Source organism: Camarhynchus parvulus, chromosome 5 (assembly GCF_901933205.1).
Source record: "Camarhynchus parvulus chromosome 5, STF_HiC, whole genome shotgun sequence".
Classification (NCBI taxonomy): Eukaryota; Metazoa; Chordata; class Aves; order Passeriformes; family Thraupidae; genus Camarhynchus; species Camarhynchus parvulus.
This window is the reverse complement of record NC_044575.1, coordinates 35180574-35757289: the sequence shown is the minus strand read 5'-3', so window position 1 is coordinate 35757289 and position 576716 is coordinate 35180574. Positions and strand designations below refer to the sequence as shown.

Below are 576716 nucleotides of genomic sequence, written 5' to 3'. Positions count from 1 at the left end.
GCAGAAGATAATTGAAGCAGTCTACATAACCATGTCAGGAGTTCACTGAATGGTCATTTTCCAGTTTCACAAAGAATGAACACATCAATACTTTGACCATATTACGTGTAGAAAAACTCTAGAAAACTGGCATCAATTCATTAACTCATTAACAAATACAACCTACAGACTTTTCACTGGTGGGATTATACTGAAAAAACGGTCAAAGGATTTTCCCACAGTAGTTATAATGTAGGGTTTCACATCCTTTAATGCCATCAAGAGTTTCCAAAATATCTTCCAAATGCAAACTAACATTCTAGCTGACAGCCTTGTGCAAATATTCTCTCTCTTAAATATGATGCTGCAGGCCATTTCACTCCCAGTTCACAATCACATGAATCCCTGTTAAAATTACAGCCTTATTATCCATATAAGTACTAGTGGAAAATATTTAAATTAGTTTGCAAAGCCCCTTTTAGTATTATCAAGGAGTTTAAAACTAGTTGGAGACACCAAGGAGACCAATGGGTCACAGACAGTCTACAGCAGGTTTGTTTTCTAATACAAAGGAAATTCATTTAATTAATGCTAAATTCAAAGCTGGTTACCAAAAAATGCAGGTACTAGGCATTCCAGAGAGAAGAAACAGTTTGAAAGTAAGAAAGTGAGAATATATTTAGAGGGTTTATAGGCCAGTTCTTAGCTAGTGTGAAGCACTTTACCCCTAGAAAACTAAATAGGCTTTCCTAGATTTACAGAAAACAAAGGTCTTGCCCTTTATCTTTCTATCTTTGTTCCTTATCTTTGGGGAGTTACCTTCACTAAAAGAGGTATAAGGCACAATTAATTAAAGCATTTCATATTCTGGTTGAAGTTCTTGCCATATCTCTGAATTGGCGGAACCTTTACACTTACTTAAGGCTTCTCTACTTTAAATGTATGATAGTGGCTTCTTTTAACACTGAATTAAAAGAGGGCTCCAGCAGTTGGTTGCACCTTCCCCCACCACTCATGTTTTCTGTACAAGGCTAATTGAGTTATATCTCATGGAAAAACCTAAACACTGTAAAGCAGGATTTCCAAGGTTTCATTCACAACCCACCTTTGGGCTTGGCACCTCACATTTGGGAGCTGCTGCTCTAGAGTGAAACAGAACTAATCTAGAAGTAATTCTACCACATTTATATGAATTACAAAAAAGATGAGGTGGGAAAAAAAAAGGAAAGAAAAAAGTATCAAATATTTTAATTGAGAAAACAAAACTTAGTAAATAAATAAATGAAATTGCTTCAACTAAATTTAATGAAATGTTAAGACTATTCCTTTAAAACACACAAGGAGCATTTGTACAGCTGATAGTCCCTGTGACCTTGGCAGCCTTACAGGGGTAATCTTCACGTAAGATGAATTATTCTTGAACAATTGCTCTAATGTATTAGGCACAAGCATACTGTCCTTCAATATTAGGCATGCTTGTCTTTCCACATCCTTATTTCTATACAAACGTATTTATTAAGGACAAAGAGGAGGAGGAGGTATTAGAAGGAAGGAGAAAAAGAGAAAGATTACGTTCTATGCAAATATGCACCACAATACAAGAGGAAACAAATTTATTATAGTCCATGGGGATGAAATTATTTGTCAGAATAGACTTAAAGATTTCAGAGCAGAGGATACCTCCCAGTGAGCCCTGCTCCTAGACAATTTAAAACCTTCTGAGCAAAAACTTTCAGGGATAGTAGTAGGTAAAGAATGAACAAACCATGTTTGTTAATGACTCAGATGTTTCCCACAAACCTGCTAACCAACACCACAGTGGCTATAAAGGGAACACTCTCACATTTATCAAGAGGGCCAGCACTTTGCCATCCATCTTCCTTTCCTGTGTTGGTCTTTTCCTTCCAAGAGAGCAGCAATTTGGGCCAGAAATCAGTACAGACAGAGTCAAACAATGATCTGAAGAGGGAGCCAAGCAAGTTTATAAGAAAGATTATGATTGCATCTGATAGCAAAGGTCTGTGCTCAGCACATACCCTTTGTCAATTGTTTCCCCTGCTATCCCCAGCTCCAACTTAAGTCCTTCCAATCCTATTTCTTAGATTCATATAGAGATGCAAACATTTTGAAGAAGATCCAAGTCTCTACAAAGAGGATTTAAACCAAGATAGAGAATGACTGGGACAAGTAGAACTACCTATATACCTGTTTAAACAAAATAACCAGAGGAATTTCCATAGGAAACTTTTCTGCAAGCATTATTGATTAAAAAATATGTGCCACTGAACCAAGGAATAAAAATCTGGAAATCTGGAGGGTGCCTAGGATCAGAACTGCATTTCTTCAGCCTAATGTAAATCACGAGAGTTTTTAAAAAACAGAGATTGTTCAGTTCCCACAGGCTCCTCCAAGCTCTGTAATTCCACTTCTGTTCATGACATGAAACATCCTTGTTCTCACCCAAGCAAGGTGAGGGCACAATCCTTATGTACCTGTCCAACAACTATGTCCAATGACAGCCTGATCTGCTGTGTCCTCAGGTCCTGCCTAAATGATGTCCCAGTGGGCAGGTTTTGCACAAAACATCACTGCAGTTATGACTTTACTCAAAACCAGAATCTAGGAGAGACTCACATGTGCTTCTATTTGCACAGTGGTTAGAACAAGCGTGAAAAACAGACAGCAGTTTCAATTTCCTCCGCTTCCTAAGGATCACACTCTAAGGGCTCACAGTGACTGTCAGCATCACTCCTGTCAGAGGGGTGGGCACTGTGGCTCGGGAGGGGGAGCTCTGATTTCACCCTAGTCAATGATTCTATTAGTAGCTGGCATTCAACAAAGGATACACTAAGAAAGCAATCTACATAGTGAATTTACAACCTCCTACTGAGATTTTTTTTTTCTCCCATTCATTTGGATTCTCTTGACTTTAAAAATTGTATCTAAAAATATTAATTTCTAGACAGAGACATCCAGTCTCTTCAGTGCCATGGGCTAGACAGCAGTATCGGGTTATTTGCCACCAAGTAGCACCCCTCTGTTGTGTAGGTCAGGTGAAACCTCACAGGCTTAATGCTTCTAATTGAAGTTCTGCACGCTTAACAGCTGTTGAACAGTATATACTGCCATTACCACTTTTTCTTCCTAGTCTCAGGGAAGAGTAGAAAAAGCTCAAAGCAGAATAGGATCTTCACACAGGCCAAAGACAGGAGAGTTTTTTTGTTGGCCTGCTCTCTCATTCATCACAAATTGATTATACCAAATGAGTTACTGGCTCTTAAATACTCAGGTCAATAAAAACTGGACACACACACCTGAGGTCAGAATTTTCCCCTTGGATTTTAAAGTGTTGCTGAATGTTTCCTATATAATATGAAGAGTTAGTCCATGTCACACTGGCCAGTGACATACAATGGCTCATCCCCATGGGAAACAATGATAATACACAGGAAGAATTTTACTTTACTTTAAAATTTACTTATTTTACTTCACCATTTTACTTTTTTCCAATAGCCAATTTTCTTGAGGTTGGTATATTTGACATATTAAAACACATTACACATATCAGACCAGTGTAAAAGGTCTGCACAAATAAATAGCCAAACCCTTTTGTCATTAATAAACAACATGGGATTTCTAGGAGCTCTGATATGTGTAAGACACACCATGTTTGCTGAAGTACCATGCATGCCATGTTATCCCTCAGTGGTTCACAGATCTCGTGGAACAGAGACAGGTTTTGCAAATCGCACTATGGGAAAAGGGTAAGTGATGTATTCTATATTTATACTACTAAGGGGAAATTTGCAATCATGATGCAGCAATGCTAGAAGAAAGGGGTAATATGTGTGATATATTGGCCAGCCTTGACTGTGACTGTTCCTGCAGTGTAAGAATTTCTTTATCCAAGGACAACCACTTTCACCTTCCCATCTGTCCTGTGATTTTTTTAATGTCTGAGACAGGTGGCCTGTTGGAAACCTAAAACCCTGTGGGTACAAAATATGATTAAAATCTGATGTTAGGCTCTATGATAAAGAAGAGTTCTATGTTTAGTTGAGAATTTGTAACTAACCTGCAAAAATATGTCAAAGGTAATTTGAACTCTACATAACCAAAATCTTTTTAATTCAAGTTCAGCATATGCTATATCAAAACTTTGCTTGCAATCATTTCCCTATAGATCAAATATGTATCTTGATAAGTACACATACTGCTTTCTTTTAGAAAAAAAACCTTTAAAGGAGAATTTTAATCAATGCTTCCTTCCTCAATATAACACTGACAACAATAACATGAAAGATTAATATGTTGAACTTACTATTTAATAACTCACAGAGCACACAGTTAATGCATCATAATAAATTTTTAACAATTATTAAAACAAATATCTGAAAACTTCTCAAGGCATTTCAAGAATTCAAAGACTGCTGGGAATGTAATCTTGGCACTTTTTGGAGAAGAGGGTGGTGATTTAAATGGGTCTTTTATATATTCAATTATACCCCTGGAAGAAAAAAAAAAGTAAAAAGCAAGAAGCTTAATTGAAATCTATTTAGAGGAAATTTAGAATCTATGCAGAGTTTAAAACTTTGGCATAGAATACTAAATGCTGATTTCTGCTGATAATTAAAATTTAAAATGTTAAATGATTTATCTTGTAAATAATTAAGAGGATTTTTAAAAGGCTACCAAGAAAATTAAGTATGTGACTATATTGTATATTGCAAATCTTTATTTATCTGAAATGATACATACTACATATGATCTATGGTTTTCTGACTGTTTTTCATAATGATGTGGTATAAGAGGAAACTTTAAAAAATCCAAATAATTCCAACAGATCTAAATATATTCAGTGAAAATCAACTAAAAAGCTGATTTACATTCTAGTCTAATAAGTTATAAAACACATAAAAAAGACCCTGTGAGACAAATGTGATAGATGACTTTCCAGCAATATCAAAACCAAAGACATTGAATCTTAAGTATGAAATATCATTCCTGTGTACCCTTAGTTAAACCTACACACTTACAATAGAGTCTGTGATGTCCAGGTGATTCTTAGCCTAATGACATTTACTGGCTGTACAGCTGTGTACTCCTCTGACTTCTGTGAGCTATTGTTGATATACACAGGAGTAAAGATCAAAAGCAACAAGGTATTTCCACAGATGAGGGAAAATATTTGGGCTCTGGACTCAGAGCAAAGGCCTGGACTTCTATGTGGCTTTCTGCCTCAGTTTTTAAACATTTTTTAGAATTAAATTCTCAAAAAGAATACTCTGGAAATTCATTACATGTTTGCAAAGAGTTTCAGGTTCTCAGTGCTCTGGAGGTTTGTTTAAATACTGATACAGTAGTTTTGCTGGTCTCAGCAATGGAAGAGCTAAGAACATTGCCCCATCTTCTCCACCTCTCACAGCACCTACTAGCACAGCCTGCAAAAGGCATTCTGTGTTTTCTGAGTTGTAACAATCACCTAGGGCTATATACTCCCCTGAGCTGCACAGAAGACTCTATTTGTTCATGATGTTTAACTTCATTACATTACCCTTTAAATTTAATATTTGTACCATTTCATACTTTTCCTTACAACATAATATACCTGTAGTTTCTTACTTAATGATTTTTGAACCACAGATCATTTCAGATGTTGGAACTCATTCCTTGAGAAACATGTGCAAGATCATGAAATTCCTTTTTTAATGCTAATACATGTACCCTAAACCACTCCCCAGACCCCACATGCCCTGCTCCTGCTCTTGTATTAACATACGGTAGCCCTGCACTTACACTGTGTGGCTGGAATAGTATACTTCATACCCACATACAGGCAAAGGTTGCAGTGAAAGGCCAGAATTCTTAAATGGCAAAACTAGCTCATTTTCTCATGAAGCTGAAAAGGTTAGAAGAAATGTCTGTCTTAAGAGAATCTAAGAGGGAAATGGTTCCAGGAAAATATGAAGTTCTCAAACCTAAGCTAAAACTCAGATTCAGAGACTATTAAGCAGAGTTCTTTTTACTCTCTATTTATTAAGAGGTATCACTATTCTCCAAGAACCAAAAGCAAATGTAACATCGATTCCTTGCATGTACAACACTATTTCCTCATTCTGAAAAAGATGCCAATTTTTCATGCAGACATCTAGAATCATGGAGAAGAGCAATAAGTGGTTTGATGATTGCAAATAGGCGACACAGAGAAGACAAAGCTGACAACTAGCAAATAATCATTCCCTTCAAAGAAGTTCCAGAACATCCCCATATAAGATCTTATCACATAAATAATTTTAAACCATCCCCAAACCACTGAAAATTAAAGAAATGAACATGTCATTGGGGGAAATAAACAGAGAATAGGCATAAACTGTTATATACTCAAAGTATATCCAGCTACCAAAAATCATCTTGAGACTGCTTGAACAGTAAGTCCTTCCAGATTTGCACTGCTACATGGGATAAGTCCTGGGAAATATAGAGCACCTGCAGTTGCCTTCATCTGGAATATACAGCACAACCCAAAGTGAGGGCTGCAGGTGTTCAATTCCACGTGGTATTAGTCTCTGAGCACAGAGTAAGCACTAAGAAAGGCAAGAAAAAATATAAAGGGATCAAAGTGTTTGGGACCTTATATTGCTATTCACATTTCACTTTGTTACAGGAAATGTAAGATTGGGAATGTATTATTTATTCAGAGACTAAAACCAAACAAGCTTATTTAAGTCACCATATTACATAACTTTTTTTTTAAACCACCTCACAACTGAAGTTTGAAGGAATCAAAGAATGCCTCCTAAAGTTTCAAAGGCCATAATACCTTCCTGCCAGGCTCAGCCAAAGACAGTCCTATTACAGGCCTCCTTCTTTCTCAAGTTTAATTCACTCAGGATATAAAGAGGACAGAATTAAATCCTTACTCTTCTGCAGCACTACACAAACTGTGTCTGCAAAAGTACTCCCTCTACCCTAGCTGAAAAAGCACAGTATGCTGTAAGGTCCATATCACTCCATGTCTACATAAGAATCATGACTATATCTTACTGAGAACCTACAAAGACAATATTTTTTGCCTGCATTACTTTCATCTATTAAAAAATAGTTTAAAAAAAGGTTTTACTTTACTTTTAAAAAAAGGTTTTACTTAAAAAAAAAAGCTTTTACTTTCCATTCATCCAAAGAAAAAAGATGTTTACAAAATATTCTGGATATTACATGTTTAAAGTAGACCATACATTGGAACTCAAATTGAGTACTAATAGACTGGGCTTAGATGCATGCAGTTGTGATTAGAGATATGAGAAAACCACCATGCCTCTGCTACTTTCTGTAACATGAAAAAATTTTGCAGACCATTTAAATACAGGAACCCTTCTCAGCTATTGTTGACATACCAGAAGAGATTATATGAAGGCAAAGACCTCATAGCATCAGCCAATGAGAGCAGGTAGTAGCACTACATGAAGCATTTTATGATCTGTTTAAAAAAATCTAAATAATTTTAACCATCTGATTCACATCCTTACTCCCAGAAATAGTGAGTTGCTGTGCGTGCCAGCAGTTATCCAACTACAGTTTCAGCAGTGCATAGTCACATCCTTCACTGCTATGACCATACTCCAGTGACACACAAAACAGTGAAAAAACACATAAGAACTTGCTTATTTCCTTAGCATACACTCATAGTGCTTGGCTGTTCTCCATATACCCCAGAGCATGTCAGCATTAAATATCCAGAGATCACTCACTTGCTGAGTGGGTTTACAGCAGGTCACTTCTGGAATTTCAGGCTGCATTTGGCCTTAGTCAAGAGCTTTTTCTATTTCCTTCATTAGCTTCAAAAAGCAGCTACTTCAAACAGCTTTTAAGGTGTCTTGCTCTCTTTTTAGTACTTTTTGTCCTGCGCTCTGCTCAGCTTCCCTGGTCCTCTTTCTCATTCCTCCGCTCCTATAAACCAGGAAATTAAAAAGACTACACTATCAGGAAAGAGAAAGGTTTTAATTCCTGCTGAGTGCTTGGTGCCTGCAAGACTCTTCAGGTTTCCTGGATTTATGAATTATATTCAGACTCATTTTTGTAAGCCAAAAATAAGACTGAAGTCTGAAATGGAAGTTACATCCTGAAGGACAGAGAGGACTTCAGTGACTGCTGACAGAGCAAATGGCATTTGTGGGAGAAGCAAAGAGATTAACACCTCAAAAAGAAACATACTGGTTAAGCACAAGGCAGCCAAAATGCAACAGCAAAGGAAGAAACTCTTCCCCTGAAAGAAATGGCCCGGCAACCATCCATCCAACCGTAGGGTGGTCCAAGAGTTCAGATGATGGTCAGAGCTGCTTTAGACAATGTCCGCTACTGTTCTTGTTCTGGCAGCAATTTGTGGAGCAAAATATTGCCAAAAACACAACTGAGCACTTTCCAAGCTTCCTTTCTTTTTTCTGCTGCCCAGATCACGTATTACCAAAAAGCATGTACTGTTCTTCATTGCTGCCTACATGTGTGTAAGTCATTTGCTCACATTCGAGCAAAGTATTAGCATCTAAAAACTTGACTATTTTCCTTTAGTTTAAATAGACACGGGTTCTGATAGGCCTCATTTATTTGATTGCTGTCCAATGATACTGCAATGAATGAAAACCACGAAGTAAGTGGTTAAAGAAAAAATGAAGGCATGAAGGGTTGTGAAGATATTTTATCCAAGACATTATATGGGCTCTGTGTTCAGGTTGTTGTTTTGTTTGGCTGGTTTATAAACTGCATGGTAAATATGCTCCTGAAAATGTATCACATGGCTTAGGAAACAAAGGGGGAGCAGCAGATTGATGGAAAACCTGTAGGGAAATTTCTGGATAGGGGTTTTTGATACATAAAGCACATTACAAACAACTGTAATGTGTGTAAGGACAGTAAAGCTAGAGAAATCCACCACAAAAAGTCGTAGTTTCAGAAGAGATGATGAAACCTTCTGAACAAGCTGCAAAAGGTCAGTTCTCCAACATATCTCATACAACAGAAGTGACAATAAGATCAAACCCTTTCTTCACAACCATTCCTCTAAAATATCAGAATGCTTGTTTTCATTATGGTTGAACTTTGAACAGTCTAACAACAAAAGAATCAGCATCATCTTTTTTTGCTTAAAAAAAGTTTTAATACTACCTGGATTCCCCAAATGGCCACATATTGCAAAACTAAACTGAGAACAGCTTTATTTCATAGAATTAAACAAAGCTTTCTGTCAAATTTTAACATTTCAATTCTATCTCAAATACCTATAAATTGAAAGGAATGAGTCAATATGAACTATACATGTTGTTTTAATTGGCATAAATGTTGCATTTTTTTGGGTGACAAAAGACTACTAATACCTCCTACATTACAATATTTTCTTTCTAATCCACAAAGAAAAATAAATTAACCTGATTGAAGCTCAGGTGAAAGAAAAATACTATTTTGGTAAAACTTTTTACTTGAAGTCATATTTGTATGCACTAATAGTGCTTTTGTATACTGAAGTACAGTTAGTATTCAGTTAAGTTCTTTGAAGGTAATACATTCAGCTATTTTGAAGAATCACAAATATTTCCACCTAACAATATCTAATTTCCTCTTATTTTACAAGGAGTTACTATTTATTTCACAAGGAGTAAAAAAAATCCTAGAAAAAAATCCTAACCAATGTCTACCATCCAGCATGAAACCTGGACACTAGCATATAAAACATCTATGGAAATTCAACGTAAATATCAACCAACCAAGTTTAACAGAAGCAGATACATCACTGAAAATTCCTCTCTTTTTTTCCCCCCATAGTCCTACACTCCTTCCTTCCTTTCCTGACACACTGGAAATAAGCATGTATTTTTCATATTAAAAAACTATATACATGTAAATATCCAAATATTATTTTATATAAAAAATAAACCCCTTAATAATAAGAATAATTTAACCCTTTTAGCCACCACACAAGCCCTGCCAAAAATTTTTAGATACTGGAAAAGCCTTCCTGTATATCTACTTAAACACGGAGCTGTGTGTTAGTCTGTGTCTTTGCATATAAACCTCCTCATTACTCACCTGGGCACTACACAAACTTTTAAACCCTTAGCTTTGGTAGAGGCCGCAGCTGTACAGAATCTGTTGCTGCTATGAAGCACACCTAAGGCTATTAATAAGCTGTTGAAACAAAAACGTTGTTGACAACAAACTGACCCAAATATTCCCATCCTGACAAGGCCTAGGCTGTAGACACCAGCAGGTACTGCTGTTGTAGTTAGCTCAGCACAAACCCAAGCAGCACCTGCTGGGGGGAGGCAGAAGGACTGTCATGTTCCATCTCTCCCACCAAAACTGACCAGTGACCCGCTCATTTCTGCTGAGCTCCCAGTTTGTCTATTATGTGACGAGTCAAACAGGCAAAGAAAGCACAGAAAGTGTAATGTAAAATAGCCATTAGGGTTTCTCTCCCATCTAGACAATCTCCATTTGACTGCCACAAATGCATTCACTATAGCTTTCCTCACCAGAATCTCTAATCCCTCCACAGGCAGCAGTCTATCTCCACACCCTACATTCTCTTCAACACAGGCCATATTTTTTTTCCATAGCTTTCTCTTCCTTTTCACCCTCTCACTTTTTCCATCACTGCATTATCCTAATTCTTCCCCTACCTCTCTAATGGCTGCTTCAGCACATCTTTTTACAAGCTGTCACATTTAGCTTATACCTAAATCTTGCCCATTCTTTCTGTATGAGATCTCTGAGATCCAAACAGCTAAAAGTCTCATCCAGCTTGTCATTATTTTCTGTCTGTATTTCTATATTATATATTACAGTCCATGTTTCTCTGTCTCTTAAGAAATATCATCTTACCCCCTTTCTAGCCATTTATTATAAGGTTTTTACAAAGGTAATTTGTTTTGACAATGACATTTATCCACTTTGGAGGAGTTAAACTATTTTAATAGTAACCATTTAATATCTAGTGTTTAATTTAAACATTAAAACAATACACTTTTTTTCAGAAGAACCATTGGCTAATAAAATTAAATCAGTCTCTTTATGTGAAAGTGAAGTAAACACCAATTTCAAGAAGCAATTTAAAATTTTTCTTCCTTCCATACTGAGATGAAAAGTAGAATATTTTCTCTTTTCTCTGCTGATATAACAAAACAAGGAGATAAAATACAGATATTTACCCTAGAACCGCATATGGTCTATAGCTAGATGTATCAGACCTAATTTCAGGCCTAAGCATCAATTTATCTTAGTTATATAAACAACATATTCATCATAGAAGTGACTTAGAAATCTCACTCCAGAGTTGCCAACAGCTTGATAATTAAAATATTTCAGTAAAGGGAAGATAGCTAAATTTGCTCTGAGCTTTCCAAATCCAAATAAGTGACCAGTTATCGGATACTGGAGGGTGTGGTTATCTTGAGGCACTCGTCTTTGCTTTTTCTCCTAAATCTATGCATCTTTTTCTGTTAACTGCTTTGTCTTTTGACAAAAATTATTTATTTTTTAAAGTTGTTTTCCAAACAATGAAAAAATAAGTAGCTCTGCTTAACACTAAAATTACCACTTAATTCTGCATAGCAGCATAGAATATATTACAGTCCCCAAATTATTTGAGTTATGGTGTATAAACTGCTATTCAATAAAAAAGGAAAAAGACAGATGAGAAAATCTTCAGAAGAGGAGATTTAAGCAAAGAGCATGAGCTTCCTAAACTGAGAAAGGCAGCTTATTCCTTCACTTTTGGGCGTAATGGCAAAATCCTCCATCACGCAAGGTTTGTAGTTTCATAATTGGAACTTGCACTAGGAGGGCACTGAAGAGCACAGAGGCCTGGAAGCAATATATCTCAAAATTAAATCTGGAGATATATTCAGGACCTTGACGATGAAGGGGCTGACAGGTCAACTTCACAATCAATCCTTTGTTTCTGAGTAGCCAGTGCAGTGATACTAGGATTAGGGAGAAATTCTGTCTTTTTTTGCAAAATATACTTCTCTGGCAAAAGAATTTTGCTCAAACTTGGTAATGAGACCACTTGGCAGGCCAGTGAGCAAAGCATTACAGTTGTCTAGCTTGGAGGAGATAAAACCCTGAGCCAGCTTCTCATAAACAGACAAGGATAAATACGGACAAAGTATGGTTTCATCTTTCAAATGACAGTAGGAAGTCTTAATAATCTGCCCAATGTGATATTTAAAGGACACTTCACATTCCAACAGAAATATGGATGTTGAAGTGCTAATCCTGTGCTGAGAATAACATATAGACATAAAAGCTACATCAAAACTGAGGTGGCGTTAAGCTTATAGCTAGAGCCACAGAATGAAAAACCTTCATTTTACTTGAATTTAACTCCAAAAAATCAACATAACTTATATTTTAATATTTTTCAGGGAACTGATACAGACAATAAAAGTGCCATTTGGATTTACTGCTTTAACTAGCAAATAAATAAGCATGTCCTCAGAAGATAAATGAAACTTGATATCAACCCAAAGAATTATATCTGGCCCAAAGGCAGCATGTAAGAGTTAACTCCAACAAGCCAAAAATAGAACTCCCTAAAAACATCAGACACAACTATCATGGAATCATGGAATAGTTTGAATTGGAAGGGACCTTTAAAGACCATCTAGACCAATTCTTCCTGTAATAGTGAGTGACATATTCAACTAGATCAGGTTGCTCAAAGAGCCGCTCAGCCTGACCTTGAATATTTCTAGGGATGGGGCATCCACCAACGCTCTGGGCAACTTGTTCTACTGCCTCACCACTCTCATTGTAAAAAACTTTCATCCTTCTATCTAACATAAATCTTCCCTCTTTCACTTTACCCCATTGCCCTCTCCCATCTTTCTTATGAGCCCCGTTTTAAGCATCAAAAGGCCAAATAAGGTCTCCTTTCCTTGTGGTGTTCCCTCCCTTGAGTCATCTTCATGCTCCTTCTCTGGACCTGCTCCAATGGGTCCTTATCTTTCCTGCGCTTAGGGCCCAAGAGCTACATGTCATTGTCTGTGTGGGGTTTCATCAGAGTCTGAGATGATGCCTGTCAAGAAGCCCAGTGTTCTTCTTGCATTCTGAATAACATGCAAGAAATAAAAGCCTGCAGAGAAGCATTTTGGCTATGTGAACTAAATATGAGCATTTAATCAAAACATCTGTCTATGTACCAATAAGTTTTACTCAGATTTACACAATGCATACTGTTAGAAAGTTGAAAATGCCTTTAAGTAACCTCAGAAGGACAGAGTTGACAGCATTGGAAGGTATACTAAAAAAATTCAATGAGAATTGAAACAATAAATGAATTTCAATGCTCCCCCTCTCCCTTGTCCCAGGATTTAAGTTTGCCTTCATGATGGTATCTCCTCAAGGCCTGAATTAAGCTGGTTATTTAAGTATTCAGTATAATATTGTACATTGGTCTGACTGAAATCCCTGACTGTGTGCACACATACAGTCTAAAATTTGTAACTGGATGTCAGTAAGTCAGTTCTTATAGCAATGAAAATATTTGCTGATGTTTAGTTAAATACGTCAGAAGAAACCAGGAAGGAGTAATGAGGAGACCCAAATGGTTTAATACTTTTCATTTCCATTTTGTATTTTTGTTTCCTGTTTTTAAGCACTCGAAGAAGAATACAGTTGATGATTTCATCATCCATTTTAAAACCAAGACAATTATAATAATTTGTTCCAACCTCCAGAACATACTATTTTTCAGACTGTACCGAGCAGCTTGAATACAATATCTGTAACTTGTGCTTGAGGTAAAGAATTTGGGGTTTAGGCTGGTAACAGATCTTGAAATACCAATGACACATACAGGCTTGATTTTGTAAAAAATGTCTCCAACTTGGTTTAGTCACACAGGTGTCCAAAACTACTTATTTCCCCCTCCCATCTTTCTGTTGCAGACCTGTTATAGAATGTATCTGTTCTCAGATTAACATTTTAGGAATACATAAATGGAGCTTCCTCACCACTTCTGAAGTTCATATTTGGTCCATACTGAAATAATTTTAAGCAATTAATATTCAATGACACAACAGAGAACTCTGCTATCCTCAAGTATCCTGTTCTTACAGCTTATCAAACTTACCAAAAATTCCTCTGCACTTTACAGTCCTTATATGCCAGTCTAGGATACTGCCCATGATTTCATAAGGTACTTAATCTGAAGTAACCAGATGACAAGATTAAAAGCTTCAGAACAGCCTACTGAAGTTGGAATAATCAGCCTTGAATAACATAAAAAGTTGTTAAAAACCACACCTAAATGTAATTTTTAAGATAGACTTTGGCTGCATTGTCTCATATGACAGCAGTGATGGTAGATCCAGTTGTTATCCTAGAAAGCAGTTCTCTTCAAAATACAGAAAACATCACAATTATTTTTCTTTTGAACTGCTAAACACCTAAAGTTGTTTCAAAAATTGTTATTAAAATATTATTTTTAGTTGAAATTGATGTAACTAACTTCCATGGATTAAATCACTACCACTTGAGCTAGTTATGCAAATAGATACTAAACAGACAGGGTTATACCCTCTTGGCATTGTGTAACATCCACTCCAGTTTCAAATAAGACAGAAGTATTTCTGTTACCCATCACTACTATAAATGTATTAAGTTACTCTTTATAGTAGTTCAAATCAAATAAACACTGTATGTCTAAGGCTGTACAGACCCACACATATGTCTCTATATTGTCATTTCCTTCCCTTTACTTCCCTTTCTAAGAGCTAATGCTGAGCAAGAAAACTGTGAAACTGGAAAGCAGTAAGGATTTTCGAAAAGGAAACAACCATAAAAATGTTATTTTTAAAGTGAATTTTGATCATATAGGTTGAGGGTTTTCAAAAATATATTACATATATTTATTTTCTTATAGCATATCTATAATCTATAACTACAAAAGTTTGTACTTTTGAAGCTTAGCTCAGTCAAAAAAACCACAAATTCAAAACTTCACAACTGTAAGGTTGATTAACTCAGTACTAAACAAATTCTGAGCTAATTAAACTCAAAGTCAATTCAGCCCATGACAGAAGGTTATTACCTCATAAACAGGATGTACTTTAAAGTTATTAATAATACACTAACATTGCCTTTTCAAAACCTTTGATTAGCAAACAAGTGAAAATTAGCATCTGAAATTCTGTTTGTACAGACTGTAGATCAGATTATGTAAATTTTTAAATCTCCATTTTTCCACATGAAAAGGAAGCAGCTAGCAACAGCTGTACAAGTGAGAAAACAGTGCAGATATGGGCCCCTCAACTCTCAGCAACTTCAAACTCCACTGAGATCTACAAAGTGATAACAAGGCCACATATTGTTCCATATTCTATCCTGTTGTGCACCATCAACCACACAAACAACAGTAAAATATAAATATACAGGATGAAGCTCTTAGTAGGGAAGATCTTGAATGATATTTTAAGTGCTAATTTTAAAGACACCTAGATTCCTTCATAGTTAATTAGAAACACTCCCCTCATATCAAAATGTGAGATTTGGGGGATGAGTTAAACTGAAGAAAAGGAGGCCTTGGGCTTTCTCCAACAAGCTCACTTTATGGAAGAAATAAAAAGAAAAACTCAAGTCCTCTTCTAAAAATGGTTGATAATACTGTTGCATTTTCAGAATAAATTATAAACAATTCCTGCACAAATGACTCAGTAAGTTACTACAGGCATCAATAACACAAGTCTACAGCCTCAAAACATTTTATGTACAACTAAGAAAGTAAAGGAACAAGGTAGATAAAAAAACACACTGAAGCCTTTTTTTGTTCTGTTGCTGATATATTGCTATTATTTCTCCTGATATCTGATAGCAGGACTGCCACCAGTAAGTGAAACATTCTAAACATTGTATGATTTATATAATAACTCAGCATAAATTTATAAAATGTACATGCTTGTCAATTAATATATGGAACTAAAGGAAGTTGCATGTCTGTTAGTCTCAGAAGCAGGCACAGAATCTCCCAGTGATTTCACCAGGAGGAACAGAGCACCTGTGGGAGTGGGCTCCTTGGTGTTTCAGGGTGCTCCCTGCAGAGTCTTACACATTTCTTCAGGTGCTCAACCTTCAAATAATGCACAAGCTTCATCTCTTAGATGCCAAATTGTCTTATCAGTCAAAATCCTTGAGTGTACTGTCAAAAGCAAAGCGTTCAAGAATACAAAACTAACCAAGAGAAAAAAAAAGAATGAAAAAATCCAAACCAACAAATTTGGCAACCATATATAAGAAACTTTATGAAAAGTAACTATTATTTTAAAAAAACCCCGATGACGACAGGTACAATTTTCAGTTAAACAGTATTTGACAGACCATAAGACACACATGACCAAAAAAAACCTATAAAATTATACTAGTAAATCAAAAACTTCAAATGAAAAACATAAAAAAACATTCTGATGCACATACTCAGCATTTCTCTTCTACCTTACTGAAAGATACCGAAAGTCAGAAAATTTAGTGAAGTAGTACTTTTCCTTACTAAAAAATAAAATTTAGATATTTCCAAGATAAGACAACAGGCAAAATTGTATTATACTTGATTATTTTTTTAATATAAAAAGCATACTTGAGCCTTTCAAAGACAGTTTCAAGTGGTAAGAGTGGGTTTCAAAGTATTTGTCTTCTTGTCTATCACCAAAGTGGGACAAGTAAAACTGAAAGTAATTGTTGTCATTCTCTTTGGGTGACAAACTAGTGGGAAAAATGCCCTTCTACTTGGCAGAACACTACTTGGTTTTCTCAAACAATTTGTTGAAGAGAAAAATGAGAAGACTGAGGTTCAGGTTCTGGAGAGCAAGGAAAGATGATTACTCAAAAAAGTAAAAATATGAAATACAGGGGGTGAAAACCCAGTTCTTAAGAGAGAGCAGCTGCACTTGAACAACCAACATCAAACACAATTCCAGGAACAACCAGCAGCTTCCAGTCAAGTAAGGACGTGCCTCAGAATTTTCACACAATCTAACCCTCAAGGAATCTTTCTACCTCTTCTGACTGAAGACCAGGTTATCAGCAGTGCCTTAAGTGATCAAGAGCCACAAGAAAAAAGTTTTGATCATCTCATTCTCATAGTCCCACAGGGAGACTAACTTTTGTCTTTGTAAAACATGCAGTTAAGTTTGACACAGAGGTCTAGCAAGGGAGAGAGAAAATGTGGAGCGGGGGGGATATACATGAAAATAAATGGAGTACACAGTTTTGAAGAAGAGGACTGGCACAGTTTTTTTGACAGTTACATCACATTCACTTGTATTCCCTTTCCTACTCCCCATGCATGCTGCTGACTTGCAGGTTTTTCCATATATTTTTCTTATTTCAAGCACTGGGATTATAAAACCCATTCATATAAAAACAAAAAATCCTTTGAAATTTGGTGTCTTCTGTCAGCTACTAGCACTAAAAAAGCAATAACTGGCATCTGGACCAGTACAGGAACCTGTACTGGAGACAGCATTCATGTGTAGTCAACACCAGAGATTGTTGCTGAGCTCAGGAAAGTCAGGAAGGGTGCAAGGCTGCTGATGTGACTTTGTTCACTTCTGTTTCAGGTTGGCTTACAGGATCTAGAATCCAAAGCTACCCTCTCCTCACAGTTTTTCCTCTTTGTATCTCCTTTATAAGTTTATGTGTAGAAGCAATTAATATTTCCAACCAGCATTACCCCCAGGGTTTTTCACTGGTTCTTTGGGTCTGCAAGAGCAGAATGGTGTGAAACCTTCTGTTGCTCTGGGCACCCTGATCCTAATTTTATATTCTCTCTGACTAATCTAGCATAGCATATCTGTACACCATCAACTACAAATACCTGAAGAGAAAATGGATGTGTCATTCCATAAGGAGCAAACATCATTTGAAATCCTTTTATTTTAGGTATGAAGCTGCACACTATGAGGAAAGCAAGTGTTAAGACAGGAGTGAGATGAAGCATAAATATCTTCACATAGAATCATATGAAGTCTCTGGGTTCAAAGGCTAAAAAAATCATCTAGGTCCACCCCCCACCATGGGCAGGGACACCTTCCACTAGGTTGCTCAGAGCTCAATACAACCTGGATTTGAACACTTCCAGGGATGGGGCAGCCACAGCCCCTCTGGGCAATCTGTTTCAGTGCCTCACCACTCCCAGGGCAAATAATTTTTTCCTAGAATCTAGTCCTAATCTACCATCTTTCAGTTTAAAACCATTCTCACTTGTCCTGCTTATGTGAGTAGTCCTTCATCTTTTGTGCAGGCTCCAGTCCAGTACTGGATATAGATATTTCAATTATTTTTCCTTTTTTGTCTCACCATCTCTTCTAAAAGCAATGCTAACACCACTAATCTAAAAAACTAAATGTACAAGTTCCTGCTTAATGCAGGGGGGTTGAAACTGACCTTTAAGTGCGTCTCTTTCAACCCAAACTATCTACTAATTCCATGATTAAAAACTCTAGATAGGAGGCACTAAGTTGTCTGAGAAATAACAGTATTCCATTATTATACATCTAAGTATTTCTGTACTCTAGGCAGTCTAATTAGGCATCTAATGACATGCAATTCCAGAATGTGAATTCTGTCAAAGAAATTTCCAAAAGTATCAGATAAAAAAATCTGTGTTATTTATGAAAAAACTGGTCCTTTTTCATGGAGAGAAAGCAATACATACACCTCTTGCTTTGGTTTGGAAATTTCATGGAAACACATATCAGAGATGAGAGTTCAGGGAATTCAATACAGGAATTACTAGAAATTTAGTATGCCCCCTCTGCAGCATGTAAAGGAAGAAGTTTCCCCTCTTCTGTGTTCAGATCACATTTAATAGAAACTACAACCATGGAAGAAAAAAGAATATAGTTTATCCCTTAGAGGGTCATTGATAATGGAATTTCGAACAAGAAAGGCGTGTTATGTTATCTACTTTTGGCCTGTTACATAATCAATCACTGAGTTTCAGCTGATAGCTTCTGAACTTCTCTATTGAAACCACTGACTCTGTTGGTTAACATGTATCCTCTTAAAAATTAGCTAATCTAAATCTGAAGACATCTACAGACATCAAGCCCACCATTTTCTCAACGTAATTCCCCACAAGTGCCAGGTTTCTCTGTTGAACACATCAGGTTTCAGCTACCAGACATGAGTTCCTGTTATCATTGCCTGCTCTTTAATAGCAACAGCAGCGGCCCAGATTTTTGCCCTATGAAGGCAGTCTTGCAATATGAATCCACTAATCTTTCAATCTACTTTGAATATGTCATATAAATGAGTTTTCACTGAGGTCAGAAATTTTTGTCAACCTCCATCATCTGAAAAAGAGGAAAGGCCTTTTTAGAGAAGTCTTAAAGGTATGCAAAGACGGGACCAACCAACATACCTCTTGTGCTTGAATGTTTTAAGTTTAGATCCTCTCTGCTTTTCATCTTCCAGTCCACTATAAATGCTGCTCCTGAGCAACATTCAGGCTTATTCTTGCATAGACAGATCCAAGAAACACCTTAGATGTGAGCAAGGTCACAGATGACTTCTCTGTCAATATTAAAGAAAGAAGAGCCTATCCTCATACTCCATATGATCTCATGTGTCACAGCAGAAAATAAGATTCATGCTGTTCAGATAGTGTGGCTGTATGTGTTTGCATATCGACTTAGTGATCTCTTAAACAAGACAAAATTTTCTTAAAGACATTAAGTACAGTAAAACACTTCAAGAATGATATGAAAGATGCAGTTCCAGTCCTCTAGGACTGTGGACCTACTCCTCCATACCAGACCTCTAGCTATCAATAGTACTGTAGGGAAATAAAAACTGAGCTGGCCTCAAATCCTGGCCAGGAAAATTTTCTGACCAGGCTTTGTTCACACAGTGTCCGTCAGTCAGTCGGACAATAAACTCTTTCTCACAGGCAATGAGTAACACTGCTAGCAAATATATGCATTTTTTCTTCTCATCTATGTTTCAGCGTTTACTGGTAAAGAAGGAAGAGAAGCGTTTTGTTATGTTAGAGGTGTTTGCCACTCAGCCTGGCTTGACAGAGAATAAGTTTCAAGAGAAATTTGGGTAGGTAGAGGTATTTTTTCTCCTGTATAATAATTAAGAGCAAAAGAAAAAAAAATAAAGAAAAATAAAAGAAGAAAAATAAAATTCCACTAGAAGAGCAAACTCATAATGTCCAGACAGCTGCTGTTTAAAGTACTTATTCATCTTCCTGAAATTTATTTTCTGAATATTCAGTCAGTTTATAGTGAAAGAGCAAACACCTGAAAGTTGTGTGCACATAGCAGGAATCTTGTTTAATAACTATTATTGCAGGAACATAGTTTGACATTAAACCAGTATGATTTGTGCCAAAAAAATCTTCATAAAAATCTAACAAAATTTTGTCTTGAAGCCTTAATTTTGTGATTTTATCACAATTCCGTTTATGTAAAATAATACTTCAGAATACTTTGTCCACAATTCTTTGGCAAGAGTAAATATGCCATTTATATAAAGCAGACAGTTTCCAATTTATACCAAGATACTGCTAAATTTCAGCACTAGAACTTTAATTCCATAAGGTAATATACTCTGCAATCTGCAGGTTACAGAGAATGGGTCAAGATACACACTGTGTTGGATAATCCATTCATTCCTAAAAAAGCAAAAATTCTCTTTTTCATAAACCCATGCTGTTTATGCACAAAAACTTTGGTGATTTACATGTTGTTGCACAAATCAGGATTAAAACAAAATTGTTTCTAACAATCAGACCAGAGCCAATGAACCCAAAACTCTTCACATCTCTGCTGAGCAAAGCAGAACTACGAATAAACAAAAAACATCTAAAATAAAATATACATTTATATTTTATTACATACAGGCTGAAAGTAAGCGGAAAACTGTATATGCACTTTGTACTTATATGAAGTTCTGTCCTGCAATTTACCAAATTTCACTGTCTGTAATATACTTTTCAGGTAAATCCAGCATTTTGTTTTCTAAATAAATAAATAAATATTAGAAAGAGCTGTACAGGAAGTATACTTTAAATCAAGTTATGAAGCTTTTGGGGAAACATGATTCTAGTGTAATCAAAATGGTATTTTCATAACATAACAAAATCAATAATAGAAGGCATGTTCTTTCTGTGCAAAGGTGCTGTGTTTTGAAAATATTGCCATGTAGTATTTACGGTAACAGCTGTACAGTTAAACTTTAGGCACAAACTGAACTGCAGAGGATCTGCTGCATAAATATAATTCCCATGGCAACTAAGTGTGCTACTAGATAACAGAGAAAAAAGGATTTATGTGTTTGCTGAGCTGTCTTGCCCTAGAGGAATTCTCCAGGCAAATGCAGGCCACCTGCCACATGTTATATTAAGCTCAGCCTTCTGGACTTATTTCCAAATCTACAACAAAAAGGTCCACCAAGTTTCATTTGAAGTTTCACTGTCATGGTCCCAGTCACTCCAAAATACATAGTTCACTGTTCAATATGCTTCCTATATTGCAACAGAGATGTTTAACAAAGAGTAAGTATGTTTCTGGTTGTAATTTTTTTAATCTAAATCCTCCACACAAAGTGGGCAAGCAACCTGATCTTCAAATTCATTTAAAATTTTGTCCACTTGTACTAAGGCTCACTCTAAAGTGTGTGTAGTTTTTAAAATCTACCAAAAATATTCCTGTTTTACTATTATGAGGAAAAATATTTGGGTCAGATCATTCAAATAGTATCTTTCTATATAAAAATGTATTAATGGTCCAAGAGACTTGCCTTCATATGCAGGGGAAAAAAAAAAACAAAAACAAAAAACAAACAAACAAACAAAAAAAAAAAAACAAAAACAAAAACAAAAACAACAACAACAAAAAAAAAAAAAAAAAAACCCCACCAAATATTTTTGCTAGAATACATTACTAATAGAGATGCACTGCCTTGGGAATGCTTGAAGTTGGAATACTATACTGGAATGATGAAAGACCACTAAAATAGTATAAAAAAATACAATCACTTGGCAAGCAATAGGCAAACAATGCAAATAATGCCACCAAGTTATCAAAGGACCAGAGTATGTGTGAAAGTGCACAATGTTTACAGTGTTTTCCTCGTCAATTTTGCCTCTTGGAGATTGACTTCAAAAAACCCAACTTTATTTAACAATCAAGACTATCCCTCGGCACAAGCACCAGAAAAGAAACAGCTTTCCTCAATTGTCCTCCCTGGGAAAACCCTGTGACACTTTAAAGAGGCAGCAGAGCTTGCCTGAAACAACATGAATTTTAGCATGGGAACACACGCCCCATATACACACTTTTAGGTGGCTTGAAAATCTATTGCCTTGCTAAGTCTATGGTCAGCAGCAACAGTGCCAAGAATTGGGGTGTCTACACTTATGAAACACCTTCATGTTATCCTTCCAAAGCCTCCATGCAGGAGATGCACAAGTCATGAGCATGGGCTTCCTGCTGTCCTGCTGCTTGCGCTCGTCTCTCCAGAGCTGTTTATTTACACCCCAGCCCAGCCCCACCATCTTGCTGCAGCTCCACGTGAACCATGAGCCAGAACCAAAGTCCACGAAAGTTAAATCAAGCCTTGTGTTAGCATAAAGACCTTTTGGTAAGCAATAGTTCCCATTGTCTGTGATTCTCCTTGCTCTTGTTTGAGCAGGTAATCTATAAGTCCAGTGTTTTAACAAAGAGAAAAAAAATTTCATAAACTTATGTTGCAGTGGTCACAAATTAATATCTCTTCAGTATAGTCATAAAGTATTTGCATTAAAATGACAAACTGCTTGCGCAAGGACAGGAAAAGAGGAACAATTTACAGAGTACTTGTTCATTCCTGCAAAATAAGATGTGTTATATAAAACCACTAAAAAAACAGTGCACAACAGAAATGAGTTAAGGATCAATATGACATTACCAGATAAGAATATGCATTTTTATCATTTTTATTATTAATAATAGTTTTTATGCCCTAAGGATTTTTTGTTCTTTTTTTTTAAGGGTAAAATAGAAGACTAACATTAAGTATTACTCTGACTTGGATTTTCTTAGAAGCAATCACACAAAATACTTCACCAATAGATATGACAAATGCACTTTATATTTCAATGTGTCAAACCATTTCAATACTCAGAAACTATGTTGAAGCTGGCAGGCAAACAGGCTATATTAAATTTTTCTCTGGAATCGACTTCCATTCTGTACTGAATTACTGGAATTTTAGTGACCCTAAAAAAGGTTGTCAAAAATAATATTCAACACAGAGTTTCCAAATCTAATGGTCTATTACACCTACTTCACATAAAATAATATTGTTTCAATAGAAGCAAACGTCAAGAACAACACTCTATTTGTACTTGTAATTTTGCATACAGTTTTATATTGATTTGTCACAGCATTTTTTAAATGTACCTTCTCCTGAAAAAAAGAGTCAGAGGTTACACTTGGTGATTCACTTTGTTGCAGATTTGATACAGTTGGGAAGTCTTTTTAAACAAATAAATGAAAATCTACCAACATGGGACTGTAAACATGTTAATAGGTATTTCAAAACCCTGATTTTTCAAGACTCCTACAGACTTGCGTATCACAAAATTCTCATAAAAAATTTTTAGTGCCAGAAAAACAGTTGTATTTACAAAACACTTTACTTTTCCTTCCATTTAACTCAGTGCTCTCTCTGCACAATGAAATTCAACTGCAGCATTTATTTTCTTCTTTATTTTTTCCCTTGTTTTCCCCATAATCAACATTTTACTATCTTACTTTTAAGACATCTTCAGTTCTGGTGTTTTACTATCCATACTAATAATGCAAAAAAATTCAAGAGTAAGGCCATTTTCCTGCTCACCATTAATTCCAACCATTTCCTTCTGTTTAATCCCTACTGTTACAAAATGCTGTAAGTAAAGTGAGCACAGAATTACAGAACCACAGAATATTCTGAATTGGAGGGGACCCACCAGGATCATCATGTCCACCTCTTAAATGCCACTAAGCATAGCAGTATCTTTTTTCCTGTATCCACTGATGTGATAGATGCACAGAAGTCACAAGATCTCAGTGTGCTCCACTTACAGAAGGGAATTCAATCATATATCACAGCTCAGGAGGAGGCATGGGTAAATCCACAGCAGCTTGGTAAGCAGCACAGAAAGCCCATCAGCAGCTTAACTCTATGACAGACCCAGAGGCAACTTGAGAGCTGTCAGCACAACTGCCTCTGAAGCTCACAAGGGAAGCAATAGCCAATTATGCCCCATGACCTGCTACTGGAAAACACTGTGAGAAAGATAACAAATCAAGGTCTTGAAAAACTTTTCAGAGAAACAATGTAGTTTACTTCCTACCAAACATGCATCGCACTTCGAGCTTTTATTAAAGGGGTAGCATTCAGCAACCATGCTCTGCCTGACTCTTATGAAAAGGGACCACACCTTCAACATTCCCTACCTGGATAAAAGCATACATGCCATTCATCTGGAAGCTAAGCTTGAGTAATGGCTGCAGAGAATTAACACTCAGATTTCTGTTTTGGTTACTTGGCATCAGTGTGTATGATCAGCACCAAACCCAAACTAGACTCCATTAGGGAGGAATCAAGTCTACTTGTAAATTTTCTTTCCATCCAGCCCTTCTGATGGGTGGGTCTGAGTAGTTATAAAAATTAATTGGGAAAAATACTTTTTTTGCTCACAGCAGCGAATAAAGTTAAATAGAAAGATGTCGTCCTGATCCTCATTACCTGATCTACCTCTTTCCTCTGGCCAGCACTGTTTCCATACCTTCCCTGTCACATGGGGTTTCCCTGGTGCATCAGTCTAAAACCTAGCTTAAGTGCAGGCTCAGTGAACTACACTGAAGTTGTGCACATAACACCAACATCAACAGTGACCTGCAAGTCGAGCCCAGAAACATTTCTAATTACTCTGTGTCTAGCAAGAGTCATTCATGGATTGAATCTGATCTACAGAAGCTAATAAAAATTTCAGCCTCCGGCTTCCATGAGGATAGCATCAAGCCAGTATATGTCTAGGTTAAAATAATCATGTTGAGAGATGTAGTACATAGTTTATGCCTGTGTTTTACTAAAAAACATCCTTGCAGTTTATTTGCAGGCTTAAGCAGAGTTTTGAAGTTATGCAAGCCTTTGGAACCAGTATGCAGGATGAATTTCCCTCTTTCACCGATACTTGATTTGCAGGCAACATGCAAAGTAGTTTTTGTTATAAGCCATAAGCACATGCAAGGTACCTGAAGCACACTGGTTGTGCATTATATAAACAAACACTAACAAAGGGCAAAAAATTAAAGCGCTTCAGTTAACTAAAGATGTAGATTAAATAGTTGTCTCACACACACAGATAAATCTAACACTTCATCAACCCCCAAAAGGAACAGAAGTAACTGACATGCTGGTTTAAACTGTCATAATTTCAAAACACAAGTGGACAAAATGTGTGGGAGGCTATGGAATATGCACACATAGCATTTAAGGATGATGACCAGGGTTATTTTACAGTTCTATGACCATTTTGGTGTCTGGTGTGGCAGGAGCCCTCTCTGGGGTAGTGATCCAAAACACTTCATTCTACAGGAAGGGTTTTCTGAGCAAGAAGCAAAATTGTGGCCTTTTAAAATGACTGAATCTCTGGAGGTCATGGTATCACATCTCAAACAAAATAAAATTAAATCCCTGATTTTAAATAATAATTCCTGTTAAACCATAATCATACAGCTAATTTTCTCTAGTCAATGCATTATTAAGCCAACTAGAAAAGGAGTCAAATTTACCAGATTATCCACTTAAATGTTTTGGTCGCCAAACTCTACTGAAAGATCAAGTTTTCTAAACTGTGAACCAAACTATGCAGTTGTCACAAAAACATAAATAAAAAGCACATCACTTTGAAAATACCAGATATATTTCCCTTCTAATATCTGTGTTTACCTGAAGTTCATGTGACTGAATTCTGAACAAATGACCAGCACTGTGTTTTCTAAAAAACCAATTAAGCATATCTCTGTTAAATAGTCACATCCTTGGGCATTTCCTGCGGATGCACAAAGTACACACACCTTTTCCTCTTCACCTAAACAGCCCGAGAGAAACGCTGATTGAACCCGTAGCACTGCACAGCCAGTGACACACTGCCAGCCTGGCCTTCCACAGCCTTCGCTGCCACGGAATTTGAGAATGTATCAGTCATCTAAGAAGCAGAATGAGTGCTACAAATCTCTGTCAACAAGAAGCGAGGCTTGGGTGGATAAGGTGAAGAAAAGGGGGGAATGATTTGAAGGATTCCTAGTACAAACTGCAAAAAATCTCAAAGATTCTTTAGGAAGGTTCTTACCCTGATCAAGGATTTCTAAACAAAAGAACAATCTGACCCTTTATTAAAATATTTTTGAGGTTTTAATGAATATAAATTAGATTAGGTAATCAATACTTATTACTATGTTATATTTTTATCAAATTATATTCAAAAGCAGCTTCTCTCATCCAGTTTGTAATTTCCAGAGTGGGTTCTGATTGACATTCCTCTAAACAAAGGATGCCTGATATATGACTACATTATTGGCATTTTGTCAATGGTAGCAACTTACAACTTGTCTAATAACTGAAAGCTAATGATAATTAGCTCTTGCCAAGTCTGGTAATGTACCCAGTTACTATTTAGCACTCAGACTGTAAAAGCAACAGCTCTGGTTCATGGTATTGTAGTAGTTTTAGAAAAGAAACAAAAGATTATTTGTGTGATTTCTGTTCAAGTCAAAAGGAAATTAAATATATCACACTCTTTTGAAATCCTTGCTGACTTGGTCTCAAAATTAGCACAAATATAACATAGCTGGGAGACAATATGGTTACTTCTTATTTTTATGGCTTAGCTGAGACAGTTTTTTAACTATATAAGACTTTCAGTTTTGGTTTTTTCAGAATACATTTCTGTCAGATCGATGATTTAGGATCTCATTCAGCAAACACCCAAACCAATGCTTCCTGCCCAGAAACAGAAGAGACAGCTTAAGATGAAATAAATGCTGGTCTAAAAAACCCAAAACCAACAAACCTCAAAGAAACAATGCAACACATTCCCTATATCGCATAAAACAATTTTTGCTGCTAGAAGTCTCAAAAAGATGAAATAAGAAAACATGGAAAACAACAAAAAATATTTTTGCAATATGGTACATTCTTTTCTCCATCCATTTGCTGAATATATATCCCAACATCAGTGACAAGAGAGAAATCAAATTTTTTTGCAAGAGCAAATGTGGTCTGTTAAAGGTGAAGCAAGTATTTTTGAAGACCAGCTGGAAGATAATCCATTGTGGTAAAATTGGAAGGATGCATGCTAAAACATGACTGGGCAGATGAGATCCTTCAGGTCCCTCCCTGTACTTGGAGTTAAGCTATGTTTGGATGCCACCTGGGAGCACTTTGCTTTTACAACATTCTAGAACCAAAATGAAGTTGCTTTCCAGAAGCTGGCACAAAGTTAAATATACCCTTCAGATGAGCTGCCTGCAGGACAGCACTTGTTACTCTAAGAGAACCAAAAGACAGGCTGTTTAGCAAGGAATCTAAGCACTGGGATGTTTAAAATCTGAGTGCCTCCAAGGCCAGCTTGAGAATGTGGAGGTGTCTGGTTGGCAGGGTGGGACCTGCATGCCTGAATCATGGTCTTTGCTCTGACCAGCCTGGGGAGGGAATACACACTGCATGCTCACAAAAGACTCCTCCTGATCGAAGTCTTGTAACTTTAATTTTGAACATCTTAACACAGTAATGAGAATGTAAGTCAATGGGAAAAAGCTATTTCTCTACATGGAGGTTTCACCTTTTCCTGCTGAGCAAAGAACAGCTGCTTTTGATTATTCATTCTAGATCTTTGCTGGAAATATCTACTTTTGATTTAAAAGTCACTGTCCTAATTGGTGGTACAACAGCTGACAAAAATTTGTCTTATACACAAATACTTTTTACTAAGAAAACAGGAGATTTGCAGGAACTGTTTCTTTAAAATTTCATAACCTTAAAACAATTCAGACCGGATCTTATAAGCGCTGAATACTGCTTAAGTACAATTTTTCCTTCCAGTTTTTCAAATCCCATTAGTTTGCCACCAGTTTCTCCTATAGCATTTCCACCCCTGGTTGCTGTGTGTCCTGATCTACATGCCTCTCATTGACACTATTTGGTGAAACTTGAGGATATCCCTACTTTATCACAAAAAAAACCAAACTATCTCACAGCCTACCTTTATGATACCAGTGCTGTGTAGTGTGTTAATTCATAATGCCAAACACTACCAGGCCACTGTCAGTCTTGGCAAGCCCTGCATCCTTCTGTACTGCCTGCAGCTTTGCCCTACCACCACAGGCTGCCAGCTCACACTGTCATGAAACTGCTATATGAAAGCCATTAATACCCTTCATTTACCAAAAAAAAACAAAACCCAACCAACCAAACAAACAAAAACACCATAAAACAAAACCAAAACCACAAACCTATGTCATACTTTCACACTGATGACATGTTATTGTTGTGGGGAAAACTTCCTTTTGCCCAGTCACATTTTGTCCCTGGCTGTCTTTGAAGTTTCTTCTGAAGGCAAAGAACTTCTCTATAAAACACCCACTGAACAAATAACATCTTCCCCTATACAGCTGAATGTTTAAGTGGTGAAAATTTTTTGTATTTGTGAGCATTCAGAATTTTAATCGTAATTTCTTTGACATGCAGAAATAAGCAGTGTGTGTGAAGTACCATCCTTTAGAAAATAGAGTCCCAAATAAAGAAGAGATAGAAGCCAAGAGAAGGCTCTGTTCCCTGCTAAATTAATTACAATGGGAGTCATCAGAATTTAACAGCATTGATAGGTTAATTTTCATGCCTGCCTTCACTCTGGCAATTCCTCCCAAAAGAACTAATTCTGCAGGTGCTTTGAATGGTTTCCCGCCACCAAAGGCACACACACAAGAAAGATCCAAAACCAAAACCTCACCCCTGTGAAGCAGGGTACTGGTGCTTGCATTGAGCTGAATGACATTAATACTCCCTTAACAGAAGCATCTCACTTCTGACACCCTCTTGTGCCCCAGGGCATTGAACTGTAGCACATCCATGTGCTACATCCACATTGATCCTGCCAAAGCACAGGCTGCAGTTGGAATTGTTTCTATCATCAAGCAAGCACAAACCTGGGATAAGGGTACTGAAGCAGGAATGCCTGCATCCCAAGAATAGCTGGCCACAGGTCTGAGGGGCAAGGCACAAAAGAGAAATACAGCAAAAGGATCAATATCAGACAGTTAAACAAGTTAACTCACACAAATCTTGGGAGGCCTAAATAGCTGCGGTTTTGATGCTTAACATACTTAATGCCTGTTGGTACCAAAAAAGATCTCTGAGGGAATTTTCAAGAGGTTTTTCAGATTGCTTGAAGAAGAATGCTGTCTCTGGTGGTCACCTCTAGCTAAAGTCAGCTCAGAGACAGGATATTTTGCTTACTACAGCATAATTTCTTTGGTAAGGTTAATCATGCTCTTTCCAATTATGATGGAAAACCTATCGGGCATGTTTGACTGTTATAAACAACACCAGTCTATTACCCTCGACAGCAACAATTTTCCAAGGTGTCAGTAAATCACTGTATCCCAGCTGTGTGCCAGCTCTTTTTGGCACTTACTTGTTGAACTGAATTTCTCATGCAAGAGGTGTTTGTGTGAGGAGACAAGTGAGTGTTCTCAGCTTGAGCTAGCAACAAGAGAAAAGGCAGCACTGCCATTAGAGCCGATACACAGAGGGACAAAGAACTGGAATGATCCTTAAAGGCAGAGATGAAAAGTTTGAACTGATTGAACTGAGAAACTAGATTCCAGAGAAAGAAACTCAAGGAGAAAGGACACATGACCAATAAAAAAGGCAAGGAACTTGAGAAAATTCACATCTTCATTAATGGTCTGGATGATGGAGCAGGGTGTACCCTCAGCAAGTATGCTGATAGCAGAGACCAATGACACTTCCCACACCTGGGAGGAGTGGCTGATACACCAGGGGGTCACATCCAGAGGAACTTTGACAGCCTGACAGGAACCTCATTAAGTTTAGGAAGAAGTAAGTGCAAACTCCTGCACCAACATAACACTGGGAGTCACCCAGCTGGAAAGCAGCTTGGCAGAAAAGGACCTAGGAATCGTAGTGGACACCAAGTTGAACATGAGCCAACAATATGGAATTATAGCAAAAAAGGCAGATGGTATCCCAGGCTGCATTAGAAAATCTGTACAGACACATTAGAAATTGACTGACTTTATCTGTGCACAGGTTAGGAATTAAAAAAAAAAAAGGGCAACAAGTAAAGAGAGAATTTTAACACTAGGGACACAGTAATGTTGGGGACAGATAGGCTTTCTTTTGGCAGATGAAGCAATCAGAATTGGACAAACTGGGAGTATTTGGGAGTATGCATATGAATATGACAAAGGAAATCTGCTGAAAGATTACATATATCAGTAAGGAGCAATTTTGGGAGAAACGTTTTATAGTTCTTTTTCCCTGTACAATTTCATTTCAAATGAATGAGATAGTTGTGAGCACTGCAGACATTATATAAAACAAACTTCAGCCCGGTTAATCTTTGTACCTTTTTCCCTCAGCCTGGGTACATTAGGTACCCTCTAGGTACAGCCTGGGTGTAGTTAGATTGGAAGCTCACTTTTGACAGGAGAACTTCCTAAGAGGGACCAATCCCACCCTTGCAAGTTGCTGCAAAATATGTCACACATTTGCCTGTCCTAGCCAACACAGGTTTCTCTCCTAACAATTAGACAAGATCTCAGAGATAACAGTGAATCACAACCATAGCCCTTGTGTCTGCCATCTTCACATTAACCAGAGGAGAGGGAGAAATCTTAAGCATGGAAAAAAGCTGAGACACAACTAAAGAAACCCCTAATTTAATTCATTTGTTATACATGGAGCAGAATCACTTGATACGCTATATACCTAGATCATCAGTGAGACTGGGCACGGTAAAAAAAGACAAGATAAAATTACTGGGTATCTGTTGCCTGACAACATCATCATAAATGGATGCATGGAGAAAGACTTCCTCAGAACTGGCACCCCAAGAAAGGAGGGCCTGTGAGGGGTTTTGTTCTTTCTCTGACACTGTTTATCCTTCTGCTCTTCCCAAACAATATTAACCATAGTCTTAGACAAGACCTTCTTCAAGGTGATTACATGTAACTCCTCTATCCCTGTTGGGTTATTTTAGCACCATATAGCTGTTGACTACGTGATTCCAGGAAACTATTCAGTGTTTGTTTAGACTTTCAATTTGTATAGAACCTTAATCAAAAAGATTAGCTAGAAAGAGAAGTGTATTTCCCTGTTTCCCAAACCCAGTACTGCTATCATAATTGAAAAAACACATCATAGAAGTATTAAGAATACTTGTAAACTAAGTCAGCAAAAGAAAAGGGGTCCCATTCACATACAAAATTTAAAAGTTATTTGAAGATGGCAAATTATTTTCTTCTGAAGACAAGCTTTTTTCTAAGCTTATTTTGAAGCCACAAGCACAGTCCTGCTCTGCTCACCTCCAATCCCTTTCACAGTAGGAATAGGTTGAGCTGTATTGATCTTAATTTCATACATGCACATACACGGTAGCTGAAATCAGGAGTTATTTTTGAAATTTTTCCATGTTAATAAAGGAGAGGACCTAGAAAAACTCTTGTCAGTCTCAATGACTCAAAGCTACGGATAATTCCATGTTTCTGTATTGAAATTTTTCACTCTGCTAGCCCAGGAAGAATGGTTGACATATCCAAAGATGTTTGATGCAAATGGAATGTTTAACTCATTCTGTCCAACACATGCAAAGGCTTAATTTCCCTCACTTCATGACCTATTTGAGTGCACCACCTAATTTTTATTCCTTCCTATGTGATCTGAATTTACCATTAAAATATTTTTAATATCTGACTGCAATAGCTCAGAATTGATCCAACTGAGTATCTGATTTCAGAGCTTGCTTTCCTTGCTTGAAATGGATTTGAATCTTGATTCCTTCCATTTTTCCCATGAGAAAGCTCATGAAGTGTGTAGCCTGACAGGAGCTGTTGTTGGTGAGAAGTTTTTGAAAAACAAGCAGAGGCTCTTAGAATGATAATCAGTCTTTGGGTTTTCTTGTTACTTTACTGTTTTCAGGGACCTCATAAGAGGAGTGGCTGCATTCCTGTTCACCTAATCTGGGAAGGTGGTAACAGCTCGCAAAGCGAAAAGACAATTCTGTTGAGTAAAGGTCTCTCTCAGTAAAAAAATGCTGGTTTCCCTGGTAGGATAGATAGACATGCTTAACCTCATTAGTGACAGAGGCAGGAGCTATATGGTGAGCAATTTCTGGCTTTATAAAGTTTGGGTGAAATTTTAGCACAAATGAAATTAGAAAAATGCTAAGCTTCTGTATCTTCTACAAGCTGGGAGTGATGACCTGGGCATGAGAATTCTTGGCAACAAGAAAAGAAAACCCAGTCTTTAAGTCGTGATTAACTCACAGCAGTATTTTGTGACAATAGCTGGGTATTTCCTCCATTATTTGAGCCCAACAGAAGCCTATCTTTCTATTGCTGTCTTTCAAGCAGTCTGGGGAGAAATGTAGAAGTATTGGCATAGAGATATGCAAGCATCATCTTAAGCATGGTTAACACTTAGGCTAAGTGTGTGGTGGTCAGGTTTTTTTAGGGTTGGTTTGCTCTCACTTCCCCTCTCCTCCTCCTCTTTTTTTTTTTTTAACTGCTGACTTGGCTGCTTTCTAGCTCGGGTTTAGTCTGCTAGCATTCCTATGCTAAGGAAGCAGGAGCTCTTTGGGAATTATGTGCATGTACAGCTGCATGCCCTACAAGTTCAAGCCACATTTATGGTCCATTCTTCTCAATTCTGATCTTTCACACTGCACTCCACTGAGAGGAACAGGGTAACAGGTTCTGAGGATTATCACTATAGCTGCATCTCAGGAAGGCATGAGGAAAATGAGTGTTCATCTTGTACACCTATTAATGTATGCCATTTTCTGATAGCTGTCCCACACATCTGGCCTCACTTCTAAACCTGTTTGTAGGTACCAATTGCCTTCTCTAGATTTGGAAGGAGGCACAGCTTGAAAAACAGAAGAGGTAGAGAAGGGCTCAGTTCTGCAATCAAAGACAGGGCTGCCAGAGCAATAGGTAGGGTGCTTCTTTACATGGGGTTCTACTTTCTTTTTATTTGTAGATTGAGCAATGCTGTTTTCTACAAATTATTTTTGTTCCAGCTCAAGGAACAAGGAGTCAAAGAAGCAACACCAGCTCCAATTCAGTTCTGTTTCATTCCCCTCCTGTCAGAAAAGAGTGATCAGGTATGCTTCCACTCAGAGCATTCAGCAAAAAACTATACTTCGTATAGAGGTAGCTGAGCTTCCAGCTGAAACATCACAATGGCAGGAAGAACTGATCTTCCCCTATACCTCTCTTGTCTTTTCCCACACTCATTTTTTCTTCACCAAAAAAAAATAGAGGAGAAGGAACATAATTATGTCCTTGCAGATTGAAGATGAGACAAAGAATTAGCCTCCTAAAGTCAAACAATTTTAGCATGCAACCAGAAACTGGGTAAGATGCTGTCCCATAATGCTGGTGTAAAGAAAAGCTTAAGATGTTAGAATAGCCCTTGTAAAAATGCTGCCAAAATTTTGATTTGATAATAAGCTATGAGTGCAGACAAAATAAGGAGGGAATGACAGGGCATGGAGCATTCCACCATCACTGTATCTGATCCTGGTACCAAGCTATAAAGGGGATGAAGTCTCAGATTTGTGCATTTATCATGGGATAAAAACCATTTCCTGTGGGTAAAATTTGTGTCACTCTGGAAATACTACATCTGCTGCACATGTTGTTCAGAGGCACTGCAAATTTTCTTCTGGAAGCTCACAGATAAAAACAGTTTCCTTGGAGAAACTAAGATAAATCTTTGGTTCTCATGCACATCTCAGATTCTGCCCAAAATGAATGAGGGAATAAGGACAATTAGAAGAAGAAAAAAGCTTCAATTAGCATACAAATATCTTGGTAATCAGGCAATAATAGCAAAGGAAATGCAGGAAAAATACATGACAGTTTAATGGGGAATTCTTAAAATATTATATTTTGTAAGGTTTATTGAAGTGTGCATGTGACATTTTAATGAGGTTGTCCCAACATACATTATTTTTAAAGTTTGCTTGAGTATAGTAGGAATCCTTTATATTAATGACTTGTGACTAAGGTTTTGCATTTTGTTCAAGGAACAAGTCACAGTTTCTGCACATGCTCACTAAAATGCAGGCTAATGTTTAATTTTATTTCTTTTTTTTACAATTTCTTCTATTTAAATCCATGCAATGTTGTTTTCATTTGCAAATACAAAGGAAAGAGATAATGACACAAAGGGGAAGAGCTGTCCTTTGAAATGAGAGCTTAAACATAGGGGCTAAAATGTCTAAACTTCTTTCTGCTGAGAGTAACTCTGTACATGGTGTTATGAATCAAGCACCTTATGAAATTACTCTGCAGACACCAATTACTTACACAGTACATAATGCATTTTTCTGCTAGGTAAAATTAAGTCTCAGCAATGAAACCACCATGCCCAACAATATGCACAAGAAAAATGGAAAGAGGATACATAAATTAGTGGAACAAACGAAAGCCTTATGCTCTGATTTCAGCCAAAACTTAAATCTTAGCAGAAGTAAGTTTAGTGGTCTCAGAACTGAAATCACCATACCCAACAATCTATGCAAGAAAAAAGAAAAGAGCATACATAAATTGGTGGAACAAACGAAAGCCCTTTCTGCTACACTCTAATTTCAACCAGCTCTTAAACCCTCGTGGAAATGAGTTTGGTGATTTCAGCTGAATTTCACAGTTAGTATCAGAAAACTAGTTTCAATTATTAGCTACAAATTCATTTGATTAAAAGCCCCTAATCTGGAGATGCCCAGGACTCTGCTAGCCTGTAAATTAAGTTAACATTTTCCTTCACCTCAAGACAGGAGGATTGCTCAGAGCTAGGATTCAATGCACCACGTGTTTTACAAAGATAAACAAGTGCCTTATGTTACGTTAATACTTTAACCTTCATGAGCCACAAAGTATTCCTCTCCAAATATTTAAATATTGTTCTCTGATTGCTATTAGGCATCCTTCATACTTCAGGGGAGTCTGGAGAGCAGGAACAACTCTTTTTATCAGAGGTCTCAGTCAATGTACCAAACAGAACCTGGGCCTAAAGTACCCCCCTCTCCCCCCACCATATGAGAACATGCAGAAGGGGGAGGATGTGAGGGAAGTTAAGCACTGCCACCTTTATATAAATCTAGTGACTTTCCTCCCCCAGCCTCATATTCAGTTGAGCTAGAGGATATGATTAAATGCAGTTGATAAGACAAACAAATTTAAGCTTCACAGAAGTACAGAATACAGGAATCTTCCATCAGCACCTTCTAGCCCACATTTATTTTTTTTTTAAGATACAGTAGAAAATTTTATTGTTACAGAAAATTTGCAGTATTTGAAATTATGTACCTATAATTTATAGCAAAATATTAGTAAAGCCAGTTTTTATTCTTTCAGTTAGACCCAAGAAAAAGCTGATATATGGAAGACAGCTGTAAACAGAGAAAAGATGCATCTTGGGTCATTGTGTTCTAGCATAACGTAAGAAGTGTCACTCTGGATTGGTGCTGGATGCTCTGCAATGCAGTGGGGGAATTAGATCTGCTACCCTTCTTCCTCCTCTAATAAAAAATATAGAAGGAGTGAAACAAGCCATGAGAAATTAACACAGAATAAAAGCATTTGGAAAAATCCAGAACCCATTTGCACTGGCAGCACCTTGGTTATTAATGCTTCAAGTGCCCATGAATACTTTTGGCCCTTGCCCTTGTCTGGTGCAACTGTCTGATGGAATACCCACAACATGGAAAACAACTACAGAAAATGCAATATTCTCAATCTACTTCCCTGGCAACTTGCAAATCTTTGTGAAATCATACATCCAAAGGATTGCATCACTTGTAGAACTATGCCAAAGATTTTGAAGAGCATTAACCAGCATAAACTTGGCCTAGCAATAAAGTTAAACTGCAGCTGCTTTTAAAGTGGAGGCAGTCACAATAGCTTTCTATTCATTTCAATACTCTGTATTACACTAGTATTCTGACTTTTTTCTCTGTGTGTGTGTTATTCATCTGGACAAGATCTCTTTTCACCGGGAATAACAGAAAGTATGGGATTTATTGCTATAATGAAGTTCTTTCAAATCTCTGTTTTCTCTCTCTAAAGGACAGGAGGATAGGCGTTCATCTCATCAGGCAGCTTATTAGGATTAGCACTGAGTAAGACACCACAGAATGTCAAGCCTATCAGTTACTAAACATGCATCATACAAACTTTGTCTTTGCGAGAACCTCTGCTCTGCATTTGTCATCCACCTGAATAATTAACAAGTACATGCTGCCTGCCAGCAGCTTAGGGAATTAATTTTCCCAGATTAAATGCAGATCACGTCTGCAAAAAACTCAGACCACACACATGCTGCACTACTACCTTTCAAACATGAGAAGCAAGGAAACAAATTTTAGTATGGTCTCTGCTGAGTCTGACCTAAAACTTATTTATTATAGGTACTATTTCATAATAATTATGAAGTGGTCAGAGAGGTTTTAACACCCAACTCATGCAACAAGCCAAGAAGGAACTCTCTTTAGCTTGGCATGAGAAGCTATTTAAATAAATCTCCACTCTAGAGTTGCTTCACTGCTTAATGCTATTCTATTCCCAAAATACTAAGATAGTCATAGGGAAATTCTAATGTCTGTAAACACTGAGGGTTTTTTGAACTTGGAGTATTTACTCTAGGCTCCTTAAAAATAGATTTAGAGATGACAACTGCAGCATGCAATAGCATGTACACTGATGCCAGGGACTAAAAGCAAATTAGGTATCTCATATCTTATATTTTCTGTGATCTAAGTCGACACTTGCCCCAAAATCAGAGGCCTTATAAAGACTGATTTCTATTTGAAATTATAACTATGACTGATTATTGAAAAATATGATTGAAAACATCCTTTTTGGCTATGCTTAGTGAAAACTGTTATTTTATATGATAGGAATATTTATAATGATCTTAGAAAATTACGTTCTCTAAGTATTTAAGTGGACCAAGTATTGAGACTTAAAGCTTCCAAGACACCCTTTCTGAACAGCCATTCCTCAGTGTACTGAAGCAGTCAGCGTATTGTAAGCAGCAATATGATGTAGTTGGTACCATTTACCATGAGCCTCTACGAGTTCGGTACATCATAACAATCCCAAAGTTAAAGATGTACACAAAAAAAAACCCTGCAATCATTGTTCCCAAACAAAAAGGACAGGAAATAAACCAAGTACACAGATGAAATTAACACACTGCATTTCTCAGGATGTGAGTGTAATGGGTCAGCCTAAACAAAGGGGGAAAAGCCCCATCAATAGCAAAGGTAAGCCTTACCTACCTCTACCTTGCTCAAGGAAAGCCTCAGAGCCTGTCAGACCCTGCAAGCCTTCCATGTACAGAGCTCACAGCAAAGGTAACATGAGTCATGGCTATATAAAATGTGCAGGACTAGGACCTCCATCTTAAAGAAAAGCTTCACTTCAGTAAGGAAGCACATTCCTGCTTTGGCTTCTGTCCTGAGATGCAGCATTTCTCCAGAACACTGACAGTTCAACACCTCCTGGATGCATTAGTCTGGACTTCAATTTGCCTCTCCTATTAGCTAAGCTTCTGAAGAACCCCTGCACCATCTGCCCCAACACAGACACTTGTGCAGCTTTCTTTTTGACTAAGCACATTGCAATATCTCCACTACCTTCTTAAAAACTGGAACTGGAGGAGAATTAACTGCACAATTATATTTGTGATACATACAGCAATTATAGATGACTACAGAAAATGTTATTCCAATAAATACCAAAGGCAGTGATTAAAGATGGCTCTTCTTTTTCTTTTTGCATTTACTCTGACCTTGTACTGCTTGCTGCTCATGGGAATTAATGCACGAGTCCAATCTGAAAGTTATGAATTCAGACAAGTCTATGTGCACATATATCTATATAGTCCTTCAAAAACAAATGAACAAATAAAATAGTTAAAATTACTGAAAATTTAAAAAAACCAAAACAACACCTGAATGCTACCATGTAGGTTTTCTCCAATTTTAAGAGGTTTTATGATGTATTACAAAAATTAACATCTACTTCTTATATAAAATAGTGCTACATTTTGAATCTACATCTCCAGAAATATTTCTAGTCTCTTAAATTTACTATCAACAAATAAAGTGATTGCTACTTCTGTGACCTACATTAAATACCACCAACTTAATGTGAATGAATTACCAGTTAATCATCAGAGTAAACAAAAATCTATCAAAAAATTGTATTGAAGTGCAGTAAATATTACATTGCTAAACATTACTGCAATCATCTACACAAAAATCATCTTTTTGTTCTTTATTCATTAATAATCACACTCTCAGACAAATATTTTGCATAAAATTAACATAATACATCTATATTTCTTTTCACTTCTGAAAAAGTAATGATTTTTTGGTTTCTAATATTACAGCATAGACTTTATCCAGGGGAATGACTGAATGCAAAGACACAGTGCTGGGGTTTTTTCTAATTCATGTTCTCCATGTTTAATATTTTGCTACCATTATTGAAATTTAAATTGAAAAGGCTTGCTATTGTCCACAGCAGAGACCTAGTTCTAACCACAGTATGCCTATCACTAGCAAACTAAAATTGAGGCCCTGCCCTTGGCCCTGGGGCTTAATCTCTGGGTAATGCTGGAAATGTTGTTCCATGCATGGATTAGCAAATTAAAAGAAGTTACAAACCTCTGCTGTGACTTGTCTAACTCCTGCAGTCCCTAGATCATCATCCACAGTTCCAGAACTAGGCTTAGATGTTTGGAAAAGACATGGTAGGAAAAAGAAAATTGACAGAAAGATTTCTACAAACTACAGGTGGGAACTATCCCTGCCAAAACCCAAAGCCACGGAGGTAAATATGCACAAGCATTTAATTCAGAATTAATTTATAATTTTGAAAACTATCAGAGTTCCTTTTGTCAAATGTAACTGGGTTTATTTCACAAAAAAACCTGACAAAAACCCCTATGACTATCTACCAAGCTAGATATATGCCATTATTTAGAAATGTAGCTAATAAAGATTGCTATAAAACAAAATTAATCCATTTTTTTCACTGCAAGTGTTGAAAAGTTGATATTCACTTCCAGCTTTCTGTAATTTTGTTTACATCACAATGTTCTAGCAGAACATTCAAATTAGCTATCATCTTATATTGCACAAAACACAAACTTTGTGGATGCTTTTATTAAAACTGTGAAATTTATTGATCTCAAAATAAGTGCAGCTATAATAACTATTATTATTAGCCTATTACATGCAATTTTTCTCTTAAAAAAATAACATATACTCCATTTAGAACTTTTCTAACTATTCTCAAGGGAATAAACATCCTCCAGCAACTTTCTAAACAATGTTCTCTTCAAAGAAGCAAGCATTACTATCTTAACAAATATAGAAAAGTAAATAAATGAATATTCGTACATTCTCAATGAATATTTGAGGAAGTCAGGGTATTCAGGCAGCTTAATGTTATGCATCTGATTAATTTATTAGGGAGGATACAACATTATATAAGCTCTTGCAATACTGACTATAAACCTTTATGTTTGTATATAAACAAAATGTGACATTTCAAGTAGAAAGGTGCCCAGCATCTTAATATTAATTAATTCACAGTCCAAATTTTCCGTGAAGGAGCTGCTGTATTTTAAGGAGAAATAAATACTTGCTTGAAATTCATGAGAATCCTGACACACGTGTCTGTCTCTGTTCTAAAGCAACTTCACCCAAGCACCAATTGCACTGGTACTCAGATCAAGTCTGAGGAACTCAAATGAAGCTGAAACACCAGGATCTTGCCATAATCCTGAAACATCAAACACTGCAGGAAGCAAAGGGGATTTCAGTATAACTGGTGAAATACCCCAGCCACTCTGTTCCCATGACTTTTCTGGGATGAAACACCATCTCTGACTGCTGCTGTTATGTCCAGCAAGCATGAGTGTGCCTGAAGTTATCTATAGCCTGATGGAAACTTGCTCTTTCTCACAAGTGACATGGCCCCATGGCCCATGTATAAAATAGAATTGTTTGTTGTTTGGCAGGGACAGTAGTGATGGGGATCAGTAATGCCATGGTCTGGCTGCTCACATGACTCTAAGGAGAGAAAGAAGAGTCTTCCATTTCCTGAGCAAAAAAACCAGAGAGCACCTGACAAGGCTGCCACCTGATCTTCACTAGCTAATCAAGACTATGCTTAAGGCAGAAAGCCACCATGCACAGGAGTTGTAAGAAGGGTTAGAAAAGATGCTTGGTTATTTCTCCCAACAATTAAATTTTGAGCACTGATTTTATGTAGTGATTATAATTACGAGTCTTTCACTGCCTCTGACAATAATCTAGCATATATTACTTTCCTCTTCCGGTACAAGGATCAGCAAAACAACTGGAGATTGGTGGCAAAATTATAGGCAGAAAAAATTAAACCAGCATTATAACACGAAGTCTGGAGAGGCTCACTAAAGTAAAACATTTTTTGGTGGTTTTGTTGGGGTTTTTTTTGCCCAGACCTTCCAGTTATAAATAAAGAACATCCAGCATTTCTCTGAATGCACCTTGTAAGCAATGATAGTGAGAGCAAAATATAGACAGTTTTGGAAGTGTATTTACAGGCCAGACTTGACCTAATGAGTGCCAATGGTTTCTACGTTCTGTTACTCAGTTATGCTTCTTGTCTGAACTACACAAACTACTTGAGGTGCAGAAGGCAATTCAGCACCCAAACCTCACTCCAGCCACTCTTTTGTTCTGCAGAGTTCCAGCAAGACTCCCAGTCTGCAAGCACTAAGATGCTGATTCTGCAATGCTGTTGTCTTGCTCCTAGGAAGTTGACTAGGACTACCAACTCATTTCCCACAGGCCATCCAGGAGCCATCAGATGATAATGGGTTTTAGTTTCCACCCACCTGGGCTGCATTCAAACTAATGACCTAAGGTGAAGGTCTCCACATCCCATTACCAAACCTTAAAGCCATTTCATATCCCCATGTAAGGGGGGATAAGCCTTTCCCACAACATAAAGTCAAGAGACAGTAAAGAGCTACCTATATCCGAAATCTGTTCTCAAGTACATGATCTGTCAAAGCCTTTTGATTCAAGTGCAGTATTTCAGGTATTAAATTGGCAGAATATTTTTGAATCAATACCAAAAGCTCTATGAAAGGAGGAAATAGATAAAAATTAAAACAAAATATTATGCCATAAAAACTGAAATTAACTTTATATACCCCTGAATTTAAATATTGTTATTAACAGATATTAAGGGTCTGCATGGTCCTATTAAAAGAAAAACCATCAGCAGGAATTTGAAATGGTTGAAAGTGATTCCAACAACATCAGCATTATTATCAAGACATTAAAGTATATCTATTTTTAAATAAATTAAAGACTGAGCTACACATAAATTACATGTTTAGCACTTAATGCTGTATTCACATACAGTGTATTTTCTGTTCGCTAATGCTAGACATTTTAATACACAGTTTAAAATATTAGGAAGTGTAAATTATCTTGTGTTAAATATGCCAAGTACTTCAGAAGTGTTAATTAATGTATTATTAAAGCAGTTTTTAGGAGGAGTGAGAAGATATTTTAAGAACTATGAGCTTTGACTAGAGTAAATGCACATATATTTGCAACCAGTTTAACAATTTGATAAAAAAGATCTTGTACTAAATAATATAAAAGGGCTTTTTGGAGCAGGGTTTTGTGTTTTCTGGTTTTATTTGGTTTTCCTTAAATAAACATACCAAATACTTTGATAGGTTAAAAAGACTTTCACTGTAACACTCAGCCTTGAATTAATCAGATAAAGATGAAAGTGAAGAATTTTGCCACCAGTGTTTCTTACTTAACTCACTCAGTTATGCCTTTCAGCTTGGTATATTTTATATGAAGGATATCTTGTTAAAACAACTGTTGAAGGCAAGTCATGTCATATCAGCCACACACCATACCCTATGGGAGCTCAAATATTCCAAAATCTGTGTTAATATAATCCTGCCACACAATTCTACTACAGAAATACAGCAGGTTTTCAGTGACATGCAAGACTTCATAAGTACCACATTATCTGTATGTCTTCCAGAAATGAGGTAAAGCCATCACAAGGATTATATTGAATCAATTTAGGAAGGTAAAAATTGTTAACAAGCACTATAATATAGCTTAGTAAGTGATTCCAATCTCTATTTATCAACTAACAAGGAAGCTGCACTTCTCAATACAGTTTCCAGTACTGCAGGGCTGCAGTAGGACAGCAATATTCTCTGGCTCAGGAAACAAATGCAACTTCTCAATAAGCGTTTGCAGCTTTCTAATACAAGATTTACTGTGAATTACATCATGTGCTTCTAAATCTTTTGAGTATGTTTTTCCCTGGTCACAAAGACTAAATATAATTGCTAGGACATCCAGAATCCCTTCTGGAATACTTCCTTCAGAGACAGACTAATACCTGTTGTAGAGTTTTGAACATCAGAAAAAGCTTTCCCTGAAAAGCAAACAAAACAGGGGACTACAGGTGACAACAGAGTTATTGAGTACAAAAGTTGTTCACGGCCCCCATGAATGCACTGAGAGTTCCCATATGACAGAGACCAGAAAAGTGAAGACAAACTATCATGAGGATACTTAAGAATTTTAGTAAGCTAGTCAATTAGGAGTCCTTGCCAAGAAAGTCTAATTTTATTATTTGGGCTATACCCCAAATAATTTTTTTTCTTTTAAATTAGGAAAAAAACCAAACCAAAAAACAAAACAAAATTTGACAAAGTTAATTCTCCTGTTTAACCAGGCCACTCTGCAGGCTGATATTCAACTCTTAGACTGTATTTTTCAAAATATTTTCTCTTTACTGATAGAAGCTGCTATAAAAAATTCATCTCAGCATCTAGCTGATGATTGACGGTGGGGCCAGAGAGACTGCAGGAGGCTTAAGCAAGGAAAAAGAGCCCTAGCTGTGCCAGAGTGATGAAGTAGAACAATGTTTTCACACAATAATACACAATAATACAATCACAGAATATGCTGAGCTGGAAGGGATCCACAACGATCATGAGTCCTGCACAGGACCATCTCAGCCATCACACCATGTGCCCAAGACTGCTGTCCAAACACTTCTTGAACTCTATCACTCCTGGTGCTGTGATCACCTTTCTGGGAAGCCTGTTCCAGTGCCCAGCCCTGGGTGAAAAACCTTTTCCTAATATCCAACTTACACCTTCCCTGACACAGCTTCAGGCCATTCCCTTGGGTCTTGTCATTGTCATCCCAGAGAAGAGATCAGTGCCTGCTCCTCCTCTTCCCCTCATGAGGAAAATGAGGTCTCCCCTCAGTCTCCTCCAGGCTGAAGAGACCAAGTGACCTCAGCAGCTCCTCATACAGCTTCCCCTCAAGGCCCTTCACTATTTTCATTTCCTTCCTTTGGACACTCTCCAGTAGCTTTATATCTTTCTTATTTTGTGGAACCCAAAATTGCCCGAAGCACTCAAGGTGAGGCAGCCCCAGTGCAGAGCAGAGCAGGACAATCCCCTCCCTTGCCTGGCTGGCCATGCTGTGCCTGATGCCCCCCAGGGCAGGGTTGGCCCTCCTGGCTGCCAGGGCACTGCTGGCTCAGGTTCAACTTGCCATCAACCAAGGCCCCCTGGTCCCTTTCCACACTGCTGCTTTCCCAGTCTGTTCATACATCCAGGGCTGCCCCATCCCAGGTTGCTCATTTCCTCCAGTTTCAGCACACCATCCCTTTGTTCATCACTGGAGAGCCTGGTCTTTTCCTTTCTCTCTTCCAAGCTAGTTTAAAATGAGCCACACTAGCTCCTGTGCTAGAACCCCTTTTCTCCTCTGGGATAGGTGCATCCCATCAGATGTCAGTAGACCAGGTACTGAGTAGATTCTTCCATTGTCAACAAAACCAAAATTTTTCTGCTGACACTAACCTAACAGATTGATTCCTTATTAATATTATTCAGTGTTACTGGAAGAACCAATGAAATCACTACCTGTGCTCCTGGTCCCTCTACCAATTGTCCCAGTGCCTGAAAGTCTCTTTTGATCGCCTTCTCTCTGTTATTTTGTCACTGCCAGGTGGAACTATCAATACTGGATAGTATTCAGGGGGCCTTACTAGACTGGACAAGTAATATCTTTTATCAGAGCCATTGGGAGACAGCAGAATTCCCTGTGAGGTGGGTATGGTCTGCATACTGGACGCCCCATTCTCCTTAGAAAGGAGTTTTCTATTACAACTACCCCTCTTTTCCTGCTAACAGAAAAAGTCTTGTTGCAAGGCACAGAGGTAGCGTTGTTTTAGGAGGTCCCACCATCCCAAAAAAGACCTTTTCCCACCTCATTGTTTGGCCTTCTGGTTCCAGAGCCTCACACCTGCTGTAAAAGCTACCAGTCCTACTTGACAAATTCTGAGAAGGAGGATCCTTCTTCGTGGTACATGCAGTGAGCGGCTTCCAGCCATCACCTTTAACAGTCCCTTGGCTGAAGGTCCTTTGACCAATTACCCTGCAGGGTTCTGAGCCCATCTGCTTCTCCACTACAATGCAGGCTCAACACTCCTGAGACTGTAGTAGCTCTGAAAGTAATTGGTCTCTCTAATTTGGTCACTCGAATACTATGTAACCTGTTCACTTCTTCCTGTAGCTCCTTCACTCGGTGACAAAGCTGCTCCCGCACAGCACAGCTCCTGCCGCAGAGCTGTTTGTCAGCCCCAGCCTCCTGAGGAGGCATCAGACACTCCCAGCAACCTGTGACCTGGAGAACTACATCTACCATCAGCAGGTCTGGCTGGCTGGAGACATAATATGGGCAGATAAAAGCACAGTTAGGACATGTTTCTGAGACAAAAGAACGCTGATGGTATAATAATAAGCAGAATACTAAAATGAAAGTCTAGAAAGACAACATAAATTAAAACAAAAAGATTCCATCATCCTTTTCTAAAATGTTTGAATGAAAAAGAAGCAAATTTTGTCTAGATCTGACAACTCTATACATTTTCCAGTATACCAGAGTATATCTAGGACACAAATTCTGAAGTCACAAAAACGCTGATTTCCCTGCCTTTGTGTCTGATATTCCAAATTTTAAAATCAATCAAATATTCTGGTTTTAGGTCATAAACTGGTTTTAGCCACTAACAAGACAATGAAGTTTTATCAAAATCATGGTATATTGAATCAAAACCAGCCACAACCATTCAGCAGTAAACATAGGTAAGCTGAGTTTTTATAACTGACTACTAAGAAGTAGTGATAGTCTTGGATCAGATTTAAATATTTTTACCATTAAAACACCTACATTTTTTCTGTCTGTGGAAGAAAAAACTGTACTACATGAGGAAGCCTTTCCTCATCCAAAAGAACTCCAGAAAACCCCACAGCAAAAATCTCAAAAACTCAGATAAGCCACAAAATTCACTTATTGTTATGGAAAGGGCACTGAAGTGTTTTAACCAAGTGCTCCTCTGCTGTGTCCTGATTGACTCTGCAACTGAGAATGCAATTAGCTACTAGCATTGAGCAGTAAATTCTCTCCATAAGTGATTTCTAGATGGATATGGAACTCAGAGGCCTTGTTTTGTTTTCCAGAAATGTTACAACTGCAGTAAGCACATCTTCAGTGTATCTGACCAATCTGTAAAATCTTAACTGTAAACTGGCATACAAAATATCATTCATCTGATCCCTAACACCCAGGCAGCCATGGAAAATTACTTTCCCCTCATCTAGGTATTGTGTTTGGGTTTCACATCTACAAGCTTTTAAGCCTCCTCTAGTCTGAGAAAACTGTGCTATTTTCTTTTGTGATTTTGCTGGCGCAATGACTAGGCATGGACCTTCCTGGTTCCCCCTCAACAACAGAATATTCTATTCCTGTAAGACAATGCCAGCCTTGTTCTCCAGCTGTCAGGAGCAGAAGCAGAGAGCATGAACCCCTGCAGTTTTGACCTCTCCCTTTCCAATACACACAGAAGTTGAAGCAAAAGATATACAGATTTTTCCATGTGTTCCAAAGTACCCTTTGCTTTCCTAGCACACAAGGCTGTGGACAATACAGTTCTTAAGTTTCCCCATCAGCCATGAGGACTGCTTGACCATCAAGCAGTACCCTTTGAGGACCACAGGACTGTCCACACCTTCCTCTGTCCCCTCACCAACAGTCAGCCTCTGCCTGTGCTATTCTTTTCAGCCACATTTCTTCTACTTCAGCTGACTTGCTAACCAGGGACCTGCCCCTGTACCTTGCACAAGTTTCATTTGTCTCAGAGAGCATGTTACCCACTCAACCCTCTCAATTCCAAGCCAGTGTCCCTGGCTCTGTTTTAAAGAATTTGATTTAACAAATGCCCTTTTTCCTACTCTTCTGAGCACCCTTCATATAGGCAAGTTATGACTCAAATAGGAATGATTTCACTTTTCTGTCACACATGTTCATGTGTCCCTGAATAAATACATATGTGCACACCAGTGTGACAACCAAACTCACACATGTCTGCAGACAGAATTAGCTACACAGTGCAAGCTACAGACTCAAATGGTGATCCACCCACATATCCAGACGGCACTCATCCTAAATACCTACTTATTTACACTGAATTTCCAAACTGCAAACTGAACTGTCTTCCATCACAAACCTTTTGATAAACATTTTACAAGCCTTAATTATAATAAAAAAAAAAAAAAAAAAAAATTAAAAAAAAAAGTAAAATGCTACTGTTCCAACTAAATAGGATATTATGCACCCAGGAATTAGTGACTATGCAAGACACAAGGCAAATAAGAGGCCAGTCTTATGGCAACTGAAATAGTAGCTGCTATTACCTTTAACTATCTACTAAAGACCTATTCATCTCAAAGAAGATAGATCTTATTGAATTTGTATTAAATCAAATCTTCCTCTGATAGTTTGAAAAAAGAATTTCTGGAAAAGTCAGCCAATTATTCTGGTAGGAACTAAAAAGTGTAAGCACGACAGCGCTTTTCATTTTCAAGAAATACTACTGAGAGAGAAAGTAGATTATTGGGGTTTAAGGACATAGAAGACTTTAAATTACAGGAAAAAAGAAAATAATTCAAGATATTCAGACTTTTTTCTTACTGTTCTTGAAAGATTGTGGGTATACAGTGAAAGGGGTTAAAATAAGGCTCAGAGAAAAAACACACAGCACACTTACAAAAATTGATATCACACAGCAGAACATGTTTTGAGAAAATTGTGTCATACATATACAAATCAAGGGTCTATTTTTCACTGACTAGAATGAGGATAAAAAACCAGTATGATTTTCACATTCTAAATCTGCTTTCAGATACAACACTGGAAAACTACTTGCCAAAAAAGATCTGTAAGCAACAGCATGATAATTCATTCTACCACAATATTTTTTTTCACCAGTGTGGTGAAAAGTTACAACTCTGCCCTAAATTTTCCTATGTTTATTGAGAGGATTGTTCACTACTATTTAACAAGCATTGTAACACCAGTATTTATGTTTTAACTAATATTTTTTGGGTCCCTTGCATCTGAGACCATAACTGAATTATGTTGAACAGTTCCCCAGTTACCTTCCTGCCCCATTATATTTACCTGTTTTCTCCTGGCAGAAAGCATTTGCAGTGTCATCTGGAATGCACACTATGATCTCCCAAACACCAGCCTCAAGTCAGGGGAAACGTTGTTGGCTTGTACATTAAAACCACTACCAGGCACTGATCTATCTATCCAAGCACTCCCTAAAGCTCTACAGAGGGATGTCCCTGCCCCAACAAAGAATGCAGCCTTCTTTCTAGGGCTGAAGGTTAAGAAACAGGGAGTACAAGCAGTGGTAGAGGAAGCTATGGGGATTGCAATGAATATTTAGTAATATAGGTTAAGGCTGGGGAGAATTGCAGTATCAAAACATAAGCATGAAGGGGGGAAGGAAATAATTCTGGTTCACAGTTACTATTGCATTTGGCCCAAAATGAATTAACTTTCTGTTCTTAATGTCATCTTGCTACCTTCATGCAATATGCAACACCTGTATCAACTCATACTATGCTTTTCATTCTAACGCAGATGTAAAATTTTGCTAAAACATAGCAATAGAGGGCTGGTATTTGCATACACTGGATTTGGTCATCCAAACTGAATTTAGTTGTTTATCAATCAAAAAATACCTACACATAAGAGTCATCAAAGCAAGTCAAAATACAAAGTCATAAATATTGTATTGTGGGTACAAGCAGGAGACCCGACAACCATCAGTAAGCACGCACTTATTTTAAAATTTACAAACTAAGTCTTAGATAAGCACATGGGAAAAGTTAAAACAATATTAATCTAAAAGTAGCTACACACCAAAATGAATTTTACTATATTTCACCTAATCACCAATATCTTCTCAAATATGTTTGATAAGACAAACAGCTAAGTCTTGCCTTTACAGTGTACTTGGAACATGCAGAGCATTAACCCTGAGAGCAGAGGAGCCCTTATAAAGCCCTACTTCCCTTCTGCAGAGCCTGACATTGAACAGCATTTTCTGCTACACTCCAGCTTATTGCAAACACTCCAACAGCACATGGATAGAGTGAATGTTCATCAGCATTCAGGAGTGAGACCACACACATCAGGACTGTGGTGCTCTCCAGAAGCAAAAAAAAACAACAACAAAAAAACCCCAAAAAAACCTCCCACTTGCAACCATGAACATATTGCTGCTGTGACACCAAGTCCCCATACATATATTTGCAGGATCGTTTGGCCAGTGCTAACTATCCTTTGAAAAGCACTCAGCTCAGGAGGTTCTACAAGCCTGGAAGCTCAGAGAAGGTCACAACTTCCTTAAACTGTTCCTGAGAAAAACAGGACTTAGTCTAATAAAAGCCAGTGCATTGAAGAGTCAACCAATTCCCATATAAAAATTCTCTAAACATCTATACAACATGGCATTTCATCCCCCTTCTTATGAATTCTTAAAAGACTCTAAGAGCAGAGTCCACCCCCCGCCAAATTAAGGCAGACAATATATCCCTAGGTTTCCACCTAAAATAGATTGTATCTGGTATAAACTAGGGGGAAGGATGAATAGTTCATTGCTTGGACTAATTTTATTCTTGCAAAATAGGTATTGCTGCAGGAATGCGTCAAAATATCTGAGCGAGAGAAACTGAAAAATTTGGAGTGTAGAAAATTCGGAAAAGCTAATGTGATTTTCTACCTTTTGGAATGCATTTCATTCCATTAGTGATAATGTCAACAATTAGATTTCAGTTTAACCTTCAAAATACAACCTAGACCTGGAGCAGTTGATTAGCTCTTCTTTTGACATGACACAAATTATTTTTTTTATAACTTTCAAATGCACTTAGTGAGGAGGTGAGGTAAAAATAAGCCAACATCAACAATGGAAAAATCCCTATCTAATGAAGTTGCCTTAACCTGTTCAGTAAACTTAAGAGCTTTTGCGTATTACACAGTATCACAATCCTATAAGATACAAATCTACCAGCTGTGAACTTTACTGCCATTCACTAGTACCTCCTTTATGGATGATTATCTGATTCCATGCCTTTTGCAGCAATTTCAATGCCACAGTCACCACTGATGCTGATGCATGGTCTGGATACATGCCTGGTGCTCCCCAAAGTGATATGAATCAGAGCTGTCTCAGTCACGCTGGGTCCAGCATGTAACATAACCATCACCAGTAATCAAGCAGCAATGCAGCAGCTCCAAAAGCTGCTGCCCCAGGAAGCAAGAAGGCCTCCTGCTATGATAACCATAAAATGCTCCCTTTATGCACCAGATCTAGGTGTTGCCCAAAGCACACACTGACGCTTTGTGCCTGGCTAGATTCTGACTGCCAGGCTTTTCACTGCAACATTGGTTGATAGATTTTGAGGGGGTGAAAAAGATCAGAATACATTTGGAAAGTTTTTGTTTACATCATTTGATTTCAAGGCAAAGGAGATCAACCATGTGAGATTTAGCACTGTCACAATCAGGCAAATCACACCATCAGCATGATTCTATGGAGACCAAAACTAAAATAAGTAAAATATGTCAAATAAGTCAAGCAACTCAGAAGATTAGGTTTCTCACCCTTAATGCAAGTCTACAACAAGAATATCTGAAATGACAAAAAATTTAATTATATTATGAAAAATAGGATTGATTTTTAAATGCAGTACAGCTCTTGAGTCTCTTTATCCCAATGATTATTCACTACAGAGTCAAGGAGCAACTAATGTCCCTTCATATTCTACAATAGGAGTCTTATTTTGTTGAGCTCTGAAATCAAGAATAGTGAATCACTAAAATCAGATGAGGTTGGCATTAGGAGCATTTTGCCAATAGAGCAATCCTGGTACACCTCTGTGGCAAAGCACTAAGCATGTAATCAGCTATATCAGCAAAGATCAGCTTTAGACTCATACAGGAAAGTCATCACTTTTTAGCAAAACAAGCAATATCAGTAAAAGAACAGTTTTGCAAGTAAAATAGTATATGTGTAGAGGTTTCTGCTGATGGATCTTTGTCCAAGTGGGATACTACATCACTTAGATAGCTCCAATTGATCAAGCTATACCAAAATATACTATAGACTTGCCTTGTATTCTGCTCTTAATCTTAGTTCAGTATTTCCCTCTGTACGTACTAAATAACAAAACCCATTCAACCTGCCAAGTTAGCAAAATATAAATGTCCTTTTTAGTGTAACATGTAGCTCACAATCTAGAGCACAGCAGCATTCTTGATGCAAAGAAAATAGTGCTAGACAAAGCAATGGTACGTGCTACACCAAAGCAAGCTACAACCCATCCATTGCTCAGTACTGGTCATTGTTCCATGGGTTTCAGGCTGCCTAGTGTGCAGCCCAGTGCAGACAGTGTCTGCAACCCTGTGATGCTTCCAGACAGTCCCAGGACTACCAGGCTGCCAAACACATTGCACCCTGCAGTTTGACTGGTTACACAAAGCCTTTTATCGCTTGAAAATCTTTGTGCTCTCTCCCTGTGCCTGAACCATCTACATGTTCCTCACTGAGAATTGCCAGTGGAGAGCACTCCCAGAAATGACAGATTTTCTACAGGGGAAAGGGGAGTTGCACAACGGCCCCTCTCTTCCAGCCATGTGAATCAGGATGTACAGTGGCTTACATGAAAGGATATGCAGAAGGGGACTGTGACACAGACAGCAGCCTCTCCTAACACAGCAATGATCTTAGAGGTATCAAAGGTAAAAACCATAAGTGAAGTCCAGTGCAGTCACAAGGCTTGAAGGACTACTGCCCCAGGCAGCAAATGAGTCACTGGAATTTAGCAAGAGGGTGGGAAACTGTACTGGCAAGGAGATAATTGATCAACATATTGAAATTCAGCAGCCCAAGACCTGCACAAAGATGTGTACAGATCCTGGCTGTGAGTCAGCTGTGGAGGAAACACGCTGCAGTGTCACAGCTAGCTATGGACAGCTACATGAAATTAATTCATTCAACTGCTGCTGCATTCCCCACAGTCCATTTAGCTGACTTTTGTGCGGAGGTAGGGGAATTTCACCTTTTATATAGATGCAGCTGGAAAGACTACACTCAAATTATTCCCAGTACGCAACACATACTCCAAGTAGTGCAGCCTGATTAAATGGTACATGATACAGCATCTTAGACTACTCTGCATCACAGTCTGTAATCTCAAAGATGGCACAGACCCAACACTGCTTATGAAACCACAAGACAAAGTTCAGTGCAACTATAACAGGCAAAGGTATCTCCTTTCATGGGTCTCCTGTTGCTCAATGTGCAGAAAATTTGAAGTGTGACAGACTATGTCTTTCCTTTGTGTTGGCCAAATTTTTTGTTTGGTATCCACAAATAATTTAATCCCTATTTGCCAGAGATTAAGGGGAAAACTTAATTACATAATTTTTAGTTCATAAGGTACAGTGGTTTTCTTGTTATTTGTTATTTTGAGGTTTTTTTGTTAGCTTTTCGAAACAATAATAGAGAATCACTTCATACCTAAAACAATCTAAAATTTTCACCTTCCTATTGCATTTAGGTAGAAGTATACTTTATGCTTCATTCTTTTTCCTTAAAATTACTGAATTTTCTTTCTTTGCAATAGTGTGTGTTGTATGTGTGTCCATATATGTACACGTGCACATGAGTGTGAACATGGAACTTTAAAGACCACAAACACCTGACAAATACCTGTACAACAACAAAAGTAAAATTTTATAGAATGCAATACAAGTCTTGTTTTCTGTATACCAGTTTGACACAATGCAGACTTTGTTAAACATTCACATGTTTTAACTGAAGCACAATTTGTCTTAAAGGGAAAGCAAATCAGTATTAAACACTTTGATTATAGGTATCACCATCATAATGGAATTTTAGCATGTTTATGATAACAGTTTCTTTATAAATAAGTTCAAAGTTTAGCAATATGGTCTATTTGGATGTGAAATGAGAGCCGTGTCACTTTTGCATCATAAAACCCTATGGCCAGGTAGAAGAATTCATTGATTGTTAAATAACAGTTTAGCCTTAAAATTAGGCAAGATACAGCACTGTGGAGGGCTTCTAAGTAGCCAAATTAAAAAAAAAACCTAAATATTTAGAACATGATTTTGAGCTTCCCATTTTGGGAGGTGGAAGAAAAATGAGAAACAAAATGCTAATGAAAGGTTCATTTTTAGTAAACTCTGAACTTTTTTCAATAGAGCCTTATGCTTGCTAATTTTATTATTTAATCTTCTATTCATCTGAAAAACACATGTAGTTCTAAATAAAAGCACCATTTGGAAAAGAAATTAAAAATAATTCATTAAGGAAACTAATATGAAAGATTTCAGGATTTCCAAAAACTACCTATTGACTCTTCTTTTTAGATAAACATAGTACCTAAATCTACTAACCATTTGGAAATAATCTAGCTTTGTTTCCAGAAACAGCTTTCCAAAAAAAAAAAAAAAAGCAAATTTACTAGTAGCCATCACTACAAACATACAAATTTTCAAAGCAGAATTGTCGCAGAATTGTCTGTGTATTTCAACAACATCACTATGCGAAACAAGCCTCACATTACTTGAAAGGAGGCTGCAGCCATCTCACACTGCTGCAAGTGAAGAGTGTGCTCATGACTCACTGCCCCTGCCTGGTTGCAACTCATCAGTGCCGGCAGCCCTAATCTGCTCCCAGACATTATGACCAGCAGCTCTGATATATGGATTAGATCTACCCCAAGTACTCCGTGCAGGGAAAGAACTCCATGAGCCCTTTATTCCCTACGGAGTACCTGTGCAGGAGAATAAATCAGTGATATGAAAGAAAACATGAAATCCTTCCCAGTAAAATTTGCAGATGACACAAAAGATAATAAAATGGTAAATACCAGGGAGTTGTCAGTTCCACAGATTGCATGGCAGCCTGGGCTCACCTGAATAAGATGTGTTTTAACACAGCTGAGCACAAAGCTGTCTATCTCGTAACTAAGAGCACACATTCCAAACAAAGACAATATAATATGCTAGAATGAGGCATATGGATGATGGTGGATAACCAAATTAATATTAGCCTACAGTGCAATACCCTGGCTAGAGCAGTGAAAAAATCCCTTGATGTACAAGGGAGTAAACACGGAGTAGCAATAGGAAAGGATTATATAAATCACTACCGATGTTGAGACAAGAATCCTTCTTTCTGTTTCAAATAGCATGTAACAACATGGTTCTAGTTTATATCTGTGATCCCCAAGCATTCCCATAGGAACAACTAAAGGACTATACTAGTATTCCAACTAGAAAGCCTTAATCAGCTACAAGAAGCATTCCAAATTCTGGAAAACTTGCCCTGCTAAAAATGAGAAACCCGTGTCAAAGAGGAGGAGAAATGATTACTGGTTTACTGTCTACAGATATTTAAATGGAGAGGTGGAAGGAAATGAAGAGTATCATTAATATTAAAGGAGAACTTTTCAGTTTCTTTATGCTGGATTTTGCACGCTTCTGCTACATAAAATTAGAAAAACGGACAGAAAATAAGGTAACAATACTTAATAAATAGTAAGTACTGTTCATCTAAAAAGAAGCAGGATTTTCTTTCATCTGAAGTTTTTATAATCAGCATCTTTCTTCTAAAAAGAAGTTGCAAGACTGTGTCAGTATCTTATATTGCTGTTTAAGGCAGATGAAGACAAAAAGTTAGACTTCTGTCATTCAAAAGCATAGTTAAAATACCCCAGGACAGCTTTGTTACTACAACTTCTGCCACTTATTTGAGCTTTACAGCAGGTATTTAGCTAGCTCCTTATATTTGTGGGACAATTATTTCCCAAGTTATGGAATGATCATTTAAGCTATTAGTAAGCCAGATGAACTTCTCAATCCTTTCCCAATTCATATTTTGAATATGCTTGGTATTAATGCTTCTGTATTTGTGCAAAGCAGCAAGTTACTGAAAGAGCATGAGAAAAGTGAAACCTTGCTGAATACGCAGAAAAGCTCAGTCACAGATAATTTGAATTGATCTTCCCATTCTGAAACCAGTAATATGACTTCTGGAAAAAAAAAAATAAAAGCACTACAAAACCACACCATAAAAAAACCCCATGAAATGAACAACAGAACAAGACCCCTTCTGAAATGAGAAAGAAGTGCAAAAGCAATTTCAGTACAATATCAAAAAACCTGACTTAACAGGGAATTAGCAAACTGTGACTAATATTGTATTGAAAGGGTGTGGTTACAGGACCTGAAGACCCAGACAGTTTAACGAAGGTAATTGCCTAATTCATTAATTGAACAATACCAAATTCACTTCAGAATTTGACTCACACATGTATTACAATTTGATATGCAAAGCTTAAGTGAACCTTCAAAATTTGCATTGAGTTATAGACTGAACAGCATTTTGTAAACCTAAATATGGTCCTATACTTTTCAGGGGAAGAAAATCTTCAGGTAACATGTATGCATCACACCTACTCTCTATTCAGGCTACATCCCAATCATCTCAAAGTAAAACTTTAAAGCCAGTGCAACATCTAACCGCATCATAATCAAAAAATGACAAAATTTCTGTTACTAAAAAATGTAATTTTTGAGTGCTGTTCTCTCAAATGCTCCAATCAACCAAGGATTAGAGGTTCAACTTAATACTAGCCAGTGATCATTAATCATTTTAAAGTACCACAGCTAATCTCATTTCTCAGCCAGAGAGAGCCCACTCATGTCTTATGTGTAAGGGAAACGTTGGTTTACTTTGGAATGTGTTTTAAATTTGGTTAACGACACCTTTCTTCTTCCCACAAAAGACATCTAGAACGCCTCAGAACAGAGAATCCACAAATATGCTCAATGCTACACAAAGGCAAGAGCAAACATAGGCAGTGGTAACAGGGATAAAGTTTCTCCAGGCAGCCTCACACCCTGAGGCTGTAAGGATAGGTTGACTTATGTTAAAAGCCTGCCACATGAGTATAGCAGTGGCTTCTCTGCCTTTTGCTGCTAGAGAATGAATTGGGTTGTAAGCTTTCAATATTTTCTAAGAGGTCAAATTTATGAAGAGGAGATATTTAGTATCTTCTTCAAATACATCTATTAAATTCACATTGTGAGAAGTAAAATCAAGCTGTGAAGTGATGGAACATTGCTGCAAAGTGAAATCTACTGTGGAAGAAGATTCAACCTCCTCTCCTTCCTGTTTTACTGGAGCAGAGCAAACTAAATAGCAGCTTTTTCAGTTCTTCTCTCAAGTTAACCCCTAAACATGGGATCCTGAAGCCATTGTTGGAAAAAAATACTCATGTACTCTACAGCATTAGCCTGAATGACAGTCCTGTTGTCTTACATATTTTATCTTTTTCCTGGAGCTAAAATAATTGTTTAAGACTAGTGTATCTTTTCCTTAGCTATATAGTGGCAGATGAGTCAGAATATACAAACAAAAATTCTGAAGAGACTTATGTTTTTCTAAGGCAATTTATGTGCAGCATCACAACTAAGAAACAAGATGGAGAAAAATAGCAATGCTCAGGCATCATCAGCCTTTCTGCACTGCTTCAATGACTATACTGACCTGAACCAGCAGGCCCAGCTGCAAGGGGCCGGCTGGGAGTTCTAACCCACTTTGACAAAGCCAAGACTCTCCATTTGGAGCCACTACCTCATCTTCTGCAGGGTTCTTACAGCTTTATCAGCCTTAAGGTGGACACTGGTGGTGGGCACTATGGACCACTTCAAGTACCCATCTTCCCATGTTCTGCACCTGGCTGAATTCCCTCAGTAGAAACCCCAGGAGAGCCTGTTAAAAGGTTTATATTCTCATTTGTGCTGACTAGTGCAGCCATTAGATTTCTCATGTATGCAAACCAATCCTGATTTTGCTATATCAATCTGATAAATATATAAATGTCTTTAGAGACTGAATGGAATAGCTTAGGCTCGCACTTCCTTTTCTCATTTGTAGAAATATTTATGCATTTGATTCAACATGGAGTCTGACAGGAGCTTACTTTGGTCTATTAAGTTTGGATGTTTTGAGCATTTACAGGCTCAGGATGAACATTTGTATGTAATCAAGCTACACATTCCAGGACAGGTTGCTCCCCTAAACTGAAATCACTGAGCCTTCTTTCTATGTTCATTTCACTAACTTGCTGAGAAATAAAAAGAGCTAATAGGCCCATAGCTGTATTTGTGAGATTTAAATGAATTAGGTGTTTTCCTTACATATTTATTCAATGCTCTTGATTTCAGAAGAAACAGCTTACTGCAGAACTCTTCCATGTTCTCTGTATTCCTGAAGAGAGACATGACCTTTAAGTCTCCTTAATATGGACAGGACAAAGGAAGGTAGACATGATTCTTCCACCCTTGCTTGGGAGATAACACACAACAGCCACCCAGGTGATACCCTGAAGGGCCATTTTTGAAGTGGTTTCCAGGCTGAGAATAAAAAAATTCTGAGATATCTTCTGCTTGTACTCAACAGGTCCCCTGCAGACAGGCAAAACCGCTCATTTTTGACATGCCAGTATTCTTTGTAATTTTGCAACAAATAAAAGGAGAGCATGGGCAAGTAGCTCTGCTTTGTTCATTGTTTTGACATTCCATAAAGGTGAGGAAGGTGCAAAGCAGGGTTGTCTGAACAAGCAGAAGAAAGATTTTTCAATCTGGGCAGAGGGAAAAACCTTGGCAGTTTAGTTATAGCAAAGTAGTTAGAACTGAACAAGAAAAATCTTTTTTTGTTGTCAGTTTTGTTTGACATGACAAAAGAAGCGCCTGGACATACCTTGCTACAGCTGGGGCAACTGGAAAAGAAAAAGAGAAATATTTAGGAGTTGATGGACAGCTGTATTCCAGGCCAGTAACTGACAGGCCTCTGGTTTTACCTCCCTAGCTTAAGACAAGCCCCTACCACTTGTGAACATAGAAATTATTTGTAATGATTTTGGATCTTACTTTAGATCTTTTTAAAGAGCATATTTATGTGTTCAGTGACCTAAAAAACCCACAGGCCCATGGCAATCAAGGTGAGGGACAATGTAGGAGGGGAGAAATCTGTTGTCTTTTGCCACCATCTTTTGAAATTGTATGTTCCACTCTATTCCAAGTGAGGGATCCAGCAGCAGCTGTGACATTCAGTTGCAAGAATATCATAAAGAGTCTAGAAAAATCTGTATAAGAACACTTACTATTTTTGCCCATTTTATACATATTAGCTAGCAAACCATTAGTCCAGCTCCTCAAGAATTTGTACCACAAAGACCTATCTGCAATTTTTTTTAATAGTACTAGAAAGTATTTACGGATCCATGCTTTTAAGAACTTTTACAAATGTTTATTTCCAGTATTTATTAGCATTAAAATTTGTTTATAAATGTTACTTCCCCAAATGTTTTCTGAAAAGTATTTTTGGCATAGAAGGTTACAGTATGATCCTCTGAAATTTTTACAGAAAGGATCAGAATATCTTAATTTCAACAGCTAAGTAGCTTTACACAAAATACTTTTAGCAGGTACATGCTTAAGCATAAGTCCAGAGTAGGTTCTCTGCATAACACTTCTTTAAATTTTAAAATTACTAGACAGGAAATAAGTCAAGTTCCAAAATCCATGATTCTCTGTCCTGTCCTGGTCTGTCTGGCCAGCCCTTAAAATTCCCTTAGCTTTCAGAATAAAGCAGTTTGCTGCTTTGTATCCAGTCCAAAAATTAACCTGCACGAGAAAGGAGTCACACAGCCATTTCTCCTAACAGCTAGTAGCATTTTTAGATCCATTCTTCCTTTCCCAACCTAATCAGGAGAGAGACTGCGCATCTGAGATGCACATGAACATCTAGTACCAAATGTTCATATGTCTTGAAACACTAAAGGCTTTCAAAGCGTTATGAAAAGAGATTGATTTTTTTTTTTTGGTCTTGATTAGTGAGCAGTTTTCAGAAACTTTCTGTAATATTTTTGGAAATAAATTACTGTGGTAATACACTACCAAAAACATCCACTGGGAAGAAGAGAGGAAGAATGCCTGAGAGAGTTTAAGTAGCATGGAAGAAGACCCAAGAGAAAATTTCCCGAATCAAAAAGGACTCTATATCTTCTCCAGAAAGATCTAGCTGTTGGCCTCCCAAAATAATCTATGTTTTTTACAAGCAAGGTGAACTGGGCTATAATAATTCAGAATTCACATTTCAGAAATGACAAAAATATCAAAATCAACATTGTTGCACAATCAGTCTGATTTTTGGATTTTGCCTACTTTTATTTACAATTGCATAGGAGTATCAATTATTTCATTTTGTGGGCAGAACAGCTAACTGGTTTTAAGTGTACTGACTATAAATTATACCTAATTTTAAAAAAACGAAATCAAGATAATCAACTGTATTGCAGCATTCAGAGTGAAGTCATCACCGTATTTAACACTCATGACAAACTGTGCCAAGTTTTCTTATTTCCACAAAGTTTCAAAATCTTGAAGTTGTTCTAAAAACTGATATAAATATTGCACAACAAATCTGTTTCATATGTTTAAATAAATGAATATATTTTTATGCTTACTGAACTTACAAGAGAAGCAAAAACACTGAAATTAAGTTCTGTGGTAACATTTAAAATCATACTAGATGTAGACTGCTTCAGTTACCCTGGACACTGCCATTATTTAGAGAGGTAAAAGGGAAAAGCCATGAAAAACTCAAAAAGTTCAGGAAGTATTTATGTCTATGCGTATCAGGAATAAGTCATATCTCACACCAAAAGTAGCCACTCACAAAAAAAAAGCCAAGCAAGAGGTCAGATTTTCATTTTGGCTCACCAAGTTACACTGATGCTGTAATTATTTTGATAAATCTAGATTTCTCTTTTCCTCTCACTTCTGTAAACCAAAACGATAGTCTTCATTTACATCGAAGTGACAGCTTTTACTGATGTGGTTGTACCTATTACTAAGAGAAAAGATTCAGGAAACAAGCAGCAGGTTATAGAATCAAAAGAGGGAATGAGAGAATATGATCTAAAAAACTGTAATGAGTATGATTGCCCTTGCCAAAGAAACAGTTTGTTTTGATGCACAGCACAACTAATTTTTAGAATTTAAGGGGTTATTGGAAAATGAAATGTTATACAGAGGATGATAATGGTAACACTGGTATACAAAACAGGTATATAGTTGGAGCATGAAAAGCAAACACTAAGTGACAGAATGCAGTTTCAAAATCCAGCGAGATAACAGAGAATTCATAATGCATTTACAATATATTAATACAAAATCATCTGCAACACACCTGTCAAATACATACTCTTCAATTCTATGTTGAAATAGATAATTAAATCCTTGTTGCAGTAAAATAGAAACTTCACTGCTTGCAGAACTAACAGAAGTCAAGCCCTTTGCATTTGCCTGCCCAGAGCAATAGTATTTTTGTCAGAAGCACCAGTAATGATCTTGAGTTACGCACAAAAGCGAGCTCTGTTAGGGCAACGGACAAAGGCAAATGACTGCAAAGAAAGAGGACTCAACTTCAATTTAACTGTCCTGTAAGGTACATACTAATTAGCTGCAAAGCTATGAAATCCTAGCTAGCATGTTAAGTCTGCTACATGACAGTATAATTTGACTTCTTAAAGGATTATGCAAATTACAACTCATCATTCCATTACATGACTGAAAAAAAGTGACAGCTAATTTATACATAACACACCTTTCAAATCCCTAAGATGTGAAGCACCTGTGCAATACATTTTGCCTAGATTTTCTAGCGTGTACACTCTTGTTTATTGCACTGTACATAAGCATACCTAAGAGATTTAGAAAAGTCTTAGGGTTTTTTATTTGCTTTTTAGCTTTTAGAGCACAATCCCAAAGAATTAAACAACATACTTCGGTCCCTGCTGTAGAGTTTTTGCACACAAGCGTACGCTTTCAACACGCGTGTAATTTCAGAATAGCAGGAGAGCATGAGCACTAAATGCATGAGCTAGAGGCAAGACTCACACAGATTTCAACATACTTCTGGTAGGTAGATTCACAGTAGATTCCGTCATATCGGTAGATTTTCCTACATTCTGATTGGTTGGGCAGAGGATGCTGGACAGTTATTCTGTAGAGGCATCAAAAACAGATAGACATGACTAGAGGATCTCTACAGGTAACTGTAATGCAGGACAAATCAGTATGTTGAAATTGATTTTTTAAATTTTATTTTTAAATTAAATGCCTTTCTGATCTCTTTAAATCAACTGCTTTGTGCACATAACACCCACAGTTTCCACTTTTCAAAATTTGCACTGAGAGTAAACTAAACTTCAATTCTCCACAAGAATGGTGCTTTTTCCCCATCCAATAAAAGTGGAAGAGGTATGGAATTTTATAAATCAAGTTGATATTCCACATAGTTTGTATAAATACAGTAGTGCTTTTACAATTGATTATTTATTGTTTACTGTTGCAATCCTTCTTCAGGCAGAACATTCATTTGTGTCAGCTGGGAGTTTGTCCAGACAAAGACCAAATAACCCTCCAATTTAAAATGTCAACAGCAATTCTCACATTTGCACAGAATGAGGATGTTGTGGTATTATGAGGACTGTGATTGAAGGTGCTCAGCACCATCTGAATAATGCCATATGTTCTCGGATCGACTGAAAGAAAATGAAAGTGATTGGCAGCAATCAGGAGGTGCGCAGCATCTTGTAAAATCAGGCCCTAAAAGATTTGTCAATCATTCTCTTATTCATCCCTCCCCAGCTCCCCGTTAGCAGAAAATATAATTTGGCTATAAAAATTCAATGTTGTTTTTAAAATATACTTGGGAATTGCACACAAAACAGTACCCACCAATTTTCTTTTTTTTCCCTCCTTCTTCTCTGGAATAAAAACACACTTTAGATGCTTTTGTATCTTCTACAAATTAATACCTTTTTCCCTTGTAATTTAATGGTATTTCACTGGAGTAAGGATAAATTATTTGAGAAATTTCACAGGTTTTTCAAACGAAGAATTTTAGGCTGTGATTTTTTAAAAATAAATATTCTAGTGAGTAGAGAATTATTTTATGTTATCATTATTTTATAGTATTAACATCTACATAGCTCTAAGCTAGTCTTGGTTTTTAAAATCGTTTCAACAGTAATTTAAGACTGCAAGTTTGAGAAAAAAACTGGTATTCTCCAGCTACAAGCTCTGTGAGCAAATGGAAAGTTATCTATTGTGGAAACTGAGGACCTCCCTCAATAAGACTGCACCTACAGTGTGTCAAGTGCAAACAAATTCATGCCTGCACAGCCCCGCTTCCTTGCTTATTTAAGGTAGAAACCTGGTCTGAGATGGCCTCAGCACTGTTTTCACCCCGTGGGACCCCACAGGCAGAAGAAAGAAGACAACTCTGTGATGAAGGCAGGAGCAAGCACCTCCGAATTCTGGCATATTCCTGCACTAATTAAGACACTACCAGGGAGATTGATTTATTTATTGTGATACCTAAAGCCTGTAAGTTAGACATTTAAGTACCATATATACCATATGAGGAAATTTAAGCATCTTAAAATGAGATTTGAAACACAAGTGCTATCTGCAGGGAACTACATCAGCTAGTACAAGAGATCTAGGAGTGTTTCCTCTATGTTGTGTGTGCCTGAGAGACACAAACCCTTCAGTTTGGGCCATACAGAAATGCCTACATCAAAGAAAATTCAAGCTTCAAAATCTTCACTGCACCATCACACCAACTGACAAAATCCCCAAATTGAACTCCCTGGGCCATTTTTTTTTGGGGGTTGTTTGTTTTTTGCTTTGTAATACAAGACTAGAAGAGATGTCTGTTTTTACATGGCTTCAGTAAAGACACAGGAGAACAAGTCTCTCAGTGCCTCTCAGCCAGTGGAGCCTCAAACATACATCTTCCACTGCTCCAAATATTACCAGAGACTCCTAAAATGAGGGACTTTAACTTCTCCTCCTAAAATAACAGTCCTATTAAAGAAAAAAATCAGGATTCATTGGATGAAACAAAGTGAGACAGTGAGAGCACGTTGCATTATGAGTCATTCAAAAATGCATAAGCAATCCTTGCAAAAACTATCCGAATCCTTCCCAGATGAGTGCTCTTATCACAGGCCTTCAGAATTATGCTCTTTCTTCCAACCACTTCTTTGGCCAAATGAGTCTGGAATAGTAATACTGGTTATTGCTATTACTTGAGCAGTTATACAAGTGCAGCAGAATACAGCTCATTCCAGAAAACCTTTTGAAGTGGTTATAGTATTCTTCTGGGAAGTGGAAGATGCAGATTTGAACACCCTTGTGATTAAATAGGTCCTAAATAAGTATTCACTGCACCAAGCTCACAAAGAATACTTGTCAGCCAGTTTTTGTTTGGTTGGTTTGTTTTTTGCTTTTTTCACATGACAGAAATTGAAACACAGGACAGAAATTGAAACACAGTTCCATTTGAACATCAGGGAAGATTTTTTTACTGTAAGGGTGATGGAGAACTGGAACAAAGAGGTTGTGGAGTCTCCACCAGTGGGAGAGTCAGCATCCACCTGGACATGATCCTAGGCAACCAGGTCCAGATAACTGTTTGTGCAACCCAGAGGGGCTGGGCAAGAGATCCTTTCCATCCTCAGCCATTCTGTTATTCAAGGCCAGATCTGAGATTTGGACTGTGAACCACAACCCTGCTTTACAGCTCATCAGAATTAGGTTGGAACTTTTCTGGAGACTGGGAAGCATTAATGTGGAGAGGAGGGGGTTGCATTTTTTTTTTAATTAAGCAACAAATAAGGATTTCTAAACATAATAGCAGCTACTGTGGGTTGTAGTCCAAACCTTCCTTTGCACTTCACAGAGCTAGATTCCACTTCAGAAGCCAAGATCCTAGGAACTTTTATGGACCCAGCCAATTGCCCAATGCTCTCTAAAAAATTTCTTTAAGGAGTTATTTAACTCTCACCTATTCCCTCTCTGCTGAAACAGTAATAATAATAGAAAAACAAAAAAAAAATCATATCCTCAAACACCAAGCTAAATAAGACATCAATGTAAATCTCTTAAAATCCCACTGACTTCATGAAGATTGCATAGCACCTACGTTAGCACAGAATGGGTCTTATTGTGCTTAACCTGAAAAATCAAACAGTCCTGAGACACTTGGGAATATATTTCAAAGGGCATATCAGATTTCTGACTGCAGCCTACACCAATGCTTTGGGGAGAAAAAAAATCTTTTATTTTCTTGTATAATGTTTGTCTCTTATTGTTAAGGTTTATTTTAGCATAGTAAGCCTATTTCCATAAATGGACCTTTTTGCTGAATAAAAACTATTGTTTTATTTTACATATTTAAAATTAGTCAAACACCATCACGTGCATTTGCCCTCTGCCCCAAATATTTTAGCTGTCATTTAATAGATTTACATTTAAAATTAATTATCATCTGGTAAGTATGAGGCTATGGGTCAGAAATGAAAACTTCCTTACAGAACAGCTTATTCAGCACTCATTACTAAAACAAACTAATAAAAAAAAAAAACAAACCCACAAAAAAACATAAAATCGAGTTGCAAGAATTACTTGCTAGGATCCAAAAAAAAGTTTACCAAGACAATCCGTCTTGGTCATAGGGTATTTTTTCCTCTCTAAAAAGAAAAAAAATTTAGGCAATCTTCAGCACATTAATTTTGTTAACTTTTTTACCACATTATGTCAGCAGATAGAGTATATCTCAGGTTCCACTTACAAAATTGATTTAGTTGAAGATAAAATTGTATATTGGCTATTTACTCTAGGTACTGTATTTGTATTGTTCTATTTTATGCTTTGAAATTGATTTTTTGTATGCTTCTCCATGTTAAAAATTAGAGCACTGAAGAGTGTTTGAGTCTGATCAACTTGCAGTGGTTAGCTCACCCCAGTTTTAGTTGAATTTTGACCGATTTGAGAGACAAATACCTATTCTCATGTAAGCTTTTAGACAGTAAAAGTTGCCATTTCATAATAATAAAGGCAAAAATGAGTTTTAGTTTATAATTAACTATCTACCTCTGTACTGCAGGTTATCTTCCAAAGAAGCCAGAAATACACCAGACAAAATGCCTACAAACACTGCATGAAACACGATATTTCACTTAATATTTGTATCCACGATTCCCTAGGGGGTGTGCTGTAAGATGATGATTCTGGGTGCACTCTCACACCTGACCTTGGTTTTTAGACAGTGCACACTTTCCCTAAAAAGTTTAAAAGTATCACCTCAGATGTGAAAGGATTACAAACTGCTGTGTTTGCACATTAGACAGCTCATCTTCGTTTCTTTATGTGTCACTAAACTGTAGATGGATTCATCATAAAACTTGAGGTGGAACTTAAGTGCATTTACATACATGTGAAATGTGCAAGCTATGACTAATTTTAACTCACAGGGCAGAATTTAAATAATTAGTTACAAGAAGTCAAACTAAGGGAAAAAAGGAGGAAAGAGATGGTTAGAGGCAGAGTAGTAAATTGTTCCATTTTTGCAGGTAATCTAAATGCAAACTAGAAGCAACTTATCATGAGAATGGATTTTCCACCATCTGGTCAAATAACAGGGGATTTGTCTAGTGGCAAGCAAAGAATGGAATGATGTGAGAAAGATTAGCGGGCAAGTCCTACAGTTGGCTAAAATGTATTTTGTGCAAACAAGAACAGATGACGCCTTAACAATTACACCTGTCAAAAACTCCAGAAAGCAATCCATCTCTGAACAGCCCAGTTGAAAACAGGCTAGTTCATAACAAAATGAATTTTTTTAAACAATTGCCAGCCATAACAGTTTGATGCATGACAAGCTTAGGAAGTTGCGTTCCACGTACAACTGAAACCTTAACTAACTGGACCCTGCTTTTCTCTGATAAGTAAGGTATTAAACTACATTTAAAAAAATCTTAAGTGAAACAATGCAAATAGCTAATAACCTTGGAAAGCAAGGAAATTCAGAGTTAAGCCTTGACATATAGACTCTGTAAATTACATACTCCAGTATGTCCCACATGAATTGGTCCAAGGAGGGGTTTTTTAAGAATGGCCTCTTTTGTGGGAGTCAAAAATACCAGATAGTATCTGCACTGGCATGCCTTGCATGGAATCCAGACAGTTCCAAGAATTAAAGGTCTTCCTAAATACAGATGTGAAGCCTTAAAATTACTACCCTATATATACATATCCTGCCAGAAGGCAGAATTCTAATAATGTTTTCTGTACAGATATGATTTCTTTCTTCAGAAAAGATATAATCTCAAGGTGCAACAATATTTTACACCAATTCCAAGGTGATTTCCTTTAAAATTAACTGTTTATATATGCATCTAATGTTTCAGCATCCAAACTTGCCATGTGTTAATACTTTCTTTTTAAAAAAGTAATAGTTCCCTACAGAAGAGGGAGATCATTGCTCATATATCTATTTGAAATGGATGGTGACACAAAACTGTCCCAGAATAAATTAAGTTTTTTGTACTGTTTGGTCTCTGGCTGTCAAATATTCAAGCAGAATTTGTTACTTCATTAAGCAATTTAACAAAGTGATTTCATGAAAGAGTTCACAGAAAGTCAATCTAATGTACTGTTGTCAGCAGACTCTAGCAAGGCAAATTGGAGGAGAGCTTGAGGGGCTGCTTTCTTCTTCCTCTTAAAAGACCATGGAAATGATTTGGGGTGGTCATTCATCTATCTTAAGTTTTTTCTCTTGTGAGAGATACAAAGAATAGCATTTTTCCACACTTCAAATTCAGGTGGGCCAGAAGAACAGCTATGGAGCAAATGACCATCAGCATTATCCATATGCTCTTGGTCAAAGACAAATCTGGGTCAGAGGCTCCCTGTTGTCTTGGCATGGATGAGAACTCATTGAGTGCAACATGGGCAATAGGAAAGAAACCCAAGTGCTCTAACTGCAAACTTCCCTGTTAGGAGGTAACTGACAGTTCTTATTCAAGATGGCAATTTGAAAGTCCTTCTGGGTTCTTGAGTTCATTTTTAGGGACACTTGGTAGGCTGTAGTTAATTTTTTCCCCTGGCTCATTTTTGCTGTGTATCTGGTACAGTCAAGATCTGCTGCTAGAATTAAATTTAATTTCCAAACACTGATATAGTTATTCCCATAAAATATTTGAAAATAAAACAGAAATCATGCAAAATATATCTTTGTTTTCCTTTTGTTCCTGTCTCCTAAGAACTCCAAGATAATGCTTGGCAGAGATCAAGGTGTTACATTTTACCCTGTGGTTCACACACTGCTCATTTCTGCTTCTTCTCCACACCTCAACAGAACAACATTTTTCAAGCTTGTAGTAGTAACACAGGCTTGGTGTTGGAAGGATTTTCTGTGCAGGAAAGCTCTTACATTCAACTCCTAATTAATAAAAATAGTGTGAATTAGAGCTTCCTCCCTCAGAACTAATAAATCTATTCTGAACAATGTATGGCCTCTATTTTACCCTACAAATATCAGCACAGTAACACTGCTCCCAGAGGACAAGGGTTTTTCATTGAAGATGTAGGAATGAAGAGGGTGAGGGCTTAGATTCAGACAATTCTAGGCCTCCAAAACTCTTGGTCCCTGGGAAACATAATACTCAGGTGCCAATCAAGCTATATGCATCTAGTTCAATGTTTCTAACTACTGTGATTTTTTTAAAATAAACATTAAATTATTTCATTAGCCTTTTCAATTTTGTGAGTAGAGAATGTCCAGAATTTTATCACAAGAAAAAAAAAAAATTAACACCTCCCACCATAGCCAAAACTGAGGTGATATCAGCCATGCAAGAAGATATTGCTGAAAATCAGATATATTTAAATTTTTCAAATGAAAGCTTGTCTGTGCCTTCTTTAGTTTGATATCTGGCCAGGTTTTCCTCTATATTATAACTTCAGCTTTCTATATATCCCCATGTGCTCTTCTTTTTTATTTAATTTTTGTGCATAGACATGTTTAGAATGAGGTCCTACCACTTTTTTATTCAAGCTACACACACAAGTAACTTAATTATTATAGTTAGAGTCATACTTTCCTCCTTAAGGTGGATTACTTAAAAGCTAAAACATCCAATACGGTATAAGATTTCTTCCTACCATGTGACTGAAAACAGAATGATTGTAAGTCAGAGAGGAATGTAGACAATTATTCTGGTGATTTGACCAATACTGAGAGGAAAAAAAGAGGATAACGTACTTGGGCCTTCTGTATGACACTTTTGATATCCCTGACACCCCCGAAGAAAGGAAAGGGCTCAAGTAGTCAGGCCATTGCTAGAATCACCACTCATCTCTACCCCTAGTCTGTGCATTAGTCAGGAGAAGAAAACTTAAATGTGTTTGCTACACCATCAGATTTCAAAAATGTTACAAAAGTGTCACAATGTTGCCTAAAAATACAATCAGGTCAAGATTTGAGGAACACCCATGTAGGCTGAAAGAACAGACAGTATCTCAGAGGCACATCTGAAATGTATGAGAGAATACCATCAATATAAACATTTGTTCTAGAAATAAGTGCCCCTTATGGTCCATGTGTGTCCTCACCTGCGGCCTGAACCAGAGTCCTCTGCACATATCCCCACACCTTACTGCACTGTGCAGTGGGATACCTGAACAGAAAATTAATAAGGCTTTGGATGACTTGCATGTAAGAGTCCCCACTCATCACAAAACTCAGGTTTAGCTTCTCTGCCATCCTACTCCTCTCCTCTCTGCCCTTACAACTGTAGGGAATGATGAGGAAAAAAATATCAAGAATAGCCAGCCAATCAATGCCTGGCTACAAGCCTGGCGTTACCAGCAGAATTTCAGGATCATGGGTTGGTTTACAAACTGACCTGCTGGAAATAAAGGGTATACCTGTCTCCCAGGGGAAAAAGGATCTTTGTCCAGGAGTCAACAGGGTTCACTGAATGAGCTTTAAGCTAGACTTGAAAGCAAAAAGAGCTAAAACCTCAGCTCACAAGAGGTAAACCAGGAGCCAGCACACTGAGGTCTGAGAGAAGGGCTGACACAGTCCTTTGGTCTGCCATCTCAGTGAAGGCAGGGAATGGAGAGCTGTGTGGCAGCAAAGACACAAGGGTTATTGATGTGTTACAGATCACAGAAGCACATGAGAATAGTGATCTAGGAGTTGAGGCTTCTCCTCCCCAAGAAGGTGGGACCAACAGCCCAGCTGAAGGGCCTGTACACCAGTACACACAGCACAAGCAACAGACAGGAGAAGCTGAAAACAACCATGCAGCAGGGAAAATGCCATCAGTTTTCTGAGACTTTCCATCATGGAAACATGGTGGGATGACTCACATAACCAGAGTGCTGCAATGGATGTCTGTACACTCTTCAGAAAGGATAAACAAGGAAGGAGAGGCAGCTGAGGTACTTAATGGCTTCTTTGCCTCAGTCTCTATTAGCAAGACCAGTTGCTCTCTGGGTACCCAGTTTCTTGTATCAGCAATACTGTGGCCAGCAGGGCTACAGAAGTGATTGTCCCCCTGTACTGGGCACTGGTGAGGCCACACCATGACTCCTGTGCTCAGTTCTGGGTCTCTCGCTGCAAGAAAGACATTGAAATGCTGGTGCACATCCAGAGAAGGGAAACAGATCTGACTTCTCTCTAGTAACAAGCAAAAAGACAAGAGGAAACTGCCTCAACTTGGATTAGGGGAAGTTTAGATTGAAAATTAGGAAAGACTTCCTCACCAAGAAGATTATCCAAGTACTGAAAGAGGCTGTCCGGGGGGTGGTGGAGTCATCAGCCATGGAGGTATTTAAGTGATATTTAAGTGTGTAAATGTGGCACTTTGTGACATGGGTCTAGTGGTGAACTTGTCAATGTTAGGCCAGCAACTGCACTTGATGATCTTAAAGGCTTTTCCCCAATATAAAAAAAGGCAATGGGGAGGCTTCTTATAGTAAAATTGACAGTAATCTCATCCATCTAGAAGGACTTAACGCATTTCTAGGGCATTGGAGTATTAGATAAACTAACCTGTATATCCAGAGTCTTTTTCTTTTTTTCCCCCCTTCAACACACCAATATTATAAAGAAGCACCAACTGCAGCAATCATCCATATGGATTATGCTGCTTGGGTCTGATGTTCTGCTGCATTTTATAAACACAAAGTATAAATGGTTTTGAAAAAGTACCTGCTCTGAGGTTAAAATTGTTTCAGAAGTCCATTCAGATAGTAGTTGGCTCACATCTACTTTAACACACATAGTTTTTTTTTTTTAACTTCTCTGAAATTTAATACTCTTTACATAGAGATCATCAGGGACCTCTGTCTAGGGAGAAGATACTAAAACCAGATAGTTATTCTTACATAGGAACCTGACTTCACATCGATTAAAAAGTAAGCCTGGCAACTGCTTTCATGTTAAGCAGTTGAATAGTTTTACAAGTCTTGTCCTGGATCCTTTGCAACTAAAAACATCTGCAGTTGAGAAAGACTATGAGGTGAAGCCCAAGGTCAAAGAGCAGGTCAGTAGCACACAGAAATGAAGTGAGGTCTTGAATTTCCAACCCTTGGACCATCCCCTGCTGAAAAGGTGAATGTTCTCAATACTTCAGCATATGTCAAATCCATTCTGAATCTTTCTGTATTTTTGATATAAAGAATGTAGAATGCATTGAAATTCAGTAATTGATCACAGAGTGTAGGAAGGGAGGTTGAGACTATTTTTGTATTCTTAAATTGTAAACTTGCACTTTATAGCCACTTGCATCTCCCATTATCAGCACAATAAATAGGAGGATTCAGTGTATATCACTATTTTTGTCATGTATTTCTCATTTTATTTTTCTTGATACTTACCCAGCCTCTTTGCATTAAACACAAGTAATTTTTGTAACTTCAGACTGACTCTATTTTTGCTATATCTTTCTCAGTGATCAGAACTGAGCACATTATTCAAGTGATGTTGTACCATTGATCTATATACCACAATATATTTGTTATAATGCTCACACTACAGTATCATTAGATGCATTTTCAGTACAATTTTCTACCCCATCCCTCAGCGTTGCTTAACATTTTGTTTGCTTTTATGTTTAGTGTTGCCCAGTAAAGCAAAGATTTTTCACTGAGCTGTCCTCAGTGACATGCAGGCATATTTCCTCTAGGTTATAGTTAATTTAGAACCCAGCAATGTGTATGAGTAGTTCAAATTGTTTTCTTCCAATGTGCACTACATTTCATCTGTCAGCAATGAATCATTTGTCATTATGCTGCCTGTTAGCTCAGTGAGGTGCCTCAAAAGTCCCTCACAGTTTCTTCTAATCTCAAACCTAAGCTGAAGTGAGCTTCTTGCATATCTTACTTTTTAAAATACTCATAAGTGTCTTAAATTTTCCACAAAAAAATTAATGAGGGACATATTCAGAAACTTTTAAATGTCAGAAAATGTACCATTTTTCCCTCATCCTGGTTAATATGTTTTAACAATTTTCTAATAGATTAGAAAAACACTTTTTAAAAGCATAAAAGTTTCTTCAGTAGACTTAAGTTTTTGTCATTTTTTTTACTTTCAAATACATTGTGGGTATTCTATTGTAAAACACCCCTTGGCTAGTTTTACTCATTTTTACTGGCAAGTACTTTTAAAAAATGTTTGAACACTGATTTAACCATTGATTTGGCAAAAGAGAATCAGTAGCAGAACTAGAGCCACAGAGCCAAATGCAATCTTCAGTCCATAGTCTAACTGGTCTGAATAAGGCTGTAGGTTTCATTGCCTGACAGGTGAGCAAGGAGAAAAAAACCAAACTGCTTATGCAATACACCTTCCTCCACAGGTTTAAAATCCTTATCCTTGGGGCCCAGTATATGCAGTATTTTTGCTGGTGGATTAATGCACTTAATAGTCATCCATTTCTGCTGGCAGGAACTTCTAACACAGTATGATGCATAAAGCATTTATGCACAGCTCTGCAGAACACAGGGGCAAATAAATTTACAGCTGTACATCAGGGCTAAAGGTTTTCAAACCCCTCAGATGAGGGGATACCCCAGTTTGGCAGGTTTCTCTCTCAGAATTTTTTTTTCTCTTTTTAAAAAAAGAAATCAATAATTTGTCTCTAAACCTTTTATATGATCTTCATGCTGTCATTTTGATGTTTCTGTTTCAGGAACAAAAAGCAAACAGGTAAAACTCATAAGTAATATCTTGATATGTGTATTCTATTCATTATAACAATTAAATTTACAGAGATAGGGAATATGCTCCTGAGAATAACCTTCCTGAAGTTTGACTTGGGCTGGAGCCAAAACATTTCAGGTTTAGTACTCATGAGTATTATTTAGAAGATAAATTGCTTGATATCAGATTTTGGGAAAAGTAGAATTAGCATCAAGTCTTGTTCCACAGCAATTCATTGGAGAGAACAAACCCTGTATTACTTGCTCATATTCACAATAATAATTAAAAAACAAAACAAACCTCTGGCTGAGGGAATTTAGCTTTAATAAAATGTTTTGAAAATGCTGTTAGGGAGTATTGCATCAAAGGAAAAGCAATAAATGCTTTCCCCTTTATTTTTATGTTATAATACTTTGTGGCTTCAAAAAGATTTTGAGCACTATACAGCCTTAAAAGTCTTTCACCATTAAAGCTGATTATTCCTATGAACAGGGGACCCCATTATTGATCTTGAACTTTTGAGTGACAAAAATAGTTATTGAACCACTATGCAGCAATTCCTCACAAAATACACTCTTGCAGAAAGGATTACATACAACCAAGACTATTTTTATGAAGAAAGAACAGCAGCAAGGAAATACAAACTGCTTATTTTCCCTTTGCTTACTTGGAGACTAAGTCTTTGCAGATGTTGAACTTATGCTTGTAGCACTACATGTGCAGCAATATGCACACACCATTGACATACACACATTTGAACAGGAATTGACTCATAAGTAACAAATATTCTTCCTCTTATCTTGCAACTGCAATTTTCATCATGAGTATGTAACATTTCTTTTTATGCAACACTGTAAGCAACCATAAAACTTGTGTGTGTTTGTAGATAAAACCACATGGATATTATTCCTTGAAACTACACTACTGCACACATGCTTATTCTTCAATATTGGGTTGAGCTGTATGTATTGCATTATGTCATTTCATTCACATTTCAAGTACAACACAAGTTTAAAATTACTTTGAAAAACAAAAACAGATCAGTCTAAAATTAATGATAATAAGCCTGAAGTTGTACAGGAAACCACAGATGTCATAGAGCAGTCAAAAAGAATGATGCTGACGTTAAAAAAATCGTCTCAGGAACTAGTACTCAAATATATCAACTACTCACTGCCTACTGCTGGCTTGGACCTATCCTGAAGGGCATCTTTCTTGAGATACACCTCTTTGTAAACAAGGAGTAAAAACGTAAGGCAATCTAAATGTATTAATGGGGAGAAAACAGCTGGTGGCACTGAAAGCCTCAGAGAAGAAGGCAGTACAAGTGCTTTTTTATTTTTTAAAAATTGCTTCAACTTGCTTAGAAGGGAAAAAGAATAAAAAAGCTTCTCAGCAGCACCACCTGTTTATTTTACTTTTGAGTCCCACTTATGTGATTCTTATGAGGCCATTTCAGCATGCTGTAAAAGAATTCTTAAAGCAGCTCCTTTCTTTTTCTTTTTGGTTGGTTGCTTTTTTGTTTGGCTAATTTTTGTTGTTGTTGTTGTTTTTTGTTTCTTTGTTTTAATACTACTACTGGACAATGATACTGCATCAATAAATATGACTTGAGCCTCTACTTCACAATGATGCGATTATGTTTTGGAAATGTGGTGAGTTTTACACCACCCTTATGGTTCTGTTATACAGACTCCATTACTATGCACCTCTTGTTCCCCAGAGTGTGACAATGTAAGAAATCTATGCTGGTAACAGGCAAAATGAATACATGAAGAAGCAATAAAAGGATCAGATTATTTATATGGCTAAGTATTGCTAATATATATAGAGATAGCAATATTCTCTTTTATTAATTTCATTGTAAACAGTTTCACAAATTAGTAAATTCCAGAAAGTCCATTTATCATTACAGGGTTTAGCACTGCTTCGTAAACTACATTATGTTGAAAGTGTTTTTTTACTTCAATCATGATGGCAAAATTACTACAGTCATATTTTGGTCAGGGGAGAAAAATAGCAGAGGAATGCTCCATTAAGAGACATTCATTTTATTATAGAAAACCATAGATATCCTATTTCCTACCACAAAATTTTGGAAAAATTAATGTTTATCCAGCAGTTCATGCAGTTTCTTGATTTCAAAGCCAGTAAAGGCTATTAAAGCAATCTAGATAATAGCACAATAGACTTCTTGGTGCAAGCATAAATGCCCATTATATCTTCAATTTGTCTTTGCTTTCAGTAATCCTTAAGTAAATCACACTCAAAAATAAATAAATAAATAAATCGACAAAATCCTAGTATTTAATGAATAACTATTAGCTAGTAATCAGGAATGAAGAATCCATTTTATTTCTGGTGTGATTTTTTTTTAAGCAAAGCACTGAGTTTTGTTTAGTTTTGCAACAGCTTTAAAATATCTTATTTCAAGAACGGTCTCCTTACTTTAAATGTAGGTATTAGCTAATATGTTTTTACCTTTGAAAATTCAAATACTAGTAAAAAAAAGGCACTATATTAGTCAATGATAAAGTCAAAAGAAAATGTTCAGTCACTTAAAAATACTTAACTATTTGACACATTTGTCCTCTTCAGTAACAACATAAAGTTTATCAGATACGTTTAGGAACAGAACTCCTCTGTCTTCTCAGTGAGGAGTTACTCTGGCTGCAAACATGCTGCTCATGCTATTGAAAGTGTTTCATAATAGAAGACCACGCACTTTCATGTAATTCATAATTAGAAGATGACTACAACTGCATTATTTAAAATCAAGCCTTTGTTATCAGCACCAGTTTTAGACAGAAGCTGAGAATCATTTGTGAGCTGTGGCAGACCCAGACTGTTCAAAGCAATTGCTGTTCAGCATGAAAGCTGCAATGGAGGTCACAGAACAGGTCAGGAGGAAAGATAGTGTATCGATTTCACACCAGGAATAGAGGCGAAGCCAGGGCCCACTGTTGCTGCATGTGATGTATTTCACTTCAGTTTAAGGCACATTTCATTCCAATTCAAGAGGGGGTGGGGAGCAAAGGGTGAGCAGATTTCACACTGAATCATGATGAATTCTGGACTTGTGTATTCCAGTAAATATCTCCTTCCTGACATTAAGTATTTCTATAGAAGACTGAATACAATGGGAATTAGAGTGCAATCAGATAGCAGAAGAGGACTCCTGGGGAAAAAAAAACAAAAACCCACAAACAAAACAAAACCAAAACACAGCCTCAAAGAAAACCTGCCACCAAAACCTATAAAAGATTAGGTCTACTGCCTCCCAGATTAGTATATACAAATCTTGTCTCAAACCCAGAAAACTGTTACAGATGAAGTCCACTAAAGAAACTGTACTTTGTTCCAACATTCATACTACTGAAGACAACTTTTTATGATATTCTAATATCTTATTAAAACATCATTAAGTCACATAAACCTAAGCCAAAAGGCTTCAAAAATTAAAGGACAGAAAGTCTGTTCACACAAACCTCCCAGCTAAGCACACAAAAAGGCATACTTGCTGCAAAGAGAATAGAATCCCTGAAAAAATATTTTAAATGCATCAGTATAATAAACACACTAAAAACTGGTGGGTAATTGTATTTTATTTGCATTTTATATGGTAATATAAATTGATATTCCAAATGACCCTGATTACTCCAGCAAAGGATATTAGCAACTATCCCTAACTGTTTTATAGAAGAGCCTTGATGATTATTCATACTTCATTGCCTAGTAATAATGGCCAAATTCTGCTCCAGCTTCTTTTTTTAATAAAAAAATAAACAGAAAATAAAAACATCCATTCTAATGAGGAAAGCATTAACTGCAACTAGAGGGATATTTCTCAAGTTACTTGGATAACAGGCTAGCCTTGTTCATTTTTTTTTCAACACTGAGCAACTTTATTTCCAGTACTTTAGCCCAGTATACTGTAAAATTGTCAACATCTAAACTGTTCAGTTCACATACAGGGTAATGGTCAAATGCTAAGATTTTTATGGATAAAGTGCTCCCTCCCTCCCCGATCTTACTCTGCATAATTTGTTCTCTGAAAAACTGCTCCTCTTTTTAAATGCTGACTCTGCTCTTCTGCTTGTGACAATATTTTACAACTTCTCTAGATCTTTATATTGGCTCCATAACACTACCAAAATAGCCAGATACTGACATATTTCAGAACAAAAAAGGACTATATTTGAGACTGCACAGAGATTTCCTATTAAATTATTTATATTCGTTCACTTCCACGTCATTATTTCTTTTCAACTGTTCTAAGGCATCAATGTCAACTTCTTGAACCCTCTCATGAAAGCTTTGCTGTCATCAGGGTCTATTTCAGCATCCTTAATTCTGCATAAGGAATCAGTTACCCAGCAAGTTTCCAATCACAAAGGGCCAGATGTTCCTCTCTGCTACAGGCTGGAGCTGGCCAGACGGGCCCCTCGCTAAGACTGAGGAGGGCAAAATGTGGCTGTGCAGAGAGAGGGAGAGTGTGTGTGTGTGTGTGTGTGTGTGTGTATGCTACTGGCCTGCCACAAAACAGCTGAGCCTGCAGTGCACGAACAGAGAAAAAAACCCAAACAGTGGAAATTGTTAACAAACTCAAGTGATAGTAGCAATCAAGTACTCCATGATCCACAAGGACTTGCACTGTGAAATTCCATCAGTTACCACTTCTAAATAATTTGACAACTTTGATGATGCTGTGCTGTAGAAATGTATAGAAATCTCAGTGCTGTGCCATATAAATGTATAGAAAAGTTCCACAGGCTTGAGTGAGGCTTCAGTGGATTAGCACCTGCTGGCTACAGACAAAGTCAAAATCCACTACTGCTATTTGATCTACAGACTCCTGCTGACACCAGGCATCATGAGATCCTCCTTCCTCTGATATGTGGTATATAGTTAAACTGCCTGTGATGGCTCCTCTCAGGAACATCCAAAAGCATTGTGGTGCTGACGATTGTTTCCTAAAGACCATGAAGAGTAGAGTACCTGCAGACACAGTTTCATGAGCAAAGGCCAAGAGGACAAACATCTCTCTTCATGGTGCTGATATCCAGAACTACCTCTTCACGTTAAGAAGGGACAATGATAGCATTAAGATCTCTTTATCTCACACATTTTACTGGACTTCCAGACAGTACCAGCAGCCAAAATAGTCATTTTTCCATTTACACTTGGACAGACAATTGCCATTTTTTAATGGACAAGGATTTTAGCAAGAGAATAAACCATTTAAACCAGTGTAGGCTAAGCTATTCTAATAAGCAATTTGAAAAGAGCTTGCAAGTCACCTATATGGAACAGAAGTCCCAAGTAGTTGCCCAAAACACTGTAATTCAACATAGTCCACAGTGATTGCCAGACAAAATTTCAACTCCAAACCTAACCTGAAATTCAGTGCTATCAGTGGCACAAGTCTGTTTTATACATCCTCACATTCCCCCTGAATGTTGACATGGCAGGGTGGAACAGTTTGCTTATCTGGGACACATCAGCTGACACACAGAGAGAAGTGTACAGGTGTGGGACTTGCTTTCATTACAGCTCAAGCTAAGCCCAAGGCTCCCACATGCCACAGAAAGGTTTGTGCCATGCAGGGCGGCTGCTGTTCCTTGCACAGGTGATGCAGCACTGCAGTGGGGCTTCCTCAGAACTCAGCACCAAAAGCTGTACGGGGTGCACCCACACGCTCCACGGCTGGGGAAATGTGGCAGGAGCACCAGTGGTACCATCAGCTGGAATGGTTATTGTGGCTGTGGGCTGGGGAGGGTGTTACATTCTTCCAAATTTCTAGATCCTGAATTTTTCAGTACAGGCACAATATTCTATCATTCCCACAAAGTGCTCCGTTACCTCATTAACTGAAGTGACCTGTGCTGTCAAAAAAAAAAGTTCACTAAAAATTCAAAGAAATGTGAAATCTGAGAATTTTCTTGTTCCTCTTCAAGAGTGTGAAGAATGGGAATAAGAAAAAAGAGAAAAGCAAGGGGGCTTGGGTTAAGTTCAATTAGTAGTAGAGCATACTCAGGAAAGGTGTGTATATAAAATACAGGCCTCAGGGAATAACAGTGGTAAATAGACAAATTAAACTTCAAGAGTCTTTCTAACCTCTCACATAAATATTTTTTTTAATATTTACTGAGTGTAAAAAGATCAGCCTTAGACACTTGCAATGAACATGATAAATTGTCATATTGCATATGTGTTAATTAATACTAACCCCTCTCAGGATAACAGAAAAAAAAAGTAATGCAAAAAAATCCATACAAACCCCAGAACAAAAAAGCCTAAAGCACTCACAGACACAATACACATGCTTTCAAGCAAAGTGAGCCTGGCAGGTGGGTGTGTTCCAAGTAAACTGCACCACCATTTACTTCCTATATGGAAACAACAACCAGAAAAAATGATAATCAAGTGCAAAGCATTAAATTGCATCTTCTACTTGTTAGATGCTTTTACCAAAAAATTCAGCCACTTCAGCAACAATCTCATCCAGACTACAATATTTGGAGTAAATGGTGTGAACAGAAACTTTCAGTTCTACACTAGGCATTTTCACAGATTGACCTAAAACACAGTGAGCTTCTGCACAGTCGACTTAATCCCTAGCCAACAAGTAAATGTGCTAGAAGCATCCTTTACAACACTGTATATTAATCCACACCATTTTTGCTAGTGCTTTGTTTTTTCAAACAAGGATACCAACACCCAACATATCTCAGTTATACAAAAATATGTCACCCAGTTCTTTTGAGAATGAAAGAATTCCCCTCAATGGCAAAAACAACAAATATTTTTTTGGAAATGTTCACAAATTATTTTTTTCTCCTAACCATTTGCCCAAGCAAGAAAAATCTCCAAAGATAACACTTTGAAACATCACAAGTGTTACTCATTCAAAAGAATGGCAAAAATCAGTTTTGGTTCATTTATTTGATTACCTTTTTCAGCTTTACTGGTATCTGGGTTTTTTTCCCCACTACCTAGCCAGAAGAAGATTGCTGAAAAGTCAGAACTGAACCAAACATACTAAAACCCACAAAAAACCCCACAGAAACTCCCACCCAAAACATCACCTACTACATGTAAGAAACTCAAATCCTGAAAATAACTCTGCAGCATGACAGTTTGAACTTTCTGTGGAGGATTACTTAAGGACTACATGCAATTAACCATAACTGCACATTATCTTTCTCAGTTTAAAGAGGGAAAACAACCAATCTGATCTCTGATAACATTTTGTCCCTGTATTTTAACAATAATTTATTTGTACTAAAAAACACAATAATGAATAAACTTCTGAGATTTCCACCGAGTACAAGTAGCAAGACTTGGTTTAGAACCAATATCAGAACAACTGATCACAATTGCTATCTGCTTGCTTAAAGGATGACTAAAAATGAAGTGGTATTCTGTTAAAGCAAAACACTCATGGACTTCATATTTCAGAAAAAGGACTGCATTATAATGAGTATTTTTAGTATTTTCATTTATTGCAGGCATAGAGGGTGCTATTAGTCCTTCCAATTCTGAGGGAATGAACACTTTAATAATGTGTAATTCAAGGATGAAAGGTTGAGAGCAATGGTTTTGAATAGATATTTTAGGTCTTCCAGTTTAGAAGACATTTCAAAACAAAACTGTTTTTGTGATCCCTTGGCAGAAGGGAAAAAAAGGCAAAGAAAAATCTGAAAGGCAAAAAATGTACTTTTTATGTAATATTAAAGAAAACAATGCTGTTTAAAAGAAAAAAGCAGCATGTCTTTCCCATTTTATGTCCTAAGTAGGTTTAAGTACTGCCTATTACTTGTCAAGAATTCAATAGCAAATAGAAACTTTCCAGGTTGACGTGCTGGGGCAGACGAAGGTCATTCTTTAAAGCATTTTCTCCCCTGAGAGGAAAACCTGGAAGGATGCTGTTTGAGCAATTTATACCGAGCACAGCAAGTCATTAGATGTCTGTGCTGCAAGTCTGCCATGGTCCCAATTCCACAGCCATGTGTGGTTACCATGGTGGGAACCAGCTCCAAAAGCCAGTCAGTCAAAGGAGCTAAGAGGTGTTTTCTACTCAAAGTGCTGAGCAGATAGAGGCACTGTAAATCTCACACAGAACAGCAAGGCAGCAGAAAAGGTGCATTGCAGAGATGCCCACCGTTATTTTTCAAAAAAGTAAATTTTCAATTTTGGAGGGGGATACATGATTGTGGAGGGGGGAAAAAAAGCAGTTTGCAGGTAGGAAAACATTCTTTCTGGCTAGCGTTTTAATGAGAATTTTTCTCCTGATTCAGTTTGACTTCAAAACAAAAACTAAACAGTAAGGTATCTCAAAGCATCAGCAAGTAACTACTATACCCTTAATTTCAGAGTCAAGAGACTCCTATTCTAAATAGCCAAAACAATATAATTCCTGACCTGTACTTTGTAAATATTTAAACTCAGCATTTCTGGAAAACCCAGCCATCCAGGAAGAATACATGGCTTGCAAATAACTCCTTTTTCCTGGAGAAGGTTACAAAATCATGCAAAGATGTCAAGCTTTCAGTTATAGCAAGCAATACACAATAGCTCATATAGAACATGACCTTATTCCATTATATGGGTAGAATTTCAAGTCTAATACAGACCTACATGTCCAAAGAGAAGCATAAATGAATCTATTAAGTACAAACTCTTGTTATGCACACAACATGTAGCACTACCTAATGTGTGATTTTCACTGCAGACTTGAAATCACACAAACCCAAAAGTATTTTACCCAACAAGAACAGAGTATGGACAATCCTACTCCTCCTTCTCTCAGGGCTTTTACTGTCCAAGTTGGCACACATTCCCCCTACTTGCTATCCCCAAGGACAGCCCTGTCTTGGATATCTCAGCCAAGGCAGAGTCTTCCCTTCTTGTCATGGACTGCTTTACTGGCCTGTTCAGAGTCCTTTCTATGCCTCTAAGCCATATAAAAGGAGAGTTAATTCTCAAGTTGTTGACCAATTTTATCCTCCCCACACTTGTGGAATGGTTTTGTGTTTACAGGTTGAGTGTGTCTGAAAAAGAAAAGGTCAGGAACAGAATTGTATGCATATACATTATTATTTTTAACTCTCGAACTTCATTACAGAACCTCTACATTTATTTATAAGCACAGTATAAGTGACTTCATATTTTATGGCCTCCTCAGAATACCTTCCTGTAACATCTGAATTTGTCCCTTTAGCTTAGGGAGCTATATGAGCAAATTTAATATCCTCTAAGGACATCCTGCATTTCTTGTACATTGGCATATCCCAATTCTCTCATATTTCTAACACTGGGAAATTCATTGAGTTAAAATTCTATGGGAAAAAAAATCACTTTAAAACAGGAAATTAAGCCACCAGAGTCACTAAGACAAGCAGAAGTAGAAAAACCAAGCACAACCACCATGATTAGCTGCATGCTATCCAATTAGCTTCTGCAATAGTCTGTATTAAACAGGACATGTGCTACTGTATGTTAAAGGAGGGCAGAACACATGCTCAATTCTTGCCGTTTCTTAACTTTCTTATTATTTAGTCAAACAAAAAAGCATTTATGTACTCTACATTTACTTATCACTGCCATAAAATAACGAATAGAATGCATATCATGCCTAGAAATCAGTTTCCATTTACATCAAACATCAGCTCTATGTATAACTCTATGTTCTTCTCTCAATAGGAAAGTATGAATGCTTTTGTCCACATGAAGATTATCCAATCACCTCTCTAACATCAAAGGGTCTCAAAGTAAATTATATATGCAACCAATTCAAACCTTAGGACACTCACAAAGGAGACAAAAGGGAGACTCTAACCTACATATGAACATTAAGGCACTGATATTAAATTTTTAACAGAAAATTGCCTTTAAAAAGCCAGTGCATTTCTATAGCTATATTCTTCTTCTCTATGCATGGTCAAAGTCCCACTGAAATCAACATCAAAACACACATGCATTAAATAAGGACCCACAACAGTCATCATTTTGTTAAAACAGAAAACTCACGCCACATTCCTAGCAACGCGTTATTCAGAGGTTCTTACTTCAAAAAAACCTGAGAGCCCAGCAGCACATAATGAACTGATCACAACTTCCTCAAAGGTCAGAGTATATATTTCATTTCTCTCTTTTTTTTTCTAAGCACACCCATGACCAGAAACTAAGGTCTCTGGCATATTTATTACAAGATGTCTGCACATGTAGAAGCAGTATGTGTGCACATACACACATGCACCTTTAAAGCATTATTATAAGGCTTCCCTTCCAGTATTATTAGCAGCTGCTTGCATATATGCAACTTCTTGTCCAGAGTGACAGCTGTATTTTCGCCTGTTTTGACATTGAGTCTGATCTGGGTGAATAGCTCATATCCATTAAAGCGCTATTACAACACTGAATGACTGCCAAAATACTTCCTGATCAATTTTAAAAGCCAGCTAGCTGTCATCATGTAATCGCAACAGCAGAAAACAAATCTTTGGGGAATAAAACAAGATTTTAAAACATTTTTTAAAAGCAGGGTATTAAGTCTAAAACCTCCAAACTATTTAAATAAAAATCAAAAGCCGCAGCAATATCTAGGTAAAAACCTCTGTGCTTTGAAAACCCATATACTTGCTACTGACAAGCATTCTAACATAGTCTCTAAATCTACCATTTCAACAATCTCTCCAGTTTGAACCCCTGCCATTACATAACTTAATAAAGCAGCACTGAAAACAATCACCACAGAGTGTGATTGCACTCACCATTAAATTTAGTTCTGTAAAATTTAAGACTGAATTCAATCATCTTTGTGTCTTTGGTTGAGTGATGGAAGACCAATGTGCTGGTTCAACTCCTTACTTCTGAATAGCTCCACCATATGCATATTTTTAAGTTGCAGTACAAACATTATTTCAGCCTTTCATTTATCAAGCACTCTTGGAAGGCTATATAATTCAGAGACAGTTAAGACCACTTGAAGAGAAGGCACAGTTGGCACAAATTTGGCACAGCTTTCAGAGAGCCTGAGCAATGCTGTACTTGTAATACAGCACATTTAAAAACCACAAAAATGGGTTGTAAGAAGTTACATGTTCTATATGAAAGATGTCCAGTAAGACAAGCAGGCAATGCCCTCATGCACACATAATGACTACTCAATGTATAGATGTCTTTTTAATTTCTCCTTACTGCACTGTTTTCTCCCCAGCTCCATGCAGCATTGCCAATTTGATGTGGTCAGTCTGTTTTGATCAATGAAATATGAAATATTGCTGTATCAAAATATATTATGTATGAAACTAGCTCAAAGAAGTAGACCCACCATCTACTCCACAAATATCCACTCAAAAATTAAACTCTGCACTTGCCATTAGAAAAACACCACAAATTAGAAGTTCTTTGACGAGTTTCTTCTGTAGCTCTACTCAAGCTGAAATATCAAACAACCAAAAAAAAAAAAAAAAAAAAAACAAAAAAAAAAAAAAAAAAAAAACAAACACCAAAACCACCTCACTAAAACTACACTAGGTAAGACTGTCACCATTCAGTTTTACACCAAAATAACTAAGTAACAAAGGGGAATGCTCTTTCAGGTCTAGTTCTCAGTTAATTGAACTCTATGTTTACAAAGTTGTAAAACCTAATTAGAAAGATAATTGCATTACTGCCTGCCAAAAATAACATTATTTGACACTTTAGAGTATAATAATAATTAAGAAATTTTGAAAGTGTTATTCTATCCAGGATGTTCATGACAAAAAACCTCTCTCTATGTAAAACGAGAAGCTAGAGGATTAGAGAGGGTTCTGCAAGCACAGGTACAATATATTTTATCAAAGAGTGACAATTCAGATGTGAAAATGCTGAAGGTGTTCGTGCAGAATACATATTGTAAGACTTTACTGGTTTTGGCAGCACGTCAAAAAATGCAAACTGCATAAGAAGGAACATTGACAGTGACTCCTGCATTTAAGGGACAACAAACATTTTCAGAGAAGCTACAGTGATGTCATACTAATCATTTAATAAAAGGAGTCCCTCTACCTCAGGCTTTGGTCCAACCCCAACAAAGTAGACAGAATCTAAGTAAATAACTTCAAATTCATCTATAAAAATATAAATACAGAGACATGTTCAGACACACACTTATATTCAACCACATTTGTTTTGTATATTGTAAACATTTAGTTTTAAAACAAATTTGTATCTATGCCTTAGGTCAAGGAAGAGGAGGTCTAACATAAAGTAGTAACTAACATTATGTCAGCTCCACATGAATATGGCCATATTTTCACTTGTGGTTTAGACATTTAAGTAGAGAGGATCCTAATTTCCAAGTAGATCCTCTAGTGTTTTTTGAGAATAGTATTAACCTAAAACTAGTTAATAACATTTATCTGACAAGTACCTACCATTTATGTTAGTTTAGAAAAACTCAACATATTATTGTATCACACGTTCTTAAAAGGTTTAGAACCAACTTATAAATTTTACAGCATTTTTTCATGGTTTTTTATTATAAAAATGTGTTTTAAAATTTAGCTTAGGAGGATAGCATGTTGGGATAACATGTTGATTAACTGTTGATAATTCTGGATAATAGCACTGGTGATGAGTAGCAGCTGCATTAATAACTACAGTAGGAAAGGACTACTGGGAATCTGCATGTTTGCAAAAGGATTCTGAACTGCTAATATGTACAGATTGCTACAAAATCCAGTGCATGAAAATATACATTGCCTTATAACTTGACATCAATAATGCTGCCTATTAAAAACATAATCAGTATGCTATTTCCATTATTTGATCTTATTCTGTTTTTAATAAAATTTTTATGGTATCAAAATTATCATGGGTTTTCTGTCAATAAGATTGTACACTAGAAGGAAGATATCAAGAATTGGCTAAGAGGCTGAAGAAAACTGATCTTGCATCACATCAAGCAAAGCCATTTATCAGCCAGGATGGTCCAACTAAAGAATAGAAGAGCTGAAAGTCAGCATAAACTGGCTAAGTCAGCTAGTTAGCATTTATCCATTTACTGTTTAGGAAGGAAGGCATGGAACACATCGTAATGAACATTCCACTCCCAAACTGGCAGGTTCCCCAAAATAGACTGGCATGTTGCCACAATGTTTAATCTCAGCAGGAATACACAACAGCAGGAACACTACAAAAGACCAGATCAGGAAGGAGGGACACCAGGATTCTACACCCCTGCTCTTCTGTGATATTTGCAAAGGAAGGAGGCCATCTTTTAAGAGACACCCAAGTCACATGAGAGTGACTCTAAAGAAAAAAAAAAAAAAAAAGAATGAACCTTCCCTCCACAAACACACATTCATGTTCCAGCAGATAGGAATGAAGGGTGATATTTGATTCATGATGCCAAAAACTATCATAATAGCATTTGATACAAGTATGAAGTTACTATTAAACTAATTTTAGAGGTATTATAAAGAGTATGAGTCTCACATATTTATTGCCATCTGCCAGAAGTAATTACAGTACTAAGCATACAAAACAGTTATTAGAAAACCTATCTAAACAACCAGCTTAGTAATTCCAGTGTTAGGAAATCTTCATGATGTAACACCCATCTCGCTCTCACAGGTATTGGTTGAGCACATATAATACTACATAATATAGCTAGCATAGTATTAATAATGACAGTAGAGAGGACTTTGCTCTATTTACATAGTGTTACAGGAGAAGTTGCTTATTACATCAAAACCTCAAGCCAAAGGAACAGAGCAGAGAAATATATGCAATTCTGCAACAGTTTAGCTAACGGTCATTAGAAGTACCATATAAAGCTTCATGCCAATTTTATTTTTTCTTTAATAAAATGAGCTTGTCACACTGTTCACGAGGGAGATAGCCGTCCTTGGACTGCAAGTAAATGCACCAACACTAAATCCTCTTCCAGATGTGCAACTGCTCTCTGCAGCACAGAGATATTTCTTAGCCTTTAAGCAATATGAATATGAACTACTAAGTGAACAGAGTGACTGTCATATGACAATTTACCAGGGAAAAAAGTCACTGGAGAGTTAGGGGACTGAGCATACTACCAGGGATGTTTCACCCTTTGACTTTCTAGTTTACAATCTGATTGTTCTGGAATGTTGACCGGCTTGGCAGCTTTATAGGATCTGTGCCTGGGGTCTTCATCATGGAGATGCACAGCACAAAGACATGGCCTCCATTTCCTCCCTCAACACCCTTGTCTCTGACTCATAATCACTTAGCATCTATCTTCTCAATATTACCTGCTTCCAGAGCAATTCTGTCCTACCAGTTTGGAATAAAGGCTCACCTTTCCCTGCAGTGTTTTTCCCTTAGTTATTTTCCTCCTGATTCAATCAACTCACAGGGCATTGCTTCAGCTAAAGGTGAGACTGGGAAGACAGAGACACAGCACAGCTGATGGAGCACCCAGCTGCTATCACAAATTGATATCAGGAATCACAATAGCACCACACAGTTTTCATTTTTTTTTTTGAAAAACCTATCTTAAAATTAAGCTTTTATGGAAATAGTAGTGACTACTGTACCTCACCCCTGTTATTACACCTGAGAGTCTCCACCCATCACTGTTTTACTAACAAGGACCATGTAAAAGTCTGACATTCAACTGCACTTTCATTTATGGCTATCATTCACAGGAAAACTTGGCTTCTTTTTTGCTTGGGATATTTTCTATCATTTATTTGCATAGCAAGTAAGAATTGAATGGCTTCAAGTCTTTTTTTTTTTTGCCATTTTTCCAGCTCTTTTTTCAGCAAAAGAGAGATAGTGGCCATGACACCAAAATGGTCCAGTATCATTCTATGTATGAATCCTCTCACTAAAAATGCCTTAACTTACCTCTCATTCCAAATGCATATAACTGATCAGGTCTGTCGTGGGTTTACAGGAAGCAGGTTTTCTGGGAATGGAGCGGCCAGAGGCCAATAGGTGTTCAGATTTTAAATTGACACCAGGCTTGGCCACTGAGGGTGGATGCGCCTCTGAGAACACAGGGGTTAGAAGCAGAGCACTCCCTTGGGCTCTCTCTTTGATTTCCGGCCAGCAAAGAGGCAAGGCCTCCCCTGCCCGGCTTTGAGCTGGGCGGGGGAGGGGAAACCTGCGGCCCGGCAGAGGTAGGCCTGACCCCTCAGGATGGAAGGGTGGTGGGGGGCACCAGGAGGCGTTCGGCAGCCCCCCCCAGGAGAGACAGAGGGAGAGAGGCCCCGAGAAGATATTTGGGCAGCAACCCCCCAGCTAGAAGATGAGAGAGAGAAAGCTGGTACGGGCCTGTGGCCTTGAAGTGATATCGGCCTGTGAAGAAGGAGGGGGAAGGGGGGAGTGCAGCAGGGAAGGAGCCTGGCCGAGTGCAGGAGTTTGTTAACCCCTTCCTGGACAATGAAGACCTCACAGAGCATTTGGACCTTTCCCGGAGGGGAGATGGAGTGGATGATAAAGAGGAAATGGGCAAGTGAATGACAGTTGGAGCAGTGAGTGAGGCCGGGAGAGAAAGAAGAGGCTGGAAAGAGATGGTAGCTGGTTGCTGGACTCTTTTTGGTACAGCCATGGACAGAACCATGCTTCCTCGCGACACAGAGGCTGCATGCAGGGGGAGGCGCGATGGCTCAGAACTGAGAGGGTTCAGTTTTGGCGACCCCCGGCCCCAGGGGGTAGACAAGTATGGGGGGACAAGAGGTCCCGAGATGAGAGAAAACTGTGCTTTTTTTTTGGAACTGGTCAAAGCACCCTTAAAAGGATAACCCTTGAAGCCGCTCTGTTCCTTGTCCAGTGGTGAGAGCGCTGGGCATGCAAGGAAGAGGTCACCATGGCCCCAAGAAGGACTCCTCTCCTCTTGATGGACTGGAATTGAGTATTTACAGGGTGATGGATGGAGAGTTGAAATTTGGAAGATGTATTGGAAATGTGGTGGGGGGGAGGAGGAAATGCTTTTTGTGGAGTTTTCATTTTCCAGGTGTGTGTGTGTGTTTGTTTTCCTTTTGTAGTCTAGTTAATAAACTTTTTCCTAAGGTAGAGGCCTGCTTTGCTTATTTCCTGGTCACATCTCACAGCAAACACCAGGGAAGTATATTTTCATGGGGCACTGGCATTGTGCCAGTGTCAAACCATGACAGGGTCTCACAGAGCATCATTCTAATATACTAGGAAAGAGGATATAATTGTAAATAGCTGGTAACACTAACCTCCTCAGCAACAGAAGGCAGAAAAGCATGTTCACTAGCAACCTAAAAAAGTACAGCTAACTATTTTTGCTAATCCGCTAAAATACTGTATGTAAGGGGTGGACGGGTGAAGAGATCACCTAGAACTTCATATTGAAAGAAAAAAATTCAGCTCCAGTTACGTCAGAGGCCATCTTTGAATTAAACAGTCACACTAATATTATGACTCAGCTACCCAAAAATTATTTTGATGCCCTATTATTTACATCTGAAGTGACCACCACAAGCACATCTTGTTTCAAAACCTCCAGACTGCTTCCTGCCAATGATGGTCCATAGCTTTGATGGTGTCCTGACCCGAGCAGGTCTGGGGGCCACACTGGAGGCTGGCAGCCCAGCATCTCAGAGGTCTCTGGCACTGTCATTCCTATGGACTCCTAGTCTAACCTGACACAGAACAGATAGAAGGAAATGGGTTGGGGTTAGGATGAGCATCGTTCCATGACTTGATGTCTGTAGCAGAAAAGATAATTCTTAATTAAGCTGCCTTGTGTTAAAACTGACAACTAAGACTTAGATTTAGATGTATACCCAAAATTCTCCATATTGGACAGCTGTAAGGTATTGCTATGTAAGCTACCAATCACTTGATATACTGCTGTGAGGCTTACCACATGAATATTGTTAGATACTGTTACTGTTATTCAGGTGTAACATTTCAACAGTACTGTAATTATGGGAGCACCCCCAAGTGTGGGCTTGATATTTACCAGAATTCATTCATTCATAGGTTGTTGTGAAACCTACGAGAAAGGGGGATTATGACTCCGCAACTTTTAGCGCTGGTACCTCACCTGTGCCATATGTCTTCCCTATTAAGCTATATATTACATATATATTTGAAATTTGGAAGGGATGCTGTTCAGAGGGTCCTTGACAAACTTGAGACGAGGGTCAATACAAATCTCATCAAGTCCAGCAAAGTGCAAAGTCCTACACCTGGGTCACAGCAACCCCAGGAACACCTAAAGGCTGACCAGAGAAGTGATTGAGAGAGCCTTGTGAAGGACTGGGGGTGGCAGTTAACAAAAAATTCAAACTGAGCTGGCAATGTGGAACTGCAGCCCAGAAAGCCAAGCCCATCCTGGGCTGCAGCCAAAGCAGCATGGCCAGCAGGGAGAGGGAGGGGATTCTGCCCCTCTGCTCTGCTCAGACCCCACCTGAAGCACTGGGCTCAGCTCTGGTGCCACCACCCTAAGGACACAGCACTGCTGAAGCAAGCCCAGGGGAAGGCCATGGAGCTGATAAGAGGACTGGAGCACCTGTCCTATGGAGACAGGCTGAGGAAGTTGAGGTTGTCAAGACCGGCGAAGAGAAGGTTGCATGGACACTTCACAACAACCTTCCAGTATCTGAAGGGGACCTACAGGGAAGCTGAGAGGGTCTTTGCATCACGAACTGTAGTGATAGGACAAGGAGTAAGGGTTTCAAGAGAAAAATAGGAGAAATTTAGGTTAGATATTAGGAAGAAAGTCTTTACTGTAAGGGTGGGGAGACACTGGAACAGGTTTTTCAGAAAGGCTGTAGATGACTCAACCCCAGTATTGTTCAAAGCCAGACTGGATAAGGCCTTGGTCTTAAACCTGTTCTAGTGGGACATACCCTGCCCATGGCAGGGGAAGTTGATCTTTAATGTTCATTCCAGTCCTTAACATTTTATGACTCTATTCTATGACTAATTTTATTTAAGATTTAAAAAAAAAGTTTTCAAGATGTCAGATTTGTTGAACTTTTTTTTTCCCCAAATAATAAAGTGCAACTCAGCCCTTTCTCTTTTTTTGAGTGTATGTAAATAGAAGTTGCATGTTGCCATGGAACAAAATAGGAAGGCAATCGAGGCACTCTTTCTACTGAAGTCTTGAAAAACTTCCAGTTACCAAAATAAAGTGTAAGTATGAGCCATCATTTCTACAGCTATACAGGTGGAGTTAACAGTCCCCTTTTCTATCTCCAGTCTAACTGGACCTTTTGTGCCTCATGTCTCTCCATCACTTTCATATTGCTCATGCTGGCCATCCGATCTTTACAGCAAATATTTAATTTTCTCTCTGCTCTAAGCATTTAAGGTGTTTGCATGGGTACTTCAGAAATTCTATAAAGCCACATGTGTTAGTAATTCTTGCTTCAACCGCACTAACAATCACCCATGGGAAAAAAACCTGAATATAGTTAATTCCTACTTCAACACCAAAAAAAAGCCAAAATGCCTCAATGCCTCTGTGGACTTCACCTGTCAGGTGAGGTGGGAAGTATGTGTGGGGCAGGGGTGGTAAGAGAGGTCAGACAAACCAAATATGCACACTTGTTCGTGAAAGCTGCCCTCTGCATGTTTCACACAGCAAACACTTCGGATACCTTCAATCATATAACATGCAAAATGGTGTGACATCACTCATAAAAGAATCTAGTAGTAAATTACCACTCAATTTATTTCAGAGCTCCTTTTATTGAGTCAGGTGTGGGCGAGCTTGTTGTTTCAACATGCCAAAGTTATCAGCAGTGAGGATTACCATGAGTATCAAGAGAGCATGGAGTGGGTGTTGACACTTCAGAACAAGAACTGTTAACGCTTCAAAAGCACATCATGAAGCAAGGGACTGCAAAAAGTCCCTGCCCTCACAGCTCTCTGAACTTCTACACCTGAACTTAACAGCTTAGCAAAGCAAACATAGATGACAATAGCTGTAACACTCAAATCTAAGTAATCAAAACTGGGCAAAGTATAAATACTGCAAAGTATAAATCCTTTGCAAACTACCCAAAACAGTCTATTTGACAATGTCCCTTTATCTACCATGCCCTCTAATTTCCAAGTTACAAATGGTTGAGTTCATTACAAGTTAGAGGGCTTGTCAGCATAAAATAAAAAAAAAATTAAAAAGCAAAGAAAACCTTCATGCCAAGTCACCCTATTCATTAAAGATGTATCCTTGTTATAAATAAAGTTCTATATTTACAGCAATTTTTCTATATTTACAGCAATTTTGCAATTATCTATTTAGACAAAAATTTGTTTTATACTTAGAAGGGGAGATTTTTGTTGTCACCAAAATATTACATGTTTTAGGATTTAACATTCACTGTTAGTATAAATAAAAGCATAGTGAAGCATAGCCATGCAGATTTGCCATCTATGATATATAAAGAATATTTGTAGTAGTAAATAAAATTATGAATAAACTGTCAGTCCATTCATAATAAAAAGAATACCTTAACTGTGCACACATAGCTTCAGACCAGACTGTTTTCCATATCTTGTTTGTATACTCTTAACTAATTCTTTAAACATACCAAAACACGTATCAGTTGCTTCTGAACAATCTTCTACAAAACTGAACTAGAAATGGAGCCAGACCAATGCTCACACAAGAAATGCAGCTTATTACATTTGTTGCACTCCAAATAAATATTGATTTCAATCACAGAATGCTATGAAAGGGCTTGCATCAATTACACAGTACATCACAGTCATGATGCAAGTTACCTCATTCCAGTGATGCACAGAGCAAATCAATCATTCACATCCACACAGCTTGGTGAACCAGAGCCACCACTGCTTACCTTTATCTGAACTTTTAAATACTGCATTCATTTTGGAGTGGCATTATAAAGGAAAAGGTTTACAATGAAAAAAATATCAGCTAATCTGCCAAAAAACCTGCAGTAATTATAATTACCTCTATTCATGTCATGTGTGTTTTAATACATACACAAATGAGTAAAAGAGCCCTTACTGACAACAACATTATGAGGGGAGGTTTCCCTTTTGCATTATCTATTTATTCAACACAAAATTATTAGGCTATTGTGATAAAGCAGCTAGAGTACAATGACTTTCCTTTAATCACTAATTAAAATGCTGATTGCCTGTTGAGTGAGACGTGCAGTTATGGTCAAACACCAAGTCCCATTGTGTGATAACAGCTTGGGCTGGCCTTACAACTGGGTGGGGTTGAATCACTACTAAGTAAACAAACCCTCTATGGCTGAAAAACACAATCCCTTCAGCTCAATAAAATCCTTAAGTAACTTTTAATTTTACAGCCTTAGACAAGCTAATATTGCAGAGCACAAAAGTTCAGAGATAAAGAGACCTACCAGGTGCTGGTATAAACAAGCAATTACACAGATTGTAGAAGAGCAATACTGAGTCTGTATGAATTAATTTATTCTGTGTACAAGCTGAGGTGGAAATTAATTTCATGGGGCCAAATTCAAAGGACCACTGGGACATTATTGGCTTCATCTATTCAACTTCTGAAGTATACTCAAATTGCACCTCTGCAATCGCACTGAGAACACCCAATGCCATTTAGTGGGGTTTCACAAATATAGGCAAGAGAACCCACACACTCATATTTCCCTTACATACTTGATTTATTGCAAAATAAATTAAGTAAAATAAGACCCATTTATCTACAGTCTTGTATTCCATGTAATCATTTTAAATGGCAGTTAAAAAAAAAGAGAAATCTGCAAAATGACATGGTTCACATTGGAGGACATAAGAAAAATCAGAAATATTGTACTTGTCATTTACAAAAAAAAAAGACAATTATTTTTCAACAGACAGTAAAGTAAATACTTTTTAGTTAAAACCAAATTAATGTAAAAGCTGATTCTGGTATTATGAGCATAATTTCATGAGCTACTCAAGTAGCAGTGCAGTATTTAGCATTTTCTGGAATAAGGGGGAAACCCCCACTTTCTTCCAAATATGGCTTGTTGATATTTTAAGAATCAATTTAATCCATAAAGTTAACATGGCACAGAAGAAACAAACACGTCATTTTTCAGAAGTAAACTCATTTCTTTAAAAGGCCATTTCAAACACCTCCATCACATAAATAAATAAGAACAAATTTGCTTTCTTCCAGTTCAACAGGTTTATTTCTTAACAGAACAAATAATAATGAGCTGTTTAATGGACTAACCTTTATCAAATTTCAAATAATCACATAAAGTTTGGTGTATTTTGGCTTTGTTTCTTCAAATACATAGTAAAGCATGTTTTACATAGTGAGCATATTTTTGTTATAGTTATACATGTATACTCCCATATTTTACATAATTTGCAGTTACTATTACAGAAACCTCAAATTAATCATTTCTTACAATTACATTTATGTGCACAATGCCACAAGGAGAGAAAAAATTATTTTAATTCTATACCTGCAAATATTATCTTCCCCCTTTTCCAAGTCTCTTTTCCACCAGTTGCCTTTTAGTATATATATATACACATGCACAATCAGTTCAACTTCCTCACAAGAATAACAGTATTTCAACAAAGAAAGAAAACCTTGACCACATCACAACTCTTCACTTGCTGCCACATTTCTCCACCTTACTTGTAAGAAAATCCAGTTCACCTCTCTACCTGTAAAAACAGCATATCTCAAACTTAAAAAATTTTTACCGTTTTCTCTCATTTGTCTGTAGAAGACAAACTTAAAATAATTCATGTTTCTGTAAAAATGCAAACTGTAGAAAAACACTTGCTCTTGGCATTTTTTCTTCCCTTTTGCTCGAATGCATCTGAAATTTTTTTTTTTGTCTATATGCAGCTGCTATTTATATAATAAACCACCTCACAGAGGAAGAAAAAGTCCATACTCAGTTTTTGGAAGGCACAAGTGCACAGGGATCTCTGCTTCCCTTCTGCTGCTGTACAGAGAAGCCAGTGGACATGCTACATCTTGCAGAGCATCAGCACCACACATACAGAAGGGAATGTGTCAGACTGTCTCCCACACCCTAGGACTATTATTACCAATTGCAACCGATGGCATGCTTCACTTCATACTTTCATGTTCAAATAAATACAACTACTGCTCTTCTTTTACACAATTGTGCTGCAAGACCAGTGTCAGGAAACTGCAGCTGATGTAACAGCCAGGATCCGGCCTAAAGTGAGTAAAACCCACCAGTGACCCAAGGCAAAGGCTCTGCTCTCACTGCCTCGATCATTGGGTACACTACATAATAAAGATATAAAAGGGCAACATCAAAATCTGCTGTACAGAAAACTGCCCAAATATTGTATTTTCTACCAAAAGTTTAAAAAGTTCTGTTTCTAGATTTCTGTAGAGCCTTTAACGATCTAGCCAGTGCAAAAGGCACTGCTATAGTAAAAGGATCAAGAACATTTTGGAAATAGGGTAAATTCTGATAGCAGCTATTGGTAGAAGTACTTCAGAATGATGGATAAAACAGCTCAGGCCCTAATCTTCCATGAAGACATACATCATTCTCTGAATCCCTGCCCATGTTTTTCAGCCTTTGCAGAAGGAGGTAGACATGGCATCCAAGTGTGAGACTAGAATCTAGAGGCATGAAGTCTAAGGGGTTTTACTTCATAAGCATTCAACAGAATTATAAAACTTAGTTTTATTCTTAAAACCTCCTCTAAGCTTACAACTCAAATTCTTTTATCCATTTAATACATTCAAACTGATACCACAGGGTATTAGTTTCCCAACCACTGAACAAATACAGATTGAAGGCAGTGACCCATCTTTCTAGACAGCAATGCTGCAGCTTTCATTTGATCATTATTACTCAGCTGTCATCAAAAAGTTGTCCTACTGCCTGTTATATCTGGGTGGCTCGGCAAATATAAAAGTTGATTTTCAATATTGATTATTGAACATTTCACTTATTTAAAAACACATCCTTCTTATTTAAAGAGGAGAGGACTTTATACACCAACAGCTTTAAACTTCAGTGGTTTAAAACTGAACTTGCAAAGATATCTGCTGACAGTTTTAGAAACTTGCTACCTCTACCATCTATGACCTCCACCTAGCTTAGGCACACACAGGCATACAAATAACTAAAGTTTAACCAAATACACATGGACCACATAAGATGATTATTCATGTGTGGAAAACTAGTACCCATTTAACTGGGATCAAGAAAGAACAATGAGAAACACTACTATGAACACATGCATCATTGGAAAAATCTTTCTATAAACTGAGTGTATTAAGCCATAGAACTGCCTGACTGGTAGGTGGCAGAAACCCACTAGCTCTTGATGATTACAACCGAAAAAGTAGACTAGAAAATACACTTTGGAGATTCACTTTATATAAGCAGAAAGATTGGATGATCCAACTGGTTGCTTGAATTCCATGATTCATTATCCTGAGCTTTATGTAATCTTTTCTAAAGCCTCACACAGCAGTAAACGAGAGAACCATTTCATATCAAACAAAACACTTTTAAATCAGTCCCAAAGACTTCTATGAGTGTTCATTTTCTCAAAAACCAAGACTGTTCTGTTTGTATCTACTCTAAATAATCTGAGCACAACATTTCATAAGACAAATATTATACACAAATAAGAACATACTAGAAGACATGTATGTTATAGCAGAAAGGAGCAGAAAACTCTCATATGCAAGAGCAGCCTTTATGACTTTATCCTGATCATAGAAGATAAGGGAAACAAATAGAAGGATTCTCTAGCATCATATCGCAAGACACGTTGTGCCATAATTTGAAGATAAGTCATACAGACTTCTGTTTTGTGCAAAAAAACCCCAAGCCCCCCAAAAAAAAAACAAAAACCAAAACAAAATGCACAACCGAACAAACAAAAAACCCCACCACACATGTGAAAGCCCAAACTCATTGGAAAACACACCCTTCTAATACACACCAAGTTCACAGTTACATGCCATATGGATGCCACAGTACATATACAAATAGAATGTGATTAATGTATCAGCATTATAATGCTAATATGAAGACTGCATATTTGTGAATTATTAGGAACAGAATTAGCATTTATGAGTAGGTTACATGTCAGTACATAACTTAATTCTTACTTTATTAGCTGTTGAAAAGCACAGATATGCACACCAGTATATTTTCTTTTTATGAAAGGAATGTTTTCAATCAATAAAATGAACCAGTTTGAGATGGCAGTTATTACATGGACTGGGAAGCATTTCTAAAGCAGTTCAAGAATCTGTTGCCATTACTTGTACCCAAAAACGATTTTGTTTGACCTTTCACAGTGTTCGAACACACTTTTATGAGACTGAGAAGAAGAGATGTTATGGTTTTTTTCCATTTTCTTGTCCTAGCTCTAGGCTGTCACATTTAAAGATTTTTATACGCGGTTCTATAATGGCTATGTCCTTATCATTAGAATTTCCTTGATTAAAATATTTTTATGTTTTACTTTTAGAAGGCATTATTCAAAATTCCCATTTCACAACTCAAAATGATGATCCCAATCATGGTTTTTGTAGTAACATTCCATACTTAGCCTCAAGGCCAGCTTGTTACCTGGACAGGACCCCAAGTCACTTTTTATCCTAGATCATGTTCTCACCAAGTATTTAAAATCTTAGCATCAGTTAGCTCTTTCCTTTTGTGAACTGTACATATATTATTTCTTCAGTTTATCAATAAAATTCTGAATTCTATCCCTGCACTTTAAAATGCACACAGACCTTCCCTTCTGCAAGTAGCTCTAGCTTAACAATTACAAACCAAACAAGAATTTCCTGTTTCTTCATCCAAGACATCAGTGAAGGCAAACATCATCACACCATGAACTCCCCCTGCATTGTTTAGGACATCAGTTTAGTACCTCTGCTAGAATTCTAGGCTTTCCATCTGAATATCACTTTTTTCTCAATCATCATCCTAACTCCCTTTATCATAATTTCATCTTCATCATGTTCATCATAGAACAGCTGAACAAAATGTCAAAACTAAGATATTTACTAAAAGCTAGAATTTTACTAAAATCTATGTCACATTTTGTTTCTCTTCTACCTATAAGGCGTGCTTACTCTATTACTGTAGGTAGGCATTGTTGACACCACGTTTGCTGAAGAAGTCACGTTGACTTTTTCCAGATGTTTATGAGCAAGGTGTATTTTTCCAGCAATTGAAATTGGTCTGTTATTGCTTAGGTCAACAAAGTATAAAGTGAAGTTTGTCTGAGAAAATACTATTCATTGACACCTCCTTCAGGAAGTCAATTGAAATGCCTAAATGAGAATTTCCAATAAGGAAAGATACTGCCAGAGGAGCCCCCTGCCTCCACTAGGAGCCTGGAGTTATCTTTAGTCACTGTTTGAGGCCTGGAGTCCTAACTTAGGTATCAGACTTGAGCTGAAGTGACCTAAGCTCTGCACCTCCTAGTATGCTAGGAAGCTTACCAGTGCTCCAAGAGTGTCACAGATTATGTCAGCTGTTTAAGTGTCTGGTCAATTCTCAATTACTCCTGGATAAATATAATTCATTACTTAAAAAAATAGACAAAAGCCTAAGTAAGGTTGCAGTGTGGTGATTTTTTACATTTTTGTCTATTTTTTTATTCCTTTATTTTTTATACAAACACTCGAGTTCCTCAAATTTGACACAGGTGTAATTAGTAAGAAATCTCATGCCATTAATACTTCTAGTGAAAATTAAACAGCAAGAAGTTTAAAAATTATTGTACTAATGCCAAGGCATCTGTTGGTCTCTTACCTACTCCCTGGGCAATGTGCAGGCCCTTTTCTCATTCTTCCTTTCTCAGTGCTTTGTCTCTTATAAATGAACTCCTCTTTGTGCCCAGGCCTCTCCAAATTTCATTTCCATTTTCTCATATTTTTTTATTATTATCCATAATAATTTGACCCAGTTTCAGCTTCTGACAACATCCTTCAAGTTTTATTTCACTCAAGAGCTCACGTTTAGTAAAACCAGACTTGTGTTAAACATTATTTCTTTGCTCTAGTAAAGCTAGCTTCAGATACTTTGAATGTTTCACTAAAGAACTCTCCACCGTCTTCATATGAAGCCACACACTTGCTTCCTACAGAAAGCTACCTATCAATTTTCCAAGTTTAATCAAATGCACTTTCTTGAACCCTACCGTCTTTAAGCATAGGATACATTACATCTGCAAACTGCAAAAACTGTCAAAGTATCTGACAACCAGAAAGGCAACAGGAAAATTAATCAAAAAACTGAAAACCAGCCAAATGGTAGCCATGGAAATTCTAGAGACTAGCAAATAAGGCCAAGCAACTGGAAGCACAGAATCCTAGAACTGCCAAGGTTGAACAAGACCTTTAAGAGAAGTGACTAGAAAGTCATTCAAGAAATAGTGACAATATGAAAAAGATACAAAGGTATTAGAAATCCTCCAAAGGAAAGCTATAAAGACAGTAAAGGGCCTGCAGGGAAAGCCATAGAGAGAGTGGCTGAGGTCACTCCAGGTCTGTTCAGCCTGGAGAAGCAGAGACTGAGGGGACACCTCAATGCTGTTAGAGCTTCCTTCTGAGGGGAAGAGGAGGGGCAGGCACTGATCTCTTCTCTGTGGTGACAGTGACAGGATCCAAGGGAATGGCCTGAAGTTGTGTCACGGGAGGTTTAGGTTGGATATTACAAGAAGGTTCTTCCCCCAGAGGGTGTTTGGACACTGGAACAGGCTCCCCAAGGCAGCGGTTACAGCACCAGCCTGACAGAGCTCAGGAAGTGTTTGGACAAAGCTCTTAGGCTCAGGGTGTGACTCCTGGGAATGGTGCTGTGCAGGGCCAGGAGCTGATGGGTCTCCCAAATTAGGGCTTGTTATAATTCTCTGAAAGGCTATACATTGCATACAGCCCCAGCACTTCGGTCCTGAATTGCAGTAGTGGATTTTTGGACCCATCAATTACATTACCTGATGAAAATTAGTAAGTTAATTTGACCCTAAGAAATGCTTAGTGCCATGGAAATAGGACCTAAGTACATACTATTAGTGTAAGTCAAAGTTATTTGCCCTGGTTGAGAAGGGACTTAAGCAGTTTCCAAACATTTCCTTGGACAGGAGACAGAAGAGGAACAAATAATGCAGAATCCTTGGGAAGATAACATATTTGGCAAAGTGCTCAGAATAGTTTATCCTTATTCATAGTGTGCTTCTTAACCTTGCAGTCATTTCATTTTCTTATATTTCTGGTCTCAAGCTGCAAAAACATTGAAAAATGTTCACTTTTGTGGTTTATCATCTTCACTTCTATGACATCTTGATTTTTTTAATGTTTTTTCTTTACCAGTGCTCTGGCAAACTTATTTCCTGACAGAACTATGTAAAGAACAGGAAATTGCTTTGCCTACTGCAGAGTTTGTAATCACTAGCAATGGGAATACCCAATTTTAAAAGTTGTGTCTATTCAATCAGGGCATAGAATAGATCATGAACGGATTTGAAAGAGCTTAAATTTCACATCCCAACTAGTCTCCTAAATAGCACCCCTAAATCACTAAGAACTAACTATCCTCAAATTTTGGTTGAAACTTTTGAGTAGGTAATATATTTGAGGAAATATTTACAAATAATTGGTTATGAGAAAATCTGTTGTGAATTAGTCTTTTTTATTTATTACCCATTAGCTGCAAATAAATTAGCTTGTTCATAATAACACATTGCATTCTATGTCAATTGCACACTATATTAAATGAGCACATCACTGTGCAAACTTTTGAAATGCCTAAAATAAAAGGTAGGCAAAAGTTTCCATTTACTAATACTCTAAATATTAAATAAATTGTGCGACCAGTCAGTCTGAACAGCATAATATGAATAAAACAGGCAGAGAAATATAGCAAAGCCTCATAGGATATATTGCAAATAACAAACTAAATGCCTCCCACAGCTGTGGTTGTACCAGTAGTCCAGGATGCAACAGATTTTTGCATCATTTTATCAGTGGGAAGCCAGCCAGATCTGCTTACAAGTGGATGGAAGGCAGATCTATGCCCTACCACTCGCCAGGCCCCTCCATCTCTGTTTTAATTTAGCTTCAACTTAGAGAAAGTTCTGCATCTGGCACCTCCCTTCCCTGTGCTGGAGGCTTCAGCAGAGTCCCACATAATTATTGTGCTGCACTTAAGTAATTTTTTACAATGTTTTTCAGTATAAGAAATAAATTAAACATATACTTTATCTTTAATAGTATTTCAGTTGTAATTAAATATTAGCATCTTGAAAATTCAAAAGCATTAATATTTGTCATTTTACTCAGATGCTTGCTTTTCCAATAACTTTGGCTAGTCTCCTTTGTGCAAAAGTTATTAAGGAAAGAAAGAGCAAGTTTTTTTTGTAGAATGGAACATCCTGTCCTTAATGCTCACATACTGTTAAGGTGCATAAAGCTCGTCAGGCCGCTTGCTCATATTAAAAATTGAGTATTTGAAGATGCATACTTCTTTAGGGGAAGAAACACTAAGTTGGTGAAACATTTTTATGTGCCAGAAGGAAATAAATCTTTAAAATATTTGTTACATGGCAAATGCCACTCTGGACTACAAAGAGAAAATAACAGATTTCTGGTAACCAGATTAAAGGCCAAGGCCACAGCGTTATTGAAATACAGTAACTCACACTACAGAGTTATCTGACAGCCAATAGTCCTTGCAGCAGTAAATAACGAGAGCTCAAGGCAAAGCACCACATACCCTGGGCCCCAAAGAAATGCAGGCCAGCCCTAATGTCAAACTCTTAAGTCTATCAATACTGATGAAACTTGTTTTGAGGTATGAAAGATGTAAGAACATTTGTATATGGCAGTGGCTCCTCCTTTCCTGTCTTTGAACTGCCAACATCAAAAAAAACATTGGTGAAAGTCAGCTTTAAAAAAAAATAAAAAGTGACAACCAGAAAAATCAAAAATATTTGACTGTTCACCACCAAATCCATTCAGAATTCAGAGCACTGAATTCCTAGCAACCTTTTTCAGGTATTTAAGAACCTCTGCCATATTAGATAAGGTATAAATTACTTACTACTCAATTTGATCAATGCCAAAAAAAAGCATGCACACTGTGTCATTGAAGCAACCAGAAATTTGTACATGCACTAATAAACTTGCTGAAAAAAATAACTTTGCTGTTTGCTAATTTCTCACCTAATACACCTGCATATCTTGAGCCAGCTTCACAAAATTACTTCAGTAGTATTATACAAGGTCAACATTACACTCCTGTACTTCAAGGGTTATTGATCCCTTTTAATGTAAATCAAGAAAATAACTCATTCCTCATATTAAGTTGCTCCATTTCAAGCTCAATATTTAAAAATCAAGTCCATCAATTCTGTTTGTCTCCTGTCCAAGAGTATCACTCTGGAAGGAAAAAGACCACTTCCAGCCTTTTTTCAGAAACATACTCCTTATTCTAAAATGTTTATTAGTTTTGTAACTAATAAGAATGAATAAGAAGCAGAACAAAGGTAAATTAAAAAAAATAATAATTTGAAGTGTTACGTCCTCAGGCAAAAATGCTGGGAAGAGCTGATTTTGCCTGCAATTCATATTAGCTTGAACAAGATATTAAAAAAAATTGTATATATAGGGGGTTTTATTTGTCCACATACAGATGAACCAAGCAATATTTCAGTTCAAACATAAATTAAGATAAGCAAAGTCTGATCTTTAAGTTTCCTTCTAACCCAAGCTATTCATTGATTCTATGAACTTGAAATCCACAAATAGGAAGAACAGACAGTAAACCTTCCTCAAAATGTGCATACACAGGAGCCACTGCAACAGGTACATACTCTGATTTAGCAGGGATCTTCTCACAACCTCATGACTTATAGGCTCCTACTACACACTGCTGATTGCTAAAATACATAAGCAAATAAAAGGCTCATCATTCTCAGTCACATAGGTAATAGACCAATAACTGGTTTTCTCACCTGTAAAATCATGACCTCTATTAATATACACGCATTGTTCTCAGTCACACAGAAGACTTGCATCACTCCTGCTCTTTATCAAGAAGATCTACAAACTACTGCAATGTTATCAACATCTGAGAAACAAATCACTCATCTGGAACAGCAGCTCCAGCTCTGGATTTGTGCACACACTTGAGTACCCATGCTTTTCCCTCCTGGTGGCTCTCCAACTCTTAGTCCATAATTTTTTGTCACTGTAAGCTGAAGGCACTGCTGTCATTTGCAGACTTCATTTAAACTCTGTAGCATGTCTACAGACTATTTCACAAGCTGCTGCTGCTACTCACTTCTTCAGGCTAGCTGCTACAGGGTCATAAAGGTCACTAAAGCCAGATCAGTCACTAGGATCAATTTTCCCTTGAAAGATGGGAAGAGATGCACACAAGAAAAGTGGTAAGAAATCCAGGGCAAGTGTGCCATCCCTACAGTCTTTGTATCAGCAGCACCTACAAGGTGTTAGGAGGCAATTCCCATGCAGGTGGGGATCCCTGTTTTTCCTAAGATACTATGCCTTTAAAAGAAACAGCACAGTGGAAATGAAAAATTTCTGCTTCAGTATTTTGCTATTCCTGGTAAAAAGGAATAACCCTTCAATCTTCCTGCAACTGCTATGAGGCTTAAACAGAGGAAATCCTACTTGGATATCTTTTAAACCAGAATAACCTGCCAAAATATTCAAGGGAAAGAGCTCATGATAGTGTTATATTATTTTCTGAAAGCTTAATTTAGACAACTACCAGCAGATCCCTTCATGGACACAGCAAAATCTTAAACTCTCTCTATTTGACTGTGCTAGCCTAAGGCATTAAGTTCAATCCACCATGTCGCACCTCAGTAACTCGACACAGACTAGGAAATTCTTACAGTCAGCTTCCCCAAGGGATTTGTTAAGTTTCACATACATTTAGTTGTGCAGTTGGCCTGTTCAAATTGATAAACTTGTTGCTCAGTGCTTGCAGATTTTGTCACTAGGAAAAATAAGTACTGGAGTGGGGGAAGGGAAGCTACTATGTTTCAGTAATAACTTTAAAAAAATAGTAATTGCACATGCATTACTGCTCCTATCTCTTCTTGAGAGACATTTATTTTGCAGAAGAGACAGGCAGATACTCTGGTGATGGGCACATTAAAAACGCCACAGATAGACAAGATGAATGTCATTAATGTGTGAAAAATGAGTAGAACAGACAGACACAAAAATTCTATTCAATCCTATTGAATATAAAGAAATAATTCACCACATGAATATCCTGTGTATCTGAACAATACACACATATAATATGCAGGTTACTGATAAAGACTTCAGTCTGGAAAAGCACTTAAACATTCTTACTTTTTCGTAAGTGAGCAGTGCATTGGAATCAATAAAATTATTCTCTGGATTAAACCATATGTCTGAATATTTTCCTTGGTTGAAGGCTGTATGACCCACATGTAACATGTCATAGTGATGTTTATGGTATTACTGAGTAGAAGTAACTTCCCTCACATCCAACTGATGCTTATGGGTATAAAAATTACTAGCCTATGCTATGTACATCATTAAGCAAACCAGTTCAACCTAGTATCTGCAATGGCAGAAAACAAATGAAGCAGAAAAGCAGCAGGAAAGACAGGCTGAAAAAATAAGAAGCATGAGAAGCCTCCTTTCCAGAAGGGTAACTATGGACCTACAGCAAGCACAAAGCCTGTGGTGCTGGCAAGAAAAACTAGGCATGGTCACAGAATCAAACCAAAGGAAGGTATGATGAACAGAACACACAAATTAAAACTCTCTGTAGCCTGCAGAGCACCTCAATTACTTGTCACTACCATTGTGTGAGATAGAAAGCATTTAGTCCTCAGTGTGTAGCAGAGATAGCACACCAGACTTCTCTTTCAGCTACAGAGTCATGTATTTTGATGACAACCCAAAAAGAAGCAATTGCTTTCTCCATCTTTCCTCAGATGCCTTTGTTATAAAATACAAAAAACCTTATTATCAATCCTTGCACCTAAACTGCACAAGGATTTCCAATGATGAGATTAATTTAGAAAGTTGATGCATTGCAATATCAATGACAGAGCCACCTAAATGAGTGCCTTAGCTTTATAGTTCTGGTGATCTGCAGTTTGTGTGATATTCTTAACAGTTACAGGCTTACAAACACTATGTGACTGTCCTTGTGACTTGTCCAAGCTGAAGAGTTCCAATTTCAAAAACGGGAATCACTGTCTTCAAAGAAATCCAAAGTGTCCCCATAGCCTTTTTTTTAATGTGTTTTAAAAAATCAAATTTATTTTGCAGTATGTAAACTGAATTTAACAGATAAAATAATGTCAACAGAAATACACATTTTCAAAATGAAGATAAAGAGCACTTAAGTTATAAAGACTTAATAAAGCTAAGAGAAAATATAGACATATATATATATATATATATATACATATATTAGAGGCCATTCAGGACATAGATCCTATAGGGTCAAGTGTTTTAGTCAAGTTTTAAAGACACAATTTGAGGCAGAGATTACCTAAGGGCCAGGACATGCAAATTGGTATTTAGGTGCAACAAGATATGACTCAATCTTATTTTCAGAGGCAGTTATATACCTGGACCAATAAACAAAATTGCATAAGTAAAGGCTGGATTCAGGCCTATCTCAGAAAACAGCTCTGCAAACAACAAATACAAAACCCAAACAGACAAACAAAACTACACAAAAACCCCATCACCAAAACAAACCAATACCCAAACCCCAAAATACTGCACTTCCATTTTGGGTCTGTGTTTCCTGCTTTTTCTACCTCTCAAGTCAGGTGTCTCAGTAAGCAGACCAGGTTACTGAAGCTTTCACCTCACTGCACCTGACCTGTGAAGAAACAGGAGCTCATCTTCAGCTGACTCAGGGATTAGACCTTCACAAGCAATGAATAGCTAAATTTGGGGCAGCTACACCTTTCTTCACACTTGAACTAACGATTGTCAGCTTGTGAAAGAGAATCTATACTAAAGGGAAATTTCCTCTTGCCAAAGCACAAAAGAGCCAGACAGCCCATCTGCAGTAACCTGTCTTTCATAATTACACTACTGTACGTACTGCCACAAAGGCTTTATACCTGCTCAATTCCATATTTATTTTTAATTTGGAAAAAGTATTAAAACAACCCACCCTTTTTCCCCCTTCCAACTTGTTGTATTTTCAAGATGCAAACCTGTAGCAAAATTATAAATTACTCATAAACAAACTTCTAAGCATCTTGTAATTACTTATTTGTCCTAATTTAACGTTAAAGGATTGCCTTTATTCTGCCTAAAAGAATGAATGCATTCATAACAGCTTTGCAACCTGATAAGAAACTTTCCTCAGAAACATGTATAAAATGTCATTTGCATAGAAATTTTATTTAATTCTTTTTTTCTATGGACACAATGTTCAGCTTGTCCTTCAAATACTAGGATTTGGCATACCAACTAATCTGGATGACAGTGATCGTTTAGTTGAACATAGAGTACACTTGGGAGATTAAAAGGATCTTCCTCAAAAGAATTTATTTATTTATTTATGCAGTCCATTTCAAAGAGTTCTCCTAAGGTGGATATGAGCCACCTTTTCAGGAAGAATGCATGCACTAATTGAATAACTATGTAAAATGTACTTCACACACTTGGAAGATAAACTGTGGGAACTCTCATTTAAAGAGGTACAGTGACTAGTTTATCCACTCAATTGAGCTATTTATAATTCTCATTTCAAGCCAGTTGTAGTTTATTGCTAAACTGAAGGTTTCTGTACTGCCCTAAAAAGAAGTAGTTGGCTTTCCTGTTTGAGACGATCAGTTTTCAAACAGTGTCCTGGCTATCTTTAGTCACAGTCAGTTCTTCAGCAATTCTTCACATCTTTCCAAGTGAGGCAAGTATGAACCAGGAAAATATCACCTATAGTACTTATAAAGATCTATGATCAAGTTCAAGCCTTGATAAACAGGATTTTGAGTAAAGGTAAATTTTATTTTGTCATCATGAAATCCTCAATTATTAGCAACCAATGAAAAACATATTAAATATTGACTATAGAAGTAAAATAATTCCTTCTATATACCTACCCTACTATAGTCCTAATATTCTTGTCACTAGCCATAGGGCTTCCTTTTATGAAGCTTTCAACAGTAATTGAACTCTTCATATCATAAGTACAGACAGCATCTTGGAGTATTTACTTGCAAAACTGGTCCTTTAAAACACAAAATTCCTCCTCTTAAACATAATTTTTATCAAGTATCACAAATACTTAGCTTTCCAAGAAGTGTTATTGGATTTTTGAATATGATACAACTTCTGAAGGCAGAAATACAGTTTTCTCAAGAATCACAATCACCAGAAAACAAAACAGACAGTAAATTCTCACTCCTGGTAATTTGTTGAACACTCTACTTCATACACTTTTGATTCCAATATCAAATTTAAAAATTCTGCATGTGCTGTATTTTGTAGCAGGACTTCTGAGGAAGAAATCACAGCACAACAAGACAAAGACCACCACTGTGTTTTTTGTGAATTCAGACAGTCAAACTGACAATACTACCACTAATGCCTGCAGCTACCGCTAAGCAATAAGATAAAATTCCACCAAGGTGTAAGCAGAGACAAATAAAGCAAAGTTCTACTTACTTGGAACACGTCATAGCATACTGAAGAGTGGAAGCCAGGAACACCAAACACCCTACTCCTGCAAGCATTTTTTAGAGCAACCATCCTTTTAGAAACATCCCCTAAATAGCTCACAGTCAGCTCTGGGAGGCAGCAGTTTAGAGCCAAACCCACCTGCTTTACAACAGGTGCCCCACCTACAACGGCCCTAATAATGATTTAATTGGGTAATCCTGCTCTGACCATTAATAGCTGATCCTACTGCCCCACACAGCTAACCTGGCACTTGTGTGCCGCTGTCTTCTCTACTGCTTGTTGTGCAAGAGGAATAGGCACAGGCTTAGCCACTTCCTTTGCCACACTGATAGATGATGGACTTTCTGACCCCTGCAGCTGTTTCAAATCTGACTAAAATTAGACCAGACAGCAAATTCTTCCGTGAACTACAGGGTTACTGAACCAGCAGAGCTGCAAAAGAGCAAAAGGATACCAAAGCCATTTCTATGCACTGACTCCATCCTCCCATAATTGAGATATAACCTATAAATTATGTTAACAGTTAAGCCATGAATTGATGCTGACCTCTTCCTGTACTTTGCTTTTGTCCACCTGCAAAATGGGAATAATAGTTGTGGACTATCTCCATCAGGACAATAAAAAAGGGTTTATTACCATCTGTAGCATAGTGGTATATTTATATATAAAAGAATACAAATAAACATAGAAACCTACATAGCATAAAGTGGTTTGAAACGTCCAGATGTCCCTCCTAAAAATTTGAAGACAAAATAGGAAAATACAGTAAGGAAATAACAGAATAAAAGTAGGTGTCATGCAGGAATTTCCAATTTTTTTAACTTTTTTTTTTTAAGTGTGCAGAACAGGTGCAGCAAGTATCATTTCCCTCCTGCTGGTTGGCCCACCTGCTGTCTGCCTGATGGTTCTATCTTCACTACCTTAGTATTTATTTTCAATATGCAAAGTTAAAGATAATAACTTTTATTTTTGCATTTTTTAAAATCTCAATATATTCTAGGTATGTATCTCCCCAAATAACTCTATGTATCAAATGCAACTTTGATGTTCTTTCAGGTAAAGGTAAAAAAGAAACAAACACACTACAAAATTATTCTCTCTGAAATAATCTGTTGTACAGATATGATTGGTGCAGAGTCCATACAAGAAACATTATGTGCCCCTTCCTCTGTTTTGCTTTTCATGCATTGTGATGCTTCTCAAGCTGCCAGATGTGAAAATGGGTGTTGTCTCATTTGGTGTGAGACATTGCATGGATTCATTGAACAGGTACCCAGTGTAGAAGGGCTGACAACTGCAGCAATAAAATTCTCATGAGAAGCATGCCAGGAATAATAAAATAGTAATAATAACAATAAATTTTAAGGTATAAGATTTCCTGGTTTTGAGCCTATAAGGTTTTCAGAGTCTCAATAAAGTTTTTGGCTGAAAGAAAAAAACATAAGCACAGGATGCTAGGGCATTTCAAGTAAAACATTGAGTCTCATTAACTCATAATTAGATGAGAATTAGCAACATTGCAGCAATTCTTTCTTATCATGTAATTGTCTATCTCCTTCTTCTCCCTTCTTCTTCCACAGGCTTTATAAAACAACACGCACATTCACACAGATGTTTACAGAACTGGGGAAACTTACACGGAAACTTGCATTTCTGAAAAAAAGTCTGTAATTCCCTGGTTTGCCTCAGTGCTGCAGTTCTGCTGATCCTCAGCTTATTGGACACCTTGGTTCATCTCTTCCCCAGCTCACTGGGCTCCTACTCAAAGATTGCTGGGTGAGAAAGGTCCAGAGCAGGCAGCACACTTCCAGGAGGGGATGCAAGTGCCCCCTAACAGCCTTTCAACAGCCACACTTGCTCTTCTTTCAGCTAATGCTGCCACTTCGGGGATGCATTCTCATTTTTCTACTTAGATGACAGACCCTTATGTTGGTTTAATTTATTAAAAAGAAATCTAAATTTAAGGGAACTCGTAACTGACACTAAAACCTGGATGACATCTGCAGCTTATGGCCCATACCCACATGGTACAGCTGCAGAGCAAAGAAGTCTCACTGATGATGGGGACTGGCAGCTCTCCCATCTCCAGCCCTCCATGCCTTTAGTGAAGGATGTGACTGACATCTGCATTGGTGAAATCCCTGCCAGCACACACTCTCAAGAACGGTGTTTGGACCTTTATTCTGTCCTACAAATCCATGTAGGTTTTCACAGCAATGCACCAATGGTTTGATATGAAAGCATTCATACCTGATCATGTGAACTTAAGCTTCCCTTCTCACCTATGGGCTGAAGTGCATCTTAAGCCTTCTCCTTTTTGACAAGAAATCTATTGATCTGCAATGAATAATTACTCACTAAAATACAAGAAGTAATTAAATTTGAAGTTTCGTGATTCTGAACAGTGCAATCCCTACATTTATAACTGGTACAATTCTTAATTCAAAGCCGTTACTAATTTCACTACTTTTATTATGTGTACTTTGTTAGTTCAGAAGATACTTCCTTAAGCATCACCTTTTGCTGTTTTTAGCAATTTCTCAATTCTTTCTTTGACTATCCCAAATGCTAGTGAAAATTACACCACGCCAAAGAATAATGTAACAGCTACTGTCCAAGCAATAATGTATTTGTTATTGCTCAAGAAAAATAAACACTTTCATAAATGCATAAGTTGTGAGAATAATTAGCTTTCTTTATTAATACTACATGAAAAAATAAATTGAGGTCAGACAAAACAAATATTAACAACTAACAATGAAAAACCTTAGGATTTTTGCACTGAGCAGATATCTTTCTTAAAACTTTCTCCCAGCTAGAGTAATGTATTAACTTTTCTATATCTATGCACTTTTTATATTCCTATTCCAAATTTTTCAATCTTTACCTGTGGCTACATGCACTTCAGCACACAACAAAACAGCAGTTTTCTTTATTTTACTGCACTGTTACACAGGGCATAATTTTACTATTTTAAAGAAAACACTTCTATAAAGTCCAATAAATCAATATTTCTTAAAGATAAAAGTTTGCAGAAACGTTATTTGCTCTGGTTTTTCTCTTAACTGGCTTTCTGTTTAGCATTAATTTTAAATGTAATGTTATTTCAGTCAACCAATACTTTTAAGCATGCTGAATAGTGTGGAACATTCCTTTATTCTGATGTCATGCAGAAAGCATTTTTCTCAGAAGACATCTTTTGTAGTTGTAACCAAAAGGCAAAAGAAACTGGAGATCTCAAAAGGTGGGGGGAGGCAGGGGGGGGGGGTAAATGGGGGGGAAAGGCTTAAAACTCCTCAATCCTGTCACTTCTAAAACTGTATTAGAACCACACATATTTTTGGCAATGACATCTTAAAATAGTCCCTTATAAGCTAACACTTCTTTGCCACATTCAAGGTATTATACTCATTTTTACAGGTTTTGACTAAAAATTCCTTGCATTATTGTACTGTATCACAGGGAAGTTCGCTATAGTTTCATGAAAGACGTTTTCATTTCTGACTGGCATCTCCTCAATAGCAGGGGGCCCAGGCATACCACTCTCTTCCAGGCAAACCTTTCTGCTCTTAAACAGTACAGCATTCATAATTTGCTTTCAGCACCGCAGGGCAGCTACACAGAGAAGTTTCTGCAACTAAATAGGTTACATCACAGAAAAATCCACTATTTGGCCAAGGTGTAAAACATAAATACACCCCTCGCTCGGTTCTGCACCTTACAAAAATAAAATACTATCTACGCCAAAGACGTGCATTTTCACATTCAGCCTGGTATGTTGTCTATTTTAATGTGTTTATTACGTATCATCACTCCCAATTAAGTACATGAAAGGGAAAAAATCAACTACAGAAAAAAGGAAACTTAAAAAAGGTCTCAACAGGATAAATATGTGTACTGGCAATAACTTTTCTTTCTGCAAATAGTCTGAATTCTCACTGCATGAAACTGTACTTTATGCTGGATGTTACTCTGTCTTTACTTCCTAGGCTGTCTTACAGGCATAAACATAAAGGGAAGGCATAATAAGGTAAAATTGCTGAAAAGCATCATCAGCATAATTCAGGAGCAAGAACTTCTCTTACAGGAAGGAAATTTTGGGCGATCCCAAGATAAATAATGAAATTATAATTAAGAAAACTCTGATATCATCATATATTAGTGTACTGGAGCATTCTACCAAGGTATATTTAGAAAAGGAAAAGAAAGCATTTTGCAAGTACTTTTAAAAATGCTGTCATTTGAAAGATAGCTATGTACTCAAAATCACAGAATATGCTGAGTTGGAATGGACCCACAAGGATCGTTGAAGTAATCTCCTGGCTTTGCACTAGACCATCCCAAGGATCATACCATGTGCCTGAGAGTAGTGTCTAAACTCTTCCTGAACTCTGTCAGACTTGGGGCTATAACCTATAACTGCTTCCCTGGGGAGTCTGTTCCAATGTTCTACCACCTTCTGGATGAAGAACTTCTAATATCTGATTAGAATGCTAAGTCCAGCCTTAACAAAGCCATCATTGCACCAGGGAAAATGGCACATTATCAGTATAGAGTTACACACTGCAAATGGAGAGATATATGTACACAGCCTGTTGGAACTGAGAAATTCTAACTATTGTTGCAATCGCAAGTAATAAGACACCATGTACACAAACTTCTGTGTACTTCTTATAAATAAATACACTTTAGGTTGTGCATGTTATTGGATGTTATTACTGAACTCAGATACAGGTGATATGTGTGTGTATATATATATATATATATAAAGTAAAAGAATACACAGCTGAAAAAGATGTTACCACCCATAATAAACACATGCCTGTTATTTTCCTGAATACCTACCAATACCTACACCAGCTGCAACGTATTCTGCCAAAAACATACCATGTTTCAAGTAGGCAAACACCACATAAGTGTCAAAAATCTGCAATGTTAAAACAGGAGAAGCCTGGTTTCTATTATCTTTTCTTAAGAAGTATCTCTGGAACACATTCTGCTAGAGGTAGGACTTGGGACAACCTTGGCTTTTCATGTGTAATTTGGAGCTGGGATCCCAGTCTTTTCCAGTGGAAAGAAGGGAAACATGCTCCAAACAGGTCAATAATACTATACCAAGCTAAATCAAAGAATCTTTAGGGTTTGTAGGGACCTCTGGAGATCTGTTAGTCCAACCTCCCTGCCAAGGCAGAGTCACCTAGAGCAAGTTACACAGAAACACATCCAGGTGGGATTTGAATGTCTCCAGACAGGGAGACTCCACAGCCTTTTCCAGTGCTCTGCCACCCTCATAGTAAAGAAGCTCTCCAACATGTTGAGGGGGAAGTTCTTGTGTTTTAGTTCATGACCATTGCCCCTCATCCTGTCACTGGGCGCCACTGAAGAGTCTGACACCGCCCTCTTGGCACCTGCCTCTGAGATATTCATATGTGTTAATGAGATTCCCCCTCAGCCTTCTCTTCCCCAGACTAAACAGGTCCAGCTCCCAGTCTCTCCTCATGAGAGAGATGCTCCAGACCCCAAATCATCTCTGTTGCCTCTGCTGGACACTCTCCAGTAGCTCCTTGTCCTTCTTGTACTGAGGAACCCAGAACCAGACACAGCACTCCAGATGTGGCCTCACTAAGGCCAAGAGGGAGAGGATCACATCTCTCAGCCCTCTGGCCACTCTTCCCAATGCACCCCAGGATAACAAGACCTAATACTTTAATACACTCCTCCAATGCAGGAATGAGATGTGACTGTTACTACCATTCAAAAGAAAAAATATTTTAAAATATCTTTAAACACAGCATCATGTTATTACAACTGCTGGGAATATTCCTAATTGCTTTAATGGGAAAAAGTGTTTTTCTACTTTCAATTTTTCTTTATTAAGTCAGCACAGCTACAGGAGAGTACATGGCGTATGCATCAGCAGAACTGGTAGCTAAATTCCAGATGCAGAGTCCTCATTGCTGGTGGTCTGTACACCAGAAAGAATATAGGTAGACTTTTAAATTCCAGGTTGAGCTTGTGGCACTGGCAGTCAAGAAAAACACCTCTTTACTTACTCCATTTTCCCTTTAATTCTACAAAATTAATGAAATTATTGCAGGAAAAACAATCCACTGCTTTATGATTATAGATTTTTTTTAAGAGAAGTTTTTGCTTTAAAAAACAACATCATGCACTGAATGCACACAGCCTGTTGTTCATCACAAGTACTGTGCCATGTGCTTACTGAAAAGAGCATTAAAGCATAAAAGGAAAAAAAAGTGGGACTGCTTTTGAAGCAAATCATGCTAAAAAACTTCAGAGAAGCAGTCCAAAATCAAGAGCTCTAAATGTGAAAATAATGTAAGATTCTCTGCCACAAGCAGGATCACTGAACGGATGAAGGCTAAACAGGGCAGGGTTTCTGCATGTTTCTCAACCATTGCTTTTGTGTTGCTCTGGAGGAAAGAAACCCAAACAAAAAACTGTTTTGTGTTTTAGTCATTTGGTCTTCTTAAAATTATTATTCCCCTCAAAATTTAAATTACTGTGTAAAACAGACCTTTGATACTAGAAGGGACTACACAGCACCATGAAAGTTAAGCAATAATATGGTGTACCTATACGTTTTTGGAAGATATAACAGATAACATTTTAACTTGAAACTCAATAGAATTAACTAGAACACAAAAGATCATAAGTGTCTATGAAAAATATTGCAGAACAGCCTCAATGATCAGTGGAAAGACAATGCTGAAAATGAAGTTTACTTCCCACACCCTTAAAAAAGGCATAAATTACTATGTAATTTTGTTTCACAAGCTCAATAATAGCAGTTCTCCCCAGCCTTCCGGCTATGTAGCCCCCTAAATGACAGCACTAACACCTGACAGTGCAAGTACTTCTTTATTTTCTTCTACTACTAATCACCCCTAAAGTTTATCATTCTTCATATTTATAACATAGCCACCAAAAGCAAAAATTCAGTGAAGTTCATAATACTTTGAAAGAGATGCAGCTTCACAAATGATAGGAACCTTGGGGCATTTAAAATTGAATGCATTTTAAAAATTACTTTAAATTTCAACTATGGACTATAGCTAGGCCTGCTTGCCTAAAGATAATGCTCTGTATTACCATGCCATAGATCTGGGTTAAATTTCCAGCCTCTCTCTAGCTTTCCAAGCTGGCACAACCTGGGGTGAGACTAGTACCTCTTGTTATCGTGCAAGCACCACTTCAGCCGATTAAGGAGCAGCACTGTTCAGCTCTGAAGAGAATCTCATCCTCCTCACCAAGAAGCTGTGTCTTTGAGCACAGAGAGAGGTTAAAAACAGGGTTGAAATGGAGTATACCCTCAGGGCTCCATCAGGGACATGAAAGACAACCCCAGAAAGTATGTTATATGACAACAAAGACATCAAATAATTTTAGTGGAATAGCTGCCTTCTACCTCTACAAGTTTCCCTGGCACTTCCATATGCATACAGTACTTTTTTCCCCTTCCATCACAAGATTTTTGTGTATTGCTCTTCAATGCTATGAAACAGATGCTGTATTTCACTCTAGATAGCTAGATTACAATAGTGGATTAAGTTATTCACACATAATGGATCAATTACTAGGATCTTCTGTACTCAGTGAAAAACAGGAACTACTTGAAAGAGGGCATGGCTGGGTTCAAGTTTTGCTATTTAGTCCTCTCCCTCCCAGTCCTAAAATGTCACGTGATCTTGTGCACTCAGCCCTGGTTACAAGGTCAAAATTTAATTTACATTAAGGAATGAAGGGGTTTATTTCACTGCTCCCAGGTGCCAGCTAAACATTCAAATTATTGTTGTTACAATGATAAACAATCTATGTGAGTAAATGTGTGGTATTTACACGAGATTCAAAGGCAGTCCAGACACAGGAAAGAATTTCACCTGGTTCTTGCCTGCCTTCTGAAGAGAAACAAAGAAATTCCATATTTGAACTGCTTGTTGTAAAGCAGTTAGGGATCCTTCAGAAAGGTATCATCACACTACATGGTGTCGTAAAGACAATGTTGCTACACTTAGGCTCATGGTACAAGCTTTTATCTAGTGACTTTAAAGCTTAGTAGTGTGACTACATGGCTTGAAATCTGATTTTCTCCATTAATGCAGTTATATACAAAAGAAAAATGACTTTCAGATTAAGGTAAGCAGCTGCATAATAATACTGAGAGTAAAACCAGCATCTCTGGTCTTGTGCAAATCAGTATTAGTTTAAGAATGGATATTGACAAATAAATGGCTGGAAGGCTACATACTTGCTGGAATATAGAAAAAGCCAAAAAGTCCAGTGCTTAAGTGCCTAAAAATTTGAAAGATATATACTGCTGAAAATTAAATTGAAATACATTTTCTAAATACCTTCTGCAACATAAGTGGCCTGTATCTTCTTTCAAGACAGAGTATCAGTTTATTTCAAATTTAGAGATATTGGCCTTGATTCAAATTCATGGCAGTTATAGAAACCAATGTTCCATGGCTTGATTCAGGTGGCAAGCATTAAATCTTTTTCCTGCTGTCATGCAACAACAACTTTAATACAAATTAGCACTGCCAAACTCAGTTTCCTGAGCTCAGAAGTCCTTGATGCTACTCTCTGAATTTTATTCATACTTTCACACGGACTGTGCTTTGCTGAAATTGTTGTAGCTGACAAGAAACAAAAAATACAATTTAATGACACTGCATTCAGTATTATCATTCATGACATCGTAGAAAATTTAACATGCAGCTCTTCATTATTTTTTTAACTGAGGTAAAGCTCAATCAAATCCATACAATGGTTGTGGAGGGTTTTAACGTGTAAATTTGGTTTCTATTGGTCCCTTCAGACCATTTGTTTATGCTGAACCTAATCTTGCTAGTCAACAATAACTTGTTTTTTAAGATACCAACTCGACTTTTTAAATGTCCTTCTTAGAGTTCAAGAGAAAACGATCCAAGCCTCTGAAAATATGAAGTGACAAACACAAATCAACAGTTTTTTTCTCAGTTTTCCTTCTCAACGGAAATATACAATTAACTAAACTTGACAGTCCAGACAACTCAGAATGAGATCCAGAGAGTAGATCTGAGTCACAGAAAGCATATTTCCACTTAAGAAAGAACCCTCTGTTTCTCCAATCAGCCACTCCAGACTGATGGGCCCTTAATTGCAGAGTTCCACAAAAAAGAGTGGGAAATGCCAATGAGTACCTAAGCCTCCTCGGTTTCCATGGCCATGCTCAAAAAACCCTGGCAAAAATTTGCATTTCAAGGAACGCCCAGTTCCAATTCCTTGTGACTCCCGTAGAAGTAAACCAAAATCCAAAACCACTTCCTAGCAAAATTTCTGCCAAACCAGTCAACTCCCTGTAACTTTGAAATGAACAATTCATTCTGTGTGAATTCAGACTTCAATTTACAGCCAGTCATTCATAAGTCTGTTTTCCCTTTTTATTAATATTTTACCACTAATTTATAATCCAGGAGTACCAAAAGCTAACCAAGCTCTTAGCTTTAGTGTGCTGCCAGTAAAGAGGCACAGAGCAATGGTCAGTCCTGGTCAGAGACCTGTGTGAAGAAAAAGGAAGCAAAACAAACTAAAATAACACCCCTTTTCCTCCTCAAAATCCTGTAATGATGAGGATAGCCTTACTAGTTCTATGACTAACAGGATTTTCATTTAGTATCTAATTTTAACTTTTTTTTATTTTTAAATAACTGCAGCCTAGCTATTTTCTAAGTGACTTGCTTTTGGAATTTTTTCAACTTCTTCATATAAAGAAGACAATCACCAGTTTCTCAGCTACCTCTTTATCTGCCTACCTGCAACTACTCTTGGCCAGCTGCCTTGCAAGGGTGCATAAAGAAAGAAACACCAAAGTCAGCACAGGGTAACATCACTGAAGCTCTGAAGGCATGATGTACATGTGTTCTGGCTGGTTCTTCCTGCTCCCTGTCCTCACAGGGAATGCTGGTGCTTTTCCTAATAACAGGGGAAATTATATTTATGATTCTACTCATAAATGGGTTCAAATGATTCTCCAACATAGGAGCAATTAATAGGACTAGAGTCTTTCTGACTTACTCTTCAAAAGCAAAGAGACCAAAAATAGTGATTATCATGCTGAATTAAAAGTCTGCATGCGTGTGTGTATGTGTGGGGGGTATGAGTCCTTTGGAGCTACAAAACTTTACACCACTATCAAAGGATAATGTTTTTAATAACTCATGTTAACAATGATACATGCTTACCCAGGATATGTAGCTATTTTGCCAATAGTCAGTGCCAAGATAAAGAGAATTCTGTGGAAACTCTGCTCCTACCTAAAGGTCATATAGTAGAAAATAGACTTGAAAGAGCACCATAGGTGTTTACAAAAATAACAAAAAAAGAAAGGAAAGCAACAGGTTCAAGGCATACTATGCAATGATAAAATTCACTCTATATCTTACTACATATCAAGGATTTATCAATTGTCAGGAATATAAATACTCTTGTATTTATGCATTCCCATTTATGAGTCGTAAAAACATGCTGGTTATAAGACTCATAAATGTGAATGAATAAAACAGACTTCCAGTATCTACTTAAAATTTGGAAATGCAGAAATGGCAGAGTTATCTAGCTGACATTGAAATCAGAGAAGGGTCTTTTATTGATTTCATCTGCAGTAGGCCTGAGTCATTAAAAAAAATCGGATGTTTTAAATGTAAGTGCAATCTTCCAAGAGAACCTGAACATCTTACAGGCACTGACTTATTTTGGTGACTAATAGCAAGACATCATATAAAACTTTGGCTCTAGTACCTACTGTAAGTGAATGTTTTTGCATCTAAGGCATAAAAACGTATACAGAGAGAAAAGAATAGGAAAAGCAGAAGAGGAAAGTTGGAAGGAATTTTGATGGGATTTCCTAGCTGCACTGCACATACTCAGCTGGATACTCAGCTTGTGTAAATTGACAACATAGCACAGGAGCCAGTGGAGCCACGGTACTCAAGGCAAACTAATAAACTGGCTCTGTGTACTGCTGTTGAGAGAAAAATAAGCACAAGCCTTCCCACCACAGAGATTAAAATATAAAAGTGACCTTAATGAATATAATGGTGTTTGGGGAATTCCTGTATCTTTTGTGCAAATCAAAAGAAATGATGAAGGGACAGAGAGAGTAATGGCTGAGCAATAATGCCTCACGTACCCTCACTGCTAAGAGATTCATAATTAAAATCTTCTCTAGCTGTGTGCATAGTGCCCATGGCAATGTGTGCCTTTGCACTTCACAGAAATAGGGAAAAACTTACTGACAGAGGACTGTGAGGCCAAGATACAGCACTGAAAGAGGTATTTAAACCTGTGAAGTATGCTGCACACACGTTGAGAAATTCACAAAAATTAATGGTGATATTATGGGATGGGCCAAACATAAATAACTAGAGATCAGCTGGATACTCAAGGATTAGAACAATTCAACTTTCTTTATTCATGAAAAAAAAATTCTCTTTTTTTAAATAAAACTTTTTAGTGAATGTGAGTTAATAACTTCTCAAAAACTTTTCAAAACCTAACCAAAGTCACGACACCTGAAAATGAAGTGCAACATACAACCTGGACAGATTATGTTTTGAAAATTCCTACAGAAATACTTTCTAGCCTATCTGATAGTTCACCTTTTTTTACAGCTTTTCACATGCTTATAATGTGAAAAGTATCTTGCTGCCCTAAACTTCAGGAATAACCCTCAATTTCTGAGAAGTAATGAGTCATTTCACTGGCACTATCTAGTAAGCACAGTGACTACTATGATCATTTATCAGACAAAAACAAAGTAAAATCTATTATTTTATTATTCTCTAAGCCTAATTAAAAATATTAGACACATTAAAACTGAACTAAGCAGAGTTTTAATAAAAGTTATAGTAAGAGAATGATTCAAAATCACTTGAAATCAGTAAGAGTCTTTCCATTAATTGACTTGAGTTTTGAAACAGGGCTGAATTGCTCAGCAATGATGCTCCAAGGCACATACCAAAATAAAATTCAATTAGGAACATAGACATATGCAATCATTGTACCCCTATCACAACAGAAGAAAAGCCACCTCTTCAGTAATCTCTGGCAGAGCTTCACAAAGCTATACCTAAGTATACTTAATACTACACTGTTTGTCAGGGATTCTTTCTCCCTTTTTTGGGACACATCAATCTGAAGTATTTAAAGCAATCATGGCGTGGCCTGAACACAATAAGGAATGTCCTCCATGACAAATGCCAGGTGCTCCTGCCAGCAGAGCAATTCCCTGACCCCAGGAGCTGGCAGAACAGAACGTCTCCATTGGCTCGGAGCACAGCCAGCTTTCTGAGGAGCCATTTAGCAACTTCCCTAGCCACAAGCAGAAAAATAAACTTGTGCCATGCACTTAAAATAATAGAAAGAAAAGGCTAGATGGGGACACAAAAATCTAAAATAAAGCCTTCTGCCTGCTTGCTTCTGAATGGCAAGGATAGAACAGATCACCATTACAAGATAAACAGAAGAAAACAAATTCCCTAAATCAGAAAAATATTTAACACAAATTTATATCACAAGGCTCTTTTTTCCTCCATTTTGTAGCACTGTATCTGTTTCATATTTTGTCTAGTTTTGCTTATTTTAATTTTAAATAAATCTTAAATGGATGCTCTGTTCTTTAGATAACTTGATGTTCTGACATACTGTATGTTGGCAATGAGCACTCATTTACTAAATATATGAGTGATTCTGAAATTTTTTAATTGGGTAACATCCCTGTACCATTAAATCTAAAGTAGAAATGGAAGGGTTTGAAAGGCTCGGCCAAAGAGTTATAACAGGAAGACAATGTGTAGCACCATTCTTGCTGCATTAGCATACACTTAGAAGATCACCAGTTCATTTTGAAAGTTATATCATCTAAAAACACAAGATAACACAGAATTGGTTTTAAAATTAAACCTGAAGTATCTGCATATTTCATATATTTTTATTAGGCTTTAAGTGTTCACATGTGAAATCCTGACACCCTTCACTATCTACTGCTTGGTACCAGGTTTTCACATCTTCAAAGAATTAACCAACCCATTTCTTTTAAAAGCATTTCTTTCTGGAAAAAATAAGGAACCCAGTCCAGCTTCTACTGAAACCTGGATGAGGTTCTGTGATACTGGCACGTTCTTCTGTGAAAAATCACAATCCAAGTAGCATTTTATTGCTAGTGGGCAAAAATTTAAAAAAATAGTAGTGATTGGGAAACCAAAGTCACATTTTTCAAAATAGGCTCTTAAGCACCTACATATCTTTGTGCTTTTCAATGAGATTAACTGTTTCTGTAGATAAAATATATCTGAAAGTGAAATTTAAGATTCTGAACCACTTTGACTGTTTTGAAAATATTCCCCTGCAATTTCAAATAATTGTTCAATAAAGAACATGGCTTAAATTTTTGTTTTAAAGTAGCCTTTCTCTAAAGCTAGAAATTTTAATATCATTTACTAAGACTTATGAAAAATGTTCACTTAAACATATCTGCAAACCCAAGTTTCAATTTCTTGGGCAACTTCAGCATCTGCTTTGTTTATACTAGCAAGTGAAATTGAAAGCAATACATTATCCAGCCTTAAGGGCTTGCTTCTCTTTCTCCTTTCAATTAATCTTGTCTCCAAGGAGTCCTGCATTAAAATAAAATAAAATAAAATATCAATACTATTCTTTTTAATTTCTATGTGTTTAATTATAAGCAGCAATTAATCAATTTTTTTCAATTTCACTTCTTCTTGGGGGCATCTCACTGATAAAGCTAAAATCAACACCAATGTATTAATCAAATAATCACAAAACTTTGAGGCAAAAAAGTGTTTACCCCATCAAGATTTTAACCTAAAGCTAAGTAAATCCCATTTTACTTGAATTATTGGTAGAACTCATTTATTTTTCCTCAAAAACATTTTCAGCATATATATTAAACTTCAGTAGCAGAGGGCCAATTTCTCTTTTCAATTACACTCTGCAACTTCATTAAGACCAGTGGAATTGTTTGGATATAAATAATGGCAAAAAATTACTCACAGTTTACACCTTTTTTCTGGTTCCTTTCTATAAGTCGTCATATACTAATACTTTCTATTAAAGAAAAGAGAGCTCATGATTAATCCACACTGATATTCCCAGTATGATCCTAAAGCCTGGAAAATGCAAATTTCAATCATTTTGACATTGTTGTTGCTACTAAATCCACTTTAAATGGAAGAACATTAGATACTGCCTCTTTGTTCAACGTTTTAATATCAGTGGATCAAATCAAATCTCTCTGGATAGGCTTGGATTTTGATCTATGTGCAAGATTAGTTAAGAGTCACCCAGATTTTCATTCAAACCCCTTAGTTTCTAAGAATTCTCAGTATATCTGACAAGTTGGCCTTCCTATTCCAATTATTTTTTGTGACTATATATAAACTCCTCTGATAATGTACTTGACCTCATTTATATAAGAACTATCACTAGATTTTTTAGGTACTGTTACAGGTAAGAAATTCAACTGTTCCAGGATTTAATTTTAATTTCTAGAATAATTCTTACAATAGTAACCTCTCTTTTTTTGCTGTTGTTTGTTTAATATATTTAATTATTTCCACTCTCTTAATCAGCTCAGATAACTCAGTTGACTGCAGCAATCTCTTTACATTTGCACAGGCAAAATGTTGTCCATCAACAGACATCCTGAAGTTTTTTCTTCTAAACTGTAAACTAACATTTTCCACTGAAAGATTTAAAAAGCTTCAGTATATTTCTGCTGCACAGCTAAGTTCTCAAAAAAAAGTGGAGGCTGATTTATATTCATTTACCTAAATAAAATGCATCTGCCAAATTATTTTACATTGTGCAGTAGTAAATTCATCACTAGAGCAGTAATGAACACCCTTCCAATAAGAAAAGTGTAAACACTAACAACTTCATCACAGCACATTCTGCCACACACCACTTCCCCACTCACAATCACAGCCTCTGAGAGAAGCTTTGTGCTTCCTGGGAAGGAAATTATTTGTGATGAACTTACTGCCACTACTACTTTTCTTTGCCCTTGTTAATATCTGGATCTCTTACACAAGAGGTGCCTTTATTTATATATGTATATTTTGTACATATAAGACATATATACTTATTCATCTGCCTTATTTAGCCTCAACCAGAAAACCTGAATATGTAAAAACATGCGTCTGACTGGCAAGTTACTTGAGAAATTAAAAACTTCATGGTTAGCACAAAACAATTGACAGGATTTGTTTACATATTTTTGAAAATGTAGAACTTAAGTCTGCTTCATAAATTTCATCACCTTTAATTGTAAAAAGGCAGCCAGGGATTCTTTTTAATAATTTATTTGTGATCAAGAGTTGTCATGGTTTATCTTTATCATTATATTTCTAGCTAAGTTTCACACAAGTGGTAATATTTTATGAAAAGTTAGCTCTATATTATTTTGATTAGTTGTTTTGCTATCTCTATAGACAAATAAATAAATCCATAGCTCAATAAGAACTCAAATAAATAGTGTCAGCAAAGCAGATGATTACATGATCTTAAAAAATCTGATGCAGAGAAATGTATATTGACAATCACTTTTTTTTGTGAACCTGACCATAGAGATGAAACCTCCAAATTCTGTGTTTTTAATGCTGCTGGCCTTATGAAAAAATGACATTTTTCTCTTGATCTGTTGGAATCCATTGCTTTACACTAATAAGGAGTTTGCTAGGAAAAGTTTTAGGTGCTCTCTAGAGGTAAAAACTTTCAAGTTTGATGTAGTAACAATCACTGCTAAAAACATGTCTGTCAACATGTGATCTTAAAACAATCTCTTTAAGAGAGGAATATCTCAGGTATTATTACAAGACACACTTTTAAATATCCTGTTAGCACTTTATTAAGCAATTTATGTAGTGCTATTTTAATGATGAAACTACTCTTTCTTGCAAAAAGTTTTCAGCATCTTGATGATTTCCACATCTTTTAAATCCTTTAAAGCATCTTCACAGTTCTCTAAATCCATCCCAAGATTTTTTAACTACCTATTCTATTGGGCCTCAGTTTAACAAGCCATCACTAGTACTCAGCTAAGGAAATCTGTTAAAAATAGCTGTCCAGAGCAGGTATCTACAGAGGTGAATGATGATTTTAGTTCACTCTGTTGTGACATAATTCTACAAATTAAATAAAAGTAGTTTCATGTTGCATACCACATCTGTTTACCAACAAGGAGCTGGGCCTGTAATGTCCACCTGTAAGAGAGTTCAGGCTTCACCCTCTAATTTAAAAGTCATGGAAAACACAAAAATCATCAAGTCACAAAAAGCAAGAAAGCATACCAATTTTCTTTTCTTTTTAAAGGTGCTTATTTCAGACTTTGATTATAGTATATTTTACCTTTCAAAGTGAAAGTAAGATGCTTAAAGCACCAGCTGCTGGACAGCAGTGCGTGTTCAAGGCTTGGTCTCCTGTTTGCACTCTGTCCTGCTATTGAGTAATGCCTGCTCAGCCTTCCCCACCTTCTTCCATCCCACTGCTTTGCTGGAGAAACACACAGCACTTTACAAATCCCTGTTTCTCCTTTTTCTACACATGAATACTTACTGTGACAAAGCATTGCAAATCTGATCTTGCCTCCTGCCTTCTCCTTCACTAAAAGAGCTTAGAGTATATGGACAGCAATCCAGTTCACCAAACCATTCAATGGACATTGATGGTGTCAATCATCAATGGATGTCATCCTTGCCCATGTCCTGGGCTCTTTAAAAAAAGGGGAGCCCCATCTTATCACCAAAGGATGGGCAGACAGCCCCTGGAGCTGCAACACAGGTGTGCTCTCACTGCACAGCCAGATACACCTTCATCAGGATACTTTGGACATTTTGGCCCATGGGATCAAAAGAAGAAAGAAGTGTCCACAGGACATACAGACTCAAATAATTCCAAATGGAAGCTAAAGAGAGTTCCAGAAAAATGCTGCGCCCACCAACTAACATTCCTTTCTTCCTCCTGCAGATCAAAAGACCCTTTCTACCCTCAATCCAGCCATCAGGTTACAGTGATAAATTTTCAGTACTTTTATCTGGCCCTTCTAGCAAAAGCTGTGCAGCTCTGTACAACTATGTAAGACTCCACAACACTTTTACTTAGAAGGTAACTTTTCACCTGAGAGATTCCATCTGGGACCCTCTGTTTCACAAATGAAGCCCAGTTCCTTAGTGAACATGAAGGTATTTCCTTCTTTACCAAGGTCAGCTTTCCCAGAGAATTTCTTCATTTCTTTTCAGCCCTCTGCCCTCCCACAAACAAGCACAGTTTTTCAAATGTAAGGACATAAGCAAGCACCAGACATGCAAGCCTTTTAACATGTGAAACAAACAGTGAAATCATCTGACTGCAGAGTAAAACAGCAGCTAATTATATGGGTAGTGGTCTCACATGTTCTGCACCCAGTGTAATCCTTTATGATTCACTTCAAAAACAAAATGCCCTCCTTAAAAAATAATGTTTAAATCTGTGTGCTGCCTATTTGAAGAGTAGGCATTTCTCCAGCAGCTTGATGTTCCCACAAAACAATATCTTCTTTCCTGTAATAAGTCTATTTCCAGGAAATAATAAGCATCGACATGATATGTAACAGTGGTTAAAAATCAGATTTTGATGTGGTAAATGATCACAGAAGCTCTTTTTTAATGTCCAGAGCAGTTGTTAAAAATTATCTACTTGACTTTATTTTGTTCATTTCTATATGGCCAACTTGATGCAAAATATTTCTGCACAATTAAGGGAAAATTTAATATTTAATCTTGTTTTTTCCATTCCTGAAGCACCTCATATCTCTTAGAGACACATCAGACAGAGCTAACCAAAGGCTTCAGCTTTTATGCGTTTTTAAAAGCTATTTGCAATTTTCTCATGCACCCATTTCTTATGTAGAAACAAACTTTTCATCCCATTTTCTTCCTGTCAAATTTCCATTTCCAGTGGACTTCTTTTTACAGATTCACTGTCACCGGACCTCTGAAAAATTCTCACTTATTTCAAATTACCTATCACCTGCAATGTAGAACTGACTTCCTTGGTTTCTTCCACAGTCCTTAGGGATATACTTTTAGTAACCATAAAAAAATCCCAAGTGGTAGGAGCCCTCTTGATGCCCAAGGCACAGCTTATAAGCAATTAAAAAAATATGCAGACACTGACTTTAGCATGAACCATTGATGCTGAAGAATGTCTGTAGCATGCTTCCATTTCTGATTAATCCTGTCCACAACGTTAAGTAGTAGAGGAACAAACAAAATTCCACAGTTCCCAGAACACTGGAACTGGAAATAATTTTGCATAATTTTGGATATAAAACAAAACTTCCGATTAGTACCTTCCTCTGATTTTTCCTTCTAGAAAATAACTGATACTCATCACCTATGGATTGTGCTAGAGCCATAATTTTATGATTTATCTATTATGATCTCTATTATAATCATAATATATCCATTATGACCCAAACATTTTAAAAGACTCCTGTTTAATCTTTATTTTCTAGACTCCCACTATTTCAATGCAGGTGAATTTCTACACCTTAAACTCAATATACTCAATTACATAATATTTAATATCAGATATAACAAACTTCATCATAGTTGAAGACTGACCATCATCTGTGGTGTATCTTTTAATCAGGGTTTGTTCGGCCACCCAAAATTACTGCTGCTACTGACCCATCCTTAACATTATTGTTTCCAAATTTGCATTCACTATACTGCACTAACATGCAAAAAATCAGTGTTTCATATTAGACAGCTATAAAATTTCAGAGCGGGTGTACTCCACACAAAACATCACATCTCAGGGCTGTGCTGGGCATCATTAGTGTGCAGCCCTGCAGCAAAGAAAGCCAATGGCATCCTGAGCTCTATTAACTAGAATGTATGCAGTAGGTGCCCCTCTCTTTCCAACACCTGGGACATGGCACCAGGAGCACTCAGTCCAGTTTGGGCTCTCCAGGACAAGAAATGCAGGAACCTCTTGGAGTAAGCCACTGCAAAAAGCCACCAAGACACAAAGAGGCCTGCACTATTGTGAGACGCTGACAGAACAGGGTTTGCTCATCCATAAGCACAGGAGGTGAAATAAAGACATTCCTGTCTACAGCTGTCTAGTGGAATGCTACAAAAAAGATGGAGCCAGACCCTTTCCAGATGTGTACAGTTTTAGGACAAGAGCTGAAGACAAAACCTGTAATACAGGCAACTCCAACTGAATATTAGGAAAACCTCTTTCGCCATGATGTGGTCATACACTACAAGTTGGTCAGCTGATTCTACAAGTTGTGGAATCTTCATCCATGGAGATATTCAAAACCTAATTTGACACAGACCTGGACACCTGATGCAGATGACCCTGCTTCAGCAGTGGAGGTTGGACTGGATGATCTCCAGAGGTTCCTGCCAACCTCAGCTGTTTGTGATTTGAAGCAAGTCATAGCCTAAGCCTCTCATGGCATTATACAGTAAAATCAGGCCCTGGTCAAGACTGGTGATAGATGTTCTAACCTGAAAAGAAATCAAACTGTTTCCTACACTTCCAAATTTGCTGTGGAAGGAATCTAGCTTCCTTTCACTCTCTTTCCAACACATTCCTGTAGGTTTCTGAGCTGTATTTATCTTCCACAAAAGTCTACTCTACACAATGATCTTCTAGAATTCAGCTACCATTTTCCCTGTCAGGGTGACAGGAAATGTGCACACCCAACTTTCAATTTCCCCTCCTGGAACTCTCCAAATTTCTCCTCCTGATTAAAGACTTGGTTTTCAGACCACTACTATACAATTAGTTATGGATTCCAACCTCCTGATGAACAGCATCCCACAATTCATCTTTCACCTCCCTTTCCTTAAACCAATCAAAACAAGAGGAATTATTTCAAGCTAGAACTCAAGGAAGATCAAATTGTATACCTGCAGCTACCTAGATGAACCTGAAGCTTTTGTAGTAGTACCAAGTCTACATTGATACAACTGAAATATATGACTTCAAATACTTGAGCATACAATTAACTAAACTCACATACATGATAACTTATCTCTACTTACATGCAAACTTAGATATTTATGAAAACAATTATCACAAATCAGTTATTTCTCAAAAAATGACATACAGAAATCACACGGCTCCGATCTTGCATACCTTTGACAAAAGTGATCAATGCATATTTTGATTACATGTCCTTTAAACTCATGCCCATATCACTACTACTTTATTTTGTTTACTTTTATCATGTATAAAATAGCCTGCATCCTGGTCTAAAAGTATAATACATGCTGAAGTTCACACATGTTCATTGCAATTTTCAAGTCAGCACCGCAATTAATTTTATGCCATTGGGGTTTCACCAAGCAAAAATAATATCGAAGCATTTAATTTTGATGAATTCAATCTGTTTAATATGCACTTTGCTTGATCATAAAAAAAAAAAACTTCAAATAGGAGTGTAAAATTAACTGTGTTACAGCAAACCCTTTCTAACAAATGAAGAATAAACAGCAATTAAAACTATGAACTCTTCAAAGCAGGCACTCTTTTTTTTTTTTTCCTAGGCATTGTATGGTATGATGCCTTGTCCATACAGTCCAAATAAGGTCTTTCTTAATCATATCAACATGAGATAAAAACCCATTAGGTAGGAAGGGTAATTAAGCTGTGACACATCTCATATCCATTCATGAAATGCACTGAAAATGATGGTGGCCAAAACTATTTAACTGAGACCATTTTCTTCAACAATTTTCTAAGCAAGAGAATCACCAAGGAGATTTGCTACAGCTTCCAGAAACATTCTACACAACAATGCAAGAACAGGAGTACTGGGTCAACTAGTGTTTCCTGTATCCCATCTCCAACAATCCTCACAAGCAGCTGCAAGGAACAACATAAGAAAAGTGACAGCATATATAATACACACCCAAAGTCTCCATCCAATCATTTTCAGTGCAGGCATTTCCTCAAATAAATATGCATTTAGTAACATTCAGTGGATTACTCTGACATTAATTTGTTCCATCTCCTGAATTTCATAAAAGCTTTTCACACCTTAACACATTTAAAAGACATCACTTCTCTTACAGGAACTCATCATCCCAGATCAATCAAGCACACTAATAAAACACTCATTTTAGCAACAGCAACAATAGTACTAACACATCCACTATGTAACCAAGTACCACAGGACAAAACCCCTGCCCCGAGTCTCCAAAATCCTAGAGAACAAGTATAAAATAAGAGATAGGAAAATATTTAGAAGCAGTAAGATGACAGCAGCTAGTATCACAAGAAATGATATCTAGTTAGAAGTAGCTTGATGCTTTTGTAGGCATTTCAAGTAAGGAACAATTTGGGAAGAAAGATGAATCCAAAAGGTGATGCTACAAAGGAATTCCAGTCCAAGCACAAGGTAGAAAACAAATGTGTGTTTCAAAATAGTAAACAGGCAACAGGGCTGGTGTTACAGCTTGAAGGAAAACCTTGATAAAGAGAAATAATATGATGGAGCTGGGTGAAGAAGGACTTGAAACTTAGGGCAAAATACTAATATTCATATACCAGAAGAGATGTTAGGGGGGGACAAAAAAGACATGGTCAGTGTGAGAGTCTGTCACTCTGAAAATTATCTCTGTAAGACAATTCTGGATAGTAAGGACTGGAGAAAAAATATTTCTCTATGGTAGTGAGGATGAGCATTTAACTGAAGAATAGGCAGGAAAGCATACAGCAGGAATGTTAGGCACAAAAATCCTGCAAGATTTTGATGCAGTCTGAATGCAAAGAACTTCAGAATAGAACAAAAGTTACACTAGGTCAGTAAAAAAAACAATATAGCAGAGAGAGCATCCCTTCCCATGATATTCCATGTCAGCATCCAGCAGTCAGCTGTGTAAAAACTTCCTGAAGTTGCATCATCACCATCACACTTAACAGCTCCTCAGAGATGTAACAGGGAAAGCCTGAAGCATTTTTGAGCCTGTTGTATTTTGACCTCTAAAACACCCTTTGGCGAGGAATTCCACTGAGCAACTCAATTGCATGCTACATGGTAGGATGGAAGGGAGGCACACAGAAAAGCCATGAAAACAAAACAAAAAGAAAAAAAAATTACAGCTTCTGTTAAATGTTTTAAAAGTGCTTCCTGAGAATTTCACAGTATGTTTCCTTGTTCTCATAGTATTAAAGTTAATGAATACTTGTTCCCCAACTACCTTCTTGAGGCCTTGCTCAGTCATCTCTTTTCCAAGAGGAAGTATTTTATTTTAACTCTTCCTCTGGCAAAACTGCTTCCATCTATCTCATCAGCCTTTATGCCCTTATCTCAAACTACAGTATCTTTTTGAAATAATGAAAACAAAAATACACACCACAGATAGATTTCACACACTGGATTTACAGAATGGTTTCAGTTTGTTTCTATTTCTTTACTACTCACACCAAATAATCTATTTGCCTTTTTAACTACTGTGTTACAGGCAAGAGATCTGTATCAGTGAGACTGCCAAATTACAGACCTCCCCTAACAGGCAATACAGCAATGTTAACTTGAAAAGTAGAGGGAGGGCTTGTAAAGAACTCTAGGAGATCTGTTTTGAGTAAGGGAATCTAAAATAGGCAATAAGAAGATGACAGAGAAGCAAGACTACATTTTCATTGAGATAGATACACCATAAGCCTATGAATCATCTGCAAAGAGATCATACTTAAATTGTCTTTCCACATAAGATTATGCAAAGATGAACAGCAGAATAAGGGGGGAAAAAGGGGGGTGGTTGAGAGACAGTATGTTGCAGAACTCCCACACAAAGCTGAGTAATGAGTGAGAAAGATCCTCCAAAAGATATGCTGAAGAAGTGATCAAAGTATCCAAAAGCAGCAGAAAGATGACATTTGCTAAGAAGTCACAGGGCAAAAAGAACAGGGACATGGTCAAATGTTTTCACAGCTGGCTGGCAGACTGAGAGAATCAAAGCTTAAGATTTGGAGTGCAATTTACAATTATTAAAGTGATCTTTAGAAGTCCATATCTTGCTTGGAGAGAGTCTCAGAAGTGATTCACATGTGCCTCTGCTCTGCCTTTCAGCGTGCCCTCAGCATTGCTGCCCATCACTGCCACACACTCTGCACTGTGCCTGCTCCTGCTTCAGTAGCATAGGGCCGTAGTAGGATGCTGAGAAGCTGCTTTACTCATAGTATTGCAATACCCAGGGCTTTTATTTAGCAACTGAATTTGCCTTATACAGCCTCTGAGAAGAAGATCATATTGACCTGAGCTATTATGAATTCCAACTCGAAGTGAGCAGCACACAGCTTTACGAGGCTCCACCAGGAACCGGGACACAAGCGGAAGGGCAGCCCCACTGCTATGGATCTGCATCGCCTTTTGTGACCCATTCCCAGATCAGTCAACCACATCTGCTGTCTTCTGCTAAGCTTTCTCTTGCCAGAGAAAGAAATTACTAAAAAGTTTAACAGGTACAGTTTCCCACCCTGGATTGTCTTCAAAGAATTGGTCCGTGAAGTGGAACAGGCTAGAACAAAATAACTACTTAAATTTTTTTTGATCCTCCTATTCCTCTCTATTTTGCATTCCCACCTCCCATGACAGATGTTTTGTAGAGAGGCTGTGTGATTACACAATAGCCAAAATGAGTAAGAAACTCTATAAACTAACTTGTTTTCCAACAATGACGCGTGCACATGCAAATACTCACAGATACTTCTATACACCAACTACTTCTGAAAATACAAATGGAAATAACAGTAATCTTCCAAGCTCTCTCTTTTTCATTGCACACAGCAAAGAAAAAGGGAAAAAAACAAAACCCACCACCATTCTAACTGATATACTTTATTTATTAACATTTTCTGTCCCTTAGAAAAAAGATAAATTAATTATAATTAGCTCCCATTTGGGCAATTTTGTGCATAGCATTCATATCAGTGATGTGTTGAAAAAAGAGCTAAAATCAACACATACATTTTCTTAAGTGAAGACTTGAATAAAACAAAGTCAGGCACTTGGTTCCTCTTTCATTCCATATGATACACAGCTGCGTCAATCCCATCAGGAAACAGGCAACAGGAAATTCTTAACATTCTGAAGAGAAATCTAAAGATGTGTCTCATCACCCTTCCTCCTGAAAGTGCTTTTCGATGTTTCGAAGTGCTAAAAGATGTTTATACAAGTTCTGAAATTATTAATTACTTTGCTTAGCTTTTAAGCAGATCTAGGCCTCATTAAGTAGCTAACAATGAGACAATTTTTTTTTTTTTATAAGTTGCCTGCACTTTTTCATTTCCTTCATCTCAAAACATAAATTGTTAAGGAAACCTTGACACCTACAGACAAAATTAAAGCCAAGTACTCTAGCTATTGGAAAATGTTCCTTCATAATGTGCTGCTCCTGTGTTATTTGTGTTTCTAACTACAGCTATTGCATATATAATTCCATTGTACTTTTATAAATCACCATTTTGAAAAATGCTTTTGAACCACTAATATATTTTCCTGGTTAAAATTCTTTGAGATGTTCTTAACAAGAGTCTTAGATAATGAATTTGGGCAAACTCTGGAACAGTCTTTACAGTATTATCATTCTCATTAATTTTCAGAACTACCCACTGTGTTGAGATGATTGTCATGGGCCTAAGACTTCAATTTGGCTAAATATTTTTGCATATATTTCAACATATAAGTAACTAACAGATGTTTAAAATGTTAAGTTCACAATCTAGAAATAGTTAAATATTTACTGTAGTATCGTAATTTGGTTTTGCACTTATTTTTATTTTTCTGCTTCTATCTTTAAACACTCAGAGTCCTGCTTTGCTGTAGGCAAAATGCTTTAAAACAACATCACATGAAAACAAAACATACTTGATTTAGTAAATACAGCTGTGTTTTTAAAGACAGAAAAGAAATAAACACTTTAAGGTACCACAAATTAAAACAGAGAAAAGAAAAGAAAGCATTTAATGTAGAAATGTTACTTTTACCTAAGGTCCAGGCTTAATGTAAAACCTTTTAAATTGTTTGCATAATAAAAGCTGTAAAATTCATGTTTTATTTCTGCTTTAGAAACCTTATACATTCTACTGTCTTACACCATTCCTAGAAGGCTCTATTAGATGAAAACAAAATTACTTTCAAGATGTTCATACACAGCATATATAGTATCTTACTTTAGTTCAAAATATTCTTTCTCTTTGCCTTTTTTTTGTTTGGGGTTTTTTTGGTTTTGGGGGGTATGTTTTGGTTTGGTTTGGGTTTTTGTTATCTTTGAAGACTGCTTCTGTTTCCATTGTTTCATCCTTAACCATTCACATATCAGAGCAATAAGTATTTCATTACTGGTTTATCTGTCCAGAGGCTTGAGAAGCAGTAACAATTAACCCTCCCTTCACAGTGATTGATACAGGCTTTGCTTTCAATTTGTTCCACTACACAGATCATGAAATTCTGAATGCGATCATCCTTATTGACCTACACTTTCAAACACACGGCTACAATGAGATGAAAGTAATTATTAAAAGGAACACAGGACTACTCAATGCTGAAACAAAGTCTTGAAAAATCTTTTAGATGACCTTCTCATGAAATTAGCATCTTTTGATGTGAAATAAAATTATGGATTATCTTCAAAATCTGGAAATATTCAGTGTAAATCTGATCAAAGTACAATATCATTATATCACATAAGCCCAGTTCTAATGTCACATCAGTTCATATCTGACCCAATAAACAGACACTTCAACCACCGTGATCATAGTAGGATCACGCCCTATATATTTTAAAAGTTCGTCTTTCAGCTTTATTTTACACCAGCTCTGCTTGAAATGTTGTGTCGAAAATGACAAGACAGTAATTTCTACTCTATTGTAGTCTGTTTCAAGAAAGAAACAATGTTTCTTTTTAAGATTCTGGACTTCTTGAGGCACCTAATGTAAGTAAGTAGAGAGGAAATTCAGACTGCTAAGGAAAAATGAGAAACTCAAGTCAGATTTCCATCATCAGCTGAGATGAACCAAGACCTATACACACCACTGCTGGAAACTTACTGCAGTGGAAAACAAATATTTTTCATAAACCCTGCAAAAATAACCCCACAAAATATTAATTTCTTTTAACTGATACACTTTTAAAAATTAAATAGGATTGGTAGGTGAGCAGTAATGATAGAACTACTTAAAAAATGGGATGCAGTCAAAGAAAATCAGGATAGAAAACTGTGCAGAAGGATGTTCTTACAGGCCTGAGGCTCTAATCACAAAACAAAGTGATGGAGATGAACCAATACTGCATGGATTAGCAATGAATTATTTTGAACTATAATCATGTGCCAGCACAAAGGGGAGGTAAAAACTAGCCATTACTCACAAGCTGATCTGCAGATAAGAAGAAAAAATAAGTGAAAAAGGGAAAAATTTATATGCTAAACTGAGTCAGGAGAATAATGAAAATCTAAAATGTTGTTACACTTCAAGTAACATTATATTTAACGTCTTTCATGTACTGTATAATGTTGAGTATTTACACAATAGAGTCCTTAAGACACTAGGGCTAAAGCAGGGTTAAACTGGATAACTCTTCTGTAAATTAGTACTGCATAGTAATATATGCTGAAAAATATCCTTATAGATGAGTTAGTTTTAAAATAGCACACATAGGCACTAATTTCTCCCACTGTAAAACTGCAGGAAATACATATATATGTACACATGCATAGATAGAGACTGGTACAGGTATATGCAAATGTGTAAATACACACACACATTTATCTATACACAGGCATATATAATGAGGGATTTAATTTCCATTAGTCCATCTGAGAGCTAAGCATCACCATCTTAAGATTCAATGTTAGTTTTCCCTTCAGAAGAAAATGTTAGAAATAATTTTCTGAGAAAAGAAAAATCAAGATTGCTATCCACAAAGATTCCTGAGATTCTTATGAACAGACTGTTTAAATGAAGAGCACTTTAATCAGTAGAGGAATCCTCACGTTTCTAATGTCTTGCTGTGCATTCTGCAGGTTATAGTAGCAGCTGGTAGAGGTCATATATCTTTTGTGAGCATCCCAAAAAGGCTCACTGCCAGACTGTTAAATTATGAATAAGCAATGAACAAAAGAATGCAGATACGGTGGTGACAAGATAATCCAAGCAAATTTATCTATGACAAATTTCACAGGATTAACAAATTACATTTACACAGAACAATAAAAATGAGGAGGAAAAAAAAAGGGGAAAAAAAGAAAAAGAAAGAAAAAAAAAAGATGAGCCTACTTTTCGCTCACAGCATTACAGGGAAAGAAAATCTCCATTCCAGTACATGTATTCACATTTAACTTCAGATAAAGTAAGACATAGCTTGCTGAAGATGAGCAACTAGAATTATTTCCTTTCAAGGACATACATATTCTGCATCTATCTAATATACAACATATGCCTGCACTTTGCAGTATACACATATATAAGTCAGTGGAAAATCCTCTGAAGTTTTCCTCATAATTAGTAAGAAGCAGAATAAATATTGAAGGACTCTAATTTAGTTTTTCAGGCAAAGTAACTTTCCATTTTCTGTCAGTTAAAACACATTTTTTTCCCTTAATCACTTTGGACTTTTTTCCTATTTGAATTGAACAAATATTGTAATAAATTATAACTTCCACAAGAAACAAGTCATGAATAGAACTTAAATCTCTTTTTTTTTTTTTTTGCAGTAGCACCATAATAAACATTTTTTTAAAAAATCACTCTTAAAGTAATTCTAAATCCAAAATCTAAATACTGGCTGCTCCTAAAGATAGACATTCAGTACGTCAAATAATCTGGGGGGAAAGTAAAGGAGATTTGCAATGTTTGCTACATCCTGCAGTCTCTTGTTCTGGTTTTTGAAAGTGATACCAAAAAATTTGAAATACTACTCTTAAAAAGCATGGAATATCAGTTTCAAAAGTGCAGTTCTGTAGAGAAGCATTTTTCTTCCTATTAAAAAGGAATGAAGAGGAAAATCAGGAGAAAAAAACTACTAAAAGGAAAGACAGCATCTCTTAGCTAGGAAATTTGAGCGTAAATTGAGTGATTGATAAAAGAAACAGCATATATATTTGACAGATCTGGAATCAGCTGTATCTTTTCTATCATGCTTCCCATCTGAAGTCTATTTTCTGTCACCTCCATTTATTTCCTGTTGTTTGTTAATCTGAAACAGTTGTTTAGTAAAAATAGATCTTGAATAAATATGGGCCTTCTGAAACTGTATGTATCATTTATGTATCAAATATAGGTTCTTGTTACAGAGCACTGCCTACAAACAGGAAACCTCACTATTAAAGTGAACATCCAATTAATTAAGATACTTTAGTAAACTACTTTGATTCTGCAAACAACTACTTGAGTACCATTTATCTAGCTCATTCAGCCAATGGGAAAAATTACTGCACTTTTGATTTTTCCCAAGAAATCTAAGTTTTGTTGTAAAACTGAGCAGCAGCTCAGAAGGAATGAATAGATAAATTAGCCCAACGTATTTGTTTTTCTCTTTATGTTCATCTTCTGTTTGTTGCTTAGCAAGAGAAAATGGGTTTGTTTTTTAAAATGCAGTTCTTTTTGAGAACCTCCTGTCCATACTGTTAGCAATTTATGCAAAGGTGAAGCAAACATGCCAATCCTACATCTAACTGTAGTCAGACAAATAAAATCAGCTACATTTTTTTCATCTGTGAATGTTGAAGGATAAGTACCACTGGCAGCTATTCTCTTTTTTTGTCAATATTTTTTCCCTTTTTTAATCCTGCTGCCAGCACTGTACAGATTCAGTCACTCAGTTCTTTCTATTGACCTCAACCTTGACCTGTGAAAAGTGCCCACTTACATTTTTTTCCCACAAAGTAAAACATTCTGCTTCCCATCATCTCCAAGAAAAAACAGCTTTTTAACAAACATTTTTCTAGAATTTGGTACATTATACTTTTGCTAAATTAACTACAGCTTTGGCACCTAACTCATATAAGCCTAGGTTGTGAGTAAACTGATTGTAAATGTGAATTTGTGCATGACTTTCAAACATGGCATTTAAGCAAGAGGGAAAGAATATTCCCCATCCCCAGCCCCTATTCTAATATGTAAATATAGAGTTCTGATATACAAATACACAGTTCCATGCCTAAATTTCAGCAAAACTATAACCCTTTAGAGTTTAATCCAAAATGACTGTTCAAAGACTATTTATTACACAATAAAATTCAGCTTAAAACAATGCAATGTCTAATGAAGCCTGTTCTAAATTTCTGTTGGAGACAAAATTCCCAGGCAAGTATTTTGAAGGGAGCTTACAGAATTTAGGTGCCCATATTTCACTAAAATGCAGTATGTGTTGAATGCCTAAATCCAACAGGCTCTTCAGAAAATCCAAGCCCCTGGGACATTATTGTAGATTACATACATACATATTATTCTGACTATATCCCCTAAGTTCACTATATACATATGTAAACCTAACATGCCTGCAGGTAATGGAACAGTACTTTTCCACTTAAATTATTTAACATAAGTGTTGAACTTCTATTATATATCAAGCTAACAGCTAATTTTAAATTGCAATCAAGCCATTCTCTGAAAGCACTTTATTTCAGTGGAGGTTTTGCCTGTAAAAGAAATGTAAATCCCTCTAATGAAGGCAGTGTAATCTTTGAATACACAGTCAAAATGGGGGCTGGAATTTTATTCCTAATGCTAACATTGACATCTTTTGCCACTTCTGCTAGTTCTCAAGAATTTTTTGTGTGTAACTATCTCATCAGTAAAACATGTAGAACAGCGTTTTCAGACCTTTCGAAGCATGCAAAGCCAAATAAAGAAGCATATCTACAGAAATACTCAGTATTAATATTAAAGTCTTCTTCAGACACTGGCCGACATCAATGAGAAGTTTCCCAGAACAGACAAGTGACAGAACATGACAGAACAGTGAAAGTCCAACATGCAACACACAAGAAAGTCTGGGAAAATAGCCTTAGTAAGAAAATCTTCACAACTCTGCTTTCAGTAATTCATTTCAAATTCTTTGTAACATATCACTTATTCTTTAATGTGCCTGGCTCTCGCCTGCATGTAGTGCTGGGTAAGGGCTGGCATAACTCTCAGTATCTGGCTGCAGCAGGCTGAGATCAGGATCTCCTTGAGAATCACTCCGCTTTTACTTGACAATCTCGAGACTTTCGCATTTTACAATAACACACAGAGGCAAAGTTCACTCCTCCTCTCACTAAGTATATTTGTCATTGCTCTCTCTCTGAGGAAAAATTCACATCTATTAAATTATATGTTAAAAATACTTTTATCCTTGCTTGTGATTCTCTGTAGTATACTTTAATTGTGCACATAATTTCATTTGGGACTTTTCTAAAGATTAAGGTACAACTTGAACTTAATATTCTCCCAAAGACAGGGTCCAGTTCTGCCAAGTTAGAGACACAAATACTATCCTACCCTTACTGTACCTTCTTTGTCCTGAGTAATATACTTCTGTGGCATACAAAATTAACGAATATTTGTACTACTCAAAGTCCTGTTCAAATGAATGGCACAACGGTCCTATTCATTTGACTAGGACTTTGTGTATTGCAAAACCACTGCTTGAGCTAGTCACAGAACAATGCTCTAGTCATATAAGACGTGGCAGCAACTATTATATTCTTACTATGGCACATCTTCTTATGCAGCAAAATACAATATTATTACAAATTATCCTTATTATGCAAAGTCCTATTAAACAAAAAGTCGCACACCTCATTTGCACTAATGGGATTTTGTATGTTAAAGATAACATACAGTAGCCTTATAAATATTACATAGAAAGAAATTGCCTATTCTGAAAAAATGTAATTCTTTTGAAATTAATTTTCAAAACATTTCATCTCATGGCCTTAAATCTTTGGCAGCTTCTTAACAAAAAAAAAAAAGCCAAACATTAAGCATAAGCAAACAGACCAAAGAAACAAACTAATGGGGTGAAAATGCAGTCTTTGCTATGTACCTTAAAAATATTCTATGTTAAGGATATGTAAACAGATTTCCAGGGTTACATCCTGCAGAACAAGTTTGTTTGATTCATTATAAAATATGCCATGACTATGCTGACGTGACTATGCTGAAAACCCGAGGTGCTTTTATACCTGCAAAAGCTACTGCTAGTAATATAAAATTGATCTGATGGAATAACTGAATGTAAGGTTTATTCACATGAGATGAGATTTCAGGAAATGGTTTCATAACAGTAAACAGTTCCTTAATTGCTAACAAATGAACTTCTGCCACGTTGGTTAAATGGCTTCGTTCTACTGACCTGGGTGAGAGAAGAATCATTCCAAAAATATTAATAAAATGGTAACAGTTAGTTTTCATGATCAGTATCAGTATCAGTTATTCAAAATTCTTATCTTAGAACACATTTTCCAGTAAAGAGGATATTGTTATAAAGATCATTTTATGAAACAAAAAAAAAAAATTAAACACTCTTTACTTTTTAGGAAGTATGGTGATGAAACTAACACCTAAAATGTCAATTTTCAACAACTGTTTTACATCACTCTTGCAGTAAAATTCCCATCTGGGCTGGCAACTTGTGTGCCAAGTTTCAAACAAATGTGATTTGAAATTGCCAGTATATTAGACTCTGAAATTCAAGTGAGATGCTAATAAAAAGAGATGGGTGCTGACAGTAGATTCTCATATTCTCTTAAAAACACCTACGGCTCTAAGTGTTGTACTAATCTGTTTACAAAATTCTCTAATTATTTGTAACTTACTTATAGTATAGCATTAGAATATAATGCCATCAAATTGTTAAAAAACAAGCTAACTGGATATAGTTTGTAAGAAAAAAACAGTTGTGCTGTATGTATGTACAGAATGTAAAAACGGTGCTGCAGACAAAACCTTGTTATTCAGAATCCTATTAGTTACTGAAAATACCTAATATAAGTTTTGTTGATCAATACTCTCATGTAAGCTCTAAATAATGTATGATTCCAGTGGAGAAAAATGCAGCAAATCAAATATGGTGGGAGAATGTTTCAAATTATGAAGAGTAGTATGACTGCTAATCCATAAATCAGAAATCAGAAAGATTGTTGTAATGTGGGAGGGCTCTATTTAATAAAGGTCATTATAACTCCTGGCTCTAGAGCTGTAAGATCTAATATCCTCTCTGGTAGCTCTATGATATGCCCATGCATTACTGTTCTTGTTGACAGTCTGTTGCCTTGGAAATATTTCATTATTTCAGTTTTTCCATTTGTAGACCCTTGGCCTTGTGATATGAAGGCCACCCTATTTCATATTTTCGATTATCATTTAAGCAATCTTCTGGAGCTATTTATATAAAAGCAAGTGTTAGACAATGCATATCATCATTTATCACTGCTATGTTTAAGCTCATGCTCTAGAAAAAGTGCCAAAATAAAGGTTTTTTCTCTTTCACTTTAAACCAATAGCACTCTAATATTATGATATGCTATACAAATCAATGCTGGCATATCATATGCATGGCACTTCTGTCTATTTCATTTTCTTGGGTGTATATCCACACAGTTGAAAAAACTAAACTGTTGCTGTAACTGTAAAATTTGCTAACACTCACAATTTAAAAGAAAATCAAACAAATCTAAGTGTGTAACTTTTCATATATCCTTTTAAGATCCTAAACAGGTGAAAAAAGTTTCAAAACTATTCAAGTGCCTGTTTATATCAGAGACTACTACTTTTTACATCTGTTTTGTAAGCACATTTTTTTCTTGAAAAAATGTAACACAATCTATCTAAATACCTGCGGTAGTGAAGACTGAAAACACAACGTACACAAAGTTAATTTAGAGGATTCTTAATCCTGAGAACTAGTTTACTGAAGCAGTAGCTAAGAGATTGCAAAACCCTTTCAGTAAGTGATATGCTCCTGTATTTCAAACATCTTGGTTCCCACAGATGAAAGGATGTGTACAGACAGCTAAAATAGTTACACACAAGACTTCATGAGCACATTACACAACTTTTAATAAAATGTACATCAGTATCTGTTTATTTAAGCATTGATCCATTTTCTCCAAAACTTTAAGGAATAAACAGACTATTATTTTTCCTACAAAAAATGTCATCAACTTGCTACATGCAATACTTAAACCTAAACTATCCAGAATGCTGTACAGAGTGATAACAACATGAACCCTAAGGGCAAAAAGCAACTTCTTGGACACTAGGCCAAGTTTGTGGCTATTAGTGTTCTAGGAATTTAGACTACCTTTTTCCCTGAAATGATTACACCTCCCACTCCCTACAGGGAAAAACTACTCTGATCCAACCTTTAAAATGACAGCATCAGAGCTGAACAAGAAGATGCTATTAAAGGGCATTAAATTAAATACAGTATATCCTCCTACAACTTCAATCAGAATTTCAGACCAAGTGTTATTTAGTTCAGCTCTCAAGTGGAGCAGAATAACAAATCGCGCACTTTGATTTACCTTCTCCGAATGCCAAATGGAGACAGGTGATAAAGAAAGCACTCATGCACAGGCTATGAAGTTTCCCCTAGAAATTAATTCTATCTTCAAGATTCCTATCTCAGAGAAATTCCCAAAATGGCACACAAATATGCTTCTGCTGGAGAGATTACTGAAGCTATCCTGGCAAATACACTTAGCACTAATATAGTAACATTCTCAGAAAGAAGACAGCAGAATTGTTTGTTGTGGGGGAACAGGACTTATTCATATGAATTGTTTTTCCAACAAAGAATTCTGCAGGAGAAAAACCTGCTGCTTTAAGTGTTATTAACACAGTAGAAACACCTTGGCAGCCACTGGAAGGAAGATTTTTTTAAAATGTTTATAGTTCAAAATGAAAATCTGTAGTTAACTCATTGACATCTGAGGATGCACTGTTTTCCCATTACGCCTATCTCCTAATTTTGCTACATATCAACATAGCCTTGTCAAAGTGCAACAGTTAACACTAATGCATCTAAGACAAGCACACTAACACTTCAGTGGTGAATATGAGATATATAGGCTTTTTATACCACGCAGTCTGCTTTCTTAGGAAAAATGGCACAGCTACTTAGACAAAATCTGTGGGGTTTGGAAGCTGTACTACAAACGCTGATCATTCTAAAATATGCAAGTATGAAATTAAGGCTGAAGTACTTTTGTTTAAATATTTTTCAGACTTATTTGTGCTGTAAAATACAAACCGACTGACACATGATCCAGCTACTTTTAAAGGCTATCTAAACGGTAATTTCCATTTTTCCAACTAGACAGCAACCCTCCTCACCCCTCACACTCAAGTTCACTTGTAACGCTAAAGGGAGGGAAAGAGCCCACCCCAAACCCCTCCGGCTGCTCTTCTTCTGGGCATATATCTCGTCGCAGTGTAGCAATGGAGCTTTGAATACTTTTGTAAGAATCACAAAGTAACATCACATGAACTTGTACTCTTGTCTCCTACCAGTCACTTCTAGAAAGATTCACTTTACTAGAACAAATCCGCTACGGGCAATTCGTGTCACCAGCAGAGCACATTAATCACAAGCACTCTCTCCCAACAAAAGTACATGGGGCAGGCGGCGGGCCGGGAACCAAGCGGGGGGGCAGCGCGATCCCCCCCGCCTCCCTCCCCGGACCCCGCGCACCGCCTCCCTGCCCGCCCGCCCGCCCGCGCACCGGCTCCGCTCTGCCCACCCCGGGGGCCGCGGGCACCCGCGCCCGGCACGGCGGCGGAGCGGGGGGCCGGCCTGGCAGCCCCGCGGGCGCAGCTGGCGGCGCCCCCCCGCTCCGGCCTAGCCGCACTTTGAACCGCACCGGCGGGGCCGGCCCCTCCGCCCGGAACGCCGGGCCTGGCGCGGCGCCCCAGGGCCGCCGAGCGGCGGGGGCCGCCGGGGGGGCCTCCCGGCCCCGCGCTCACACACAGACACACACACACACAGACACACACACTCACACTCTCACACACACGCGCACCCGCTCCACAACGCGCCCCGCCAAGCACCGGCTCCGGCACCGCAGCGGTGCGGCCACCGGAGCGGGGCCGCTGCTGCGCCGCTTGTTCTGAGTGTGTGTGCGTGTGTGTGTGCTTGTGTGCGTGTGTGTGTGGGTGCGTGCGGCTGGCGGTGCGCACTAGGAGGAACTCACGGTGCCCGGCTGTGCGAGCAGCGGGTGCCGGCGGCAGGTCCCCCCACCCCGGCATGGCAGCCAGCCCCGGCCCCTGGCGCCGGCGGCTTGGCCCGGCCCGGCGCTGCTGCGGCGGCTGCTGCTGCTGCTGCTGCTGCAGGTTCAATAAAGAGAAAGTGTTACCGTTCTCGCCTGGAAGGATCCTGCTGAAAGCTTGGCTTGGTGGGCGCCATCTTCCTGGGATTTTTTTTTTTTTCTCCTCTCTCCCTTACTTTTCCCCCTCCTGATGTTGGTGTGTGTTGTGTGTCTAGCAGCAGCAGCGGCGGCAGCAATGGCCCCGGTTAGCCAGACAGGCTAAGGAAAAGTACTGAGGCCAAAGCATCGCGGGCTCCCACTCCTCCGCGCAGTCCTGGTGCAGGTTGCTTGCTCGCTTGCTTGCTAGCGCTGCTGCTGCCGCTGCCGCCGTCCATAAGCCGAGGAGCGGAGGGAGCCGGGGCCCCGCCGGCCCCAGAGACATGCCCAGCGCAGGCAGCGGCGGCGGCGGCCGGCGGCGGCGGCGGGAAGAGCTAGCCGCGGCGCAGCCCCGGCGGGCAGCCCGGCCGCTGGCATCGCCCGGCAGGTGCGGCACACGCACGCACACACACACACACACACACACACACACACACACACGCACACTCTCTCACACACGCACGCACACGCACTCTCTCGCACACTCGCACACACACCCCCGCGCCCGCGGGCCGGGCTACGCGGGGTGCCAGGCCATCGGGCTGGCGGGGCGGGGGCGGGGGAGGGAAGGAGGGGTGTCAGGGATCTCCGGGCTTGACCGCTGTGAAAGTATTTCTGGGCATTTTCCAGCTGCTTTCCCAGCTCCGCTGCCGCTCTGCGTGCAGGGGACACAGCCTCTGCTGCCGGCGCAACAACGCCACTCAGTTGCAGTTTCGCACACTTTCTTCCTCTGGAGTCTGGGCTCCAGCAGCGAAGAGGAGCAGGGGGAGGCAGGGACTGTCTCTTCAACACCGCGGGCGCAGAAGCGCGGCGGGAACACGCCGGGCACGTGCAGCGTGTCACCCGTGGGCTTCCACGGTGGAGGACGGGCTCGGGTGGGAGCAGCGGGTCGGGGGATGCGAGGGCCCTGCGACCCCCGGGGCCGTACGCGGGTGTGCCCGGAGCCAGCCCGGACGGGCCGGGCCGGGGGAAACCCGCACATTCCCCAGACACCTCCGAGAACGCGCCCGCACATCCTGAGAGTGGGCATCGGGTACCAGCGAGACAAAAAGGGGTAATGCTGGAAATGTGAACTTAGAATGATGACCCTGTTTGTTGGCAAAGGGTGTAGCACTTTGCGGGGTTTTATTGGAGATCATGAAACTAATCATGAAGTAAAGGAGCGGGGAAAAGAAACCGCTACCTTAATCGTTCCTTCCAGGGCACCGGGGGTACCCGAGCGCTGCTAGCTCTTATAGAAGAGATTACTCGTTCGCTAAAAGCTTTTCATCTCCAAGGTAACTTTGTGGCTGTTTGCTGCTCCCTTGGAAGTACAAATGCCCGGGCCTGATCCTGCTCCCTGGGAAAATCCAGCGGGCTTCCTTGGGGAAAAGGGCAAGCCCCGAAGGTCGGCCGCATTTATTCACGAGAAACGTTTCCGCCACTACTCCAAAAGTTTTTGTGGGGGGAAGGGAGGAGGCTGGGGGCCAAGAGCGTGTGCGAGCCGCAGGGCAGAGCCAAGGGGAAGAAGTTAGCGGAACACCTGGAAGTTTGGCTGCGGGGCGCCGTCCGCGCACCGGGGGCCGGGGGATTTCTTTCCGCAGGAAGCGACCGAGGCGGCGTCACTCGGCGCGCGACCGGGACGCGCCCGCGGTTCGGGGCCACCGCCGCCCGCGTGCGCGGCCGCCGGGCCTCGAGAGCCGCGGGACCGGGCCGCGCTCCGCGCTGCGCTCCGGGCGGGCCGGGCCGCGCTCCGCTGCGCTCCGGGCGGCGGCAAGGTGGGCACCGGGGCTGCGGGGGGGGCTAGCTGCCTACACAGAGTAGCAGATGCCGCTCCCGGCCGGCAGTCCTGTCTGCTCGCCTCCGAAATGAGGGGGGAAAAAAAAAAGAAGTTAACAGGTGTCTCCTTGGCTGTGGCGATAGAGTAAGGAGGTGTCGTATCTGCCGTATTTTAAGCGTTTTGAGAAAGCGCGGAGAAAAATCGTTCGACGTAAACCATGCTGTTTCATCCATATTATAAAGTGAAAATTTGGAAGAAGTGCATAAATGTTTCCTCTCGTAGGTTAGTGTGCGAGGCATCCAGAGTGGTCTGGATTCGTGGTAGTAAAAGTACTTGAATATCTATTAAGCACTGTTTGGATTAGAGGTGTTAGTAGTTTGTCAGAGAAGCATTGCTTTTATAAGTTCTTCCTGATTACAGACTGATAGAACCAAACTATTAAACGTGAAGTACTAAAAAAATCGTATGCTGCCTTGTCTACATAATTCTGTTTAAGTTAAAGTCTCCAGAGGTCTCTTTCATTTGTCTAAAAGCCAATCTGACATTTCTGACCCTTGACTTCCCCACTTCACAGACTAAACTATTGTGATTGCTGCCTGTACTTCCTCGTTAAAGTGTCCGACAGTTTCCATTGTAATTTAAATACTTCATAAGTGACAAAAATCATACAGAATCCATAAAAAGAAAGAAACTTTAATCTGTTCCTTATAACTCTCACGTTCAATATTTTTTAATTTTTTTTCTTTTCTTTTTTTTTTTTTTGTATTTGAAGGATTTGGTGTTTGCTTGAGCAAAACAAGACTCCTCCTTAGTTTCAAATATTTCTTAGCTAAGAACATCTTTAGGTATCATCAGAGCTTATTTCAGGAGTATCAGCTCCCTATTAACTCTCATTTGATAAAGCCTACAAAAGTTACTATCAAACGTTTTCTATCACAGGCATCAAAACTATGGGAAGCAACACAAAAGTTGCTGAACGACAGAGTAGGCAATGGTCAGTTATCTAAATCTGGCTCCTAAACTAATTAAGTTTGAAATATGCTGAAGCTTCCTATTTTTTTCTTTTTTTACATCATAGGGATATTTAGTTAGGACGTTTAAGATTATACAGCATTTTCTCTCGGTATTTAATTTAATGCAATAGTGGAAAGCAAGATACTCGAGGCAGTGCCCTTTTTAGAGAAATGTAAACGTTTTGTTCCGATTTCAGTAGATCTGTTGTCTACTTTTTTTTTTTGAGGATTCGGCTACGAGTATGAGCTTATGCTAAAGCTAACTAACAGATTCAGACTTCAGGTTTAGAAACATAAAGAAATGTCAGGTAATTAATTAAGCTTCATGTTAGTATCAGCATATATCGATGAATTGTTAGGGCAAATGGGGAATGTCTTTAAACTTCGTGATGACTTACTGCCAACTTTCTACGCTTTGCTTCCTAAAGGCGCTCTCTGTGAATTTCCTGCATTTGCATTAGAATGCATTTAAGATGAAAAAAAAATAACAGTGCTGAGTATACTTAGAGTTTCGGCTATATTTCCCTGTAGTAACAGGTGACATGCTAAAACTGTTAAAACTACAATGTGGAATTGCAAGTGTGCAACCCCAAGTGAAAATTGTACTCATTCTTGGTTGAAAGAAAATTATCAATCAGCATACCATGATCAATTATCCCCCTGGCTGCCACACACTGGGATTTGCACAAGGCATTGACATTGAGAAATTCCTCTTTAGAAAGGATGAGCAGACGGGATCCCAAACTTTGCAGCAGCCAAGCTAAGATGCCGGGGTCTCACTTTTTTCTTTCCTTTTTTTTTTTCCTATTGTTGCTTTACAGCTCATCCAGGACAAAACTAGGAGATTGTGTTTACTTCTCAGTGCATTTTAAAAGATGCTGTATTTTTAAAAGTAAAAAAAAAAAAAAAAAAAAAAGAGAAAAATACATCCTCCCCTCCAACCAAGCTCCCCCCTCCCCGCAACAAACAGAAAGGAGAGATTAAAAAAAAAAAAAAAGGAAAACAAAGAAACACAAAAGCACAAAGAAAAAGCAAGTGAGGGAGCCTCAGGAAGAGCCGCACACCCCTCTCCCACTCGGTGCTCACCGTTGTTGGTAGGAGGTGATGCCCTGGACGTTTTGCGGGTTGCCGTTGGCCGCGGCGCCGGCTCGCCCCATGCCCGGCGCCGCCGGCACCCCCCCGGCCGCCCCGCCGGCCGCCGCCGCCGTCACCTGCACGCTGAAATCCGGGAAGATCCTGATCATCCCCGCGGCTCAGCACCCGGCGAGTGTCGGCGAAGAGGTGCAGCAGCAGCGACTCTCCCTCCGGCGGCTGCAGCAGCAGAGCCAGGCACACTGCAATCCCATTAGTGAGTGGCGGCCACTGTGAGTGAGGACGGGCGCTTTGATGTGAGCGGCTGGGCTGAGATTGAGGAGTTTGGGGGGGCTAGGGGTAAAGGGGAGGGGGGGGAGAAATTTACCGAATTGCAAACATGCAACGCGTGAAGATTTGGGAAGAGAAGTGGAATATCAGAGCTACCAAAAAAAAAAAAAAAAGGTATGTCGAATACTACTGGAGCTGTAGATATAGGCGAAAAATCCAAGCTGAGGAGGGACGGGGAGGAGAGAGGGGGGCGCAATTACTTTAGCGGTGCAGTGAAAATGATGAGCAGCAAATGTTGCCTTTTTTCCCTCCTCCTTCTCGTCCCTCCACCCCCCACCCTCCACCCAAAATGCAAGTCTTAGAGGATTTCTCTGTCTCAATGAAGTAATAATAAAGGCGGCTGACCACAGTCTGGGCTAGCGCCAACTATGCGGGGGGGCCGGGGGGGTGGGAAGGCGGGGGGGAAGGGGAGGAATATCCCTGCTCCCAGAGTCCTGAGGAGAAGAGGAAGAGTGGAGGATTGTTGCTGCACAAGTTCTCGCTCTTGGTAACTTGCTTTTGCTCTCCTAGAGGCACCCCGCAGCCCCCCTCCGTCTCTTTTCTTTCTCTCTATGAAGGGACGGTTTTCACAAGCGAGGAAATGCGCCGCTTTTGTGCAAAGGCAGAGTTTGTTCCTTATTCTAGGGAGCTGACTCTCCTCCCCTCCTAGTGTGCAGCAATGTTATTGCGAGTCAAACTTGTAAGGTGTGTGCTGTCTATGCACGCACTGATCCCTATTGCCGCTTCAACATATCAATTATAGGGCCGAGCGCTGCGCAGAGCCCCCTGGCAGAGCCCCCCCCGGGGCGCGGCACGCACCGCACCGGCAGCGGCGGCGGAGGGGCCCGGGGCCGCAACTCCCCGGCGCCTTTGTGCCTCCCGGGGCTGCGCGCAGCCCCCGCCTCGCTCGGGCGGGCTTGCCCTCATCCACCTCCGCCAAGTGCTTATCCCCGGACGCGGCGCTGCGCGGCTCCGGCAGCCCGCCGGGACCGCGCCCCTGCCCGGTCGGGGCCACCCGCCACCGAGCGCGCCCGGCCGCGCCGCTGCGCGGAGCGGGCGCGGGAAGGAAGCGCGGAAAGTTGGGCGTTAGCGCGGGTCGGCGGGACCCTCCTCGGTTTTGCCCAGAGGGCTGCCTCGCCTCGCCTCGGCCCTGGGGTGGGCAGCCTCGGTGGCGGGGACGCGGAGACCCGAGCCCTCCACGCCATGGTGCTCGGCGAGTGCTGCGCGGGCTGCTCCCTCCTCCCGCAGCTGCACCGGGAGACGAGGGGCGAGGATCCCGTCCCGCAGGGAGCCCAGCAGCTGTGCCCAGTCAGAGGCAGCAGGGGAGCGGCAGAAGAACTCTCTCCTGCAGGAGGGTCCCACCAGATCGCCTCACTTCTGGGGCCTCTGAAACCACGGACCTGGAGCCCCAAGCTGCTGATTGCTGGAGCTGAAAAGCGTGGTGCTTGTGGGGAGCTGGACTCTTCGCCAGCCCAGTGAGTGGACAGCTAGAGCAGAAAGTAACACGCTGCGTTACTGCACCTTACACAAACAGCAGCCGTGCTGCTAACTCGTTTCTGAGGAAAGCGAGGCTCATACCAAGAGGAGCTCCATGGGACAGAACGCAGGTAGTAGCACTCCAGAATGTGTGTAGTGTTGGAAAGGCTATGGCAGCGTCCCAGAAATGGGCAGAGATCCCAGGCTGTCCCCTCGCTCCAAAGGCATTGCAACCTTCCGTGAATCAGAGCAGTCACCTGGGCCAGTCTCCCCTTTTTCCATGCAACTGTGTGCCTTTTAGAGTCAAAGCCTGGCTCCTAATCTAAAAATATCCTCTCATCTTGACTTTTCTTCCCATTGCTGTTTCAAAGCAAATTAAGACACACCAACTTTATGTTAAAACAGAGACTGCATTCAAATCCTTTGTATTAAATAGCATCTGTGTTTGCATTCTGTTTTAATACAAAATGCTTTGGATTGCAGCTAATACCAGGAGATATGAAACTGGTTAGTCCCCACATGTTGCACATAAAAAGAATTCATAATGAGCATCTGTGGGATGTGGAATGGATCCCATGAGTTAGCTGAAGACCTCATAACGTAAGAGCTGAGAAGCCTAAGTGAATTATGACTCTCTTTCCTTGCAAGTAGGATTAATTTTCTATCCCACTTATATTCATTATCTATCCTGTTTATACTATAGGGACATCAATTGTTTGAGTGTTAAATATGAAGACTTTACAGAAACGTGTAGGTTAGATAGCTTGCGGAGAAGAGGGGGGGTTGTTATTGCTAGGAAAACTGTTATTCAAACTCCATGTTTAAAGACCAATATTAGATAAAGCTGCTCACTTTTTTGAAGGACTGCAAATTCTGTGCCTTTCTCCTACGACATATTTAAAATGTAAGGTTTACAAAGTACTCTCCATCTGCCTGTGGCCCTCCCAGTGATGTCAATAGGAATTTTGCATGCAGATGAAGGCCCCTATATGGCCTTTAGAGAGCAGGTCAATAAATGGCTGGAGGAATAATTAAAGACTTCTGAGCTGCTCCTTTCCTTTTTCTTACATTATAGTACAAGACTGGCATGAATATAGGCTGGGCTACCACTCTAATTGGCTATGGAATAACACTGAAAGGAATTTAAATGTGGGCAGTAGCCATTTTCCAAATGATCACTCCATTACAGTAGTTTTGTCTGTCAATGTATGGCCAGGCAGTAGAGTGGATGTAATCATGCCGAAGTGCCCATCCATTGATTGTCACTCTTTGCTCTACATTGGCAACTCTGAGCAGATTTTCACATTTCAAAGAGACAGCCAGGATGGAGAGCCTGCCTTTAGCCAAGCTTGCTTCTGCTTAGTCTTGAAAGTCACTGCTTTTCATCCATGTAGGCAGAGCCAGGATCTCTCGATATTTAATAAGATATTTTATGAGTATTGATTAATATCTTAAGTGTTAATGTAACTAAAAGTTCAGTCTTGATAACTTTGCTTGCACAAGTAGACCCACTAAGTCACTGGAAGTCCTGACAAATAGTTTTGTATGTTAGAAGACAAGCAGGATTCAAAGGTGGGTTTGTGAATGTCTAGAATACAGAATCATTTTCTTTGCTGTAGCTCTTAAAAGACACCAAATAAAAAACATTTTCTCATATTTGAAGAAAACTCCATTTTGATTGTTTGTATCTTTTGTTCCCCCCAAATGAATCACAATGGTAAAATCCAGTAGGAATTTCTGAGACTTACTTTATATACCAATGAAAATATCCATCATCAAGCTTATGCTCTGTGCCATATTAAATAGTGTGTACCCAATTTGCCACGTATTTCACCAGTGCTACAGCATACCATGATGGATTTAACTTAATTTGCTGCAGCGTGGTAGCATAAATGAGATGAGAATAAACCCCAATATTTTAAATTTTTTTATTTCTCATTTTGGTTAAATTATTGACAGCTTCTGGTGTCCGAGTGACATAGTTTTTCTCTCAATACTATATACTATTGCAAGATATGCTGCAAGTTGCTTTAGTATTGATTAAGCAAAGAAATATTTTAATAGAGTACTGCTGTTTCTATGTGCAGCTGACCTTCCTCTCAGGCAAAAACATAGCAAAAATAAAAATTAAAACTACATGACAATATGTAATGCAATAACATTTAATATTTATGCTTTTCATATACCTCTCTGTCACAATTATATATTATATCTTTATTTGCATTGTCGGTATACTACTGTTCCTTTCACAGGTGAAAAAATATCTCTTCTCTGGAAATTCATTTCCATTTACTTAAAGTTAAATGGTTTGACTTTGAATTTTCATTATCTGCTGTTGGAAGGAGCCTGTGACAGGTATGAGAGAGAATGCTACAAAGCTTCATTGTATCATCTAATTTTTGCTTCACTTTAGTCAGATATCATTTAGGTAGAGAGTAAAATAGTATACATAGAACAGGATAAGATAGAACAAAACAGAACAGAAATAAAATGAAAATAGGATATATAATGAATTACAGTAGAAAAATGCCTTTATCTTGAAGTGACTTTTTTTTAGTTATACTGATTCCTCACTAGTGAGAAAATTGAACTAATTTTATATAAAAGGAATATGTCATAACAGGATATGGCATTTATCTTCCTGAGATAGGGGTGACCTCATCATTCACAAGTGGTGTAGCTATGAATGAGTAATCAGCCTCCCCACCCATTAAGTGTAGATAAAGTCCACATCTTCTGTCTAAGTATTAAATATTCGATTTATTATTTTACAACTCACCATCTCTACAAGTGTTCACTGACTGAGGCTTTGGTTGCTGCTGCCAGTATGTATTGTCAGTGGGAAGCAGAAGAAGCTCCTCAAAAGGTGCCCTGTATAATAGAGAATGAAAGATGAGAAGGAAAATGAAAATAACAGATGAGAAGAAAACAAGAGAAAATGGACCTGCAGAAAAAAAATAATGGGCAGAACAGGGATAAGGAAATTCTTTAACTGACCTATACTTTTGTTGTCTGTAATATTCCAAGAGCTTTATAACATACAAGCAGTGAAAATATTTTTCCTATTAATACCTCACATATATCAGCTACCTCCTATCTCAAGTTATACTGCTCAAGTTATTCCCAGAAGAATTTATATATGTATAATGTGAGAGAAATATATAGTTAGGAAAAAATTTCTTTTTACTATTTATCAGCAGTGCACATTAGGGAAGAGCCACAGTTAAAAAAATACAGTTTATTTCTAGAACTATATAAGATAACATAATTTTCTCTTTCAAATGATGTCACGTGCTGCATTTTGTTTTCATTCCTTTGTAAAAGCAACGAGTGCAGTTTAAAGAAAATATTCCAAATTTAATTTTAAATCCAAAAGAACTGTCTGTTCATCTGTTTTGAAGAAAAAGCTCTAAATAGAACATGAAGTCAGGAAAAAGACCGTTACAACTTATATGAAAGTACTCAAATATTTTCCATCTTCACCATTCCTTGACATGCACTCATGGTTGGAAGAACGGATAAGGGGAATGTCTTTTCTGAAAGGTTTTGCTAGGACTGAAGGGCAAGTTTAAGGTAGCCCTTTCCCCCCCACCCCCCTCCCCGTATTACCAAAACAAAAAAAAAATAAAGGCAGAGAGTAAGATAGAAGGAAAGTGCCTGGGGAACATAGCATCACTATCGAAATCATAAAAGATGTATAAGGACATCAGTGGAAGAACTAGAAAAACTATTAGAAGAATGCCCTACAGGGCTATGCCAATGCTCAGCGATTAGCACCCCGCGCTGCCGGCGGGAGGATGCAGGGAAGGTCTGAGGCTAATCCTGGGATCTCATTCATTGGCGCTGGCAGCTGAGAGCCCCGTGAGCGCGGCTGGCCGCAGAGGGGAGAGGCTGAAACATTGCTCACACACCCAAGGTGTGAACCTGGGCTGCGCACAGACCACTGAAGCTGCCTCAGGAAGGAGTATCATGTCTTCCCTACCATCAGGGTTTTTTTATTTTACTCTCTGGGGGAAAGCAAAGGAGCGCCTCTGGCCCACCATGTAATGACAAAGGACAGGTCACCTTCCAAGGCTGGAGCCTCAGTGTTAAATTTCTCTTGTGTTGTATACTTAGCTCTGGCCCTAAATTTTAGCGAGTGAGTTATCCCTTAGCACCAGAGGTTTTCTGTAGTGTTGATCACCCACACATTTTCTAGCATCTCGAGCAGATTGAGAGGCAGCCAGCTCATTTTTTCAGACTCTACCTGCTTCTGCAGATCTGTGATGTTTCTCCAGGCAGTTTTAGCACCTATGTTTTCATTTCCCATGTCTTCAAGACCAGTCTTATGCCTCCAAAGTAATCTGCTACTTCACTGATATCAAATTAGGACTATGGGAGACCACAACTAAATTTTGCTGCTTCCGCCTCCTCAAAATCCCCATTCAAGCCACACAACCTGATAAGCCTTATTGGAAAAGGTGGAAAAAGAAATTAAGTAGGTGCTTTTTATCTCTGGGGCTTCTAAGAAATGCCATCATATTATCCTATGTTGTCACCACATTCAGATTTTTGGTTCTATTCATCCATAAGATAAGTGAAACTTAAAAAAACCACAGAGCTAGTCAACACACTTTTTTTTTCTTTTATCTATAGGTTTACATTTATTTGTAGCCTCTGTCAGCGCTCCTAAACAAAATAATTTGCAGAAGCACCTGTTAGTATGTCCTGGAAAGTCAGGATCAAAAGACAGCCCAAGGTTTTTGACTGCACTTTGAGGAGGATTCTTACTCCTTCCCTTACTAAGCGCTCAGTCTCTTCTTATTCAAAAGGAATGGAACCAATCATGCTCTCTTTCTCCTAATTATTTTCTGATTAACAAATCCAAGTTAATGATACATACAGCAAAAAAAGCATTGAGTTTTCACTCAGAGTTCTTTCAGACAAGCCCAGTACAGTCCAATGTAGCCTTTCCTCTTTGGTGGTGGCTGTTGGTGCTCTGCTGAGTCACGCAGCAATGAACATTGAAAAATATTCCCATGCCTGTGTCTTATCTCTTACTGTCCAAATTGCATCCAGTGCAGTTTAAAGCTGTGCTAGGTCCTCAAAGACATGCTTCTCCATAGCTGGTGTGGTGGGGCTTTTTCTGTTTTATTAGAGCATTATTTTTCCACTCATTGAAGGCAGTGCATTGTGTTCCTGTCTCACAGTCCCAGGTGGGCAGCCACGTACATCTGTGGCTCTGCTAACAGTTTCTGAAACTCCAAGCATACATAAGAATCAGAAATAAATACTTTGATCTTTGGTCTTAGTGTTTCTCTAAAAATAGTTAAAACATATAAGGATGTATATGTGTGTCAGAAACTTGAATGCAGGCTAGCCTGTTTGAAAATGCATTGTTGTGCAGGCATAGGAATCTCTAACAGAGTCCCGTTCTTATTTATAACTATTTATTATTCTGCAGTTTCAGTTCACCCTATGAAGATGATTGTCCAAATTTTTTTGTTCATTTTTATCTTTATTCAATCACAGGTGGTCTTCAAAATTTAAGCATTTATCAAATCTTACTCTCTCAATTTCAAATTTCTCTTGGGTAAACACAACAAAACCTTCCTAGTATTTTTATAAGGTCTGTCACAAACCTTAAAGAGGAAGCTTGGTTCCCTTCAAAGATAGACCTCCATCCACATTACTTGCATTTCTATTGTTGCTATCCATACTATAATAACTATTGTAAATAACAACCAATGTTACATGCAGCTCCTGAGAAGGGTCCTTACGTTTCACACTTCAAATTCTTTTCCTAGGGACTTAATTTTGACAAAACTGGAAAACAATTGGTTAGAAGACATCTTAGTCCACTGCTAGACCTTTATTTTAATTTTCTTTTTCAAAGGTAGGGTAGCCTGCCAACTGGCAAAAGAAACTAACTCAACATATACCAAATTGTACCAAATTTGGTATATGTTGAGTTAGTTTCTTTTTTTCTTCTTTGGCTGTAAGTATTCTCACCACCTCAAAGTGTATTTTCATAATCAGAAAGTGGTCTAGACTGTAGTTTGTATCTAAATAAAGTTGAATAATCAATTTGTTTAAAATTACTTAGGGAGGCTACCTAACATTCTTGACTGTTCACTCCCAGTGTATCATATTATCTCATTTTTATATTAATGAGTGGACAACATAAAAAACATCGTTGTGACTTTTGAGACTCAAACAAGATTAGGTATTGACAACATTGGATGGAGAACTTCTAGACACTCTGAAGGAAACAGATAATGTGATTTTTCTCATTGTCAATACATGTTTTAGGTATTACATAATTAAGCCACTATTCTCTTCATTACACAATTGAGGCAACTTATATTTGGCTATAAAGAATCTATAATTTGGGTATATATAGATGTCAATTGGAAGAAAATTAAAGTTTCTCTTAGTTCAAAATTCATTAAAGAGGCTTTATTGTACCTTTTTTATTTTTGACCCAATATGGGGAAAAATGCATTTTACTAGTACCTCAATAGGACAGGTTAGTAAAAATTATTACTTGTTGATGGTATGGCCTATTTCTTCTCCATACATATGACAGAAGGGAAAGCAACAGGAACTCCTCCAGCAAACTATCTTTTCTTTTTTTTGAAATGTGTTCCTCATTTCAGGAAAAAACCTCCTACAGATTTTCAAGAGTATTTAATTTAATACAGGTTTGGCCTTTTTTGTACAGAACAAGAAGAAATATTGGAGTGTCCATACAAACAGGTACTATAACAACAACAACATCATCTGCATGATGTCAGAGTTTATTTATAATTGCAACATGTTATAATCACTATTTATTTCTTCCCTTAACTGACCTAAATCAATATTTTTTCCTAAAATAATTAAACCATATGGAGATAAAAGCTATCATACTGGTAGAAGTAAAATTTGAAAATTTTGATAATATAGCAGTAATTCTGAGATTCAAATGCAATCACTAATTCATTAAAAAGTTACAGTTTGTGTTGAATAAATGTTACTAACAGTCCATGCTATTTTCTGTGCTGTCAATTCAATAACAATTTGTCTGTATGCCAACTAAGCACAGTGGCTAGTTTTATCTAGAATATACTCTAATCTGTTACTCATTCCTGGGCGGAACTTTTGATTCTAATCAGTTTTAGTCAACTGTTTTCAGTTTATAAATAAATACAGAGGGTGAAAATGTGCATAATAGAGAATACATTATATGCAAAAAAGTAATGAATTAATAAAATTACTAAAGCTGATACATCAAACACCTGAAGAAGAAGAAAAAAAAAGGTTAAGATGTTACTTAACTCATTGTACACCTTACACTTTTTGTGGTATGCATTAATAATACCTCAAAGTTTGCATATCCAAAGATGAGAAGAAGAATGTTTTTGTTTAAATAGCAACAGTATTCTTAACTTTCAGAATATTCTTATGAATTCTTGCTACTTCCACTAACACTGCTCTTTTACCTTGGCTTTTTAGGTGAAGAAGAGTCTGTGACTAGGATTGATGCAAAGTAATTTTACTTCTGAGAGACTCTAAACTCTTCAAACTATTGTTATAACAGATGATCCTTGGCATTGCCAATCATTCTATCTTCTTTTTACTTGTAAGTCCTGATATCAGTAGGAGACTGTGTACATGCATTCATATGGTGCTGTTTGTTTTGTGGATCACACGTCTGGAGTTAATTTATTTAATGTATTGACTTTAAAATATCTGCTGTCTTCACTCTTAGTTAGAAAGATCTTTAAAACCTGGAAGAATATCCCTTAATATGACTTTTAATGAAAACCAGCATTTGGGGGAAAAGAGAAAATAAAAATAAAGCACACTCTAGACATGCTATGTACATGCTAACTTGAATATACCTTTAAAGTACCAAACAATATTTCTTCAAGTAGGAACTTTATTTTGATACTGTTGATTATATCATACACACATTATTCCATAATTTAAAAAATAACATCATTTTGCAAGCAGACACCTAGTGATTTGTTATTAGGTCCAGTTATGATGCTGCAAGGAGATAAATATTAACCTTTCAAAAGGATTCCAGGGTTGAATCCTCACTGTCATATATAGGCAGTAGAATTTGACTCTCCTGTTATCTTGGAATGTTAGGCCACTGGTTTTCATGCACAAGTTTTCAGAAGTCTGATCAATCCAGAATGGAGACCGATATCTGAGATACAGTCCTTGTTTGGAGAGTCAGACTGGGGATTTCCTGAGGCTCCATGCTGTGAGAAGAGAACGGGCGAGCCAAAGATGCGTCAATGCCTTTTCCCGCCACCAAGTACTGAAGTTAACGTGTGCTTGAATCTCTATTTCTTTGTTCAGAATGACTGTAGATGTTCTCTTGTGGAGAAATTGCTCAATCTAAAGATGGCTGTAGTTACACACTCATTCAAGTGAATTAATGTAGGGAAACAAGGAGGACTCACTCCATCACTGATGGACACAGGCCTTATGCAGTGGCTGACTGATGGCTGGCTGCTCTGGTGTCCCAGCCTGGATACCAGCAACACTGTCTGCTTTGGATAGCAGCAGTGGGTGCCTTCCTAACAGCTAATTATTTCTGCAGAGTGACAGTATGATGTTGATTAAAAATATATATTAATATATATGGTATATTATACCTATAAATATATCTTGCCTGATTTATTTGGTCTGAGCTCATCTATAAATTGTCTGGCTTCTGAAGGAAAATGGCAAAATTGTCTTGCATTTAGAGGGATAGATTTCAAGTTAAATCAGAGGTTAGAACAAAAAAATCCAAATGAATAACAAACTCCCAAGAGCTCAAACAAAGCAAATTTTAATACATGAATATCAGAAGGCATGTGTATGTCTTGAGCAGAGAACAAACCTAAGATGTGAGTGGATGGGGGAAAAAAGGTCGGGTGATACTTTCCCTCTGAAAAAACAAGAATAAGAAGAGCATTCTACTACAGCATAGTGGTTAGATTCTCAATAAGCCTGATTCAGTCATGAATTTGAGTAATGGAGATGCAGTCTGTTTCAAGCAAGGAAGAAAAAGCAAACACACTCCATGACTGTCAATTATCTCCATTTTCAGCTTAATTTCAAGGAAGAAATTAAAGAAATCCTGCCTTTTCCTAAAACTTAAACTGAACAAAAAAACCCAACCAACCAGCCATCCAAAAAAATATTAAAAAAAAAAACAACAAACAAACAAGCTAAATGAAACAAAAGCAAAACAAAAAAAGAACTCCACACAAAACTAAGCATAATCAAAAAAAGCCTAAAACAAAACAGCATTCTCAAAATACATACTTATATGGCATTGAACCTTTCATATGGCTTTCATGAAAGTTAAGGAGGATTGATAATCCATTAGTTTTAATATGTCATTCTGGGTTTTTCATTTTTCCCTACAGTTCCCCCAGAAAATTTTATAGGAAAGTACTAGAAAAAACTCTGGAAGATGCTTCTTTCTTTCCTATGAGGTAATATTCAGTACTGCTTATCAGTAAGTCAACTACCATCACAAGAAACAAGTGTTCACTAAAGTATATTGATGTCTGCTTTTGTCTTTATAAGGTATTTGAACTTTCAGTCTTGAAAGTATGATGGTGGAATGAGTGGCCTGATGCTGTTAAAAATTACTATTAAAGTGAATCAAGAGTAATTTTTAATAGTGTTTCATTGGAATCAATGGACTGATATTATCAGAAGTGAGTCTCATTGGAGTTGTGGAGATTAATTTTTTTATGTGAAGTCACTGAAGTCAAAGGTAACAGGCTACAGAAAGTTAACCCCACACAGCTCAATTACATTCAATGTAGCCTCATCTTGTGGCAAATAAACCACTTTATTAAGTACAAGACTGGTGTATCACTTTCACACAATATATTAAAAAACCCACCAGGGTGGTGTTGCAGAGGATGGTGAGGTAACCAGTGCAGCTAGGCTTTTAGGATAATTGCACAATACCACTTAACAGCACACATCACATACTACTACAGCATGCTTTCAAGGGAAAAATGTTAGCAAGGTATCCCATATCCTATACTCTTTGCACAGTGCCTCAAGCTCTTGCTTTTGCTAGATAGTCATGAGAATCAGGCTAAAGGACTCTGATGTCTCATCCAGAGAGTGGCAATTGTAAAAAGACACATTCACTCCTCGTCTCTCTGAAAACTAAAGAAAAGAGAGCAAAACTACCTTCTACTTTTGTGAAGATTTAGAGGGTTTGCAACATTTGATGAATGGAGAACAAATTTAGCTACTTATCAGGAAAAGCAATCTTCAAAATTTTTTAAACTTAAACATAATCTCAGTTAACTTCCAAAGTGTTCAGAGGAGCTTATGTAAAACCAGCAGATGCACAACTAGATCCTGTTATGTTTTGTATGAATTCAAAATCAGAGGCATCCTTTGCTTTACCCATTCCATGGATTCTGTCATTCCACAAACACCGCTGTATAATCACATTACAGTAGAAAACTGTGTCAATGGAAAAATATACAAAAGCATGAATCAGATATGTGAAGGTAAGTATAGAGTTCAAAGTGATTACATATTGTGTAATTGATGTGCTGTTTTAGGTTTTGGGGTTTTTTTCCTCCACAAATCTAAAATATTCTCTATGCTGTAGATCTATTTCCTATCAATTTACTGTTACAATACAAACTCTTCTAGTACAAGTACAGCAATTCCAAGTTTCACTGGATGCTTAAGTCTTTATATTCATTAATGTCTTTGCAGCTCAGAATAATTCTTTAATTGTGGAACCCCTGGAGTGAAAGTATTGCTTAATGTCTCATTGACACTGCGACACAGGACGTAAGCCATCTTCAATGTGTATAGGGTAACAAAAGTTCAACAAAGTATTGTGCAATATAGGACCTAAAAAGTCTAAGTCAGATTGTAGATTAAGTCTCAAATATGTCCTCCCAAACTCCAGGTGGGCAGTGATGAGAATGAAGCAGGAAACATGCTAAATATTCTGTCTCTTTCAATTCTGATAGCTGATTTTATTCATTCTGCCTTAGCTACTGGAAGCAAATCAGAGATCTCAGTACTGAAGACATTTCTGTAACTTGAAAGTCAGCACAGAGCATGCTTTTCAGGTCCACTTGGAAGTGTTGGCTCCTGACCAACTACACTGGTACAATACTCTGCTACACTGCTCACACTGGTGCCAGCTCCCTTTTAGTGCCAGCTCTCCGCAAAGGTTGTGAAGAATTTTTATCTGCTCTTGCTTGGCCTTGTGATGCAGATTCATAGAAACAGGTAGTTGCAAGGAAATATCATGCTTTTTACCTTTTTATCTTAAACATTCCCTTAGATTGTTTTCATCATAAAATTGGTCATTTAAAACTTTTTTTGTCTTAAAATAGAAAAAAACCCCTCCCTAACCTCTATTGTATATCTGGAGATATTCTTAAAAAAACTCTCTTCATGGAGTTACTGAAATATGTGGTAATCAAAAATTACTTTGGGAAAGCATCACAGTCAGTCTTGGGCAGGTCACTGAAAACTGGCTTACTGGTTCTGGCCAAGGCAAGTTCTGTGTGCTAGCATCTGTGATCACTTCTTCCTTGGAGAACATAAAAGGAGGACAAGTCACAGTCCCAATACTTTCTGAAGGATTAATGTTACTGAAAAAAATAATGAAAAATATGTTTTGACAGTTTAGTTCCTTTTGAAAAAATAATTGAAGTTAGAAAGTTAGATGCCAGGATTAGTCAAATCAATGTGACATGAAGTGGCAGTGACTATAAACCCTAAAAAGAATAATCTTTTATGGTAACTTTATCACAGTGTTCATCGTAGAAGGGCATATATATAATTATGTATGCATGGTAGAACCCCTGTAAAGTAATAACTTTTAATGAATAGCCCTGTTAAAATAATACATTTCTGGGCACCAAACCAAATATGTACAGGAATACAGTGCAAACCTTCTGAATGATAAAGCAGGAAACTAAAAAAGAAAATAAAACTAACAAAAAAGAACATTTAGTAGGAAATTGGACTGATGCGCCTGCTTATATTAATAGCTGTACATGTTTTCATGAAATCAAAATAAATTTGATAAAAGAGACTTTTGAAATTACTATATGCTGTACAAATATTGTTTAATAAAAATAAAAGATTTTTCCCTAAGAAGGTTGATTCTAATTTCATCTCTTTTGCTGATTTCAAAAGAATTATACCAGGAATGCATCTGTTCCTTTTAGAGTAGTTTCATGGTAGTTGTATGTTTTGTTTTATTAGGACAGCACTGCACACTGTTTGATAGAAAACCATTCTCTAATCAGCCAACCTTATTGTACTTAAAAAGCTTTACCTCATGGAGTGCTTAGATCCATGTTCTTAAATAGTTTTATGTACCCAACTCTTTTATAAAATAAAAAAGTGATACTACCTAAGTTTTAGATCTTCAGTGATACTTGATTTTCTGAACTTCAGTGAGTTGCCAAGGTCATCAAGTCTCAGTAGGCAGCAGCATATTGATGCTTCAGACTTATGCTCTCATTCTCACATGACATTCAGCCTTTTCCCCTGAATTTGGGAGCCAAAGCTGCTGACTATATATAGCCCGAGAATGATGGGAGCAGGACACATGGATGTTGTTTAGTTTTGCAGAAGAAATTGACTCATGGGGAGGATCTGGACTTCCGAGGACCATTTCGAACATTGCTTTACTTCCTTCAGCAGCAGGCTACCAATATATGAGATCCTCAGGAATGTGATTAGCTTATTAAGACTTTCATTAAGATTGTATTTTACAGATCTCCAGTTCTGAGATCAGATCAATTTGTTGCTGAAGTTCATTCTCATTTCAAAAGGGAAGGAGACTGTGCCTCTAGGAGACAGGGAAGTGATGCACCTAGTGGGCAACCTTCTTCTAAATGACAAAAAATCTTAAACCAGAAAATTTCTCAAAAAACACAGGAAAAATAAAATTGTAGAATGGATAGCAAGATGTAAGAAAGAAAGAGTAGTGTCAAATACTACAGAATATGAAAACATCATAGTGAATTAGTTTTCTAAATTATATTTTGGAGGTTAAGTATTTCTTGACTTGATAAGACTGTAGTACTGGTTTCAGTGTCATTTTTGTGCTTCATGAATTTATTTCACTTTTCGCACACTCTTATTTCAAAAAACATATATTACTGAGAGATTGTTGAAAAGATTCCTGGAAAATTCTTACAGATGACACAAGAAGAGTTAGAGCTAGTGTTAAGAGAGTGATGTTCCATATCAAGTAAACTGGTTTATTTTACATCTCTTTCTGCTTTAATCCAAACCCAGGGCTACCTCCATCTCCCTATGACAACTGTAAGACAACCTTCTGCCATGGTTACTTAAGTTGCTTGAATTAGGAGGTGCTGCTTTGGATCTATATTTCTATGGATGAAATGCAGCAGATTAAGTGATTCTGAGCTGCCAACCTCAGCCTCTATCCTTCTCTCTGTTTTAGAGCTCTTGTGATTCATTGCCATAAGTCACAGAGAAAGGACAGACGGTTTTAATTACCATCACAAAAAAAAGTCTCAAAAAAACTATTGGGCATATGGAGATAACAGCCCAGAATTTTTACGAGACCTTGGAGAAGTTAGCTTGCCAGAATTTGAAACCTTAGAAGTTGACTTATTTTAGCTTGGGAGAAAATTTCCTGAGCCTCTGATTTTTTTTTTCCCAGAAGAATCTGATAATAAAATGACTAATATATGACCTTTGCTTAGAAATGGATGTGAGAGGTGATGTACAAATAACAATACCTGAAAAATAGTACATATTTTTAAGAAGTAATTACCATTTTTTTCAACTGCATTTAAAGGCCCATCCTCATGAGACTTGCTTGAAGTTGTACTGTTTTAGATTGAAGTCACCAAAATTTTATTGTACCAGAAAGGATTGGGTCCTCATAACAACTTTATAATGGCTATAAAGGATTTCCACAGTAACGTATGACTTAAATGCCAGAAGATTTTTTAAAAGCTTAATATTAGGCATAAGGTGGGTCAGTGAGGAGACAAATGTTTCCTCATGTCCTGTTGAGTGATTGAGAATTTTTGAAAAACCATATTTGTTGAAAATCTTATCATTTTTTTCCTAATGGAAATGTTAATAATCAAAACATCACTATTCCTAAAAGAAGAAGCACAGGATTATTCATAATCTGCTGCTGAATCTCATAGTTTTTGAAGTCTGCTGGAACCAGCACCTGATGACAAGATTTCATAAATACAATTTGTGTGAAGCAGTTTACAGAAGTCTCTCATTTCCCTCCCAGGCCACATCCTGTCCCTACCTGTTGCCTTTTATTAGTGAATGCTGGTGCTTGTTGGGTGTTTACTGGGGCTCCATTTGGCCTCAGGGAGAGCTGGCTTAGGTTCTGACACAACTGATTTCCCACTTACATCTTGCATGAACTATTCTTTTAAGGACCAGAGTGGGGTTTTTTTTCTGTGCAGAGTGAAGTTACCTAGCAGCAGTGAGTTATGAACAATCATTGACCATTTGGAGTAATAGCCAGTTTATTAAGGAAGCTGTTTACAAAGGTACTGTGACGCCAGCAGGGGGTTTATTTACAGACGTGAACAGGACAGGGCTGCTGTGGAAAGTGTTTCAAGCTATTTATTTTTTCAGCATCAGTCTCATTACATGATTATGACAATGGAAAGATGCTAACAACTCACAATCCAGGCAGCAGGCTGGAAAACTTAATGTTACAACATACTTTATATGTCTTCTGCAGTTTTCCGAAAACCCTCTAATTTTATGGATTCCCACAGTACTGTAATTACAGCTAACTTCTGAATAAATATACACAGACTGATTTCTTAGTGCCTCCAAATAATTTTCTCTTTCAAACTGTATTTCTTTTACAGACCTACAGAATAAATCCTGAGCAAACATAACAGTATGTGGCTTTTACCTAAGTCCATTTTACCTCAATCTAAAGAACTTCAAGAAGAAAAAAGACTGAAAATAGCTACAGTAATACTGCTTCTTGGATAAAATTCCAGGAAAACCATACTTAAGAATTCAGTAAAATTCCAAAGTTATGAGTCAGGGCCAAAGTCTTTCATTTACAATAACTGGTGTCTTAGAATACTGGCTCAGCAAGTGCTTTTTGGAAGCAGGGAGTGCTGGCCACCTTCTCCCACACAGCTGAAGTAGCACTGTGAAGATGCAGAGGCAAATTTCAGGTGAAGCACAGGATTGCACGGCCCTTTTAACACTCAGGCAGGGCTTGGGCAATCAGCTGGGTTTACAATTTGATTTTGCCTCCTACGTGGAAGGTTGCCGTCCTGTTCATAAAGCTTGAGATGGGCTGTGTTCAGCTTATAAAACTCTCTCTGTAACTTTGTAAATTCATAACTTGTCATCACATTTTTCCCCATAAATGGAATCATTTAAGTATTTTCCCACAACTTAAATCAATCCTTACTAAATGCTCAAAATTTCACCAGTGAGCACCAGCAGTGTTGACTGAAATCAAACCATAGCAAATAGTTCTCAGCTCTGACAAATTAAACTTACCCACCCAGGACAAAAGTGGCATTACTTTGAAACCCACATTAGTTCACTGTTCTTGCCTAAAGGCATGGAAGTGGGAGTTAAGGACTTCTCAGTGCAATTTTTTACGTCCATCATGCATAGATGCCTCTAAACAAGCAGGAGTATAGTGTCTTCTGAGGACAAGAGACCAGCAACCAAACTGCTATTGAATCAGTTGAACTGTGAGTACAATGAAGCCTAGAGCTGTAGCCATTTGGCAAAGAGCCTTATGATCTGTTGTGCTGTGCCATGGGTTTCCTGAGGAGATTTGGCTTCATCATGAATGCTGGTGGCCATTGCCATCACTGTGTGATTGAGGTGCGGGTAGAGTAACAATATGGGAGTGGCATTGGGAAATTCAGATTATTTTTTCTCCCTTTTTTCAACTTCTTTTTCCACTTCCATGTGTTTTTATTCTGATTTTGAGGACAGAAATAATCACACACTTACCCTGTAATAATGTAGTAATCTGTCATATAAATACCCTGCCATTATATGGTAATTATGGTTTCATTAAATGATCAACAGCTACCATGTTAGCCAAGAATAATTACACATTTGTGTCCTGTATCTTAAAGTGTTCTCGGCTCCCTTTTTTTTTTTTTTTTAATTGAAAAGGGGAAAAAAATATTCCCTCGTGAGTAAGATCACAATTTGGCCCAATGTATGCATTTATTCAGTATGACTTGGATTGCCACAATCTCCTATTTTGACTTTATTCCACAGCATACCAAGACCTCATTTAAGGGAACTTCACCGCGGCTATTATGGCTGCACATTTTCAAAGTTTCCTGAATAAGGGGCCATTCCACATTACTGCTTTTTTTCCTTTACACTTCCAGTGCCAGTTTATTGCTTCCCAGAAATTTCATAACACAGTTTTGTCTGCATTTCAGCTCTCTGACTCTACCACCTAGTTTAGCATTTGACATTGACCCAAACAACCTGATACCTTGAAGGTTTCAGTGATTGTCCTGAGCTCTAAGTATCTTCTTGGAATTAGTAAATTTTTTTCTCTAACTTTTTCTCTCACTTGCAATTTTTTTTCTCTAAGTTGAAATTTGAGATATTGGACATAAGAACCATGTATAATATTCATTGAAGCAGGCTTAAATTACACTAAATAGACAAGTGTATGTAGATCTGTTAAATTTTACTATGTGGACATGGTAAAAACAAATTCCCATTTCAGCTGTACATTTTCCCACTGTTGACCTTTTAGCACAGATGCATGATTATTCATTACATACAGCTTTTTGACCATTCATTGAAACTGGTTGTCAATAGCACAAAAATGCTGGATAAAAACATGATGAGTGAATTTAGGTACAGTTTGGGTGCCTTATCATGGCATTTTAGGCCCCTGAGTCATCCTGGGCTACCTAAGCCAGTGACACAGGGATGGCAGATCCTGAAGGAAACCAGTGGGCTCCAGGAGAGGTAACTACAGCCCAGGTGGGATATCCTTGGGTAGCACTAGTGACAGCAGCCCGTCTGTGTTTGGGCACTGAGTTGTGCCCTAAATTTCTGATGCTGGTCAACTAATCTTACTCCTGGACAGGCTAGTGGTGTGATAAAGCTGGTAGCATAGCTGTATTTCAATTTACAGTATCAATAGTTTGTTTCCAAAGACATATTTGTAAACACTGGATGGGGAAGAGGGGAGGAAGGACAGAAAGTGGAGAAGAGGAGGGAAAGGAAGTGCAGTTCTGCAGCTTCTTCTGTAAGCCATAATATGCATAGCTTCAGTCCACTAATTTCTGTATTTCTCTTCTGCCACCAACTATTTCTGTTCTGCCAAGAGCATACTTCTGCAGGCATTTTACAGGTTTTGGATACACTTTTCCTCATCAACTTTCCCTTTTCCTGCTCTTTCTGAAGAACTTCTCTTGGAGTTGTTTTGACCTATTTGTCAGCATTTTTCCTTTCCTTTTCCTATGTAATTGAAATTGTCAGTTCCAGAATTTCAGGGAACCTTCTATTTACAACATTCATAGGCTCTGATTCATCATGCTAACTTGAGTCACATAACTTGACACATTCATTAAAATTACACATAAACTGAAATAATTGAACATGTGCTTCACAGAACATTTTCCAAAGCATTTCACCTCACTAAAATATAAAAAGGGCAAGGTTATTGCAACACATACTCAGCACTATTTCCTTGTGTTTGGAGTGGCTCTAGAAGAACCTATTTTCCTTTTAGGTAAACACATATGAAGTTTACATTGAGTTAAATGCAAGCAGAATTTCAAACTCAATACACAGTCAGTGGTTGAAGGCTGTCATTCCGAAATGTAGACTTTCATCCAGGTGAAAACTATTTCTTTCCACCATATCATTATGTTAAAAAATTATTTCTATTTTTTGGAGAGACAGTAAGTATTTCTTTCTGTGATACAAATAATTTATCCCAAATTAGTAGGATAGATCGGGCTTTTTGAAGTTCAAGACAGAATCTGGATGGGATTGAGTACTGAAGTCTAATCATAACATGCTTTATTCAGTGACAGTGCTTGTCCTGGGAGTACATGCCCCAAATCACCACACTAATCTGTTCTTAGAGCATAGCACGGATTGCTGTGTACCTTTCTTTATTGATTTGTATTTGTGCCACGCCACCATTTGAAGTGAGATACGATATATTCAGTAAGAAACAGGCATTCTAACATGATCTTCCAGGCTGTATGAGTCCAACAATCAACAAGTGCCTGTGACGTTGTTGCTTCTTGAAAATAAATGAGTAGAAACACAAAGAAAAAGGTGTACAACACACGAGAATGGCGAGTATGCAGATGTAATCCTTAACTTTTGTAAATCATCACAGGTGCCATAGGTTATGAGACATAATAAAGTCCTGTGCATATTGCTAAATAAAGAGGATCTGAAAATCCAAATAATTTCCAGACACCATAGAGATGTTTGTCTATACTGCTATTATATTCCACTCAATCATAAACCTTATTTTTAGATACTTTCAGCGCATTTAAAAAGTATTTTCCAAGTAGAATCTATTCCAAGTCTCTGTTGTGACTGTACAAGTATAAAGAAAATAAAAACTTCGGCAACATAGACAAAAATGCAATCAAGAAATTCAAAGCAAGATTTGTACTCCCCCTCCCCACTTAGCACTCAAGAGAGAAAACCTGACTGTTGAGAGGGGAAAAGCAGCTCTGTCATGTTTTATTTATATATTTATTTATTTTTAAAAACCTTTACTAAGAAAGGGAATAATTTAATACCAGGAAGCATACAAAAGAAAGATGACCACTGATACCATATGCAAGTAGAGCATACTCAGGTAACTTGACCTATATTTTTAAATATATATATATTTTCTGCCATTGACTGCCAGTACAAAGGCTCTGGTCTTGCAACTGGAGATTTCTCATTGAAGCTCCAGGCCTGTGTGTGACCCTCCTGGCACCAGGATCTGCAGACGTGCTCTGGAATGGGAGACAAAGTTACTGAGCAATAATATCTCTATGGATGGGTTAATTGAACTTTCTGGATGCACTGATAAATTGGCTAATACATTGAGTGTTTAAAAACAGCTGAATATAGCAGCTGTATAAAGCTTGCATCTTTTATCTTTATGTATCAGCCTTTTTCTTTTATTTCATTTATGGCTTGCACATTTTAAAAGTGAGCAAGTATTCAGGGTTTTATTAATGCAAGGGAAACATCTAGAGATATAAAAGAAGTGAGGGTAAAAACAAAGGAATGAGGTGAAAAATGATACAAGCTTTGAATTTGAAAACATTTTGTGTTGTAGCTGAATGCCTTGGCAAGAAGCCTTGTGATATGTGTACGACCCACATGGGCAGTTGAAAATGCAAATGGTAAGGATGCAAGGACACTTTCAAACACATTTTCTCTGTCATGTAATTTGTTGTGAAAGTATATATTACAGGAAAAACAATCTTTTAAGCAATACTAAAGTTAAAAATCATGTGAGGTAATAAAACTGTTCAATAAAGCTGGAAGTAAAGCTCTTTGTACTTAACATTGCCTTCTAGGGCTGTGCCAAAGTGGTTTTGTTTTTACCTGTATTTATTTTGTTCATTTTTGTTGTGTTTTTGAGACATTTTGAAACCTTTTGAAAGAGTCTTGCCTTCCAAAGTGGGAAATCCTGTTAGTGAAGAATATCTCAAAAGAAAAAGGATTTGAAGTGCACATGAAAGGCACTTGAAGTGTAATTGCTTTACAGGCTTACAGATCATGTCAGGTGAAACCAGGCAATGTTTGACAAGGTAAGCAGCCAAACCCTTCTGGGTGGCCCTCCATGGCTCCTGCCAGGTCTGAGAAATGGAATATTCTTCTCAAGCCTCTGGATTTCAGGTTATCTAATTTGTTGTTCTTTTTCTTTTGAGTTTCCTTGGGTGATTTTTTATTAGAAACAATGGTCACTGTCATTCTCATTTCCACCTCAGACAAAGTTTTTTTTTCTTTTTTTTTCCTCCAGCTAGACGCATTCAAAGAGAATTCATGTTAGAATGTCAATGACATTTTAGGTACCTTCCTTTATGCAAACTACAATTACTTTCTTGGGAGACTCTCAGACTGATGGGAGTTATGTTAACTCTGCAGTGCTCCTTACAAGACAATAGGAGAAACATCAGCCCATAGCAGTCTCAGTAATGACATCTCACATACAAGATTTCTTGGTACTCAAAGTCTGAAAAACAGTCAACAAGATAGTGTAAAAACTGACTTTAGTTTACAAAGCATCAATATGCATTTTTCTCCGAAAGAGTGAGCAGTCTGGGGTAATACTTCTGGTAGTACTACTGCTAGTACTACCACCCTTATCATTTAAGAGTCAGGCTTGCTGTTCTGAGACAGCTGGGTACCCTTCAGTTGGGTAGTCAAAAATAGATCCTGAGGAAACAGTATCAAAAGCATCACATAGAGTAGTACTTTACCTGGTATACAATCCCAGCAGTCAATGTTTTTCTCTAAATTCTGATGCCTTACCAAAGCTGGTTACCCTGGCACTCAGGACCTGTTTCCTGAGAGGTGCTGAAGATCCCCATTCTTCATATAAGTCAGTTTGGTTTTAATACAACACAACTATGTAGTCAGTAGCTAGAACTAATAATTTTTATAATGAACTGTCATTAGACCATGAAGGGAATAAGTAAAATATCTGCTAAATCTGAAAACCTAGAGCTAAGATCCAGTTTCAAAACGGCTGTTCCTTGCTCTGCATGGTGGTTCCTATGGAACCTTTTCCCCTCAAAAAACTAGTAACTATGGGGGGAGATCCACCCCACCTCCCCAACCCCCAAATAACCAAAACCCAGCCAAAATCAACAAACCTAAAAAACTTTAACTTTCCTTTCTGACATCTGTAACACCCTGGATGTAGGAGACAAACCAAACCCAGATCTGATGCTTATGACCTTGCTAAAATTTCCTATAAAATACTTGGTGTACTATTGGACTTACTGTTGAGTTCTTCCTGGTGTAACATTTGGTCAGGAACTCCATCACAGTGGGGATATTGCTGTATTAGATAATGAATTTTGGACTTTTTTTATGTGAGCACGACATCTAAGCAAAGCCACTATTTTTCCTTTAACAAGTAACCAAAAGAATTTTTAGTTGCAACTCAGTCTTTGTATCTTGTTTAGAGCAGATTTTTTCAAGGTCACTGGGGACTTAGGCTCTTGAGTCTTGTTTTCCAAAATGGTTTCAGCTTTAAAAAGCCACTGAAGAAAAACCGGTGAGATTGAAATATCATTTCTGAGCGTGAGACCAACACGCCTATTATTTACAAATATTGCAATGGATTTAATGTTAAACCCTTGCTTTTACCTGTAGGAGTCCAGATAAAACTGCCAGCTAATTTCTTTTTTTCTTCCATTTCTTTGAATGGTAATGTCTAGATTTTAGATACAGTAAGGTAGTACTTAAGATGAAAAGTTCTCAGATAATCTTTGTTCCACAGAGCCCTTGAGTAATCCTGAAAAAGCTGTTTATTCCACCCTTCTTCACTGTAGAAATTTGTCCTTCTGATAACGGGACCAGTAATATAAAATGTAAAAAAATGTAAATTTTACCTTCTCACAGCAATGAATCCAGGATGGAGCAGTCATATAGTGTGGGGAGTCATACTACCGAAGAGGCTGCAAACACATTTTACTTTAATTACATTCCTGACTGCAAGTGTAGCCTTCTCTGTCTTGTGCACTTGTAACATCTTTGCCATGGAGGGAAGAAGTGGATCAAGAATTCATTTCATGAAGGATTTAGAACAGGTAGCTGGATCCCTGTCTTGAATAGTAAACAGTAAATAGCCTAATGCAGTGCAACAAATTAAATTAATTCCTTTCATGTGTATTGTCTGCACCTAGCCTTTCTTTTCTCTTTTAAAAGAAAACAGGTCTAATACCTCCAATGTAAAACAAAACCATATATCATAGTTAATTAAGTAATTGCTCTAAATTGCCATAACTAACGGATGCCTGCCTAGGTATGTTCACATTGTGAATCCACAAAAAAGGACATAAGGAATTAAGGAGATTCAAATGGAAGAGAGATCACTAGATTAATTACTTTGCTGAAAATATTGTAATTGGCCTCTCATACAAGAATGGATACTTTAAAATTCTGGAGATGATAAATGAAGAACTTCATTAATTTAGGTCTTTACCCTTGAAGGAAATGCCTTTTTATATACACATACAATTTTTTTCCCTTGTTTGTTCAATTTTTTTCCTTCCTCCCCTCCTTTCTGCTCTCATCTTTTTGGCTGTAGACATACAAAGCAGCATCATTGTGATCCAGGATTTATTTGAAGAGATTTCATCTGGAATGGAGTCAAGCAGAGCAGTGGCAGGGGAGCTTTTACAGATTATGACCTGTAATCTCATTAATACTCTGAAACACAAAGACCCAAATGTTGAGTAATTTTGGGAAAGACTACAGCCTATGTGGCTACATGCCCTACTGACAAGACATCCTGGAGGCCAAGATGAAACCAGCTTCTCAAAAGTCCAACATAGATAAAATGCTGCTTCTATAACAACTGACACTTACATTTAATATTTTCAACAGGAGCAACATAAACATTAAATCCCAAGACCATCTCTTCATTCTCTGTCACCTTGCACGATGTTTCTCCTCGCAATAAAGGAATGCTCAAGACTTAATGAAATATAATTTCACCCAGTACTGCTAAAGACAGCAGGTCAGCGGCCATAAAAGCAAAAGCTTTTAATCTCTCTTTTGGAGTTCATCAGACAGTAAACTGGTTCACTGACGCTGGCTCAGGTCCTTAGCTCTTCAGTAAATTTCACTTTATCATGAAAAGCTAATTATAGATATAAAAGGTACACTTAGCATCTTGAGCTTGAAAAGCTAGAACAATGTCTCAAAAAAAGTGCTGTGGCTAGATCAGAAGTTTGTCATTACTGTCAAATGAAACGCCAGCAAGATTGTTATGGTTTGTAAGTAACTCCTTATGCAGACCATGCTGAAGAAAGCTTTCCTGGGGTGGGTGTGTATTTTTAAATGGTGCAGAGTCTCATTTTGAAAGGCCTTCTGGCATGACTTCTTGGGAACAGGTGGCAGAGCAGCAGTATCTGTAAGGTGGTCTATCCTTACATTAATTCTTTGGTATTCTCCTTCATCACAGAATCATAGAATCATTGAACACACTGTGTTGGAAGGCACTCATCAAGATTATCAATTTCAACTCCTGGCCTTGCATAGGACACTCCAAGAATCACATCATGTGCATGTGAGCATTGTCCAAACTCTTCTTGAATAGAGACAGGCTTAATGCTGTGACAAGTTCCTTGTGTAACCTGTTCCAGCGCTCAGTTATGGTCTGGGTGAAGAACCTTTTCCTGGTATCCAACCTAAACCTGCCCTGGCTCAGCTTCGTGCAGTTTCCTCAAGTCTTGTCCCTGGTCACAAGAGTGAAGAGATCAGTACCTGCCCCTCTGCTTCCCCTCACGACCCAGATGAGGTCTCACTTCAATCTCCTCCTTTCCAGGCTGAGCAGACAAAGTGACCTTAACCATTCTTCATAATGCTTCCCCTCAAGGCCCTTCACCATCCTTGTGACTCTCAAGGAAAGTGCACAGAGCTGAGTCAGGGAAGGTTTATGTTGGATATTAGGAAAAGTTTCTTTCCCCAGAGAGTGGTTGGGCACTGGAACAGGGTCCTCAGGGAGGGGGTCACAGCACCAGCCTGTGAGAGTTCAAGAAGTGTTTGGAGAATGCTGTCAGGCACAGGGTGTGACTCTTGGGGTGTCCTGGGCAGGGCTAGGAGTAGGACTTGGTGATTCTTGTGGGTTCCTTTCAACTCATCATATTTTTTGATTCTCTCTGAGGAAAGCCTCTTAAAACATCAATTTTTTTAAATTGAAGGTAGTTTATAACTTTAAACATATAGTATTTCTCTATTGTGGAAGTTCAAAAGACAGACAGAAAGCCTTTTGAACTTGCTGAAAGCCAATAGCCATGCACCTAAAGCCAGAGCTTGTTGGAAAGCTAAACCACCTTCCAGTGGCAACCCTGCATATAGATTCAGAGAAAATATTTCCTTAATTTCTGTTTTGCTAACAGATTCAGTTCATTATCTACTTCTTTCAAAACTGTAAAACTGATTGAAATTTTTAAAAAGCAGGAAAACTTTTTTCTTCTTCTGGTCTATGAATAATAGCTAGGGGAAATGAATTGGATTATTTATAAAATCTTGGGCATAGTAACTAAAAATAATAACTTCTTTCTGTCTTTAGTAAAATTTGATATAAATTAAAACCATGTTTATAAAACTATACTTGATTGTTGTAAATGAAACAGTAAAAAAATTAAAATTTAAGGGATCTAAAAATATTATTTATCAAGATATTTTACTGCTCATTTACTAGGTAGAATAAACTTTTCCTAAAGGAAAATAAAGTACAAATGCAGAACAAGACAATATTCAATGGTACAAATCCAAGCTTCCTGTGTGCTCATTTAAATCATTCCACCCTGAATTCAGTCTTTCCAGCCTCTGTGCTTGTGGTAGTAGAATTTTCTGGCCTTCCTTTAGTTTCTCAGCATCTTTGTGGTAATGGTTGTGCCTAAAAAGGGAATGAAATGTTCCAAGTGACTTCACACAGACATGCCTAGGGCCTGATCCAAGTCTATTGACGAGGCTGGAGCCCTTCCATTTGCTTCAGTGAGCTTTGAATTGGATATTTTATAAGGATGTTGCCTCCTGGCTTCCTGATACGGTAGACATGCACAAAGAGGCCATATTTGCACTGCTCCTTCTTTTGTACCCTATCGAACAGTACCTTCGTATCTAGCTTGCTCTCACCATAACTTACTGCCCTACTGAAAGAATCATTTTAGGTCTTTTTCTTCGATTTAGGTCATTTAGGAATATTGTATTAACTGTGCTTTCATTTCTTTTTTGTAATGAAATATGACTTGATTACCTTCTATTCACAAATCTAATTTTTCTAGACTTCCTCTGCTATTATTTCTCTGTTGCTAACAAGAAATTTTTGCTCCCCCCAATTCAGCATTGTTTATGAAAATTCTTAGCTTTATTTATTGAGTTTCTGGAGTTCTGAATGAAGTAAACAAGGCTTTGTGTAATAAGATTTCTGTGGTAATGTAGGTTTCTCTTAGCCATTGACTGTGATGCTTTATATCAATACCTTGTGTATACAGTCATCCAGGTTGTCATATCAAGTGATAACCATCTTCCAAATCAAAGTAGTCTGAATTTTATAAAACCTAGTAGTAAATAGAGCTTAATGCTTTATCAGAATCCAAATGTAGTACAGCCAGCACTATAAACATCACTTCATGTTCCTCCAGACAGTTTCTTACAGACTTCCTTACCTTATCAAATAAGGGCATCAGTTACTCTGTCAGAAAAAAAAATCATGTCCAACTATTAAATTTTACTAGTTTTACACTCACAGTGAGTATTTTGTATGACTATTTAGTCATCTGAATGTTTAGTGGCCCTGTTCCTCCTCTCCATGGCATACAAAGTAGTCACTTTTCAAGTTCTGATCACTTTTGAAAGCTGAAATCCCTTCCCTTCCCTTCCCTTCCCTTCCCCCCTTCCCTTCCCTTCCCTTCCCTTCCCTTCCCTTCCCTTCCCTTCCCTTCCCTTCCCTTCCCTTCCCTTCCCTTCCCTTCCCTTCCCTTCCCTTCCCTTCCCTTCCCTTCCCTTCCCTTCCCTTCCCTTCCCTTCCCTTCCCTTCCCTCAGTCCTGTATGTCTTACTTTATCAGGAATTAAAATATATAAATATGGAAATTGTACCATTTCACAGCTTTACTCTTTTGGTACTGCTAGAGTGTCAGTCATCTTAAACAAGCAGCTCAGAAGTGCTCACATATTCCAAGTCATCTCTTTTTCTGTTTTTCAGTCTTTCCCAATATAAATTTCACTGAGCCTGTCTGCCTTAATTTTTATGTCCTTTTCCTCTACTTCCTTTGAAGAAATGATCTTAAAATTGTTTTTACTGTACCTTATACAGTTTTAAGGCATCATTTTAATTTCTCTTCTCAACTATGACAGGCACTTAGCTCAACCTTGCTCCTTCTAAAGTAAACAGGAGTGCAAATGGTGCATCCAGAAGGCTCAGGAACAGCACTAAGCTGACATTTCTCAATGGATATGTAGCTCACCTCTGTGCCAGAGTGAGATCAAGCCTGGAACTGCCCCACCAGGCAACTTGGTTTCCATGAAGGCAGATCAGGAGAGGAGCTGTAAGATATCTGAAAATGCTCTTGAAGAGCACACTGGGTAAAATACCTTGTCTGTTAGACTGGCTTTATCCTTGGTATTACAGAGATAACTTTCTTTTGCTAAACTACATTACTTGGTTGAAATGCTTTCTGTCTTCTCTGAGTTTTGGGTTTGGGTTTTTTCTCCCCTTTAAGTTCTTTCAATTTTCAATTTCCACAGCAACATGTTGATTCTTGCTAAAGTCTTATTCCATCATTCATCATGAATTCACAAGGCTGCCTCCTGAACCTCATGCTCTGATTTTTTTTTTATTTTCAGTAGCAAGTGAACTAATATGTTTTGATAAAAGTGATATTTTGGCATCATAGGCTTCTTCTCAACTTGCAAATTTTAAGTCTTCATTTTGGTCTTATTCATTACATCCTAAAATCATTCCTCAACTAAAATTTTCATAGGATTCAAAGAGAACTTTCTCTGAATTAAGACTGTAGTTTCAGGTTTCTTTGGTGGGTTTCCATTGCAAAATTTGACCTGACTGATGAAGAAGGTGTGATGTTTTTACACCATGTTTGTGCTCTATTGAAAAAAAAAGGAAAAAAGAAAAAAAAAGAAAGAAAAGATAAAAGAAGCTGCTTTCCAGCTTTGTTTCTTTTTTCCAAGTAAAAATTTAAAATCATTTAATCTCTTATTTTATACACAGAGCTACTATTAATATCATTAGGAAATACACATGCATTTAAGGAGTAGTAGATTCTTTTTTATTGTAAAATAACAAGGAAGTAAGACACCTTCTACATTAGATGAAGGAATAACTGAAATAAACTCAAGAAACCTTGGTGAATAACTTTCAGTCAAAAAACCCTGAAGTGGCAAAGAATGATTGTGAATCTTCAGAACAAACAAACAAAAAAAATCGAAAGCAAAAGGCAAAACCACAGAAGACTGAAAGCAGTCTGTTTTCTAATAGGCTTTCTAAGCATTAAAGCTCTCTTAAAAACATCAGTCCCAACTGCATGGGCAACCTCAGGAGTGACTGAACTCAAGCTCTGGAATCACAGAGCACAATCCAGTGTCTAAACTTAACCCAAACTGAGAGCGGATATTGCACCTTCTTGTAAATGGTAGATTAGTCCTCCTAGGGTGGCCCATTTCTTTCATTCTTTGAAGGTAGAAAATGTCAAAGTATATAGGAGGCATTAAAATAATAAGCCTTTAGGAAAGCAACAAATTACTGTAGAACATGGTTCCTCTTAATGTGAGTAGAGTTCTCTTTACAAGTAATTTAACTATCAGACTGTGAGAAAAAATAACTGGTTTTCTGACAGTCAGTTTGGCTGACTCCCCCACTATCAGCAGATGCTCTTGCTCAGGACACAAGTCACAAATTTTTTTTCATGTTCACACTATGTGGAATAGCAGGACTCTGATCTTGAGTTCTCATTCCTCTGGGCAGAGCTCCAACTCTAAGCCGACCTCATGTGTCTTATGTGTGGCTGCCAGGCAGGTAAAGACAACTGTCCTTTAGAAATTACAAAGCAGATTTAGCAGCCTGTGAATACCTTGTTACTGAGACTGATACACCCTCCTAATTTTTGGCACTGCTCCTTGGAGGAAAAAAGTAATCATGAAATACAGTAGGGATAATTACCAAATTGAGAAGAGAAAGCTTTCAGATGAGCAACAGGCATATTTTGGAGGAGGGAGAGGAGAGTGTTTGCTATTTTTAATTACAGCTCATTAGACACAGAGAATCAGCTCTCAAATCAGCGGGGAGACTGGCATTACTTCAGTAAAAGTCAAATGAAACACCAAAATATCATATAAATTGGAAGTTTCTTTGCTCTGTTTTGAATTGTTTTCCGCTACAAATCTGCTTCTCTTGGCTGCACCACTTCATCATATAAACACAGCCTAAGTCAGATCTCTAGAGGGAAACATCTGATGCTGAAGATCCAGCACCCATACCATGAATTTTCTAATGTATATCCACCTAAAGGATGGGAAAATGATTCTTTCAAACTTGCTTTAGTCTGGTGCTGTACATCAGAGCTGTGTGATAGAACTCCTATACATTAGGGCATTGTGTCATAAGTTTAAAAATGTTTTACCTGAGAGCAGTGCAGGCTGTGTGCTTTCACATCACCTGCAATGTGAAGCAAAGTCTGGAAAGTGGAAATATTGTGATCTACTGCTCAAAAACAGGCTTTGAATCCAAATGAAAATGGTAGTATAAGTATAAATAATCTTAAATATGAATGTTCTGCCGCAAATTAAGGCTGTAAAAGTTGTAGGTGAACTTCTGCAAGAAAATGATCAGCAACTGGGAGAGATATGGCAGATAATTTTTGACCAGGAAGTGGATAAGTGGCAGTATAGGAATCTGTGGTACAAATCCCACTTTCATATCCATAAAGATAAACAACTCCTTAAGTGATGCAAGTGTGATATCACATCCCTGAAATATATCTCATTGTAATATAAACACTACTAACCGCAGGTTTGGTGCATTTTGATGTCATTAAGAGTCTGTCATGGGCAGTGATTGTAGAAAATTATTTATGCTATCGCAACCTCATGTTTTACCCTCCTTATGTTAGCATTCTTTTGAGTCCCTTTTTTTCTTTGTCATATATTTCTCCTTATATTTAAAATGTGGAAGTTGATGGATTTGGAGTAAAATTGGTTTAATTGAGATTCCATTTAGATTCTACTCTATAGTATGATGAAATTCCAACTAGTCTAGCACTGTAATTAATTAGAGACCTGTTTAAGACATAGAATGGTATGTCTCAATTTCTAAATTGCCTATTGAGAGCATTGCATTAAATTTTGATGTTTTCATGCGGAAGTAGTACTGATGTCTATAATAAAATGCCTTTGGATCTGAGTTCAGAGGGTGATTCTGAGACTGAAAGGAAATGATTCCAAGTGATATATAAAATGTAAATCCTTACATGTACATTAATTCTGACCACTTGTAACCTTTGTGTCTCTCCTTCACACCTTTTCCTCATGTCTCTTTCTTCCATCACTTTCTCATTTATGTGAAAGGCTCTGCTACATGTAAATGACACAAGAGTTCTCTCTGAGATATGAGAGAAACAGGTAAAGAAAGAACTTCCTTTACACAATTTTTTCAGAATTGCCCTGCAACCCTGTGCAGACAAGACATTCCTCATCACATGTTGGCTCAGATTTCAGAAACATGGGAGGGAGCAGAAAGGCTAACACAAAGCTATATGTCTACACAGAGCACTGGTCCAGCAATTTTTGGGGACGTAACTGCCATAATACCCATCTATAAGAATTAATTGTAGGAAGGAATATGCTGTGCAGAAGCTATTAATCCATTGCCATCAAGAGTGCCATCAAGAGTGCAATATTCTTGCCACAGCCAAAAAGAGATCAATAAATATATTTGAAACCAGACTCAGGGTTGGCTTTTTAAGCTACAGTTTCCTCACAAAACCCTTAAGCAAATAGCATTTTCTAGGCTATGCAAAAAGAGGGATCTGACATGAGTTAGTCTGACTTGTTCAAAGCATCTGAAAAGGACTAATTTAAGTAATGTGAATGCAAGGAAATATATTCAATAATTGTTGCTCATGTTTACACTCCTTCTCTTGAAATTCCAACAGAAATATAAAGTGCCTAGCAACCGAAGAACAATATTTGCATGATATAATTATTTTTCCACATGAAAGAAAAAAATGCTCTGTAGAATTAATGGTATTACAGAGTGAGCAGACAACATGATGAAACTGAATAAAGCTTATGGGGCAATGATAGGCATTGATTGCATGTGTTGCAGCAAGATGATGCAAAGTTCAGGTATTCTTTTTTGGGCCTCCCCTCGGAGTGCAAAGTAATAATTTTACTCCTTTGAAACCAGAGATACTCCAACTAAAAATTTCAGGAAGCTTTGAAAGGAAACAGACATTTAATGTAGGCACTTTTGGTAGAGGTAAGAAATGTCTTATTGGAGGAGGGAATTACAGGGTAGTTATTCTTCATTATGTACACATAAAGCAATATTTTAAATTATTTTCTTTTTTTTTTCTCTTATTAAATCTTTGATATAGTAAGATAAGCATTGGTCTTAGGTGCACTAATTGAAGTTTTCTGTTAGTTTTTCGTGTGATAGTCATGCTTTGAGCATGTCTGTAGACATATGGCATGGTGTAAGGGAGCCAGTGCACACTTAAAACATTAAAAACCTTTTACTAACTTTTACAGCATTCCCATTATCTATCCTTCTCAAAGCATGCTATGAATGAAATCCTCTGTTTTCATGTTAAAGTAGTACTTTTGAAAGGTACTTTAGAGGTTGAAATCTTCTATTGAGCTACATAGCAGAATTAGTAATAATTGTCCAATTTTGCCCATTACTACTTGTCCAATTCACTGACTGGATTGACTGTTTTCAGAGAAAAACTGTCATTCAGATTGGAGACCTCTGCAATGGTTACTCTCTTCTTCTTACACTTAAATAAAATACATGACACTCATGTATTTACGAAATAAATATTATTGCTGGAGTTCAAATCTCTTCTTTCCTGTGGTAATAGTTCAGTTAGCTAAGTCTCTACCTACATGAGTCTCTCTAATATAGTAGCTGTTAACCTGCATTATCAGATATTTTCTGTCATAGCTTTAATTTTCTGTCTAGAAAAGGGCTTTGTGGATTTAGATTGACAAGGAAGATACCAATTTTTTCATTTGTTTCATTGGCTTTGCTATGGCACTAGCCAGGAAGTGGAGCTACATCTGTCATTTACAGATACACTTGACCTACAGATTCTTTGTAGATTCCCACTAAGTGAATTTAAGGTACCATTAGCATGCAGTTCTCAGAAGTAGCTGTGTCACAGCTGTTCTGTTGTGGGTTATTCTCATTAAAGATAAATTAATAGCATGATAAAAATATCTGGGAAATAATAACAAGAGAGATCAGAAGCCATTTTCGAGCTCTATGATATAGATTTAAAGGGAGAAAAAAGATCCTTAAGTCAGTGGATTTCAGATGTATAGAACAACACAAAGAGTTTACACACATGTGCAAATGCCAACATTATTTTGAACAAATAATGTTAAATCCAGAAAAAAATGCATCGTGTATCATTCCACTAATATTTTATCTGAGAAAATAACTATGTGATGGGCTAATCCTGTTCTCTACATGTACAAAACTCCCTTCAAGTCAGTGAGACTTTTGCTGGTGTTAGAATTGCCTGATTAGTACCCAAATTTATTCAGATTTACAATTTGAACTGACTCCTAATCTTTCCAGCAAAAATACAACACTTAGTGGTCCCGAATTCAGTGAAGACATCCACATAGACAGATTCTTATTTACAGCCAGAGTGATTTACAGGGGCAGAGACTAAATCTGCCATTAAGATTGTTGACATAGCCTTCCTCAAAAGCAGGCCAAGAAACATTAACGTAAAACTCTCTTCTTATTACTGAGTGTTGTTTATAGCTGTTCTGTCGGTTGCTCACCTCATATAGATTCAGTACAACTGCTCAAGAATTCATTCCCCAATGCCAATTTTTGTGTTTTATTTCCCTTTCTGTTAAAGAGGCCTAACTGCAGCAAAGTAAATAGTATTCTGGTACTGGGAATATCGAATTTATATACAAATTCCATGAGAAGCTTTTATATATAGGCAGGCCATCAGCTTAATAAGATTATAAACTCTGGTTGTTTCATTAAGCTGCAACAGCGTTCCATTTGCAGTGGCTTTTTTGGACACTGTGACAGTGTACCATTGCACATGAACTTGTGCCCTGAGTAAGAACTTCAAAGCAATTTTAAAATCTTTTACAAAATCTTCTTGAATATTCCAGATAGATTCTATTCTCTTGGCATTGTCAGAATAAGTGATTAAAATTAACAAGGAACATACCAATTAAAATAAACAAGCAACATACCAAAACAGACACTGAAATGAAACTCCCCACCATATTACTAGAAAAAGAAACTGTAACTTGTTTTACCAGTCCACCAAAAATAACTTATCTTATCTGGATAAAATATGCAACTTTGGTGAAGCAATAGAAAGAAAAACCATGAACCTAATGCACTTGTAATTTTAAAGAAAATATAGCAATATTTTCAGCTAATAGCCTGGCTATATAACTGTACAAATACCTTTCGAATAAAGTCTTTCAAAATAAGGGAGGGTTTTATACACCATCCTTCTAAACTGAAGAAGATTTATGATATGTTAGGAAATCACTTTATCCCCCTAAAGACTTGAGAACTGTTGGGATGACTGGTCTTCCTTCAAAAGAAAATACTGTCCTATCTACAATATCTTTGTGATAAGAGCACTTCTCAAATATGGGAAAAAGTTTAAATTACTCTGCCTCAGGAGACTTGAATCTTCATTTTCAATTGTTTGGCTCATGTTGCAATGACAAAATTGCAAGGATTTTGGAAAGGAAATCCTTGTTAGTCCTGTCTATTGAATTCTGAAATATTCACAATGATAAAGACTGTGAACATAGCTGTGCATCCGTTAAGACACCTGTTGGACTGGATGTAGTACAAAAGACCCGGGTTTCAATCCTCAGTCTTCAATCCTCAGATATTTCCCTCTGGATTTTAAAGCTGAACTTTCAGCTCCTAGGGAATTCAAAACAAAAACACCTTTAACATTCAAGTTAACTCCAAGCATATTCTAAGTACAGCATCAACATCACCCAGTATCAAGTGCTGACTTAGAAATTTGAATGGCACTGGTGCCTGTGAGGACAATGCACATCCTTTCTGTTTTCTGAGTACTTCCTGTAAATATAGACCATATAGACCAATTATTAGTATCAATGACTTTGTTTATATGCAGTCATGATATTATCTATGGTATCATATACCATTATTATAGCTCAGAACAAGCTGGCCTTATAGTTGCACTCCTCATACGATGTTATGCTTTTACTTTTGTTGGAGTGTGTTATAATAAATACCAAACATATCATTGATTCTTTGCATGAAGTCTATATTTCTTGGGCAACATATTTACTTTTATCACACTGCAAGACATTTATTCCAACAACAGTAACTCCTTCTGGGAGCAGAGCAACCAATTATATTTAATTTTCTGAAATGAATTACTTTTTAGAGAGTAATGTATAATTAGAAAGCTAATGTAAGATGTAACCTCTGTGTATAAAAAACTACTGTTGCACCTAAAAACCCAAACCAACTTGAGTACTTCCTTTCTCCAAAGGAAATAATTAAAAGTTAAATCAGAGAAGCGTGGTAAGTTATGCAATTAATTATTGGAAGAGCATCTGGATCTTGAAAGATTTAGCAAGCACAAGGAAATAATTGCAGGATCTTCATTAGGTTTGGTACATTTTGCATAACTTTTTTGCTGTTAAATGAATCATTGCTATTTGTCACTCAGATATTTCTGAAGTAATTAAACTACAACATATCCTGGCTTGGTCCATGATATACATCTATAATGCTATTTCAGAGGTCAAACTCTGTGATAGTCTTGATTATTTCTGATTTATGTCAAGGCAGATGCGTGGTTTTTGTATGTGTTCTCCACATCTCTGCTGAGTTTGTAAAACATGCTGAGCACAATGAGCTAGGTCATGCCTGCTCTTTAAAATGTGCTTTGCAGAAGATTTAATAGAAGAAAAAAAGTGGACTAAGTATAGGATTTTGTACTCATTGCTGGAAACATGGTCCATATCACAGTCAGTTTCTATTACAGTAGTATTGACCTATATATTGAATTTTGCTTAAAACTCCATTGTTACTATGAAGGATGATCTTTAGTTTCAAAAGCACAGAAAGAGAACTGAAGAGGTAGACCCACAAGCCACATTATCTGTGAAAGTTATATTTAATATATGCCTTGATAATTAAAAGTTTTCTGAGAGCTCTGAAAAGCATTCAGATCATCAGATTTAATGACTTTGGGGTGCCTAAATTAGGTATTTCAAGTTTGGGAGGCTAAATTCAATCTACATGACCTAAATTGAAATCTGTCATTTAAATACAGGCAATCAGAATTTCTGAAAAACAACACTCATGTTTCAAGACTCAAATATGGATTAAGATCCCCAGTTTTGAGACCTACATTCAGTTATTTTGCACTAGATCATGATGTTCTTTCTTTTAGAGCTGCAGAGAATGTGGAGGGAGCCAACAGTGTCTACAGCAGCACTACATGGGCATTTCTCTGTTCAGATCTTGTTTTTGTAAGAATGGATTGATTTCTGGGGTTTTTTTTCCCTGTTCCCTTGAAGTGAAACAAGAGGGTATTTTTTAAGGTGTTTTATGACATTAGAGGTGAAGTTCTAGAATTTCTTAGAAGATACCTAAGAAGAGGGGGGAAAAGGCTCTTTTGTCAGTCTTGATAACAAATGCTACACCTTCAGAGCTTTAAACCAAAATTGTAAACAGTAGTTGCTGTTGACAGGAAGAAGTAGGGCAAAATTTTTAGACAAGGCAAGGATTAATAGAATCAAGGAAATGTGGCAATTAAAAGATTGTGGACATCATTATTAACTTGTTGATAGAGATTCTTGTTCATAGAAAATAAATTAGAAAGTTTCCAACTATCAGAAAAACAATGTTTTGAACCAGACCAGAAATGGAATAAAGTAGTGACTGTTTTGTCCCATTAAAGATAATGCTTTGCTCTCTTCAGAAGAACATTATCTGATGTGAATAAATTCAAGAACAAGATGCAATACCTCTAGAGATCTTCTCAATTCCTAGGTTATCCCTGCGACCTGGAAGTTGCCTGCTTGAGTTTGAGTTATGAAAAGCACCTTTGAAAAGCTGCTCAGTAGGCTCACAGGGACAACCAGCCTATCCTTCCCACATTTAGACATTCTTAAGGGCTCCTCCCAAACTTGAGAGGCAACTTGAACCTGTTTACTTTATAAGGCAGGCAAAGTTTTCCATTGAATAAAATTTTGGCTTAAACCTCATTCTAACTGCTAAATTCTGTGTTAGCCATGGGAATAAGCACAAGGTATTTGTCTGCTTAGATTTCAATAATTTATCCTCTGAGGCACCCAATGGATAGCAAGTTTAGCAAAGTAGTTTGAGGGAATGTTTAAACAGAACTTTTCCACGTGTAAAACAAACATTGATGACTGACAGTAAAACATAAGTTAAAGTCATAAGAAAAATAATCACAGAATCCATTCCTATGATAGAGAGATTCCAAAGGTACATGAAATCCCATCTGAATGTAAAGAACATAGCCCATTACTGTCAGAATTTCTTCTCTTTTCTTAGCCTTAGATATTATTTGACTTGCCACGTTTTTAAAAACTATTTTTGCATAGCTGTGAAGTGCTTGGCCATAGCCTGAGCTTCCCACTATGGGGAAGCTTGTCAAGCGATAACTTGATTGTTAACCACTCTGTCAAGATGGGAGTATTTGAAAATGTAATTAATAGTTCATTTTTGTGGTAACTTTGGGAGTTTTATCCTGTATTTCCACAGAATGGCTTTGAAACATATTTCTTAGTCACCTCTGCTTAGAACTTCTCTTTCTCCTCTCCTTGATCTTTAAAAATGAGGTCAAACTTGAATTTCAGGTCACAGTGGAGAAGTACAAAAATCAGTAACCACTTCATACTGTGCCTTATAATAACTGCTTCATATATCCACCATCTTGATGTTTTATCAAAGAGCTGAGAAGCAGTGAGTTTCATACTCACTAATTAAAAAAGGCATATCATTTTGATTGACAAAAAATTGATCTTATCAATATATGATAACTTGAAGACATCAGTGCTAAGTCAAAACTTTATTTATTATTTCAAGTTCAAAACCTTAACATTCTAGAATTAGAATTGTTTTTGGATATTTTTGCCTGGTTCTAAGAGGAATCAAAGCAGTTTAAACTCAGCTAAGATACTTCTAAAAATTGCTTTACTACCACAGTAGTGTCTTCAGAACTCTGAGTACCTATTAAGGGTCTGTCTTCATGCAACATTTTGTATTTGTACCTTTTATTTGAATACCAGCCAAGGCAGGAATATGCATGGCTTTGCAACCTGCCAGTCCCCTGCAATGTTCCAGCACCCAGAATGAACTTGTTTACGAGAACCAGAAATTAAGTTAGTTCATTTTAAGCGATGGTCAATAAAAAACAGAGGGCAGCTCAAAATGAAAACCAGAAACAGCTTGGTCCTTTCTAGAATCTCACACACCCATGGGTAAGGCTCCTAGGTGCGACAGCCATACTGGTACTAAAGACAGAAACAGGGGAGGTAGTAAAAGAAGCAAACAAGGTCCCGAAACCCTACCGCAAATTCATATCCAGGTTCTAAGAAGGGCTTCAAAATGTAAAATTATAGGCACTTGAAATTGGTCTTTTAATTTCTGTATTCAACTATTAAGCTTTCACTGGCTCTTATGAAAAAGAAAGAGAGGCATAACTGAGGCTGGAAGACTAACAGAGAAGAGATGAGGAAAGCACAGTCCCATTCTCTTTGTTTCACCTCTTTGCTATAGAAAACTCTCACTGCCTCTTTTGCAAACTTGAGAGAGGTCAAAAAAGAAGAACAAATGTGACCCCTAGAAAATAATCTCTTTCATCCCTCTTGCTCTGCTAAGGATACACTTCTTGTCTTGCAAATGGAGCCGTTTGACAATCATTGCTCAGTGTCTGGTTAAGCTTCATCTTTGGTTCTAACAACTAGTGCACTTTTGACCTCCCTGTGCTGTCGTAGACATACAGTGGCAAAAAAGGTCAAGGAAGAACTTTTCCACAAAGATTATAGTCTGGCAAACCTTTTCCTCTGGGCAGCCTTAGAACATGGATATTGGCCTTATTGGACCGATTTTAAGGAAATTCAAGGTTGCTGCAGGGTAAGCAAAGACTGTCTCTCCTACTGTTGCTGTGGAGCCCACACTGAGACACTTTTCTTTAGACTTTCTTCCATGTATTTATGGTCAGCTTTCTGTGCCTTTCAAAAGGGAGGGCAATAAGAGTTTTTTGTTCTCTGCAAAAATATGGGCTTGTCTAGCCGTGGTGAGAGCAAAGAGGCCAGTAATTATTGGGACAGGAAAAGTGAGTGCACTTTTTGGAATTACTAAATTATTCAGCTGCCCAGAGTTTATATACAAGCACTAGAAATACACAGAGTATTAAATATAAAAAAAAATTAAATCTTCTGTTTTTACACTAATAAAAACTAAGCCTTTCAGAAATATCTTATATAAATACTCTTAACTCTTAGGTTTTAAAACAAGTTAATAGTGCAATAAGTATTTCATTTTTGTCTTAAAAAATATTAAAAGCTTAGTCTTGCACAAATGGCCAGGAATTTAAATCAAGGCACTAGCCTATCATCTAATCAAGGAACTAGCCCGTCATCTAATTCTAGGAGAATTATTGGAAAGATACACTTAAAGGTCTTTTCCTGTACTTGTTTCTTTTTTTTTTCATGTTTATATTCTAATACACATGGTGTGCTACAAATAAACTTGGTCTCTGTCATTAGCCCGTACTAAAGGGCAATTTGTCATGTGTTATTACACAGTGCATTTAGCAGCTTGAATTGTGAAAATTATCTAAATTCTGCAAAATCTAGTGTTGGCAGCAATGATCATGAATTACAATGCAAATTAAAATATATAGCTAGTTAAGGTATTATATAATTGGTACACTTCTTTAGAAAACAGGAATTTATATTTCCTTTTTCCAAAATATTTGCAACAGTAGAAAGCAAAGATTTAATTATTAAATAGTTTTAAACCTTCTATTTCTAACTGAACCTTGAAACAGATTTCTATGTCTAGAATGAGATAATGAAAAATAGTAAGTAATATTCAACACCATTCTTAAAATGCTAAAATGCTACTTAGCCAAAAGTATTGACAGAAGAAGTATAGTCTGGATGAAACTACTATAGCATGAGGAAATCACTATGCCTTTTTAAAGCAGACAAAGATTTGTACTAAGCAAAGGCGCTGCAATACTTCGTTCAGTCATTTGCCACACTTCCAACAGGAGCTGACCACCTGATTCTTTAGGCAGATTCATCCCACTTCATTAGCACATTTATGAGTTAATATTATTTGTTTCTGGTTTTCACCCATGTAATGGAAAATTATCTTGCATGAAGACTGGCTATTTATGGGGCCACTGTAGTGTGTTTTACATCATAACAATGCTGCCTTTCTAAGCAACTGTATCTTAATCTCATCCGGTTTGCCATATTGTATCTTGTGTCACGACTTATTTATTTATATACTGCTTTGCCCTAGTGTATAGAAGACCTCACTGTACAGCTTCGATTTTCCAACACTGCAGAAGTAGGAATACTCACTGATCTTTTCCCCCTTTCATTCTAACCATGTTCTCTGTGTTGAGAACAGAATTTCCTAATATGCAAAACAAATCATGAGAGTCTGTAGCCTGCTTTATGGTGTTGGCAATACTAGTAGATGAAGCAGCAAGAGCTCCTTTTTCAGAACCACTATTTAGGGATCCTTGTGTAGGAATAGTTTGGCTTCTGTTCACTAAGATTGTCACAATGAAATTACGCTTACGGACTTCAAACCTGTCTTTAAAAGTGGATGAGTGTAAATGGAAGAACTTTATACTGTGAAGGCTTGCTTCTTTTTAAAATTTGGCTGATGAGAAACAATTTGCTTATGTGAGAGAAGGAGTACAAAGGAAGTTTGGGGGTTGTTTGCTTTTATCTTTTAATAACAAACAGATATTCTCCCAAAAACTATTATATTCTTACCTCTAGTGCAAGGCAAAAATAACAATATAGTCACAAGAGAAGGACTGGGGAAAATTACTCAAATGAGATGTTCATTTGAATGTTTTGGCATGTTGTCTCATTGGTAATGAAGCATAAGATAAGGACATTTTTATCCAAACTGACATTTCAGCAAATAATATTGTAAAGATATATTTACTGGGTAGTTTTTAGATTAAAGTATATAATTGTAGACATTGCAACAGTTCTTTTAGTAGCCCACACCTACCTTGAGAAATGTTTTTCTTTGTTGTGCAGAAGCCACACCAAATCACTCTACTCCATGTGCTGGCTTACATATATCACTTATAAAATTCTACTTTGCAAAGAACTGATCTGTGACTTCATTCTTTCCTATTAAAGACTGTCAGTTGTCATTCACCAGGGTGTCTGGGAAGCTTCTCTCACATTTTCAAGCCTTTGTTTTCCAGCTCAACACACATATTCAGTGCTGAAAGTCAAGATTTTCCCCAGAGGCCCATTTTTCCACAGCACCAGATCTATGTGTTTGTTGCAGACACTAAATAACTGCAGTTCTAATACCTCTAAAAATGTCATGTCAAACTTCTTTTTAGAAGAGCTGGATGAAATCTCAGCTCCTGTTCACAGAAGCCAGGGTTCAGCTGCAGATCTGTTTTGATGAAATCTCAGCCTCTGTTCACAGGTGCCAGTTGCAAAAGGTGAGACAGGGCAAACCAAGAACATTGTTGTGGCAGTGCAAGAGTGACAGGAAGTATGTTCCTGAAATTTTTTGTCTTTGCATAAACTTCATGAGTATACAATAAAAAATAATTATTAGATTGTAGATTTCTAAAATTAACATAAACTTTCATCATATCATAATTTTAATTTTATGAAGCTTAAGATATACTTCGAGTTATATTTCCTTAGTGTGTTTACTGTCATGGTAAGAATCAGTAAAGGTAAATGCTGTTGATCATGATTGAAAAAACATTAAAAATTACTTTTAGTGTATACCATATTCTAAAAGAACCACTTGAATCTTTGTGTGAAGATATATAAGTTGGCTTGCTGTTGAAACTATATAGGTTTTTTTCTAAGAATTTTTTTTAAATTAAGAATTCCAGTTGCTTGCAAAACGTAGTTTCTCTCTGGGCTCATTTAAAGACTCAGGAAGTAAAAGCTCTGGTACAGAATTGTCTTAAATGGAAAAAAAAAAGCATATTATTGCATAAAACTTTCAAAGCACCATGAAAGTCTAAGACAAATATAATTATTATTATTGGTGTATCACCTCAAACATGTTGTTGTAAATGTCATTATACCAGATGATTTTGAAAACAGTTTTCCATTTTGCACTTTATTTGACAAGGTGATACATTGTGTAGAGTAGTTTCAGATGTCAGTCGCTTTGGAAAGAATTGAGTTGTTCTTACGTGCTCATGAGCATTCCTCCATCAAAGTATGTAATTAAAGAAGGGGTATTCTTCTGAAATATTGTTACCCAACTGGCCTGAAATATGAGTGTTTCCTTTATTGAAATATAATTTATCACAGTCAATTCCATCTAAATAAACATGTATATGTTAAATGCAACCTATGAAAAACTGGTTATAATTATCCACAAAATCATATTTGTGATAAGTTTTTATGCTGCAACACAATGGCTTGTCAAGGAATTAAAATAATTTGGTTCTGACACCACATCTTCATTTTCAACAGTGGAATGATAAGTAAGGAAAAGATACTCAGACATTTTCTATGCATTTTGTATGTGCCTTGAGTATGTCATTGGCTCATTTTTGATCACCTCAGAGAAAGACAGAAATTTTCCATCTTGCTTTAGACATTTTTTGCATTGAATTTGGGAAATTTCCCCTGTCCTTTCAGCAGACAACAGATTTCATCACGGAGAATTAAGTTTGATCTCCACTGTCATTCATTTGGACTAACCTCCTCTTTTGGCACAACTGCCCATTCTATGTTTACACTCCTTTAGAATCTCACTAGGCTATTTGACTCAAAAATTGAATGACAAAATGAAATTCCACAGATTAATTCTGTATCATGTGAAGGAGTATAGTATCTCCTTCCATCATTCTGAATTCACTATCAGTCCATTTCCATGAGTGACTTGTTATTATGTGGCTAGGAGAAGAAGAAAGACAGATTTTTCTTAACCAAATCATTCATTATTTTGAATGCTATCAAGTTTATTATGTTACAAAATGCTATCAAATAGTTATATACTTCAGGCATAACTCAACTTTCCTTCTCACTCTCCCTCCATTTTTCCTTTTTCCTTTCCCCTTTCCTTTCCTTTCCTTTCCTTTCCTTTCCTTTCCTTTCCTTTCCTTTCCTTTCCTTTCCTTTCCTTTCCTTTCCTTTCCTTTCCTTTCCTTTCCTTTCCTTTCCTTTCCTTTCCTTCTCACATATTTTACTTCTACACAGACAACATTTACATTTCCAGATGCAGTATATGATATGGCTGAGGACTAATCTGCTGATGCACTTGCTGCCTTTGTCTTCCAATCTTACTTTGGCCAAAAAGAGTAGTGAGTGGCACAAAAATATTTACTAACAAGTTACAATTTGACTTTTCTCACAGCTGACAATAATTACTAAGAACACATCCCTCCCCCTCCAAAGAAATCACACAGACACCCCTCCCCCTCTGAGAAGAAACCTCCTCTTCAACACCCCGTGTTTAATGCAATCAAATGTTAATTAACTGACAATGGTACACCTGATTGATATGCTTGGCATAACTGAACAGCGGATTCAAAAAAATGAGTATTCATGAATAGTATCACTTTACACTTTCAATAACAAGTCTAGCAATAGAGATAAATCTCTTTCAAAACAGTGTATGCTCCTATTATTCTACAAATACTTTAACCAAAGCTGGTTCCCATCAGCCATCCTTGAAGCTCCACCTCCTCCTCTGCTTCTCTCTTCTTTTTCTTTTATCAGCCAGCATGACATTTGCTGATCTGAATCCTCCCTCCAGTCTACTTGGCACAGCTTCAGCATCCTGCATCTCCAGAAATATTTGTAATCTAAAATTACTGAGTTATACAATTATAACTTCATGTTTTAACTTAGCTAATTTCCCCACTCTCCAGAAATAAAATAATACTGCTTGCTATTGGAAAGGAAATTCCATTTTTAAAGCACTGAAGCCCTTAGAATTCCTTCTGCCAGCCACTTTCTCTTCACTCCAAGCCACTATGACTCTGGTGCCACTTGCTCATCTTTTAAAGCATTACCTTTAAATTGTCTATTACAAACTTAAGTTCAAAACCCTACATTTACTTTCTGAGCTGTGCAAGAAGAAAAGGTTCAGCTTGGAGGAGCAGGGGATAAGATACAAGAGTATATAAAATGAGCAGCAGCAGGTATGAGAAACATTTATGTTGTCATTTAAAGCAAACTCCTCACAGAGGAAGCTTTCTTTATTAGTCATATTAATAGTGGAAAATTGAGGTCTATGTGTATGAAATGCTTTATAAAGGCTTTGCCTCCACAAAATATGGCCAAAAGCAGCACTGATCAGCTCAGCTGGCACAGAGAACTATGATGTCAGGGATTTTTTACTCATGCAACCATTTCAACCATTGAAATGGCATTTCCATAACCTTTTCAGCACTTTGAAAAACCCTATTTTGAGGTAAGTAAAGCAAAAACTGTAGAGATTTGTCTAACATCAGTGTGTCAGAATAAATAATAATCAGTAAATAGAAGTATAATAATGAACTCAAGTTGGAATATTCTTGATTAAACTACTGGCAGGGACTACTAGGATTTACAGAATGATTGCTTTTTTGTTTTCTTTTCCTTTTATAATTTTTTTGCTTGCCATTGTGTATTATTTAAAATCTGCATGCTAAAATTTCTTTTTAAAGCTTGTTAGAGGCAGATGTTCCTCAGCCCAAATTTGGTCCACTTCCTTATGAAGAAACAACAAAACCTATGGCCTCCAAAGTGAATTCTATGATCAGATGATCAGGTTTTTTATTCAAGAGCTACAGAGCAGAAATTCAGGTATGTATGCACCACAGCCTGTATGAGAAATTGACATACCACCTTGCCTAAGGGCACGCCATTTTCAGTACTACTTATCTCCCCATGAAAAAAAGGGAAAATATTTGGAATATATGGTTGATGTTCACTAGAAGTTCTTCCTAAGTCTGATTTTTTTTTTCATTCTGTAAATAAAGTGTATCAAGAATTTTTAGGTTTGTCTTTTTCAGTATTGAAATCTTATGAAATATGCCTTTCCCTGTCACTCTCATAATGTTTGGAAAATGCTACAACTAGATCTTTGCTGCATTCAAAGCATCTTTACACTAATTACAAGAAAGAAAAATGTTTAATATATTTCATATGTTTTAAAAATTATTTTCCCTTCCAGTTCCAGAATGCCAACACAAGGCAGAGATAAAAATATTTACTTATCTGTTCTTTTAATATTTAATTTAATTTTAATCATTATATAACTCTGTAATTCTTGTAAATTTTAATAACTAGTTTGACAATAACTATGATATCACAGTAATATTTGTAATCTAAAATTACTGATTTATACAATTCTAACTTTAGTTTTAACTTAGCTTATTTCTCCACTCACCAGAAGTAAAGTAATACTGCTTTCTAGTGCAAAGGAAATTCCATTTTTAAAGCACTGAAGCACCTAGAACTCCTCTAGTACACAGACTTAAATGATGCCAAGTTCACTTATGGTGTAGTCCTTAGCACATTTCTAATATCAAAGATGAGCATGTATTTACTGAGCAAACAGTGATCATATGAAAAATGTAAGCTTTTGAGGTTGGTAGAAAAGGCATAAAAGACAGGACAACTCTGAAAAATCAGACACACAGTACTGAAGGCAATAGATCAGATGTCATTCGTTGGCCAAAACCCCTCTCAGTGTGATGCTATTATTAGGAATACGTTTGTTATAACTTGTCAGTGGAGGAGATTGACTTGGCTAAGAATTTGACATCCCTGTTAATCCTCTTGAGCCAAGTACAGTCTGGCCTAAGCATTAATAACCCCTTTCCTGTGCACAATAGCACAGAAAAATTTACAACATTGTTCCCAATGTCTTCTGGCCAAATAAAAAAGGACCAAAAAAATAAAAGCAGACATCTTAGCAGACACATGTTATTCAAAATATGTTGTTTTCATCAACACAGGGGAATTGCAATGAAATGCTAAAATATGTGGTGTGGAAGGCTATGTCCTCTGTGCTTCCTGTTACCAAGGAGGAAGGTCAAGATGTTGTCTAAATGACAGCAACTCTTTATTTGAGTTTATTGCAAACCAAACAGGAACAATTTAAGCATATTTTCATGTGTTTTCATGCTGATGTGTACACATGTATACAATGAACAGCATAAACAGCCATAAGAACATGGAGACACCACCTGACTTTCTTACCAGTACAGTGGTACTGCATAGATGCACTGTATTACTAAAAATCTTTTACTTACCTTGGGAAAAATGCAAACCATTAAGTGAGAGACTGGGGACGTGGCTTATCCATATTTAAAACTAATGTCAGTGAAAAAAACGTTTTAAACTGTAGTCTCAGGCATGCATTTTAGCACTGCTGTTAGTGTGCACTCCCTTTGCTTAGAGCTGGAGAGCTCTGGCTCTCTGTGGGAGAAATGTGAAGTAGGCAGGAAAAGGAGATCCATGTGTCAGGGCCATTGCTGTCAAATAGCCTCCTCACACATTGCAGATGTTGTTCAAGCATGAGCCAGGGAGTGTGTGGAATAAAAAGCAGCCTGTGGAACTTTAGTAGGGAATAAATTCTGCAGAAAGCTTGCAGCATTCCTCTCTGCCACAAAAGAATTTCACCAGCAGGAATGAGTTCTATACAGGACTCTCTGCATGGGCTGATCATAAGGTACTCTTGGTATATCAACATTAGTTTTACCAATATATTTCTTTAGGAAATTGCATGAAGTTCCAGCACAATATGGCCATAAGCATGACTTACACTAAGAGAGGAAACAGTCCTGTGGAATATATATATATCAGTGTTTCACTTAGAAATCAATTTTTATTGACAACAAAGTCAATTTGGAGAATAAAAATTGTAAAAGGTAAATTTTCTAGCCAAAAAAGCCTAAAAATGGTATTTTTATCTCATGAGACCAAATAATATAGATCTGGGATTACTAGTCAAATTAAAATGTTCCAATCTCTCAGAGAGGAACCACAGAAATTTGAGTTGTGACCACATAGTATTCCAGATATTGTATGATGAATATGTGGTTTATTGATTTGACAAGTAATACTGTTTTCCCCCAGGAAAAAAGTGAATTTGTGGCAAATGGCCTAATAGAATGGTACAAGTAATTGATGGAGTTATGCACAGTCTGTTGGGTGAGATGACAGATCTGAAAAAGCCTCTGAATTATTAGTTTGCCTGTTGTCACAGTGCAAGGTATGACCATAGTTTAAAAAAAAGATAGCATAAACCAGAAAATACTAAGAAGAAAAGAGTAATTATTAACTCAATTCCTCTGTCACAACCATTTAAAAAATCATGGTTGAGATAACTCATAAATAAACATAATTGTCACTGCAAATAAAATTAGGAGTTATATTTTGAATTACTATATATATATATATATATAATATTTAAAATATGATAAAGTGGTCTTCAGCTATATTGTTATACATTTTATGTAATTATTGGTTAACTTTTTAGACTTCTACCTGATAAAAGATATGCATGTGCAAAATCTCTGCAGATTCAAAAGGTTCATATAATAAATACTTCTTATTTGTACTTAAAGATAAGCACTGTTACTGCTGCCCTACAAACCTCATAGCTTACCTAAGGCTACACTGTGGAAATTTAAATTGAGAGACAAATAATTTCCCTTTTGCAGTAATAGGAAGCTGTTAATGCTTTGGAAAACATGAGACTGTTCTTAAATATCTGTTCCTCCACTGTTGCATGAATATATCTTCTGGCCAGTGTAGTTTCTCTCTGCTTATAGCTAAGCTTGTCAAACTGATGTCCATGCTTTAAAGGAGGAATGCTAAAGCTTTTTGTAAAAACGTTTATACAGTTGGAAATATAATGATTAAAGGTGGCATCAAAGGGCACTGCTTGTCTTAAATTTCCTGACATTCCTTCCCAATAGTTTTTTTAGGAGATGAATGCCATGTTTGCAGAGTTAATTTATAAAGCCGGCTGGTTGGCTTTTTTTGGTCGCTCAATATCTTTTAGCAAAAGATAAAAGCACTTGAAATGTACAATCTAAGTCATCAAAACAGCCAACTGCTAGAGTGTCTAGATAGAGCTTATTCAATATGATTATGTAAATGAATGAAATTTTAAGAATTGGACAACAAACTGTTGCTTATAAACAATGAAAAGATCTGCTATAAAATACTGTATGAGATACTAAATATTTGTGTATCCTTGCTTGGCCCAAAAGACCTACAGAATCTTTAATGACAAAGTTCCTTTCCTATGAGTTAGATAATACAAATCTTCACCAGTTAAAGAGTCACATATCTCTAAGGAATAATTGCAAAGAAAACCATATTCTTTGGAATTTTGATAAAGCATTCTGTGCTTGGAACGCAGGTAAAACAGATCACCAATTCTGCTTTTTTTTCCCCAATAAACTATGTTTATTGTGCCAATTCTAATTACCATGCAATCTAATGGTTTTAAGGCTTATAATTTCCACATCACTGGACATCACAAACATGAAAGCATTTTATACTGTCATTATACATCAATGTTTGCAGTTGGTTATACATATATACAGAAATTATTCACACATCTTAACCTTGCTATTTCCTCCTTTCAAACCAACATAATTTTACTGTGAAAGCAGCTTTTTAATAAATGGTATAAGAAATACAGCAAGGCACACATTTTTTAAAAACTTTTTTCTCATTACCACCTCAAGAAGCATAAAAACCCAAAATGTTATACTTAATTCAGTAGAATGTCAACAGTTTCTAACATACAACACTATGTAGTTGTTTCTTGAAGTGTTGCATAGATTAAATTTTTAAATTAAATAAATAAAATGCCATTTATTTAAATTGCTTAATTTTTAGATGTATTGAATCAGGAGGACCAATGACTTCTTTTTGCTGCAATCCAACAAAATAGTCACTTTAAAAGCAAAATAGTTTCAATAAATTTATGCATTATACAGATAAATATTAAATTTGATACAGAAAATAGAAGAGTACTGACAAGTACAATTCTGAAAAGATGAACTAGACTGACTGTGAATTCTATAGTACTTTAAAGAACAGAACCAGTGGTAAGTAGTACAGGAGCATCCAATTTAGGAAGGGGAGGTCATTAGAGGTAGCTTGGGAGAGGAATCCACATGAAGGCAAATGGCCTTGCTACAAAATAAAATGATCACTGAAATAGGACTAGCATATGCAGCCTGACCACAAAGCCAACATGGACAAACCACATTTGGAAAAAAAAATTATCTTGGGAGTCAGTTTAATGAAGGGCAGTGATACAATGGAATTGGAGGTCATCCCAGGGTTTACAGGATGAACCTGCACCTGAATTGCAGCCAAGTTTCTAAAAGAAAACAGAAAAGTAATAGTAGGTTACAGAAAATGAAGTTTTATTTGCAAAACATAGGTCTTCCAGAACAATAATAGATAGCCATTGAATGGTCACATGCCAGAGTCTTTAATGCAGAAGCATACAGTGGGCAAAAAATTACTTTTAGCAGCCTGAGGTACAAGTTAATGTGAAAAAACTAATTGGTGTAGAAAAGTCACTGATTTTCATAAAGACTTTGCTTGTAAAGAAACAAGGGTGTTCATCACATTGGACCTTTTCCCTGGATCATATCCTCATCTTCACCTGTGAACTTACCTCCAGCACACAGAAGTGCACCAACCAATGAAAACATGGAAATTTTCAAAAGTCAAGCAACAAAAAGTTCTATCTAACAATTATTTTAATATTTGTGCAAACATATATAGTGAGACTTCAATGAAGAAGAGGAAAAGACTGTCACAGAAATGGTCTGTGAATAGAATTGTCAGCCTCACCACTGCATTTTTAAATTGTAAATAACTATCTAGACACTTCTAATACCAGCAATGAGTTAAATTTGCCTACTATAGAATTATCCAGCTCAGACTTTATGGTTAAACTATTCAGCAAAGAGCATGGGCTTATGATGAGAATTATGAAGAAATAACTGTCAGAATACAGCTCAAAGATTAGTGCAAAGTACATCTCATAGGCATTTCCTAGGAGGCACTCCAGACATGCATTATGTGCCTTCCAAGTTAAGCAGGAATATCTGGATCTATCCAGTTACCATCTCCTTTGATCTTCTTTGTTGTAACTGACCACATCCTTCCCCATTTATACAAGAAATACTCTTACTTGAAAATATTGAAAAGCTCAACTGTCTGTTTAGATATTAATGAAGAACTGATCTGAATAAAGTGGCAGATTGTATCAAAGGTTTCTGCAATTCTGGCATGAGTAAGAAAAGTCTTGCTGATGGATTTTTCAAAAATTATGTAATTCATGGATTTCAATATAAGATTCTCTGTTTATTTAGCTTTTTTAAAGTCAGGTACTGTAAGGAGCTAAAAAGTCAAGACTGCTTTAAACTCTATAAAGAAACTTTATATTATTTACTTCCCTATAAAAATCTCTTGAAAAAAATTAAGCAAAGATTTAGATTATTATTGTAGTTCCAGTCTCTAAAAGTAAATTATTATATACTAACTATTATGTAGACGTGGTTTTTTCCTCTTGTAGGAAATAAATAACTAACAGTCCTTTGCATTTATGTATCATCTTTTATCTGTGGATCTCAAAATACTTTTACATAAATAGGCTATTCTTCCTAGGTCTCACTGATCATTATTCTCATTATTTTGTTGCTAAAAAAATGAGACAAGGAAGGAAAAAGTCATACAAAATATTGCTGAGCAGGAAATAACAGTCAGGCGCTTTGAGCACCAGTGCTGGGTTTCTCCTGGTGATAGTAAGTGGCAGAATATTCTATCTAATATTGCAGCACTGTCAGATAAAATCAATTTAATTTTGTTAAGTGCAAGTAAATTATTTTTCTCCTAAATTAAGTTAAAACTTAAATTTAAAATACAGAAGTAAGGAAATAGGTTTTGGATTTACTTGTAAGATTACACACAGAATTCTAAGGCATCCTCTAGAAAAGACTTTGGGTAGAACACATAAATGTCCTGAATGTATTGATCTCTATGCATATTGAATTTGTAACTAAAAGTTCCCATCCCATTGGTGAGTCATGGGTCACAGCGGCAGCAGAAGATCACATGATCTCATGTACAGATAGATCTTTCAAGGTGACCCCTAATTGAGAAATAAAATCAGTGCAGCTTTATGAGCACCTCTACTGAAGAACTCTGTGCCAGCTCATGTGAAGGAGTAGTCAGTGCCGTCAGAGATATTTTTGAGTCTGCCCATAGAATTATTCTAATTTTTCCACACACAGTGGTCTTTTATTCTTTTTTTTTTTTTGTAGCACACTGTTAAACAACAGGACTGCAACATTTGACAAAACTATTTATTCACTATTAGTTTTATTCCCTGTAAAGCCAGGGTAACTACCAAAGCAGTACAAAATCAACCTATATTTGAAACCATGTCCTTTTTAAGCTTTGAATTCTCAGTATGCTTTTAAGGTACACATATAATATAGATTTTTTTTCTAAGTATTGCAGCTACACATGGAATTACACATTTAAATGAGCTTACAGCACAGGTGCTTCAGGAAAAATAATGGTGTTTGCCATTTATCTTTCAAATTAAATAATGTGTTTTTAAATAGTAACTTTTTTCATAATACACTTATGGGAACAACATTTATCTGTCACATTTTAAAAGATGTATTAGTAATAAATGTAAATTACCTTTGGAAAATCAGTAATTAGCCTCATCAAAAAATAAACAATCTGCCACCAAAAAGATAATCTTTAGCATAGTTAAGTATAATAACTGTTATTTGAATAAGTTAACAAATTAGGATAGATTGCTTCTGTAATTCATTCCCCATAGCATGAGAGATGAAGTTAAAGCATCAAGCTTGTGGATGGGGGAAGGGAGCACTGACTTTAATGAAACCAAACCTAGCAGCTCATATTTTCATTTTTGGTGTGTCAGAGATAAACTGTATGTATTCTAGAACTTTACTACTGGGAATAATACAGTACACAGTTTCCATGGAAGTAATGCTATATGTACAAGTTAAGAACCACTGTATCTTCCTACATATAAAAAGTGGGAATGTACTGTGAAGAGCTTTGTTACTTAAAATAATTTGTCAGCCCCTGGGCAAAAGTGGAAGCTGTAACATAACCCTATTAAGTTGTATCCAGATTTTGCATTATATTCTATTGCATTGTGGGGTATTTATTATTAAACCCATCCTCTATGTCCAATCTTAGAACTCACACAAACTGCATATTTTCATTTCCAGTCTTATGGAAAAACAATCTGGCTACCATGCAAATAACTATAAAGTTCTGAAGAGTGAGGTAAGTTTATGCAGTATTTTGAGATCCTCAGAGCAAAAGTACTAACAAATTGAAAAGACATGTCATTATCAGTGAAAGAATGAGAACAAAGATAAAATCACACTCACTACAGCAAATATTCTTCCTCAAAATAATATTATAAAAATGAGTGAAAAAATGAGAAAACTAGTAAAACAATAACTTGGAAAGCTCATGTTTATATCAGTTTCAGTTAACAATCTCAGACTTTTGTCATCGTCTCAATCTCCAAATAGAGACTTCTATATACACATAATCAATTTAATTTAATTCTAGAATGCATAGAATTATCAATGAGTTTTGTAATTCATAGTTGATTTCCATTGCTTCTCCAATTGTTTGGATGCATCCAAGTATTAACCTAATTGGCAATCAGCATGTCATGATAGCCTATTTCAAAGCCATTCCAGACATATCCTTTTTGCTATGATGGTTCCAAGATAATGCATTAGTCAAACAGAGATGTGTTAAGATAGCAGCAAGCTGTAGACTACTGGTGTCATAACCTAAAGGCTTTGCTACAAATACATATGTGAATGTGGGAATACTGGGTAAACCACCAATAAATGGAAAGCCCAAAGCTTAGAAATATAACATATAAAAATCAAAAATGAGGAAGTTAGATCTCTAAGAGCAGCAAAGAAATCTATTTTGTATAAATCAGATGCGATCCTCTGCTACAGCTACATAGGAGAGTACTAATGTTTTCCATGGGCAGTGATGAATAACAGCCTTTTCTCCTGCCAACATCTTGGAATCATACCATAACTTAGGTTGGAAGGAAACTTGAACATCAACTGGTGCAACATCCTGTTAAAAGGAAGGCTGTTTTCAAAGGTAGAAAAGATTATTCAGGGCCACAACCACTTGAATTTTTAAAATCTCCACAGGTGGAGATTCAAGAACTCCTCAAGGAAATCTGTCCCATGCTTAGCCTTGTCTTTTATAGTAAATTCCCTTGCTACATCTTCTGGCAAGCAGTGGCATTTGGAATTGGATTGGCATTTGGAGTTGCTGTTCTGGTTGTGGTCTGCTGGAGGAGTGTTTCCAAACACTAATGGCGTTTGATAGAGCTGTGCTAGTCACCAAACTAGTGAGACTCAAAACAGCAGTGCTGAATGCTAGGAACTGATCAAAAGTGGTTTTGTAGATCCTCTTCTGTAATTAAATGTGCAGCTATTGTTCAGCATTTATGTGAGGTCAGAAATTCCAGATCTGAACCACTTTCAAACACTGGTAGAGATCAGGACCACCTTTTTGCCTTAGGTTCCATCATCTTATTCATGTTTCAAAATGCTTACCACAAAATAGAACCGAAGGTTGCAGTACTGCTGGGTACTGGACAGTCATCGGTTTCCATCTCCATTACCCTCACATTATATACTTTCATGATGTCGTAAAGTTTTGTTGTTTTGGAAACCTCAGCTTTTGGCCTAATGCTATGTTGTAATAATTCTGTTCTTAATAATGGCTTACTGAATTAAAATAATGGTTAACTGGCATCAGGAGATTACTTATTATCTTACTATTCTCCAGTCTGCTTAGCTATTCTTCATGGTTTGTCTAGAAATATTGTAGAACTCCAACTCATTAGTCAAACAAACTAGTTCTTGTAGAACTGGAAGTTTAGCTTTATCAAGTGCTTTTGAACCCCTCCTAAGACCAGATGCCTGCAGAAAAAGGCATCAATGAGCAGAGATGGTTTCTGGTTCCCTCAGCTGAGGAGGGAATGGAGGCTGACATATTATGTTGGAGGAATTCCCAGGTTCTGCAAGATAGTAGACTTGTTCCAGAAGGGAGCAGCTCCAGTCAGTGCAAAGCCAAAGGGCAAAAAGCAATTCGTATTCACTGCATTTGTTGACTAGTGGCATGTAAACTGGGATTATAGTGTAATCAAAACAAATGATATAGTACTATCATGGAACAGAAGCCCTGGTGATGATTCATCTCCTTTCATTGTACAAAAAAAAGTTAAAAAAGAAAAGTTAAAAAAAAAAGTAAAAAAAAAAAAGTGCAACTTGTAGAGTACATACCTGTTTTTAGAATAATCTATGTGCCTGGAGAAGGTTACATTCTATCTGTGCATATTTATATGTCTTTCCTTATGAAGTTTGAGGAGATTTTCTTCACAAGTAAGAGTTTTTCTGTTCTGGTGTAAACCATCCTTTTTCTGTGAATGGCCAGGCTTTATCTGAAACTCTGTGGCTGAAGCCTCTTCAGAAGCAGCAACACATCCTTTTTTATCTTCTGTTCCAGGTGATTTTCCTGCACTACTCTTTTTAGTGCTAACCTCTGGAGAATTCTTTTCCAAACTTTCATTTCGTCCATCTGAAAACAGCAAATCATCATCAGCATTTTTTGAATTACTTGATGTACATTTTTTGTTAGTATTTGGAATATTTATATCATTGTCATCCCCACATAAGAAAGATAAATCCCTACCTTCAGAAGAAGTTTTTAATTCTAATGACTCTGGAGTCACTTCACCTAGTGACTCCGCAGATGTTTCAGAAATAGGGTTAGAAATAGGTTGCTGCTGCTCAACTTGTGCTTCAGGAGAACCATTAGAAATAGACTGTTGCTGCTGCTCAACCCATTCTTCCTCAGGACAGGCTTCAAAGAAGCATTCAATATCTTCTCTCTCATCTGTGAAGTCCAGTGGCACAGGAGTGCTGCTCTTTTCCTCTATGTATTTGATTACCTCGCCACAGTCACTATCATGAGAAGAAAGTGAAAGATAAGAATAGAAGTCCCCTTTTCTTAGCTGGATGGGTCTGTGAGAGTGTTCTAACACTTTTTCCTTGATCTGTGCTAATGAAGCTGGAGCAGATGACTCACATTCAGGTTGTGATTTACTTTTCAAAGCTGTTGATGCCATGTCTATTATCTCCCTGACAAAATTGTGTACTGAGCCATCTTCCATGGGTTTTTTATCAAAATCAGCAGATTCACAGTTACAGCACAAATCAAAACCATTGGCTGATGAGTTGCATTCTTTTTCACTGGATTTCAAGGCTGCACAGCAATCAGGAAATTTTTCAGTAGCGTTTATTCTATGTTGTTGACCACTAGATAAGGATGGCTGTAAAGCTGTATCTTGTATGCCTACAGAATTAATTTCTGAGGAAGATTCAAGGCAAGGCTTTTTTGCAGGAGAAGAAGCAACAGAGTGATGATCAGGCTGAAGATGACTTTGACATTCCCTTGGAGGGTTCCTGGATCCAGCTGAAGAAAGAACAGTCTCCTTGCCATCCATATGTGAATCATCTGAACTGTCTGTAAATGCTTCACAGACACCACACTCATTTTCAGCTTCTCTGACATCAAGTGATGCATGAGTTTTGGGGGTTGCTGCAACACTAACAAGACCTTCCTTTTGACTGCCAAGAGTATTTTCGACATTGCCATTTTCCATATCATCCACAAGCTGATCCTTCACAACCTGAGAGATGTCTTTCACTGGGTGACTCTTTGTCCCTTTTCCACGATCACATGGTATATTCTTACTATTGCCATTATTTTCTGATATTTTCTGCACTGAACCATTCAACAGTGTTTCAATGCTTAATGTATCTGTGGCTTTTGATGTCTCATTACTAACTTCTTTACTGCGCTGAATTTCATCACTGAGGTTACTTTTTCTTTTCTCCCTTGTCAAGGAAAATTTTGGTCTAATCCAGGTTTGGAGCTCATTTTTTATATAATCAAGTCCTGAAATTAAATTGCATTCTTCATAAATATCCTCATCAGTTGCTATACTGGAGTCGTCATCTTCATCTTTGATACCTAGCTCTTCCTCAGTTAAGGTAAGGGTGGAACTTGAAAGCAAATCACTGTCATCTTCATCATCAGTACAAGCAGAAGTGCAGGAAACATTAACAATCATGCTGACATTGACATCACTCTCATCAGCTACAGATCTATTAAGATGTTTCCTAAATGATGCATTTGAATCTGGCATTTTATTTCTGTGTAGTACAATGTCTTCAGAGCAGAGAGAAAGATCCTCACTGCTGCTGAGTTCAGTGAGAGAAGCTGCTGAATCTTCATTGATTGAAGATGCAATATCTAGAGACAGCTGTCCAGTAAAAGACATTTTTTGAGAGCTACTTTGGAGTGTCATATCAGAGATGCTGCGCTTTATTTTTTGATCTGAAGGACTCTGGATATTCTCTAAGCGATTCAGAAGATCTAATGTCCTTTTACTGAGCTCTCCAACAGAATCACTGCTTGCACTTATGTCTCCAGAGCCATGATGACTGAAAAGATCTTCATTGCTTTTGTAGGAAGTCAGCCAGCTCTCCAAAGAGGCACTTCGCTGAAGACCATCTCCACTTTTAAAAATACCTGAGCTGAACAAATCACCTACCACCGACAGAGATTCTAAAGAAGAACTATGAGATAAAGTGGGAACCTGTCTTGTATTCTCTGTAACAGGTAATTTTTTTACAGATTCTGCGGATTTACCAGAACTGGGATCTGATTCTCCACAGATACTTGCCAGAGTATGATCATGAATAAACCCATCTGGTTGTGACTCTCCAGACTTATGTTCGGATTTACCAGGTATTTTATCAAAACAAAAGTCATGAAACAAACTACTCTCTGTGTGTGTTTTTTCAATCTGTGATTGCTTCATTATCACTGGTAATTTGAATCTGGAGCCTTGAAGATATGAATAATCATAAAATGTAAACACATCATGTTTTCCTTGCAATTGTTCTGGACAAGCAGGGTTAGACATAGGAATGCTGTCCAAATCCTCATCATTTTCACTTCCACAGCATACAGAAGGAGCCAATTGGCAATCATCTGAAAGACTAGTATGATCTTCTTCATCTTGCTTTAGTTTTGGTTTTATTACATTATCCACTTGGATTTCCACATGCCCAATTTCAGGATTACTCTGACTGCTTTCAATATCATTTAGCAAAAAAATTTCTGAATTATTTGTAGTTTCTGTATCACATTCACTCACTATCCCACTCTCACTCTCGGAATGCCTGCTTATGTTCCCACTCTGATACATGCAGTTATATGGTTTTGCCAATGTGGTACCTCCTATCAGATCTGGCAGGGATTTGGTAGATGAAAATGATGAATCTTTACTGAGACTTTTGTTTAAAATGTTAGACTGCATTACACTGGAGAGCCTGGATGTTTTTTTCAAAAAAGGCATATGTTTTTTTTCTGATAATTCAATATTATGAAGACTATAGACCTGATAGATGTGAGGATTTGGAGGGGAAGTAATGTTGGGACAATAAAGAGGAATTCCATGATTACTTATACTTTCATCCTCATTCACATCATTATCACCACAATCTTCTGAAGCAGGTTTCTGGTTTAGATCATCCTTGTTGAGCTCCTGATCAGGATCACTTAAGTCTTCATGAATACTGATGAGCTTATTACTTATGTCAGTTTCATCCCATTCTAGTGCATCTTCACTTGGACCATTTAGATCCATCAAACTGGGATCAATAACATTTAGAGGCTCCTGTAAAAGAAAAAGTCAAAGATTAAAAATATTTACAGCTGTACTTTAAATGTGCTCCCACTAAAATCATGTAAGTTAATGGAAGTAAAGTGCATTTTTGGAACAATGATCACTAATAGGCTTTTAATTTTGTTACGCCTTGTGTGCTATTAAAATGATCAATTAAAATGAAACCAATTACATTTTCAAAGATTTCTTAGACTTCTTTGTTTCTTTTTATTTGCTGTCAAAATATAATACAGAAATTTTACTTTAATATATTAATTGTGGTTAGTCACTTTATATATAATAAATTTTTAACTTGGAATCACAACAGAAGTGTGTTAGTGAAAAATATGCAATTATGTTGGATATATCAAAAACTTTCTTAGCCTGCTTAAGTATAAAATAGTTAAGATGTAAAGGATTTATGAAAGGATTTTTGAAATGTTTATATAACAAACTTCTGTATAGTCAGCCTTAAAATAACAGATCACAAGTCTGGATGAATTTTTGCTAGAATTTGTGTTTATTCTTTACTAGATAATAAAGGCAGTACAAATTATCAGTAAGTAAGACTAATGAATGTTGATACGTTCAGCTGAAAGATCAAGTACTACATGAGTTTCAAATAATGTCTGCTCTGCTACCTTTCTCTGAAAAAGAATTGATAAATAAGTGTGAGAAACTTAATTTTCTTTTTAAAATATTTGTAACTTTTCAGTAATGTTCATTATTATGACTCAGAATGTGTGATAACAACAATTGTTCCTTCTAGAAATGTGTGGAAGAGGAAGAACACTTTGACAAATTTTCTCACTCAGATGTGATTTGTCAAGCGGCCAACAGTACTGAACCACTTTAAGCCCTTCAAAATAAGACTGAAATGATCCCTGATTTGGGGTTTGAGTGCAAATTAATTTCACTTTATTTTTCTATTTCCTAGAGGCCTCCATGTTAGAGAAGGCTTTGTTTTTACAAGGAGTCTGGTAATAGAACTGTTGACTAATGTAGAAATGTTTAGTTTAAACCATCTGAACAGCTGAACAGTGATCACTGTATCCAGAAACACAAACATTTCTTCCAAGAAACCTTTCAACTCTGATCTTCTGCTTTCTCCAATTTTCTTTGAGCAAGTGATGTTTTTAAAATACACCATTGACATGATGCCAAACAGCAAGAGCAAATCCCAGCAAATATAAAGCGGATAAAATGAAGTCCAACAAAGTGCAGCTCTGCACAACTTAGTTACTGACTTAGATTCATCAAGACTTGGCCAAGACTAATTGTGCAGGGAAAGGCACGTACTTCTGACTTCAGTTCTCAGCTGGAAACTCTCTTTGAAGTAGGAACTAAAGCTTCACAGCCCTTTTGTGAGCTCCATAGCTAGGACACAGATTTTGGGCTGGGACACTTTGCCAGACTGGGCATAAGTGATATGAACCAAGCTATTCTCTCAGGAGAAGCCCTACCTACATGCTGTTCTTAAAAGAAGCTTTCTTGTCCTGTGTCATTTTGCATAAAGCAAATATTAATTTGGTCCTAGATAGATGAGGAGAATTTTGTCCTGCACTGCTGTGTTTGGCATGTTTAACCAGAAAGAGACGCAGACACAGATAGTGCCAAATCTCTGCTCCAGTGCCTATTTAATTATGGATATAGGTGGCATTGTTTCTGTGCAAGAAACAAGGCTATATCATCCCAGTATGTCCAGTTAACAAAAGGCTAAAACAATCAATGGAAATCAGGCGGAATTATTTCCCCCAAACTGGGCAGCTATCCACCATTCAATGGGGTGATGCGATTATTAACCTATTTGATAAATCAAGACTCTCTCCATCCAAGATAAATCTACGTGCTCATGCTTCATTGGGCTGAGCTGTAATGTAGGTCCCTGAGTCCTGCAGCTGTGTTAAGAGATCACATATAATAATGGGCAGAACTGCAGGTGTGAAAGAATTTTTTCATTCTTGGCAGGCTAGGAGGTCTTTGGTATTTCATGAATCTGTCGTGACTAATGTTGAAGGTTTGAGTCTCTGTGAATCTACCTACCCCAAAGTTTTTATAGAGTACCTTTGCTAGATTTTTTTTCCCATGAGACCCTGGCTAAAGAAAAATTCCTGAGAAAACACCCATTTGCTAGACAATTATGGCTATCAGAGCAGCTCTGTACATTGTGGAGTCCAGAAATCTTTATTTGGATTTGCCAGTTCGCCATGTTTTAATAAAAGCTCCTGGTTTGTACTTAGCTGGACTTAGTTTCCCAGCTGTAGATGACCATTAACTAACATTTAAGTAAAATGTAAGAAAATATAATTATTTGAAAATCTGTTAGATTAAAAAATAAATCAGATTCAATGGCTCATTTTCTCTGTGTCATGTTTTACAATCCTGTCATACTCAGCATTAGGAAGACATTGCTGTGGGAAGTTTCCTAAACTGCTTGATTTTACTGTTTTAAGCTTCTGCCAGCTGCATGAAGAAATTACTAAAGGCAGGAAATCAGCAGCAGGTTCCAAGAATTTTATGTTCCATAGAATCTGATTCTGTTTCAAAACAAACCATTTGGTCCTCATTGGTCAGGAAGATAACCTTCCCTCTGTAAATCAGCACTTGGCTGCTTGTTTGTTCAGCAAGTCAGATGGACTAAAACAATAAAACATGTAGAGTTGTGACCTCAGCCCATTCATCTTCACTGAGTGCTCCCCACTTCAAAGCCTATTTTTTTATTCTTAAAATGCACATGCTTTTCTGAGTCCTGGCATATACTCAGAAGTTTTGCAGGCTTAGCTTGATGGCAGGTGATTTTTTAAAAAAAATTATTTTATTTAGTTTTGTTTTATTTTATTTTCCTTCTGATTGTTGCTTATACTTGCAAAGACTCTTATGTAGATATGGTCGTTTTACTATTATAGCTTTCTCTCTACAAGGAACTGACTAAATTGATATTAGTAAATTACTACTGTATCACTTGAAGTACAACTTTAGTGGTCATCAGCTACACTGGCAGCCCTTCCAAAGTACAGGAAAAGTTTTAACTTTGAAACAAATGACTCAGCTTAAGTCACACAGATTTTGTATTTGGCATTTTTAGTACAGGTATATATTTTCCCTATATTTTTTTATAAAATTTAGTGAACTGTTCAAACAAGGAAGAGATTGAGGTAGTTTTTGGAAGTGCCACACCATAGCTTCTGGAATAAACCTCTGGAGTGAAGAATGGAAGGAGGTGTCACTCCAGCCAACATTTGCCCTGACAGCAGTAGTGAGGTAAAATCCCAGGAATTTTTAGGAACCATTTTTATCAGATCAGATATCTCTTTTTCAGATTTCAGAGTGCAGAGGTACGATGCTGGATGATTAGAGTTATCATGTTAGGAATAGATTGTTAGGTTTTGCCAACAGAATGTTTAAAATTCGCTTTACTTGGTGTTATACAGAGGAGGGTACAAATGATAAATGTCAGATAGGCCCAGAGATAAATTCTGTTTGCTCACTTTACTAGGAAAAAGGGTGTTGCTTCTTCTTCTGTGTTTTCCATTTGAGTGAACTGTATAGTATTGTACAATTCACCTTTTCCACAAAGTAGATGAATCTTCTACTTCCATTTCCAATTGGGAAAGATTTATTTGTGTAAGAGCTGCAGCATGTTTTTTATTTTGTTTCAGTTAATTAAGAATATGTCTTTCACAGAGAGTTTGACTCTCTAGGAAGACTCCAAAGGAAGTTCTACCTAGCCTGGATCAAGGTATCGGAGTGACTTGGCCCAGTGAAGAGTCTGTGTATGGCAGGGGGATTGGAACCAGATGATCTTTGAGGTTCCTTCTAAGCCAAACCATTCTCTGACTGTATGATTCTCTGATTCTATGATCCCTTCTTGAAATGCACATACCCAAAAAGGAAGGGGTCTATCACAGACAGAAATGCTGATCTCCACATATAAGACAGACTATATTTAAAGAGAGTCCTGGAGTGTGCTATAGAATATCACATTTTAATGGAGTGAGCTCTGTATGCTGACTCTTAAGCCCTGGCTTTGCTGGAGTCTGTGGCAAAACATTGCAAAGGTACCTGTTCGCTCTGGCAAAAACTTTTTTGATACAGGTTTCTGTAATTGATGGCACTAAATTTCCTGGAATTCAGAAACTTTTTTTTATACATGAAGGAATGTGTGAGTAAAAATGTGTATTTAATTTTTCTAAAAATGGGTAGGTTTAAAGTAGGTCTGAGTGATCTCTAACATTATAAAGTCACTAAATACCACTACATTTAGAGAAGATCTCTAAGATCAGTAAGAAAAGTAAGAAACAGCAAATAGTTTTGACCAAGAAAATAAAAAAATCTCAATGCAATAAGAATCAAAAGATGCACAATATTATGCATATTCCTATTTTTTTGCATATTTCCACTAGATAAACAACACTTAGGAAGCATATACTGTTGCATGAAAAGTTTTAAGTGAATAATCAATGAAATTATAGATGCAGAAGAGTGAAAGGTTAAATTAATTTTAATGTATTTGAAAGCGCTGCTTTAAGGATTTTAGCTATTCCTACTTTGAATCCAGAACTATTTTGCTCAGGAAAGCATTCCCATTTCAGTGGGATAATTCTTGTGAGCACAATTAGGTGTGTGCTTAAATCCTTGTAGAGTTGGTGTTTAATGGCTAATCAGTGACACAGCAGAAAATGTTAATGGGAAGAAATAAGGTTATTAAGCCAAATAAAGATATCTCCTCAGCCCCAATGCTCTTTAAGGAAAAGTGTCAAAATGAAATTTTTAATTTGCTTTTTTTTTACTAAAACAAGAATAGTTTAGCTTTTTTCTGAAGCAAATGATATTAAACAATGATTCTCTGTTTTGGCGTCATTTGCATGTGCTACTCCAGTACAGATACTTTGTGTTGGTGAAACAGGCCTGTAATGTAACCCCTACATACTATTATATTTTTTAAAGGAATTAACATGAAAGAAAGAGCTTTTACAATAATAAATGCAAACTCTGTTCTTCCTCCTTCCTTGCAACATATCCTTCAGTTGCTGTGGCCAAATTATCCAAACTCAACTGCATTTAAAGGCTAGGGAAAAAAGAAAAAGGACAGAAAACCATCCCCCACCTCCAGGAATGTGTGCACATTCAAGGAAGACAAACATGATTTTGTCTTTTGAAAAATGCAAGCCTGCCAAGTACTTCTGCTGAGGGAAATAGTCGTGTACAGTGCCACTTCACCTCTGCCTCACTTAAACTCATTTTCTAAATGGTGTTCCCTATATAACAGTCATCAAAAAAACTATCCCCATTTCCCAACACCAATTTTTAATATGCATAAGCATATGCATATGCATAATATTCCCTGTGCACAACACCAAAGTGGCCTACACATTACAATAGACTATATGGAAGCAGCATGCTTTATGACAGATCATGAAAAAACATACATGAACTTACATATTTGGTACAATTGCAATTAAAAGCAAGTATGCATTTATTTCCTGAGAAAATAATATCTAAATCTGTGATAATCTCTTACTGCATTTTACAGTTATTATTGCCTCTCTCTATGATATTACATGCTCAATCCTGCACATGCAGAGTTCTTCCTGCTCTTTTAGGGGTCATGTATTCTTACAGGTAGTGCCAGGGTCCTACATGGGTGGTTGTATGCACAGATTCCTGTACCACAGGAAGGACACAGACTTTGCCTCTGCCCTCAGCAGTCACAGATGTCATCTGCAAGGGTCTCAGTATGAGCTGGGAACAACAGAGACTCCACCTTTGCTCAGGTTTCTGTGATGAGGTTTGAAGTTCTCTGATAATGCTCAGAAATAACAGTTTAAAGGACTACTATTTTCATACCTAAAACAGGTAATTTTCTTTATCATGGCAGCAACTTTGTGGGCACATCTTCTAAGCAACAGGTAAAATAACTGCAGTGGCATTTTAAGAGGATGCCCAGCTGAAAACTATTAACTCCTACTAGCAGGAGAAGTGTTTTAGAAGTTACGGAAAATGTCCATTCTCTAAGCATTCTTCTGCCATTTCTAAGTCACTTGATGCTAGGTAAAATTCTGGGGTCAGTTGTGCCTGCATAGGAGTCCTATAAGGGTATTCTAACTCCCTTGGTAAGCTGCCTGCAGTGTCAGATGGACAAAAGAGTGAAAGGCTCCAGCCTCTCCATCACACTCCACTCACACATCACACTGGAGTGTACAAGCCAGGCTGAAACAGAAGGTGAGCCATGTCAGCAGAAGGCCTGCAGGAACTAACTTTGATCACAGATCAAGGCAAAAGCAGGGACTCAATGCGTTCAGTCCCTGCTCTGTGTCCAAAGGATCATTGTTAATGACCTACCCATTACCTGTTTTCCATCCTCTACAGAAGCATTTGCCTCTTTTTTTTTTTTTTTTTTGCAACCATATCCTTTCTAACATCTATGTTTCTTATTTGCTAAAGAATCCCTTTAGATGTTACTAGAAAGAAGAACATCTATAACATTTTTATATTGAGTAATATTGTCATCCAAATAGGTTTACAATCCCAGACCTATATCCCAAGTTGTGTATTTGGGCTTTTTTTTGTGATGAGAAAACCTGGCTACATGACATATTTTACCAACTGTTGTTTTCACTGCTTTGTAGCTTTCTTTTCATCTGTCAAGAGGTTACATGACAGGATTTTTTGCCCTTGAATGTCATTTCATATCTCACCTTTACTTCAGAGAAATATATGTTTTTCTTTGTTCAAGAATCCATCACAAGCCCTTTATGAAACTCTTAGAAAAACCCTCCTGGCTTTATCTAAATCCAAAACACAATTTCCCTGCACACATAGTTCAGAACAGAGCAAATCCTGGCACTACACCTCAGATACATGCCCATGCAAGTTGGTGGGAGTTCATCCATGCAAAGTCTCAGAATTTGACCCAAATAGCTTCTTTATAGTTAAGACTATAAAATATCCAGAAAAACCAGGGAACCCGTGGAACACCATATTAATACCAAACCAATTGCATTCTGCATTTAGATGCTCATAAACAAATTTGTACCAACAAAGCAAAGTGGCACAATAAAATCACTGTTGCTTTCTCTTTGTACTAGTTAAGAGGTCTGCAAACTGTTAATAATACTTTTAATTTAGTATCATTTACATTGGAACTGGTACTCCTTTAACAGCGTATTCTCATTTAAACCAGAACAACTCAGTGGATGCTATGAATGGACTCAGTAGATACAACAGGCATCTCCAATCTATAGCAGGCACATCAGGACACCAAAATCATGGCTTTTTAAAGAGCTTTGTTTCAGCAGAAATGAGGATTTGTGAAAAACTCTGAGGAGTGAGAATCACCATAGAAACACAGACAGATATAAGGTACAAAAGAGCAGGACATAAGCCCTTGGGAGCTTGACCTTAGGAGAAACCTAGAAAGAAAGTTTTCTCATGAAGAGCTGGAAAAGAGAGACTTGAATTTCTAAATAAAAAATTCTTCCAGTATCCTGGAAAGGGAGACTTTATATATTATTTATGAATAACAGGACTGCATGAAAAATACCCATCCCTATCATCAGTTTCTTCTTCTTCTGAATCAGTTGAGAGACCACCAAATTCACATTATCAATGAGAATGGACTCCCTGTCCCCCTTATTTAAATTTTCAATGCAATTTCTCTGCAATTTCAGTTCTGGCATTTCCTGAAGCGATTGATTCATCATTTGTAAATTTAAGATATCAACTTGAAGGGAGACAATAAGCAAGTATTGTTAAATCAAAGGCTAGAAGAATGCTGTATATTACAAGTACTTGCACAGTCTGGCCACCTATGGATTTCCAAGTGCTAAGTTAAACACCACAGTTGTCAGTAAGTGGCAGGGAGTTCTGGCAATGAATCAAAATTACAACGGTAAGCACTTTGAGGCTACAACAGCACAATTGCTCCTTGCCATCACACAGCCTATATCTAAGAAAAGCAGCTCTTGAAATGTTGCAATATAGAAACACTGGCCTAATCTCCAAATATAAGCGGTCCCTAGGTAGGCAGAGCTCTTTCACCAAGATCATCTCATCTTTGAACTTCCAGATTATTTTCTTTTCACCTTCTCTGGTAAGTGATGATGTTTATACCTCTCTATATACATAATAGATGTCAACACAGCTCTGGAGCTGGCTGGAAAAAAAGGATTGGAATTTCCAATCTAAGCTAGTACATTAAATCAGTCCTGTGCAGTGTCTCAAGTGCACTGTTTGGTTTGGTCACTTGCAAAATTATTTGATATAAGCAAACTTTGTAGAAATTCACTTGCAAAAAGCCAAAGTAGTAGACAACGATACCTTGCTATTGTGAGGGGTTTATACATGCCTGTCTTAGTCACACAGAGTAAAAAAGTACAATGGGGAGTAACTCACTGTTACAAAATCACTATATTACCGTTATTCAACTTTCTTCTCTTACAGGTGAGTTTATTTTAAATGTTACACAGCTTAAACTTGGGCTCAAATCAAAACATAAGTTGAAGATTTCAGTCTATCCACAATGACTATTTTCAGTGCTGGTGAGGAACAAAAAGTCCAATAAATACTAAGAGTTTACAAAATAATAACTGAGGGGCACAGGGCTATTAGTATTGATGTTATCAGTAGAAGTGTTTTTAACATGCAGTATAGAGCTCTAAGTCTTTCATGCAGCTGCTCAGGTTTTTAATGAAACTGTATGTTTGACATGTACTTTTTGTGTAGTGCTTAGAAATTTTGGAACAGTTTATGGTATTCTGTTTCACACTGAAACAATATTCCTCCCCTTTTAAAAATTAAAATGGATTCTTAGAATAAAGTGTCTTTCTGAATTGTTCAGTAAACCAGTAAACCTGCTGAATGAGCTGTGACTCCATAAAGTTTAGGAACTCATTTATTATGTTTGTAGATCAGACACTGCATTTATTCACAAAGTGAATCTCTCAAACTTAGCTTTCATTAGAGCTGCGGGGAAGCCCAGTCCTTCTCCCTTCACTTGAGAAGGTGAAGCTCAAGAAGATAATTAACCATGAAACAATGAGGAGGCTTGCTGGGTAAGCACTAGTGTGAAAACAGTTACTCCTCACAAAGGGGAAATTAGCTGGCTGGATAAAAAAAGAAGTGTCAGACAAGACTGAAAGGACCGCAAGTGTAAGTAGATAGCTCTCACATCATTAATGCAATTTTTTAACATTTAAACATCACTGGTTTCTAAATTTAAATGCACTTAACTCTATGTGTTAGGGGATATTAACATGCCATTTAAAAATAATTTTTCTTAAACTTTCCATTTTCACATTTCACCACTTATAGTCATGCTTCCCATGCATGAAAAAAGTCACTGCCTCTTAGTATTGTATTCTTGTTTACAAAGTTGATGTAAACAGAGTGTTCTAAAAAGATTCTGTTTGCTCATTGTATTTTACAAACTCATTATTTTACGTTAATACAGGTCTTTTTTATGAGCAGAGTTTCTCTTGATTATACTGTTTCACAGAGCAAAGAATCATGATATATCTTTCCTTTCAAAACTTCCTTCGACTCGAACAGTGTTCCCTGGAGCAGCCACATTTTTGGCAGAAATTCAGTTGTGTGCTACGCCAAAAGAAATAGAATAAACAAACACTGCTTAACGCAGCTGGCTAGGTAATTTACATATTACTGCACACACCAAACACGAAGACCTGGATATGGATTAGAGCTACAACAATGACACAAACATCTTGTATATAAGGAGAAACGAAACTTATATGATCCTTGCTCATGATTTACATTGTATTATTCAATGTGTATTATAGTATTACTATAGTACCTTGATATAAATGTATGTGCATCTTTAAATATTAAGTAGATGTATTTATTATCATTTCTGTATGTTTTACAGAAAAACTATGCTTGAAATGTCTTGGTAAACTGTTAAGTGGGTACATTTTTGAAAGTTTTCTTCTGGTGAAAGCACACAACCTAAATGGCTGCATTACAGCTTTTGGAAATAGCAAAACCCCCTCCAAATACAGTGAAAACTCCCTTGGCATATTGTAAAACTTCTTCACTGTACATATAGCATAGATAGGCCTCCAAATCTACAAGTTAATATCTACAAGTTAATGTGCTTTCAAACAGTAACAGTCATTTTAGGTGAGACCAACAGTCCATTCAGCTGAGTCCATCTCCTGAGGCGGTTGGTAGTGAATGTTTATGAAAAAGTTAGAAAACCCTCAAACACACAGAAGAATTTAGAAGCTGCCCTCCCAAATTTGAGAAGTCAGCCTGTGGGGACTTTCAGAGTTGGAATTTAATAAGCATTAATTGATGTCTCCTCCATTAATTTATCTGATTACTTACTGAAGTCATTTGTATTTTTGCTATCCTCCACATCCTGTAGGAACAAATTTCATTCTTATTATTCACTCCATGAAAATAGTATCCCCTTTTGATTGTTTTAAATCTCCCGCCGGATAATTCTGTTGGATACCTTTTCCTTTATGTGTTGAGAAAAAAGAGTAAATAATTGTACCTTAGTTATTTTCGTTTATTTTAAAAATAGTTTTTAATTGTACTCCTGTCTGCTTAGAGCTGGTGCAGCTCCTAGAATATCCTATAATAGTGAACAATGAGATACTGACTATGCATATACTTCCTGAAGATCCTGCAAATATATTTCCATAGTGGCATAAGTATTATGGCCCTCCCATCCAATATGGAAGGCCCTTGTAAGATGGAAAAAACTGCAGTTCAGCCTATCAGAAAATAAGGTTTCTTCCTCTTTTTCTAAAAACTGTTTTGTTTGAGAACTCTCGAGAAAAAAAAAAATCTGAAGATTACCCTCAATTACACTCATATACTGTTCCTTGCAGAACTGGATTGATTAGACATGCAGAGCAACAAGTCATTAAATTAACTAAAAAATCACAAGTTTGTGACTTTCATATTTCCCTTAACTGTAATTTTTAAAGCAATCCTGGCTTGAGTCATGAACTTATGATTAGCGCATATTAGGCACCTAAATAAAACACTGACTTCATCCTGTAATTTGAACACAATGCATTGCAATGAGAGTCAGTGTCTGCTGAGCACTATTAAATATCTGACCCTGTACTTAAGTGCCTAAATAGGAAGTGAGTTCTTTTGAAGACCACTGTCCTTGAAAATTAAAATCTTATCATTTTAACTTTTATTTTTAATGAGGTATTTTTGCTGTTTAAATGGTGTTTGACAGTTCTTTCAGCATCGGCATGCTTTGGAAGCATCATATTTCCAATTTCTGAATATCACTTATTTTCCCACTAAGGGTGATTATTCCTGAGAATTTGTCTGGTTTGGCTGGGGTTATGAGTTATCATTTTACAAAGCTGTGGCAAAACATGACATCTGCCAGAGTGAGCGAAATGGTGGAATAATATATAGCAGATTGGTGAAATGAAGGGAGTATTTCACCCTTGGATTTTTACCTTATACTTTTAGTTGTGACAGAAAGATTTGCAGTCTCTGAGGATGGAGTAGAGCCTTCTTTTGAAAGACTTAAATATATTTCTTTTTTTTCTTTCTATTCACTAAAAACCTACCATTGCAGGTGGCCGCTCAGGAGACTCTTAAGAATATAACAAAACATTTATCTGAATTTTGACTAAAGTAGACTGGGTCTGGAATTTTTTACTAAGATCTGCTCAACAACAAGGGTTTTCCCAGCTTTGTTTTACCAGATCATCCAGACTTTGTGCACTGCCATGACGACTTCCCTCATAACTATGGCTGGTCCTCAAGAAAATTACGAGAAGCACAGAATTTCTTGCAAGCATGTGGGATGTATTTCCTATCTTCAATTAAGTTCAAGAAAAATCTAGACCTAGGTTCAGCATCTGCATAACTATATTTTAGATCCTACTAGTAATTGTTTCATGTCACAAATCAGACATGCAATGCAACCCAGAAGCTCAAAAGCATACACACCTCAAGTATGAGGATGGTGCATCATATTGCAAACTCTAAAATCAAATATCCGTTCACTTGAACATTGAATATTTTAAGGAAGCACCAAAGTGAGCAAATGCAAGCCATCATGACAGTACTGTCATAGACTATACGGAAGAGGTCCAATACCAAAACAAAAACATAAGTCATTAAATAATTTGTAACGGCTAGATCATGTAACGGGTGTTCAGCACTTCACAATATGTAGTGTGCCCTTCTCATCCAGTTAAGTTAATCATCTCTCAGTACTTTGCTGTGTTAGACCCTTCTGATGAACTTCTAAATTTTATGCAAGATTTTTAGCTAGGACTCACCTTACAAAATGATGGCTTGTGATGAAATAAGAAACTTTTAGAAACCAAGTTTCTTTAGTGAAGCTATCTAGCAAATACCTGAACAATGACAGATTCATGTTTTGCCCCTGAAACAAGGGGGTTTGTGTGTGTTTTCTAAGCTTAGAACAAATGTCATTCTATGGGTTGAAAAAATACTGCATCAGTGAAGTAAATATAGAGAAGTGAAGACACCATGCCTAACATTATGAAAAACTGTTTTCCTTCCCAGAAAGCATCACAGAAACAGATAAATAGAGTAAAAGAATAAAGATACCAAATCAGAAGCAATATAGTATACTTTAACAATTTGTTTTTCCAAACGCATTATAAAGAAGGAAACCAGGAGGTTGTCGGGTAAAAATCCTAAACAGCCATTTAAGCAGGCTCTTTACCTCCTAAGGAACAAGCTTGTGGAAAGGAGTGCCTTTCTTTTTTATTCTTTTTCTTTTTTTTTTTTTCAAGTGAGCTGTCTCACCATTGCAGATTTTCCCAAGTCCATGCAACTCTAATTAAAATGTGGTAATTGGTTATGTTACCTCAATTACCATGATGCATGGACATTGATACAAAGCGACACCAATTGAATCCCTTGGGTGTTATACCCCAAGGCCATCCCATTTATTGTGGCCTTATTATTTTCAATTATGTGGCTGGATGTACAGCATACTTTCAAGCCAATACAGATGAAGGTTCCACTGGACTTTCAGTGTAATGTACACATAAGATGACTCAGAAGAAGAGAAATATTTTTTTTTTCATGAGGTATAGTAGTGAACTTGATGATCAGACAAATTAATATTTCAGACATTTTCAGGACAATGTCAGAATTAGGGCACCTTAACCCAAATCGCCTTAGCTCAAAATCTCTTTAAATGCATGAGTAATACCATCCCTTCAATAATTAGCCCTCTCTGTTGAATAAGAAACGAAATTGTCTGCTCCATAAAACAGGTATGTTTCTCATTCAATGAATGAGCATTCTGGATAAAAAGCACCTTCCCCATTCACCAAAAAGGCAGGAATATTGAATGGCAGCTAAAGTAAAATCCACTAGAAACCACAGGTTTTTTCCCTTTCTCCCTGTCCCAAAAAAGTGAATTTCCATGGTCACCTCATTGCAGCTTTCTATACAGAGACATACCTGATCTGGGCAGGACATACACATATTGGAATCCTCTGTAGCAGCTAGAATAATCCATTGAAGTTAAACACATAATTTGCATTGGATATACCACTGGCTGAGCAAAGTTTAAAAAAACATTGCAGAAACAACTTACATATTAGAACTTTGACTAAATTTATGGGCACAACTCTGACTGAATCTGTCCCAAAACCATTTTTTAAATTTTTAGTCTTCCAAGTACAAAGTAGCTTCTAAAGGAAAGTGCATAGTGAGTTAAAGCTCCTCCAGCTGTTGTGCAGGAATTTTAGATGGCAATTTTGAGTTTAGTTAAATGTAGATTGTTGCTATTGCTATTGCAATTGCCAGGCAGTATTCTTTTTCCTTTAAGATGATTGCTAGCAGGGTCTTGTTAGACAAGCTATAAGGCATCTGTGTAATCCTGAAGTTAAAATTAAGGTGATATGTAACATTATATCAGCAAAATATGGAATGATAAATCTGGAAGAAAAGAATTTACTAAGAAAAAACCAAACCAAACAAAAAAAAACCCCAACCAAACAAACAAAAAAAAAACCAAAAAACAACAACAAAAAAACCCCAACACCAAAACAAACAGATGGGGGAGATAAAAACCTCTTTTGCTGAAACAAATTAGGACTGTTTCCAGTTTTCTGAGTTTTTTTTCACTTTATGAATACCTCATTCTATATAGCTAGATTAACCCGCTGAATCTAATCATATTTCATCTTTCTGGAGCCATTCTTATTGATAATCTCACATTCTACATAGAACTTTTTGTTTATGAGCTTTTGTAGGAGCATGAAGTACATGTCAGTAACTTGTTATTTGTAAACTTATCATGCCCACTATTGCAAAAGGCGAGCAAAACTAAAAACTGCTGAAGACCTTAAAAGAAGACAATTCAAAAGAAACATAAAAGTTTTCTGTGGTTAATACCAGCGTACCTTTGTAACATTTTAAGTGGCCCAGATAAGTGACTGAATGTAAAAAGGGGCAGAAAGGGGACAAAGGAAGATCCCAGCACACAATTAGAAAACAGTAGAAGATGAGAGTGACTCTTGCACTGAGGCTATACAATTATCTGGAGTATCTTATTTACTGTCAGTAAGTCAGATGCCATGAATGAGTCAGGCTATAAAAACATCTCATTTGTTTTCATAAATTACAGTATTTTGTGGGCAACCACAAAGACAGACTTGTTACCAAGGGATATTGCTTGTGTGCCAAGACTGGCACACCATCAAATACAGAGAGATACGATAGCAGAAGAAATGGTTCTGGTACCTACCCAAGAAATGACTGCACAGGAACTGAGTGAAAAGGAAGGTTAGAACATGCCAACTCAGGCAAGGAAAGTCAAAGAAATCCTGCAGTGGCTGGAGCATATTTAAATGTTGAGAATATGGATAGTTTTATCAGCAAGAGAAACATGTAGATACTGACATACTTAAAAGAAGCATATTATAAAGCAGCCTAAGATGAGAGGTTCCAAACAAAACAGTGACAATTAGATGAGCATCATGAGCAGCCATTTAGACAGCTGCTATCTCTCAGCAGAAAGAATGACACACCCCTCAGCCAGTGAAAGTCAGCTCAGCCCAGCAAATAACTCCAGACCACCTCAGGCAAAGTGGGAACAAAGCAGTGGGTACCTTGTGAAGTTCCAAGCCTCCAGATATCAAGTGAGACTCTGTACTCATATCCTCACCATGCCTCAACTCCTGATTGATTGCAATCCCAAACAGAAACATAAGACTCCACTCCTGCTGCAAGCGCAGCACCAAGCTCTAATTTCCTCTGAACAATTTAGAGCAACTGCTTCCATACAGCAACTGCCTACACGCAAAAGAGGATAACATTGTTCATTACAGTAACTTGGACCTCTGTCAGCACTCTCTAACATATCTCACAAATGCAACTTCTTTTTGTTCCAAGTCAAATAGTCATCTACTAAAATAAAACCCCAAACCTGCTGATCTGCGGTACTTTACCTTTAAGATAACACAGCTAGAATGTGGTTCACTCCCTCTTGGGCTGTTACAGACCCAGCAATACTCAGCCTCTAACAAAAAAAAATTCAGGATTCTGAGAGCTGGTGGTTTTTTTTGGTTGTTGCCTAAATACTGCACATACTTATTTCTGAAGCTCCAAAGTTCAACTGTTCTTCTACTGCTGGTCAGATCATTAAACATTTTGTGCAGCACTAACCAAATTTATTAGAGCTATTGCTGCAACACATTAGTAATATGACTAAAAATATTCCTAAGATGGAACTATCACAAAAACACAACTAGCATTTCTCAAGAGATTAAAAATTTCTGCTACTGTATTTTCTTTCTTTATCAATCTTTTCCTCAGCCTCATATTTGTCTTCTAACACATTCACTTGCCCAGCCTATTTCATTGATGAATTCTTTTACTTCTGTTCTCATTTCTTGCTCTCCCAGACTCATTACCATCAAAACTCTCAGCAACTATTGAGATGACATTAGTCTTCTTTTATTTCCTGACTTTCCTCTCAATTAAATGTAATGTATTGTTTCAAACTTCTACCTACAATTTCCATAAAACTTCTTTCTGGATTCTCACTAGTTCTGTTTTTTCTTTAATTCCACTGAAATTTCTGCAATATTTTCTCACAATCTCAATTATCTTCATTTTTTACATTGCCAGTTGACTCATCCCATGCTTATAAAACCAACGCTAACACTACATCTGCTTTTCAGAGATGAGTTCTTTCCATGCTGCCTCATACAGAACCCCTTTGGCTTGTCCTAACAGTCTGTTCAAACCTCTTCTTTCATCGAGTCCCATTTCTATATCAATACCTAAAGCAAAAGAGCCAGTAAAACAAACTAGCAGAGGAGCATTCCTATGTTTTAAGTTATGAAAAAGGCAGGCAAGCAACATTATTATTACCTTCACCAGTTCACTTGTCCACAGCATCCTTCTCACTAACTCACCATTTCTTGGGCTGTTAAGACTAATAGGATTTTCACTCAGGAACTGCTAGGGTTTCTAAACAATGCCTTATGTATCTTCATACTGTAGGACCCTAACTGAACCAGAGAATTAAAGCTTCTGTTATTTTTGTAAAGGAACTTTAAGAAAAAGAAGTCAAAAGTAGTATTTCACTGTTAGTCAGATAATTGCTAAGAAGGATGTGTCTAGATATTTTTCCTTTGCTTTGCTTAATAAAAACCTTAAAAAATATATCACTTATTCCCAAATCTCACCAAGACTATTCAGTATATGAACTACATAGGAACTACATACATTGCTGTCAATGTAGCTGCAGTATACAGACTTCAGCAGTGTCATAATTGCACAAGACATGCTGAGCCAATTCATCCATTACAGTCAATGGTGTTACAGTAGGGATAATTTTATTACCCCTGCTTTTTAATATAGTTTTAGGCTGTGGAAAACCAATCTAATTCATGCCACTTAATGGATGGTTTAAGCAGAGTGCTATTTTGCCTCTTAGGAATCATTTCCCTGAGATAAAAGCAAATTACTACATTTTACTTATATTCAAATAACAGAGGATTGTATATTAATCACATACCCATGATGTTCTATGTGAAATACACATCTTCTGCTGGGATGCTAATTAAAACCAGTCTTAGTTACACAGGAATTTCTTTTTCTAAGATATACTTACAATCAGTGAAATATGTCTCTGGGCCCAGTTCTGTTAGGTACTGAGCAACTTAGCAGCAGTAGAGGATTTGGTTTTTCTACTGGGTGGGATCAGATATGATGAGATTAAATATCCAGCCAATACAATATATATATGTGAGTTTATATTATTAAACAATGTTGTCCACACAATACTGTATGAAAAACTGAAGATTCATTTGTAGACAGTAAAGACTAAGAATGGCATCTCTGTTGGAAGAAAACACTCAGAGATGGGTATGTTTTTCTTGTGCTGAAAAAGTGTTTCTTGTGAAGAATGAAATCCCACAAGACTTTTTAAAAGCAAGCATCACTCACCGAGTCTTTTTCCGATCGCTTCTGTAGCCTGGTTTGCCAGTGGACAGCTTGCATGACAATGGCTTCCCACCTCCTCTCAAGGTTTACGATTATCAGCTGCATGGACTGGTGATCTGCATTTAGGTTGCAGGTCTCCTGATCATCCAGGAGGTGCTGGCATAATCGCAGCACAGAGGCCACCCCACGGCGCCTCTGCTTGATCTCAGAGCATAGAGACTGAAGGACAGACAAACAGCAGATGTCAGCATGGAATACTTCGCAAACTGAAATATTAATTATTATCTGATATTTAGCAGTGCCCAATATCTGTCTTGCAATATTTTTTCAGGTCTTCCATAAATTCCCGTACTTCTGCCAGAGCTTAGTGTTTTATTTTCAGATAAATACAGTCTTAACCTTAATAGCACAGACAGACTAAAACTACATTCAATCTTCAAACAAATGCCATACATAGCTAACTGTCTCTATAATGCTGAAAGTTTTATGGTGTAGACTCATTTATTCTTCCTTTCTTTTTCATTCAACTGGATCACATCTGAAATGAGTTACCCTGACAGTAATCAGCTTCAGAAATTCTACAGAAAAATAAGAGAGAAAAATTGTAGTCATGCAATGAGAATATGTATATTTTGAGAAAAAACAATAGAAATTATGGGTCATATGTGCCCTGTCACAGGAGAAACATTACAGAAAGAGAAAAATCAGTATAAAATTGTTTACAGAGGTTTTTTGTTATCATAAAATATTTTCAGGGTAGTTCCATATTCAAGTAAATGTAGGAAAACTGTGACAATTGTATCATCCCTGAAAAGGAGTAATTCACTGTGTTTACTTCATATATTGATTACAGTGCTACTGAGAATGCAGTCTGACGTAAACTGGACGATGGGAGACAATTGCTAAGCCCTAATATTGAAACTTGATGGGAGCCAGGATATGGGGTTCTCCACCAAAACCCTAAGAAACTGTGCTGAGAATCTTGTTGAGCAGTAGAATAAGTAATGCATGCTACATGCCAGAATTAGAGCAAGGTCTACCACCCAGAAGCAGTTAATGGCATGGGGTGCTTCCAAGCATGGTTTTATCTGTGATTATACTCTACTGTCACTGAACATCAAACCAGGATTTTTTTTAACTCATAACAAATTTAAATAATAGCATCTATGAAGCTGGGGTACAGAAGGCAGAAATGCACGTGAAGATGACTGCTTCAGCCCAGGTTCTGAGATCCTTTACTTTTATAACATTGCATAGCTCAAGCATTCAATAATTATCATAGGGATGTGCTACTCCTGAATTTGACAGGACTGTGCTCTACACATGGGAGCTTTACAGATAATTTAAATTGTGACTTACCAACATCTGTTTCCCTCTGTGGGACACCACAGAGGAAAGTGCATGACCCCATGAGAAAATTTGAACTATCATCTTTTTTGAAGACAGGGTGTTTGCCTCTAAACTTCCACTTAATGATAAGAAGCAAGTAAAAAAAAGGCCACAACATGTCTCAAAGCTGTTCAGAAGCGTTAACTGATAAAAAACCAGGATCACCTTCTCAATTTTATTAGCAAAACAAAAGCATTCTATAGAAAAGTGAATTCCAGTTCCAATTTTTGTGTCACTGTTTCTTTAAAAATTGAAATTTATAATTAGAAATGTCATAACTCAAAGGAGTATTTTGCTGCTGTTCTTGATCAATAATATCAAGTTGAAAGTGTGTACCAAAAGGTTGGTATATACAGCTAAAAACATGTATCTTTTCTTTGCATAGGGATAGTGTGCAAAAGACAGGGATTTCTTTTAAAGCCTTCAAGAGAAATGATGGTTAAACTCACAAACATAGCTGAATTACTAATCTACTTTCACTAGCACAATTGGGCCATCCTAACAGATTGCTTATTAATCAACAAGGGTAAACAAGGCAATGCAATCTCATTTAAAGCAGAAGTTTTAGTGCCTAAAAGTATTTGTGTTCAAAATGTTATTCCCGATAAGCCTTCATTAGAAGACATCTTAAAATGATTAAGTACATTTCATTGTAAAGTACACTGAGTAGTATAGTAGCAGGTGGACATTTCATACAGATGTTCCACTTATTGATATAATGCATTCTATAGCTATTTAAATTACCCTAACTCTATAATAGCTAGAATTCTATTACTTCTGTAATGAGAGAACCCTGTACCTTTAATATTTCTGAATTTTAAATAAGGTGAATGACAAATTCCCAAACCACTATTTATGGCAAAATATGACCAGGAATTTTATTATTCAATTTATACCAGAGCTGCATTTTCACTTGCGTTTCCTGAACTTGCCCTTATTTATTTTCCTAGAGTTCATTACTAGTTTCCTTTGTGGTCCTTGATGTAACCACCACGTCTGGCACATTTCCTTTCTGATGCTGTTCATTAGCTTAATGTCAGATCAGGAAAAATACCAGCCAACCAAACGAGACCAAAAAGTCTATCTTTAGTCAGTGTTCTTATTTTACATTTTATAACACCTAGGCAATTCAGGTTTTTTGGAAGTGATGGTGAGTTATACACCAATCATAGCCAAATTTATGTAGGTCTGCATTAACTTCATAGAAGTCAACATAGCTCAGGATCAGGCCCTATAACATTAATTTACCTTGATCTATCTGATTAAGTCATCCCTTATAAATATTGGTCTTTTCTGATACAATGCCTTTTAACATGATGAGGTAAGGAGAATTGCATTCATAAGCCATTATAGGGGACTTTAAGTGAGGCCTTTGCATTGTGTTATCTGAAAGCAGAGCTACAGCGTCCAAGTCATTTCTAATTTATATCAATTTTACACCAGCATAATAACAGTAGCTTTACTGAAGCTATTTCTGATTTACATGGCTGTGACAGTACAATTAGGCCTATGGCACTTTTGTTTCAATTTTATTACATGATATTATGGTTAATATTAAACAGGAGAAGAATGAAGTGCTTGTATCTAACAGTGTATTGAAATAGTTGGCTACAGAAACAATACTTTAAAACCCAGAGAACTTAATCGTGTAAAGACATCTTTAAGCCCTATATAATAGCACTAGCAATAATGACTTTAAGCAGTATTAGGGTCTTGTGTTCAGTGTCCTAAAGGGACACAATAATTGCCTATAGCCCATGACATGATATATACACTGTGGTGTTGTATATCCATCCAGGTTTTGCTATTGTTAAAATCACATCCTTGTATAAAAACCTGTCAATACAGTAATTGCACATGCAAAATATGCTTCCAGAATGACAGTTAATTTAATTAATTATTTGCAAGGTACATTGTGAATGTAGAAGCTATAATTCATGTTTGATAAAACTAAATTAATTTAAAAATTGGATGAGTAAGGAAATATGATGAGTACCTCTCTTGAGCCTAAAGTCTTATAGTTTACAGCTCTTATTGTAAGCTACTGGGCATTTCAAGGTTCAGAAAATTAGGATGTGATCTCACTGAGGTGCATCACTTAGGCTCACTTAGTCTTCTGTGTGTGCAAAAGATTTGTTGAAGCATAGATTAAGAGATCAAACACTTACAATTTTGTCCCCTCATACTATCATGTGTCCATTGAGCTGTGGTAAACGTAAACACAATCCAAATCTTTGCAAATGTGGGAGAAACGTATTCACTTAAGCCATTTGCAGTGAGACTTAAATAAATGTATTTGACTTTTTTGCTGCAGGCTGAGTATACACAGTAACTGCAACTGCTGTGTAAGAAGTTGACTTCGTGTCTGAGTCATTTGCTTCCCAACAGATACCCTGATATCATTGAGGTGTTAGTCATTAGAATGTTTTCATGGTCATGGCTTCCCATCCTGAGGATTCCTGTCCAAGGCTTTACTTCCCCCTGCCAACTCCTATTTTCAGTGCTTTGAAGTTATCACCCGCATAGCTAAAAAGGGCTACCTGAAACTACTTTCACAGCTTGTTAATACCATGACTTAAATCATCTGGAAAAGCCCCTGCTGAGTCAAATGACATCAAACACTCCTTCCAAGCCAAGGGCTAATGGCACCATCTATGGGGATGGAAGTGGCCATGATCTGAACAGAAGGTGCTTGGCTTAGCTGTGTGACTCCTAAGTGAGTGGTGTATGACCAGAAACAAGTGTGCAGCTTTAGGCAGCACCAGAGCATATGAGAGGCATAGAAAGGTGGGAAGTTGAGGAATGTTACAGCTCCTCAAGCCCCAGTGAGTTTCCATTCCTCAGCCTTCCTGCAGCATATTGGCACCTGAGCTGTGCTGCACCATCTGCTCTGCATGACTGAAAGACCTGTATGGGAAGTCAGCTTTCTGACACGAGATGTAAGATGAGTAGGCCACTGAAACATGTTATATCAAGAATCTTGACCAGGTGTTTATATTAACTGTTTAAGACTTTTGATGAATTCAGTGGGATTAATTATGCTTAAAAGTAGTTTAAAAGTCATAGTAAAATTAGTTGAGTTGCCTTAAATCCACATAATCCACACATTCACCACATAGATTATTGGGATGTTTTCATAGCCTCATTTATAACATGTTGTTTGAAGAATTCATTTTTATGGGATCTGAAGCTTCTTGTTTTCACTCTACAACTGGACTAAATTTTCATGTAGAGATGGCCAGTTGAAAACAGTTGGACAATGACAAACAGATGGATTTTCTTTGTGCTTTCAGGTCCGGAAGAAATGCCAAGGTATACTGAGATAAGTGCTATTTCTGGGCTTCTGTGTATGCATGGGCAACACAGGCTGCTTTTAGGAATACAAAAGAAGTTCAGCTGCAGATAAATTACCAGATCTAAGAGAAAATGTCTCTCTAACTTCGGTCTGTTAAAGGCCTACTCTTCCTCCTTGTTGCATGTGGGTATGTGAGGGAGGGAATGACACACTTCTGATTGCACCCAGTTGTTCTTTGATGGAAGGTGGATCTGCTGTTCTTTAGTACAACAATCACATGCAGAAATTAAGGCAGGATCTGAGAATGGGAGTCACTATTCTGTGTACACCAATCAAAATACACCTTTTAGAACTTATTTGCCTTTTTATGCCTGATTTTTGGCTAGGGCAGCATTTCAGGTTTTAAAAGTGATAATGTAAAACTTAAAGTATCACAACTAACAGAAATAATACATCACTAAAGAGAAACAAGAAACAGGAAAAATTAAAGAGGAAATACTTGCAAAGTTTGGGTAAAATGTAGTTTTCAGTGTTGTCTGTAAAATGGCAATGCCTGTTGGAACTTCTCAGGGTAATGCATTCTTGCAGGACAGATGGTGAAAAGAAGAATTTTTGTTTCAAATGAAAAAGAAAATCAACAATTTCTCAAAAACTATTAATAGGGGAGTAATTCCTTAAAATAAAAAAGCTAATTGACAAAGATAGAAAATGAATGATTACTTGTCATTGTTTAGAAAAACACTGCCAAACCTGTGTGCTTTTGCTGATTTCAAGGTTAAAATATGTCACCTAATATGGGAAATCTACTCAGTTGCATACTGTGTGACTTAATCTATATTGAAGCTAAATATTCTATAAGCATGCAGTGAAGTGCAAAAAACAGCAATTGAAAAATGACATGATTAAATGGCACAACATGCAATCATTTGCTCTCAATTATATCAATGTATCTTCTTCATTTCAAGGACGCAGGCAGAAATATTGTTTTTTAAATGCCTCTATTAAATTGGGCACCAATAATAAAATAGATGAGAGCCCTAATAAGCTCATTTGCCTAACATATATCACACACCACAAAACTATTCTCTCCAAACGAGTTTGTTCATAGATCTATCTCCCAGTTGTCACCAGTCTTGGCTATATTAAAAGATTCTAAAGGCACAAAGCTTGCAGACCATTCCGTGAAAAACCTTTGTATTTAACCCTTGAGAGAAATGTAATGCTAATTATGGAAAAAGTATTGATATAATATCTTTCCTGTCACATTTTATTATGATGACAGTCACAACAGAATCTGGGAATGACATTTTAGAAATATCATCTAATTGCAAGTCAGAAATACAGAATGACAGTTTAAAGTAGAATATCACTTCTTTCAAAATAGTGAACTGGTTCTCTTCATTTAAAAGCCCTACTTTTAATAGTATTACAACCACTAAATTGCTGCACTGATCATATCTCTGTAACTCTCTGCAAAGTGTTATGATATTTCTCTTACAAGAGAACTGTGTCTCTTTCTAGACATATTAAAAATGACAATGAACTAGAAGGAAAAAAGACTTCATTTTTTGCACTAGCTTTAGGAATGTACATAGGAGTTTGCATTCTACATATAAGCAAGTATTTAATAAATTCTTTCCATTAGCTTTAAAAAGTTACATGGGTATCTGTACTTATTTGAATAAATAATTGAATTCTTTATTATTATATGTGTTCTTAAAATATTACATTACTTATATTATATTTTATTATTTTAATAATTAAATTCATTAAATAGGTAAATATATTTATATTGAGTAAAATCTTTACTTTTAAATTTCATTCCCATTTTTTTGTAGAAGCAAAATTTATGCATTAAAAACAGTTGCAATTCAGATTAGATGGTTCTGGACCCATTCCATAAAAGCTACTATTATATCTGTATGGTATTCTTTAACTTCTTTGTTCTATTCCTTATGCCTGTTTAAGTACTTCTAAATATTTGTTTGTAAGAATACCATTCAGTGGTCTGTTATTTAGCTCATACTCCCATGTAACTAGTAATATGTAATATACTCCTCTTCATAAATTAAAAACACTATTAAAATTCCAGACGTATAAAACAATATGAAGATTAAGTTACTATAAAAGAACCTATAATAGCTTACAGATTGCTTGTATCATTACGAAAGCACTGGTATCTATTACAGTGTCTCCCTGGAATAAAGAATGCACTTTTGGCAATAATCTGTTAAAAAAAGTGCCCATTATTGTTAAGATGCTCCTATCTTAACTCTAAACTAGTGTGCAATTACAGAAAGATAACTTTTAAAAATAAAAGTAAAATGGTGTTGGATGAAAATGAATCTTCCTGACTGAAATAAAACAAATCTTTTCCAAGACTTATTTTCCTTGTGATTCATGCAGGGAATTCGATTCATTTTCAAACAGAAGTATTTTAGAGCTATACACTACCCACTTTGAAGTTGGGGTTAACTTAGTTCCAGGGAATAAGCCAAGTCACTCAGACAGAGGAGCCAGAGGGGATGGCTGGAGGATTCATATTTCTAGGCTAGCATCCTGTTTATAAATGCCTTTGGTTTGTGTCCTCTTCTCATTTAATTTGAGAAATTATCCTTCCAGTGAAAAAGATTCAAAGGAGAAATATTGCAGGAAGTGCCACAATTTTCCAGGGTTTCGTTTTTTGCCCCCGGAAAATGCTAAGATAAATGCAGGCTAATCATCAGACAGGTAGGATAAACATCAGTGTTGTGTTTTGCTTTTGTAGTGAGTCCTGAACTACACTGATCAAAAATATGTTTACCTATACTGGACATTTCAAATTTGAAATTTTTGTTAGATCACCACAATGAGTACAGTTTCAAATGAAATGTGTATAAATCCAAGACAGTAAAAAAATTCAGGCACAGGTGGAAACTATTCTTAAAAATCATTTAAGTTCAACTTGACTTCCAGTCTTTGAAATTCACTTAGAATCATATTTTAAAAGAAATCAAGATGTTTCTCCACATAGATCACATATTTGATGCCAAGAAACCACCTCCAATTGCCTAAAAACTGTAGGTATGAATTTCAGGCATTTTAAAACCGTTAAAATTTCATATTCTATCTTGCAGCTATATAGGGCTTTAAAGGAAAAACTTCCTTGCATGGGTATACATCAATACCTGTAAATCTCAAGCTGAGGTTCAGATGTTAATAGCATACACACTCCCTTTCTTAATCTAGTTCCCTCTTAGGTGGGACAAGTATTTTTGCTGTCCTTGTGCAATGGGCCTGGTATGTTCCAAAATATACTGGGAGCTTAGACCCTATTCTGAATCACAGAAAAACATGTCCTGCAGTGTATAGGTATTACCTTTTTTATGGGAAAGCAGCAAACATAAAATAGATTAGACTATTCTTTTGGAGACTTCAGAAGAGGAAAGGGGAAATAAACACATGCAATAAGTAAGGAAAAAGATATTTCCTCTGGCTTTTTTCTTATGTCAATGAAGTAAACTTTGACTGAATGCAAAAACACACAGGTTGAGCTGTGCCAGGGTAAACTGAGGAAAATAAATTGTGGTGTTTTCATGTCTATCTGTATATGCACAGGGACAACAAACAGGCTTTTCCAGAAATTGTGTTCATCTTATTTCCAAAAAGCAGTGCATCCTCAGAATGGATATACATTCTTTTGCCTTACCTTAAGCATAAATATACAGTTGGGCCCACAGTTTTTGGGTTCAGTTCAAGACAAAATTAAAAGCCCCCAACAAGAGAAGCTACTTAGAGCAGAATCAACCAGAGCCAGGCAGCACTGTGCTGAGGTAGGCTCACCCCTCTCAGATGTAGGGTAGCTCCCTCAGTACCTAACTTGGTAAAGGAGATCAAGACAAGTGATCACATTGACTAGGGAAGAAGTTGTCCCTCTCTACTTGTCACTGGTGAGGCTGCATCTCAAGTCCTGTGTCCAGTTCTGGTCCCCTCACTCCAAGAAAGACATTGAGGTGCTGAAGCATGCCCAAAGAAGGTCAACAGAGCTGGTGAAAAGTCTGGAAGGCAAATCATATGAGGAGTGGCTGAAGGAGCTGGAATTGTTCAGCCTGAAGGAAAGGAGGCTCAGAGTATCACTCTCTACAACTACATGAAAGGAACTTAGTGCCATGGTTTAGTTGACATGGTGGTACTCAGCAAAAGGTTGGACTTGATGGTCTTGGAGGTCTCTTCTAAAATTTATGATTCTGTGATTCTATAAATATGTTAAGTTTTAAATTAATACTAACTTGCCCCTTTTACCAGTTAGACGGATATGACTGACATACACAGTTTAGTCCCAGGACTACGAGAAGGCTTGAATTAGAAGGAAGACAGAAGCAATGATTTGGTTCAAGATGAACTGTGAATGGCAGTCAAAAAGCTAAGGGTTATCAAAAACCAAATGTCTGACTATGGTGACTGCTTGCTGTGATGGTCCCAAAGATTCAGAGGTACTCATAGTATTGCGCCTTCAAGTGCCATTTTTCCACTGCCTGGACGATAAGACTGGGGTGAGAAGAAAAGACAGGATGAAAGCAAAGGGGCCATGAAAGAGGCCTTAACTTCTGACTTCATTAATACTTGGAACATAATGGAGTTCCTCTTATTGTGACCAAAATATGAAAATAAGCATCAGTGTGACAAAGGGAAAGATGGTTCCATAAGAATGACATTGCACTTTCAGCCATTGACAAAATGCAGAGAAAATCCATCAGATTAGGGGCCAGGCCTTCAGTTTTATTCTGACACAAGGAAATGCACCTCTTCCCTAACATAAAGGAGCCATCCTTCAAAGGACAGGAATCCACATACTATATTTTTCCCTCAGTGACTTTATGCAGCAAGTCTAAGCCACTCTCCTGGCCCTAGAAATATGGTACCAGTCTACAAATCCCATTCCTGACTGACATCTCATATTGGTGATCCATAATTTACCTGATAAGGACTGCAATAAACATGAAGGAAAGTATACTGAGGACCTGTTCTTTTACACTCATATTTTACTCATGCTAAATTTCACTTTACCCTGCAAATTCTACTAAAATCAGTAGATTTCCTGGCTGCATGAAATTATTTTCAGTATAAGTAGAGGTACTTACTTTAATACAGGTAAATACAGTCCACAACAATACTCCCTATTGGGACCATGATCTTTTAACTTACATACAAAGACAAAACTTGAGAAAACTGTCCAGTTTGATCCACTAATTAAGGAAAAACCTCATTAGTAGAATTTAATGGCTCCAGAGACACTATTCAATCAATAATCCACTAATATTGGATAGATTTGCATCTGAAAACGCAATGCTATGACTCCAAAGAGGCAGTTATAGACAATCAAATAAATAATCCAATCACATGCAGTAGTACAAAGTGAACTTTGATGGAGATAGTGCCGTGAATTTTTCTTGTCTTATATTCCCAGTCCATGCTGTACTTGGTTTTCTACATGTTATCAGCAAAAAAGGTAAAGCTTTGAGGCCAACCAAAGTACCAACCCTCTCTGTAAATCCGTGCAAGTCAGTCCTGGCTTATTTTTAGGGGAAATATTTCTTTCTCGTTTTCTTTTCTCATCTTCTGCTTTCTTCTCATTTTCCTTTTCCAGGTTGATAGTATCAGAAAAGAATGATTCTGGTTTTGCTGTAAATAAGTCTTCAAGGGAATAGCAGAACAATAAGCAGACTTATTTTCAAGGAGTCATTTGGATGGATCAAAAGGAAAAAAAAGCCAATTATATCTTCAATCATAATGAAAATAATAAGTGATAGAACTAGGAATGTTCTCTCAAAAGAAGTAATTTTTTTACTTCTACACATATGAGTCTTCAAGAGGCCATGACTTAGCAGGGGAAATATAGCTGCAAGTCTGTAGGTGTCATTGATATCAAAGTCTTGGGAAAGGAACTGTAATCCCTTTGTCACAATGAAATTGCAAGCTTTACTTTGTAATGGCCAGTTTGGAACAGCTTCCTCTGCAGGCCAATGTCTTCTGTGTTGCTCAAATTGAGTGAGACCTCAAGTCTCTCAAGCTTACCCATGACAAAGGAATTAAAAATAGGTCATCTCAGTACAGTAAGAAAGACAAGGACAAGGACTCAACTACCTCCTCAACAGTTCCCATTAATAAGATGGTTCAAATGAGCACCGTACTGCACATCTAGGAGGACTGAAAGAGAAAATTGGGCTTAACCTTTCTGGAAAATAAATAAAAATGTAATTAGTGTAGAAGAACCTTACAGATATCAGTAAAACATCCTAAGTTGGAATTGCAATTGTCTCATCCCAAAGTCCCTTTGTCCTAATGATCCTCCTGATAATTTCTTGAGATTCATCTGAACTAATGGAAAATGTGAACATGAGCCAGTCATTTAGAAGCAGGTATTCTGAGGTACAGTACCTTTTCTCCATAGCCTAAATTTTAAATTTTTTGGCTTTGTATGCCTAAACCAGAATGGATTAATTGCATCCCAAAAGCAATTTCTCCCTTCCAATTACTAGAAAAGAAACTCAGAGAAGATCTCTGCCCTGTAGCTAGTCTGTTTTAACATGCTTTTACCTATACTGTTTGTGGGACAAACATCTTGGTGTATCAGAAATAAGGGGACGGTACATAAAATAGACCTAAGAAATAAGTAAAATATTAATTTTTATCCTAAAATTATCCACTAGGTCATTCTCTGTCCACCAAAGCATTCAGTATATTGCTGTATCTGAGCTCTGCTGAGCTCAGCTCTTCCTATTACTAGAGAAACCTCCATACCACACCCCAGTCTTAGTCCAGAGGCTCTTCTGTCTCTTCATTTGTCCCAGCAAAGGGAGCATTTGAGGGGGGAAAAAAGGGTTTAGACAACTAGATATTCTTTAAGATTAATTTTGATGTTTTGATTAATCAGAAAGTAAATAACATTGTAAAAAACCCCCAGAATTTACAGTTCGGGATTCAAGCCAAAATGAGATGATAGAATGACAGCTGCTATCTCAGCAAAGCATTTAATCTTAAATGGAAGTTAGATGTCATATCAGTGTTACCTTAAATAGGGAGAGGTGAACTTTTTTTCAGTAATAAGCATATTAAATAAAAATCTGAGGTATATTAAATATCTAAGTGTTCTGTGTTTATGTGTATTTGCACATATATACAGAGTATTGTGCATTGATATTTTAGTAAATTGAATCAACTTAGAGATATAACCATGTATTACATTAGGGCCGAAAAATATGTATGTACAGCTGCTTTACTATAAAGATGCAGCTTCCCATTTCAGTGGTCCACAGAAGTGCTACTTTGGGATTGTGGGTCATGGAAATTCAGTCTGAATTCACTTCAAACCTTTGTAAGAGGCATTAGGCTACATTCAACTTTGTAAGAGGCATTAGGCTACCTTCAACTTTGGAATCCTACCTGGTTCTGTACAATTTAGTACTGTATGCCTTTCTGTTTGCTAAAATTGAATCCAAACAAAATCTGGGTGAAGAATTTTTCATCTGTGAAAAGTTTTAGGTCTCTGAAGTCACACTCCTTTTGAGAAATTTATTAGAACATTTTTTTTCCCACCATAGAGGTGTGAAAAGGATTAAATCCAGCTTGACTTCTTTTGGACTTTCTGTGGCAGACTGTTCTGCATACTTTTGTTACATGAATATTGAAATTCTGTAATTCTTTAACTGCAGCTCTGCCAGAAACATCATTCTAAAAACTGTAAAGGATCCAGAATGCAGTGGTGAAAGCAATTCCTGCCACCAGTAGGAACAGCCAGCATTTTCTTTAATTTCTGAGTCTGCAAACCTTTATTCAACATTAATAGTTTTACTTCATTTTGGACACAATCTTAAATGCTTCCAAACTCACTTATGTTTTATTTGACTGAAGTACATTTAACTGGGGTTTTTTTGTATGATGTACAGCACAGAAGTGCTGACTCTTCTACAAACTTTTCAGTAAATATAAAAAGCATCATAAGACATACTGACTATTAATTACCAATGCAACCTATATTATTTAATCAAAAAGTTCAGTTGCCTTAGGCATTGGAGAAAGAAGAGATGCCGCTGAGAAATACTTTTTTTTTAAATGACGCTACATCATCTGGTATGCTCAAGTCATAAATGTAGTGGAAGATGAAAACATACAGTTCTGAGTGGGTCTAGTCATTAGAAATAGTTACAACCAGCACATAATTTACACTGTTTACAAGGTAAGCAGAAATGGCAACAAATAATGCTAGCTGTGGAATTCAATAAACCGTTGACTTTTAGAAATTTCAAATGAGAAAAAATTTTCACATGTTTTGTATGATTAAGTAGTCTGATTTCTTTAATGGATATATCGACTAAAGTGAATGAAAACCACAAGTTTTCAGTACTACTGAAAACCAAGACTATTTTTGTTAGAGATACAAATAAAGATTTAAGAGATAGGTATGACTCTATATAGCATGTTGCTTATTGCTTCAAATAAAACCCTATCAGGAAATGACATGAAATGCAACATTATTTTTCTCCAAACACAATTTAGCAGAAAATGTCTCCTAGAATCCTTTTCTGAAGAGGAAAATCTTGTTCCCCATCCCAGTTTGGAGGAGAAAGAGATCAAGATCCTTTATAAATCTTGCTACTGGAAACGCTAGAGGCTTTCCCAGTTGTACATGATTGAGAAGGGATTCTGAGACAGACAGTACTCCCAATCTAAGCTTGTTCTCAAATAGCTAACCTGTGAGCCAAACCCAAAACAACTTTTGAAAGCTGATCATTCTCTGTACAAAACACTTAATGTCTTAAGTTTTATTGCAAGTGACAAAAATATATGACCAATTATTTAGGGTCTCTTGCTGCTTTTTGAGGGAATTTTGCAGAGAAAAAAAGCATGCTTTTTGAAGTCCCAGACACATAAAAGAAATGTGGCAGACCACTTCTACTGACAAGCTAACAGGCACATAAATTTCTGGCTAGACCTTACTCAAATGAAACTTGGTAAAAACTTTCATGAAAGAATGCAAACGCTTTTTATTATTGCTTCTCATTCTTTACAGCTCCAAATCTCTCCTGACCCACAAAATAGCTGTATATTGTTATTTTAGAAAATCATTTGTGCCAATTATTATTGTGGTATTTCAGGGGCTAGAACTATGTGTTTATCTGAGAATTTTGGATTTCATTTAAAAAGTAAGATTCTGGTTCTTGCCCACATCGTTTTCAGTGGAAAGCTAGAAAACATGGACTTAAAGGACTTAAAGAGGAATAAAAAGCACGAATAAATAAAATAAACATATATTTGTAGCTGTGATGAGCTCAAGAATTTGAAGTAATTTTTTCAAATTTTTTTATTTTCTTAGTCTACATTTTGTGCTGCAACAGAAGAAATAACTGCAGTCAGACACCCTGGCTTCTCCCTTTACAGCTCAGCAACTTGTGTTCATTATTTCTCACTTCTTGAACGGGGCTGTATTTAGGCTACACTTGACTTTCTGTGAAAACCTTGAAAAGCAATTTAATCTCCATGTATTTTATTTCCTTCATTTCTAAAAAGGTGATGATAATAATATCTACCTTAAATGTTTAGTGGGCCTTAGTTCAGTAATGTCTGTGCAGCATGTGGAGCTCCTTGACTGGACAGTTCTATAGAAATTCTAGGTATTATTACACAGGAGTATTCCAAAAGAAAATAATGCAGTAGTGAATTCTTTAATAAAAAGAACACTCAAATTTATATGGCATGATTTTCTATAAAAAAGAAAAAGAAGTCAAAATAGATTCCTACTAGCGAATTTAACAGCTAGTCTTCCCACCACATCACTCTCATCTTGGGTCCCAACTGCATGTGAGCTACACATTCGATTCACCCTCCGATTGCAAAATAGAAGGAAAACACCTCAAAAATGGAATAACGGTTTTTCCTAAGGCATAACTGTAATTTAAAGCATAACATTATGGAATGAAAATCAATGGCATTGTTGAGTTTATTTTATTAAAAATGTTTCCCTGTGTACAGTGGCTGTGTGTATTGGGATGGTGCATCACAGTAAATTTCCATTAAGAAACAATGATTCACTTACCACAGTGAAAGCAGTAATAAGGTTAAACTCTTAAGTGGAAAGTAAGTCAAACTAAACCCCAGCAGGTTTTCTACTAGTGGCATAGCTAATGTTTTTGAAAATGTTCTAAATGTTCTCTCTCAAATATATGTATTATACATTGCAGTATTGTTAATTATATCCATTTTCTCTTTTATACACTTCCCCAGGAGATCAGTGAAGAATGGAAAACTTACTTATAGTGAATTTCAGATTTAATGAGACAAAGATGGTTCAATATATATGACAAAATGATGTGCTCTCACCATATTTGATAAATAATTATTTTTTATACTCTAATGGCTACCATTTTGAAAATAATTAATGTATTATTTTGTAATTAATAGATAATCAGCCAAGTAAGGAAATACTCTGGCTACATCATGGTGGATAACACTATGCTGTTTAACATCTCTGGAACTTTTGGCATGATATCATATCATATCATACATGTATAAAAAGATTTAATTTGAGAGATTTATGCACAAAACATGTAAGATTGGTATGGTACTACTCTGTGTGTGTGCGTGTGTGTGCGTGTGTGTGTGTGTATGAATATAAAAAAAAATAGATTTAAATAAAGCTTTCCTGAAATTAGATTTTTAAATTCATAGTTCTGCACTTAAATAAATGCCATAATTTTCTACAGGAATAAAAATGTCCAGCATATCCTATGGAAAATGTGCATCTATTGCTGTGAAGTTGTGCAGGACTATCAACAGTCCTTCCTAATAGCTTGCTTTGAAGCTAGCTGATAGATCAAACAGAATCACCATGACTTTTTTCTCCCATTAGCAGAAGACTCCAAATCATTAAAAAATAGTATTGATGTCATAAGAAAACTCAAAATTGCTTTCAAATGGACAAATTCAAGAACCTGAAAACCACTGACTTTATCTACATTGGCACACCCTTCTCACTACTCATCATTATTGAAAAATGAAGAGTTAAGGAATGACTAAATGGGAAGAAAATAATATTTCTGCTGTTGTTTTCTTGAATGCTTGTACAAAACAAAGTACATTTAGACATGTTGGCAACATACTCTTTGAGGTGCATATTTAAGAAATTGTCCATCCCCTTGAGACTGCTGTTGCCCTAGACACCCTGGTGCGCTAGTGGAAGAGAAAAAACCTCTCTACCTCTAAAGCTTAACAATGACTTGTGATTCCTTTCTTATTCTTTGGTCAGAGATCACTTGCAGAGTAAAGTGACCTGTAATGATGACTTGGGTGAGGGTTTATTTAGAAACTATGAACAGAAGAAAATTGCACAGTTCTACCAGGTGTGTTTGCTAAATTAGCCCTCTTTCCTGAATGTTACCACTACTTACAGGGAATGGAACAAAACATGCAACCTCCACTAAGTCAGTTGCAAAGCTGAACACTGGCCTTTGGCTGAAAGAGCTTATCATCTGAATAAAGCATTGTGACTACAATCTTTTCCCTCCTTTTTATAAATCTTCAGGCTTAGGCTTAGGATGTGGCCTAGATTCACGCAAATCTCATAGTGTATATGTCTTTTCCACATATCTAGTCACCACAACCTTGAATGTTTTCTCATGTACGCCAAATTTAGCTCACTGTAATTGTTACCTCAGATAGGCTGTTCTTGACTCATATGTGCAGAGATATAGGTTATTAAACTGATGATCACACAAGACCTTAATTACCTTATGCTGAGAGTGAAATTTCGAGTGAAGCTTTCTGAGACAAAATCCAGCTGCTTTTTTTTTTTTGCCCCTCCCCATTTCAGGGGGGTTGGGGGTTGGAAATAGATCATCTTTAGGGTCTCCTCCAACCCAAGCCATTCTATGATTCTACGTTTTATACTGAGGTAGAAGGAAAGAATATTATTGCTTTTACAATCGTGGTGCAATTAGCCCTCTAAAGACCTCTTTTGCAAAAAATATTATAAATATTATTGTAAGGATTCAATAAAATAAACATGAGGGAACACATAAATAAAAATATATAATTAAATATATACATGCATTTCATTATGTTATGTAAAAGATAAATATTTTATCCCACCATAAAGAAGAGTTTCTCTATGAAAGCTATGATAGTTTTTTTATTACCTTAAAATATTGCAGTTGTTTCTCAGCATTCATTGTTCCTTCATTTTCTTGTCTCAGACAGGAATTGAAGATGAAAAGCTCTGTATCTCTCAGCCACCCTTTCAGCTCTTTGATCCTGACCTCCAGCTGCCTTACCAGGCTGCCGCTTTCAGGCGAGAGCAGGTCACGTGGACCTAACCCACTGTGCCCTACCATTGTGTCTTGGATCTTCTCTCCTAGTGTTTTCTAATGCATCAGATAAAAAAAAAACATAGATTAGTTTTATGTACCAAAACATATACAGGTTAATGCGCAACAATAAGAATCTGTTAAATAACTAGAGATGTGGTTTTTTGGTAATTATGACTAATATCAATCAATTTCATTCTTTGTTTCCTTGTTTCAATACATTTCAATTTTCCTACCCTTGTTTCTCACTTATGCTGTTCTCTCTGGGTCACTGACTTTGCTAGAAGGATTATAAATTAGTGTTTACTAAGAGTAATTAAGGACAGAGGAAGCAAAATTCTTCATAACTCTGTAAACTAGTTAGTCTGCAGAATTTGTCAGTGACTTTAGACACTTATGGTTAAGAGTATAAGACCTGTATATACCAGTATATAACCAGTATAAGAGTTACTGGTTTCTAGACAGCAACAGAAAATATGAAAATCACTGAGCTCACCAGACTCCTATCCAAGGTAGTGTTAAAATTTTTGGAGAAACACTGAGATATTTTTTGAGGTCTGAACAGTTAGGTTATAATTTTCATTCATGTAGCCCTGAGGCTGTATAGAGGAACAGTTAGGTCACAAAAGCTGGTTTGTTTTAAGTGGTTGAACTCATTCAGACACCAAAAATCCTCACTGTTCCTGAACATAAGGCCAATTTTTTAGGCAACCAAATTCAAATTTCAGTTCTCCGTGTTAAGAATCCACTTTGAGATAATGGACCAGACAAAATGTTTGTCTGGTATTGCTAATGAAACTAATTTACTCCAGCTTCTCAAAGTAATACTTCTAATAACAGAATCACTGAATAACATTTTGATAGTGGACGCTGGGTGCTTAATGAATATTCTGAAGAGGCCAGGGATAGAAAGTTATCTTCCTTTTCAGTATTTTGAAAGGCAATCCTTTAACATCAGAAGAGAGATTTGCTGTTGCCTGCTTCTCCTATGCCAAGCAGTATTTTATCTGACCTATAAGAGGCTGTCAGGCTGACACTTATTATAAGCACTAGATCTGTGTTACTGATTGTAGAATATTGAATATACACTGACACTCACATCCAATAACCTTTTAAACTGATAATTAGTGGTGGTTAATTGTTGTAACATGAAGATACAGTTTTAGGTGACCCAGTATGTCTGTCTGTTGGAAGTGCATGCAATAAAAGTTACTGGAATATAATTTATAACAATGAAATTAGCTTCCAAAAATATGCTTTAAAACACAAATAAAATTAGAGCAACAGATATTAATCTGCTATGCGGCATTCTGTAAATCACATCTTTAGGAGATCATAACTGAAAACATGCTTTCTTGGCAACACCCTTCTATTTTCATGGTGCAAATATTGATAATTTGAAGACCCTCAGTGGAATCCAGCACTAGCTATTGTTTTTATGCTGCAACAAAAGTAGCAGCAGGAGGTGAAATCAATGCCCTTGGAGGGTAGGGTCACAAAAAAGAATTTATTGCCACTTTTTTGTTCTGGAACAGTTTGCAATCATAAATTCTTCATAAACAGAATACTTCAGAGAATGGTCCGTCTTCATAAATATACGACAGAGGACATCAATTTCATTTAATTCACAATTTGTGTCAGCACAGCAGATGCCAATGCCTGCCTTGATAGGGTTGTTTAATATGCAATTGAGACAGAGTAATATTCAGCACAGGGGACAAAATTTCACAGATTAAACTGTACGCACCACTGACATTTCATTCTAATGTATTTCCATTCCACAGTGTTCACCTTAGATGAAAGTAATATTAAAAACCATATCCCTCTATTTTGCCATTGTTAGAAGTTAAAATCCTTGTCTTTAATTTTTTTCATGCCAATTAAAATGTAATCATGCCAATTAAAACAGTATGTCTAGTGCTGTTAGTTTCTGCAGAGGTTTTTATTAAATTAAACAAAACTCTATCAAACTCTGCTTATTATTCATGAAACTGCATTCAGCAGAAACACTGTAATAGTTATATTTTATTTTTCTGTAAGTGCTGAAATTAATCGCAAAACTTAATATGGAGGTATATTTTGATTTTAACATACTGAGAAGAAAAGGGCTTCAAAATTTTTTAAGACAGTTTTCCTAGATTTTAAGAATTATGATCTTATTTCATAGTTTGATATCCTACCAGCTTTAATCAGTGTCACTGAATTAAGCTGATTAAATACACTGAAATTCATAAATGTAAGGCTTACATCTGAAATTATTTAAAAAAAAAGTTGTCGTGATCAGATGTAAAAGATTGGGTTAAGTCCTTTCTAAATCAGTAAATTTATTAACAATCAAACAAGTTCAAAATGCTTATGGTGATGCTGCAGATTAAAATTAAAAATAATAAGCTCACTGCTCATAAGGCAAATTTTAACATTTTCTGACAATTTGCACAAGAGAATCAAGTGATTAGAAGCAACTCCGTTTAACTAAAAAAGCCCCACCCTGAAATGGCTATTGCATTACCACATCACCTAAAGTGACTTAAGTCAGTATTTAAAATGCTGTTGGCAGGCTGCATGTATATCTAACTAATAATATATTAGAAAAATTTTTTATACTAGGATAATAGCATGCAAAATTATGCAATGTAACTGTATTGCTAATATCACACATCTATAATTAATAATTTAAAGTAATTTATAAATTTATCTTACCCTTGATTTGAAGTGAAGGCAATTAAGGAGAGGAGTGGATGGAAAAATATATAGTTTGACCTCTCTCAGCTGTTTTACAACAATAGGACAATAGTGTCTCCTGCACAGTGCCATCACTGGTCTCTGGGTAACAGAATCCCTATATTGCTTTTTTGCCAGATTCTTGTATCTCACTCTTTGGCTGAGACCCAGCCCATCATAGCGTGAAATGAATTACATGAAACTTTTTTGGCTTTTGTCAAAAGTGAGATGAATACAGCAGCATGAAACATATCCTGGCTGTATTCTCAGCTTCAGGTATGCAGATTTGTACTGAATCTGTGTATTTGTTTTTGAGCCATCAGTGCGACTGAAATATGCAGTGACAACCCCACTTTTCATCTTAAAGGTATAGTAAATAGTTAAACAGTAGATGTCTCTAACATGTACCTTCAGAATAAATTCTATTAACATTCACTCAAGCATGACAGTCAGTGTATATCAGATATACTGCATTATAGTTGACTTGGTGCATACCCATAATACATGGCATATTTTACTTACATTTTTTATGTATTAAAGAACTAAAATTATTAAAGTCAGACAGGAGACAAGCATGGAATAAAAAAAATCAACAGAAGAGGAAAAGGCTATGGAGTTTTTATAATAGAATGAGTAGCTTGTTTGAAATATACATGGTGGATTGAAAGAGAGAGATATTTGTGCTCCAAATTAGAAATCAGACAAACAGTGTACTTCAACACACAAAAATGTACACATAACCCACAAACAGTAATAAAAATGCAAATACCCCAAGCAGTTCCCATTTTTCATTAATTGAATCCACTTTTTCAAGGAGATCATTTGGTAGTAAAACACCACTTTTCTTCAGAGCTTCAACCTTACTAAGCAGTTCCATCTTTTTTGGGTGCCTGATTGACATTTCTACATTGTATCTCTAAAATGAAAAGAAATGTATAGTATTAGCTGCTGTAGAGAGTTTTTTCCATAAAAAAATAAACTTTAATTGTATGCGCCCAGTTATGATTATATTTCACCTGACATTTTCTCATTTTATTTTTTTTAAGCACACAACCTTCGCATAACATATCATAAGAGATTTGGGTACCAAGCACGTAGAATTCTGGGTGGCACATCTATACAGGTGGTTAGCAATTGATTACACATAGTAATATTCACTCTCTCATAATATTCACTTGTACAATAATATCCACTAACACTCTCCCATCTGAAGCTTGATCTGCCTTTGTCTCATTCAGGTTAGTGGTATCTTATTTTTAAAACATGCTACTTCAGCAAGTAACACTGAGGTTCTTCATGGAAAACAAACCAAAACGAAACTAAAAACCCCAACGAAATAATTTCATACTTATGTTTCCTCTAGAGTTTATTTATTCTCTCTCCCATTGTGGCTTCTGTGTCGCACATGGGCCAGAAAATGTGAGAGTTTGACATTTGAAAAACAATTAGAAATAGTTCCCCTAAAACACAATAGCAGTTACTTGATTTTTATTGCATCAACCAACAGGAACAGTGAACTGGACCACAAATTAGAACAGCCACAATGTTAATACAGTCCAATAGTTTCTTCAAGTTGAAAATACCTTCTATTTGTGCACTGTTATTTATTGTTAAAAAACAAACAAACAAAAAAAAGAACAGGGATAACAGGTATAAAACTAGAAGCTTCTTTCAGAAATTCTTTCATAGGACTTTCTAAATATTTAGGTCTATATTATTTACATTGTCTATAAAAATGTGGTCTAATATATAGACAAACTAGAAAATAAATATTTTTCTTAAAATTGTATTCCCTGAAAACCTGACTTAACTATTACGTATAATAGTTACTATAGTGGTTAATTATGTTTTCATAGTTGGTACAGTAAATTAAAAAAAAATTAACACACAGGCATCCACATATACATATCCTCCATATAGTTAAGCTAATTAAGTGTTAAAAGACTCATTGAAATGAAACTTCTGATATGGCCAAAAATGTGCCTTTTACTGAAAGAAGAGAGTTCAGTACATACACTTGCAAAGGTGTTTACAAGACTTACATAAATTATGCAAAGCTATTAGAAAATTGTTTCCTAAACATTAAGCTTTCTTTGCTTCAAATTCAGTCAAGAAAACTGCTATTGCAGCTCATACTGAAAATGTTAATAACTGGGATAAATATAAAAATTAAACCAAAATTAGGAATGTTTAAAACATGGGTGCGTTTGCCAGATCCAAGAGTATGCTCTGTAGGAAAACAAAGCAAAAATACAATTGCAGACAGCTTAAAGAAAATAATAAAGGTGTGAAATCACTGTTTCAGCTAACAGGTTCTCAGCATTTCCATGCATATGTTTGCATATTGTTAGTTTCATATTTTAATCTCTCATTTACACAACACATGCACATCATTTGTATTATGTAAACTTCAGCAAATATTAGTCATTTGTGGATCATAGAGCAAATGTTTTAAATGAGGTGATTTAAACCATTTCTCATTATTAATGAACACTGATCAGGTGTCTGCGTATCCAAAATTGCATGAATATGCATGGTAAAACCCAAGGAATTGTTTATGAAGAACTTGCCTTTTGACACTCGCTGTGCTGTGGCTGAGGTTTGAGATGTGTACAACTGTGGGCAGTGCCTACACCAGGCTGGGCACTAGGGCTGGACCCCAAGAGGCAGCACCATTTTATTCGACTGATGTGTTCAACAAGTATGATTCCTGGTCCTGTTTTATTGCCTTCTCGGCTAGAATGGCTGCTGGAGGAGATTACAATCTTCTTTATGTAATCTGATTTCTATTTAAAGATGATATAGCCGAAAAGGATTTGCATAATTATTTCCATAAGTACATGTAATATCAAAGGGAATCCAGAGTCCAATTTGCTAGGCACTGAAACCCAGTATGCGCAACTCCCTTTCTTTTGTCAAGTGAATTAATAGACTGAGGGAGTCCTCTAGCTGTGTGTCACTGGTGCAGGCACAGCCAGTTACTGCTCATCACCTGCTCCAGGCTGGCACTGGCTGCTGCCTGGGCTGGGGATGTTCCTGGGCAGTGCAGGACTGATGACAAAATAAAACACACTGCATGTTTCATAACTACAATGTTCTTGTTAACTTAGAAACGGAAGACGTTTCATTTAATTTTGGACTAGATAAAATAATTCAGTGCTGCATAATCCAAACACTGTGACAGATGTTATAAAAGGTTATTACATTAAAAACTAAATAAGCTAGGTTTTATGTACATGCTGTCTTTGTCACCGTGTAACCTACTGTATAAACGAGCATGACAAAATTGCTGATTGACAGAAAATGCATTATACAGTAACAGTAAAAGATGAGAGATTTCAGTTGATTATCAGATGTATTGGTATATAACTGAGAGTCAGTATTGTTTCACTCCTGGATATTTAATAGGCAGTGCATATTTTAGGTTAAGGGAAGAGTTTAATGTAAAGGAGGTATGGTTTGAGAACTGATAGCATGAGATGCTCTTGCTAATGCTATTTTTTTAATCCATTAAACACCTACACTCTGAGCAGTTGCATGGAAAAATTAGCTACCAGCTCTATCACTGCTGCACAACCTAGTCTGGTAGGACTACTTAATCCTGTGGTGAGAAGATAATTTAATCTTCAGATTCATTCTTTCCTCAGCTTTAAGTGAGCAAAGACTGCTCTATTGTGACAGTCTGTGGATGTTATGATATAGATTACTGTTTAATAGTCAAAAATGAGATTAAGCAAGTTAAAGTCACAGTTTTCTTGCAACAACTACAATAATAAATAAATGGGTAATATTTAATTTCCCAAAACACCTGTCATATAAACTGGGAAAAAAAACCCGATCAAAAAATACTGTAAAAACTGCAAAATATTTACAGCATGATTAGCTGCATGCTTGGTGTGCTTGGTTTTGTGTGCCCGAGGACACTCTAAATAAATCCAAAACATTGTTATGTAAGTTAAAGAATTTGGCCTTTTATTCCTTCTCTCTAAATACGATCAATACTTCTCGAAGCACAAAGAAAGGAGCTAAAATAAATGCAGTACCATTTATCCATGAAGAAGTTTGGCAAAAATATTTAAACCAAAAGAAGTTGAATTCCAAAACAAAGCAAGTTAAAACCTTATTTCTCCTGATAAAAACATTCTAAGAAATAAAGGCAGGCTGATTGAGATGCATTTTTCAACACTTTATGCTAAACTGTGTCTTTTTTCCTTTTTTTATTTTCTTAAAAAAATTATATAAAACATTTTTTGTGTGAAAAATCACACCCGAAAATTCTGTCCAAATGGAGACTGGAACAATGCCTTGTAACAGTGTTAATTGTCACCATGGAAACCAGAAGAATAAGCCATTTTGAAACTGGTATAGAAGGCACACATTGAGCAACTCAAGCATTTTTCAGCCTCCCTCGGTGTTAAGGAACAAGATGCCTAGTCACTGAGAGGTCAGAGAAAGAAATCATCATGAAAGGTTTGTAGATGTGCACTGTCTTGTAAACAATAAAAAAATCTGTACACAGTTAACAACTCTGTAAGACTGCGCACTGCATCTTTCAGAAAGAGAAACACCACAAAAAGATGATCAGGAGATCAGCAGATTCCACCCCTTGAGCAAAACTTTAGGGCAATATTATGCGAACCTTGCCCCTAAAGCTCCCTGGGAATTCTGTTGTTGTAATAAAACTTCAGAAGAGAAAAGAAAAAAAAAAAGCCTGCATGATGGAATTCAAAATAATGCTCTAAAAGCACACAGAGAGATTAAGACATCCATTGTAAGACTTTTGTATGGTGCTTCTGTTGGTTATAGTGAAAAGAGACCAGACATACTGAACACACAGTGGAGCTATGGCTACGAAGCACAGAAGAATTAAGCCAATGAACTTTCTCCATTACTGAAATAAGGGTGTGCTATGTGTAGATGTTCTGCATTCCATCATTCACATGCTAACAAAGTATCTTCAGTCACATGACACTGTAGGATATACAACTGAGACCACAGCTGAGTGACCCGCAACCTTAGTTTTACCTGCATTGAAATTCTACATTTTAAAGATTTGCCTTTTGGGGCATTTTGACTGTGGCAGACACCAATAAATACAGACATACACCCTTGGTGTCTGCATGTGCATGCACAGTCAGCAGTGGCTCACATTTGCAAAATATACTGCATGAAAAAATTGAGTAAATAATATTTTGCAAGCAAATTCACCAAATACATAACATAAATATATACATATATATAGACACACATACACACACACACACACACACACACACACACACACATATATATATATATGCATACATAGCAATATTTGTCCATCATCTCTTCACACACATTCTCACTTTGCTTTCTGGATAATGTTTGCACTCTTCATGCTAGGCTTCATGGTGGCCCCTTAGGAAGCCCATGCCTAATGCCATTCAGTGGTGAACAAAGAGTCTTTTTATTCTAAAGTCCAGGGTCCAAAGCTCAGCTGTATACAAGCAAAGTGAAGGAATCTGCTCGAGGCCAGCCTACGCTTCACAATAGCTCGTAATGCTTCTACCTTTTTGGTACTGTCAGTGCGAAACATTTTAGACACTGTCCAGAAGCTTAGTTATATTTCTTATGTTGTCAATAGCATTAGAACCTCTGGACAACATTCAAGATCTGGGCAGTGTGATCTGTCTAGATGAAAAGCAGTTTCTGTTTCTTTCAAACTTCATGTATTTCTGCACTAGCAATTTATGGCAAATAATTGCACAGAGAAATTATAAAGACTCCTACAATTGTCCTTGTAAATTAATAATAGGCTTTCTTGATTGGGATAAATTTGCTGCTGAGCCTTTGGAAAAATTAAAAAGTGCAATGTCATTTAAAATTGCCAGAACTCACAGAGCAAATTACATCTGAGGTTAAGAATCAGTTTTTCCTCTTCTAGTTTATTCCATTTGCATGATCTGGAAATCATATTACATTGGCTATGTATTGTTAATTGGACATAGATTGCATTATCTTTGATATAAATCAAACTACAAATATTAAAATGAATTGCAAATTCTGTAATAGAAGATCATAAAACAATCTTTTTTAAGTATCTCCCATTAATAATTTAATTCCAATTATATCACTCGGAAAACTCAAGAAGGAGAGTGCTAAGTTATTTCCATTTGCCTTTTTCCCCTACAAATAAGCACAACAGCACAATATGTATTTGTGTGAGAGTGCATGTGCATATGGGTGCACGCCTATAAGACAAAACAAATCTTAGCACTTTCATGTTAAACCCCTACAGACACCTGAGGTTTTTATGTTTCAGGAACTAACAAATGCAGATTACACGTCTGCTATGCATTTCCTTCTGTGGCAGCTTGAGAAATAAACATATTGAAAGAAATATTAAGCAACTTCATGAACTGAATTTTGCCTACATTAAAAAATTATGCAGTTGGCATTCATTGTTCTGCCTTTTTTTTAAGAAAAGTGATCCCAACACTTTAAATTTTACTATATATGTAATATCTTTTTGAAGACTTTGTGTGCCCTTTAATGAATTTATATTAAATATTTAATACTGTTTAGGGCATATCCACTACTACCAAAAACAGTTATATTCCCAGCAGTCCCACTGTTTCAGGCAGAGGGCTTGATTGATCCTCCTAGCCTGAATTGAGTAGAATGAAAAGAAGCAGTTGGAAAATAGCTGCAATCATTTAATGCAGATGACCTCTGACAGGCTCACAGCTCTTCTATCTGAACAGAAATTTGCATGGGGTCTCTGTGCAGAGGAACAATGTAACCTAAATGGTAGACAATCTTTATTCTAATGAAGTGGGTGTCAAGGTCAATGTAAAACTGCAATGATAAATGGTGCACCACTAGGCAAGAGAAGTTGCATAGGCATTGTAGTGCTTTCACATTAATTGAAGGCTGAAATGCACCAAGTGAAAGCACAAGACTCTCTTTTCACCATAATGTGTTAATGCACAAATGTTTAAATGTTTTATTCAAGCCCCTAGCCTGTTGGCACAAATCTTATTGCAAACAAAAATACAATAGTTGGCCAATAACCAGAAAAATAGAACTTTTTATTAGCTTGCCTTATTTCTTGAATCCCTAACAACTTCCACAATCTACTCAGAGTACCAAAAGAATAACAAGTCTCCAGACACCTAATGTAATTCCCATGATCCTTTTTCTATTTAGGATATCTGCCTTTAATTAGTTCCAAACAAGCAAGCCTTTAGACAAGTCTTCATTAGATACCATTCCCAATGAACTAACTGCGAGAAGAAAAGTCATGCTTCAATATTATTATTTCCCAGATTCCAAGTTTTCTTTTAGTATATAGTTAACATCTCCAGGTGCCTTTTGTTCTCTCAAAGAATTAGACCAGTAAAACTGGGTTTTGTAATGCAAAGAGTTGTGTGCCTAGAGTGGGGACTAAACTACAATCTGTTATTGTGGCTTTGTCAAAACTGCAATACAACTATAATTATAGTACTTCATCAGTCGATCAAGCAATTTGTGGAAGGCAGTACATTTTGTCTTATAAAAATGAGGAGGACAGTAAGCTGCTTTTTAAAATCCTGAGCTGCTTAAGCTTGTTAAGGGTATATTGTTTGCTAATACACTCATTAGCAGCCAGGCATTTTAACTTCATCAATTAAACAGGAAATGGTGTTGCACCATTAGTTTCACAAAATGCTAAAAAACAGATAGCAGTCTACAGTTAAGAATTTTAGAAATTCTATTTTAACCTGCAAACTGCATTATACATTTCAAATAATTTTTATGCAGCGACATATACATGGGGAGTGTGTGGGTCTGTCTGTGCATGAACGTAGGTGGTGAAAGCCCTGCAGATAGTTGTGAAGCTAATTATATATATACACACACATACACCCACTTAAGATTTCCTAAGTCCCCTAAGGATTGCTGCTGAAGCACAACGTCATTTCTTGACACCGATGAACATTTACTCATCTGAGTAATCCCAAGCATGACAGAAGTTTATTCCTGTGAACTACTAACAGCTCTCCTGGATAACTAACAGGTTCACAGTATGGATGACAATTTTTGAGTATTTATCAGCCTTTATAGTGTTAGGCTCTTCTGTGCAAATAGGCATTAACAATATGATTAGAGATACTAGACAAGGAGCTATAGTTTGTTATTAAAGAGGATCTGCAGTGCTTTCAGTTTCTGGGGATCTGTGAGTGGCACATACTATACAACGCCATTTCTATTTTACAACTCGCCTGAGCAAGGGAATTTTCCATATGGAAATCACTCTTCAGGATATTGCAATTCAGAGAATAAACTCCACTGGAGGGGGGGGGGATGGGAGAATTGTAGTGTAAAGGAAAAAAAACCCCAATCCTAAAAAAACCCCACGTTAGTGATGAAACTGTTTAAAAAACTGTACAGCTTCATCTGTGTGTGATTTGTCAGGTCTGAAGCTTTGACGTGCCCAAGGGGCAGACCCCAGCGGGGCGCAGGCTGCAGAGCTAAATAGCTGTGAAAGAAGTCTTAATGTAGGATGGAATTCAAACTAACCTTGACATGACCTCGGGAAAAATATGCAAAAAGTAAAATGAATGCACTCTGCAAGATACATCCTAATTTTGTGGCCGAGCTGGTTAGTTTCACAAACATAACTGGGACTTTAAAAGCAAAATAAAACGCGAGGAAAAAGGGGAAACTTCGGAATTCAGAGTAAAAACTCAAGCAGGCATGGGGTGTTGCTGTGGAGGCATATGAATCATTTGGAAACAATCCAAATAAAAACCAACACCGAACAATATTGTTGTCAGCTTGTCTATTCAGGAAAATTGTTTTTTTAGGTTGAATATAAATGACACAAAGCCAAGATTACATCATTGCATTACAAAGTCTGTTGTGGCTTTTAGCCGAACAAGCCCCATGGATCTACTGGCTGATGGCAGTAATTCAGTAAGAAGTTTAAAAGGCTTGGTTGTTTTGGGCTTTTTTCCTTTTTTTTAAGCTTTGTTATTCTAAATATAGCAGAATTTTGCTCAAATATTGATAATTTAATTTTTTTTAAAACCACATCCCTGAGTTTGTTCTGCAAGCTTATTACTTTATACAAAAAATAAAAATTTGAGTGGGTATATTAAGCCTTGATTTGGCTTTATTATGCATTTGGCCACAGTGTTCAGTTAAGCAGGAAGACATCCACCTTAATATAGCAGCCAAGAACTGGCTTATTCACTAGATATATGGAAATTGTAATTGAGTGTCAACTTGCGTTGAAATTCAATCCCATTACCTTCAGAATGCAATTTTGTAGCAATACCAGTTATTTACTATACTATTAACCAGTTTTTAAACATAATTAAATTCTGAGAACACATAGCCAAAATACAGTCTTTTCAATTCATATGGCAAGGGTAATCCAGCGCCAGGTGCATAAGAGCCCACTAGATCTGAGCTGGCCACCCACCTACAATAAAGGCAAAGCCTGACAGGGATGTTAGAACATGGTGCCCTGCACAGATTATAGTGCACTTCAGGTAAGGCCGCAGAGTTGGTACACTTAATGTTTAACAGTCCATCAATTTTGTAAAACTATGTGTTTTGCTGGGATCTTTGGCTGCTTTATGAAGGAATTTTTGAGACTGATCTTGCACTGATTGCAACAGTACTGTTGGTTTTGAGTTTGTTTTCATACCTTGCACCTTGCAAGAGGTGGGACTTCTGGTATAGACAAATACAGATGCAACCAAGAGACATGCTTAACATATTAGACATTGATTTAGCTAAATTTACATGTATGTAGTTGCCTGGATAATTAATATCAAAATTTTTTAAATGGTGCTCTTTAGAAATTAATAGCTACTATACTGTTGGGATAATGCTCAGGTATAGTTTTTTGAGGGAAAAAAAATCCCCACAGAGTAAGGGAGATTCCAAAACACTGGTGTATTACTACAGTTAGTCTATCATTGAGCAGAAAATACAATTGAAGTTGGAGAAAAAGATTGGCCTGGAAACAAAAAAGGTGTAGTTGCAGCTCCATCCTTGGCTGGATATTCTTGAAATCTCATACTGATGCATTTTTACATTTACATTTTTACAAACTAAAATACAACATTGTAAGATTATGGAAATTTTTTGGAGATATTCAAAGAAAATCATTTATAACCTGTTATCCTCTCTTCTGCTAAGCTGTGCCTGCTGTTGCAGTATGCATGAAACACAAAATTGGAACTCCTCTACACAAAAATTTAATTCCAAATGCACCTACTATTGTCAGGCTGCACGTTACAGGCATCATTCTGTTTTGAAATGGATGTTCTTGTGCATTTATCTTTCACAGACTAGCTCTTCTCAAGTCCTTATTGCATTGTTACCCTGCTAGATTGCTAATGGTGATCAGTAATATCCTTCCATGGGAGAAGCATGACTGAAAATCTACAAATAAATTATTCACTCTTCCAGCAACACTACTGGGATGTGTTTGGGGTAGAATATCTCTGGATCCTCATCTTCTTACCTATTTGCTATATTTTTTCATGGGAGAAGAGGATTCCTGCTGGAAAAACATCCAAATGGAAATTGAAGCTCCTAAGATCAACAGAGGCAGAACTCAGTCTCCACCAAGGCACAGGTAATTCCACAAAGATCAGTACACACACCGCTTCAGGCACAGTGGCTTTAGTAATGCAAATAACTAGACCTTGTCAACTGTGAGAAAAGAAAGTCATCCATGGCCTGTGACAACAGCCCTACAGTCCTGGCAGGCTGGTGAGTGACCTCAAGTCAAGGTCAGAAAAACTCTGCATCTGGCTTGCTCAGTCTCCAACCTCAGAACATGTGGATCTCAGTTCCCACTATCTGTAGTATCCAGATAACGTGATTTTTAAAGTAATTGAACTTTTTCCTACACAACAGAACTCACGCCTGTTTGACTGCCCATCCAAGTGCTGATTGGAAAGGGTGCTGACAGCAGATTTCTCAATTTGCCCTACAGTTGTAATGAAAAATGTTATTTTTATTTTAAATGTAGATCCTATACTGTATTAAATACAGAGAAAGCTATAGCTTTTACAATGTGCTATTTGATTTTTTCCATACAATGTCCCTTGTGTTATGCCAAAGCTGGGTCATGCACCAGGTCCATGGGAAGTGCTAAAAGATCTTCACTATCTAAAACACGGGCACATGCTGCAATTCCTCTTACAGCAATACCATTACAAGGATATCAAAACTATTGCAAAACACATTAAAAAGTAAGTCATATAGTTAAGTTAGTATAGTTAAGTTAACTGCTTATGCTCATCTGCAGAGAGTCATACACTGAACCTTTCAAGAGACACACAAATAATAGTGATTCTCTTTGCCATTACACATTAATGTTACTAAAACAAAAGGAGAAATTTGGCACCCTACTCCCCGACCTTATCAGTATTTACAATGAAATAATCTCATTTTAGAAGAATTTTATAAATTGTTAAGAACTCAGTATTTCATTTCTAATATTATTCTAGGAAAAAACATAGTACTTTTATACAAAAGAAAAAATATTCTCAATTTGGAATGTTATTTTTATGATCAAATACAAACTGCTCTCAAGAGCAAATTTATAACAGAGCTGCTGACACAGCCTAAAGTATGGCTGTGTGAATGCTGCAGAAAAAGCTATTTCAGAAAACATTTTTAGCAATAGGAGAAGTCCAACTTTGTTTAAACCTGAACTTTTTTTTTTACAATATCAAGTAATGTTAACAGCATGCTGAAAATGTTAAAGCTAAGTGTACAGTGTCAAAATAGATTGAATCTCTCTGAAAACTGGAAATTCAAGCTTTTTAAACATAATCCAGATGTTTGGCTTTTAATCATATTTCAAGAAAGAGGAAACTTATGCAATACAAAATTCATACATGCATATTTCATTAGTGTCTTTCCTATCACTGAATTAAAAATTTCTAACATATGTTTTCCTCAAACAGATAATGTTTTAAATTAGAAGAGTTGGCAAGAAGTTGTACACCTCACAAAAGTCACTGGAGTATTTTAAATTAAATATTTCATTTTTTATGTAATTAACAGCTTTGATAGCAAACGCAATAGCAGTGATCATTTTTGGCCTTATCAATAGGAAGTTCAATAGTCCCTGAAACAAACTAAGCATATAAAGATGACTGAGCAGCAAGAACTAAGGACTAGACCTTTTCAGAATACCTGAGACTGATAACACCATGACAGACCTGTGAATATTTAACACAGATGCTTTCCATCTTCCTCATTGGTGATCAAAACAGGACAATGAGATGTTTCTTCAGCAAAAACTAGATAATCCTGAAAGTGATAGAACTTTTTCCAAGATCTATTTCAATTCTAGAACATTAACAACACCACTACATTTGCTGAATAATATTTAAAGGACTATATGACAGCGGCCATTGTTTCTAAAAGCTAATATAAATGATAAATTGTACAAATTTTTTAACCTCCAGAGTCTTAGAAAATTATTCTCTCAGTTCATTTGTAAAAATGGAGTTTCTGAATGTAATAATATTTTAATATTTTAAATAATTAAAGACAGACAAAACTGAAGCTATAAATATGAGAGGAACTATCACACATATAATGGGAAAAGGGAAAAAGACAAAAAAATTCTACCTCTGGCTACCTGCACGAGGCATTGGGCCTGCTCTCTTAGACCCCTGTATCTTCCAAGGGGCATGTGAAGTGTGCTTGTACACCACCATAAGCAGAAATTTGCTGCTGTTATATTGTGATGTGATGGAATGAGATGTGACTATGGACTTCAATTCTGTGCAGGAATGTTGGAAACTAAATGCAGGACATGCTGAAAGCATCTCTCTGCATCTCCAGCAGCTGCTGTGCCTAGGAGAGACACTTTGCCTCTTTCAAAGGGCCACCAGCAAGGGTATACCTAATGCAGCCTTTTACAGGCTCAAGTTTGCTATGTTTCAATGAATTGCAGCCTTGCACCAGTCACGTGAGATAGAGAAATATTATTTTTGATTTAAAGTGGGAAACTGAGGTACAGATGGACACCATGTACAGCCCCAGGAAGGGAAGGTCTCTGACATGGGAACACAGGTCTTCCAATAGTCAGTCCACTATTCTGTCCAAGACAATATGTTTTCTGAGCTCAGAACTACTTAACACTCTATTTCACACTAGACTAAAAAGAAAAAAATAGATATAGCACTTACAGTATAGTTTATTCACTGCAGAAAATAGCTCTAGACATTCTTACATTCTCAATGATATTTAGGAACTAACACTAATAGTTACCTTTAAAAGAGTATGAGAATGCAGTGACACTGAACTAATTTTGTGACTGAACAACTATCGAGACAGAAATAAAAGAAATTTTCCCACTGTTTCTTTCTATTTCTATCATTTCAGGTGTCTGTTCTCAAGGATTTATGGTGCTGTTATACGTGAACTCTGCTATATGTTGGCATGATGAAAGCTGAAAGCTGAAAGCTTCTTCTCATCTCTAATGGCATTCTGCCAAAATATTCCCTGACAAAACTTGGGTTGATTCACAGATCTGAAGTTCAAAACTTGTCATAATCTAGCCTCCCCACTTGTATAAAATGCACCCCAATCTTATCACCTCTACCTATATTAAGCTGTTGGATTTCTGGCTTGGAGAAAATCTTTTGTTATTGCATCTGTCCCTGACTTAAAGACACAAATAATAGTAAATTCACAGAATTCCTTGGTAAAATGATAAACAACTAGCTTATTTCACTGTTAGAAAATGTATGCCTCATTCCAAGGTTTAATTTGTTTACTTTTAACTTCCAGATGTTTTATCTTCTTGTACAGTTGCCAATAGCTTGAATGTCTGGGAAAGCATTAAGTTACTACAAGAATCAAACATGAAAACAGATAACTTGCATTGATCTTGAGTTATCTCTGTTTGGTGTTTCTGGGATTACAATTTATAGAACCATAACCTAGAGAAGATGAACTAATTTTACAGAGGCTAGTAAACTCAAATACACAAATTTTGGAGATTCTTAAGGTGCTTGGTTTTTCCTAGGAAGCAAATTTTTGATAACTTGCCCCTAATATAAATGAAAACGATGGATTTGGATTTAATTTGTACTTATGGACAGCATTACCTGGTACTTCCATTTCGGTTTATGCTTGTTGCATTCTTCTGGTTCACTTAAAGAATGACGCTATTTGTGCTGGAAAGGCGAATAGGGAGAAGGAGAAACAGAACATACTGGCAGGTGAAGTTGATGACAAAAAAGACTATGTTCAGAGTACGAATGCCATACTTGCTCTCATGAAACAACACCACTGAACATCAGAAATCCTAATAATCAATGAGAGTTTCATGCACAACATAAGTATTTTCTACAATGCACTATCAACTGCTCTAGATTCACTCTGGAATTTGCCAAGTTGAATGTGAAGTGGTCTTGACAGACCAAGGAATCTGCCCCTTTGTGTTTAGCACATTGTAATGAACAGCACAACACCGACATAGTAATAGAATCTGTCTTAAGGAAATTAAAAGAAAAAATAGTTCTGTAAAGATACAGCAACAAAACTGTAGAAATTGATTTCAGCAAAAAACCATCAGAAGTTCATGATGACTTATGTTGTCCTACTGAAATGCTAATCTCTGTGCTCTAAACCAACTGATAAACTGGTAGTTATAGCATCGATATTCAAATCTATGTAACACTTGCAATGTCAGTGGATATAGAGACTTGTAAGTTATTGCTATTGTAATGTCTGAATTCTACTTAAGATGAAACAGGACATGTCTTGAAAATGGGAAAATATATGCATATATCTGAGAGGGGAAAAAAAGGATTCAAAGGACTGCAGCAGCAGGAAATACCAGGACACAGAATGAGTAGGGAAGTAATATAATACAAAGCAAATTCAGGATATTTTGAATGTACTTCAGCTATAGTGAACACTAGGGAAGACATGAACTTTTGTCTTTCTGGCATTCTCTCAAGAGATTCTGGTCCTGCTTTGTGGAAAGCTTGTTCTGGTAACCATGCATGCCATGATAGCTGCCCAGCTGCTCAAATACAAATTGAAAATATCTGTGGCCATTAGGAAAAAGATATATGCTTACAGTAATGTGTATTGATGTCTTCAACTTTAACTGCTGTCTGTTTAATAGATGTTTGTTATGGGAATAAGTGTAGGGAATTCAGTAGTCCCAAACAAAGATGGAAAAATGTAAGAAAACAAATCAGAAAGGATGATGGATAAAGAACAAGAGTCCATTGCCTATTCTGTATTTTTCAAAAATTTTAAGGAATATGTTCTATTGAGAATATCAGCAAAATATGTGACTGATTTTTATGGTGACAGAACCTTGGTCAATGATATCTGCACTTCAGTGACATTAATAAAGTGGTCTCACTTCTAGGTTTAAATGGCTGTATTTCCTATCTTAACAATAATTTTATAATTACTAACAATTCTAAAAAGAAAAAAAGTACACCTTGTTGAACACTCCACATTCTTAACACTACTACATTACCTTTTTCAAATCTATGTCTAAGTCAACTATTTTAGGCCATTTTGTCTGCTATTTTGCTAGAGGTATTTTGCCATTGAACTGAAGTCCAAAGAAATGGAAGTAATGAATACATATTTTAGAACAGGCCATAGAGCTTTTGTACATTAAATTACTACACTAGCACTACATTAACCCTATTAAAGTTAATTTTTACAGCTCATTGGTGATTGGCATTTGGTACTGATGTTTGAAGAATTGCCATTGTATTGATTTTATTCTATGCTTCTTTAATAAAGAGTGAAAGAAATGGAAGAAGCCGGATTTAACTGTCCTTTGGTAAAACTCTTAAGCTCTTAAGAAAAAAGTTCAAATATTTAAACCATGCAAAAGTCTTTAGGGACATTATATTTGTTTTTAATTTTCCAACATTTCATAGGCCTGAAAAAGTCCCACTAGTATGAATACATTTACACTTGATTGGTACCACAAAAAAGACCACGTTCAGAGTACAAATGTCACACTTGCTCTCATGGAATAACACCACTGAACATCAGAAATCCTAATAAACATCACTGCAGACCCTTCTCAGGATGTGAGTGCACATGCTGACAGCACAGTGTAGTAAGCCACCTGCTGGCCAAATCAGCCAATTAGCAATTTTAATCTAATAATTAGAGGATCATACAAAGAAGAGATCAACATAAAAGAATAAACCCCCTAACTAAACCCCATCAACTAAAGACTATTGGAACTAATGTAAATGTATATATAAAAGGGAGTGAGTCTTCATCTTATTTTAGATTTTCCAAAAGTGGTCACCACTTGAGTCTGGATACCAATTGATGAAGTAACGTTCTCTTGTGTTAAAAACACAGAGTAGCTATGTTCTTAGGCTTTTACATACCACTTTATAAAGTAAGGTTCCATGGTAGGTCATCTGCCACACTATATGAGTCAGCTCCTCATGAATGACTAGAGGAGACTCTGGATATGAAAATCCTGAACGGTTTGCAAGCAGCTTCCCTGGAAACACAGGCTAAACAAAAATATGTTGGCTGGCATCGCTCCTTAGAAGGATGTAGGAACTAAGCCTACTGTGCCCATGGGTCTGGATCCAAATATAACCATACAAAGCAAGGACAACAGTCAATGTACTGACCACACTGTGCATTCAGACTCACAGAAGCAGGGTATGTGAAATATAAAGACTGACAAGTTGCAGAAATGCCTGAACAGATGAATTATTTTCAGAATTTCAGCAAGATCCTCAACTTCTGGAACGCCCTGACAACTAGAGATCAAAACACAGGAAAGTGCCTGGTTTTGAGATTTACTCAATCAGAATCTGCTGGAGTTAAAATCTGCAGCAATAGGATAGCAAATTCTGGCCATGGCAGGTTAAGTCAGCAAGTTAAAAGACATAGCTACAAAAAGAATTCAAAGATGCAGCAGCTTCTCAAGAACCTAGAAAATGGTCCTTATGCTCCTGAATGGAAGAATTTAGAGAGCACAAGAATGCAATGCAGAATGCATGTGACTGGAAAAGGTGTGTGCTATTTTTAGCCTTATAAAACCATAAACATCAATAGAAAAGTCTTTCCTCACAAGACCTCATCATTAAATTCACAAAAATATCATATGTATGATCCAAATGGTCTATGCTGATTTTAATGAAACCAAAAGCCTGAAGCATCAGATCTCCCATCACTCTGGGTCTCCCTGTTTGGACAGTGGAGAGTTGTTCATGACACATATAGGCACCAATAAACATAACAGTCTTTGAATGGTGTGCAAGTTATTATAGTAGTATATTTCTAGGGACTGACTGGAAGGGAAGGAAACAGGAAAATGGTAGAAGATTAATTTTCTGGCATGAATTCACTTGGGTAAAATACAGGAAATATTTTTCCTCACTATTTAAACATACAGGAGCAAATCAGAATATTTTAGCTACCATTAGAGTATACCTCAGCACTAAAGGCAAGATTTCCTACCATGGCAGTAAAAAGCATTGTCTATGAAAATGGTTAGTTCACAGAGAGAATACATTGTTCTTCAGTCAAGATACAGCTTGTGGCAGGCATGGCTTTTAGAAGAGATGCAAAAAACTCCTCCCTTATACCCCGCAAAACAGGCAATGCTTGCTGTTGCTTGTTGCAATTGGACAGCAATAGTCAACGTCTCTTTTAATCTGGCTTCAAACAGGAAGAGTTGAATTTAATTAATATGAACCAAACATAAATGTTTCCATGAAATGCACATTTTATTGCTCAATATTTAATACTCTGAGTAACTTTGAAATTTGCTGAGAAGAGTAAAGTTCACTTATTTAGCATTTGTGCTGTTAGACAAAATACATACATACATATATATATATATATGCACAACTGAGCTAAATGAAAACACGCTTCTTTAAATAGCTATATTCTCCTCTCTTTGCATCTAAATGCTAAATTCCTGAATATGTTAATCTGATTTTATGGAGGACTGAGTATTGATCACTGATTTGTAGAGATAAATTCAGCACTTGAATTAGAAAAAAAACCAAACAGGTATGATGTGGGTCTGTCTGTAGCTGAAGGCAGTTGGTGGTGTCTTAAAGGTGAGCTATTGTCACCAGGTAACTCATGGGGAATTACTTCTCCTGGAAGACAAGTGAAATGTGCATGAGAAGGAAAAAGTTGCGCTGTTACTTCTAGGCAAGACAGAAATTTCTAGTTTCACTGATTTTAGAAACCAGAGCTCTCTGAGGGTCTCAGTTGGAAGGAATCCACTGTAATTCCAACTCACCCCACACTCATTCACTACTTCTGCTATGGTGCCAGGAAAAATTATAGAGGAACTGCTACAGGAGCTCTGTATCATCAGGAATGCCCAGTTCCTTCAAATAATTGTATTAAATGACTGGTATCTTGCTGCATTGCCCACCCCTCTTCTCCTCTCTCCCCCTCCTCTTTTTTATTTTCTCTTGGCCATTAACCTGTTTTATTCATCATTTTGTATTGACCATGGCAAAAATCCATAGGCTTTTGCCAAGTGTGTAAAAAATTTGTAAAAGTGTTTGTTCATGCCTGTTACACACAGAATCATCTGCCAACTGTTCTGCCTGTTTTCCTGGGGTACTCCTAGTTTCTCCTGGCCAGCAACAAAACCCTTCAAGAATCAACATATGGCCCCCACAAATGACTCACATTCTTTCATGTTTTCTGCATTTAGATTAATATTCCTGTCCAGGTTTCCATTTAAGGGTTGTTTATGGATTGCCTCCTCTTTGACATTTCTCTTTCCTATGCTTAAACTGACATCAGCTACTCACTACAGGAAGTGTGTCAGGTCCATGTTACACTGGAATACCCCTAGAAGCTCAGAATGATGAGCACAAAAGCCCACAGATACCTGACAAAACACACAACAGAACATTCTGCTATTCTTTCAGATCACTGCTTCAAAACATGTTTTTGACACCATGGTGAGTACTGTTGCCCTGAAAAAAAATTGTAAAATATCCCATGTTTTTGGCATTTTGTGCAAGTATTCTGGAATCAGTTTATACCAGGATTTTCTGACCAACAGTAAATGTTTTATCCATTACATTCTGCAGGGCTAGGGTCTTTGCTTTGCCACATTGCATTTTCCAGCAGTTTTACTAGGCTAACGGAATTCCCTTTTGCTTCTCTCTAGGGTGATTTGGGGAATTTTCAATTCTACATTTAAGTGCTCATCTTCTTCAGATATACTATATTCAACTAGAATGCCAGGAAGCAATCACAGCGACTTTCCTGTTTCTTTCAGGTACTGCTTTGATTATTGTCTTTCAATTGAAACCAGAGCTTGGGTGAGTAGAATTCTTCTAAACCAACTGTAGTAAACTTTAAGAGATGGCATCTCTTATTTCAGGGGTTGTTTGTTGATTGACTGCTCTTATTCACTGGTTTCATCATGATTTCATTGCCCATCTGCAGTGCTTGGTTGCATCTTTCCAGTCTAATTTTGCTCCTTCTCAGTGTTGCTCTGCAGCTGACTCTATAATCCAGCTGGTATCAAATTAGTCATTGATCTAATAGCATAGTTGCAAATATAGCAATTGAATGCCTGGCAGCCTTCTGCATTGCTAGAACACTGAGAATCTTTAGATTTGCTTAAGCCACATTGCCAATATCTACTTCTTCATTAAAATCTTAAATTGTCAATGGTTTCAGACAATATATTTTAATTTCAAAGGTAACTGTGATATTCAATCTGGCTGCCTGCCTCTTTTTTGTCAAGAACATTTCTATTCCTCCTTTTTCTGTTGCCTGTTACACTACATATGTTGCACTGAAATGCCAACATTTTCAGCCAGCCTGCATCTGCCCTGCTTCATGGGTTTTTTCAACTTATATCTATGTGTGTGTTCTGCTCTTTCTGTTCTGGCACTTTTCCGGATAGTTCTCCGACTGTTTGGAGACATATATTAGATTGGTTTTACCTTAATGTCTTCCCTCTGAATAAGAACTGTGTATTTCACAAGTGATCCTGGCAAAGAGATACAATTAAGAAATGTTTCATGTCTACAGTTACACATGGTTGCTCTAGTTCCTGGCACCTTACCATATCCTCATTTTTTGTTTCTGGTTTTGGTTAAGAAAATTTTTTATAGCTTTTATTTACTTTTCATTATTTGTACCCCTCTGACCAGTTCTTCTTAGAGCTAAAAATTATATACTCTTGCTGAAAAACCAAAATAATAGCAATTAAATTTTTTAGGCAAAAAAATGGGATCACATGACTGTCCACTTCTGACCTCTGATGGTGTTTATCATCTTTCAACACATGATAACAATCTTAGAGTTCTTAGGAATTATTGTTCTTCCACCTACATAGTAGACACAGAAGAATGTGTCTGGAAGAAGGCCATCAAAAAATAAGCATGTTAGTCTCAATTCATGTTCAGCTTTAAAAAGTTACCACCAGAAAAATTATATATCTATAGTGGCCTATTTTTGAGAAAAAGCAATGGGTAAAGCAGAGATAATCAAACTCCAGCGCAATGTCTGTCAAAATCTAAATGTATCACAAATGAGTTTCAAACTGGAGTATTGTATAAACATTATACAGTGGTACAAAAATACCCTCTTTTTGCAATGCCAGAATGAGTGAGTGGCAAATTTAGAGTCTGATCTTCATAGCCTCTTTATCCAATCAGTGGAGAAACAGGTAAGAGAGAAAAGTGTTTTCCTGAAAATATTTCAGGGTACTTAACAAGCTTCTGTTCTGAATTACCCCTTAGAGAAAACTCCTCATGATAGGGGCTGGTCTACTTTGCTCCCATAGCTGTTAAACTAGTCTTCACACACGACTCCTTGTCCCAGTGTATTACTGGGGAAATGACAACCTCTGCATAGTGTTCCCGGCAGCTTGTGACACAGCTGGCACATGTCCTTCACATCTATAATAGCACCTGTCATTCCAGAACCGGAAGTGAAGGGCTCCACAGCTCTTTTCCCCCAAAAGCATCTCTTCAAAGAGCCAACTTTAACATTTACAGTTTCATAATCACCAGCATTCTATAGCAACCATGATTTCTGCAAAACAACATCACCCACAAGAAGTTAAGAACCACAAGTATTTCACACTCGCCACAGGAGTTGGTTGCAGCCTGCCCTAAGCCTCCATTGGACCTGATGCAGCCACAACTGCAAAAATTATTAATTAAAGTATAATGATTGCTTATTTTACCTTGTAAGAAGGAGAAATTTGGACAAAATGCCATAGCTATTTTTAGTACAATATATGAAAAGTGTATACACACAAAGTAAAAATACCACCCAACCTTAAGTATGTAAAAAGGTTTCAAATATATACACATAAATAATTTATACTGATATTTTACATATTTTCAATATATAAATACAGTCTATCATATATATTTATAAAAATAAAAATACAATACATATACAAATAAAAATTCAGGAGATTATAAACTGGTACACTTCACTGCAACTTATTTTTTATCATTTAGACATAAATTCATTGTATATATTGCCACTGAAAGTTTATGGAGATTTAGTGAATTTGGGTTTCATATAGAAAACCTGCCAAAAAACTATTCTGTGGTCATTTGTTTTTTGTTTATTTTTTATGAAAGAAATATTACAGTATTGATTATTTTTGAGGTATACTGATGAGGAGTGATTTGGAAAGAAAATAGTAGTTCCTGTATTATGTTTATGAAGCAAAACATCTCAGATAAACCATGTAGTTCCTATGAGTTTAAAATAATTTCTATTTTCTCCTGGACTATGATGTGGAAAAATAGGGAAGTGCATTAAAAATTGGCAACTAACTTGGGGAATAGAATAATAATTGCCACCTATAATTTTTGCTCATGATATTTTTATCTTCACTGCTTTAAAACAGATGGATACACCAAGCTGCTAAAAAAATCAGTATCATGTCCACACAGAGCTTGAAAAATCATGTTGTCATTGTGTTATTAACATTCCTCATTTAATCTTATTTCAATATATTAACTGGAGAGACCAGTGGAAGGCAGCTTTAAAGTCTCACTGCTTAGGACCTTATCTAGCTGTTTTATAGCAGCAAGGGCACAAACACAGAGCATGTGGAGTTGACTAAGATGCTTGACGTGATGACTGTAAATTGTCCATGTTTTGCAGCTGTAGTAAGGAATGGTGATGACAGCTATGTGGTACACATTTACTTTTGTTTGAAGTCAAATGCCTCTTTCATTCTAGACACACTGCTTTAATCTCCAAAAAGCTGCGCTGGTTTTTGCTACAAGCTCAGTAAATACTGCATTGCTACAATGTGAAGTTCATCGTCAACATCATGCTGGGAAGAAGTGGGAAAAACCCACTTATTCTTAGGAAATGCATGAAGCCACTTCTTGCAGAAATACAGGAAGTCTGCTCTGTAGAAATTACAACACTGTCTTCAAAAATGCATGTTTATATTTGAAAAATATTTTGAAAGCAACCAAGAAAATGTAAAAATATTTTTCACATTCTTTTTGTATTCAATTTCTAGATATTTTAATTCTGTAGATGTGGCAATCAGTATTTTCCTATTGTTATTATATAAGACATTAAAACTTAACATTTCTCTACTTTAAATAAGAATTTTGCCAACAATATTTATATTTTCTGCTTTAAAAAATACAAAATTTGCCAGAATTAGCAAGGAATTTAATCCTATTGCATGAACATATGAACCACTGAAAAATGATAGGATGGGTCACAAAGGAATTATTACTCTGTTCCCCAGTGCAACTGAAGTGAAAATACTTGTGCAGAAAAATGTAACCAATTTCATCACCCCTTGTAATAAGAGTGGGAAACTTTGCTGTGTCAGGTCCTGAACTCATTTAGTTAACACTGTAATAGCAGTCAGACTTTTACTGCTATTTGGTAAATCATGCATTTTTGAGATTTCTCATACAAACCATGATTTTCCTACCTAGTGGAGGAAGTCACAGAGGTTCTTAATCTGCTGGGGGAAAAAAAAATCCAGCCTAGCACATAAAAATTACTGAACTTTGTGAAGAACAGTAACTGAAGCCAGTGTTTTTGCAAAATCATTTTAAAACACATGACAGTTAAAAACATACTACAGTGTAAGAAGCAAAGATTACCTTCCGCTGAGGCATGTATCAATTCATGTATGTAGACAGAAGTACAGACATACTGTTATCTAAGTAACAGACATGCTACTGTTAATGAGTATCTCTATCTTAGCACATATTTTGCAGATAAAACTTTGCCAGATGAAATAAAAGCTTTCACTTTGGGACATAACTTGCTAATAGAATTAAAGTAATTTTTCATAAAGGCGGTGATTTTTGCAAGGTAGCCTAAAAGTTGATTAGCAAACTATAATGACTATTCTGATTGCAATTAAAAAGCCCTTCCAAATGGGTCAACACACCTAAGTGCTATCTGCAGTCATTTAGATTTTAACATCATGGTTATTACTTATTATCAGGCTGCACAATGAGATATTGATTACTTTTAACCTTTAGAGCTCAGAATTCAGGAAAAGTCAAGGCACTAGCACAGCCTACCTTTCCTGTCTAGTAAACTTATGGCCTTTAGTGGAATTCTAATGATTCCTATTGGCAAGGCAAAACTGAAATTAGTTTATTCTTTTGGCTCATGCAGAAATGATGACATGACTAAAAATACTGCATGCATAGCAGATTTGTAGTTACTCCCTACAAGGGGCTCAATCCTGACGTGTGCTGAGAGCTTCCTCTAAACTGACAACCATAATTTTTTTCTGACTAAAACTGACTGTTTTAGCAATTCCATGCAGGCACTGATGGGTTACCAGACAGACAGAAAGCATCCTGAACTGTGCAGAATATGCAGCTTAGGAGCAAATATCTTCACATTTTATAGTTTATAACCAATCCCCTAAGCATATTGACCAAATATATCATTCTGCAGGCTGTTAATCTTTTAATAAGTTTTCTTTATATGGAAAATCTACTTGAAATAAAGACTGAACTGCAATGCAGCTTCAGTAGGTACACAGAGCTTGCTTTAAATGGAACAAAGTAATCCAATTAAACTAATCTGGTTTACAAGTTAAAATGATACGAAGAACATTAATTGATCCTCATAGGCTGCTGCTATTTGAGCCGTCTCTCTGTTTGTGCAGCATTTGGAACCGCTTTGCACATTTGTATCCTCTAACAGCAGAGAACTCAGGCCCCCAGTTCAGGAGAATTATGGGCAAGAGAAACATATAACTCTTATGTGTTAGATTAATTTGCAGAACACTTGGCATTTTATTGCCAAGTAGTCAAATTGTTCCAAGTTGTTCCGGAAGGCTGTTATTAATAGTATGTTTTCTGAGGAAAGTTCTGTCTACTTTTGGAACTGCATTTCTGTTGCCAAGGAAACTCCTTGAAGCACAGCATTCTAGGAGCACACTGCTGCTTTTGTTTGCCAGTATCCTATTCATATCATCTAAGTAAGCATTTTACATACTTTAGCCTCCAGTTTCAAATGTTGAAGTCTTTATGTATTTATATTACCATGTTAAATATAGTTTGTGCTTCTTTTTAAACTCGGGGACTCTTGCAAGATTATTTTAACAGTTGCATTAAAAAACAGTTTTTTGTGGTTTTTTTTTCACAAGTTTGCAATAAATTAGTTTTAATTTGAATAATAGCTCCATAGGTTATAGCACTAGTCCTTAAGTGTTAATTATCTTTTCACTCTGAAATTAATGTAGTCATTTCCTACTGACTCCTCTACACCATTATTGAAGTGCTGAGGAAAACATGTCATTGAGTTCTGAGCCAGAACTGTTGTTGTGATTAATCCTGGTCACATGGCCAATCTCTGCCAAAAGGAGATCACTGAAAAAAGGTGACAAAGACAGTGATTTCCTGTCAGCAAAGAGTACGACAGGGCTGTCTAGAAGTGATGCAAATGAGGGAAACTTTCACCACGGTTTGTTTGATCCACTCCGGGCCACAGCACACTGAGCCAGCGAGAAAGGCACAATGGAGCAGCAGCACACCCAGAGGAGGAAATTAACTGCACCTTCCAAGCAGGGATAGAGCTTCTAGCAGGGAAACAAAAACTGCTGGGAGATTTTTTTCCCGCTCAACTTTTTTTAAAAATATTTCCTTAGTTTTTGATGTGCATTTTTGTGTTATTTAATACAGTGGACCACTTCCCCTTGATGAAAGAGCTCAGCAGTTAACCTGTTCAAAAGCTGTACCAGTTAAATGCTTTCAAAATCTTTGCACTACTACATATGGATCTTTTTCCATCTATCATAATCATTGCTGAAGAATTACTACTAAAAGACTTATGGCTTATGCAGTTTGCATTAAAACCACCATACACTGCTTGTAATCAGAAAAAAAAAAATATTTTATTTTATATTTTCAAATGCTTGGTTAATTTTGTTCTGAACATACTAACCATTTTAACAATCATACTGTACTTATTTAAATAGGGTTTTAATCTAACACAATTAAGTTTTGTAATTAATCTTCAGAGGAAAATGGAAAGAATTATCATTAACTTTTCTGCCAGTATACTCACTTCTAATCTCGACAGTTCTTGTAAATACTGATTTGCTTCATTTTTGAACATTCAAGGTACAGAATCACTCAAGTTCCTGCTAAAGGGCTAATTAGCAGAGTTTAAATTCTTTGGGTTTTATCCTCCAGTAACAGCATATGAATACAGCTGAAGTCAATGCAAGTTCTGTGTACTTAGGGCTTATAAGATCAGGCTCACATGCAGTAGATTAAAATGAAATAAACATGATACATTTGGCATCAAACTGAGCTGCTATAGAAGTACAAAGAAGTAAGAATCCAAAACATGGAAGTGCTCCTTTTAGTTTTTTCTTAATTAATAGATAAAGCATTAGAGGAAAAATAAACTGTCATCAATTCATTCTTTTACTGCCATTTTATCAAAGACTAGCTGATTTTCAAAATTATTAGCTAGTTTAGAGCTATAAAGCAGAAATAATTTAGGTCTATGTTCTCTTTTTTTTAATCTATGAATTGAAATCTAGGAAGTCTGGAGAAAGTAGTATATTCATATTCAATATTACAAAAAATATGGCTGTGCTGTTCCTATTATAAGAGCAAAATAAAACCTACTTAAAGAGGGATAATAGGGATCCTAGTAAAAAACTATGAAGTTCATGGAATATTAGAAAAAAAATTAAGCTGAGAGTTGACTTAAGTATATATTGCCTCTGAAAATAGATACTGTGAAAATACTCTAACCATGAAAATATATTTCATTTTCCTATATACAATATTAGCATTTATATATTGTGTTATGCTGCTTTAATGTATGCTTGCCCCTTCTGAATTACCTGTTTCATCATTGCTCCTTCCCATTCATAGACTCCTTAGGGGCAATGATTACTGTTGGTAATAGTGATACCACAGCAGGTTCCCTGGCAGGGGCTGCTTGCTGAGCTGGCTCTGAGCTGCAATTACTTGTCCGCTCAGCAACTGAGATCTGTGGTTTTAGGAGAATCCAGGAAAATGCAGAGAGTGCAATTAGCAGGTTCACATTTGAAGCTGTAATTGATAAAGAGAAACCAGAGCAAGACCTGTGTTTTCATAACACCCCACATCATTGAGAAGCTCTGGTAATAATAGCTGCCTGGGTTTCTGTCCCTGCAGACCAGAACGGCTGTGCTCTCTGGGAAGTGCAGGCAGTGCTCACGAGCACTCGACCATTCTCGACTCTCAAAAAGCCTCTGAATAAAATGGGTGTCACCACTGATTAGAAGAGAGGTTTACTGGGCTAGTTTTATAAAACTATAATTACTCTTTTTGAGGACATGATTCATTGTCACACAAATCTCTAAAATTAGGGATGATACAGAGCTAGTGATTTATCTGGTCTTACCTTTGCTAGTGCAGAATTGTTCCCTCAATTCCATTAGCTAATGTTATCCTTTGTCTACTTTTAAATGTCTGAAATTATCAGGCTTTCAACACTTTGAGAGGTTGTTCATTGTTGTGTTGGAGGTTTCTTGTTGCTGTTTTTTGGTTTGGGGTTTTTTTTTGGCTTTTTTTTTTTTTTTTTTTTTTTTTGAAAGAAAGATCGTTCTAAATGCAATGCACTTAAGATTTTTACATTACCTGCAAATATTCCTCCTGCTTTGTGGACGCTTCTCAGTCAACTCTTAAGCAAACTCCACATCTCTAGTTAAGGCTTTTATTCAGTCCTTAAAAATTCGCTTGCTGCTCTAACTAGAAAGGTAAATGCAGTGAATATTCACTGCAGGAGTGCAAGGAGTCTGTTCCTACCCTTCTTCAAGTGGTTTGGTAGTAACCAAGTACCAGATAAGCAGTTTTGGGATGGGGGCTCAAATCTGGTACAGCAGCCTGCGACCTCCTGGCAGAAATTGCAGGACAAATAAGCTGCCTGTTCTTTGGACTCACTGCTGGTTTGTCTCTGCTGCACAGGCTGCAGACTCAGCTACTCTGTCATACAAACTTTCAGAAGTGTCATGCCTATCATAGTCCGAATTTCATAACATTAAGAAACTATTCCCATTTTGCATATATAATATTACCCATTTTTCCACCATATTATACTGCACATATTATTAAATTGTTGCCCTTTTTTACTCTTCTCATCATGTACTATTATCTCAGCCTTACCATCTATAATTATTCTTAGGGGTTACATTTGGAAATAAGGGAGGAAGTATACTAAATAGTATCTAAAATACTTGAACTGGCTGCTTAATCTCTGTTCCTTCTCATATTGATGAGAAGGATTGTTATCTTAAAATTTATGTTTATCAATTTATTTTTTTTTAGTATAGGACTAAAACTAGAGGTTAAATTAGTCATGCTACAAGCTGGCCTTATACAGACAGGCCCTAACTACCAAAACACGTTATTTTAGACTCACAAGAAAATCTTTACTCATTTCTGACATTGTTAATTTCTGAGCCTGACCACGGCTAGGTCTGTTAATGTGTGATTAAGGCTGATTAAGTATTTACAGTGTTAGGAAAAAGACAATAGCAAAAAATAAACAATAATTGTCAAAGCAAGAAATGGAGGCCAGTGAATGAAGCTCACAGCCTAAATAGGTTGGATCCAAACTATATTTGCATTTATAAACATATTTTAACACACATGACAACCCCTTCTTACTGGGTATTTTAAATAGAATAACTAAAATAAGAAAGAATAAAATCCAAAGACACTGTCAAGAAAATACGATGCCAAAGCAAGGAAAAAATCATTGTATTTAAGAAATTATCGAATCATGCAATCATAGGAGGAAGAGAAGAACTTCTATTTGACCTTGAATGTACCATTTTTTTGATAAGAAATAAGAAAAAAGCTAGAGGGTAGTTGTTTCTTGTCATTATAGTGTTGCTGATTCTGTGGTTAGTTATTAATTTTATTTTTTATGATTCACAATCTGCTCTTTGAAATATGCCATATGCTCAAAGCAATTCAAGGATGACAACTGTCAGAATTACTCCAATAAAAATTGCCTAAATGAGGAAGATTTACTGCAGCCTGATATTTCTGTTGAAAGCCCCTCCTTGCCCCCCCCACACTTCAGGCCCATAGATCCTCAGACACACACTGATGCCTGAATCAATTTTAGGATCAAGTTATACATTTTGAGGAAGTTCTTACAAGTATTATCTATCTAAAAGAAATAATAAATCTTCTGGATTAAGGCTACTATGGCAAATAAAAAAAACGTGTGTCTGTATGCATGTATGTACATATATACACACACACACACACACACATATGTACATATATATATATGCTAGAATTAGACCCTGTATCTTCACCCTACAAGTTCAAAATCATGTTGCTCAAATCACAACCAAGTGTGAAGACTTAACATGACAATATCTACTTTATGTGTAACTAATAAAAAATTAAATTGGAAGAGTCCTGAATCCCGGCAGCAGCAAACCAAAATCAAGGCAAATGTCTTTCTTTCCAGATGAGGTCTGAAAGGTGGATAAAAATCCAGCTGAAAGCTCCAATCAAAACACATTTTGTTAGAAGTTCCCATTTCATTTTTTTCCTTCATTTTGTTTCAGTCTGTTTATTAATGCAGTTTCATTTATTTCTATTCATCTTGAAGACAAATCTTTGTCCTTCTATAGAATTACACCAAATAGAATGTGATAAAGGGAACTTTCTTGCAATTATGATGTCGGTGCAGCCTGTCAGTGCACAGGGGATGGAAATGAGGTTGGGGACAGGGAAGGGAATTCTAATAGACACCATGATACATACAATGAACGCAGCGATATCCTGTGAGAGAAAGACTTGTCAAGCTAATCAGATCTTCTATAGCTAGGTAAAGGCAGTAACGGTAGTGCTAACCTTGTAAAGATGCTGCTGCTGCTCCTCTGACATCATCAGGTCATGGCTGTCCATCACAATGGATTCCATGTCAATCAGCCAATCCCAGAGCTCCTGGTATTCTGAATCAAAGTCCAAAAGGCTGTAGATAAGGAACAAAATGTATTATGCATAAATACTGTGTAGTTGTTAAAATCTTGTATTAGAATAATATATTCTTGAAAACTCATGATGTTCCAAGTTATATTTCTAAAGAGACATTCTGTATTTATACAGTGTGGATGAAAATGAAAACTGAAATCCAATTTAAGCCAGTGCCATGACCTAAATTCAGCAGCTGATGCCAAATCCTGACAACTGTTGGCATACTGCATTTGCTTCAAAAATTTTGAAATATAAATCCCCTATAGATGTTGTTTAATTATTTTTACAGTGCTGTCTTTACATTGAGCAAATTTTGCAACAATCACCTTGATATAATTCATATGAAAATAATATTTACAACAAAAAATTACTCAATCCATTCAGCCATCCTTCTGCTGTCTATCTGCCTATCTTTGTAAATATCCTACATTTATTTTCATGGATGAGTAGCTAGCATTTCAACTTAACGCCTTAAGATAGGCTTGAGTGAATATGGTAAGCCAGTGAGAACTAAGGCCAGATACAGTATTAGACAGGTGTTCCCTACAGACATGTAAGAAACAAAGGTAAGGACAGGAAGTCAAAACAATGAATCCTTGAATAGCCAGCAATCATTAAAATTCAAAGGAGGATCACTACGGTTTTCAACAAAATAAATCATTAGAATAAGGAGCTTAAAAGGATTAATGTGATTCTCTATTGAAAGCCTAGTGAATAAGTAAAGCATAGATTCTTCTAAACCACTGTGATACAAGACAGAAAGTACATGCTGAAAAACTGCACATTCGTCAAATAGATACCTCTTGAAAAGGGGTCTTCAAATTTGCAAAATTGGAACTAACAAAAGCCTTGCTAGTATCAAAAAACTCCCATACTGATCAAAGAATAGCACATGTTCTACTAAAGCTAATTTTTCCAATTATTAAGAACTTTTTTAGCAACTCCATTAAAAATGAGGAGTGTTTCAACAGAGAAACAATAAACTAAACACACTTTTAATGTCATTAGTACTATTGCAGTCTTATTTGTTATTAACTAGAGTACCACGTGTGTGGTAATTTTGAAAGCTTATAGATAAAGTTGTGACAAGTAGAACTGTCTTTGCTCAAGAAAGCAGGCAAGAGAGAAGAAAGCATTTGCTTTCCATGGTATTATTTTCAATGAATTGACAACAAAGAAAGTATTGTATAATGCACAAGCACTGATTCCTGCTTCTGAAGTAACCCTCTAGTTTAATCCACTGTACTTAGTATACTTTTACTCAATAATTTATGAGGTGTACTCAAAACCGCTTGCTGCCCTGAGAAGGTAAGCAGTGTTACCATAAAGAAGGAAGAGCAAGCAAAAAAGGTCAGGTTACTATTATTGAAATATAAGTCTCACTTAGAGTTCAGGGCTTTTTTCCTGTTTCAGGAGGTATTTGACTCAGATATCATTCGGAAACTAAAATAAAACTAAGCTCCATTTTGAATTGTATATTTGGCAGTGTTACTGAATCTTCATCCCTTCCTCAGAAAGCAGTATTACCATTCTGCATCCTCAGTACCTACTGCTCCTTCTCTTCCATCTTATCCAAATATTATTCAAAGATGTAAAACTGGCAGGCAGTTATTAAAACACATTTCTATAACAGAAGATGTTAGATTTCATACCCTGTAAATTGCTATAGATTCAGTTGGACTTGGATGGTTTGTACCAGTGAAAATCCTAAATTACTATATGAAGATGATGGGAAACAGCGCCTACATACAGAATGGCATGGGATGCCTTTGGAAAATGCACTAGGAAGTGGACTTGGATTTTTCTGTAATAGGCAAGAGACCTGCTGGATCCAAACATCTGCTTTGTGTCTAAATATCCATACATTACCTACAGTCCAAATCGGTCCACTTATTTGTATATTGAAATGAACCAATCCTTTAAAGAAACAGAAGCACACTTATTTTTGACCTTTATAAAACATAGATAAGCATTAGAAAATGGCTGAATATTTTGATTTCAAAGTAATGTTCTAAACAGAAACTCAACCCAAAACCAAGAGTGAGAGAAACAGGATTCACTGGAAAAAGCCCAGGAAAGGATACAAGACAAAAGAGATTTGGTTTTTTTCCCCATAGTTTACATAATGTACTTATTCTCTCCTTTAAGTGTTTTTTTTTTTGTTGGTTGGGGGGTTTCTTGGGTTTTTTGTTTGCGTTTTTGGGGGGGAGAGGTTGGGTTTTTGGTTTTGTTTTGGTTTTTTTGGTCTGTTTGTTTTGGTTTTTATTATTTTTTCTTGTCTTCTGAAGTAAAGTCAAGCCATCTCGGAGTGTTTTTAAGCAACTGTCTACGGCAGTTATTTCCCTGAGCCTGAAGATAGCAAAGTCAGCCTACAGAGCATCATCAATATGTTTTTAATAGGTTTGCAATACTTTCAATGGTTTTAGAATATCTCTGATACTTGATATTTTTAAAAACAGATTTTTAAAATTAATATCTTACATCTAAATGAGTGGATTTAGTGATAACTATTAAATTACTGTTTGGAAGCGGATGCAAGTTACTAAGCTGCTAAAAAGATATTCAGAAAACTCAAGAAATTGTAGGACTAGAGGGAGGTTAAGATTGAAACATATCTGTCAGTACTTCTGGGGTATATTTAATATTTCTTTTTTATTCAGAATCTACTTTTCGTGAGTTTAGCAGATCTTTCTTTTATATCGCCACAGGCAGAACCAGGGAAAGCATGACTTCTGAAATACTGATGTGTGTCAAAGATGCAATTATCATAAAAAAGATCCAATTTTGGTTGATTATCTGAATTCAGCAAACACTAAAAAATAAATAAATTAGTTCATCTGTTTATTGAAAAAGAAAAAAATCCTCTATTAAAAGTACCCAAACATTGCCAACAAAAATGCTATAATATTAGTTAAAGGGCAGGTAAAAACTGCTTCTTCAATGAAGTTTGTTGGTTAATAAGCTAAAACCATTAGCTATGTCATAACTAAAACTGCATTAAGAAGTATACTTTGTCTTGGTAAACCAGGAATCAGATATGCAGAGTTGCATGTCTAATCCCTTGAACCCTTAACATATTTCTTAAAATGTGGACACCAATTTATTATTTTGAATGAAAATTCATGAGCACTTTTCTCATGAGAAAACCAGTTCGTCTGTGGCATTAATAAATAAAAAGGAATGTGAAGCTATTTCCATCAGCCTTTTCCCCATGTTTAACACACACTTCCAGTTTGTAGTATTTCTTTGATGGCAGAACTCACATGGCATTTAGAAGTACTGTAAACACACTGGTACATCCACCAAAAAATTCAGCCAGACAAAATGTCCCTTCAAGTTTCCAGATCATAATTTTATGAACTCTTTTCACATGTTTTTATTAGGGAGATATAGAATTCAGAGTTATCACCTTACGCAGTTTTAAAACTTCCCTATGTTTGGTACATACTTAAAGCCCCCTCTAATGCTTTTGTCTCAAAGTCTCATGCACAAAGGCCCAATACCCACTGATGACAGGAACTTAGGATCTGGCTTTCATGCTGTGCAATGGTGCTGTCCATATCTCCCAACAGGACCTGAATGCACTCATCTCCAGTTTTGAGGGGATACAGTATCTCCAGCCAGATTTGCCATAACATTTTGGACCTGCCCTAAACTACTCTCAGGTACCTCCTACCTCCTGGCTAGCTGGTGTTCTCCTGCAGTCGATACTCATTCTTTTCTCCTTCTTTGTCACTTTGGCCATTTGCATGCTAATAAATGAAAACCTTCTCTATTGCTGTTTTAACAAGATTACTGTTTTGCAGGAAATCTCTGGTTCTTTACACGCCCACTAGAATCACACTATCCTGCAAATACTACCCTACCTATCTCAGTTTAGCTATTTCCTGCACAAAGTCATCTCCCTAATCTCCTACACACACACATGCACACATTATATAAAAAATTCTTGGTTTAAAATATCTCTTGTTCTCCCTGTGGACATTCTTCTTTTTCCTAGATCAAACTTCCACAACAGCAAATGGATAGATACCCTCATTTGTGCAGATGGCCCCTTCTCTGTAGAGATCTCAGTCTCTAGTTAGGTCATGCTACTGTGGAGTTTCTGTCCATGATTTTATGCAGTAAGGATATGTTGCATCAATTATATTTTTAAATAGCTGGAAGGAATTTCCCTTTTTTTCAACACAGCACCTCAGATGGGTTCAACTAAAAGTCTTCCAGCTGAATTTAGTCCCTGCTAGTTTCTACAATGGCTGAATAAGTGGTATTGTACTGGTCAGCCCTTTGGCTCCTGAAGTCACAGTTGAGCCTCTATGGTCTGAGATGGCCTTAGAGGCCCAGAAAGGTGGCCACAGCACTAAAAAGGTTTGAAATACTACCAGATGATCATTTCCAGTTCAAAGCATATAATTACAAGCGAAAACAAGTGTATTTAAGAAACTATTTGATTATCACATATGGTATGTAGAGTTACAAACTGGATTTCTCTGGGAAGCATAAAGCTTTACATCCCCTCCCCTCCCCTCAGGAAAATCAACTGTCTGTTGATGTGTCTTACATCCTCCTCAATATTCCATCCTTAAGCCTTGCTCACATTCAGCGATGGCTGCAAAATTAGAAGCTGGTTTTGAGCATGTAGCCCTCAGTGTACATTTATATACATATACACACCAATTCTGAACAAATTATTTTTACAGTTGGCACTAGCTGTGCTGGCATGTTTGAGAATCTGACAGATTTCTGCATATTTAATCAAGATCTGAGTAATCCTACATAATTAGCCTGCATCAACTTTTCTAAAACAGCCACCTTTCTGTATAATAAGAGGGGATGTTTACAAGGCTCATTTATCTTTACAGTTGGTAATTTAATAAAACTGTGTTTCCAAGACCTGAACATTGAGTTAACAATTGGAGAGAGGAGTTCTGGAGATAAAGAACTCATGAAGACCTTTGTCAATGACTTTTCTTGCATAAGAAATTGCAGGCAAAAGTTCTAGTCTACTTGCCAGTTACAAGGAAACTTCCATCAGGATGAGGGCATCCCCAACCAATGAGCACTAGTTGGGTCCTTTGACCTGCCTACACTATTATGATCCCACTGGTAGGTTTTTCTATGTTCATTTTGGGGCATTAGTAGTTGAAAGATATGGTTTTCAGAAGACATTAAAGAAAAAGTCTTCTTCCAGAACTACAAGTTTCCTTGCTTGTGAAAAAGAGAGGAAAGCAAGAACTCATTTTAGCATATTCCAGTGATTAATTTGTTCAAAATATTAAGAAAGAATGCTTTTGAATGCATACTTTTATATATGATATACACATGTATATGTGTGCTAACATTAATTAAAAGAAAAAAACAAGTAGAGGAAAGACAGCCTAAGAGAAAGGGAAAATAGTTAAAATAAATGCTTTATTGAAGTACAAAAACCTGGATGCTTGAACTACAATTGAATGGCTTCATATTCATATTTCTTAGTCACTAGGAGGACAATGATTATAGAGGTCTTGCAGAGATATGATTACACTATCAAGATTCTTCCTTGGAAGATGTTAAGAAATCAAATAATATGAAGCTGCTGGAGAAGAAAAGCCTAAAGAAAAAGGACACAATAAATTTTTTAAAATCCATGTAACAGTTTACTATTAGATAATATTAGGTGTTCCTGTGAACAAACCATCATTTGGATAAATTATCCAGAACTCATTATTTTTGCATCCATATATTTTTTAAAAAAAGAGAGCAATAAAAACAGTTTTTCCCTGCCTCTTGGCCTAGAAAGGAAAAATCCTGGTTAACTAGTAGTAAGAAAAAGTGTATCTTGTAAAAAAAACCCAAAACAGATCAGTGAGAATAAAACAACAAAAAGAATAGTTCCCTACCCATTACTTCCCACTGTGTGAACTTTTGACATATCAGCAAACTCTTCCTTTCGCTTGCTACTACTGTTGTACTGCTCACTGTACAGTTTTAAGGACATCTGTTCAACAGCATCTCTTTGTGCTTCCAAATAGCATAGCTGAACCTCAGCCTAGAAAAAGAAAACAAAGAGGGGAAAAAACAAAACAGAACGTTAAAAAATAATTCAGAAAGAATGCATTTAAAACAAATATTTTTGGACTCCAACAGTTTGAACCGAATTATTCACACCATTGGTTTTCTCCTTGTATGTGATAGTGAAAAGGCTGAACCATTAAGCCAGAGAAAACCTACAGCATAATCCCAAACGCTAGAAATTGAAGCTTCTATCAGAGAATGTGTTATATATTCCATGAGATGTATATCCAATCAAATGCTGCATAAAAATGTCTAAGCATGAATAAAAAAGATATTAGAAATCAAGCACCGTGATAGAACAGGTAGATACATAAAGTTATTTTTCTTACAGGCTTCAAGATTTATTTTGTTAACACACTGTCTGTGCTTCATAATTAATGAAAGCCATATTGCTACAGGTATTTTTCCTTTAAATAGTAATTGTAAACAAACCCAAGCAGATTGGCATTATTCACATTCTCCTCTCCTGTATCTGGAACAGACTGATTACTCAGCAACTTTAATTGCAAGGAAAAAGGCAAGATGTGCTGTTTTCCATCAGACTGTGCCTGTCCAGAAGAATGTGGAATAATATTTGGCATCATAACTTATTGAATAGACACTTTATTTATTGCAGCTGTGGTGATCAGTATTCTTCTGAGGCTCAGAGAACCAGATGACACAAGGATGAAATCTGCTGTTGGCCACACTTGCCCCTAAGAACAGCAGAAAGAACAGAACGTAGAGTAAGTTCAAAAGCACTTTGGGGCTGATATGCCATTGTTTTCTTTTAATATACTTCATTGAAAGAAAAACGCATTATAAATTCTGATAATACTTCAAAAATCGCTACTTCTGTGTAACTACATACTGCTACTTCCATTAGGAGTGGAATGCCTGCTTAACTATTTGGTGCTATGGCAAGTAAATGCAAATGGTACGGAGGAAATTTTGTATAAGAACTCTCCTGTATTTTCTGCTGTGTGAGGCAGGCAAGTAAAGAGTTTATTTGTTTGCTGACAGCACAGCAGAGTTACCAATCTGTGGAACAACAGAAGTCATAAAGAGAAAGTAGTGAAAGGGCTAGAGAGAAGGGCAGTCTGTAAAATGTAAGAAAAATGCAAGCAAGCGAAGGGAAACCACCATTGAAAAATGTCAGTAGGGAAAGTCTGAAAGAAGATGGGAATGTCTTTATAAGCTAGTGGCAATAACAGTTTCTATATTTGCTTAGGCCTTGCCTTGGTGTAATTTTTGCTGAAAAATAATGTAAGTGATCTGGAAATTCCATTTCCTTTTAAAATTTCTCATTCAAACTTTTATAGCTTTCTATCTCAGCTGCTTCTTATAGTGAAATTAGTTATGTTTTTCAATAAATCCCAATATGTTTTTGAGAAATTTAAAAACAAACATGCAAAAACATGCAAAAAACCCCAGAAAATACAGAAAATGCTAGTAGTTTTCCAAGGAGATAGAAGATAAAAATTCTGACTAGTCCATGCACTAGTCCGTTCACTGTGTATTTAAATATAATTCAAGGCTTTCATACCCATTTTAAAATAGTGGAAAATTAAACCACAGCAGTTACCAGTGAAGAAACATTATCTAAACTATCTGGGATTGTCCAGTTGGAGTGAAATGCTTTGAGAGAGTTTGAGAGAGCTATAAAACTATCCTGCTTTCTCAGAAACTATAACTAAAATTGCCATTTATATAACTCAGAAACAACCATGACAGCAAATAACCTGCATCACCTTCCTGTTCCCCTTCCATCCCAAGTGCATTTTCCTCTGAACTGATAAACAGTCCACTTCCACAGTATACAGAGGTTCCTGAACAAATTTCTTTTTTTGGAAGGATTCTTCACCAGTAAGGATAGTCTTTCAGCAGAGTATTTTGTATTGTGCACATAAGGCTATGAATCTGTCAATTTAATTAATTTTTACCACAAAGCAGTAATCCATTGTTATAATTTTAATTTCTGTTATATATGTTGACATGACACATTCAGTCTAAAGCCCTGCTCTCAGTGATCAGTAATTTTCTAAAACAATTAGATCTATCAATTAAAATCTGTGAGTGTTTTAAGTCTAGAGGGGAAATCTGGTGGAAAACTTGAAGCAAATAATTCCCTTATTTTTAGGACAGGTTTTTAAATCAAGATAAGTAATTCCTACTTTTTTAGCTATGGGTTTTGGCTGCAGTTTAGGTAGAGGTTTTGGGGTCTTCTTGGCTGTTATTGAAATTGTGTACACAACCTTCCTTACCCCCTCCCACCCCAAGACACTGAAAAGAGGGAGTAGCCTAAGCTCTGGTACATCACACATCATAATTAAAAATTAGCCCTGAATTGTATCAACAATTGTATTTCTTAAATAGCAAAACTATCACAATAATTTAGATAGTTTTTTTTCCTTGTATTTTCTAATTCCCCATCCTACAATTTTCTCAATATTTTAAAATAAAAAATGTTAAAAATAAAGGCAGCAGCTTTTTACAGGTTGGTCATGCCCTGTTCACTTGCAAAAATATTTGTAGGGAAACCAATAACGAGTATGGAAAATGGGAGAAGAAAAAGCATGATTAAATAGAATAGTAGGGGAAGGAAAAGCAGGATGTAAAGGGCAGGTAAATATATGAAGAGGGATAAATAAGAATCCACTATTTCTTCCTTGCAGTTTTAAGGCCCTCTTCTACTACATCATACCCTATGAAGCCTGAATACAACCCAGTTCCTTCACTTCAGAAATATGATCTCTCTATATATCAACTATTTTTTATTTTTAAACCCAATTTCTAACGTTTGTGAACAATTTCAGCAACTCAAACTCAGACAGCACAGACTTTCAGATGGATCTCTCTGATTTCTTTTCTCTATGTATTCATCTATCTCACTGCTGTTCTTAAGCATTCTTTTTGTCTCTGTTATACTGATATCAGCTGCAAATCCAAAGAGGCTTTGAAGACCTTGAGTAGGTATTGATCAGTTTAAGTCTCAAAAAACTACATTTTACACAATCTGAGCTAACAGGTACAAGCCAATATAGAAAAAAGTACAGAGCACAGATATGAAATAAACCTACTGCAGTTTATTTTCAACTTAAAATCTTTAGTGGTAATGAAGGACTAGTTTTGCAATATTCTGGGAGAATAAAGAAACAACTTTATAAATTCCTAATCAAATATAGAAAAGCTACTTGATTTACATTTAAACCTACATTGTGTGCATTTTCAGATTGCCCTACATATAATTCATTACATAACACAAATTTCAAGAACAATCTCTATAACAAACACACCTTTATGGACACAGCAAACCCTCAAAAAGTCTACTGGGATATGCATAGTCCCAAATATTGCTAATCGAAATTGGGTGGAAGGTAATCATTCGCTTACTCCTAGTGCCCCATCTTAGAATTGAAATTCAGTTCTTTCTTTTCTTTGAGGATGTAGTACATCTGAATATGTGAAAAACTGAACACAGAGGAAAAAAATGGCAAGGAGTTATACGCAGCAGTAGTTTCCCACTTCATGGTCCTCTTCTAAGTGACCATTTTTGCAACAAAAAGACAATGAAGATGCTGATGATGGTCTTGTTACACACTTGTAGGGATTCTCTACCCACTAGGATGGAATGAGTTTAAAATATTCTGTTGTAAATGAAACTGAAATATTTCCAATAATCAAATGACAAAATTCTCTCATTTTCCTGAGCCTGAAGGAATCAGTCTCCGAACAAGACTATGAAAAAAACAGTAGTCTGGGGAAAAAAAGTGAAAAAAATCTATACTAGTGTCTAATACACAGTTCTAGTGATTGATTAATAATGGGAAATAATTTCAAGGCTATTTTCTAAAGCTCATTTTCTAAAAACCAAGAACTTATAAATAAACTGGGAGAGCCTGGGGTACAAATCTGTTCCTTAAGACTGGCTTTGCATGACAACGTAAAACGTCCTTTACTATACAGATCACTATATAACATGAAGGAGTAATCAGTGACAATACAAATCAATGAAAATATATTGTATTTCTTATTAGACCTACACGTTGGAATGACCTTATTCTGAAGTGGAGAAAGACAAGGGATACTGACACTTACTGTAGGAGGAAGGAGACTAAAAGGTTATATTTTATAATGTGTCAAACAAGAGACTCAAAATTTACACCAATGTAAATTGGAGATATGAACTCAGTGATTTTCTACAGGTTTTTTTTATTTGGAATTTACTAGAATAAATATAATTGATTTGGTGTTGAAAGGAAAGTATTTTCAGACAGTGTCTCCCAGGGAGCACAAGTGATTTGTTAGGAACCATGTTACTGTAGGCAAATAATTCTGTTTTAGATATACAAATTATATATAATACATTCAGTTAAATTTAAGTGATGAAAATATCCTATATTTCATTACCCTTTCTTTACAGTTCCGTAGAGAAACTTTACTTCTGCAAAACTTTACTTTTACTAAGTACAGTACACTGTACTTAGTGAGAATTATATAAGAAATACAGATATTTCATTCCTCTACCATTTTTTGAACTTAAGGTGAATAAAAACAGCCTCTGAAATGAAAGCACACAATCCAGTTTCTGCCAACAAGGAGGTGGTCAGATGGCCCCAGGCAGCATGTAGACTTAGAATACTCACTCATATGTATATCTTAAAGAACTGCAAACTCAGATGTCACTTTTTAAAAGGATGCACATTCTAGCTTGTCACTCCAACTGCAATTGGCGAAATTTCTTGAGATTTAAAATTGAGAATAATTTCTTTCCAGAATTAAGCTGATAAGAGTAGCATTTGTGTGCTTAAATACTCAAGCATTTTCTTCTGTCACAATATTCTGAATACTTGTCCATGTATTTATTAGAAGGCTTTATTACGGAACACAAAAAAGACCCTGGCTCTGTCACAGTACAGCTACTGAATAAAATTATGTTGAGAATTATATGGCTCAGAATATCTTCCATGAAGATGTAGATTACAAAAGCATTCTTTGGCAGGCAAGAGTTTATCCAAAAACTCTATACAGACAGACTTAATCATCCATCACGCCATCCCTACACCAGCCAACAGGTCTTCTATGGAAGAAAACGCCTAAGGTAGAAGGAATACTTTCAAGAAGTCACAGCAGCATTTTAAAAGGCATTTGTATAACAGAATAATGGGATCATTTAGGTTGGAAATACCTTTAAGATCACTGGGCCATCATTTGGTAGCATTAGGCTTCTTGGACTGCATTAGGCTTAAAGTGATTGCTTCTACCCTAAGTTTAGGCATTTGTTTTTCCCCCCCTACTCTGCATAATTAAAACAGAGACTTCACTGCTATTGAATACTTTCTTAGTCTGTTATCCTTCCTGCTTTTGGCTTCCTTGACTCTTCATCTTGCACGCTCTCTTCAGAACTGAATCAATTAAAAAAAAATTCTGTATCATGAAATATGTTTACTTTGAGCTGAATATTTAAGAGTCCTCTTTAAAAGGACACACTGTGTTTTGATCATGCAGGAAATTAATTCTGTTAATCAGAATTAATGTTACCAGTTAAAATCTTGTTACCAGTTAAAATCTTAGCTAAGTGTTTCTATTGTCATAAACCTCAGAAATGTTTTTATATTAAGAATAATCATTGCTTTGTTTTTCAGTGTGCTAAGACCATCACAACAATTTGAAACCACCACACAGAATGAGCAAAATTACAAGACAACAACGTCCATACATTATCAAGGTACTTAAACTCCATGTAGAGTTTAAGTAACAGCACAGTGAATTTTAGGTCTATCTTTACAGTATAAAATGAAATTTTAGATAGTTAGGGCTGTGTTATAGCAAGAAGAACTTCAGGGAGTTCTCAGAGCCATCAGAAATTATGGCAGGGGGCAGAAGCCTATAAAATAAGAGTAATACCTTTTTGCAGGGTTTCCCTTGGCTTTCAGATATCCATGACCTGTGACTTTAGGACTGGGGAGTGCAAATGCAATCGGTAGTGTGGGCTCAGCAGCATTGTCTGAGCAAATCCATGAAGATGCCATGATCATGCTGCTAATTTAAAGTCTGCACCACTTGTGTCTTTATTCCTGATTATTCACCTGCCTCTCGTTCCATTCAAGGTAACATTAAACAAAACACAAGAGCATGGCATGCCCTGTGCATTATACAAATTTCAGTTATAAACCCAGAGAAGTTCCCTACACCATAAATATCAAAAAACACTGAAGAAAATTATGAAAGAATTAACCTCTCCAGAAGTTAATTGAGACTGAATATTTTCTGACAACAGCATCCCAAAATTGCCAGGTGAAAAAAAGTTCTTGTAAGAATGGATATTGAACAAAGGCTGGGAGCCTTTTCTACTTTTCTTGTGTTGCAGGTCTGCATCTCCAGCCTGTAGAAAGAGAGTGACAGAGAGTCTAATAATTGGGGGCCAGGTGGGAACAGGCTTGCTCTGACAGTGGAAAGGGCTGGGATGACAGAACAGTGTTTGCTAAAGACATTTGGAAGACGGAAATTAACAAGGATGCAGATCCAGACAAACCCATCATCATAATAGAGTGAATTTCTTTGTAGCTGCCACAGACCTTCTATCTTCTTCAGTGACACCTCTTCATATGCCACAACTGTAAACCCACACAGCCCAATTCTTACAAACCCAGAAATTGTCCTATTAAATTAGCAATTAATCAACACAACCTCGGTTTTTTCCCTGTCAGGGAGAAAAAAATATTGTTATAGAAGGCCAGAACAAAAATATGTTGTACATAAAGAAGAGTCAAGACCTTTCTGGGTCAGCCTCAGGACCCTCAAACAGTCAAGAAGAAGAAAGACTAGTCATGCACAGAAAGTGCTAAAATTTTAAACTTAATCTTACTTAATTAAAACCTCCATTATTTGCACTGCTCCTATTGTTCCTACCGTTTTCTATGTTTACACTTCTAGAGCAATGCAGTGCCCTAAAAAAAAGATGGTTAAAGAGTCTATCATCCAATGCACAGATATGTCAAAAAGTCATATTTCTCTACAGGGCTTCTGTACCAAATTACATGGACAAGCCAAACACCTAGCTCAGTTCCTAGGGCTGGGCATTCAGAACAGCCGTGCTCTTAAGGCTAAAGCCACCCAGGTTCAGGATTTAGGACAGCACACTTGTGCAAGAGAAATTCCAGAGTGCTGGTGCACATTCCGCCTCCCACTGTTCCCATAGCAGATTGACATATACATGTGTACCTAAAAATAGCAAGGAAAGGTAAGTTTCTCAAAACCAATGCTTCCTATGGAAAACTATGCAAAACAGCCCAGGAAGGCATGGCAGAGCAAACATAAAAATGTTACAGCCTTTTCTTAGCAATTTTACCATGCTGTACTAGTACTACAAATACAGCTTATTTTTTCTCCTAGTAGGTCCATTTTAAACTTCTATATGCTTGGGAAATGCTACATATTTATTAACCTAATCACTTAAAATATGTGTGTGCTTAATAACTAGTTCCAAAATTTCCTAGACATATCAACTCACAAAATTGCAGAAGTTTTGACCTAAAATCTTCTTTTGATTCAATGTTTTGAGTCAAATATTTTGAGAGGTTCAATAGTGTCAAACATTTTGAAGTTAAAACTCCTACACTGTGTTCCTCAAAGACACTCATTGAATGCTTATTTAACATGTTCTGAAATTGAAGGAGATTCTTTCCATATCTTGATAGTCTATTTGATGCTATGTTACCCCTAGAGATGTGAATATTTTCTTACTAAACAATTTTTTGTCCTCCTACAGGGAGAAATTACTGGGAATTTTTATCAGCTTTTTAGATATTGAACTATTAATAACATAAAATTGTGCAATATGAACACTACTCTGTCTCCACTGCACAATTAAGCAAGAACAGTGAGACTCTGAAGAAGGATATGTCAACTAATTTTAAAATAGCAGGGAAATGCAGGCTAAGTATTTTCCCCTTTACATTACTTTCCCTATCCATATATATAGATGAGTTTTAGCAAAAATATTCATAATTATTCTAGCAATGACAAAACATATAGCTTTAAATGTTGATTTGTACAACTGCCTTGCTATGTATAAAAATCAGGCACGGGCTGCTGCTCCTTTGAGTTTATTTACGCTCCTCTGATGAGGAGCCTCTTGATGCACCTGACACTTACTGAGGTAGAGGGAACTGTAAAAAGATAACTGTTTTAAACATAAAATATCTGTATTGCTAAGAGGTCAGCTTTGCCGCTGCTGACTTCATTGCAATTTGCATATTATTAAAGCATTACCCATAATGTTTGTAAAATTTAATTTTAAAGCTATGCTGTTAAAGATGTTTACTGAATTGTAAGCACCTAGGACATTTGGGAAATTTGTTAATACTGTGATAATTATTGTATTTCTGCCTTACTTTGCTTCTTTTTTAATCCCCTCACAAAAACACACTATTTTCTTTCATTTTATAACAATCAATCTCTTTTTAGCACAAGCTGAGAAACTTAAAAAAAATATACTGCAACAGTACAGTAATCAAGGTAACTTCCCCTCTATTCTCAATATATTTAAGTTTGTTAAAAATGTCACTAACTTACTTATTTACTTTTGCTGGGGCTGAGATACAATTATACTCCTATAGTCTAGAGGTGATGGTTATGATTTTCTACTTCACTCTAATACAGCTTTCTCATTAAATCTCACAGCTCAGTAATCATAGTCATCACATTTGTGTTTCAGTGCTGCATCCACATTCACATTCTCCTTCCCTGGATTTCCACCCTCCTTCCCTCATCCCCTCCCCCAGATCTTTATTTACTCCCTAGCAGAAACTGCAAAATTACAGATGTATAATGTGCAGCTACAATCTTTGCTTCCTTTTCTCTGGCAGACTGGCACTCTAACGCACTTCTTTAGGGAAGCACTGATATTAACTCTGTTACTATAGCACAAGAAGTACCATTTCCTTTGAAGTACTGTAAAAAAAGTTGTCCTTAGATGATAATGGAAAGGATGGAGTAAAGTAGGAACAACACGAATCACTTTACATACTAATAACAACAATTTAGTTATCAAAACAGTTCAGAACAAGCATGCTTTTATACTATTCTTTAAAAAATTTAGCTTCCTAGGGTTCTAATAGTCTTTTCCTATGGTTCAGGAATGCGCAGTAGCACTCAGCCCAGTGCCTGTATCCTTATTTCAAAGAGAATCATTCAAACCGACATCCACCCTGTCAAGAATCTTGACTTTGAGCTGCTAATGCAGAATAAAAATCAATATAAATTTTGATCATTTGATGAATATTTACTTCTTTCTTTCGAGCCTGGGGATTTAGAATTGAAAACTGCTGAATCAAGTAATTTTCTTTTTTTTGTGTTTGTGCCAACACCAATTTACTACCCTCCTGAAAGTTCCTGAACAAGATGTCTCATGTGGCATTCATGTTGGTTTTTCCTGTCAATCATAACTGTGTGCCAGTAGGGAACCATAAACATTTTCCTTTCATACTCTTAGTTCTCCAAAAAGGAATATTTTGATTACTTCCCTGGAAAAAGGTAAACTTGTCTTATTTAGACATACTTTAAAATGCCTATGTCTATTTTTCTAAGATAGCAGCTGTGCCTATATTGAAACTATCCATTAAATATATTCTTTCCAGTATGAGTTGCTTCATACAAAGGAACAGTTTGCAATCACTGCAAGTAAAGCTTAGTAGCACAAAACAGATAAAGATCTATATTGACATTATCACTTCTATATATTTTCAAAAAAAATGCATGAAAATTCAACCAATATAATGCACACCAAATGTTTGTGAAAATGAAGATAGTGGGAGATAAACAGATCCCACAAGTTGGCAATTAAGATATGACTTTAGTTTGCATTTCATCTTTAAAAGAAATGGGCCTCCAATCTCAAAAAAAACCCCAGTTTATAAAAAAGTATATCTAAAGCTCCTATGTTTCCATAGTGACTGGGGTGGGGGTAAAAGAACAGGGAAAAGGAAAAACGATGCTTCTAAATTCGTAAAAGACCTAGATTAGTTTTACAAGAACTGTAAATGCAAGCAATTTTTCATCTTGCAAAATTTTTTTATATATGACTCAGTGGCTGATGGGCTTTATCTTGAGCAATTTTGTTGGTCTCTTATAAATGAAATAAAAGTGGCAGCAGCTGTCTTTCAGAAGGCTGATATAGGTTTGTATAGTCATATGATATTATGTAGACAGATGTTTTAAATAAAATAAAATATTTAGATTGCTAGATACCTTGGTAGATACAAAGGCAATTATTGGATGTCTTTGTTAAATTAAATTTCTCATTCTTTTGAGAAGAAAAAAAGGGAATTGTCCTGGAAACTGTACCAACAGGAAATGATTCTATATCTAAAACAGCTGGAGACTGTAACTAATATAAATTTGCTTGAAAATAAAAATTCTGTATGCCTCTAGAGACATGCAGCAACATGCATTAAAAACAGATGTGATAAAATATTTTTTAATAGTGTGTCTATATAGACATATAAAATATTAAGATAAGATCCACTCATGTAGAGAGACTGTTCAAGGCTAAAACAAAGTAGCAGAATAATTAAAGCTCAAAATTGTACAAAGAGTCATCTTTTTCTAACAAGAAAATATGCCCTTTTTTGGTGAATGTTGCCTTTTCAGAAACATGTCAGACACCTTTATTTGACAATTCCAATGTATTAACACTTTATAGCTTTAACAAGACAAAAACTTTGCTCACAGCAGTGTAAGGTAGATTTTGATTCAGATCTATGTTATATGTATCAAAGTTCCAAAAATAACTTTAAAAGTAAAGCCAATATCCAGTACTCAAATTCCTTAGCTGCTTTATTTAGGTAAGCTTTCCACAGTGTATAAGGGAATTTTTCCAGAGCAAAGACTGTGTGTGAACCCTTCAAAAAATAAACCACTCGTTCTATCTAGCCCATGTCTAATGCAACTTCAACATTCTATTTCCATTTTTGATGAAAATGCTGCAGTATAACAGACTGCATTCTGTGCACTTGCAGCTTTATTCTTTGTCAAGGCCTCTGTTACAAGCTTGTCATGACTCCAGAGGCCAAACCTGCACAGCTGATTTGGCTAATGCACCCAAGCTCTTAACTTATAAAGAAAACATTCCAGGAGGAATATGAATGCCAAAATATAAGAATAGGAGTTTTACAGGTCTGCCTTTCAAATCACCATTAATAAAAATCCATCCAAATTTGCATAGCAACCTTCTTCCTTGTTCTCTAATACAGTGATACTCTAGCATTGCTTGTTCAGTATTATTGCTTGCTTTCTAAGTAATTTTATTTTTGTAATTAAACAATGAATTAAACTTTTTTTGTCTCATACTTAGAAAAACACTCCAGCTACATGAAACCAAATGAAGCATGCTCAAAATATTGGAAGTGCTGTACTATAGTCCCTATACAAGAGAAGTAAATGGTGTTAAAGATTCCTTTTAGAAAGCTTTAGGTTGGATTGCTTTCATTTTTTTTCCAATAGCCTTAATTGGCTAAGTGCCTTTGGGCCAGCTAATACCCAGAGAGACCTAATCTCAGTAATCTTGTAAATACAATGATTTCAACAGATTTTCATCAAAGACATGACCATTACATGAGATTCTGCCTGTTTGGTGCTGTATTATTTCTCATGTAGAATGTAGTTAAAATTGCCATATTAATACAAGATTTATTATGGCAGAGTTCTGTGTTACTGAGAGTCCAAAAAAAGGAGATATTTAGCTATTTTATTAAAGTTTAGACAGCTGTTTAAATGGATATGAACAAACATTTTCGTTTCAAAATTAAAAGGAAATAGATTGAAAAATAGCAAAATCACCCTTCTCAAGTTATAATGTCCAAAGATGACATATATGTGTAACAAATGTTAATGCGACTATACATTTACAGATTTTTTCCCTTCAAACATTAGTAAGTATAACTGAGATGACAATAACACAGCACAGTATAATAATCATATCTGCTGCATCTTTTTAGTTTAACACCTGACCCATGAAAATGTGACTTTTCTGCAGTTAAAAGAAGATGCATAATGACTCAAGGAATCTGAAGTTCAATTAGTACAAAAAATATGTCAAGGGAAAACTAATGAAAAGATGCACATTTCCAGTAACCATAAACAAGGCAGTAAATTACATTTTTACATTAAACTGTTAAAGAAGTTGAATATCACTACATGGAAATTCTGGGAACTCAGATTACAATAGACTGTAATCTGTTTTCAGAGACAAAAAAAAGCATGAGTTCTAAACCACCTAATGACCTTACAGAATGGTGTAGGACACAGGCTCCACAGAAGTGAAAATATCGACAAGAATCATTACACACTGATTAATCTAGACCTAAGAGAGGTCACAAACTGATAAGTCAAGGGTTATTACATATTTTAAAATAAATATTTTAAATGCATCTTGGTAAAAAGGTTTTATTATAATCTCACAAATTTCTTAAACAGATTAAGTGATACTGTGATTTTTTTTTTTACTTTTGTCATAGCATTAATTACAATGGAGGCATTAAGCCTGAGTGTTACAATGGAAGGTTATATTAGAGATTTTATTTATAGGCACAGGCAATCTATTATACAGAGAAGTCAGGACCCATGTAGTGGAATCGTCTAAAGCCTAAGGGTATTTTTAGCAGGAAATAGGTAGGCACAGGTGAGAGATTATAGCTACACAAGTAACCTTGTGCTCCAGGTCCTCTTTGCTGAGCACGGTTGAAAACTGACTTTGTAGTAATATGTTTCCACAGATGCCACATAAGAATTATGCTTAGAGACAAAAGTGCATTACATGTACACACAAAATTTGGATCCAACCACAAAACCCTACACTTATTCTGCAATTGTGTGTCCAAACCAGAAAAAGTTAGCATGCTTTTTTAGGGATCTTGATTTCTTCGTAACTGAACCATCAATATTTCAATGGAGTAGGCTCAGATTAAAAGTTCAAGTCTTGGAGCTATCAGAAATAATTATCCTAGAAAGTTGTATGGTAGCAGGACATTATGGTCTTATTTATGGAGCTTAGGTAGAATTTCCAATCAGCATGATTGCATCTATTTCTAGTGCTTTGTTAATCGCTTCCTGAAGCTGCTCATTAAAAGCTCCTATGTCAACACGTAATGCTGTGGTGGCTGAAACAGATATTGGGAATACAATCACATCTCATGGTTTGGCTGAGAAGTACCCTGCAACATTGTGCACTTTATCACAAATGCTGTTTTCCCATTTGATAAAATGCCTTACCATGTCATGGAACAGTGGTCATTTATTTCAAAGGAACAAGCTGAATCTTCACCATTAAATGCTGGATGTGAGAAAACATCATTCTATTTCTGTCTCCCTCAACAATGGAATTGCAGTGCGGCCCAAGTACAGCAATTTAACATCTCTCTTACAACAGCCACAGAAGTGATGACAGCCCTAGACAATAATCACTTGCCAATACCACAGTACTTACCTACTGACTGTGAAAGCTCTCACAGCCGTAGTCGATAATTGAACCGACCAATTCCACTGTGCTGTATGTGATTGGTGATATTATCCCTTTAAGTATGTTATTTAAGTTTGCAATGCAGTTAATTGAAACCCTACTAGATGCAAATCAAAAGTTTCAGTCTTAATTGAGATATTTTGAAAATTGAACCCATTGCTTCAGGCAGGTGCTACATGAGATTCCATTAATATAGGTAATTAACATTAGCCTCTGCTTTAATTAACATGCACACTTTAATTAGTAAAGCATTAACCAACATTAAAAAATCTGATCTTCATGCATCACAAAAACCGCAGAGTTATGACTATGTTATTTTTTCCAAGACTGTAAATCATACAACATACAAATTCTTTTTTTCTTTAAATACATCAAGATATTTTAAAAATAAAAATAGACATACAAAATGTACATCTGTGTTTTAACAGAACATTTAAAATGGTGGAAAATATTTCCTAAGAATATCTAAAATATCAAGGAAGCTCACATAATACTTCAAAACTTTTGCCTGAAATTTATAAATATTATATACATCTGTGTATCTAGTTACTTTATAAATTAAAATAATTCAGATGTAATCAGAGTCATTGGTTACTACTAACTCTGTGGTGGAATCCAAGACAGCATTTTCCAGAGCAGGCATTTTGAAAACAAATGTCCTTTCAACAGTACCAGCTTTGTTTCCAATCATGCTCGTTTTATCATGCTATGATCGCAAATGTGTGTGAATATGAACCGAACTTGCTCAAAGCCTAAATAACTTCTTCAAGAACTAGCCTGTTGCTTCAAACAGTGTCATAAAGCCCACTGCAGAGTGCCATCACCTCTGGGACATCAAGTAACTGGAGAGCCGAAATGATTCCACTGAGCTAGTTCAAGATCAGCCTTTCTGCACAGCAGCTCACATTTACAGCTGTACAAGCTCTGTATTCACGAGACCTTCACAAGGAAGGGAACAAGTGCAGTTACACTCATGCTTTTAGACCAAAAGCAGGAATTTTTCTTTGATACAGAAAATCTCCTTTCAATTCTGGATTAAATTAAAAATTATTTAGAACCATAGTACGTTTCCAGACATATACAACATAAGGAATTCCATCCAAGTCCATGAAATTAAATGTTGCAGTGCTCCAGATTAAAATTCTTGAAATAAAATTTAACATCGATACCTTTCAAAGTACATTTCCAAAAAAAAGCAAAGATGCCTTCAACTTCCTTATCCTTTCCTTCTGCTATGTATTTATCCATTTGATCCTGACAGCTTTGCTTTAAATATAGTAAAGCTCCATTTCTACAAACTCATTATTATCACAAACAGGATTTCTGATCCAGCCCACTCACTTTATTTCCTGTGTTTTCTTTCATAATATGTGCAGGTGGCATGTGTATTAATTATTTTTATATAATTCTCAGAATGCTGAATGTGTAGGGTCAAATAATAGTCAGTTTAAACCTAGGTCTGTTTCTGCAATTTCTGCACATTCTGAACATCCACTGCAATTGGCATTGAAAGGAATGGTTAATGTTAGAGAACTATATACTCCATTCATATTGCACCCAAATATCCCAAGATCTCAAAGACAACATGCACATGTGCAGAGAAAAGAGCGTATCCTTTCTGAAGCTCCTTACAAGTTCCACATCAATGTCAAATCAGGGCCCTGTTTCTTTTTGCTAAATGGGAAAGAACTTTAATGAAGGAAACATAAAGATTTTTTAAAAATATTTAAAACTGGAAAGATTCACTTAATCAATTTTAAGTACTTTTTCTCCATGGGAGGAAATCCTACATTGTATTTCATATTCGTAGCACACATGCACACACATCTCAAATGTAAGGCTTTCCAGATACTGAATGTAAAATGCTTCCAGCTAAAAAAAACCTAGGTCTGTTTGGTGCGATTTGCCAGATTTTGTGGGAGTCTGCAGGACATATTGTGAAATTTTGACAATTCTCCCTGAAAGTAAAAGAGTATTACAGCTAAAAGAATACTTTGCTGAGTCCTTTTCATGGCATCCTATTGAATTCACCATATTTTATAACCTGCAAAACCACAGCTAAACCAAAACCAACATAAATAATGAAAAATCTGTCCTGACTTATATCTGAGTAACTCACAGTGATCCAAAAAAAATTATTTCTTATAAAGCAATGTGATGACATATTAAAAACAGTGATTTTCACAATACAGAGTTCTTCCAGGTCTGTGCATACTCAGATTTACGAGCAATGCTGAATGAAACCATATATAATTTTTTATTTCCTTGATTGAATTTGGCTATATATTTTTCCTATCGTAAGTAACAGAGAAATAAGGAAAAGATATGTAAAACCGACCTTAAAAAATTCTAAGCAACACATTGAGAAACAAGGTAGGCTTATCTTGAGATAGAGAACCCACAGTATATTGACCACATAATGATCAAGGAGCTACAGAAGCTCCTGTTCCTCTGTAGAACAATTCAACTCTGCAAAAGGCAGGTCCTCTACAGCCCCATCAGAAAATCATCCCCAGGTCATCATTATAACCTAATGAAATAGTTGTTTCTGCCTATGTAGCTCTTTCACTGTTTCAGAGAAATCCTCCCTGTTTTTGGGCAATGGGGAAACAGAAGGATACAATTAAAAACTTCAATCTTGATTGCAAGTAATCTGCAAGTGGTGTTGAGTTTGGGTGAAAGAGAGTTTCTTTTTGCTTTTACAGCATGCTGCTACTTCCAGTTTGGGTGATGGATTTCACAAACACTACACTCTTCATTCTATTACCACAAAGTTAAAATACTTCCTCTTTATATATTAAAATAAAAGTTTCGATTAACTGATCCAGAAATTCTATCATATAAATATCAAATCTTCATTCATCTCTTCCACTATTTCTGACTTTCCTTATGCAAATGTGTTCAGACCCTTTTTAAAAAATGATCTAGTTAACACAGTCCTAACGTACTAAAAACATGCACTGGTCATACAATATTATAAATATGCTACTTCAAAATTTGCTAAAGTTATCATGTTTAAAATATAGAAATTAATCTCTCAGATCCGTCAACATTATAGGTAGGATGCCCTTCTTCACCACAGTGATCTCTGTAAAAGCAGCTGTCCCAAAGAAGTTTTTAGTAACAAGAAGTATAAATACAAAGGGAACGAAATGCACTGTGTTCATGACATCTTGAAATGTTTCTCCTTTTTTTTGTCCACCCAGCGAGGTCATTAAAGTTCTAAGCATCAAAATCTTCTAACACCCCTAACAAAATTGGGTAAACCTAGAAAATGAAGGATGGGTTGCATTCTGTCAAATTCAGTGGAATTTTTCTTATTATTATTGTTTCAAGCAAGCAGAAAATGCTCCTAAAAATCATGTGACAAAAATTAACATATATCTAAATTCATAATTTCAAAGACAAGGATTCTGGACACTACTATTCTACACATTTTTAAGATAGGGAATTCATATCATTGAATAACTGATGGGGTTAGTTAAGATATGAGGTTGCAAGCAAAGCAAAATTTGAAAGCAAATCCAGAAAAGTCAGTGAACTTCACTTCTCCAAAAATAATGTAGGTCACATTTATCATGAGATAAACAGGACAATATCATGTTCAGTTACTAACTTGGGCTGGGACTTGAAATATCAGCCCAGCCTTGCTTCTCCAATACAGCCGCAGGAAGAAAGGGCTGGGGATACAAAATCTATTCTGTTCCCTATGGGAAGTGGATTTTGTACCTCTGGTACCAGCTGCCACTCCTTCCAACACAAATTAGTCATTTGTAGCTGTAGGTGAACCATGACAGGAGCAGACAGGTGGGTCATGTCTACCACAACCAAACACCTACCTTGGGTTGAGCTGAGAGCCATCCCTGAAGATTTCTTGTCTTTTTCTGACTCTAGCAGGTGGTCTGATAACAGATACTAAATTTTCCCTCCCTTCTACAGTTCATACTTCTCCTTACACACTGAAGTCAGAGCAATCTTGTACCCTATAGGGTTTGACATGTTCTGAAGCACAACTTTAAACACACCTGGGACACTTCTGTAGTGACTAAAAATTAAAAGTGTGTGCTATATAGCATGCAATGTCTTTTTGTTAAGAACCACTACTTAGGCTATGAAGATACATAGCTAACATATTCTATAAAGTGGAATGATAACTATTGTTTTTGTTTCTTGAAGGTTTATGGCTAATTTGGTGAATGTGACTTACACTTGAAAAGTAACAGTGAATAAGAGAATTCACCTTGGAAGTTAGATTACTAAACCAAATTTTAAATCCTTCATTTTATTTTTGTGTTTAAAATGTCATAGTATAGACACTGGAACATCAAAAACAGTCACACTGACAGACACTTTTTAAAGATAGCAGAGAAGTGTGATCTTCTAATTCCAATTTATATCTATCTGAGTAGCACATAACCCTTTTTAATTACATAAACTCAACCCTGAACTTAAAAATCATACCACAAAGTAGAAGCAATCCACTTACATGTTGATATTTTCCCCCTTGTGTTTGCATGGCTGTACCAGGATCCTGGAAAAAGTATTTCTTCCTGTGCTCATCTTACTGCTAGCCAATGCTGGCATCCACTATTTGTGCCTCTGGCAGAGCTTTTGTTCCCCACTTGATTTGCTGTCCTATTGAAACATTATCAGGAGCATGGGAAGTTTGCTGCTGTACTGAAAGAGAACACTTTCTGTTTCCGTTTTCCTTCTTACCCATCTAATGAGAACATCCAGTAAGAAGCCTCTTTAACAAACTTACCTATTTTTCTTTACTACGGTAAAGGTAAATAAAGGTAAAAAAAATAGAGAAGCACAATATTTCTTGATAATAAACATAAACACTACGGCTGTGTTTATTCTGTTAATTGTTAATAATTTCCTGATAATCTTTAGGCATAGTAGGCATAATATGCTAATTTAATTCGAGGGAAAGACCTGCAATAAGGCAAAATACCCCAGGAATCATTGGCATTTTGCATCTCTATAAACAAAAAAAAAAAAAAAAAAAAAAAAAAAAGGAAAAGGGTGTCTAGAAACTTAGCAGGAACTGGAGAAAAATTAAAGATAGGCCAATTTTGATCATGTATTTCTTCTTGCCAATTGACATACATAATAGAAAATGGTAGAGAATAGGTTAAATAGTCTAAAAGGATTTTAACCTTAAATTTGACAGAAGCTAAATGGCTGTGACATTGGGTTCTTCTACTTTATTCCAGCTAGTAATCCACCTTCAAAGTTCCTGTCAGGTAAATGACCTTGTATTTCATTAACTGATAATTAAATGGATTTATTCCACTAACGGTTTTAATTAAAATGCTAGAAATATTGATTACCCCTCTCATCCTTATTCCCCCAGATGAAAAAAAGGTTTTAGGAATGTTTATTTAGAGAAGACAGAGAATTAAATTAGATTGAATCTCTATGAGACCTGAAGACTGGTTCTTTCATTTCTGCTGCTCAAGCAGAAAAAGGTTTCAATTTTTTGATGTTTGATTAATTATTTTGAAATCCATTTATGCTTACCTTGGTGTTTAATTAAAAATGTCATTTTTAGCATAATTTAATTGGCTATCTGTGGAAGACTAACTTCAAACTTATATTTTAAAAATGTTGTGGTTTTTTTTTAATTTGGGGTAAAAGAAACTTTTTACTTATTTGCTTTTGCTGTAAAGGTATCATCTCATGAATGAAGAACTAAGAAGGGCTGAAGCTTAACTGGATTTACTACATTTGAATATGAGGATACATATGCTTATGAGTAATGCAGCTTCATTTGGCTGTACACTTGAATCCATTACCAGCCATTTATAACCCTAATCTAACAAAGATGGAGTGTATCCCTCCAAGTATTTTGGATGTATTGTTACTAATATTAACCAAACTCCCTGCAGTGTGTCCATAAATACTTTCAGTATGAGCTGGAATCCTTTTGCAAATGATTTAATTTCTGTATGCATTACTAGAAAAAAAGGATTCAGTTCAATTTATAATCAGCAAACAAATATTATAAATTCTAATTTAAAATATTTTTTAAAGTTATCTACCATGTGTGAGTATTTAATTGTTTTCTTATCCAATAGTTTTACTGATGTAAGTTTTGGTTTCTAAATGGACCAGTTTCCACTGAAGAACCCACTTTTTTCTTTTAGTGAGAAAGTGATTAAAATCAAACTGGTTTGTATCATTTCAATACCACATAAGGATATGGTATTAATGTGTTCTTATAATGGGCTCGTATAATGCATATTTCGTTATCACTTGCTAGCTATAAAGTATATGATCTAGAATATTGTCTATGAAAAGTGACACTACTTTCCTAATAAAAACACAAACGAAATAGCTAAAGCCCTAATTCTGTAACACACATGCTTACCTTCAAGCATACACCTGTCCCATTGAAGGGCAATAGTATTATTTCCATTGTTACTGCTTCAAGTCATGGACTTGCTTAAAAGTTTTGGTGACTCAAGGCCTCCACATCTACTTATTTTTCTTTTTGTGTTATTTACTTGTGAATTGAATCCCCCATAAATATGGGTCTAAAATCTAAGAAAAAAATTCACTGTTATGGAAAGACTAATTGCAGTAGGTGATTTAATTTCAAGTCTGAAAAGGAGGAAAGCTCTCCTCTACAGATATGACGCTGGACTCTTAGTCTTGTCAAAAACACATTAGTGATCTATTTCACATAGCCAGTACAGTTTATATTTCTCTCCTCTTTCCTCAAGTGTTTAATGAAGAAAAACTTCATTGCCTGGTTCCAAGTCCAATGAATCAATTAAAATACCCTTATTCAAAATATTTGTCTCCAGACTTCCATTTCTTTACAGTTATTCTAAAATATCATGCAAGCCTGAAATACAGTTAGGTGATAGTGGCTTTTGTATGGTCATTAGTCATTTAATAATGCGATGGCTAGAGATCTTTTCAATGATTTACTGTCCAAACGTCATCCTTGGGTTCTAGCAAATAATTGCAAAAAGCAAGTGAAGAAACCCCTAAACCAGTTTGTGCATTTGTGAGATGCAGAAGACTTCAACTGAGGAGCTGAAGATGAATTGTGTAGTGTGATAATGCCTGTCAGAAGTCACTGGATGTCCTACTCCCCTGATGTGCTCACTGTTATATTTTCAAAGCACTGCATACAGTTTAACATGTGCAGTTTTCTGTGACATCAGTGCAAGTTCAGTAGGCAGTACACCAAGTCAGACTCCAAAAATGGACTAATGCAGAAAATTCCTAGAGCCCTATTTCCAAATTCATGGCAGCTACTCCAGTGATCACTTGTTTCCGCAGGTATAGGTTTGCCAGATGAGGCTGTTACTGCTTTTTGCTCTAGCTGTGAAATGGAATGGTAAAGTTGGACCAGCCAACTTTTACAGACTCTGTCCCAGTGAAGGCAGCAAGGCCTGTCAAATCTTTTGGTCAAGATTCCATTTCTTTTACATAACAAGTGCCAAGACACATTCCTGTCCTCTTTCACAGAAGGAAGAAAGAACTTGGTCACAGCATTTTATTTCTGAATTACACTTTTATTGCTTGGTTCATTTTCATTACTGTGAATGCAAGGAAATAGAGTATTGTGTTATTTTCATTCAACTTTCTTCTATTGATTCACCCAATTTTTAACAGGATATTTTGCCTTATTTGGTTAAATTTTCTATTTTTTGGTGCAAATTTATTAAGTTACACAAGAATTTTTGACCACGTGGTGCCTTGCTTTCCATGTCTACTTTAAATTATGATTTCCAAGAAAAATGCAAATAAAAAATATGTCACTTAATACTAGTAACTCATGTCCACGGACAAAAGAGGATTGAAAACATGAACATGTTGAAGTGTTTCAGTAAAGAGCAATCACTATTCAAAACTACAGAAATTTCACAAGCAAATCCATGTAAAAATGCTGCCTTTACTATAGTTACCTTTGGGAGCAAGTGAATTTGTTTGTTTTCAGAGGTACGTGAAATAATTTTTAAAGATGCACATGGCATAGGTTTTATGGCTTTTTTTTTTCCAAAACTTTGAAAAAATAGCTAAGATGAATAACTTTATTTTTAACACTGATATATGACACATTTTAACCTGTCTACACACAAAAGTAGTGCTGTTAACAACTGCAACTTTCTTCAAGTATGCTATGAATCACTGTATTCCTTTTCCCTTTTTTCATGCACCATTGCCACTATCTTACCTTCAGCAGTTTTGCTAGATTTCAATGAAGATGGAACCAGAGGGCACACATTAGAATTTTATATCAGTTCAAGAAGGGGAGAGAAGAAAGACATATGAAGCTAGAATGACATTCATTGAAGGTTCCCTAGGGAAGATAACACATGTTTTTGTCTTTCACCTGCTAGGCATGCTAAATCAGTGCAATGATAAGCTAATTTATGAAATATATTTCATTGAAACCTGGACATCTTTACTGTTGCTATTTTGGATATTCGCTTTTCAGAAATAAAAGGCAACTAATTTAAAAGATGTTAAAAGACTGGATTTTTTAGGTATTGCTTACCATATATGTTCACTGAGACTCTGGATTGCAATGCATAAGCATTTTGAAAGCAGTTAGGATTAGGTGAAAGCTAAAATTTACACTTACAGCTCCTTCAAAAAAGGAGTAACTTTATTTCAAAACCAAAAGAGGATTCTACCCTATTTTTTTAAAAATGTGCTGGAATAGCACAGTAGCTGCAAGAAAGGTGACAGTGTCTTTCTTATCCAAACAGTGTCTCAGCTACCTTCCACAGCAGATGTGTAGCAATTCAACACTGAGCAGTTTGTTTATTATCAAGGCAATATAGGCTGTCTTTTGTTCCTCTCAGGATCCAGTGCATAAAAGCTGACTCTTCAGAAGAGACCTTTAGGCTACCTGTGTTCAGGGATTGCATACTAGAAGATTTTAGGACCTTTTCATTTCAACTGTGGGAAAATGTATTTTACAGCTGTTAATGGAACAGGATCCTAACATAAAACTTCACAATTTATTTCACCATCTAAAGGAACACTGGGAAATGTGATACCTCTGTTTTTGTTGAGGGTTTTTCTATAAACAAGAACACCACAACACTTTACTGTTTTGCTGAACACACACTCACAAGGAATTTAGATATTTCATAATGCAGACGTAGAGATATACAATTCAAAATGCATGTACTAGTAGGGTTATATTTTATAAAGTATCCAACCTGTCTTACAGATAATTCTGTTTAATTTTAACAGTTTCATGATCAGACACAGGTATGAGTTTAATATCAAAGAGGATTTAATGCTTACAACAGTTATATATCATAATTTATTCTATTTATAATTTTGGTGCTGCATTAACAATTTTTTTATTCTTAAATAAACCAAGCCAAGATTTTGAAGAGAAAATGGATTTTGAAATACTGGACACATCTTCTGGCTGTACTACTGGGACTTGAAAATTCCTTATTCTGAAAAGAAGAAGCCTGGAGAAATTGGAACACCCAGGAGTTTAACTACCACCGGTAAATATAACTGCCTTCACTATACCCAGAACTGAAGGCTGCACTAAAACCTTTGTCTTTAATCAGTCCTTCAACTGCAGTGTTTGTTGGCCCCAGTGGAGTGAGGAACTTTAGACTCATGAGCAGCTTAAGCAAGGTCAGTGCAACAACATACATGCTTTAAGGTTTAGTGCGTGTTTAAGCATTTCACTGAATTCATGCCACAGTTTCTTTTGGAGCAGTTATGCAAGAGGTAAGGGAAAATGTGCCAGTTAAAGTTACCTGTTCATTTGGGGGGGGGTGAAGAAAATCTCTTTTGCTCAGTCAAGTTTCCCTGGCTGTTTCCATGTCATTATTGATGTGGTCTTGGCACTGAAACACTTTCTTCCTACTGATAATGCATTTCCAGTCATTTAAGAGCCATTTATGCCCACACTAACTTTTATATACCAAGAAAGGGCATAATTATCAATTCTTATTTATTATTCTTCCATATTGACTTAATACCTTTAAAATAGTTGATCTAAATCAGCCCACATTTTTACCACCTCAATTCAATTTCTTTGTGAGAACTTCCCAGAGACTGAATTTTATCTTCAGTTCCTGCAGTCTGCTGCAAATTGACAGACTAACCCATTTGGAGCCCAGTGTAGAAAGCTCCACTGCAATCAGTAGGTATCTGCCCAGGAATAAGTAGTTGCAATATGGAGATTTTAACATTGAGAAGCTCACAACTACGTATGCATGTGTCCAAATTCCCACCATTTTCTGGGTGACATCAATGCCCAGCTCATACAGGGACTTCTTTAAAAAGCACCTACAGGCTTGTAGACCCTTGGGATGTTTGGGCACCAAAGTATCTCAGCAACTGTCTCTTTAAGTGACTGTAGCACCATAGTATTTTTTGAAGCCTGAAAAGTATGTGTTCTTTGACTATCTGAATTCCTCTTTTATGCTTGCTATCAACCACAATATACACCTGTAAACTCTTATTTTAAGGAAACTGCCACATTTTTTGTTACATTATTTCTCATTGTTTCATTACAATTAATTTTCCCAAAAAGTAATATTAAATGCACAGGATTATGGCATTGCAGCATAGTTTGGGGATCATGAGATAGTAACTAGAAATAAATATAATTTTAAAAATATATATAAACACAAGAGAAAAAATAGTGATAGTTGGCTAGTGAGATCTTTTGTAGCCTTTTATAGAAATGTGGAAGATATAACTGCAAAAAAGAACCCATTCCAGAATGTAGGATTGTCTGGATTCAGACTGGTAGTTTGACATTTTCACTGTTGCAAAGGGAGAAATAAACAATATTCTTGATTATTCTAGTCATTTTAATGAAAGGTACCTTTTCAGCATTGGCATGACATGGCACCTGCTAAAAATAAGCTTTAGCCACGACTGCTTTTTAAAATGTGTACAGATTTTTGCATAGGAATTATAACAGCTTTTTTTTGCCCTATTTTTTTGGTGCAGTGTCAGAATGATAGTGACTTCTTTTGACCTTTAAAAAGGACAGTCTTTTGAGAAAGCAGATATTCTTCTTTTATAGGAGAACTGTGTAAACATAAGTAATGTGCTTGTGAACATTTTATGATCAAGATAATAATAAAGGATTTAGCTTCAGTATTTGCCACACAAAATAAATCTTTAACAGAGCTGACTGTTTTGTGACTTCTTCAGCTGAATACAGTGGTGCTTATGCTAACTATATCTTCAGTGCTGGCAGCCCTATGAGAACTCCCAGAAAACCTTTCATGTCATTAGACATTCTCAGCTGGTCTCCAAGTGAAGGAGTATCCAGCCCCTTGTCAAAGAAAATGTCATCATAAGATTACGAGAAAGAGAGGAGTGAAAGTAAAATTAAGTAAATCAGGGAAAATGGAATTCTGAGGAGGATGTGTAAAGTATATTTAAAAAGTAGTGAAGATCAGCATCTTGCTTAGTACACATTTGAATATTCCTACAGGAAAAGAGAATATAAAATTGAACTACTGATCTCCTGAGGACCAGACTACTGTAGGGAGGATATTCTCTTTTTCTAAATGGACAGATTCTGTGTAGCTGAAAACAGAAAGTAATTCCTACTCACTATAAGAAAAAGGTATGGTTATGAAATGAACATTATCTTGGAAGCAGACAGTGTGATTTATATGTACCAAATATTTCAACTTGGAGATGCAACATGAGCAAAATTTAAAATTATAAACTATAAATTAGGATATAGAAAGCTAGATCCAGGTGTATTTGGTGTATTTTCCTATGGTAACCCCCTGGACTATCTACAGGAAAAGGGATAAACTTTGATGGTGTGTTACATTGAATAACCATGAGTTATTCATACAGTGGCTGACAGGAAAAGCCACTGCTAATAATAGTTAAGAAGATTACAACAATATGCACATACATAGCTGATATATGGCTGTCCCTGTATATTGTTTGAATACTTGTGATTCATATTCTTTAACTTTTCCTCTTGAATGCTGTGAAATTAAACTTCAGCCCAACAAACAGTAAAGAGATCTAGAGGACCTCAGAGGGAAAACCTTTTTTCCAGGAGACAATCTGGTACAGATAATAAGATAAAAACATTCAGACATACAATTATATAGCTAAACTATTACCTGGATGTTACAATAAGTAGCCTTCTTGTCAGAACTAGTCCCTCTCAGCCCTAGCTCTTGCCAAAAAAGCCTGAGATACTCAGGCATTGAAGTGTTGATTTAAGTATGCAGTCTTAAACACTTAGGTTTGAATATTTTTACTTAAGTGACCTTTCCAAGGTCAGGAAAAATTTTATGCATAACTCTCTGTTGACTTACACCTACTCAATTCAGCACTTTAATATTAGGCTCCCTGCTGTTTCATCTTTTTTTGAGCCCAAAGTTGTAACTAAAATCCTGAATTTGCCATGACTTATACATATGTTGAATAGCATGTACCTAAAAACTGCGTAAAATTAGAGAGACATATCGGACCCAGATCAAGAAACACACATGGGAGGGAATTTATAAACAGAGTTCAAAGTACAGGCAAGGTGGCCAACTTCTCCTTGCAAAGCATGGAGATAGCTGGGTAGCAAAAATGGGATTTCTGACATTCAGTGTACTGAGCATAACATTAAAAATGGAATCAATAGGAAATAATGAAGAAAGGCCAAATTTCCTGCTGTCACCTATAAGCCTCAGATAGAGGTCGCAAAGGTCTGGAATTCAGACTGTACAATGCCTCCTGAACATAGAAAATGTATATAAGATATCCCTCTAGGTTGCTCTACAGGAAATGTAGAGCACTGTTTTCTTTGAAAAAAAAAAATCTGGGATTGGAGCTGCTACAATTAATCTGTTTCTTGATAGCTTGTTAATTACAGCATTCTCTTGGGAAGCTGAAAATAGAGATTTGATTTCTTATAGTAACTCTCAGATAGTTAGACTGCATGAGAGGTATTGTCTGTTCTTTCTGCTGAAGCTGGGCAGTGAGAATCGGAAACGTGAGATTCATGATGCCAGAGCAGAAGAGAGTTGCCCACCTATCATCCAGTGAGAAGGATAATCTTCTGAGTAAGGGGAAAAAACCAAAGGAGAGCCTGTTTTCCTCGCCCTAACCTAGAGAACAATAGTAATTCTTCAGCAAAGAATTTTTGAATAAAGGTATGCTTCAAACAGAAACAAAATCTGAAAATACCTCCTTTTCAAGAGTGAAAGAGTATTTTGTTTACCATTTCTCCTTCCTTTCTTTATGTATTGTTATGGATATTATATATATTACATATATTATACATGCATTCTTTAACAGTATTAGCAGTTTTGTACACTAATTTATGTCAGCTGTGGTTGTTTTAACAAAAAACAATGAGAGAATGAAGAACTAAAAAGATAATCTAAGTTTTCTGTTGAACTGACCATTTTCCAATGTATACTACTATAATCATGCATTTACCCTGAGAAGAGTACTCACAGTACTACTAGTACTTTAATGGCTTCATTATAAATTTATTGGGACTTATTCAATTTTTAACAATTTTTTAACAATTTACTTTTTCATGTAGTCAGAGCACAGCTTTTCATATAGTACAACATAGAAGTGACTTCCCAGTTTTACACATGGGCATCAGTCCAATTTTCTGCTATTGGTACTATCCATTTAAGAGATAGGTATCTAATTTAAAGGATTTCCTTTTTGCATTTTATTTGAATTAAATTTACAATTAAAATCTATGAGAAAAATAGACAGCTATAGACAGGAAGTATCAGTGAAAAAAACTCCCACCTGTTGACTGAAAGAGGGAGGCAAGTAGCTACATTAAAATTTAAACAGAAACAGAATTCTTCTACCGATGACAGTTTTGGCAAAGCTGTGCAAATACAATGTTTCTGACTGCAAGCCTATTACTGAATGCAAGTGCAGAATAAAGGTAAGACTCCAAAAGGGCTATAGTAAATTCACAAAATATAAACCCAACAACTGCATTATAATATTTAATCTTAATTTTGTTCTCATATCATCAATATATAGCTAAATATAACAAGAACAAAATAGCAGTAAAGTTAGTTTGAAGATATGAATGAAACCCTAAGTAAAGTAATACTGATACCTAGTTAACTAGCTGAACAGCATTTTATGCTGTGGAATAGCTTCCCTCAAACAAAAAGACTCTATTAATGATCTCCTGTTCTCTACAAATGATAGTATATTTACAGAAATCTACTCTTAACCAATTCTTAATGATAGAGCTGAATTCTTCAATGGTCAAAGAGCTAGAAACACATTTTTCATCATAAATATCTTAACATGATTTCTATGCCTCTTCACATAAACAGACACAATTTCTAAACTCAAGACAAGATTCCTTAGAATGACACAATTCCTTAGAAGATTCCTTAGAATTCCTTGGAATTCCTTGGGTCTCTCCCTTCCGTCTTAAGATATGTGCATCCAGTCTCCAACTTTAACACACAGAAATATAGAATTACTATGTTTTACTGCTTTATTCTTTCAGGTTCACAATACAACAGTCACACATACAGAATTATAGTCGCCAGCAAGATAAATAAGCAGTGATAAAACCTACAATATCTTTTTTCATCCCAAATTCCTTAAATTCTTGGGAATTCCTGAAGTGTATTTTTAGCCCTTAAAACATGACACAGCTAGCAGCTACTCAAACATGAAGAGATTAAATACAGATTTAACATTTTCTTGAGCCTGTCTAATAATGTTCAAGCATCTTCCACTATTCTCCAACTTCTGCTTTACTGTTCTAAGTATCTAGGATATATCCTAGGATCAACCATTATGCTACATTTTTATGTGGATTCTCCAGTAAGGACTCCTTGTCACTGTACAGACTTCTAATCTGCCTGGGAATAATTATTTCTAAAATATTTTGAACTTTTTCTTTTAGCTTATTATTTTGTATTATATCTTGCTCTGGCAAACATCCCTTAAGTGATATATGTCTCTATTTCTAATATTTACAGCATGGGTGAACAGTACTGACTATTTTGGCAATTTCACACATAGCCTATTTGAATACAGGTCAAGGCATGCTTTAATCCTTTTATAAATAATAAAATAGGCAAGACTCTAAACAGACAAAAAAGTATATTATAAAAGTATTATAATTGTACAAATCTCTCCATTTCAAAGAATGCAGAATTCTGTAAATAAGTAACCTTCTCTAAGGATTGATTAGAACAGATGTTTATGTTTTTACTCATGTAGCTGTTTATAGATGGTTACAAATGAAAATGGATATATTAAGTTTCTTTCCAGACGTACAACAGGCTGGAGAAAAATGATGACAAGTATCTGGGGCAAGCCCTTAAGGTCTTAGGAGAAGGAGGGACTATTCTTTCCCAAGGCCCCATAATCATTTAAAATGATGAGGGTTTTTTTAATGATTTAATATAGTGAGTTGAGCTACATTCCATTAGATATAATTAGACCTAGACAGGAAAGGTAGATCTGAAAAGCTAATGAAATATTATTCAGATTGAATCTAAGATTGTTGATTAGGATAAAGCTAACCCTGATTAGTATAAACACGATAGGTGTTAGAGATCGTATTTTTTTTAATTTTAATTTCATTTTTATGTTAGTCAGAGGAGACTCATAACTTGTCATTTACTTAAAGAAGGTACATCTTGAAATATTATTTTCTTTATACTTCCTAATATATTTTCCTTTCATCCTGTTATACTTTCAAAGTCTTCATCATTTGACCTCTTCTATACCTGTACTCTCATTTCAAAAAAAATATATATATATTCCATATGACTCCTAAGACTCACCACAATCCTCCTCCATATGGTAAGTGCTCATTTTGCAGTGAGTTGGCACAAGATCAGTGCTCTGCATGAGTCCCCCTTAAGCTCCGTCATAATTTCTTCAAACAGTTCATAGCTATATAAACCCCAACGTTGAGGGATTAACTAAGATCTAAGTGATGTATAGATTTTGTGCTGGCCTTTCCCATAGCAGTGAATTTCATCTTCTATCAAGTCCCACTCCCAGCTTTAAACTTTCTTCATACTACTTCTTAACGCTTTCATCAGCTTCCCAAATCCTATGTGTCAAGCAGCAGTTGAATCCTCATACAAATCTCCCTTTAAACCTATCTCTTTCAAAAAACCGCCTTTGCTTCCAATGTCTAAATACATAATGCTTTTGGGACTTGGAAAGTGCTCAGTCTGAAACAGCCTTCCATGGAAACAATGAAGTGTTGCTAAACTTTGTATGTGTCCCAAAGTAAACTTTGGTTTTGGTGTTTGAACAGTGAATTAATGATACATGATGCTTTTAGCTTACTAGTTTCACAATGTTCTTTCAAAACAGACCTTGAAAACATGAGATGTGCAAACAGCTTTGGTTTGTGAAAGGTCTTTCGGAAACTTGATACATGCAATCGGAATACTTTTATTAGTCATCTTTGTATGTAAAGAAATGTTGTTTCTTAATTTAGAAGTATTTCCAGAATTAATGAATTGAGGTTTATATTATAGTGTCTCAGATTTATTATATTCCAAAACAGTGTTTATAAAATCATTATGTCATGCATTATTCTCACATGGAAACTAATCTGGAAAATATCCTAGAGGTAATAACCTACAGTAGTAAATTTTAAGAAGAACACCTCATCTGCCTCTACAAAATAGAACTCTTTTAAAAAGATTACTTGGAATTTTCAGACCAGGTAAGTAATAATAAATAGTCATAGTAATGAATTAAATCATAAAAACCCCTTAGACACTGTATTATAAATAGAAAATATTTACACACATACATATATATATATAATACTAGCATAATTTGTGCCTTGGTATAAATACACAAGCAGAGGGCATTAGGTGTGTAGAATCCAAAGATAGGCTCAGCTAATCGATAAGTGGGCATTGTTTGGGCTTGTGATTATTCTTGTTAATGAATTTTTTGTAAATGAACAGCCTAGACCACAGTTACTTTTTGTAGTCTATGTTGCTGTAGGAGCACACAATGGCATAATGGCATTCTATTTCCAGCCAAGGATAGAAGTTACCTTGGATTTATCAGACATAATTTTTATCAATGCTATTTCAGATTACATTTTAATTCATTCCTCTAATCCATCTACAGAAGACTATTAGTCACAACTAATTTACTAATACAGCTCTATTATAGGAAGTGCTTTCTGAAGTAACTCTGATTTTAATTAATCTCTATTGTGTGCTCAGTCCAGATTTTGGAGTGACAGATACATAAATAGAAAAAGACAATGAAATACACAAATACAAATCCTCTTTCTTTCATGCTGATATTTTAATATGACAAAACAAAGAATTTTGTTTCTTACATACTAACACCTCTGTAATTATTTTTTCTCCGTGGTTTCATACCTTTGCACAAAATATTTAATTTCTTCCTACATTAAATTAGTCCTTCACAGCAGAGATTTGTGGCAAGGGCTATGGAATTTAAGATACAATTGTAATATAAAGACAAAATTCAGCTTTGTGCTAAAGCTGCAGTTGTGGTGCAGCTGGAAACCAAGGACATCATGGGTCTGGCTCTTAGTCATTAATTCCTAGATGGCCCAGGAACAACTTGCCCAGTCTCTGAACAGAGATAATGGGTTGATTGCAGGCAACAGACCAACTCAAGAGGCAAGTGCCTGACTGCCTTGCCACCTTCATAAAAAAGTGCTACGCTAATTGTTTCATGAGCTCTCCAGGTGGGACGCTCAGTCTTGGAAATTCCTGCAGGCAGCTCCTGCTGTGCCTAGACCAACTGACAGATACTACTTGCACACTTCAAAGTGCTGATTTGCATCCTGGGTGGATAACCTGGCAGGACCAGAGGCTGCCCAGCAGTTCCTGATGCAGAACTGACCAAATTGGACACAAATAATACACTTGTAAATAGTCAGTAGAAATTGTCTCTGCAGATGAAGAAATGCTTATGCAAAAAGACATTCCTTTATACATAATTAAGATAATAAATACATGTTTTATACCTAATTACTAATAATTGGTGGCAATGGCCTCTTCACATGTAGGACCATGGGCCAGCTAATTATAAAAATTTAGCAGCACATTGAGGAGACTCATATGAACCTGCTGAAGCCACCATTTCAGAACACTTGTCCATTGCCACTTGGAATAGGACTGTTCATATTGAGGGATTTGATTCTTCATGGGAATGTATCTCTGCGTGTGTGTCTCCATGTGCATCCGTGTCCATGGATGTGTCTGTGTCCACGCGTGTGTGCGTGTGTGTGTGTGGTGAACGGTCTGCACTCAGTAAAGCTTTATTATATTTAGAAGTTGACAAATTACAACTGAACAAAACAAACTGTCAAATCAAAACTGAACAAATTTCTTCATCCCTATTTTTGCTTTAAATAACTTGAGACCACTTAAACTCTGCAACATGTAATAGATTTTTTTCTTTTATATTTTTGGAAACCAGAATACCAAACACACAAAAAAAGTAAAGACTACTTGTTAAACAATTCGAAGCAAAGAAGAATTTAAACATAGCTGCCTTTCCTGATTTATTGCAAGCTGAATAATGATATAAAGTATATAAATGGCAGCTCGCAAAACTAAGACTTCCATTCAACACTGGCCCTCCCAAAGGATCTGTAGAAAGCAGCTTGACTTCCTTCTCCACAAATTCTCTGAGTTTGTAAGTTCATTAGAAAGATTTTTTTTAGGAAACTTCAGGTCCAAAAGGCAGCAAAATCTGCTACTAGTGTTGAGTACAAATGTGTCAATAGCAGTTATTCCCAACCCCATTCACACCTACTTCTTAAAATTAATTGAATGCAATGAATGCTGAGTAAAACATGTAGATAATTTCCCAGCCCTTCTATTTTTTCGATGTGTTAGACAACATATTTTGGAAAACATACAGAATCTCAAATATATTACATTCATCATTGAGATTAAATCCTAGAGGTGAAAAGATTAAATTTTTCCATATGTCAAACTATGGTCACCAGCAGTAATTGATTTATTCCTTTGCACAAAACAATGTCAGGACTGGAAAAAATCAGTCAGGACACAAAAGTATATGAAGGACCAACCTACAAAGCAAGAAGTCATGCTGTGTATTCATTTTCTGGACAGCTGCTTGTATTGTTTACCAATATATTTTGTTGTTTTGTAAAAAGCACTTTACAACAACATTTTATAACCAATTTTTAGTATAAATTGTGACCTACAACATTTCAGTTTTCATCCTGAAAAACCATGCTCTATTTTTTTCAGTGAGAAAAAAAGGTGGGATGTTTTCCAACTAGCAACAGTTGTGAGACATTAAGATCCCTTCAGACTTTTCTTCTCTTTTATGATAATGAGAATATAAAAAACCAAAAACTTAATTAACTTTTTTTTAATTATAGGTATACTTTAATGAACAGACAACTCTGCATGCATGATGAATAAAGTGTTATCTTTTCCCCTTTCAGACTTTATCTTGGTTTTGTTTCAGGGCTTTGTTCTGTTCATTTTTGGGGTTTTTTTTCTGTATGGTCCACAATCTGAGCAACAAAGTATACAAGGGGATAAAATAATATCTGCTTAACAACATAAACAGCTTTGTAAAGTAATGTTCTGGATCTATCTTGGTCTGGGTGGGAGAAAACAAGCATATTTTTTCAGGCAGTTTTATCTCAAGGTTACTTTTATCAATTACACAGTATTAGGTTAGGCAACAGAAAAAAAAAACCCAGAGCATTTTCAAAGTTCCCTTTTTATAGCTAGACAGCTTCCTATTCAAGCAGCTGCACTCAAGATGAACATTTAAGAAAATAATCACAGATAAATTAACTCAGACCAATTTGTCATTTTTTCATTCTTACAGTGCCTCCATTTAAATTAATGTCCATTCAGCTACTTTTCAACATCCAGCTTCCAAATACTTTTAGAGGAATTATTTTTATTATGGGTAATAACAATTCTACCTACCAGAATTCATTCTTTATTTTCAATATCAGTTTTCTGTTCTAAATATAGGTATGCCCGGTGTAGAATATATTGAAAAGTCTCTTTATACTTATCAGAAATCATAGTATTTTGTGGAGAATGTATATCTAACTCTGTGTATTCTTATGTGACATTTCCCCCTTTAAAAATGATTGCCTTTTACTGAATTGTACTGAGGTCTACTCTGACACAATTATGATGTCAACATACATAATCTATAAGAGATGGAGCTTTTGAAGTTTAAATAAGCAAAAAATAAAACTGCACATTTAGAAATTATGTGTTTAAATGCAGAACTTGAAATATTTAAGAATACGTGCCTTCAGAAAATGTCATATTAGGAGAGGTGCAGAAAAAAAAATTAACTCGCTGTTGCTTTGGGAATCAACATGTCTGGAAGCTCTCTAGAATAAGGGAGAAGACTTGGAAGATTAATTAACTAATGCTTCAAAACTAATGTGTGTGAGTTAAAGTGCATTAACACTTGTGGACACTCATTCAGGACTAAAGTGGCCTTAATTTCCTGTAGCTTAATCCTTCTCAAAGGAGATAGAGCAAGCCACGGTGACTTCATAACATCCATATGGGAATTTAATGCTCGTTAACTTTTGCACAATAACTTCATAAATTTTGTAAGATTTCCTATGTGCTCACAGTGTAAACAAGCTTTTAAATGCAAAAGGAACAGTATCACCGCTGACCACTCCCTGTGGGAGCTCTTCCAGCACTCTTTGCTAATTGAAGATAAATTGTACTATGTTCTACCACATTTAGGTAGCTACCACTGGGCTAGAAATTGAAGCAGACTGGACTTGCAGAGTCATAGATAGCAACAGAGACACAGAACATATGTATCTGATTTTGCTTTGTTTCTGACCTGCTATGAGAACTTCTTAATCATGCTGCCATCCCTTTGCCTCTGATTCCCTAACTATAAAACAGAACTACATCTTACTTCCTATTCACTTATTTCTGGTACACATACTACTAATACAGGTTTCCCACGCCATAAATTTTCTCATAGCTTACATGTGTGCTCTGAATAGGGACTAGAAAAGATGAAATTGCAGGTGCAAGCCTGCAGTGCAGCTGTGATTTTTCTACATATGTCTGATCCGCACAATTTAAAACTTTGGTTTACAAATGTAACGTGATGGCAAGATTAGTTCACAATCCTTACAAATCAAAGTCACAGATTGGAACCAGATACCATGTGACACTAAGCTATTTCAATTACAGTTAAAAATCAATACTTGTGGTCATTTGACTTTTCTGACAATATTGCTCACATAGCCCACATGAGCCTAACAGTGCAATTCATATAAGAGTTTTCAAAAGATGACTCATTTATTCATATAGTCAATGATTTTTGAAGGTGGGTTTTTTCCCAGTCTTTTGGGGATAATATTAGCGCTCTTATAAGGAAGGAACTCTACTCAAGCTGATTTTTCACAAAATTCTCAAAATAAACTAGACGGTATGAAAATTTGCCTTATTTTCATTGCACCCTTTAAACCCAGAAAACATGAAATGCACCATATGCCGTGGTACTACAACAGGATGGGCATTATTACTCATTACAGACTGCTCATACAGACCCTATCTCTACCTCCTCTGGGAAAAGTTTCTGAGAAGAGCTGAGCTTTTCCAGGAGAGCTCTGATTGCAGCATCAATTTGCACCAGGGAAATAAGTTTTAGGTCTGCCTAGCCTGTTCACCCCTGCTGTGTTTTTGTTAACTGTAACTTCTCCAGATACATCTTCAGTATCATTCATAACTGCATCATTTGGTGGTGTCAGGCATGTTCACCATTGTTTTACCACCTCTGAAAAACAGCACCCATTCATGACAGGTAATGCAGAGCAGCTCTGATTCCATCAAGCTTAGAGCCCTCTTTCTTGGGCTTAGATAGGCTGGTCATTAAACAAGAAAAGATGGCAACCTTTTTTTTTGACCCATTATTTTGCTTTATATTGCTTCTATTCCTTATATTTTTTAGCATTGTTTTTTCAATTTTTAATCACATTCAGCCTGCTTCAGACATCTTCCTTCTCCACAAATTCTTTATTCCAGACTACCACTCCAACAGGCAAATGAGAAAGGACTGTAAATATTCAAACAAACTTGAGTTTGACCCCTAATTTTTAGCTACTACAACTTACACATGGAGTGTCTACACCTTCTATTGCTGTTTTTCCCCATTTCTCCAAACTCTTACCACCAACAATTTTTTTTATCCTTAATCATGGTGTGTTTCTACAGACATCACAATTCTGGCAGCCTTTGAGAACATTCTTAGCTCTACTAATGTTAATTTTTATCTTTAATAAGATAATAACATAGATAATGTGTGTGTTAATACTTCAGTGATTAATACTATAAAGTATTTTTGCTTTTATCTGGCCAGTGCTTCACTTCCCTCCCTACCTACTTATCTATTTATCTTCTATTAACGTCTCCTTCAAAGGAGAACCCTGTGGATGAAACATCCCAAAGACATTAACTGTTAGCGACATTGAAGTTACTCAAGACAGAGCAAAAACTAAACAACTGTCTAAACAGAAGAATCTCATAGAAATACCTTTTTAAACATACATATTACTACGGGATGTAAGGTCCAGAAGAAGGTACATTACACAATGAGGAGAATTTAAAGCATCAACAAAAGGAGTAGAAGAGAAAGTGCACAGCTCCTTGAGCAAACATTTGCCGACTAGCAAGTTAAAAGCCGGAGTTCATTCCTTGTACAATCAAGGAATATTTCCTCATATTCAGCAAAGGAAAAGAAACTTTGTCCTAATAAAGAGGTTGGCCAGTCTACTAAAGAAAATAGGAGTTTTAAACAGCAAAGTATTAAAACACCCTAGACCTTAGAGGATAACTCTTCCTTTTTTGGGTGTTTACCATGGAATTTATCTTGACCCTCATTTATTATTAGCTTTATACTCTGATTACAGTTTGACAGAACAAGCCCATACAATGTGAAATATAATAACAAATTGATGGTGATCTTCAAATACATCAGAGCTTTCCACACAGGCTAAAGTAACAATTCTCTCTGTCTTCTGGGGATAGGACAAGAACAACTGTGTAGAAACTGCTGTAGGGTAAATTTAGTCAAGAGAATAGGAAAAAGCTTTCAAGTTTGCTAAGTACTAGCAGAAATTGTTTTGGATGTCACAGAATACCCACCACTGGCTGATTGTAAGAAAACAGAGAAACAGCAGAAACAGTTCAGATGCTTAACTTTTTGCGCATAGGGCAGGGTAGAGAACTGAATGACATTACAGAATGTCTATTAATACTTTCTTCTATTATTTTTTGTAAATGTCATGTACCTATGAATTAGAACCACAAAGACTTGCACATCACTTTTTAGAACCTATCTTCTGCCAGTTACTAGAGTAATACATTAAACCTCTTCACCAGGTAGCCCCAGGAAAATGCTCTATAATAGTCAAGTAGTTCTTTGCACAGAAATATGCACACACCACTTTCCAATTTTTCAAGAGGAGTCAGCAGCTCAGTAGATCTCATTGTTATATTGTTTTATGATGAATGATGTTTTCATAATGATGTGACATGTCTAAATGACACAAACCTGGCTTCCCACCAAAAATTTAAAGCCCCTTACTTTTTTAAAAAAGAGGAAAACAGCCATAATCAGTTTTTATGGTAAATTTCTCTGCAAGAAAACAGCAGTAGAACAATTTAATACAAAGTATTCACCAAGTCTGTAATTATTATAAAACAAGTTCAAAGGATTTTAGAAGCAGAAGATGCTTTCATAGAATGGTACATAACTTCACATGTTGAAACTACAGAAATATAAAATCAACAATGGAACTGAAAGTTTAATGTTTTCATAGAAGTTTTGGAAACACACAGAACATTTCCAAAACCCAGACCTTCTTTTTCCTCTAATAAGGTCAATTGGCACTTTTCCTCACTGCAAATCAAAGCCTTTCAGGTAAGAATGCAATAAATAACTACTGGTTGACATTATTCGGTTTATCTAATGTGTTAACATAAAAGCAGCAAAAAATCTTTTGGATAGCATGTTCTCCTTTGTTACAAATGCCTTAACCTGAGATTCTTTCCTCCTTGCAACTTTATAAGACTGCTAGATCTCTCTCAATGTCATAGGTTTTCATAAATACAATATAGCTTTTGGCTCTGAAACTGTACCTTGAAAAGTTGCCATGACAGCATTGAGGATTCTGTTCAGCTTGCAATCCTCAGCAGGCTATGCTGCTCCTTTCTTACCCAAGTCTCTTAGCACCTGCCCAGACATGCACTTGGCAATGTGATTAACTCCTAACATACATCAGCCATGTTTTTGCTTATCGTTCCTCCATGTGAATGAAGCACTGTTTAGTATTTTGCTCTAGTAGCATGATGGGCTTGATTTCTTATTTTACAGCATGTTACTGTATCCTCAGGTTTGAAAGGCAAAGACAAAAAATTCTGTGGCAAGAGTTCAAGATGGTACAACAAGTGATACTCCTCTGGATCCCTAAGGGGTAATTTTCCAGTCTCACATCTCTTCTCTAGTGCTTCAGCCCTTTAGACTTAACTCAGTAGCCTATTCCTGAAATGTCCTAGAGAAAAATGCAACAAAAAAAGTTGGACCAGGAGGAATACTCAGTACTAGTTCAGCACTTCCATGTAGTAGCCGGTGTTTCAGATTCCTGGGAGCCCCTGCCAAACCCTGACTCTGGTTCTTGTAGTGTCTGGAAGGACAGCAGTAGTACTGTCCTTACATACTTTCAGTATGAGATTCTCTGTACAACAAGCACTGAACATAGTATGCGACTATAAATTTCAGAAGGAAATCAGTGCTGTTGCCACCATGCATCAGATTTATAAACCAGATCATTTTAGGCACCAGAGGACTGCTTTAACTCAGCAAGTGTTTTGAGATTGTATGCAACTATTTTTATGAAAAGAAGTTCTTTTTGATTCAGAAATTATACTGTCTACATTTGCTATGGGTCAAGATGGGATCTTTGCCTGAATCAGTCACCCAGCCCTAATTCTAATAGAATACCTCTGAATAGTTTTATACTAATAACTGCTCTGTAGAGACTCCTGAAATTATAATATATTAAAGACTCATCAGCCTATCAGAAGAACATGTAATTTTATGTTCATTACTTCTTGGTTCCTGACTATAGAATTTGGATGGTTGCACCTCAATTAAAAGTTGAATCAAAGTTAATATAATTTAAATAAAAACTTCAATAAAAAGTTAAAGTTCTGTTCTTAATAACATTAATACCCTTTAATGACCGCTACGGTCATTACCACTAGATAACTGACCTTCTTGAACCTCTCTTCACATAGAAACCTTTCTCCCAACACAGGCAATTATTTAGCAGTAATGAGTGCTCTGTAAGAGATTATTGTTTAACCAAGTACCTTGACACACTGCTTCTCCCCCGTTATCTCTATTCTTCAACAAATGGTACATTTTTTCTATTGTAGGCTTTTCAGTTCTGAGTATAGAAGCCTGTGGTCTTATTCTTTCCAATGCAGAAGTTCACAATATAATTGGCAAAACTTCAGATATAACTAAAATCTTGAAAATTAGGGCGCTATGAAATAATGTTTGTGAGCTGCAACTGTGGCCCTGTAAAGCAGAGCAGTTCTAAAGGCAGGTTTGAGATGCTGAAGGATAATGAGGAACAAAACCAAGAAATATTGTTGGGGATGAAAAGACACAATTCTTTAATGGCATGTGGAAAAAGAAAGAAAAAGAAGAATTAATTATAATAAGACAGAAATATTTGGGAGCATAATGGAAGCCAAAGGAAAAAAGTGAATGGAAGAACAAATAAAGAGCAAGGAAAACAGGCAAGACAAATTAAATTTGGGGGCACAGAATTAAATTCCATAAAGAAATAAGTCTTTTTGGCAGAGTCCTGGAAGCATTCAATGTTAAAGGATGTTACTGTAGAAGTGTGAATTACTGGTTCAATGAGCTCAGCACAAGCCTGGAGGACAAAACTGCTGAATTCTAATTCCAGCTGGCCTAAAACTCACACTGTAGTTGTGGGGAAGGCTCTACCCCCTCTGCGCCTTGGTTCCTTTCTCTGTGAAAATTACCTTTTTCCAAAAGGCATTATGATGTTTACATATGCTGTGCTTCAAAAATACCAAGCATTAATAGGTACTAATGCCATTAAGCATGTCTTCTTCCTCAGTTTTTAATGTAAGATTCATGGAACATGTTCCAATTCAAATTCTCAGGCTGAAATATCTCAAGCATTTTGCACAAATTCACTTAGAAATATCTTATTTCTTTTTCCTAAAACAAATCTTGCCTAATCAATTTAAGAGAGTAAGCATCTTCTAATTGGTTTATTTTGAATATTCTGACCACTCTTGCATCTCTTCACATGAATAGTGTTATGGTCAGATTGTGGAATAAAGCCTGAAGAATCCAGTAGAAATACCAGAGTGCTGTATTTAGAGATAAGATAGAAAATGTCAGCTGGTTAAAGACTGCATGGCACAATTGTACATTACTTCCTCTATTTTGGTCCAAAACACCAGAAAAAAGGTAAGTCCATATAATGCCTTAACAGTATGCAGAAGAGAATAGCCAAGTGAGGCCTTTGCTCATTTAAAAGTAATAAATATCTTTTAATGTCCTAGATGAATTCCGATCTGCTCTCTGTCCTTAGAAAAAAGGCCTCTAAAACTGAAAGGTGGGGGAACCTTTTCCTATTGCCAACACTGCTGCTATTTAAAAGAAAACAGGAAAAATTTCTCAAAATTATTTTTTCACATTATTATTCCATCTCCTAAAGCCTCACCTTTTTTCATAGTATAAGCGTTAAATTGATTGAGGTTCCTCTCTAAGGGGACAACAGAGAACAACAGGGAGAGGGCTTTCAAAGGAAACTGCTTTTGACTTGCCTTCTATCTTAAACGACTTAAGCTAGGTTTTTTATTAATGACAATACCACAGGAAAGTATAATATTCTATTCAGTTCTGGAAAATACTACAGATAGGACTGCAGTGTATAGAGCCTTGTCAGCTAGACAGTTTACTACAATGGAGGAAAATGGAGAAAGAAGGATTTTTTTATTTGTATAAAATATATTGTTCTTCCAGGCTGTAGTGAAAATAGTTTCTATTTAATTGCAGAGAAATCCTAAGAAGGTTACAGCAGTGAAACATTAAAATTCTAAGGGCAACTAATAACATTAAAACTTTATAGCCCCAGATAGAATAATTTAGACAAAAACAACATGAACATATGTTTTGTGTAATAATAACAAACATTTATAGCTGTCAAGAGAGAAAAACACAGGTTTATGCACACCTTAATGGCGTGCATGGGTGAGCATGAGTATATTTAAAACATAATATATTACAAAATTGACAGCAGGCATGACTCTTCTGGGTACTATGTTAAATCAATGAATAAATTACCAAAAGTGTGTTGTGGCTGTTTGGATGTGTAATTGAGCTTAACGTATGTAGTGTTATTTCAAAAGAAACTGTTCAAGGAGTTTCTAGACCAATCCACTATGCATCTTTACTAAGCTGTTTACAAATAACAATAAATGAAACTGTCTCACAGTAGGAAGGGAGTTTAGTTATATGCATTACATAAATGGGAGAAAAGTTAATTTTAATATGTTTTTCGGGAATTAAAACCAAACTTATTATAATATTGCTAGGATTCACTGAATTGGAAATCAACATTTTTCATGTTTAATTATAGATTTATTTTAATTAGCTGATACTCCACAAACAAAAGCCTTTGTAGCTATACATGTCAGGAATAAGTCTACTGAGATAAACATGGATGCTTCATACAGTACCTATACTGAAGAGTAAGAATCAATGCCCAAATAAATGAACCTGCAAAAAGATGAACTTAAATTTATTCTGTTTATTTACTTAATACATTTCCTGTCCAATGTCTAAAAGCATTTAATTATGTTAGAAAAGTATGAACTTTTAAACCTTATTGTTCTTGACTAATTAATATAAAAAAACCCATAGATTTGCCAACTAACCCATTAATTGCCATATCTAGAAAAAATTGAGCACATACATCTGTTCCTTGTTTCAGGGCTGTTTCATCTTACTACACACAGAATTTTTAAAAGATAAATTGACCCTATTTATTGCATCTATCTTTATATTTTGCAGTTCTAGCAGTACTTGGTTGTTATGCAATGCTCTAACTGCTTGCCCCTCAAATCTAAGACAGGAAGGACAGCCTGTAGAAAGTAATACATGTACTCAATAACCCTGTTGTCTCCAGGAAAATTTGCTAAATCAACAGCAAGGACAGAAAAGACAAGCTGACCTGACCTCAGTCACCTTCTTGTCTCCTTCCTCCACACTGAAATGATAATCCTTGAATGTACACAGTCATAAATGCGCCATTCTAAAATCCTGTTGTACATCACAGCTTTAAGTCAAAGTATTTCAGAACACATGGTGCTGAGCTCTTAAACAGATCTGAATTTTTTCTTCTGCAATTTTCTTTCTCTTTTCTCAAGATTTTTCTTCATTTTGTAAGGGATGATGTAAACTGTCAGCATCAACCACACTTGTGATTTTCTTAGGGCTCATAAACTCAAGGATTAAGGCATTCTGTGCTAAATGCCTGTCTCCTTTCTACAACATGACTGCAAAGAGGCAAAATAGGATGAAGAAATGAAGTGTACATGCGCAGATGAGCTATTCTTTCTCTCTGGCATGATGATGGTTCATAAAGCATGCTATGGGGCGATTACAAAAGAATATGGCATACCACCTGTCTTCTGGTCAGAAAACCCATTTTGCATTTAAAGCCATCTTAGGTTAACTGTAATTAACATTTACAGCTGCCCATGAGATACGGCAAAGTACACTACTACAACACATATTTTTGTTGCAGTTACTTCCAGGTGTTTAAGGAACAAGTTTAAAATGCTAAATGTGATGCAGTCCCCATTGTATCTCCCACATTAGTTGCATTACTTTGGGTAAGTATAATTATCAATAAATGAGCATCTTAAAGCATCTAAGATACTTTAAGAAAGGATTAATTAAAAATCCAGGCAAAATTTGAAAAAAAAAAAACAACAAAACAAAACAAACAAACAAACTCCACACACATCAAAAAAAAAAAAAAAAAAAAAAAAACAGAAAAAAAAGGTATTACCCAAAAGTTACTAGACCTGACATACAAATGTACAAATGCTTTTAACATAAGCATCTTGCAGGCTTTTTTATGTTAGTCTATATTTCACCAAATGCTCTACTGATTTTCTTTTTTTTTCACAATGTAAATACACATAAACAAGTCAGGTCACACATACATTCTCAGCACTATATTCTGTTGTCTTCTAATGGATTGGCTTAAAAAACTAGAAAAATTTGTAACATCACTTTGCATTTAAAGTTTAAGTGTAGTCAAGTATACTATGCCATAAGACATTTAAGAATAAGTCAGTTTGAAAATGCAGGATGTCCAAGTAGATTTTTCCTTCAAAAATTGTTTTCTCTTTTGTGACCACCCTAGTGAAGAATAGATGCTTAAAGCACACAGCTGAGACTAGAACTGAAAGATACTACAAGTTAAATCATTGCTAGATGTTCTGAAAGACTAAAATAAGAAGTGAATTGGAAAAAAAGAAAGGTAAGTGCCACCAAATCATGCTGAGTATAGAAGTAATTAAAATAATTCTAAAAGAATAAAAGCATGAAGAAGATAAAATTTATCTTTATCTCATAGTATCTTTGTTCACATCAATGTTTCTTTTGTTCTTTATTACACATTTAATCACTCTTGGACATCAACCATAACAGCAAAAACTCCAATACCTAACTGATAATTAAGCACAGTAATATTTATAAGAAGTCAGTTTATTGTGTAGATAGGAGCATTAATTTAATGCACAAATACAATGAAAGTAAAACTTCTCTTTAAAGATCAGAGGAGTGCCATGCTAGTCACTCTTTAATGGAATAAAGCACTAACTTTTGTCTTCAGACCAGTAATATAAGTTTAATAAAATGGCAAAGTTAGAATGCTATTAACAGAAGCAACAATCTTTAAAGATGACAGTTGACAACAGCATCCCTATTGAGCTGTCCTATTTAAAGTACAAGATTTCTATGAGACTATATCAAAAGAGAAAAATTAGATTTTCAAACATGAATTTTTTTCAAAAGCAAAACATGGTGGAACAGTCTGGAACAAAAAGAAAAGAAAAAAAGCATCTCAGTACAGAAGGCAATCTTAGTTTACACCACTAAATCCTGCATTACCAGAGGTAATTTTAGGATGAGAGGCATGAGTTGATATTGCATTACTATTACCAGAGCTAGAAAAAAAACGGACTAGTGGAGATACAAGATAACCTTGTAAGTCCAACACCTAGATATTATGCCACATCATCTGATCAAGCCAAAATATTTATCATTGTGATGGCAGGTAAACAACACACGGGTAGAAGACACATTCAAGCTTTCCCATTCAATCTGGCCAGCACCACGTTTGCCAGAAGTCAGACACGATCCCTGCAGAGCACCAGACCTTCCATCCCCCTGCACTGCCAGCAGGGAGCTCTGGGAGAGAGTCTCTCCACACACTCCTGTCCCATATTTCACTTGTGACCCTGCTGAAATCCTGAACTGCTTTGAGGAGCAACAGATGGCATGGAGGGAGAGGGAGCAGGAATAAGATATGAGAAACTGAACTGAAAAGATCTGAATTTCAACTAATCTGCTTTGTTAAGTGATCATGGTCTTTAAATTCAACCACAAACTTGTTTTTTCAAGGCATTTTTAGTCAGCTAAGATTCCTTACTTTCACTTGCTTATTTATTAATTTATTTTAGTGTGTTCCATCAACTTCTGAACTCAAACTCAAAAATAAATTTTTTAAAAAGCTCTCTTTCTGCTGTGCTTTAAAACCTTGAATGAGCTCATGGGATTCTAAAGCCTTATAGAGAAGTAGAAAAGTAATAACTCTGACAGGCTATCCCAGAAATTTCTGCTTTAGACTGGGAGACATTGACTTTTCAGTAAAATAAATCTGTATTTGTGTGTGCATGTTACTAAAAGTTATTAAATGTGTATTTTTCTAGAAATCTGATAAGCACACAAAACAATGGGCAGATATGAATAGGTGAAAGCTTCCACCAATATTCAATTCTGAAAAAATGTTCTATAAAAAATAAAAGAACAAAAATGCAACAATGTAATTGTGTAGAGAGAGCAGAATGGACAGATACTGGCAAAATAGGAAATCAATGCCCTTGAGTGGTTAATACTTCGTTTATGTCACTTAAGGAAAATGTGTTCATATGAACACATACTCAATGCCCTTCTGTTTTTATATTTTCAAATACAGGCCAAACCCAAATGGGATTTTTGCATAAATAAAACTTATCAGAGTTGGTCCACTTACATAGGGGAAGTAACAACAGCTCAACATACTTTCAGAATTCCAGGTAATAATGTTCAAATTCAAATAGCATTATGATAAAATAAGCCCCTGGGGCGTATGCTGGTTTAAATATCTGTTCTCATCAAGTTCTTAGTCTGCACTTGATCTCAGAGGAGAGATTTAGATTTAAAATATCTTTCAAACTGAACTTGATCTATGTTTTAATAGAAAGTAGCCCTTCTCATTCCTGAAGTAAAAAGTCATAATTTCTTTGCTAACTATATAAGCATAACTGCTTCTACTAACAGAGATGGATGTTAACAAGGCAATAGCTGCTAAAAGTCATCAATATAAAATATTTAGAATCACCAAAGTGTAGAAGCATATTGTAAGTACCACAGACACCTCAGAGTACTTGTTCAATTTAAATATGACTTTTTATATTTTTGCAGTAAATTTTATAATATGCTGGTCTAAAAACCACCTATGTTTCATAACAGGATTGACTATTGTGCTTAATATTAGATACAATTCAGCTGCAAAAAAATATTATTTTTAAAGTGTTGCTCTCTCAATTTTAAACCTGGTAGTGAGTTAAATAGCTCACAAATAGGATTACTCTCAGATTCGATAAAAAAAAATGAGGACCTTCACTACTTTTTAGAAATTTGGCTTGTTAAAAATTATTAAAATTATTTTAGATGCTATGAAAACAATGCTGTCATATAGAATTTGCAGGACATTGATGGATGTATGAGGAAACAATCTTTCCGACCTAAAATGGGACCGAGATTTGCTTGACCAAGACTTTAGAGACATCATTACTTGAAAAACTAGAAAAATATTTAGTTAATTTGTGATATAGAGAAGTTTTACCAGAACTCATGTAACCTGAAAGATGAGGTTTGGGATGGAGCTATTATTCATTTGTCTTGTCTTAATTCAGTCCAAAGAGTGACTGCTTAGATTCATTCATTTTTCTGTGAAGGGACGTTCTAAATTAAACACAAAATCATTCCTCCTGCCCACTAAAAAGCATACAATTAGTAAATCAAGAGAAACAGCTTCCAATAAACAACAGTGAATCTACCATGTGGAACCTGACAAGCCTGTTGGTCTTTTGGTGCTTTTTTGTGCACCTTTGATGCTTTTGCTTCAATCATTCTGGAAAAAAAACCCGATGACTATTTGAACAAAAGAAACATTTTCAAAATAGAGCTCTTGTAGATATATAACACTTAAAATCTATCAACTGAATATTACTTCCAAAAGCAGTGGTCTAGTGTTACATTTACAAGCTTACCTGCATAATCCTGCACCTTAGCCAGGCATTATCATGCAACAAAAATTTAGTTATTATTGCAATATTTTACCCTCAAAACATTGAGTTAGATTCATCTCAGGTGGCCTCAGTGACTTCCAGTCAACTGGGAGGAAGGCATTTGGAGAAAACCTGCATCCTCTTTCCCTATGAAGCAGCCAACCACCACCACAATGGGCTCACAGAGTCAAAGGGGAGAATACCTATGGCATAATTTGATTTACAGCCTTTCCTGGAAGATCTCAGCTGTGCAAATCCTTATGAACAGCCATATGAAATGCAACAATCACCCTCTGCAAAAAGGAACAATAGTTCTGACCCCTGCTTCTCTCAGGGTGTGTTGAGGAGTAAGCCCTTGTAAAAGAGCTAACTAAGGTTCAGTTTGCTTATGCCTATGTTTGGTAAAAAGGCCATGGTCTAATGACACAAAAATTCATATTTTATCAGCTTGGAAATGTAAAATACCCTAAAAATTACTAGCTCAGTTAAAGCATTTTAACAAAGCAAGAACTTGTTCAACTACATAATTCCTTTACTCAAGGACAGATATAAAATACAAGACAGAAGAATCGTGGCAGTTTTACAAATAATATTCTGTACGAAACATCAACTTAAGACCATACACATTTAGAAGCTTAAAGGAAACATTCTGTACATGAGAGATTACCTGATTACTTTGGCTTTGCCTGGGTTTTTGAAAGCTTGTGTTTAGTTGAAGAAAATTTTGCTTCAAAATATGATGAGTCACACATTATTGTCAAGACACTGGTTTTACCAATAAAAAGCCCTGTACCAGAAAGATACTAAATAGTACTAAAACTCTGTTTTCTTTCTATCTGTACTTAAATTATCACACAAAATATTTCAGCTAATTCTGAGTGTGAGACAGTACTACAGTTAACAAAGCTTTTCTACTCAGGTGCCAGTCACATCTTTTATATCCTTCAGTAGATCCCCTTCGTCTTGTTTCTTCAACAAAGACTCACTATAAATCAGTCCCATTCAATATCCATATTCAGATTCTCCTTTTAGCAATGCTAGTTTCTCCTTCTAAACTTATTTTAAACCATCTTTCTCTTTCCTTTTACTCTTCCACTCTAAAATGGTGTGCAGAGTTATGGCGTCATGCTCTCAAATCCGTTTTGGAGATACTTTTGGTTACAATGATAGCTAGGTCTGTGCACAGTCTAAATAATGTCTGTAACATTAAAATTACATAACTTACAAAGCAAGGTAGTAAAAACTAGAAAATGAAGGAACTTGAAGTGTCTAACTGTGCTAAAAGACACAAACTTTACTTCCTTTTGCTTCCTTTTTATGTTCTTATCATTGTTACATCAACATAGCTGTTTTGATTAGCTTGGAAATTCTTAATGAATGTTTTCAATCCTGTATTTGGATAACAATTAATATCAAAAGAACTCAGTCATGTTTTGCATACTCCAGTAAAAGCACTAAAGGACAGGCTTATTCCTGGCAAAACCAAAATTATGTCTGTTGATTTATAGAAGGATTTCGTAAATACCACTACCTTTTTCATCTCGTTGGCCAACTCATACATGGTTCAAATCCCCACCAAAGATGCTGACAAATCAAGACTACTGTAATGTCATATAATTAAATACCTAAAGGCAAGCAAAACTGTAACTGCAATTAATTTTTCCTATTACAACAGAATTAATAGCATCATTTGTACTTATGACTGAGATGACAGTATCTTTATTCTAGACTTCCAAAGTTTCCAGATTCAGAATTGAAATGTCACATGAAGGCTTTTAAACTGTTCATCTGTTAGGTACAATAATAGTATTTATGTACAGATAGCATTTTAAATATTCAACAATATGAGACTATGCCTCAATGGCAACATATCAGAGCCTTCTATTCTAATTAAAAGAAAGCACTTCCCTATTACCATCTTTGAAGTAGTGAATGGTGAACTGTGGACTTGCTGCAATACTCTTCAGCATAGAAATACATTGCAGGATATTATAAAGCATTGTTTTCACCAGTGAAAGGTAATAACTATGTAACTGTGCCCGAGACTATCCAGTTGTTCTGAACAGAAGAGACTAACACATTCAGCTGAAACTGCAAAGAATTAAGGTGGCAGATGGTAATTACTGATACTGGAAGCAAGCCTGGGTAAAGGTGGTTAGAACTTCAGTTTAATGTCTCATCTATGAGGTGTTCCACTCATGAGATAAAACTCTCTTATATTTAGATGGGGATGTTGCTCATTATGGACACATTAGAGGAAAAAATTACTTCTTCTAAAGCACAAATACCAACTTTTCTTGTACATTTCTTTTCAAAAAAAAAGACTCGATTGAGCCATGAGACAATAGACCAGAATGGCATGTGTATCACCAGATGAAAAGCCCTTTCCATATGTCTGTACATCAGAGATGAAAGTCTTATTTCCATTTCATTATTTTTTCAAATTGTTACTGAATAAGTAAAAGCTATTTATTTGACATTTTATTCCATAGTATTATAAACATGAGACACAGGATTTAATCCACAAGTGTGATCCTGAGTTCTTGCATGTAGAAAAATAGAGAGAGACTGTAAGTTAAATAAACAAATCCAGTTTGAGATGTAAAGTTCTAAAATTCTGCTGCAATCTAAGTAACTCCAGCAAGGTAAGTAAAATGATCTTTCCAGCATTTGTTATTCCTGCCCTTCCACTAGAAGCAAGTCAAGGAGAAGAGAATGAAGGCCAGTTACATATGCCATTTGAAAACTTCAAAGCACTACCCACTACAATAATATATGCAATACACCAACTGCATATATCGGTCACCAGTTTTCAAAGTGGTTTTGTAAGTAAAAATATTAGATTCTGAAATCATAGTCTCTGTTATCTGTTGATAATATTTAAATCTGTGTCAGTAATAAACTTTCCCTGTTTTAAAACAATGAAAGACAACAGAAAGAAATACTGGTATGTTGCTTTTAATATTACAGCCCATGACCACACTCATGAAATACAGAACTGATAAAAGACACTGAGTAAAAGAAAATTATCTACCCACAAGTACGATATTTCTCTGCACTAATCACAAAGATGCCAAAACACTTCATTTGTATATTCCTTTTACATAAAAGTATTAATCTAAATGTGGCAGTCATAGCAGCCTGATTAGATGGTTAGAACAATTATAAGTCTGAAGTAACAAAGAAAAGACTGTTACCATTCTCTAAACTTTGCTCTGCCTTGCTGCCCATGTCGCAAATTCATCTTTGTATGAAAAGATTGAGCAGGATATAACTGTTCCGAGCTGTGGTGTTTAGTCCACCCACTAGGTCTGAGACCAGTGTCACTATAAACCTGTCTGTGAAGCAGCATTCCCAGAATCCCAAACAGTGATCGATACTAAACAGCTTCACCAGTTTTCAATTTTTAAATGAAAATCACTTTTCTGTGTACTGAAGACTGTTTGTTTAGAATGATTGTAAAAGCTGTAAAATTATATGCAACTAAGTGGGAAATGATCCTGGAAGTGTGTGATGTTTAATTACATATCAAGAGGAAATTACACAGGTTTTCTTTTTCCCTTTATATAAAGATTTTTTAACCACTTCAAATTCTGTTCCTGAGCCACCTATTATTCCTGTGACTTTGAGTTTATTTTGTTAAATGCGGTTTTTTACCTCTTCCTCCAAAGAGGATACTCTTCAAATCCTGACTGTTTCTATCATTAACCCACTGACAAGTCCATTTTACAGTTCAGACTTTCTTCCCAAGACCTTTTATACCTAGAACAACTGGGTCAGATTTCCATGTTCTGTGTATTAAGTCCAGTGCCTTAACCATTTGCATGCTTAGTTTTCTGAAGCTGGAATGGGAAACAAGAAGTGTGCTTCAGTAATAAAGCAATTATTCTGGAAATAAAAATGTCCAGAAGTACAGACTGTGTGTATTTGCAGAGTATACCATTATTCTTTTGACCTACCAGCATTTAAGTTCTGATGTTATATTCTGAACTGTTACCAAAAAACCCCAAAAAACTTAACTCAAACATTTACTTGCAGAACAAAGATATCCAGATCTCAAAATCATAGTAATGAACTAACTGTACAAATGCATGCTGAGAGCAGAACTTGCAAATGACACTAAGAATATTAATCCATACAATGTTCAGTGAAGAAGAATGTGTACAATGGGCAAATGCTATTAAGACTTGTATGTGTTTAAAGGACATCAGTTACAAGACAAATCTGCAGGTTCTTCAGAAAGCAATGAACTTTTCCAACAAACTATGAATTAAATAGATCAAGGTAATATTCGGGTATTTACACTCACAGTCACTAGATATGAAAGTAAATCGTGTTGTTTTTCAATACCACTCTGTACTGTTTATTTAAAGCAATACTGTTCTAGTAGTCCTTTTGTGATGGAGAAGTGACCCAATTTAAGAGATCACCTACAAAACAAGTGGTCTCAGACATCTTCAGAAAGTGAAAAAATGAAAAATGCACATATATAAAACCATTCCTCCTATATTCCAGATATTTTAGAATATTATTGATTTCTATCAAAAGAAAACATACACTGCAGCTAAGTTTTCTCAAGATTCAGAATCAAAACTCAGAATGTGTATTTTACATCTCATGTGCTACTCATATTGTTAGATCAGTACTTGTTGGACTGTGTCATTTTTAAAGGCACTTCTCAAAAGAGTAAGAAAGCAAAACTTTATATCCTTCAATGTAAACTGAATACAGGCATCAATTCTTCATTTATAAAAATGACTGAAAAATATTTTTAGTAAATACTTAAAGAACTCACTGTTTTCCTAAGATTTTACAGAGGACACAATATATTAGAAGAGATTAGGTATCAGAAATGTTTAAAATCAATTCTAAATCTTCTATGGCAATCACTCTAACCCACTATGAAACATACATACAAAAAAAAGAGAAAAATTTCCTAAGCAAAATCTGAATTCTTTACTACAAATCTTGACAATATATTTCTAGAGTTCAGAGCATCCCTTTCCCCCTCTCACTCTTCACTTATCTCATTAAAGATGCCACAGTGCTATGAAAACATGTTTTAAAAAGTCCTAAGGGAAAAGTTTCCTAGGGTCTTTGAAATTCCTCCTTTTCCTATTTCTTTACAGATTTCTAACACCAACACTCTTCCTGTAGTTTCTCAAAAAAGGCAAAAATAAAAATACCCTCTAGGTATAATCTTTCAATTTTCTATTACACTTCTTGGGCTCTTTTTGGTTTTTGAAACAATACAAACTGAAATGTGCAGTTATATTATTAGCTGTATTTTAGTTTTAGTTAATCTTTTAGTGTGAAGAAGTAGATAGTATTCAACCACTCTATTGCGCATACTTACAAGAATCACTGAAATAACCTGCAAATATTTTTAGTTTGATCTCTTTTTTTGGTCTACTTTTTTTAAAATTTATTTGTTGGCACAAACAAAACCAAACAAACAAAACCCCCAAACCAAACTAAACAAACAAAAAAAAGCATTTCTTCAGTTTCCTATCTCTATGATAAAAAGCACAGGGCAAGGAGCTATCCCCTATCTATATGGGAAATTTACTGCAGTATAAACCCTGCCTCCATTGCTCTCTTTTCAAGCAAATATTTGAATATAATCATTCCAAGCTAGGGATTCCACAATTTTTATCGCAAAATCCAGCTGGATTTTAGAATACTTATTACATGATAATTTTGATTAAGCTGTTAAATGTTTGGCCACGTTGACTTAGATGAGTCAAAATGTTCAGAGATTGGGATCATATTACTGGCAGGCTAAAAACAGCTTTGGGCTAGTCTGTTTAGTTTAACAGATCCCATTAGGAAATCAAGCATTTCTCCACCACCTACTTCATAAAGGAGGAGCTGTATGGCCTAGGAGCACTTTCCATCATGCAAGTGATGAGGGATATCAGTTCAAATTCTGTCTCCTGCATATATGTATTTTCCTGTATTTTTGTTTCATTTTTCTCCTTGATTCTTCCTCCATCTCCAAGACCATTCTTGCTATGTAGAATTGTAGTAAGAAATCACCAGAACTTTTCATATAATCATAGCCAAGAGTCACTCAACAAACTACTCTCTTGGAAGCACTGAATACCAATGCTAAGAATTGTCTAGCATCAGAACCAGAAAATCCACTCAGCACAACCACCTCTGTTGTTTCCATAAAGAGAAGCCATGAACTTTTCTAAACATTTCAGCCAGATATGTGTCAAGATATTGACTTACTGGATTGTTCTACTGCACGTTCTTTGCTTAAGGAACAGCTCTGCTTACAATTGATGGTGATGAAAGATCATGGAGCCTAAACCAGAAGTTTCTATTGTGCACAGTATCCCTGCACTGCTTGCATCTATTTGAATAAGTATGGTCTGTATTTAAAATGCTCCTACAAACACTAGGTTTGGCAACTGGTAACTCTTATAGCCCTCTTTAATAATTAATATCCACAAAATTATGACAGGTGTCAATAACTTACTCTTAAAGTGCTTGTATTCAACACAAGCACTATTATGGATGACTTAAACCTGGAGCAAAAAGATTTGTGGAAAGGCATATGACCTTCTTCCTACTACAATGGCCATCCCCTAATTAAGCAATGCATCTGATAGTCATTAACAGGAATGAGATAATGAATCACTTTCTCTCTTCTTTGTTAATTTGCTGTAACCAAGCGGCTAATGGATGTCAGAGCTGAGTGATTGCACTGATTATAGTGATTTATAGTTGCAACAAAACAATTTAAAAGCATTCTGATTATTCATGTTAAAGATGCTTTATGTTTTGTTTACTAAATGTTTTATGTTCCCCCTCATGCCCCTCTACACACAATAAGACAGGTCTTGTTGGAAAACTTGAAAGTTCTAAGGTTTTTTTTATTGTTTCAGAGTAAGGCATTTCATTTTGTTTATAAAAAAAAAAGTTTACCCAGTAGAAATGAAAAGCCTTAGGGTGGAAAGAAAACTTCAGTGGTGCCTAGTTCAAAAGAAGACGGAAATAAGAGGAAATAAGGCAAACTTCAAGCCACTTACCTTAGGGCTCCCAGTCCCTTCCTCATTCTCTGCAGACACATCAGTAGCCAGTACCTCTGCTTTGATGATATCCAGAGCCCTAAGAATCCAGCTGTGTTGCCGTTTGATTTGCCTCTGTAGTTCCTTCCATTGACTTGCAATCATCTGCAGCATGTCCTTCAGTCCTTCACCAAAATGAAGGGGGAAAAATAAAAGCTGTAAACTCAACAGCATCTTTAAATATTGCCCTTTATTCAAATAATTAGCAGGACATTTAAAATAATAAACGCAACAAAAGTTTTAATGTGTTTTCTCATTAAAAAATCCAAGGTTTACTATTATCCATCCTGCAAACAATGCTATAGAGATGAACACTTCTTTTAGCCATCATGTTAAATTTTGATTGAGTTTCAGCTGACAATTTCAAGAGAAAAATTCCATATAAACTGTCATTTCTCTGCAGTAGGGAACACTGCAGAGAAATCTCTCCCTCTAATATCCAGTCTTTGTCTTGAAACATTTTGTAATCCTCCAAAGACATTTTCCTGACCTCCAACTCCTTTAAATATTTCCTGTAATTTAAACGTAACCATTTCCTACATCTGTGATGACATACACTACCCTCCTTAGCTATGGCTTCTCTATCTTTTTGGAACTATACACAGAAGTCAGTAATTTCCTATAGCTTTCATGTTACACAGATATGGCTGATGCTGTGAAACAATAGAGGCACATATAACATGATGAGAAAACAGTAAAGAATAACTTCAACCTGGATGAAAAGCATGTTAAGCAGGCCAAAATGAAGATGGCATTCCACAGCAGTATATGCTGATTAAAACCCTATTAGCAGACAAGTCACGCAAACATCTAAAAATATAGGAGGTGGTAGGGATAAAGGGAAATCAGAATATCTCTCTCCCTACTCTTAATTTAAGGCCTCTGAAGAAAAAGACAAGCCTAACCAAAGGAAAAAGGTATTTTTAATTTTAATCTAGTCCTCATAAATATATTTAAATCAATGTAAGAATTAGTTTAAGTGGTAAAATAAAGCTTTACCAATGCAATTACTCATGCAGAGTATGTAAATACATATATATATTTGAAATCCTAGTTCATTATCTTAATGTTATTTCCATAGCACCTACATCAAAGGATATGTCAGTGAGAAGTTTTCAGTGATGTGATTTCAATTGAAACTCAGTTGAACAGCAAGGCCAAAATAAAATGAACAGACTATTTGCAGGCAGTATTTCATTTTATAAGTATCACTGCATTGTATGCAGTATATGAAACATTTATAAATCTTGAAGGTCAATCTGATAATGTAAATATTAATAATACATAAGGAAGTGAATATATGCAGTAATTTACAGCAATGCTTCTTCATTCTTTAATAGTCTGGAGACATAAAGACTTGCAATATTTCAGAAGGATTTACCTGATTTGTGAGATACAATAAGCTCAAGAAGTTGGCGTCCTTCCTCTACCACTGCTTCTTTCAAAGCACAGTGGCTATCTACATTCAACTTAAAACTCTGCAGAAATAAAAGAAAAAAAAAAGAGAGAGGGGGAAAAAAACCTCAGCATCAGACATTGGAGAGGCAGTTATCATAAAACACACATACACAATTACTTGCTGTTTTTTATCAAGAACCACATCCCAATTCACTCAATAGCCAAACTAATTTGTGATACTAAAAGCTATTGATATTTTGGATCTGGGCTCAAAATGTTTCCATTAGATCAGCAAAGTGCATCTGTGTTGAAACAGCTGACAAATCTAGACATTCATTAGGTTTTATGAAAAGTCACAACCCGTAGGCTATATCTGGAGTAACAGTGTTCTATAAAATACACGAAATTTATGCCACCACATATGAGCTCTGTTTTTTTCAGAGTTCTTTGAAATGTTGGTGATAGCACTATTTATGAAACCATTAAAAAATTACAACATTGAATATATTGGCCTTATGTGCATTTATACAAATCTATTAATATTGTGTTCTTGAGTTAACGCTCATATCCATTTTCAAAGAAAAAATCAGTCTGCTTTAGATCTCTGCCTTCTTACTTTGTAAAGCAACTATTTCTCAAACTTTTTTTTTTCTTAATATTTTTAGTAGTCTGGAAAGGATCTCTGCTTTAACAGTCAATAAAATATTTTATTTATTTTTTAATTATTATTTTATTTTTACAAATTGTATTAAGATCTAGTAATAAAGGAACCAGAAACATTATCTACTATATGTTATGCTATTTAATACATCAATGATAACTCAGATAAATTTTTTAACCATTTTCCAGACCTTCTCATTATACTTGCCTGTAAGAAAGTGAAACAAAATACAATAGAGAAAAGGATACTTGCCATATTTAATCATAAATTGTGTGCAGACCTAAAATGCATACAGGCAACATATTTTCTCTTTGAAATGTCTACGGAATAAATGGAAACAGTATTTGACCACTTGGAAAAAAAGAGCTTTTCCTTCTCTTGGGAATAACTTAACTGGCAGAGATGAAAGGAGACTTTGCAAGTGCACATTCATAGCTTCTGGTTTTTATAAAACTTTATACTTCAAATGGTAGTGACCATGATAGAAATGGAGTGCTAGGTAGCACAGAATACTCAAGAGCCCTCAATTCTTAAGAAAGTAACCATATTCTTTCTTCCTAGCCCTTCTAGTCAGGTTGACTGGCATAGCAAAAAAAAAAAAAATTGCCAGAAGAGTAATAAAATAAGGTGCTTCTACTGTAATTTTTCATGCTTGAAAAAGGCATGTGGCTCAGAGTCTTAACAGTTTTTCAGGCAGCATTGTACCTGACAGTGACAGAATGTTTTTGAGAATTTTCCATTCGAATAAAGAGCAATAAACAGAAATTTTGCTACCTTTAGCATTTTTACTAGCCCAATTCTCCTTGTAGGGACATCTGAATACACTGTTTTGTACCGGCTCCTGAACAACTGGGGCAGTCAAGAGAAGTTAAAAAGGAAAAAAGATGCCTAGTTTATGTCTGTCCCTTTCTTAAATCTAGAGTTTTATGAACCCAAATCTACAAGTTCTCTTTCTTTCATAAGAGCGTGTCTGAACAAGCACTGACAATATTTAATTTACTGTTTACTTAAAACAGGCTTGTACTGAATAGTTTGTAATCATGCACTTCACAGGAAATGCACTATGTGTGTGCCTCACACAGCAAGAGAACCTAAAGGACCTGAGAGTAGGTTGTGTAATTTCACATAATTGAAGTTGAGTATAGATGCAGCTGGATGTGGCAGTGTCTCAAGATGATGTGGATGTGTTTGATAGGAAAATTGGAAAAGATGAGGTATTCTCTTTCATTAGGAAAAAAAAAAGAGACTTGCTGTCCTAGAAAAGATTCATTTAACATAACGCACCAGATACCACAATACAGCTTGATTTTCAGGTGCACCTATTAAGCAGTAATAACGTTACACTGAAGAAGCAAAATAAGATGAATAAAGATGGGGCCAAACTTTTGACTAGCAATATTCTGACTAGCAATATTCTCCTTGTGCAAAATTCTTATTTTATGGATAAATTAGGAGTGGCACAAGCGTCATAAACATGCATGAAATTTAGCAGAAATAAACTTTTCCCAGTAGTGAGGCAGCATGTCATGGTTTAACCCCAGCCAGAAACTAAGCATGACATACAGCCTCTCACTTACTCCCCACTCAGTGGGATGAGGAAAAGAATCAGAAGGGTAAAAGCAAGAAAATTTGTGGGTTAAGATAAAGACAATTTTATAGGAAAAGCAAAAGCTGTGCACACACACAAAACAAAATGAGAAATTCATTCTCACTTCCCATGGTTCCGCCATCTCCAGGAAAGCAGGGCTTCATCACACATAATGGTGACTTGGGAAGACAAGTGCTGTCATTTCAAACATCCCCCCCTTCCTCCTTCTTCCAGCAAATTTAGGTACTGAGCATAATGCCATATGGTATGGAATACCTCTTTGGTCACTCAGGGCCAGCTGTCACAGCTGCATCTGTATCCAACTCCTTGTGTACCCCCAGCCTACTTGCTGGTGATGCGGTACAAGGAGCAGAAATAGCCTTGGCTCTGTGCAAGCACTTCTCAGCAGTAACTGAAATATCCCTGTATTATCAGTACAAATCTGCAACATGGCCCCATACTACCTACAATGAAGAAAATTAACTCTATCCCATCCAAAATCAGCACACATTAAAAGGAGAGAACCATTCATATAAGTATAAATAAACAGAAGTGAATGTTTTTGATGTAGTGCAGTATGAACTTGAATTTAGAATTTTATACATACATATATATATATATATATATAAAATTTCTAGTCATTTCCTAAGGAAAAATAACTGGACAAGGAACAGTGGAAGGAATAGCCCTCAATCAATGCTCAAGGTTTCTCATACCTGAGAGGTTGAAAATGTGACACATGAAAAAGACAGGAGTTGAAGATGTAACAAGTATTACATGTATATACAATGGAGAAATGCAAATTTACACAGCTAAAGATAAAATGAACCAAATATTTGGAATGAAGGAAGACCTTCAAACACAGAAGTCCCCTCCCATCCTGGATATTTCCTGTTCCCTACTGTTTACTTATGGTATTTGGAAAATTGTAACTCTAACAGCGTGTGACCCAGGTACTCTGCTCCCCTCCTCCTCTGATCTTTCCTGATAATGAATGGAGCCTTTGCATGTGAAGAGAGGAAAGAAGAGGAGGGAAGTCAATTAATCAAAGCCATTTTTCCAGGCACATTTGCAGCTATAGAGCAGTCTAAATATCACACATGAGCACGTATACATTATGGAAAATGCATGTGCATTGGCCTGACAGCAGCTTTTTAAACAACACATTAATGTCATCCCTAGAACTACAGTGTATAAAATGTAGTTTACAAGCTGCAACAAGCAAAATTTCCTTACAAAGTTCTCTTCACTTTTTGTGATCACCATGTACCTATATATAACTATCAACTGCTCTTATTTAGCAAGAAAGGAAAAGTGAGATGGGAATCATGCAATTTTAGAAAAGCTGCATAACTATAATAAATGAAATTAAAACACCAACAGGGTAAATACAAGGTGCCAGGAGTGCTATTTTCTGCTGATGGCTTGAGGCAAAGAAGCCCAGCCTCCATAAAATGAAGGCATCCCCTGACTTTCAGGAAACTTATTGATCCAGAAGATTACAATAGTGCAGAACATCCATGTGTTAAAAAAGCAGTACCTCCTGATGTATGCTGGACTCTGAAAGCACTAAAAATAAAAGAGTGCTATATAATAATCTCTCCCTCATACCTTACTTTTCTGTACAAGTGGGGGAAAAAAAACTGTGGGGAAAAAAATTGGGGAAAAAATATTTTAAGTTCTTCATAGGATTTATTTGATGGTTGTAGCTACTTAAATTTAGGTTGTAGCTACTTAAATGCTTCTATTGTGTAGGTATCCTACACTGTGTACATATATTGAGCTCTGACATGCAACATTTCCCCTCTGTTCTTAGAAAATCTTTATAATTTGGTAAAACACCTGGGTCTTTACTTATTCATATCTGCAGTAAGGACAGATAACTATAATTTACTTGTTTGTTTGTTTCCAGAGGCACAGAGACTTACTATAGGCATGATTTTTTTCAAGTCATAATGTATCAGTTGATTGTTTCTAATGTACTGTCTCTGAAACACAAATCAGCAACTAGGTACCATGTGAACCTACAATGCATACATAAATACAGGTTAGTTTGGATGACACAACAGTTTACACCTATTGTCAAATTAAGACAATGTATTAAAAGAAATATCTTAATTTTCTCAGTTCAGTATACTATCAGAATGCGTGGTGCACGGGGGTACCCCGAAAGAGAATTTTCTTAAAGTTAATGTTTTATATTTTTAAATACCTTTATGAATAATATTACTGTTTCTAGAATGTTTATTTCTTAGAGCAATAATACAGACAATTAAAAATTATCTAACTGTCCTGGATTCTATGGTTTCAGAATTTGAAAAAGGAAGATTAATTTAAAATTTCCTATTAGTGTTTTTGAGAAATCTACACTACTGAAATATGGACTTCTATATTTAGGCATAGTTGCACATATAATTTGGCTAAGAATGTAGCACTTTTAATATAACACTCACTGTGACAGATATAATTCAATTGTGAAATTTAGAGTAATGGGAACAGTTGCTGGTAGAAAAGATACAGGATGCCCACTTCATTTGTCTTAAAGGGAATATGACTTGAAACAACTCCTGAAAAATTATTTTCATATGTTTAATATAGAGCTACTTTTGCAAGTACCTGTGTTGCTCCTGGCACAGTTACCTTCCAATAATTTGCTATTACAAAATACCAAGATATCAAGTTCTGAACTCAATTTTTGGTCATGTAATGGCAGCTATTTTCTTCTTCTTCTTCTTCTTTTTTCCTTCAGTATTTTTGATGACACAGAAATTCTCTGTTTGGACAGTGCCTATTATTTAAGAATTTAAGTTAATAATTTAGGTTAATAATTTGAGTTAATAACCTAATAAGCCATGTAATAACCTAGCGGTATTTTCAGATTCCTGACTACTAACTTCCAATGACATTCAGTAAATCAAAAATAGAACCACTGTGCAAGTTGTCCTTATATTAACATAGAAATGGTTATACATTTAGCTTCTAGTAAAGCCTCTAGGATATGTTTTTCTGGGAACTAGATATTACATGTGAAATGGTTTCAGTCAATGTCTCCTTTGTTCATGCTTTCCATAAAACCTAGGTGTCTACAAAGAATTTTTTAATTTTCTTCTTTTCTTTTAAGCTGCATTTTCATCTGACTGACGCTCCACCTGCTGAAAGAACACAAGCACTATGGAAATGATTTATGCAGCTCCATAGGCAAGGTTGAGTCTTACAATAGCAGGGATTCTACCTTTGCTTTTTAGGGAGAGCGTGATGAACCCTCCTCTGAAGCATCAGCACCCACTATGTGTTTTTTCTTCTCTTTCTGAAATTAAGAACATGCCTTCCCTATAGCAATGATGACCAAGGGGCCAATTATCACCAAATACTAAACAAACCTCTAATCCCTAACACAACATGACCATCATTTGTCTTAGATGGACCACGCATTTTCTTCTGTAACCAGTGGAAACTGTTAGATATTTTTTAAGAGTGAATAGTTAGTGGAAAGCAGATTTGGTCTTCCATCCTCTGCTACAATGAGAAGACTTTAAAAGATAATTTTTTTTTTTGTTTCTCTGCAGGCAATTCTTTCCACTGGCCGCTGTAAGCAGATAAAAATGGGCAAAATAACTATTTCACTTCTTATGTTGGTTCACAATACCAGATCATAATATACAATGCCTTTAAAATTGACATAAAACTGGGAACTTCACTACTGAAATCCCACAATCATCGTGTGATATGGGCATTGTGCTACTGTAGATGTGGATCAGATGTAAGATGGTTTGACTGTTCGGATAATTTCTCTCTGTAAGTTTATCATTCATCTAAACATAATATTAACTGAAAATTCTGGCATCAAAATGCATAGTAATGAGCTAACTATAGCAACCCTGAGAATGATTTTACCTTCTGATGATTCATATGCATTCTCCATCTTTCACTTGATCTGAACGTACTTTTTGTCTGGGAGGATTCAGCCACATTTACAAGGAGAGAAACTGTTGGGTGTTTAGTGAACAACAAGCAAAATTTCTTTAAAAGTGGAAATGGTTGAACATATAAGAAATAAACAAGAAAAAGTGTTGATTAAAAGAAAGGTCCTGTCTGCTTTTGTCTGTTTTATATTTCATGAATCTGAGCACCAAGCAGAAAAAAGACTTAGTACAGTATCAGAAGGCATAGTAGGTGGGACTAATGGAGTTACATTAAGAAGGAGAAAATTTAAGGCAAATAGGAAATGTTCCCATGAAAGTCAGATCTATTAAATTGTATAATAACCTCCTAAGGGAAACAGTGAAAGCCCGGATCCCTTGAGACCACTGAATCTACACTGGATAAAAATGTGGGAGTAAGGGCTACAAATGCACTGACAGAGCAGTAACCTAGCACTGTCACATGGCCACAGAATTTGTATTGGGTGGGCAAAACTAAATACAGAGGCAGGCTCTACTCCAGCAGTCCCCTAGTAATTCATACTTCTGTAAAATCACCTCACCCCTTTCTTCTCTGTCACAGCTTCTGCCACACTGGTATTAAACAATTAATGGGGCTTTTCCCTTTGTTACAACTTAAATGTGAATAACCTAATCTTCCTCACATTAAATGCTTTAGGTCTCTCAGTTTCTGTTTCTTACTCCTGATTGTGCTTGCCACCTTTTAGGTAACTCAGCCAAGTTTTGAATGCATAATTTTAGATATTGAGAAAAATTATAGTTAGCCCTATTCTCCAGGATGCCTATTTTGCAAATTAGAAGACATAGAGGCTCTTTTTGTAGATATTTTTTGTTTCAAATTCACCTAAATTCTTCTGCTGCCAGCTCTAATTTATTTTTTCTGTGTTTCACTATGTAAATTTCTCTTTGATTGTGTCTGTCCAAACATATTTCATTGTCAAAAAAAAAGTTCACATGAGGCTTCCTAAATTGAATCTCCATTTGTCTATTATCAAGAGACAACGAGGGAAGAACACAGGCAGAAATTGGCATGGGTAAAATTGCTATACAGTGAAACAATTGCTAAGTTGCCATAATCATGGCGAATTGCACACACAGCCCTCTGTATACAATTGTCCTTAATCATTTCTTGCCTTCTGGAGATACTCAGAAAAAAATATGCAGAAAGCAGTTTTCTGACTTGTTGTTCTGTCTTATCTTACACATTTCTAGGTACATCTCTTCTACCCAGAGACACCACGCCCAAAAAACTACCTAATCAAAATATGTCCAAGTTGTTTTGCCCTACCACATGCAGAATAAAAAGCCAACCACGAGATAACAGCTTTGAAAACCAAAGATGAATTCATGGGGCATAGCAGCCTTGGCAAATAGGGAGTTACCAAGGGGAAAATAACTTACACCTGTATAATATTTAAATCTTATTTAAATTTACTAACTATCAGACCAAAAAGAACTCTCTGGAATTAAATAATGCTATGTAGTTTTAAAACAGTTCTCAAAAGATTTTAGTTTCAGGGGAATATGAAGGAGATGTAATTTGTTTTATATACGGACAGACAAAAGTTTTCACGCAATTTGAAGGTGAACTAAAATTCCATCTTAGCGAAATATAGCTAATAAATTAAAATCCCAGATTATTAACCCAATTCATTTGTAGAATTAAGAAAAAGTATCATAGGAGATGCAAGTAAAAATATTTACCAATCAAAACCTCCATTCATTTCCTGGATTTTCTGTATATCTCCTGAATACTTTGGCATTGCGAACACCAAAATACAGACAATAAGTGTGCTACTTTGAGTATTTAAAATGTGAATGATATTATGCCTCTGTGTAACATAGCACAGAACCATGGGAGTGGTCAATAGCTCTTGGCAGCTATTTAAATGTTGCTGAAAGTGGGCTTGTTCGTCCTTTGAGATGCTGGCATTATATTTTTTAATGATTTACAATCTCCAAATTTTATAAATATAAATTTAATTTCATTTCCAAAACCAAATTACTGACTACATCTATATTGATAATACCAGCATAACAATACTAAAATTTCAGGCAATAGTCTGCATTTTAATAGTCAAAAAAATTACAATTAACAGAGTTCCTACATAAGCATGATGCAATTTATTAGTAAAATAAACATTAATTTCAAATAATTTTAAAGGTGTTTCAAAAATTATTATGATAAATTTGTGTACAGAGCATGACCAGGTTGTCATACACAAAGCTCCAAAGCTTCTAAGTCACAATTTATGTGAAAATACTTTTCACTAAAATTTTCTTATTTAGGTTAGTGCCTAGTGTTTTATAATGGTGATTTGATTTCATTGTATTATTATAGTCTCTGAATCTCCTATATGCAAATAATGTCTTCTGCAGGCCAAACACACAACAGACCCAGTGGAATCCCTTTCACTACTCAGACTTACAGGATCTCCTTTCTGGGATACCTCAGGACCTAAAAATTTTACAGCTTTGGGTAGTAAGAATTGAGAGGGAGTGAACATTTGCAACACCACTAAATCAAGTTATCCTGCCTTGCTCAGATTTACCAACAAGTGCAAGTGAATTAAAAAATTTCCCAAAGTCTGAATTCTAACTTTTTAAACCTCAAACATCATGCATTAAAAAAACCAAAACAAGAAAGCAATACATTTGTTTTTGAGGCACAGATCATACACTATGTTTTCATACATCTAGAATACAAGACTTCAAAATCCTCACAAGTGAGAGTTCAGATTTTGAACATTACAATTTCCCTTTTCCTTCAGTAGAAGAAGCAAAGCTATTTTAGGATGACATCCTAATATGCTCTGCCTCTGGTTTAATGCCTTCTCTGTCCAGAGATGACTGTAGCTCTCAGAGCTAGAAAAGCTGGTACAGTTGTCCATGAAGATATTTAACAACCAATATGTTACAGGCAGGCCCAGCAGACCTACATTTTACTATGGGGCCCTATCCCCTTCCTATAGAAAACTGTGTAAGTCTGGGGGGTAGCAAAGACTGTCCTGGGAAGGTTCAAACCAATCAAAAACCAAAGTAAATGCAATATTCTTTTAATATGCAGCTGTACAAAATACCTACAAAAGAGTAAGTATCTACAAATTTTAAAGACAGGATAGAAAAAAAAGTAGTACTCTTAAGAGTATGAAGTCTCTAGGAAAATTACAAAGAAACTATTTCATATACTACAAGCTTGCACAAAACAAACTTCTGGAGTGGGACTATGTGTATAGGAAGACAGTAAATGGACATTCTCTTCCTTCATTAAAAACATATATGGTAATAACTGACCCAAATCATAATAGATCTACTTCTGTGGTCCTAGGATCATAACCATGGCCCACTCTTTCTCCTATACAAAGAAAAGATTTGTGTCAGCTCTTCTTCATTGCATGACCTTATGGGAATTGTCTTTAGATCAAATGCAGTATTTTTGCATTGGTCAGGACAGCAGTGCTGTTATTAGAAGGGCAATATACCTGGATTTTCTTTCTTATATGCTTGCTTTTACTCCTCCTTACTCACCAAAAATGTTCTTTAAATTTGAAGAACAGTCCAAACAGTTCCAAAACCTCTATTTTTCCCACAGTCTGCAATTTACATTCTCTGGGTTGAGACTATAATACAGGTACAGCCAAATGTATTGAAATGACAGCAACATTTCCTATGCTTTAACTCAAGAAACAGAAAAGTTTACATAGAGGTTATTTGGTTTACAGATTTTGAAAGCTGAATAATAGTCAAAACTGACAATATACTTGTATTCTGTTTGTTTAAGTTTGCTGTCTTACATCCTATTAAATCATTTTATTAGCCTGTGAAATCTGCTGAGTTTAGTCTACCTCTCTTATTAGTAAGTTCTGCAGACTGTTTCCAATGGAAAAGGACACACATTCAGGAACCCATGCACACTCAAAATGCCTTTCAAGATAAAAAACATCATAAAATTTAAAAATTCAAACAAATAATAGGCTAAACAAATTCAAATCCAAATCCTTAGAGAAACAAAATATTAGGCCACTCATGGTGCTCACTCTTTAGTGCCATCATCCTGAAGAAAATATTCTATATTTTGAGGAAATTATCTAAATTAGCTGCCATGCACGTTGGAAATTCCCGCATAGCAAAAGTACAATACATAACTTAGCCATTTCAGAAGCTTTAATAACTTTAATAAAATTACCATTACCGCTGCTACTACAAAAACAGTTGGTAGATTAGCCCAAGGCATGTGTATTTAACCTTATTTTCAATAAGAATAGATATTTAATACTTCTCTAAACCGACATTTTTCAGAAAATTAGATTTTCCAGGGAGATGAGAATGATTTTTTTTTTCAGACATAGCAGTCTTGTTACAAACAGACAATCAGGTATCATGAACTATCACTGAGGCATCATTACTCCACCAACACAATTTCTTAAAAGTGAAAATACAATCTATTTTCTGTATGAAGGCATTTGCTATTTTCAGCTCAGAAACTGCTGAGCTATGATGTGGCCAGAAACATTTATAACAGAGACAGAAAAATTCTTATTTCATTTCTCTTTGGATAATAAAACTCAAGCCCTCTGTATCTTAAGAAGAATTTGGTTCTGAATGGAGATGAATCTTTATGTACAGAAGGAAAGGAAATGCTAGTGTGAATCAACTTGTCTAATTTGCTTTGAAATACCAATGATGCTTGCACTATGATATTTTTAAGACTCTAACAAGTAAAGTAAATATGGTGACTAAGAAGGTTAATATAATGAACTGATTCTGGGCTAAAAAGAATTTTAATGGGGCACAAAGCTTGTGACTAAATCGGAGTAAATATTACTGACAGGGATCTGAAATAAAAATTAAGAAATTACTATTCATAGATATTATCAGTTAGTATACCCAAACCACATTTTGTACTGCAATAACTACTTGCAATCCTTACCACCTGTGGTCTTTACAGGACAATATTTGCTATTCTAGTTTCAACTAAGCAGAATATATATTTTTGCCTAAACTCTCGAAGAAGCAAGAACAGTCTTACTGGACAAAAATGGAGAAAAATGCTTGACTACTAATTCCAAATTCCTAAGAAGACTTTACCTTAATTAGTTTTATCTCTACTGAAAAAATAGTTTGCCAACATCTACTAATAATGCAAGAAGTATTTAAAAAGTTGCATCTAAATAAATGTAAGATACTATATTTTTCATTTGCAGGATCCCATTTCAATATCTTGTGTTCCCTAGCCCTAAGTATGACTCCAGACACAGAAATGGCTTAGTACAATGACCTAAGCACACCACACTACAGTGCAAAAGTAGGAGTTGTGCAGCAACAAAAACACAAAGTACTGTGTTAGCAGCAAAGGAAAAAGTTAAAACTATAAAAGTTCCAGGCCTCAGCAAATAAATATAGTACCTTTTGTGTAAACCTTCTCCTCAGTGGTTCTTTGCAGCAGCTAGTTTACTTCTTTACTGTGCTAAAACAATGTATCTTATCAGGCCATGGATAAAGTTTTTGTCTTTTTTGGCCAACTAAAATGGTCAAGAGATACATGGTGTACTCTTATTTGTCAAGCTGGTTAGAAAGTCTGCTTGGTTTCACAAGCACAGCGGTACCACCTAGACCGATGCTTTTAGCTCATAAGCTGCCTTCAGGACATTGTTTTTAATGAAAACTCATTTGCATACCACTAAGTCTAAGCACAGAGTGTGCTAGCAGCTGATTTTGATCAGGGTGCCAATGGGCAAGAATCAGCGTAACAGAAAAGAAGAGATACAAAAGATGAAGTGAATCAGGAACCATTTTCCTTTTTGGTAAGGCAAATGAAGCTATCTTTTCATTAGGAACTGATTTTAGCCTAATTGTTCAAAAAATTTAAAACCTTCTTCATTTTCTCTCTAGTAGGACTGACTGAGACCTTTGTGGAAAAGTAGATTTCTACTGAAAAACATGCCTGTTTTATGAAAACATATTAGTGTTTTCAACATCTGCTGGCTTGGGTGGCTGCCTGCAGAGCGCCAGATGTTCAAGGGGTTGCTGCTCCATGTCAGCCCTTCCATATGAATGGGAAGCACACAGCTCCCAAATCAGTTTAACCAATATTACTGAGTTGTGAAGACCTGTAAAATTGAAAGAATAATTTCAGTCACTATTTCAGGGATCTCTGAGAGCATTTCAATTTATAGATTTGTGCTTTGGTGTTATCTAAAATGAAGCATATAGCAACCTTTGTTCTGCACAACATCAGGGAGTTAGGTTTTAAAATTTGCAAGAAAACTGTTCTCTAAGCTGAAGATTGTCTATTACAGCATGCATTCAAGATGTAGAATACCTTTCAGTTTGTAGAAAAAAATCATACTCCTTAGCAAAATGTTTCTCATCATGGCAAAATCTATGGCGTGTAAGTTGTAACTGTGATTTTAAGAACGAAATTCCAATAGGTCTTACAGTTACTAGTTATAATTGTAGTGTATTTGGGTATCAGGCCTGTGCCTGCACACACACACAGTGCATTTAGTTGTGAATTCCCTTGGTGGCCCAGGAAGTCCCCAGCTAGTCTCTGTGCAGACGAGCTAATTGGAAAAAAAAGACCGAATTGAGGAGAGGCTGCCTTCCACCTTCATCACAGCGTGCTTCACTGTTTCAGGAGCTGTCCAGGCAGGACCACCAGACACTTACAGAGATACCTCTGCAGGCAGCTCTTGCTGAGCCAAGAGCAACAGACAAACACTATTCATGTGCTTCGAAGTGTTGATTAACATCCTTGTGGACAGTATTGCCAGGCCAGGTATAAGAATTAACAAGAATAATTATTTGGGGGAATTGGACCAATTTAAGCTGATGTCATGCTATGACACTTGAATTGCCATCCTGTTCAAGAGATTTGACTCCTCACATGAGCATTACTTTATGTAAAGATTTTCATAAGTTGATGCTGTAGGTTTCTTGTGATGCCTTTTTTTTTAACTCACTCTATTTATGTGTCTGTGCCGCACCATTTCTTGAAATGTCAAAGATGAAGAAAAGCAAGGCTGAGTGGGTAGAGATTTTAAAATTCAAACCTTTTTCAACAGTTTACATTAAAAACGTAAAGTGACAGCCTACAATTTTACATACTGGAAAATTTGGAAGAAGCCAACAACCTTCTCCTTGTCACCTCTGCAGAACTTTTCCCAACCAATGACAAAGGGAACAAGCACATTTTTTGTGTTTTCTTGCTCCTGTTATTTTCTTTTCTTAAATTTTGACAAAAGATATTTCATTCATAAATGCAAAATATTCCCCCTTTATGACACAAATTTTGTTGTCACAACAAATGTATTTCAAAGAAAACAGTATCACATTTAATGGAATTGAGACCCTGTGCCAAAGGCTAAGGACATATCCCTACCAATAAAATCAACTACTTCAAGTTTTCACCCATTCTATGATGAGAAAACCTGCACCACTGAGGAAAGAGTTATGAGTTATGCTGGTGTAGATGCACTACAATAGAAACAACCAAGACATTTTCTTTGTTTTCCCATCTAGTTTCCTACCAGTGTCTGTATTATAAACCTGTAAGTCTGGAACCTAATCATGTAAAGTTCCAAATCCTTTACTTCAGCATATCTTAGGTGAGTCTGACATGGATAACCTGACTGGCAAAAGAAGAAAATGAGAAGTATAAGTCCCTCATACAAGCCACAATCACCATGGCCTTACAATGCTCAACTAAGGGAAATTTCAACAGTGAGCTTAACACAAATTGAAGTTCATATACTTCTGTTTAAACACAGATTAGGATGTCTGACAGATAAAAGCCACTGAAAAGCTGACAATCTAGTTAATACAAATAACTATCTTCCATGCTACAAAATGCCCTGTATTTTCTGCTGTGTAGAAACTAGTATAATAGCCATTTTCTGAAATCCAAGAAACAAAACTCAGGTATGGTTTTTCAAGTTATGCAGTGAGTTTTTCACTGGATATAGATGCCATAAAATAATTATAATATTATCAAATATAAAATAGAAACTGAACCATTCTTTAGATATTTTAGTCCTGCAATGAAGTAAAAGAAATTCGCACCTTGCTTCATAGCATAATGATCCTGAAAGCGTATGAGGATTTTCTTAGCCCAGATAGACAGAGGGCAGCTGGGAGCCTAACTACTGACAGGGGAAAGTACAGGTGCCCACATACTCTTTTTTCTGGACTACCTCTAGCAATGATGGAGTTGCCTCTGAGCTACTATTCCACATTCCAGTTCTGATATAGATGGGTTTGGCCTTACCTCCCCAAGAACCACATGGCAAAGCTGGAAGTAATTTGTCTGCAAATGAGCTACCGTGCGCCTCCCCATGGAAGAAAGGGAAAACGAAACTGACTGTGAAAGTTACTCAGCCTGATGATTGCCCTGTTACCTGGAATATGTTTCTTTTTATCCAGTCAAGAGTGGAAATTGTGATTCTACTCATAAAAGTTTCTCATCAGAAGTTTCATGTTGCAGAGTACAAAGAAAACAAATTGAAGCGACCAATGGCTTTTCTGAGATCTCTTTTCACAACGTGCTCTGTGCCTTCAGAGCACCTGTAAACACAATGGGAATCATGGAACTGAGCATGTGCAGAAGGCAAGGCAAAAATCTGAACTCTGCCACAAAAAACAAAATCTGCAACATAAGAAAAAATGAAGCGTCTTCATACCAGATTTGATAGACTACCACGATGGGCACTTAATCCAGTGACTGCCCATAGGCACTACTACAACAGAAATGTTTAAGAGCAACAGACACGAGAGCTTTCTGCATAGCTGAAACCCCAAAGACAGTTTTCAGTTTGGTTTTAACAGTATATGTAGTTGATGTATACTTGATTAATTTAATAATGGTCACTCCAGCATTACGGTAGGGATTAAGATGACATTTTTTCCTGTAACGCATCACATGACTTCCTGGGACTGTCAAATAATTTTTTACCATAATATTATCAGAGACTGGAAATGAGGCTGAGCTTTGGGGGTTTATGATCTCATGTGGGCTCAGCTAATGCACTGTCTCATATAACTGGGGTGTCTAGGTCATTGGCTCAGAGTAGTGCTATCACCACATTTTCTTTCATTTCATACTGGTAAGAACCTACGATTTTGGCAGAAAGAGAGGAAATTTCTTAGCTTAATTTTCTGTACTTTTTTTTTTCCTTTTTACCAGCTAGAGTAGTTTAATTTTTACAAAGCTATCAGTACATATTTCAAGTACAGAAAATAATTTGTTGGTATCTTCATTAAAATAATTTGTTGGCATTTTCATTAAAATAAACTGCAATGCTGCAAACCTTACATTAAAATATAGATGCACACTAGTAATTAAAAAGTAATAATCAAATAAAAAGCATAGCAGAACACTTCAATTACAGACAGCAATCATAGTATAATCTTGTCCTACCAAGTGTGTCTCCAGGTATAGTTTCAGGCTGTCTGTCTCTGCTTTAGGAGGAGTCCAGTTCTCTGTTGTTTCCATGGCTTCATTTAACCAGCGAATGAATTCATCCAGCTTGCTTACAAACCCCTTACCATGTAAGAAAAAAGAAAGTACAAGTAAAGCATTGGTTAGTAAAATGGCAATGTGAAAAATGTATGCTCAATTTTATTATATTTTTTAGCCAAAAGAGTAAAATTTTACCTCTTACAACCTAAAACAAACAAACAAACAAACAAAATTATTAGAGAGTGGTCTTTTGGTAACTGAGTAGCAGAATAGTGTTTCTGGGAGTAATCCAACGTGATATTTTGGGACAAGACAATGTGGGATCCATATGACTGTGATGAAACAGAGAAAACAGCAAAGTTTTAGAGAATATGAGGGAGATATATAAAAAGCTTCATAGAAATTATAATGAAAATTGAGCTTAAGACCTTGCAATGAGCAGACTGGGTTACTATGAGCACTGAGTGTTGACATAAGGACTGAACAAAGCTGTATTAACAAGGTATACACAGCAGACCGAGGGAAGAAATTACTTGTCAGAACTTGGGTGTTGTGATTCCTGTTTTGGTTCATAGCGTGAGACTCAGAGAGAGGAAATCAAACAGTAGATGAGGCAGAATATATAGCATTTAATATAAATATTGCTGATTGCATTTGAGCCACACAGATGGTGCTCCGGAGAAGACAGGAGCTCCTGCTTCTCAGGAGCACCATTTATTTCAAGATTAGTACCAATTATATTGTCTGATTAAAAATAGTACCCCTGAATTTACATGATTGGATGATTCTATCAGCACATACTGAGTACAGATAATTTTACCGAAGTCTTATCCACCACAAAGCAAGAGAGTAAATGGAATAAACTGGCCGTGATGTTTATAAGCACCCTGAAAATTAACTCTGAAGAGGAATGTGCATCTATTACAAGTGTTGTAAGACTAGATTAAGTTAGGTCTAATACTGGTTATATTATTAGTCATTAGCTATGAATTTCCAGCATAGTGGAAATTTTAATTTCCAGTTGGGTAACAACTCAGTATATACACTCAGTACCTCAGTCTCCCTACTCTAGTAAATGATTTCTGCTAATTATTAGTCCATTCAGATGGCTAAAAGCAAACTAAGCATAGAACTTTTAAACATTCCTGAGTGTCTCAGAAGCCCAAATCCTCTTCTCCAAAGTTGCACATGAAACTGGAATTCTAAACAAGTCAGAAAAAGGAGTCTGAGCAGTAGGTGCACAGCTATGTTATTTATAGGGGCAACGGTAATAACCAAGACCAAGCAGAACCACACTTCCTTCAAAATTCAAGGAAGAAGAGCCATTTTGGTCCAGCACTGCCAAGAATCAGGATCCAGCAACCAACTCTTGGCTCCGAGGTGAAGCAGCAGTGCTTCTAAACCAAAGCTAGAGTCTGGTAGGAAGCTGCAGTGCATACTGCAGGCATGACAGCACCCACTTCAGCACTTTGAGGACTTTAATTTTTTTATGTGACTCCCCACAAGACCTCAAGATAAGGAGACTATTGCTGTCTCTATTTATGGAATCCACTGTATATCAAACCATTATAAGGAAGAAAACTGGTATTGTGCAGGTTTCATTGTAGGCTATTTTCCAGGGCATTCCAGAAAGAGGGGAAAAAAGACTGGGAAAGCAATCCAGTGGCTATGGTGACTGAGACAACGCACCTTTATTCTGGGGCAAGTAATGAAGGCAAATACATCTGCTGTCTCCCAACAGCAGGCTATCATACCACAGGATTTATGTTCCCCCATGTCAATCTACAGACAGGGGCAGGGGCAAGATGTTCTCCTTGCTCCATTGCTTACTTTCTTCCAGCTCACAGTAGGGCATGAGATGCCAGACTGGCAGAGGATTGAGAGACGTGAGCTGAGGAGGAGAAGAGCAGGAGGAGTAAAGTCCTTCTTGTCCCTCCAATAAATCTCTGCCTGCATTTTAGCAACGTGCTGTCCTTGAGAGACAAGGTGATATGGTAAGCAAAAAGAAAAAAAAAAAAAAGTCTCTCTCTTGTATATGCGTCATGTATTTTACAGAGACAGACACGTATAACATCTGTCGGCAGTACTCAATGTCTGTATGCCTTCAAAAGGGTGCTTGGAAACACTGAAGGCTTGCAGCAGTATAAAAGGCAACTATTAGCCACGGAGTTACTTCTGTCCTCTCACAAAACCTGACTGTGTTGCAATGTCTGCTACTTCCCGCTGGTGCTCAGACACTCGCAAGCATCCAGCTCCAACAGGCTCGTGTGTCCCCTCACCGCCCAGGCCAGGCGGGCTGCGGGCCCCAGTGCGAAGCGGGGAATGCCGAGGCCTGGACAAAAAAACATAGAGGCAGTCTCCTACAAAGCCACCATGAGGCACCTTATCTACGAAAAGAAAAAGAAAAAGAAAAAGAAAAAAAAAGAAAAAGAAAAAGAAAAAGAAAAAGAAAAAGAAAAAGAAAAAAAAGAAAAAGAAAAGAAAAGAAAAAGAAAAGAAAAGAAAAGAAAAAGAAAAAGAAAAGAAAAAAAAAGAAAAAGAAAAAGAAAAAGAAAAAGAAAAAGAAGCTGGAAGCGCCAGTGCCACCTGGCACGTTGGGACCGCGGCGGGGGACACTGCGCCCGAGGGGAGCCCGCGGCAGGGGGAGCAGCGGCCGCGGCCAGCCCCGGCGGGCTCGCTTCTGCCAGGCTGCACAAATCACAATAATCCTACCATTTTTCAAATGACGGCTATAAAATTTTATTGAAACCATTCACAAGCGCACATCTGTAGCAGCCGAGCGCGGCGGAGCGCGGGCCGCGGGAAGGGCAGGGCGAGACTGGCGGCGCGGGCCGCCGGCTGAGGGAGCGCCGCGCGCCCGCCCGCGCGCCGTGCCTGGGCCCACAGCGCCACCTCCCGGCGCCGGGACGGCACCGCGGGGACAGCACGGCGGGGACACCGGCGACGGCACACCAGCGAAGGGACACCCCTCTGCGCATACCGGGGCACAGATTACAGACGGTCCGGTTTCAGCTGCTAGAGAGCGTGAGAAATAGAAAATTATTTGTATCGCAAATTGCACGTGAGATTACATCGCTCAGCAATGCAGGTCCCACTTCATTCGCCCTGAATTAGTGATCAAAACAATGCCCCCGGGTTTTCTTTTTCACAGCGGTGCCCAGGATTCCATCCTACTTATCTGAATAGCCTGATGCCGGGGGGAAGGAAGGAGCCGCCTTGATGAGCCAGCCGCCAGCCCCGCGGCTCCCCTTGGCCGGGAGGGAGCAGCCCCGGCTCGGACACTGAACCCCGTGCCAGGATCCCCGAGCCGGCGGCTCGGGAGGGACGGACCCGGCCGGACCCTGAGCTGGTTCCCACAGGCTCCGAGGCTGAGGCCAGTGCCCGCCGCCGGCTGTAGCCGAGCCCTGGCACGAAGGACCCTGCCCGGCTGGGCTGGGCAGCCAAAGGCACGAACAAACGCCGCCTGCGCTCCCACGCTTAGAGAAGGAGCGGTATCGGAGGTCCATGTAGCGCTGTCACAACTACAGATCCGGATCTTTAATCCCCCTAAGGCTCATAACAGAGTGGAAGCCCAAAACATAACTTATCCCTCACTGAAGGGCCACTCCCCTCCGCAGACTGACCACCACGGAGCCGGTTCTGTGCAATCAAGGTGGCCTAGTTAACTAGAGTTCAATTAATGATGTACATGTCGTCAGGGACACAAACAGCATTAGAATAGCTCCTCTCCTTACCATCTCAAATGTTTCCCAGGATATACGTTTTAAATAAAAGGTGAAGACAAAACCAGTTCTTAAAAATAATGTGGAAAACATTGTCTTACAACACAGAAAATCTATTGTGACTCTCTCACAGAGATATTTTTAAAAACAGATTACAAGATGAATTATATTAAAACAAAGGATAGGCAATCCTAAATAGATAATCCTAAACCCCAGTCCAGGAATATTCAGTGAAAGAAATAAATTCATAGGATGACAAACTTTAACCAAGAGAGGAGATTTTTTTGTCTCTTCATTTAATAAGATATTTATGAAAACACTTTACATCTCTTTCTAGACACTTCATACCTTTCTGCCTTTTAAAATTGAGATTATGTTTTTCTTTCTCTAGATATTTTTCTTCATAATTTTTAAGATGGGAAAAAGGAAGACGTTTCAACAGGTAAAAACTTCAGTAAAGGTATGCTGCCTTTTCCTGTGTAAGGGTCTGATCTACGCAGCATCAAACAACAATGAAAATACTGTCAAATCTACCCAACTTGTACTTTGGTAGAAATTTACAGGAAATTAAAACATTTTATTTTCCATCAAAATTTACTGGAAGTTGAAAACTCACAGCTGGCTACACTGAATCCAAAAATTACTGTACAATTCCTCAGAGAGAATCAAAGGGACAGAACAGAAAAAAGACACACCAATATAATCCATTCTCTGCCTTTAGAGCAGCTGGTTCAGTTTTGCAAATATAATAGTTTCGCACTGCTAGCAACTAGACATAAAAACTCGAGCTCCTACAGCATAAAATTATTCTTAGTCTACACTGCTTAGTAGAGAAACAAATGTTTCTGGTTGTTATTGGATGATTTGTAGCTGCTTCTGTAGTAAAGTTTGAAGATAATGATAAAGCCATACCTCACATGGGAAATTCTTAAACATTGACCTTTAAAACCTTCAGCTTTCCATTTTGTTTCATGACAATTTTACAAATTCTCCAAGGGGGAAGAAAAAAGTCCTGATCACACACTCCTGAAAAAAAAACTAGAGCAAAAATGGCTTCATTTGAAATTTAGTACATAGAAAGTTGGGTTTTTTTGTGGTTTAATTCTTTTTTCTCTGGATGGATAAGAATGAAAAAGACAGACAATTCTAAGTATTGGGGGGGAGGGAGCTTAACTCAGTGTGTCTGCTTAATTATCTTATAAAATGAAAATATACTTAATTCAATTGTTCTGCACAATTAAGGAATTAATTAATTAACTGAAGTATTAAATATAAATTTGATGGGATTTGACAAAATATCTTGACACTTTATTATTAATGACCAGAACACTCAAATTTTTTGAATCACCAGAATGAGAATTCATTTGCTGAGTCATGCAAAGGCATGCTCAGAGGCCAAAGGCATACATGGATATTAGGCTGAGGAAGGATGTGCCTAGAATTGTGCCTCCCACCCTTGTTCTGTTAAACATAAGGGCATATGGAAGACACAGATGCCCCACTTGCTGCACAGGGCTGCAGGGCTCTCTATACCCAGTACAGCTGCACAAAGGATCTTGGTTTAGGCAGCCTGGTTTAGTCTGGCATGTGGGATAACAGAGCAGGAGAGCAGCTGTGGTGCTGTGCCACCAGTGGAAGAAACCCTGGAGCATGGGGGCAAGGCCTCCAGAGGTGGAACAAGTCTCATGTGCAATTTGTTACATTTAATAGGACTCTGTGTGTGTTCTATCCCAAATGTATGTCATAAGAATGGAATATTTTTAATGGACACAGAGGTAGGTAGCCTTTGGCAACCAAGCAGCTTGTGCCTGAATCCATCCCTTCCTCCTGTTTGATGGATTCTGTTTAGATATTCCTCCCTAATCAGGATGACTGTTCAGCACACCTCACTGCTCACTACCTGCACCCCGCTACTGCCTCTTGGCATGGACCAGGATTTCCTCACTCCCTGTATTTCTACAACTTCCACAGTTCCCTCCTATGCTTTCCCATTGAATTTCAGAAGTTCACCCCATCTCTGGCCACAGACCATCCATCCTCTTTTAGAAATATATCCCCACTAAGTTTCCACTTCGTAGTTTGCTGTAACAGACCCGGCAATGATATTAATGCCACCAAATGAGTCAATCAAATAAGTTTTGGTATCTGCTGGTCACAGCTATGCTTCTGGAGTTGGTGGGACAGTCAATGTTCATGGTTTAAAAGGACAAAATAGAGTCCAGGACAAATATTATGGGCTGCCAGCAAAATAAGAAGGAGTTGTTCTAACTAAAAAACTTCTGGTAACAACTAGAAAGCTAGTGATAAATATTGAAGTGCTTATGAGATTATAGAAAGGCTCCTGCTCCTGATGATATCCTTGCATGTTCTCATGCTTGTCAGGGGTGTTGCTCAGACATCTTTTCATTGGGCTAAGACCTCCCAGAAAAGCTTTACTATCACAGTCATGAAAAAACTGAGTCGGCTATCGAGTCACTTAAAACTATGCACACATGCTCTCAGCTAGGTTAACACCACTACTTGCATGAGAACTTTTAAACTTACCTAACTTCACGGCAGTGGTTTAATTTTACTTTTACATTACAAGCTCTCCTTTTTTTTTTTTTTTTGGTCAGATAGGAAAGTAAACAGTACTGGTGTTCAATAATTTTTGCACTTCAAATGATCTCATTTAGACTTTGAAGTTCAGCTTTCATTAATTGAATGGAATAGGAAAAGAGGCAGCATCTATCTCAGCTGCAGCTTTCACTTTACAACTCCAGCTTTTATTGGACTACATTTAGAATGGAAGTAAACCAAAGCCCAGTTCTGTAGTTTTAAGCTTTAGTCCAAAAGCACATTTAGGGTTACCAAAAAACAGAACGTGGAAACATGCAACCTTTTTTTATTGTTCTTACACTAAAAACAGCAGTGTTTTATATGGCTTTAGTAGATTTTTTATATGGGATTCCTTTAGATGGAGAATTTGGATATACACATTTAAGGAAATGCATATACTGAAATTAACATTGCCAAAATTATGCCATAAAACAGAGTAAGCAACTGCACCCAACTAGCATCATTATGAAAAGTTTTACAGTACTGATCCTAGATCCAATTTTGGGTTTCCATTTTGAGGAAAAAGTAATCCCAGATTTATTGTGCCTACATGGCATGGGTAGCAAATTTATTTCAATATTTTTTGGCCTGTAATTTCAAGCTATGCAATTTTAACACCACTCAATTTATTACTATTACATTTTTATTTTACATGTATGCTGGCTTATACTTAAGACACTTTTGCTCATTGCATTTCTAGAAGTACAAAGCCCTTCCAATGACCTAAAATAAGATTAAAATCAGAATAAAAGCAACACTCCAGACCATTAAATGCAAGCATTCTAAAATTATCTGACATGATAGCTAAGTCTGATGGTGGAAGGTCTACTCTGTTCCACAAGCCTCAGCGTGGAAGCACCAGACAACAGTGCTTGTTAAATCACTACCCCAGACCTTTTTTCTTTCTACCTTCCCTTTTATTACACAAAGGGAGTTCTCTTCTTAAAAGAATTGGTTATGAGGCTGTGTGCTTAAAAATGAATGCCCAATTTTGTTGCAAGCCAGCAGTGTTGTAAAGTTTGTTCCCAATTTACAAAAAGACTGAGCTCACAGAGGTGTCTGTGTACAAGGATGGGCTGGCTCTTAGGGCACTTCTATCACAGAATACATTAAGAAAGCCCTTTGTCTGACCACAAAAGGACTTGCATATTAGTCTCAGGAGGAACACATTCCTGCCCATGGACTTTATTTTCAAAAGGATAAAAGTGTGCTTTCTTCATAGGCAAAGGTAAGGCAAAGAAATCCAGGTACTCAAGAGGATGAGGCTGCAACAAACTGCCACGGTCAATTTAATTGGAGGTAGAGCCAGAGGCAACCATAAAACCATTAGCAATACAGATGTTAGGGATCCCAAAGGAACCAAGATGCCACAATGGAAAATATTCTTTGTGTGATATTGTCAAGATTCTGTGACCGGCAGTGACCTCACAGAAACCAAACTGACCAAACACATTGGTAGGATGGAAATACTTAACATGCAGTTCAGGATATATTCACAAACAATTCAGAAGTACAACTTGGAGGCTTTCTCCTAAAGAAGTGCCACATTTACTCAATAATCACAGTTTATCAGAATGTGTGCCTTAAATGCTCCCTCCAAATTGGTTAAAGATCAAATCTTTTTCTTAGTGGACATCCATATAAAGACATAAGAACTTCTATATGTTATCTAGAAGTTAAGCATCTCAAAGACTGTTTAATTACACAAATCTTTCCTAAGTGCCACCTCTAGGCTATGTGCCCACCTACCACACACAGACATTATTATTAAATGCTTTTTCTCTAATGGGCATCTATTGAATAGGCCATGAATTATGGAACTTTCTGTTCCATAACCACAGGATAGTCACTGGCTCATTATTTTTCCTGGGTTTAGAGTCCAAGCTATTTTTCCATACTGTATTCTTACTATACCAGGAATAGCAAAAATGTTTAACTTCTCAGTTTCCTAAAGCCTTCTAGATGAAAGAGCCATAATCATAAAGGTAGGATTTGCTTTAAAAGCATGAAAAGTGAAGAGAAACATGTGAAGTGTTACTTTTCAATCCACTATAAACAGCTACATTTGACAACAGTGCAGCCAATTGTACAACAGAAAGTTCACCACCCCAATGGGACTGTTGACTTTTTTCTGCTTTTAGACAAAAAGCAGGTTATGGTAATCTGAATATTAAAAATCATTCTTTAATATAGCTCTGTAGATACTTAAACTTTTCCACGATGCTACAAACATAATTCTTTCTTTACCCTATGCATTGTCTTACCTTTGGCTCAAGGTGAAGATCTACTTTCTCTTTGAAAGTACTATCACAAGGCCTACACTGCTGTTAGAAACTTGCAAGATCTAAAACAGGGATTCTCAGTACCTGCAGATTCACTGTGGAGCAAAGGCAGATATGGGAAAACTAAGCCAATGCTTCCAGAGAACCCTGTTCTAATTCTTAGATTAGCAGAGAAGATTCCAACACCAGTGGTAACATTTCCCCCAGCCTTTTGAAGAATCAGTGAACACCGAGAACCACAGAAACAAAATCCATGGGCTGGAAGGACAGTGCTGGGGAGAAGCACATAGCCATGAGGCCAAGAGAGCTGTGCATAGGAATGCAATACAGCAGCATGGGAAAAGCCAGTGTCATTGTGGCTTTGCATGGGTTGAAGAGCAGGGTGGACTGGCAGAGAGAAGGAAGCAGAAAGACAGGAACACCAGATTCTTCCATCATTTAAAGAATCCTCTGGTATGAACTGAACACCAGTATGGGCTGGTTGTAAACCTCCAGAAACGCCATCTGCTCTGATGGCAATGGCTGCTGGCATCTCTTCATGCTGACGTGGCCATGTGTCCCACCTGAGATGTAGCCTTAACAGGAACAGAGCCAGACAAAGTTCCTGCATTCATTCAGGTGAGGATTGAGGTCACACTGAGAAAATATGGGTGCTATACCTCAAAAGCAGTGTGAGGTTCAAAGCACTCCTGGGGACTGAGTAAATAAATGAGCACATCCTTCGTGGTACAGAGAAATTCTACATCTGCATTCACATTCTGGATGACAGACAGTAATTTTGCTTAACTGCCTCCTAAGTTATCATGCCCACTATTTTGAATTCCAGTTATTTTCAAAGCGGGGCAGTGGGCATGAGCCCTGTGGTGGAGGCGGCACGTGCCGCCTGCCAGCGCTGCTGAGCCACCAGAGAGAGTGGGAGGGACACTGACCAAAACACACCCCTGTACACAGACAAGCTTCATCTCCACTGGCTTATGCAGGCACAGAGGTATCAGCTAAAGAAGCAAATACTTTCCACTGTTCTAATCAGCACTGGCTTCTGTCAGAAACCCTCTACAGTGTGGATCTGTATTAAAATGTTTTCAGCATTCAACTTGTTCAGCATTCTGAAAGTGGGAGAAATTGCTGGGGTACACTGGAAAAAGGTTCCTTAGGGAACAATACTGAAACTATGGAGTAAATAGTATAAGCACCAGAAAGGAGAAACCCACGAGTTGAAGGAGACCAAGAGCCCTGAAAATGAGACAGAAACAGAATGAACAGACTATAACGAAATGGGACATATGCAGGGAGAAAAATGGAGGAGGAGGAAATACAAGGACAAGAAAAAATAGCTATTTTATAGTTAGTTTAAAAAAAGAAGGAAGTGTGATGGTCTTTGGCAATAAAACAGGCAGGCAGAAGCTCTGAGACTTAAAAGTGGAACAGTCAGAAGTCAGATATTGAGTGATCTGAGTCATGTACAAACTTCTGAAGGATTGTACAAGTCTGGTCTTCAAAGTTAATCATACTACTAGGATTGACATATAGTTTCTAAAAATATATTTATTTAAAAAGAGCAATGTCTTTTATTGGTCATGTCACACAGAAACTCTCCTTGCTCTTAAAACAACTTTTTTTTCTGAGTAATTTCTTTTCTACATAAAATTCAGGAGGTCTAAGCAGCATCTAGGAAACAAAGAAAGATGCCCAAAGCATCTAATACAGGATAAGTTTTGTCTTATGTATCACAGCATCAAATATACTAAACTAAAGCCTTCTTAGCTGATACTTTTTAGGTGATCCTGTCTAAGTCAAAGACTTACCACATCTAGAGATCAGTTAAGACATGTGAATGTTTTTCGGTCACATATTCTTGTTTCACTCTGTAAACTAGGGAGAAAGAATGTCTCCAGAAATTTGTAGCCAAGGATGAGAACAGCAAATAAATCTGCCTGAGCCACAAAAGATGATGCCAGTAATTCCCAGAAAGGGGCACTTCAGCTCTGCAGCAGCAGCTGGAAGGAATGTCCGGATTCTGAAGGGACCATGAGCACAGCACAGGAGAGGGGCCTGTCTTTGGTAAAAATGCCAGACACCAAACTGAGCTATTAAGTAGTGTATAAAGGATAGTAGCACAAAGCTGTAGTAAATTCACATCCACTTTACAGTCCCAAATTCCTTTCTTTTTTTTTTTGTGCACTCTAAACTAGAATAGAAAATGTAGAAGTTAGTTCAAGATCTCTTGTTTGAAAGTACAAATTTATTATTTATTCTACAGGTCCTAGAATCTATTCTACAGGACCAAAAATCATGTCTCCTGATAAGTACTGTTCCCTTTCTTTCAATTTGAAATGTTTGTTACTCAGAAAACTAGATGCAAGCTCTAATGATAATGGAAGTCTCTAAATAAGATCTTAATTTTCAGCAAATATAGGACTTAGCCTGATGCTTTGTAAAAGTGCTGCCAATATAACTATGGATGTTGAAGCAACTTACAGTGATGTAAGGGTACTTGGAAGTACTGCATTTCCTCTTCATGTAATTATTTTAAATGTTGTGTTGACAACATAATTTATTTTCAGATTTTTTTTACAGCTAATGTATGTATTGATTATGAGATGAACTGCATCCAAAAGACAAACTAATCTCTATTTACAACTTTATCCATATTAGATCCTTTATGTAATAGATTAATATAAAGCTTTATTCTGCTCTGAAAAATAGACAATTATGGATGGCCATCATTCCTTGGTTTACATACCCTGAGTATTTTGGCTTCAGAGAGTGTACTGGGGGTGGAACGCCCTTGTGCAGCTGCTATTTCCAGCTGATGGTCAGCTGCTACCTTGCTCGTGCATGTTGAGCACTGAAGGACACTCAATTTGAGCTGTAGAGGCACCTCCCCTAATTGGTCCCAACATTTCTTTCCTCTTTGATCTCACAGTTGCTAGAAATGAACCTCGTTCCCCAAGCACGTAATTCCTTGAAAGGTACACATGATATACACACACCATGTTGCCCCTGTAGCCTGAAGTCTGAGTGAAATGATGTCAATTAAACAATGCTTCATGAAGTTCCAAAAATGCTACATTTTCACAAAGAATAAATCACAAAAGAATTAAATTAGCCAGATTTTATACCCTTACACCATAGCACAAAATTAATTCCATGGTATTTTCAGTGCCTTTTGAATAAAATTTATGTTCATTATTTTTACATAAAATTTTTAGTAAGTTAGCCTGTAAGTGACAGATAAAGAAAGCAAGCCACTATATTCTTGATATGATGGTCACAAAGCCCGGGCAAACACTGTTTATTGAGATAATATTACTCTAGTTCTCTATTTCAACATTAAATTGTTGGAATAAAATGCATAACAAAAAGTTTCTTGGAGACTACACTAGAGAAAAAATTATATTAACAAGGAGGAAATTTTCTAGCTTATGATGTATTGATTCTCCGAGTGTCTAACAACCACGTTTGTAAAGTTGTGCGGGGCTCATTCATTTGAGAAGGAAATCAAAAAGCTGTAAAATAAGTGCAGTAAGCAGTTTTGGCCTCAAGAGGGCAATATATCACCACGTCTGAAAAGTTTTCGAAAAAGAAGGAAAAAAAATTACTTTTTACTAAAATAGAACAGATGCTGTTTGCTTGTGGGCAAGTGCTAAATATATTGACCTCTGCTGTATCACTGACATGACTTAAGATATAATGACCACCATTCCTTTTCGAAATCAGAACGTTTAATTCAGCATTTCCTATTTTTCAAGGCTAATTGGTTAGAAGAGGTTAAGTCTGTCACCTCACTAGAGATATTGTAATTCTTTGACCCATGAACTTGTTTTGCAGTTAAGATTTCTGAATTTTTAAAAAGGAAAATTGTGATTGCCACTCTTTGCTAAATATGTGAACAGTAAGGAGAGATTAGGATTCACCACCTCTACTCTTTACTCCATTATTATTCCTCTGGTTTCCTCATTTAGCCTCCTGTTATGCACCCGGTTCCTGTTCACCTGCAGTCTCCAAAGACATCCTGTCACTATTAGTTCCTCCATTAACTTTTATTCATTTGCTTCCTAATTCATCAACTTTCCATTTTAGAAAGATTCTTTTTTTAGTGATCTCTAGGGGGCCTTCTTCTACACCCTCTTTAGACCCTAATTCTGAACATTTTTTATCCCCAGATCTGGACATATTTGCAGAACGAAATTTTTAAAAAATCTCGGAACTTATTTCCTCTTGTCTTATTTTTAATTGCAGAAGCTTTTCTGGTTTTTTACACAATCACTTTTTATCTCCTGGCCTTCTCTACCTCAACAAAGCTGCAAGAGATCTGAACTACAATACATGACCCTAGTTTGGACATACCTGAGACATTTTTAGTTAGCTTCTATAATTGTCTTGCAGCTAATGGTGCAACAGATGATTTTAAATTACCCTGTCTTCAGTCATATATAGCTCAGTGAGGAAACATTCATGTAGTCACATGCTGGCATCAGGAGAGAAAAAGCACTTAGTAATATTAGGTTACTGTGACTTGAACATCTACACTGTCTACTACCGAAAATCTGTCTGCTTAGTGGTTCTTCCAATGTTAGCCTGGAGAGACTCCAAACACTGGCAAAGAAAACCAGAAGCAAATCTAGTTCTCACTTGGGAAAACCTTACTTGACCTGAATGTAAGTCAGTGATCAAAATAAGTCTTTATTAACAATTTAGGAAAATTCAGATACAACCCCAGTTTGATACAGGAAGAATACCTCAGCTGTTTGTGAGGTTTTTCTCTGCTCCAAAACCTGAAGCCAAGACAAGAAAACTATTTTTTGCCCTTTTGGTTACTTTCAAAATAAATAAAGAAAAACTGCATAAGCAGACAGGCAGTCTGAAACAAGCCTCTGAGAGATAGTTTCCTGACCATATTTACCACAAATTATATTCACTCTGATGACAATGATTTGAGAGTCAGCATGATTTAATGGTTCATTCCTGATCATAAGATACTGGAAAGGATAAAGGAAAGAAAACTAGTTGCTGTCAAAATATATAAAGACACACAAGAAGAAAAAGATATGAAGAGATTTTGAAAAGTTATGCAATAATCTTATGTAAGTGGATTTGATCTTTCCTTTCAGGTTAATCCTCTCAAGACCCTTGCTCGTTTGTCTTGCTCTGATTCATCTCTAGCATGTACACATTTTAAGGCAATGATGTGTTAACAGTAGGTAGACTGGAATTTGATTTAGGTGAAAATTAGCAGCAATGTATTATTTAAAAAATTAAATATTTAGAATAGAGCACAGAGATTTCTGTATATTGTATGTTTCTGGAATATCCTGTACTTCCTCACAGAAGATATATAAAACATGAGTACCACAGAGACTAAGTATGTTATGTAACATGATGTTGTAAGCTAGACCTTAAGACATTGTGAAAGGCATATCCCTATGAATGTAAAAGGCAGTGAACATTCTCTCTCACCCCTTTGTATTTACCATTTTTAAGGGAATATTAGTACAGTAATTTCAAATGTAATAGTTTTCTGTTTCATAATGGAGGCACTTCAAGGAGCCATAAAAGCAATACAGTAAGTAGGTAACAGGACAGATCTGAAGTTATCTCAAACTCTTCACAATGAACCAACCTTCTCCCCAGCACCTATAAGACAGCAGTTACAGATGACTCAATCCTAAATAACAGAAGATCCTTCTTAAACCACCACATTCACACTGAAGTAAATTCCCAATAGCAATTTGACTGTTTTGAAAGCTTCCAAACCTGCTTCAGTGGTTTCTGCATGTCTTTCCCTGCCTTCATGAGAAAACTTTTGCACCAAACAATCACAGACAAAAGAGCTTCTGTACACTGATAGAAACAAGTATATCATAAGATCACCTTGAAGTCACCAGTGATTCATTGTCCAAATCACAGCTGTGTCCCTGTTGAATCTGGAGCCTCTGTTGGCTATCTAGGTAAGCCACCTGGCGCCCACTGCTCACCTTCCTGCCTATCCTTGGCTACAGTGAGAGCAAGCTCACCTCTTGCAGTCTTACTCTTCCATCTCTCTACCTTCAACCCTTTTACACCCTTTAGGCTAATAGCAGAGATCCACAGATCTTCAACCAATATCAAGAAAGTTTCCAGTTCACAAATAAATAATGTGGATGCTCTGAGTGTAGAGCTTGTGGCTACACTGTAGTATAGATGATTAAGACATGATTCTGGGTCATAAAGCCAATGGTCACATAAAGCTGACCTGACTGTGTAAGAATGGAAATGGAGGGCTCACAAACATTTATGCAAAAGAAGCTGCTTCTTGGTTCATCTAAGCGGCTCACAGCCATCCCTGTGGTATCTAAATATGTACAAAACAGTACAGAATTGTGAAGCTTTTGCAGTCAAAGGTCTCACATCAGATGCGAGCCAAACATTGGATATAGGCATATCCACTACCACCAGTTCTAAATGCTAGGGAAGACATACCCTCAAAGCAATGCCTAATAACTAAAATTATCTGGGAGCAGGTTTCTTTCCATTCCTTTCTCTCCCTCTCTCTTCCCCTCCCTTCCCTTCCCCCCACCACAAATTATTTGGAATGACTTGCCAAACCCTGAATGTAAAAAATCCCTGATCTAAAACTACTCACTGCCAAATCATTCTGAGGTCTTTAGAGTGGAAATTCAAACCATTCTGAACAAACATATGCTTCACAATAGATATGTTTCATTAAGGAAGCATAATTCCTGCAGTCAGTTGCAGAGTTAAAAATGCAGAATTCTCACAGCTTAGATAGAAGCTGCCTTTTTTTTTTTTTTTGAAATTGCTGGTTTCAAACATGCTCAAACTATTTCTGGTAAAGCAAATGCCAAAGAAAAGTGAATGTACTTGGCAGAGCTGTTTAAAATTCAAGCAAACTGTTAGGAACTAAGTGTTATGAAGGAACAGAGGGCTCACTGTATTTCAATATCTTCTAGCAAAGCTCTATTTGTCTGCCTAAATCTGAGAGTTCCATATGTATACAACATTATTGCTTAATAATGGTTTAACCAGCTTGAAGGCTTTTGAAGCAGGGGAGCATCATCAGACCCAAAACAGCAAAGCACAAACTTGTCTCTCAGTACAAAATGTGAAGTGACATTTTCAATTATGCTGCACCAAGCAGCAAGACTGCTGAGAAAACTGCAGAGCTGCCAAGGAATTTCTGGATCTGATACCTCTTTCACTTACTGTTTTTTATAAACTGGTCTTCAACCAAAAGGAGTATTTCAATCTAAATTGTATGAAGTATAAGTAAGATTCAGAAATGAACAGATTTTGGCAAGCATACTGTTAGGAAAACTATGAAAGGCATTTATTTTAAAGGAGCAAATATTAGAAGCACTAAGCTATCGAAAGCAAGAGGTATAAGGGGAGCACTACAACACTTCAAAAATCCTTTATCTGGTAATCCAAAAAAGCCAGGTCTGTGCCATGTTGATTATGTTTGCTTTTTTCCTCCCATTCTGACATTGCTGGTTTCAGTTCTATGTTTCTCTTTGTTGCCAGGATCAGAGTTATCAGTTCCTATTTGCTTTTCACTACCTTAGCCCCACAGCTCAAACTGCATTTGACTTCTCTCAAGTTTTTCCCTCTAATCACCTCCAAACACCTCCAAAACTTCCCGTAAAGCAATCCAGCTTCTACCTTACCTATACTGGTGTGTTTTCAGTCCACTCTCTGTCCAGAAGGAACTCTGTCCCCTGTCAATCTAAACAAATTATTTCCCCTCTGTGTCAGCTCTCCAGCCATTTTTAACAAACTGGCTCTCCACTACTCAAATGGACTTCCAGCCACATCTCCCTACCAAACTTGCTCTACCAATCCATTAAACACTTGCAGAAGTCTACCATTCAGTTACTTTTTGTGACTATTCTCTAAAAATGGAAATCTTTCCCACCCCAACAGACCAGCTATTTGCCACAGTAACAAGTTCAGATATGATATTGCATGCTCCTCTACAGGCTGCACTGATCCTTAGGTCCCCCTTAACAGGAAAGTCATTCCCATCACTACAGTTAAAACAGGGTCTTAGATCTCTGCTCTCCTGGGGCATCCTGGGCTCAGGAGGGGTAAATGGTTACAGAAGGGTGAAGGGCTCCCTGCCTGGGTCCCGGAAGGCAGTAAAATTTTTATCCATCCCTTTGCTGCAGGAACCCTGGGGCATGCTGTAACTGACAGCTGAAAAACTCATAGATCAGCATTATTTTATCTCCTTATCACATCCAGAAGGTAGGATGCTAAGACTAACTGGGCAACATAGACAAAATATGGAGTCAATGGAGTTCAGGACAAGTTTATGAAATGTGATGTACTGAAAATGTGGGATCAATCGATATCAAATTGCTTCTTGCAGAGGAAGTTCAGCTGCCTCTTTCAAAAATTGAGCCTGTGATAAAACAAGCTATAAATCTATACAACAACAACACAACAACAAAAACAATCAAGAACAACAACAAAAAAATAGCAATGTGGGCCATACAATTAACCCTGAGGCCTACAAAGCAAACACATCTTCACTTTAATGAAGTGTCTTGCAAATTGTTAGAAATGTAATTTTTAATAGTTGCCTCTGAAAACAAGTAGATGGAATTATCAGTGACCACATATTATAGCACAAGGATATCAGTATAGTCAATCTGGTATCAATTTCTGGAAAAAGAGATAAAACTGCCAGAACAAGGTCTCTTTACTGTTACTATATTTTATTCACATAAAATGATTGAAAAATATATTGCCATTAGATCAGTTCAAAATAAGTTTTTGCTCCCAATTTTTTAGTTTGCACATAAAATGGGGGGAAAACCCAATTATTAATATGATTTTAAGGAAAACAGCTTTCTCACAGAAAGCAAACCTTGAAGCATTCTCAAACTGATACTCTGAAGTTCTAGTGTCACATATGAGAAATGGCAAAGAGCCAAATTCTTATAGCAAATAACTCTATTGGCATTATCTGTGAGAATGCTGCTGTTATAGCTGTTTCCCTTTTACTGTAACAGAAACCATATAGCCTTTTCTGCATTCTAAAATTCATTTGGGGCAGCTCCTAAAAGCTAAACTAAAACAATGAGAGGAACTTTCAGCATTTGCTATCACTCATTTTCACATTTAACTCCAAAAAGCAATTTCTGAAACATAAAAGTAACAGCCTCATAAATTGTTTTGCACCCCAGAACAAAGGTGCCTATTACTAAGGGTACAAAAACGTGCCAGAGGGTTCCCTCCAGTAGAAGACAAAATATGACAAGATTATGCAATATTTATTGCAAAGCAAGAAAGTGGCCCTATGTAAAAGCAAACAGGGCTGTTGAGCAGAGTTCTATCTGTAGACAGACAGGAATATTAATGCCCATGCAAGGACATCAACCTAATTTGCAAGTATGAAGCATAACAATTTATCAGTTTCTGCCCATGACTATAATTTCTATAACTAAGAAATTATTATTTTTTAATGCTTAAGCATAATTTCAACAAATTACCTTCTGTGAATATATTACTAGATTTATACTAATTCAAAATTATTCCCATAATAATCATAATAAAATACCAAAATTTCCTTGTTTTTCCTATTACCTAGCTAAAATATTACTTTCAATGATTTTGAGGCTTCCAGTTGTTTCTATGTTGTCATAACCTCAAAATGAAAGACTAAGTTATTTTAGTTTTGTTTACATTCTTAATAAATAAAATACATCATGCTAGACATTTGCAGCAGTGCAACTGGATTGGATTGCTAATAGGAATAGGCATTCTTCTTCTGTCCTCAAAATTAAGTTCACCTTTCATATCTGACTTCTTCAGCACAAAACTGCTGCTAACAAAAGCAGTACTGAATTATTGCTGACATATATTTGTGAAATTAGGAAGCTCCTTTTTGAGTAGGATACATGTTCTTAGATAACAGAATTAACACAAGAGCCAATTTACAATAATTGAAAAAAGCAATGACACATTTTTGATTCTTGTCTTAGGGGATTGTGAAGCAGGAGATATAGTAAAAGAAAGAACTTAATTGTGATACAGGTGTGGTATTTTTCCTTAGATTCCTCTTTGTTCACAATATTTCATAGCATCTCATAAAGGAGGAATTTTCTGTTTTCTTATTAGTTATGTCATACTAAAGTATCTCAGCAAGGCATCATATTGTCACTGAGACAGGATTTACCTTGGTCAGAGCTTTTGAAAAAGTGAAAAATTGATTTTTAATTAGTCTTACAAGAAGATTTAATAACAAGTAATAATAGAAAAACTTGGGTAAATAAGCAGCTTGAGGAAAACTTATATTTCTTTAAAATAGTATAATTTTTTTAAGTATTTGAAAAATTTTCACCTGGTTGTTTTTATTCACTATTCAGGAAGCACAGTTAGTGAAATATGAAACTTATGTGCTGCTTTTAAGCTGATGGAATACTGAGCTCTCTCTTCCTAGCAGTCCTCTTTGCATCTGCTCTTCTTTCTGTTTAAAGCCCTTCTTTTACTATGAGCCAAACACACTTCATGAGATTATTTTCAAATTCCACATTAACACTTTCCAAACATTTATCACAACCAGAAACACTGAGAAATTGTAGAAAGTGCAGTGTCAGCAGCAGTCAAGTTCCTCAAGGACAAGAGCAGCAGCTGGGGTCACTAGCTAGAAGGGTTTACCCTGGCCACAGAACAGCTAACTACTCTTAATTGCTGTCACAAACTCAATCCACTCTCCAGAGGAGGTGAGGAAAGGATGGAGGGGAAGAGGGTGTTTACATCTGCAGCCATTTGTTACAGCTGATTCTTACTCCTCCACTATGGTAGGATTGAACTGCAGCTGCAAGGACTCACACAAAGACAGACGGCCCCTCAAAAGAGAATTACCTTTTCAAAAAGTTTGATAAAAATATATATGGTGATTTGAGAGTATGATACAAGAAGTCTCTCTGCCACCTGTTTCGGGCCAAAAGAAGTCAGCATCTAGTGGAAGGCACTGGTCCCTAGACACTCAACAATCCCATTCTTAAACAGGCTCTTGCAGTCTCGTTTGAAAGACAGCATCTTATGTATTCACAAGCAGCTTTGATGGGCTTTGCTGCTTTCACAGAATGAAGGGCTCTGTACCTGTCAGCTTCAGCTGGACTAATTTTCAACACTACACAGACTCAAGGACAGAAACATTTTGCACTTACTAAGTCAGTTCTTTCATCAAAGTCTGGAAGATGAGCCCCACCCATGAAGACAGAGGGAGAAGTTTGCATCATTACACGCTGCCCTTTACAGCTGACCCCTGTTGCACCCTCATTTGTTTAAGCAGAAATTTCTCTTTCTGTATTTTCTACCCCTACTTTATATTCAAATATCTCTCGCTCAACTATTTCCCTACTAGTCATAATACTTCCCATGCCTTCAAAAGTTACAGAAACTGTGCTTGGTAAGAAGAAATTTCTGGCCATATAAAACTAGTCCTATATTGCAGATATCAGATTTGGCATTTAGACCAACATAACCCTTTAACGCATGTGTTATGAATTTTAAAGCATTTTGAAATCCAATAGAGATGGAGCTTTCTTTTCTGAAAACTTAAATGCCACTGAGGATGGGCATGAAATGTTCTGAGGTGAAGAGTTCTCTGCAATGGCCAGGAAGACGAATGTCAGAAAACTGAAAGAAACATTTACTGTGAATGTAATCTAAGAATTATATTAGTGAGATGGCTAGATCTTTATTTGATTATTCATTCAAATTCACCTCACTTTCCAAAGTTTATCTTTATTCTCAAAAAGACTTCCCAGTGAAGTCCCATCTCATCTGAAGTTTAATGGAATAGTATCAATTATTGCTCTAGCATATTGCACTAATACACTGCTATTATTTAAGAAGGATTATATAAGTTAATAAAAATAAAGCAATGCTTAGTTCCACCAACACAGGAGGGAAAATAATCACTGCAAGGGAAGAGAACTAATTAAAAAGAAATGTTGCTATTATACCTAATTTGACAGGAATCAAGATTCCTATTCTTGGACTAAAGCAAATCATTTTAATGAACAAAATAGGCAGACGATATAAAGTGTAATTTCATTCAAATACAGCAAAGATCCCTGGTTCTCTAATTTTATTTTACCTTTCCTACAAAAAATACCCATGTACCCAATCCTGGCAAAGAGAAGTGCTGTTGGTAAAATACTGTTTTACCAAGTTTAAAGGCATTGATGTAAGTAAAATAATATAGGCAACTCCTATTTAGTTAAAGTTAAGTTCAGTCCATTATAATTACAATAATTGCTGCTCTTCTCTACTCCCAGCAGTCACTAGAGAAGATGATTTTCAGCATTAGAAAAAAAAAAAGCAGCCTTATCCCTGCCAGCAGCTCCATCTCCACACACAGGCTTCTCAGGAACATAGTAAAAGAATATAGGATTATTGCCTTACCTCAATTTTTTCCCATATGGTTTCATAATTCTCTTGATGTTGTATATCTTGCATCAGTTGATGAATTAAAGCTGATTTATTTGAAGGAGAAGTCTCATTCCCTGTGGGCTGAGTGGCAGCAGTCCTTTCTGACTTTTCTTCAATGTATTTTTTAATGCAAGATACAGGCATACCAAGATCTTCATCAGAGAGAATATCACTGAGAGGCCCAGATTCAATACTGTCACCTAAGGAGGATACTATATCACTTGAAGAACTTGGTGAAATTCTACCCCTTTTTTTGTGCTTTTTTGTCTGGTATGTTGGATACATTTCTGAATCTGAGTTCATTTCTGACAGCTCCCAGTCATCAATGTTTTGAATGGTTTCTCTTCTGGGCTTTTGGGGCAGCAACTTTGTCAAATTTTCAAGTTTTAAAGCTAATACTTCAGTCTGTTTGAGATGTGAAGGAAGTGCTAAATATTCATCAGATCCATACCATATCTCGTTGTCCTTAGTGGTTTTTTGAGTATAGTGTGGTGTTGAAGATAAGCTTTTATTTTTCTTCCTTCTCAGCAGAAGAGGGGATGAGCTGGAAAGCTCAGAACCAGCTGAAGAAGCACTGTTTTGGCTACACACTGGGGAGCTGAAGGGCTCAGTTTTACCTTGTGATTGCCCATTTGGATCTCTCTGGTTACAAGAATCTGAGGATGCAGAAGAATCTGTTTCTGTCTCTTCCAGCGACTTAGAGCTATGAGAAGTAATTCCGTTCTGCAGAGAACACCCTCTTTTTTTGACCTGGGTTGATGGAGCTGTTTTACACATACTTCCAGGTGTTCTGTCAGTTTTCTCTTTCTCTGGAGAATCATGAGACTTGTGCTTTGATTTTTCTTTACTGTTGTAGAAAGTACACTTTCCTAGAATTATGGGACTGTCTTTGAAGTGATTATTTATTGTGTACTCAAGATTCTTATCACTTATTGTATTTAAGCAATCATATGACTGACTAACTGCAGACAGACTGTTAGTATATGGTGGCTGTAAAGCTAGGCAAAGCTTGGACCTGTCTGGAGGATCTAACAATGAGGGTGTACTTCTACTCATTTCATTTTTAACTATTTGAGAGATTTGCCTTTTTAAATCGTTGGCTTCCATATACTCTTTAAACACATCATCTTTCAGAAACAGACCTCTTTTTGGCAATGTAGGCTGCGTAGGAGAGTCTTCATTATAGTTAAAGCAGTCTCTTATGGACCTCTTAGGTGTTGAATTTTCACAGTGAGAGTGTTTGATATTTTCACCAGTGTGCTGTGGAGGATTGCACTCTGGATTCTTTGATATGGAAACTGCTTTGCTGTTAGTAGGTAAAACACCATTTTCAGAGAAAGGTTCTTTAGAAAGAGAGGAATTTCCAGAAGGAGATGCTAGTGAAAGATCATGTGATGCTTTCTTGTCTTTGGTTTCTTCTCCATCTTCTGCTGAAAGAGGTACATGATTTTCTTTCTCCTTCAAAGCTTCATTACACTGGGAAGCAATGGAATCTGTTGCTACTGCAAGTAAACCCACACTTCTGATAAGTCCTGGAAATTCCTTATCCATCTCACTGTAGTTCCACGATTCAAATGATTTTGCTTTCCCTTGACTGGAGGTCATGTCATCCAGAGCACCAAGCAAATCCTCACTAGGACTGTAGTCAGATAATTCAAATGCAGTAATACCACAATCCAGGGACAAGTAATTTTGAGAACATTTGATGGTTAACTGTCCAGAATCATCAACTTCAGTTAAAGAGTCAAGACGATCCTGAAATACACAAAGAAATGGTTTTGGTTTTTTTTGGAATATTAATTTTCATACACAGAACACACAAAGTTATGAAAAAAAACCAATTCCTGTGTTCCACTGCCTAACATTTAGAGAAGGGTTCATCACTGACCTGCTGCTTTTTGTCCTGTAATAAGCTAACCATTCTGGAGTATTTGGGAATTAAAAATGGCAGTAAGTTGAAAAATGCTTCATTTCAGTCTGGTACAGCAAGTTACCTAAAACAGCAACTCACTTTTGTGATGGTATTTTCCTCATTTAATTCTGCTTCCAGTTTTACTTACTGTGTAGGTGGGGATTCAGAAATTCTATACAGAAGACTTGAAGCATTTCCTGTGTTGACTACATCAAACAGGAGGCAGGGTAGCTTGGGGGCTGCTGAGTGTACCAGTCTCCTTGTTAATCTTGTTTTCTCAAAAATCCATGCTGTTCTACCATCTTTCAGTTGATTGGCAGAATGTTTTTTCCAAGCATCATGCAGCAATGATGGACATTTGTTCCCATAATTATAAGATAGAGACTGCTAATTACATTTCTTTTTTTTTTTTTTTTTGGTAGCATTATCACCTGAAAATTTATTTGCCAAATATTTAGAGCACAAATGAAGAATGGCACAAGGAAAAGAAACTATAATGTTAAGCCTCCAGCCTGACATGTTCTCTTGTCAATATTTTCTCAATGGAAGTCCTTCAATCTCAGAAAAATGGACATAGCCAGAGGAGATCATCTCCAGTGGCAAATGAGATTTTAAGATCAAAGTCAAATTAATGCTTATAAATATTTTGGTCTTTTTTGAAGGATAATAAAAAATCTGATGAGATTAAGATCCAAAACTGCATGATAAAAAACATTCACAGCAAAATTATATTTAGTATACAGTGTAAAGCATATTTTCAGTAGATCTTCCAGTATACAAGACTTTTGCTTATAGAGACTACTTTAAAAAAATATCATGAAGGGGAGAAATTCATGTTCTAGCATTCTAATTTTACATGCCTAAATCAGTATACTGGTCTTTCTTACCAGGTTTGTTCTCATAATAGTTTTTTGAATCAAACTCTGAGTATCTGCAGTAGGTTTATGTCTGAATTATTCTCTGGAATAACTTGTCTCACTACACTGCCCAAATCCATAGTTTAAAGACCCATAGCATCATGCTTGAAGAAGGTGCAGTAACCATGTAATCTCTCCAAATCACAATAAACTACATGGATTTGGTCTGAACAGGAATCCTATTGATAAAGAAGGCTATTGTTTGCCAACACCCATAAAAACATACAATATCTGAGCCCTGTACTCCATCCACAGCCCCACCCTTTACTTACAGTAAAAATAGAATAAAATCCTCCAGCTACTAAAAATATTTATAGAAAAAATTTACTAGAAAAGTATCAGCCATAGTCTTGGATACTGAATGTATCTCTTCTTTAGAAAATTCTATCCAGATGTAGATCCCATGCCACAAATTTGGCATTGTCAACAGCTCAGAATTAAAAGGGGAATTTTCTATAAATCTGTCAAATTTATATATTGGAGCTGCATTTGTTAAGGAAAATAGTGACTAAACAAGGTGCATTGTCCTTCTAATATCAGGAAATTATTAGAAACTGTAAAGCCATATATAAATCAAAACCTTTCCAAGGCCCCAAAGGCCTTTATTTTTTCTGAATAATGAGCTCCATTCCTTTGTCTCTTAAAATGTGGTTATTTACATTATTAAAATTTACAATCCTATGCATTAAAACATCTTACTTGGTCATTTTCCAAGCAGCCTCTGAAATGTGTGTTCAGATGAGTTTTATTTAATGCCAGTATTATCATGCTTTTATTGTTTTTATCTCAGAAAAATATTAAATTTAATTATTTATATGGCCACCAATAGGAATGCTGTCGGTATTTTTTTTTCCTTTTCATGTAGTAATGCTTCCTTTAAAGATCCAAACACTAAAAAAACCCATGGGTAAGAGTAGATACAATTGTCTCTACATTCTATTTTATTTATTTTTTATGTTCATCAACTAAAGCCAGTATCATTATACCTCATAAAAAAGCCTGAGTACCTGAAGGTTAGAAACTGCAGAGCAATTTCTGTGGACCTATTCAAGCAATAGAGCAGAAATTTGATATAAATTTTGTATTCCTGCTATTGCTAGTCATTAAATTTATCAAATATTATTTATGTTTTAATTGGGGTGGATACAAAAAAATAATTTCAGTATATTGCATGTCATAGCACCATGTAAGCCTATCTGGCAACATGTGTTTTCCCTGCTGAAAAATAATCTTTTCTTGCTCAGTCAGTCCTTGTCTCTATAGCAGGGATGGTTTTTACAGCAGCTGTAATCAGATCCAGATGGAACATTTCCTGTTTCTTAGTATCTGAATATGCAGCTTCTTTATGTCTTGAAATTACCGTGTCCTTGTCATAAAATAATGACTCCCCACTGACTCACAAACCTGGGTATAAAGACAAGAGTAGATTTCCTTCAGCCCTGCCAGCATTTTATCAGCAAGGGCAAAGCAGAAACTGAACCTGAAAGAGCCAGGTATGTACACATCATGAGGAGGAGGTGTGGAAGGTGGGCCTGGGCATCTCTGAGCATTGATTTCTGGACTACCGCCTTCGTTGTGCCAAAGAAAAATATAAAACCCAACATGGAGCAGAGAATTATTTACATTCTCTTTGAACTTGAGTGATATGAAACTCAGGACATGTCTAGGGGACTTCTGACTTCCTCTGTAACACAGGTCACAGAATTCACGTCACTGATCTAGAGGTCTGTTTCTGTAAACGCGCATAACCATTACAAAAGCATTTTATCTTAATCTTAGGACCATCAAATGAAAAATCTTCAACATGCTATCTATTAGCCATTAATTACCCTATCAAAAATGTCCATCTTCTTTAAGTTTAAAAAAGTAGGCCAGTAGTGTCCTTCTAATTAAGTAAATATAGTAATGATAAATTGAAAGGAAAAGGCATTTTAGTTAAAGGAACTCAGCTTTACAAAACATTTACAGGTATGTAAATTTGGCATACAGTCAGAGTAAACAGTGTACAATTCTTGCATCACTGTTTCTCAGAAAAAAATGCATGACTGCTTAAAGGCATAATGCAGAATTGCCACTCAAATAAAGACCATCATCTTGCTATAGGGGAATGTTGACCTAGGCTGGAAAGTTTTGGAAACATTTTGTAAGTTTCACATTTGTGTACTGAGAAAGAAAATGTCTAAACTTTCACTGAAGAAATCACAGCACACTGAAATTAACTTTTGAAATGGCTGTAAACCTTAAATACCTAAGTGACCAGATGAACCACTTTGGAACAGATGCACCTCTGTAAGTCTTTCAAATCCTTTCTGTAAAATATTTCAATCAAGAGAAAACATTACTAGAAAACATTGCCACTAGTATGACATTTCTGAAAGTTGATCTTAATTTGTACTAATTTGGTTCAAAAGAACAGGTATCAGCTATTTTTTTTAAATTAAAACCAATTTAGCAAAATATCTAGAAGTAAGTCATCTTTAAAACTATCATCCTAGCAATTTTAAATGTGCAAGAGGGATGAGGTGCTTGGAACACAGATAAAACCCTTCAAATTGGATTTAGTTACTGTACCTCCTTAGTCTCTTCAGAAAATGCTTGCAGAATATCAGTCTGCCTGGTGTAGTTTCCATTGGCATCCTGTAGCCCCTGGAGAATCCGTTCTCTCAGAACCAGGACAGAAACACGGAGCTGGTGCCAGAGCAGTTGCACGGTATGGATATCGACTATCACATTGACAGAGTAAGACAGAAGCTTCAGGGAAAACTCAGTCTCTAGCAGAGCATGAATTTGTTCAACATGATCAGATATATCTTCACAAATATCCTGTAATGGAAAAATAAAGTAGATATTTAGCTAAGGGCATGGTTCTTTCATGGATCAGATCTACTTTTCATGTACTTTTAATTAAATGCAGAATAGATTTTTTCATAGAGGAAATACACTGTAATTAATACATCCAGACTTTTTTTTCCTTTTTTTTTTATTCATGGCAATGCTACAGCAAATGAACCAGCAGCTGTCCTGTTTGGCAGTACTGCTCAGTAAGTGCAGAGACAACACAAAATAAAGAAGGATGGCACAACAAGATCACATGAATCACAAGCAGAAAATTAATACCATAAAGTGACATCCTAGAAGACAGCAATAGCAATGAAAGTGGTGAGATTGCCAGGAGCTATCTCCCTCTCTGCTACACACACACACATACCCACCAGTTAAAATGCAAAGAATCTGGTCTGTGCCATCATCAAAAATTTCATTTGGACAGAATTTAAATCTAACCTCTATCACCAAGAAGGACAAAACTCTGGGATCGACTCAATGGGAATAAGCTATTTCTGCTGCCCATTCCTGTCTGTGGTAGTGACAGGACACTGATTTTTGCATTGCCTTGCTCTGGGCACAAAACTGAACACAAGACGGGGACAAAAGGAGAAAGAGAGACAAAAGAGAAGCTGGAAACAGCTGTGTTGAGAAAGGAGAAAGAAAATATCAGTTACCAGGTAATAAAGCTAAACTTTTGATGGGATGGTGTCCTCCAAATTTAAAACTAATGTTACAGATTATAAAAGTTGTGTTGCATACGGAGTAAAATAATTTCAATCTACTCTTAATTTTCTTTGTTGAAGGACAAATCACAATGCTAAAGAACATTTGGGCATATGTTATTGAGCAAACCACTCTATAACACTTTTGTTTGAAAACTATGTGTAAAAAGTATGTTATATGCAAGTAAGAAAATGTGACTAAAACATTGAAAAAAATTGGCACTGGATTCTAGAAGTTTTTTCCAACATCTCCGGCAGTGACTTAAAGTGAGTAAGATTAAGGTGACTTAATAACATATTTAAATCAAAGACCTACTTATTAAAAAAATATTAATTTAATTCAAACCTTCTGAAATCTCCTTTATATACATGTAAATAAAAGTGAAAACAATCATAATTTTGCATTTCAAATTTGCTATTGAAACAATACTATCAAACAATTGCAATGAAATCTTATGTCTCTGATGACTGGGGTTTTGTATGGCAGTAGCATAACAGGAAAATCAGAAAGCATGATTATTTCTAAATTAATAATACACAACAGTATTTTCTTTAAGTTCAGATTTGGCATCTTGAGAATGAAAGTAAAGACAAAGTATTTAATATGTAATTGCATGTATGTAACAAATTAAGCCAAAATCAAATCTCTAGATAATACTAAATAATTTGTGCAACAGATAGTACAATATTAGCTGTTATCAGGTGCCATTGGCAGGAACTCATTTTAATAAAACACTGACAGTTACATCAGGTCCTCTGCAGGAGTAGTTCTCAGAAATGCCAGATGAGCACAAAACTTTGGGGTTTCAATGAGGAGATCATTGCAGATGCATTGAGGGAAAGGCAGTATCTCTTCCCCTGTACCCTCAGTCGTTGTTGTAACAAGCAGCATCTCTGTTTGCAGGTACAACACACACAGCCTCACCTACCAACGTGCAGTGCTGCAAGTGCTCAGGGCTTCCAATATCCACACACTTCTGGGTGAGCAAATGGACACTAGTTACCAGATTAGTGTGCTCATCTATGCTACAAACATGCAGACAGAGCTAAAACTCTCTGAGCTTTGGAAAAAGATCATATTTTCCATTTAGCCAACTACAACTGATACTCAACTGAAAAGCACAGCTGTAATTGTATGTTGTTTAAAATGTTTTAAAGAATATTTCTAATTAATTAGTTTAACTCAATTTGCATTTACTTCTTCAAGAGTGTTAATGTTTTTTTTCCTCTTGGCCATAAAGAAGTTTAATTTTCATTTCAGTGATTAAAAAATAGATTGTGTCCAGTAACTGTAATTTTGTAAATTAGACACAGTCTACAGAAAAGTACTTAATTGACCTCCATTTAGACTATTTATGTGAGCAAGCTTAAGGATGTGCCGGACTCCAAAACAAGTTTTTAATATTTTCAAGCTTCACACATACAGTTACATGCTGAATTCAACTACCATATGAATTCTCAAAGTGGTTGAAAGCAGAAAGCCATAAGAAGAAAAAACTAACAATGAACAAGTGTCTTCTGACAAATGTTTGATAATGTACTGAAAATACTGGCTAATGCATCTAGGTAATACTCTAAATCAAGAATTCAGACCCACACTTGAGACAAGTTTTCTCTTGATGCCCCATTATGCTAGCTACAAAAGCATCTCAGGCTTCTAAAGTAGACAAACTTTCCACAAAAAGCCAACTTTGTACTGAAATGCAATCCCAGCACCACTTGGGGTTTGAAAGAAGCAGATATTCAACATATGCTGTTAATTTTTGCATGGCTTGCTAGAAGTTGCTCATTTTTCCTCAAAAAGCAAAGTCTACTTATTTACAGATTACTGTGGCACACAGCAACAGCCAAGTGCTTTATGTACTAACAAGGTAATTAACAGCTCCTTACAGCTTCAGTAACATGGAGAGAACCTAAGCCCAAACTTGGTCACATCCAAAATAACATTCTCTGATCTTATCATATAAGACTACCATGTCACTAACACAAAGCATCAGCTCTTAAAGGATTTAGGTTATAGACAGTATGGGTGGCTTACATAAAGCTTATAAAAAATGAATTTTGGGCCCTACTGATACCCCCTTTCCTTAATTTTAACTGTCATATGATGGTGTGAAGGTGAAGGCTGTGCCAATGACAGAATAACTGTGTAAAAATGCTAGCCTTCAGAAGAAAATCATTACAAAGAAATGCTAACTTTTGCCATGTAAGTTAATGCTGATTAGTGTTCAGCAGAACAGCATTAATAAATCTGCATCCTATTTACTTGCATCTTTTCTCTACACTTGACTGGCACAAATCAAGCATATCAAGAGGAAACAATACAAATGCCAAATCCAGCTGACATTTTCTAGTTACACTTTTTACCGTACCTGATGTCTACATTTACATATTATTCAGTAAAATTAAATAATTACAAATAGCACAGCTTTGAATTTAATATTTTTTCATAATAATTCACACAGTTCAAATAGTGTACAAAAAAAAGTCATGTAAAAGTTATGTAAATTGATGATTTTATTGAGGCTCAGTATCAAGACCTGGTGCAACATGGTTTCATTCTCCTCATTCTTCCTAACTCCTTGTAGGTGACAGCATTGGATAGAGCAAAACCAGCAGAACACTGTTTTGTGCCTTTCTACACTTTGTATTTATAAATAAAGAACAGCAGTGTCACAAGATAGTACCTAAAGGCTGCCATGAGTGCCACTTGCTCTTATGAGAAGTGGCAGATAGATAAAATAAATCATGCACTTTTAAGTAATAATCTATTGGCATCTTTTTGTAAATAAGCATAGTTCCATGCCAACAGTAATAATATAAAGCCTATACATATATGGACAAACTCTTCCCCATTTTAATAGTATATAGTTTCATATCATAATAGTATAATATAATTTAATTTTTAGATAATATAATTAGATTTTTAGAAAGTACCATTGCCTAAACAATTTTTATAATCATTAATCTCACATGTCAGCTAGGCTTTTTTCATTTTTACACTGTTTCACAGCGATATTAAGGTAAAGATTTTTTCATCGTCTCATAGGCTTTCCTGTAACACTGACTGTGGAATTTCTCAGGCTACAGGGGTTGTACCCCATTTGGCTGCCAACTGCCCACTTCACTCAGTCTTCCAGACAGCTGATCCTGTAATCTGCAGCTGCTGAATCCTTCAGCCTGCTCATAGCCCTCCATGTCAACTAAAATAACCTGAATCACAAACACTGCAGTAGATGAAGAAAAAGAGCATAAACAAGAGTCAAGAGTCAATGAAAACCACCTTGATGTTGACTTTAGAAGTTTCTTCTCTCTGGTCCCTAAGAAATTGTAATAAGATGTACATGAAACTACTGAAAGATGAAAGGTTGGAATATGTTGCTTTAGAGTTAGTATCAGTGACAGAGAAGCTATACTGGAGATTTTTTTCTTTCATCTTGCAGTAAAACCTCAGCAGGAAAAACAGATTGCTACTGCATCTCACAACTGCTGTACATGTAAATACAACCTATGATTTAAGAAAACGTCTACCTATTTGGTCTTTCTTTTAAGTGTTTTTTAATTATTCAGAAGACAAATATTCCAATCAGAATGTACAAATTCTTCTCTTCAGAAAAAAAATTTTTGAATATATACCACAGAATTTTTAGATTTGTTACTTTAATTGGACTTGAAAATTATAAATCAACTCTCTGCACTGCCCTTTTATGTTTATGCACATATAAGAAAGGAAAAAAAGAGAGATTTTTATTTCTGAACATCTTTTAGAATGGTATTTTTCCTTTAAAATGCACTCTGACTTGGCAAAAAAAATAGTTTCTCATTTTTCTCATCCCTACCTGCTGTACATTGTGTTACAATAAAGATAAAACTGTTCTCTTCTATTATTGGTAAAACCTTAAGAGCAATGCCACACATAATTTTTTTGCAGCTATTTTTAAGTAAAAAATTAAGTCAAACAAAATAACCATACATGAAAAATCCAGACTTTGACTAAGCAAAATCAACGGCCAGGGAAAGGCCTGGACTGACTTCGAGTTACCGGCCTGTCAGAAAGCCACTGAAGTACTACAGTGCACCTTGTAGGGCTGTGGCATTCCGTGACTAAGGGAAATGAGTGCAAAATACTGGGTGAAGAATGCAAAGTAAATCAGCTACCAGGAGGGCTCTGAGATCACTGGCCCTTGCCTTCTGCTGACACTGACAGCTTGGAAATACCTTGGTCTCCAAAGCCTCTGCGCTCTTCCCGCATGATACCACACATACTACTGATAGCTTCTTTTCCTGGCCCACCATCATTCTGCACATTATTCTCTTTTCCAGCTTGGCATTTATTTTGATAAATTTACTCTCCTTGTTTTAAGTGAGGAACACTTTAATTATTGGAAAATTCCAGTAAGCAAATCTAAGATGATCCACTTTCTATTATACAAATATTGCTGTTGAAAAATTCTCCAAAAAGTTTTGAAAATAAATATTTGGTTTGTGAACTCTAAGTAGGCATGTTTCAACTGTGCTTTCTCAGGAACTGGTGAGTTACATTCTTATATCCCTGTACTTAGAAATAATGTGAAAACGATGTCAACTCATCAGTTCTTTGACAGAGCTGCTAAAATAGCAATGGTTTCTATGTAACTGTAACAAACACAGTTTCTCTGTGATAATTTATTAGTTGTTTATGTGTTTTATTAGTTTATTTGTTGTGTAAGTATACTGGTTGACTATTTTTCTGCAAGGAAAATGAGCAGGAAGAATGGAAGAAGTAAGATACGATACCACATGCCAAGCACTTCAGGCTGCGGAAAAATGCCTGAAATGTTAATGGTGAAACTCCCGTGCTGGGATTCCAGCAATTTGCATTTGTTTTGCCATATGGACCATTGCCGGGGACAAAGGATCAAACATACTGGGAACATGCAAAAGGATCCTTTTGTCCAGAAACATGGCAGTTGCTGCTGGAAGTTATTCCAGATCACTTGCCAGGACCAGCTGCACTGTCTTACAAACCTAGGCCAGCCTGTACTTTTTCTGCAGGAGGGAATGGCTGCAGGGAAGAGATGCTGCCATCAAATGTTTATTTCTCCTACTAAATTTAATCAGTAATTTAATGAAAAAAGACTTTCGGAACACAGAGTTCACCACAGGCCAGATTCTTAATTACAAGGAAGCATTTGGATCACCCAGGAATCTTCAAATACCTGATGCACAAAATCACTCCTAAGGCCTGTGGTGGAATTGGAGAGTCACAGGAAAAGTTATGGCAATAAAATGAGGCACATCAGAACCGTATGGAAAGAGAATTGCACAGACAGGTCTGGGCTAGACACTTCTGAGATATTCCTGACAACAGTAACATTGACACATGAATTACATTTGTGAGAGAAACTGCAAATCCAAGGTGAATGTAGCAAAAAAAGTTGTGGGAAGTGATGCAACCTCTGCAACTAAATATTGTTTTCACATTCCTGAACTTCCACTGTTCTACTGTGCAATGTGCCCACAGTGTTTGGGGAATTTTCCTATTAAAGTTATCACTGTACAACATTCCTTCTATGCATAACTGTACAAATTTTCATTTATCTTAGTTGTGATAAAGCAAACTGATTTTTACCAAGACCTAACTTTGAAATTTTTAAAATAATTAAAACTTGATATGAAATGTCATATTTATGCTGAATGAAGTCTGGTTTTGTACAACACTGGAAGACATCATTGCAGAGGTACTCTAGAACAGTTCTTCCCACAAGAAGATAAATAGTGCTGAACTGTGCAATAAGTACCAGGTTTTGTTTCTGGCTACTTCTGACAAAAAAGGAAAAATACCAAAGTCTTATGAAAACCTAGTAAACCAAGTGGTAGTAGAGGCAAGTTGGGAAAAAAATGCATTCTTCAACTGCCTGTTCATTGTATTACAGTAACTATATATATATTTCTAAATTACACTGATTATTTGAGATCACAAAGAAATAAGAAAAAAATTATGAGTTAGCTTTATACTAAACACACTCATTCTGTGTTACATATTCATATCTCTAAATGGAATATCTATTCATATTTATTAAATGGAAGAGAGATTTATTAAAACATCCTTCAAATACTATGTAATCCTCTTCACATAACTCTACTTTTCCTACCCTAATAGAAGAATGTAGGATATATTTTTCAACTCTCTTGATAGCTACCTTTAATTCTTACTTTTTTTACTCTCTTTACTCAGCACTTTCTTGCTTTCTGTATACTATATATACAAAGTGTAATTTCAAAGCATTTCTAACTATATTAAATTATTAAAACGGAAATAAAAATTGAGGATGCAAATGGAAGTACATTTTCCTCAGAGTGAACATTTAAACTCTGCAGTAGCTAAGCCAACCAGTTCCTGGTAGCCTGGCCAGGACAAGGCAGATTTCGACCTCAAAGTGTAGAGAGCACTTCACTGGCTGTGAGGAAACCCCAACTACTATTCCAGGCAATACAGACAAGAACTTAATGCTATAAAAAATCATGTCAGCTATACGAAGAATCAGAAAGAAGACCACTCCTATTATTTGATCATAACTTCTATAATTTTATCTACAATATGAAGTAGCTAGCAGAATTCGATGCTATTGCACGAATTGTTCAATAATTTTCCAGCAACACTGGTTATCCTTTTGAAAACAGTGAGCTTCAAACATCTATGCTAGCAAACTATTAACCCTGACAGTTCAGCTTTGAGTGTGTCCCACTCTTGTTCTCTCATAATTTTCAGTTTGAAGATTTGGAATTACTCTTGGCATAGACTGAGAAAATTTCAATAATTGGGTAAACTTTCTGCAAGGCCATAGGATCTTTATTGTCTGAGTCTATTTTCCGGTCAGGCAATCAAAATAGGAGCATGTATCTTACTTTTTCAGTTTATAGATTTCTTTATAAAGACTCAAGTTTTTATTAAATTCAATAGATTTAGTTAAGGTTTTTGAGAACAGCTGCTCTCAAGAGAAGACTTTAGATAAAAGAGAAACAAAATTCTTGGAAAAATGTCTTGTACTTGAAATAATTAACTTTTAAATTACAAATGAAATGTATCCTTACATAAATAGTACAAAGTATTTTGCACAGCATTGAACTACTGAATGAAAGGAACTTCAAGTTCACACATGAGAAAAACTCAGGCCTTCTGCAGAGGCATGCAGAACACAACAGAAAAATTTTAATCAAAATATTTTGATTTGCTTAAGCCAAAGAACACTAACCCCATTCACTCTCTTTGACTGACGCTTAGTGACTACAACAGAATTTAATAAAGGATGGTGAGACTCTACTCTCATCTCAAATGAGATATGAAGAGTCAGAAGCGAAGAACTACCATCTGTGCTAGGTCTCCTATAATGAAAATTGATAGCATGATAGGAAGTTTTCAAGATAAGTGTCTGTTTATATCACTGCAGCTAAGCCTCCAAGAGCCTCTGTGACATGTCTTTGAAGTTATTTTCCATCAGTCATTATTTAGGACAGCAAAAGGGACAGAATCTCTCTTGGTCTTTATTACCAGACTTCACTTTATTGGCACTGTGGTTCACTTTTATGTTGTTCATTGAATCATAGAATCATTTTGATTGGAAAAGACCAAAATATAGTATTTAATTAATGCAATCTTATGGGAATTACTGAGATTTTTTTGCTTGGTTTAGAAACATGGAAAAGAAGCCTTAGAGTCTATTTTGCATGCTGCTTGATGTTTGTGACCTTCCTGCCCTCTCTCCTGAATGACAAATATTGAAGTCAGCTGGAAAGCTGTTGAAGATCTCCCAATGAGTTAGTAACAATTAGAAAGCACTTAGAGCATCTGGAGGCACTTCCTGTACTCTGAAGCAGCTACCACCTACCCAGCATACCAGGAGGATTCTTCCATTCTGGATATCACTTACTGTATTGTAAGAGTCAGGGTTAGAATGTATAAAGCTGTGCTAGAAAAAAAAAATCAAATAAATAAATAAATAAGTACATACCCACATACCACATTAAAAAAAAAAGCACAGACACACAAACATACACTAACAAAAAACAAACAAACAAACAAACAAAACCCAAAAAATACCCAAAAAACAAAACAAAAAAAACCCTAAATTTGCTATATTGAGGAAAAACTCTTTGAAAGACTGGAAGAAAGCTATTTTACATACTTAACGTCTTAAGTGAATGAAGAAATAAAGAAATTAATTTTAGGAAAAAAAAATTATATGTCCTAAAGACATCTAAAATGTAAAAGCATTTTATTCTAATTTCAATTCTATAATTGTGCATGAAGTTTATTTATTTAATTATGGAAAGAACTCTTTGGGCAGACTAATCAAGTCCCTTATCACAGACTGAGAGAATGGTTTGGGTTGAAAGGGACCATAAAGATCATCTCGTTCCACCCCTGCTGCCATGGGCAGGGACACCTCCCACTAGCCAGAGCCCCATCCAACCTGGCCTTGAGCACTGCTAGGGATGGGGCAGCCACAGCTTCTCTGGGCAACCTGTGCCAGAGCCCCAAATCCTCCCCAATAATATCTCTTCCTCATATCTCACCTAAACCCATTCTCTTCCAATTTGAAGTCATTTCCCCTTGTCTTGTCGCTACAGTTCCTGATGATTATGATTTTTATGATTCCTGATTAGATGATATATTAAAAATTGTTCCTCATTAGTTTCCGATATGTGTAACGTACGTCACAGAAAATGTTCCTGTCGTTTTTGACCTGAAATGCAATAATGACAAAACTACAGCCCCCACCCCTCCCCCCCAAGTTTACATCCACAAAAGGAAAACTAGGGTAGGGGTTTTTGCAGGCTTTTTTAGAAGGAATATCATGGAGATTAAACTGGAAATCTGTACTTATGTACTAACCACATGCTTACGTGGGACTTTACATAAAAAAAGCAACTAACAAATATTAACTAGTATTTCATGCTCTCTGATTATTTCCAAATCTCACTGCCATACTGCATGGCCATAATGTTTATACAGATGTATATTTAAAATTTTGTGTATAGTATCTTATCAAAAAAATTATGTGCATAGTATCCTTGAATTTTTGATTTAGATGTAGGAAAGAGTGCTGTATAAGTAGCAAATAATCAGAAACTCAGTTTTTGCACCATATTTGCAGAAAATGGGTCAGAAATACTCCTAAGATAAGCTAGTAAAATTGCCATATCTACAACATAAAGCACTTCTTTACAAAAAAATTGTCCCTAAGGAAACTAAAATTCTCTGTCAATAATAGTTGCTTGTTCTGGCTGCTTATGAATATAAGCATGATAGACATTAGCACTTTAATACTAGCATTAGGTCTAAATTAGACATAATATTTTAGTTAGAATTACTCAAATACACTGTACTTGTAATTTAGAAACATGTTACAACACTGTAGAGCACATTCCAACAAATTCCTACAAGGCATATTTCAGTGAGACAGTTCTGAGAAGACAGCTTGTGCCCTGTTAGGATAATGCTAATGGTGCTGATTTTTGGCTTTACAAGAGAATTTTCTGGTATAAAACACTAACACACTTAATGGTTGTTAAGATGTTGGTGCTTGAGAAAGTACTTGTGAGTACACAGTAGGACTGGAGTGCTTTGAAAGAAGGAGGAAATGAGCAGTGTGTATCTAAATATTTATTAATTTCTATGTATACATATGTATATATATAGGAAAATGTATTTATTACAGGTTGCTAACTGGAATAGGATCCTTGATTTATAAAGCACTTCACAATCAGTGTCAATTGCATCTTTAGGAAAGCAAGACAGCATAGCCTGTGAGATAAACTGTTTCTTATGTTGACAATAAACGGTTTTATCCCTGAACAGGCTTCTTTATAAGCCATTTTATTTTCAAGCTAGAGATAAGTTATAAATCATCTTTGTCTAGACTGTAGCTTTCAGTGATGAGTGTAATTCTTGCCACTGTGCAGGCTCAATGAGAAAGAGAAGGGTTGTTTCCATGCCTGGGCTTGTAAAACAACCCTTTGAAATTCAATCGTCAAACTTGTCTGTGCAGAAGTTAATGAACCTAAGTGGCTTCAAGCTTGTAATGTGTGTTTGTGCCTTTAAGTCATGTGTAAAAATTCGTATTTCCTGCAAAAATAGTCATCATCAATTTAGCCTTGAACTGAATCCTAAATTTAGACAAAGGTAAATCTTTTATCTTCTTCTGATAATTGGATGGACAATAAATGGCATTGGATCCCTGAACTGTGGTATTCTGAAGTATAGACAGGGAACAGAAAAGGTAAGTGGAACATAAATTGCAAGTATTCATATTTCCATATTCTTTTTGGAACAACTGGGCTGGCCCTGCAGAGCCCTAGCTGGGTCACAAGGTTTGCTCAGAGCTGAAGGGGCCGTGCTGGGCTGGGCTGGATGTGAGCCTGGAAATACAGTAACCCCTGCTCGGTACTGCTCCAGCCAACAGCCCTGCCAGAGCCTGCTCACCCTGCCCAGCTGCCTCCCCCTCCACACAGGTCATAGAAAACACCCATGGACACCGAGGGACTGTCTAATTCTGGCAGGTTTTACTGTACAGCAATCTTTACGGTTTTACTGCACAACAATCTTGAAAAGAACATTTTGTATTTTCAACACATTCCAAAAATACAATATTTATGTGCAGGTCATCTTCTACCAAAACATGAAATCCATAAGGCTATAGAAAAACAAAAAATATTTTCCTTTTCTTGACAAGCCACAGTCAGATCAGCCAAATCTTGGCAAGTTTGAGTAAAATGAAAGGAGCATTGGTATTTTGAAACAATCTTTTTTATTTCTCTTACAGCTCCTAAATATTGATGCCTTTTCACAGACGCATTTTCACCACTTCATCAAGAATTTTGTGAGACACTGAGTCACTCTGAGCCAATGGGAAGCTTGGTCAGCTGAGAAATTCTTGAAATAGTATAGATAACAGCAAGTCTGTCAAACCTAATATATTTATATATCCCCTCTACATCGATTTTCTTGAAATTCTACAACTGACTATAATTCAATATCCTGCCCAACATTAATCAAAAATGTCCTACATTAATCAAAAGTTAATATGTTATGTAGAACATCGTGATTCCTCTCAGCCATTACTATAAATTAACTTCCAGCAAGAAGAGGTACTAAAACCCAAACCAGCTGTTTAGCTCCTTTAATAAGGGGACAAGGGAGGCCATAGTTCTTAATAGAGGTGTATCACACTCTGAGACTGAAGCATGAAGGATAGCAGAACATTACAGCTGCTCATTGTAATGACCCTTTTCTGAAACATTAATCCTATCATCCTTTGAATTTCAAAGTATGAAGAATTTCTAAAATTTTCCATTACTGTTTATATTTCATTATGTCTTTTACAATGTCAGATGGAATCAGGATCATCAAAATAATTCATAAATTTCACCTGAAGACGTTTATAATTTATGAAAATCATTTTGCAGACTTAAAATGAAATTCAGGTAACAATCAGAATTGAACTTGACTCTACACTTTCTGATTTTGTGTCTGAGAGGTAAGCATACTGCAAAAACAAAGTAAACCAGGAGAAGTATTCATTCCTGAGAAAGTTTCTCCAATTTTCAGTAGAGACAATAGATATGGAAGAGGCAATTACCATACCAACTATGTATCTCATTCAAGGCAATCACATCAACATTAAATGCAAAATCTGTCTGCACAAAAAGTTATCAAGTCAGAAGAAAGGCAAAAGAAAATATCACCACAGATGTGACAACAAACGAAACATAAGCAGAGACAAGGGAATTGAGTAAGCAAATTTTAAAAAGAAACCTCTACATGGCAAGAACTGTGAGCAACAGCAAGCAGTTTGCACATGGAGGGACTGCTCCAGCATGAACCCAAGAGCACTGAATAGGGATAAACAGCAGATCCACTTCAAAATCACATGCCCACAGAAGAGTAAAAACACCTTTCTAGTTTTACTTATATGGAATAGAATGAATTCAGACTCCTACTTTACTGACACATCTCAACAGATGAAGCAGCAATCAGAAAAGGATGTGAAATGGAGCAATAATAGACACCTACTACACTTAGCCTAGTCTTAAGCACATAAAGCTGTAGCAGAATTTTCCAGTCCTTTCTGAGCTTTAAATGAAAGTTTCACAAATAGCACTTTGGAGAAGAATATGGCAACTGCCATTACAGAGATGAAAAGTACTAACTTGTTTAGCCAGCAAAGTCTAAACAAGAGCAATTGGCCACTGATGCATGGTCAGCTGAAGAGCAAAAATAAAAACCTTTTAAAAGTCAACGAAAAATTCCTATCCAAATAACAGATGCAACTGCTGCCATAATCTATGGGCTGATTTCCCATTCGTCTGGCACCTTGTAGAATCTACACGTCAACAATTCTCTATCCAGTGCCAACTTTTGCTTCAGAGAAGTCAAAAACCTTTATCATCTTAAGCCAATGCAAATCTTTAAAGAAAACAGCCTTGCCTAACCAAAAAATTCTTGAACTTTTCCTGTAGACACAATTTCAAAAGAATGAATAATTTTACAGAGGGAACAGATGCATTTGAGCAGTCTGAGTATATTCCTCAGGATATGGCACACACAGAATTTTGTGAGCTGAGAACAAAACTAAAACAAAGGGCATTTGGGAAGCATACAATGCTCAGAATACTTTTTAAATGGTCTGCTAAACTAGTGCAACTGTGATAAGCAACAGATTTTTCAGGACATTTGGTCTCCTTATGAAAAGCTACAGAATTTATTAAGGTTCTAACAGAATTAGTAAAGTCTGCATATAATGATGAAGTCCCTTGTTTCCTATTACTTACTTTATTTTCAGTCTGATGGTTTCCTAAACCTTTACTAAGGGCTTCTTTCTACAATATAGGTCAAAATTGCAGCCAAAGTAATGCAATTAGAATCTTAAAGTGTCTATTTCTAATTATACTGTGACCTATAAAAAGTTAGCTGAGTAATGTCTAAGTGACTAGAGAAGACTGAGCATTAGGTTTCACCTCAACATCCAGTAAAAAGCTGAAATCTCCACATGGAAACAGGAGACCAAAAACTTTACACATTACAAACATTTTTTTACCTTCAGAAGTGAAAGACTTAAATTGTTCAAGCCTAAGATTGTGATTGCAGAAAATTTACAGTGTGTAGAACAGTGAGTGAAAGAGACTGAAGAATTCAGAAAGCTACAACTACAGAGAAAAAAATCTGTCAATTTTGCAAGTTAGATTCACAGTGCACAGGAAACACAATGTACTGTTTCAAGTCAAACACATTTAGGTCACGCAATACTTCTAAAGAACTTGAAAACCAACTGATTTATTAAAAAAATCAAACTTAAAATTTATTGCTTTACACTTTTTTTAACATTTTGTAAAATATTTCAGCTTAACGGTGTCTTACCTCATTTATACTGAAGTAGAGTTTTCATTAATCGGCTTTGCAAAAAAAAGGTCTGTCCCATTTCCTTTCCTCAGCTAAAGGAGTTACATGCAACCAGCAATTCAAAAAATATATGTCTGTTTGAAAGACAGACAAGTAAGCCATAGATGATCTGTAACCCAATCCATCTTCAGCGCAGAGTCAACAGCTTTTGTTTTACATTAAATGTAGAGAATTGACTGCTGCCTCTATCTGTGTTATTGTGCAGATCAAGTTTAGGCCTGTCTGCTCTTCCCCTGCACGTTCTAAACTACAGTAGTGATTTCTCAACACCCAGATCTGCTCCGTGGCAGCTCACTGAAATTTCAGCCGACACTTGGAGACTTGCAATTAGCAAGGTTATTTTAAGCACTGACCTAAGTTCCAGCAGAATGTTTATGGCATTATGACAGGAAGGAATCCAGTATCATATCAGTCAGTTGGTAACCCTGTAAAGCTGATCTTGGAGACGAGACCCTCTAATTCACAGCATAAAATTGAATAACTGACCCCAAATATTCTTCAGCTTTTGTTTTCAAGCTTTGAGAAGAGTGGAAATATCTACTTGGTTCATATTAGGAAGCTTAGAACTTATTTTAGGACCTGGTAGATCATATGCTTGGAACAAATGTATTAATAGGAAGTTATTACTTCCCTAATGGAGAGATTCATTACTTACAAAACTGAGACTGTTACTTTCGCAATGTTCATATTTGTAATAATTAACTATTACATTCTAAATGAGAGAAGAAAATAGGTTTGAGTTGTTGAACTTATTACAGCTGGACTGTATAACAATACCTTTTAGTTTCCCCTTGGTTATTTTGAAAAGGGCTCCCTCTTCTGTACAGGCCTTTGGTAACCCTGGATTCCTTTGGAATTCTCTGGCTGTCTAACTATTTCTAAGTCATGTTTAAAGGCTCAGTCATACCTCCACACCCTCATTTGCTGTTCATTCTCATTCCTTCCTCCTTCCCCCCTCTCTCCCCCCTCCTTTCTTTTTTTCTAATTCATGGATCAGCTTTCTTGTTCCCACCCATCCTCATACTTCCAGTAGTGGCAGACCTAACCTCACACAGGGAGCCATGACAAACAGCTCATCTGACTGTACAGGTTAGAGGTGTACTGGTCAGCCAGTTCATCTGTGTGCACACACACCAAGAGAAGCTTTTCTGAAAGCACTACAATCAGAAATGCCATTAAATGAGAGAGTTTTGTTTAAAGGAGAGTAAATGAAGGGAAGAAAAACAAATCACAAAACCAACCAGCCAAATAAAATCCAAGAAAAGTTGCTGCTTCTGCAAATTATTTCATAACTTCTACACATCACTTATCACAATGAAACTGCCGCTATGATGTTGTAGCAAAATTCACTGGAGGCAAAATACACCTTTAAGAATACTAAGAGTACTAAGAAAACAATGGTGAAAACAACATAAACTCCTGTTGTCCTTTTAAAATATCAAAGGTATCCTGAGTTACATACAAACTTGAGATGTCACTCAAAACAATTAGCAACGAGCTAACCATTAGAGATATCCCAAATAGCAAAATTCAAAATAAAATACAGGCAGCAAAGTCCTCAAATATATCACAAGATGAAGAGCTGGAGTTTTTGAATGAGCTGACCATTCATATAGTTTTGAGATAGTCAACTCTCAGAAGGATACTGTAGTCACCCCAGATAGTATAGAGCCCATGAATGCACACACAGTGCTGAAATCTGAACATAAAGACAGAAACATTACTGTCATTATTACATCACTACCTTCCTTCAGAAGAGTAACTTTATGAGAGAACATTTCTTACTAAATACTGTAACGTAACAATTTGAAGACATCATGAAAGCATTGGCTTGCCACTGCAGCACAGCCTCAGCCAGTAAATGCTATAAGGAAATTTAGAACAACTTCCGGCTAAATTTCTGAAAAAAAAATCATTGCTCAAAATTATTTCAAATCATTTCAGTTAATGATTTCTTCAGTTTCAGCTTCAAATAATTCTGGCTTTAGAAATATTGTATGTTTCCTAGGAAAAACCTCCGTTTTCATCAGCTGCTAGTATTTAAACAGGTAGCTACGTAGGCTACAGTAGATTGTATCCTTTTAGCAAAGTGAAATAGATTTTCTATGTTAGTTAAAACTGTAATTTTATTTATGGAAAACAACAGTGTGACACATTGAGATGCTATGGTTCTACCAGGGTTTCCTCTGGTTTGGGGCTTAAATTGTAAAATACTTAAAAAATAATAACTGACGGTGAGTCGCTCAGTGCTCTCTTTGAAACTTGATTCATACCTGCCTAATAGCAGGAAATCCATTTTTTTTTTAATATCAGGTAACTTCAAGAAACATATCTCAGAATGTTGTTTTCATTACTAGGTAGCTTTTACTTGTTGATTGTAATCCCTGTTCCAAGAGGGAGCAGTAGATAAGTCAAGTTGGGTAAGAAAGGCACATAGACTACTGATGAGTTGGAAATGGACTCCCATCTTAATTAGAAAAACTACAAAAATCATAAAATCATACCATGGTGAAAGAAATACAAGCAGAGTAATATACATGAGCTGATGTTAATAATGAAACACTGCATAGTAGGAAGACAGTTCAGCAAAGCTGCAAGGTTTCATCACAAGTGTTTTGAAAAATCTTTATTGCTAACTGCAAAATGGGACACATTTTTGGCGAGTTATTCTGGAGGCGGAAAAGAGAGAAGGTCAGAAGGAAAACATCTGAGGTTAGCATTAACAAATGAGTCATATGTTTTCCCTGAAATACAAATACACTTTTGGAAGGGTTAGGTAAAATGCTCAATGAAGTGACACAATCGATTTCATCACTTGTGTTGACTTACACAGTCTAAATGAAATTACTGGGGCTGTGTATGTATTATTATTATTATTTCTTTATATATTTATTTGCTAAAAATGAGGGGTTTGGCATTTATTTTAGAGGAAAAATTTCAGAACTTACACAAAAGGCTTCTAATTTCAAACTTGTAACATCGCTGTAACTTTTTTCAATTACATACTTTTGCCTGAGGTTTAATTCCTATGCTTTTCCTCTTGAGCTAAGCTTTACAAACCAGACAGCCTACAAAATTTCTCTTATGAACTCAACATTTTTTATATAAAAGACTAAAAATGCAGTCCTTGTTTGCAACTAACTTGATATTTTATAAGTATAAGCAACTGACATGGATAAGAAGAGTTAAGCTAGTTTCAAATTTTCTAGTTAAAAGAAATCTTCACTGGAAAAAAAATTTCTTGATTTAAATCAAAATTTTGCTATGAAATTTCAACTGGAAAATCATCTCAAAAGCAGAACAGGCTTTCTCTCCATGATAACCATTTTGTATAAGTGACTCAAATGTGTATGACTAAAAAAAATTGTTTTACATCATTCTATTACATTTCTGTGATTCTCAATGGCAATAAAAGAGACCAAAATTCAGATCTCTTTTCTACTTGGTATTTACTGATTCACATAACTGTAGCTGTCCTTGGAGTACATCAAAGACCTACACACAATAATTCAAGGTGGGTATCAAGAAAAGTGTTGGATGCATGATCTTTTCTTCTTCTAAAAGTTTTATGATAAAATTCAAGATAAAAAAATTAAGGTAAAATTCAATTTGTGGATTTGAAAATAGCAGAATAGGATGGTTTTATTCTCTTGCAGGTAACATAACCAAGTCTAAATACAGAAGTGGGAATATTCAAACTTAATGAAGATTCAATTAACAGATAGTTTTTTTATTTCCCCTAAAATTTTCCCTAAGCACCCCACCAAGTCATCATAAGCAGAAAGGGAACACATTTCTGTTACAAACAACAAATAGATTGCAAGCAAAGCAGATGAATTTTAAAAATACAGTTTTTGCTGTCTACCTCCATAATTAAAAATTAAAGTTTAACAACAAATGTCTCCCAAGTGCTTGTCCAATTACCTGTATTTGCATTTATTTAATATCTCCAGAATATCTACAGGAAGAAATGCATCTATGTGAGACAAGGAGAGGTAGCAGACATTAACATCTCCTTTTGATAAAGGAAACAGTGAATACCACCCTTGGCACTTTCTTTACTGTAATTTAAATGGAGTATCACTGAGAATCACTTTTTTCACTGCATACCTATTAGGTACCCCTTGGCTGCAGTCTATCTTCCATTAGTGGCCAGCCAGACTGAAGGTTTAATCTCTTCCTCCCTACACTTTCAAATGCTTTCTTTCAGGAAACAAGGAATTAAACTGACCTGCTTGGAGTGCACGTATTGACTCCCTTGTTATTCTAGCAAACAGCTGAACTGAAAACAGTTGGACCTGCAGATTTCACTCACACAATTCAAGTTTAGAATCCTATTAAAAAATCCTCAATGCATTATCATTACAAAGTATGAGCTGACATATTTGAAGACATATACTGCAATTCAAAGACTCTAAGTGGAGTCAGAATTCTCTGTTATAACATTTCACCATCCTCCTGACAAACCAAAAGATAAGTAAGGTTACTGGAGAGAAACACTTTCTCTAAATTGCATTTCTAAAATTTCATAGAGAACAAATAGAATAAATAAGTTGAACAAGGACTGCACATTTAGTCTTTTATATAAAAAATATTGAGTTCATAATACAAAAACAGTTTTCTGAAGGATTTAATATTGAAAAAACCTCTAAACATGGTATTTCCTAGGAAATGAAAGGCTGGCTAAAACTGGTTTTCCTTCTCCTATTCCAAGCAATTGATTGTCACATTCTAGACATTTCTAAGCAATGGGATTACATAATTCAATTTTTTTTAAAGAAAACAGCTGTTACATCCAATATTCATGACCTGTAAATTTTCCATATCAAGTTATTCAGCTGTTCTTTCAGTCCTTGTGAGTTGCAGTGAAATGAAACTGTGCAGAAAGCCAAATAGTTTTATTCCATAGTTAAATGAATGCCCATATTGTTCCAAAGCAACAGAAAGAAAACAAAACCTACAAAAATCTTGGTCTTATCACTGCTTCAGTGGACTGGAAGCCCCTTATTCAACCCACATACAAAATCAGTACAGTATTTTGTTGCATATTTCACATTGCTTCTTATTAGCATTTGATGTGCACAGCTGTACGTGCTATGTGTGAATAATTCTTACAGAACTTCATAGACAGAAAGAAAGGAGCGGAAAACTCACCCAGAGATTTTTAAGACAGAGCACAGATACTTTTGAAGATCCATGCCAGCTCTCATAATCAGCTACCTCAAATTTAGCCTACCTTTCATCTTTTTCACTGGTTTTGCTTGGATTGTTTTGGTTTTTTTGCTGAAGGATAAGCACATTTGGATAAAAGGAGCTGATCATTTAGAAACATATTTAGATAATGGATATTTAGATGGTCCTAAACTTATCAAAGGAAGTTAAACAAAACCCATTAGTCTCCTTAATATATAAGGACATTTCTCATGCTAAAATTTTATCATGCTGGGTGCATTATGTTTCCAGGATGTTGCTAAATTGATGTCTGCACCTCTTCCAGAAAACTGATTTTGTAATAACTCTTACCACAAAATATAAGTGCTCGTTTTGTTTTAAATAAATTGGGAACTGTAAAAAAAAAAACCAAAACAGTAAGAGAACCATGCTGCTACAGAGAGAGCTTGCCTTAGGAGCTGCCTGGGAGGGTGAGGGCTGATAAAAGCAGTGGTCTCACAATGGGTTGAACTGCCGTAACTTGCTCTTGCTGCTCATTTTTCTGCCTGTTTATTTTGGACATCCTACAAGCCCCATTGTGTCTGTATGGTCTGCACTATGTCAAGTGTGCAGTGGGTGTGCCATGCAAACTATTTCTAAACAGGAGGCAAAACCTACCAAAATATAAGTTACCCAGTGACCCACACGAACCTGAAGAAGCTTTAATTTTGTATCCAAGTAGGAAGGGCTGAGGTTATAGGTATCTCCATCTTCAGGGACACCCTTGATTTAAACAGTCTCCTGCTAGTGGTATTAACAAGCTGGTGTTTTTCTGACATAGAGAAATAGCAGAAATTCACTGTATATATTGAATGTTTCAAGGTAGCAGAAGTACATATATATATATCTGTACAAAAATGCCCACATATTTCTCTGAGGGTTCTATGTCATCTTTACCACCACAAGAGCAAGCTTTTTTTTTTTTTTTGCAAGTATGCTAAACTTGGCATAAGTAAAGACAATTTTTTTCAGATAAATATTTTATAAAACTTGCCAATCACTATTGGTAATGCTCCAAAGTTCTGTGCATGTGATAGCAAACTTTTCCCATCCCTCTTTATTTCTTTTTTCCCTGCTCAGCAGCACTAGGCAGCTCCTGCAGCGCTAGATGGTGCTGCAGCACAGCTGCAGCAGAACCTGCTGCCTCTGATGTCTGCTGGACCTGAAATGTCTCACTGCTCTTTTTATTATTGAAGTTAATAAACATGTTACTAAATACTATTGCCCAGGCCCTTCAGGTTTTCATGTTGTTTCTTTGGGTTTTTTCTTTGTGTTAACGTGAATTCTATGTTTCTAAGACCCTATGCTTTGTGTGGTTTTCTTGCCCACTCTGTTAGAATAGAAATAAGGAACAAAAAGAAAACTGACACACATAATAAATGCAATTAGTTACACACGAAGGAATTTTTTAAGGTTATCGCTTACCTACTTTATCTTATACAGTGAACCAAGAAGACAAATAGCAAAGATCTTCCTACAATACTACAACAGAAAACTTCTACCTTGTGAAAGTATTTTTTCTAATAGAAATACAATGAAATAAAGTCACAGAAGTAACTAAAAAAAGCACAACATTATAAATATGTTATTTACACGTTAAAAAGTAATTCAAATGTGTTATTAAACTCCCCATTTCTGTATTTCCATAGAGTTCAACAGCTTCCCAGGAGGATAAAGTTGCCTGTGTAAGAATTTGCTAAACTTTATTTAAATGTCCATTTGTTTCCTGGCTTTCTTTATATTACTAAATACAAATATTTTGACTTTGTGTATTTCTTTTTAATTTATTTCTATTATTGTTGTATTTTTGCTAGTAGTAGTAGTAGTAGTAGTAGTATTAGTAGTATTAGTATAATTTCTGTTTGGTTGGCCCTGCTAAGTAGACCTCCATGCACTGGGTAATTTGCCAATTGCAACTGGTTCTGCAAGAGAGCAAAGTCCATTTGCTGGGAACAGTTTGATGAAGTAAGGACTTCAAAGACTTGAAGCATCTAATAATTGCCGTTTAATGGAGAATTCTTAGGAATTCTTGTAGCTGTTTAATTTATAGTTCCTTCTCATTCGCAGTATTTCACTACCAAAATTAAATCACCTCCCTTCCATAAATGCTAAAAGCTGTATTTCCTATTCAAGGACAAATTATTCAATCATCAAGGCAACAAAATCATTAGTTATTCAATTATAACAACTAAATCTTCATCTTTCATAGGGGGGCAAACAAAACCAAGCATAAAACCTCCAATAAAATCAGCAAGGTCAGATTCTAGTAATGCAGGACTGTGTCAACACAAAGCCAGGTGCTGACTTCCCGGATGCTGCAGGAACATACTACGACCACACTCTAAACTGTTTGAGGTAAAAGTCCTGCACCCTAATAACCAAAGCATTCATTGATTTGAACATACTAGAAAACGTATTAAACACTTGAAACTGATTATTTTTCACCCCTTTATGGTTATAGACATTACACAAGACCAGATTTTAAAACAAAAATGCTCTATGCAGAAGTAAGGCCCATGTGTAGTACTGTCGTCTACTTTGCTCCTTCATTTTTAGTGCAGTAAGTATTCTTAAACCAGTGCTCTGTCAGTCTCCTGCTCTCCCCAGAACGTGGTGCTCCAGGTTTAGGAAGGAAGCAGGGATTTTTGAAGCAGCCATTCAGCATGGCAGCAAATGACTCAGCATCGTGCTTCAGCCAAGGACAAACAGGAGGAAGAAAATTAAAAAGGACAGGAATCAGATGGGAGATTTGGAAGACAAAAACTTTGAGAGAGAACCTGAAAACAGCTGAAAGATAAAACAAGAGAGAGAAGCTGGAAAATAAAGCTAGCAACCAACAGCTAGAACATGATTTGCAACCTAACAAATAAAAGTCCCAAGCCAATCTGCACCTGAATCTGATGTGTATTCTTGTGAATAAAGGAAAATGCATTTTTCAGATGTTTTGTAAGATACCCATATAACATGGGTTTTTCCTTGGCAATTTTCAAGCAATCTCTTTAATAACTTACAGGTGTGGCTCTTTGATTCTGATTTGCTGTCTCCTGTATCAGATAACACAACAGAAAAGAAAATCCATCTAATAATTGAGAATTGATCAAATCCACAAATCACACCCAAATACTGTAACTACAAACCTGAGCACAGTAATTTAAATTGCAGTGGAGTTCACCATGAAGTCTTTGCTGCTCAAGTGGTCACTTTGGTGATTTAGCTATTCATTAGCTTAAAAAAAAAAAAAGGAAGATAAAACCAACATTGAGAGATACTAAAACTATCTCATTCATACTTAGGATCAAAACTGAATCTTTAACAGATTTGAGACAGGGAAGCTATTCTTGCAGATCTCAGCTGAAAATCAAAAGCATATCACCTAAACTGTACTGTGGTTTAAAAAAATGTCTTCATCGCTTCTTATTCTACCTGAAGTTTGAAAGTAACACAGCGTTCAGGATTTTGAGAGGTTTTTGAAAGCAAACAATCCTATTTGTAACCAGAAATGCAATGTTCCTTTGGAGAAAAGAGAGTGGGCTCCTTTCCCATGTATTCTTCAAATTAGTTCTGTTTTAATTCCTCATACTGAACTGCTGGTCTAGATTCCTAAACAAGGTGGGTACTTAAAGTACTCTTTGAAGAGAAGGTTATATTTGTAATAATTCATATGAGGTTACCTATTTTACTGTGTAAATTTGGTATTTGAATCCAATGTATCAAAATTATTTATTTCAAGATTCTAGTCCCATGTGAAAAAGGGATCCTGTACCTGATAACAGATAAACAAATGTGTAGTAAACTGTTTTGTCTTCAGTTAAAAACTTATACCAAGCATCTGAACAATTGGGAAGTCCCCATAAATACTGTATGAAAAAAGTGCAGATGACCTTAGCAAAGAAAACACAGCCTAGCTACAGTGGTACCATGTCTGTACAAATCCTGTGTTATTGCCCATGAAAATAGCCCTCTTCCCTTTGTTTTATCATGAGTCTTACAGTATCTGATAATATTCTTAAAGGTCCAGATTGTGAAATTCATTTAGGGCCTAAAAATCCTAGATTTAATTGAAAGGATTTTAGCCTTGCTTTCCTCCTCAAAATACCCCTGGAAGAGCAAGTAAGAATGTTCAGTTTAGCATCTTAGCTCTATGAGGTTAGAGCATAGTTGGCTAATGATATTGCAGACTTACATTTGATGATTTTGTCTGCCTGGCTGCTGGACAGTGCTGAGATGTAGGAAGAGATGTCAGCCATGCCTTTCATACAAGCTGATTATGTGGTGTATCAACCACTTTGCTCATCCCACACAGCTTAATGGTCTTAAAATACAATTCTATTTCTCTGTTTTGTGGGGCCTTTTGGATAGTTTACTGTACCCAAAAGTACAGATACTTGGGACCATTTAAAAAAAAAAAACATATCTCCTTGACTATAATTTCTTTTCCCCAAAGGGTACTAACCATACTCTGTCACATCAGAAAATTTTATTCTGTCAGTGTATAAACAGACATACAGACACAGAGTACCCCTCAATATCTATGAAGCACAAGGTGAACTGCAAACACAGAGGTGTTACACATATGAATGGTGCGCTAATGTAAACTGTAGTATCCTTTCTCTAGTATTATAGGGCAGGTAATTCAGAAATTTTTTGAGAAAAAACAGAAATGCATGAGGAATAAATGCATATGCAAAGGTGGTAGTAGGTAGTAAATGTATTTCTGTTACGGTACTACAAACATACACATACAAATGCACTTACACGTATATATGCCCATATATGTATGTCAGTTAGGAAAATAACATACTTCATCATTTCAGATCACAATCACACTGAAAATGCATGTATAAAAATCATCTTTTCCCTATACATTAGCAGATAAACTATGATTAAATCTACAGAACGTATTATGAAGAAACTTGCTTTCTTGCCTGTGGAATATCTGCATTGTTTTTTATCAGAAGCAAATGTATTCATCTCTACACAAAGAGATGAAAAGGCCACACCAAAAGAGAAGACTGTATCTTGAAGCTTGCTTCAAGGCCCTTTTGAAGTATAGAACCACAGTCAAGGGCACGTATGGCTCCAGAGCCAGCTGAGGAGAATGAAAGCATATGGCTCAGACATTTCTGTGATACCTTTTCTCAGCTAACACAGATTAGGAAAAGGAAGTACACTGCTCAGTGGGAAAGCACAACTGCAATGTACTACTAGTAGATTTTATATTTTGTGAAAACTCGTAAGTGTTCTGTCAGAACTTTGGAGTGCTATGATTGCTGTAGTAGTAACACTGTAATGCAGCGCTACTTTATGCCTTCTGAATTATATGTTTTCCGAAAACAAAAGGAAACACATCCAAAAAAAGAAGTGCTCCATCTTTTGAAATGCAAGGGTTAGAATCATGACTGACTACATGAAATCTGGTGTCTTTCTCCAGGGAATCATTTACAGGGAGAACCTGGCAGGTATTAGTTCTCCTTTTGCCTTCTCCACAAGAAAACGCATAGAACCTTGTTTGTTTTGCTGACTTACAAAGCAATCACATCAATCCACAGCAGAGTTTCTGATAGTTAGCTACTGAAAAAGGGATTTCATTCTGAGGAGTAATTCACATAATGCAAGAGGCAAATATCAAAGGATGTTTAAAAATCACCAACTTTCAGAACCTGCTCTTATTAAAACGCAAGTTTGTTATGTAATTGAGATATTCATACAGCATTTTTGGCATTCAGACAGCAATCATCCTATTACCTGAAATATCGTCTGTCAACTCTCCATAATAAAAGCTCATAAGGAAATTTGAAACATAATGTAACAAACTAAAAAATAAAAATTTCTAATATTTTGTGCAATTTTCTGTACCTGACTGTGACTGTTCCCTTATGCCACATTAGAATTTTTGGGTATCTATTATAAGTGACACAAAATTATAAATTGAAAAAGTAACAAACCCAGCCCCTATAATGGCCAATAAGAAATAAATCCAAAAAGACTACTGAAATACACAGAGCACAAAAACACCTGTGAACATCATCGTTCTCATCGTTCACAACGCAGATCAGAAATAGGTGACTGTCATAATACATCATATTATTCTAACTTCTAACATAGAGACTCACATAAATCATCAAGAAAAAAATCCCCACTAGGATTTATGTGGCATTGCTTTTGTGTCTGCTTTTGCTTACACACACATCTATATTTGCATAGATATCCATAAAAAATTCTTGCAACAGTCACAGCTATCATAACAAATTCCTATCACTTACTTTTGAATAAAGATAATGATATACTGTCTATGACCTCTCATTTTAAAATTTGACAGTACTAAATCTTACCCACACCATTGAAATAGTATTAATTTACGGTTTTCCAGGAAATCTGAACATCAGTATGTTATAACTATTACATACACAAATACTAAACACAATACATTCTCTCAGCAAATATTTTTCTTCATGAATTTGCCCAATGGCCTGACATACAAAATTTTTTCATCATAATGAAATTTACATCATTATGGCATTGTATCCAGTAAATATTTATGTTTTAATCAAACTAAGATATAGGCTAGAGGAGACTGTAATAGGTAACATCTGTGCTGGAATATGATAGTCACTTTAATATTTCTCCAGAGACCATTGGTAGAGCATATTAGCTCATTTTCTACAGCCTGTATTAACATATTTTAATGTAGGAGGAATGTGGAGAGAGGAAAGGAGAGGAAGAAATAATAATTGTATTGGTTCAAATTACACTTAGATGCATTCATGTCTTGGTGACATCTACAACAGAAATTTTGGAGTAAGTATGTTTCAAAAGTGTAAATATCTAAATGAAAATGAGATTTTTCAGTTTTTATTTTAGAACTTTAAGAAGTTGTGAGTGGTAGAAGACCCACTTTTTTTCCTCATCACAGGCAAATGTTCACCTTTTTCTTCCAAGTCTCCTGACTGCTGAACAATCTAAATGTCTATTTTAGGACAACCTCAACACCTCCACAGCATTGCAGATGCTGCTGTACTCCTATCTACAAACTCCCTGAATTACACATCACCCTTCTCTGTCCAAATATGTCACTGAGAACTAATGAATGCATCTCTATCCTTGGAAAAAATATCACAGGTTGCAGAATTTTTGCTCAGCGTGTCGTTAGGTGTTTGCTTTGCAGAAACTCAAGCTGATTAAAGGAGCTATTCATATTGTCCTTTGCTTTAAGGGAAGGGCTTAGAATACTCCACACATTGTTCAAAATTCCTTACCAAAGGCCATGTCTATGACCTCAAGTGAGGCTATCAGGTAACATATGCATTTTCTTTTCTCTCTTTTTTTTTTAAATCTGTTTTGCCCAAGCCTGGATGGAATATCTGATGTTCTCCCCCCTCCAAAGGATATTCAAACCCCTTTGTCACAAGAACACTAATTCCAACATATTTTATTGGTCACCTTTCCTGCCTCTTCAGAAAGAAAGTCCAAGCTTAAAAGGGTCCAGAATGCTGTCTGCAACATTTTTTAATTATTCATTTCTCCTGATAAATTATGCAAGCAAGATCTTCCATTATCTCTGGGGCTACCAGTTAAGCCTTCTCCAGCTTTTAGCTATTTTTATTCCCTTGATACATAGATAACAGCACACTAACCAAACAGTACTCACTTCTCTACTCAGAAACAGGTAGGAACCTCTTATTGTTTCTCAATTTTTTCTACTTTTCATTAGCTCCCAACTCTTTGAGCCTCTTATTTTATTCTACCCAACAGCTTTCTACCTTAATTTTATCCGTCTTTCTTTAGAAGGCAACTGAGTCTCCAGTAAAATATATCTGCTCTTTCTGTGTTCATACAAAGCAGTCCTGCATCATCTTGCTCAGTTGTCATTTAGCTTAGAGATGTCTAAATACCACAAAAACACCTCTGTTGCTCATTTCAGTGTAAGTATTCCACTGCCTAAAATTTTGCTTTTCTGAGCTCAGACTGCCATAAATCCTGACAAGTAACTTTGCACCTAATTTGTAAACTTAATTAGTACCTAGAAAATTGGCTTGATAATCACTTTCATCCTTGGAGGCACTGACCTAGTAGGCAAGTGAACAACCCAGGATTGCCCTCTGCACAGAATTAGCCTCTGTTTATGTTTGATAAAACATAGCAAAGGATTTGGACAGTTTTTGAGGGATGTGGGGAAAGTGATTTTTCCTCTCTTAGGCAGAAGAGAAGTTAGCCTAAGAGCTGCAAAACCAAAATGACTTTTACAGGTGTGCTGTTATTGTAATAGAGCACATTAAGATGTGGTAAACAAGTCACATTTTTTGCATAAAAATTTCAATCTGAGCAAGACTGTACAACTGCCAGACAAGTTGGAAGGTTTCTAAGCAATCTGATGGTTTGACCAGATGACATTTGAGAAACACAGATCTATTTCTGCTACTCCTTGACTTTTTTCCAAATCAAGGAGTATGCTCAGGCCACAGGGGAAAACTGAAAATTTAAAAAATGCAGGCCTACTAAACTACTCAGAAAATTTAAAAAAGCTAATTAAAGAGGAGGGAGAAAGATGAGAATGAGAAAAAGAGAAAGATATGAGAAAGATATCTACTGTACCCTAGGTTTTATCTTTTTTTCAAATGCTCACTGTGTAATGGAGAAAGGAATAACCTGTATCTAACTGTAGATATATTAGAGTGTAATATGCTTTAATATCTTTAAGATCTTGTTTTGATAATTTCTCATACTGTCCTCTTAGCCAGGATTTAAATTCAAGGAAAAAGAGAAACTAAAATGTCTTTGTCCCTCAAAAAAGTAGAAACAGAGATGGTGAAAGGATAATGGTTATAGGGTGTTTGATCTCTATCCAAAGTTCATGAAAATTTTCTGGTGAGAGTCAAGAGGAAAGATGAGAGATTCAGTCAAAAGATATTTGTGACTGACCCAGGCATCCTGGAAAAAGATGACTGAAGTCTCTCTACTTGGAAAGAGAGACAACTGCAGTGTCTGCAAAAAAGACACTATCACAGCATAAATTGTGTTTGTTTCTATGTCAATATATGATATATGGTTCAGATATTAAAGTCATAAAGCAGGGGGGGAGTGCTTTACTCTAAAATAAGTTATAAATTTACAGACATCTCAGATACAGAATATTACACTAGATCATCACATTACATTTTTTTTCCAAAAAGACAGAAAGCAACTATCAATAGTTTGAAACAGTAGACCCCTCCTTGTGAGAGTTAAGGGATATAAAGTAAAGCAGAACAGGAGCTGAATCCAAGTTACACCTCAGAAGGATTCCAAGAAAGGTTTTGCTGTAAAAGCAAATATATTTTATAAAAGTATCAATAACTAAATGGATCATGAAAGCATCTCAGCATTTTAAGACAATACAAGGACACAGACAGCACTTGTATATTTGCTTGTAGCAAAACCATAGTTTTTAAAAATCTCTTTTACAATATTTGCAACTGCTAACAGCTACAGTGAATGTGTCAGAGCAATGTAAAAGTATCATAGAACAGCTTGAGTTAAGTGTGATGCCATATGAATGACTAAAATAGGGCATTCTGGAATCTGAAGAGTTACAGTTCATCCAACTATCTTCCTGAAGCACTCATGTGAAGCTGAGCTTTCCAGGAAATTTCTCAAGGGACAATATAAGAAAAACCTCCCACTCATGCTATGTGGCTAGTTCTGAGAAAGGGCATTGCAAAAGTGAGACAAACAAGTCTTTTCAAAGGATCAGTGGTGCCTAGTAAAGCCCTAAGTCACGTAGCATGAAAAGAGACCAGCAGCAAACACCAAAATCCCTAGGGAACGAGCCACAATAAAGAAGCAATGCTCTTGATTACAGAAAGAGGAGAAGTACAGACAGATCTGCAACTGAGATATTGAGAAAATTTTCACAAGAGAAAGAGATGATCTGTGTGCTGAGCAATTTTTCCAAGGAATAATACAAAGAGTCTGCTGTGGCCTGGATCCCCAAACCAGTCTTATCACCACAAGCCAACTGACAGCTAGAGGAAAGAAATCAACTCTAAGCATCCAAAACAAATAGAAAGATTCATGAAAATGGAATCAGATATCTCCTGGCTGATAAAAACAAACAATGAGAAAATGAAAAATTGTTTGTCTTACTGCTACATTTGCATTTTGAAAATCATATTCAGAAACCATTATGTTATAGACTTTTATCCAGTGCCTATATAATTCATTTTTCTCATTATGATTTGGACAAAGAAGCAGAAAGAAGATTTCTTAAATTTGCAGATGAAAACAATGAGTGTGTTTGGAGGAGATACTTGTGGAATGAGATAAAAGAAAAAATGTTTAATAATAGACAAAAGTAAAATCCTACATGTAAAATTTCATGGATAAGAGAGAGGTGAAAATACCATATTTGTGGGAAACGAGATTGGGAGCTGTAGTGAATTACAAGCTGAACTTGAGTCAACCATATCCTGCCGTTTTGGAAAGCAAGAAAATACTAAACTGGTATGTATTCTGTGAGAGATATGTCAAACACTTTTTCCAGTCTACTCAGCAATGGTCAAGCTTCACACTGAGCCCACTGTCAAGCCTGAGCACAACAGTTCCAGAAAGATACACATCACTGGGAAGTAGCCCCTCAGGAATATTACCAGAGGACAGAGGAAAAACAATATCTGTATGAGGGTGTAGTTGGATTTCTTGTTTGGTTTTGTCATTTGTTTAGTTTTTATTATATAGTAGACAATATATTCAAAATTTATCTAAAGTCTATGTTATATTATACCATATAAAATAATTTAACAACACTTGTGTCTACAGTCATATTTCTTTTTGTCTGTATACAGTTTTACAGGTCAGCAGGTTACAGAAGTTCTGTATTCCTAATGTGTTTGTTAAAACTTTCCTTCATTCGTTTACATAGCTAAAACCCTTAGGACAGTATTTTATGAACTCTTGCGACTTCACAAATAAACTCTACAAAGAAGAAAAACCATGATGAATGCTATTTATTCACTGACTTCCATTTATAAATAAAATGTATTAGTGGACATATGAGAGTGAGCTGTATGTACAGAACATTCTCATTTCACAAGCAAGCACAAATCAGCTCTGCTTGTACTCTGACCCAGCCCAAAGCTGGGTGCAAACACCACCCACAAGCTCCACAGAGCTCCAGTTTCAGCTCAGCACTGCGCTAATACAGCCACAAGCAATTCCAGACCAGAACTAGCACCAAGCCCAGCAAGATTGCTCATGTCTGCCTGCAGAAATCTTCTCACAGTATCTGCTAAAGAGTTACTGCACATTTTGGATTTAGTCCTTTCTTCTTGTCAAAAGCTGGCAATGTCTATCCTAATTTTTTTAGAAAAATGGTGGGACCATTAATAAATCAAGATCAGCTCTCTATTTGGTGAGGACTGATTACAGTACAATCACTCTGGTTGGTGTTAGTATACAGCGCTGTATTTTAAGACAGCTTACAGCTACAGTCCTAAAATAAACACAAATAAAATACCAATGCACTGAGTGTAAAGGAAGACTGTGTTCACATAAACAGGCTTCAGAATGCAACTCTGAAGACAGCTCACTCTGAAGAGATAACATTTGTGCTATTTTTGGAGACTGCTACCCTCAAAAGCATGCTTCACCTGCTGCAGCAAACCAGGCCATGCAAATGAACATACACTTACGGTCCCAGGCATTAACTATTTGAATTTTGCTTTGAATTTCAAATGAGTAACCCCATTTACTGGAATGTTGGGAATTTTATTGGAATTTTATTTGGGAGTTTTAGGTATAGAAGCCCATTAAAATCAGTGGGGATATTCTGGGCACTTGTGAGGTTAGTGTCAGGTTACTGATAATGTCTTATTGCTTTCTTTTGGAGTATGAACATGTTCATGAATATGGTTATGACTGCTGAATTAAGTGATGAGCAAATAACATTGCAAAAACTCTGATAATTGAGTGGTTTCTATTACCTCCCTTAAAAGGATTTATTCACTTTTTAACACAGGCTGTCAGATATGCTTGAGCAGTTAGGAAAAGCCCTTTTGTTGATTTTACTAACAGCAGAGCTGAATAAGACACCTTCCCTGAGAAGCCTGTGACATGAACCCCATCATACCTTCAGCTGCACCAGATGCACATCCACGTGCTTGCTGTCCGAGTCCTGCTGGACAGAGTAGGTCAGGTCCCGCACCCGCTCGGACGTCATCCGCAGCCAGGTCTCAATCTCTGGCAAGTGGAGAACAATCTTCCAGTCAGCCCCGGTGTGCAGAGGAGGGGGTTTCTCATACTGCTGGCCAGAGTCAAGGTCCTTCATGACATCCCCTTCCCCTTCTTGTTCCACCGTAGGAGTCATGTTTATGAGCATGGGAGAGGCATCAGATGGCATGGGATCCAGGTCTTGTGTCCTCATGGGAGAAAGTGCTACATCCATGGCTAACGTGTCAAAGCCTAAACCATACTTCTTTCAAAACCAGCTGCAAAGAAAAAAAGAAAACACACCACTGTTTTGAGACCAAATTCAGCAACAAAATGCTCAAAGACAAGGAGCAAATGATAATGTCTGAGATGTATTGCACATCTAAATAAATTCTTCACCCTAAAAGTCTATACTGAAGTTCAAGACCAAATAGATTTTTTTCAAAATAACTTTGTTGATTTGAACGTCATCTTTGTATGAGTAAAGTAGTGACTATTGCATTTCTGTCATTGTAATTTCCAATTGTAATTTTTCATCTAATTTCCAATCACCTTGGAAATTGTAGTTTTCATTAATGAAAAATATGTTCTGATTTTTTACAACTGTAACATAAATAAATGAACATTGACAAAGTCAGTAGAACTTTACTGAACTCCACAAGTTAATACAAGACTGGTATCCATAAACTAGTAGATATTGGAACATATTCCTTGGCCTGAAATTTAAGACTAAACACAGAATATTTCAAGATTTGTTTAAATTTCCCTGCTGTCCACCCAACTATTGATCATGTACAACAAATAATTTGCACACAAACTTGAAGCAATTATTGAGGACGCTTAGTTGATTTATTGAGTTTCCTTTTGAACTTTAAATTGTAGTAGTTTTGTTAGATTAAGAACTTTTGCAATGAGCAACAACTCTAACAAAAAAGAGATATAAAAATTCCCAAGGTCAAAACACGTACCTAGAATTAAAACATCATTTTACAAAGTAGCTTTATCAAAGTCCAAACGCTGTATCATCAATACACACTTATAAGACCCACTGAAAAAAAGTAAAACATTTTACTTTGTACCTCTTCCTCTGTATGTTCTAGTTACTTCTGTACTACACATGAAGAAGGCTGCCATAAAATCTATGCATAAAAGAAAGGGAAAAAAACCCCAAAAACCACATGAACAAACAAACCAAAAAAGAACCCAAAACAACTTTACTTATTTAACATAAAATCTCTAAGACTGTAGAAAAAACAGACTTCTCACTGTTCAATCAACACTGTGACTACTGAGTTATATTCCAAATATTTCATGTGGAGTCTCAGCATCCAAAGACTACTGCTGCAGGCAGTGAGAGTATTAAAGAAGTATCCAGTCACAATTTCACTTGTCATAGCCAGGAAGGACAAAAAATTTATATTTTATGTTAATTTTATTTTATTTTCTACCCTGCCATTACTTAGTAAATCAGTGTTTGCATATCTATCACACTCACAAAACAGTATGTTAAAGTTATACTAAATAATAACACTAAATATAAATCTGGCACTTCAGAACAAAAACTTCTATCATTGCAATCAAGCAAAGGAAATGAAAGAAGAATCCAAATATTCTCAGTGCCTGCTGTACAATTTCCAACTCTTTTATCTCAAATTTTGAAAAATCATGAATTAAATTGTGTTAAATAAAAGCTTCTGCAGCAAAGGTTGGTGAAAGTAACATTTCAGGGTGCTAAGTATTTTCTAAGTTCATCTCTTTACATTACCTATTTTTCAGCTTAAACTCTGTTGCTATAAGTGCTCAACATAAATTGCTACAAAAAATCAGTGTAATAATATTTTTGTCCAAGACATTGCTGATCATAGCCCCAGTTTTCAAGCACAGAATTCACCCAACTGCTGAAACTATCTCAACATTTTAAACATATTCTTCACATTATTTCCTCCTAAAAGTGAAAGTTTGGTGAAACCCACGTGGTCCTTATCTCTGCATGTTTACTGTTAAACATGCCTACCAGAGAAACAGCTGTGAATCACTAAATGATACGAAAGGACAGGAAGAGCAGTGCTTGCTTCCTAGTTTTTTCACACAAAAAAACCCAACAAAACAACACAACCCTGGTACTCTTGCAGAGTTTTTCAGTATGACTCAGCTCTAGTAAGGACATTAAAGCAATTAGCGAAGAGAAATGAAAACATGCTCCTGCAGAAGCAAACAAAAGCTGCTCCATGCTGCATGCAGAGCACTTCTGGCTTTCATGCACTGAGTGGGCAATTAGCAACCATCAGGAACCTGCTGACCTGGTTTTTGTTACGGTGTGCTTGACTCTGTAAGAGTGGCTCTCCAGCATTACAGTTAATGCCTCCTTAATCCTGGCAGCTCTTACAGTCAAGTCCTTTGCATTCTTCCCTTTCTGCCAGATCGCAAGTTGCAACACTTCAATTACGAATATGGGGAGAAATTTTAAAATAAATAATTCTCTTCATTTTCTTAAAAATTTCGCAAAAGTAACAAAATGCACTGTGGATACTAATTAGCAAGGTCTGTGAAAGCTTTAAAAAGCTCACAAATGCTTGAAAGGAGAAACTCGCAGCTATAAGTGACTGAATCCAAACACTAGGACACAGATTTCTCTATATTGATTCTTGGCAGAATAAAAAGGCATCATCATCCAACTGTGCTGCGAGAAAGGACAACTGAAAGGTTCATCCTGCGCTCTCCAAGAACACCGGACCGAAGGAGTGCGGCCGCGCGGGAGCTCCCAAAGCCCCCGCAGAAAGCGAAAGCTCCGCGTCCCCTCCGCCCGCAGCCCCGCCCGCCCCGACCCGGCCCGGGAGCGCCCTGCCCCAGCGGCGGCCCTGGCTGCCGACCGAAAACAGGAAAATCCCCCACGCAGAGGCGCTTTCGCAAAATTCTAATGTTGGGGTACGAAATAGCAAACAACAAAGCCCAGCAGCAACAGCCAACCTCATAGACATAGCCATTTTATGTAATGCATGAGTTATAAAACTTGCCGAAACACTCTGGGATCAGAAGTAGGTTCTGCTAGAAAAAATAAACAATACTTTGGGGTCCTATATTGGTATTTTAAGTGACTGATTTAAATGCTGGCCTTAAATTCGGTTATATTTCTGGAGTATTTTATTTTTCCAGATTTTGTGACAAAATGTACAAATAGTGACTTGTAAACCACTACAATAAGTGTTAGAACACAAATCAAAACTGAATAAATTTTTTTCGAGGTGATCTTTATACCTCGCAATTTTTATTTTTTTTTTATGAGGTAAAGAAGGTATTATTTTCCTTCTAAGCAGGACCTTATCACTCAAAAAAAATTTTTTTTAAAAGTCAAAAGCTATGCTAAGTCTCATTTTCTGCATCACAAAATCCTGGTAGCATCAATGACAGTTTTAGGTGGGAAAGCCATCCTAAATCACATCCCAGCTTGTTTCTAAGCCAAACCTCTTCTGTACCCAGAAGAGTTATACAAACCAGCTGATTTTAAATTTGCAGGTGAACAGATGAAAATGCAATGTCAAATGTCCTGATCAATAAAAAAGTTCCATCTTTCAACATGTGCAGGGCATAACCTTATTTTCATCATCACAATCAGACTGAGAGTTATTATACTACTATTTCTAAAAAATACTCCTCCAATTATTTATTTCTGCCACTTCAGAAGCTACTGTTTCAGTCTGCTGAGGGGCACATTTAAGAACTATATAACACAGCCACCACAGCTTGCATTCCTTCTGGTGGGAGAAAAAAAATTAGATGAATTAAGCATATTTTTTTGCCTTGTGTTAATTCTTTCTATACAGTTTTACATTGTCATGGATCCTTGTATAAAAGGTGAGAGATCCTGTGTAAGCACATGCACACATATGCTTTCTATCTTCATCTTCAGTAAGTGCATTATGCCGAGCAGATGGCTGATTACCTTCCACTAATCACACAGACAATCTCACTTTCCCCTGCTTTTCTGCTCAGTCAGATGCTAACACTCTTGCACAAAACATAGAATGCCTGTGTCAACCATAATAAAGTTTATCAATCACCACAAGCCTTGGAAGGCTTCTCGCACTCATTCTGCTCCTCAGTTGTTCACATTTCCCTTGTTTATAAATTGCAGGCCACATTCACTCTGCCAGCATCAGATCATCCACCTTTTCCTCCAACAGCAGTTAGCTCCTGTCAAACAAAGCATCATTAAGCATTTTAAGCCATGAAGCAGTCCAGTCATTGATCAGTGGTGCAGACACTGGGTCAAATGAATTTCAATGAGCTCTAATTTCCCTTACTGTCACATATTGTTAAAATCAGCCACAATCACTATACAGCCACCTGTCTGTCATGTAAATAATTTATTTCAATCTCAAAAATGCCACAAAAAAACAGAGAAAACTCCATCACTAAATAATTTTGTCTGCTTGCTGACTTTGAAATCTAATAATGTAAATTTTAACATCAGATTTAACGAGCTCATTGATGCTGAATTTTCTTGAATAGATACAGTGAAAACAAATGTCTCACACAGACAAGTTACATTATAATGTCTTTTCCATTTCAGTAGTCTCAGGAATTCTCTGCCAAGTTTAAGGCTCATTATACTTTTCCTTGAAAATGTAATCAACTGTATCAACTACAAAGATAAATTATGTCAGTGCACAAAAAACCTGAAATATATCGTGTCAGTTACATATAGAGCAAATTGAATTTAATATCACATGCTACACTGATCTTGTTGCTGATTTCCTATATGATTTAAGAAGTAAAAAGCTCTGAAATAACTGAATTCTAATGGACCCAGTTTAGGTTTTTCTCTTCATATGATGCCTCATGAATGTGTTTCAGAAATACCTCCTTTGCAATTATCCTATGATTATATTTAAAATTCTGACCAAACTGGACAATTTTTCATTTAGGACTGCTTGGCCTCCTATTTCATATGTGAGACTTAGAAAGTATATGTGATACAGAATAGAATGTTGCCTTGATTCTTTCAGGACATAGACCAAAGAAGCTTGCACAGTGACTCCAGTATTAAACTTGAACACGAACATGAATCATGATTACAGTTTTTAATGTGACTGACTTAAAGTCCATTAAAAAGTCTGCCCCCAAGACTTTAATGGCAGCAAAGCCAGACCATCAATTTTTAACTAAGGAAATCCAACCATGGATGTTCAAGTTCCTGATTATGCGAATAAATCAGAATTTAAGACACCACAATGACCCAACATAATCTTTGTTATTTACGGTTTCTTTTTCTAATACAAGGTGAAGAAAAATGTGGAACTCAAAGGCAAGTGTTCAGCCAGAAACTGGAAATTATTGCTGCAAATCAGGGAAAGTGGAAATTCTACTGGAGGATTTAGCAAAGGATCTGTATGAAAGTGACGGCCTAGCAGGAGAGACTGTGAAACAAACCAACAGTCCATAAGGTCCAGGCATTGCATACCCAGGCAATCTCCCAGAAGCCACAGGTAAAACAGGCAAATTGCTGGTTGTGGTGTGCATGACCTTCCATTTGGAACTGCTTTGGTTCTTAGGATATCAGATAGCAAAGAAAGGTTCTGCAGATCCTTTCACATGATGTTTATGTCATGAAAATTTGTAGAAACTGTAGCAGAATGAGGCAACACCATTTTTTTGGAGGAAGACCCTCCCCTCCTATTCCTGAAAAGCATACAACTGGTGTTTTCCAACAAAATGCTTTTGACAAAATCCAATGACAAAGGCTAAATGAATCTAAATAGCCATAGTATAAGAAGGAAGGTCCTTGCATGGACAGTTAATGAAAACAGTAAACAGTGGAAAGAAGAGCAAATGCAGATCACAAGCAGGGTTTCACAGAAACCTCTGCTAAGCACTATGCTTCTCAATAAATGGATTAATGACCTGAAAAATGGGTGAAAAATTAAGTGGAAAAGATTTGTAGGAGGTATTGGGACAAATATCAACTCTGAGTAAATGAAAGATGTCACAAGGCAAAAAAAATAAGCAATAACATATAAGACTAAACTTATATAGACAAATATTAAGTTATGTGTATGAAAAAGAAAAAACAATCCAAACAACCACAAAAAAGGTGAAGTCTTGCCTGAAACAGTGCATTAAATTTATCTGCTCCTAGCTCATATAATTTTATGTTCTCACTCATAAAAAAGCAGAGAGGCTAGCTGGAAATGATCCCATTAGACAACTGCCATGAGGTACATCAGAAAAAATTCTACACTACAACATATACAGACATTGAAAACAATTGTGTAGTGCCAGACTCATACAGACAGAGAAATGTATTCAGAGAGTCAAGCATATTGTGATGAGCAGTTGTGTTTCCTGGTTCTTTCTAACTCTGTACAGGTTTGCCCTGCAGTGAGTAACAGTGTCTGGGAGATAATGTGCTACAGCGAGATTAGCATTAAAATGGACAAAGACAAATTAGCTGCTTCATATTAACTCATCATTACTTCAACATCCTTTATTAGCTAACTGTTCTACATCATCTTGGGCCTTTGTTGTCCTAATTTTCACTCCAAAAATCCAGCAGTACACAGAGGCAATTTTTATACCCTGATGTTTCAGCACACATTTGAGTGGTTTTTTGTCGTATTTTTTGATTTTGCGCATTTGGGCAAGTTGTTTTAGCTTTCCTGGATAAAGCCATTTTTGTCATTCTAGTGGCTAAGAGTGAGCAAAATACTTGCAAATATAAAATAATTTTTCCCTTCAGCTACAAAAGTCAGATGGTAAAGGATGCATAATAACTACTCCAGCAAGAAGATGGTGTCTTGTTCCAAAATTTTTCTCCAAAGAGATAGTGTGAAACATCTTTTAAATTGGAAGATAGCAAAATCAAGATTAGGCTTGGCTGAATATTAATCTGGATTTAAAATGGCATTTCAGTATAGACAGAGGCAGTGAGATATAAGTGAGAACATTGTGAGCTGTTTCTCCTATCACAGCAAAATGAAAGAAATTGGTGCAACTCTCAGCTCAAAGTCAGGGCAAATAAAAATAATGTTTCACTTCAATTTCACACTCTAGTTTCATTGCAAATAAATGCTAATCACTTCAGAGAACTCTTAACTTTTTTTCTGAGAAATTTTTCCAGGGGCAAAATGAGCTTATTCCTTTTAATTATGGAAGCTGATTATAAGAAATTAATTACATGTATCAAGAGGCAATATGACCTCATAATAGATCAGATAAGAACTTTCTCACATGTATTGTACAAAGTATGTCAGTCACAGACAATGTCTTGCTGCCTTCCAAGTCTTACATCTTTCTCTAGCAGAAAGACAATAATTTCAGCTTCTTCCTTAAATATCTTACAGGTACTGCAATAGTGGATGTTCTGTCAATCAGTACAAAGGTTATTAAAAAAAAAACAAACCAACAACAATCTACCTGCAGAATTCTTCAGGGCACAACATTAGTATGTCAGACCCAGCAGTGCAACTTGAGGCATTTAAATTGCCCCAGCCCTAATCCTAATGATAAAATAAATCAAACTAGACACAAGACATGCCATCATTTCTGAAACTAGTTTTGTTACACTAAATTGTAAAAAATTTATCATAATAAGGTAGAATTTTGAAGAAACTGATACTTTTTGGAATGGTGCACAATGCAGCTGCTGAGACCAGAGAGCCCTTGTGAAAATCAGTGTTCTGTGTAATATGAGACACAACACTCTGTGACTTACTGCCCCTGTAAATTCTCACTATCATGCAAAGTTTAACTATAAATAATTTAGCTGTTCAATATAATATTTTCTCAGGTCTTCTTTAAAAGAACACCAAAGCAATTGCTTTTTTTCTCAATTTGGGAATTCACAGAAATAGACCAAGTTCTTTGGACCAGAAGCTGGTTTTTTGTACTGAGTCATGCTCATCAAAGGTTCTGCTATAGTGTTTTGGCTCATGGTAGTGTCTCATGTCAGTAACACACTATCAAATGTGTGCATGCCATTGTTTCAGACATTCAGCTATCACAGTAATAGTGCAGCGTAAAATGGTTTCTTTATTTTGGGGATTAATTTTTAATATACATTAAAATACTTGGTGTACTACAAGGATGACCCATGGCTTCAGTAACTATGCTGCAAATTCTTTCCTCCTCAATCATGATGTGGATAAAATCCTGCCACTTCATGTTGATTTACTGGTCAGCTAAAAGTAGATATCTAGTCCTGTTGTGTAATCAGTCATTTGACAACAACACACAAAATTAAGGCACAAATGTTTTTACCCTTTCAAGTAGTTCTCATATATTACACTGCTTTCTTTTGCCATAAACTTGATCAGGTACACCAAAATTAGGTTAAATTAGAAGAGGAATGAACATTTTGATGGTTCTGAAAATTCATGGTACAAAATTATTTCTTCAAAACTTTAACTAGTTAAAAGATGTTAACATAATTTATCAATCCCTAAACTGCAAACTGCTGTGAGTAAAAATTTTGGTTTAAAGATGAGCTATACCTGCAATTGCAAATTTTTAAGAAGGATAGAACTCTTTACTTCCTAAAGGCAAGCACAGGAGAGAAAAAAATCAGTACTATTCAGCATAATCTATAAAACTATAAGGTTGTTTTTATTGTTTGCACACAGTGTCTTGTTATCATGGGAAGCACCTGCCTCCATTCTAAGGCTTTACATGGTGGACTAGATGATATTAGAACTCTACTTAAGAAATAACACAAGAACTCTAGAAAATATGGCTAGAATGAGGGGAAGGGAAGGGGAAGGATACAGATTTAAATCTCATTGTGTCACTACAGGGAAAAAGAACTCTGAATGGAATTCTACCTACTCCGGGTAGCTTTTTTTTTTTTCTTCCTGCCTTCCTCGATGATTTTGACTCTTATTCTATGACAACAGGACAAAGAGACATCTAAATACAGAAACTTCTTTGTAAGACCCAACAGATAAGATGGTAAAGAGATCACCTTGCAACACTAAAAACCATCTCAAAATGACCTTGCACAATGGGTCCTGACCAAACTGCACTACAAGAACAGATACCACAGAACCTGACCACCTGCACAGTAGGTTGCAGCTTGATTTTCATAGTAATCTGTGGGCTGGCATGGAAGAGAAAGATGTCAGGCTACAGCTACAGAAGCTACTTATATGTGAGAATAAGCAGGTTTGGATATTTTGATTCAGATCCTTGAATCCCTGTAACTTGGAAAGCATTGCCTTTGTTTTCTGCCGCATTATGACGGGGCTACACAATGTCCTGCTGCACAAGGAGAATGTGCAGACAGCTAAGGTTGTTCATTTTGGTTTATTGTTTTTTTTCTCCTGATATAAAAAGACATGTAGCGTCATGTTCTGAGACTTCTTTGAATGCTTTCAAGCACAGAAGATTCTCCTGGGAATGTAACTGGGGATTTATAGTAAATTTTCCAGGACCAGAAATAATTATACTAGGTAAACAGGATCTTAAGATACCTCTTTCTTCATAAGAGTAGCTCGAGAATGACAGATCTTACCCCATCTGCTGCCACCAGCAGGTGACATTTGCACCAGCACATTTTATGAATAAAAGAGCTGCAAACTTCCCCTTCCCCATGTATATATGGTGTACATTTTTAGTCAATCTGTACAACTCATATAATTCTCTTATTATTTTCAGAATTGTACTGAACAAGTTAATAATATTAATCAATTAACAGAGATGGCATAAAGAGTCCACAGGAGGTCCATTAATTTGCTATGCAAATTACATTTTGGATCAAGCACCTAAAAACCAATAGGAACTAAACACTTACTGAAAAACTGAAATAATTGTATGAACTGGTATTTTTGTTTGTTTACGTTTCAAGTCAGTATATATATGTATATAAATAAATAAAATTACTGCTATTTCCAGTTCAGCAACTTTGCCATCCTACTACCAATTATGTGCAAAGGGCATGAAAAAGGCAAACTATAAATGGGCAAAATGGAGAAGTAGTCACTTATCCAGAAGTAATAGCAATTGTTGCCCATATTATTTCAAGTTTTATTCTATATTTTCTTGTTCTGTTTGACCTTCAAATTTTGCACATTAAAAAAATTGTCCATTATGATGAAATAACACCTAGTTCAAAAAATACATTTATGTCAGTTTTTTGAACATACTGTTACAAGTCAATCATATGTCTTCAATTTATGGGGTATTTTTTAGTTATAATTTTTGCTCAGGAAAAGCAAGTTAAATTGGCAAAATTTGTTCAGACACCTGTGTAAACATACAGCTGTGAACTGTATGCATGCAGGATATTTTATTCTTCCAGGAAAAAAGTTATTATGGAAAAATGCTAAAAGGTAGAAAAATAATGCATAATCATTTTAGTTAGCACTGTATGTATGGTACATGCAGATATATGGTAATGATTGCAATCTCAGATGCAATTTCAATAATAATTTTTTAAGCATGAAATGATTGAATTTATAAAAATTCTTGCCATTCTCTATGTATTTTCCAACCTTAAATAGCAAATTCTGTATTGAAAATACTATACATCTGTTTATGCTCTATGTGGCTTTTAGTCTGGAAATTGGGATTGAAATTCCATGAGACTTCCTCCCACCAGATGTCACTGCTTTTTAGGTTTGAAATGTTCACAAAATAGCTTCTCTTCCACGACACTTTTTGTTCCTGAACTAAACCAAGGAATTTGGAGGTGAGTAAAAGGCTTAGAAACCCACCAAAAGGTTCAAAACACATTAAACTGTTTTCTCAAGGCTGTTCTGAAATAGTTCTTGGAGAGTTTCAATTTAGTTACTTGCTGTTGCCAACCTGTGGTGCACTAAACCACGCAGCTGTGATGACTACAGTAGCACAACAAACACAGGTTTTCAGCATAAGTTAAAATACCGAATCTTTGCCTGAAAACTCAAGTTTTTGTTCAGACAGATGGAAAAATAAACATGATTTTATGGAACCTACAGCTACCTGAAATTTCAGGATCATCACTTGGGAATGCTTAGACCTCAATTCCAACTGCATTAAAAGTTTAAAAAAGTAGAATTAAATTCGAACATAACTGAGCAAGCTTCACTCAAAACACCTCATAAAGTTCTGTTTAAGGTGCTTTCTTTCACAGAGGATGCCAGTTCCTAGAAGTAACAGGAATTAGAGCTCTTGCTTTAAAATACCTTCAGCCATTTGTGAATGGAGGAGGAACTACTCCACCACTTTTTCTTTCCAAATACAAAATGGTTTTATCCAGGCATGACACTTCACATTTAGTAAATGGGATTTATTTTTGTGTGGCAAGTGGTCAAGTATTCAGTAAATTGTTAAGTTGCAAAGAAACTAGAGGAAAAACATTATTCTGCTTGCCTTCATATTATTCTGCTTGTTCTTCATATGGAACTGAAGGAAAACCTTCACATAATTCTGAATTGCACAGCGTGTGAGACTGTTCTTATTAGGATAAGATAAAAGACATTTCTCTCCTTTCAGCTTTGTAAACCCCAGTCAGGGATGGGTGTTCAAGAACCTGATTTAGCAGGTAGAAAATTCAATATATGTCAAAACTTAATTCAGAAAAAATTTTGTCAAAAATTTTGAAGCATTCAAGGCCAGGTTGGATGTGGCTCTGAGCAACCTGATCTAGTAGAAGGTGTCCCTGTCCATGGGCAAGAACTAGATGACCTATAGCTGTCCCTTCTATCTCAGGCTATTCTATGATTCTATGATTGTTTTTAACTCTGTTTTGATAAAAACGGCTTCAAGTTGGTAATTTCACATGTTCCCTTCAAGCAGAAAAAGCCAACACATCAAACATTGGTTAGTGTTTGAGCAAAGAAGTAGTAAGAAAAAATTTTTAATTACGCAATCTCTGCTCTGTTTAACCATCTGTTTAATTCCAATTTACATGTGTTATTCTACTTTCAGGATATACACACGTGATTACTAACTTGAAGTACATTGTGACCAGCCATAGAGCATACAAAATGGCAAAAAGTCTCAGAATTAATGGCCTTATCTTTTCTTCTGCTGAAATATCCACTTTCTTCAAAACTAAGAGTCTAGAGGTGCACTTTCACTTATTCAAAGACACATAGTTTATAAATTATTACACCAGTACCTATTTCTATACTTCTTTCATGCCAGTGGGTCACTTCAGTGCATTGCAGGTATAGTAAAAGTCTGTAGAAACAGACCTAGATGAAACCAACGCAGTAAAGAAAATTATGTTACTTAACACCATTGGATTTGCACATTTCAGTCATCCCATCATTGAAACAGTCCATGGAGTGGAATTTCTTTGAATCTTTCTTTTTTATCTTTCTTTTTTCCTGGACATTTATGCTTCTGAGAAATAGAGACAAGAATTCAAAGAAATAGTAATATGACTCAAAAACACCCTGTAGCTACATTTCAGCAAGTTATTGCAAGATCCCACCTAAATATAAACGATAACAGATATATATGGATGTATTGACATTATAATAGGAAAATGTAATGGTCAAACTTATTTATTTAAATACACCTAACATTTAACACTGATTGGAACATTTTTTTTTGCACTAAAAGATGTCTCCTACATTGTACAAAAGTATCCTGACAGGTTTAACAAGGAAAAAGACAATCTATGAAAAACATTTGTGTCTATTCTGTTCCTCTGCTTTGGTGAGACTCCACCTGCAGTGCTGCACCCAGCTCTGGGGTCCCAGCACAGGAAGGACAAGGACCTGCTGGAGTGACTCCAGAGGAGGGCCACCAAGATGATCAAAGGGATGGAGAACCTCTCCTGCAATGAAAGGCTGAGTGAATTTGGGTTGTTCAGCCGGGAGAAGAGAAGGCAGCAGCATGACCTAATTGCAGCCTTCCAGTACCTGAGGGGAGCTACAAAATGGAGAGGGGCTTTTTTACAAGGCTGTGTAGTGATACAAAAGGGAATGGCTTCAAAGTGAAAGAGAACAGGCTAAACTAGATATTAGGAAGAAATTCTTTACTGTGAGGGGGGTGAGGCACTGGCCAGGTCACCCAGAGGAGCTGTGGATGCTCCACCCCTGGAAGCATTCAAGGCCAGGTTGGATGTGGCTCTGAGCAACCTGATCTAGTAGAAGGTGTCCCTGTCCATGGGCAAGAACTAGATGACCTATAGCTGTCCCTTCTAACTCAGGCTATTCTATGATTCTATGATTGTTTTTAAGTCTGTTTTGATAAAAACGGCTTCAAGTTGGTAATTTCTCATGTTCCCTTCAAGCAGAAAAAGCCAACACATCAAACATTGGTTAGTGTTTGAGCAAAGAAGTAGTAAGGAAAGAAACTGCAAAAATAAGTTTAAAAAAACAACAGTGGTCTAGCTCATAAACTCAGAAAAGACCGTGACAAGTTGTTCTAGAGCCTAGTGACTGAATTGATGGACTGGGATATTCCAGCTGTCAGAAAGTGTCAGGAGAAACAGTGGAAAATGCTAGAAATGTCTGTGTTCCCAGCAGCTGTGGAATTAAATGGTATTTACAGAGACGGCTACAAATGATAACATTTTTTCTAGAAAAATCTTGAAATCTGTGAAAAGCTAAGAGGGAGGGAGGGAGGGAGGGATGAACTGTTTGCTGGGAAGATAATTTCCTCTGCAGTTGCCAACACAGTTAAGATGACATGGATATTTTCTGCATCACTCTTCTAATTGGTAACTACACCCCTTGAATGTTTTAAACAGAAACAGATGCTTCTGTCTTAAAGTTGTTTTGCAAAGCAAAAGGGAAACAGAACCATGGATGAGTAGATCTGTTGGTCTTTTATGTTCAGAAGAATTGATTTTGCAAGGATTACAAATACTTCTTTGTGGAATGCAAACTATGATAGCTTAAAAACTCTGAGCTTTGAACAATAATTTATATAGGATAATGTAATAAGATAATTTTCCTTCCCAAGCTTGTTCTTCCATTCACTGATAAACACTTTTAGGAGGAACAAAATCATATTATGAGATGGAACATATCATAGGAAGATAGTTACATGGAAAATATTTTCCTGCTCTAGTGCTGCCATTCATGCTCTCTATTGTGTAGATGAAGAACAAATCATGTCAGATACCTCCTCTCTACTGCTCAGCCTGCATTTGTTGAGTAAGTAAATCACCTCCCTATACCTGTTTTTCCATTCTTTGATGACCAAATTCCTCAGGCCAATAACTTTTTCAGTATACACCAGAGGCAATTGATATCTGGGAATTTTAGGCATTAAAGGTTGGAAACAGTAACTTAGAATGAAGGGAAAAGCTAAGTAGAATACTGTGGATATACAAGCTTTACACAGCACAGGGGCCTTTTTCAGGTGTGCTCCAAGCAAATTTAGCTGTAACCTTTTCTGTAGTCCCAAGAAAGTACCAGAACTGCAAAACCATTTCTAGATTTGCTTGATACTGTAATTCACTCATGTTCACTGCCCTGTCATTTTTAGCCATTCCATGATCCTGCATGTTTATCTTTCTTTGTTTTTTGAGGAGCAGGTGTAAGGGCATTATGATCTCCTCCTTGAGAGAAGATCACACTTGATACTGTAATGCAGGTAAATAATGATATCACATGCTTGTTTAACATCCCTTTATGCAGGCCATAAAAATGTACATAATTAAAAAATCATTATAGTCTGCTATTCAGTAACTCTGCAATGCAAAATGATTCTAAGCAGTGGCTTACTAAGTAAAGGGAAGGTCTGTAAGAGTAAGAAAATAAATAACTGGGAAAAAAGTTCAGTCGGGGCTGCATAAAAAAAAGTAAAAACATGGGTGGATTTCAGAAGCAGCCCTAATATTCACTTCAAAAAGAGGTTTTTGTTTGATAGATTTTTCATAGCCACATACATAATTAAACTTGTTTGTAATTATTTTGAAAATTCTCAATGTGATTTCATGCAAGTTTGGGCAACAGAGACATCCACAATTTGATTAGACTGCAGTCTCATTAAACATCTATGACTAAACAGCTTTCTACCCCTTCTCTTGTCATACTCCTTTCTAATTGAATTAACTTCTCATTCTTAAAATTAGGTTAGGTTCTTTTTTAAACTCATCTATGAAACAACCTCATACCCAGTAATTCTTAATGAGCAGCCATTTTCCTGACCAGTATCTACCCACTAGAAATGGGAGAATTCAACTCATTTGTTCAAACAGCATTGCCCAGGCCATGCCTATTCAATATCTAGGATATTGATCCTATGACATAGGAGCTACAGGAAAAATGATCTTCAAGACACAGGCCAGGCAGAATACTCCAGGATGGTGCAAACCTACTCTTGGTGACAGTCCCAGTCCACCAGACCTTTAAAACCTGTGTTAGGAATATCCCTTCTCACACCGAGTATGAATGGTGCATATGGCAGCATCAAGCCTTGCATGACTCACCAGAAGTGTTCTGGCTGTTCGTTCATGAAACAACATTAACTGAATGCATCTGAACAGTTACCCTACAACTTACTGCTCCATCAGTAAGAAACTGTCGTCCCATACATCAAAAAAGTCATTCTAAATGCCAAGACATGCAATTCTTCTGGAGTAAACATTCTTTCTGAATATTCTGAAATCTGGAAAAATTTGCCTTGATAGTTTATGCACCACTCTTCTGTAACACTAATGACCCTGTTTTATCTTGTTCCCACTCTTACTCAGAATTGGAACCAGCTCCTTGTCTACCAGAGAACAAAGAAAGAGGACAGTATTGAACATTAATTTAAAATGTTAATTGAAAGAGTAACTCTTTAGAGTAGTATGCTGTGACAGTCTCTGCCATCCCTCTGCTGCCCTAAATCTCTTTCTGGATGAAAAAAAATCTGCTCATCTTTATCAGACGCAACTGAAATGGGCCTGGAGGCAGGAGATGCACATCTCCAGCAAGGAAAGAAACAAGGCAAAATACTGCAAGTTTTCCCATCACAGCCTATCCACTTTCTGAGCTGATTGCTTCTATTCAGGCACATAGGCAGAGTTTCCTGTGACAAGAGTGAGGGCCTGTTAACCCCAAAGTCATGCTTACAGTGAGGAGAGGTAAACACTAATAAATCATGAAGTGTTTTTTCAATAGAAATAAAGCACTCACCAAAAGAAACAAAGCTGTGGCTTGCTAGCAAAGGGATCGTGGGAAGAAGCCTTTGGTGGGGAATCAGACAAGGCTGTTTTGACTGAGATCCCACAGGGATTAGCAAGGCCCAATGCTACTTGACATTTACTCCAGTCATCTGGAGGCAAATATTAAAACACTGTTCATAATTCTTGCAGATAGACAGACTGGTGGAAAGCTAAAGAACTACCAGTCTGGCTACAGCAAGAAGCTCCCCTGCTTTTCAGATGAGTCACACTAGTGGCTAAGGTCATGCTTTCTGAAAACTAGAACAATAAACAAAATGCATTTTAATCTAAACAAATGTAGGGTTGGACACCAATGATCAAGGAATGCAATCAATACCTAACATATGGGAGAATCCTGGGAACAGTCAGAAAAAAAATAGCACTGCCTCTGAATATAAGCAATTGTGAGAATGGAATGTTGTATGGAGGTGTGGGATACATGTTATTAAAAAAACGTTGAAAAACTGGAATGTGCATGACAAAAGTCATTGAAGTAAAAAGAGAGATGTTTAAAAAGATATTCAAGTATGAAAGTTGAAGCCAGACAAGTTCAACTTATGAAAGAGTCTCCAGCAATAAGGGCAATTAATCATGACAATCAAATTACAGAGAAAAAAAACCAGTGGAATCCCTGCCTGTTGCTCATCAAGAAAGAAAGATAACAGTTAGCCAAATGAAAGTTACTCGGCCCAAACATATACAAAAATTCAACAACTTTAAAAGCTAGAGACTGTTCAGGAAATTAAAATGTCAGAAAAGTTGCTGGAACATAAATGAGGATTTCTGCAGTCAGAATTCAGACCCTTGGGCCATACTACATTTCACAACACTACAGTAAAGAATGCTGAATGACCAGAAAAGCAAGGATCTGACTCTTCTGATCATGCTGTAAAGAATTCTTGGTTTATTGTCATTACTGTTGTGAATATATAATATCTATTTTACTTATAACCTTTCTTCTGTCACCAAATGAAGAGATTCACTAGTAAAAACATGCTAAAAATAGTGATTTTTGCCATCTGTTAGAATTTCTAATAAATTTTTTGGTGTGGCAAAAAAGAAATTATTTCAAAGTACTTTTGAGGGAAAAAGAAGACTGAAGTCAAAGAAGCTTTACATTAAGAACACTTTTTAATATTTATGGAGGTGTTTTCTCTTAATCTGTATCCTTCTATATTTCTACAGAAAATGTATTTCTATGGAAAATTCAGTCAGTCCAATTAAAAAAAATGGATTAAGGATTTTTCTTTAATCCATTAAATAAATTATTCTAATAAACTTTCAGCCACTAATTTTTTCCAGATTTTCAGAAAATAGACAGTAGACGTCATCTTCAGCACAGTCTTTAAATAAACATTTCCTGAAGTAGTGCTGAAGTAACGTGACTGGTAAAGCAGCAAGCCTATTCTGGGTGCCTTCCTTTAGGTTCTATTACTCAATGCATCGTGCTGGTTTGATTCAGGCTACTGGTAATAGAAGTTTCTGACACTGAACATAAGTTTCAAAAAGAGGTGTTTATTGTAAGTGACAAAGAATAGATCTGCTTCCAAAAGTGCATAGTCAGAGAGTCAGGAATAGTTAGGCTGTTGCAACCCTTGAAAACACAGCCTGACAGAAGGAGGAAAATAGACCTCTTCTTTCATTACTTTTCACCTATTTCATGGAATTATTCTGGTTAATTCATAAAATACCAAAGCAGAATCTGAACGTTCTGTACTAACATTCACAACCGTTTCAAGAATATTGCAATATATTCTGTGATTACCACAATCTTGTATATTGCTTCAGTCTCTATTACTCATGGTTTCATTCCAATAGATATTTTTTCATTTGACATATAAGTAATTGGAAATTCACTGACTCACAGAACTGCTCCATCTTTGAAGAGCTGCAGAATTGTTTATGTAAATATGGCTCTAAACAGCGAGTCTGTCTGCAGTTCCTGTAAAACTGCTGTGACACGCCATGGGATTGTTGTGAAACCACAACTGTCACATACATTATAGACTCAGTCTAACCCTTTCCAGAGTGAGGGATTTATAACCTCACTTAATACACTCCACAAAATGCACGTCAGATCTTTTCTGTTAAGCTTCAGAATAAAAGAATAGCAAAGCATGACTCACAGCCTTGAAAAAAACATGTCCCCCTCTTGGGGAAAAAGTACACGCAATCTCTACAGGATCTGAGCTGATGCCATGCAAGAGAAGGCTGGCATGACTAAACAGCAAGAATCTGCATCAGCTGCCATTACCACAGCTTTTGTTTGCGTAGTATGAGATATGGAGCTGTCACTGGCTAACTGCTCGCGGGAGGTATAAATAGTCCTGTTGGATTTTGCATTCCAAGCTCGTAAGTTTTGCATCTCGTGTTGTCAGTAGCTGTTCACAGAAGAGCTGCTCACCCTGCAGGGGGAGGTGAGCCTCAGCCTGCCCCAGGCACCCCTGCCACATAGCTGGGTGTGCAGACTTGTATGCTACCATGCCACTGAACTTTTGCTAGTGCAACAGGTGGCTGCACACACATTCCTCACAATCTTGAGAGCTGATCCTTGTGCCTGATGGACTCTTGTCCACCACGCTGACAGTTGTCTAAGTGACAAAATCTGTGCCCCCATGTCTAAAGTCTTTTTAAGAGGGAAGGAGACAGAGGGCAGCTGGTGGGTCTAGGGGACAGCTGATCACAGCTGCTCACCTGCTGGAAACCCTGCTCCAGCATTTCCTCCAGGACACAGAAACAGTAACGGGGGAAATGTCTCCTCTGCTCCAAACAGACCGATCAAGTATTGCTACACTACACTTCTCAATACTCTCCCCCAGTCCAAATTAGGAAAAATTAATCATTTGTGTACATGATGTGCCATACAAACGTGACCTGACGAGGGCATTGTGGGTGGTTTGGTGTTACTGTGCATAAAGTGAAACCCCAAGCCACAGTGTTATGGGCTATGTGACCCTAGTACCACCCTGCTTCCCTAACTCCATCACACTTCCAGCTGTGCAAGCCCTGGCAGCTGAGACTGCACGGCTGCTGCAGACTCTGCTAACAAAACCCTAAATCTGTCCTTTTACCACACTACTTTGAAGAGTCATAACAGATTTACCCAGTTTTTCTACACCATTAGTATCACTCTCTTCAGAGGTCCTTTATAACTACAGGTGTCAGGTGTTATCACTTTTATTTGATCATTGTGTTATGGGCCATTAACACAAGTTCTCTTTATCACTTCCTTTGCCCATTTTAAAGTTCATGATGTATTATACCTCTTCATCACAATACAACCACTTTTACTCTGTTTAACTAAAAACTGCCCTTCAGGCCTCAAACATCTAAATCACTGCTTTCCCTCCCCCATGTTTTGTTTCAAAAAATATATGTAGACATACTACAGTCTGAGTAAACCAAGCAAGGGTAGTATTAAGAAATAATTTAACTTTCATTCAAAAATTCACTGACATTCTGCCCCATAAACAAGAATGAGGAAAAGAATTCTTCAGCAGTTACTTTACAACTAATATTACATGTTACATCAGGAAAGGAGAGGCCAGTTTAAATTCATATTCACAAGCAAATTTTATCAGCTACCAATTCCATCACTCATACACTGTTCTTGTGGTTTATCTCAGCACCCATGTCGACTCGAAGATTTAAAATTTATGTTGCAATATAAAGAAAACTCAGAGCAAACGGATGGTGGGGAGGACAGTTGGTAATTTTTAATTTTTTTTTAAGACAGACTAGGGTTTGTGTTCTTACCAGCAAAATGCTGCTTATGCAGTTATTTCAGGAACCTATATAGTAGCAAAATCAGATCTAAATCTTTAGATCTTTTAAATATTTAGATCTTTCTAAATATTTAGATATTTTTCCTGGTTTTATTTTAACTTCCTGCTGTTTTGACAGTTTTCTTTCAACTTTTAATTATCAGGCCACCTAGCTCTACACTAAAGTGCTCAGGATCAATGTGCCACTGCATATTTAAATGCTCACTCATGAATACACTGGATGTAAAGTGCAAAGGCAGAACCAAAGCACAAAGTCATCAGTAAGCTTAGGGAAGTTAATGCATTCTAAGATGCCATGCTGTAGTACTAGATGAAATACCAGCAAATCTGACTTTAATACCAATAGCACATTGTGAACACTGTGCCCTTACAAGAGGCTTCATCCCCAGGCCGAAATAAGCAGTGGTTAGCTATCACCTAAACAGACAAGAAAGTGGACATCAATAGACCAATGTGAAATTATCATACCTGCTTCTGGCTATAATAGCATTTTGATGAGCACTTTGTGGATTGCCTGAGACTGCAAAATTATAGGAATGCCACACAATCATTAACATCATCCAAGACTATTTCAAATCCCTAGGAAGTTCATGACATTCAGGGCAAAGTACTTTGCTTACATGAGGCCAGAGTTGGATGTTCGTTCAGGTGTCCAATTCTAATATCTAGCTGCCAATTTGCATCATCAAAACTAACTCAGACAAGTGTGAAATCCCTGGCACCTAGCAACATCTCTGAGGAGCCCCAGTCCCACTCTGGAGCATGTATTTAGTCACCTAAATCTGTTCAATACTTTTTGGTCATCTCATATCAAGACCCTAACAGGATGCATAAATTCCCCAACGCCCTCCATAGGAAACTGCTCCAGTGGATGTGGTCAAAATATGTCACTTTCACAGGCTGAACAGAGGGCTCTTTTAATCAAAGCTTGAGTTTGGAAAACGTGATCAAAGTTGCTTTGTTGGAAAGTGAGACAGATACTAATTCCCAGAGCAGAGAAGGGATTTGAAGGCAAATCTCTAATTTCCCAAGAGATTGTTTATCCTCTAAGTTACTGGGCTTGCGGTCTGAACTCATATTTTAAGCTGTGTCACCTGGCTGCAATAATTAAATACACACTGAACCATAGAATGCACAAGAACTGCTCCCCAGCTAAAGGTCTGAACAAATCTTATAGGAGAATGAAAATAGGTATCTCATTTCCAAGGTAAAATCAGTATCTTAACAAAAAGGACTAGATTGCAGCATGACATTTTTTGAGTCCACCTTGTGCTTAGTACATTTTCCTGCATGACTCCAATTATTTCTCCACTAAGACTATCTGTACATGGTAGGAATTCATAATCTCTTACTCCAAGGCGGAACAAATAATTGGCAAAATGCAAAGCCACAAGTGTCTGAGGAAAGAGGTATTTGAGCTAGGAGAAGGAATGTGAGGTCACGTTCAAATCATAGCTTTATGTCATGCTGGTTTTGTGTTGGAGATTGGGGGGTCAGTTTAAAAGGTCCTCATTGAGCTACATCAAAACATGTTATTGCTCCATATAGCTGGAGTTTAATATGATGTTATTAATCCTACGGTGTAGAAAGTCCTTAGAAGTTATGTCTGGAACACAAGCAATACCACCCTGCTCCTTCTCTAGTTCTTGATAATGCTGTTACATGCTGGATGGTTTTGCTATTAACTTTTGCAAAAAAGCAGATGCATTTTTTTTCTTCTTCAAAACTCCCTTAATGTTATGCTCAACCATGCTTATATCTGCCACAACTCTGCATGATTTGTGGATAAGTACTGCCAAGCCTTGCACCAAATGGAAAAGTTGGAGGATGAAAAATACATATTTAAAACTTCTTTTTAAGGCCAGACTCAGACATTTTTATTTAATCAAGTACTCCAAAGCTAGAATCTGATACTAAGAAACTTTTCTTTATACTTTAAGGTTATAAGTGTGGACTAAACCAGTAATTTCTGTATTTATACAACTTACCATGCTCTGCACACAGGCAAAAAAAATTTCAGGGTTTTCTATGAAACAGATAAAATGAAAGAATTCTTTTTAAACACAGGCGGACAAGGACACAAGTCAGAAGCATATTTTAATAACTCATGACAAGTGTGAATGTGACTGAGAAGCTTCATATGATCAGATGACAAGCCTAATTAGGAGCATGCTGCTAAGGCAAGAATTGCACATTTCATAAGATCTTAAGGAAAGAATATTTATTGGTCCACAGCAAGAAAAAATAAAAAACCTGACCCAATACCTTTCCAAAAGCTGCAGCTGTAGCCTGTCTCTCCATCTATGTGCCTTCCAAACAATCTCCTGCTCCTTTAAAAGATTCCACTGACACTTGTCAGATTGTTTTCAAGCAGGTAGGCCTCTATTTTTTCCCAGGTTGCTCACAGAAACAAAATCCATACCATGACAGAGATATGGTCTGATGAGAAGCTGTTTGGAGTTTGTGATCTTTTAGTGCTGCTCTTCATATTTTATACACCTACATCTACAGAAATGACATGTGCAGGATTTATGCAAGTGCAGGGTGAAGGGTGGTTGCTTTTTTAAAAGAAAAGATTGAAAATGAATAGAAACACAATGTTAGATAAGCCAGTGCTCCAAAGATAGCACTTTAGGTACATCTGAACAACTAAAAAGTACCAGAACCATTTTCTTTCTTCCTTCATAGAGCTGTATGGTGATCAGCTGCCGGTCCTCAACACAAACAAAGGAACTCATATCTCAGGAGCACCAAAAATGAAAAAGCACCTTTAGGATATCTTTGAATTTTTCCAAGTCCTTATACTGGAAGGCATCTTCAGTGCCCAGAAAATGTAACCCAAACAGGTGGCCTGTTCAAGTGACAGCAGCCTTCCTGAACTGAAGCACTGCCCTCTTTGAGCTGCTCTCTGACACAGTGAAAGGGTCTGTTTGTAACCTTTTCTCAGTTTCTTGCTTAACTGCTTGTTAATCCTGCATAAGCACCATGCATCTGACTTGGGAATGGCTTGATTTAAAATCCCTGACTCTTTGTGATTCACAAGAGGAATATCCACCAGTACAGACTGTCTGCTAACACCTTCTCTACATCTCTAGATTGCGCTGTAGCTGCACCTGTAACCTGCAGCAGGTAACACCGTGATGTAAGGTAAATTGCTGCCCATGATCATTAGTACAGTCAACATCCTCCCATGGGCTATGGCATAATGGAAGCAGAGGTGATGTTTGTTGCAGAAAATCTGTAAAGGAAATAGTAACAGTAGGCACCCTGGAAACAGGGCATGGGGCAGCAAACTCCTTTATTTTAAGGATAAAACCCAGCTGTCAATGATCTCAAGCTGAGGATAGAGAACTACAGGAGTTGCTGTTTGGGAGAGACCAGGATTACACAGGGAGAAGGAAAAGAGATCCCAATCACACAGAATAGTTTAACTGCTTTTCCATGACCCTCACTAACTCAGGGACAGGCTGCCTGCAGGCAGGGTCTGCGGGGAGGAAATGGCTGGAAGTTGTTTCCTGCAATCTCTGAAGTAATTACATGTGGTGCTGGTCCTCAATCTCATGACCCAGCTGTGAAGAGCAGTTAAGAACCTTTGTGTTCCTCATATTTCTTCATTTAGGGGTGTTCTCTTAAAAATACACAAATTATATATGCATATCCTTTTTTACTAAATTAATGGAAGAAACTGAAACACAGGCTGAGCATCAGAATGGAGCACCCTCTGCAATTGTTAGACAGTGCTGGTGTGGAACAGAATTACACAAGTGAGGAGAGCAATGGCATATATTGCAATGAAAAGAAAATAGAAGGGAACCATCTATGCAAATATTTTTATATGAACATGCATTAGCTTAATGCTTGTTCATATAAAACACACTAAAATTTGTCAGATTTGTTTGTTCCAAGTAAATACACAAATCTGTTTGTTTAGATTAGCAGCAGACTGACTAACATAGTTTTGACAAAACTTTTGATAAGTGCATTGGAATGCAGAGAAAACCAGCAACACTGGTCTATGTTTGCAGTAAATCTTTAGGAGAAAATATACAAGACTTTGCATATCTGGTAACTTTTGGGCACACCATGCTCTCAAAAACACGTGATCTCTTAGAAGTCCCAGCTGTCTTCTTTGAACTGCACTCCTATCAAATGAGAGAGGATGACATGCCGCAAATAGCCTATGGTAAACACGCCAAAGAAAGAAAAAATAACCCCCAAACAAACAATGTTTCACTTCACTCAGGCATGAATAAGGCATGCTTTGATGCAATTGCATCTTATCTTTATAATTTATGTTCAAGTAGCTTCCAGCAACCAGAGTCAAAGGAAAGCAAAGACCTGAATGCATGAAACTTACAGCAATTATGAGGATGGCTCTTTTTATGAACATCATAAAAAGCAGTAACCAAACAACCACAACTGACTAATGAACTGATCTGGGGTCTTGGGAGAAAGATTTCTGTAATAAATACTGGAACTACAACACTACATTGTAATGTTAATTAGGTACATAACAGTTGGTAGGCAAAGCAGTTCTCTGATTCATTTCAATAATACAAAGAAGGGAACAGATCCCCGTGGCTTTTCTTAGGCACAGCATAATTTGAAAAATGGGAGCAATTCTGTAAGTATGATTAGGCAAATGAACAACCATTTGTTTTGGACAAGATATGGGCAAGGAAGCTAAAGAGCTCAGGCTACACAGGAGTGCTTAAAAAACAGCAGATATCTGCTTTAGTAATATTTAACAGATATGAGTTTTGAAAATTTGTTGGAGGTAGACAATGAAATACAGCATGTAAAACTAATTTGGGCTGTACTTGCTATTTAAGGTGCTTTTGGGGAAATAAAGCAATCTAGCAATATAAGGGCTTTTAATCTATGATTGGCAAATCATTTTGAACCTGTTTAAAAGATGAAAAATAAATAGAAATTTTGTGGTAATTGAATGGTCTGTCATGATGCATACAGTCTGAAGCTAGAGCACTGTTTTGTGATATGGGAAATGTTGCACTTTGTGTGAACCTTTTGTAAATCCCCTTTATCTCTTCAGTGCTTGCAAAACTGAAAAGAAATCATTAAAAAAAAAAAAAAAGAGGAAAACTATGTTCCTGCTCACATTTCCATGTTGAATACAAAATTTACCCTTGGAAATTTCAATAAGCAATGCATGGTAAACTGCAACCAGCTGCAAATTCCACCCACATGAAGAATTTTTCAAGACAACATCTCCTGACTGGCTGTTGAAGCAAAAAATCATGCAGAACATGAAGATAAGCCTCCTGCCAGTATTAAGTTCATCTTTTACAGTATGCTTTTAAAGTCTTATTTTAAAGATACTAAAGCACCTTCAATAAATTCTTATGCTTTGTTTGTTTGGGGTTTTTTTTAGTATCATTAGCAAATCTATATTTCTCTTATATTTTGCAAAAGTGCTGTCTCCCTCTCCAAAAAGAAATCCAAAGAAAATTCAGCTTGAGGTATTTACCCATCTGGAAAACTTCATGTCAAATGTTACTCTTTCATTAAGGTTTTACACACCACTTTATACTGATATATAGGAAAAGAAATCACCTGCATATAATTCTAAATGCATTTGTATTGTTATGTGACCTTCCAGATACAAAGCAATAGGTCTCATTCATGACAATATCTTGTCTACCAGATAGATGGTATTTTTCCCTGAATGAGCACAGTTTACAAAGCTCCAAGAGTTTCCACATCCTAAGTATTTTGCTGTGACCTACTTATTCCTACTCTTCACAGTCAGAAAATAGCCACTGGATGAAGGAAAGTTAAATAGCCATTATATTAAATTTTGCAAACCTGACAGGTAAATGGGAGGAGGGGGTGAAAGGGAAGAAATACAGAAGAAAACGAAGAATCTCAAAACAAAGCACATGACACCCTTGAGGTTGAGCATCAGATCCAATTAGGTTAATAGAGTTTCACTGATTTGCTCCAGTTGCAAAACTGGTTCAAGTCTGTGTGTTCAGAGATGCAAGAGAGACAGATTGTACCTTGTTGCTAGCTGAGCCTTGGTTCCAGCTGTACCTTGTTCCTGGCTGAATATATAGTGAAGAACATGGCTCACACTCCTGTCACTAGACTGCTTCTGGATACTTCTCCCAGTACAGTGCTGAATCACCCTGATCAAATGTCTTAGTCCTGGTGTTCTTTTAAGCCTTCCAATCCTAACACAATATTCACATATCTTTCCTTCTCAGTTCTGTCTCACAGCTCTAGCTGCAAACCTAACCCTGCACACAGTCACCTTCAGTGGTTTCCCAGCACTTGGCTCTTTGGATGGGTCAGAGGTCATTGCTCTGGGCGGTATCCAGCCTGCAGTTTGAACATTATGAAATTGCAGCATATTTTAAGCACACAAAAAGCATCCTAGATTGTCATCATGGTACATGTAGCTATCAAACAGCATTAGAACTACAGATGTGCTGTCAGCATTTTCACCACTTTGGTTTCTAGACTTGTGCAAGTTGTACACAAGTATCTCTGATTCAAGTGCTAGTGGCTGGTCTACACCAATGTTCCTATGAGAGCAAGGCAAACAGTAAGAGTGAAATAAATAAAGACTGAAATAAAGAACATGTCCAGTGCCCCTAAAATAAAATTTCACTCAAAGTGAATTATGGCTTTCACAAGCCTTCTCTCTAACTGATCTGCTAGCGAATAAAAACACTCAGATTCAAGCCCTAGGTAAGTCCGAGAGAGAGATTTGACCTCAGTCTACTTGAGTACAAGTTAAGGATTCAGGAGTTGACAGCCCTCCAGTTCATTCACTGAGGCTTCCCTCTAGCTCAGCTACATTCTGTTTCCTCTTTCTGTGCTTTATTAGAAAAGCCTTGGCTTGATTTTTTACATCCTAGTGTACTCATATTTCTACATACAGGGCATTTCAACTGAAAGGTTTGACCTGGCAAGTCCTCCTTCATAGACATGCTGCCCTCCAGCAGAAAGGAAAAAAAATACATGAAGATTCTGGACAAGCTCAAAAAGTGACTAACAGTAGGGCTCTTGACTTTGGAGTGGCATTCAGATGCAGCAGTTCCACCTAAAAATTTCAAGCAACAGCAGATAGTTATCAGAGGATGCCTCTTTGAGGACATTAAAAAAAAAAAGTTTTTTGGAATGCACATGGAAAATCTACGGCTTATAAATTCAAAGGAACACAACAAGGACTCACTAAGAGGAGTTTGACCCTTTCCCTTTCTCACTGGCTACATTTAGATGAGAAAGTAGAGGTAGTTGAGAAATAGCAGTTCCAAGAACAAGTGAAGGCAAAATGTGGGGTTGGTGTCCACACCCACTCTGCTGACAGATCTGTGGCTCAGAATTTTTTAAGAAAACAGTGACAGAGAGAAAAATCAATTACTGTAGCAAGGGAAAACAGGTTGGAGCTAAATTATAACATAAAGCAAATCTTGCTTCTGTTATAATCTCATTTTGCTGTTGACCTTGAAGAACTATGAAGAACCTTGAAGAACTATGGTTTTCCACTCTTACATCCCAGATATTCAAGACAGACAGGGAGCAAAAGTAAGTGTAGAAGCACCAGATTATTCTTTTTGGCAGAACCAAGTGCAGCAATTAATACAAGCTGAGCAGAATGTACAAATAAAGGCACACTTGTCTAGATATGATTTCACTATTTGCAGTTGTAGACATCAAGACCAGTACTGAGTGATTTTAAGAAAAAGTCAATGTATTAAGGCCTCTATCATCTATGCCACTATTCAAATAAAAAAATTTTCAAATCTTCTGGTATTGCAGGTCTGAAAACCCACCAAATGTTGACAGGACATGACAGAATGATTCACCTGCACTTATTTTATGCTTTTGCTACTCACAAGACTTCTTAGAACTTAAAATGTGTAGAAGTCAGCAGAAAATACAGAATATTTTAGATGAAATGCCTGAAAAGCCTCTTTCAGCCTGGATCTTGAAGAATATGACACTTTGGCCACATTATAGTGCAATTTATGGCTCATTTATTGGTAGGATCCTTTATAGCTACTGCAAGTTCCTTGCCCTGCTTCTGGATTAATTGTTCCTAATTTCTGTTTATCACTTCTTATCCTGTCCTGTGGCTAAACTAGTCAGAGCAGTTTCTGAGCACAGAATCTAAGCCTATACCTCAAGTAAATAAAGAGCTAGCATTTGCTCTATTCGGGACTCAGTAACATCAAGGGGAAAAATTTCTTTTCCACCTTCAGACGGAATAATAAAATACTGTTACACTGCTTCTCACAAAACTTTCCTACAGTTGAAACAAGGTATGTCCACAGGGGTGAGTGTGTGTCAGCAAAAGAAACAAGAAACCTTGAAGAAAAGAAGTGGTTGGAGGCAAGCTGCTGCAGGAGCTGCAGAGAGAACTGCCAACAAGTCAAACCAGCTTCTAGACCAGCACAGCAGCCAGGGCTGGTCTGCAGCTGAGCAGGTGCTGCAGGAGGTTGCAGCAGACTGCGCTGCCCATTATTTCCATAAGGAGAGGGGGGAAAGGCACTGCTGGTAACAGCTGAGCAAACTGCAAGCCAGGGAAATGCTGAAGCAGCTGCTGGACAGCAAACAGGCCCCAGCAGAAAGTACCCGTCACAGTGAAATAGAAATACATGTACAGAGTTACTGCATTGTATTCTCCTTCCAATTCACTTCCTGCCTTAATTAGAATTAATATTTTAAGGTCCTAAGAGAAATCCACCTTACACACGGCTGCTTTTCCAGTAATAAGGATTAAATCAATCCTTTCTTTCTTCAGCTCCCCACTGGGAGCAAACATATGGCTTCTGAGAAGGTTTGACCCATTTCCCATCTGCTAGTGACCAAACTAGAGGTAGTGAAATGCAGCATCAGCACCCATCTATGAGAAGATGGAAGGCGACCTCCTGAAATTAAGGTGACCAGATTCATCAAGCAAAGATTTTGAAATAAAGGAAAGCTTTTTAGTATACCAGAACTCATTAATAAGTACAGCTATACATTTGTATGAGTACATTAGGGCTTCATATAAATTTATGAGTAATGCTATGATAATGCAAATTCATCCATAGCAAATATTCAGCTGAAGTTATTAGTCAGTCTTCAAGATCCCTTTCATCATTAGTTTAGTTGCTTGTAGACACTGCACATAGATAATTCTGAGGTGGACACTGTTGGTCATCCCTACCACACAGCAGGTTGCAGTGAGGGGCTTCTCAAACTTGTAAATTTGATAACTCCAAAAGTAGCCACATTGCACAGGTAATAATTCAAGTTGATAAATATATTTATTGTATTTATTTGTTTTTATTTGTTTATGTTTTATAGATGTATTTATTGACTATCTTTATTTAGAGGAGCAATCCACTAACGCAGCCTTTCTGTTTCAGTGCCTGGAGTTCTCTGCACCAATGTGCTATATGCTGCAAAGCTAGCAAGTTCATTTATTGTTGTCTCAGGATTCCTGTATCCCGAGACAACAATAAACTGTCACCAAACAAAAATATCTCTATTTCTCAGTGCACTTCATTATGGAATTGCCAGCAGCAGACTTGTCCCAGGACACTCCCAGGATAAAAGAGATTTAATATATGCACTACAATTTTTTGGAGCTGTGAAGCATTTTTCCTCATATCCTTATAGTCACTCCCATCCATCTTTTAAAAATATGCTGAAATACAGAGCAGATTTTTATTTCAGCATAGATCTATCAAGCAACAACCAGCCAAAGGTTGGGTACAGGCCTTTTCAGGTTTGCCATCATACCAGTTTTGAAGGAATCCAACTCTGCATTTGTACAGTTTAGGAACAAATTACTACAAGTCCTTTCCTGCTGATCCTTTTCTCCAAATTCTCTAAAGAACTTCACCCTTTATAAAACTTTCATAAAAAGCACTGCACCTAAATTTGTATTAGTCCCCCTAACAGTAACATAAGTTATCAAGTTCTAGATGACTCACAGATTTAGAATGCTAACTCAATTATCCACTGCTTTTCATTCTAGACAACATTCTAGTTTATGTTGTTTCTGTCTTCATTCATTCGACAGTATCCATCGCTTCTTAATTTAAGGAATTTTTAAAAAGCAATGAAAGGTAAGAGTTGTGAAAATGAAAATAAGGTTTTTAGCTCTAAGTTAACTTCCAATCATTCAAAAATTATGTCTGCTCCTTTGATTTTAGGAGAATGGAAGTTCAGTGTCTGATGAAAGCTTCAAGAGCTCACAGATTTAGAAACACATTCTTAGGCTTGGTAACCAGCACAGTGATAGATAAGGTAATTACCTTCACTGATTTAAGAAAGTTATGGTGTTACAGGCAGTAGATAGCAGACACCAAAAGTGTAACAGTGTTTTCTAGTATTTAATTTTTCATTTGGGTCATGTCAGAAAAGCCACAAGAATATATTCCCAGAGTACTTCACAACTTCAAACTGCAGAGCAAAGTAGGACAAAAAGTCCCAAAAATTCACATCACAAATTGCTTTGAGGCCCAAGCAAGCACTTAGGCTAAGCCACATATTAGCCACAGGAATGTTTCTTTTGCCTTCTGAAAAGCCTGAAGAGCTTGGCAAGACCAAATAACTCCAAAAGACCAATATATTTTCCTACACATTAAAGCTGCAGTCTTCAAACCTACCTATTTTTAACTGCAATTCAATTTCTCACTTAGATTTTAACTGTGTTGTTACATATAATACATTTTTCTTTATGAAACTGTCACTGAAAGAGACTGGAATGGCTGTCATATTTAATATGAACTTTAGGCTTACTATAAAAATTTGATTCATTTTTATATCTGAAAATTTTTATTCTGAACACTTTATAATTCTAGAACTACATACAATTCTGAATTAATGTGATTAGGGAGTTTTTTTCTGAAAGATTAAACTTGAAACAAGTTTTAAACACATGGCCAGTGTTACAGCTTTTGCTGGTTTTATATGTTAATATCCCTTAATCCATTAATTTCAAACTTGTCATAATTTTTGGTCATTACAGCACTAATAAGAAATTTCTCTTCTCAAGATCAGAAACTGTGCCTTTAATTGCAAATTCGCTTTCCTTGTTGTTTAAAATTTATTTGTAAATTTTTAACTAAAATCAGCTTACTGAGAAACAAGACTTAAACAACCAGTGTTATATTAGCTTTGCACCTACATTTCTCAGAATAAAGTAGTTCACATTTTAGAATGTTTCTAAAAGATTTTTAAATTTTGAAAAAAAGGAAAAGCTCTACCAGAAATTACTCTAAATATAAATCTAAATGATGGGAACCAAAGTGGCTTTTCAGTCCTGTTCCAGGATTTTTTTTTTAACCTGGGAAGCCATAAAGAATTTTAAATTCTGGCCTATATCATCGTATTGAAAAAATTTCCTGGGTCTCACTCTGATCTATGGATAGATAGTTCTGCTTGCCAACTATGGTACCAGGTCCTTCTGAATACTTTTAAAATCCTAAGGAATCTTCAAACCCCTGAAGAAAATGCACTATTTCCCAGAGAAAAGAAAATCATTTGCCTATTAAGCTTGTCTACCAAACTGGTTAAAAAATGAATGCCTAACCTATGTGCCCCAGCTGTAAAAAAATATGAAATTGTGGTTCTCATTTAGCTTCACACAGAGGAAAATAGAACTTGTAGCAGAATCTTAATTTAAGTCCTTCAGTGCTATTTTAAAGATAGTGTTTTACTATGCTTAGATTTATAAAGGAGATAATTCAGTATTTTAATCCAATGGTCATGGGGAAAAAAAGTCAAAGTCAGCAGTAATTAAATTGAGCTACATGCTAGAAGGATATAATTATTATTTTTAGAAAGGAGCACATCTATTGGTATTGCCTGTTCTTTTGCAGAGGCAAGCAGCCTATTCTTTGAAGTATCTGAACTATTAAATGTAAAGTCTGTAAAAATACTTTGTTTACAAACACAGAGTTCTTTTTAAAATCGCAGCACATAAGATTTTTTTATGTGCACTGATGCTAAAGTATATATAGGAGAGATGTATTGTTTGTAACAGGTGTTCTAAAGGAACATGGATTTTCATTAAATTATTCTCTATGTACTTAAATTATGTTTTATTCATCTATGATAAAGCATTGACACACAGACAAAATTAATGGTGAAGAAAACAGATGCACTAAGGCTTCATTAGTTAATTGGCTGAACGCCTCCATAATGTTTAATGGATGATCCTTCACTTTCAAAGGGTTCACGTAACATTTCTGACCCCAAAATATTGGTCTAAACAAATAAAAGGGTAACTGAGAGTGAATTACAAATACAGGACTAGCACCAAACACAGCCAAGATTTCAACACTCTGAGCTTGTAAGCCTAATCAATTTAATATTTTTAAATATTAAGTTAAAATATAATATGAATCTGGATAACACTGGGCACAAGTTTAAATGTGGGGAGGAGTGGCTGGAGATGAGCCCTGCAGTCAGGGCTGGTGGTGCTGGCTGGCAGTGGCTCAGGGTGAGCCAGCAGCTTGTGCCCGGGCAGCCCAGGGGGAAAACCCATCCTCAGGTCATCCAACCCATCTCCAGCCAGCCAAAAGGGGACATGACCTGAGCCACTGCACTCAGAGCTGAGGCCTCACCTCAAGTGCTGTGGGCAGGTCTGCGTCCTACAGTGTAGGTCTTTGAATGCATCCAGAGGGGAGCACCAGAGCTGGGAAAGGACTAGAAGGTATTCCTGATGAGGAGCAGCTGAGGACTTTGGCCTTGTCTGGTTTGGAGGAAAGGAGGCTTAGAGGCAACATCTCGTTGACCTCTACAGCTTCCTGAAGCGGGAAGGTGAGGGAGGAGGTGTTGAGCTCTTCTCCCTGGTATTCAGTGACAGGACAGGTGGTTCAAATGAATGGCTCTTTGATGGTTCAAAGATGGGCCCGGGAGGTCCAGACTTGGCATTAAGAAGCATTTATTCACTGAGAGGATTGTCAAACACTGCAACAGCCCTCTTAGCTGCTGGTCTTTGATGCCACAAGCCTGTCAGTGTTTAAGAGGCATTTGGACAACATGCTGCTTGGCCCTGAAGCAGTCAGACAATTGGGCAAGATGATCATTGCAGGTTCTTGACAACTGAACTATTTTATTCTACATTATTAAATATCAACAAGCAGAAAGGTTGATAAATTACCTTTTGTTATTCCTGATATTTCAGACAAGAGAAAGAGAACTTTTTTAATCTCTGAAAATCAATAATGTCTTATTTTTAGACAAAAACTGCTCATATTTAAAAGACTCCAGCTGACATTTCAGAAAGTTCATTCCCTATTTAGCAGCTCATTACATTACACTGTTTCCTTCTTTTCACCCAGAAATTAAGTTTAGTTTGTGTTTCAATGTGTTTCTCTTCTGACCTCTAAAACACAGAGGGAGACAATACCTTTCTGGGCAGCAATGATACACAAAGTTTTTCCTAATTACAGAACACCCTGTCAAATTATTTTGTCAATGACTGGCTTCCTCAACATCATCAAAAACCATTGCCTCTTTTGACATACAACTGTGTATTAAGGACTTACTCATTAACTGCAAGCTTATTACCAAGAGGGTAAGGATATAGACCTAAAAAGCTTTGTAATGGGATATACAGCATTTCACTGTTAAGCCATTCATCCACATCTGGTCTAGCTTAGCAGTGACCTAAAATCATTACCGTATGAAAGCTCCTTCCTAAGTTATGCAAAAGAAACCATTTAGTCCAGTTTTTAAACTGAGGACATATCCACATCACAAAGGACCCATTAAAACGTCTTGCAGAGTCTCCAAGGATTTAAAAAATGAGCTTGCTTAGCTGAAGTTAAATTTATTATTACTGTGGTCTTAAATTGCTGCTGATTCATTTTCTGCATGCTGTATCCATACAGAATAAAGCCAGCAGATATATTTTTGCATATTGTACTTTTTAACTCTTTAACCTTATTCCAAATATGATTAGAAATAGTGCATCATACTCATTAAATGGCCACAGAGGAGTTTGCAATGTTCATGTTACTTTGACAGGAGCTGAATAGGAGCTGAGGCCCATGGGGCTGTCAAGCAGCAGTTCTGGCCTGTTTATTTCAGCTGTTACCTTATTGTCCCTTGGCTTCTTGTAGCCAGCAACCCAATTTTTCCCCCTCTTCTACTTGGGGTTGCTCTGGCCAAAGCCTTTTTTCCTGCTCTGTGCCCCTCCTCTGAGGCTTGCTGGCTCTCAGCAGCCAGACTGTTCCCAGCTGCCTTTCTGCACCTTCCCATGGAGCTGGAAGCCCTGAATCCACAAACACACCCTGGGCACAATTCTTTTCTTCCTCACAAGTTCCTTCCCTGTCTGCCCAAGCATACTTAAAGGATATTGACTCTCTTGTTTAGCACTCCCCACATATTTCTAGCAGCAAAGATCACTTCCCAAAACAACAAAGCTTGTAATAGATCATGTAGGAGGTCACAGCACAAATCTTTAACATCCTCTCACATATATGCCATGCTCCTGGGAGGTGACTTTGCAGGCCTGCTCTCAGACTCTCAGTGGGCATTTAGGGTAGGGAGGAGATACCTGGGCATTTTTGTGCATCTGTGCATGACTTCATATACAAGTCTGTCTGGCCATGTTGATAACAACAAGCACAGAAGTACAACACTAATACCAAAATGGATCACACTGCTGTGTTTGGCTTATTTGTTTTCTACAAAAAAACCCTGGTGTTTACCGTAACTACTGCTGACCTCTCCACAATCAGGTTGAATTACACCACCAGATGGAGTTGTGATTTTGGACACTAATGTTCTTACTGCCTGTGTACTTCATCACTGTTATCCCTGCTTTGTCATTAAATAGGACTTCATTCCCTAGGGCTATCATAAATCATTCCCATAAATTCACATTTTAGGTTTACCACCATGCTTTAGTGTCAAGAATTCACTGTGCAAAACTTTGTTTCCTATACATCAAGGACTTTTTATTTTCAGAATCAGTACTAGGAATTATTTTTTTTATTTCAAATAAGAAAAAATCAAAAGTCAATAAAATGCTAAGACATTATCAAAATTACAGCCCACTCCACATAAAAATTAGTAATTTTTTCACTCTTACTTTCAAGCCATGGATACCATACTTGGCCTTTTAGAAAATAAAGTCACTTCTTTGATGCTTTTGATGCATTACTGAAGATTTTGGCTACTTTACCCTTTTAAAACCATATTTCAGAAATTGAAGGCAGGATAAAATTTCATAAGATTGTTTTATCATCTCTCAAGAAGGAAAAATGTTCATGTTAGCTTCTTGAAAAATTAGTTTAAAACCTACCTGCATAGTATTACTGGTACTCGGATCATAATCAGCTTTCCAGTACACAAAAACACTTTAGTGCTTCACAGTACTATATTAGCAACTGGAACTTCACAGACAAAACTAGTAACATTTTCATTTTTTGGCAGGAAATTGAGGAGCAAGATTATTCCCAAATCTTTACAGTCCCACAACCTTTTATCAAACCTTTCAATCTCAAGTGAGGCACATACATTTCTGATGTTTTTACTTCTTGCAAAAATTCAGATTGGCTTTGTTCAACTTCATGACCGTTTCCTTGGGGAAATCACAGAATCAGGGAAAAAAAAGAAAACAGGAAAACCCCCACACAACATGGGAAGATATTGGGCCTGAAGCTTATTAATGACCCTAGTAATAAGATCTACAGATTTATATTTCCATTAGAAGTGAAACGTGAGAAGTCAGCAGGAGTCGAGTTAGATCTGTACCAAGAACTGAGCAGCACCTGAGGCAAGGCTCATTGGCATGCCTGTAATAGGTGCAGCAGAGAAATAACTGTGAGAGGAGTAAGTGCTAAGGTAGCTTCAAGAATAACCTAATGCTGATACTTTGGAGCAGCTCCAAAATATAATTTATCAGCATGCAGTATCATCACTGGTAAGGAATCCCACTCGCTGCTGCTGTGCTGCAGACCCTGCTCCTCCCATGCTCTGCACAGCTCCCAAGGGAACTCTGACAGCCTTCCTCCTCATCACTGCTGCAGGAATTATCTCACTGGGAGCCATTAAAGTACCATTATGCCTTGTTAGCTCCCTCACTCTTAAAATTAGAAAGAACACTCTCAGAAGCTGGATTTTAGTGGGGGAGGGGGGAGTGTTAATCAAGTTTTCCATGCTGTGTGCTAGACCTGTTACTTGGAGTCAACATCCCTGGTGAACACCCATCTGTGTCAAGTGAATGATTAGAGATCAGTCTCGTTTCCTACCTTGTACATTTACTCCTATAATCTCACTAAAGAACAATGTTTTTCCTCACGTTGAAAAAGGATATAGTTGGTATTGCATTACCACACCAAAAGTGTAATACTCTGTGATTGATAACATTATCAGACTTTTCAGACTCTCAAGATGATGGAGTTGCTAATTGATCCTTAACTTTTTTATCAAATGGCTGGTGATATGCCCTATATTTACATCTTTATCAGCTTTCTAACAGGTCACTGCACAGAATTTTGGGGTTTATCACATTACCTTTTTCATCCCGTTTGAATCTAACTTTGATTCTGTAATGTCTTAGAAGACGTTAGAAGAAGAAAGAAAGCTACCTTCTGCTTGTGGCCCAGCTGGCAGTTATGAGTTACCAATCAGAAAAGGAGGACTTAAATACAGTCTCATGGCACAGATTTCATTTTCCTCACTTTCAGTAAAATGATTTGAAAGGCTGGAATACATCACTGTGCATCCTGGCCCAGGAGATAACCACATCTGATTATTCAGTACATCCACCATTTTTCTCATAAAGGGATTTATTCCACCCAAAGATTCTTTTCTCAGCTGCCTGCAGGGAGAAGTCAAATGCTGGACTTTCTTCCACTGGGCTGTCAGGACGTGTTATTCTGCTGATCAAGGATCTTCAAGTACCCAACACTAATCAGTCCAAGACAGGCTAATTATAACCCCTGAGGCCGCCTCCAGTCTAGGAAAATATTGCTAAAAAAAAAAAACCTATGAGCCTTGCCAAGCTGGCATTTTTCCTAGCTCCAAGTGGTATCAAATTTCACTTTCAGACTGTATAATTTTCAGGCTGGATCTAGCTGGGGGAAATATCATTTCACAGGCTGAAGGTTTGTTGAGGTTCTCTATAACCTCTGCCTTCCCTGTGGTTCTCCCATACCAATGAAAGCACCTGACAAATATAAAAAAAAAAGGTTATTTTATCTTCATACTTTTGCTTAAGTAATGGCTGTCCATAGACTGGATTTATTAAGGGTTAGTTAAAACCATGTGGTATTACTCAGATTAAAAGGATCCATCAAGAATTAACAGTCAGTAAGAACACAGGGAAATGCACAATTCAATTTCTAAACCATTCAATAAAGTTCAATAAAACATGCTGTTGGAGTTCACATGTCTAGCAGTAGTTTTAGGTGCTGGGTTTAGCAGACTAGCTTGTTTAATTTACATACTAAATACATCCCTAGATTTAATTTTTAACAATTCAAAAGATGAATATAGGAATCAGAGCTACATGTCAGTATACAGGACTAAGACAAAACTGAAGTGGATTTTAAATTATATTGAGAGTCAGAAAATAATAGAGGTTATTTTGAGGTCTACTTTTACTCTTTATCACTCATAAAGTGCCTTTCTTGCTATGTTCCTCTTCCCTGAGCTCTTGCCACATTAATTGGAAATATTCACCCTTAGCTTACTTGACACAGCTATTCTGGTTTAAAAAATGAAAATTTATTAGACTGGAAAGAGCAATATCTCTACAACCCAGGGGACTGCCTAATTCAGAGCAGATGTTGGTCCCATCATGTATCTTATATCTCATTTTAATGCATATCCATCTGTCAATAGCTGGTTTGGGTTGTGTGCTCTCTGAACAAAACTTAGGCAATAAAGTTCTATGAAGATCAACAACTGGTGTTTTGATGTGTCTGCAATAACTGAAAAGACAGCATCTTGTAGAACAACTCTTATCAATCTCTAATTTTGGAAAGGATCCCTTGGAGATCCTGCAAAAGCAGGCAGGTCCCCCTTTCACAAAAACTAATGATTTGTTTTTAAGTAGAATGGCATGCACATATTGCATCCAGCTTTACAGAGGTGCTGCCTCTCTGTCTGTATGGAAATCACTTTGACTCAGCCAGTAGAGGTATTTGCCTGGTCATTTTAAACTTAATTGTAGAATTCAGCTGACATTTTCAATTCAGCAGACCCAACATAGCTGAGCACACACTACTTAAAAATGTAAATTTGTGCTGCCAAAACCACTGAGTTTTCAATATACTTTGTAAATGTTCTGCTGTGCAATCTTTCACCTAAGACCAAAAATCCCCAAAGCTACCTTCCTTGCCTTAGGTTTAACATGGCATTTTCCAGCACCCCACATCTTCTCCATTCAGCCCTGTTCCCTTGCACCATTCTCTCTGGTTGCGCCACTTGCCTGTATGTGTACCTCTGTGAGTCAAGTTAAACTGGCAGTGGTGTCACCTGGCACAAACACACAGTGGTTTGCAAAGGGAACCAACGTCATTATGTCCATTCCACAGGGGATGAGCAAGGGGCACAGGTACAGAGGCAATGTGAAAGGGGCACATTCAGTACCAGAGCCAGAAGCAGTTTCCAGTCTCCTTGGTTCACAGGCCACTCACTACCTTTCTTGTAGCTTATCACTTCTCTGACCAGCTTTTATTCTCTATCCAGTTACACTAACATTTAAACCCAGGAGTTCCTTGTACTAGTTTCACTACATTTTCATGACAAGGACAGGAGGTGGAACACCCAAGATCTTTACTTGAACAAATACTAATTAAGTACCAGTGTTTTATAGAACTCACCATTCAAGCCCTCAAGGTGCTGGCAAACAATTCTCTATATTGCCTAACAGGAACAAGAGACATTTGAGGGAGATTTACCTCTCTTGATTAAAGTGACTTTACAAGTTACAGCAAAGAAAAGGGATCACATAGGTGGGACCAGCAAATAAAACTGAACTTCCAATCCAACTCAAAATGGCCTAACAAAGCAGAGCTGAAGGAATAATTCAGAAGTTTTCAGTGTAATTCACAGAAATACAAAATCAAGCCTCTTCATTTATTTAAAAGTTTACTTTAAAAAGCTACTGCATTGTATACAGGTGCAAAGCACTTCAGGAGTTAAAATTCTTTTCTTCTGAAAGAGCTAGCACCATTATTGCTGATACACTGTTTTTACATCATGCACAGAGTATATTTAAATTCCACCTTCTCCAGATACAAGAAAACCCAAAATCCCCTAATTATTTTCAAAGGTTATCTGTGCATATTAATGTCAAAAACCTGCTTGCTGCTGTTAATGACCTAGTAAGATCCTAGGATGAAATTTTGAGAAGGAATAAGACTAGATGGCATATTAAGGATCTATAGAATAGACTCTGCAGATTTTAATAGCTGACCCTTAAAATGGCAACTTACATATCTGCTGTGTCATTGCCTTAGCAACAGAGCAGACATGCTGAAATGTGACAGATAGCAGCCTGTTCTAGCTGAAGCTGTGGGCTTTAAGGGGAGGGGTTTTTAGCAATCTAAATCTGATTTATTATTCTAAAAAAATGATATGTTTTAGGAGACTAGCAATGAAGCTTAAAGCACAGGAAGGACACACACTAATTAGTACAGCCCTGGCCAGGGAATTAGCTCCTTCAGCAGGAAAAGCTAAACATGATCTAACACACTTGAAAACTGTAAGCAGCCTGGAGTAGCTTCATGCAACAGCTTTGAAAGATGTCCTTACTTGAGAACATTCTCAATAGACCATAGTTATTCCATCAATAGCACTCAGCTCTGAAGTACAGCTTTTCAGGACAACAACTAAGCATCAAGAAAAGTTTTTCATTACTTTTTTTTCATCATTAACTAGTATTTTGTCTGAGTTTAAGGCTCATTTTGCAATATCAGCTGAACAACAATTTTATACAGCCCTCATACTTGACAATATCAGGCTCCTTTCTTTTTGGTTTGTGTTCATTGTACATGTTCTATCAGCCTCTCAAATAAATACAAAACCTATATATTTATATAATTGTAAGGGGAAAAAAATGTAATACAATCAACTGTTCAACAGCATGTCTTGGTGGGCTTGGTTACCAACATCTAATGTTGTACTATGTAATGCAAAAAAGGCATCTGTCCTTACTTCCCAATTTTCTACCTAATGAGCATAATATTTCAGTTGGTAGGTACATTGTTTTCTTTTTTTTTTCTATTATGCAGACATGTTTTGTTGTATCAAATGTCTTGGCAGAGAATATTCCATCACAGCAATCTGCTAAACAAAGGAGAAGCACTTACCCAGCCAATAAAGGAAATGCTGGTTTAAAACTTTCAAAACAAATGTGGGGTTTTGTTGTTCTGTGAGGTGTGGTTTTTTTTAAACCAAGAATTGCACAGAACTTTTCCCTTTTTATGCAACATAATATGCAACAAAGGTGCAGCTTTTTGTTTGATTTTAATCAATAGAGTCAGTTTCTCTAAAACACTCTGATAAGCAGATACTCCTCTTTTGAAACCTGAATGTTCCATGCTTCTTGTGTTTATATGCAGCCTAGTTTATAGCAGGTAAAAAACTTTTTTTGCCTTAAATCCCTCAAAAGTTCATGATGGGTCTCCACTAAAATCTCAGCTTTACCCAATAAAACCATGGCCATTAAAAAACAACCAACCAAGAAAAAAAAAAACCCAGAAGCACAAACCAGAAAACACAAAGACAGGCAGATAAAAGATAATTTTTTAAATTTCTATATAAGCATCAGGAATAATAGCTTTTTCTCCCAGGTCTGCCAGAGGTTTTCCAAGAAACTTGGGCACATTACTTATCCCTTATAAGGAAATATTTAAGAAAAGTAAGAAAAAATTTATTCACCTCAAGTTAAGCTGAAAATCAAGGCAAACAAGTCAGAAAAGATTTTCCTGTTTCTCAGGCAAATCATTACAGCCCCTAGCACTGTAAGGGTTATCCAAGCTTCAGTAGAGAGATGAATTGTTATTTTTAAACATAGTAATAACCCTGAAGTCTAACAAGTTTCCTGCATCTAAACTTTCATGAACCACTTTTTAGAAACCATCCAGAAGAAATGCAACATTTTTCTAAAGTGTTTAAATAAGAAAAGAATGACAACTTGTAGAAGAGAGCAATTACAGTCATACAATTCAGGAACAGCAAGCTGGAAGGAGAAAGTAAGACAGAGGAAGTCAATAAATTATGGAATTGAGTGGAGCTGAAAACAAATACAAGTCTAAGATAACCTGCAAGGAGGACTTATGGAGGATACACAGGATGCATTTTAAGACTGAAGTAAAGCTTCAGCTATAAGCTTTTATACCAGAGAAAAAGTGTTGCCAAATCACACAGAGAACAAACAAACTTGGATTCAGATAGTAGCATTCTTCATTTTGCCCACACACCAAACAGGCAAAAAATTGATATTAATATCTAACTTCATGTCTGCATCCTAGCTGCGAAACTGTGACAACATTAAACTTACAAGAGAATCAGTGCAGGGCAGCTCTTGAAAGACAAAAAACATATACAAAAGTAATAGATATACAGTAAGATTGCAAGCAGAACTAATTATTGCAGCTGGGTGCTTCATCAGTCAAATGCCGGGAGTTCTTTTAGCACAACCTCATGCTAACAAAGGCTATCTTTCTAAGTGTGTCAGCTCCCATAAGACACGGTACCACAGAGGCTGAGAGAAGTATTTTATAGAGCTATTTCTTCATTGAAATCACCATCACTTGAAAGACCTCTTTGCCAAAGAGAGAATGCAGAGTCCAGCTAAAAGCTTAGCATACTTTGGGCCTCTGAGAAAGCAGCTGGATGTGGGGCAGCAGCAGTGCTGGGGGTCAGTAATTCTGTGCCTGCTGCCCCCAGCGCCAGGTGCCTCCCCTTCTCAGAGCCTTTCTACTGCCCCACCCTACAGAGCAGCGAGTCTTCCAGAGCCAATTTTTGGCCCCGAGTGCTCTTACCAGTTCCAGAAGCCACTGGGCTGGCAAGGCTGGCAAAGGTAAGGAAGTGTCAATGCAATACACAGCGCTCATTCACCACCCGTAACTTTGAGGCTGATACTCTCCTCAGGACACAAAGATTATCCCCCAGGCTGGAGGACACTCCTTATATTTACAAGCTATCTCCACTTTCAGGCACCTTAGAAAACATTCTTGACACAGCTGAGGGAAAACCCCTCCTTGCCTGCCACCAGAAGTGAACACTGGACAAGCAGGAGGCAATACCATTTTGGCCAAGTCTGCCAGGGCAAGCCTGACACACACCATGAAAACTGAGAGTTCATGCAGAGCAGAGAGTATTCCTGGCTTGAAACATCCTGTCTGAAAATGCCAGACATTCTAAAGTACACTGAGCTGAGTTTTTTGACCTTGGAGGGATAAAAAGCTGAGTCAGCCTTGCTGGGATTCATAGCACTCAGGAGTCAGATATTTGAAACCTGTCTTTCGTGCACCAAACAGGAAGGGAAGAGCTATCTGGATTGGTTTTTAATTTATTCCCTTTTTTCCTCAGAACCAAAGCTTTTCTGAAGGCTTGTTAAAAATAAAGAGAAATTTTGCTTCAGGAAAGCACATTTTGATACTCGAAGAGTGATTTTTGTGATGACTCTTCTGACATTATATACACACATAAATATGAACATAACAAACTAGTTGAAGGATTTCTATTACACAGTTTTGGCAGGTTTTTTAATGGATATGAAGTGGAGATAGGTACTTTTATTTTTAAATCTACAAAAAATATAAAATATAAGACTGGATATGAGGAAGACAATACTCCACAGGTCTTTGTCCGGGAGCATGGATCAAACAGTACACATGCCTGTGCAGCAAGCAAGGTACAGGTGGCCTTTAAGCACTGACAAAACAGAAAATTACTACAGTAACAGCTTGGTAGGGTTAGAAACACAGCTGAGGTCTGTCTTACCCTCTGCCAAAGTCTCCAGAGGTTGAGAAGCCCAAGATGGGAGCTGCCTTTTCAGGCGAACTCTGGATCATGACCCTAATGTCAGATATGATGCCCACACATTACCACTTCCACCCATTTATGTCCTGTTCCCTCACTAATCTGGACTCCTTCTGGCTCTCCATCTAGCTCAGCTTTTGCATTGATTCCTTCCTTTCCTGTGGCAGGAAAGACGTGGCCCAGTCTGGGTGACTCATTATAGGGGCAACATTTACAACTTTCTCATTTTCTGCAGCTAGAATCTACTTTAATGAGTGTCTGTCTCTATAGAAAGGAAAAGTAAAAGTCCCCTTTACCCTATCCAGTCCACAGAAATGTTAGGATTCAGACATAAATTAGTTGCAAGATGATTTCTTGATGCCATCTTTTCATTCGTGTATTATTAATTTGTCCCAGTAACACCAGTATAGTATCTCATTACAAAATGTAAAGAAACTTCATTATTGAACATGGGCCATACTTACAGTACAAAATATAAATATAATATTTCAAGAGAGAAACATGATATCTTTTAATACACATTATTTTTTTTTTCTTTTAAAAGCTACTCTGGAACTTCAGACATTCTGCCCTTCTCTGAAGCTAGCAGTAGCCAGCAGAGACCAGGAAAAAGTCAAGCCCAGAATTTTGTCAGTATTTCTTTCATGACACAGCAGTGACTCTTACAGAAGGGTTCAAGTAGACTAGGACATGGCGTGGGAATTTTGTTGATTATTTCTAATTTCTCAATTATTTTGAAGGAAATATTTCACCAGGATTTTGGAAATGCCATCAATTCTAATCAATACCTGAGCACTTCTGCTAGAGATCTCCTTTGACAGGACTTTCAAGGGATAAGTTTCTGAACGCAGCTTCATTCCAGATCTGTCAAGGTGGGAGGCACTGGACACCCACCCACTGTGCTACTGTAACGTGACCCACAAAAGATAAAGCTCAAAGCACAGGGTTCCCTCAACTCTTCTTTAGGGAAGAAAGAAAACTTCCTTCCATTGAGGGCATGTGATCCCCTCCGGGTAGGCTTTGCATTGTTGTATGGTGAAAAAAACCACCCGACAAAGTGTTAAAATTGTACCAACTTCCACTGCTGTGGTCAGGTCTTGTCATCAGCTCCTACAGCTGCTTTGGGAAGAACCAAGCTTCTGTTTCTCTCTGCACTGAGTGCTAAGCTATGTAAGAGACAGTTAATTGATGATATAATAAAACCCTTCAGAGCAAAGTGAAGATTAAACAGTAACATCCTTTCAGTTCGCTGGTACACACCCAGCACCAACCCCACGTCAGTATGATGCTGCAGATACAGAAGAACTCTGGCCTTCAGAGTAACTGTCCAAATGCAGCCACTTCAGGGAAGAATACATGTATTTACGAAACATATTGCCTTCAGTAAAGGTGTAAGGCCAGCTGTGAGACAAAGCTGAAAGCAGCACAATTTTCACACTGTCAAACGCTGTCTCACTTGCACCAGTTATGAATCTGCCTCAACAACAAGCAAAATTGCATGATATCTTCAGTGTTTCTACATTTGGTCATGCTCTCAGGCAATCAGGCTTGCTCTTCATAGTAAGGCTCTCTTCATCACTCCACGCTTTTCCATATCCTCACATACAGATCTCAGTGCAACACTTGGGCCCATACAAAAATTAACAGGAAGCATTCTATAATCAAAGTACTCTGCGGGTGTCAGAATTAGCCAAGATTAACAAGAATCAAGTAGTGCCATCACAGCTCCATTATTAGCAGGTGTTTCCCTGGGCAAACAATGCTGTAAGTGTGAGGAATAGAGAGTAACAGGAACTTTTTGAAAGTGTTTAAAAAACTACATGGTTAGTATTCTTATTATTAGGGGGAAAAAATGCTTCACCAAGGGCTTCATAGTAGGTCATGCCTCCATTAATACCATCAAAAGTTGTTCTTTTTCACCCAGTGTATTTCCCCTAAGTTTTTACACTGATCTGAGAAATTCTAGTTGTAATAAGTCACTTTAAAAATCTAAGAAAATACATTTATTATTGTTGATGATACTAAAAGCATAATATTTAAACCAGAAATATCTTACATCCATGTCTCATTGACTGTTCTTGGTATGATCCCTAAAGCTGCACGTTAGGGGCATTGCTCACCAGTTCTCCTCACACCTGATTCTGCCACTAGGCAGACATCAGCTGTGCCACCCTGCCCCCACATCCTCCTGCTAACTCATCCCTTCCGAGGTTGCCTGATGGGAACAGGAACAGCTAGTGCAGGAGACCACCACTTTCATACTGCAAAATGTATCACAAATAAATAAAACATAACTCTAATAATTAATTTACAGTCATTTGCTTTGTGTTTTGCAGTGGAGAAAAAACCCCAACAGAAGTACCCAGACCATGCAGAAAAAGCATATATGATTCTGTACAGACTGCCTAATTAAGATATAAGGGCTCTATTCCAGCTCGTGCCAGACAAGCCCATCACACACACCCCTATGAAGAGCAGTCAGGTCTCACGACATTTATTATTTTATCAAATAGAAGGGACCAAACCCCACAATAAATATTGATATCACTACAAAATTAGTGGTTGCTTTTTTCTTGCTGCACTTTTGAAATATAAACTACACAGGGAGAAACAGAGCCAGGGACCACTCCCTAATTCCTAGTGGACATACTGATCAATTAAAATGACATGTGCCTGATCTTTTCCTTCTAATAGCAAGCAGCTGAAAGACAATATTTCAAACATACAAAATCAAACAATAATGTTGTTGTATACCATCCAGCAAGATTAACCTGAAGTTAAGCAAAATAAACCTAGCCTTCAGAAGCAAAACCTTAATACAATATAAACAAATAGTGGACATTGTAAAGAATTACTAAATACTGTAGACATTATTTTAACCAACTTTCTAAATATAAAAGACATGTGTTTTCTTCCCAAGATAGAGGTGGAAACCTTTTTAATTATTCCTATTATTTTATTCATAGCAAACCCCCTCAGAATGCTTGAATCTTTGGCTACACCTTTTACTGCAGTTGCAGCAGAAAAAAAAAGCTTGTTTTCTTTCCAGTTAAAGATAGTTCTAAAAATTCACTAAATTCATATTATAATTTTAAAAACAGAATCAAAGAAAGTAAAACAGTAGAAGAGCTAAAAGCTACTGTCCTTTCAAAATACTTGGTTATTTTTTGACAATTAAATCTATGGTTTGCCTTTTTTAAGAACACCAGTAGAAATAGGACAGTACTGAACCATGTTTAAAATCAATACTGTTCCAGTTGCTCGTTCAGCACCGGTTTGCACAGCATTTTCTGTGCTATCATGCTGTGGAAGGCCAATGAAAGTAAATAAGTGATATTCATGCTACTGAGAAAAAATAGGTTCAAAGAGAAGCTAAACATAATAAGAATGTTTAAATGAAGAGACAGGGAAAGGAACAAGCTATGTTTATGGCATTAGAATTGAAAACAGATAATTCTTTCCATTTAAGCAATCAGACAGTAGCCTCTTTAATTGGATTGTGAAATTTAAATATACTCTCTTCAAATATTCAGGCTATTATCACAAATGCAAAGGCAAGTCTAAACATTCAGACTGAATGCATTTTCTGTAGGCCTTTGTCTTAGCCTATCTGCCTGAAAATAATACTTAGCCATGCAGCATCTTTCTTCAAAATGATTTTACAAGGCAAAACCCACACACTTACATTAGGAAAACCGTATAAAACAGGAAAAAAATAACCCTGCAATCAAGAGCAGCACAATATTTTGCAACTTACCATATCCTGTTCAAATCATCCTCTTTTGATGTTTACGGCACATCTGTAAGATGCAATACTAGGAGGTGCCTTGTGTGACCTGCTGCATGATGCTGTGACATCAGTTCAGATGATGCAGCTCATTATGGGAAAGACTGCTGTTGCTATGGCAACCGAGATGTGATACGAATCCTTACTGCATTTCCAGGGGAGTCCGAGACAATACGGAAGCCCTTTAAAGAAACAGACAAAATGCAAACAGCCTTTTAAAGTATGGTGCCACAGATTTTAGAGCCCATGTTAGTACATGCCTGCTGGTAAGGAATATTTTAAACAAATGATTCCTACATGGTGATACAGAATTGAGATGTATGAGCTATAAATTATTTCTATATTTAAAACTTAATATTGTCTGTGTCAATTTAAGAACAAATTTTATAAGTCAAATTTCGTTATCATTTAAGGGAACCTTGCTTAAAATAAACAGTCAGTAGCATGATTTTAACACTAAGGCTCTAAAGGCAGTAGTTATTGAACAGTATTTTAAGAAATACATATTTTTACTCTGCCCCACCCTGTTCCTACATCCAATCTGTCACTTACAGAAAAATCTTGTTGCTAGGGAAAAATACTTGATACTTCAAAATGAGCAGATTTAACACTGTTGAATGAATGACAATGAGTTTAAAAAAATGGCAGGGGGGTGGCTTTTTATTCAGGAGAGGGCAAAGAAGTTTCTAGCCAACCAAGTAAAAATCTCCTTATCATTTTTCAACTGTAGGACAAACTGCACTGCCCTCTGCATGCTGAGTAGCCTGCCTTTCATCTGTCCATCAGACAGAGAGATGAGTGAAGACTGTGAAAGCTGAGGGCAAGCTGCTGCTGTGCCCAGTGGGCCACGCTGCTGCCAGCCTCCAGGTAGAGCAGGGAGGCTGGCAGAGCAGAGCCCCGCCCCATAACCCTCATGAAGGCCGAGGGCTGGAGGCTGAGCCTGTAGCCATCACCTTCTGCACCAGGAACCTGCTCACATCCTCTGCTCAGAGTAGCAATGAGAGAAGTAAAGGTTATGTGAACAAGTACTAAAAGGAGCTGCCTGGAAATTAAAATTCACAATTAAAGAACCACCAGCACATTTCTGGCCACTTGCCAGTTCTATTTGGATGAGAAAAGTTTCTGGTAAAAACTGCTTTCCCTAGCCATGGAAATCCCTTTCTACACGGTAGGAAAGAAAGTACACAAAAGGCTGGATCCTATACACTTTATATGTTGAAGCCCAGAGTAAAACAAAAGCTCAACTTGAAGCAAGAAGCCCCAATGCCCTGAAGATGTCCAATAATGTCCAATTTGTGTGCTACTGTTTAAAACCCTTCAGTCCATTAAACTTCAGCCTGTGAGTAAAAATTTTGATTACTGATTTCAAAAGAAACCATAGGAAAAAATAACAACAATAACATATCTTATAATAATACCTTAGCCACCACCCACCTTTGAAAGAAAGAAGAAACTTTGATACCTTTTGATTAATGTGTCACAGCACATGTCACAGTTGAGACAGCCACAGTACACAAAGCATCATCATACAATTTCAGAGAGCTCTAACCCATACAGAGTAACACCACCTCGCTTCAGAAGGCTGCAAGCATCTGCCCTTCTTGTTCTTTAGCCCAACCTTTTACACCCCTCATGTTGATGCATTGCACCTGTGTGCCCTGTGTTCCCTTTGGTGGTTGGTCAGTGCCCCTGGGCACTCCATGGCTCATTGCTGTCAATGCTGCTCACAGCTGTACCCATTGGGGATGAGGCTGGCCTCACTTACCACAAACTGTGTACCTACATTAATGAATTAAAGTCTCTCCATAAATCTGGGAAATGTCTTAGACTTTCTAATTAGTGCTGGCTTGAGTTTGTATGGTCTCATTTTTGACATTTTCTCTCTTCTAATCCTATGTCATTCTAAACAATGAAATAAAGCTCTCAAACTGACTCAGTATCAAATCCAGTCTAGTGATCCATAATGAAGAGTTACTCACCAAACAGCGATAGCTCTAGAATTTTGAATGTTTGAAACTTTCTTAGGTGTCTGAGAATGTAATTCACAATTTAGCAGGGGACAACACAATTGAAACTTCATTTGTGTTAGACTGACATGAAAACTAGGGTATGTCATTTAAGTTAGCAAAGTTTATGGTGTGCTGCATGCCATTCTGTTCAAATAACTTGAGCACTGTAAGTTCTTCCTAAAGGAACTATTTCTATTTTGTTAATTACTATTTGATATGATTTCCACTACCTTTATTGCTATGGAAATGGAGTTGAAAAGGGGCAGGGAGTTTTTATTTTTCTTAGGAAAAGGAGGAGATTCAGACCCATCATTTTGGCAAGCCAGAAGTCTAATCTAGTTGATACCAGACTCCTGCCTCATGCCCATCAGCTTGTCCTTTGTTCCCAAACACTGGGAAGTGGCAGTGGTGGGGTGGGCACATCAGGGAGGCACATCCAGGGCCAGCCCCACCACGGTGGGGTGGCAGTGCCCACCAGACACCCTTTTCCAGGCTCCTGCTCCAGACTCTCCAGAGGGCATCTGGCTGCATGTGACCTTCATGGAAACTTCTCTGGCAGGAGTGAAGCAGCAGCATAGCTAACATGGACACAGAGGAGAGTGGAGAGGGAGGGAGGTCAGGAAAGAACAGGGAAAATATCAGGCCATTTTTTACAAAGACTTCTGCCTACTTATTGCTAACTATGGGCTGTATGTGTTTACTTGTTTGCATATGCAAATTATATGTAAATTAAGACAAAATTGTTGTTTTTCCTGACTTTTGAATGTTTGCTATTTTTTAAATATCAGTCTGTTGTTAATTTTTCCCCAAAATTATTTTCCATGAGCCAAGGCACGTGTCAGATTGGGTGCAAGACAGCTACAACAGGAATGTCCCAGGCTGAGTGTAAAGTATTTGTTGCACAGGTCTAATGGTACTATAGTGGCTTTACATGGAGGACTGCAAGCACAAGATGCTAAAAGGAATTTCTATCTTATGAATACAAAAGGTAGCACCCACAAACTTTGCAACCTCCTAATTAAATCTGCTGGTCTAGAGGAAGATTGCTGGACCTAGCTGCTTTGGTTCCTTTTTTATTTTTTTTAATAAGGAAAGAAAAAAATGAAGCTTTTTTATTCACCCAACCCAGGACTGAGATATCTTCTAGATTTAAGCTTTAAAATTGCTTTCTATTTCTTACAAATCAGTAGAAGAGGAGGTACAGAGATAGAGCCCAATCTACCCTATTACCTCACAAATACATCGATCATTTTGAAGTATCACAAATAGGTTTCCAAGACAAAAGCACAGGGCTTTGACTATAACTTTTTCCTATCAAAATAGAATTACTTTATCCTACTTTCAATCATAGCAACTCAGATTAATGATAGGCATAAATTACCAGTTTTAATTTCTTATTTTAATTACATTCTGGCTCTCCAACACATGTTATGTCTTTCTTTTTCTCCATTGGGACCCCAACAGTTGTTTTGAAAGGATTGATACTCACCTGAAAAGGAAGAAGTGTTTCATTTGCCATTGCTTTCCCTCTTGGTCAGTTTACGTGCACAGCTAACATCTGCACAACCCACAAGGTTTTCAGTAAACAAGTCACAGTCATTCAAGTAGGCATGGCCTTAACTTTTAAAAGTTTTGTGTCCCTTCAGTAAGACCAATAATAAGCCAGAGACCAACCTTGATTTATTTTCCATTTAATTATATTCAAGAAAATGAGTCAGGAGTAAACTCACAAACACAGAAAAAAAGATAAAATGTTATTGCAGACCTTTTCTCTGCATAATCCAGCTGTTTTCTTCTCTATTGTTTCTGCCTTGAAATTAAGGAAAGCAATTGCTTACTGCTTCAAGCTTCCCTACCCAAACAGCCAAGAGAGAAAGGGGAGGTATAGTGAAGGACCAAAGGAAATGAGAATTGCATATTCTGAATTACCTGTCAAATAAGCCAGAAACAGACTTCAAGTTAAGATACATAAAAAGCAAAATTACAATTTTCTCAACACTGATACGCATCAGCAATGTGTAATGACACAACAAAGGAAACCTTAATTCTCATTCAAGATTTTGTAATCCACCTCAGGAACCCATGTCCCAGATTTTGCATGGAGTGTCTTAATTAAACAGCTATATATACTTGGGTTTCTATTCCACTGTTGAGTTTGTCAGAAGTAAAGGGTAGGGCATATACCTTGATGCCAACTCTATCCTGTTTCCCTAAATGGAAAGGGATGTTAATCAGGATCTTATTGAGTTTATTGTATTGAATCCATCAACTGAAGGTTTCATTGCAAACGTGAGAGTTATACACAATCTTCCTTGCCTAAACTCATTAAACACCTATTTCTACCCACATTGTCAGGTAGGGAATATTTTCCATCCTGTCATCAAGGTCATCTGAGCCTCTGTTCCCACAGTAAGGGAGACTAAGAATGGGAGCTGCTGCTCTAGTGCAAAACTGCACCTCACATGAAGTATGAAAAGTGATAATGCTCCCAGAGCTGCACAACTCAAAGACACTAGTCAGAGCCATACATAAGTGTAAGTTTGGAGCCTCTCATTTGTACGAAATCATTATGTAGAGAAGTCCCTGGTCACACAATGAGCACATTCACACTTGTTACTACAGCCTGAAGGGGATCTGGGTCACTGTTTTCCTATCTGCATCTCAGTCTCAAGAGAGACATGAGATTAAAAGGCTGAAACTCAGTCTCCTAAGTAGATCTGCCTTGCTTCATTTTTTTAGAAGATTAATAAATTAGTAACTAGGAGTGCATTTTTCTTCTTTCCCAATAACATGAATGCATCTAGTGCTAATATCCAACAATCAGCCTATTCAGAAATAGCTTCACAAATTATTTTTTAAAAATGTTAAGAACACAAAGACGGTGATAACTCTACAACTGGAAAAATCATCTATATTCTAAATCCATATGGTAGAATAAAATCTTTCCATCCAGCATAAACCTTATTTAGTCACAAGGTATTGTGTCAGAAAGCAAGGCAATATCCTCATTCCCAACACACAGAAAGATTACAGCAGGGATTTGAGTAATGGGACACTTCTGTCAGCCACCAGTGAGCTGAGATCCTCAGGTGGGGAAACACATGAATTCCAGGTGTTGTGGTCTAGCTCTGGATCAAATGCTATGTCGTAAGAATTCTCCAGGGCATACAATATTGTGATGTTAGTGCATTTGCTTTTCTTCAGTCTCATGCTTTCAACCACCCAAGAGGTATATTATTAACACAATAAGAAAATGCCTTAGAAGGTCTTCAGCTTATTAAAATAACATTTATATGAAAAGAAATTGGCTTGAGATTTTTCTCCTGATGTTCTTAAATACAATCTATATGCAATATAAAGCTCACTCACTTCTAATAATAAAACTTTAGTTTTCCCAGATCAAGTTGTAAATCTTGCCTCCAAAATTTCTGCCTACTCCGTTCTTTAGTATAAAAGGCAGCACCAGAAATCACAGTCTTGGGTTTTGCCTCTGTTACAGCCCTATCTGTTGACTCATTGTATACCTCATTGTGTGCACCTTTCCACATTTTCTGTACTCGTTTCTCACATTTCTTCTCTGCTTATACAGGTCTTAATCACAGGTGAGACTTGATCTTATCATGTCTTGAAAACCACAAAATCCTTCTCTCCGAACCCCAAAGATCAGTTTTGTCTTTTTCCATTCAGGGTATTGACAATAAATTCATCTTTCTGGCTCATTTTACAGTGAGCTTTAAATCCCTAAGCATTAAATTAAACATAATTAATTCTATTTTTACTTCAAACACTCTGGAAAAATCCGCATAGTTTCATCTTCCTGTTCCTACAGAATTGACTACTTTTTGCTCTGCCAGTAACTTTCCAGCCTATTCATTCTACAAGCTCTTCATTTTCCACTTCCTCCTGCCAACAAGAAAAATGCCCACCAAGAAAACCCCACGATATCATGGATAATCTTCACAGTCATTCACACAAACACTCCACCAAGATTGTTATGCACAGTTCTAACCTGATTTGTAAACAAGTAGGAAAACAAAAACCTGACTGCCATCACTGATTGACTTCCATACTGTTCTTGACCAATGTGTTCTAAATATCCTATTTTGCTTTCTCCACTTCAGCCCCCTCCACTCAACCTATGAAACTTCTCCCCCCTTGCCTCACATGTTCACTATGTATTACACTTCAGGAACAACAGGATAATGGCATAAATTTAATCCACACAGAGACTCAAAATACTAAAGGAAAAGAGAAATAATAATTTTGGCTTCATGCTGCTGGATATACAGGTATTTTCTCTGACATTGGCTGGTTTAAAGTGAGCTGAGCATTCTAGTATTAGGTTAAAACTTTAGTTTGGCTCAAAGATAAGTCACCTACTGTATATATCCCCACAGAGGTTAAACACACCATGGTTCCCCACACTAGTTAAAGCAGGGATCTATTTCCAGGATCTGAACGCAATAGTCATTTAACAAAAATAAACAAACAAACAAAAAATTGTTCTTGTCTGGATAGAGCCAATGATTTTAAGAGCATCTATTTACAACATGTCTGCTTTAATTTTTCCTAATTTCTTTTTTAAAACATAGTTCAACATTCAGTGGAGTCCAAATTAGTACTTAAGCACAGTGGGATGGGAAAAAGTGTGGCTATTACTGTAATGGAATACAGAATTATAAGTTAACAAAGAAAAAAAACCACCACAGCAGGGAGAACACAGCAAGAAATAGCAGAAAACTTCTGATCTTCCTAAGGCACTAAACCCCACCATACAGATGAAACACTGGCAGAAAACAACTCATTATATTTTTAGTAAGTAACTGTTATATGCCAGTTTGATAGCCCTAAAGAAAGACAACTTAAGAATGGGATGGAGTCCACCAACACATTACAAGCCCTACTTGGCATATTACCACTTCAAGTTAATTAGTTTGTGTGGTAGACAATTTTATAAGGAGAATAAAAAACTTTCACATTCCTATCATTAACCTCTGCTGAAATTACCCAGATGCTGGGACATACAAAATTATGGAAGGAAGCAAAACATTTTCTTCAAGAAAAAAATTAATTTTAAAAAGCTGTGCCTTCTCATTTACTTCATCTTGGCTTTTGGTATTAAAGAACAACCAACACCTTTTACTATTGAGTGAAAAGAGTGCATGCTAAGGTGAATATAGAGAGGCAGTGACACAAATAGTGGCTCAGCTCTGATGGGCAGAAGATATTTGTCCAACACTCAAAAGACAATTAAAGGCCATTCTGATGTGAGGATGTTTGTAATATAAAATCTAGTCTAAAAGTAATTGGCTCTGGCTACAGTTAGAGTCCATACAAATGTTTTGGGCTGTAGAGACAATAAAAACAGTTGAGCAGTTGTAATGTTAACACCCCTAGCATTACATAGTTTTAATGTCCAAGTAAATACAGGCATACTGCAGATCACACTGCTCTGGAAATACATTTTTCAGATGGAGATGGCACACTGAGCCCCACATCTGCCCCTCCCTTGCCTATGTAAATGAACCCAGTGTCCATATGACAAAAGCAAAAAGAATCCCAACAAAAACAAGACAGAAACAGCTTTTCACACCTGGGCCCCTCCCAGCCCCTCCTTCCCCTGTTCCCACACCATTTGCGGTGTCCCAACCAACAGGTTTTTAATCTGGTCACCAAAACAGTACAGGAAGCAGGCAGCTCCTTGCCGCTCTTGCAGTCTCAACAGGGCCTCATAATGTAAAGTTTGACCCTGGAGCATAGGCTGAGTAGACTTCTTGATAGAGAGTGGCTGCAGGTTCTCACACAGGAAGTGTTTGGTGGCCCACAGGAAATGTTCTGGTTGGGCTGTTTCACAGGAAATGTTCTGGGTTTTACCAGAATTTCCTTTAAAGTGGTGAAGCTGCCAGGAGTTTGAGAAGAAAAGGCTGAAGCTGTGCTGAGGAACAAGGGCTGAACAGGACAACACAAATCAACTTATTACAAACCTCAGCCATACAGCAAATTTATCCATCTTCTCACATGGCCAGTCAGCCAATGAACGTGTTTAAAACAAATTGAGGGACTGCAATCTAAACGAAACAGGGCTGAAATCTGAAAACCTGGGAGCAGAGCGACTGCTACCACTTGGGCAGACCCCTCTCCCTGGGACCAGGTGTGCTGGCAGTGCTCAGCAGCCACACTTGATCCTACCATGGCATTGTGGCCCCTGCAGAACTAAAACACCAAGGGACAGAATTGTCTCCACAACACTTTGAATGCAATGGTCCCCCCAGACACAGAAGAAATGCCAGGGAAATGTCAAGCCATCCAGGTGTTTTTCAAAAGTCAAACTAAATCCAGATTAGTTGATCCTCCTGCATGAGCTTAAATTAACTTTCTGGTTCAAAGGGAGAGTGTGTTTCAAAACAATTCTCCCAATCATGCACATTTATTGTACTTGCATTCCAACCACTGAGCATTCTCCCAGGACATGGACAGAATTCCTTTCTCATTAATCTAAACCAGAAGATGAACTCCATGAGTGCACCCAGTGCACTCCAACTGCTAAGAGGTATTCAATCCTGGGAACTAGACATGCCTTAGTCTGTAGTGACCCCCTGCAATGTTTCTAGTGCAGACCTCATGTCTCCAGAGCCTGCTGGTTTGTTCCAAAGCTCTTCTCTCACTGAGTAGGCAGGGCTTGTTTGGGGCAGCACTGCCCCTGAAGCGAGGTTCTGTCACCAGGCTGAACCTCAGGGGTCCCTGCCATGCACCTTCCCTGCAGTTAACAGCTGCAGGAACAGCTGGCTATGAACCAGTATTACAATGCAGTCTCTGCTGCATTAGAGCAACTGCATAGCCTCAAAATCTGACTCCTCCCTGAAGACAGTACAGCTGCATTCACACTACACAGCATCTGGTCTAATAAGTCCTAGTAGAACTCTGCATCATTGCCTCTTCCCCTTGCACTCTTACAGCAAAACCACATCTTTCCCCCTTCCTCTCCTCTTCCAGGCTCTCTTTATGCTACAGCCATCTCACCACATCTCTTCTTTGCCTTCATCCTCCCCTAACAAATCACCTGCATCGCTCAACCTCCGTGTGCTCTCGGTCTTCAAAATCTGTCAAGATCACAATTCACCTGTGTTGGTAGAACTTACCAGAGGTGGCTGGCCACAGCCTCTGATGGCTGCATTCTCACTTGGTGTGCCTGTGCCTCAGCAGTCCTTGGCACATCGGGGCTGAAGCTGCCTCTTGCCTCCATAGTCCCTACAGCCATCCAGTCAGGCCTTTGCCTGCCAGGAACAGGCATCTGTGCTTTGAATGATAGACAGAAAAGAGTTCTTAACTATTGCAAGACTCAATTCTATGGTTTTCCATAAAAGAATCCATAAAATGCAGCTGCTGTGATTCAGTGGTTCACTTTCCACCAAAAAAATAAAGATAAATATTAATTCTTCCTTCCTAGACCCTTAACTTTCAGCAGGGCAGTTCCACACCTTCCCTCACACACTGATGAAACTTGTCACATAATTTCATCAGCCCATTTAACTCACTAGTTCAGCAAAAAATGATCCAATTTTTGCTAGGTTTGTATCCTGCCAAATTGGTAGAATTAATTGACTGAGTGAGGCTGAACAGTTGAGTCTGTGTCACTCCCACCTTTAGGAAAAACATGCTGATAGATGGTTCCACCTCTCCCTCCAAACTGCATATTTCTCTGGCATATTTTCTCAGGGCTTGGTGAGGCAGGGTTCATAGCTCAGACAGTGCTTGATGCAGGATCAGGGCTGGTGATGACAGAAGACAGCCTGACATTTTCTTCAGTGCAGTTACATAACACTTGTATATTGGACTTTTTATGTGCTTGTGCCCCCATCACCTGAGGGGTTTATACTTCCAATTCACCAAATATCATGAGAGCATATATTTCCCTGTCCTCTGTGTCCTTTTCTTCATACTGTGCTTATATAGGATTTGCCTTTTTCACAGGCTTTGTAAAACACTTGTCTACCCTCACTATGATAAATTGTTCTCTCACAGAGATATATTTGTTCACCTCAGAGACACCATCTCATTTTCCATGTTAGGTAGGTCAGCTTTATTTAGCATGTTGTTCCTCCATCCTGCTTTATTCTCATTCAGTGGACAGCCACAGGCTAGCATTCATTGTATGAATTCAAGGGGGAGAATGATTAAATTTAATTGTGAAGCTTTCTATATACTTCTTCCTGGGTACCTGAAAGCTTCACGAAACCAAACTCCTTCAGACTCACAAAATCTCTGTAATGGAAGAGGTTTTAAACCTGCTTTCAGGAAGATAAACAAAGGTACACAAAGATTAAAAATGAAAGTATGACAAATATTGTGGTTCTGACCTTAGGTTTGACTTTTCAAGATCACATTTTCCTACAGAATGTTTTTATCTGAAGCCCAGCTGCTGTTGATTTCAGTTTCAGCTGTGAGCAGTTGGCAAGCCAGTTCCTTGGGCTTCAAGTAAGGACCAAGAAAACAAATATCAATGTGACAAAAATTTAGCCTAAGTAAGCTGGTGAGCATTCTACAGAAGCTTTGCAGTCAAAGCAGAAACACAGGCAAGGACCTTCTGAACTTGATGACCTGATTTGTGAGCTTTTTTAAAACTTTTCTGTACTTGCTGCATGCTTTCAACTTCTGCTACAGAGGAATGATGGATACTGCAGAAATCTTTTCCTGTCCTTTTTTGCTTTCACTTATTTATCACAGATCCTTCCCATGCAGGCATTTTGAGGGGAGGAGAAAACAGATGAGCATTATAATTACTGACCATATTAGAAAGCATTCACACAAAAGGACCAGTTAAATGTTAATTCTAGTGTTTTCTGTCTTAGCCAAGACAAGCAGCCAGATCCTTACAGGGACCTATAAAACAGGTTTTTTGAACAATACACGTAATTTTTTATTTTATCCTACATGAGGTGAATCCAGATCCATATCTCTAATTCACCCAAAAATTAAAGGTTCCTAATAAAATGTTGTGTACAATATAGTTTTGATGCAGGTACATGCATAGGAGCTACAAGCCAAGGCCAAAGAGCAGACCCAGCAGACACAGTCTGGCCTTCAAGCAAAGCTAAATTTTGATGCTGTGAAATAGGCAGAGGACTGATTTACAGTGTAAGTGACTTTTCTTTAGCAGTCTTTGAATTATCAATACATAATAAATCAGAAAACATTTTCATATGAAGAATATTAGGTGATAATATATAGAACTACTGGCTGCCAGCAGGGGAAACAATTCATCATTTTTATAGTGCATGGTTAGTTAATACAAAATTGGCTATCTCAATACCTTGAAAATCATAAATCTATGCAGAGTTTGTGCTTCTACTTAAAACCTTCAATTCTGAATGTGCATTCACCACACAAGATAATTATAAGCTTTTGATTAAAACCAAAATCTGGATCTTACATGACTCCTGGAAATTTTCATTAAATAAATTTACTTTCTGGTTTACTTTCTGGTTTACTTTTTTGTTTCAGTTGCTTAATATTCTCTGCACAAATTAATCTTCTAGTTAGTAAGAATGTACACTTTATTATATCCAGATATAAAGTAGAAATCAATTATGTATGTGGATTTTTACAGTAGGACTACTTGAAATTCAAACAAAACCAAAAATAAAAAAGATAACCCAGCCTCAAATTCTCTGCATCAGCCTCTTCATGATAATGATCTGAAAACTGAAAGTGACATTAATGATCTAAGAAAAACAAAAGTGACATTCTACTTGTACATTGTTCCTCCAAAGGCCAGAATTCACTTTAACAAAGAAAAACAAATGCCAGTATCCCCCTTCAACAGTCAGCAAAATTACCACATGCTTTAAACCCTGTGGAGTGCTTTTGCCTTGTGACTTTAGGGCACATCCTTGCTTCCTGTCCCTAGACACAGCTACAGATTTAATCCACTTAGTCATCATTTAATGACTCAGTTACTGCCACCTTTTGGCACCTGACCTTGGTAGCTTTGGACTGAAACTAAAGCCATTTTTTGTTGACTGTCACTTTGCCTGCATGGCTCTCTGTATTCCTCTGCTTTCTCTCCAGTGTTAATTATTTGCTTCAATTTCAATTTCTTCCTAATAAAACACTACTACACCAATCTCTTGTTGTTTCTATCTCCAAACTAGTTTAAGGCACAAAACTTCTTCATCCTTAAAATCCCCCCAGAGCAGATAGCTTACTAGCATTCATTTGGCAAAACTTCTCATAAGCTCTGAATAAATTTTTCACAATTTCATAGAAATATCATTTTAGGACTCCATTATTTTTTTCCTATGCATTGTGCAGGTTTTAAGGCAGAGGTATCAAGGTGTACCAGCAGCTCTTCAAGCTGATCGGTACTAGAAGTAAAGTTGAAAAAAGATATATTTTCATTAGGCAAACTTCACAAACTGGAAAATTAGTCTTTCCTTATAAACATAAGAAAAGAGTTTTAAAGATATGCACAAGCTAAAAAAAAGCTTTCAAAAATAACCCCTTATCAGAAAGAGAAGAAAATTGAGCCGTTATTTGAGAGCAGAGAAGGGTGCTGGATAGAAGCAATACAGTGATTATCTCCAATAAGAAAGAGAAAAGGGGATAAATATGATATATGGGACAAGAGGGCATAGTTTGTGGCATGAAATAAAAGCACAATATCAAATTAATATAACTTCAGAGTAGCACATAATGCCTTCAAAAAGCCACGATCAAAAGTTTTTCTGTAACTTATAAAAACTATATCCTAACAGAAGAAACAATCCACCATAACTGAATCAATTTCAGGAAGATCCTATATAGACAGCTTCTTAAAAAGAAGCTGTATGAGGAATCAAAGACCTAAATATTGCAGGCAGGCCTAGAGACTGGCTACTTAAAGACACCACTTTATATAGACAAAGAGAAAGTACATCATCAATCAAAAATACTATCTATGTGGATTTCCAAAAGGTACTCTACAAAGTAACTCACCATAGGCTCTCAAGAATAATAAACAGCCAGGAAACAAAAAGGAATTTTTAGATTAAATATATGGAGGAGAGGGTAGAAGAAAAGGATTTGTATGGTAGAGAGACATCACCAGGGGATTTCTGACAGTAGGTGAGGTGTTGTGCTGGTAATTCAGATTTGGTCTGGTAAGGACAAGGTCTGCCTCTAAAAAAGCACACAAAGAAGTTACACAAGTGGCAGTGCATTAAAATGGCAGATAAATTTCAGTACACAAAGTAGCACTGTAAAATAATATACATAGGGAAAATTATCCTAATTTGCAAATATAGTGGTAGGTGCTGAGATGTTCATTATGAGTCAGGAATGAGATCTTGTGGACTTCATAAATAATTCAATGCAAATCTGAGTTTCGTGCTGTAGAAATAAAATAAATCATCATTAAAATAAAATAAAAAAAAACAGCAACCAAACCAAATTAAATACTTTACTTATTTCTGAGAGACTAGCACCAGCAAGTGCTCACCCTAGTCTAATAAGGATATTGAAGCCAAAGTCAATGTGTCCTCTACTGGAGGGGAGCCTACAGCCCATCTGTCTCTCCTCCTTGGCATGGAAATTCTGGTCACTTTTCTCCTTTGCTCCACAAGCAGGGAGAACACATGTGATTCATAATTTCCTCATTCAAGTCTGATCTTTGCTGATGGTTCTACTTGAAAGCGCACAAATACTCTACCAACCACCCTGTTTTACCTGCTGAGGGAATAGCTTTGTTGGCATTGCACTGAAGATCCTTTGCTGGCTCCCAGCAGCTAGAAATGACTGTCACATTCTTCAGTAAAATTAAACCTTGAATGTGTTTTATAATGTCTGTTCAGAAACTCTCCTTATTAGAGAGGTTATTTTAAAACGTATGTCAATCATATTAGTGCAATTGGGAATAAAAGAATAATTTGTTTCAATGTCTGTCACCTACCTTTTCCTAAATACTAATTGCTTACTGGTATTATTATAATTGCAAGAATATTTGACTTCTCAGATATTTGGTGAAAATTTTTTCAGAAGTCTCCACTTTTACAAGGTGCTCTTTGAAATCTCTAATTGAATCAGAAGCAGAACACAGAACTACCAAAATGTTTGCCTCTTCAGCTCTTGTAACTTTTGTATCCTGAAGACGTATACAGACATAGAAAAGCTGACAAAGGGAACAAAGATTATGAGTTTCCTTACCTGAAGGCAGTTGTTTGGTGCACTAAGATTGAAATATGTTCATTAATATTTGCGAAGAGCTAATTTCAGCATCCATAAAGCAGCATAATTTAATGAACGATCCTCAAATAAGCTAGACTTGCCCATAAAATTTGGTTGCTCTGTTACACAGACAGAGAAACTTTACTTATTGTAAAGTGCACAAGAGAAAAATTATTGTAAAATGGAAAGAGAAATCCATAGGTCCCGTAGCAATTCATTACAATACTAAGCTTTCAATCTTTCAAAAATTTATTTTCAAGAAATATTTTTGTAAGATACAAAAAGAACAGTATCTAGAGGCCATTTCAGAAACACGAGAAGAGAAGAGAAGAGAAGAGAAGAGAAGAGAAGAGAAGAGAAGAGAAGAGAAGAGAAGAGAAGAGAAGAGAAGAGAAGAGAAGAGAAGAGTTGAGTTATTCCAGGAATCCTTCTGTAAATGTTATGTCAGAATTTTGAAACAGATATCCCAGAAGTAGCTTTGGGTACACTGCTGATGCTATTGCCTGGCTAATTAAGGATATATGCTCCCTCCCAGCGGGATGAGTGACATGGTATGTTAAACCAGGTCTTGCCAGGAAAATGAAAATTCATGCCCATTTCAATACATCATCTTCTCTTCCTGGAAGTATGCTTAGTCACCATCCAAATTTGCACAAAAGCAGCAGATAAGCACAGGAGCATGAATACTGAGTCTGCAGAAGGTTCTGGTGTAGCGTGGGTTTACACTCCATCTATTTTTTCCATAGCTACTCATCTCTGAAAGTAGCAATGCTAATGCTCCTCTCTGGCTTTTTACCCTCCTTTGTCTTCTTTTATAAAGAGACCATAATGTAAATTTTAAAAAATTACCAAAAAAAAAAAAAAAAAAAAAAAGAAAGAAAATAGAAAATCCATAAAAGCATGTCTGCTTGAGTAATCTTACTGCAAGGCAAGAACAGACATGCATATTACTCCTGAAGAAGACTCAGCTTAACTGTGAAAGATGAGAACTGAATGCTTCCTTTACACTGGGTAATAGCCCTCCAAGATTTTGCAGCCCATGGCTGCAGAGGATGGATCAATCATAGAAATTATAGTTGGAAAGAACTTCTCGAGGGGTTTGGTCCAATTCATGGCCAGGATAATGTTGGGCTGCTGCCAGCCCCAGATCAGGTCAGTCATAGTTCTTCTGCCAAGTCTTGAAACCACCAGAGGATGAAGCTCTCCCAGACTCTGTGTAACCTGCTCCAGTGCTGCTCCACCCTCCCAGTGAAGAAGCTGGTTTGTTTGGGGTTTGTTTTGTCTACATGGGAGTAGAAAGTACAGAAATGACACAACACAATTTAAAAAAACCCACACTACATATGCTGCATGTCCTGATGCTAGTGTCATAGTCTGTCTCTGACTTGATGGGGATGAGGAAACAGCAGTGGAGCAGTGAGGAACAGAGGGAACAGCGAGAAGCAGTGTGGTAGCTAATAGTGGGAGGAAGGAGTAGAATTTCTCTTCTGCCCTTCTTGCAAAGCTGCTCTTGTAAAAACAAAATAGAATCTTCCCCTTTTGTTACATAGCCCCCTGTTACTCTTGAAAGCAGCCTGCCTCAAAAAGATAGGATTAAAACAGCAGATGAATAAAAAGCATCCCAGTTTTGGACCCTCTGAGCTCAAATGGGCCATGCAGAATTTTGACTAAAATGCCTCAAGAAACTGAACTCAGATTTAGGCTACAGTGGTTCAGCAGTAGTGGTCTAGGGTGAAATTAAGAGTTGTCATGGGCTGAGGACCAGAAGGAGACAGGGTTTAACAGCATAAATCTTCTGAAGTATTTGAATGCAATGGGGAAATGTGTATGTCTAAATTCACTATTACTTCAAATATTTGTTCACTGCTTTTGTTTTCTTTTCTAGATTTGAAACCAGCCTGACAATCAAGTCACCCTAGATACTGCTGCCTGAGCCTTGGCCACAGGAATGTCAGCCTGATTCATGCTGCCTCCAGCCCTCTGAGCGTTTCCCGTTTCAGAGAGACCAAACAGCCACGTTCTGACAGCTTCAATGGGAGGTGTCAGCCTGTTTCCAGTGCTTTCAAAAAAATTCCATCATTTCATGAATCATATCATTGTGTGGAACCTCTGAGATAATAAGACTCTGAACATCATCTCACAACACCATTTGGCTCAAAGACAGGGAAGCATATGTGCATTCTTTTCCACACAGATTTTGCAGGGGAAGTAGGGAAAATCCTGCTGGCTGTAAGACTTTTCTTAGCTTCATTTGCAAAAGGCTGGATGCTACTAGCAGGGGACAAGATGGAACTGGTTGGCCAGAGATTGCACATCTCAGAACAGCTTAGCTCTGCTTTAAGCTTCTGCACAGAAGAGTGAAAGAGAGTCACCATGGGATGTGAAACCTGCTAGAGCTTACTAAGAGCATTAGATTGAAATAGTTGCAATAAATCCATCTCAGTTCAATTATATTTTCTTCCTCTTGTTGAATTTAATTTTTTCCTCTTGTTGGCAAATTGAATGAACCTGTGTGACTGCCTGGGTGCAGATTTTAGCCTACTGAGGATGTCTCGCCTACAGCTTACCATGTGCAACAGAACAACATTGAGATGAAATTGACCTGCAACAAAAAATTTAAATTGTCAAGCTCTAGACTGCAGGCTGACTTGACTATTTAGAATCCTAAATGATGCTGAACATTCTTTATACCTGAGCTTTTATTTTGGAAAAGAAGTTAAAACTTGTCAGAGGTTCTGCCAAAACTGTGACCCATAGTTCAACTACCACTTTATCTGACTCTTCAGAATAGTGTTTCTGAGTTGCACTATGAAACAGCTTTTATATATGTAAGTGCATATAATATAGACATACATCTACATACACACACACTATCTGTGTATATATTTGTCTCAAAAGGTTTTATTCAGTAACTACTACTTCATTTAATTCAGTCACTGCCCTCCAGGCTCAATCACACTCTGGTATTTGACCTCTTCACATATGGGGAAAACAATAAACCCCAAACCCACAGTATGTTCTCTCAAGGAAAAATTTCTTGCTCTCTGAAACAGAAAATAAAAAAGCAAAGGTGATTGAGGAGCAAAAACATTTTTTTACCTTGTCTAGATTGTTCTACATAAGGTGTATATTAAAATTCTCAGAGTTTCCAGATCATATGTCATATGAGAGCAATAAATTACTTTAGTTGGCTCTAGCATGAATTTCAAATAAATGGAATCCTTTATTTGTATGTTTACATTTAAAATAGAATTTATTTTTCACATAAAAAGGCCACGTGTTCTAATTAATTTTTTAAATTAAAAGACAGCAATGCAAAAACTTCTTAGCAGGACAAGTAAACAGAAACAGAAAATAACAGAAAATAATTAATAACTCACCTTTTTTGAATTTGCTAAGTATTTGTTAAGTATTCAGCTGATCTCTGCACAGTACTGAATTGACTCAATTTTTTTGACTCAGAAGAGGCCTAGAGCACATTTTCTTCAGTGATAACCTGTATTTATTCACAGAGACAAAACAGAATTTCTCTTCTGGTGACAGGCACTGAGGAAGAGGTTGCTACCTCTGTTGAGGCAGTTTCCTTCTTTGTAAAATTAATCTTTGCTTGAGGCACTGGGGCAGGGACTGCACAGAATTTTCATTATAGATCCAAGGAGGTAAAAACAGGTTGTTTTTTTCTTTCTTAAGCACAGATAATGACCTCAGTATCACTGTCTACACAGAACTAACCTGAGTCTCAGCATTTGGATTTATACTTCAAAGGAAGAAACACTCCAGGAGCTGATAGAAGTTCCTACAGGCCAGACAGCCATAACATAAAGCCAGCCCCTCTGGGGACGTGGGAATTCCCTTCTCCTCCAGCTTTTACATCTGCTTCCCTCACACAGCCCCCTCCAAATCTCTTTGCAATCAAACTTTCAAGGGCTCAGCTAACACAGAAAGAGCATCCAGGTTCTTAGCTCGAAAGTGATCCTCCACAGCACAATGGGACAATTATGATTAACAGACATAGTAATTAAGGCCATTTCATGTTGTGATACTCATTCTCAGCAACAAAATAAGTCTAGGTGATTTCTGCTGATTGACAGCCAAGACTGCTAGCACTACACTGAAAGATACTTAGAACACAACAAATCTGCTTTGTCTTTTCCATAAAAAGCAGAATGAGGTGACACACAGAGATCCTACCCCTACCTATATTGTGCTTTTCTGTGCTGTACTGCTTTGGCCTACATTGAGTCAAAAATAGAGTAAGATACAGCTTGGTAACCAACTATATTTCTATTCTCGGATATGCTTATGTTCCCAACCTGTATTTAAATACTTCGATTAAATTCAAGAAAAAGCTAGAGACTGTGTTCATTGCTACATCTGGCAGTGTAAAGTAAGAAGAAAGCCAAGTGAACTGAAAAAAGAACTGCCAAACTGAAAATGTGCATCCTAAAAGCATTCCACAAAGCGTTGGTCACTTGCTACAGATACTGGAGGAAATTACAGTAGATTTCTGCCATCCAGAACAAGGATGAGTCAGGGCATTGGCACAGTGGAATTGGGAAAGACATCTTTGTAGGGACTGGAATTACACAGCTAGTCAAAACCAAGATATAGATATTTCTACCACCAACATCTATGTTTTATCATTTGTTCTTACCGGGGGAAAAAAAAACAAATTTAAAAAAAGATAAGCTAATGCATGAGCTCTTTCTCTGCAGAGCCGTAAAGCAAAGAAAGCAAACCAGCAAAATATAAATTTCTACTGTCCTCTACGAAAAATTAAATGCTTCTGTGGAAAAACTTAATTAAATAATAATGAAAATAGAAATAATAACAAGATAATTTAGAAACAGCAATAATTGGTAATCTAGATATAAAAACATATAAATGCTATTAAATTGATAATTCTTTTGTTTGAATCCATGGAATTTATAATTTTTTTGTTTTAACGTTCCATTCATATGGAAGACTATGAATGTTTACAGAATTTGATTGGAAGAAATCTGAGTTTATTGGGGAGTTTTGATGCACACTGTCTTCATGATCTTGGGAGGCTCCAGAGGCATGTATATTCTTGTGCAGATGATGAATCCTACTCATGCCAATATCCCCTTCTTTCCACATAAGTTAAGTATTCACAATTATCTCTCTGCAGCACTAATCATCCATTCTATATGATGCAGAACACTAAGCAGTGAGCTCATGGCACTTTTTTGTATCTCTACTGCCCCACCACTTGATCAGATCAGAATCACATCTGGGTGACCTTTCACAGAAGAACCATCACAGAAGGGCTTTGGTTGGAAGGGGCCTTAAGGGTGACCTTGTTCCAACCTCCCCAGCACAGGCAGGAACACCACCTGCCAGACCAGGTTATTCATGGCCCCACCCAGCCTGACCTTGAGCACTGCCAGGGATGGGCCATCCACAGCTGCTCTGGGCAACATGGGCCAGTGCCTCACCACTCTCTGGGCAGTACATATGTGGAAAGGACCTAGCACAAAAGGAACCCAGATTTGGTTGGCATATATCACTCTAACAGTAGCTGATAAAAATCTTCTGTTTGAATAGTTCACCTCTGTAAAATACTCTAAAATCAGAGGGGCTTTTTATCTAGTTTAAAGTATTCACATGATCATTGAGCACACAAAATGGAAGTGGAGTGATCAAAATTAATATTTTCCCATTTCTTTGAAGTCCTAAAACATGGAAGAGGCAAAGATGGATTTTCTGTCCTTTACACAGCAGAGAAGGAAGAGAAGAAGGAAATTTGACAGTCAATCAAGACGTCGCACTTCATGACTGACTGTCAAATGCCAGGAATCTTTAAAGGAGATTTTACTTCCTGGTTCATTGAAGATCTGTAATGCATAGAGCTGCAACAGTTTGAACTTTCTACTTACAGTCTATAGCAGAGAGATTTTTTATATATGCAGTAGAGGGTTAAATATAGCCACTTAACAAATTCTGACATGTCTGGGTGAAACAAATCGTGCTTCCAGGTAAGATTCATCTTTTAATTAATAACTTGGCTACCCTTGACAAAAAGTTCTGCATTTGGCAACAGCATAATTTCAGTGTCTATATCCAGGCTGGATGCTGGGGGCTCAGCCAGGAATTAGAAGACGGAAATGATTAACATCTGGTGCTCTCTAACATTTAGCATAGCCACTGAACAGAGTTTGATGCATCTCTAAGGCTAATTACACGTGATATGACTGAATTGAAGAATAGCCGTGGTAACCCTTGTAAAATAAGCTCTGAAGTTGCAGGTCCTATGAACCTATATTGCTCAAAATGGGTGAGCTGGGGAGGCCAGAAGGAGTGGTGTTATGAAGGTGTGGGTAGGAAACATAGAAAACTAAGCACAGAAAACATGTGGCAATAGTTTAGTATAGTTGCAAGCAGTCTGGGCTTTAGCAGTCTGGGGTGATCTCAGCACTTTTTTTAAAATTAATTTAAAACACTTTTGGAGAGAGCAATGATTTCTGTTCTGCTACAGTAGCTCCTAGACCCATCTACGAAAAATGTGGATTTTAAAATTCCTGTCTTCTTTTCCATTTCATCTCAGCAGTTTAGTAATTCTTCCCCACAAGGTGGCAGAAAGACCACACAGTAGACCAATAATGGTTAGAACCAACCTCTGCCTTGTCACAGAATTACCATCTTAAAAGTCCTACCACGCAAGCAAAATAAAACCTTAAAGAATTAATTCTGTGTTAAATGAAACAGTGCAACATATCCATCTGATATAACAATGGTTTTAGGAAGAAGATCACAAACAGGAGAGATTAAACTGCTTAGTCATCATGACCTACTCCAACATTATTATGCAAATGGAGGCTTTTGTACAAGTGCCAACTAGCAATACCTTGGCCATCTGAATGGAAATGGATATGAAAGCAATTTGGATAAGAAAGAGAATCATATTTGAATACAAACGAACCCAACCTGGAGGGCAATAACCTCCTGTTGGATGAGTTTTCAAATAATAAAGATTTATTAGAAGAAACTCAAGGTCGGGCTTTTAAAAAATAACTTTCAAGATGGTTAATGAGGACACACGGCATGTGGAGAATGCCCCAGCCTCAGATCATGCAGGGCTGTGCATCTGGCCATGGAATGGGGCAGTCATCGGCTCTGGGGCACAGGGCTCTCCTGAGCAGGGTCACCAGGACAGGTGGGGGGCAGGCTGGGCAAAGGTTGCCTGAACAGCTGCTCATGAGAGCCTTCCAGCAGGACTAGACCCAGGGCAGGGTCAAGACACGATCCCAGCATGAAGCAGCTCAGGGTGATGGTAACAGGCTCTGCAGCCTGGGGCAGCTCATGAGCTCTGTTCATGTGCGTCAGGCTGGGAGCCCTCGTGTGCCACGGGGGGGATGGATGAGCAGGGGCTGAGCCTGAAGCCCTGCTTGCTGCCTGGCCAGGGCCCTGCTGTGTGCCACAGGCCCCCTCCTTACAGAAAAGGTATGAGGGACTTCTCTAAACCAGTGATTAGATCTGTGTTCCTCTCCTGGATTCACCTAAGGTGGCTGATCACAGTGATGCACAGAGGAAGCAACTCTTGCCCAACACTATTTTTCAACCACTCCCCTTACAGTATCTCTCTTGGTATCCACCTGACATCGTTTCTTTTTTTTACATCTGACAAAAAGACATGCTACATGCACATTGGAATCCTTCTCTACCTCTGTACAAGATCTGCCCATTTTTCCAACACCTCCAATCAATAAATTGCAATTTCCCCCTTGAGGATCAGCATTAGGAATAATCCCCACAAGCTCTGGAAAGTGCTCTGGCCCTGGCATACCAAATGAGTAACTGGTCTTTTAAGAGGCTTAAAAACCAACAATTTAGGAAATATCTTTCAGTAGAACTGACTGTTGTAGTTATTTCAGAATAAAATAAGAAGCAAAAGATAGCCTGAAGTCAGGGCAAAAGCCAGTTAAAGTGAACAGAAGCATTAAGCCAAGTATACAGCAGCAATGGCAGTAAACAGTCATGTGCCAAAAAGGCTGGACATGACCGTGTCTCAATAACAAACATACTCCTCAACTTGTGAAAATGCCCATGTTTTAGTAGGAAAAAAATTCCAAAGTCTGTTCAAGCCAGAAAATCAAATTAAGAAAGCATTTAAAAATCAGCTTAAAGTGATTATAATTTTTGTGAACTGTAGAAAAAGGGATTTTTAAATAATTTTTGCTTGTCAGGAAGAAAGCACATCATTTGCCTGAGAACGTTGCCCACACACAAACAGAACAGCTAGAGGAAGCCAGGCTGTGCTATGTGACAGCTTCCATGCCCACCACAGTGCCACAGAGACTGCAGCCTCAGCAGCATCACCCCTCCCTCCTGCTCCAGGCCTAGAGGTCAGCAACATAAGTTTGTAAGAATTTAGTTGGCCATTTTTGTGCTTTTCTTTCCTTTCTATAAGGAGGTGAGCCAGACCAAAGTTAGGAAAACTAATTCACTAAAATACATTAAGATGTTTGGGGTGCCACAAGCAAATTCTGTTGTACCTTTTACTGAATTTTGGGTTTTCAGTTTAAAGCAGCCAGATTCTCCAAGGTAATTTAGTGGAGTTCAAGAATAGCTTCTGTTTATACCAGTGGGACTGTGCCTCCACAGAGACATTGCCCTAAATCTAAGAGAAACCAGTGCATATAACAAGATTCTCCTTACAAAGAAAAAAACACATTTCAAGTGCTTCTATTACATGTATGAAAAAGATTAAAATGATGACAATCTTACTCATAACTGAAACTGGAAAAAAGATTATCTTACAGAAATTCAGGAGACAGGGATTTGTCACCACGATGGTTCACAGATCCCCACACAGCCTCGGGTGAGCTGCATCCCTACTCTCACCTGAGAAGTAATGGAGGTGGTGTGTCACATTTCCTTCAACTGGGCCTCTGATCTACTTAAATTGTCTTCTTTTTAGGGCAGGAACAGATGCTGATGTTTCACTTTTACCTATTAGAAGACTGTGCCTTCTAATGCCCTGCCCCATAAAATGCCCTGCACTGCATTAAAATTCTTGCATTAAACTACTTATGGCACCACAGAGAAGAGACACTGGCAGGTCCTTCACTGGCTGTTGACTGAGGGGGTTTCTTCCTTGATCTCTGGGAAAGTTTGTATCTGAGCCACAAAGGAAGTGCATCAGAGTAGGCCAAATGTACTTTTTCCATGAAGATGTCTTCTCCAGCATAAGCTGGATTGGTATTTTCAGGTCAAGCCAAGCAGGGTCAGTTCTGATCTCCCAAGACCATACTGCAAATTCTCCCCTAGATAAGCATGCCCATGCTCTACCAGGTGCATGATTATTCTGCCTGGCAGCCTTTAGGCTTTCACACTGCCAGAACATGGGACATGCAGAAATGAAGGAAATGAAGCAGCACACTGGCTTTTCTGCCTTTTTGCTGAGATCTTGCAGTTTTCCTAAGCTGCCTGGTTTCAGTGCTAAGAACCTGAGTTACTCATTAAGAACAGTCTGCTCCTCGCCCAGAAGAATGAGCCAGAGGAAACCCTGCAAAAGGTTCCCAGCTTTCAACAAGGGTGGGGTTGGCCATATAAAGAAAAATCTATCTTGCAAAGCTATTTGTTGTAGTTAATGGATATCAGGGTATGACCAAATGTACTTAGGTAAAATAAAGATAAGTTACTGGAGCACTACACACAAGGAAGGCACTATGTTGCCAAGTTAAAACACCAAGATAGACACTGGTCTCACACAGCCATAAAATGGCTTTGCCCACTCTCTGCAAAACTGAGTGGGCAAAAGGCTTCATGCACTTTGTATCTCTAACCCAGCAGCAATGATTTAGTATCACACCCAGATAAATAGTATGAAGTCCTAAAAACAATGCAGTCAAGAACTTCTCTAGCAGCTGTTTGTTTTCATGGCATGTTCACAGATGATTCATCCCAGATTAACCTGTTTAATTAACTAAATGTGGTATAAACAGCATAGTTATGTCTTTCTTATTCCAGGAAACCTTATCTGAAGTGCAATTAGGTTTGCAATTCTTTAAAAGAAAGTCGGAACCATATAAAATGTAACAAATTTGATCGATCGTCTAAAAATATGAAAGCATTTATAACACTGAATATTCACATGCTGGGAATATTAAATGAAAAAGGAAGAATTTAACACAACCAAGAATTTATCAGATTCTATAAAAATCACACAAGAAGAAAATTTGCTCAATGTCAAGTCCTTAGTCAGTTAAGCTCTAATTGCAGTGTAGTTTAAGATGGAAATGACTTACAGAGCTCATCAAATTTATGTGACTGCAAGGGCTGTCAGAGAAGATGTATCAGATAGTAAGCTGAGGATATATTTGTTCTTAGTAAAAAGGCCAAGCAAAAATCTATCTTCTTCCTACATCCATCAGCTGAGGCGAGAACACATAACTGGTTTGGAAGATAAGCCAATAACTAATTCAGTCATGTGGAAAGAGCTGCCATGAAATCACTCCCACCACCCACAACATTTTCCCACCCACATTGTTTGTGCTGCTGCACAATCCCCACCTAAACTTTTAGAAACTGAAATTCATCTCTTGGCAGTCCTAATGCTTTGTTATTTCAACCCACGATTCTTTGCTTCATTGGTGGCATAATATGGTAATGACAATGAAATCTCCACAAGCCTAATTCAAGACCTTTGGATGTCCACAGCAGCAGTCACTTGAAAGGGAATCTATCCTTATTAGAGGAGAGAGGATTTTCAATCAATAACTGTCAGCTGTACATTTTCTTAAACACGCTGTCAATGGGATTTCTCTCCTTCCTTATATCAGCCAAATGCTTTTCATACTCGCAAATGTGAGATCCATTTAGTCACTTCATGCATCTGTTTGGATTTTAGTTTCTTCAGTGAGAATGCCAACAAGAAGGCCAATGTTGACTGTGATTTCTGTGTTATCTGTATACACATCTAGCAGAAACTGTATTGAGACCATAAACTCATTTCCCATTCTGTAGGTCACTGAGCAGCTGCTGGTAATGATTTTTGCTCACTAATGACCTAGGTTATATTTGAATCAGTGCCCTAGAGGTGAAAAACTCTGTATTCCATTACTGATTCCCTGAGTCATAAAATCCCTTGATAATTTTTTTTCCTAGCTGGCTTTTGCAGTATTGTTATTTATTTTCTTATAAAAATTCCATGCTCATCAAGTGTCAGGAAAATGCAAAATAAAAAGCTGTATGTATAAGAGATGAAGTATTTGCTTTAAATGACCCTCAAAATGGGGCAATACAATGGAATCAACACCATATAACAGTCAAATGGGTCAGAAGTAAGAGGCTTGTGACCCATTGAAAGGAAATACTCTGTCAGGAGAATAGAATTGTGTAACCAAATATATGAGTAATACATTATTTCTGGCGTAGCAAAAAAGCTATAGTAAATGAATTATAACCTTGGCTTTCAACTCCATTCTTAGGTAATACTCCAACATATATCACTTGCATATTTAAGTTAACATGGCCACTTCCTTGTGGGTCCCTTCCAACTCACCATATCCTGTGATTCTGTGATACATCTCCTAGTAAGATATTATACACATCATTTGCCACATTATGACCTCCCATGTGTTGCATACACAATTCTCTTGATGCCAGTGTGGGATTAATGAAGAGAAACATCCAAGCTCTTAGGAGAAAAAAATTTACTGTGAATCTTGAAAACCACAGATTTGTGTAGGAATTGTAGCAAGCTGTTAAAGAGACAGAGATAAGTGCTTTAGTGTCTCGGTGTGCTCTTTACATATTAGACTCTTCCTACCTGCTGTGCTTAGCTTCAAAATTCACCCCTGCCACAGGAAAAAAAAAAGGTCTGTTTGCTTTTTCATGGCTGCACCACATGGCTTTCACTTTCATCAAAACACAGCAAAAGTGTCACAGGGGAATCATTCCCCTGGCTGCCTTAGCGCTGCTGATCTTTGACCTCGCAGGGAAATGGATTCCAGGCACACTTCTGCCTGACAAGTGAACCATGTAAAATCTTGATGAGGTGTGTGTTTTGTTTTGTTTGATTAACAAGCCTTAAAAATCGAGGGAAATCTTTGTCTAACAAAAAAAAAAAAAGCCCACTTTCTTTATCCATGCTTCCCTTTTGTAAATCTACTGACCTAGAACAGTAAATGCTGCCCTCTACATAGGTAAAAAGCACATTAGTACATCAAAGAGGCATTTTAGAAAGACACAAAGGGCACCAGCTACGCGTGCAGACCTTGGGCAAAGGGGGAAGCTTAGAGCCATGACGTCATAAATCTCAGCAACTCTGCAATGCACCGAGCACGCACACGCAGCATAATGATTCTGCTCCCTGGAGGAAAAAGCTTAGGAGCAGGAGGAAAGAAAAGATTATTTTTAGCTAAGGGAACCCTTTGTCTTACAGCATTAAAAATCCTTGAGCTGGCTTCTCACAATAGCAGCCTTGTGCTGTGCTCTGGTTTTAACTCATGGAGCGCTACAAAATGTAACAATTACAGAGTAATGTGCCGCCTTCTAAACTTCCTGTTTGCTTTTACTTTATGCCCTTTTGTCTCTGATCAAAATTTTGCATATATAAAAGCTTCAGATTTTAGCCAGAAAATTCAAAGTTCCTGTTCTTATTTATTACCAAGTTACATATTTTCATAAGTAAAACAGACCTAAGTAATAGGAGCAAAAAGCAACATTTATGAGTGGCGAGTTTAAAGTGTAATACCTAAAATTAAACTGAAGGTGCATTCCCATTTGAACATTTTATCTTGTGAGACACAGATCTCCCTTTTCCCTCTAATGCCAAAGAAATTTGAGTCTACATCCATTAATAATCCCAGATGTCAGCCACAGACAACATTTTCATCAATCATTGCATTAAAGCACTGACCAAAAGATACACCTAAAAAAGAAGAAAACACACTTTCCACTACCTTAATGTCTTTAATGTGTTTTCAAGACTTTTAGCCATTTTGCTGAAGGCTACTTTTAGTAACATGAAGAGACAACTGCATATACATCTCAGCTGCAAAAAATTTGATTTTGTTTAGAAAAAAAAAAATAAATCTTATAACCTATTTTAGCTGCATCTTCGATACTCCCAAGCACCCTACTATATTTTGTGGTATACCTGGCTATTTGTTAGAGCTACTTTGGACCAACTTTGACCTGGCCTCCCGTACATGTGGAATTGCTGTGACTGCCTACTTTGCTCTGTGGGGCAGGGGTGGCCTGGCATAGCTCTATTAAATGGTATAACAGGGGTATGTCTACATCACACAAATCAAACCTGAGGTGAGCTACCCACACAGCCTCTGAAAACATTAATTCAAGTACCAGCAACAAGACAGACAGTGCAGTATTAGTCTGACTAATAAGCAGGGATAATTAGTCTGTATAGAAGCTTGTACTAATGAATTTCAATGAAAATGGGCTAAATCTAATTACCTAACATTTTTTCTGGTTAAGAGCACATAGACAAAGTGTTACTATGAATTTTCTGGTCCACAGTAGCTGTCCACACATTTAACCTTTCAGTGCAACTCATACCATGTCCATTCCACAGCCATACCCACAGAACAGGCCTCCTGACTGCTTGTTTGAAAAGTTATGCTGAAGAGAGAAGAAGGAAGATGTAAAACTGCCACAGGTGATCCTTTACTTTGGAACACAGCTGGAAAACAGAAAAAACCCACATGTCACTACCATCACATCACAACTGTTCTCCACTACTGGCTTCTGCTTAGGGAAACCTTTTAAAAATATTGGTATGGGGTAATGGAGACAGCAACCATTTTAACTCTTGCAGGGAAAGAGGAGAGAATTATTACCCACCTTCCTTTATCAAAAATCCCACACTTTGCCATCCCACACCACTGGGCAACTCTTGGAAATTGCATGACTTCAGTGAATGAGAAACACAGGTCATGATAGATTCATCATTTACCTGCCACACAAAAATTACAGCACTGCAGGACCTGACTCTTTGACAGCAGCAAGTCTGCTCCATAAAATTCAGCCTCTATCCCCATTTCTACAGGTATTGTTTTTCCAGATAAACAAATCAAACTGTTCACAGCTGGTGAATGTTTTTAGGACTATTAGAACTTGGCTCATTGTTTCAAATGCAGAAGAAATTAAAATAAGGCATAACCATTCAAAGACTTACCTTTCAGAAAATTGCTTCAGAGCATGCAAAGCTGCCATTTTTATATGGAAATTTGTTCACTGGTATTTCAGGAAACAAGAAGATCCTTCTACACAGTATGCCTATCCTCTCCATCACGAAACAACCTGTATATAAGGATTCCTAAGCTTATTAATAATTGCTAGTTATCACAGCAATTAGGAGTTTGAAGTGTTATAAATAGTTGCCAAATGTGTCCCAATTTCCTAGCACATACAGTAGATAAGGCATAGTGCTTACTGATATCTGATGCTGTAGATGTGCTAATTTTACTGGGATCTACAGAAACCATAAGCAAATAAATACATTGCAGAAAAAATGTCCTAACTCAAATGTTACAGTCTCACCCTTCACAGGAAAAGCATATGAAATCTGTTAATAACTTGAACTCTAGCTGTATCTTAATAAGATAGAGACTTCATTATTTTAGTAAGTGAGGCAGCAAATTCAAATGTTTCTAAAAATAGATATTACAATCCATTGTGACCAAGCACTTTCTTGGCATTCAGTTCAAAAAACAGTACTAATGAAGCATGATAATCCTTGATGGTACAGGATGTTTAAGCATCTAATTAATATTAGCAGGCAAAGTCTGATCAACAGTTGTAAAGAAGGTCATAATATGGTGGTCTGAGAGTGATGAATCAAGCAACACTTGCTGGAAAACAAATCCTACCTTGATTGTCAATACTTGGGCATTAATTGATTAATAAGTGCATGTAGACAGGATGTAGACTAGAATTAGTTACTGGGGGGGAAGTACTATCAACCAACATTTTTCCAAAACCAAAAATTTCTTCATTGTTCAGTTATGTCTAAATTTTAGAGTTTCTGACAAGGACACTGCAATGATGAATAATATGGATTAATAGAAGGCTCAAGGATTACTGAATCTAGCACTTTTTTAAATATAAAAATTTGTATAATTCCTGGGGGGAAATTTGCACTAAAACACTTATTTTGAAGAGTCTTTGGCCCTTAGATTGGCACAGCTGATGGGAAGACCTGAGATCCTTGGGAAAGGATCTTTAATTATGAAGAGTAATCTACTCAGCTAGATTGCACATCCAGTGAAAGGACCACGTTTAACTGTACTAAATAAATAAGTGTTGTCAGGGTAAAAAAAGAACCTTTATATTAACAAAAAGATCCCGAGAAGTTAAAATAAATGGACATATTATTGAGAATCACAAAACAGGTTACCTTGTGTAAAGCAGAAACAGATTGGTGAATGAAGCAGAGCCATTTTAATGTTCTTCAGAAGAGCAGGAATAGATAAATGTATTTGATAGCATTCTTTATTAGTGGCATGCTAAGGTAAAAAAGAGAGAGGAAAGAGAGACTGCAGTATGGGTTCAGAGGTGAATAGATAGTACTGAAACTCATTCATAGAAATAATCACTAGCCATTGCCTCATGATTGACAAACATTATTTTAAAACCTTGTTGTAACGCTACCAAAGACCTCTTTATCTCTGGGTGAAGCAGCAGTTTTTATAGACTTTATAACCAAAAAATCACTTTCTTTCAATAAGAGCAAAGACAAAACAAACTGATCTTGTATTGAACAAATTTCATTATATTCAATACCCTAATTGTAAGTGTAGAAATGCATACTTACATTTTTATATATAAGTACATAATTCAATAAATACTAATACTTGACATTTTCTGTTTCTGTAGGGCCCACATGGGACATACTTAGCTGAACCTATTGGACAAGCAATTTTATGGACTTTAAAATAAAGGTGACACTTGGAATTTCTTTGCATCAGATAAGTATATTTCCTATAAATTGTATATGAGTCAAGGCAAGAAAAATCTTTAATGGGATTAACATCCCAGACCCAGCTACATAAACAGTAACAATTGCTAGGCTGAAGGAGAGGCCTGGGAAAAATGAAAGCCAAGTTGTCAGTCTCCAGTGTCTTGTCTGTACAGCTCAGAGAGCAAAATTGACAGGATCCTGGCCAGTACTTCATCTGAAGGCAAACATTCATTTGCAGGTACCTTCAAATTGAGGTTTTTTTCTGGAAAGTGCATCCCAACAAGATTTTTCAAGGGCTGGGTTTTCCTTCTGTGCCCTGCTCTACTTCTGCTTTAGGTCCTGAATTCAGTTTGTTATTTAGCCACTCTGCAACACTGTCTTTCTGCATATGTGTTCATAATAAGGCTTTACACTTCTATCATATAAGAAGATATGGGGTTTTTTTTTGGTGAACATCTATCAGTTCATTAAACAACATTTGAAATTCATTAAACATTATTACGAGCTACTAGAAACCCTTTCCTTTGGCTGATACAACTGTGTTTCTCTATAGCTTTTTCTCTTTAAAAAGATAAAAGGAGACTTTTGCTCATCTTTTCCTGATTCTCTTTCAGACAGCTGAAGGCTGTCTAGCACACGTGCTATGGACAGTCTGCTTTAAAGGACCTGGGAAGCTGGAGTTCTGATCAAAGAGGACATCATTTCATAGTCTGAAGTGAATAATCCACTGTTTAAATTTTAAGAACACTGGTCATGAACATCCAATTCAGCACTGGGTCTAGGAAAGCAGACAAATAAACAAGGACTAGTTAAATCCTATTTACTGAAATGATCTCTCTTGGTATTTGGCAGGAAAAATGAAGGGTGTCCACCTGGCACCCAATATGGATTTGCAATTATTGGAGTTTATTCTCCGATGATTTCTAGTGCATGACAAATGATGACTTCCCCAACTGCTGTGGGGGAGAAGGAAAATCTTCTCATGCTAGTGAAAAGGCATTTTTTAATGGATTCCTAAGGATTTCACAAACATTCTCTAAGGTCACTGACAAACAGGTAAGGAGAGTGAATCATCTCTGTGATACCAGATGTTAAATGACTTTCACAATTAAAAAAACCTGTTATCCCTTCCCTTATGATGCACCATTTCCTCTCTGACTTTTCATTATCCTCACCACATAAATGCTAAAGTGACCAGCTGGAATTAATGATCACTTTATTTGACCATGAAAAAATACTACAAGTCTTCCAATATAAGCTAATCCTGTATTCTGTATTGAAAAGATATTCAGCTATTGCATCTCTTTGAACAAATTTAATACAGAAGAAAAAGATAAGAAAATAAAAACAGAGAAAATGGTGCCTTGACATGAAGAGAAATTTAGGGTAAGAGCACTGTACCTCTGAAAATCATGCAAACGAGATCACACACTCATACCCATACAGAAAATAAGAGAATACTCTTTCTTACGAGGGGTGAGTAGTAGCATTCCCTTAACTTCAGCTCTTTTTTCAGTTGTTAGTACTCTGAAGTAGTATTTGTACTCAGAGGTGCTAGATAAGTAGCACTGATATTTCAGGTGTCTGCTGAGAGCTTGTGCTATAGCAAGTTGTAAAACACACTATGGGAACACAGGAAATATTAATCCCCATGTTTCAGGATAATCATTTCCAGGGCTCCAGAAGGTCAAGATGACATTTCCTGCACAGTATATAATTGCTCCCCAATTAGTACAAAGATTTTTGTCTAAAAAGTGCTTGTAAAGTCAGAATAGACAAAGCAGTGATAAGATATTCTGTTGCAATAAAAAGATTTTAGGTTTTAGGTTTTAATTTTGAAAATTAGAACCATCAGACTTTAAGAAAATTAGTTTTAGTTTTCTTTTTAAATTAAGTGAAAAGGAATTTTTTTAAAAGTATTTTTACTATTACTGATTGATTTTGTAAGAATCTGAAGCAGCCTTTTCTGATAAAGGAAAAAAATAAACCAAATACTTAAAATATTTTCAGAAAAAAAAAGGTTAAGAAGGCAGACAAATATTGTTGCTGATTCAGGAGTAAGTTGACAAAAATATCATCTGGGAAAAAATATTTTCACTAGAAAAGAAAACGGAACAAGAGTGCTGGAGATAATTCTGAAAGAAGACAAATTTACAAAATGTTGCCAATTTTCACCAAGGAAAAGATGAAATTAAATCCTCATAGCTGACCAAAAAAAAAACCCCAAGCAAAACATGGTGTCAAAAGGATGCAAAAAAAAGAAAGAGGCAAAAAAGATGTAAAGATCTTCATTATTATTATTATGGAGAAGAAGAAGAAAAAAAAGAAATAAATGAGCACCTGCATATTCAAGAGAAAAGAACAGGATATTTCAGTTTGTTTTGTTTCCTTGAAATATTAGGTGTCTTTCATTTAAACACCATGGGCCTGTGTGAAACCTCTGTGTAACAGTAACTGCCAAACAAGGTGAGGCTCAGAGGCTCCATCCATTAGCATTGCTAAACTTGGGAAACTCAGCTGCAACATCCTGTGCTGAAATGCAGAACTCTCATCTGCATTCTGATGTAATGAACAGACACGGTATGGAGGGTGCTTAGAATAAAAATTCAGAGCAGGGTGAGACTGTCTTAAAGCTGTGTTTTCCAGAGAACTGGTTACAAAAGGCTGGCAAATCATGGAAGGTATGAGAGCTTTCAAGAAGAAAGGTTCTTTTATGGATCGATCACAGCAGTTTCTTTTGGCAAACATTAAGGCTCACGTGCTTTGTTCGTGCATTTTTCAGTGTTAAAGTTTCTCAGATATTTCAATAGCAACATCAGATGCAGTTGAATTCGATCACCACAAATCAGATTTGTGATCAGGAAAGTCAGTCACCCATATGAGCTACTCATCCTGCCAGTACCATCTTTTTCAGTACCATGGCAGCAGATGCTGTGAGCTGCATTCTCCCATTATTCTCCCCGAGCAAATTTTCCGCAAAGTCTTGTTGAGTTCAATGCATAAGTGAATTTTATTCTCACAGGCAGGAGATCTGATTGCAGTCTTAATCATAGGCTTTTCCCTAGCTTCTATCCCCTATCATTACCCATCAACCGATGATCTTTTTCTGAGAGCACTTACTATTGTTGGAAATAGTAGTCAATACTTACATTTGGAAGAGGTGCTTGTGAGCACCTGTGCTGTGCTGCAGAACAGATACCATAAGATAGAAAGGAAAGAAATGTGGTGAAAAAATGAGCAGTTTCTCTAATAGTTGTTTCCTTTTGGGGAAAAAGCCTCTTCACAGCCTTGTTCCAGCTGTACAACCTATCTTGCAAATAAAGCATCAATTGGATATTAGGTTGATTGTTTTGAGCTAATTAAATTTTTTCCAGGAAAGAGAGAAATGTCAGAGCATTTAGCCTACTGCATGTTTTTCTAAAATATGGTGCCAAGTGCGTGTGTGTGTGTATATATATATATGGTAAAAAAAAAAAGGATTCACCATATTCCTGTGTTCCTCTGAAACTTGTTTAATTCATCTTCCAGTACTGAATATTTTTAATGTGAGATTCCAAGATTCATGTCTTTGTATTTCAATTGTAAATGGTGAAAAGATGCGTTAACAAAAAACAGGAGTGTACCACTAGAATTAGTCATAATGAAAGTTTTATAGCTGAAGAAAAAGGTAGGGGGAAAATGAGGTCAAGTTCCCTTCTGAATTAAACGCTCCCACATCACCCCACACACTAGCAGCAAAGCAGATAACCTATCTGCAAAGCTACACCTCAGTTACTTGAAGGTTTCTGTCTCCTCTTGTTATAAAAGGCAAATGGAAGAAAAATTATAGTTAGATGGCAAGTGAGTTTTGAAGGATAACATGAAAATGAAAGAATAACTCACAAGCAAGACTCTTCCTTTTCTTTAAAACATTTGAGACATTTTTTGAAACACTAGAAACATTTTTCCCCCTAAATTTTCGTTGTCTGCTGAAGCATTCACATACTACAAATCAAAAAACAGCAGTAAGTAGATCCTGGCTCAAGATTCAACCTCTGACAAAGAAAATTGTACACAAAATGTATAGTCTGATTTAAACAACCCACTCAGGAACCTAAGCCTGACTGTGGGCCATAGTTTTGCAAACAAAAATCTTTTTCATGGGCAGGGATTACTGTTCATAGAACAGGTGGGGTAAAAACTATCTTTTCCTGCTTGGTTTTTGAGCTCACGCCTGTTACCATCCATAGCCCAAAAAAATGGTTCCACCGAGTGCCAAGGGCCTTACCCAGTGGGATGAGTCCATGGGTGGTTGCTCTGCACCAAAGGGGTTTGGCTGGGTAAGCCTTCCAAGACTGGAGTCTTTGTGAGCGGCTTGCTCTTCTACACCCTCTCCAGCCACACAGCTGAGGGGAAGGGGAGAGAGAAAAGCAAAACTCCAGGAAGGAGCCTGAGAGAAGCTGCAATTAAAATAGGCCTGGCCAAATGCCAGCCCTGAATGCCTCTAGATACAATGGGTCCTAAACCTAAATTAGGCCAACTGCCAGGCTTGGGGATGCATGCACAACCATAATCTCCCAAGAGCAGACAGACAGCAAAGTTCAATTAAGTGTTCTCAGTTCACCAGTCAGTCAGAGAAATCCTTAGGCATGGCAACACTTGCCAAACGTTTTTCATGTACAACATGAATAAAAAAAAGTAAATTAAAAATTTATTCAATTCCTATCACTTCGGATAAAAAGAGGGAGAAAATTTGAGATCTGGGAAGAGAAATACTAAAATGCACATATGGGCAGAGCTAGGGAAGAAGATTTTAAAGCTATTTCTTGACAAGGACACATGCCTACACATGAATGACACTGGTTTACCTTTCATTAACATGCACAATGCAAAAATGTTGGTGAAGAGGGAACAAATTAAATAAGAAAGCCACATGGCAATATAGTTTGGCTACAGTTTATGTTTGTTGCATTCTCAGCTTGTACGAGACAGACTTCCAGTAATCCCCTCTTTGACACTAACACCATGATCCAAGTTATTCTCTTCATTAGGCTCAGTTATTGGCCATCTGTCTGTGCAAAAAAAAATAGTCTGAATATAATTTCTTCCTCACAATGTGGAAACAATAATGAAATGCATTACAGGAAAAGCGAGCTGGAATTAGGATACTTCCCAGTTCAAACGAGAGAGAGCTGGAACCCATACTAAGGCTGCTGGACTCCAAGTCCTGCCACAGCCGCATACCAGGAGCCAACTGCAGGGACTGCCAGTGAGGGAAAAAAGCATTAAATCATTGCCAGCACTACTTTGGGTCTGGAGTCCAATGAAAAGGGAGTTTTAGTTATTAATAATGCCACTGTAAAGAAAACAAACCCTGCAAACATGCAAACTTTGAAAGCCCAGAGCAGCCCAGGGAAAGCGGCCCTGAGGGTGAGGTCAGTCCTCGCAGCCTTCTGCAGCACTGGGCTCTGCTCTCCTTCGCATTAAACACAGCCAAGATGCTGTCCCCAGCTTTGAGTGCCAGGATTGGCATCTTCCACCCATCTTCTCCTCCTTTCCACAGCACAAAAAAAAAGCAGGGATGGGTTGAGAGAGATGGTTATGGCTTACCTGGAGCCTGCTGTCCGGGAAGTGCCCAGCAAAGGGTGCGTGGCTGAAGCCAGGGACACGCAGAGGCAGGGCTGCTGGGGCAGGGGACAGTCCTGCTGGCTACTTGAGAGGTGGCCCTGCAGCCCAAGAAGGGAGAAGCAGCACAGCAGGTCAGCGAGGCAGCAACACCATTGGTCTGGGCCAAAAGGACAATCCAGGACCAGACACACACACCCAGCCTGCTCACTGCTCAGCCATGGGCCAGCAGGGCTGCACAGGGGGTCGGCAGCCAGGACACAGGGCAGAGCGCGAGCCTGGCCACCAGGAGATACAGGATACTGTAAGCAAAAAACTAGGGAACATTTTGATAAACTTCATTCTCTGACAAATTCTGAAGACAGGGATATAATACGTGAAAGCAGCTCCCAGTAGTTAAACTGAAAAATCTGGCCTAACTAGCCAAGATTTGCACCAACGAAATTAGGTTCACCTCATTACTTACCTTTGTCAGTCTGAATCACTAATTGTATTTTTGCCTTTGTTTTATACACAGTGTTTATGCAGACATCCTCATAAATAAAGCTGAGGACACTGAACCTCACCATCTAATAGATGAAAAATTAATTCTTATGCAATAGCTAAAAAAATAATTATCATCTTACTGATCACCAACATTTCTAGGAAATCAGTGATCTCAAAAGAAAGGATTATGCAATTATTTCTGTGTACCTTTTCCCCAAAAGATAGAACCACAATAACCATTGTTTAGGGTTTTTTTTATGATTGACAGAAATGAAGAAAGTCTCCCAAAGGAGTATATAAATAATTTAAATAGCACATACAGTGGCTGCCAGTACCCAGCCAAATTCACCTTGGCTGTAATTCTGCTTGGTTCTTACATTTCATCTCCAAAGCAGATAAACCAAATGTGTAAAGAGAATCAAGAAAGATTAAAAAATACCAGTAACCCTCTCTAGTAACAGTTATAATCTGTCTTGATATAGATTGAAAATCTAAGCTGCATTTTCAGAAAGGTTATAAGGAAATTATGTGTTGAACTGCTCTGGGATCTTGGGATGGAAAACACTATATATATTCTAAATCCTTGTTAACTACCACAACTTGCATACCATTACTTTGAACACAACCAATCCAAAGTTAGTGTAAAAGGTGCTGTATGAGTGTTCTAAATCAGGCCATCAAGCCAGCAAATATTAAAGTATATAATCTGCCTTCCTGTCTCTAGGGGTTTTAATACAACGAAGGCTTGAAGTCCTGTTAGCCTTGTTACATGAATTATGATGTACTAACTGTTCATCTGAGCACAACCAGTCTATTGTAAACCTAAGGAAAAGGGATACTACCCTCCAGTGAAAACTAAGCATTGTTTGCTCTGATTTTTTTCTTGCAAAAATTAGGTTAAAATTTTCATTTCAACACTACAAAAATTTTAAGACCTTGGTTTTTGCGATGGTTGCAAGACCACATAAAAATGGCTTGTTTTGTTTGTTTTTTGTATCATTGGGGAGTGAAGGTGTTCTTTTGCTTGTAAATATTCTAGAGAATTAAATGTGTACACAAATTCATTTGGAAGTTGAAATAAATTTCTTTACTTTAAGGAAAACTTGGTTTGCTACAGGAGCCCAAGGAAAATCTGTGATCTGTATTTTCGTATTTGAACATCTTACCAGCTACAATTTGAAATAAACCTGTGCTGAGGGAGAGGAGAATATATACAGTTTTGCCTATCAAAGTTAAAGCACAAAGTACGAGCACCATTAAATACTTCAAAATCTTTGTCAGAAGTAAAAATGTCCTCTCTGAGAGGAAAACCAAAAGAAAAAATGAAAAATTACCCTTATTTAAATTCCTAATTTGGGATTTTACTTTTTCAGTCTGATAGAGCTCCTTCCTAATCCACAGCTATAGAGGCATTTGAAACAGCATCTCTCAAGAACTGAATGTTTTGTGGTTTCTTCTACATACAGAATCATTTACTTATCAACCAGATTGTTTGTGATATTAAGAAATAATTGTATGGTTCTTAGCACTACCTTCGGTATCAAGAAACCTTCCTTCCCCACGTAAAAATACTGCAGCTCATCCTGCACTGCAGTGGGTTTAGGAAGTCAGACAGATGTAAGTATCATTAGTAAACTTGAATTAACTGCACTACACCAACTACCATGGCAGTCCACAGTCATGTTATCTGTGGAAGGAGCTGCCTTTCAGAAAGTTCCAAAGAACACATCTGCCTCTGAACTAGCCACTGCTAATGGTGATGCTTCCCAAGGCTCCTTGGGGAGAGCAGTGTTCCTCCCACTCTGGTACATCCACACCACTCTGTGAACTCCACTAAAATCATCTTGCTGATCCTGCAGTAAGATCTTAGCTAGGTCTCAATTGTTGTATTATTATTTCTGTCATGTGTACTGCCTCAGTAGGTGTTCTGTCTGCTCTATCTTTGCCCAAGCTCTTCAAGTGTGTTCAAAATTCAAAAAAGGATCACAAGTGACATTCACTTTCTAAAAGTGTGGGGACACAAAACGTGGGCCTGGTATGTGCATATGGCAAAAGCTTATGTTTTTTAACATTAAAAAAAAGTTATGTACAAAACAGTATAAAAAGTTAAATCCAGCATGGATAAAAACCATCAGGGATGTCAGTGTGGGTTTTAACCCAGCAAACTCCTCAGAATTGGCTCCTTTTGAAAACCTTATAAAACAAGTATTAGATGAAACAGAAGTGATTTTACAGCATTCATAGAACCTGCTTTACAAGTATAAAGAACATGTACTATTTATCTGCATGTGTAAGTAATTAAAATTCAAAGCATTAACATGAATAGTAAGAATAACAAAGACTTTAATGAGTCCCTGTGGAACACAGGCCAAGCTAGTTTGTTTGGCTGAAATCTTTTATAAATATAACTGCAGTGGAATTGTGCACACAAGAACAATAAAGCAGAGTAACTGCCAGAAAAAGAAAACCAAGTAAAGGTGAACAAAGGAAAAAAGTACACTGGAGTTGCATGAATAAATGTTACTCCAGTGTAGAAAATATAAATGAGAATTAGAGACAACTCTATCAGGATGTAGTGAGGAAGGCAGTTAAACAAGCATTGTTGGCTCAGCCACTGCCTTTATCTCCCACTTTTGTTTTTTCACATCACAAAATCAAGACAAAAGCAGTAAAAATGACTTTTGAAAAAATAAGAGATGCATACCACAGCATCATACTGAAATGTATGCGAAGACAAACCACTTTCACCAGATAACAACCGAACAGACAAAAGTGGACTCTGCAGTCCACTTCTGATGCTATAAATAGACCTGAGTTGGCTTGTTAGACAAGAGTGAGCATCAAAGCATGCTGTCCTCCCCCAGAGGAGCATCTTTTAACAACCTCATAAGTCTTTTGAGCATCAGTTTTCCAAATACGCTCCAAGGACACCAAAGAAGTCAGTCACTCCAATCCTTGTTTTAACTGAAGGATTTGATCAACCATCCAGAACATATTACCTTGGGACACCTGACAAGGTTACATCTCGCTAACTCCATTGCATGGATTTTCAAACTGTTTGTGAAAAACTCCCAGAGGGTTGTATTACAGTACAGCTTTAAAGCACATAGAAATGAGAGTTCTCTGTAAAATATTACATTTTAACATAAAATGAGGTCCCTGAATCATAACCAACTTGGACATGGACAGAATAGGGCAGAAAGCCTGGAGAAGTTAGAGTGGAAGTTGTTCCAGCACACACCTTCCCTGCTTATTTTCAGAGGCCTGAGAATAGCCTTCATTAATCTGGCTGGATCCACAGCTGGCTTTCACAGCATCTAGCTTTCAGCACTTAGAGTGTAGTACAACATGTAGCTTTTAACTGGGACTTAGACTGCTCTTATGATGCGATGAAAGGCACGAGAAGTAAAAAGGGAATGTACAAAAAAATTGCAGCACATGTTGCTGTTGAGACAACCACAGAGACTACACAGAGTATTATCATACAATTTCAGAAAGCTTCAGCCCATACACAGTAACTATCTTACCACTTCAGAAGGCTTCAGGCATCCACCCTTCCTGTTCTTTAGCCCAACCTTTCATACCCCTGGTGTTGATGCATTGCACCTGTGTGCCCTCTGTTCCCTTTGGTGGTTGGTCAGTGCCCCTGGGCACTCCATGGCTCATTGCTGTCAGTGCTGCTCACCTGCTGCTCACAGCTGTGCCCACTGGGGATGAGGCTGCGCCCAGCCCCACTCCGAATCGCCACAAACTGTGTGCCTACACAAAAAAATAGTCCCTGGAAGCAACCAATGGACCAAACTGAGGTGTGTGAATCATGGTCTTGAGCCTGCTTCTGAAATTCAGTGTCTCCAACAGCCATTGCTCATAAAACAAAACCAGGAGAGCAAGTGGTGGTTCTTTAGTTTCATCCTATCATTAAATGTCATTTGAGACACAGAAAATTTGCATCTAGATCCATTCTGCACTTGACACATTTTGAATTTTTTTTCCTATGCAAACTGTTTTAATTGCTTTTTAAAAACTGAGTTTGAATATTTGCCACAATTAACATTTATGTACATAACATTCAGTAAAGCATGAACAGAAACAAACAAAAAAAGGAGTAGAAATGTTATTTTAACTTCTTGGAAGTCAAAATATTAAAACCTTTTCAGCATGTAGTAAACGTGTATGTATAGACATGAAGTCACAGTAACAATGTCTGCACCAACAAAAAACAAAACCCAATAATATTAATTTCAGTTATCTATAGTGAAATGCACTGATGCAGCACTGGAAGGCTTCTAAATGGAAATAATGTGCTTAGACACATCAGTTTATTATTCTCTCTATAAACAGGATTTTTGCAATATTTACTTTTGTCAGCATCAGCTTGTCTACTGACACTTGAATTGCAGCAGGTTTCTACAGTACAAGAGCCTGAAGAATAATAAAAAATGGCTTCCTGATTCAAGAGCTTAGCCTCTAGCACACACAACATTTATTCTGGCTATAATACAATTCACATCTGGTTAAAAGAGATGTAATGCATAGAGAGGGTCTGTCTGTCATGCAGGCCTGATGCATTAAGTCTTTATTTTTCCTGTTTGCTGAGCTCCAAGGTTCAGTGGTGAATGTGAATGGAGGTCTCACAGACTTTTCTTTTTTAGCTTAGAGGTCAAACCTAGTGCATGAAATACAGAAATAAAACCCTTTTTTTTTAACCTACTCACAGAAAGAATTGTTATTCTTATGCATTCTGTCAAACAAGGAGAGTTAGTTTTTACAGTAAGGTCATTACTTAACAGAGAAATTTGAGTGATTTGCCTCAGTTACTTTCCTGACAAAATAAAGTAACAGTAGCAACAGCAAGATGACATTTGTTTTCACAAAAATAATTCTTTAAAATGTCAGTAGTGAGCATCTCACAGTGGTAGAGAAAGAGAAAAGCTGCTTTCTTAAGAGAACAGACTTGGAAAACTATACGCACAATAAGGATTTGTCAAAGTAACAGCCAACACAAAACCACATATAAATGCCATGAGCTCTGTTTTACATCCTAACCACTACACATGCTTATTTTCAGACCATGAACAGGCTCAAAAAAACCTTTTTTTAAATGAAAAGGAGGAGTAATTAATTGAGAAACATGAAAATACTTATTTATCTGTGCATATTGGTCAAATTCCAACGACCAGTCAAGTTCTCATGAACTGAGTGAAGAGATTAAAGAAGGTTTTGATATTGGCAGAAAAAATATTTTTAGCCAAGAAAAATGCAAGTAAATCCATCATCAGCGAGAAAAGAAACTGAAACACAGTGTTAAAATATGAGCAAACGTTCAGTGGAGGCATGTGATCACAGGCGAAGTGGGACAAAGCAAAGAAAGGAGCAGAGGTGTTGGAACTCTGCAGGGGTCACTTCTCCCAGGGCACTTTGCTCACAGGGCTGGCAGTGTGCCAGCTCCCAGGTGTTAACCTGGAGATCTGAGCCATGACATCAAACCTCTGAGGGAAAGCATCCTGTCCTCCTTTCTGCACAACACAAGAACTCAGGGCTGTGTGCCTCCTGGCCTCAGCTATAATGAACTTGTCTGCTGTCTTAATGCACAGCTCTCTGCTGGGCCATTGATTCAAACATGTCCTGTCCCCTGGCACACATTTTGGGGCTGGAGGCTGCAGCCAATACAAACCATCACCTTAACAGAGTGACAGCCAAGTGGCAGAGAAAGAAGGAATTCCTGGGATGTTGCTCAACAGCTTCTGTGTGCACAAGGTCTGCAAGAGTTCTGCTTGATTTGCTGTCCAAGTTGCTGATCAGCATTGCTGAGCAGAATCTCTTAAGGGAGAAAGGAGGCAACCATTCAGACTGAAAACATGAGCATCAGTCCTACACCTAATTCAGCCTGAGAAGACCTGAAACAATGAATGCTTTCAACGATGAACACCAAGTTGTGCGGATTGAGAGAAGAAACCTGAAAACTGGCCACAATATTTTAATCAAATAGGGAAGTAAGTAGTTTTTTACAATGGTTCAAGCAGGTCTGATTTTTCAAAGTGATAAATTAATTTTAAAAGAAGCAACTTTCATTGATCAAACAATTAGGTAGTCATTTTTAAATAAATTAAAACTTAACGCTTTATCACTGAAAGCTTGTGTAGTGAAATATTTCACAAATCCTATTGTGTTCCTGAAAGCATTATGGTATTTCATGGAGAACAAACACATTTTGGAATTTGTTTTTGATCTGCCTAGTTCTATGCTTTCTTTTGCCTGCTTCATTATTAAAAGAAACTCATGCACTCAGCTCTGAATTTCAGCTGAAGGCAGCTTACTTGTGGTCCATTCACAATTCTTTTCCTTCCACTCCAAACACATGATCTTCCATAACATAAATACTTCCATAGCATGAAAACTGAGAGTAAAGCCTCTCAGTTCCCAGACACATATTAAAAATGTTCCAGTTATGTGACATAATTCGGGCATGGCAATCCAGAGACACCAGCAGGCAGCACAGTGCAGATGGTCAAGCTTCCAGGGGGGTTTGTCAGGCCCTGGTTCCTTGGGCTCACCTCACCATATTGTCTTCTGTCTGGAGGCTACATGGGCAGCACTATATTTGGGAGGTGTTCCTTTTGTTCCCTGCAGTGAATGCCCTTCTGTGGGTAAAGCACCCTGTCTCTTTGAGAGGCTTTTTGCTCTTGGTAGTGCTGTGGTTTTTGCTCTTGGTAGTGCTGTGGTTTTTGTGATTTTAGTAAATTGTTATTCCTGCTCCTTCATTGGCAGGAGCAGGAAGGGGCACAGGGAGAAATGGAGCAGCTTTAGTGGGGTTGAATTTTTCAGCTGGCTTTTAAACCATCACAATATACTAGTGCTTTCTGAGTGGCTTTGCAATCAATTGATCCTATGGTTATCCCACACTTTTGATAATAAAACCTTCACATTCAAACCACAAATTATTGCAGAACAATATACAGTAGATGTACTGTATACTGTTCAGATCCGGTGTGCACAGCTGAACATAAATATATCATGAAGAACATTAGAGAAATACATTTCCTAATAGGATATTTTTCTTAAAGCAATCCTTTCATGTTATTACCTTTTACAGCTGTACAGTAAGTTGTTTGTCTTGTCATTTACCAAACTGCTGCTTCAAGACTTTGGAATGCACTATCAACACTAAGGGAGTGATATTGATATCACATTCCAAAACCAGCAAAACTTGATTAATGGCCTCTATTGCAACAAGGATTCACACTGCAGTGCTAGTGATTTACTTTCCTATGAATGTAAAGAAAGTGAGAAGAATGAGAGGGATGTGTGTTTAAAAGGCCAGATCATGGACCTTCAGACAGTGGTATTTATTCCACAAATTAAAGTTTGTGGATTTGGGGGTGGGGCGACTGTTGCTTTTATCTAGCCCTCGAACTGATGAAGGGAGCCATAAAATTAATAGTCAATAAATCTTATGGAAACATAACATTGAGTCTTAAATTAGCATGTACTACACGAGATATTTATTACAGGATTCAGTGCCAAGTATATTTGCATTGTTTGTAAAACATCGCATGTATCTTTGCAGACACAGCTAAGAACACTGCAAGAAACTTTTTCAATTTTAGAACCAGGAGTTATAAAGTGTTGATTAGGTACTCTGATAAATGGGAGGCATTTAAATATTTTGGATATACTGAAGTCATTCAGCTGTGAAGACATCTAACTTACATCACCCTACTATATTTCTCTCCTGAATGTTAGAAGCATCCAATAAAGAACAAACATTAATTCTTGAATCCTCATTGAACAAACCAATTTTTACATTTCTAAGCAAGGCAGCCATGATAATGCCATTTGCATTAAGTATACACGCCTTAAGAGGCACATCTGTTCTCATCACTCAATTCAGTAACCATTTTTAAAGGCTGCCTTTGCTCTCACCCTGTGTCTTTTGTGTTTTCTCTATCATCCTTCTTAATGACAGAATTAGATCACAGAGTTGTAGCATGATTCAATAGCTAGAGTTTCAGGAGCAATTAATAAGAAAGCCACCTGCCTCTCCACTTCTTTGAAAGGCAGAATGCCTCACCCCACATCTCCCTGTCACCCACGTGCCTACTGAGTGAGGAGGGGCCTGTAACACGGGTTCACACCAACTGAGCTTCTCCAGTGGACAGAAACACCCACTAAACTATGCAACAGGGGAACAAGCCAGCCCCACAAAATGAATGGTACTATTTTAAGATGACACACTGGTAATTCAATCAGGGCACACAGCACATTAGCCACAGGGTTAATCAGCCTTACTTGTTATTTACAAGACACAGGAGGTATTGAACAGGTTTCGTTTGTACTCATAGAGTGGTCAGGACTGCACCCAGTTTGGACCACCAATATACTTAAAAGAAAGGCAAAAAAAATACATTTTTAAACAAAACTACAAAAAAGCTTAAGAGACTGTGTTACTTGGACAAAGTTAAGGGAGTCATGAAAAGCAGTGAGAGAAAAATGGGCCATAAAAGTCTTCTGGCATCTAAAGATCACCATAAAGGTGACAGTAATAAATATGCACCATTTCCACTTGCAATAGAACTACAAGAATTTAGTATATCTTGCAGTAAAGAAGATTTAGCTTGTCTACCTGCAGAATCTTTCTTCCCATAAGGCTACTGAATCACTAAAATAAGACACAGAGAGAACAGTGGAATCTATTTCACAGGTTGAGAAGAAAAACACGGATGAATTTCCAAACCATAAGAATGATTACAACCTACATTTGTATATTCAATGACAACATTTACTTTATAAAATCTCTAGTGTGTCAATTGTTTCATTTCAATACTAGTGTAAATTTAAAAACCTAATGAGTGTATTGTATTAATAGTGATTAATGAGCGTGATGTATTGATTAAACAAGACAACTTAAATACATAGAAATAGTTAAAAAATCCATTTGCATAGCGTAGAGGTAGAACTGTTACATTGACACATGCAACCATTCCCCCATACAGCTTATTTTTGCATCTTCCCCTTTATTAACTATGTTCTTCCCTCTTTGAAGACCTTTGCCTTAACTCTAGTTCTTTTCCATTTTCATATTTGAGTCCCTATTTTATGGCCTTTTAAATATTATTATTAAATGTTATATAACTCCACCCCTCTGCCTCCAACCACACATTTCTTAAACAATCTGTGCAGTCTCCACAAATTCCAGAATTTTGTTAGCAGAAACAACCAAATGGCCATGGACGTCTACCACCTAGCAAGGGAAAACAGAAAAAAAGTAAGCCGGGGGAGAAAAAAGTGAGCAAAGATAAAATCATTCTAAGGCCTCTCAATACTAAATGCAGTTCCTATTGTATCCTTATTCTTTCTACAAATATACACAAAGATATTACTATCCTATTGGTATTGTATCCAATTAAATGTTGCCAATATGATTTACAAATCTCAGCATAATCCCAGCTATTGTACACTTACTTTTTTTTACTGTACAGGTGTAGCCCCAAGAAGGTGCCAAATACCCCGCAGCCTGAAAGGTTCCTTGTTCCAGAAACTTGTAATTTAAGCATAATGCAAGAGAGAACAGCTGGCTGTAATAAATGGGCAAGGCAACAGAGAGTGCAATAGTGGGTGATGCGCGTTGGGCAAGGTCACTCTTTGCTACTTGTTTCATTTGGGGAAGTAGGGAGGGCCAGAGAATTTTTAGCAGCAAGCTTGCTAAAAATACCATTTGCAGTTCTTCCAATAAACTAAAGGGTGAGATCAGATCCCTAGATTTGAGAAGACCGCCATTCTCATGTCCATGCATTTTTACACACATTTTTATAACCATTTTTTAGTCAAAAGGGAAGTTCAATTATTTCCTCAGTATGTGCACATGAAGATGTCATGCACATATGTGACTTCTTTCTTCCGTTTACACAATTCATTATCTCCTACATCAATTAAAATCAAAAGGATGAGGGAAAGTTTGCAGTTGAGGAATACAAGTGTGTTCCTTTAAGCCTTTTGAGGAAAAGGGCAAAGACTCACATTGCTGATGTGAAAAAAGAGGATAGTTTTCTAAATTTTATTTTCAAAATCAGAGGGACAGAACTTTCCCTCTGCAATATTTAAAGAGAACAGTACACAGCCATTTACCAAAGGTTTCAAGGACCCAACTGCATATGAAATGCCAATCTTTGAGACTGTGCCCTGCCTAGAAACAAAATACTCAGCTACCCTGAGAGTGCCTGTAGGAACAATGCAGCTGGATCTCTTCCACAGACAGAGAACAGGGGCAAACTCCCTAAACAGAAACTCACAGATTTTTCTGAAATTCATTCACCTTTATTTTCTTCTCTGCTTCTTAAATACTAAGTATATTGATAAAGCATGGATGCTGTTCAGGAAACAGACTAAAAATGCATGCACTTACAGCAAATTTGAGTTTCCAAGACAAGCTGGAAAACTCAACATGTTGTGCTATACATAGCTGAATCTGAGACATTTGGGGACACAGTGTTCCTAGATTAATGAGCAAACAGCAGTGTCAGGGAGCTCTTTTCATAACCCCCAATGCACATATGCGAGACTTCCCCTGATCACATCGGAGCCGTCTGCCAAGGACTTCACAAGTAAACAAAAACTTTCATTCCCTCCTCACTAACTGAACCCACACCAAAGCAGAAGTGCAACATTGCCATCCTCACTTAGCTTCTACTTCCCCTTTAAGGTGAAGACCAGCATTTTAAGAATAGCACATGACTTCCTCTACCAGATTAACCAAAGACTGTTTTCTGACAACACTCACTAAACCTTTTAATCTGAACTAATACTGCCATTGTGTTAGTATGATTTTGGGCATGTGTAGGCATCACCTCTTTTAAAAAAAGGAACTGGGTACAGTGAGAAATGAAAATATAATGAATGCAGGAACCCAGGTCTGCTAAATATTTTTGAGAGACAGGTTAGAGAATGCATATCTGGCATTTATATTCAGCCAGATTGTGTCCTAAGACTATAAAACAGACTATGACAGTCATTCTTGCAGTCAAATTTCCAGTAAGGAAAAAATAAAGACATGCTTTCATCCGCTCTACCTAAACTTCTCTCACTGAAAGTTACATTCACGGAATGGTTCTCTTTCCTTTCTACATGGGTGCTCCAGATACTGCAGTTGCATTATTGCCAGCTGCAGTTGAAAGGAAACTTCCGCCAATCCAGGCAAAAAAAGGTCACCCTAGTTGTTCTTTAACAATAAAGAATGTCAGCTGTCTCATTTTTATATTCTCAGGAAGAAATCTGGATTTCTTTCACTCACCATCAGAATAATTAATAATCCAGGGCCTCCTGTATACAGCTACTTCAACACAGAAACTACTACATGCAACTATAGTTTTAAAATGGCATTATTATCCCTGCAAACAAAACACACTTAAAGCCTTAAAAAAGAATCTAGTTGCAAGTAAGAAAATTATGAGGTCACTAGAAAAACTAATCACAGATGATTGCCTTTAATTTGAATACTTCACTGGTATTTCCAGGTTACTTAGCTAATTCTAATCCTTTCTTTTAATAGTAAATTCCAACACCTCTCATTAAAAACAATAGGAAAAATTGTTTTCAATTCAATTTTTTTTTTCTTTTTAAAAAAAGGACAACCAGTCAAGAAAAAAAAAAACTCCATAGAAACTGTTGGGATTGTGGTTTTTGCCAACAATTACATTCCTGAGAATTTTGTCAAGGTGGGAAACTCCCTTATCCTACATGAAACCTTTTAAAGCTCTTGGGTTTTACGTTGAAAGGGAAAAGGCTGATGCAAACTTCCTTCAGCATCTCCTCATCAAGCACACAGCTAGATGTTTCTTAAGAGCACTACAGTGCTGGAAATGGAATGTGTCAGGATATGTCCTCATGTATAAACACAGACAGAAGCCACTGAAAACCTAGAACGGAAAGAACACCCACCATAAACATTTCCTTCCTGTCACTTTAAAACTCAGCTCTTAAAATCCCCAGTCTATCTTGGTTTTCTTCTGATGAGCTAAGCTATTTGCATGTCCCATTTGCTCATATTTAGCACACTTTCTAGCAGTCCTTCACTTCAGCTGGACATGCAATATATCTGCAAGAAGACAATTGCTTCCTTTTTTTTTTTTTTTTTTCTAGACAATTCTGAATATAGAGGTATTTATCATCCAGATGAGTTCAGGAACATACTACTATTCACTGCAAGAATAGCTGTAGGCTTCCTTAAGAAGTACATCAGAAGGAAGAAGACTCAGAAGTTTTAAGTTACTCTTTTTTTTACATTTCAGAAGAAATTTTGCCATCCTAGGGCTCTGGGCAAATGTCCCGTAAATTAATGCACAAAAACAAATAACTGCCCGTAGACATTCACTTTGGCACACTCATCCCCACCAACTTTAGGGAGCAGAAAAGGTTTGCAGCAAGTCCAGAAGTTAGCAAACAAATTCTTGTAGTGCAAAGGAAGAGGGCCAAGATCTAAAGCCAAGTACTCCCAAATGATCAAGCCCTGCAGCCTGCAGGAGAATCTTTTCTTCATATTGACAGAACTCTAGCTGAACAGCTCTACTGTTTTGGGGACGAGCAGGAGGTGTATGGGAGAGAAAGAAAATAAAGAAAAATGTAGGGTGGAAAAGGACTGCATTTCAGGTAATCAGACTCAATACATTCACAGATCAGTACCTAAAAACCACATTTATTACAGCAAATGTTTTAAGTAAAATAATGGATATGGGGCAGCAGTCAAAATCCAAAGGGAGGTTAAGAGATCCTTCCCTTCACGTAAAGCACATGGTCTTGGAGAAAAACAGAAGCATCCAGCTCCTCCCACTACTCTGTATACAGATATACATCTACGACAGGACGTAGATGTCTGCATTGCCTTTTAGTGTGTTTGATGTCAAATTTTTTACTTATTTCCCAGCAGGGTCAGAGCTCAGCTTTGACAATCACATTACATGAACACCAGGTTATCCCCCTCCTGAATAACAGAAAACAAAACAAAAAAACACAAACCATTAAGTTTCCTTCAAAGAACTATAGCCATGACTGAGAATTTGTTCTACAATTCACTTACTCTGCCACAGACAGTCTTCCAAATGATTGAAGCACGAATCACATCTTCTATGCCTTCATTGAATGACCTGGGCATTTACCTCATGGTGTCACTATCATGCTACAAAAACACACCTCTGACAGATAACAGTCCAGTCCTCTGATTTTTCTTAGAAACTGCTTTCTTTGAAAAGAAGAAAGAAAACAAAATAATACTTGATAGTACTGTGCACAATCCCAAGGAGAATAGAGCTTGATTTCTACTTCCTCAGAAATATTTCAGGTCAGAGAATCATTGTATCCTCTAAAGAACACTCTGACCTGCAGATCATGGTGGTAATACCACTCAAAACTATTTTAAAGTAAAAACTGACAAAACTCAGGGCAGCATGCTTCAGGAGCAAAGATGCTGATTAACAATTTAAGGCTTGCATGTATGTCCCCACTGCTTTGCTGTGCCAAGTTCAGTTGAAGGCCACATGCTAATCCATGACTCTGTGGGGCCAAAACTCCACACTGGACATAGAGAACTTTGTGCCCCAAACTCTGTAAGACTAACACTCACCCTACAGGTTAGAGACAAGGGTATATAGGAAACAGTTTTCCATCACCTCCTCCCTTTCACACGGTCAGTGGAAGGCTTAAAAGCACCTTACACACAAATTTCTAGCACAGAAAGGAAGCACAGTTGAGATGAGCATCTTCACCTCACTGATGTACTGAGAGCTCAAGTTTATCCTTCACCATTTTTAAATGGTTTCCTTGCTGGTCTTTCCAGCACTCTTTTATAAAAAGCAGGAAAGGGATCACTCTGATATCTACCTGCTAGCAATCAGAAATCTCCAGACATGAACAAGTGCATCCCTGAAACTGCAGTGCAGACATAAAAGTACAGACAAAAAGAGACAAAAAGAGTATTGTCAGATTTTATAAACCTTAGGTGGGACCTGGTCTGTTTTATAGGAGACAAGTAGTATGATCATGTTATGAATTTTAAGTTCTGGGTCTAAGTCAAAAAGAAGAGTAAAGAAAGCAGTTATCTGTGAAAAGAAACTTTCCAACTCATAACAGTGATATAAAAGACATAAAACCAGGCTTATTTGTGTGACCACAAGATAACAGGATAACAAAATTAAACTCATGTTAGAGCTAGACAATTCACCAATACAATACCAAAATTAGATAAAACTGTTGACATTAATTTTTCAAAACTCTACATCTGAGTTGTAACCAATATTTACCTGTAGCAGGCTGACCGCCTTTACTGTTAAAACCCCTGCATCAACATCCATTTCTTTACTAAGTTAAAAAGCATGCATATATACATACCTATTTCAATATTCAACCACAGACATTTAATTCCCCATATTTATTTTATTTACTACACTCTATGTTTAGTAATTTGATATAAATATTTTCAGAGACAGCTGCTCCAAATTGTTTTGTTGTGTTTTTGGTTTTTTTTGAGGTTTCTTGATCTCTTCTTCATTCCCAACTTGCACGGGATTCATGTGACCAAAGGCTGTTACTGCAGACTCAGGTCACACTGTCAAGTACTGAGAGTGGAGCCTTCAAGGGGAGACCATAACACCTGCACTTTGATAGTGCAACTTGGGTTTTTTCTACATGCTTCGTTAACTGATTGCACTCAGTGTCAGTTAATTCAAAACCTAGTACTCCATGTTTACTACTTCAGTAAAACACTGCAAAAGCAATTTAGGAGCCCCTGGCAATTCTCAGCAGTGGCAAAGCTGAGAACTCCAGGAATTGATGAGGACAGCCACTTTGCCCTCCCTTCACTTGAGTTGTGAAGCAGAAAGACCTGCAAGAACAGACAGATTGTGATACCATAATTTTGGGGAAAATATAAGCTGAAGCTGCACTGCAGAAATTCGTCAGTCGCATAAGCAGCCAGAGGTACTTGGCAAGTCATTGCATCTAACCCTGAAGCACTGACATGCAGCTGTCAGCTAGAGTCACTACAGCATCTCCTTTCCACCCTTTCTCAAACTCAAGTAGAAGCAACAACAGCTATCACGCTGTAAAACGGAAAAAAACCCACAGCTGCTATACTGCAGGCACTCAGTAAACAATTTCATTTTCTATTTTCTAAATCACACCAAACAAAAAACCTGTAATGGTCAAATTATTACTGATCAAATATACTAAACTCTATTCTGCAACATAAAAGCACTATGTTGTCTGCTGGTTCAGCAACAAAATGTCAGCTCTAAACACACATGCATTGTGTTCTATAAGGAAGACAAGAAACATATGGGAAACAGCCATGAGATGCACTAGCTACACACTTAGGAAAGAAATCATCAGTAAGGAAAGGCAGGAAGTGTTCAGTTCACTAATGATGACAGATTAACTTCATCCTTTTCTGATTCCATGGAAACCATGAATTAGTTGAAGGACTGAATCTGACAGAAGTGACCACTGATGTTACACTTTGGTTCTCTGGGACAGCTACTCATCAGAAACTGGAGTCTGAACAGTGCATTATATTTCAGTCAGATTCAGCAGAGCTGTTGTTTGATAAAGCAATCTAAATAACTGAGATTTGCACACTGAGGAAATTACATGTAAGATGAATCCCATTTGACATTAAAGCACTCCTATCTGAATGCATTACTATATATATATATATTGTGTGTGTGTGTGTGTGTGTGTGTGTGTGTGTAATAAAACCTGAACCGTGTTCAGATTTGAAGACCATCAGGAAGGTTTTGCAGTTATTTCTGCACCAGCCATATGACTCAAGGTGTTCTGAAAAAAACTAAGTGAGCACAGACACTGCAAACATGAGAACTAAGAGCAATACTACTATCAAAACTGTGTTCATCCCATATCGTTAGCAGAATTATGACCAATAATGTACAACTCTGATGACTTAAAGCTGACCTTAAAAGCCCACAGTTTTTACTTCAGGTTTAAAAATTCCACAGGAAAAACAGATTTAAGAGACCCAGGAGAGACAGCCTCCCACCCAAGAAAAACTTAAACACACTGCACTCTTACTTTAGCAAGACTTTGTGTGAAATTTCATTTCTGTGTCTGTGAAAGATAGGGTGCTTTTGCCTTTAAAAATTTAGTAGGCAACTAAACTGAACATTATACACAGTAAGCATCTTAGTATTTTATTCATTGCATCTTTTATACAGAATAAGCTTCACTGATACTTAATTCACTGCAGTATTCTCCTGATGTAGCAATAAAAGATTACATTATAAACAAAGAACAAAATTTTTACTTGAAATTTTTTTAAATGTGTGCAATTTTTGCAGTTAACAAACAGCATCACAATTACTGAAAAAAAAATGAAAGAAGCACATAAACTATGGGCTGTTTTTTTAATCTCCAATTGATAGTTTTTCTATGTTTATCATAAATATGAGAAGCTAAACTCCAGTAACTAAAAATAAACATACCTATAAATTCCTAGCAACCAGGATTCAAATAAAGGAGAAAACATATAACAACAACAACGTTTCTTTCCACTTAAGTTGACATCTGCGATCTATTTACACTATATGAGTTCAAATTCCACAAGATCATGAAGGGTAAGGATTTTTGAAACAACCTGTTAAAGCATTACTTAAAATGGCACTTTTGTAACTCAGGTCTGGGATTTTAGAATTGCTAAAACAGTGAAAGACAATGCACTGCAGTATGTCTATACCATTCTATAACATAAAAAAAAGAAACTACTCCATAAAGTGTCACTGAGATGGCTCAATCAAAGTAATATACATTTGTATCTTTATCAAGATAGATATTATGGTAAAAATGCTCACATTAAAAAATATAGTTATTATTATTATTTGGATTTTCATTAAAACTAGAAGGGTCTACATGAGCCAAAGTATGAGGAACTTGGATATAATAACATGCTTCCTCATTTTATAGCACTAATAAAAATAATAATAGAGAAAGCTCTATTAAAAATCTTTAATAACCACAGTTTAATTTCCTAGCATATTTTAAAAACTTTACTATGTGGGTGTATGTGCATGCATGTCTGCATAAACACACAAACAGATAAAAAAACTCCAAGTGTATATATTACACATACACACATGTCCACATTCCTGCATACAACTGTTCCATAATGCAAACAGTATGCAGGGACTCTTCCATGTGACAAGCAGGCACCACATGCCATGCTTTCTTATTTCTCTATGTTTATCCAGTAAATATAATAACCCTTTCATATTTGGCTGAATGGAAGTGTTAAGATTCTTAAAAATAATGGTGATTTAGCCATTTAGCCACATCATACATAAAGAAATGGAACTGCAAATACTGCTGATCAAAAGTTCAACATGAAAGTTCATAATGAAATGGAATGTAAATTATTCTAAAACTTATTATCCAAAGATTAGTTAAATATTATGGCAAAAAACTTGGAATTTATAGAAAGTTTAAAATGTAATTCACATTACAAAGACTGGAGATACATTATAGATGGAATTTTTAAATATGGATATGACTGGCATTTATTCTTAAGCTTCCTTCTATTAGAAATAGACTTGTTTCCTGTACAGGTGATGCTTTGTCTATGCCATATACAGTAGAAAAATAAATTCTTTAGCAACCTAGAAATAGTTTATAAAACTCTTGAAGTTTCATTTTCTTTGCTAAACATGCCAAGATTAGACTGAAAACTATAAATAAATGCTAGATAGACAACAGGAAAAGTAGAACAAGTTAGGAATACTACAATTTACAGGACAGACTTTATTGTACTATTAGTTCCTGTGTGCTTTGCAGTAGGAATAGGGTTGACTTTTCTTTTTTGTTTGTTTTCTTAAAAAAGATAATTACTTGCAAGAATATAACACGATATCAAGATAATTTATAATATACATGTACTTCAAAGAGCAGCCAGGTTTATGGTATTTTAGTAATCTAGAATGATAATCCAAGTCAGTAGAAGTACAATACCTAGGACATAAGTGGGAAAGGCAATTTTTATTTTGGGAAAATGGAGCAAATCAATCTCTTAATAAAAGCCTTAATTCTCAAAATCATCTATTTACTATAATACATACAAGACGATCTTAAATCTTGTTATAAGTGAAGATTACAACAGTGACCATCATAAAGCTTTTTTTTTAAACTACACAAAACATTCTAGCAGCTGAATGAGCCAAAACTTTCTTCTTTGCAGACCTAAAAAGGTACATTTTGAGCATGAAAGAAAAAAGCTGCTATGAAGAGTCTCACAGGTAGTGTTTATCTATGGTCTCCCCTTTGCTACAATTTGTAACCTTCTAATTAACCACTATCAAAATATTTAACCAAAAAGATTTGTTTAAATTAAGCAGCATTCTTTTACAGCAAAATTTGTACCAATATAAAAGTAAAATAAATGAAAAAAAGATAATTTAAAAATACGGTGAAAAAAAAGTCATTTGAAATTTTAGTACAACATACCACAGGAAAAAAATATGAATACAATTTCATGTGATTTTATATATACACACTCCAAAGAGGTTAATTGTCAGTACCCAAAGTATTTATTGCCATGTATTAGCAATGCATTTTTGTATATCTTTAGAGGGTCACATAAAAATAGATTTAAAGAATAGATTAATTGAAGTCCTAGATTAAAACATTGTTTGGTTTAGAGAATTTTACTACAAACAAAAGTCATGTTTATGTATGAAAAGTTATATAACCTTATATGAAAATGTCATGAACTATTTTCTAAACACTAAATGTATTCCCAAGTGGGAAAAATTAAAATATCTAAAATATATTAGATTAAGTTTACAAGACCATCAATGATCTTTTAAACATGCAGCTGTTTACAGAATTAACAGTTTTACAAAATGTTTAGTTCGGTAATGGAACATAAAGAAATAAGTAGGCAACATCAAAATTTTTGTACAATATTTGAAACTCACTTTTACAACAAGCATGTCCTTGGTATTGTGCTGTAAGAAATAATAAGCAAGTTCACCCACCCTTAAACTGTCCACAGGTTTACTTATATGTAAAGATGGATGGTGAGGGATCGTAAAATTCTCAACAGTGCACTTTGCATTCTTCCAAACCACCCTAAGCATAAAGTCACATAAGTAGCCAGGAGATTACAAAATAAACTATAGCTGGGTTTTAGTTGTTTACACAGAATGCTTGAATGTGAAGAAAATTGCCAAAAATAGCATGTTAAATAACAAAAACCAGCCATAAAGCAGGCTGTAAGCACTGAATGTTTCATAAATGTAATTTTTTAAATCATTTAATTTCTATAGAAAAATTTTTATTCACAATATATTGTGACAAACCGTCACAGGAATGATATAGTGATTGCAATAAGGTATCATGCAGCAGCAGCTTTGTACTTTATAGCTATTTTTGCTTTTAAAAATTAAACCTCTCCAGTCATGCTTATCACATAGTTTTTATCTGCAGCGTGTACAAATGAGGAACACAGTACGGGATATAACAAAAAAGATGTCCAATCAGCTGGATGGGAATTATTTTTCATAAATATGAAGTACATTACTGTATCCTGAAACATGCATGTCTATCGCTTGTCTCTACTGTCCAGCGCCAGGCTGCCTGCAATCATCATCTCTATATAATGCCCAGAGGGTCTGCTGGTAACTGCGACTGGATCAGTTGAGGCTGCAGCGGGGGCGGCAGCTGCAGGGGTACCATGGGTTCCACCATCTGCACTGGGTTGGAAGGTGGTGGCTGACAAGCCACTGGGTTGGGTGCTTCTACAATCTCCCCGTTGTAAAAGAAAAACTGACATTGTTGAATGAAGGTCTCTATAACTGATTGGTGGATTTTGGTGGTGGAAAGAAACTCTCTGTTTTCAAAATCGGGTCTCATCAAAGTAGGCCAGAAACAAATCGATAAGTTATCAGCAGTCATATAGTTGGTCTTATATTGCTGACTAACCCTGAAATGAGAATGATACACACAGAGTGAATTAAAACCAGTATGCAATGAAGTAGAAATGTTCTTGAATATTTTATGCGATTATACGGAGGAAAATTTAGAAACCATGTCATTTCCAGATTTGGACAGTTAACTAATATAAATCTGATTAAGCTTTTAATCAAGAAAGAAATTCAACAGTCCACTAGTATTTTGAATTGACAATAGCAAACAAATGGAAACAGGTTATTCACTTATTATCTAAATTTATTATTGCAATACTATTACCAAAAATAACGTTCAAAGGATAACAAACCATTCTGTTATCAAATTTATTATCTACAAGTAAATACCTACTCAGAAAAACAAAATCATTTCCACAGCAATAGGCTAGAAAGGGCCAGGGTGTTTTGTTTTCTAAAATATTCTGCATTCTAAACTGACATCACAATTTTATCTAGAAGTAATTATTGAGAAATACATGAAAAATCATGTGTTAGTACATCTGGCAAACACCTAAGATATGCATTCAGCTGGGAACATGCATTTCCTATATTACAGTAGATATCATGAAGGCAGCAGAGCTACAACTGTCATGCAGAAATAGGCAGAAAATAAAACTTCAGAAATTTGTCGGTTAGAACTCTGATGATTAACAAGAGCAGCCCACAAGAATTTCTGACAGCTGGCTGTAGTCCATAGACTGAAGAGCTGTGAAAGTCATAGTAAACACTAGAATTAACACTATAAGAAAATATTTCCACTCATTTACAATGCATGTATAATGGTAAAGATAAAGTATAAAAAATAGTGTGAAGGTATACAAATACTGCCTCTCAATCTGTTTCGAGTAAGTTTGGTCCAAAGGACATTTGGATACTATTTCTGAGTGGCAGTAAAATTCATAATCTCTTTGCAAAAAAAATTACATTTTAAATTCATTTATAGATCAAAGAATCAATGTAAGCTTCATTTTGCTTAGCATTATTATTAACATGCTGTATCCTCACAATCATCAGACTAAATAAAAGAAGTAATGGGAACGTAGGACTAGATGTGAGAAAAAAAAGAAAGGCGTTGCACCTTTTCCCCAATAACAGCTCACAACCAGATTAAACAAAATGAACAATCAACTGCATCCCCTCCTGTGCTTCAACTTTACCTTTGTACTTTCTAAGAGCAAACAAAACCCTACCAAACCTGTATGTTGGTCTCCTACCAAACTTTCTCTAACCACTTTAGAATCTTCTTCTAAGTGCTCAGCTAGTGCTCATTTACCTTCTATGTTCACTCACAATTAAAAATAACGTATCTCTCTTGATCCTGCCCACTTCCTCCACTGCCAAGTCTCAGGAACTCCGATCAGACTTTAAAAGCTGCACACTGGTGTGTTCCCAGGCCTCAGAAGCATATTATGCCATCTAAGTCCTTATGTATGAAGGGTCTTGTTACCAAAGAACATGTATAAAACACAACTAGTATCAAAAGGCCCATGTCAAGACAACACTATCTTGTTTTAAAAGCTCACTTCTGCTTACAGTTAATTAACCACAATTACCTGAAATGCTCAGAAAGGTGCTTATAACACTAATGAAAAATTCATCTCACTGTTGCCATTTATTAAGTTCTCATGGTTACCAGTCTCATACTATGTGGATAATACTTGTATTTTTTGTTTCAACAACCAGGTCTTGTGCTTGTGGACAAACCGAAATAATATAAATCACCAATCATTACTAACTATACAACAATAGCACATATTTTACTGTAATTATGTAGGATGTAAAAACAAAGCATCTAAAACATTAGCTTGTGATGAGAGCTCTTTCATCATGTAGAAGACTGCTTTACCTCATCAAATGAACAATTCATTTTGCAAACAACACTTCCATTTTAATTATATACCAGCAATATTTTACCACAAATTAGTCTCTTAAAAATAAATACAGACTGTCAAGAATTTAGCAACAAGCTGCCTTTAAGATTCTGTACACAGCTGTAACCACCTCTTTCTATATATGCAATTGCTTACATCCCAGCAGATTTCTTGCTGAATGGAATGCAACTACCTGACACTACAAATGAGACAAAAAATGACAGCCTTTCTTTAAGAAAAGATCATTTTCTTACTAGTAACCTGCAATGTAAATCACGCATCATTAATAGAGAGAGGACCAGACCAGAAAGTTCAACGTACATCACTTATGTTCTCCAGTAAATTCCATGATTAAGATGTTTCATTTGTTTGTAGATATTAGAATTACTCAGGAATTTTTAAAATTATGTTTAGTTCTTGTACTTGCAGCAATCCAGGCGCTTGACATTGTACATTCAGCTGTGTGTGCTATGCCAATAGATGACCAGATGAAAACTTTTGACAGTTCCGAGACTGCCATTCTTCCACAAAATTTCTATCAGGTTGATTAAGAATTAAATTTTTAGGTAAGTAATAACTGTCAAGTCTGAGATGTTTAGTTTTACTTTAGATACTTGCAAGCACATCTTTAAGTTCTGTAATATGGGCGTTTCATATTGATACGGTTTTATCTATTTTAGGGCTGAATTTGTATTGGAGAAAAGTAAAATGGAAAATTTGCTCCATTTCCCTGACAAGGAAAATGGACAATTTTATAAAGGTTAAGCATGCTGAACATGTGAAAGAGAGAAGTGTAAAAGTAGGCATCTAAATTCCAAAATTTTACACCTTCTGTGAAAAGTGCAAATAGAGAGTACCTACATTCTCCCTGTTGACAAAGTAGGAAAGTTAAAGGTTCTTATTTCTACCCCTGTACTACAAGCTCAGTTAGATCTTTACAAATACCTGTAGAAACACAAACACACAAACAGTAGTCCAGAACAATTAAATGTCATGAAAAGCTTATATATGTGTTTATACACAAAATTGCCTGTCTGAAAAGTAACATTGCACAGAGAGACAAGAAAGTCCTGACGGACAACAAACTGAGCAGGAATCAGCCAGGTGCCCCTGTGCAAGGGCAGCCAACAGCACCCTAGGCTGCATTAGGAGTGCTGCCAGCAGCTCTAGGGAGCTGATCTTTGCCCTCTACTCGGCACTGCAAAGGCCACATCTGGAGCCTGGGATCCAGCTCTGGACTCTCCAGCACAACAGACATTTGGAGTGAGCCCAATGAAGGGACATGAGGAAGAAGATTATTAAGAGATCAAAGATCCCTCAGATGAGGAAAAGCTGAGAATGTTAAGATTTGTTTAGCCATGGAAGGTCTTATCATTGGTCACAAAGAAGATGAATTGAGACTCTTCTGAGTGGTGCTGAGTGACAGGACAAAAGGCAACAGGCACAAACGTCCACAGGAAATTATCTTAGCATAAGAAAACACTTTTTATTGTGAGGATGACTGAGCACTGAAACATGCTGTTCTGAGAGATTGGAGTCTAACTTCCTGGAGATACTGAAAACCTAACTGGAAACCATCCTGGACAATCTGTTGCAATTAACTCTGTCAAAGCAATGGGGTTGAACAAAACAATCTCCAAAGATCCCTTATAACCTCAACAATAATATAGTTTTATCTCATTCTGTGGATTTTAGAGAATAATTTCATTTTAGCTGAATAAGAAGCACAAGTAAGCTGGTCTTTTTCTCTCTTTTTTATGACAATATTCTACACGTCAAAGCACAGATTATGATGTGATATACATCTATGAACACTATTTTAGTAAATATGGAAATAACTTTTAAATATAAAAACATTAAATTTCGTGCAAGAAGCAAAATTTAAGAAGCAAGTGTAACCAGTTTACTGTTACTTACACCTTGTTCTACATTTAACCATTCAGCACAGGGTTTGAGCTCTATATTTTAGATTTTGATTTAAGCTAGCCCTGTTTTGACAGGAGGGGGAAAGGGGGAGAGGGTGTTTAGGCCAAATGACTCAAATTCCTTAAAACCTATATTAGTTTATAATTTTAATAGCTATTACTTCCTGGGGGAGAGGGTCTATAATAGTTATAATTAGGTGCATAGTTATTATTAGGTGAAGTTATTCTTTCAAGCTTTTATTATGTACAGCATTCTTATAATTTTATAGTAGCAATGATGCCAGATAAATACATGTCAAAAATATGTCAGAAACAAACCGATAAGGCTTTAATAATCAACTGTAACTCCTAATTTCTTTTTCCACATTTTCAATTCTAGTAAATAATTCATTGTTAAAAACACAATCTTTTTTGCAACTGTTAAAACTTAAACAAAACTGAAAAATACTAAACCTGTTTAGATGAGTTATTATGTATCTGAAGACATCATAGTTCACTGGGTGGAATTTCTTCACAATCTCTTTTAGCTCGTGTAGCCGTTCTGTCTTATCCATGATTTCTATAGAAATAAGTGACATTTTCTGACACATCTAGAAACACATACTGAATAAAGTGTTGCCAAGTCTTTTTCCTAGTATAATGGTACAGGTAACCCACAGAGAAATATCAAGTGAGAAAATATTTAATAAAATTCCTATTTCCATAGAGTAGCTTTTTTATGATAGAGTTTGTCCTGGTTACTCTAAGCACACTAAGTACACCCACTGCAAGTTTAACTAAGTACAAAAATATTTTTCTGAATTTTAGCAGAATTATTTATCTCTGTTCAGCAAATAATTACTTGACTAGCTTACTGCTTGTGGAATTACAATGTAGCAGGGTCATTTCTTGTTAGAGTTCCCTCTGCTTGCAAAATGTTGTGACAGAAAGACATTGACATGAGCTTAGAATATCCTTAAAATTCAGCTTCAAATAATAAAAAAATTACAAATAGGACTGGTGCAGCTATTTTAAATATGCTGCCTAAAGAAGAACAGGGATTCTTCACATGCCCAAAGGACATTATTCATGCTTCAAACAGGAAATAGCCAACATGTAGGAAAGAAATATGAAATGAAGCAACAATTTTATTTTAAAAAAACACCAACTAATGCTGTGGACCCATACATTCTGCAGAATATGCTTCCAATCAATGATTATTCATATCATGAAAAGGAATTTAAGTTCCCCTCTATTACCTGACTGCATTGCTAAAAAGAACTTTGATCTACCCTAATGCCATAGAAAAAATGTTAAATACAGTCCAGTATATCCCAAATATAAATTTAGAGTAGTATTAATGGCATTTTAACACAGTAGTTACACTTATATTCTAAGTTATTTTATGTTTTGACTGGAATTTAACTATTATACTTTTAAGAAAACAATAAAACCAAAGTAACTACATTAAACAAGCAATATGCCTGAAAAGCACAGCAGAAATACCAGAAATAGTTATTTCAAGATATCATCAGAAAATACAACATTTCTAATGGGCTATATGTTAATCAAGTCCAGGCCAAACCAGGGTTTCCATGTTTTGAACGAGAAATACTTTGGAATACTGTACATCACGTATTCTTAAGAAAGCGTGGTGGTCATTCTGTGGAACAGCTCACTGCCAATATGAGACACCAATTTCACAGACAGGAATGCTATGAAATGCCTGAAGTATGTTTGTAAGGCAAAGGCAAACAAAACTAAGCATCTTACAAGAGTTCCAAAAGAATTTGAAAAAAAATCTAAGTGAATTAGAAAATTACCATAATATCCCATAGATGTGTCTGATTTTTAAAGTCTACTTTGAATGTAAGAACTCATTAATTCAAGGGGTTTTTTCCATTAACAACTGCAAAATGGCTCCAAGAGCTTTCATCATTTTTATCACTTAACAAGAAATGGAAAAAAGTAGATGTCTCTGAATTAAATTTTCTAGGAAAAGGAGAAATAAGATATAAACTTATTTTGAAAAATAAGTGTATTACATTCATCTCATCATATATAGTTCTTCTAATTTTAAAGAACGTTAAAAATATGTGTGTCTAAGGAATTTTAAAAAATATTCAGTGTAGATAGTCCTTTCAACTTACAATGAAGTAAAAATTGCAATAAGGGCAATGGAAATAACACAATTAAATCAAGAAAAGGTTGTTAATTACTTACTTGATGTTTCTAACAACTCTTGATGCAAAGAGTAAGGAACTAATGGATCTGGCAGATCTGCAAAAAAAGCTTTCAGAGCCCCAGCCACAGCATTCACTGTTACTCCCATTGATTCTAGACTGATATTATGATCTGCAAAACAAAATTTAAAAAATAGCAGTGTAAGTAAAAGCTACTGTTATCATTCCTTATAATACTTTATGAAGACAATTTATTCAAAACATTGAAAACTAAAATTTTGCTAAATGATTATTAAATAAGGAAGAAAAAGGCGAACCTATTGACAAGCTGCTATCACACCAACCCACAAAAAATCAAATATAAGAAAATCTGACAGCATTACAAAACAGTAGAAGATCAGAAAAATAAAGCTGTCTAATTCTCCATGAAGACTTGAATGATTTTGTATTTGTCATTAACTGGCTTCTGATTAATCAATTTTGCCCAGTAAGGAGTTATAAATTCTATCTCTCAAAATGCTGCTAAACAGCAAAGCATAAATAAATAGCACATTTATTTTCTGTAACATCTAGGAGATATTTTACAATTTTTCACAGACTCAACTTCATGATTAATGTTCAAGAACTTTTAATAAATATTTTCATTTTAAAATATAAAAACATCAAAGTGAACAGTCTAAACTACCAATCACATTTCATTATAATCTACAATGACAAAGGCTGTATAAGAAATTATTCAGACTTAATTGTTAATGTGTGTTATTCAAGAGAATTTTCACTAAAGAATTACTGTTTGTGGGGCATAAGAAGCAGGAGTGAATGCCTTAATGCCTACGAGTGATGAACTGTTAACACAAGGAGCAGCTAAGACTACACCTAAACTCTTTCAAACCTTCAAATACCACCTAGATAGTATTTTAACAGCATTTAAGCCAGCTGCAACGAGATCCTCCTCCTATCCTTGGAGCTTCACTGGTAATAACCTGGACTATACCAATACAACCCACCAGACCATTAAGGACACAGCGCTATGGAATTTGGTTTGAAAGAGCAATCCTTTCATACTGCACTGTGATAAATCCATGGAGAATTCATGTTCTGTTTTAGCTTTAAATAATAAAATCTCTGATTACCTTGATCAAACTGTTTTTGAATGTTGTCTTGATCTGTTTTATTCCCACTAACACGGTACAGGCCTTCAGTACATAATCCTTAGAAGAGGAGGAAAAATAAATATTAAAAAGCAAGTTTATATATATAAAGTAAAGCAGAACCAGTTATAACTACTAATTCAGAAATCAAAACTAGGAATACATTTCTTAAGTGCCTAAAAAGTTAACATATTAAACATTACAGCAATATAGGAATACCAAAACACAAACTGTCAGTTGTCTATTGAGTCCATCATTCCATTTAACACAAATCAGAGGAAATTACATTGGAGGATAACAAGATTCTGATGCAGATATCAGCTGAATAATGTAGACAAAATTATTCTCATACTGCTCTCTATTAGACTGTTGTTATTTGCACAGTTTTTTTAATAATCAAAAACCTAAATTCTGTGGTACCCCAACACTTATGTTTTTAAAAACTGTCTTCACAGTTTGGGCTTAACAATTTATTATGGCAAGCAACAACACACTAAAAATACTCTACAGGGTAAAAAAGACCCAGGCATTTGTAACTGAATCCTGATCTTTTGATTTCATGGTGTAACACACTCCTGTATATGACAAGAACTTAATCTTCCAACATGCTTTCCCTTTTACCATTTATATTTTATAAACTTTGAATCCATTTCTCCTCACTTCTTATCTAAGGCAAACTATCCCATCATTTACAAGTCTTTCTTTAAGTGGTGGGGGAAAAGCAGAAAAGGTGTTAGGAAGCAGAGGTTTCCCAAGCTTCTCATTATTACTTTGTTTTACCACATGTTACAGAGTCATCGTAATTCCACCAGCCTTTCAAGGTAAACATTGAACAGTCCACCTTAATTATGCACACACACACTCCACTCCAGTGATTATGCTTCCTACCACATTGCTATCTTTTTTTTTCCCCAGAGCTACTCACAGAATGAGAGTCCATCCTGATAATCACACCATTACCAAAGATATTTTTGGTTTTTCATTTAGAACCTATTAAGCAATATAAACAATTTACAGTTCCTTAATTCTTCAAGTTACCTTTATGGGTGCAAAATTATCTATACACTAGATATTTGTAACAGTACATGGGTTTATTAAAAATTCACAGCTTTATGAAATCTCTTGGCCTTCTGCCATCATAGGCCAATAACTGAATGCATTTTAGATCATCAGATCAATACTTAACTGTTCTGTCACACTACAATGCGCCAAAGGTGTCTTTTAAGTTACCAAGAAACATTAAGAATCCTATGATAATGTTCAAAGCACAAAAAATCACTTGACTGGTTCATACAGCTGGGATATTTTTAATAATTTCACATGACTCTTCTAACCCATAATTTCCTTCTTAATGCCTCAACAACTCAACATGTCTCTTCACTGGCTGCATCAAGGCTTATTAGTAAGCATTTCTTCCATGAACTTGCATGTCCATCATTTAGCTTTCTAATTCCATAGCCAAGGGTTTTCCTCTTGTAAATATACACCTGAACAGTCCTTTCAAAAAACCTGAGCCTTGTTCACTGATACCTTGAACACTACTAAAAGGTAGAATTTGGTGGCACAGAACAAAAAGTGGCTTCAATGATTCAGTGACTTCCACATCTTGAAAGGAGTTTCAAACCTGCCTTCAAAAAAAAATCCCAGATGTGTTATATGTGATCACAGCCAGAAACACTTTACACTCCTCTTCCAAAAGCTGTAAATAAATACAAAAGACCACGGGTAGATGAGAACAAGCTATGATCAAGATTCTCTTTGTCTACTATAAGAGAATTCTCTGTTGGAGATCCTACAGCTCCAGGATAGTCTTTGTTTTATCCAATTGCTATTCAATATTTTTCTGCACAAAGGAAACTGCATGTGCTGCAATAGTATTTCTGAGAAGTCTGATCCAGTCACTGTTTAGAGTAGGAGTGTATAAATCTCAAATACTTGAACTGGCTGCTCTGGAGACATATGCTCTAGTGTGCTATCTGCATTACAGTTTTAAGAAACAAAGTAAGACAACTTACAGTACTTCAGAAAATTTTCAGGTTAAACAAGGAGATGCCTACTGAATTTAAGCATCTTCCAAAAATAATGAAGTGCTGCAATTCTGGATTAAGCTACTAAATTTGTCTTCTGAATTCCTGAAGGAAAAATTTTCCTTGCTTGCGGATGTTCTAGAAAGTCATGCTCCATGAAATGGTTGGTCAATTGTCATTACACTTTCTCTAAGGCACATCAGGAGACAAGCTTCATCTGTTTGTGTGCATACACAAAGCTAGAAGTCTGAAAGTATTCTTTAAGTAAAGCTCCAATTCTCTGTTGCTTTCTATTATGCAACCAGGTCTCTCAAATGCTTCTTACATCAAGATCTTCCATCAAGTATCAGACATTCTAGTTCATTAGTTTTAGCTTTTAAACTCCTTGCATATCTACAATATGTATCTATAATAAAAGAGGGAGAGATAGAGAGCCTTCAACATTTCTTTTTTCTGACAGCTTTTTAAAAATTTGGTTCTTTCATCTGCATCCTCTCAATTTTTCCAAACTTTTTTCTATGTTCTTACTCTGTTTGTGTTCTGGTCCAGTTGTCATTTTGAATATATCCTTACCATACACAATTGCTGCTGCAGTAATATATATCAGAATCATATGATTTATTTGCTTCTCTGTCCTGCTAGTTTTACAACACCTCTAGGTTTAAATAACTAGATCCTCCTTATGTGACATCACAATAATCTATATTTATGTCAAGACAGTGCACATCCCCTTTGCCTAGGCTACTCTTCTCAAAGTCCCTCGTAGTGACTAATAAATTCTCTTGCACCTTCTTTTGTGCTGCCAGTTGTGACCAGGGCTCCACCCCATCTAACTGGAACTTCACCACATGGTGAAGTTTTTCAGAAAAGCATTTCAGAAAAAATGAGCAAGGTGGATCTGCACCTATATGCATAATAAGTCTGCAGAACACTTCCATTTTTGCGTTCCAACATATTTCCACAACTCTTGGGTTTCTCCACAGAACATACTAACTTCAGCATAAGGGAAGATCAAAGTCTACCTGGTACAATATTCATTTTCTGTATCATATACTACACCATGCAGTTTATGCTTGAGGACAGTAAAAAGGGCAAGACAGAAAAAAAAAAGAAAACCTACCAGCAATATTTTTGTGGTATATCCTCCCAGCTTTCTGCAGATGGTGGCTTACGTAGGCTTTTGCATAAGGTGTTGTAAGAGCCACCTGGGGATTTATCCTTCACTAATTCACTCAAACTCCTTCAAGTAATGTACTTGTAGTCTTTACATCATGGTGAATGCAGTTTTGGCATTCCAGAATGTACATTATGAAAGCACACAGAGTTTATGCTCAGTATCTAAAGTTTATATATTTTTTTTCACTCAACAAGAAGCAGTAACTTCTCTACATCTTTCCAGCATTGATTTTGTAAATTTATGTAATTGCTCTTCCTGAGCAATGTTCTAAGCTAATCAATTTGGTGCTTCTTTATCCAAGAGTTACTATTATTCACAAATATATTATCTTTTCCAGTTCTTTCCTATTCTGAGAAAGGCTGAACCAAATGGCAACCAGTATCAAAACAGTGTATATAGCATCACATTATGTAATGGCATGATTTTTCTTCCTCCAGAACATTTTTTTTGCTTGCTTGACAGCAACAAAGAGTTTAAGTTTTCAGAGAGCTGTCTATGATGATTTCAAAGTCTCTTCCCAAGTGACAACAGCTATACTAGCATTTAGACTGCTGAAAAGTCATAGTGTCTGCTAACAACATCCACAGCCAGGCTCCTATCATGTTCTGTCTGTGTTTCTGAATACATGCCACAGCCACAGTAAGCCCATCTCTCCCAGTTCAACACCTTCCTCTACAGTGGTCAATGGAACTTCTCAAGACACATTCTCCACTACAATAGGTGAGACTATCATTCCCACACTTACCTTTGTAAATATGGTGATCTGTATATTTCTCTAATTTTATTCTATGGATTGATCTGGTGTACCTCTTTTCAACTCCCATGCTACAACACAAGACTAAAGGAACTCCCAACTTACTGATCCAAACCAGTAATTTCTATGTACACCTAGAATGTATATAATTACTGAGCAAAGAAGCCAATCTCTAAGCAAGAATCTCACACTAACTTTACTTACATAGAACACATTTAATGTGTCCTCATCAACACTGACATTTAAAGTCCCATGACATTCAATTCGCACACTGAAAACTGGAACCAAAAATAAGTGTTTTACTGCTTCTTGTAATAAAATAATTTATAGCATATTGAAATGGTCAATAAACAATAAGCAGTGGAAGGAAATAAGCAGTACTTTTACAAAGACCCTTATAATAGGAAGCTCTCTAAAGCTGAATTAACATTACACTAAATTTACACTAACTGATTATTAAACAAGGTCTCAACCATTTCATGAAGTGTCACTCAAGCCCGTATTTTAAGGCCTGCCCATTTCAAAAAGAGAATACAAGACTACAATTAATATGACACTATGAAAATGCCTAGGAGAAGGCAGGCGCATTCTTTGCTTCATTAAAAATGGGTGACAACTGAAGCATTGTAGTTTTCCAGGCATACAGCTGTTTGGTCACTTTGGGTCTGGAGAATGCTGAGGGAGTAAGTGGAGCAGGATAACTATTGTACATACCCTGGCACCTTGGTCCTACCTGAGTTGTTCAGGAATTCTTTATATAATTCCCATGATGTTTCCTTTGAACAGACACCTCATTAGCAATACAACTCAAATGCACAACATGTGTTTTGTGAGTATTTCAAAACATCTTTGTTTACAGTTTTCGGTGTCTCTCACACTACTAAATTAATGCATGCGCTCCTCCCTTGTCTGGTAGTCAGTCTTCCATTAGGAGAAATGACTGATGCCTGTTTTACCCTCTTGAGTTTGTTTCCTCTCTGTTGATTAATTCCAAAGTTACAAACACAGATTGGTGTACAGTCTCCTAAACACTGAAACCTATTCTATGCCAATTTTGAAGTGATCACAGAAGAAATTCTCAGGAGATCATCTAGTGCAACCTTCTGCTCAAATAACAGTCAACACAGAAATGAGATTTGGGTGCTTATCTAAATTTCCCTTTAATATCTCCAATTTATTCTACAATCTCTCCGGATAACCTGAACCAATGTTTTAATAACTTCAGAGCAAAAGTATTCCCTTTCTTTCTAATCAGAACCTCCTATGTTAATGACATTGTACTTCAGTTCTTTAGCCTGGCTGCACGTTATCAGTAATCTCTTCATAGGAATGGGAAGCCTCCTCTGGTACCCCCTCAGCCTCTTCCTCTCCAAGCAGAATAAACCCACATATTAGGAACTCCAGCCCCTGACCCTCTTTTGCTAGACTCAAGTTTGTCAACACCCTTCTTGCAGTATTTCAGATGACGTCCAACGAGCGTAGAGCAAAAATTAGTAACTGCTTCTACTGCTGTAGTGCCTGCCCCTTCTACTGGGAAAATCCAATACAGAAGGCATGATCAGCCTATTCTCCACCACGACCACAACATCCTTTCCATCAGCACTGACATGGACCCAGTCAACTGCTCAGCATGTACTACTGCAGGGGTTTAGTCCTTGCAATTCTAGTTTAATGGCCTGGCTTTGTCCTCACTGAATTCCTTCAGGTCCCTACTATCCCATTCCTCCAGCTTGTCTACGTTCCCTTCAGCAGAAGCCCTGGTCTTAAATACATTAACCACACCACCCACTCTGGAATCACTCACCACCTTGATGAGTGTACAAAATGTGTTGTAGAGCTATTTAAACCAGAATCACAAGTAACAGAGTCATGGCCTGTGTGCATTTTTTGCTAAACAAAGTTTCATGGGCAGTTGAGTCAACTTAACTAAACAATATGACTGAAAGCGATGGTCTCACTCCCCACCTCACCAATCACTCCCTCCTTGCTCCTGCTCCCTGCCTTGCACTTGTTTTGGCACATATTTGACTCTTAACTTAGCAGCTGTAATACTACGTAGCAGAACTTTCACCCTTTTTGCTGATACAGCTTTTCAGAACAGTGAATTCCACTGATTCAGAGACATCTGACAACTGCCCAAAATGAAAAGTGACAGAAACTCATACACCAGGCCAAGGGGGTGTCCAGGTCTGTTCTCTCTGTCCAACACAACAGGTTCCTAAAACCCTCCAGCTCTCCCAAGCCCCTCTAATAAAAGGGGAGGCAATCAATCTTGAATTTCTCAATTTTCCAGCCACTAGGAATATATTTCAATGATGTACCTGACATTTTTACCACAACGAGCACTGCTGACTCATTTTCTTTGCCTATTTCTACCACACCTCATTCTCTCGAGACAAACTTTGCCTTATCTATACTGTCTGTAAAAATCTAGCCTCACAGGAGATTCAGCATAAAAGACCTAAGTAAGCTAGGTTTGAAGGAAATTCGAAGAAGGCAATATTCTTTTACTTGAATTATCTCCAAAACTGTAAATTTCCCAGCATTACAAAAATAGCCTCAATAGCAAAAGCAGTAATTATTGTACGTATACCAAGTACAAAATTTTTAATTTGTCTTACAGCTCTCCATAGGAACCATGTGAGATAGCAACATTTAGCTCTGTCAAATTCCTTCCCATGTCGTTATTCCATTCCTTGTCTCACAACTGAGTAACTGAATTATTAAAACACAGATTATTATAATAAGCATCTCTTTGCTAAATTATTTAATGTACAATTAACACTCCATGAATGTTATCAGTTTTCTATGAAGTATGGAATCTAAAATTTATAATCAGGTCAATGAAGTACATGGATAGTAATATTCTATAAAAAAATAAAAACATTTGAAATCTCAGAGAAAAAAAAACATTAAAATACTGATATAAAAGCTGAATATCATCAAGAACTGTACGTACTCAATGGCAAAACTGCTAGTATTTGTAATGTTAATTTGATGTCTCCTTCCTTGGTAAAACAGAATGAAATGTAATCTATGTCAAACTTCTCACCAATGCACGAACAAATACAAAAACTAAACCCAAAACACAAAAAATTACTAAAATAATAAAAAACCCTGATATGCTAATAGTAGCAGTTAGTATAAGTCATCTTGCCTGAATTATTTTAAGTTTGGGAAAACTTAAAAGTCAACAACAGTAGATGTTGACTAGTACACAAACAGTCCATGGAATAGTTCATCACTAAATCTGAAGCATGTGTAACAGCATAAAAACATTACCAACAAAACACTCAAGCTACAAAGCTGGCATAAATATGTACACTTTTCACACTTAAAATTGGACATTCAATAAATACTTTTTCCATTATACTGCAAAACAAAATTCAAACCATATCAACATTTTGTTGAAGACATTAAGTTACCCTTCAGAAATCTGTTCCTCTCTGTCAGAGTACTGAATATCTACCTTATTCTCTCCATGATAATTCTCAGAGAAACACAGAACTCATGCAATTCATACACCATAGTTCAAAAAGTATCTCAATTCTGCTACCTGTATTTTGAAAAAAGGTAACAGTCTACATTGGATTTTCTGATTTAAAAATAGCAGGTAATATTTTTTTCTAGCATATCTTAGCATAGCACCATTACCTGTATACAAAAACAGCCACTACAATTTTCTTAAAAATCAAAACTCTAGTTGCCCTGCTAAATACATTTCCATAAACCTGGTTTACAAAAAAACGATACATTTTAAAAGTTCATTTCAAATGATGCAACAAAATGAAATTCTCTTCAGTCCATCAGGAGAAAGCAAAAAGCAGACCAGAACACCTATATAATCAAAATACTCTTTTGGAAGCCCATAACCAAAAACAGCTACCAATGATAGTCAATTGCAATAGTTGTCCTCATGGGCAAGTTACAAACCAAGTTGCAAAGGGTGTGACAGATTTGTAAAAGCACACAAATATCATACATGTCACTAGTGACAGGAAAGTGCTCAAACAGTCTGTAAAAAGTTACAGATAAGACCACAATATCTTTACAAAAATCCGTTTTTTCTGAAAACAATATATACCAAGATATTTAGTGGAAAACTTGGTAATTCATCATTGGCAAGTTATTTACCTGAAAGGAAAAAAAAATCTTTTTATCATCTTGTTCAGTGAACCAAGAAAGAGCTCTGACAAGCAACCAAAATATTACTCATCCTGCGATAATTACAATGTATTCAAAAATTAAAGGCTTGGATAGACAAAAGGCTTTCCTATAATCGTGGACAATGTAGAAACAGAGAAGCAAAGCTTGTTTACAATATTTAGCAAATCTTTCCTCCTTTCTTATCCAGAAGTGACAGTAGTATAAAATTTAAAATGTTCTCACATGGTATTGTGATTAGTTTTTAATCAATAGATTCCAACAAAACCAAGTATTATGTGCTATTGCTGCTTTGTACTCCCAGTACCAGTGACAGTGCAGGTGGCTGTGAAATGGAGGTTCTAACACATATTTACAGCCTACCAGCTTCACATTTACTCAGGTATTAACCTGAGTTAACTGCCCCCCAGCTTCTGCCTCCAATACTATCAAAAAGATTACAAGGGGATCCAAGCTCTGTACTTTATTTCAATAACTACTTGGTTGGCTACATAAAGCTAAACCAGTTTAGAATAAAGCTTTTTGTTGAAAAATACTGAAGAGGAAGAGAGATAATAACCTTCACTCACATGCACAGACTTGGGATCCCTTTTCTTTACCAGATCACCCTTTACCTTGACAGGAACAATATGGCTCCTTCAGAAGAAAAAATCTGTTGATTTATAAAAGGCTAGAAATTCAACCTCCTGAATTTACTTTAGTTTTTCCAAATGTCCCTCTTCTACGGATATACACTTTTTTTTTGGTGAGGATATTCAAGAACATTATGGTAAAACAAAAATCTGATGGTATTTTCTGCATGTGCTCAATTCTTTAAGGTTTATGGTGGAGCAAGAATCTTCAAAAACACTTTAAGGTACTATTGTCTCATCTAGGCATCTGAAATAGAGAAAACTGTTTTTCACTGCGTATTTTCTAGCCTCAGTCAAAATTTATGAGGGTACAAAGCATTGCCTTGTATAATTTCATGAGAAAGAAACAGAGAACATTAAAAATTAAGATTAGCCCTTCAAATCGAGATTAATCACAAATTCAGCCACAATCTAAATTACATAGGAAGGAGCTGAACCCCATGAAAGTACCTGAAGAGGAAACGCTAAACAATTATATCCTCTGTAAGAGAAATAACCAGATTAGCTGAGCTGGAAAAGACTGCACTTCTTGATTAAGGAGACAATGATAATAAACACTGGTATTCAGTGCAGTTCAAACTGACAGCAAGCAGACTGACCGCTATGAGACAGATGAGTACTGAATGACTCCCCAGGGCCAAGCAGCTTTATCATACAGGAATGGTACCATTCTGAACTCCAGCCTGGAGCAAACAGCTCCTGACTTGCCTTGTGCAGGCTGATAATCTCCAACACCATATTTGTGGAATTTCCTCAGACAGTCACAAAGGCAATGATGTGACTGTATCTCAGTACAGGATTTGAAGGCAATGCAAGTGAACATTTTTTTCTCTCAAAGGCAACAAATACATTCTGCGAGAACCGTGCTTGAAACTCAAATATCTACAGCACATTAATTCAATATAAAAATAATACACACCAGAAATAAAACTCTCACAGCCAAGTATGGAAGCTGAAAACAACACTAAAGCTACTTACACATAATCCAGAGCAGGAGAAAGAAAACTGTAATATAGATCAAAAGCAGATGTTTTGTTCTAAGTGTTTAACGAAACTAAGAAGACAACTAGTGACATCACAGTCACAAACTATACAGATGGCACAATGTTTGTCCAGCTCATGTTCAGGGCCAGAATTAAAACTCTCTAGGTGTATAGTAGCATTCCAGGATGAGCTAACATAACACAGTTAATGGAAAAGTTGTGCCTTCTGGGTCACCCCTTCTGAGGAGACCCTACATTTTGAACACATAGCAGCCTAACCCAACATCTTATTTTCCCAAGACAGGTCATGAGAAGAGAACAGACGTACAAAATGTTTTGGCTGGTAGCATGGTTTGACCATTACGAGGAAAAAAGGCACAAATAATGTTCCCACACTTTTATAGTTCTCTCTCTCACCACACATGCTGGTGAAAATTCTTTGTGAGAAATACTTTTCTTTTGAAAGTTCACCACAAAGACGACAATATTTTTAAGCAAATAAAACTTCTAGAATTGGACATAAAAATTCATTGTTTGAAAGTATTCTTAAAAAGTGGAACATGCTCAAATTAAGTTATTGCTAGATTCTACAAACTCTTGAAAGTGAATACCAGTCAATATCTGTTTTATATAGCTATGCATAGTAGCTGTACGTAGCAACTTTTAAAGAACACCAGTGTCAGTGACTCACCTATAAATTATGCTAGTTTGTTTTGGGTTGGGGCTTTTTTTGCTACAAAAAACAGAAAACACAACATATATATATATATATCAACCTGCCTCTGCCACTCTATTACTCCTTGCCTTTCTTCCTCCTCTCCCATTTTTAACTGGGTGAGGTGGAAAAAGCAAAAGTAAGAGGGCAGAAAATACAACTCTTACCTTTAATCCATAGAAAGTAAAGGTTAAAGACAGATCTATACTAATATCTCTGACTCCAAAGAGATCCGTGCCTGAGGTTTCACCTAATTTCTTTATTGCAATAATGGAATAATTATATGCAGCATGTAAGTCTTCAAAAACACCTATAAGGTTTACCACCTGTGGTAGTTATTTTGGAAACACTATTCTTACAGATGGCAGCAAAACTGGATTTTACTATAAGAAAGAAAACCCTTTAGCTTTATTCTTGCGAAAACTGCTACTTTCATCTTCAGCCAAAACTTTATTAGAGATCTAAGCAAATTTAGAAAAAAGATGATGTTTTACTTTGCACTAAACAATATTCCCATGGCAGAGACACATCAAAAGATGGTCCTGCACATGCCTCAGTTCAGTCACACTGTCATTTACTTCAAATACAGCAATATAGCATTTATAAAACTTCAGAGCAAGCACGATCTACACACTAGATGAAAACTAATGCTCACAATCTTTAAAAACAAACGAACAAAAAAAATCCCCCCAAACCCCCAAACAAAACCCAACTGCAGATCACTCCCAAACCTCAAAACAAATCCCCACTCCTAACTGTAGTCTTCTGTTTGACCAGCAAAATCATCCTACTTGCCTCATGGTCACACACTAAATAGGCTGAAAGCAGGGACAAACACACAACCAGAAAGGCGGGGAGAAAAGAGAGAAAACCATACTGTGAATTTTCACTCTAGTGTAACCACATATAAATGTTAATGTTTTACATTAAACAGGGAAATTACATCTTCAAAAGATTAACATTTTTCATGGAGTATTACACAGTATTTAGAAAGTGTTTCTGTCTCTGCAAGAAGTTAAAATGCAAAACTAGGTTTACCTTCAAAATCAAGAAAGCAAGCAGACTAATCATACCAAGTCAGAAGCCATTTCAAGCACCTGTTTTCTACAACTGGAAAAGGTGGATTTCAGAGCTTTTAAATACATGAAATAAAACACAGTGGCAACAGTGAGACATGTAAGACTGGACTGCCAGGGGGTTAAATGTCATTTGGCACTAGAAAGTGATGTAAGTTTTATTAATTGCAGGGAACATGTCAAACCTCAGACATTTGTCAAAAGGTATTAAAAGTATTTGTATAAATAAAGTAAAAAAAAATCACATATTACGCATAAAATTTAGAAAACACATTCTACTTTTTAAATGCGCCTAGCCCACAATTAGTTATTTCTAGGATAAAAGTCTAAAAGTACTTTAAAACAGAAAATGAGAGGTATTACTCATTATGCAAAACGGGAAAGTCTTTCCTCTAACAGTCCTCCTATCTTACCTGTATCTTCAATGAATTGCACACATTTTTCAACAAACAGAGGTATGGGTTTCTCAGGTGTAACCAAATCCTGTAGGGGCATCCCAAAGTAATTACTTTCCCAGTTTCTACGGATTGGAGGATTGAATGTCTTAGTTTTCTTTTTCGGCTACAACAAAACAGAGTTATTTAAGTAATATTCAAGCAACATTTTAACCAACTCATATTTCAAGCATTCAGTAAACACAACCATATCATACATCTATTAGACATTAAAATTCCTCTACAGCAAACTGAATGAATAAAAATTAAATGTACTTTTAAAATTACAAAGTACTTAACTATAAAGTAATTATACATTAGATAAAAAGCACTAAACTTCTGTAAGTTTTGATCCTTTTTGCATTACATTAGGAACAGGATTAACCAATATATCAGTAACTGAAAGTATTACAGGAAGAGAAGTAAAAATAGCACTTGTTTAGAGCGCTGTGATTTGTTTAGAGTCTTTCAGCACTGCTCACAGGAAACACATCTGAACCACACCTCTTTAGAAATTGTCAGGGTAAAACTCTGGTGGTCATATCACCAAAACAAAGTTGGTGTCTTCTGCATATACTAAATAATCTTTATATTGCAACTACAGAAGAACATGATGATGGAGAATGACTAACAGGCAACAAAATCTTGAAGTTAAAGTTGCAGCACTCATACTAAGCATGAATGCTTTGTTACAGGCACAGGATTTTAGCCAAAAGGAGGTCTGCACACAATCAAGTCTAAGATGGTGAGTTTGATACAGAATTTTCCTGGTTTTATTTTTTTTTCACTGAGAAGGACTTTTCATCAGTGGAACTGATAAATCAGCCTTGGATGATTACAAGAATTGTATTGTACCAGATACCATAATTCATCTCTGAATACTGATGAAAATATAAATCACATCAAAAATACTTATTTAGGTAGCATCCAGTTCAGATGGGCAACAGCTGAAAGGGTCAAGCTGAAGCTAAACAATGTGTAAAACTCAGTGAAAACATCTTTGTCAAATGATACTGTAAGATCACTTTAGATACATATATCAAGGCAGTAAAGAAAGGAAAAACAATTTTATTTTTTTCCCAAGGTGTTCAGTACACCATCACAGAATAAATGAAGGAAGATATACTCAAGACTGTAAATCTAAGATCAACAAGACAAAAAAGGCTCTGTGTGTCTCTTGGAAAGCAGTTGGGTAAATGGAATAATAAGCTAAGACTCTACAGAAATTTTATTAAAATTACAAATATTATCTGTGTAGAATACTGGAAATGGTATGAAATATTGGACACAGCTACTCTATTCTTTTAAAGTAAAGAATGCTCTTTTCTAATAGTTGTCCTGCTTTTAGAAGACAGGTTGCAAGGGAATGCCATATCATATCTGATATGCACACAGAAATGCAAAAGATTTCTCAGATGAACTCTTTACCTGAAAACAGTTTAATACCTAATTTGGAAAGTGAGAATTTTTTTCTAAAGAACTTAATGAAGCATAAAGAATGAAAGAATAAAGAGAAAAAAGAAAGAGAAAACCCCAACCCTGAAGTCCTTTGCAAACTGCTCTAAAGGCAGAGTAGAAGAGACGACCACTGCAAAACTATTCCATAATCATGAAACTACAATTTCACAAGGCAGATACAACAGTAAGTTTATCAGCTATTTCTCATTATGTATAATTATGTATTTTGCATCTCTCCTGTCCAATATTTATTAAAATACCTCTCTCATTATTTTCCTTTCTTTTAGGGTGTGTGAGTGCATAAACTCTCCACTGACGGCATAAATCAAATCCTCCACAAATAACACTATCTACATGATCTTTACAAAAAATACTTCTGTAAACCAAAAGTAAAATTTTAAGGCTTTAAGAAAAACCAACAAGCTATTTCCTGATTTTAGACTTCCATACTTTCCAGAAGTCTAGGTTGCTTAAGTGGAGAACTTGTGATGAACAAAAAAGTGTTCTGTGCTAAAGACCTGATTTTGCCAGAAGACCAACTGACTTCAGGGAAAAAAATATGGGTCTTATTGCTAACAAAAGTAAGTCTCAGTGAAAGCTTTTCTTTAATCCCTGTTCCCCACTCTGAGAAAACAGCATTTTTTCTGATCCATCAGACATAGAATGGAACTTTTAGATTTGCTAGTCAAGACAATGACTACCATAATTTTTTCTGTGTAAAATTAACTTTAAAAAGATCTCTAAAGAAACAATAAACGGAAACTGTCAAACATTAAATTATTCATTTAGTTGAACAGCACCTGAGTAAGGTGAACCATTTTAAAATTCCTAGATTTTGGCAGAGAGATTATGATTTTGCCCCAGGTATTTTTAGTGCAATCATTCTCCCCAGTACATCTACGCCTTCCAATGCAGCAGTCACGTAATACTGCATGCAGCAAGTACCAATCTAGGCACAGCCAAAACCAATTTTGTGTGCGTCTCCTACATCATCATAAAAATGGACTAATAGGCATCAAGTTAAAGAAGACAAGAACCAGCACAAAAGTTTTGTCACTTAAGCCTTGCAAAAAGCTCATTGTTCACATACCACTGTTTTCATGCTAGTAATTAAAACACAAGCCCAAGACCATAAAGTTGAAATCCTTAGTTTTCCTAGAGATCTGTGGGGCTTTGTATAATTGATTGCTGCACTTATGTTGAGCTTTCAGCATGGGTTTCATCACTTGCTTCTTGCCAAAGACAACTGCTCTTCATACCGTAACAGAGGTTAACGCCAAACCTCCAACTGATCCTTATATATTTTGGCAGGAAAGCATTTTAACTCTGAGAATTCCAAACTCGCCTTGCATTGCATTTACTTGCAATATTGCTTTATTTTGCAGTACTTCAAACATCAAAATACATGTTGCAAAAGATTAGCTAAAGTCGTCTTAACGTAAGACAAGGTAAACACAAAACCATTCACTCTAGCATGGTACAGTATCCAAGTCTTGATTTCAAAACCAGAAATATTATTACAAAGAACATTAACTTTAAAAATACAGATATAAAGAATACTAAGCTTAACCCTCTTGACTACAGGTACTAGGGAACCAGCTAAGCAGTACTCATCATCTAGAGAGAAACTAGGCTAAGACTTCAGCCAGCTGTGAATCTTGAGAGTACACCACACTTAAAAACAACCTTTTAAAACTAATCTAGAAAACTAAAAACTGCCAAAATCCTATCAAGCCTCTTTATGGATGGGCTGCTTACTTTAGCAAGCCTTCTGTTCAAGACAGGCTTTTTTTCTTTCATTACCATCCCACCAGAACAACCATTAATTACTTATTTATTAAAGAAGAAATTCAGTCACTTCTCTACCTCCAAAAGACTTCACTACTACTTTTGATGCAAAGGAAATTTTCTGCCTACTTCATCTGCAGTCAGCCCTAGGGTCATGGAGGTCAAAGTCAGTATTTTCAGGACCAGTAAAATACTTCATAAACCCACACACCCTGAACAGCATTCATTTTATAGGCTTAATAAAAGTATTTGTAATCTCTAATTCATAGCTAGCTCTCCAGAAACTGTATGATATATGAATCATGCAGATCATTGTCCCTAACATGCTCTTCCTTCCCTTCATGCCTTCTGCCATTTTTAAATTCCAGTTTGTTACACTGTTTTAAACTACAGAGGTTTAAGAAGGCGTATGGCTCTAAATATGCATATTAAGAGTGCTAAATTTGAACAGACAAAACCTGAAAGTACAGATTCTGATATTTCCTATAATTCTCAGGAGAAAAAAAAAATTCACAGCACATTCCAGTCTGACGTAGACAGTATTTTACTAAATTAAACAGTGAACTTACACAAGAACAGCTGAATAAAAATATAAGTTGATCTCCCATTGCTCACATGTTTACCATAGTCTTACTAAAACTGAGATCAACATACATGGGTTCTATGGTTCCGCACACTATTTCCATAATAGTTTTAACATTAAATTTCATACAGTGTTGAAATTATAACGGCAGAAAGCAAGTTTAAGCATAGCAAAATAGATGACAAATGCACTGCTTCATATTCTAAAAAGCCAGAGTAAAGTATGTGAGAATTCATCAAGATGCTAGTGGATTTTTCTTGCTAAAATACCAAGAAAAGTTTTCAGATTAATTTAAAGTAAAAAGCATCTTACAATCCTCTTGGTATAAAGGAAAATGGAAAGAAGTAATTTACAAACTTCTCTGGAAGCAACAAGTGTTGTCTGCAAACAGGGTTACAAGATAGAATGTTTTAAAACACTCTTTCTCAGATTTAATTTAGCAATATGGAAACTCCATTCACACCAGAAAAAAAAAAATCAGACACTGAATAATCAAAGGTTATTGGCCAAATAACCTAAATAGTGAAACTTTTTTAGATTTCAACAATGGCATGCCAAAGAATTATCACTATGCAGTTAATTTACTATATTGTTTACAAGATCTCTCTAGTTAGGATTTGTTTTCAGAAGTACTTAAAAATTCAAGATAAGGCTCTGCCTCACCCATTGCAAAAATTCATTCAGGATATTTACTGTTCTTTATATGTTGTGGAGAATAAAAACCAAAACAATTATTCTCTCTATAAGAGGTGAAAAAAATACAGCCTAAATCCAACACTGAATATATCTCAAAATGCTCACAAAGATAAGAGGTCTAAGGTGGGTAAAGTTTTAATACGCATCAATTCAATTGTAAAAACAAATAATAAGGTTATTAATTGTCACTATATGGAATGGCTACAGGTTTCCACATCAGGCAGGCTTCCTGCTGAAGAGGGAATTACTAAATTATGACAAAGGTCAAAAATAAGTACTTATTATTTCACGGTAATAATAACAATAATTCTTCCATATTAACTTACAAATAGTTTTTTAAAATATTTACATTGGGCTTGTTTACACAGTGAGACAATGGAAAGCCAAGGACTACTGTGGTTAGGGCTTTACATTAATGCATAAAAGGCGTCAGTTGCAGCTTCAAGGCTACTGAAGCGGTTCATCCTATCTAAGATATCAGAAGACTTCCTTCAGCAAGATCCTTTTCCTCTAGGAACCCTCATGCCCCTTCCTGACCTGAAATTCTCTGCAGTTTCTGTTGTTTTGTATCTCCAAACTCATTAAGTGAAACTGAAAACGAAAATAGTTTATGATACTGCTGGCAAGCCCTCTGCTTTTCACGTGTACCAACACCAATAATGTTTACACTAGACCTTAATGTTAAAAGTTCTAATTGAGACAAGCATCTAATTGTAAGCGCCACTTCCTAGATAAAGACACGTAGATGAATGAGCACACATCTCAGCTGGAGAGGACTAACTTGGCAAAGAAGAAACAGCTGAGGCAAAGCTGCATTTTAACATTTCAAGGTGTGCTTAGTTCCTTGTAAGTTTGTGAACACCATGAAGGAAATAAATAATCAAACATGGAAAGCGTGCCAATATAGGGGAGAATTCACTCTGCAAAATGCACTTTTTTGCTATTTTGTTTTACAGCAGAAAGGACAAGGTGCTTTTTTCCTCAGAGAAATTTTACAGAAGTTCTATAGGTGAAGAAAAGAAGGCCACTACGGTTAAACAAATATTAGCACACAACATGCACTTCAAATACTGAACAACATGCACTTGAAATATTTCAAGCTCAGTGTACACACACAACTACACATGAACCTGGCTAACAAGTCCTGTGATTCAAGCCAGTCTGCTTGCTTTCTTCTCCTCCTCCCTATTGCTCTTCATATTTATCCCCACCAGAAAAAGTTCAAGGTTCACTTGTTAATGGCACATGCAAGGTCTTCTCACAAATCTTCTCAGAACATTTAGACATGTGCTAATAAAATAGGATAAAGGCGGGTGTATCACAAATTAGATCATACTGATTCAGCCTTTTCCACTTTTTCTTTTCTAGAGACAAAGACTGAACCACCATCTGTTGGTTTTACCAATCTAGACTTTAGTAAGGCACCTGGTGATGGCATATAGGAAACTACAGCCAAGCTGGAGGAAAAGAAAAAAGATGATATTCAGCAACAAAAAGGACAAAGTCATAGAGTAATGGGAAAATCCTGCACTGGAATGCACAACTAACGAAACTTATGTGCTGTAATGTGCCTGTAGCACATGCTGTAATGTACAGGTTCTTCACATGCATACATGTACAATAAACCACCTGTACTGCGCAGTATGGAGTCATTACGTGGAAATGGACATCAAGGACATAAGCAGGCCAAAGGCACCTAAAGTGACAGCAACTGCAGCTAAGCAAAGGTTGGGTGCAATCACACAATTGTGCTGGGTAGTAATTTCTAGTAGGTATCAGCAAACACTAAGATTACATGATGCACCGTTATGACATTCCTTGCAATACTATGCACAGTTTCAGTCATCCTCACTCAAAAACAGGTTCAGAGGAAAATTCCAATTTTTTTTTGATCTTCTAAAACTCAGGCCAAGAAGTAGCCATTTTCTCTTCACAGGTGACTGGCTAGAAAACATTTCAGGAGAAAGGATACAATAAGGAAGGGTGAAAACTAGGAATTGCAAGATTCCTCACCAGTACAGAGAAAATAGAAGCTCTGGATGAGTTTTCCAGAGTAGTAAGAATGAGGAGATAAAAGTCTTCAGAGGAATTATTTCTGCGATAATTGAAAGAAGAGCTCAAGGATGATGCTCTTCCAGTTCTGACTACCAGTATACTGAAACAAGATCTAAGAACACCAGCACAGTGCTATGAACAAAAAATAATGGGCAAATAATTCAGACCAAAGCACACTTGCTTAACTGCTCTGAGTTTTAAATTGTTTCTTTTGGCAATAAGAAACTTTATGTGACCTTGCAAGTAATGTTACCTGCTTGCTACAGGTTTGTCATTGCTATAACTTTCCACAGTAAAACATTTTAATTTATGCTTCCAAATAGCAAGAAGTAGCACAATTCTGAGTATTTACTTCTGTCTTTAATAACATATGTCCTCAATAGATTTTTGAAGTTTGATACATATGTGTTAGCCAAACTACAGAAGTTCATTGTCCTACTCTGCTGTTTGTCAAATCTTGCTTCCGACTTATCCAACTCTTGCCTTTTTCCCTTCAGTTTCTTTACCTGAACCCTACAATCACTTTACATCCATTCTCTGCTTCCCTATATCTGTCCTAGTGCCTTTTTTTTTTTTTTATGTGATTCTATCTTGAGTAGGGACACTGGATCTGAAAGGATCAGGACAGAATGAGCCTCCTCCAGCACAGTCATGTCTCTCCTGAGACACCTTACAAGAAACCCACCCAGAAACACCAGATCTCAAATCAACAAAAATGCAAGGAGTATCAAGAATGTTGAGCTTAAAAGAAAAAACAATCTTGGAAAAAGAAAATTAGGAGTTCAGACTTTAAAATTCAAGTTTTTCCAAATAAATTCATTTTGTTCATAAGATTTCTGTACTTCAGAATCACTATAGTTAAAGCAAGAATAGTTACACATGTACCCTATTTTCCCTTTACATAGAGCTGAAAAATTCAGAAAAAGCATCAGTAAGAGATTTAAGAAATAGCCAGAAAGAAGTACACAAGCTCTATTTACCTCTTTCACATTCAAGGGGTCACAATTCTCAAAAAAAAACAGCCAAGAAGTCTGTAAATAGTGGTGCACTAACATATCTCACATGGACCAAAGAACACTTGACAAGGACAATATAATTTGAATAATTTTTGTGTTTCTGTAATAAAAGACTACTAGTTGCTCATCCAGAACAACACAGGAAAACACGCAGAAAAAGCTCCAAAACTAAAAATCTGCATCTCTTCTGAAATAAAATGAACTGTTGAAAAACCCAAAGAAACAGATAATGAACTAGAATGACTCACTTGAACTGGTACTCTCACTTCAACTTCATTCAACACACAGACAAGCCACTACTTATCAAAAGCACTGAGCACTCAAGACACTTTAAAAACTTGCAAACATTTGAGCTATCAAGTCAAATTTGTTTTCTCAATTACAATAATGTCCACGATTATTAAAAGTTTAATAGTAGTAGCTTTGCTACTTGTGAGTAAAATACAGCACCCTCCCTCAGAAAAAAAAACACTCCCATAACCAACAAATCACCAACCAACCAAAATTTAAAACAATTCTACTCTTCAAGAAACTTATCCACTGCAAGAATTAAAACAGCCTGAAACTCCCAACTCAGGCTTCTCAACAGGCCAAAACCAGAAGTAGAGGCTTTGTTAGAGTAATTAGGGGATTTCCTGACAATTTTAGGAAGAGAAGACCCCCACTACAGTAATCTACTCAGTTTAACACAAATATATTCAACTCAGAGTAACTTGCTCTCAACACAGCTGCGACAGTAGGAAGATTATGCAACTGCATTTGATTTCTATGTAAAAAGATTATTTCAAGCAAAAGGAATCCAGAAGCTGGACTCAATGATCTTTATGGGCTCCTTTCAACTCTGGATATTATCAATGATTCTACGGAAAGTATAGATTTTTAAAGAAACTATAATTTATAAGTTTCTCCAAAAGAATAACTTCAAAGTATTTTTAACCATATGATTTTATATCCACAAGACATCATTATCCATGCATATGAGTAAGCCTTGAGAAAATTTAGTGGCCTTTAAATAAGTCAAGTGTAATTCAAATCACAGCTGCATACCAGCAAGAATTTTATCTGTTAGTTAAATTTAACTATGCTCTACTTTAACAAAACTTATTGCTGCTATTCAAGTACCATCAGATTTAAGCTAAAAAAGTGATATTTTAAAAATGCTACAGAAGATAATATTACAAAAGTCAGATTATTTTGAGAAAAGAAAGAAAATATCTACCTGATCAGGAACACTCCTGATTTCATGTCAATACTATACCTAAAACAATGACTGCTGGCCTAAAATGAAAATCTAAACTATAAATAATGTATATCTAGAATCCACACCACAAAGCTAGTCAAAAAATAAGTAACACTCAGGCATGAAGATGAAACATTTTTCAAGTAAACTGCAACTATTATTTCCCTGTTTTGTTCCCTTTATTCTGTTTTTATAGAAAAACATAAAGGTAGTACAACTTTCAACTTGATTACCTGTTTGCCCACACCAGGAAAATGCAGCAATCAGCAGAACTACTATATATGGGGTTTTTTTTAATGCACTTGCTCTAGAGTTCCAGCTAGACAACTAAGACTTAAAAAGAAATCACTCCTTTGATTCACCAGCCCTAAACATCATTCCAATAGCAAAAATTGCAACAACTGAAAGAACCGATTCTACTCAAGAACTCACAAAGCAGCTTTTTCCTTAAAAAAATCACACCATCTTACTGAAATGGAAGGAAGCCTCCAAATGTAAGCAGAGATGAAAATAACTGACATTTACTGAATATCTGACTATATTGATAGACAAACTGTATCATTCACTAAGGTTTGCTAGTTCCAAGCAACTTAATAGGAACTTAAGACAAAAAAAAATCAAACAAATATAGTTTGAAAATTTTAAAGCACCTGTTTCAAATGAGGGTGCAATTCTTGCATATTTTGTCTCTTCCCTTTTTACAATGCACCAGAAGTTGTAAATAAAATTTAAATTAATTGACTTACCTTCTTATCTTCTTTTACTTTGTGGGGTTTCTTCTTCATTTTTTTCTCATCCAATTCTTGGTCCGATGTAATAGCAGGATTATCTATGCCACCCTTCCATGTTTCAACAGGCGAAAGAAGTGGGTCTTCTTCACTTCCACGATGCCTTCCTTTTCTTTTACCTTTAGACATGGTAAAAGCCTCGTCATCACTTGCATCCGAATGTGTTCTCCTATAGTAAGACTTGGCTTTGCTGAACAGTGTCTTAGACTTGTACTTGTATTTTGAAGGTCTTCTTTCCCCATGACTTTTGGATACTCTATCAGAAAACCCATTTTCTTCTTCACCTTGGGTATTTATAACAATTGAGTTTCGAACTTTAATAATACGATTCTGACTATCCTCTGGAACCGCATAGATGTCATCTGCAAAGCCTTTATGTTTGTAAATCGTGTCAATAGGTTCAGCATAGTTGTCAGATTGGTCTGTATCTTCTGGAGGTGCTGCAGGCACTCGAGAAGGCTGCTTCCTGGGGTTTTTGCCAATACCTGCCTCAATTGTTTTCAGGAGGTTAGGGTCCAGTTTTTTCACATTGGTTCTTGGAACAAGCGGTTTCGGTTTTATCGGAGGAGGCACTTTATGGTTGCGTTCATGGTCATGACAATTGATTGGTGTACTGTGAACAGGATACTCATTTCCTTCCAAATCCAGTCGGTACTTTGAACGGTCACTAGGTGCTGGAAGTAACCTTACATCATCACCAATTGGACTGTAAGGTGGTGGTCCTTCAGCATCATCCTCTGAATCTGGGTAATTATAGTCAAGGGAACCTCCTCTTGGAGACCTTGGAAAAACATCTTCACTTGTATGTGTCGATTCCCTTGTGCTGTCTGACATGTACGAACTTTCAATCATGCTTTTCTTCTCTAATACATCACTGAAGAACAATGTGAAAACCTCAGTTTGACGATGATATTGAGATAATGAATATAAAGCTGTAAACTTAGCAGTAATTTCTGTTGCTATGTGTTCTCCTTCAGTCATGAGTTCCTTGATTGCTTCATTCTCAAAGAAGTCTGCCTGGCTATCAGTAACAGCCACCAACTGGACAGGAATTGTATCCTGAACTTCAGAAAGAAATGCCCGAAGCATTCCCATGGATGCCTTACGCTTTGCAGAATAGACCAGTATATATCCATGAACAAGTTCATCTTTCCTTACACCAATGGAAGAATGATATGATAATATAGTTATCTGTATTCGACGTCTCTTTTCACCTATTATTTTATCTAGCATTAAAGAATTATTCTGGCCAGCCTGAGCAGCACTACAGGAGTGAGAATCGAGGAAAGGTGAAAGAATAAGATCCACACTGAACGGATCGCCACACATGGCGCACATGACAATCCTTAAGTCAGCTTCTGACAGATCTTTAATGGTGGGAACTGGACTTACAACATCAAAATTGTGTTTAACTGCTTCCAGTACTCCCCTCAGAGCTTGTTTTATTTGAGCCTCATTAAACTTGCGTGGGTATGTACCAGCAGGCACATCTACAAAAGGACACTGTAACTTGTTAGCCAATTGCTGTCCCTGATGCCTCAGAATAGGTAGATTCTTGCTAACACTGTCCCTCTGGTTAGCCAATATTAATGTAAATGAAAGATTAGCCATATACCTGTCTCTCCTTATCTGAGATGCTTCAGCCCTTATTTTTGCAATGCACTCCCCAATAAAAGTCAGTGATTCAATAGAGTTAAACACACAGAAACAACCATGCGGTTTGAAGGCTGAGGTCCACAACTGAGTCAGCAAGTATGGGGATTTGGCATCAACTGGCCTAAGATCTAGTTCATATATTTTTCCATCTAATGCATATTCATCATCAGTGGATTGTGTCCGAATTTCATTTGCCAATTCTTGTGCAAGGCCATCTTTGCCCAAAATGAAAAGATTGATTTTATCAATGTTGGCACTATCATGGTATAAATTTGAGCGTCCATGGTCCTGTTGCAGAAGACTGTTGGCAAGCAACTCTTCTACTTTTATGTCCATGCAGTTTTGGCCACTGAGACAGGTTTCTTTAGTTGGGTGATAAACAAATCCTATATGTTTAAGCAGAAGAGATTCTCTATCAGGTGCAAGTTTCTGTAAAGCTTTGTATCTAGGTTCTTCACTCAGAACTGCATGAATTTCACTCATTTTATCTGTACTTGGTGTTGCATTAAGATCCAGATCGTAAAATAACTCTGAATGTTCAAAAAGCATTTCCTGAAACTCCTCTTTGGCTTTTTCAACAATCTCCCTCTGATGCCTAGCATATACTTCCTTACTATCTCCATCAGTGATGTATTTGAATGCTTCATCCTCCACCACAAAACATATAACTTCTTCCCATGGCTGTCCAGGTGAAATGAATTGGATTTTCTCAAGAGTCTTTTTGAATTTCTCTTTCATTTCAACCCTCCTTTTTTCAGATATAAGATGCTGCACATGGTTTTGATAAACTTTTTCTGCCTCTAGGGTATTGAGAAGGTCAAATGGAATCCTTCTGTCATTCACTTTATCTATGTGGTCAGTTTCATCCCAGGGTGTTTTTTCAAGCACTACAAAACAGGACTGGAAGTCAGGCCTTTTCTCCATTACCTTCAAGGCTTCTGACCAGCTCAAAAGTTCAATCTCATCAAGATTTGATAGAAGAGTATTAAGAGCTCGTGGCAATGCATTAATGTATTCTTCTTTTCTCTTTCTAATATGTTCCTGTTTAAGTTGCTCTATGTGTTTTGAAAATGTATTTTTGGCCTTTTTTGTTCCTTCCAAATTTATGTACTCCTCATAATCAGGGTGGTTTTTCAGTTTGTTGCTAACAGTTTTCCAAGTTGCATGATAGTCTCTCACAGTTTGGACAAGTTTTTCAAACTTATCTGTTGCCGTAACAACTAACTGTCTTTGAGTTTTATAGGCATCCAGATAGGGGATTATTTTAGGTTTCCCACGAGTTTTATCCATCATTTGTACCAGTGCAGTAAAACATGTTTCAACATTGACATTGAATCTTGCTGATGTTTCCACAACCACAAGGTTCTTCTTATTTGAAGCAAAGGCCTGAACCTCTCGCAGATAATGATCCACACATTCATCACATTTTGTTGCCGCTATTATTATGGGTTTTTTAGATTTTGAGAGCTGGATATAAAGATTATTCACAAATTTAAGTTGATCATCAAACTTCCTATTGCATCCTTGGCTTACATCAATGCACAATAAAAACCCATCTATGTTTAATTTCCCTTCAGGCATTTGTTTTTGCTCAAAGTCTTGCTCCAAGCCTAGCTGATCTGTGCAAATGTACATTAGTTTTTCTGCAGACTGCAGTTTGGAGGCAGCTGCACGTTTTATGTACGGTTGTAAATTCGTACTCCGATGAGGCAAGAAAGTCTGATCATCAATGAACTCAGTCTGCTCAATTACATGAATTCTGCACTCAATTCCATCCTCGCCACTTTGTGTTACGTCACCCCAGTACAAAAAGTGATCATTGTTAACAACTCTTCCTCCAAAGTCAATTGTGCTAAGCACAGAGGTATGCTCAGGATAATATTCATCTGCTTTTGAACGAACGAATCTATTGCACAAACATGACTTTCCGACTCCACAATTACCTTTATCCTTTTCAGTTCCAGATAGTCCAACAACACTAACAGCATAAGATGGGGGGCGTGGCTCTTTGTTTTTTGCCATCATAACTTTCCTCTCATCCTTTTGCAATTATCAAGGTAACTGTATGTGGTTTTCATTCTGGAAAAGGTTCCTACAAATTTGAATTGTATATCCAGGGTTCCAGAAATCGCCTTCAGTTGTTCCTGCTTCAGCTTGTGATTACAAGAACCTCAGATAACCTGGACAAGGAGCATCATCTTCCTAGAAAATACAGAGAAAAAAAAATCAAGATTGCAGATATTTCTTTGCAATATTCATGAGGGAAAAGAGATTTTAAGAAGCACTTGTGCAGCTTGATGACCCCGACTTTTTGTGTATATGAAAATTCTACAACTACTTTGAATGAGATCATAAATTCATAATTCAGTAATGCTAATGCTATTTATACTACAGATTTAAAATAAACAGATTTCAGGCACAGTTTAGTAGTAGTTTGTCAGCTGTTTTGATAGCTGAGCAGCATACTTCTAAAAAGAAGAAAAGTCACACCCAAACTCCCAAATTACTGTTCTCCTCCTTAGCTTACAAATACTGGGCACTAAAAAGTAAAAATGCAATATAAAAACTCTAAACCCAACCCAATATTCATGTACTTCTATTCACACTCAAATTTTTAGTAGATATCATGCTGATCTGTAAGAATAACATTACTTTTGTGTGCATTTGTAGGTCTGAGCTTAGGTTGCTGTAAAAGAAATTTTAAAACAAGTAGCTGTAAAAGCAGGGAGTTGGCCACATGCTCCAGCCACTACCTATATCCAGAAGCAGACTACTTGATTGGTATACTAACAGCAAACTGCTTTAACAGAAATGTTTCGAACAGGAATTCTACAGAAAAACACAATCATACAAATACTAGGAGTAGGACTTGTGTATAGATTTTAAAACTACGATGTTGCTTCATTCCTTCTGTCTCTTTGAAAAAAAACAAACTTCTATTAACTGGAAACAAAAACTTCTATATCTACTTTCAGAGTTTCACAGAATTACTACAAGGTTCCAGTGGCTTTACTGAGGCTGTCATCAAGTATAACGATTACCACTAACTCTCAGTTATTAATCAGAAGACTTTACTTGCATGCATACTGCAAATGGAAATGCATTTGCTGGTTTTGAATCAATTACATTATGAGGAAGACAGAAAAAATTGAATAGCCAAATGACTGGTCCCAGTAGATGGTGATGAGTGACATGAAATCTACTTGGGGGCCAGTAACCAGGAGCGCACTCTGCAGGCCAGTACTGGGTCCAGTATTGTTCAATATCTTCATTAATAACTTGGATGATGGGGGAGAATGTATCCTCAGCAAGTTTGCTGATGAAAAAATTAGGAGGAGCAAATGATAGAGTCCTGCCTGCAGGGAGGAATAAGGCCACGTACCAGTATGTGCTGGAGGCAGCCGCCTGAAGAGCAGCTGTCCAGAGGGGGATCTGGGGATCCCAGAGGACATGAACACCACCCAGCAGTGTGCACCTGGCAAACAAGGCTAAGAGCACCCTGGGCAGCATTAGACAAAGCAGTGCCAGCAGGTCAAGGCAGGTTAACCTTCCCCTCTTTGCAGCACTAGTAAGGCCACATCTGTGCACTGTGTCCAGTTCCACAGTACAGGAGAGATCCAGAACTACTGGAGAACGCAGCAAGGGGCTAAAGCACCCAGCAGCTCTCATTTAAGGAAAGGCCAGGACTGTTCAACCTGGCAAAGAGAAGACTCAGGGAAGGTCTCATCAATGTGTACAAATATTTGGAGGAAAGGTGAAAAGAAGGCAGAGCCAAACTCTTTTCCTGGTGCCCAGGAACAAGACAGGAAGCAATGGACACAGACTAAAATACAGAAGATGCCATACGAACATCAGGAAACGCTTTTTTTTATTGTGAGGGTGACTGAGCACTGGCCTGGTTTGCCCAGGGAAGTTGTAAAGGCTCCTGCACTAAAGGTATTCAAAAGACACCTGGACACAGATCTTGGCAACCTGCCCTAGGTAACCCTGCCTGAGCAGGGAGGCTAGACAAGATGACATTCAGAGGTCTCTTCCAACCTACACTGTTCTATCCTCTCTGAAAATATTTTTATAAAAGTACTTCTCATTTTCTTGGTAAAAAGACAACTATTACATGGCACTATAAAAGAAAGGCAGATACTATTGTACCTAACATATTTGCTTTTACATTTGTAGAGTGCAAAGTAATGACACAAATGTACTTAAATAAACCTATAAACAGTCCTTATCAGAATGAAAGTATAACAAGCATCAATACTGAAATTTTAGTGTTATATACTTTGTCCTGCTTAGCAACAATTAACTAATGAAAATATAAAATACAAACTACATACATAAAACCAACTGTTCGTTATGGAAATCACAGAAAAAGAAAGTACTTTTTTTAGGAAGAAAGTATCAACTTCACTACAAAATGAAGAGGAACACCTTATTTTTATACTCAAGAACTTCTATATTGCAAAAACTGAAACTTTTATGCCAGATTTTAGAATTCTTTTTCAGTTAAATCAGATTACTCAAAGACCCATTCAGAAAGACAAGCCGTATATTACATTTTGCTTCTCACTGTTTCCACTGTGTTTATTATAGTCTTAAAACACAGAATTTGGACCTAAAAGAAAATGGCTCCAGGAATAAAAATACTTAGCAAAAATAACATCCTTTACAAGCAGTATTTATATTACTACAAATAAACCCAGTGTTTTCTTTCTAAGGCAAAGCTTATCATAGTAGCATCATTCAAACTGCTAGAATGAGAAATTCAGTCAGCACTTTCACTATAAAATGTTTTCTGTTTGCCACAGCACAATACAGATTTCATGTGGACTAAACTAGAACACAAAAATCTTCATCCACATGATTACTTCATTTCATCAGGAAGACACTGTCAATTTGCAATTAGTTTATAAGAAACAATCAATACTTTCAGATACTCTACATCCTCAGTAGCAAAAGTTATTCCTCTCCCATCTACAAAATGTTTTGTGAAATCGATACATTTTTAAGCAAGTAAGTACAAAGAGTAAGGTGAAGGGGGACATTCACAAAAGGAAAACAAACACATCAGTCTCTCATTAAAGTTCTGACAAGAAATATTTTAACCATAGTAGAAGCTGAATCACTAAAGATATTTAAAACCAGTGTGGGTTTGGTTTTGGGTTTTTTTTTAAACACAGTTCCTACTTCGCACTGATTGTACAAAGTCACAGAACAAAATCTATGTTAATTAAGTAATAAAACTGGTAAAAATCTGACATTATAATGGCTTCACATTTATTATGTAATCATCATTAAACTGTTCTCCAAATGGAAGATTTTCCATTTCACTGTACCACAAATGTAAATTTACTTTATAGTTTCGTACTGTTTTAAAGCATGCACACTGGAAATTCATTGTAAATTCATTCCATTATCTTAGTTCAATCTGCCTAATTTAATTATAACAAATTGTAAACACTACAATTCATCTAACCCTCCTCCCCACCTTTGTTACAGATTCAAAGGAGGGGTCGTTTGATTTCCCCAACTAATTTCAATCTTACGACTGAAAATAATACAAAGCATCTGACATCAATGCAGGAAGAATCTGTGACCATCTACACATGCACTGTAGGACCTTGTCTCTACAGACTTTTAGATTTCCAAGCATAGTTGTAAAGAAAATAAGGCAGCAGTTTGTATTTATTTACCCACCTTTACACACATTATAAAGGCCTAAAGCCCAAACTTACCCTTAGGAAAGAGGTGCAAAGCAAGATGACTCTCCTGCTGCGATCTTCCTGCAGTAATGTCACACATTTAAACAGTGCCCTTCAGTAAGTCCTTCCCTGAGGGATCTGAAAACAAAAAATAAGAACCATTAAAAGTTTCAAGTTTATGAAGGAAGAAGCAGCCATCAGAGAAGGTATGACACTTCACCTATGCATGAAGATTGTTTTCTTTATTTTAAACCCATTAACAAAACTCAAGCTGGTCTTTGTCTAAATTTGGAGGGTTTAAATCCTGTAAGCACACCTATTAATATTTGAGAGAGGGCAGAGTTCATAAGTGACTGTGATTTGAATTTCAACTTGATACTTCAACAATACCTAGGTTGCAGAAGCCTGTTAGGAAAAAAAATAATGTAGTTTCTCAGATAACATTTAAAATATGAGCTATAAAAATAACTAATCGCTGGTAGAATACTTTGGAATTCTAAAGTGTTTAGAACATAGGTTTACAAGACAAAGCTGGTATAGCCATAAGTACAAAATATATTAAACAAAGGTATGTCTATGTATATATATTCTATTAATAGGAAAAAGGTACAGTCTACATCAAAACCCTTTAACCTGTACTACACCACTTCTAAATTAAAAGGACTCACAAACTCTGACAAATTAGCAATTGTAAGTGTAACTGTATTTATTTGAAGATTTTGAATTCTCAACTAGGGTACAAATTATTAATATAACACTTTTAAGTGCTGATCTCTCTGCAGGGATGCTACTATAAAGTAATCAAAAACAGAACTCTCTTCCATTGTTCTTCCCTTCGCATACACACAAAATCCAGACTTTGCCAGGCCGGTGATGCAGAACAGGAAAGGAACTTGAGGCACTTGCACTGGAATATTATGTAAGCCATTTTCAACTAAGGAAAGGTGTAATTGTTAAGCAAGATGCAGCACCATGCTGTATGTGTGCTAAATACTACATCAAAACAACATACCTATTCCTTGTTTTGCCATTTACAATTATATTCTTAATAATTTCACTTTGCTTTGGGAGTAACATTCACTCTGGTCTAGTAAATTTTCTTTTGGACAAAAAAGGTTTGGTAATACTCATAAACAATATACCAATACAACAGTACCTAATCTGGTGGTACCAAAGAACAACAAAATCAGTAGGCAGCAGTCTCAGCAGTCTATCAGTCCTGCATTAAGCCTGGCTGAGCTTCAGCGCTACATTCTATCAGTTGATAGAGAAGACCGGCACTAAGTCCTGTTCCCTGCCCTTACCTCCAAGCCGTGGCACTCCTCTACATCCACAGCTAGCTGAGCAAAGCAGATACTTGCTCATGAGGAAAAACACAATGGGACTCTGAAGAACTCCGAGTATGTGGAAGAGCAGACAGAGTGAGAGAAAAGTGTCTCCACTTGCAAGAATGCATCTGAGGCTTGAGGGACACTGCCACAAGAGAAAGCTCACACACAGGCCCCCAAAACATCAGTCAGAAACATTAAGACACCAGCGAAAGCCCTATTTACAAATACATGTTTCCCAAAGTCTTGCAAGCTGAACTCTAAACACTAGAATAGAATGCCACATTATTAGCAAGTAATAAATACTTGAAGAATTAATCATCTATCAGTATTAAGTAATTGTGGCTGCACAGGAACTTGTAGATGAGTCCACAGTCAAGAAAATCACTTACAGATAAATACCCTTGAGTATTTCTCAATATCCTCCAAAATTGCTTTCTGAACCTACAAATGTTTTAGACCTAACATAGCTGGAGCAAAAATGTTGTCTGAAAGAGTCCACAGAATTGCTTATGACCATCAACTATTTAAGCAGTCTGCCAACAGGGAAAATAAGGAGTGCTTTCCACAAGTCCTTTACTCACTCTGTAGTGTTGCCTAGACACAACAGTTTATGGATCAGTATTTTCTGGGGTTAGTTTCAATCAGCATGCTCTTGCAACTGTGTTTGTAAATTACCTGGCCAAGCAAAAAGAAGCACATGTGAATAAAATGCCCATCACGGCCTAGTCTGCTTTACAAGGTATACGAATACACCAAAAGAAACTTACTGTAACCTCTACAGCAGATCACCAATTAAATTCAAAGACATTAGGTGTCACTGAAATGGTCTGGAGGATGAGTTTGTGCACTCAAAATATATGGATCATGACTCCAAGAAAGGTACAGCTCCAGATTCAAGTTACTACTGACACCAAGTTTTTATACCAAGTCATTCCTCACTTCATACTTTTTGAGAACAAAAACTGGCATTGGAAAACATTTACTACAGTACCTAACATCTGAGATCTATCAGCACAGCAGTAACTATAGCCCTACCCAAAACAGAATAAGAATTCCACTGTTTTCTCTTCTAACAACCAGTTAGAAAAAAAAAGTTGATGTACCTTAACGTAGCATTGTCATTTCTCATTCAGTATTTACCAAGGGTAAATCTTTTTCACTCAAGAAAGTATAAGAAATCTTCCCTCCAGGTGAAAATCTTCTTTAGAAATGAAACCAAAGTATACCAATGTCACCTTATCAACAATTTCAAATCACTTAAGGCTGTTGAGGTCCTAACACAACGTGTCCTATCCACTTTACAAACACACCAATATTCTTGCCTTCACAAGTGCTGGTAACCTTAACTAACCATATTTGAAAACTTATTTATAAATAATGGTAAATACAGCAATTACCCACGTATCAGCCAACATGAGAAAAAACATTATTCAGATTGCTTATCAGAAATTAAGCTCAACCAGGAAACAGCAAGACAGTAAGGGACAACAGTGATCCTCTGGCTGAAAAGAAATTCAGTTGAAGTGGTATGCTGATTAATCGTGCTAGGGAAATGCAGGATGAGAATGGATGACTCCAACTGCTGTTCATTTCAGATTTGGTTAGTATGACAGCCAACTATAATCCCTAAAGGACTTCTGTAGCCTAGATAATTCTCTCAATACAAAAGCAAAGTAATCAATGTATTAAAAATAAAAAAAGAGAGAAACCTCAACTGGCCAACTTCGTATTATAAAGCAACAAAAAACTGTGTTTAAAAACAGAAGTTCAAAGCTCTTAGTTCCTACTAAACTCAATAAATGTCTTCTATTAATAATACACTGAAAACTGTCTATGTATTACTCAAAATTAAATCAGAGCCTAAATATTATTTCTGAACTCAAAACATCATTCTTTAGGTGGAATCTAGCAGTCCCAGGACTATCCCAGCATCTATTATCATTATTGCTCTCCACAAAAAAAAAAAAAAAAAATCAAACAAACAAGAGAAAAACCAAACCAAGCTACATAAATTAAATCAAGGTACAATAAAAAGGTAAAGTGGAAAGGTTCAAATTACCAGCACGGCAGTATTCTGAACTCAGGCCTCTCAAGTTACTTATTTTCAGATTTTTGACTATCTGAAAGCATTCAATATAGTTTCAAAGCCTGTATTTTAAGAGGGAAGGAAAGTGCAAGATCACAGAAGAAATAAATTCTTAATTCTTTTTGCATAGGATAAGCTCCAACCAAAAACATGCAGAGTGGTCAGAGAAGTTTCTCAGGGCAAGTCTCCCGATCAGGCTTGTTTGCGGAGATACTCAGGAAAAAGACAAAAGAACCTAATGGGGAAATTTTACAAAGCGGATCCATAAAAAAAACTTACAAAAATAGAAAAAAGAAGAGGAAGCAGACAAAAAGGAGGGATCAAAGCAAGGACAGAAAAAGGCCTAAAATGCATTTCCTGGGAGAAAAAAACCAAGAAAAATTTACATCCTGGTATGGGCAACTACAACTAATTTTACTGATCCACAGATCTGGATCATTTCATATGATTTTGCTTCATGAGCAACTGCAGTATAGAATCCAGGACTCAACACCATAAAGCTTAGTTTGTTGTTTGACCTTGTACAAGATGTATGTGTCATTTCTACCTGTGTAAAACAACACTGGTTAACCCCTTTTTAAAATTACTAAATGAGAAAGGGAAATGGCATATATAAGCAGCAAATAATATTCTGCATAAAAATTAGCCATCTTAAATGAATAAATGCCAAAATGCAACTACATATACTTTTCCAAAAATTGTGCATGCAGGTATTGGTTTTGCTTTTTTAAATGCAAACATTCTTCTGTCATGTTTGAATGTCAACTGATGCAGAACTGCAAAAAGGCGTGGGAATTTTAACTCAAAGCCAAAGAAACATCTCTTATTTACCACAAAATGTAATGTGCAGAACTAGCCACAGATTAATTATTTTGTTTTCCAAGAGATGTACTAGAAAAACACAGTTGACATGCAAATTCAAAATAGCTTCACAACTGTTTCAGATTTTCTTACTAGGAATTACAAACTCGTTTTTCTTTAAATATTTCACCAAATCTGTAAATGCATGGAAGTGATGAGATGGTTCAAACAATAATCTATAAAATGCAATACTCTTCCAGCTCACTTACACTGACCTTTAGGCTAAAAATTCCCAGAGTAAAAAAGAAAAAAAGAACCAACCAAACAAAGAGTGATTAAAGAGCGATTAAGTATTTCGTGTGCCCATTAGGAGAGACGTAACACGGACCGAGGGGAGGAAAAAGCCCCGGGAGCGCTAATCCGGAGCTCCCTCAGCCGGGCGGGCGGGGGGCGCGGCGCGGCCGAAGCCCCCTGGCGGCAGCGCCTCCCCGGCCGCGGGACGCAGGCCCCTCTGGAAAGCATTCCTGCCTTATCACCGAGCAGGAATGCACCGCGGGCTCGCTCGCACGGCTACGTCAAGGCCACAAACGGGGCTGTTTTCAGTTCGCCCGACGCAACCGTGCCAGCAGCACTCCGCGATGGGTGCTCGGCTCCCAAAGGGCCACTCTCGCGGAGAAGGTCACCCCCCAAGAACGCCTTCTGCACAGAATCCTAAGGACACGACGCGGAGCAGCTACCAAACGGAGTGATGAGGAGTGCTTTGTGAAGTTTTATGAGAAATATTCCTAAAGGATGCCAGTACATGGGATTTATCTTGTGTCAAGAAAGTACTTTTGGAAGCCTTCAGATAGCGTCAGCATCCTTCTAATGTCTTTATTAAACATAATGGAATTATTTTTGCACTATCTACTCAAATAACAAGTCCCAACAGGGAAACTTACACAGAACAATCTATTATTATGATCAGTGCTTTTCTTTTCTACAAAGTCTGCACACGGAAAAAAATACAGCTTCAGGAAAGCACATAGCTTGAAAAACATGTGGAGCACTTGGTTCTGTTAGTGCTAAATATAGCATTTTAAAACAATTTAGTCTGAGCCTAAAGTATTTAATTGGATTATGTTACACATGCAACACCTTAGCTAAAGTAAAGTCCAATACCAGGGAGTGGTAGGCATTTGGTTGCAATTATTTACAATTTTACAATGGCAGCTGCTTTAGATAGGGATACTTCAGGGGGGAAACGCTATTTCAGCTCAGAATGTTCCACACTTATAAGCAACTTATGCTGAAACAAGTTAGTGGTAAGGTAACAAATGCTTAAACAATTTCCCATACTTTAGGTACTACAGACTTTAAAAAAACCCCTTACATTCACATCATACTTTTTGAGCTCTAGTAAGAGAGTTTTAATAGAGTACTATAAATAGAATTTTAAGAATTTTAGCACTTCTTAAAAATAATTTTCAAAGCAGCGCAAAAAATGAAAGTAAACCCTTCCAAAAATGCACCTGGATGAGTATTTGTTATGCCCTTACTTCAGATATGTACTATAAATAAGTATCAGAAGGCAGTTAACTCTGGTCACTGATGTCACTGCTGAAAACAACTGTCATGCGGAAGACTCTTCACAAGGTAAGACAGCACAACTGACAAAAATGCCACCTATTAACTCCTCATTCTTTATGAAGTAAGTATACAAGCATCAGTGCTGCAACTGGCTTCAATGCACAGGTTTAAAATGGACGGCCAATTGACCAGCTAATGCTGTTCTCTCTCTACTGCTTTTACTCTGCAGTGTAGAGTTTTCAAATTTCTGTAAAGGATCTTTATAAAAAAAAAAACAAAAAAACACCGGTTTATCTGCATGACACTAAACTAAAGAATACACACATACCCCCACAGGCCTATTTTGGTCTAGATTAAAATCGTTCCCCTCCTACTTATTAAGGAAATATTCCACGCTGATATCAAAAGCGATACTGGAGAGAGCAAAAGAGGGGGGTACAGAGGGGTGGGGTGTATTGTGGGGAGAAGGTGACAAGTATGTCTTCCTTTTATAACTATATAGCCCTGCTTCTTTTTTTTTAATTAAAGCAGTGTTTCCTTATGTCCTATAGCTACAACACCATGGCATTACAGCTGTATGTCTCTGGTGATTCCCTTGGGTGGAGAGAGTCTAAAGGTTATGCTGGTTGAACGGATTCAAAACGCTTGAAAGCTGCAACACTGCAACTGGCTACCCTATTCCAAAGCCTTAAAATCCACCTGGTGGAAAAACAGAAATGCACACACATCATTAGGAGAGTGAAGTTTTCTGAAATTTAATATCGAGCAATATTTGAAGGTGAAAGGAAGGAGGACGGGAATGGACAAGTGTTCAAATTTAGTAGAGGAAGAAAACAACAGAGAAGGCGTGAATGAGTATTAGGGGGTAATGAAGAGGAAAATAAGTACAGAGAAAGGAGAAAAGGAGGAAAGGCAGTGCGAATGGAAGAAGGGAGGAAGCTAAAGGACTAGGCAGAAGAAGGGAATGAGGAAGGAAGAAGAGAGGAGCAGGGAAGCTCCCCTTCCTGCCTTCCTCCCTCCCTAGAGAGCCGTGACCAGCTGGCAGCCTCGTACAGCAGGCTCAGACCCTCCCATTGCTCAGGCCTTCATCACCTGTCTGGGACCAGGCACCCCGCTCCCTGCCCTTCCCGCCTGCCCTCCGCGGCGCGGCGGGGCCGAGGGGGCCGGGCGGGGGGCGCGGGGCCGCTGCCCGCTCCCCACGCGGCCCCAGCCCTCCGAACTGGTTACAGCCAGCGGCCGCCGCGCCGGCTCGCCGGGCTGCAGCCGCCTCCTCCCCTCGCTCCCCTTCCGCCTGCCGGGCCGGCCGCCCCGCTTCAGGCCGGGCCGGCTCCCACGGGACCGCATTCCTCCCCTCACCTCGCGCCGTCGGGATCCGGCTCCTCAGCGGCAGCGGGAGCGGCAGCATTCCCGGGACGCTGTCTCCACGCCGGCGCCCCCGGCGGCTTCTCCTCCCCACGGGGCTCTCTCCGCTCTCCGGCCCGCAGCTCCCGAGCGCTCCCGGCCGCCGCAGCCCCGTCCCGCCTCTCCGCTCTCTCCCCGGCGCTCAGTAATGGCGGCCGCCGAGCCTCCCCGGCTCTCGCTTGGCTGACGGAGTCTCTCTCTCCCCCTAACTTTACCTCAGCAGCTTCCCTCCCCTCCCCCCTCCCTCCCGCCGCCGCGGCTCAGCGCGCGCCCGCCCGGCCAGCTGCGCGTGCGCGGGAAGGAGCCTCTTCCTGCTGTCGCTGGATTCCCTGGGAAGCCTGGGAGGGCGCGCGCGGCCGGTACCCAGCTGCGCGCGCACGCGCGCCGCCCCGCCTCCCCCCTCCTCCCTGGCCCGTGCGAGGGCGCGCGCGGCGCGCACCCGCTCATGCCCTGGTGGCCGCGCGGGTATCGCGGGGAGCCGCGAGTCTGGGGGACAGTGGTTCGAGTCCCGCCTCTGACAGTGGCGCAGGCCGGGACTTCGCCGCGCCCCAGCGTGAGAGCGGCTCCGAGGTGTGCAGGCGGCCACGGGCTGGATCCCGGGCCACCGGCTGTAGCGGTGGCGGCCAGCCTAAGCTGGGGCCTACACAGAGCCTACAGCCAGTAGCGATGCCTCCAAGGAAGGAAATTGGCGGTTGACCGGGATGGAATTAAGAGATGCCAAAATGCTGGTTTGGTCAGGCCTGTGCCCCCAGCTCCTGTCCTGCCTGGCTGCCTATAACTTTTCACAACATTTCCCAGGTCCAGCCGGTGTAATACAGCTTTTCTTTCGTTTGTTAATCATTAAAAAGAGAAAAGACTGCTTGTGGGACACCCACCTTTGTGGGACAATGTGTAGGACATTACATCACAGGGCACACCAGGCACTGGCACCTTGGAAATCCCTCTAGGACATTCCATCGAAGGGCACACCAGGCACTGGCACCTTGGAAATCCCTCTAGGACATTCCATCGAAGGGCACACCAGGCACTGGCACCTTGGAAATCCCTCTAGGACATTCCTTCACAGACACACCCGGCCCTGGACACCCTGGCAGTCCGGTTAAGCCCCCCAGGCAGCACAGGCACTCGGAGGAGTCCCCACAGGGCTTGCAGGAGGTGATTTCCCCCTCCCACTGTCAGAGCCCTGCAGGGTTGTACACAAACCCCAATCCCGCAGCGATGGGGCTGAGGAGCTTTGTGCTCCTGCCTCTGGAGCTGGGTTTCCCCAGGCACTGGCGGATGAGGCATGGCACTCATAAAAGAGCTAGTGAGTAGGTGCTAATCTATTCTATCCACCACAGGGAACAGGACATCTGTGGTCATCATACACATACACCTTATCTCTGTGCGCACAGAAAAGCATATTCTGCATCATTTATTACTAAAGATCATTTATATGTATGCACACAAAGGAGCAAATTAATATTTTACTGGCAACCTCATTCTTGGCACAGTCCAAGTTTTGACTGTTATATTTGTAATCATAATATTTAATAACAATATGGTTCATTCTGTGCAATTTTACATACTGTATGCACATCTTTAGGTTTTACATCTGAAAATTAGGAAATTAAAAGATTTACAACGTCAGATCCTTTCTAAAGGCACATTGCCTGTAAACTTGAATTTTTGAGAAAATTCTAACTAGCTAAACCATTTTGTGTTAAATATGACTGAACAGCCTAGCATGGACATTGCATTACACAAGAATATTTGTAGAAATACTCACCTTAGGTAGGTCCACATTAAAAAAAATGTAAAATTATTTGACATTGCGGCATTTGCTCAAGACTTTTTGCAGTCACATGCTAGTTTTAAAAAATAAAGAAAGGACAGAAAAACAAGCTAAACAAGCATAAAACCAGAACTTAATTTTAATTTGAATTACCTGATTTTGAGTTGTTTGAGGGGGGAGGTTGTTGAAAATAGGTACCTTGGAGCGTTAAAGTCCTATTTCACTTTACCAGATTCAAAAGCTTAAATTCATACGACAAAAAAAAACTTTTGAGGTTTCTTAGCTTAACGTAAATTTAAAGGAAATCCGTATCTTTCTGAAACTCTGCTTAGGTATTTATTACCATAAACAGTTAATGTTAGAGAATTTTGGTAAAGCTCCATCATGTAAGAGATCTCTCATGTAGGAATTGATTGTAGAAATTACTTTGATCCTGATTTTAGTTTAAAAAAAAGCTCAGCAAGGTGAATAGGCTTGGGAATAGCAGGAAGTTCTTCCCAGCAAGCTCAACCCTGAAGTGTGCAAGGCCAGAGAGAAGTGCCTCAGTTGGAAACAGTGTGGAGGGACCCTCTTCACAAGGATGCACAGCAGCCAGACAAAAGGCAATAGGCACCAGTGGTTTCCTCTGATGTTACCCTGGTAAGACACACCACCAACTCCAAAAGCACTCCTTGTCAAAAGAAAAAAACAGGTTTTCAGGCAGAATTAGATCATCTAATTTGTCTTCCTCTGATCCTAAATAGTCCTCCAAAAATTAATATAACACAGGAAGACTGTGAAGCCAGAAATTGATTTTCATATAGATTTCCTCACATCAGATCACCATCATCAGAGGAAACTGCTGTGCAGAAACTCACTTTGCTTGTGGCATTCCAGGAAGCATACAAAAGTTCCGTCAGGCTGCAGTAGACATCTTGCTATGGTATTGCAGAGCTTATTAAACCCCTTGATTTTGCATAAAGCTACAAAAAGTCAATAATTATGTCCAATGAACCAACAAGCAGGGTTCTAAGCAGATTAGTGACACAATGTTTTTCCTAGACTCTATGAAATTTATAATTTTGCAGTTTAATATAAACCATTGGGTAGAGATATACCCATAGAACATGTCAGATGTATATTAAAAAGACATGCAAGGTTCATAAAGTTTCAAAGGGAAAGTGGTGACAAAATTGCAAATTCATAAGAAAACATGTAGTTTTATGCCCTTATGAGAGAATAATATTTACATTTCTAGGGCTACTTAAAGATTTTATATCACTAATGAAGTAGTAAGATAAATTAAAGCAACTCCATCAAGGTATTTTAATATAAAATTTTATGAAAATTGTTCAGAAATATTTGTGAATATTCATCAGAAGAAATCTTTCAAAAAGCCCTTTCAATGACTGAGTAGAATATAGAGAGCACAGTAACTCAGAGAAGGCATAAAAATAAACTATAATAATGAAAACCTATTAATAATTCAAGTAGGTTAGTGTTTTGTAAATTATACAGAAAGGCAGTTCAAAGAAACATTTTAGTAAACCTTCAGAAACTCAGAGGAAAGTCATTAATGATTTGCAGCATTTGTTATTTATAATGGCTATTGTTACTGGAGCCTTTTCCTGTAGCAGATTTCCCCTTAGAAATAGCCTCATACTTCAAGGGCTGATTATAAACACAAATAAAGTAAGCACTTGGTATATCTCTAGTAGCCTGCACATCAATTTCCTCTGATTCTGGTGATCTGAAGCCAGATGGAAAGCAAATGCATATCTCCTCATGCTTCTGGAACTGGTGGATTTCAAACCACAAATCAGATGAGCAATGCACATACTTCTCATGGGTACAGCATTTTCTTAATTGCCCTCAGTCCTCTATCACTGCTTTCATTGCAGCTCTTGGAAGTGCAGAACAAGCAATCTTACCAGTGTACTGAACCAAAAATCAATGTGCTGTTGGTGGTTGCAGAACATGAAATCTGCACATATTATTTTACTACAAGCTGCTTTTCAGACCTCTTCCCCAACATCCCTCATTAAACAGGAGAACTGCCAGGTCTGCCTCATTTCAAGGGAAAGGCACTGTTTTGCATAAAGTTTAAGAATCAGTGTTACAGCACCTTCTTTGGGAGAAAATCTTCACACACTTTGAAATTGTTCTACTGTCTATGCTCATGTTAATTCATCGTGCTCCATGTAAAAACATTTGTATAAAGAAAGAGAGGGCAAAATAGAAGCATAAATACTCACACCATCATATCAAAATTATTAAGGGGTGCCTGTTTGGTCTCTAATAGGAATTATTTAGATAAATGCATTTTCTTTCTAAGAGACCCACATCTCTGCATAATTCCATGGCATTGAGGGGAAAGCTCACCAGCATTACTAGTTTTCTGATCAGTACATGTGACAAAACACAGAGCTGGTAGAAAACTCACATTTTTTTACCTTTCTCCCTCTCCACCCTTGTTCTAGTTTGGGGGTTTGGGTTTTGGGGTTGTGTTTTCTTAAATAAATATTTCATTAATTTTTAAAATTAAATACTACATTCATCACCATTTTTTATTAATTTGGATCATCTACCATTTCAAAATAAACATCAAGAGCATGATCAGTGATTGCAATGAACCTGGCTTATGCAAAATCAAGCATTCACATAATTCACACATTCAGTATTTGTGCTATGAAGGCCTGCTTTTTTCTAAGCCTTGCTATGTTCCACTCTGCTGGTATGAACCCAATGACTTCCAGGGACTGGAAAATCCCAAATGAGTGCAGAAAGATCTAACAAAGTATGAGAGGGAGATTGAGAAAAAATATGGAATCCATAATTCTTCTTTTAAAAATTAACTGGAGAAAAAAAATTAGCCAGACACCTTACATGTATTCCTTAGTTCAGGAAAATAAAGGGGAAAAAAGCCCCCAAAACTTCCAGAGTAGGTTTAGCACTTACATATATAAATATATGTGTGTGTGTGTGTGTGTGTGTGGTGTGTGTGTGTGTGTGTGTGCGCTCTATGCTTATATATATATTTATATATATACTTACTAATGAAACCTAGATATTGAGGAGTGATTGCCTAGCTCAACATCGAGAACATAGAGAAGGAAATAGAGGATTGTTTCAGTTTGTTGTTTTACTTATAATGAGCCCCTTTTCCCTCCTGTCCCCAGCCCCTGGCTGCTCTAGCCCAGCCTTAGGGAAGCCTTGGCCACAGCAGAGCAGCAAGCACCCGCAGCACCCTGCAGCCTTTGCTGGAGCCCTCAGGCAGCCTGCCCAGCATCCTGAGCAGCCCACAGAGGGTACTCTGGGGTGGGTACCAATTCCCATGGACTTATTGAAGATACCTCATTTCAGTACTGGCATCAGTGTGATGAAGGGAAGGGATAGATTTGTATGAACAACACCTCTTCTGTGGCTTGCTTGCTTGTTGAAATCAGTGAGTTGAAGCACTGGGAGCTGCTGAGAAAAGATTACACTTATCACAGGTGAACCAGGAGAGGGCTGTGAGAAGAAGATACCAGAAAAGACTCGTGGGGTCAAGGTCATAAAGAAGGCTTGCTTTTGCTATCACCATGTCTCTCTGTGTGCTTTCAGACAGCTCAGGCTTTCCCATTCAGAGGCACATTGGTTATAGGAGTACAGGGAGAAGAGAGATTTGAGAGTGAGAAGGTTTTCTTGATTGCTTTCTGCTAAGTAATTAGTATTGATATGTTTTTGTTTCAGATGCCTCAGGGATAATAGAGCTTTAGGAAATGGGTGGATTTCAGTTGCCTGTTTGCTTTACAGCTATAATTGAGAATTTCTTTTTCTAAAAAGGGGGGAAAAAAAAGGTGCTAAATGTGCCTCGGGAGAGGTGATGGAAAATATTATGACACTAGTCAAGATGATTGCAAACACGGTGAGGCTGAAATGTGTTCAGCTGACCTAACTAAGCATGAATAATACATTGCTTCTTTTGACTACAATATTTCTGGTCAAATTCTGAACATAACAAGGTGATTTCAATAACCAAGTTATTGTACTATCAGATAGTAACAGTTTAGATATTATGAGAAAAATATGCTAAAACATCTCTAAAGAAACCCTACTAAGCATTGTGTTTTAAAGTAGTCTTTCTTATAGGGCAAGCACCTTTCCTTCTGTAATAAAATGTTGTCAGAGACTGTAATTTTTTAATATCACAAGGATTCCTCCAAATTGCAAACATCAGAGGAGATTTAAAGGCAACAAATGCCAAGGGAAGGAGCAGGAAAGACATTCATTTTAGGAACAGATTACAATTACAAAGTGATCACACCATTGATCATGCTGAACATACTGAACTGAACACCACTGATCATACTGATTTCTACTATTGCAACTATCCTTGTAAAGGTATTTTACTTACATAGAAATTATAATTATTTATAATTATAATTATTTATTATTTATAATTATTTATTTATAAATAAATAATTATTTACTTTTATAGACGTTATCGTAAATAGCTAATCTAATGCACAGAAAGAATATTCACCAACTACCAAGCTTGCAATAGTTCCAAGACAAATTACTATCATAGGACTGTATGTACTTGTGTCTTCCTTTCCCACATGTAAAGGGAGAGCTAGGAAAAAAGTATGCTGGAAAGAGCCGCTGAATTTTGCCTCAAAGGTTGGAGAGACAGAATTCTGGGCAAAGGCAAAGAAATTCCTCTTTTGGAAATTACTATTTGTGCATATGTGTTTGAGTTTTTTCACCAAAATTTTATGTGGCTCTTCTATTTTTTTTCATTGTAAAGAACACAGAACAGCCATTATTTTCCTAATAGGTGCTAATTGCCTTCAACAGATACAGAGCTATATTCTTTTGCCCAGTGTTATGAATCCAGCATTCAGTCAGGTGAGACACATTAGAAGAGTTCAGACTGAGCTCATAGTAAGTTAATAAAACAGTAAATATTTACTTCTGAAACTTGGATTCTAAGCTATGACTCTGAAATGGGTTTTATATGCCTATGACAAATACTTTACATGCTACATTAAAACACATATGCATGAAAATAGTCAGTCAAGCAAACATGTCTTAAAAGGTGTTGCCAAATAAAAGCCCAAGTTATTATCCACCTACAATAAACAGGAAAAAGATCTTTTGTTGTCATTGTGAGATGAGTTAATGGATTCATATGAGTACATTTAAATGCAAATCAAAATTTATTCATGTAATAGAATTTTTGACATTATGGTGTACACATCTCTTTTATTAAGGTAATTTCTGCCCAAATTTTGAAGAAAAAAATGCAAAACCTTTGAATTTAAATCCTTGGTGTGAAGAATGTGCTTTGGAACTTGACAACAGTGAAGAAATACAATTACGGAATATATCCTCTAGAAACCTATTGTTCCCACACATGTGTTCTATTTTTTCATCAAAAGTGTACATGGCTCTTTAGCCTGCGTGAAGAATGCAGAACAGCCATGTCTTCATAATAGATGATAATTGCCTTGAATAGATACGCAGTTCTCTCCTTTTGCCCTTTTCTGGTATCAATTCAGGATAACAGGCCTATTCTTCCCATTCTCCATCTGTAGATTTTACACGCTGCAGTCAAGACTACTACTCTACAGAGTAGAAACAACTTAAGTACATATGCATTTATGGGAACCAATAAACAACAACACAGACATTTTTTTCATCTGGTGTCTGAAAAGCATGAAAGGAGTTCTTTCATATGTAAAATCCTAAAATACTTATCACTTACAAAAGTTACATATTTACCTAGCTAAAATGACAAGCAGTGCTTCCACTGTAAGCCTTTTTTCCTGTGTTCCTGCCTTTCCAGTTATATGTGCGTGCACCCACTCTCACAAGCACCACATCAAATGGTCCAGCAACTGGCTGAAAGGCTCTGCTAGGAAGGTTTTGTTGCTGAACAGCTGCTCTCCTCCTTTAGTGTATTCATGAACCTGCCAACTTCTTCCTTGTCTGACAGTGAATCTGTTGTGCACATGAAAGAGTTGTGGCAGTCCTCCCTATCTCTGAAAACAGGAATGAGAGAAAATACGGCATTTACTAAACATTAGGTATCATTATTGCCATTTTGTTTTCAGATAATCTAATCCTTCTTTACCAAGTTTCATCTTAATAAGACTGAAAGGAAAACAATCATGTCAAGTGATAGATGTATTTGTGAACTATACTCCTTATTATATCAAACAACTAATATGGCACCACATTACTTTTGCAATTAAGGGAATTTTTCCTTTTAGTAAAAGAGAAAATGAAACTCATTTCAATAATTCTGGATGCTATGGGATACATCAAGCGTTTAAACTGTATTCATAACTTTAATATAGACTTTCCTATGTAAATAATTTAAATTAGAGAAGCTACGATGATTAATATCCTTTAAAAAGCAAATTTTTTTAAAAAATCAGTTTCTCTTCAACAGTCTGAAATTTTGTGCACTATAGCTATAAGGTAAAGTAAGTATGTTCCTTGAATTCCTGCTCACAAAAGTGATCTCTTCTCCTAGGATGCTCCTTGAACTTCTATTTTGCCTGGCAAACAAATCAGATTTTTTAACAAAAAGAGTAAAATTATGCAGGAAGTGGTTTATGGGATGAAAAATTTTAATAAATATTATTTTCTCATAAAGTATATGGAATTTCAGAATTGCTAAATGTAATTTAATACAGTCCAGAAGTGAACTGATTAATATTTTATAGAAATGTCTGTATTTCAAGACACATTAATCACACAGATTGCATTCAGAAAACTGACTGGTTGGTTTTGCTCTTTGCTTTAAAAAAGAACATTTATTCTCACTTTTCTAGAAGTATCATTTTAGCTTTGTCTGAAAAAATAAAAGTAGCAGTTTATTTCTATTTCAAGTGAAATGCATTACCTGAAGGACTTAAAGAGTCCTTGGGACAGCTAATGGTTGCTTTGTTCCAAGAGCTAGCCCGCAGCAGGGCAGACCATTTTTGCTGAGAAATATCCTACAGGAATCCATTAGTGTCCTTAGTCTCAACTGGGTTCAACTATGTCTGCTGTTTAGTCAATGGGATGCTTGCCAATCTCCACTACGATCCAAATTTCTCCCATGATGCACATATATGATTTATTAATATAATAAGATGCAAACAGTGTGTGGCAAATAATCCCCAGCAGAGCTGAGCCAAACATACACCTAGAATACAGATAGAAGAAGAGCTCTTTCCCAGGACCTTTTGCAAGGTCTCCCCACCTTACATTGGGGTGTGCAATCCATTGTGGCCAACAACAGAAAAACACAACTCTTTTTCCACTGTCAAAAATCCTTTCTCCACGAGGAGAGGTAACTAGATTCTCTGGCATTTGCACCTTTGTACATCACACAAATTGCTGAATCTGCCTCAGGCTTTTAAAATTCCTTCCAAGAGTGCAGAAGTTACAGTTTCTGCTCATGGAATAGAAGCACGTATTAGTTTTGCCATTAAATTGCTTTGTGGAATTGACAAATCGCTTAGGGCCAGATTCAGAAAATATGAGTACATATAAAAAGCAGGACACAAACACATGCAAAAACCCCTCCCAACCCACTGTTGTCAGATCACTCTGTGATCTGTATTGGCCAGGGAATTTCCTCAGGAGTAAGGAATCCTGGCCCTCTCTTCCAGTGCTGTAAACTATGTCAGTCCTTTGATTTTTGTCTAGCAACTGTCTATCATAGGATGGATAGGAAGACCAGCGTTTCAGCGTCCTCCAGTCCAGCTAGCGTTCCAAGTACAGTGTCAGGCTCTTTACTCCCTTAGTAATCATGTGACTCTTTCCTTCCATTCTGCTCAGTGGCACAGCTTTATTGGAAACACTTTCCTCCTTTCAATGGTTGGTCTTTCCATGGTAATAAAAGAAGTTTGAATTTTCACCATCTGAAGAGGAAAGGCGAAGACCACATTGAACATAGCCACTTCTCTGTTCTCCTAGGTGACTTTTCACAGCACTCAGCCCTTTGAACTAAGAGGCACAGCCACCTCCAATGTGGCTTCCCAAACTTCCTTTGGCATCTTTACATCACTTTCCATTCACCAGATGGTGCTGTGAATAGCAAAGCTCCCTGAATTGCTAAAGGGAGCCTAAGCATCTAGCCTGGTTTTGAATCCCATTCTTAGCACCAGTTGCCTTAAACTTATAAGCTGTACACCTAATCTATAGGTACTTCTGCCTTTTACTATAAATACTTCTTCATTTTTACAACTTAGGTTCCCAGCTCACCTCCGCAAACAAATTGCAGTGCAATCTCTCAGGTTATTGTTAGGCTTCATAATTCCAGATCTGTAAAAGGCCTAGAAACTATTTGAAAAATGCATAATACTCTTGCTATCATTGTTTTCCTTTAGGATAATTGGTCTGAACATCCCTAAGTGTTATCTTTCTACATGTTGGCTAGTCTTTTGAGCCAAGCTCAACACGTGAATTTTGAATATGTAGTGCATATATTTCGGTGTCTTTAGGGCCACAGCTTACCCCCATGGGTAAGAGAAAATTACATTAAAAGAAATAACATCTGTCATTATTTTTCTGAACTTTTCTTTTTCTGACATGCACTTCAATCCCAGATAGACACTTAATGATTTAGAAGGTAGATAAAGTGGCTTTATTAGGATATGCCATATGTAAAAAATGTTTTAAGTTTCTATTTGTATATGAAGTCTATATTAAATAATACATAGAGACCTCTAAAATGCAAAAATTTGTAATTTCTGGTTCCATTTTTTAAACCAAGGAAGATGCCTAACTTGTGATGTGATCTAATCTCAATTTGGTAGCTATGAACTACAGATTGCACTGTGAATTTATTTAACAATTTGAAATGGACTATCTGAATAAAGAAAAGCTAGTAATTAATTTACCCTAAAATAATTTGCAGTAGTTCGGATGTAATTTTCAAAAAATTGAAGACATACTTCTTAGCAGGGTCTGTTCTGATAGGACAAGAGGTAATGATTTTAAACCAAAAGAGGCTAGATTCAGAGTAGATACAAGGAAGAAATATTTACAATGAAGGTGGTAAAACACTGGAACAGGCTGCCCAGAGTCGTGTTGGATGTCTCATCCCTGGAAACCTTCAAGGTCAGGTTGAATTGAACTCCAGTTTTGGACCAGATAAGTCTGAAAGGACCTTCAAAGGTCCTCTTCAACCCAAATTATTATATGATTTTATGAAATTTAGAAATGCTTGTCTTTGGGAGATTATAGGAAAATTTATTTCCTGGCATATGGATTTACCATTGGTTAATATTCTTTTTGGTTTGTTTGTTTTGTTGGGGTTTTTTTGTTTTGTTTTGTTTGAGTGGTTTCTATATTTCCTTTTATTTGCTCTTATAGTTGATGTGAGAATGTTCCCCTATTGCAGTTTTCAGAAATCTTGGAAAAATTGTGTACCTAATATAACAATCATGCTTCTGAGGAAATCAATAAGAAAATCACCACAAATTATTTTAACTTCTGAAGTTACAACATTCAACAGTAACTTGAGAAGTGAAGTTACTAATATTCTAGTTTATCCATCATTTAAATACATGTAATCTGTCAAGCCAGTCAAGGGAGACGTTGTTCCACTCTGCTATGCAGTGGTGCAGCCTCACCTTGAATATTGTGTGCAGTTTTGGTCACTACAATATAAAAAAGACATTAAGCTGTTAGAGACTGTCCAAAGGAGAGCAGTGAAGATGGTGAAGGGCCTGAAAGGGAAGATGTATGGGGAGCAGCTGGGGGTACTTGATCAGTCTGGAGAAAAGGAGACTGAGGGGAGACCTCCCTGCAGTTACAACTTCCTCTGAGGGGAAGAGGAGGAGCAGGCATTGATCTTGTCTCTGTGGTGACAGTGACAGGACACAAGGGAATGGCCTGAAGCTGTGTAAGGAGAGGTTTAGGCTGGACATTAGCAAAAGATTCTTCATCCAGAGGGTGGCTGGGCACTGGAAGAGGCTCCCCAGGGAAGGGGTCACAGCTCCAGACTGGCAGGGTTCAAGAAGTGTTGGACAATGCTCTCAGGCTCAGGGTTTAGCTCTTGGGGTGTCTTGTGCAGGGCTGAGAGTTGGACTTGATAATCACTGTGTGTCCCTTCCAACTCAGAATATTCTGTGATTCTGTGAAGTGTTTGCTATATGTTCTCCTGTGTCGGACAAGGTTTCTCCTTGGTTCTTGTTAGTTTTCAAAAGAAACCATAGTAATCTGCTGAATTCTTCTTTTTTAAATGCATTTTTAATAAATCTTCCAGAAGAATGTAAATCTGTGGTGTGTTTTGAAGCACGATGATCTTAGGGCATTTCAGTAATGTATATACTGATCTTACAGTCTTTTACATTTTAATCTAAATATCTGTCATTTAATTCAGTTCAGACTATTTGTTTATTTCTATTCTATGATCTTACTGAGCATTCTCCATTTCTTCTCGTTCAGATTCCTTGACTCTTCATACTACAAATAGAGCTCTACCTTGATACAGATATGCAGTCATTTTATTTCTTTGAAATGCAAGCTTTTAAAATTTCTTCCCTATTTTCTAATTAAAATTCTCCAATACATACTCCCTGAGGCTGAAGAATTAGGTCCAGGCCTGGCATTAAAAAGTGTAAGCCCAGATCTAGACACAGCCAGCCTGGGAATTGCTGCAAAAACTCACTAGCACTTCCTCAGGACTCAAAATGGTGCATTATTCTGGTCAGTAAGCCATTCTGATAGTGGCACAAGTAGCATTGTAAATTACTCAGTGATAAGACAAAGCTTAATTTATAAGAATATTTCCTGTCACTGAGAACTTAAAGTGAAGTAGTTCAGATGTTCAAAATCTCTTGCTTCTCCCCACACTTAAGATTTTTAAGTGAGTTGATGTCACTTTTGATATACCCTGAAAATAGTAAGGGCATTTTTACATATAGTGCATTTTGGAAATAAATTAGTGGACAGGTAACAGAAATGCAATGTGAAGAACTGCTTGATTGTGCAGGTTTCCTAAGTTCATCCCCATACACTGAGGGTCCTGTGACTGCTTGCTGCTCTTGCACTTGAATATGTTGGCAGAGTCAGCAGAAATTGCAGAAGTGGTACTAGGGAAAGCCAGCAAAAAGTAATGTAAAGAAACCCGCTTTTGCTGTAAATTAAACTTCCATTTTTCTGAAAATAGAAACAGTAGTTGGACTGACTGCAACATAGACCAAAACCCACTGATTTTCAAATCCAGGTCTTAAGGCCAGAACTATTAAACTCATGGATCAATCCATATATTAGAAAGGAGTAATGACTTAAAGCTACATGTTAAGTATCTTAACAGTACCATAAGACATCAGCTTGCAAATGACCACAAGACCATCCCTGTCATTACATTTAGTCAATTTGGGCTGAATTATCATTTCATTTTAAAAGATCAGACATTACTGTGGATGAGTAAAGTAAAGCTATGTTCCAAAGTTCTCCAAACTAATTTTAAAGATTTTTCAGCAAGTATTTCTTCTAAAATGCTAATAAAAATCAGATTTTTAGTAGGATTGCTGAAGTCCTTCAAGGATCTATGCTGAACAAAGAAAACTTACATTTAAAAAGTATAAACATATCACAAAAGGAATTTTTATTCTTTTTTTATCACCTCCAAATATTATATAAGCCTGTAAAACCACATTCTGATACTGTCACTTCTAGCAGGTTTTACCCAGTATTTGACATTGACACAGTTTTCACAACTTTATTTTCAAAAATAGAAATAGTGAATGTCTCAAAAAAGAAGAAAAAAAAACTGGCTCAAGCATAACCTGCCAAAGACAGCAGCACAGAAGTACACAAAGAAGAGCAAAACACTTAACTGAAACTTTATTTGAACTCTAAGTAGGACAATGTCCCTTTATTTGTCAAAACCATGGTTAGCACGGGAACTTACTATCTCCTCCTCATAGTCTGCCAGGTAAATACTAAGAAACATTTTCTGCTGTCTCCAAATTCCTAGAAGAAGGTGTATATTCCTTTTGAATGAAGACTTTTCAGCCATAATGTAGAAATGTGACCTTTTTTGCTCCTACTTATGGCTTTTATCCAAGAATTGTTAAAGCCTCCTATCAGTACAAAATGCTCAGTTGCTGCTTTAGAGAGCATTTCACTTCGAATTCAGGCAAGTGGGTATTTTTAAGTTCAAAGAATTTTTTTGTACAGCCCCATGGCCTGGCAGTAGGGCTCTGTCCATGACCTACCGTCACAGCACTATTTGTCATGTTGAATTCTTCAGTCTACTAAGCCTGGATTGAAGGGGATCTCAAGGTGCACAATTGACATGGCTAGGGAGACTTTCCGGCCTTGTTCCAGGCACCCCCTGGAAGGCAGCAACCAATGGCTTCCCCTTCTTCCAGAAGCTACCTGAGGTCAAACAAGCTCCTGCACATTCCACAAAAGCAGAAAAACTACAGATCTTACAACAGATCATGGAGTGAATGACACTCCTGGTTTACTCTCCCATCCCCAAAGTAATCTTGACAAGTCCCCGTGGTGGGGATAGCAAAGGGAGGTACAAAGTTGCCTTTGGGGCATCTCAGGATTCCTTCATGCCAAAGGTGTCCTTAATAGCACATTCAGAAATGCACTGGAGATACTTTATGTCATTTTAACATGCCCTGGGAATCTGTCAGAAAGATGTGAGGATTGCATCTGAAAGGTCAACAGACCTAAATCATTCTTCTTTTTTAATCAGGACTTCCTTACCTGGCAAGAGGTGACTTAGAAAAAGGATCAAGGTTCATGGCAAATAATGTCTGAATACAAGTTTTTTCAAGCGCACTGGTGTAAGGTAATCTTTGTACAGGCAGGAACAACCCTCAATTATCCACTCTAGCTGACCCTGCTTTAAGCAGGACATTGTTCCAGACAAGGTCTAGACATCCCTTCCTGCATGATTCTCCAGTTTTACAAATACACATCAGTATAATAACATTGCTAGCACATCTGAACTCATGGTTGTAATGAAAGTACTAGAAAATCTATATACCTGTTCAGAATTTGCGTTCTAAATCACAAAGGCTTTGGAAATGCATTGCAAGCTTGGACAAAATTTTGAAAACCTGTCTTACCCTGTATGTTTTCCTTCTCCATCAGAATAAGAGCTGTCTTCTTTATGCTCTCTATTTGTTTGCACTGGAGAAGACCTGTATAGTAAAGGACCCCTTAGTCTAGTAATTAAGAGAATTCTCAAGTAATCAAGAGAATAGTGATTACAGGTTGCTGATGTTTTTTATTTTAGTAATCAATTCATTTGATGTGGTGTCTCTGCTATGAAAGGAGCTGAAACCAATAATACTGTTCCCTGGTCTTAAAAAGTCAATGAATGTGGCCAATACAATTCAATGTCAAAAGATTCTCAGCAATCAGCCACAAGTGCTGAATCAGTTGTTGCAGGAGACCAGAGCAAGTGTTTCTCTGTTGATTTTTATACCCAAAGTTCTTACTGTCAGAATCGTATCTTTCATTTCCAAAAAAGAACGGAAATGGAACACAGTGCAGATAGGCAATCACCCAGAAAAATAAAAGGTTTATTTTGTGACTAAGCATTAAAATAGTGGCAATAAATATTTACAACAGACTAGTCCTGCAAAGACTCGACAGTCCATGCCAGCTGGAGACTTTGTTTCACAGCAGAGTTACGGAGTTTCACACTCTACTTCAATTTATTCATGCAAAAATGACTAACATTACCATGGCACCACAGGACTTCATTGTATTTCATTGCAGATATTTATATTCATTTAGCTTTGTTCATTATTGTGACAGTGTAATGTATACTTTTGAATATATTAACCATAGCTGTAATGGGACATAAAGGAAAGAGAATATGTTCCTGTAATAATGCATTGGAAGTTTAATTTCAATTTAATATGCTCTAAAATCAGACAAATTATAGATATAAAGCATTTAATTAAACTGATTACTCTGGCTATACCCATTCTATCTCTTTTAACAGCACACAGATGCAGATATCATTTGCCAGACTCAGTCCAGTGCCCTGGCCTTGGCAAAGCCCACAGTGGTGTCCATCCCATATTTTGGAAGGAGCACCATGAACTAACCCACAGATTTTTGCTGTCTACAAATACAAGCTTTTATACTGTGCAAGGTTCAGTAAACTCTGCTGCTGCAGACATTCTTGTGTTAAGAGTAAGGATAACTTTTCTTTTGTGCTAGAAGGAGGAAAATTTTATAGAAAATAAACCCCCTTGCATTCCAGCTGGTCAGAGTGGCTGGGCATCACTGGGTTGTGGTCATGTTTAATAAGAACTACCAGGATAATAGATTCACAAATAATGTAATGCACTCCAAACCACGTTGTGCCCAAAGGAATTTCACAGCTGGACTAGAAGTCCAGTCACATTCAATATCTCTCACATCCAGGTGCAAAATAGTGTAGTTTATTGAGCAAGAGAAATGCAGGTTCTTACTGTATTGCTGCTGATATACTCTCTGCAGCAGCTCACGTGAATACATGAAATATAAATGATAGAGCCAGTGACAAATACATTCAATTGCAAGATTACTCTATAGTACTGCAAGTTTGACCACAAAAATGAGCTTGCCTTCTGAATTTCCTGCAGAAGCACTCAGTATAGCCAAGTATTCAGGTCCCAGCCAATGAGCATAGGCATCCCTATGGGAAAGGAGGTAGGTATAGGTGGAGCCCCCTCTGTTCCTCTTCCCCACTGAAGCTATACTTATATTGTTTTCTTTGAGGAAGGAGAAAATGTAATGCTGCAATTGACGTCATTTCATGTTTAGGTGGAATTTTAGTCACACATAAAAAGCAAGTACAAGTTTTTACTTTATTAGCATACACAGGGCATGAAAAGTAACATGGTTTTGAATTACTGAAGCAAAATTCAGCACTTGGTCATTCTTTGATGCCATTACCTGCACTTTGTAAAACAGAGTATGACTGAAACACCTCCATGCTGATCCACCCTTTATTTCATGCCTCTTTCAGACTGGTACACCAAGCTCCTTCAGTGTTCCTGCCCTGAAAGTGTGCAGAGAATTTGTCCCCGGCAAACTATAGCCAACACATGCACTCCGTCTTGCCAAACTTTGCTATTTGGTATTTTCCCAAAAGATATCTACTGTGATCATCCCAGTGTGCTTTATATAATCTTGATCTCTTTTTTTGCTGTCCTTCAGGCTCTACCCTGAGCCTGAAGGACAGCAAAAAAAGCCTGAAAAAAGCATGACAAAGCCTTGCCATGGCCAGGAGCCTTTGTTAGCTAGTGCTGTGCCTGGACAAGGGTTGGACTTCCTCTCTGCAGAAAAACTGAGGAACATACTTTCACATTTTACCACTTTAAAGGATACACCTACAGCCAAGTCAGCAAGCCAGTACAGGATGTCTGCACAGGGTGTTTGAGTGTTTTCTCACTTTCAAGTGGCTCAATTGCCATGAGCAGCTATACTAATCAAGTTCACCTTCTCCTGTCCAGGTATTCTGCTCCTTTTAACCACACATAATGTCTCCTTTCATGACAGCAGAGAGACTTTCCTGATTTCAAGTTACCTGCCTGCCCTGCAGATGGTACAATTCTTGAACTATGGACCATATGACCCTAACTACTCAGTCATGGTCCACACACCAAGTTACCAACAACACTGCCTTCCCAAACTTCCTTATTCTCGGAGGACACACATTTGTGTACTAATGGAGTGCTTTACCAAGGACTTGGCAGCATGAGGAGACAAGTGGATGGGACATAGCCCTTATTTAAGCCTGGCACATAACCCTGCTGTTGTCCCTTTGCCTGAGATTTCTTCCATAGAAAGAATGCAGAAGTTGGTGCATTTGTCCTGCTGTCCCAAAGAGTGGAAGGAAAACCCTTTTTCCTTCCTAGAGTTATTAGATATTGCACAGAGTCATACCTTATTTAACTATAAAGCTGTCAATGCAGAGAAGTGACCAGAATGTGGCAAAAAATCATGAGTAGATAATCCCAGGGGGAATGATTCTGACTTGCGCCTCAACAAGTCCAAGAGTCGAGCCAAGGCCAGAAGGGGGAGGTGCCTGAGAGATTGTCTGCTTAGGGTGGGGAGGGCCTGATCAGAGCCAGATCACACCATGTAATCATAACAGAGTTCTGCCAGGTAATTGTTTACCAATCTGAGTGTGTGTTTGCTTTCAGCAGTTACATAGAACCACTTGAATGTGCTGCCATGGCAGCTAATCCAGGCTGGTATAGAAAGGGGAAGGAAGGTAGTGTGTGCAGGTCACTTGCAGATGCCTGGGAAGGTCTATGTCCCTTGAGAAAGAAATGCCTTCCAACGCTGTCTTCACTGTCTTACTAGACACAGGACTCAAAGGTATGCTAAGTTTGCTGATGAAACAAAGTTTGGAGGAGCTCTTGACTTCCTCAAAGGCAGGGGGTCCCTGCAGTGAAATCTAAACAAATGAGAGGGCTGGCCAATCAGCAGCCATATGAAATTTAACAAGGGCAAGTGCTGGGTTCTGCACCTGGGATGGGGCAATCCTGGATGTACAAACAGACTGGGAAATGAGAGGCTGGAGAGGAGCTCCGCAGAAATGGATCTGGAGGATCCTGGCCGATGGCAAGCTGAACCTGAGCCAGCAGAGCCCTGGCAGCCAGGAGGGCCAGCCCTGTCCTAGGGTGCATCAGGCACAGCATCACCAGCTGGAAAAGGGAGGGGATTGTCCTGCTCTGCTCTGAGCTGGGGCAGCCTCACCTTGAATATTGTGTCCAGTTTTGGGTGCCACAGTATAAGAAGGACATTAGATAGGATAGGATAAAGAGGATATTAGAGAGCATCTAAATGAGGGCTACAAAGATGAAGAGTCTAGAGAGGGACCATACAAGGAGCATCACAGAGGTCATTTGAAAAAAATGAAAAAATATTGCTGCTAAAAATGTAGCATGATTTGTGCATGTTTGCAAAAAAAAAGTCTGACCACAAACTTCAGGTCAGACTGGCCTATCTCTTGCCATGTGATACCTGTTCAAGCTGGGCTTTGGGTTATGGATGTCAGCTGGACAGTAGGAAGAGAGCACATCTGATGCTGAGAAAGGACAGATTATTTTGCTTTTCTGCTCTCATTCCTCATCATGGGAATGATCTGTGTTTGCTAGAAAGAACTGTCAGAGGTGATGAAATGTTAGCTTGAAGTGATATAACACAGGAAACCTATAGCAGAATGCTGTTCAATCACAATTGGAACCAGAAAGACCTGCAGAATAAGTGTATTTTGTTTGAAGAAAGCCATGTTAATTTCTTGTCTACATGATAGGCAGAGCTCCTCTGCTGATGTTATATACACAAGATATCAAAAACACAACACCAAGAAAGTGATGGTATTATGTGAAACCAATCCAGATAAATATTTTATATTGTATATATCCTCCCTGGGATGAGTAAAATGGATATGTGGTATGTCTAATGCATTCCTGAATTGGATATTCTTTTCTATTTATTCACTAGCAGACGGGTGGAGCATACTGAATTTATAAACTAAATTTGGCTTTTCAGGCTTATGAGCTCATAATATGTGTGTAAGATACGTCCACTGTAAAGATACTGGAAAAAAACTTGTGACGTGTCTTACAAATATGACTTTGAAGATGAGAGAAGTGTGGAACAAAATTGTACTTTTTTCAAGTTCATAATCATTAAATTTCACTGAAGTTTTTTTAAAAAAGGATATGAATAATTTTCTGGACATTCCAAAAACTGATATGGCTCAGCTGTATGACATTCCAGTTAGTAACAGTTATGGTTGGGGGTGGGGGGACTGGTTCTTCAGGCACTGTTATAATCAGGTAACATATTTATAACAGCAAAAGTAGTGCTTTTTGTAGGCTAGCTCTAAATAGCTGGCAATTGACACAGTAAACTCTTGAAGATGATCTTGAAATTTCCTTGAAGTTGGCACTATCAGAGAGAAAAAAAATTGACAGAAAGAGAAGGTTCAGAGAGGGGCCAGAGATCAGAAACTAAACGAAAGATGAGCAATGGTTGGTGCAGGAATCCTCCAGAAAAGTTAAATGCTGGATTCACTGACCTGCTCCTCTGCTTGATTCCTACCTTTTCTGTGAAAAGCCCCTGAGTTTTCCCATGTTTTCTATTGCAAAGACAGAACCCCCCTTAGCTTCCGCTTGCAGACTCTTCCTTAGTTGTGTTATTCTGATTGCACTTGCAGTACTTTTGTTGTGATAGAAGGTGGCATGAACATGAGATGCAGAGGAGAGACCAACCCTTTGGACAGGGCTAGATTCAGGATATTAATTTTCTTTCTTCTAAGGAAAGCATTTTGTTTTTCAGATGCAACATTTGATTCTTTTCTACTGAAATAAACTCTCACAAATTTAAGTATTAAAGTAACATTGAACTTAGAGCCACACTGCCTGTACAGGGTAGATTTTTCTCTACCACATTCTTAACGTTATCATTATGTTCACTGTTGGGTTTAAATCTTTGGTCAGATTAGAAAGTTTGATACAAAGTATTTTTGGTTTAATGGATTTCTGTGACATTATAAAAAAAATTTGCTCTAAGTGTTGATTGTGAAACTCATAGATATTTCCCTTGGGAAATTTTTAGTGCCCTTCCAAATAATCCAAAAATAGGATGTTTTTAATAAACACAACAGTTTATTCTCTTCTAGGGATTTCATTCTAAGCTCTTCATTCAAGATGTTTCCAGAAGAGGAAGAAAGCTTTTAAAGCATCTACTCCCCCAGCACAACATTTGTTATTACTAATATGCCTCTCATGCTCTGAATGATAACGAAGCAACTGCACAGTGATTTGCTCTTTTCTTCTAAAAATATTTACCGTATTATATTTCTAGTCACCTCTCTCTTTTGGTAATGCACAAACTAATGACAATGGTAGCCAACTACCCCCACTGACTTCCACCAGATATTTTTCTAGTGATGATAAAAATTATGCATATTTCCAGATATCTAATTTAATAGACATTTTTGCTCTCTTTACTATATAACCACAACACTTCTTTTATTCATATGAACACTTTTTTAAGTGTCATTTTTATTAGATTCTGATCCCCCCCCATAGAGTGCCACTGTATTTACATTCCAAAATATATGTAAATTTATATGCAGAGCATACATAGAACAATACATATCCCAAGGATTTCAGAAGATTGTATTCAAAGAAACTTTTCTTCATTACAGGGGGAAAAAACAAATAGAACAATAAAATCATTAAAAGGTCCTTCAGGCAAATAAGTGTCTTCCAATTACATTAATATTTGTATATTTGCATTGCTTTACACAAATGCTATCTATTTACACAGGATTAAGTTCCTCAGTTAAATAAAGGTCTGTGAAAGATCATGTGTATCTCTTCAGTCCTATTTTACACATTTTCTTTCACAGAAAGAAAATACAAACTAGTACAGTACACACTGTAGACAGGACAGGCGCCCAGAGCTTGGATCCCCGGTGAGAAGGACATTCCCCCCTTGCCGCCCAGGGTGGCCCAGCAGGGGCTGTGTGCTCTGCCTCCTGTGCTGGCCAGCCCCTGCTGGTGTGGCGCTACAGCGGGGTGATCTGGCCTCACAAAAATGGCTGCAGATTCTGGCATTCAGATGGGGACAATATTGTCACACCGGCTGAAGCCAAAGCTCTCCTACTGCTCCCATCCTGGATTGCCAAGAGGGACGACTCAGGCACGGGTGGGGAAGACACCAAGCTCAAAAGCAGCACAACACACACCTACTGCTACAGGCACAAGCACCAAGGAGCAGTGGACTTTGGCTCAGACATAGCTAAAATCAAAAGTAAAGAACAGTTGCTGAGACTACTGTCACACCTTATCTGGTGGTCTGTCCCTCATGACTTACATTCAGCCCACTAGCTCGCTGGCTGTGGGGTGAGTTGGGCCAGCTTACTGCTTTAGCAGGTGTCTGACTCAACTGAAGCAAGACCTAAGCACAAAACAACTAAAATACTGGCAAACCAGTGAATTGTACTGTCACTTTTCAGCCTAGATTTCCTATGAAGGATGGAGTGGAAACATATGGGGCAGGGAGAGGAAACAGGGCTCTTGTTTCTGGCGTCTGCCTGTAGGTGAACCGCCTGGTGTGTAACAGGCAGCAGCACCACGCTCTGAAGGAGGACATGAGCAAACTGCTCACAGCATGCTTTCAAAGCACATTTCTACAAAACCTCATCCCCCCAAAAACAAAATCCTCTGAGTTCAAAAAATGATGAGAGTGAAATAGCAGAAATTTAGAAAAGCTATCAGGTTAAAAAATAACAGAAATGTATTTAAACAGCAACAAAAGTAGGATCAGAATAATTCAACAGAGACTTTTATTAAATAAATGAAGTGTATTTAAAGCCAAATTCTCACCCTTGGACAAAGCTGAATTAGACCTAATAAATAATCTGGTAAACAGCATCTTCCAACTATGCTGAAATTTTCACAATCTGTTGCAACCTAGAGAGTGAACCAGTGAATTTATATAGTGACATGTATTTATTTACACAAACCACATTTTTGCCTCATTCTAATGTCTATGAATCAATTTTAAAAGGAATGACCAAAAATAGCAATAAATGGCATGTATGAGTATACAGCTTCTTTTAACATGGCATCACCTACACATAACACTCACAGTGCTCCTGTCTCAGGGTCCTTGACTACATAGGCAAGCTTTCAATTCCCAAAATACACTTTTGGGTCACATGTATCCCACCGTATTACTCATTATTTTGATGAAACACCTCAGTTTAGCAATAAAAGTCTGGTCACAGCCCCGGACAGGAAAGCAAAGTTCAATTTTATAAACAAACCTCGTAGAAGGTTGTTCTCTAGCTACTTTGTTTTCTACTCTTTGGTAATTCAGAATATTTCTTGTAGAAGCAAAGTTGTTACAGAAAGGAGCTCATAATAATTCAGAAGCTTTCAAAAAAGGAGGAAGTGCCTTTCTTCTAAAACTGACAAATTTGGATCATGCAACATTTTAGTGTTTGATATTATCCTTCAGAGCAATCTTTGTTCTGGCGAAAATATTCCATGAACACCGAATATTTTAAGATACTTCTAAAACAAAATAAAAATTAGTAACTGTAGAAATTTGATACAAGCTCCAGAGCCACAGAAAAACAAACAAAAACATTACTTCAATTCCTGTTTACATCCCTTAAGTGGCAGGATAAAGAAACTCTCCTAAACATTTGTGGCTTGCCTTTTGGTTCCAAAACAAAGAAATCTTCAGATCCCAAAAATCTTCAGCCCCTTCAAAGATGTCCCTGTAATTTTTCACTACAGTGGCTGCCCACTATGATTGTCAACATCAGAGCCCAACTTACTCGACCCAAGAGAGCATTCCTGGCAGAGGGTCCTTGACTAATCTCCCACAGAAAGTCAGGGGTGACCTTCACCCATGAGCTCCCCTGTAGATGACTTTGGGACTATTCCATCAACTTTTAGCTGGGCAAATCTCACACAGATTTCCAGTGGGCAGGGTTTTATCTGCACAAGCACTTCAGGCCCAGGATCTGGACACCAATATAATGCTTCCCAGTGAAGAGTGACCAGTCATCCATTCACAAGTTCCCAGTGTGTCTTTCATTATGATGTCAAGTCAGCAGGTCCAAGATCAATAAAGTTCAGTTTGCTTGCCATTCAGTTTTACCACTGCCATCCTATGAAATATTTACTCTAGTTCCACTAACCAAACACATCTTGAAGCAAAAATGTGTATAGTAAAAACTTTGCTGACATAAAGGATCAATTTATAGGCACAGATAAAGTTTTAGTTAGTCACCAGAGCATGCAGGAAGGGTTGACGACTTTGGGGAAGATTTGATCCCAGGAGAAGTGCATGAGTGCATTAGTGTGCTTTTGGGAATTGCAATCCCAAACTCTTCAGCTTCATTCTGCAAGGCCAGGTGATGTGAGTGGAAATGATACTGTGATTCAGAACTGCATAATGAGACTTGGGGTCTGTAAGAAAACATTTAAGAATCTTTCTGTGACAGCCTTGTGTTGTCCTGGTTTGGGGTTAGGCTGCCAAAGAGTTCACTGCAGGTGTCCATACAGCTACGTGCCACCATTGATAAAGTGATGAATGTCAGCTCTTTGGTACTTCCAGCCGTCATCTTACTGCCTCCCTTTTGTCCTCTACTCTGTTTGAGCCATGAGCTTTGCATTCTTGTCTTCATTAATACAGTTAACATATAAAAGATTGCAAATAGTCTGAAAGCCCTTTAAGGCTCATTGGGGTAAGGAATACACAGTTTATTGGTGCAGGCTATAGTGTTAAATGAGTTTCATTTCTAAAAAGAGTGACTATGCACACTCATATTTGCTATGTGCATCATAATTTAGAAATCTATAATATGTGTGAGTAATTCCTTGATGATTAGAACCATTGAAAAACAGAACGGGGGTGGGGAACTATCATAAGCACAGATGGAACTTCCCTTGTGACTGTGAGTAGAGGCTCTAAGGACAAATTTTGGAGCCTCCTGAGAGGTGTGGCACCTCCTGTCCTGTGAAACCCCCACCACTGAGAAATTGTATATATTTTGTAGTGTTAGGTTTGCAGTAGCACAAGTAACAAAAATCACTATGGTTTTACAAAATGCCTGTACGCATGCTTCCCAGTAAAATAACAGTACCAGACATGCAAATGCTTTAAAAACCATAATAGTACACTCCACAGTAAACTATTTAAAGCTTAAGTACCTGTAAAATCTGTGCCTTCCTGCCCAATAATTTTTAGAAAACCTTTTAGCTACAGAGATGGATTTGATTCTGTGTTGTAGCTGTCAGACCAGAGCTCATATTCCACCCATATTGCAGTAAATTTTCCCTAGTGTTAGTCTTCATTCTGACACTTTGATAAACTAGAACTCCAGCTCTGATGAGAAGTAGTGTGATAGTAATCTCTGGCAAACATTCACAAATGAAAAAGAGAAGTAGGAACACTGGTGTACTGTGTTGCTTTCCAGCATTAGACAGAGCTCCTGCCAGAGACAGCTGGGCAGTTCATTGTACTTCTGTCTCCTTTGGACTCTCTCTCTCCCCTATCTGTTCCTAATTCACTTTTGATTTTGGGAATTAGATGCAAGCCACAATTTAGCATAGTGTTAAAACAGGAAATCTGAAATCAGTGGTATACCTCCTCTTGTGGCATAAATCGAGAGCATTAAGCTAGGAAATCAGACTCTACATTCACAGTGAACCAGAAACACTGAGCATGATCAAATCAAGTCATATATGTTCCAGTTAATCTTATCAGTGATGCACTTGATTTATGGTATTTTATTTATCTCTTATAATGGCTCTTCTTGACAAATCATCTTCACTAATTACATAGGATTTTTATTGAACCTATAGAGCTGAGGACTGGATCTAAAGTTATTTCTTTGTTTGACTGTTGGTAATATTTTTTATTTAAAAAATCTTTAGCTGTCCTTTCCTCAATGTGTGATGCAATCAAACTTCTCAGGCTGCTTGTAGCCCTTGGTATACTGTTAATTATGGCAGGTGACAGTGGTGACAGACACACTCCCAAGAATCTTCCTATCATCCTCTCTAGTGATGCACACAGTTGAGGTACTGTGTCACTGACTGCCCCAAACATCAAAAAAAAAAAAAAAAAAAAAAAAAAGAGCAGAGGATTGTCTGGATAACTGTCTGAATAACTGCACATTTTGTGTGCTTGTTCCTTCTACTGCACCTTGTAAAAGATGAGAATAAAATCCATGTACAGATGGCATAAGAACCAGTGTTTGTGGGACAT

At 37.0% G+C, this 576716-nt stretch overlaps 4 protein-coding genes across 13 annotated transcripts in view; 1 reads left to right on the top strand and 3 right to left on the bottom strand.

Annotated features, from left to right (window-relative positions):
• Window positions 1-146628, bottom strand: part of NPAS3 (neuronal PAS domain protein 3) — a 594777-nt gene extending 448149 nt beyond the window's left edge. Inside the window, exons 1-3 of one of the 9 annotated variants that reach the window (XM_030950331.1) lie at window positions 146341-146628; window positions 145968-146243; window positions 60816-60905 (exon numbers count right to left, since the gene is read on the bottom strand). In XM_030950331.1, coding sequence (XP_030806191.1) covers window positions 60816-60905; window positions 145968-146125 — 248 coding nt within the window. In that variant the 5' untranslated portion in view covers window positions 146126-146243; window positions 146341-146628. Of the gene's footprint in view, window positions 1-60799; window positions 62575-142061; window positions 142414-145967 lie in introns of those variants that run through there. The other 8 variants (XM_030950330.1, XM_030950334.1, XM_030950337.1 and 5 more) reach the window with 8 other exon arrangements.
• Window positions 146629-192223: 45595 nt separating this feature from the next.
• AKAP6 (A-kinase anchoring protein 6) lies at window positions 192224-451869 on the bottom strand. Of its 2 annotated transcripts, XM_030949027.1 has the most exons (15): window positions 451723-451869; window positions 405031-405388; window positions 373299-373550; window positions 367872-369653; window positions 346805-346927; window positions 331183-331279; window positions 329763-329926; window positions 276366-276514; window positions 270361-270481; window positions 241764-241910; window positions 238106-238330; window positions 221255-221470; window positions 200761-203818; window positions 200352-200646; window positions 192224-195331 (listed from the first exon to the last, which is right to left on the bottom strand). In XM_030949027.1, exons 2-14 carry the CDS (start codon window positions 405343-405345, stop codon window positions 200393-200395), a joined length of 6903 nt encoding a protein of 2300 aa, XP_030804887.1. In that variant the 5' UTR covers window positions 405346-405388; window positions 451723-451869; the 3' UTR covers window positions 192224-195331; window positions 200352-200392. The 2 variants fall into 2 exon arrangements, with proteins under 2 accessions (XP_030804887.1, XP_030804886.1); XM_030949026.1 differs by having other exon boundaries at window positions 200352-203818.
• Window positions 451870-504170: 52301 nt separating this feature from the next.
• Window positions 504171-551412, bottom strand: ARHGAP5 (Rho GTPase activating protein 5). The gene is made up of 8 exons (XM_030948554.1): window positions 551147-551412; window positions 544037-544141; window positions 536607-540506; window positions 527004-527151; window positions 515045-515122; window positions 513952-514083; window positions 512203-512308; window positions 504171-507970 (listed from the first exon to the last, which is right to left on the bottom strand). The coding sequence occupies exons 3-8, from the start codon at window positions 540327-540329 to the stop codon at window positions 507640-507642; spliced, it is 4518 nt and encodes a 1505-aa protein (XP_030804414.1). The 5' UTR covers window positions 540330-540506; window positions 544037-544141; window positions 551147-551412; the 3' UTR covers window positions 504171-507639.
• Window positions 549836-551408, top strand: LOC115904549 (programmed cell death protein 7-like). Its single transcript, XM_030950040.1, has 2 exons — window positions 549836-549856; window positions 550815-551408. The coding sequence occupies exons 1-2, from the start codon at window positions 549836-549838 to the stop codon at window positions 551376-551378; spliced, it is 585 nt and encodes a 194-aa protein (XP_030805900.1). The 3' UTR covers window positions 551379-551408.
• Window positions 551413-576716: the final 25304 nt, after the last annotated feature.

What these genes read in the sequence shown, in the direction of transcription:
- AKAP6 (XM_030949026.1), bottom strand. Translation starts at nt 405,345, where the DNA reads ATGGATGTAGCACTTTCTCCCATGAGGACACAAGACCTGGATCCCATG. An exon ending in TGCATCTGGTGCAGCTGAAG is followed by an intron (nt 373,551 to 405,030) that starts GTATGATGGGGT and finishes TTTCCATTACAG; the next exon opens with GATATTTGTGAAGATATATC. An exon ending in AACAACTGCAATATTTTAAG is followed by an intron (nt 221,471 to 238,105) that starts GTAATAAAAAAA and finishes TCTGTCCTTCAG; the next exon opens with TCTCTATGCTCTGAGATCAA.
- ARHGAP5 (XM_030948554.1), bottom strand. Translation starts at nt 540,329, where the DNA reads ATGATGGCAAAAAACAAAGAGCCACGCCCCCCATCTTATGCTGTTAGT. An exon ending in GCAATTCATTGAAGATACAG is followed by an intron (nt 515,123 to 527,003) that starts GTAAGATAGGAG and finishes TCCTCTTCTAAG; the next exon opens with GATTATGTACTGAAGGCCTG. An exon ending in ATAATAACTCATCTAAACAG is followed by an intron (nt 507,971 to 512,202) that starts GTTTAGTATTTT and finishes TTCTCATTTCAG; the next exon opens with GGTTAGTCAGCAATATAAGA.
- LOC115904549 (XM_030950040.1), top strand. Translation starts at nt 549,836, where the DNA reads ATGCGGAAGACTCTTCACAAG. An exon ending in TGCGGAAGACTCTTCACAAG is followed by an intron (nt 549,857 to 550,814) that starts GTAAGACAGCAC and finishes CTCCCTCCCTAG; the next exon opens with AGAGCCGTGACCAGCTGGCA.